Raw genomic sequence first — 489,714 nt, 5'->3', positions numbered from 1 at the left:
AAATCACCACATTCTCTGTAAATATGCCCTTTTGTGGTTGGCAGTTAACTGATACTAAACTTTGTTCATCTTTATCTTGAGTGTCCAGACATCCCACTGTGCTTGGGACTGAGGTTTTCTTTTGACTAAGGAACTTCCCATTTTAAAATTGGCAAGGTTTTGCACAAACTAGGACTGCTGGTCAGTCAGCCTACCTTCTTGCTGCTAGCTATGCATCGTTCTGTAGTCTTCCTCACTGGCTTCCATTTCTTTCAAAGTGTTTGTGGGTCGCAGACTATGTAGTCCACGTTGAAAAGGAAAAACTATGGTGTGCTGTGGTGGCTCCTAAGGTAGGGTCCCTACACCAGCAGCACCAGCCTCTTTTGAGAACTTCTTGGAAAAACAAGTGTTCAGGTCCCACCCCACACCTACTAAATCAGAAACTCTGGGATTGGGGTTCAGTGGTTTGTTTCAGCAAGCCCTGCAGAGAATTCTGATGCACATCAAAGTTTGAGAACCTCTCAAGCAAAGAGCCCGGTTGCTGAGTTCCAGGCCCAGTTCTGGCACTGACTCACTAAGTGACTTGAAGCATGTCCCTGTCCTGTTTTGAGCTTCAGTTTGCTCTTCAATGACATTAAAGCCTTGGACTACGCAACAGCTAAAGGTTCTCTGCCTCTAGTTGTGTGACTTATGTCATTTTGTTGGCTGCTTCATTGCTTGAGATTCCTCATATGAGTACAAGAGGGAAAATACCTACCACACAGGGTTTTCTAGTAATTTTGTGATTATGAAATAAGATGCTTGCAGCACATATTGATGATCAATAATAATGGTGAACTCTTATGTACTGGACATTACTCTAAGTGTTTTTATTCCCCATTTTACAAAGGAAAAAGTTGGGCAAGGGGAGATGAAGTGCTTGCACAGGATCACAAGTCTAAATAAATGTCAGCATATGGATTAGGACCCCCTAAGATCTGGTTCCCGCTACAGTACCTTTAACTAGTATGACATAGTGCTCAACAAATATTAACTCCCTCACTCTTTCCACACACTCACAGTCCATCTGAGCACCCATCCTCAACAATCATTATGCTCACATTCACATTTTGTCCAGCAACATCTTAAAATAACTATGAGAAGATATAGGTTCATTTTGGAAATAGTTTATAAACATTAAAAAAACGCTTTTTCTAAAAAGTGGTTTTTACCTTTCTATTATTTTGCCTCTTCCAAAGGTGCAAGCTAGATGATAGAAGGAAATAAACCTATTCAGCACTTTTCTTCTTTACTGAACTCTTCCAGTTGGTTCTTGGGAGGAAAACCATTTTACTGGACATATCCAACATGCCCAGGATGCTCTTGAGCATACTAGAGATCCACACAGAGCCAGCTGGTGGCTTAGCTCAATGTATAGCTGTGAGGCCAGGTTGTGTCTTTGTCCTTACTCCCCTGAGTATGCAGCTCGTCAGAGCCAAAGACCCTGGAGTTTGACAATATTTCTTTTGTTGTTGTTGTTTTTAGTGCTATATCCAGGGGTTAGTGAGTTTGTGGGTGGCTGCACCCTAAGCCTTGGCTGTAGGCAGTGGGCCTGGCTTTTTTCCTTCACCTTGCTCAGAGTACTTGTGGACTAGCATGCCTCATCCTGGGTACCCTGGTTTGCTCTCAGATCAAAAATGGAGAAAATTGTTGCTTTTTTTCTGGCTACACCATTTTGAGTCCACCTTTTAATATTTTGTCCATAATTGCCATGTGTTTGGAGTAGTGGACTTTCTGTATTGTGAATTCACTGTTCCATCCTGAATGATAATTTAGTGGGGTTTATGCTTGCCTGATTACCTAAACTGTGTTTGCAAAATTCAACTGCATACTCTCTTGATGAGTTGGGCTTGTTGTGACTGTCTGTTTTTGTGCTACAGAGCAACATAAAAACATTCGCTTGATTAATGGAATATCAGGTTCTGAAAGAAAAGAAATCAGCCATCTCTTGCAGTTGTGACAAACTGTCATAAGCCGTGTTGGTGTGTACCACATAGATTAATAGTGGTGTTCTATCTTACTTTCTATGTGGGTAGACAAGCATGATAATTTATCCCACGCACAACTGAAGATCACAAAGGTCAATATTATGCAAACCTATGAAGTATGGAAGGTTTTTCTCTGTTAGCCCCATCTTCTCCATTCTCTACCCATTGATGGTGGCCACCCCTCCAATTCTGACACTCAGTATCCTCTCACCTTCTGCCTTCTAGCTCTCTCTCTGATGTCACAGGAAGAACTTGAACTTGGACTGACCTGTGCTTTCATTCCACCTCTACCTCTTAGTAGCCTGGTGCATTTTGGGAAGCTTTTTCCTTCCTTAAGCTTCCATTTCTTCATATGTAAAGTGGGGCTGATAAGTGCCATCTACCTGAAAAAAATCTGTGGTGAAGAATGAAATGAGATCATGTGTATAAAGTATCTACCACCCTGAGCAGCACATAATAGACTCAATCCACAGTTATCAATATTGTTATTTGAGAGAAGAGTAGGGATCAGGGTTAGCCTGTGTGTTTAACAGAAACCAACAGTTACTTAGAAGCAACAAAGTTATGAGGGTCAGAACTGGAAAAGTACGTTAAAATGCTAAAGGTCGGAGAGTGAAGTACAAAGCATCTGAACTTCTGTGTCTGAGGATTTGTGTATAGGAAGTGGGCTTTGAGTTTCAGGGCACTGGGTTTGAGAGCTGGAAGAGCAGATGGTCAGAGGACAGGTCAGAGAGCCTGATGAGATAAGCTGAGTCTGGAGAGTTTTGGAGAAGGTGGCTTAGTAACAAAGATGCATAGGGCAATTCAGGTAGGCAGGCAGATACCCATGTCCATGGTGACTTATAATCAGGGTAGAACACATACTTCCACATCTAACTTCACCACCTCCCCAAAACTCCTGCTGAAACTACTATAAAATTGTTTTTGAAAGGAACGGAAGGATAGGGTTGGATAAAAAGGATTGGAAGTACAGGAAAGGAAGCAGGAACTAAATTTTGGATGCTGAAAAGCAGACAGAAGTATAACAAGAAGTCCACAAACTAGGAATCCTGAGACCTTAGTGGGAAAAGCAAAAACAACCTGATTTAGCACCACCCCAAAAAAACATTCAAAGACTGGAACAGGTAACTCTGGAAGTGGAAGTAACGGGATGAGGGTGGACACCAATATAATAAGACTTCAAAAACCACTTAGAAAATAGATTCATCTCCAGATCCCCTCTTGCTGTCAATGTCAGGAGTGGGACAGAGGAGGGTGGGGCAGCTGCGTCTTCTCTGCCCTGACATAAATCTAGAGTGTTATTCCATGGAGATAATAAAGCAGAAGGCCTTTACATTGAGAATTCCCAAACCCAGTTGAGGGCCAGGGCCCCATATTGAAAACAGAGGTGTTAAGTGGAGGTATGTTTGTGTCCTGCAAGCTGTGAACCTCCAGCCTTCTTACTTGACTCTGCTCCTAGAATTCTGGCAACTGGAAGAGTTTTCTGTACCAACCCAAGAGAAAAAGATCTAAGGATACTGACACTGAAGTTTCCCCAATAAAGGGCCTAGCTGTATTACTCTCATTACAATGAGGTTCATGGTTTGATACTGTGAGGGAGAGGATGAGGACATCCATCCAGTCAAGAGTAATTATTTTTGTGAGTGGAGAGACCTGAGCACATTAGTTCCTACAAAGGAAGGATACAGACACAGTAGAGGGAGAAATTAACGATTCTGGAGAGGAGAGGCAATTGATGGAGTAAGGCACCTGGGGAGGCAGGATGGGATGGAATCCACAGCATGAGTGGAATGATAGCCTGAGTCATGATGAAGAACCTTTATCTCCCACTAGGATAAGATGAAAATAAATGAGATTTGGTTAAAGACTCAATTCAGTCCTTTCTTATTTTTCAACTACCATATCCAAGGCACCATGCTGTTTAGTGTCCATGCATCCATTCACTCATTCATACACCATCTGGGGGGTCAACTGTTGTGTTCCAGGTCCCGTGCTGGGTTCCAGAAATATTCAGACAAATCACACAAGGTTCAAGTCCTCAAGGAGCTCACAGTCATAGAATAAAAGCAGACCCACTACATAGGGTGATAAGTGCTGTCTGAAAACTGAGCATTGGGGCTGTTGGAACACAGAGGAATGGCACACTGTGCAGTATAGGGAATTAAGCAGGTATAGGAAAGCCTACAGAACAGGACAAAGACTGCTCTGTGGGTTCTTGGGCACAGAGATCTCATCTCACAGGTTCTGTCTGCAAACGTTTCACGAAGTTAAATAGTCTTTGAGTTAAAACTAAGAGAATGCCTAAGGTTTATTTCAACCTGGAATAATGCCAGGGCAGGAGAATGCCCATTCAAAGGTAGAAAACAGTGGAGGGGCCAGCACTATGGTGTGGCGGGTTAATGCCCTTGCCTGAAGCCCTGGCATCCCATACGGGTGCCGATTAGAGACCCAGCTGCTCCACTTCCGATCCAGCTCTCTGCTGTGGCCTTGGAAAGCAGTGGAAGATGGCCCAAGTCCTTGGGCCCCCTGCACCTGCGTGGGAAACCCAGAAGAAGCTCCTGGCTCCTGGCTTCAGATCGGCACAGCTCTGGCCGTTGTGGCCAATTGGGGAGTGAACCATCGGATAGAAGACCTCTCTCTCTCTCTCTCTCTCTCTCTCTCTCTCTCTCTCTGCCTCTCCTAACTCTGTGTAACTCTTTCAAATAAATAAATAAATCTTAAAAAAAAAAAAGAAAGAAAACAGTAGAAAGATCCAGAGTTGGAAAATTGCAAGAGGACATGTTCAAGGAGGAAAAAAGAAGCCCTGGTTGAGCAGAGTCTGCCTAGGCAAGTAGTGGGAGGTGCAGCTGGGTTGCAGGAATAGGTTGAGATGTAAAAATATCATTGAAGCAACATTAAAAAAAAGCAACTGGGTTGAACTAATGGATTGTATAAAAAGCAGCTAACTGTGAAATAAGAAACTTGGTTCCATTCAAGGCCTCGCTCTGTCACAAAGTTGTCCTTGGTATGATATGTGGCAACTTAGTTAATGTCTCTGAACAGTGGTTTCTTCATCTACCAATTGGTAATAACAATCCGGGGAGATTGCAAGGAGCATGTGAGTCAGTGCACATGAGAATGTCTTTTAAAAATCTTCAAAGTGGAAGTGTACACATATTAAGGCTTATTACTGAGGAAACACATATGCTGGAAATATATCATCACCAGAATAAGCAAGGGAGTAAATTTAAGGAAATATTCTACTATGAGAATCTAACAAGTGTTCAAAGCCAGTTGTTACATTACATGCTTAGAACCAACTTCTATCAATTTGGAATGTCTATAAATCAAACTTATATACAGTAAAGTAGATGTGTACTATCCTGGTAGCCTACTGGTAGTGATTATAAGACAAAATTATTCTTTTATAAACATAACAGTTTGAGAGGACAGACAAAAAGAAATTCAAGTTTCCAGTCATTCCTCATTAACCCAACAGACTACCTGACCACTCTGATATGCACTCTGGCAGGCACAGTGGGGGTCAGAGAAACACAATTTCTGTCCTCAAGGAGACCCTCCCTTGCCATGGGAGACAGACATATCAACAATGTTAATACCAGGTAAGCAAAAGAGGTCTGAGGGAGCTCAGGACAAAGGTACTTAAACCAGTCATGCAGCTGAGGTTATGCAAGAGTACTTCAAAAACTTAGTGAAAAAAGGAATGCAACAGCAAGCTCATTTTGGTGCAAAAATTGAAATCCATGCACAGTTTTTGCATATGATGCACTTTCCATGAATTTTTTAAGACTTCCACTCTGCTCTGTGTTAATATCAAGTAGTACCATTGCCCTTATTTTATAAGTGAGGGAATTGGGGTTTAAAGAGTAATTGAAAGAGCCAGGACTCTAACCCAGGCCTTTAACTCTAGGTCCAAGGCTTTTTCTGCTTCACCACAGCTACCTCTTTTGCTTTTATAAATGTATTAGACCTAATGAACATGGCAGAAGATAACTCCTATTGTGTGTGCCTGCCTATCCCAGACTGCCTGCTCCTTTCAGAGAGCTGGGGATTATGGCACCTCCATGTGTCTAATATGCTGTATTTCAGATGTAAAATAATAATAATAATCTTCAGCTTATCAAAGTCTTCACCTTTCGGAAGTTCTGTATTTTAAGAGTGCATGCACACATGCATGTGTGCATCCATGCACACACGGATGTTGCCTGTGTGCATCATGAGTGTGTGTACATAGCATTTGGAGTAGGAAGGGCTGGGAAACATTGGTTCCTGCATTTTTAACAAGTCTACATTGAGAGGAAATGGAAAGTGATCCTCAACAAAAAAAGAAGTTGCAGAAGAAGATAGGTGACAATAACCAATGAGGAAAAATGAGTTCTCAGGAGATACCAGAAAAGTAGTATCTTCTGGCTGCATCTACTGCTTCACTAGCAGTTCCATAAAAATTATATATAGGCAAGGTAGTTTTCTTCTTCATGTTCTTCTTGTGAAATTCTGTGGTGTTGTGAGAATCATAAAAGGAAAAGGAAATAATTTCTAGTTCTGGAAATACCACAGATCACATAACCTGAAACCCCTTCTTGCTACCAAATATCTAGAAATGCTGGATAGCTACCAGTCCATGGGTGCCAAAAATGATAGCCTGTTTGAATAAACAGGAGCCTCAATCCATTCCAAGATTAAAACAACAGGAAAAACAAGGTGTGTGTAATAAGTAATTCTTAAGATCCTCTCCACCCATTTCTTTGGACCCTATTATTCTTTAGTTATTCTTTATTTTTAAAGATTATTTATTTATTTGAAAGGCAGAATGAGAACCAAAGAGACAGAGACCAAGAAAGAGATTATCCACCATGTGGTTCACTTCCCAAGTGGCCACAACAACCAGGACTGTGCCAGGCCAAAGCCAGGAGCCTGGAACTCCACCCGAGTCTTCCACGTGGGTGACAGGGGCCCAAGCACTTGAGCCATCTTCCACTGTTTTCCCAGTTGCATTAGCAGGGAGCTGGATTGGAGGCAGAGCAGCCAGCACTCCTGCATCCCAAGCAGTGGCTTAACCTGCTGTGGCACAATGCCATGCCCTTTCCTTTAGTTCTTGTATCCACTCATTCACTTAAACATTTACTGAGTGCTTCTTCTGCATCATGTATTGGCTGTGTTGTGTTCTGATAGATGCAAAGTTGAAGGGCATGGTCCCTCCACTCACACAGCTCATCATGTTTTACAATGGCTTTTAATTGGAGCTGGGAGGATCTGTAAACATTCACATGACTGCCCTAACACTGTCAAGATTCTAAGTTTACCCTGGAGGGAAACAAGGAGTCTGGAAATTGTTCTGTATTTTATTCTAAGCCTGAAGGGAATCTAAAGCATTAGGCAGTGTTCCATGGAAAAATTAAGAGAAAAGGATTTCCTCAAGTCAGGTTAGTTCCTCAAGCTCAGGGGAAGGTAGAAAAGAGGTGAGACCTCTGTCATTCCCAAGAGAAGTGGGAATCTGGGACCTGCTGCCCAGCAGCAATGCCAAGGAAAGAAGTGGACAGATTTAAGAGGTATGTTGGAGCTAGGGCCATTGGGTTGAGGGAGAGAAAGGCGTCAAGTTGATACCCAGGTTACTGATTTGTTCAATTGATTTGTTCAGTTGGGCACATGGGGAATACTAGGAGAAGAGAGAGCTTGGAGAGAAGTTGTTGTTTTCAGTCTTGGCTATATCTGAGCTTGAGGTGTATATGGAATCTCCAGGTAGAGATATCCAAGAGTCAATTGGTTACTCCTATCTGGAATTTGGTAGAGTGGCCATTCTTGTGTCATTCCTAGTGTATCATATCAGTTATGTCATTACTCCTAACTCCTTTTTTGTTTCCTGAATAAAGCATAAAACTTTACACATTTCCTTCGAAAGTGTACACAAAAATTAGTTCTCTGTGTCTCAGGGAAGAGCTACACCTGATATAGATAAAGGCATATTTTGAGTGTCACTCCTGTCACTCCATGACTCTTCTAAAACCTTCAGTACCTGCTTTTAAATGGTCCCAGGAAATAAATGCACTAAAAGCAACTAGGTATTACCATTTGTCTGGGGGTAGGACTGCCATCATCAATGGCTCCTCATAAATCTCTTCTGAACCTAAGCCAGAAAAACTCATGAAGGAAACCAATTCATAAGTTAGCTCTCTTTTCTGGAAATTTCTTGTGACATGTGACTTTGTGTAACTAAGGTTCTTTCAACCCACAGCCCTTCTCCACTTATCTTCAGCTGCCATCGGATGTCTAGCACCTGAAAGCGCCAACAGTTCTCTGAGCATGAGCGCTCATGGAAAGTGTTCTCCACCATCACGTGCCCCTTCCAGAAATTTTTTGGGAGCTTCTTAGCGCTGTATGAGCTATAAAAGGGAAAGTAATTTCCTTTTCTGGAAGTAGTGCACCCTAGACAACCTGAAACCTTCCTGCTACAAAGCATTTTGAAAAGATGGATCAAATTGAATAAATATCCCCTTGAATGCATGTATGATGAGCTTGTGGTGGAAGCTGACCTTCATGTGTCCAAACGACAACAATAAAAGCTGAACAAACAAAGGGGAAACTGAAGATCAGATCAATGAGTATTTGAATTTAGGTTAGGAAGGTAGAGGAATGGATTTCATAACCTTCAGGAAGAGGAGAAAAGCTGTCGTGCCTCAAAACAAGGCCTAAATAGTCAATGAAAAGTATGCACTAGGGGAAATAAAGTCCTGGGTGGGAGGGGGTATGTGTGGAGGACAGAGGGTGCTAGGTGGGAGGGGTGAATGGAGGGCAGGGGTGCTGAGTGGGAGGGGTATGTGGAAGGCAGGGGTATGCTGGGTAAGGAGGTGCATGTAGAGGGCCAGAGAGTCCTGGGTGGCAAGTGCTGGCCATGGGTACATATGATGCCTATGTTGGCTCTCTGCAAGTCGGGGCCTGCCTGGCGAAGTCCAAGACTGGTGGTGTCCATAGGGTTGCAGCTGGAGATCTGAAATGATGCGGTAGTGGCAGGGACAGTGGCAGTGGAAGCATGATGGGGAGTGGGAGGGACGATGCTCAATATGGTGACTATAGGAGTATAGTTCAAAAGAATTAGAAGTGGGGCTGGTGCTGTGGCGCAGCAGGTTAATGCCCTGGCCTGCAGTATCAGCATTCCATATGGGCGCCAGTTCGAGACCCAGCTGCTCCACTTCCGATCCAGCTCTCTGCTATGGCCTGGGAAAGGAGTAAAAGATGGCCCAAATCCTTGGGCTCCTGTACCAGCATGGAAGACCTGGAAGAAGCTCCTGGCTCCTGGCTTTGGATCGGCGCATTTCTGGCTATTGCGGCCAACTGGGGAGTGAACCATCGGATGGAAGACTTCTTTCTCTATCTCTCTGCCTCTTCTCTCTGTGTAACTCTTTCAAATAAATAAATAAATCTTTTAAAAAAGAATTAGAAGGATTTAGAATATTCTCAACACATCTGAGGGAACTGATATGCTTATCCCAGTTTGAGCATTACATATGTTTACATGTCAAAATATCCATAGTATCCTATAAGTATCTGCAAAATTATTGATTAAAAATAATCTTCAAAGAATCACACTGTATCCATAAAGATATATATATGATTATTACACATCTATTTTTAAAAGAAACCTATGGATTGTTTTATATTTATATTGTGCCTAGACAGTTCTGAACTTTTTTTAAAGGTTTATTTACTTATTTGAAATTCAGAGTTACACAGAGAGAGTGTGTGAGAGAGAGAGAGAGAAAGAGAGAGGGAGGGAGGGAGGGAAGGAGAGGTCTTCCATCTGCTGGTTCACTCCCCAAATGGCTGCATCCGCCACAGCTGAGCTAATCCAAAGCCAGGAGCCAGGAGTTTCTGCGTTCCCCAAACGGGTTCAGGGGCCCAAGGACTTGGGCCATCTTCCACTGCTTTCCCAGACCACAGCGGAGAGCTGGATCAGAAGTGGAGCAGCCAGGACTTGAACTGAGATGCTGGCACTGCCGGCAGCGGTTTTACCTGTTACACCATAACGCCAGCCCCAGTACTAACCTTTCTTTAACAGATTCTAGTTACTGCATCTAATTTTCGAAATGTAAAATCACAGCATATACAAATAGCTTCAATTGTATCTGCTTATTTCTACCCTATATGCTTATTTTTCTTCCTGTCCAACTGAAGGTATTAACTTTTAGGACAACATTGTTATCATGGTGGTAACAAATAAGCCCATCTTGCTCTTGATTTTCCTAACACATCCATTGTTTCAATGGAAAGCTTCATTTTTTTTCCATAAAACTGTTGCTCTAGTTTAACTTACGCAGCAACCATATATTTAATGATTATAGATAAAATGATCACAAACCATGTGCCTTATTTAGTGACAAATACTTGCCTGTCTTTTCCATTCATCTTCTAACCCTTGGTATTCTCATTTATATAACCTTAATTGCCATAATTGTGTACAGTAGAGCTACATATTTCTTCCCATGCCATATATTTATATTGATGTTCGCAAACATATCCTTCTCTTCACTTTCCCTATTTATCAGAGTTGCCAAGTGCTTGTCTGTTCTACTGGTTGTCTAGGTTCTAAAATCAAACATACTTTTGAAAGAACTGTTTTCTAACTTACAAAGTTCTGCTCAGAATATTTAGAAAACTCAAAAAAAAAAAAAACCTTTACATTCTTCAGGTTTATTTTTGGTGGTTTGTTTCCTAGAATCTTGAATTGAATGTCCAGTTCACTTATTTCCAATATTTGCTTTACAATAAGAATAGAGAGCTTAGCTATTAATCACTCTCTTTAAGTTTATCCCTTTAACTGTTAATTCAGCAACCATTATGTTTTAGGTTCTAATACAGGGTTAGGAAAGCTATGGCACATGGATGTGGCCTGGAGCCTGCTTTTGTATGAATTGTAAAATAAGTAGGGTTGTTGAGTGTTTAAATGGATGCAAAAACATACATGCATACAAAGAAGCCTATATGACAGAGACCATTTGTGACCTGTAAAGACAAACATATTTCTTTTTAAAAGATTTATTTATTTGAAAGGCAGAGGGAGAGAAGCAGAGGGGGGAGAAGGAGGGAGGGAAGAAGGGGAGAAAGAGAGATATCAAGATCTCCCATCCACTGGCGCACTTCCCAAATAGCTACAATGGACAGGGCTGGGCTAAGCCGAAGGTTGTGCAGACCTGAACTCCATTTCATGTGGGTGTCAGGGGCCCAAGCAGTTGGGCCATCTTCTGCTGCTTCCCCAGGCACATTAGCAGGGAGTTGGATTGGAAGCAGAGCAACTGGGACTTAAAACGGCACCATAACACGGGATGCTGGCAACGTAGGCAGTGGCTTAACCTGCTGTGGCACAATGCCAGCCTCAGGACTAACATATTTCAATCTGGACCTTTACATGGAAAAATGTTGTTTATTTAATATTTATTTGTTTATTTTTGGAAAGAGTTAGAGAGAGGGAGAGATCCCACATCCACTGGTTCACTTCCCAAGTGGCTGTATTGGACATGGCTGGGCTAGGCTAAGGCCAGGAGCCCAGAAATCCATCCCATGTGGGCAGCAGGGGCCCAACCACTTGGGCCATCTTCTGCTGCTTCCCCACACACATTAGCAGGGAGCTGGATTGGAAGCAGAGCAACTGGGACTTAAAATGGCACCACAACATGGGATGCTGGCAACGTAGGCAGTGGCTTAACCTACTATGGCACAATACTAGCCTCAAGACCAACATTTCAATCAGGCCCTTTACGGCAAAGAATATTTGTTTAAATATTTTTGAAAATCAGAGTTACGAGACAAGAACAGATCTTCCATCCGTTGTTTCACTCCCCAAATGGCCATAACAGCCAGGGCTGGGCCAGGCTGAAGTCAGAAGCCAGAAGTTTCACCCAGGTCTCCCATGTTGGGGCAGGCTCCCAAGGCTTGGGGCATCTTCTGCTGCTTTCCCAGGCACTTTAGTAGAGAGCTGGATCAGAAGTGGAGCAGCCGGGACTCAAATCAGCACCCAAATGGGATGCGGGCATTGCAGGCGGTGGCTTAGCCCACTATGCCCCAACACCAGCCCCCCAAAATTGTAAACTGTGTCTACTCCACCAGCAGAGCAGGTGCCTAGACAGTTGACATTAACCCTCGGGTGTCAGAACCCTTAGATCCCAGAGCTTGCCTAGTATGTTAATTTCAGCTGTGATCCTCTTCCTCCAGCATTGTGGTTCTCAAAAGTCTTCTCTTTGTCGCATTCATTCACATATAAAATATTCTTTCATAAGCAATATTTCTCAACATAGGAGTATCTCACAATGGGAGGAGGAGAACTCCAACTCCCTTTAAGGATCACTGCTTCACTGCCACCATTGTCAGTAGCTTGCAATATTTTCAATGGTAATTTCGAATTGCTGATGAACATTTAGACAGCAAGGATCTTTGTCCCTGGTTTTCACATTAAAAATCAGACCATTCGGGAGCTGAGAAGTCATTCCGGGTCTCCCACATGAGTGGCAGGAACCCAACTACTCCAGCCATCAGTACCGCTACCTCCTGGGGTTTGCATTGGCAGGAGGCTGGACCAGGAGCCGGAGCCAGGGACGGAACCCAGGTAATCCAATAGGAGATGGATGCAGGTGTCCTACCTAGTGTGCATCTTAAACACTAGGCCAAACGCCCACCCCTGGCATCCATTTTGATATTAAGTGGCATTCCAAGAGAACTCCATCAAATTTGCTGACATCTGGCCTTGGCCCGGCTATCCCTGCTCTTCAGTTTCTGAGGGAGATACACCGATGAGCCAACGGCAAACGGAGAACAAGCAACTTCAGTGTTTTCTAGAACGACGCTTATACACCCGATACCCGACTCCCTGGTACAAGTTTCGGCCGGAGGCCTAATGAGGCTCTGCCTCAAGCACAAATCCAAAACATAACACCAGTCATGCTCCATAACCAACTCCTAAGCATTTTGGTCATACGAGAAAGAGGAAGCTAGCTGCCCAGGCCTGCAGCCCAGGTGGAGAGGACGATATTGAGGGGTGGGGATGGGAAGGGGGAAAGTAACAAGGCAACAAAGGAAAGGAGCATGCACACTTGCACACACAACTTCTGCAGGAAGTTGGACACAGCCTTTAAGGCTCCATAGTAGTACCCTCCCCAGGAGCCCAGTGCCAGCACAGGAGTGGTGGTTGGATCCGTCCCATGTGCCGGGACTCTCCTGTCTTTTCCATCCCCTCAACACTGTTGAGGCAGATGTAGAGGCAGAAAAGAATGCCCTAAAACTCCCTCACTCACCTGGAGGCAGTTAATTCCCAACTTCCCTCCCTACCCCTTCAGGAATACAAAACAAAAGCAAACCATAAGACATCGAAAGCTCTATCCCCAGGCTGCAACCTTAAACCTCACCCCGGAAGATCAGAAGTGTGCATACCTTCAGCCGAGAGAACGCATTTTTGCCAAAGTCGAACGTTTGAGAGTGAGGTTCTATTCTGTAGAATTCCTATGCTCATTCTCAAACTAGGAAAGGAGCTAAGCAGATTTGCATGTAACACGTGGGCCAAAGAGCCTTGGCGATGCGGTGGTTTACAACGGAGCACCACCTCGCTCTTGGGGGACAGGGACACTGCCTTGCCTAGCCGTGATCTCATCACACCAAAGAGGCCGTGCTCCAATTTTGCACACCTGGGTCAAATAAAAGGTGCAGCAAGACCCCCGTTCCGAACAAAAGCTCTAAGGCAGATTACACACACGAGGCGTCAGACAGACCCGCCACCGTTCGCAGCTGTGAAGCCGAGGCAGATTAACAGCGGCGCTGGAACTGTTGCCCTGGACGCGTCTGCCTTCCATGGGACCCCTGTCGGTAGGTACGTCGCCCACGCGCTAGGCACGCCACATCGGCAACTTCCAAAGAAGGAATCCATCCCCGGGCTCCAAGACACCTAGCTCCCTGGCTCAGCTTTTTGACAAACAGGTGAGATAGCCAGCCACGTTTTATAGACAGGGCCCGTCTACATCACAAGTGGGCAGTATCAGCACCGCTTTCTCACGCAACAGGCAAGGTTGCAAGGGATAAAGGGGCCTTCCGCGCCGCAGCTGGGGCGCAGAAGGAACAAGAGGACTCCGGCGGTCACAGAGGCGCAGGCATAGGCTAAGAGATGCGAGTCGCGGTTAAAATCGGAAAGCGTGCACATTCAGACAGAGCCGTGCGGAAGGAAACCCTGGCTGTGAAATGAAGATGGGAGCGGGAGGCGACGTGCGGTGCAAGTGAGCAAGGGAAGCTACGAAAGGGGTTCTCCTCCCGCGGAGGAGAGCCAGACCCCCGGCAAGATCCTATCACGACCGACGCCTTTGCACGCCCCCCTCCCACGGCCATGGAAACAAGCCCCCGGGATGCGGATGCCTTCGACTCTCCCAGCGGCCGAAGAAGACGCACAACAGGAGAGGCAGGACCTGCGCAGCGTCTGGGCAGCCCCTACCCCCTCGCAAAGGCAGCTGCGCGCGAGAGGTCCGACGACATTCCGCGAAGCCACTCGGTCACGTGAGGGCTCAGATGCCCTGTCCTGAGGGGGAGATGGTCTCCTGCAGAAGGAGGTGCAGCAGGTGGTTCTGCTCCGCGGTCAGCAGCGGCCACAGCTCCACCTGCAGGGCCTTGACAGCTTCCGTGTCCTTTTCGTGGGTAGCCATGACCAAGGACTGCAACAGCAGAAAGAGCTCCTCGGGAAGGTGCCCGCCGCTGTCCTGCCCGTGGCTGTCGAAGGCCTCCCAGGAGTACTTCTCCAGGGTCTGGGCGTGCTCCGGCAGCAGCTTCGCGGGCGGCGGTTGCAGGAGCAGCAGCAGCAGCACTCGGGACACCTCGCAGCGGACCAGCACGTCGGAGAAGGCGCCCAGCGCGGCGGGAGAGGGCGCCGCAGCGCCAGCGTTCGGAGAGAGCAGCGCGGCCGGCGGCGCGAGCTGGGGCGCCGGCGGGGGCGGCGGCGGCGGCGGCGGCGGCGGGGGCAGCAGCTGGTTCGGCGGCGGCGGCGGCGGCGGCGGCTGCTGGTGCGGCGGCGGCGCCGGCTGCTGCACCGGGTGGCTGCCGTGCTCCCGCGCCAGGCACTGCATACGTGTAAAGAGCGCCAGGGCGCCGTTGTAGTCCCGCGCCAGCAGCTGGCAGGAGGCGGCGTCGCCGAGCGCCTGCAGCGCGGCCAGGGGCAGCTGGGGCAGCTGGAGCTGCGCGGCGCGCTGGAAGTGTCCGGCGGCGGCGGCCGGCTGGCCCAGGTCGCGCAGGGCGGCCGCCAGCTCGAGGCAGAGGGCGGCGGCGGCAGCTGGCTGTCCTAGCTCCAGGTGGAGGCGCACGGCGGCGCCCAGGGCGCTGGCGGCGGCCTGCAGCGGCTCCCCATAGGCGGCGGGGCAGCCGAGGCGCTGGCGCGCGTCGCACTCCTGCCGCAGGAAGAGGCGGGCGGCCTCGGTGAGGGCCAGCGCCTCCCCGGGCCCGTGGAAGAGCGCCTGCTGGCAGCGCGCCACAGCCAGCTGGCACCAGGCCGCGTACGGCAGGCACTCCTGGGCGCGCAGCTCGCGGCCCAGCTGCCCGAACTGCTCGCCGGCCTCGGCCACGTTGGGCTTCCGCAGGAACCGCTTCTTCAGCTTGTTCGACACCAGTCTGTAGCGGGCCAGGAAGTCGCCGGGCTCGGGCCCCGCGCCCGCGCCGCCGCCCATGCCTGCCGCGGCCGCCGCCATCTTGGCCGCCCCTGGCGCGTCCCGGCGCGCTGACGCGGCGGGCGGACCGGCCGGCACCGGCGCTGACGCGGCGGGCGGACCGGCCGGCGCCCGGGGCCCAGCCCCTTCCCCCCACGCCGCGCGCTGCCCCGGGACCTGACGGGCCGAGGCCGAAGGCGGGAGCGGGGGCGGGCCCGGCCGGGCGGGCAGCCCGCCGCGCGCACACATTCGTGAAGGGACTCGGGGCGGGGCCTGGCCCCGTTCCCGCTCCTCCGAGCGAATCGGCCGCGGGCGCGGACTGCTGCCTGCTGCCCGCTGGCTTCCTCCGTTCCCGCACAGCGCCTCACGGCGGTTTCCGCTGAGCGTGACCGGCTCTGGTCTGATAACCCCGCAACACCCTGCCTCCGAATTTCTGCTCCTGGGGCCTTTCCGCCCGCCCCTGCAGGCTCCGTCCAGGAGCAGCCTTGCCCCGACGGGAGCCCGTGCCCACCCAGGCTCCGTCCACCTCCCCAGCCCCGCAGGGTCGCCCGGGCCAGTCGTCTGCCCCGTCACGCCGCCGCGTTTCCGCCTCAGTCCAGGTCTTGAGCTGCAGCCCCACAGTCGCCACCACTCTGGGGACATAGCCAGGTAGGCCCCGATTTGGCACAGGGCCAACATGGGCATCCTATGTACCCATACTCTGGCCAGCACTTCCTACCCAGGGCCCTCTGGCCCTCCACACTCCCCTGTAACCTAGCACCCCCTTACTCTAACCACAGCCTCCTCCCACCCAGCACCCCCTGCCCTCCACTCACCCCTCCCACCCAGCACCCCCTGCCCTCCACTCACCCCCCCACCCAGCACCCCCTGCCCTCCACACACCCCTCCCACCCAGCACCCCCTTACTCTAACCACAGCCTCCTCTCACCCAGGACCCCCTTACTCCAACCACAGCCTCCTCCCACCCAGGACCCCCTTACTCTAACCACAGCCTCCTCCCACCCAGCACCCCCTTACTCTAACCACAGCCTCCTCCCACCCAGCACCCCCTGCCCTCCACACGCCCCTCCCACCCAGCACCCCCTTACTCTAACCACAGCCTCCTCCCACCCAGCACCCCCTTACTCTAACCACAGCCTCCTCCCACCCAGCACCCCCTGCCCTCCACTCACCCCTCCCACCCAGCACCCCCTTACTCTAACCACAGCCTCCTCCCACCCAGCACCCCCTTACTCTAACCACAACCTCCTCTCACCCAGCACCCCCTGCCCTCCACACGCCCCTCCCACCCAGCACCCCCTTACTCTAACCACAGCCTCCTCTCACCCAGCACCCCCTTACTCTAACCACAGCCTCCTCCCACCCAGAACCCCCTGCCCTCCACACACCCCTCCCACCCAGAACCCCCTGCCCTCCACTCACCCCTCCCACCCAGCACCCCCTTACTCTAACCACAGCCTCCTCCCACCCAGCACCCCCTGCCCTCCACACGCCCCTCCCACCCAGCACCCCCTTACTCTAACCACAGCCTCCTCCCACCCAGCACCCCCTTACTCTAACCACAGCCTCCTCCCACCCAGCACCCCCTGCCCTCCACTCACCCCTCCCACCCAGCACCCCCTTACTCTAACCACAGCCTCCTCCCACCCAGCACCCCCTTACTCTAACCACAACCTCCTCTCACCCAGCACCCCCTGCCCTCCACACGCCCCTCCCACCCAGCACCCCCTTACTCTAACCACAGCCTCCTCTCACCCAGCACCCCCTTACTCTAACCACAGCCTCCTCCCACCCAGAACCCCCTGCCCTCCACACACCCCTCCCACCCAGAACCCCCTGCCCTCCACTCACCCCTCCCACCCAGCACCCCCTTACTCTAACCACAGCCTCCTCCCACCCAGCACCCCCTTACTCTAACCACAGCCTCCTCTCACCCATCACCCCCTGCCCTCCACTCACCCCTCCCACCCAGCACCCCCTTACTCTAACCACAGCCTCCTCCCACCCAGCACCCCCTGCCTTCCACTCACCCCTCCCACCCAGCACCCCCTGCCCTCCACTCACCCCCCCACCCAGCACCCCCTGCCCTCCACACACCCCTCCCACCCAGCACCCCCTTACTCTAACCACAGCCTCCTCCCACCCAGCACCCCCTTACTCTAACCACAGCCTCCTCCCACCCAGCACCCCCTGCCCTCCACACGCCCCTCCCACCCAGCACCCCCTTACTCTAACCACAGCCTCCTCCCACCCAGCACCCCCTTACTCTAACCACAGCCTCCTCCCACCCAGCACCCCCTGCCCTCCACTCACCCCTCCCACCCAGCACCCCCTTACTCTAACCACAGCCTCCTCCCACCCAGCACCCCCTTACTCTAACCACAACCTCCTCTCACCCAGCACCCCCTGCCCTCCACACGCCCCTCCCACCCAGCACCCCCTTACTCTAACCACAGCCTCCTCTCACCCAGCACCCCCTTACTCTAACCACAGCCTCCTCCCACCCAGAACCCCCTGCCCTCCACACACCCCTCCCACCCAGAACCCCCTGCCCTCCACTCACCCCTCCCACCCAGCACCCCCTTACTCTAACCACAGCCTCCTCCCACCCAGCACCCCCTTACTCTAACCACAGCCTCCTCTCACCCATCACCCCCTGCCCTCCACTCACCCCTCCCACCCAGCACCCCCTTACTCTAACCACAGCCTCCTCCCACCCAGCACCCCCTGCCTTCCACTCACCCCTCCCACCCAGCACCCCCTGCCCTCCACTCACCCCCCCACCCAGCACCCCCTGCCCTCCACACACCCCTCCCACCCAGCACCCCCTTACTCTAACCACAGCCTCCTCCCACCCAGCACCCCCTGCCCTCCACACGCCCCTCCCACCCAGCACCCCCTGCCCTCCACACACTCCTCCCACCCAGCACCCCCTGCCCTCCACACACTCCTCCCACCCAGCACACCCTGCACACGCCCCTCCCACCCAGCACACCCTGCCCTCCACAAGCCCCTCCCACCCAGCACCCCTGTCCTTCACCACCCTTTTCGGGGACCCTGCAGACCCCCACATCCCAAAACCCTGTCCTGGTGCGAGTCCCTGCTCCTCCTGGACTTCCCGGACGCCTGTACCCTCTGACCAGCATCCCTCCCGCCCCCACGCTGGGTTGCAGCCCTGTCCCTCTGAGGACGCAGAGTAACTGAGGCAAGCTGGTGGTTTGCTTCAACAATTTAATCACAGAATGCTGTCGAGGCACCGGTCAGGGACGGCCCGCCCGGCCTGGAGCGAGGGGTGGCCCAGGGCTCTGTGCGTGGACGCTGGCGGGTCCGCCGTGGGCTGGACAGGCAAGGATATGGTGTCAGCGGCTACTCCGGGCCCCGGCCCGGGGCCACTTGCGAGATGGTCGCAGTGCCGAAGAAGCCGCTGAGCAGCCCGTGGTTGTGGACCGCCATGTCCACCAGGTGAGGCGTGATGCGCCGGCTGCCGATGTTGTGGGCCTCGTTGCCCGCCAGCTCCAGCACCTTGGCTGTCAGGAATTCGATGGTGGCAGCCAGGAACACAGATGCGGATGAGCTCAGGCGCTGAGCGTAGTGGCCCTGCCGCAGACGGCGCTCCACTTGGCTCACAGAGAAGGTCAGCTGGGCTCGGGCGGTGCGGGAGCGGGCCCGCCGTCTGCGGTGGGAGGATCCTCGACGGCTGTCACTGCTCGGCATGGAGGACCCTGGACGGCTGTCATCGCTCGGCATGGAGGACCCTCGACGGCTGTCACCCCTCGGCATGGAGGACCCTGGATGGCTGTCACTGCTCGGCATGGAGGACCCTGGACGGCTGTCATCGCTCGGCATGGAGGACCCTTGATGGCTGTCACCGCTCGGCATGGAGGACCCTCGACGGCTGTCACCCCTCGGCATGGAGGACCCTCGACGGCTGTCACCCCTCGGCATGCTGAGCGCTGGGGACTGCCTGGCTTGGCTCGCTCGGCTCGGCCTCCTCCGGCGCCACCAGCCGTTGCCTCCTGAGGCGGTCCGCGGTAGCCTAGAGACCACCGAGCGGGCACTTCCGGTGATAGTGAAGATGGCTGCCGTTTGGGCCGCGTGCCGCTGGGCCGCGCGACGCGCTGTGGGCGGTGCCAACTCACCCGCATCTCTTGGCGGCAACTGTCGCTTTCCACCACGTGCAAGCCTCCTCAGAAGGATTAAACGGGGTGGGGGGGGGGGAGGCATGAGAGCAACTCCGTGATGTCCAGAATAGCTGCAGTGCTGCGCAGCCGTCTGTTTCCAACACACTTCACTACACCTGTCCCCAAAAAGAAGCCCCTGCAGCCATGAACAAGTCACTCTCCATCTCCCCCTACTCTCCTCCTTCTTATCATCACTACTCCTCTGCCTTCTCCCTCCTCCTCCCCTTAGTCTGCCCTTGCCCCTCCTCCATCTCCTCATACGTATATATTTATATACACACATAGACAAATATATATAAATTACAAACTTTCAAAATTTTTTTAATCGAATCTTAATCACCTCCAATTCCACCCCAAATAATACCACTACTTTGATAATCCTTGAGATTTAAATCCTTTAAAGTCAGTGTTGCCCAATGGTTAAGTATAACTCGGTAAGTTTTACTGTTTTTATATGGTCTATTATTTAGACTCAATGTCAAAAGGAGATCAGTTGAGTTTCTTTGCTCACATTGTTGTGTTGCATCTTAACTTATTCTAGTGAGGGTTGTGAATGGTTAATGTCTCAGTCTTTGTTCAAGAATATCTACTTCACCCTCCCTCATGAATTACAGTTTAGTTGGGTTCGACGTGCTTACTAGTTTTCCCCTAAAATCATTAGTGATGATTCTATTATTTTTGTAGCTGATGAGATATCTGTTGTCAGTTCATTATCCCTTTGATTGTATTCTGTCTTCTTTCTAGATGATTTTGTGATCTTCCCCTTGTCTTCAGCCTGCACTTTTCTCACAATTTGTTTATGTTTACTGTGGTTGTGCCTTGGGTTTTTAGAATGTGAAGGATCGTGTCTGTTACCAAGCCTGGAAAATTTCCAAGCAATGTCCCCTTGAATGGGGATTTACCACTCTTCTCCTTACTCTCCAATCCTGTCATCCCTATCAGATGCTGTTTTGGACCCTTGCATTTTTCCTAGTATCTCTTAACTTTTTGCACATTCTCTGAATTTGCTGCCTTCTGAACAATATCCTTATCTCAATCTTCCTGGTCAGTGAAATAGATGAATTGTCTCTAAAAGCCTATTCCTTTAGTTTTTCTGTCACTGGAAATAATGTTTTTATTTTTAAAAGTCCTACTTTGGTTCTTTAAAAAAACTAGCCTCTTCTTTTCTCATAGGATCTTGACCTTCTCTCATATGTTTGGATTCCTTATTTTTTTTCTAAATATCTTTAACAAACTTATGTTACACACTCTGTTCTCTTATCTGAAATTCTTGGTGTACTATCCTGCTCATCACTGTGTTTTCTGATACTCAGTCACTCAGAAGACTATTTTTTCCTTATATGTCTTATAATTTCTCTCTTGAACTTGGAGATTTCTTTTTTTAAAAAAAGACTTTCTTTATTTGAAAGTCAGAGCTACAGAGGGAGAGATAGGAAGAGAGAGAGGGAGAAAGGGAGGGAAGGAGAGAGAGAGAGAATATCAGTCTTCCATCCTCTGATTCCCTCCCCTAGATGGCCACAATGGCCAGGGCTGATCCAGGCCTAAGCCAGGGGCCAGGAGCTTTATCTGCATCTCCCACATAGTACAGGGGCACAGGCACTTGGGCCATCCTGCGTTGCTTTCCCAGGCACATTAACAGGGAGCTAGATTGTAAGTGGAGCAGCTGGGACATGAATCAGTGTCCATATGGGACTCTGGCATCTCAGGCAGTGGTTTAACTGGCTGACTTAGGGATTTCTTGAGCACTACAACTGTAGGACTTCCAATAAGATCTGAATTTCAGGTGTGTCTCTCCAGAGAGGTTGTCTGTTTAATTCTGCCAGGAGACCTAAGGGTATATATAGCTGGCTGGTATTTTCTTTATGTTAACTTGGGAGCTTGGGGTTTTCTGGACTAAATGAGATATTAATGTCAACTCTAGGCTTGCACGACAATAGCCTTAGAATTAAAAATGACCAAGGGAAGCATTTTATTTTCCTCCACCAGAAACCCTGAAGAGAAAAATCTTCATCATCATCTCCCCATGATGGTGGGGAATTTTTTTCCCTAGTCCATACTTTCATTGACTGGGGCTGGCACTGTGACATAGTGGGTAAAGCCTCCACGTGCAGTGCAGGCATCCTATATGGTGCCATTTCAGGTCCCAGCTGCTCCACTTCTGATCCGGCTCTCTGATATGGCCTGGGAAAACAGTAGAAGATGGCCCAAGTTTTTGGGTCCCTGCACCCACATGGAAGACCTGAAAGAAGCTCCTGGCTTCTTCAAATCGGTCCAGCTCTGGCCATTGCAGCCATTTTGGAGTGAACCAGCAGGTGGAAGACCTTTCTGTCCCTCTCCCTCTCTCTGTCTATAACTAGCTCTCAAATAAATAATAAAAATAAACATTAAAAAAAAGAAATGAGGGGACTGACTGAGGGGAAAACTTCAGTGAGTAAATGATGAGATCTGCAAATAGCATGGAGACTCTGGAGGCCATTAGAGAGGGAGGAACAAATCATCCTACCTGTGGTCCAAAGTAGTGATTCAGGAGCCAGAGGATAGAGCAGAACAGCGGCAATAAATCTGCCATGATGGCCGGCACCGCGGCTCACTAGGCTAATCCTCCACCTTGCGGCGCCGGCACACCGGGTTCTAGTCCCGGTCGGGGCACTGGATTCTGTCCCGGTTGCCCCTCTTCCAGGCCAGCTCTCTGCTGTGGCCAGGGAGTGCAGTGGAGGATGGCCCAAGTGCTTGGGCCCTGCACCCCATGGGAGACCAGGATAAGTACCTGGCTCCTGGCTTCGGATCAGCGCGGTGCGCCGGTTGCAGCGCGCCGGCCGTGGCAGCCATTGGAGGGTGAACCAACGGCAAAAGGAAGACCTTTCTCTCTGTCTCTCTCTCTCACTGTCCACTCTGCCTGTCAAAAAAAAAAATCTGCCATGATGCCAAGATAATGCCAAAACTCAGTATATTGAAACATAAAGCAGAGCCATGGCAGCACAGCTTGGTTTGTGGTGAATCAAATTCAAGACTCAGTACCCCAAGAGTGGAGCACAGATCAGTTTAAGTGTAACCCTGTTGATGGCATGTTACAGTTGAAAGTTAACTGTGTGGGATGTATTTTGATACTGGACGGTGTGCAGCAGCAACTCATGTCCCTGAAGGCAGGGTTCAGTGCAATGGTAGCTCCATCCCCAAGGAGGGGATATAGTGGCATCTCTTTCTCTGAGGAAGCACGCAGTGTAAATTCTGGGTAGCTCTGTAAGAAGGACTCATGATTGATGAAGATTGAGGATGTCCTCAGTTACTAAAGCTACAGATAGGGGCCAGCACTGTGGCGTAGCGGGTAAAGCCACTTCCTGCAGTGTTGGCATCCCATATGGGCACTGATTCGAGTCCTGGCTACTCCACTTCTGATCCAGCTCTCTGCTATGGCCTATGAAACCAATGGAGGATGGCCCAAGTCCTTGGGCCCTGCACCCATGTGGGAGATCTGAAAGAAGCTCCAGGCTCCTGGCTTCGGATCAGCCCAGTTCCAGCTGTTGTGGCCATTTGAGGAGTGAACCAGTGGATGGAAGATATATATATATCTCCCTCTCTCTCTCTCAAACAAATAAATAAATCTTTAAATAAAAACAAAGATAGATTCAGTGGAGAATGATGGAAGATGTAGGAGAGAGATGAGTTTCAGGATGATATCAGCTTTATTTAGGGATAATTGACAAATAAAAGAACAGGCCAGGGCCGGCGCTGCGGCTCACTAGGCTAATCCTCTGCCTTGCGGCGCCAGCACACCGGGTTCTAGTCCCGATCAGAGCACCGGATTCTGTCCCGGTTGCCCCTCTTCCAGGCCAGCTCTCTGCTGTGGCCAGGGAGTGCAGTGGAGGATGGCCCAAGTGCTTGGGCCCTGCACCCCATGGGAGACCAGGATAAGTACCTGGCTCCTGGCTTCGGATCAGCGTGGTGTGCCAGCCGCAGTGCGCCGGCTGCGGCGGCCATTGGAGGATGAACCAACGGCAAAGGAAGACCTTTCTCTGTCTCTCTCTCTCTCACTGTCCACTCTGCCTGTCAAAATAAATAAATAAATAAATAAATAAATAAATACAGGCCATCAAAGAAGGAGGTACCTTTCTCTGAAGGGAGGAGAGAACTTCCACTTTGACTATGACCTTGTCTAAATAAGATCAGAGTTGGCGAACTCAAAAGGCTTCCATAGCCTTGGCAACTCATGACTAGAGCCTAGGGTGATTACTGACGCCATAAACAAGAGTGTCAATTGTTAAATCAACAACAGGAGTCACTGTGCACTTACTCCCCATGTAGGATCTCTGTCCTTAATGTGTTGTACAATGTAAATTAATGCTATAACTAGTACTCAAACAGTACTTTACACTTTGTGTTTCTTTGTGGGTGTAGTCTGTTGAAATTTTTACTTAATAAATACTAAATAGATCTTCTGTATATAAAGATAATTGAAAATGAATCTTGATGTGAATGGAATGGGAGAGGGAGCAGGAGATGGGAGGGTTGCGGATGGGAGGGAAGTTATGGTGGGGGGGAAGCCATTGTAATCCATAAACTGTACTTTGGAAATTTATATTCATTAAATAAAAGTTAAGAAAAGTAAAATGTAAACAATCCTAGTGTTGAAAGGGACCCTACTAATAAGCTGATTAAATCTTTATAAAGAGTATATATTCAAAATACATAATTGATTTTTTGATATACATATGCACTGATATGATTACCAAAATAAAAGTAATTAATATATCCATAACGTCACATATTTTCTCTTTTTAAATTCTTTTTTTATTTTTTAATTTTTTAAGATGAAAATTTCATATATATCATATATACAGATTTAGAATGATAGCGTAACTTCCCACCCTACCCTCCCTAATATACCTACACTCTCATGCTTCCTCCTCCTTCCTTTCTTATTATTTCTTTTAATTTTTACAAAGATCTACTTTCAGTTTATTTTATACTCATAAGATCAACCCTACACTAAGTGAAAAATTCAACAAAGATTAATAAGAAAGAAATACTGTTCCTCAACAGTAGAGACGGTGGCTGTAAACAAGCATCAAATCTCAAAATGTCAATTTCACTCATATATTACATTTTTGGGTACTTTTAGTTACTACAGATCAGGGAAAACATATGATGTTTGCCTTTCTCTGTCTGGCTTATTTCACTAAGTATGACGGTTTCCGGTTTGATCCATTTTGTTGCAAAAGACAGGAATTCATTTATTTTTATGCCTGAGTAGTATTCCGTATACACATACCACAAATTCTGTATCCAGTCATCAGTTGAAGGACAAATGGGTTGATTCCATATCTTAGCTATTGTGAATTGAGCTGCAATAAACATGGGGGTATAGATAAACCTTTCACATCCTGATTTCATTTCATCTGGATAAATTCCCAGTAGTGGGATGCCTAGGTTATATGGTAGGTCGATATTCAGATTTCTGACATCTCCATACTGTCTTCCACAGTGCTTTACCAGTTTACATTCCCACCAACAGTGGATTAGGGTACCTTTTCCCCACATCCTTGCCAGCATTTGTCCTTTGTTGATTTCTGTATGAGAGCCATTCTAATGGGTGAGGTGAAACCTCATTGTGGTTTTGATTTGCATTTCCCTGATGGCTAATGATCCTGAGCATTTTCTCATGTGTCTGTTGGCCATTTGGATTTCCTCTGTTGAAAAAATGCTTGTTCAAGTCCTTTGCCCATTTCTTAACTGCATTGTTTGTTTTGTTGTTTTTGAGTTTCTTGAGCTATTTAGAGATTCTGGATATTAATCCTCTATCAGTTGCATAGTTTGCAAATATTTGCCCCATTCTGTCAGTTGACTCTTCACTTTGCTGGGTGTTTCCATTGCAGTGCTGAAGCTTCTCAACTTGATGTAATCCTACTTGTATATTTTTGCTTTGATTGCCTGTGCTTCTATGGTCTTTTCCAAGAAGTCTTTGCCTATGCCAATGTCTTGCAGAGTTTCCCCAATGTTCTCAAATAATTTGATGGTATCAGGTCATAGATTTAGGCCTTTCATCTGTTTTTAGTGGATTTTGGTGTAAGATGTAAGGTAGGGATCTTGTTTCATACTTATGCTATCAGAGATCAATTTTCCCAGCACAATTTGTTGAAGAGACTTATGGGTTTTATTATAAAAGGATGTTGTATTTTATGAAATGCTTTCTCTTCATGATTTTTTTATTTCCCTTTTGATTTCTTCTATGACCCACTGTTCATTCAGGAGCATGTTGTTTAGTCTCCATAAGTTTGCATATTTTCTAGAGATTCTTAGGTTGTTTATCTCCAGCTTCATTCCATTGTGGTCAGAAAAGATACAAGGAATGATTTCATTTTTTTAATTTGCTGAGGCTTGCTTTATGGCCTAGCATACGATTTATCCTAGAGAAAGTTCCATGCATCGATGAAAAGAATTTGTATTCTACAACTGTGGGATGAAATGTTTTGTAGCTCTCAAATAGGTCCATTTGGCCCATAGTGTTGATTAGCTCTGTTGTTTCTTTGTTGATTTTCTGTCTAGTTGATCTGTCCATTGATGAAAGTGGGGTGTTGAAGTCCCCCATTACTATTGTATTGGAGTCCATCTCTCCCTTTAGATCCATTAACATCAGTTTTAAATAGGCAGGTGCACTGGCATTTGGTGTATATACTTTTATTATAGTCTCATCTTCCTGTTAAATTGATCCCTTAATCATTACATAGTTCCCTTCTTTGTCTCTTTTAACAGTTTTTGTGTTAAAGTCTATTTTGTCTGATATTAGGGTAGCCACATACCTGCTCATTTTTGCTTTCCATTAGCATGGAATATCTTTTTCCATCCTTTCACTTTCAGTCTGCATGTATCTTTGTTGCTGAGGTGTGTTTCTTGTAGGCAACAAAAGAGATGTGTCTTGTTTTTTAATCAATTCAGCCAGTCTGTGTCTTTTAATTGGAGAGTTTATATTCCATTTACATTCAAGGTTATTATTAATAAGTGATGATTTGGTCTTGCCATTTCTCCATACATATTTCAATTGCTTTCTTTTTAGATTCATTTGTTTGCAAGGCAGTTACAGACAGAGAGAGGGAAAGGTAGAGAGAGAGGTCTTCCATCTGCTGGTTCACTCCCCAAATGGCCACAACAGCCAGAGCTAGGCCAATCCGAGAGCTTCTTCTGGGTTTCCCAAGTGGGTGCAGGAGCCTAAGCACTTGGGACATCCTCTGCTGCTTTCCTAGGCCATTAGCGGAGGACTAGATCAGAATTATAGCAGCCAGGACTGGAACTGGCACCCATATGGATGCCGGCGCTGCAGGCAGAGGCTTAACCTACTATGCCACAGCACTGGGCCCTATATTTTTATCATTTTATTTGGATATCCTTTGTACTTTTTTGAGGAGATTTTCTGCCTTCACATTCTTTCATAATAATGATTATCTTTCTATTTTTCTGTGTGTAACACATCCTTAAGTATCTTTTGTAAGGCTGGATGAGTGGTGACAAATTCTTTCAATTTCTGTTATGGAAGATCTTTATTTCACCTTCATTCATAAATGAAAGCTTTGCTGGGTACAGTATTCTGGGTTGACAGGTTTTTTTATTATTTTAATATTTAAACTATGTCTCTCCATTCTCTCCTAACCTATAGATTTTCTGATGAGAAATCAGCTATGAATCTAATTGGAGATCCTCTGAAAGTAATCTGGCATTTCTCTCATGCACATTTTAGAATATTTTCTTTATGTTTTACTGTTGAAAGTTTTATTACAGTGTGTTGTGATGATTTTTCTGGTCATGTCTATGAAGAGTTCTATGTTCCTAGTATACTTGGATGTCCCTTTTCTTTCTCCAAATTAGGGAAGTTTTATGTAATTATTTAACTGAATAAGTATTCTAATCCATTCTCTCTTTCTACACCTTCAAGAACTCCTAAGACCCATATTTTGGTTGTTTTATAGTGTCTCATAAATCTCAAACACAGTTTTTAATTTTTCTAATAATTTCTTCTTCTTCTTCTTCGTCTTCGTCTTCGTCTTCGTCTTTGTCTTTGTCTTCGTCTTCTGTCTGACTGAATGATCTCCAGTGATTTGTCTATCTAGCTCAGATAGTCTTTCTTCTGCCTCATCAAGTCTGTTAAGGCTTTACACTGTACTTTTTACTTGACATATTGAATTCTTCATTTCTAGTATTTCACTTTCTCTTCAAAATCTCAATCCCATAGGAAAATTTTTCATCAATGTCATGTATCGATTTGCTTCTCATTGCTTCTGAGTACTCCTATGATCATTCTTTTAAATTGCTTTCCAGGCATTGCATCAATCTCTTTGTCTTCATATTCTAATATTGAAGTGTTGTTGTGTTTCTTTGGGGGAGTCTTGTTTTCTTCATTATTGTTGTTTCTTGAATTTCTGCATTTATTTTTAGGCATTTGTGGAAATACTTGTTGGTTTTCCCCTCTGATCAATTTTATATTTGCATTATTCCTCTGTGTCTTACTGGAGTGTCTGCTCTTACAGTGAATACCCAGAGATGTATGCTGGGTGTGGCCAGGGAACTCTCTACTGTGCTCCAGGGTGGGGCAAGAATCCAGGGTGACACCCATGTTTTGCATGGTAGATCACCTCCATTATCAGTGGGGGGCGGGGCTGGGTATCATCATGCCTGTTGGCATAATCACAACCTCACCTCCTCTCTTCTAATGTGATCAATGACCCACAGTGGGTACAAGCCCCCATCCTCACTGGCATATGAACTACACAAAGAATCTGTGTGGTTCTCAGTGTGAGCAAGGAACCCTATGAAATGACCCATCCAAGCCATCAAGGAGCTCTGAGCTCCTGACTCCAGTGATTGCCCAGAGACCCAGCTACACCCCATGTCCTATTGTGCTATCACAGAATTCACACAGTCACAGCACACAATGCTCCCACAGTTATGGGGTACAGTGGATCTGCTCAGCCCCATAAGCCTGTCCCATCCACAGAGAGCAGAGGTATTCCTAGAGGCAGCTACCTGTGCGTGCTGCACCTTGGCAGTTTGAGCCCCAGAGTCTGTGATATGTTGAGAGGATGGGAATACCTCACAGTCCTACATGCGTGCCTAGCCTCCTATCAACCTCCCCAGCCCTTTGAGAAAATCCCCCAGTCACACACACAAGAGCTAATCCAGCCTCTACTGGTGTCAAAATGGTGCCTTCTCCCTGCCACTTGCCAGGTGCCCTTGTGGGGTATGGAGAGAAAGAAATGTGCTTTTCTTTTACTGGATTAAGCAGATACCCTGCCCCCTGCTAGGGCTCCAGGCTGGACTCAAGACACTGTGGTCTGCAAGGCTATTCCTTAGGCAGTATCACGGGCTGCCACAGTCTGCTCTTTCCTCAGTTTCAGATGCTGGTGTCTCCTCCAACCCCCAGCTACAGGGTTCATGTGTGTGGTTCCCACTCTTTGCTGTGTATCTGTACCTTCCATGCTGCTCCACAGCATCCCTCTTCTTTCTGTGAAATTTCCACTGCAAACTTCTCTCCAACTTTTTGCTGGGAATGCACTTCCTCCACTTTTTTCCTAATACTTTCCTCTGGTCAAAAACAATATGCCTTTTCCCTATTCAGCCATCTTTGAATCTCAGTCTAAAAGTTTCTTAGAGCTATTTGTCATTGCCATGTGATTATTTACTGATTCCCTTTGTTGTTTTGTGAGAACATGTGAGTGTTGAGACTCCCTAGGCTGCCATCTTGCTGTTCTTGACTATCAGGTTCATTTGTTTAAAGTATTGAAAGACAATGTAGAATTTTATATCGTTTGAAAATATTCCTTAAAAGTAAAGGAGAAATAAAGACTTTTTAGGCAAACAATAATTGAAAGAATAATGGAAAGGACATTAAAAATGACTGTCTGTTTAAAGCATCAATGATAACAATTTATGGGGTATTTATATCATAAGTAAAATGAAAAATATGACAACAGTGGCACAAGAGATGGATGTGATCATACTCCAAGAAAGAAGTTGTATAAAATTACTTGAAGATAAACTGAGATTACTTAAAATTTTGTAATGTGACACTAAGGCAATCACTGAAACAATTTAAGAAAATAAGCACAGATGGTATTGGTAAAGGAAACAGTGCAAAGTGGCAGTTGAGCAAGACCATCAAGAGATCACCTCACCACAGAAACATCAATTTGAACAGCTACCTTCACAAGAGCTAAGAAAACCATGCAAGAGACCACAGTATCTTGTTTTAACATAATAATAAAAGATGCCCTGAAGGAAGAAGGAAGGAAAAAGCTTCACACGTTACCTATCCCCAACTTCAAGCAATACAGCATGTAGAGAGACACCTCCCACTTGGGAGAGGGAGAGAAAATTAAGTCCATGCCCTAGACTTGAATCTCAATTCCACACAGATCTCCATGATCCTTGTCCATGGCCAATGCCTATGGGCAGAGCCCCTGGGCTTGTCCTAGTGCCAGGTGGAGACTCACAGTCCCAGTCAGTTGGACTTCTATTTGATTCAGTGTCACTTATGACTGATTGCAGTAGTTGAAGGCCACAAGTACACCCTCAACAGCAGATAACCCATAGCATTGTGGACATTGGTCCTTCCCTTGGGTTGTGCTACTCTCAATGGCTTGGGAGATCTAGGTATTACCCCATGTTGCATGAAATTTCCACCCCATCTGTTACTTAATCCCAGGTAATTCAATATGGAAAGATTGTCTGCTTTGACAGGACAAAAGAGAGATAGGCACAATGTCTCTGCATAAGAATTTGGAGTTTGTTTCTGTAGAGGTTCAATGCTGAGCAGAATGCTGCAGTGGCTAACCATAGGCCAGTGACAGTGGACAAAGCATCTGAGCTTGTGCCGGCTCCAGTCAGAGGCTTTCAGGGACTGAATGCCCTTTTCAGGCATACCCCGGCTAATGAACTGCCAATTTAGAATTTCTGGAAGTACAGGCACAAAAAAGCTAAGTTATGTGGACTGAAGTGAAACCTAATCCTTCAAAGCACAAATGATGTTATACACCAAGTATCAAAGACTTTCAGGGAACCACAGCTTCATCTAATGGGAAAACTAAGGCACAAAAAACTGGCCATACAGCAACCGTTATGTGAAAATCCTTAGACATAGAATAGAAAATAGTTTTTTTAAGGAAACATGATGAACTTCAAGAAAACACAGATAAATGATTCACTACTCTGAGAACTTTAACAGAGTATACATCCACCAAATAATATACTCTTTTTTCCTAGCTTTATGATCTTTGTTACTATCCTACATTATATATTAATGTCCCTGTTTTCAATAAAAATAGAATGTATGTATATGCAAATAATATCTACATGTAAAATTAATATGGCAAAATGTAAAAATTGTTAAATCTTTAAAAATTATGACTACAATTATAAAAAAGAAAACTAAAACAATAAGAAGAAATGCTGGAGCGGAGAAGTAAACTAAGCACAATTAAACAAGTGCAAGGGTCCTGGCGCCCTGGGCCAGGGGCGGGGCGGGGCGTTCGCGCAGAGCCTGGAATGCCTGCGCCCTGCCTCCCGCTACTCCCCCTGAGAGGAGGTCCGGGAGGAGATGGCTCCAGGAAAGGGAGCCGCTAGCTGGAGCTCGGAGCGCGCGAGGGAGGGAGCCTAGTCGCTGCCCGCCGCCCGCTGCTGTAGCCACCGCCTCCCCTCCGGGAGTAGGAGCTCTGGCCTTGGCCTGGCGCGCCGCCCCAGCCCCTCCCTCATCGTCAGGCGAAGGGGAAGCGCTGGGATAAAGCGGCCGGACCAAGGGAGCGCCCGCATCAGTGGTGTGAGGGAAAGCCATCTGCCCGCCCCTCTCGCCTTCCCTTCTCTCCCCTTCCCCGCTCCAGTTAGTTAAAAAAGGAGCTCAACTCCAGCCATGAGACTGGGCGACGAGACCAGAGAACAAGAAGCAATTGAACATATTCATGAAGTACATGAAATAGACAGACTTAACAAGCCGGTGAGATTTTGAAAGTGGAACACACATACAGAAACACAACAAACTCTGCCAACCAGAAGAGGTCAGAACTGATTGCCAAAATCCCAAAATTTGGAGTAACAACATTTGTCAACCATCCGCAAGTATCTGCACTGCTTGGGGAGGAGGATGAAGAGGCATTGCATTATCTAACCAGAGTTGAAGTGACAGAATTTGAAGATATTAAATCAGGTTACGGAATAGATTTTTATTTTGATGAAAATCCTTACTTCAGAAATAAAGTTCTCTTCAAAGAATTTCATCTGAATGAGAGTAGTGATCCATCTTCAAAGTCCACTGAAATCAAATGGAAATCTGCAAAGGATTTGACGAAACCTTCAAGTCAAACGCAGAACAAAGCCAGCAGGAAGAGGCAGCACGAGGAGCCAGAGAGCTTCTTCACCTGGTTTACTGACCATTCTGATGCGGGTGCAGATGAGTTAGGAGAGGTCATCAAGGATGATATTTGGCCGAATCCATTACAGTACTACTTGGTTCCTGATATGGATGATGAAGAAGGGGAAGGAGAAGGAGGAGGAGGAGGAGGAGGAAGAGGAGGAAGAGGAGGAAGAGGAGGAAGAGGAGGAAGGAGGAGGAGGAAGGAGGAGGAAGAAGGAGGAGGAAGGAGGAGGAGGAGGGTTGGAAGGCATTGATGAAGAAGAGGATGAGGATTAAGGGTAAGAAGGTGAAGATGGTGATGAAGGGGAAGGAGAGGAGGATGAAGGAGATGACTAATACAAAACACTGATGGATTCCAACTTTTTAAAAATTTTCTCCATTCCCTGGGAGCAAGTTGCTGTCTTTTCATTTTTTCCCCCTCTTGTGCTCAGTCTCCCTGTTTTTGAGGTCTCTTTTCTCTACACTGTGGTTCTCACCTTATTGTGGGGAAAATATCTGAACCAGAATACAATGGGAAAAGAATTTCTACCCCTTTGTGTTACAAATTCATTTTTATCCCTTCTTGTCTTGACAAAAACTGTATGGAATCAGCCCCACTATGCTCTTTGGGAAAAAGAAACCCTCCAGGTCTCTTGGCTCTGCTGGAAGCTGGAGGGTACCAGGCCCCTGTGTACTAGTGCATAGAATTCTAGCTTTTCTCCTCCTTTCTCTGTATATTGGGCTCAGAGATTACACTGTGTCTCTATGTGAATACGGACAATTAGCATTAACCAACATGTATCTGTCTACTTTCTCTTGTTAAAGAAAAAAAAAACCCTTAAAGAATGGGGTTATAGAAGGTCAACAAAGGGTGGATTTGAGATGTTTGGGTGGGTTAAGTGGGCATTTTAACAACATGGTTTCTCCTTTGGTATGTTTAATTGTGATGTTTAACAGATATCCTTGAAGTTTAAGATGACACTTTTAAAAATAAAATTCTCTCCTAATGATGACTTGAGCCCTGCCACTTGATGGGAGAATCAGCAGAACCTGTAGGATCTTATTTGGAATTGAAATTCTCTATTGTAATTTTTTCCTGTTTATTTTTAATTTTTCTTTTTGTTTCACTGGAAAAGAAAGATGCTCAGTTTTAAGCGTTAGTCCTTAGGCCCCTGCACCTGCGTGGGAAACCCAGAAGCTCCTGGCCTGTGGCTTCAGATCAGCTCAGTTCTGATCTGTGGCCATTTGGGGAGTGAACCAGCAGATGGAAAACTTCTCTCTCTCTCTTGCTCTCTCGCTCTCTCTACCTCTACCTCTACCTCTATTTGTAACTCCTTCACATAAATAAAATAAATCTTAAAAAAAAAGCTAAAGGGGTTGAAAGCTTATTCAAGTAGGTAGCAGGTAACTTCTCAAGTTTAGAGCAGAATACAGGAAGGTCAGAGGTGATGAGTCACATTGAACTCAACCAGATATTCCCCAAGATATGTTAAAATTGGCCTCTCAGAGGTTAAAGACAAAGAGAGCATGCTAAAAGCTGCAAGAAAGAAAAACAAATAAGGGTATCCCATTTTTCCTGACAGGAGGCTTCTGAACATAAATCATACGGCCAGGAGACAGTAGAGTCATATTTTCTTGGTACTTATGGGGAAAAAATCTGCAAATCAATAATTCGACACCCAGCAAAGTTATACTTGAGATACTTGAAATAAGAATAAGAAACATAACCAAACTGAGAGAATTTGTCATCATCAGATCTGGCCTACAAGAAATGCAAAATATTGTTATTCAAACTCACTCTCTATTCCCCATTCTTATTGTTTACAAAGATCTATTTTCAGTTGATTTTATACTCATAAGATTAACCCTACACTAAGTAGAGTTCACTGAATAGTATGAAGGAAAAAAAATCAAAAACAAACAAGAAAAACATTGTTCCTCAACAGTCAGGACAAGGACTGTTCAAAATCATTGCATCTCAAGGTGTCAGTTTTGCTCCTATAGATTACCTTTTAGGTACTCTATTAGTTACCACAAATCAAAGAGACCATATGGCTATTTGTCTTCTGGGACTGGCTTATTTCACTAAGTATAATGGTTTCCAGTTGCATCCATTTTGTTGCAAATGACAGGATTTCATTTTTCAACTGCTGTGTGGTATTCCATAGTGTATATATACTATAATTTCCTTATCCAGTCTTTAATTGATGGGCATTTGGGTTGATTCCATATCTTACCCATTGTAAATTGAGCTGAAATGAACATGGGGGGTACAAATCACTCTTTCATATGCTGATTTCATTTCATTTGGATAAATTCCCTGCAGTGGGATGGCTGGGTCATATGGTAGATCTATTTTAAGCTTTCTTTTTTTATTTTTTTAAAATTTTTTTTTAATTTTTTGACAGAGTGGACAGTGAGAGAGAGAGACACAGAGAGAAAGGTCTTTTGCCATTGGTTCACCCTCCAATGACCGCCGCGGCTGGCGTGCTACAGCCAGTACACTGCGCTGATCCAAAGCCAGGAGCCAGGTGCTTCTCCTGGTCTCCCATGGGGTGCAGGGCCCAAGCACTTGGGCCGTCCTCCACTGCACTCCTGGCCACAGCAGAGAGTGGCCTGGAAGAGGGGCAACTGGGACAGAATCCGGTGCCCCGACCAGGACTAGAACCTGGTGTGCTGGCGCCGCAGGCGGAGGATTAGCCTATTGAGCTGTGGCACCGGCCATATTTTAAGCTTTCTGAAGTATCTCCATAATATCTTCCAGAGTGGCTGTACTAGTTTACATTCCCACCAACAGTGGATTAAGTACCTTTTCCCCACATCCTTGCCAGCATTTGTTGTTTGTTGATTTCTGCATGAGAGCCATTCTAATGGGGATGAGGTGAAACCTCACTGTGGTTTTGATATGCATTTCCCTGATGGCTAGTGATCCTGAGCATTTTTTCATGTGTCTTTTGACCATTTGTATTTCCACTCTTGAAAAATGTTTGTTCAGGTCTTTTGCCCATTTCTTAACTTTCTGGTTGTTTTGTAGTTGTTGAGTTTCTTGAGCTATTTAGAGATTCTGGAAATTAATCCTTTATCAGTTGCACAGTTTGCAAATAATTTCTCCCATGATATTTGCATCTATGTTCATCAGGGAAATTGGGCTATAATTCCCTTTTTCTCTTGTTTCTTTTTCTGGTTTAGAAATTAAGGATGGCTGGCGCCGTGGCTCACTAGGCTAATCCTCCGCCTTGCAGTGCCGGCACACCGGGTTCTAGTCCCGATCAGGGCACCAGATTCTGTCCCGGTTGCCCCTCTTCCAGGCCAGCTCTCTGCTGTGGCCAGGGAGTGCAGTGGAGGATGGCCCAAGTGCTTGTGCCCTGCACCCCATGGGAGACCAGGATAAGTACCTGGCTCCTGCCATTGGATCAGCGTGGTGCGCCAGCTGCAGCGCGCCGGCCGCGGCGGCCATTGGAGGGTGAACCAATGGCAAAGGAAGACCTTTCTCTGTCTCTCTCTCTCTCACTGTCCACTCTGCCTGTCAAAAAGAAAAAAAAGAAAGAAAGAAAGAAATTAAGGTAATGCTGGCTTTGTGGAAGGAACTTGGGAAGATACCCTCCCTTTCAATTGTTTTGAATAGCTTGAGAAGAATTTGAATTAATTCTCTAAATGTCGGATAGAATTCAGCAGTGAAGTCATCGGGACCTGGGCTTTTTTTGTTGGGAAGGTCTTTATTACTGATTCAATTTCCATCTTGGTTATTGGTTTGCTTAGGTGTTCTGTGTCTTCATGACTCAATTTTGGTAGGTTGTATGTGTCCAGGAATCTATTTCTTCTAGGTTTCCCAGTGTGTTGGCATACAGCTCTTTGTAGTAATTCTTGATGATTCTTTTTATTTCTGTAGTATCTGTTGTTACATTTCCTTTCTCATCTCTGATTTTATTGATTTGGGTATTCTCCCTCTTTTTTCTGTTAGGCCACTGGTGTGTCAATTTTTTTTTATTTTTTCAAAAAACAGCTCTTCATTGATCTGTTGTATTTTTTGTTTCAATTTTTTTATTTCTTCTCTAATTTTAATTTCTTTCCTCTTACTATTTTCATGTTAGTTTGTTTTTTCTTTTTTACATCCTGGAGATACATTGACAGTTCATTTATTTGTTCACTTTCCAGTTTCTTGATTGTAGACATCAATTGCTATCAATTTCCCTCTTAACACTCCTTTTGCTGTATCCCATAAGTTTGGATATATTGTATTGTTTTCATTCATTTCTAGAATTTTTTGATTTCTCTTTTGATTTCTTCTATGACCCACTGTTCATTCAGGAGCATGTTGTTCAGTCTCCATGTGTTTGTACATGTTTTAGAGATTCTTGAATTGTTGATTTCAAGCTTCAATCCATTGTGATCAGAGAAGATGCATAATATGATTTTTTATTTTTTTGAATTTGCTGAGACTTGCTTTGTGGCCTAGTATATGGTCTATTCTGGAGAAAGTTCCATGCACTGGTGAGAAGAATGTGTATTCTGTTACTGTGGGGTGAAAAGTTCTGTAGATATCAGTAAGGTCCATTTGGTCCATAGTGTCAATTAGCTCTGTTGTTTCTTTGCTGATTTTTTGTCTGGTTGATCTATCCATTGCTGAAACTAGAGTATTGAAGTCCCTTGTTACTATTGTATTGGAGTCTATGTCTCCCTTTAGATCTGTTAACATTTATTTTAAATAGCCAGGCACCCTGTAATTGGGTGCCTATACATTTATTATAGGCACATCTTCCTGTTGAATTGATCCCTTAATCATTACATAGTTCCCTTCTTTGTCTCTTTTAACAGTTTTTGTGTTAAAGTCTATTTTGTCTGATATTAGGATAGCCACATACCTGCTCATTTTTGCTTTCCATTAGCATGGAATATCTTTTTCCATCCTTTCACTTTCAGTCTACATGTATCTTTGTTGCTGAGATATGTTTCTTGAAGGCACCAAATATATGGGTCTAGTTTTTTTTAATATATTTGGCCAGTCTGTATCTTTTAACTGAAGAGTTGAGGCCATTTACATTCAAGGTGACTATTGATAAGTAACAACTTGACCCTGCCATTTTTCCATGAGTATTCCCATTATTTACTTTGGATTTCTTTTTACTTTTACTGGGGGATTTTCTGTCTTCACATTCTTTCATGATGATGGCTTTCTTTCTGTGTTTCTGTGTGTAACACTTCCTTTAGCATCTTTTTTAAGCCTGGATATGTGGTGAAAAATTCTTTCAATCTCTGTTATGGAAGGTCTTTATTTCACCTTCATTCATGAATGAGATCTTTGCAGGGTACAGTATTCTGGGTTGACAGGTTTTTTTTTTCTCCTAAGACTTGCACTATATCTTGTCATTATCTTCTAGCCTTTAGGGTTTCTGATGAGAAGTCAGCTGTGAGTCTAGTTGGAGATCCTCTAAAAGTAACCTGGTGTTTCTCTCATGCATGTTTTAGAATCTTTTCTTTATGCTTTACTATGGCAAGTTTGACTACAGTGTGTCATGAAGATCTCTTCTTTTCATGTCTGTTAGGAGTTCTATGTGCTTCCTGTACTTAGACATTCCTTTCTTTCTTTAAATTAGGGAAATTTTCTATAATTACTTTACTAAATAGGCCTTCTAGACCATTCTGTCTTTCCACACCTTCAGGAACTCCTAAGACCTGTATGTTGGGTCATTCAATAGTGTCCCATAGATCTCCAAAACTTAAGTTTTCTAATCTCTTCTTCCCCTTCCCCTTCCCCTTCCTCTTCTTCTTCTTTTGGTCTGACTAAATATTTCCAGAGATTTGTCTTCTACCCCAGATATTCTTTCTTCTGCCTTACCAAGTCTGTGGTTAAGCCTTTCCACTGCATTTTTTCTTTGATCTATTAAATTCTTCATTTCTAATATTTCATTTTTATTTCATGGGAAATTTTTTCATTCATATCATGTATGGTTTTCTTAAGTTCATGGATTTGCTTCTGATTGATTTTGAGTAATCCTATGGAGTAATCCTTTGATTAATTTTTGAATTCCATTTCTGGCATTTCCTCAACTCTTCATCTTGACATTCTAATATTGAAATTTTGTTGTGTTCCTTTGGGGGTGGAGGGTCATGGTGTCTTCCTTATTCTTGTATCTTAAATTTCTGCATTTATTTTTAGGCATTTGTAGAATTAATTATTGGGTTTTTTTCCCTCTGATGGCTTTTATCTTTGTGCTATGCCTCTGTGGTTTAGTGGAATGTCTGCACTGTCAGTGAATACCAAGAGATCTGTTGTGGGTGTGGCCAGGGAGCTCTGGTCAGTGCTCCAGTGTGGGGCAAGTATCCAGATAGTACCCAAGTTGAGTGTGGTAACTCTCCTCTGGTTAACAGGATGGAGAGGAATGGTCACCTCTGTTGGTGTGACCACTCCCTTACCTCCTCTCTTCAAAGCTGAGGAATGCTCTGGTGTTAGACCCCAGTTTGTACAGCACTCTTCTGCATTGCTCTATAAACCGCACAATGATCTGCACAGTCCTCCCTGTGAGCATGGTTCCCTCTGCTGTGAGTTGCTCTATGCAACCTAGGAGCTCTAAGAGTGTACAGCAGCACTCCGTGATTTTCCAGAATCCAGCTACATTCTGCCTCCTCTCACACAGTCTCAGTGTTTTCTCAGTCTCAACACTATGGTCAAGAAGTGCAAGAGGGACCACTCCACCCTGGTAGCCCATGCCTTCTGCAGGGAGACTGAGATGTTCCCAGAGCCACTGCCTATGTGTGTTCCACCCCACTGGATTGAGCCCAATCCTCCCAGCCAGACTCAAAGTCAGTGAGGATCACGGGTTTTTCTCTCCAGTAAATCCCTGGATCACAGGCACATTCAATATGCACAGGCCACAACCTCACTTGCTTCACAATTGTGCTAGGCACATAGAAGAATCCCCACAGGCAGCACTTCCCTTCCATAGGGTTGGCTCCTCCTCCCCCCTTCCTTCCCCTCCTCCTTCCTCCACCTGTTGCTCTTGAGTTGTGGTTGTCTCTGCTCCCTAGGTGGAGAGCATCCCGGATAGTTCTGGGTGTGTGCACAAGAGCTGGAACAGCTGTTTCCTGCTTATATCCAAAAATGGCACCAGCCCTCCCACAGCTGGCCACAGGTTGTTGTAGGGAGGAGAGACGTCTGGCTTTTCCCCTCTCTCTTGGTGAGCAGTCACCCCGCTGCCCTGAGGAGTCTGGGCTGGACTCAAAAACGTTGCAGTCCACTGTATCAATAGTGGTTCAGGTGGTGCTGTCTGTCTGACCTCACCTGGTTTGCTGGGGTGGGAGCTTTTTTCCAGATCCAAGCTGCTGGGTCTTTCGTTGTGTCTTTGCTCATTCCTGTGTGTCTGCACCTTCCACATAGGTCTGGGCTGTTTCCACTGCTTTCACAGGACCTCCCACTGCAGTTTCCCCTGCAACTTTACCCTGAGAGTTTACTTTCTTCGCTTTTTTAAATATTATTTTTGCTTAGCCTAAATCAGACCACCCTGTCACTATTTCACTATCTTGGAACCCCCCAAGTATAAAGTTTTTATATATTTTTTTCTCTTGTGTTTCTTATTCCATATTTATGATCAATGTTAAGCTAATATCATTTCAAACTAGCTTGTTATAACCAAAAAATTTCTTGAAAATCCCATGATAACCACAAGCAAAAATCTATAATAGACACACCAAAAATAATAAGAATCAAAACATACTATTAGATAAGGTCAATCAATCACAAAGGAAAACTGTTAGAGATCAGAAAAGAAGAAAAAAAAAGGAAGAGGGCTCCCCCTCAGCACCTGCGGGTGCTTCCCTGGTTCCCACAGCTCCGTGAGTAAGCGGGCATGGCCAGAGCCCAGAGCACAGGTCTCAGGACAGCGGCTTTGACCGCCCTGGCCCAACCCCGTGCATCGGCCCAAACACGGGAGCCTTGTCATCACAGATCAATCATGAGCCCATGGAATGCGAGTGGCTTAATGTTCATTCATTCATTCGCCAGAAGCTCCCGGGCTCTTACAGGGAGCCACCCCGCAGCTCTGACCCCAGCAAGTGGCTGGGCTCATGACAAAGTGGGGACAGAGCAGCCGCCCCTAGGGACAGGAGAAGGGGCTAATGGGGAAGGAGGGAAGAGTTGGCGCTCCCCGCCACACCCAGGGCAGCATCACCAGTTCGTGAAGGGTGAGTTGGGGTCGCATGCCCTGGGGAAATGGGTGCTACCCCATTGAGGGGTTTCTGGAGGTCTGGGTGAGGGTGGCCTTGACAACTCTGCCAGAAGTGGTTTCATTCTCTGAGTAATGAAATTGGCCAATGTGGAAAGGGCCCCACCTGGCCCTGCTGCCTGAGTCCTGGAGAGAACCAAGTGGAAAGAGGCAGTGATTCCCTCATTTCCTAAAGCCACACTCTCTGTGATCTCAGGGTGCCTGTGTCTAAGTGTCCCCATCTGTGAAATGGAGACTGATACTTACCAAACAGGGTTTTGAGAGCATTAAGTGAATCGGTATGTTTGCATTTCTGGAGTGGTGCCGGGTACAGAGTAGTACCTGTCAGGCTTCCCCAAGCAGAAGGTGGAGCTCAAGAAGGTCGCCATCCAGGAGATTAAGCAGCAGCTGAAGGAGCAACAGAAGCAGCTGTGAGAGGAGCGCCACCAGGAATACTTGAAGATGTTGGCAGAGAGAGAGGAGGCACGGGAGGAGGCTGATGAGCTGGACCAGCTGGTGACGGCAAAGACAGAGTCAGTGCAGTATGACCACCCCTACCACACAGTCACCGTGGCCACCATCAGTGACCTGGATATCTCCGGGATCAGGCTGCTCAGGATGTCACTGCCCAAGCAAGGGCCAGGGGATGAATCCAAGGAGGAGGCACCACCCATGGAGAAGTCAACCAGAGCCTTACCCAGGAAGTCCAAAGACTCCCTGCTGTCTCAGCAGATTTCCTCCCTCACAGTGACACTGCATACATACAGCCGCAAGAAGGTCAAGTGGAAACATCCCCAAGGTACCCAGGACTCCAAGAAGCCCCCAAGTGCCAGGCACACCAGCAATGGCCTGGGAAAAGCAGTGGAGGATGACCCAAATGCTTCTGCCCCTGTACTCACGTCAGGGATTTGGAAGAGGCTCCTGCATCCTAGCTTTGGATTGGCCCAGCTCCGGCCGTTGTGGCCATTTGGGAGTGAATCAGTGGGTGGAAGATTCTCTCTCTCTCTCTCTCTCTCTCTAACTCTGATTTTCAAATAAGTAAGTCTTTAAAAAAAGGAGTAGAACATTAAGCCTTTGACCATAATGTAAATTTAAAATGTTATCTCAAAAATTAAAAAAGAGAGAAAATGGCAGTAAGACCTCACTTATCAATAATTACCTCAGATATAATTGTATTAAATTCTTCAATTAAAAGACACATAGTATAACTGAATGTATTTTTAAAAATAAGACCTAACTATACGCTGTTTACAAGAAACTCTAAGGATACATCTAGACTTAAAGTGAACAGTAAGAATCCCCCCCCCCAAAAAAAGAGGTAGTAGTTATACTTAGATCAGATAAAATAGAGTAAAGCAGTAAAAAGAGACAAGGAATATCACTGTATAATGATACGGGGAAACAATTATTGTAAATATACATGCATTCAAATGTACCCAAATACATAATTGAACATTAATAAACCTACAGGGAGAGATAGACTCCATAAAATAATACCAAAGGAGTTTAACATTCCACTTTCAACAATGGACAGATCATCCAACAGAAACTAAAAAAGGAAAGATTTTATTTAACCTGCATTTTAGACCAAACAGACTTAAACAGACATTTACAGAACATTTTGTACAACAGTTTTAGAATACATATTCTTCTCAAATTCACATAGAACATTCTCCAGGATAGACCATATGTTAGATCACAAAAGAAACCTCAAAAAATTCAAAACAAATCAAAATTGTAACATGTATAATTATCTTCTCTTTCCACAATGGGATAAAACTAGAAATCAACAAGAGGTACTTTAGAAATTGTATAAACACATGAAAATATAAACACATGCTCTTTAATAACAAATGAGTCAATGAAGAAACCAGAAGAGAAATTTAAAAATTTTGTGAAACATGAAAATGTAAAAACAACATACTAAACCTATACTATATAGCAAAGACAGTAGTGAGAGACAAGTTTTCAGCAATAAGTATCTACATCCAAAAATGAGAAAGATTTCAAATAAATAAACTAATAATAGAACTCAAGGAATTAGAATTCAGAGAATATGGGGCTGGTGCTGTGGCATAGAGGGTAAAGCCACTGCCTACAGTGCCAGCATCCAATATGGGTGCTGGTTCGAGTCCTGGCTACTCCACTTCCAATTCAGCACTCTGCTATGGCCTGGGAAAGCAGTAGAAGATGACCCAAGTCCTTGGGCTCCTGCACCCGCATGGGAGGCACAAGAGAAGCTCCTGGCTCCTGACTTCAGATCTGCCCAGTTCCCGCTGTTGCAGTCATTTAGGGAGTGAACCAGTGGATGGAAGATTTTTCTCTTTATCTCTCTATAATTCTGCTTTTCACATATAAATAAATAAATCTTTTATAAAAAGATTATACGACAAAATCAACTGTGGTTAATTCCAGGGATGTAAGGTTAGTTCAAAACACAGAGACCAACAACAAAAATAACTCATTAATAAATGACAAAAGCCATCTGCTCTTTTCAATAGATGCAGAAAAAAAACAACATCCTTCCAATAGTTGTACTTATGAAATTTATATTTATTAAATGAAAGCTTTGTATAGAACTGCTAAGATCAATCCCATTCACAATAGCTACAAAAAAAATCAAATACCTTGGAATAAACTTAACCAAGGACGTTAAAGATCTCTACGATGAAAATTACAAAACCTTAAAGAAAGAAATAGAAGAGGATGCCAAAAAATGGAAAAATCTTCCATGCTCATGGATTGGAAGAATCAATATCATCATCAAAATGTCCATTCTCCCAAAAGCAATTTATAGATTCAATGCAATACCAATCAAGATACCGAAGACCTTCTTCTCAGATCTGGAAAAAATGGTGCTGAAATTTATATGGAGGCACAAGAGACCTCGTATAGCTAAAGCAATCTTGTACAACAAAAACAAAGCCGGAGGCATCACAATACCAGATTTCAGGACATACTACAGGGCAGTTGTAATCAAAACAGCATGGTACTGGTACAGAAACAGATGGATAGACCAATGGAACAGAATTGAAACACCAGAAATCAACCCAAACATCTACAGCCAACTTATATTTGATCAAGGATCTAAAACCAATCCCTGGAGCAAGGACAGTCTATTCAATAAATGGTGCTGGGAAAACTGGATTTCCACGTGCAGAAGCATGAAGCAAGACCCCTACCTTACACCTTACACAAAAATCCACTCAACATGGATTAAAGACCTAAATCTATGACCTGACACCATCAAGTTATTAGAGAACATTGGAGAAACCCTTCAAGATATTGGCACAGGCAAAGAATTTCTGGAAAAGACCCGGGAGGCACAGGCAGTCAAAGCCAAAATCAACTATTGGGATTGCATCAAATTGAGAAGTTTCTGTACTGCAAAAGAAACAGTCAGGAGAGTGAAGAGACAACTGACAGAATGGGAAAAAAATATTTGCAAACTATGCAACAGATAAAGGGTTAATAACCAGAATCTACAAAGAGATCAAGAAACTCCACAAAAACAAAACAAACAACCCACTTAACAGATGGGCCAAGGACCTCAATAGACATTTTGCAAAAGAGGAAATCCAAATGGCCAACAGACACATGAAAAAATGTTCAAGGTCACTAGCAATCAGGGAAATGCAAATCAAAACCACAATGAGGTTCCACCTCACCCCAGTTAGAATGGCTCACATACAGAAATCTACCAACAACAGATGCTGGCGAGGATGTGGGGAAAAAGGGACACTAACCCACTGTTGGTAGGAATGCAAACTGGTAAAGCCACTGTGGAAGTCAGTCTGGAGATTCCTCAGAAACCTGAAGATAACCCTACCATAAAACCCAGCCATCCCACTCCTTGGAATTTACCCAAAGGAATTTAAATTGGCAAACAAAAAAGCGGTCTGCACCCTAATGTTTATTGCAGCACAATTCACAATAGCCAAGACCTGGAACCAGCCTAAATGCCCATCAACGGTAGACTGCATAAAGAAATTATGGGATATGTACTCTTTAGAATACTATACCGCAGTAAGAAACAATGAAATCCAGTCATTTGCAACTAAATGGAGGAATCTGGAACACATCATGCTGAGTGAAATAAGCCAGTCCCAAAGGGACAAATACCATATGTTCTCCCTGATTGGTGACAACTGACTGAACACCAAAAAGGAAACCTGTTAAAGTGAAATGGACACTATGAGAAACAGTGACTTGATCAGCATAGCCCTGACTGTTAATGAACAACTTAATACATTATCCCTCTTAGTAGTTTTTTTTTTGTCTGTAATACTTAATTTTAATTCTGTAATTAATACACAGTTATTCTTAAGTGTTGAAATTTAACTGAAATGTGATCCCTGTTAAACATAAGAGTGGGAATACGAGAGGGAAGAGATGTACAATTTGGGACATGCTCAAGCTGACTTGCCCCAAATGGTAGAGTTAGAAACATACCAGGGGACTCCAATTTAATCCCCTCAAGGTGGCATGCACCAATGCCATCTCACTAGTCCAAGTGATCAATTTCAGTTCACAATTGATCATAATGAAAGGACTAAGAGTCAAAGGGAGCACATAAACAAGTCTAGTACCTGTTAATACTAACTGATAGAATAAATAAAGGGGAGAGTGATCCAACATGGGAAGCGAGATACTCAGCAGACTCATAGAATGGCGGATGTCCTAAACAGCACTCTGGCCTCAGAATCAGCCCTAGAGGCATTCCGATCTGGCTGAAAAGCCCATGAGAGTATTTCAGGCATGGAAAGCCAAGACACTCTGGCAAAAAAAAAAGACCTAAATGAAAGATCTCTGTGAGTGAGATTCCAGTGGAAAGAACAGGTCTTCAAAGAAGGAGGTACCTTTCTCTGAAGGGAGGAGAGAACCTCCACTTTGACTATGACCTTGTCTAAACAAGATAAGAGTCGGAGAACTCAAGGGGCTTCCACAGCCTTGGAAACTCATGACTGGTGCATAGGGAGATTACTGATGCCATAAACAGGAGTGTCAATTTGTAAAGTCAACAACAGGAGTCACTGTGCACTTACTCCTCATGTAGGATCTCTGTCCTTAATGTGCTGTGTATTGAGACTTAATGCTATAACGAGTACTCAAACAGTATATTTCACTTTGTGTTTCTATGGGGGTGCAAACTGTTGAAATCTTTACTTAATGTATACTAAACTGATCTTCTGTAAAAAAAGAAAAAAGAAAAAAGAAATTATCAATTCCCAACTTGATTCTCACTGGGATTAAACATGACAATAGGTCTGATCTGATTTCATCATCAGTTAAAAAATCATCTATTATTTTTCACTTTATGTTTCTGTGTGGGAGCAAACTGTTGAAATCTTTACTTAATGTATGCTAAACTGATCTTCTGTATATAAAGAGAATCGAAAATGAATCCTCATGTGAATGGAAGGGGAGAGGGAGTGGGAAAGGGGAGGGTTGTGGGTGGGAGGGACGGTATGGGGGGGAAGCCATTGTAATCCATAAGCCGTACTTTGGAAATTTATATTCATGAAATAAAAGTAAAAAAAAAAAAGAATTCAACATCCCTTCCTGGTAAAAATTCTCAGAAAAATAGGTATAAAAAGAACACATTTCAACACAATAAATGGTGTATAGGATAAGCACACAGCTAACATTATATAGCATGGGAAAAAGCTGAAATAATTTCCTCTGAGATCAGTAACAAGGCAAGAATATCCACTTTTAAAACCTTTATTCAACACAGTATTGGAAGTCTTAGCCAGAACAATAAAGCAAAAGAAAGAAATGAATGGCATCTAAATAAGAAAGGAGGAATTAAAATTATCCCTATATTCACATGACAAAATTTTATATGTTAAATATAAAGATGTCACCAAAAAACTGTTATAACTGATTAATAAAACCAGTATGATTGCAAGAAACAAAATAAACATGCAAAAATCAGAAGCATTTTTAAACACCAGTAACAAACTTTCTGAGAAGTGAATCAAGATAACAATTCCATTCAAAATAGCTACAGAAACTAAAATTCCTGGGAATAAATTTGATCAAGGGAGTGAATGACCTCTACAATTAAATTGCAAAATATTGATGAAGAAGATTGAAGAGGATCCAATAAATGGATATATGTCCCTTCTTCATGGATTGAAAGAACTGATGTTGCTTTTTTAAAATGGCCATAGTAAGCAAAGTGATCTACGGGTTCAATACAATTCCTGTCGAAATACCAATAACATTTTTTTACAGAAACAGAAAAAGCATTCCCAAAATTTGTATGGAACCACGAAAGACCCCAAATAGCCAAACCAATTTGGAGCAAAAAGGACAAAGCTGGAAGCAATAAAAACAAAGAAAATTCTGTCATTCACAGTAACATGGATGGAACTGAAGGACATTATGTTAAGGTAAAATAAGTCAGGCATGTAAAGACAAATACTACAAATTCTCACTTATATGTAAAGTTTAAAAATTGGTTTCATGAGGCCAGCGCTGTGACGTAGCAGGTAAAGCCACCACTTGCAATGCCAGCATCCCATATTGGGCACCGGTTTGAGACCTGGCTGCTCTACTTCTGATTCAAGTCTTTGCTATGGCCTGTAAAAGCAGTGGAAGATGGCCCAAGTGCTTGGACCCCTGTAATGTACATAGGAGACTAGAAAGGATTTTTAGTCTCCTGGTTTCAGCCTGGCCCAGTCCCTGCCATTGCAGTCATTTGGAGTGAACCAGTGGATGGAAGATCTCTCTCTCTCTCTCTCTCTAACTCTGCCTTTCAAATAACTAAATAAATCTTTTTTAAAAATACCACCCAAAAAACACAATCCATAAAAGAAAACTTAGACTTCACCAAAATTCAAGATCTTTTCCCTTCAAAAGATGCCAACAATAAAATGCAAGATACAAACTGAAAAAAAGATACTTGCCAATCATATCTGATAAGTATCTAACTTTCAGAAGAATTCTTACAATTCAATAACAAAAAAACACAGTTAAAATAAAAAAAGTGCTTAGTTATTACTGCAAGTCAGATATGCAAATGGCCAACAAACACATGAAAATGTGTTCAACATCATCTTGCAACATGTAAGTAAAACTATTCTGAGATTGTACTTCAAACCCACTAGGAAATCCATTAGAAAGCAAACAAAACAAAGAAAGTAGAAAACATATTATTTTTGAGGATGTGGGGGAAAGGAAATCTTCATACACTTCTTTGGAATGCAAAAGGCTACAGCTTCTTTGGAAATTACTTGTGGTTCCTCTACAAATTAAGCAAAGAATAGCCATATGACCCAGTAATTCCCTTGTAGGTGCATTCTCAAAAGAACTGAAAACAGGTGTTCAAACAAAAATGTGTACACAAATGTTCATAGCAGTGCCATCGGCAACAGCTGAGAGGTAGAAACAATTCAAATGTCCATCCACTAATGATTCAATAAAGAAAATGTAGTACAGCGATACAATGGAATGTTATCCAGCCACGAAAATGAAGGGAATGCTGATTCATGCTACAGAATGGATAATCCTGGGAAATGTTATGGTAAGTGTAAGAACCTAGACACATGAGGCCTCAGAGCATATGATTCCACTTACATGGAATGTCGACAATACATAAATCCAGAGAGAAAGAAAGCAGTAGTGGTTGCCTGCTGCCAGGGTTGTTAATGGGATTTTATTGCAAATGGACGATGGGGATGTCATTGAGATGATGGAAATGTGCTAAAATTGAAATACATGAAATCTGTCCCCTTTGTATTAATAATTTTTTTAAAAAAAGAATGAAACTGACATCTTATGATTTGATTATTATTTTTTAGCCTTGTCTATATTCCTGTGGAACAGTGGCTTTTCTACTTTTTACTTGTTGAACATTGTGGTCAATGATGTAGTCCTATGCTGCCAGTTGCAATGAGTAGATCAGCATCCTGGCACAGAGTAGGCATCCATTGATTGTCTTTGGAGTGACTGAATAAATATGATGAATAGAGCAAACAATAGATGAGCAAGTAGAGTCCAAATATGGCTAAACAAAGAAGTCACACTGGTCCTGCCAGACAGCCAGTCTTAAACTCACCCTAAGGTCAGTGCAGCAGGTGCCCAGACACAAATTCCCTCTCATTTTTCAGAACACTTGGGGAATCAGCAGGCTCTCCCCTCACTCAGAAAAATATCCACCTTAGCTACTCCTTGTCTAATGCCTGCAGGTGTGGCACAGGCTGGGTTTTTCCAAGAGCCTTTTATTCTGTAAAACTTTACACCAGGCAGTGAATGGTGGAGGGTAGTAGGTATACAGTCCATAGGAGCATGGAGGTGGACAGCCTTAGAGGCTGTAGAAAGAGGGTCATGGCTGTGCCCAGCTGGTGGGCCTATGTTCAGTTTGGCTCCAAACAAGAAGAGAATCTTCTCACCAAAGAGTTTTATTAATCCAGAAGTCCCCTCCCCACAGCCCTGGCAGGCAAAAAACACAGCTTCCAGAAACATCGTAGGCACCAAGTGATCATTTTGGATACTTTATTGCTGGGCCTGGAGTTGACAAGCAGGGATACAGAACTACTTGTGGTTCCTAACACAGACACCAAAACAAGGAAGTGATCCATCACAGTCCACACTCCTAAGAAATAAAGAACTGGGTGGAGCACACTAAAGAATCCCCAGACTCAATCACCCCAGTAAACATTCCCTGGCTACAGAAGAGAATTGAAATTTCTAACCCAGAACAGAAATCTGGTTGTGTGAGAAGTAGAATTGGTGGTGGAGACATTTCATGAAATATAATTTTTAACCGTCTTTGATAGTATCATTGGATAAACATCCTTTTCAAAGATAAAAATCCAAGTCATTTCTAACCCCTTTCCTGGAAAAGTTGTCAGATACAGGAATAGCAATGAGGCCCTTTTCTGGGCATGGAGCCCAGGACTCAAACACAAGCACTAGAGAACATCTGGTCTGCCTGATATATAGAAGCTAAAACTCTGTGTGTGTGTGTGTGTGTGTGTGTGTGTGTGTGTTTCTCCTATGCTGACTCATGGCATTAAAACCTATCTGGAAACAGTCCCATCCTTCTAGTCAGCCAGTTTACACCCACCCCTTTTGGCTCCTCCTTGATTCAACTGTTAGGTCAAGAGGAAGAAGGAAAACAAATTCAAGAGCTGCCCTTAAGCATCTAGAAGTTTCTGTGTCCCATCTATTGAGAGGGGAGACTGACCCCAGATCTGACTCAGCCCACTTCAGGCTTGACTCTCAAAGCACCAACATTACTTGAAACTTTGGAAGAAGAGTTCTCGAGTATCGTGGCCTCTGCAGGAAGCAAGGAGTTGACAACTGGCAATAAAGACAGAAATATGGCAGGCTTGAGTCCCAGCCCTCATGCAGATCCTGAAATTGAGCTTTTTGTAAAGGTAAGTTTTTCATCTGTAATAATACTGTGTAGAATATATTATTTCTTGTCACTGGAACTCAGCTTCTTAAAAAAAAGAAATTCTCAAAGTTTGGGCTAGAGATAGGAAAGAATTTTGTAATTTTCCTGACAAAATGCTTTCGGCACTCTCAGATGACAATAGGAAAGCAGATCTCACAGTCAAAATGTCAAGGTGATATGGTGGAAAGATAAGGCCGGCACCAGGGCTCACTAGGCTAATCCTCCGCCTGTGGTGCCGGCACTCCGGGTTCTAGTCCCAGTTGGGGCACCGGTTCTGTCCCGGTTGCCCCTCTTCCAGTCCAGCTCTCTGCTGTGGCCAGGGAAGGCAGTGGAGGATGGCCCAAGTGCTTGGGCTCTGCACCCGCATGGGAGACCAGGAGGAAGCACCTGGCTCCTGGCTTCGGATCCGCGCAGCGTGCTGGCCATAGCGGCCATTTGGGGGGTGAACCAACGGAAGGCAGACCTTTATCTCTCTGTCTCTCTCTCTCACTGTCCAACTCTGCGTGTCCAAAAAAATTTTAAAAAAAGAAACAAGGAAAGATAATAAACTGGTTGGTAGTTAGAACAACTAAACTGTAATTTCAATGGCTTGCTATGTAATCTTAGAAAAATGGCTCCCTCCCCCCAGACCTTTGTCCATCTATACAGCGAATGATAAAGTGATCCATATGGGTTTTCCAGCTCTCAAAACCTGTATTTTATGAGATTGATTTTGGAAGAACTGAAGGTGGAGGAGAGGGCCAAAGAATGGCCAGCAAATCCACTCCCACATATCCCAGACAGAATTTTCTAAAACTCTCTCACAATGGGCAAACCTCACAGCAAAGTCACATGGAACTGTGGGAGAAAACAGTAACCCAAGAGTTTGTATGCCTATTATGTGAGGAGACATTTTAGAATGCTGTGCTTCCTCTTTTTGGTCTATTTTAAAGTTTTTTTTAACATGTCTCAACTTTTCAGAAAAGCACTTTGGAAAGTCCCTAAAACAGGATAAAGAATTATGTGTTTCCAAATTAGCTGATCACATAAAAAATATGAGTTATTATAATTAGAAAGTAAATATTTTCCTAAACCCCTGCTTACATTAACTGTTTTGTTTTTTCCCATGTTCTCACTGACTATTGGAAGTATCCTTGATGATAGTAATAATAACAAGCTCTTATTGTGTGTCTGTCCTTTTACTAAATATTTTACATATATTATCTCATTTATCCTAACGTTAGCTGCATAGTACCAGTTTCATCATCAATAAAAATAGTGATGGTAGTAGTTATTACTATTTTGTTACAATTTTAAGTTATTATGATAGTATAATATCGTCCTCATCATTTCTAGATAAACAAAACAATAAAGTTTAAATAACTTGCCATATATATATATATATATATATACACCTATATACACACCCCCTTTATGGCTTACAAAGACATAAAATAAGAGAATGCTTATCAAATTATTAACTATATCTTGGTCAAATAATACTTTTGCAAGGACATCAACTTGTGTTTTCAAAATTGTTAGAGAGAGATCCTTGAATTCCTGCATAGCAAGGTGATCCAAATAAGTTTTTGCTGGACTATGGGGCATACAAGCTACATTTGTCTCTGGATTGTAGCAAAATATGTGACCTGCTCACACATTAATTTCCTAACTGGCCTTTTGCACCTACCAATTCCATACCAGAGGTAATGTCTCTTCATAGAATAAAGTATTGCTTTTGTCTAAATTGTTCATTAAATTAAATCAGGTAGCTCAAATTAGTCATTGACATTGATCCGTGTGTTGATCTTCATAGAGTTCCCACATTTTGAAGCTAATTTCAGCAGAAGAAGTTAGCAAACCACACATTAGATGAGAATATGTTGAATTAAACAGTAACTTTTAGTTGAAAGTAACTAATCAGTTACTAAGTACTTACTCTAGGTAGGCACTGTGCTAAGTGATTTATCACCGATTTTGTGGATACAAAAGCAGAGAAAAGAGCCATTAAATAACAATAACAACAAAGAGCCATTAAATAACTCATTACATAGTGAGTGAATGGCAGCTATAATTCCAATTCTTTAAAATAGCTATGTCTAATCCTTATACAATTGTTTTCAGTTGGGCAAAAAGTTTTTGACATAATTTTCCAGAATTTCATCAGATGGAATGCTTTAGATGAAAGCTTTTCTAATTACATTGATAAAAATTACAAATTTTCTGGAAGAAACCTGAGTATCATCTGTTTTGCTTTACTTTCACATGCATTTCACAGATCTCCAGAAGTTTCTTGGAAGATACTGGGAAGTGTCATAGGGGTTAAGAAGTTCAAAAAATGGTAATGAGTAAGTTTTTAAAGGATTGCTGTTTACTAGTGATATCCCATTTATAGACAATGTGGTATCTTTCTAAAGATTAAATGAGTCTCTGGTTTCCCCCCAGGCATCTTCCCCATACTGCTGATAGGATCCTTATAAGACATTAATTAATCACTTTCTTGTCACAATTAGAATCTGTATTACACTACCTATGTGTTCCTTGTAGTCTGTGAGGATATTGCCTTTAGGCTCTGAATGATTTAGATAAGGTTTATATACAGAAACCAAGAACAACAACAACAAAAAAAGAAACCAAGAACAAAATTTTATAACACAAATTTCATTTTATCTAAATGCAGGACTCAGTGGTTTATTGTTCGTTGTTAAATGGAAAGTTTGCACCTTTCTGATTGGTCTTTTGTAGATTTGCACACAAAATCCACAAAATGGAATGTAACATTTGGACCAAAATTCAGAATGTAGTGCTTTTGTGAAAGCTTTTTTTTTAAAAGATTTTATTTATTTATTTGAGAGGTAGAGTTACAAACAGTGAGAGGGAGAGACAGAGAGAGAGGTCTTCTATCCACTGATTCACTCCCCAAATAGCCGCAACAGCTGGAGCTGAGCCGATCTGAAGTCAGGAGCCAGGAGATTCCTCCAGATCTCTGACATGGGTGCAGGGGCCCAAGCACTTGGGCCATCTTCTACTGCTTTCCCAGGCCATAGCAGAGAGCTGGATCGAAAGAGGAGCAGCTGGGACTAGAACCGGCGTCCATATGGGATGCCGACACCGCAGGTGGAGGATTAATCCACTACACCACAGTGCCAGCCCCTGTGAAAAGCATTTTAAATTGTGCATGGAGGGGCCCATGTTGTGCAGCAGGTAAAGCTGCTGCCTACAGCTCTGGCATCCCATATGTGTGCCGGTTTCTGTCCCACCTGTTCCACTTCCAATTCAGCTCCCTGATAATGCACCTGGAAAAGAAGTGGAAAGTGGCCCAAGTGTTTTGGCCCCTGCCACAAACGTGGGAGACCCAGATGGAGCACCTGGCTCCCAGATCCAGCCTGGCCTAGCCCTGCCTGTTGTGGCCACCTGGAGAGTGAACCGACAGATGGAAGATCTCTCTCTCTCTCTCTCTCTCCCCCCTCTATCTCTGTCTCTGTAATTCTTTCAAATAAATAAATCCTTTTGTTAAAATGTGCACAGAAAGAGGGAAGAGTTGATATTCTTTGAATGTTCAGACCATTTTCAGGCTCTACTAGAACTATCATAAAGACTAATTTATTTTTAAAATCTAATAAAACTACCAGATAGAAGAAAGCTATGTTTAAAAGTGTGAGTTTTAGACTGTATACTTCAGGATTTTCTAAATGCAAAGAGTATGTATTTCATCAATTTCTCACCTGTAAAATGAGGATAATACCTCAATTCTTATTGTGAAGATTAAATGAAATAAATTTGTAAAGGATGGTGGCTGCTATCATGGTAAACACTCAACAAATGTTAGCTACTGCAGCTATTTTTATCATGCTATCAAAAATACAAAAAGTTTTTTTGGTGAATGATCACATCCTGTCTTTGTGAGCTAAAGATACTTAAATGATAAGTAATTTGTCAATCAGACTATGAAATTTATTTCCTAAAGTTTTTTGTGCTGGCACTTTAAATCAGAGTAGCACAAACAGAAAAAAAAATCTTAAGCTTTCCTGTAAAACTTTATTGCATTTCCCCCACACCTCATTGTTTTGACTCTCTTTTTGCCAAGTGGGATCCACCCTTCCTGTTGTATCTATTACTAGACTTTCTTCTTCTTCCTGCCTCCTACCCTAATCACGTTTCCACTGACTAAACCCAGTTCTGATTGGATCTGAAGTATGAATTCTGTTAAAAAGGAAATGCAGCTGCCAAGGTTGGTTGGCTCCTCTCATCCCTATTCATTCCCTGACATCATGAAAAAGCAACAACAAAAATAATATCCTCTGTCACACCCACTGCCAAGGAAAAGAAAATTTGTCAAAAAATTGAAATTATTGCCAGGATTTCTGGAACCTTAATGTTGCTACAAATAACACATCAGAGCAATTTTAAGTTAACATACCCTGCAGATCAGAGGCAAAAGAGAAAAAGAAAACTATTCAAGAGATGAGACATACTGATAGCTTGGACTTCAGTTGCCGGGTAGTACTTGACAGATACTGAGCATCAGATAAACATGGAGTGCATGCATGAATGAAATAATAACCATAGCAAAAGAGATACATTAACTTACTTAGGTAAAATTAAGGTAAAACTGATAGCAATTCATGTTGGGTTCATGACAGAAAGGTGATTCTCATATGCACATATGGGATGTTGGCACCACAGTTGGCACCTGCTGTGCCACAGCACTGGCCCCAGTATACTATTTTTCTAGGGCTTTCATTTCTTTTGGGTAAATATCTAAGATTTAAACTTGGCGTCATATGATAGAAACATCTATGATATTGACATACTCTTTTATAAAGCTGTTGTACAATTTTATACTCCACACATAGTATATGAGAGTACCAGTTGCTCCATGTCCACTTGGTGTTATCGGTCATTTTCATTTCTGTTATTCTATTATATTTATAATATTATCATATTGTGATTTTACCTTACATTTCTGTAACGATCATCTTTTTGTGTTTTTTTTTATCATCTGTGTATCTTCTCTTGTAAAGTGTTCAGATACCTTATCCATTTTTTTTAAGATTTTATTTATTTATTTGAAAGTCAGAGGTACACAGAGAGAGAAGGAGAGGCAGAGAGAAAGACAGAGAGGTCTTCCATCCGCTGGTTCACTCCATAATTGACCTAAACAGAAAGAGCTGCGCTGATCTGAAACCAGGAGCCAGGAGCTTCCTCCAGGTCTTCCCACGCAGGTGCAGGGGCCCAAGGACTTGGGCCATCTTCCACTGCTTTCCCAGGCCACAGCAGAGCTGGATCAGAAGTGGAGCAGCCAGCCGGCGCCGCGGCTCACTAGGCTAATCCTGCGCCTTGCGGCACCAGCACACCAGGTTCTAGTCATAGTCGGGGCACCAGATTCTGTCCCGGTTGCCCCTCTTCCAGGCCAGCTCTCTGCTGTGGCAGGATGGCCCAGGTGCTTGGGTCCTGCACCCCATGGGAGACCAGGATAAGTAGCTGGCTCCTGCCATTGAATCAGCGCGGTGTGCTGGCCGCAGCGCACCGGCTACGGCAGCCATTGGAGGGTGAACCAACGGCAAAGGAAGACCTTTCTCTCTGTCTCTCTCTCTCACTGTCCACTCTGCCTGTCAAAAAAAAAAAAAAAAAAAGTGGAGTAGCCAGGTCTCCTCCCAGCGTCCATATTGGATGCCGACAGTGCAAGCGGAAGCTTTATCCGCTATGCCACAGCACCAGCCCTGATACCTTATCCATTTTAAAAGTTGGATAGTTGGTTATTGAGTTGTAGAGTGAGAGTTCTTTATTCACAGTCTTATATATTGAGGATACATGCTGTGTTTCATTTTCTTTTTTTTTAACTTTTATTTAATGAATATAAATTTCCAAAGTACGATTTATGGATTACAATGGCTTCCCCCACATACCGTCCAACCCACCCACTACCCTCCCCCCTCCCACTCCCTCTCCCCTTCCATTCACATCAAGATTCATTTTCGATTATCTTAATATACAGAAGATCAGCTTAGTATACATTAAGTAACGATTTCAACAGTTTGCTCTCACACAGAAACATAAAGTGAAAAATAATAGATGATTTTTTTTAAGTGATGATGAAATCAGATCAGACCTATTGTCATGTTTAATCCCAGTGAGAGTCAAGTTGGGAGTTGATAATTTCTTTTTTTTTTTTTTTTACAGAGGATCAGTTTAGTATACATTAAGTAAAGATTTCAACAGTTTGCACCCCCATGAAAACACAAAGTGAAATATATTGTTTGAGTACTCGTTATAGCATTAAATCTCAATACACAGCACATTAAGGACAGAGATCCTACATGAGGAGTAAGTGCACAGTGACTCCTGTTGTTGACTTTACAAATTGACACTCCTGTCTATGGCATCAGTAGTCTCCCTATGCTCTGGTCATGAGTTTCCAGGCTATGGAAGCCCTCTGAGTTCTCCGATTCTTATCTTGTTTAGACAAGGTCATAGTCAAAGTGGAGGTTCTCTCCTCCCTTCAGAGAAAGGTACCTCCTTCTTTGAAGACCTGTTCTTTCCACTGGAATCTCACTCGCAGAGATCTTTTGCCAGAGTGTCTTGGCTTTCCATGCCTGAAATACTCTCATGGGCTTTTCAGCCAGATCTGAATGCCTTTAGGGCTGATTCTGAGGCCAGAGTGCTATTTAGGACATCTGCCATTCTATGAGTCTGCTGAGTATCTCACTTCCCATGTTGGATCACTCTCCCCTTTATTTATTCCATCGGTTAGTGTTAGCAGGTACTAGACTTGTTTATGTGCTCCCTTTGACTCTTAGTCCTTTCATTATGATCAATTGTGAACTGAAATTGATCACTTGGAATAGTGAGATGGCATTGGTGCATGCCACCTTGATGGGATTGAATTGGAATCCCCTGGTATGTTTCTAACTCTACCATTTGGGGCAAGTCAGCTTGAGCATGTCCCAAATTATACATCTCTTCCCTCTCTTATTCCCACTCCTATGTTTAACAGGGATCACATTTCAGTTAATTTTTAACACTTAAGAATAACTGTGTATTAATTACAGAATTAAACCAGTCATATTAAGTAGAACAGACAAAAAAACTACTAAGAGGGATAATGTATTAAGTTGTTCATTAACAGTCAGGGCTATGCTGATCAAGTCACCGTTTCCCATAGTGTCCGTTTCACTTCAGGAGGTTTCCTTTTTGGTGTTCAGTCAGTTGTCACCAATCAGGGAGAACATATGGTATTTGTCCCTTTGGGACTGGCTTATTTCACTCAGCATGATGTGTTCCAGATTCCTCCATTTTGTTGCAAATGACTCGCTTTCGTTGTTTCTTACTGTGGTATAGTATTCTAAAGAGTACATATCCCATAATTTCTTTATGCAGTCTACCGTTGATGGGCATTTAGGTCGGTTCCAGGTCTAAGCTATTGTGAATTGAGCTGCAATAAACATTAGGGTGCAGACCGCTTTTTTGTTTGCCAATTTAAATTTCTTTGGGTAGATTCCAAGGAGTGGGATGGCTGGGTTTTATCGTAGGGTTATATTCAGGTTTCTGAGGAATCTCCAGACAGACTTCCACAGTGGCTTGACCAGTGTGCATTCCCACCAACAGTGGGTTAGTGTCCCTTTTTCCCCACATCCTCGCCAGCATCTATTGTTGGTAGATTTCTGAATGTGAGCCATTCTAACCGGGGTGAGGTGAAACCTCATTGTGGTTTTGATTTGCATTTCCCTGATTACTAATGACCTTGAACATTTTTTCATGTGCCTGTTGGCCATTTGGATTTCCTCTTTTGAAAAATGTCTATTGAGGTCCTTGGCCCATCTCTTAATTGGGTTGTTGGTTTTGTTTTTGTGGAGTTTCTTGATCTCTTTGTAGATTCTGGTTATTAACCCTTTATCTGTTGCATAGTTTGCAAATATTTTTTCCCATTCTGTCGGTTGTCTCTTCACTCTCCTGACTGTTTCTTTTGCAGTACAGAAACTTCTCAATTTGATGGAATCCCAATAGTTGATTTTGGCTTTGACTGCCTGTGCCTCCCGGGTCTTTTCCAGAAACTCTTTGCCTGTGCCAATATCTTGAAGGGTTTCTCCAATGTTCTCTAGTAACTTGATGGTGTCAGGTCGTAGATTTAGGTCTTTAATCCATGTTGAGTGGATTTTTGTGTAAGGTGTAAGGTAGGGGTCTTGCTTCATGCTTCTGCACGTGGAAATCCAGTTTTCCCAGCACCATTTATTGAATAGACTGTCCTTGCTCCAGGAATTGGTTTTAGATCCTTGATCAAATATAAGTTGGCTGTAGATGTTTGGGTTGATTTCTGGTGTTTCAATTCTGTTCCATTGGTCTATCCATCTGTTTCTGTACCAGTACCATGCTGTTTTGATTACAACTGCCCTGTAGTATGTCCTGAAATCTGGTATTGTGATGCCTCCGGCTTTGTTTTTGTTGTACAAGATTGCTTTAGCTATTCGAGATCTCTTGTGCCTCCATATAAATTTCAGCACCAATTTTTCCAGATCTGAGAAGAAGGTCTTCGGTATCTTGATTGGTATTGCATTGAATTTATAAATTGCTTTTGGGAGAATGGACATTTTGATGATATTGATTCTTCCAATCCATGAGCATGGAAGATTTTTCCATTTCTTGATATCCTCCTTTATTTCTTTCTTTAAGGTTTTGTAATTTTCATCGTAGAGATCTTTAACGTCCTTGGTTAAGTTTATTCCAAGGTATTTGATTGTTTTTGTAGCTATTGTGAATGGGATTGATCTTAGAAGTTCTTTCTCAACCATGGCATTGTCTGTGTATACAAAGGCTGTTGATTTTGTGCATTGATTTTATACCCTGCTACTTTGCCGAAATCTTCTATGAGTTCCAATAGTCTCTTAGTAGAGTTCTTTGGGTCCCCTAAATAAGGAATCATATCATCTTCAAAGAGGGATTGTTTGAGTTCTTCCTTCCCAATTTGTATCCCTTTAATTTCTTTTTCTTGCCTAATAGCTCTGGCTAGAACCTCCAGAACTATATTGAATAGCAGTGGTGAGAGTGGACATCCCTGTCTGGTACCAGATCTCAGTGGAAATGCTTCCAACTTTTCCCCATTCAATAGGATGTTGGCTGTGGGTTTTTCATAGACTGCTTTGATTGTATTGAGGAATGTTCCTTCCAAACCCAGTTTGCTTAGAGTTTTCATCATGAACGGGTGTTGTATTTTATCAAATGCTTTCTCGGCATCTATTGAGATAATCATATGGTTTTTCTTCTGCAGTCTGTTAATGTGGTGTATCACATTGATTGTCTTGCGCACATTAAACCATCCCTGCATACCAGGGATAAATCCCACTTGGTCTGGGTGGATGATCTTTCTGATGTGTTGTTGCATTCTATTGGCGAGAATTTTATTGAGGATTTTTGCATCTATGTTCATCAGGGATATTGGTCTGTAATTCTCTTTCAGTGCTGCATCTTTTTCCGGCTTAGGAATTAAGGTGATGCTGGCTTCATAGAAAGAATTTGGGAGGATTCCCTCTTCTTCGATTGTTCTGAATAGTTTGAGAAGTATTGGAGTTAGTTCTTCTTTAAATGTCTGGTAGAATTCAGCAGTGAATCCATCTGGTCCTGGGCTTTTCTTTGTTGGGAGGGCCTTTATTACTGATTTCAATTTCTGTCTCAGTTATGGGTCTGTTTAGGTTTTCTATGTCTTCCTGGTTCAATTTAGGTAGGTTGCATGTGTCCAGGAATCTATCCATTTCTGATAGGTTTCCCTGTTTGCTGGCATACAAATCCTTGTAGTAATTTCTGATGATTCTTTTTATTTCTGTGGTGTCTGTTGTTACGTTTCCTTTTTCATCTCTGATTTTATTGATTTGGGTCTTTTCTCTTCTTTTTTTAGTTAGTTGGGCCAATGGGGTGTCAATTTTGTTTATTTTTTCAAAAAACCAGCTCCTCGTTTGGCTGATTTTTTGTAATGTTTTTCTTGATTCAATCCTGTTGATTTCTTCTCTGATTTTAATTATTTCTCTTCTCCTACTAGATTTGGGTCTGGTTTGCTGTAGGTTTTCTAGATCCTTGAGGTGAATTGAAAGCTCATCTATTTGTTGCCTTTCCAATTTCTTGATGTAGGCACCTATTGATATAAACTTTCCTCTTAACACTGCTTTTGCTGCGTCCCATAAGTTTTGGTATGTTGTGCTGTTATCCTCATTTACTTCCAGAAAGTTTTTGATTTCTCTTTTGATTTCTTCTATGACCCATTGTTCATTCAGGAGCATGTTGTTCAATCTCCATGTGTTTGCGTATGCTCTAGGGATTCCTGAGTTGCTAATTTCCAACTTCATTCCTTTATGGTCTGAGAAGCTGCATGGTATGATTCTAATTCTTTTGAATTTGCTGAGACTTGCTTTATGGCCTAGTATGTGGTCAATCCTAGAGAAGGTTCCATGTACTGCTGAGAAGAATGTAAAATCTTTAGCTGTAGGATTGAAAGTTCTGTATAAATCTGTTAGATCCATTTGGGCTATAGTGTCGTTTAAATCTACTGTATCCTTGTTGATCTTCTGTCCTATTGATCTGTCTATTTCTGAGAGTGGAGTATTGAAGTCCCCCAGTACTATTGTATTGGGGTCTAAGTCTCCCTTTAAGTCCGTTAACAAATCTTTTAGATAAACCGGTGCCCTGTAGTTAGGTGCATATACATTGATAATTGTTATATCTTCCTGTTGAATTGATCCCTTAATCATTATGTAGTGTCCCTCTTTGTCTCTCTTAACGGTTTTTGTGGTAAAGTTTATGTTGTCTGAAATTAAGATGGCTACGCCTGCTCTTTTTTCATTTCTGTTGGCATGGTATATCTTTTTCCAGCCTTTCACTTTCAATCTGTATGGATCTTTGTTGGAAAGATGAGTTTCTTGTAAGCAGCAAATAGATGGGTTTTGTTCCTTAACCCAATCAGCCAATCTGTGTCTTTTAACTGGATAGTTCAGGCCATTCACGTTCAATGTGACTAATGATAAGTGGTAACTTTGCCCTGCCATTTGCCAAAGATAAGTTCTAATATATGCTTTGAATTCCCTGTGATCTTTTGCTGTGAGCTTTCCTTCCTTGGTTTCCTTCCTTTACCTTCTTTCATATTGATGACCGTGTTTCTGTGTTTCTGTGTGGAACACATCTTTAAGCATCTTTTGCAGGGCTGGACGAGTGGCAACAAATTCTTTCCATTTCTGTTTGCTATGAAAAGTCTTTATTTCACCTTCATTCACAAATGATAGCTTTGCAGGATATAATATTCTGGGCTGGCAGTTTTTCTCTCTTAGTACCTGGGCTATATCTCGCCATTCCCTCCTGGCTTGTAGAGTTTCTGATGAGAAGTCAGCTGTGAGTCTGATTGGAGATCCTCTGAGAGTAATCTGAAGTTTCTCTCTTGCACATTTTAGGATCTTTTCTTTATGTTTCACTGTGGAGAGTTTAATTACAACGTGTCGTGGTGAGGGTCTCTTTTGGTCATGTTTATTAGGGGTTCTGTGAGCTTCCTGTACTAGGATTTCTCTGTCCTTCTCCAAACCTGGGAAATTTTCTGCTAATATCTCACTAAAAAGGCCTTCTAATCCTTTCTCCCTCTCCATGCCTTCAGGAACTCCTAGAACCCGAATGTTGTTTTTTTTAATAGTATCCTGAAGATTCCCGACAATATGTTTTAGATTCCTAATTTCCTCTTCTTTTCTTTGGTCTGACTGTATCCTTTCCTGTTCTCTGTCTTCTAAGTCCGATATTCTCTCTTCTGCTTCACCCATTCTGTTTGTAAGGCTCTCTATTGTGTTTTTCATTTGATCTATTGAATTCTTCACTTCAGTCACTATCCCAGTTTCCTGTTGTACTAGTTGTTTCGTTTCATTTTTATTCCTCCTTAATATTTCATTTTCACGAGAGAGATTTTCTATCTTGTCCATTAAGGATTTCTGTAGTTCAAGAATTTGTTTTTGAGAACTTCTTAATGTTCTTATCAATTTTTTGAGATCTGCTTCTTGCATTTCTTCTATATCATCATCCTCATAATCTTGAATTGGGGTGTCTTTTTCATTTGAGGGCTTCATGGTGACTTCCTTGTTTTTATTACCTTGGTTTTTGTGTTTGTTATTTGGCATATTGGAGATATTTGGTTTCTTCACTGTGGTGCTTTTTCTTGTTATACTATGACTCTAGATTAAGTGGACTATCTGTTTTTGATGGAGCCTTAGGGCTTGAGATGGGTGTGGCCTGAGAGCTCTGTTTGGTGTGCCAAAGGTGACACTCCCAGGTTAGGCGTGATAAACCTCTCTCTCTCTCTCTTTCTTTTTTTTTTTTTTTTTGATTCAAAAGGGAAGTTATTCTGCACAGCTGAACAAATTGGAGGTAGTTAGCAGGCAAATTATATACCCACAGGAGCCAGAGATCAGAAGCTCTTTCCCAAGGACCACACAAGGAATCTGTTCGGCCCTTAGAGTGGGCTCAAATTCTCCTTCAGTCTCCCACTGGCTTGCCAAAGTTACGGAATTGTAGCATCTCTGGAGAGTGCTCACGTGAATTCCGTGAGTTCTCTCCCCCACCGTCTCTTTTTTCACAGTCTCAGTTCAGTAGCACCACAAATTTACTAGGTCCTAATCTCCTGTTAATTCGCCCCGCCCAGAGTCAGGTTTTTCTGCTAGGCTCAGGGCCGGTGCAGACCTGAGGTCGCTCTGCTTATGACGTATGTCCAAGATGGCGCCTGCTCTTTGTCTTGCTCGCCCTTGAGAGGTGAGCAGAGAGAGAGAAACCCGTGTCCGTACCAGTCACCTCTCTCTCTTCCAGTTAGCCTGGTGATGTTCCCCCCCTCCCCGGGGGTCGTTCCCTCTAGTCTCCTCTCTCCGCTTGCCTGCCGGTGTCTCGGGCTCACCTCACGTTCCAACGGCTCAGTCCCGCAGCTCGGCTTGCGCAGCTCGGTCCCGCGGCTCGGCTTCCGCGCGGTGGGCGACCTTGTTCTCCCAGTAGGTCCTCCGATTCACGACCACTCAATCCAGAAGGGTTTCCTCTGCAATATTTTCCTGGTTCTTTTTTCTGAGGCTACCGTAACTCCCCTTTTATTAAACTAAATTTTCTCAGACTATCGGTGCGCGCCCTCACTATTCCGCCATCTTGGCTCCGCCCCCTCATTTTCTTAATAGTTCTTTTGAAAAGCAAAAGATATTAGCTTTGAAGTATCCCAACTTACTGATTTTTTTTTATTCTCTCCTTTACTCTTTGAATCCCAGTCACATTGACCTTTTGCAATACCTATCCACGTAATATTCCCTCTGGTTAAAATACCCTATTTATGCCCATTTGCCCGGTTAACTCCTATCATCTTTTGAACTCAGTTTGAATGCCATTTCATGAGGAAAGGCCTTCACTGACAGACTTCACATAGAATTCTCTGGGTTTTTCTGTTACACACTGATAAAGTGAACTTCCTTCCTTCAAAACATGTATCTCTATTTAAAACTGAAAGTTAATTTGGGATAATATTTTTATTATAGTATCTGATCTTATTATATATAATTCCTGGTGTATATTTAAAGGTAAGTATTTTGTAAGTGAATATTCATTGAGTGAATGAATCAATAGAGGATCCACAAATAAATTCAATACATATAAAATATCAAAGTAGAAAAGTGTGCCATACTCAAACAATAGGGAAAATATTTCTTTATTTTAAAAAGTTCACAGACATAAAAATGATACATGTTTATGGGGTACTATGTGATGTTTTGATTTTTGTATACATTGTGTAATGCCCAACCAGTATAAATATCTGAAGCATTTAATGTTTGTTTATGGTGAAAATATGCAAAATCCTTTCTTCTAATTTGTTTACTTTTTTAAAATAAGTATGAATTTTTAAAATTTATTTGAAACTCAGAGTTGCACAGAGAGAGACAGAGAGACAGAGAGACAGAGAGAGTGGTCTTCCATCCACTGGTTCATTCCCTGATTGGCTGCAACAGCCGCAGCTGCACTGATCCGAAGCCAGGAGCCAGGAGCTTTTTATGGGTCTCCCACGTGGGTGCAGGGGCCCAAGGACTTGGGCCACCCTCTGCTGCTTTCCCAGGCCATAGCAGAGAGCTGGATCAGAAGTAGAGCAGCCGGGACTCAAACTGGTGCCCATATGGGGTGCTGGCACTGCAGGAGCCGGCCCCAGCATTCTTGTTTTAAAGATTAATCCTAAAGACATAATCTCAGAAGTGGAAGAAATTTTTGGACACTCTAAATACCCATCAATAAGAAAATTATTATATAAATTCTAGTAACATAACATTTATAATACTTTTGTGCTCATGACACTTGTAATTTTGTGTATATTGAGATTATTGGATTCATTATATCTCTCTGATCATAAATGATAGAATTCATGGGATTAGGACTTCCAACTGTCTCCAGCAGCTAGCTCGTTTCCCAGCAGGCACTCAATACATATTTGTTAAACAAATGAATGAGCTGAGGTCTTTCTTTTTCTTATTAGGCTGGTAGTGATGGGGAAAGTATTGGAAATTGTCCCTTTTGCCAACGCCTTTTCATGATCCTCTGGCTTAAAGGAGTTAAATTCAATGTGACTACTGTTGACATGACCAGGTAAGAGAAATCATGACATGTAAAATTCTGGGGATTGAGATCAGTAGACAGCAATATATTGTTGGTCTTTGTATAACGTGTACTTTATTTAGAAGTCTAACTCTGTTTATTTTCAACAATTATAGAAAACCTGAAGAACTTAAAGACTTAGCCCCAGGTACCAATCCTCCATTTCTGGTGTATAACAAGGAATTAAAAACAGACTTCATTAAAATTGAAGAGTTTTTAGAACAGACACTAATTCCTCCAAGGTACAGCACTTTACAGGATACTATTTTACTTAAGATATTGGGATACTGGCCTATTTATTGCATATTGAGGATTCTTACTAATTCAAAAGTGGACAGTTAAGTTTTTGTATGTCATGGCCTTTGTGAATGAAGCTGCAGTGAGCATGAGGTACAGATAACTCCATGAGGTACTGCTTTTTTGTTGAATAACTTTCCGTACTTATTTGTGATTGTGTTATTTTCTTATTTATTATCACATTGTTTTTGAGTTATGATAAATGAACTTTATATTACTAAGAGAATGATATCTTGGCTATGTTTTTCCCTCTTTCTTATGCTCTTTAATCTTTCATCTGTTTTATAAGTTACAGTATTTGAAACCATATTTTTCTCTGAACATGCATTGTATTACAACCACATCTTCTTCCAAATAGGCTTTTAAGGGTGTCAGAATCTAAAAACCATTTGAAACAAGATTTCTACAAGTAAATAAACATCAAATTCTAGACAACTGATTGCCTAGTGAACTTGAGAAATTAAAGTGTTGTGAAATTCAGAAAAAGATATATATTTCTACTAACAGACTTCTGAGGACCTTCAATTTCCAGCACAATTTCCTAAGATTTTCATTCTCAGTGTAGTGCAAGTGAAGACACCTGGTCTCTGCCTTGGTATGTGTAAATGAGAGTCCACTTGTGCTTCTTTCTAAGGTATCCTCGCCTGAGTCCCAAGTACAAGGAGTCCTTTGATGTGGGCTGTAATCTCTTTGCTAAGTTTTCTGCATACATTAAGAATACACAGAAGGAGGCAAATAAGAGTAAGATACCTTTCTTTAAACTTCTATTTTTCTCACTCACTTGCCCACTCTCAACCAAAGTAAGATTTTTCTGATATGTAGCACATATTGGAGAACACCTTACTCTTCCTCTCACTTTCTATTCTCTACTCTAAAATTCCCTTCCATGAAGTTGTATTAGATTTAGAACGCACAATTCAATACAGCAATTACCAATTTAGCTCAATTAAAGTCTTGACATGCCAGGTGTCAACTAACTGCAGGATTATGTACCTTTAAGGTTTTTTAAAACATGGCATCTTCCACGTCTGAGAAATATTCTTATGTTGATATAGTATCCTCCAAGTCATGAGAGCTATATCCCCTATTACAGTTTCTGACTCTTCTGTATTGGATAAAATATATTGATTTTCTTTCTTTCTTTGACTTTCCTACCAATGCACCTCCCAAGGAAAGTTCAAAATGTTTGCACTCACTGTTTATCTGACTCTGTTTTATCAGTGGGTAGTTGAAGAGCTAGTGTAAGTAATGTGTTATAGAGAGGTCTAAAGGTGTGAAAAGCATATTGAGAAAACAATACATTTATAAGGAACCCTATGACTTAATTTCCTCAGATTTTGAAAAATCTCTGCTCAGAGAATTTAAGCGCCTTGATGACTACTTAAACACCCCACTTTTGGATGAAATTGATCCAGACAGTCATGAGGAATTCACAGTTTCCAGAAGATTGTTCTTGGATGGGGATCACATGACATTGGCTGACTGCAGCTTGTTACCCAAATTGAACATTATTAAAGTAAGTATAGGGAATACCGCACAGGAAGGGAGTTGCCAGCATGATGTACAGTGACCTTCTTGTTTCTTTTTCCTGAATTGGATAGTGTTTTCTACCATCTTGTCTATAAAACAAGGATAACAATATTACCTATTTCACATAATTGTGGAGAGAATTCAATAAATTAAAGCACATAAAATACTTAGAACAGAGCCTATCATCATAGCAAATGATAAACAAATATTTGTTAAATAGAATGCACATAGAACTTACTTTTTGTGTCCTATGTCAGACATAAAGAAAGAAACTCTTGATCTACTTGGGGAGGGAATATGTGCTCCTTCTCTGTGCTCCCTTCCTCTATAAGGCATCGATATGAACATGATTGTAAGCATATAGGTTTGTTTGAATTCACAGAGAAAACATTAAAATGCTAAATTCAATAATCTTTAAATTTATTTTGTACTTTTTGTGCAGAGGTATATTCAACGATCATGACTTTTGAGATGTGCTCCTACAGAGTAGGCATGTTACTGATTCCTTTTATCACCAATTTCTTTTTCCTCTTTTTTTTTTAAATCCTAGGTTGCTGCCAAGAAATACCGTGACTTTGACATACCAGAAGAATTCTCAGGAGTCTGGCGCTATCTCCACAATGCATATGCTCGTGAAGAATTTACCCACACATGTCCTGAAGACAAAGAAATTGAAAATACCTATGCAAGTGTAGCTAAACAGAGTAGTTAAGACAGCTCATTCAGATGAAAAATCTTTATTTTTACATTTCATTTGTCATATTAGAAAGGTTTTTTGAAATAAGAATGTGAGAAATACTGTTTTGCTTCTCCAACTCCTATGAAAAAGAACTCTTATTTCCTTTATCTAGTTAGCCATAACAATATGTCCACTGTGTATTTTAGAGGTCTTCATATTTTCACCTCATTTCCTTTTTTCCTATAGTGAATTATTGCAATATTGAAAGATGTAGAAATCATCAAGATCCTTTGCCCTTTGCTTGAATTCCTAGAATGCATGATGAGTAAGCTAAATAGATGTCTGATGTTATAAATGACTTAAGTAGAACCACAATCTCCAACTGCTGCCTAGAAATATTTCCATCTACATCTTTAAAACAATTTTACATTTTGTTATTTAAATACATACATCAGTTTACTGCTGGTATGAATAATGAAATTAGCATAGCAGAGAGGCAAATTCTAAAAATGTTCTAAAAAATCAGCTCTGTTCTTGGGTCTTTCCCACCCACATGGGAGAGCTGGTGGGCATCTGAGGTGTAAACCAGCAGATGGAAAAATCTCTCTCTCTCTCTCTCTCTGCCTTTCAAATGAATAAAAATAAAGAAATAAAATTGAAAAATAGACAAACAATATCAGAAGCAAATATATGGCAAAGTTACAAAATCAATTGGAGTTTTCATTCATAAAAATAAAAAAGAAACAAAATTTTGGCTGACCAAAAAGTCTTGTTGTTGTACATAAAATGATAAGGTACACAGTCCTTAGAAGATAATCACTAAATGTTCTATAGAACTTGAAGTGTTACATTACTATATGAATTCAGTTTCATATTAAAATATTTTTAAATCATATAAAGAATAAACAAGCAGAAATGCATATTCAAAAAAGGAAAATATATGGTTATGATTACCTTTGGTCAAAGAGTGGAGTTTGATAAAATTTGGAAGTAGTGTCTTAACAGGTTCAAAGAAAAGTACTGTCCTTGAAAACCACAGAACCAAAATGAATGTATAGTGAAATTGCACATGGAGTTGATAGTGGGGTGTGACTTCTATGAACAGCTCAGATCCTTCCAATTTCACTAATATGATTTCTGAAAGTACAGTTTTTTAAGATTTTTTTTAATTTTAAGGAGCAAAATTTGTCAATATCATGCTCTGAAACTCATTAACAGAAGCCATTTTTACAAATATGAGGATAAAATATGTCAGAGCAGGTGTTTAGTCCAGCAGTTAAGATGCCCATGTGCCATAGCTTAAGTTTGATTCCTGGCTCTGGCTCACGACTTCAGATTCCTTCTAATGCAGACCCTTGGAGGCAGTGGTAATGGTTCAAGTAATTTGGTTCCTGCCATCTGCATGGGAGACCTGGATTGAGTTATAGATGGGAGTGTTCTCATTTTCTGCCACTTCCCCCCAACAAATGTTTTTAAAAATAAAATATGTCACCAGTAAGTTCCAGAATATAGCCAAGATAAGCATTTGTGACCAGTGAATGATTATCCAATTCCACAGGTACTAATGCAGCTCAGGATTATTCTCCTGGACAAAAGAATTATTACCCATTTTAAAGGCTAGAGGGGGCTCCCAGGGCTAGAGAAAATGTACCCCAGACTAGCCTCACTTCCTATTATCTTCTTAGATGATATCAATATACTTCAATTCAGTAAGTGCTTATAGAAAATGTACTATTATTATTTATTTAATCTTCACAAAACCTCTTTAAGGTATATAAAAGTAAAGTTTTCAAATTGTTTATTCATGAAAGAACCAACAAGAAGAGGAAATATCATTTTAAAGAGTATCAGAAGATTACTGATTTATATAGTCAAGAAAGTATACTGGCAAATGATAAATTAACTGGCTAACTTTCTGAGGGGGCAATAAGACATTTTTTCTTTGTGGTTATGCTCTCTGTGATGCTATAAAATCACAATAATATATCGATTTATCTATATTTATAATTCTAACCTTGTAAGCCTCAAAAACAATTTTTATCACTTTTATATTTTTAATCAATTAATTTAACATTCATCTGTCAGTATTCCCTTCTGACTGCTTATGTAAATCTCCATTTTCATACTCTTTAAGTGGCTATTAGAAAATTGTCTAGTGTAGCATCAAAATGTCAACCAAGCATTACTTTATATTTTCTATGTTTGGGATAATTGTTTTTATTTTGCAAGTAGCTGTTCTAATTATGCCCAGTTTATAAATAAGAAAATATAGACCCAGAGTAGTTTAGTCATTATTATTTTATTTTTACCAGTGAGAAAAACCAAAGTTCAAATAGGTTACATGTCCAGTCCAATCCCACTCATCTAGTGAGTGATAGAGTTGTGATTTGAATCCAAACATTTAGCAATAAGATATTCTGCTGCACATCAAAGGGTTGTTTCCTATTCTCAGAAAACGCACAGTTTAATAATGAAGACAATTAGACATGCAGCTACATGTATATTATATATATATATATATATATGAAAAGGGCTAAGCAGATGGTTATATAACAAAATTATATCCTTCTGTGTTCATTCAGCTACTATGGAAAACAGTATGGGGTTTCCTTGGAAAACTAACACTAAAACTACCATATGATCCTGCAGCCCACTACTGGGTATATATTCAAGGGAAATGAATCATTCTGTCAAAGACATATCTGGGGTTGATATTGTGGTCTAACCGTTTAAGCTGCCACCTGTAACACCAGGCGGCATCCCATATGGCCACCAGTTTGAGTCCCAGCTGCTCCACTTCCAATCCAGCTCCCTGCTAATGTGCCTGGGAAAGCAGCAGAGGATGCCCTAAGTCCTTGGGCCCCTGCACCACCCACAAGGGAGAACTGGATGAAGCTCCTGGCTCCTGACTTTGGCCTGATCATAGAGGCCATTTGGGGAGTGAACCAGCAGATGGAGTATCTCTCTCTCTCTCTCTCTCTCTCTCTCTCTTTCTGTAACTCTGTCTTTTAAATAGATAAAATTTTAAAAAAAAACATTTTTTTAACTTTTATTTAATGAATATAAATTTCCAAAGTACGGCTTATGGATTACAATGGCTTCCCCCCCATAACGTCCCTCCCATCCGCAACCCTCCCCTTTCCCACTCCCTCTCCCCTTCCATTCACATCAAGATTCATTTTCGTTTCTCTTTATATACAGAAGATCAGTTTAGCATACATTAAGTAAAGATTTCAACAGTTTGCTCCCACACAGAAACATAAAGTGAAAAATACTGTTTGAGTACTAGTTATAGCATTAAATCTCAATGTACAGCACACTAAGGACAAAGATCCTACATGAGGAGTAAGTGCACAGTGACTCCTGTTGTTGACTTTACCAATTGACACTCTTGTTTATGGCATCAGTAATCAACCTAGGCTCTTGTCATGAGCTGCCAAGGCTATGGAAGCCCCCTGAGTTCACTAACTCTGATAATTTTTAGACAAGGTCGTAGTCAAAGTGGAAGTTCTCTCCTCCCTTCAGAGAAAGGTACCTCCTTCTTTGAAGACCTGTTCTTTCCACTGGAATCTCACTCATAGAGATCTTTCATTTAGGTCTTTTTTTTTTTTGCCAGAGTGTCTTGGCTTTCCATGCCTGAAATACTCTCATGGGCTTTTCAGCCGGATCCGCATGCCTTAAGGGCTGATTCTGAGGCCAGAGTGCTGTTTAGGACATCTGCCATTCTATGGGTCTGCTGTGTATCTCACTTCCCATGTTGGATCGTTCTCTCCCTTTTTTATTCTATCAGTTAGTATTTGCAGACACTATTCTTGTTTATGTGATCCCTTTGGTTCTTAGTCCTATCATTACGATCAATTGTGAACAGAAATTGATCACTGGGACTAGTGAGATGGCATTGGTACATGCCACCTTGATGGGATTGAATTGGAATCCCCTGGTATGTTTCTAACTCTACCGTTTGGGGTAAGTCATCTTGAGCATGTCCCGAATTGTGCATCTCTTCCCTCTGTTATTCCCACTCTTATATTTAACAGCGATCACTTTTCAGTTAAGTTTCAGCACTTAAGAGGAATTGTGTATTGATTACAGTATTCAACCAAAAGTATTAAGTAGAACAAACAAAAAATACTAAGAGGGATAACATATCACACAATTATTCTCAGGTGTTTAAATTTTAACTGAAATGTTGTCGCTCCCCCAGTCGCGGAGGAACGACACAGGACCCTGCGCTGTTCTTTTGTCTGCTCGGCCCTTCCCGGGTTTGCTGATGGTCCTTCCCGGGTTGGCTGCCAATCCTTCCACCTCCGTGGAAGGGCGGAGCCCCCTGCCACTTTCCCCACTTCCGCGGGGGAGCGGCACACCGCTGGCCGGCTCTCTCGGGGGCTGCTCAGATGTTATTTGGATGTTCCCCTTAGATGTTCCTGGTGCATGTTGTCTCTCTCCTCCTTTATAGTCCTCTTCCACCAATCCCAACTCTGCTACCCACACGCCGAGCATGCTGCTCTTCTCCAATCAGGAGCAAGATCAGCTCCTGCAGCTCAGTCAATCAAATTGGCGAGAGGCAGCTGTGTAGAAGTTGTTTACTCCCTTCTCAGCACCATATTGTGGGAGAGCAGATGCATAGAATAAGTCTTAATTCCAGTAACTTAGTCTAGTCCGAGTTGCTCCCCACAAAATGTGATCCCTGTTAGGAATTTGGAAAACATTATGCTGAGTGAAAAAAAAAACATTTTTTAAAAAAGAGATTTGTACTCCCATGTTTATTACAGCAGTATTCACAATAGCCAATAAAAGGGGAAACAAAAGTGCCCATTAACTGATGCATTGAGAAAATGTGCAACATATACATAATATACATAATGACATATTATTTAGTCTTTAAAAAGAATCACATTTTGTAATTTGCAACAACACAGATGGAACTGGAGGTCATATATTATGTGGAATTGAGAAAATGTGATCTGATAGAAGTTAAAAGTGCAACGGTGGTTACAAGAGGCTAGCAAAAGTAGGGGAGAGAAAGGAAAAGGGAAAGGTGATTAATGGATACTAAGTTGTAGTTAGATAGGAATAAAAAGTGATTACACGGGAGAGCTCCAAGATGGCGGAATAGGGAGGGAGGGAGCTGATAGTATGGGAAAAGATAATTTAATAAAAGTGGAGATACTGTAGTTTCAGGGAAGAGTTAGGGAAAAACTGCAGAGGAAACTCTTCTGGAACTAGTGGGACACGGTGGATGTATGTGGAGGGCACGGGTGCCCACGGCTTGGGACCCCAGTGCTGGAAAGGGAGGTGAGGTGAAACCACAGTAGCTGGAGACACTGGCAGAAAAGTGGCAGGAAGAGTCTAGAGGGAACGAGGCTTGAAGTCCCATAGGGGAAAGTACACCAACCTAACTAGAGGAGAGAAAAAAAAAAAAAAGGGACCGGGACGGACAAATTCTCTCTCTCCACTCACCTCACAAAGGTGGGGAAAACATTACAGCAGGCGTCATTTTGGACATACATAACAGCTGCACAAGCTCAGGGCTGTGCCCACCCTCAGCCAAGCAGAAAAACCTGACTCTCATGGGGAGAAATAACAGGAGGTTAAGACCTAGTGAATGTGTGGAACTTATGAACTGGGACTGTTAAAAAAAAAAACTGAGGGTGTGTGGGAGAACTCACAGTGTGCCTGAGAGGTACTCTTGTACTCTTGGTGGGAGACTCCACAGTCTCGGTAACCTTGGCAACCCGGTAGGAGACACAGCAGGGGAATACGAGCTTACACTGAGGACTGAACAGATCCTTTGTGTTGTCCTTGGGACAGAGCAGAGGACTATTATACCTACTGGGGCTAGTGCTCAGGCAATGATTGCCTTCAAGGGAGAATAGCTCAGCTGAATGGAATTACTTCCCTTCTGAATAAAAGAGAGAGAGAGAGAGAGAGAGAGAGAGAGAGAGAGATTTGCCACGCCAAACCTGGGTGTGTCACCTTTGGCACACCCTTAACACTGAAGAACAGAACTGAACAGAGCACCCACCACAAGCCTCTAGAGATTCACCAAAAGCAGGCACTTAATCTAGAGTCATAGTATAGAAAAGAAGACACCAAAGAGTATCTCCACAATGCCAAACAATAAACGCAGAAACCAAGGAAACAAGAACAAGGAAGATATTATGATGCCCCCAAATGAACATGACACTCCAATACAAGATTGTGAAGATGATGAGATAGAAGAAATGCAAGATACAGATTTCAAAAAATTTATGATAAGAGCATATGTTCTCAAAAACAAATTCTTGAACTACAGAAATCCTTACTGGACAGGATAGAAAATCTCTCTCAGGAAAATGAAATCTTAAGGAGGAATCAAAATGAAATGAGGATTATAGTAGAACATGAAATTGTGATATTGAAGAGAAATCAAAATGAAATGAAGAATTCAATGGAACAAATGACAAATGTATTTGAGAGCCTTAAAAACAGAATCAGTGAGATAGAAGAGAGAATATTGGACTTAGAAGACAGAGCACAGGAAAGTATACAGTCAAACCAAAGAAAAGAAGAGGAAATTAGAAATCTAAAAAATATTGTTAAGAATCTACAGGACACTATTAAAAACCCAACATTCGGGTTCTAGGAGTTCCTGAAGGCATGGAGAGGGAGAAAGGATTAGAAGGCCTTTTTAGTGAGATATTAGCAGAAAATTTCCCAGGTTTGGAGAAGGACAGAGAAATCCTAGTCCAGGAAGCACATAGAACCCCCAATAAACATGACCAAAAGAGATCCTCACCACGACACCTTGTAATCAAACTCACCACAGTGAAACATAAAGAAAAGATCCTAAAATGTGCAAGAGAGAAACGTCAGATTACTCTCAGAGGATCTCCAATCAGACTCACAGCTGACTTCTCATCAGAAACACTACAGGCTAGGAGGGAATGGTGAGACATAGCACAGGTGCTAAGAGAGGAAAACTGCCAGCCCAGAATATTATATCCTGCAAAGCTATCATTTGTGAATGAAAGTAAATTAAAGACCTTTCATAGCAAACAGAAATTGAAAGAATTTGTCACCACCCATCCAGCCCTGCAAAAGATGCTTAAAGATGTGTTACACACAGAAACACAGAAACACGGCCATCAAGGTATGAAAGAAGGTAAAGGAAGAAAACCTCCCAGTAAAAGATCACACGAAGTTCAAAGCATTTATTAGAAATATCTATGGGAAAATGGCAGGTCAAAGTTCCTACTTATCACTAGTCACACTGAATGTTAATGGCCTCAACTCTCCAGTTAAAAGACACAGACTGGCTGAATGGAATAAGGAGCAAAACCCATCTATTTGATGCTTACAAGAAGCACATCTTCCAACAAAGATGCATGCAGACTGAAAGTGAGAGCCTGGAAAAAGATATAACATGCCAACAGAAACCAGAAAAAGCTGGTGTAGCCATCTTAATATCAGACAAAATAAATTGTAACACAAAAACTGTTAAGAGAGACAAAGGGGGGCACTATATAATGATTAAGGGACCAATTCAACAGGAAGATGTAATTATTATCAATGTATATGCACCTAATCACAGGGCACCGGTTTATTTAAAAGATTTGTTAAGGGACTTAAAGGGAGACTTAGACCCCAATACAATAGTACTGGGGGACTTCAATACTCCACTCTCAGAAATAGACATCAACAGGACAGAAGATCAACAAGGAAACAGCAGATTTAATCGACACTATAGCCCAGATGGATCTAACAGATATCTACAGAACTTTCAATCCTACATCTAAAGACTTTACATTCTTCTCAGCAGTGCATGGAACCTACTCAAGGATTGACCACATACTAGGCCATAAAGCAAGTCTCAGCAAATTCAAAAGATTTGGAACCAGGCTGAGCCCACCTTAGCCCACCAACAAGCCGCGTCTCCGCCGTCTCCGCTGCCAGGCCGCCCGCGCCATGCCCGCCGCCAGCTCTGAGCTGCCGTCGCCGCCCACAGCGCAGGAGCAGGGCGCCGAGGCGCGGCCACCCCACAGGGAGCTGCAGTACCTGGGGCAGATCAAGCACATCCTGCGCTGCGGCTTCAGGAAGGAGGACCGCACGGGCACCGGCACCCTGTCGGTGTTCGGCATGCAGGTGTGCTACAGCCTGAGAGATGAATTTCCTCTGCTGACAACCAAACGTGTATTCTGGAAGGGTGTCTTGGAGGAGTTGCTGTGGTTTATCAAGGGATCCACAAATGCTAAAGAACTGTCTTCCAAGGGAGTGAAAATCTGGGATGCCAATGCATCCCGAGACTTTTTGGACAGACTGGGATTCTCCACCAGACAAGAAGGGGACCTGGGTCCAGTTTATGGCTTCCAGTGGAGGCATTTTGGTGCAGAATACAAAGATAAGGACTCAGATTATTCAGGTCAAGGAGTAGACCAACTGCAGAAAGTGATCGATACCATCAAAACCAACCCTGATGACAGAAGAATCATCATGTGTGCCTGAAATCCCAAAGACCTTCCTCTGATGGCGCTGCCCCCATGCCATGCCCTCTGCCAGTTCTACGTGGTGAATGGGGAGCTGTCCTGCCAGCTGTACCAAAGGTCGGGAGACATGAGCCTGGGCGTGCCCTTCAACATCGCCAGCTATGCCTTGCTCACCTACATGATCGTGCATGTCACCGGCCTGAAGCCAGGTGATTTTGTACATACTTTGGGAGATGCCCATATTTACCTGAACCACATTGAGCCTCTGAAAACTCAGCTTCAGCGAGAACCAAGACCTTTCCCGAAGCTCAAAATTCTTCGAAAAGTTGAGACGATTGATGATTTCAAAGCTGAAGATTTTCAGATTGAAGGGTACAACCCACATCCAACTATTAAAATGGAGATGGCTGTTTAGTGTGTTTTCGCAATGGTTGTTGGAAGGATATTATCAGTCTTCAGGGATTGGGCTAAAGGTGAAAGTTCTTTTTGCTCTAAAAGAGAAAGAAACTAGGTAAGAAATCCATCTGATCTTTCACTTATTATTCATTAATTTCTAAGAATGTTGCCACTGGCAAATATAACTTTGGTTCTTTGAGTAACAAAAAGATGAACCTGTTTAACTCTGAGAGTGTAGGAAAATGCTGAATTTATGAAGTGAGGAGTAGAAATGTATATACTCTTGAAATATGTACATATATTTTGATCTTGTCTTTATGAAAAAAGTTCAGTAAGTTTCAAGAATTGTGAATTCCTCCAAATTTGAGTGAGCTCAATGACACTGCCAATCATGATGTATAATGTGGTTATGAACATTTATAATTACATTTGTTTTATATATTACTATAATAAAGTGTTTGTATTTGTCCATGTCAAAAAAAATTAAAAAAAAGAATTGGAACCATACCATGCAGCGTCTCAGACCACCATGGAATGAAGCTGGAAATTAGCAACTCAGGAATCCCTAGAGCATATGCAAACACATGGAGACTGAACAACATGCACCTGAATGAACAATGGGTCATAGAAGAAATCAAAAGAGAAATCAAAAACTTTCTGGAAGTAAATGAGGGTAACAACACACATAACAAAACTTATGGGAGACAGCAAAAACAGTTTTGAGAGGAAAGTTTATAGCAATAGGTGCCTGCATCAAGAAATTGGAAAGGCACCACATAAATACGCTTTCAGTGCATCTCAAGGATCTAGAAAAACTGCAACAAACCAGACCCAAAACTAGTAGGAGAAAAGAAATAATTAAAATCAGAGAAGAAATCAACAGAATTGAATCGAAAAACATTACAAAAGATCAGATGGTTTTTTGAAAAAATGAAGAGCTGGTTTTTTGAGAAAATAAACAAAATTGACACCCCATTGGCCCAACTAACTAAAAAAAGAAGAGGAAAGACCCAAACCAATAAAATCAGAGATGAAAAAGGGAATGTAATAACAGACACCACAGAAATAAAAAGAATCATCAGAAATTACTACAAAGAGTTGTATGCCAGCAAACAGAGAAATCTATCAGAAATGGATAGATTCCTGGACACATGGAACCTACCTAAGTTGAACCATGAAGACATAGAAAACCTAAACAGACCCATAAATGAGACAGAAATTGAAATCAGTAATAAAGGCCCTCCCAACAAAGAAAAGCCCAGGACTGGATGGATTCACTGCTGAATTCTACCAGACATTTAAAGAAGAACTAACTCCAATTCTTCGCAAACTGTTCAGAACAATCAAAAAAGAGGGAATCCTCCCAAATTCTTTATATGAAGCCAGTATCACCTTAATTCCTAAACCTGAAAAAGATGCAGCATTGAAAGAGAATTACAGACCAATATCCCTGATGAACATAGACGCAAAAAGCCTCAATAAAATTCTCGCCAATAGAATGCAACAACACATCAGAAAGATCATCCACCCAGACCAAGTGGGATTTATCCCTGGTATGCAGGGATGGTTTAATGTGCGCAAGACAATCAATGTGATACACCACATTAACAGACTGCAGAAGAAAAACCATAGGATTATCTCAATAGATGCCGAGAAAGCATTTGATAAAATACAACACTTTTCATGTTGAAAACTCTAAGCAAACTGGGTATGGAAGGTACATTCCTCAATACAATCAAAGCAGTCTATGAAAAACCCACAGCCAACATCCTATTGAATGGGGAAAACTTGGAAGCATTTCCACTGAGATCTGGTACCAGACAGGGATGCCCACTCTCATCACTGCTATTTAATATAGTTATGGAAGTTTTAGCCAGAGCCATTAGGCAAGACAAAGAAATTAAAGGGATACAAATTGGGAAGAAGAAGTCAAACTATCCCTCTTTGCAGATGATATGATTCCTTATTTAGGGGATCCAAAGAACTCTACTAAGAGACTATTGGAACTCATAGAAGAGTTTGGCAAAGTAGCAGGATATAAAATCAATGCACAAAAATCAACAGCTTTTGTATACACAGGCAATGCCACGGCTGAGAAAGAACTTCTAAGATCAATCCCATTCACAATAGCTACAAAAACAATCAAATACCTTGGAATAAACTTAACCAAGGACGTTAAAGATCTCTACGATGAGAATTACAAAATCTTAAAGAAAGAAATAGAAGAGAATATCAAAAAATGGAAAAATCTTCCATGCTCATGGATTGGAAGAATCAATATCATCATCAAAATGTCCATTCTCCCAAAAGCAATTTATAGATTCAATGTGATACCAATCAAAATACCAAAGACCTTCTTCTCAGATCTGGAAAAAATGATGCTGAAATTAATATGCAAGCACAGGAGACCTTGAATAGCTAAAGCAATCTTGTACAACAAAAACAAAGCCGGAGGCATCACAATACCAGATTTCAGGACATACTACAGGGCAGTTGTAATCAAAACAGCATGGCACTGGTACAGAAACAGATGGATAGACCAATGGAACAGAATTTAAACACCAGAAATCAACCCAAACATCTACAGCCAACTCATATTTGATCAAGGATCTAAAACCAATTCCTGGAGCAAGGACAGTCTATTCAATAAATGGTGCTGGGAAAACTGGATCTCCACATGCAGAAGCATGAAGCAAGACCCCTACCTTACACCTTACACAAAAATCCACTCAACATGGATTAAAGATCTAAATCTACGACCTGACACCAACAAATTTTTAGAGAAAATCAGAGAAACCCGCAAGATATAGGCACAGGCAAAGACTTCTTGGAAATGACCTTGGAGGCACAGGCAATCAAAGCAAAAATTAACAATTGGGATTACATCAAATAGAGAAGTTTCTGTACTTCAAAAGATACAGTCAGGAAATTGAAGAGGCAACCGACAGAATGGGAAAAAATATTTGCAAACTATGCAACAGATAAAGGGTTAATAACCAGAATCTACAAAGAGATCAAGAAACTCCACAAAAACAAAACAAACAACCCACTTAACAGATGGGCCAAGGACCTCAATAGACATTTTGCAAAAGAGGAAATCCAAATGGCCAACAGACACATGAAAAAATGTTCAGGATCACTAGCCATCAGGGAAATGCAAATCAAAACCACAATGAGGTTTCACCTCACACCAGTTAGAATGGCTCACATTCAGAAATCTACCAACAATAGATGCTGGCGAGGATGTGGGGAAAGAGGGACACTAACCCACTGTTGGTGGGAATGCACACTGGTAAAGCCACTATGGAAGTCAGTTTAGAGATTCCTCAGAAACCTGAATATAACCCTACCATACAACCCAGCCATCCCACTCCTTGGAATTTACCCAAAGGAAATTAAATTGGCAAATAAAAGAGCTGTCTGCACCTTAATGTTTATTGCAGCTCAATTCACAATAGCTAAGACCTGGAACCAACCTAAATGCCCATCAACAGAAGACTGGATAAAGAAATTATGGAATATGTACTCTATAGAATACTATACAGCAGTAAAAAATGAAATCTCTTCATTTGTGACAAAATGGAGGCATATGGAAGAGAATGATCCTACATGGGAAGCAGGATACAGAGCAGACTCATAGAATGGCAAGAAATAATTATTATTAATTTGAAAAAAAGTTAAGTGGCACAGTAACACTAAGAATCATAAGCATAAAGAAATTTCACACTTGGGGCCGGTGCTGTGGCATAGTGGGTGAAGTCGCCACCTGCAATGCCTGAATCCCATATGGGTGCTGGTTCCAGTCCTGGCTGCTCCACTTCTGATCCAGCTCTTTGCTATGGTCTGGGAAAGCAGTAGAAGATGGCCCAAGTCCTTGGGCCCCTGCACCCGCATGGGAGACCTGGAAGAAGCTCCTGGCTCCTGGCTTCGGATCGGCACAGCTCCCGCCATTGCAGCCAACTGGGGAGTGAACCAGCATATGGAACACCTCTCTCTTGTCTCTCTCTGTCTCTCCTTCTCTCTCTGTATAACTGTGACTTTCAAGTAAAGTAAATAAATCTTTCAGAAAAAAAGAAGGCCGGCGCCACGGCTCACTAGGCTAATCCTCTGCCTTACAGCGCCGGCACACCGGGTTCTAGTCCCGGTTGGGGCACCGGATTCTGTCCCGGTTGCTCCTCTTCCAGGCCAGCTCTCTGCTGTGACCCGGGAGTGCAGTGGAGGATGGCCCAAGTGCTTGGGTCCTGCACCCACACATGGGAGACCAGGAGAAGCACCTGGCTCCTGGCTTCGGATTGGTACGGTGTGCCAGCCACAGCGCACCGGCCGCAGCGGCTATTGGAGGGTGAACCAACGGAAAAGGAAGACCTTTCTGTCTCTCTCTCTCACTGTCCACTCTGCCTGTCAAAAAAAAAAAAATCACACTTAACTGAGCAAAATTTAAGGTATTGTTAATATTTAAACCAAGATCATAATTTGAAAATCAAGATATACTTTCTACTTGGAGAAAATATTTATAACCCATGTGACAGACAAATGATTAATATTTCTTCTATACAAAGAGGTGCTACAAATGAGTAAGACAGAGCAGATTTACTCCCATTGAAATTAATGAAAATTATTTTTTAAACAATGATTTAAAGTTTCTGGAGGTGGTTGTAATGACAAGCAGCAAATAAAGAAAATCTATTAAAATTTGAGAAGAAAGACAAGAAACTGTGGTGTTTGAAATAAGAGTACAGGGCCAGCACTGTGGCGTAGTGGGTAAAGCCGCCACCTGCAGTGCCAGCATCCTATATGTGAGCTGGTTCAAATCCTGGCTGCTCCACTTCCTATCCAGCTCTCTGCTATGGCCTGGGAAGGCAGTAGAAGATGGCCCAAGCACCTTGGGTCCTGGCCCCTGCGTAGGAGATCCCAAAAAACTTCCTGGCTCCTGGCTTCGGATCAGATCAGCTCTGGCCGTTGCGACCATTTGGGGAGTGAACCAGCGGATGGAAGACCTCTTTCTCTGTCTCTCCCTTTCTCTGTCTGTAACTATGCCTCTCAAGTAAATAAAGAGGTTTATAGATTAAAATAAACATTGTTAAATAATAGGTTTTAATGTCTTCTTCTATGGCAGTATTAAATTGCTCTGATTAGTTGTCATGGCAGATTATTCTAAGATTAAATTTTAAAGAGAGCATTGAAAATATTAATAAATGAGTACATTGTGTAAAAAAAATTATTTGAAAAAAAAAGAAAAAAGAGTACACTCACCATTTCACCTCCCCCACTCAGCAAGGTAGACCCCACTCTAGATTGCTGCAGGTCTCTCTCCCCTTTTCTCAACCATTACCTAGCTATGTGTTGCTGAGACTGAATCCCAGATGATTGCAGTTGAGAAAAGGGAGTCCTCTTCTTCCACCCAAACTCTATTCATGGGACGAAGGCTCAATGTGCTGAGAAGACTCGGGCCCTGATAGCCCTTTCCCAGTCTCATACCCTGCCCTGATTGCTCAGATCCTAGAGTGGGGACTTTATTCAGAGAGATACTTGCCATTATCCTCAGCCCAAGCTCCCGAGTCCTGGCTAAATTTTTGCCTGGAGAGAGAATATAGCCATTAAGAAGATACCTCCTGGGGCCAGTACTGTGGCGTAGCTGGTATAGCCACCGCCTGCAGTGTCTGCATCTCATATGGGTACCGGTTTGAGATCTGGCTGCTACACTTCCTATTCAGCTCTCTGCTGTGGCCCGGGAAATCAACAGAAGATGGCCCAAGTCCTTGGGCCCCTGCACCTGCATGGAAGAGCAGGAAGAAACTCCTGGCTCCTGGCTTCGGATTAGCGCAGATCCAGCTATCGTGGCCAATTGGGGAGTTAACCAGCACATGGAAGACCTCTCTCTCTCTCTCTGCCTCTCCTGTTCTCTCTGTGTAACTCTGACTTTCAAATAAATAAATAAATCTTAAAAAAAAAGAAGATACCTCCTAACCTCTTCCCAATGGGACTGATTTCATTCACAATAGGGAATGGAGAAATTAAAATCTAAGGGCACACTCAAGAACAGTGGAGGCTGTGATAAAATGTACTGGGGACAGAACCAGAAACAAGACAGCTGGGTGGAGACTTCTTGGGGTCAGAACAAATAACAACCATGAATTTCAGGAACTTTCAGAGGAGTCACAGTTTGATTGCGTTAATTTTTAGAACAATTTTTTCCTCCAAGAATTTATTGAAAACAATAAAATAGCCAGCAGAGTTTAACAGATGGACGTGATCAGGAAAAAGTTCTACCAGTAGCATTGTCATTTCAGGGTGATTGTGGGTGTATCCAAAGCTTTACCTCCTTAATGAGCAACATCAGCAGCTTAACAAGCTCCAAAATAGACATTGTAAATATGTTCACATAACCAAAGGAAAGCCAAAAAACAGAGAAAAAGAATGACGAGAAATAAACAGGACATCAGAGAAATATAAGACACCAACAAGTGCACCAACATATGTAAAATGGGAGTAGCCAAAGGACAGAGAAGACTAGAAAAAAATATCTGAAGAAATAATAGTGGAAAACTTCTTAAAATTATTGAAAAACAATAATCTACATATGCAGGAAACTCAATGAGCTTCAAGTAAGATAAAAATGAAGAGATCCGGCCAGTGCCGCAGCTCAATAGGCTAATCCTCCGTCTGTGGCGCTGGCACCCCAGGTTCTAGTCTTGGTCAGGGCACTGGATTCTGTCCCGGTTGCCCCTCTTCCAGTCCAGCTCTCTGCTGTGGCCAGGGAGTGCAGTGGAGGATGGTCCAAGTGCTTGGGCCCTGCACCCGCATGGGAGACCAGGAGGAAGCACCTGGCTCCTGGCTCCTGCCATCGGATCAGCGCAGTGCGCCAGTCGCAGCACACCGGCCACAGTGGCCATTGTGGGGTGAACCAACAGAAAAGGAAGACCTTTCTCTCTGTCTCTCTCTTTCACTGTCCACTCTGCCTGCCAATAAATAAATAAATAAATAAATAAATAAAATTTTAAAAAATGAAGAGCTCCATGGACACATGGTAGAAAACATGTTAAAAGACAAAGACAAAGAGAAAAATCTTAAAAGCAGAAAGAAAAAAAAAGCAGTGAGGTTAACCATTACTTGTCACCAGAAGCAATAGAAGCCAACGACAGTTATGATAATATATTCAAAGTGATCAAAGAAAAAGCTTTCTATGAATAATTCCATTTCCAGCAAAGATACCTTTTAGGAAAGGAAACTGAATAAAGATAAACAAGTGGAACCTGGAAGCTTTGTTACTAGCACATCTACCTTACAAAACATAATGAAGAAAGAAATTCTTTAGATTGAAACCAAGTGACCCCCAGACAGTAATTCAAATCCACAGATAACACAAAGCAGAGAGCACCAGTAAAGGTAGTTATATAATTATAAATGACTGTATAAATGTATATTTTCTCCTTTTTTCTTTTTTTTTATTTGACAGGTAGAGTTAGACAGTGAGAGAGACAGAAAGGTCTTCCTTCCATTGGTTCACCCCCCAGATGGCCGGTATGGCTGGAACCACGCCGATCTGAAGCCAGGAGCCAGGCGCCTCCTCCTGGTCTCCCATGCGGGTGCAGGGGCCCAAGCATGTAGGCCATCCTCCACTGCCCTCCAGGGCCACAGCAGAGAGCTGGACTGGAAGAGGAGCAACAGGGACTAGAACTTGGTGCCCATATGGGATGCCGGCACTGCAGGTGGAGGATTAACCAAGTGAGCCATGGCGCCGCCCCCCGCCTTTTTCTCTTAACTGATTAAAAAAACAATTGTATAAAATATGTATGTAAGTGTATTTTGTGGGCTAAAACATACAAAATGCAATATGAGTATATTTGCCAGAAATGACACAAAAATGGTGGGTGAGAGCAAAATCACATTAGGCTACTGAAATATATATGATAAAGCAATCATTGTAACAATATATTGGGGGGTGTAACATTAACAAATGTAATATGAATATCAACAATACCAAACAAAGAAATAAAATTTAGTAATGTTTCTATGTATCACTGGAATTAAGCTAGTTTAACTCTGAAGATGACTCTGGCAAGTTATGATGTATACAGTAAACCTTTAAACCACACAAAAATTCTAAAACTTTGGTGAAAATATAGTAGTAGAAATTCAAGTGCTACATCAGAGAATATTCACTTACTGAAAAACAAAATGAGAAATGGGGAATAGGGCAACCAAAAAATAAAGATATATAGAAGAGAAAAAATAAAATGACAGGGGACCAGCGCTATCGCATAGTGGGTAAAGCAGCCGCCTGCAGTTCCTGAATCCCATATGGGCACCGGTTCGAGTCCCAGTTGCTTCACTTCTGATCCAGCTCTCTGCTATGGCCTGGGAAAGCAGTAGAAGATGGCCCAAGTCCTTGGGCCCCTGCACCCACATGGGAGACCCGGAAGAAGCTCCTGGCTCCTGGCTTCGGATCGGCACAGCTCTGGCCATTGAGGCCAATTGGGGAGTCAACCAGTGGATGGAAGACCTCGCTCTCAAGGAAACAAATAAATCTTTTAAAAATTTTAAAAAATTTAAAAAATTAAGTAAAATGACAGACACAAATTCAACTACATCAATAGTAACAAATGTGAACAGATTAAATAATCTGATAAAAAGACTAAATATGACCTAGATTTTTTTAAATGGTACAACTATATGCTGTATACAAGAGATACACCATAAATTCGAAGGTTCAAATCAATTGAAGATAAAAAATGGCAAATATATCATGCAAATAGCAACAAGAAAGCTAGAGTGACTATACTAACATCAAACAGAAGAGATTTCAAAATAAAAACAAGATGGGGGCTATGCGCATCTAACAACAGATCTCTAAAATATATTAAACAAAAACTGGCATCTGAAATAAAAAATCGTTCTTCAATAATATTTGAAGACTTTAGATTCCATTTCCAGTAATGGATAGAACAACCACACAAAAATCGACAAGGAAACAGAAGACTTAGATAATGCTATAAACCAACTAGACATAACAGACTTATACACAAGAGTCCTTCAGAAATTTCATAGAAAATAGAATTAAGAAATAAGTTTATTTTGGTGTAAAAATTATTTAAATTCATGCACAATGATGTATTACAAAAGATGACAGAAAATATATAGTATTCTAAAACAATGTATCAGTTTCAAAATGTTTTGCACCAACTTAAACATCTGCTAATTCCATTTAACCAAACTTTTGTTAAATACTCCCAAAACAACATTCCACCCAGGGGGCAGGTGTTGTGGCATAGTCTGTTAAGCCCTGACCTGTGACACCAGCATCCCATAGGGCACCAATTTGTGTCCTGGTTGCTTCACTTCCAATCCAGCTCCCTGTTAATGGCCTAGGAAAGCAGCAAAAGATGGCCCAAGTGCTTGGGCCTCACCACCAATGTGGGACACCCAGATGAAGCTCCTGACTCCTGGATCCTGGCTTCAGCCTGGCCCAGCCCTCATTGTGTGGCCATCTGGAGAGTGAACCAGTGTATGGAAGATTTCTCTCTCTCTGTCTTTCCCTCTCTCTCAAACTCTGACTTTCAAATAAATAAATACATCTTTAAAAAAAAAAAACACTCCACTCAACAACAGAATAATATATTCTTTTCAAGTGGACATGGAGCATTCTCCAGGATAGACCATAAAATAAACCACAATAAATTTAAAAGGAGATAAATAAAAAACAAAGTATGTTCTATGATCACATGGGATAAGATTATAAAATCAATAGTGCGGGCCCAGCTCAGTGGCATAGTAGGTTAAGCCTCTGCCTGCAGTGCCAGCATCCCATATGGGCACTGGTTCAAGTCCCGGCTGCTCCACTTCCAATCCAGCTCTCTGCTATGGCCTGGGAAAGCAGGAGAAGATGGCCCAAGTCCTTGGGCCCCTGCACCACGTGGGAGACCTGGAAGAAGCTCCTGGCTCCTGGCTTCAAATCGGCCCAGCTCCAGCCATTTCGGCCATTTGGGGAGTGAAGCAGTTGATGGAAGATCTCTCATTGTGTCTCCTTCTCTCTGTCTCCTTCTCTCTGTAACTCTGCCTTTCAAATAAAATAAATATTTTTAAAAAATCAATAGCATGAGAAACTCACAAAAGTTATCAGCACATTCTCCTTATAAAGCATACTGAAGGAAGAAGTTCTTCAGACTGAAATCATGTGACCCTAGATGGTAATTCAAATAAATACAAACACAAAACAAAGAGCACTATTAAAAGTAATTATGTAAAATAAAATAATTATGTAATTAGAAAAGATATATACTTTTCTCATTTTTTCTCTTAATTGATTAAAAACACCCCTAAATAATGTATGGGTCAAAGAAGAAGTCAAGAGGAAAATCTGAAAATACTTTTAGATAAATAAAAGTTTATGTGGTGCAGATTAAGAAGTCCCCAGATGAAAATTTATAATTGTAAATGCCTACATTAAAAAAAATGAAAATCTTAAAGATTTAACTTAATCTTACACCTTAAGAAACTGGGGAAAGATAAGCAAACTGAAAGTAAATCAAGTAAAAGGATGGACATAATAAATATTAGAGCAGAGATAAATGAAAGAAAAATAGAATTAAATAGAATGAATGAAACTAAAAGTTCTTTGAAAAGATCAACAAAATTAACAAATCTTCAGCTGGATTTACCAAGAAATAAATGAGGAGATTCAAGTTACTAGAATCAGGAATAAAAGCAGGGACATTACTACTGATCTTACAGAATTAAAAAGGATTATAGGGACCAGTGCTGTTGCGCAGTGGGTTAAAGCCCTGGCCTGTAGTGCCAGCATCCCATATGGACACCACTTGGTGTCCCGGCTGATCCTTTTCTAATCCAGCTCTTTGTTATGGCCTGGGAGAGCAGTAGAAGATGGCCCAAGTCCTTGGGCCCCTGCATTCCGCATGGGAGACCCGGAAGCTCCTGGCTCCTGCCTTCAGATCAGCCCAGCTCCAGCCGTTGCAGCCCTCTGGGGAGTGAACCAGTGGATTGAAGACCTTTCTCTCTCTCTCTCTGACTCTAACTCTTTCTGTAACTCTGTCTTTCAAATAAACAAAAAATAAATCTTTAAAAAAGAAAGGATTATAATGGAAAACTATGACCAATTATATGGCAGTAGGTTAGATGAAACTGGCAAATTCTTACCAAGATACAAAGTATTGAAATTGACCCAAGGAGAAATAGACTATCTGAACTGATATATAACAAATGAAAAGGGTATGCCATTTTGTTCTTAGCTCCTGGCTTTCAGGCCCCAGCCATTTCATGCATCTGGGGAGTGAAGCAGACGATATCTGTGCTGTCTCTATCTCTGTCTTTCTCTCCCTCAAGCTAAAAAAGAAGAAAAACCTCACAAAGAAAAGTCCAGCCACTTGCTCCAGCAAATTCTAGCAAACATTTAAAGATGAAATCAGTTTTAGTTATGTAAGGAGAATAGGTTACAGAGATTCGGCCTACAATATTGCACTGTATACAACATAATGTATTTCACACTTAAGTTTTTTCTTTATAAAAATTATAGTTATTTGGGGCCAACGCTGTGGTGCAGCTGGTTAACGCCCTGGCCTGAAGCGCTGCATCCCATATTGGCGCCGATTTGAGGCCCAGCTGCTCCACTTCTGATCCAGCTCTCTGCTGTGGCCTGGGAAAGCAGTAGAAGATGGCCCAAGTCCTTGGGCCCCTGCACCTGCATGGGAAACCTGGAAGAAGCTCCTGGCTCCTGGCCAGCTGGGGAGTGAACCATCGGATGGAAGAACTCTCTCTCTCTCTCCCTCTCTCTCTCTCTCTCTCTCTTTCTCTGGCTCTTCTCTCTCTGTGTAACTCTGACTTTCAAATAAATAAATAAATAAATATTTGAAAACAATGTAGTTATTTGGGGCTGGCATTGTAGCATAGAGGGTAAAAGCCACTATCTGTGGTACCAGCATCTCATATTGGAGCACCAGTTCAAGTCCCAGCTATTCTGCTTCTGATCCAGATCCCTGATAATGCTCTTGGGAAAGCATCAAGTACTTGGGCTCCTGCCACCCATGTGGCAGTTCTAGGCTCTTGGTTTCAGCCTGGTCTAGCCCCAGCCATTTCGGCATTGGGGAGTGAACCAGCAGATGGAAGATTTCTCTGTCTTTCCCTCTCTTATCTCTGTAACTCTGCCTTTCAAATAAATAAAATAAGTCTTTAAAAAATTATATAATAAATTCACATTTGCTACAGTAAGAGTTTTTTTTTAATTTATGTATCTTTAAGATTTAACAATTTTAACATATTTCCATATTCACTTCATATGTAGATACTATATTCATCCCTGTTTTCATCATAAAGAGAAGGAATCAGAGTATATTATTGGGGCTGGTGCTGTGGCACAACAGATTAAAGCCCCAGCCTACAGCGCTGGCATCCCATGTGGGCAACTGGTTCGAGTCCTGGCTGCTCCACTTCTATGGCCTGGGATTGCAGTGGAAGATGGCCCAAGTCCTTGGGCCCCTGCACCCGCATGGGAGACCTGGAAGAAGCTCCCGGCTCCTGGCTTCGGATCAGCTCAGCCCTGGTTGTTGTGGCCATTTTGGGGAGTGAACCAGCGGAATGGAAGACCTCTCTCTTTATGGCTCTACTTCTCTCTTTAACTCTCTTTCAAATAAATAAAATAATTATTTAAAAAAGGGTATATTATTATATAAATGGTATAATTCAATGAAGACAATATGTGTAACTATCTATATACCAAATAATACGGCACCCATACATTTCTTACACTGTCTATATCTCTGTATATAAATTAAATTCCACATATGAGAAAAAAGAAAACATGTATTTTTCTTTCTGTGTCTAGCTTATTTCACTTAGCATAATGATCTCCAGTTCTATCCATTTTCTTTAAAGAGAAAGTTAAATTTTTTTCTGAGATGCTATATATTACATTAAATGTTCTTATGACTATATGATAGATGATAGGTAGATATAGACAGATGACAGATAGATAAATAGATAATAGATAAAGATTGAGACAGTAAACAGTTCTTCACAAACCCTTACAAAAAGTAGAACCACAGAAAGTCCTAACAATAAGAAAACCCCCACCAATAAATATTTTGAATGTAGGTGTGAAAAATCCTAAACAAAATACTAGAAACTGAGAGTGGATTCAAGATAGTCATATAGTGAAGTCCAGTATTTACCTCCTCCTGCAGGGCAACTATGTCTACATGTGAGTGCCTAAGGAAGAGCCCTGGCAGCAGTAAGAGAGCAACGGGATTGCAGTGGGACACTACTAGCAGCTTGGAGAGAGGAAAAAGAAAAACCAAATCACAGCCAGCTAATGGATTTCTTGTTGTCGATGAGCAGGAGAGCCTAGGCATATCCTCCCAAATATTTTAAATCATCTGTAGATTCCTTATAATACCTAACACAATGTAAACACTATGTCAATAACTTATGCTGTATTGTTTAGGGACTATAACAAGGAAAAACTTCAGTGTGTGTTCAGTACAGATAACCTTTTTCCCAAATATTTTTGAATCCCATGGACATAGAGTGCCAATGTTACTGGCTCATGTTACAATATGGATAGACCTTGAAAATGCTAAGTGATTAAGCCAGTTACAAAAATTCACATTTTGTATGATTTCATTTATACTAAATGTCCAGAATAGGGAAATATATTGAGCCAGAAAGTAGGTTAGTGGTGGCCAGGGACTACAATGGATAAAATGTTTGCACTTTCTTTTCAAAGTGATAAAAAAAAAAATCTCCTGGAGCCAGGATTGCAATGTAGCAGGTTAGTGGCTGCCTGCGATGCCAGCATCCCACATGGGCACCAGTTCAAGTCCTGGCCACTCCACCTTCAGTCCAGCTCTCTGTTAGCAGTCTGGGAAAACTGTGGAAGATGACCGGGGCCCCTGCACCCACCCATTGTAGCCATTTGCATTCAGAGAGTTAACCACTGAAAAGATTTCTCTCTCTTTTCTCTCTCTGTCTCTCTGTCTGTCTCTCCTTCTCTTTCTGTAACTCTGCCTTTTAAATAAATATATAAATATTTTAAAAATTATCTAAAATTAACTGTGGTGACAATTACACATATTGTGACTATGCTAAAAATCATTTAATTGTTCCCTGAATAGAGAAATTGTATGATGTGTGAATTTATATAACAATAAAATTGTGTAATGTAACAATAAAAAGTATATACAAAAATACAAAGGATATGAAGAAGAAATTGTCTTTCCACACTTTACTGGCTGCAATATAAATTGGTAAATATCTTTGGAATGTATAACACCCCTGTCCTTGGCCCCACTTTAAGAGTCTGGTTCATAGAAATAAAGTTAGTGTGACTGTACATAAAATCTGTTTTAATTTTTTAATCAAAGGAATTTATTAATATATTAGATTCTCAGGGTCATAGTAAATGCATGATAATTACACCAATTCTCATTTTAATATGATATTAATACAAACAACAGATTCAATGTAGTTCCTAGGAACAATTCTCAGAATATAATGATACTTGCATGCTTTCCTGCATATTCATTCCTTTCTTCCTTAAAATTTTAAGGCAAAAAGAATATGAGTTGGAAATGGAGAGGTTTATGATGCTTAATTAACTGCAAAAAGCAAGTTTGAAAGTAATGATCCACTTTGATTCAATCTTGAATCTTAGTGAAAACAAAATAATAAATGTATATGGACACTCACGTATGTTTGTATATTTATGTAAATGTGGAAACACATGTAGATGAATATATAATTATAAACGTCCTATTTTTGCATACATTTTGCATTACTTCACTAGTTTCAATGGAAAGATATTACATTTGCAATTTAAATGATAGAGGAAATTTTAAATTACAAAGAGGCAATAAAAAGTGAAAGGCGAGACCATAAATGAGTGTTAGTTTCTGAGTCCTGACTTCTACTGATTCACACCCCTGCTAATGGCCTGGGAAGGTATCAAAAGATGTGCAAGTAGTTGGGTCACTGCCAGCCACGTGGGAAACTAGGATGAAGCTCCTGGCTCCTGGCTTCAGCCTGGACTAGTTCCTGCTGTTGCAGCCACTTGGGGAGTGAATTTATTGATAGAAGATCTCTGTCTGTCCCTCCCTCTCTGTATAATTCTGGTTTTCAAATAATTTCTTTTAAAAAGAAAAGACAAAAAAGAAAAAGAGAAAAGAGAGGGGAGGGGAGGGGAGGGGAGGGGAAGAGAGAAGAGAGAGGAGAGGAGAGGAGAGAGAAGACAGGAGGGGAGGGGAAGGGTGGGGGAAGGGGAGGGGAGTGAAGGAAGGGAAGAGAAGAGAAAAGAAAAAAGAAGAGAAGAAAGGAAAAGAAAATTAAAAAAAAAAAGAAGGAAAAGGGAATGTGCTGTTCTCAAGGTCGTTTGCGAGTGCGCTCTTCTTAGAGAAAGTGCGGCGGCAGCCCTGGGAGTCGCGTCTACACGAGGGATTACAGTAGCTCGGTTGTCAGTGATGAGTCAGAGTGCGTGGTGCTGATGCTGCTGCCATTTCATCACCTTTGCAAGCGCAGCATCTATCCCTCTGCTCTCCTCGCGCCTGGGCCTACCTCGCTTTGGGCTAGCAGGCCAGCGATGAGCTCATGGTCCAGCTAGATTGGGGCCAAGCCGAGCTCTCCGAGGCTTAGGCAGGGGGCCCCCTCCTGCCGCCCCCAGCCTGGGCCAAGGAGACCTGCCAAGCCGCTGCCATGGAGGCCATCTGGCTGTACCAGTTCCGGCTCATTGTCATCGGGGATTCCACGGTGGGCAAGTCCTGCTTGATTCGGCGTTTCACCGAGGGTCGCTTTGCCCAGGTTTCGGATCCCACCGTAGGAGTGGATTTTTTCTCCCGTTTGGTGGAGATCGAGCCAGGAAAACGCATCAAGCTCCAGATCTGGGATACGGCGGGTCAAGAGAGGTTCAGGTGGGAGCGCAGCCCGGGCCCATGACCAATGGGAGGGTCTTCAGGGCTTGCACAGACCCTGGGGAGCGAGGACTTCCTGGTCCTAGTTGCTGTTCAAAGGGCAAACTAAGGGTTGGGGTGGGGGGTGGTCTTCTGTGACTGCAATGTAGGGAAAGAAACGCGATAGCAGAGAAGGCCAGTTAATAACCAGGACCCTCTCCTATCTGGAATTGATTCCTGTAATTCAACCTCAGTCCCTATGTTACATCCTTTCAAAACTGTTCCCAGAGGCCATCCTAATGTAACTGACAAAGACACATAGATTTTGTTTCTATATCTCTCTGTGTATATACATGAGATACACACACACATACACACACATACACACACACCTAGATGTGTCTTAACAAAATCGATTGATTCCTTTTTACAAACAGCAGACATTCAGTGATCAGTGATCACCTACTATGTGGCAGGCACTGGACTTGTTTCTAGAGAAACCACATGAGGGATGCCATCTATTAAAAATAACACACAACCCCTTCCCTCCTAGAAGTTCTGTGCTGACCTATTAGGGGGAAATAATCATGAATTACACAAAAGAATGTCTTGTTTGTATTTGTGGCTCCTCTCCCTACTTTAACACCTGCCACATGATGAGTAATCAGTGAATATGTTTAATGTTCTCTTACAATCCTTTGCTTTTCCTTTATAGCATTTATTATTTGTACTTACATACATGAACACAGAGGAGGGAAAACTAACTGGAAAAGATCAATGTGTACACGGAAAACTTTATAGAGAACAATTTGAACTAAACTCAGAGCAGCAAGAATCAGATTGAGAACTCAACAGCCTATGTTTATGATCATTTATTCATGTATCTATTGAACACTCATTGAGCATGCAAGATACTGGTTAAGTAATTTAAAAAATACTGGGAGAATAGGAAATAATAAACTTAAGTTGTCTCCAACTCCCAGCTTCCACAAACCGCACTGTGGCAAATATTCTTGCACAGGTTCACTTTCAACCTGTGATTGCATTTCTCATGGGTGAAGAAAAATATCTTTTATATGTTGGAATTTCTGTATTAACATTCTAGTCATATCCAATATTTACCATTTATTTGCAACCATTATTTACAGAGTAACAATATTAACCCTTTCCTGTCATGTAAGATATTTTTTCCAGTTTGTCCTTTGTGTTTTCACTCTAAGATATTTTTATGTAGGGAAGATTTTAAGTTTTATGTAGCCTTGTGTTATGCTTGGAAAGGAAAGGGTTTTGTCACTTTGCTAAATACTCAGAAGCCATTAATGTAATAATACATTGTAGCACACTTTTGGGGACTTACAGCTTATTGATTTCTTGAGTCAAGCATTCACAAATCAAAACCTTCCTTCATGTCTAATTTTCTGGCTCACCACCATTAACCATGAATCCTCAGAAGTCAAGGCAATTAGAAATGTTTTTACTTCCCTGAGGTTGACCTGCCTGATCCTGGAGATGAACTTGTTTGGGCTTACCATCATCTAGCATGGACTGTAATTTCCTGGACAATATTTGTTCTGTTAACATTGGTTCATTTCACCTAAGCTTTAAGCTATTGAGTCCTTCATTGTTCACATTTTTCATTCAAGGAGACAGAAAACCTAAAAACAGGTATATGTAAAAGTCACAGTAGACTAAAGCAAGTTCTAACCCCTCTAATAGGCTCTAATATATTCCAAGCAAAGTACCATAATGTATATTGATAATGAAGCTCCTCCAATCAAGAAGTTAAAATCAGTGAGATTTCTTCTAAGAAGTATGGCAAATATACAACAAATTTTACAAATATTCCAAGTGCCCTGGCTTAAATCAATCATATTATTTTAGGGGGAAGCTTTGACTATTCAGGTGGATTTTCCTAGTTGGTAGATCCTGAGCTTGACTCTCATAAATGTGTCCCCTAACCCTTTCACCACTTCTTTTTTTTTTTTTTTTAACTGTTCCCACATGGCCTGGAAAAGAAAACAAATTGTCTTTCTCCTCACAGAAGAGATTGAGGATCCTTGGTAGGTAATAATAGGCACAATGGAAAGAGTAAAACATAGTAACAATCAACAGAAAAAGCACGGTGCAGTGTAAGATACTTATAATGAATTTCTATTAACTATCATAAGTACATTTTTATTTTTGACGACTCCCATTTCAATTACTAGCATTTCTGATGAACTAACCCTCTAGGTCACAGGATACTTTAACATCTGTTACTTCATTTTGCCTCATGATAACCCTCTGACTCATTTTGCAGAAGAGGAAGTCTCTACCAGTTGTTCATATTTGGTGGTGGGAGTTAGTTGTGGTTTTGTCTGAAGGCAGGAAATAAAAGTCAATCATTTCCCAGCATTTCCAGTGCTTAACTGAGGGAAAAGGCCTGAAACACTATGAGCATTCATTTGTACAAGATGCTATCTCAAATTTTTTTCCAATTGAAAAGTTGTATTTCATAATTATTATAGAAAAGCATTTGTATTCTCTTGTTTCTTTAAACATAAAATCGCTTTTATTAAATGGCTATGAGAGTAATCACCAGGAACACTAAAATCTTCTGAGTTCATTGACGTGCAGGAATTTGCACATGGCCTTATTCTTTACTTCTTTCTTGTGTTTTAGATCCATCACTCGAGCCTACTACAGGAACTCAGTAGGCGGTCTTCTCTTATTTGACATTACCAACCGCAGGTCCTTCCAGAATGTCCATGAGTGGTTAGAAGAGACCAAAGTACACGTTCAGCCCTACCAAATTGTGTTTGTTCTGGTGGGTCACAAGTGTGACCTGGATACTCAGAGGCAAGTGACTCGCCACGAGGCCGAGAAACTGGCTGCTGCATACGGCATGAAGTACATTGAAACGTCAGCCCGAGATGCCATTAATGTGGAGAAAGCCTTCACAGACCTGACGAGAGACATATATGAGCTGGTTAAAAGGGGGGAGATTACAATCCAGGAGGGCTGGGAAGGGGTGAAGAGTGGATTTGTGCCAAATGTGGTTCACTCTTCAGAAGAGGTTGTTAAATCAGAGAGGAGGTGTTTGTGCTAGTTGGCCCTTTTCTTTCCCAAACATGCTCTCGCACCTGAACTTACAAAAACCACCAAAATGAATAGAACCTTTCTGTGACTGAAGAGAACTGAACCTCCATTTGGATACCAAGTGAGACGCCTTCCCTGGGTGGATGGGGGAGCCTGGTGCTGGGACTGAGGGACTGCACTGTGCATATGGGCTGGACAGGGCCAGACACTGTTTTGTGGCCCACGCTGAGCAATGGCTGCTCTGTGTGCCCTTGGTGAGCCACATATTAAAGGCCTGGGGTTTGAAAAGCTAGATCCCAGGAAAACAATCCTACAGACAAGACACCTATTGTTCCTTGGTATTTCCACTAACTCATGGGTCATGAACATAAAGAAACATGTAAAGGGAAAAAAGTATCACATGGATAACAAGTAACATAACTAAAAGACTGTGAGATCAACTTATTCAGAGAAAATATTCTATACCAACTGTGTGTGCTGGGTTTGGTTACAAGGTACAAGTTAGTTTCTGTAAAATAAGGGATATGAACCAGCCATTTGCTAAGATACTTACATGTGGATATGAAAAGGAGGCCATTTGAGAAAATGTATACTCTAATGGTAGAATTCTCAGCTATGTAAAAGAAATTGTCCCGTGCAAATTACCATATGGGTAGCCATACTCCCCCCCCCCCATCTGTGCCTACAGTTTCATGGCACTGGCAACTGCAATATTGAAGTAAATAGCCTGCTGCTTCTTTAAACACCTGACAGGGACAACATAGGGATGGCCTCTGAAAATAGCCCAAAGGCAAATCCTTGCTCAACAGTCTTGTGCTGAGTACCTGCTCAATAGTGAGCATTATCACCCTTACAAGCACATGACAGTTCCTTATGCTACTTATTTGATCATCCTAACAGGCCTGAGAGGTTTTTGTCACCATTGCACTGAGTAGTGAACTAACAGGCAGGAGACTTACTTGGCCAAGGTCAAAGACTCCTGACTCGTAGTTCTTTTCACTGCATCATCCTCTGTCAGATGAATAAACAATTATTAATGTGTTTACTCTGGAAGAGATATGACTGTAAATAAATGTCCTGTACATGTTAGGATATGTTTCCCTTTTGATTAAAACTCAGCTATATTCCTGATGGAACATGAGAATTAGTCAAAGGTAAAGCCCATTCAGGTATTACTGATAAGATACAGTGATAAACAAGTGAGTAACCGCACAACTGAAAACACATCAGAACTGTGGGCTGTTAAGTGTTCTTATCATTGAGACACAATGAACATTTTATTGAAAATAACCACATACAGCAATGGGGAGTGGGATGGGTACAAAAATACTCACCCCACAATGACCTGGGCTACCTGTCTGCCCTATGCCTACACTGCCTTGTGTCTACCCTAGAGAGTCAGCTATTTAATTCTCAGCTGAACAGTGAGCTAACAGCATCAGCAAATTGGAATGACTGACTTGAAGCCTCCATTATCTTCTTGAAGAAAGGTGATGCTTTAAATTAGTTTTTGGATTGTAGTCAGTTCAGTCAGGCACAAGCCATACTTTTCACAGTGAGAAGACTATTCTGATTAGAGTCAGGTTTATCATATCCATTGTGACAGGAAAGCATAAGAATGGCAAACTGCTTTGAGATATAGTATTGAACTTCAGTATGGATGTGACTGAATCTGAAAGTTGGGGAATTTGCTTCAGCCAGAAAAAAGAAGCAAAATAATGAAAATTATGGAAGATCATTCTACTACCTGCCCCAAGCTGGATGAGCAAACCACCTTGGATAAATTTACAGCATCTACTACAAGTGAACCGATTGTCTGCTCTATATTCGTTTCACATGATATGGCTTGGTTGGTGTAATTAAATTTCCTGCTTCATAGTTGTAGAAGGCAAATAAAATATGTTTAGTTGGGTGAAGAAAGGAAAAGACTTGATTCTTACCTGTTCATAAAGGGATAGAAACAAAACTCTTCAGTTGTCTTGACTAAAATACATTATATGTATATTTTTCCCATTCCTGGCATTTTTTTAGGCAGGTTTAAAAATTCTCAGCATAGATCCAGAAGAGGTGGCTGAGTTTAATTGTTTCAACAAGTTCTAGAAATTAAAAAAATCATTTTAGTAGAATTCAGTGCTATTGTCACTGCAATAAGTGGGTTTTAGAATACACGTGAGAAAAAATCAGGTGTTAATATAATACTAACGATAAAGCTTTAGAAGCTATTTTACTACATAGGTAAAGAAAAGATAAACAACTTGTAACAAAGACCACAATTGCATGTTGGATTAGATTGCCACATATTCCAGAATAAAATATATTGTATACTTTTCCTTACTTTGTCGTGCACTGTAATAAAATGTGAAAAAATGCTTTATTTAGCTGTATGTGAATGAAAAAATGCTTGTATTTAGTAAAATGGTTGATCATGTGACTGTAAGATCAAAGTGTGTGTTGTAGCTATTTCCAGAATATGTAACTTCAGTGTAGCAACCACTACCAAGGATATTAGTAAGATATGATAAATGGTATGCATAGTATTCACCAGAATCTTGAAAGAGAATGGATTTTTGAAAGTTATATGATCATTATACTAAAAGTCACAGAGACCTCACTACTTCCTAGTTGGCCCATGTCAGTTTGGGAAAAGTTGATTCTGTCAAGCCTAAATCATCACCATTAGGATCTTTAATCAAGGATCTTAATTCTGTCATCAGATAATTAGTTATTATTGCATTTCCTGGAAAGGCTTCTTTTCTCTAGGCTAAATTGCCTCAGATTTTTGAAATCCCACTATGGTGTACTTTTCATGTCAGGGTCACTTGGGAGTGTGGGACCCAGATGACACACAATAGTACAGCACGTTTCCTGGGATTAATAGCACATGTTTCAGAGGGTGGGGAGTAGAAACAAGGAAAGATGGTTGACTCTGAGTCTGGGCATAAGTAGGTTAACTTTGCACCGCCATGAGTGAATGGAAGGCAGGGAGGAAAAGGGGAAGGGGGAAAGGGAGGGAGGAGAGAGTGTCCTTACAATGATCCCCAAAGCTTGATCATCTTTTCTTCATTTTTATTAATTCTTTGGTGACCTCATTCAGTCCCTGTCTGTAAATGCCAAAAACTTTGGAATCATTCTTGATTCTGTTCTTTCATAGTCTGCATCTGATCTATCTGGGAATTATTCTGTCTCTATCTAAAAAGTATAACCATTAAACGACAGCTTTTCACCACTTCACTGCTAACAGGCTGGTGCCAGCCGCTACCACTTGTTGCCCGAGTTATTGTGATAGCTAGTCTCCCTGCGGCCACTCTTGTGCTCCTCCTCCTGCAGCCTATTCTCCACAAAAGTTACAAGCAACCATCCACTCATCATTCTCCAGTGGCTATCCATTTTCCTCATCCTAAAACCCCAAATTCTTCCAGTGGCCTGCAGAAGAACACTTAAAAATGAATTCCATCTCCATTCCTTATCCTCTGTAAGCTTGTTTCTTACTGATGCCCCCTTGTTCATTTTACTACAGTAACATAGGTTCATTTGCTGTTATTCAAACACACCAAACACATTCCTTTGTACTTGTTCTCTCTGTCTGGAATTCTCTTTCCTGAGATGTTTGCATGGATTGCTCCCTTGCCTCCAACAATTTCTGGAGCAAGCAGTTTCTTGATCCTAAGGAAGATGGGGCTCCAGAAGTCACTGCTGATGACTCAACTTAGCATACACAAAAGGGAAAGAAAGCTGGTGTTCGTAGTCCTGCCGGAGGCCCAAGTCTCTGCCCACTCTCCATTCTCTCCTCTCCCTATACAATCTTACCTACTTCCATGGCTTTCTGAATTGCTGAACTCTAAATGAAGGTCTCCATATAACCACAACCAAATTTCTTAAACTCAGCGTATCCAATAGTAAAGTCTACATTTATCAAAATGTGCTCCATCCACCCTCGTCTTCCTCATCTCCATAAATGACACCATAATCCACTATCTTGCTCCAAGGTAGGAGTTCTCCTTAATTTCTCACTGTCCCTTATCTCTCATATCAAATCCATCATCAAGTACTATCAAGCCTACCTTCAAAATATACCTGTCAGTTTTTTCCATTTCCACTTTATCACGTTTGTTCAAGCCATTATCATTATTACTGGACTACTTCAATATCTTTCCAACCTGTTTCCCTACTTCTGCTTTTGTTCTCAACTCCATGACATATTCTCAATATATCAGCCAGAGTGATCTTCTCACATTATAAATCAGATCAAATCATTCTCTTACTTAAAACCAACTGATGGTTTCTCATCAGACTTAAAACAAAGCCCCCCCCAAAACTTAAATTTCTTAACATGTCAACAAAGCCCTGTATGATCTGAGCTCTCTGAGAGTTCTAAAAAACTCATATTGTTCACCAGTATTTTGTATGAATGATTTTCTTGTCCTTTCTTAATCCAATGACCTTGAATCTTATTTACTTCACTTCAGTGGCCCTGTCTTGATTGTAAGTTATGGTTGTCCACTGTCTCCTATGAGCCTCTTAAAAACTTCTTTGGGATCCTCAAGCAATGTATCCCTTGACTTTGTTTCCTCTTTCCTTCTTCGCCTGGCTGTTGTAGTCAATTTCATTCAACCCTCACTTCCTAAAAAATAATTGTTAAAAGTTTGGTCTATTTACCTCTAGTTGTTTTTATTTTTTTTTTTCAAAAGATTAACGTAATTATTAAGAGTATGAATTTTGGATTAAGCCAGATATAGATTCAAATTCTAAACTATTATTAACTATACTAGCTAATACATGTGTGATTCGATCTGAGTCCCAGTTTACACATATATAAAATTTGGGTAATGATATTATTTAACTCATAGACATTTTGCAAGGATGAAATCAGATAATGCATATAAAGTACTTTGCACAGGCCTGGTATTTGGTAAACATAAATAACCATACTCAGAAAATGATAGGTATTATGTTTGTACCTAAATGAATATTTCATAAATAATATCATATAACATAGTAACAGTACTTCATAAACTTTATGAAAAATAGAATTAAAAGATAAGTTCATTTTGAAATCCATGCATTTTTTTTTGCATAAAATGTGTTTTCCATGAAATTCTTGAAGATCCTCAAATACTGTGCTGTTAACCTTTTCAACATATTTTCTGTAAATATATGAGGAAAAGGCTGTGTATGTTTTGCTAATCATTATATGTCAGCAGTCAATCAGTGCCTTTATGTGATTAGGAGCAAAGTTAGTGGATATACTAAAGATGGCAGAGCAGAGACAGAAGAAAACTGGGCCCTTGATGATGTCATTGAGGTACAGATTGAACTATCCTGGAGCCACCATGTATTAAGACTCATTGTTTGGGGCTGGTGGTGTGGCATAGCAGGTAAAGCTGCCACCTGTACTGCTGGTAATCCATATGGGTGCCAGTTCTAGTCCCGGCTGCTCCTCTTCCAATCCAGCTCTCTGCTATGGCCTGGGAAAGCAGCAGAAGATAGCCCAAGTCCTTGGGCTCCTGCATCCACATGGGAGACCTGGAAGAAGCTCCTGGCTCCTGACCCCGGATCAGCACAGCTCCAGCTGTTGCAGCCATCTGGGGAGTGAGCCAGTGGATGGAAGACCTCTCCCTCCCTCTCTCTCTCTCTCTCTCTGCCTATGCCTTTGTAACTCTGCCTTTGAAATAAATAAATAAATCTTAAAAAAAGGATTCATTGTTACATGAGGTAACAAATTCCCTTTTAATTATGCTATTTCTTCTTCCCACTTATAGCAGAAAGTCTCCCAACTGATAGAATAGCATTTCACTGCATGGATATATAATATGTTATTTTATCAGTTCTTATTAGATTATATGAAATCTCTTGCTGTTACAGATATTATATATATATATATATATATATTTGTGTTTGACCAATTATATCAAGCCAGAATCCTAGAAGTGGAATTAATGAATCAAAAAAACATACATATTTAAATTTCGATGACTGATCAACTTGTTCTTCAGGACATTTTACTGAATGCCCAGGAACAGTGTATGAGAATGTCTATACTGGGAAGCACTGTCAATCCTTTAACTCCTTATAATTTGAGAGGTGAATAATATATCAATATTTTATTTATCTTAAAAGTAGTTTATTATTTATTTGAGACAGAGAGCTCCCATCTGCTGATTCACACCCCAAATGCCCACAACGGCTTTGTGCCAACACTGGGAGCCAGGAATACAATCCAGGACTCCTTCATGGGTGGCAGGAACACAATTACCACTGCTTCTCAGGGTCTGCATTAGCAGGAAGCTGGTGTCAGGATCCAGAGCTGGATATTGAACTTAGGCACTCTGATATGGGATGTAAGAGTCTAACCAGGGTCTTGACTGCTAGGTCAAATGCCTGCCGCTATTATCAATTGATAATCTAATACATTAGATTTTCAGAGTAATAGCAAATGCATGATAATTACTAGAACACAATTCTCATGTTAATTGGCTTATTCTTAATTAGTAAAATCCCCTTATATTTGGAAGTCAGGTCTTTATTGATTACATTACAAGTATTTCTTTGGGTTTTTCTGACATTTTTAATTTTTGGTGTTGGGTAATACAGAAATTGCTAATATTTAAGTGATCAGCTATCTTGTCCACAAGTAACTGGAAACAGTCTTTGTTCATTGGATAACATTTTTCTAACATATTCCTTATGTTATCTTTCTTGTATGGTGTGTCGTTTGAATGTTTTGTTGCAAAGGTGTTAATGTTTAGGTGGGCATCCCCTCAAATTACATGACAAAATAATCCTTATTTTCTGGAGCATTTTCAGTGCAAAACACACTGGAAAATGTTGATCTTCTGTGATGTCTGTCAGGTTTTGGAATTATCATTATGCTGGCAACACTAACAATTTGTCCATGCATGAGCTGTAGATACTACACTATTTCTTTAATGATTGGAAATTCTGTTTCAAATATTTGTTATATAAACAAGACTGTATTCCAGTTTTTAGTTATAGTAAATACTCAATGTGTTTTTATTATCTTTTTAACTTTCTAAGATTTACTCATTTATTTAAGAGGTAGAATTACAGAGAGAGGGAGAGATAGAGAAAGGGGTCTTCCATCCATTGGTTCCCTCCCCAAATGGCCACAACAGCCGGAGTTGGACCAATCTGAAGCCAGGAGCCAGGAGCTTCCTCCAGGTCTCCCACGTAGGTACAGGGGCCCAAGCACTTGGGTCATCTTCCACTGCTTTCCCAGGTCATAAACAGAGAGCTGGATCGGAAGTGGAGCAGCTGGGACTAGTACTGGAGCCACAAGTGGAGGCTTAGTCTACTGCGCCACAGTGCCAGCCCCTTTATTATCTTTTGTCTTTCAAAATTCTCATTTATATTCTTATACACAGTATATTTGAATTTGAAAAATAAATGTGTCAAGTTTCTGCTAATGTAGGATTAGGATTTTGATTGAAAGTGCATTAACTTACTGATATGTGGCAGGAATAAGCATGTTTACAATATCTACCCAGGAATTTCATTCCATTATTTGAATACTTTCAGTAAGTTTTTATAGTTTTCTTCTAGTCATTTTGTTTATTTCTATTATACATTTTGTTTTATTTATTTATTTGAAAGGCAAAGCGATAGATATATCTTCCATCTGCTGATTGATTCCCCAAAATGCCTGCAACAGCCGAGCCGGGTGCCAGGAACTTCACCTGAGTTTCCCACATGAATGGCAGGGATCCAAGTACCTGGGCTATCTTCTGCTGCTTTCCCAGGTGCTTTAACAAGGAGCTGGTTTTCAGTTGATCTTTTTTGCTTTCCAAATAGTTATAATCCACAAATGATGTTAATGGTATCTCCTTTGCAATATTCACACTTCTTTTCATTTTTACACTGACTAGAACTTGGAGCAAAATGGCGAATTAACAACACTGGTGGTGGGCCGTTTTGTGTTTTTCCTGCTGTTCTAGTATTTCAACCACAGATTATCATTATTAGGCTACTACTTTTTTTCACCATTTTACTAAGTGATTTTTTAAAAAGATTTATTTATTTATCTGAAAGTCAGAGTTACACAGAGAGGGAAGGAGAGGCGGGGATGGGGAGATTCTCCATCCGCTGGCTCACTCACCAATTGGCTGCAACAGCCTGAGCTGTGCCAATCTCAAGCCAGGAGCCAGGAGCCAGGAGCCTCTTCCGGGTCTCACACACAGGTGCAGGAGCCCAAGGACTTGGAACATTTTCTGCTTTCCCAGGCCATAGCAGAGAGCTTGATCAGAAGTGGAGCAGCCAGGACTCGAACCAGCACTCATATGGGTTGCCAGCACCGCAGGCAGTGGCTTTACCCACTATGCCCCAGCACCGGCCCCACTAAGTGATTTTAGAAAGAATGCACATTGAGTTTTTCAAATTTCTTTCTGGTACCCAGTGAAAAAATCAAATGGTTTTCTTCCATTAATTGATGTAATTAATTATATTAGTAAATCTGTTTATGTTTAACAACATTTCTGTTTGTTTTTTTTTTAAGATTTTATTTATTTTATTTGAGTGGTAGAGTTATAGACAGTGAGAGGGAGAGACAGAGAGAGAGATATCTTCCTACCGTTGGTCCACTCCCCAAATGGCTACAATAGCTGGAGCTGCGCCGATCTGAAGCCAGGAGCCAGGCACTTCTTCCTGGTCTCCCAGGCAGGTGCAGGGGCCTAAGGCCTTGGGCCATCTTCCACTGCTTTCCCAGGCCACAGCAGAGAGCCGGATCAGAAGTGGAGCAGCTGGGACTAGAACTGGTGCCCATATGGGATGCTGGCACCACAGGCAGAGGATTAACCTACTGCACCATGGCGCCGGCCCCTATCCACACTTCTTAGAATAAACTCTACTTGTTCTTGATATATTACAATTTTTAAAATTATTTTTATGTATTTCCAAGGGGAGAGAGAGAGGTCTTTTATCTACTGGTTTACTCCCCAAATGCTTACAACAGCCAGGGTTGGGCCAGGCCAAAGCTGGGAGCCATCTGGGAGTGGGTGGCATGGGCCCAAGTACTTGAGCCATCACCTGCTGGGATCCCAGGGTCTGGTATGGAATGAGGGCTTCCCCAAGGGCGTCTTAACCACTGCACCAAATGTCTGGCCCCACAGTATATTCTTAAATTTTAAAATATTTTAATTTACTAGTACTTAATTTAGTATATTTGCATTTCTATTTATGTTTGAGATTGGTTCACAATGGTATTGCCAGAAATGTATCCCATGGGGTTGAGAGGAATCGGGGTGGGGGACCGAGCATCAAGAGTCAAATAAATATGTAAAGTTATAGAGTAAACAAAGCAAAACAGTATTCTGTAGGACTACACTATTATACACTGGAGCTCTCCATTGGGAAGCATGTTATACAACATCTCAACTCACATGACAAAGTAACCTTTATTTTTTGGAGCATCTTACTGTTCAAATGCTTTGTCATATAGTTGTATTCAATATTTTAAAATCTGTATTAATGGATAAAAACTCTTCTCTAGTGTGCTTTTAGTTTTATTAATCAGATTTATTACAGGCTTATCTACTTCTATCAGTATTTCAAAGAACCAGCTTGGTTTTTATCAATTTCACTTTTTACTGCATTCTAACTTATTAATTTCTCATGTTACCTATATAAAATAATATTTTGTCTTTTTGTGTGTGTGAACGAATACTTGCCTAGTTCCTCATATGCCAAGCAATTTTTTAATTGTATCCCAAACATTTTGAATATTATGAGATGGACTCTGGGTCTTAAGTCCTATGGAGAATGTTGGCATCACCTGGGTAAGCCTGCGTCACACATTCCAACCACCCATTGTGGGCTGTGGTTCCAATTTCAGTTCAGCCTTTGCTGAGCCATTCAGATCTTCCCTGGGAACTGGGCAGTATTCTACATTTTGGTTCAGTTCTGAAAGTCTTTGGTGCAGTTCAGAAGGGGCCTGGGGAGTTCATAATCATCATCATGGGGTTACTTCCCTGAGCTCTTTTCACTCCATGGCTTCTATCCCAAAACTTTATGGTTCCCTGGAGCTTCCCTTTTGTGTGATCCAGTCAGAAACCTGGGGCTTCAGTTACCCTACTCTGATCCACCATGTCAGGGGCCACATAGCAAGTTCAGAGAAAAAAATTAGCAAGCTCAGTGTGGGTTCCACTGTTCTTCCCTGACAATCTATTGATATGTTATTTTCAGTGTTCTCAAATAACTGCTCTATGCACTCAGTAGAGAAGAAAGGGTGGAATGTGCTTCCTCCATCACACCCACAAACCAAAGTTTAGTTAATTTATTTCTCACAAAGGTAATTTCATAAGAAAAGGATATTTTTAAGAAATGATGCTGAAAGAACTGGATGTGCCTACACAGATTAACGAGCCTCAACCCTTACCTCACACCATACAGAAAAATTAACTAAATACAGATCACAGAGGCCGGCGCCGTGGCTCACTTGGCTAATCCTCCGTCTGTGGTGCCAGCACCCCGGGTTCTAGTCCCAGTTGGGGCGCCGGATTCTGTCCCAGTTGTTCCTCTTCCAGTCCAGCTCTCTGCTGTGGCCTGGGAAGGCAGTGGAGGATGGCCCAAGTCCTTGGGCCCTGCACCCCATGGGAGACCAGGAGAAGCACCTGGCTCCTGGGTTCTGATTGGTGCAGTGCACCCGCCGCAGCACACATCAGCCGTACTGGCCATTTGGGGGGTGAACCAATGGAAAAGGAAGACCTTTCTCTCTGTCTCTCTCACTGTGTAACTCTGCCTACCCAAAAACAAACAAACAAACAAACAAACAAACAAACAAAAAAAAACCAGATCACAGCCAGCGCCATGGCTCAACAGACTAATCCTCCGCCTTGCAGCACTGGCACCCCGGGTTCTAGTCCTGGTCGGGGCGCCGGATTCTGTCCCGGTTGCCCCTCTTCCAGGCCAGCTCTCTGCTGTGGCCCGGGAAGGCAGTGGAGGATGGCCCAAGTGCTTGGGCCCTGCACCCCATGGGAGACCAGGAGAAGCACCTGGCTCCTGCCATCGGATCAGCGTGGTGCGCCAGCCACAGCACGCCGGCCGCAGCGGCCATTGGAGGGTGAACCAATGGCAAAAAGGAAGACCTTTTTCTCTGTCTCTCTCTCTCACTGTCCACTCTGCCTCTCAAAAAAAAATAAAATAAAAAAAAGGTTAAAAAAAACCAGATCACAGAACTAAATGTGAAAATCAAAACCTTAGAAAAAATAGAAATTTCAATATATTCTTTAAAAATTCATGGAAAATGCATACTATGAAAAAACTGCATGGATTTCAACTTTTTTCTGCACTTAAATTTAGCTTCAAATTACATTTTCCAATAAACTGTTTAAGTACCCTGTTATTGCTTTGTAAGCCATCAAATGCTTTTCCCTTTTCAAAGTTTTAAGCAAATTTCTTTCAACCTATAACACCCAATTCAAATATCACCTTAAAGAAATTTTATCCATCTCACCTAATATTAAGAAGTCTAGGCCGGCGCTGCGGCTCACTAGGCTAATCTTCCACCTTGCGGCGCCGGCACACCGGGTTCTAGTCCCGGTCGGGGCGCTGGATTCTGTTCCGGTTGCCCCCCTTCCAGTCCAGCTCTCTGCTGTGGCCCGGGAGTGCAGTGGAGGATGGCCCAAGTACTTGGGCCCTGCACCCTATGGGAGACCAGGATAAGTACCTGGCTCCTGCCATCGGATCAACGTGGTGCGCCGGCCGCGGCGGCCATTGGAGGGTGAACCAACGGAAAGGAAGACCTTTCTCTCTGTCTCTCTCACTGTCCACTCTGCCTGTCAAAAAATAAAAAAAAAAGTCTCTGTGGAAATTGCATATCTCCAAGCCCATGTTTCTCTATTAGAGTAGATGTTACTTTTATGATAATTGTGTCTGATTTTCTTAAACACAACCTTCTCATAGGTGGAAAATTATTCTTAGAGAAGAAACAAAGACACTGACAAAGCAAAATGGAAAGAATTTTGAATTTAAGAAAAATCTTCTCCTGGGGATCCAAGATGGCTGAATAGGGCATAGCCACACTAACTTAAGCTGCTCTGGGATATGAGAAGAAAAAAGGAAGGACTACGTTTCCAGGGATCAACTGATGGAAATTTTTGGTGAAGTGAATACAACAACAAAAACTCTGTGGGGCAAGACGGGAGAAGTCAGAGACACGCCAAGATATAATAGTCTATTTTTCACAAAAATCCCTTATATATGCTTGTCACATTATTATTGTTGCTATCAAGTCATTTAGTCCAGTGGTTAAAATGCTGCTGGAGATACTTGCATCCCATACTGGAGTGCCTGATTCAAGTCTCTGCTCTGTTCTCACTTCCTGTTTCCTGCTAGTGTGCACCCTGGGAGGCAGCAGGGAATAGCTAAGATGGTTGGGTCCCTTCCACTCATGTGAGAGACCTGAACTGATTTCCCAGTACCTCCCTAGCTTTGGCCTGGCCCAGCCCTAGCTATGGTAGGCATTTGGGTGACTGAACCAGCAGATAGGAGATCTCTATCTTTGGTCCAAGAGCAATTTCAAGGACATTTGTCCTCATAGAGTCTTCTTAAAGGGGCCAGACTTACTTTTAAAATATTTGAGCATATTTTACCTTCACAGATTTTAAAACAATATTTAATTAATTCATGCAGCATTTGAATACTCACTATATGCCAGGCACTGTTGTAGGTACTAGGGGTAGGTGAAGAATAGAAAAATTTCTGCCCTCAGAACTTGTATTCTAGAGTGGAGAGACAGACAATAATTAAGAGAAATGAAATATACAGCAAGTCAGAGAGTGATGAGTTGGATAACCAGTTTGTCAACCAAGCTGATACACTATCGAAAGTAGACAGGAGTGCTAAAAGTACTTAATAGGAATAAACCAGGGCTGTTCCTTGCAAACCATGACATACAATTACTGCTAAGTAGTAAGAGGAAATAAAGCAAGGAAGAGGAATAATGGCATGTATTTGTGTGGAGGAGGAGTGGTAATTGTAGATTTATACACTGCAGCCATACAAAGCCTATAAATAAAGTTATACATGAGTGGAAACCTGTAAGAGTTGAGGAGTGAATATGATATCTGTAGGTTCCTGGGGAAACATTTTCATGGAAAAGAGTAACATGTAGAAAACTCTTGTGGTAGGAGCAAAACAAGTATGTTCCAGGAACAATAGAGAACAGTAGTTAGAGCAGAATGAGCAAGGAGAAGAATGGAGTTAAATGAAGAGGGTGTGGGGGCTAGTTCATGTAGATGAATTTGGAAATGGCATAGGCTCAAATAGAGTAGGGTTTTATAGGCCATTGTAAGGACTCTGATTTTGCTGATTGAGATGGAAAGCATGGAAAAGTTTTGAACACAAGAGACATGGGATTTCTTGTACATAACCAACTGAAAAAGGGCCAGGGTGGAAGTAGCCAAATCAGGAGGCTTGTTGCAGTGATCCAGGTGAGAGCTGTTGGTGACTTGGACCAGGATGGTAGCTGAGGAGGTGGTAAGAGGCAAATTTTGGATATGCTGGAGGATGAGTCAGAATTTGATGATGAATCAAATATGACATGTCAGAGGATGGGTGTGAAAGAGGAAGGAGAAAAACAATCAGAGGTTAATTTTTTGACACATTAAATTTGAGATACCTGTTATGTTTTCCAGGTGCAGATGTCAAAGAGGCAATGAGATACACATCTGAAACACTGAGATCTAGAGGTCCAACCTGGAGATAAAAATCCAGGCATCATCAGTGCAGAGAATATTCACTGATGAAATTGGATGAACTCAACATGAAGGAACTTCAAAAAGTTCATGGACATGTGAATTAACTTTTGATTACATTTTCCTGTGCACATTGAGAAGTACCCTTGTTCATGGAAAAGAGGACTAAGGAGTAAGCCTTAAGTAATACCAGAATTTAGAGGTTAAGGAGATAGAAGAACTTGCACATGAAGTTGAAAAGGGGCAAGTAGGAAAGTGGGTGGGAAACCAGGCAAAGATCCTAGAAGTTAAGGAGGCAGTGCTAAAAGGACAGAATGAATAACTCTGTCAAGTGCTGCTGATAGATCTAATAAGATAAAGGCTGACCATTGCACTTCACAAAGTACAAGTACAGAGATCTTGAAAAGATTGAATTCTGTGGAGTATGGCATAGAAAAAAATCTGGTTAGAAGAGAATAGGAGGAAAAAGTGGACAGTGAGTACAGAGAACACTTCTAAACAATTTTCTGTGAAAGGGAAAAGACAAATGAAGGATTGTCAGGCCAAGAGGGAATTTCTTTTTAAAGTAAGATAGATTCAGGGGTCAGCGCTGTGGCATAGAGCGTAAAGCTGCTGCCTGCAGTTCCAGCACCCCATATGGTGCTGGTTTGAGTTCCAGCTGCTCCACTTCCTATCAGCTCTCTGCTATGGCCTGGGAAAGCAGTGGAAGATGGCCCAAGTCCTTGGGCCCTTGCACCTGCATAGGAGATCCAGAAGCAGCTCTTGGCTCCTGGCTTCAGATCAGCGCAGCTCCGGCCATTGTGGCCATTTGGGGAGTGAACCAATAGATGGAAGACCTTTCTCTCTCTCTCTCTGCTTCTCCTTTGCTCTGTCTGTAGCTCTGACTGTCAAATAAATAACTAAATCTTAAAAAAATAAAGTAAGATAGATTTAGTGGAGAATGATGGAAGATGTAGGAGAGAGAGAAGTTGCAAGAGAGATACTTCTTTCTCTTTAAGATTGCAGGGACAATTCATCCATAGACACAGCATGCAAAGTAGAATACAGACTGTTCTGGTGTGTACCACAATGCAATGCATGTGCTCCTAAAACTTGTAACTTTCTACAAAATTCCACAGCAACTGTTATGGGTTTAATTCTGTGCTCCCAAAGATATGCTGAAATCCCAATCCTCAGTACCTCTATATATGACCTTATTTGAAAATAGGGTCAGTGCAGAGATTGAGATCATACTAGAGTAGGGTGGCCCCAATCTACTATAACTGGTATATTTATTTTTAAAAAAAGGGTTGGGGAATGGGATGTGGACACATTCTCACAGAGCAAGCACCACGTGAACAATGACCAAACTGAGACATTTAGCAGAACTAAAATTATAAGAAAAAAAGTCAAACAAGGAGAAATTAAAAACAAAATAAAAAATGTAATTGAGAGTATCTACAGCAGAAGTAGTCAGTAGAAAAAAAGATATATAGTTGTAACAGATAAATAGGCTTTGAATAAAAACTATAGGTCTCTTGAAGCATCCCTCCTGGCCTCTATAGCATGAGGTATCTGATTTAAATAAATCTTGCTTTTCTCTTTGCCTTGCCTACATGGAAGTTCTTCTTTAACATGAGACAAAAAACTAAGACCATCTTTCTCCACTGCTGTTTCACCTGTAACATTTTTGTGCCATGACCTGGATACAGTTCGAATTTGACTCCAACCGGCATCTGATCACTTTGCCAGACAGGTGAGCATGAGGACTGCTCTCGCTTCTATTTTCCAGAGAGCTTCACTCTCCTCCATAGTAACTCTCTTACTTTCTCAATAACACTGGGTCCCTGTCAGCCAGTTAAAAGCATTAGCGAAGCTGCTAACCTTAAGACTCAGAGGCTAGGCTTGCTGATTTGGCCTAAGCAATCCCTTGGAGCTGAGATTCTGTTCTAACCTTTCTGTGTAGATAGGCCCTCCACTAGGGACAGGAAAAGGCCTTGAGATGACCAAAGAACTCTGGCCCAGGGCATTCTCTGGTGTGTTCTGAAAACTCTTGGCCAGACCCCAGTCCCCAACAAGCCTGTGTGGGTGTTGGGCTGTGAAACACCCTCTCCATCTTTCATGGATCAGCCCTTAGTGAGGGAATGGGAGAAGGCCTTGAGATAGCTGATAGATCCTGGCTGGGGCCACACTCCAGTGCTTACAGAAGATCTTTTGGCTAGACACCAAGACCCTGATAGCCAGAATGCTGATGGACTGGAAAGCACATTTCCTACAGGGAGCAGCACTATTGAGACTAGGCATGGTCTGAAGTGAGGCCATGGGCTTCATGCCCCAATGACCTAATGACTCCTTACCTTGCCCAGATTTGAGAGCCGTGACCTGCTCTTTTGGAGTCCTCACAAGCTGTTAACACTAGAGGCTCCACCTTTCATACCTGTCTCACCTCTGGAAATGTTGGTCTGGTCCAACTCAGTTTCCTTTTGCAGGGATTGGCCCATCTCACAAGTCTGGGAGAAGGTCTTGGAGCACTTTTGAAATTCAGGCTAGGGCCAATCTCTGGTGTTTTTCTTTAAAAAAAAAATTATTTTTTATTTATTTGAAAGGCAGAGTTACAGAGAGAGGAGGAGGGAGGGGGAGAGAAGGAGGGAGGAAGAGAGAGAGTATCTCTGGTCTGCTGGTTCACTCCTCAAATGGCTGCAATGGTGGAGGCTGAGTCGAGCCAAAGCCAGGAGTCAGGAGTTTCTTCTGGGTTTCCTATGTGGGTGCAGGGGCCCAAGGACTTGGGCCATCTTCTACTGCTTTCCCAGGCCATAGCAGAGAGATGGATCAGAAGTGGAGCACCTGGGTCTTGAACCGGCACCCATATGAGATGCTGGCATTGCAGGTGGAGGCTTAACCTGCTACACCACAACACGAACCCCATCTGGTGTTCTTCAAAGACTCCTTGACTGGACACCAGACTCCGACAGTCCATTACGGTATCAGGCTGAAAAATGCATTCTGTTCTTTCCTTGGAGATCAGTTTGTCAGTGAGAGTGGGTGCAGTTTGGAGTGAAGCCATGACTTTCCATGACTCAATGCTTTCTTTATCCCAAATCCTGACAAGATCTCTGTCTCTCTCTCTGCTTAGAATGCTAAATGCTCTCCTTGTATCACCAATCTTCTCAATTCCTACAAATTTGAATTTCTGGTACCATTAGCTGATATTTCCTAGATATCTCATTAGTTCTGGGTCAGAGTTTAATTATCCCTTTTGAAGAATGGCAGCTTTTCCATCTAGTCTCCCATTAGGTATAGCTCTTTACATGACCTGAACTTGTGCAGTTTCTGCATTATTATGTTCTCCTGTATCCCTGACCTTCCTTATCAGGTCCCCCTCTTTTAGGTCCCCTCTGTGAGGTCCTTCCTATACAGTCCATACCTCAGAGGAAGCTTATTGGGGAGAATTTTCATTCCCCTACTATGCTTCTTTCACCTGCCTAGTCACCAACCTAAGTGGTAGCCAGGATTGGTACCCTCTCTCCAAACTCTAGCTCAAAACACCTTTGCTGAGGCTCTTCTTGTGAAGGCTTGTTGTCCAAATCAGGACCATTAGGTAAGACTCACGGTTAAGAGGCATAGGACAGCTAATTTTCTTTATGTGAGGGAACCAAGCCATGGTATATATTTGACCAGGCAGAGGCTCAGTCTCGCACACCGCTGGTAAAGGGAACTGATCTCTCTCTTCATGTGCTATGCTGACAAATATATATCCCAGGTTACAGGTGTGAAAGGCTGACCAAGAGAGGGTGAGTACATATCAGCTTTCTCCATTCCCAGTGGGCTTCAGTGCACATCTGGATGCCACAGGCAAGGAGAGAGTTGGAAACACATCTCAAACTCAGGACAGATAAGAACTGAGGGACCCTTCTGTTTTTCACCTCTAATTCCAGCTAGGAAGCAAACCCGCCACAGCAGACACTCCCTTGGGATGCATCCTTAGACTCTGAGATTCCTTGAACCCATGAGCTTAAAGAAAAATGCCTCATCTTTTTCTGCACCACCACCTCGCCTGTTGTAAGCTACAGGATGGATAAAGTTAGCACAAGTTTGTTGAGGTTCTGCATTTCTAGGCTATCCTTATGCTAAACTAGTCCTGATGGATCAGGGGCCACAAGAGAATCTCTCTGCCTTCTTAGAATGTTTGCTGGAGACTTTAAAGAAATATATTACATGGGGCTGGTGCTGTGGTGTAGTGGGGAAAGCCACCACCTGCCATGTCAGCATCCCATATAGGCGCTGGTTTCAGTCCTGGCTGCTCCACTTCTGATACAGCTCTCTGCTATGGCCTGGGAAAAAGCTAAAGAGACTTGCAGTGGGACCTGAGAACACCCTAGACAACCTCTTCAAGGTGACCACCATGGTGTCTTACAACAGAGATCAGGAGGGGACCCAATAGCAGAGCAAAAGGATAAGAGGAAGCGTACGCTCCTGTTGATGTCTCAGCTCCAGCCAGACCCTTAGGAACCTCACAAGCACTTTCCCTGTAAAGACAGTGGGCACTTTGCCAAGGACTCAAGGACTGTCGAAAAGGACACCAGGGCCATGTCCTACTTGCAGAAGAGATCACTGGAAACCTGACTGCCCCTGAAGGCCAAAGCTCCAGTATCAGGCATTTCCAAAAGTCTCCACATGGGACTGAAGAGACCTTGGGCTCCCCTTACAGGCTCCGGTGATACATCACATCAGTACCCAGGAGCCCTGCATGGTTCTCATAGTGGAAGTGTTAGGTAGGAAGTCAGTTATGAGCTTATGTGTGTGTGACATGAAGGCCTAAAGAGAAGACATCTATGTCCAGCATATGCATCTGCATCTCAAAGTCATCCTGACAATGTTTCAGGGGCAGCCCGGTATTCGCATCCTGCCCTGCCCCCTTCCACCTGATAACCTGCCAGGTGGGGGTCCCCGCCCCTTCTGCCTGACAAATCTTCCACAACCTCCCAGGTGCAGCCCAGTATCTGCATTTCAAACATCCTGCTCCGGATCCCCATTCTCTAGGGGGTCCTGCTCACCCTTCCTCTAAACTCAGGATGGTGCCAGCTAGCCTTCCTCCTGTCTGATACCTTCCGGGGAAAACTCAGAAGTTTTTCTATTTACATCCAAAAAGCCCTTTGTTCCAAGAGGAGTAGAGGTGGGGAAGCAAGACCCATCTCCTTAAAACCCCCGGCCTCAACCGGACTGCGCTCTCAGCCCTCTGCCTCTCTGCCCACCTGGTCTGCCCAGGTGTACTCTCTCCACTCAACCATGTAACCCCACTCCCCACCCCCCAGTCCGAGCAACTGGGCACTTTCTCCCAGGTCCTGTCCCTTCCCTAATAAACCTTGCTATTTTACCTCCCACTACTCTCTGCCTCACGCCTGAATTCTTTCTTGCGCGAAGACAAGAACTCTGCATTTCTCCGGTAACAGAAGGAAAGCCTCTAAATTTCCTTCTGGATACGGGAGAGCCACTTTCTCTGTTCTTTGCTCTAGTTCTGCCTGCCCCCCTCCTTACATAGTGACTGTAATGTGTCTCCCAAATCTCCCACCACCTACACCACCAAATTAGCTATTTCACCCAAACTCTGAGCTCTGTCTGGAATGATCTCACATTTACTCACTCTTTTTGATCACAGAAGAGAGCTGAACACCTTTACTAGGTAGACATCGCCTGGCCCAGAGGAAGACCACAGTTCTTACAGGACCAGGGGAGACTTTAGGCCTCCCTCTGACAAAGACAGACATTAATCCCATAGCTTGAGGTGCCCAGACTGCTCAGCCTGTCAAGGATATAAGAGGTCTCGGCCAACTTCTCTCAAACTCTCTATCTAGGCCCTCCCAACTTTGGTTCACCTGGTCTACCCAGGGTCTGTTCACTAACCCCTCTCCTTCATCTCAAATGTTGGGAAGTGTGTGTTGGGGGAGGGATGTTGCATCTGTTTATTAGGTAGGAAGTCAGAAATTGAGCCTATGTGTGTATGAGAAAGGCCTTAAGACCAGCACCTACTGTGGAAACTCTGCACTTCAAAGTCCTGCTCAGACCCTGATGGCCTCCCAGGTGGTCCCAGCAACCCCCCCCCCCCCCCGCCCCAAGCTCCCAGGAGAATTCTCTCTCCTCAGGGCCAAAGGGGTTACCTGATAACATGGGGCAAGAAAACCTTCACAGACCCCTAAGGGAAGCCCCTCTGCTCTGCCCCTGCACCAGCAAATTGGGGGAGGAATTTGCTAATTTTCACCCAAAGGACTCCCCATCCTTTGTCCTGGAGGAGAGGGGGAGGCGGGTAAACAGACTCCCTTAAACCTAGGGAGTCCAAACAGAGTCCTCTGCCCCCCCACCCCCACGTCCAAGCGACTGGGCGCTCTCCGTCCTTTCCTTCTTGATGGATGCCCTGTCCCTAATAAAGCCTTATCACTCTGCTGCCTCACGCCTGAATTCTTTCTGCGTGAAGACAAGAACCTCACCCCACGGCTTCCTACAGTAACATTTCCACCATCCAAGGCCCAGCACCTGGTCTTAGCCCTCTACTACAGGGTGCTGCGTCTCATTTTCCTTATCTCCTAAGTCATCATTTAAAGAAGACACTGACAAGAACTATGACAGGGTTTTAAAGTGCTGTTGTTACTACTGACCAGACTCCCCACAGGGCCATGTATTCCAACCTCTCAAAGTTTTTTTCTTTCTCCCTAGACTGGCTGCTCTGACCCAGAGTTCATTTTCTCACTTGCTAAATTACAGAAGTGTCTCTGCCTACCTATGTAAGATTGTTCTGTTCTCTAATCGACAATATATGCATTGTTAAACTACAGAGCTCCCTCATTGCTTACCACTGCCCTACAACATATAAAGGTCTGTGAAATTCTGCTATACTTCCTAAGATGCTGTAAACCACTGAGTTGTTACTGTAATCATAACTAGTCTAAATATTTTGCCATCCACAATGTGATTCTCAAAATATGTTTCAACAAAATGTTGTAGGTATTATGCTTAAATGTCTTGTCTTCTAAACATTTTCCAGAGACTCCTAGGGTCTACAACAGTTTGTTAAACTATAATTGTGTAAAAATCCTTTACCTGTTTCCTACTTGGATTCAAAAACTGCTTAAAGCAACTATGGGTTAAAATTCTGTATGTTCCTTTAAACTCTCCTAATTGATGGGCACATGCACATATCACATGCTAATCCTTTCCAATCTAGGTTTTTTCTGTGTTTTCTAACTGACCTAAGTAACACAGTTTTACTTATCTCAGGGATGTTTCATGTTTTCTGTTGCTTTTATTGAGTTTAATTGCTTAAAAATTTCAATCCTAAAGGAGTTAGCTTTATCTGATTAGATCTGACCCACAGTTTTAGTTAAAATGGTCAGGGCTAACTTACTTTGACCAGCTGGTTTAAACCTCTTACAATTTTTTAACATCTAATGCCCTAAAATTAGGTCTTTGACATTAAGACTTGCAGCTGGATCCCTGGAACTCACAAGATAAGACACTCAATTGGGAGAGATAGTAACTGCTATCCAGGAGGTACTGCATACAATGCCCTTGAGGAAATCCACATTCTACCAGGGACCTATTTAAGGATCGACCCCAGAAGAATGCCCCGCTTCTGTCCCCCATTTCAACCTGAAGCAGCCAGAGTGGTCATGGTCCCATAACCCTTACAGAAGTTAGGGTCCATTCTTCTGGGGGAGGGAATGTCGAGTCAGAGGCAATCAGGTTGGTCCCGGTGGAGCGGAGTCCCTCCAAGAAAGTGCAAAGTGCTTGCTTCCCCAAAGTTCAGTTAGGTAGGAAACTAGAAATTAGCTTATGTGTAGGAGAGGTGCCAGAGGAAAACAAAGAATCTGCAGACGCTCACCTTGGAAGCAGCTCAGGATTTTACACTTCTTGGCCTAGATGTTCCTCCACATGGCTGGTTCCTGGTACCTGGTACAAACCCAGATTTACCCTTCTCTCTCTCAGATAAAGCTCTTACTCTCGTATGCATCTTTCTCACTAAATAAAAGCCTAAAATGTACCATGCTGCCTCGTTTACTTATGCTGGTATTTAGAATTCTTCTCTAAATATTAGGCAAGAACCCTCTCAGGCTTATTAATATTGGGGACTTATTGATAAACATATGGTGATATCGTATGGCATCCCAAATTGCGATAACGTGGCACTCCAGATGGGACTTCTGGGGAACTTTAAGGGGCCACATTTTGTATATATTTTAGGAGGTCATTTCTGATATCAGTCTGATCTTTGTTACTTTCTTGCTTATAATTTTGAGATTAGTTTGCTTTGGTTTTTCTAGGTCCTAGGGCTATAACAGTAGGTTATTTATTTGGAATCTTTTTTTTTTCATGTAGACATTTGTTGGTATAAATCTTCTTAGTTTTATGCTTGCTGCGTCCCATACATTTTGGCCATGTAATTCACATCTCTAAAAAGCTTTGTTTCTTCATATTCTATTACCTAAAAATTCATACTTAAATCATTATGAACTTAAAGAAAAAACAAAGATCTTTGAAGCAAATCATTCCTGTTCTAATATTATCAGGAACATTTTTAAAAAGATTTTTTATTTTGAAAGGCAGGGTTACAGACACACACACACAGAGAGAGAGAGAGAGAGACAAAGATCTTCCATCCATTCCCCAAACAGCTGGGGCTAGGGACAGACTGAAGCCAGGAGCCTGAACTTCACTGAGTTTCCCACGTGGGTGACAGGGGTTCAAGTTCTTGGGCTACTTTCTGGCACTTTCCCAGGTATATTAGCAGGAAGCTGGACTGGAAACAGAACAGCCAGGACTTGAATTGTTGTTCCCATTTTAAGCTGTGGCTTAACCTGCTGCACCACAATGTCAGCCTCTATCAGGGACATTTTGTACTAATAAACTTAGCATTATAAAATTTGGGGAAAAATAGCATTTATAATATCTCAAGACATTTACAATCCTCAAATTTGAAAGGAAAACTGAATAAAAGAACCTTGATATGTTTCAGATTAACTTTTCAATTATTTGCTTCTCTGTATTCCTTCCAAAGAAATTGTATGTTGTTTGTACATATACAGATTCTTGGAACATGCTAGTTAAATGTACAAGTGCAAAATGTGGAGATTTCTGCTAACTTTACAAAGAGCCCCAAAAAATCGCACACTCCACTCCTAACCCTTCAGGTGATGAAGCTCAAGCAGCCCTCACCAGACACCAAATATGCTACCACCTTGATCTTGAACTCTCAGCTTCTAAATCTGTGAGAAATAATTTCTTTTGTTCAGAAGTCACCCAGTGTACAGTATTCTGTTATAGCAACCCCAACAGAGCAAGAGAAAAGAGTAATATAAAAAAATTGTTATGCCATAGTTTTAACATCAGTGTTTTAATACAATGATATGCAAGTGTGAAACATTGTATAAGTATAGCTTTTACCACATGGAGATGGAATAATACATTTATCTTTTTACCAGAATCTTCAGTAACATCCAGTATTTGCTCCTGTGCCTATGTCTTTCCACAGAGATTTTTAAATATTACTATGAGGGTTTTCTTTTATCATGAATTTAAAAAGCTCAGAATTCTTCAACTATTACAGATTTACATTTATCTTACTATTCCTGTTCAAGATGTTTTGGAGAACTGTTAAATACAAAATCACCTTAGCCAAGAATTTTGAATGGGTAGTATTATCTCATGTTGGCAAGATCTTCCTGTTGACATTACAAAGACACTGTACATTTTTCTGAGGTTATAAAAAGTGTTCCCTCAGTAGCTCTCAATGGGAAATTACCATTTCTTGAAAAGTTCAGAATGTCATGATAGTAAGTAGTTAAGCAAAAATTCCCAAAACCCCACTTACAGAAGACAATTGCAACAGAAGACCTTTACATCCCCGATATACTAAACAAAAACAAGTTCACAGATACTCAAACTGTCTGTCTTTCCTATCTGTAACATAGCTTAACCACAGTGAGAGTAACAATAGCCAATAAAGAAAAAGTTCACTGTGCTAGTATCCAGCATTCAGCTTCCATCATGCCTCACAGTTTTCGGCCATTTCAGCTAAGAGTGTTCTTTGTGACAGCCAAAAAATAAAAGGATGAAAGTAGCAACAACTTTGCTGGGAAATGTGGGGAAAAATGCTAATTTCATAAAATATTTGAAACCAATTTTGTTTTTATAAATAAAATGGTATTTATCTTTTTAAGAATCATTCAAAATTATGTCAATCTTTAGGGGTAAACGTCGAGACAGTTAAAATAGCATGTTTGGAAAATAACCAAATTTCTAACTGTCAGCATTACACTTTGTTCTTGGCAGAATCATCTTTGTTTCTTCTTTTTACATCCCAATTATAAACCCTGGCCATATCTGCAAGAATTGTCAAAGAAAATGCAAGTGACATTCTAAAGATAATATATGCAATAATTCAAGCATTCATTCATACAATGAATCAAAGACACAGAAGGAAATACACAAATGCCAGTGACAACTAATGTTCTAAGTCATCTTGCTATAATGTCAATTGCTAAGAAAATACTGGAATTAAATTCTACCAAAACCACATCAAGGCCACACATAAACAGTTGCTTAGCCTATCTAGTCAATCATGACATTATATTTAACAAATATGTGCTAACAATCTCACAAGTTTTAAAGACAGCCCCTTACACATCGAATTTAAGACTGCTCAAGCCATATTCTGCCATGTAATACTTCAATTAGTACAATGATCTATAACTGTATCACTTACTTACCTTTTTGGTTAAATAGGACATTCATTCAGCTTTATTAAGCATCTATTGTGCTTCCATTTAGGCACTGCACAAAGCTCCAACACAGGTAAAATCCTTTCCCTCACAGATCTTACTCTAGTAGAACAGTCAGTATATTATAGACTGGAGGTTCTAGCTCCCTCCCATGTCTACAACCTTCCTGAACTTTTTCCAGCACTAGCAACAACAAATGGCATTTTTCAAAGCTTGTAGGATGCATCTTAGATGATTTGTTTAACCATTTAAGTCACTGGATCCTGTTTTTCTCTCACAGTTATGTTTTCCTTTACACAAGAACCACCTCTCCTAGTCCCTTGTCACCTCACAGCTGGATGAATTTTCATATTACCAGTTAGATGATGATTCCTGTACTAGGCCTCAAACAGGCCTGCCTTCCCTCACACTGGGAAAGAGAAAGTATAGCTCCTACACTTGAAGAGATGACAGTTTGGCAAAAAAAAAAAAAGTATTATGTGCAAAGTGCTAAGAAAGCACAGAACAGCAAAACACTTGGAGATTACAAAATGTTCAGGAATGTTCTGATGCTTGAACTGAAGATATGAAGGATAAAAAAAAGAATAACACAGGTAAACGGGGAAATAATTTCAGATAGGAGAAACAAAGTGTGCAAACACAAAGAGTGTGGCCCATTTAGGGGGTGAAGAGAGTAACTGGGTTTACTGGGATCAGAGGTGCACTGGGGAAGAACTGGGGCTGAAAGTGATCAGGGCCATGAGGTGAGGCTAGCTAGCACACTTCACATACTTTATGTGCAACAAGGATTCAGGGAAATGTCATGACCAGAGGAACAAAATAAGATGTGTGACTTAGGAAATTCACGCTGGAGACATACAGTGAGGGAGAGAAAAGTGTGAAGGCTGACTCCCAGGTCCTTGTCTTGGGTAACTGTGACAGAAACCAGGAAGAAGAGACAGATCACAAAGGAAATGCAAAGAGCTTGGTTTCAATACGCCTGTTCTCCCCCTTTACCAGAATACCTCTGCCTTTCTCTCTGCTGATCTAAATCCTCCATTGGTTTTATAATCAGCCCAAGTTACCATCTCAACAAAAGCCTTCCTTGAACTAACTGCAGCTCATTTTTATATTTCCCAAAATTTAAATTGACCTGGTATTGCATATATGAGCTTACTTATATAGTTTACTGTGAAATTAGTGTTCGGCTGTTTTACATATACAGAGGAATATCTTGCCTGTCTTTCCTATTGGTTTCCATGGTCCATATGGCTTAGTAGAATAGCAAGAACATAAAAGAGTCTTAATAATAAGTGCCTGTATAATTAAACTATTTAACTAGCTATAAAGGTATCTTGGGAAATATCTGAAGGAAAAGTCTACCAATATGAATTTGCTGTTTCAAATTCATTAATCTATCTTTGAACTTTTACTTCCAAATATATGATATGCTATCTTTTAAAATCCATAACCTCACATTAGCCTAAGAATAAGGGCATTCTTCCCATTAAAGCAATGTAAGAACATTAAAAAAATTCTCCATCTTTCTTCCATCTTTTAAGAAAGGATACTGACTTCTGTGGTAGTAAATTGATCTCGAAGAAAGTCAAGGTCTTCTTCAAGAGAATCAAGATTCTTTGTGGCTGTCAATAAATTCTTTTCCAACAAAGCCTGAGCTTCATCAATGTCATATTCAAGCATTACATTAGCCTGAAGAGAGAAAATCATGACAATTACTCAACATTTACATAGTGCTTTATCAGTTAAAGCAGGATTGTGCAAATAACTGCCTTGAGGCCAAAACCAGCCCTTTGCTCTTTGTTGTAAGTTAAGTTTTATTGGAACCCAGTTATTCTCCATTCACCTCAGTGGAAGAGTTGAGTTGTAGGGACAGACTATGTGGTTTGCAAAACCAAAAATACTATTTGGATTTTTACACAAAGTTTATCAACTCCTGGGTTACAGAATATATACATTATAAATCATTTAATCCTTTATAACAACCCTGGTGAGCTGAAAGTTTTTTTCTTTGCAGTTATGAAAACAGACTCAGAGAGGTCAGGTTGCACAGCTATTACCTCCATCTTGACACTACATAATATTATGTTTGAATGCATGTAAACAGTTTTTTTTCTGAGCCTTAGATACAATATTAATTTAAGCTCTTTCAAAGATTTTTAAACATTTATTTTATTTATTTGAAAGAGTTAGAGAGAGAGAGAGAGAGAGAGAGAGAGAATCTTCCATGCAGTGGTTCACTCTCAAATGGCCATAATAGCTGGAGCTGGGCCAGTACAAATTCAGAAGCCTCTTCAGGGTCCCACCGTGCAGGTGCAGGGGCCCAAGCACTTGGGCCACTTTCCACTACTTTCCCAGGTGCATTAGCAGGGAGCTGGATTGGAAGTAGAGCAGCCAGAACTCGAACTGGTGCCCATGTGGGATGTTGGTTTTGCAGGCAGCAGCTTTACCTGCTATGCCACAATGCCAGCCCCTCAAAGGTGTTTTTATTATCTATATTTGATCAGGCAAGGAAAATAGCTGCTATGTTACAATACAGCAGGAAGGCCCTTACCAGAGGATGGCACCATGCTCCTAGATTCTCCAGTTTCCAGAACCACAAGTCAAAAAAACCTCTCTTCTAATTTATATATTACTCAGTCTCAGGCAGTAAGTTAAAGCAACAGAAAATGGACTAAGACAGTCATTTTGTACTTTTTTAATGGGAACATATGTAACTGTATTACCTACTCTAAAAAAATGTATTAACAACAGAAACATGATAAATCTCGATCCCTCAAGGGAAAAAGAAATTCATTTTAAAATGGTTTATCCCCCCACAAATGTACCATTATATAATCATTCAAAAGTGAATAGAAAATCAGCAAAAAGGAAAAAAGTTCCTGCCACTTCTATGTGAAACCCCAACTCCCTACCATGGCTAGCCTTAGATCCACCGTCTATTACTCTTACCCTCAATTGCAACACCAAAGTCACAATAGATGGCCTTCTCTCTCTCCCTTTTAGCTAGGTATTGTTTTGAGAGTCTCTGAAGTTGCTGTTACATGGCCAGGAAGAACTCTACCAAAATAGCTCCTCAGAAATAGAACAAAGGAACAGAAGAAGATCCAGAAATGGATCTAGGTAGGTAGGGGAATTCAATCTGCAGGGAGAAAAGGAACAATTCAAGAAAATCGCTCTAGAACCATGCAAAAACCAACATTAAAAATATAGGTATCAATCCAAAAGAACTGATTACAATAGCCAAAAAGTAGAAAGAAACAAAATATTCATCAAGTGATAAATGGATAAAGAAAATGTGGTACATCTATGCAATGATATATGTATGATGCAGCAATAAAGGAATAAAGTATAGATACACGCTACAGTATGGATGAGCCCTGGAAACATTCATTTCCGTTCAAGAAAACAGACAACAAAAGACCATATATGGTATGATTCCATTCAAACAACACATCTAGCATAGGTAAATCTTAGTGGCTGTTAGGGGCTGGGAGTTAGGAAGAAGGAAGGGGAGTGACTGCTAATGGGTATGGGTTTTCTTTCTGGGGTGAACAAAATGTTCTAGATCTAAATAAGAGATCATGGCTGCACAGCTCTGTAAATAAACTGTACAATAAAATGCTGAATATTATGATATGTGAATCTGATCTTAACAATGGTGTTAAAAAGATTAAAAATAACTAGGGTGGCAAACCCTGAGAACTAGACAATATCTACAAAAAGCTGACTAGGTATCTGTCTCCATGAACATGTGAGGACAGCCCATTGTCAGCTACAAGACCTGCAATGATATGACCATCTGTATAGTAGCAAGCAGAGAGAAGCAATGAGGCATTCAGCAGACATGAGAACTCCAAAATAATCAAGAGGTAGTTATATACAAATGCAACACAGCAGTTAGTTAAAACTGATGGGGGTGGGGTGAAAGGTTGATATTTGGCCTAGCAGTTAAAACACCCATGATCCATATTAGAGTGTCTGAGTTCAATACCAACATCCAATCTTGACTCTAGCTTCCCAATACCCATTTGGGAGACCAGAATTATGTTCCTGGCTAATGCCTTCAGCTGCGTCCCAGCCTTGGCCATTGCAAGCATTTGGAGAGTGAACCAGATGATGGGAGTGCACTCACTAGCTCTCTACATCTCAAGTAAATAAATTTTTAATTAAAAAAAAAAAAAAACTGAGGAGGGCTCGCAGGGTTCCAGAGCATCTATTTTTGTAGCCATGTCTTCTGTTTAGCTTATGTTGTCTATGGAGATGTTATTCTGTATCTTATTGCTCCAAAATGGAGCTCTAGGATTATTCCTGTGTTCTAAAAATTCAAGAAAATTAATTTATCATAAAAATGGAACAAAATTGGCTGGCGCCGCGGCTCAATAGGTTAATCCTCTGCCTGCGGCACCGGCACATCGGGTTCTAGTCCTGGTCGGGGCTCCGGATTCTGTCCCGGTTGCCCCTCTTCCAAGCCAGCTCTCTGCTGTGGCCAGGGAGTGCAGTGGAGGATGGCCCAAGTGCTTAGGCCCTGCACCCACATGGGAGACCAGGAGAAGCACCTGGCTCCTGGCTTCAGATCAGCGTGGTGCGCTGGCTGCAGCGCGCCAGCCGCGGCGGCCACTGGAGGGTGAACCAATGGTAAAAGGAAGACCTTTCTCTCTGTCTCTCTCTCTCACTATCCACTCTGCCTGTCAAAAAAAAAAAAAAGGATCAAAATCAAATCCAATGTAAAACCGTAATAAAAGAAAATAAGGAATAGAATAACATCTTTACTAGCAACATAAGCTAAAAAGAAAGAAATGCCCACAAAATAGATGAAAAAAATGAATATTTATCCAAACAATAACATTAAGAAAATGATACAAGATATGAAAGAACAAGAAATCAAAACTAGAAAACTCAGAAAGAATGTGACAGAATTCAGGAAAGAATTAGACGTAAGAGAAAAACATTTCAGAAATGATGATTAAATGAGAAAGAACATAGATATAAATAATCACAACAGATAATACCTTAAGAAAATTTTAAAAAATATAAAAAGAAAGAAACAGAAATCATGGATTAAAGTAAGAAATTGATAAACACTGTCAAGGCAAAAACAAATATATTGGAGCCCTAAAGAAAATCAAATCATGGGACCAGAAAAAATCCTAAAGAATTTATTTCAACAAAATGTTCCTGAAATGTCACACACACACACATGCATGAGCATGTATATACATGCACAGATATACATGCATAAATACAACACACACAAAATAAAGGAGCACACCCTATACCCGAGGAAACTGACCCAGAAGTCCTTTGAGCATTCAGGCAAAAACAATAAGTCACTTATAAAAGAAAGAAAATCAGTCTGTCTTCAGACTTTTTGATACCAATGCTCTATGACAAAAAGAAAATGGAGAAAATATAAGATGCTAAAATGTGAGTTAAGAATTTCAGATCCAGCAAAACTGACTTTCAGGTATAAAGGCTACAGACAAGTTTCAGGAACATGTGAGAACATAGGGACTACTATCTCCATAGATCCTCAAGGAACCTACTACAGACTAAGTATCACATAACCAGAACAATTGGAGGGAATCAACAAGAAGACAATAATATACATTTCATACATATTTACAGAGAATAAGAATAAATGAAGGAACACAAAAGGGACAGTGAGTGAGCAGAGTACAAAATCTCTCTGCTCTAACGATATGGGCACAATCCAATGAAGAATGGGAAAGGACTGGATGAGCATATGCAAAAATGTCAGTGGTAACAATACTGGTGGTATTCTAAAATACTTTGACTGTGACAAGGAATAAAGCAAATGAATGAGTAATCTTATCTAATCTAATTCTATCACTCCTTGTATTTTTGAAAGCCAAGATTTTTGGTAAAGAGAGAACAAAGGAATAAGTAAGTAACAATATGGATTTATGGGGTATTACATATTAACACACATGCACCAATGTGCACCTCTGTACACTAGAGCTGACTTGGAAAAAAAAGCTGATACTATGTTCAGAAAGTTCTGGATTTTGCAGTATTTAAGATACAGGATTTTCAGATTAGGGATGCTTTTAATTTGTATTTCCCTGTTTACTAATGAAATTGAACAATTTCCATATTCATTGAACATTGGAATATACTCATTTTGGCAGTCATTGACCCAATTTTTATTGAGCTCCTTGCCTTTTCATATTATCCTTCACAAGTAAGTTTTAAAAAATTTCTTAAGTGTAAGTATATTAGAAATAAGAAAACATTTACACACTTTATAAACATTCATTAAGATAAATAAAATTATAAATGCCTGCTAAGGTTGATTACATTAAAATTCAAAATTTCTATATGAGACCAAATCCTCTATAAAAAATGAAGAATTCAACAGAAAAATGGGCCAAAGACATAAATAAGCAGATAAATACAAGAGGAAATAAAGGGGTTGGCACTGTGGTGTAGCAGGTAAAGTCGCTACCTGCAATGCCAGCATCCCATATGGGCACTGGTTCAAGTCCCGGCTCTCTGCTATGGCCTGGGAAAGCAGAAGATGGCCCAAGCCCTTAAACGCCTGCAACCGCATGGGAGACCTGGAAGAAGCTCCTGGCTCCTGGCTTCCGATCAGCACAGATCCAGCTGTCGTGGCCAATTGGGGAGTGAACCAGTAGATGGAAGACCTCTCTCTCTCTCTGCCTCTCCTTCTCTCTCTGTGTAACTCTTTTGAATAAATAAATAAATCTTTTTTTAAAAAAGAGGAAATACAAATAAGCATCTTGTCAAACAAAAAAGCTATGAAAGTAGCAAAAGCCTACAAATGTGGGTGAGGTTGTCAATAAGCAGATACACTTATATACAATGGAGAAAATGTAAATTAGTATGGTCTTTTGGGAGGCAATTTGATAGTATTTATCAAAATGTTGCATTTGAGGGGCTGGTGCTATGGCCTTGTGGGTAAAGCCACTGCCTGCAGCTCTGGCATCCCATATGGGTGCTGACTGGAGTCCTGGCTGCTCCACTTCCGATCCAGCTCCCTGTTAATGTGCCTGGGAAAGCAGAAGATGGCTGAAGTGCTTGGGCCCCTGCTTCCACGTGGAGATCCCAGGTATGCTCCTGGCTCCTGACTTTGGCCTGGCCCAGTTCTGAATGTTGTGGCCATTTTAGGAGTAAATTAGCGGATGGAAGATTCTCTTTTGCTCTATAATTGTGCCTTTCAAAGAAATAAATCTTTAAAAAAAATGCTGCATGTGCAAACTCTTAGGCCCAATTCCATTTCAAAGAAGCAAAAATATGCCTTTGTGTACAAGTTTGTATGTGCAAAGACATTCACTATAGTACTGTTCACAAGAAACTTGAGAACAAACTAAGAGTACTCTTTACCTTATGGATATTATAACATAGCCCTACCATAGAATAGTAAGAAGTCAATAAAACCAAGGAGGCAAACTTTGTGTCCACTCACCAAAGATATCTGTGAGATTAAGCAAAAAGTCAGGTGTGAATAGTATATGTATAATCTAATCTCATTTTTATAGGAATTTTTATAGGGTAACAGGACCCATGGATAGCTAGATTGAGATGAGCCAAGATCTATGGAACTGTCAAAAATTTAAATATATGGTTTTTAAAAACAGACTCTAAAGATTTTGGAATTATCTTTTCCTCTTAAATTTAGGGATATTTCTAGAACTATTAAATTCTTAATGGGGGGAGGGGGCCAGCACTGTGACATAGAAGGTTAAGTCTCTGCCTGTGGCACCAGCATCCCACCATGGGTGTCAGTTTGACTCCTGGATGCTCCACTTTTGATCCAGCTCCCTGCTAATGTGCTTGGGAAAGCAGTGGAGGATCACCCAAGTGCTTGGGTCCCTGTACCCATGTGGGAGACCCAGAAAAAGCTCCCAGCTCTTGGCTTTGGCCTGGCCCAGCCACAGCCATTGTGGCCATTTGGGGAATGAACGAGTGGGTGGAAGGTGTCTCTCTCTCTCTCTCTCTCTCTCTCTCTCTCTTCCCCTTCTCTTTCTGTATCTCTGTATTTCAAACAAATAAATAAATCTTTAAAAAAATTCTTAATGAGGAAGACACATTGATCCAAAGTTCAGCAGTACCTTCCATTTTACTCATATTACTCTTTCTACGGTTATATTTATGAGACAAAAAACATTAGCTGAAAAAGTAGGGTTTAGTCAATTTTGTGTCAACTGGAAGAGACTTTAGTCTGCTTTTTGTTGCAGTCTTCATCATACCCCTAACTCTAGTCAGTTCATAATATGGACTACTTGTATTCTGCCCCTTCCACAATCAAAGGGAGATGAACACCTAACATATCTCAAGCAATACTGTTTTGCTGGAGAAAACACAATGGCTTACAAACATGTCAACTATAGCTATAACATTTACTTACCCCCAACCACAGACACACTTTATCAGTAGGAGGAACTGAAGCTTTGCAGTACAGATTATCTGCCAATAAGAACCTGGTCTCCAGTGAACTGGTGGACTCCTTCAAAAAAACAAGCAAAAAAATGACACCACCCAAAACTGATATTAAGGTTATATAAGAAAGATCCCATAGCTAAACCTAAGACATTTAAAATATTACCATCATGCAGACTAAGTATAGTGGTAAAAGAAATGCATGCTAGAGTCAGATGGCTGGGCATGGATTCAGATACTTACTACCTGTATAAATTTTGTGCATCATTTAATCTATCTGTGTCTCAGGTTCTTCATGTGTAAAATAAGGATAATAATAGGCCCTTTACCTACAAATACAGTAATAAGCATTAAATCCACTTACCACACACACACACACACACACAATGCCTAGCACACAATGCATTATATAAGAATTAGTTATTACTATGCCCAACAAATCAGTTTCTGAACTCTCTTACCAAATTCATCAAGTATAATAATATACTACAAATGCAGTTATTCTACCAGGCAAATAATAAATAATATAAGCACCAAAACAACATTTTTAATATGCTTATGAAATTTAATGTTTATAGGCCACTTTTATTTAGTAAGACTTAGAAGAACTCTGCCAGTAACCATCTTTGTGACACTGGTCAAGGGCAGCCTCTAAATGTTTCCTCATTCATGAAATGAATATATGAAATAGATAATTTCTAAAATTACTTCTAGCTCTGTAAATCTTGGACTCACAATTTATTCTAAGTGAGAACAACAACAAACTTTAGATACTGCTACTTCAAAATAAGACATTTTGTTTTTGTACCTAAAACATTTCAAATTGCATTAAGTTTTGCAAATACTATATGTAAGAAAGTAATCCATGTATAATAGGTATTAGAATTAAATCTGACCTTTGCGAGAAGGCCATATTTGTTAACAGGAAAACAAGTCTATGTCAAAGTATCCTTGTTCACTTGCATTTACAAGCAAAAAGACACTTACTTTTTTCTTCTGCATGTATTTTAAAATTTCCAAAGTCTGCTTAATTTCAGGAATCTGACCCTTTAGCCTGTGAACAAGGTAAAGGTTAATTCAGTATTCTGCAAGCAAAAATAAACACGGGGACATGGTCTTATTTCTTTGTATGTTCTACTAATATGAAGGTGCTTCAAAAAGTCTATAGGAAAATGCAATTAAAATGAAATTTATTTTGGTACAAAAAATTTCAAAATTGTATATACAAGGGGATTCTCAAAAATTTCATGGATATTATGAAAAATGCACAAATCTCAATTTTTTACACCAAAATACACTTATCTTTTGATTCTATTTTCTACGTGAACCCAGCCACTTCAACATGGGATGCAGGTGTCCCGAGTGCTGTCTTAACTACTGCACCAAACAACAACCCTTATACTGAAGAGATTTAATAAATTTTATTTGATTAAGCGGAGAATCCCAGCTCTGCTTACAATTTCGGCTCCTTGCTAATGCGTACCCTAGAAAGTAGCGGGTGATGGCTCAGGTTTAAGTCCCTGTCACCCATGTGGGAGACCTGGATGAAGCTCCTGGCTCCCAGCTTCAGCCTGGCCCAGCCCTGGCCATTGCTGCCATTTGGGGAGTGACCAGTAGATGGAAGATCTCTCTGTCTCTCCCTCTCTGTCACTCAATTAAATAAATAAATCTTAAAAAAAGTAAATATTCTGATAATTTAAAAATATTTGCTATTTTATATATATGAAATATTTAAAATAAACATGTGGTAAAATATATAGTATACATTTAATAAAGTATTTAAGGTATAAATAATTTTTTCTAATAGCTAAAATTTATGGAATACCTATTGTATAGGAAATACTACTTTATATGTTAAATACCCTTTGTAATTTGACATTATATTCCATGCAGGTGATTCAGAGGTTTTGCATTTGATTAAAATTACATTTAAATAGATTAATTTTAAAATTAATTTCTTAAAAAAGGAAGAAAGAAAGGAGAGGGTTTGAAGGGGGAGGGAGGAAAGTATGATTATCTTGGAATTTTATCTATGAAATACATAATCTGTTCTATTTGTATTTTTAAAGATATAACATCCCTTTAAATATATTGTAAATTTGAAACCACCAACCCCTCCATGCCATGCAAGGGTCAGCAACCATTATAAACAGATGAGACTGATCAGATTCAATAAATAAAGTATATTATAGCTATCAGCAAACTACTAGCAAGTGACTCCCCAAATGAAGTTAACCTCCATAACAAGAAAATATGCCAAAAACACTCAAAGTCACTTAAAGAGAGGAAACACAGATACTTTTTCTTTTGGTCACTGGAATTTAATTCTTCTTTATGGTAATTAAAAGCCCAAGATTTTAATGTTTTGTCAGGAGAAATGTGCAAAGCAGTTCCAGGATCTCGAATTACAATGTAAGAATATAAAAACAAAACTCTGGTTCTTTCAGAGTAACCTTAACTAAATATTAATAGAGATCACTATGTAAACAAACTTCAAATATGATAATGAAAATGGACTTAGTGCATCATATGAAAGAAGACATAGCTTGCATGTAGGATGCTAGCAAGGCAAACTTTATTGCACTCTATACTTAGACACTTGCAAGAAATGTGTTAGATGGGCTGCTGCTTAAAAAAATTAATTCACTATTTGATAATACAGTCCAATGAATAATCTAGAAATTCAGACTTGGCATTCATTTTTTAAAACTTAACTTAAAGGCTAATGTTTTATGAACACTATATATATCAGTATGGATATCGTAGATCACCTAATCTTGCTTATTTTTATATGCTAAATGCCAGAAAGATTTATTCATTTGTAAAATATCTGATATACATATACATAAATAGATGCTAAAGTCTGCATACAATTTGGCCCATGAACTCATACAAAACTTTAAACCTAATGTCATAAGTTAACACTGCAAAAAGGATAGAAATTTAATCCAATTATGCTATTTAGGAGATGGGACTAGTGGTAGGTCCTTAGATGATTGGGGACATGCCCTCAGAAGGTAATTCTCATGGGAGGATATGTTATAAAAGCTTGATTTGGTATCTCCAACACTGTGAGCTAAATAAACCTTTCTCTTTAAATTAGTTGCCTCAGGAATTTCATCCTAGTAATGAAAAGCTAAGACACATATAAGGAGTATGTTCAAGCATTTTTGGTCATGTAAATGATTTTTAAGATGTATTTGTGGGAGTGAGGGCAATCTGGCTGTGACATCTGTCACCCCATTGACCGCCAGGGTTAATTCGGTTGTTTACTAGGGTACACATTAGCAGGGAGCTGAAACTGCAAGAACCCCTATGCTACTGTGCATGTCCAAGCAATACACCCTTCCCCACCCTGTTCCATATCAAGAGATAGTAGCTCCCTAAACTGTGTTAGCAATTTCTTTTTGTTCTTTTTCAAATAGTTTCATCACATTTGTGAATATCCCCAAACAATACTTTTTTTTAAAGATTTATTTATTTATTTGAAAGGCTTAGTTAGTTGCAGAGTCAGAGGCAGAGGCGGAGGCAGAGGCAGAGAGAGAGAAAAGAGGGAAGGGGAGGGGAGGGCAAGGGAGGGGAGGGGAAGGGAGGTCTTCCATCTGCTGGTTCACTACCCAGATGGCTGCAACAACCAGAGCTGTGCCAATCCAAAGCCAGGAGCCAGGAGCTTCCTCCAGGTCTCTCACATGGAGTGCAGGGGCCCAAGTACTTGGGCCATCTTCCACTGCTTTCCCAAGCCATAGCAGAGAGCTGGATCAGAAGAGGGGAAGCCGGGACTCAAACCGGAGCCAATATGGGATGCCGGCACTGCAGGCGTTAACCTTACCCACTATGGCACAGCACCAGCCCCCAAAACGGTATTTTTTTTTAGCATTGTTTGATTCTGAGCTTAATTGAAATGGTCTCATATTGTATGCATTTTTACAGAGCTTGCTTGTTTTAACTGATTTAACTGATTAAAACTGTTCATTTTTGCTACTGTGTAATATTCTTACAAATATTCACAATTTCTAATTTACTCTACTATAAAAGGGCACTTCAGCCAGTTCTAGGCTTTTATTATAAGAACAATGAAAATCTCTAGGTCTTGGGAGGAGATAAGGGAGTAAAAGAGAGAAGGCAGCAGCTTAGAAGGCAAGAGAGTCAAATCCTCAAAAGGGGATTAAGGCTAAAAGAGAATATTCTTGCTATTTTATTTTTCTTAACTGCCCTAGGTGAATCATATTATCTACTCCATCACTGCTACAGGGCAGAAAAATGACACAATTGGCCAGAGGCAGGGAGAAGGTCAAACTGCAAAGCTAAGAATCACAAGTATTGGCTGACAACAGCTCTGTTCTCCTTACTCTCACTTCCTTAGGTGATAACAGTAAAGACAGTCAAGAGCAGAGAACAGAATAACCCAGAAGCAGTTATCTAGTTGGGAAGAAAGATGGCTGTGCCCCTAGACTATAACACCAGCAGCATTCCTCTTCCTCCACCCATCAGGAGAAACTTAAGTCACCCTATTTCCACATCCCTGAGAGGATGATCTAACAGTGAGAACAAACATAGTCTGATAAACTGAACCGCATGAAATTAAACTCAACAACCTCTATCATATGAAGCAAAATTAACAAACACCAAAATATATTATATAGTATTTTAAAATATCTCAAAGAGAAAAGAAAGGATATTAGTAATAAGATGAAGAAAAAAGTAGTTGTAATAAGAATACACACATATGGTTAAATTCACCAAGATGGTATAATAATCCTCAAATTACATCTAATAAACAAACTACAAAAAGATAGTAACTGCCCTGAGTAAGATGGGGTGACTGGCAATAGACAAACATTCCTGCCCATAAACCTTCCAACAGCCAGAAAAACTACACAACTCCTCTGTTCCAAGAGAGCAAAGAGCTGTGAGAGTGTGGGAAATATAAGGCCTTAGCCTTAGAAGGGAAAAAACTCAGAAAGGTGAACTATCTCCTATAGACTCATTTACCAAATACATGAGAGGTTATTTCTCTTTATAAGAGTATGGCAGCTTATTAATAAGTGAAAAAGAAACCCACAAATTACAACATTTAAATGAAGTTATTCATCAAAATAAATCACGAAGATTACAAGGGGAAGAAAAATTTCTTTATTTAAAAAAGACTTATTTATTCGAGAGGCATAACCAGACACACAGACACACACACACACACACACACACACACAGAGATCTTCCATCTGTTAGTTCACTCCGCAAATGGCCGCAAGGAACCAGAGCTGGGCCAGGCTGAAGCCAGGAGCCAGGAACTTCCTCTGGGTCTCCCAAGTGGGTGCAGGGGCCTAAGGTGCATTAGAGGGAGCTGGATCAGAAGTGGACTTGAACTGGTGCTGATATAACCAAAAGGGATTAAAGAACTCCTACAAATAAAATAGACAACCAGAATATCCAGAACATATAAGAAACTCAAAAAACTCAACAACAACAAAAAACAAATAATCCAGCTAAGAAAAAGGCAAAGACCTATGTAGACATTTCTCAAAAGAAACACAAATGGCCAAATACATGAAAAAAATGCTCAAGATCACTAGCCATCAAGGAAATGCAAACCAAAAACACAATGAAGTATCACCTTACCCCTGTCACAATGGCTATTATCCAAAACACAGAAAGCAAAAAATGTGGAGGAAACTCTTATGCACTGTTGGTGGGAATGTAAATTAGTATAGCAACCATGGAAAACAGTACAGATTTCTTTTTAAAAAATTATAAACACACTGTTCACAATAGCCAAAATATGGAATTAAACAAGGTGTCCATCATGAGATGAACAAAAATATGGTGTATATACACAACAGAATATCATTCAGCCATACAAAGGAATGAAACCTTGTCATCTGCAGCAAAATGAATAGAGGTCATCCTGTTAAGTGAAATAAGCCAGGCACAGAAAAACAAATAGCACACGTTCTACCTCATATGTGTAAGCTAAAATAAACAAACAAACTCAATCTGAACACAGAATAGTGATTACTAGAGGCTGGGAGGGGTAGTAGGGATAGAAGGAGTTTGGATAATAGGTACCAAATCAGAGTTAGAAGGAATAAATTCCTAGTGTTACACACATGGTAAATGGAAGAAAGGAGCTCCAAAGTGCCAACCATAAAGCAATGTCAAAGAAGAGGAAATGTTGACTACCTTGATTTCAGCATGGCATCCCATAAATATGTACAACTATTGTTAATAAAAAAAGTTTCTAATGACAACCAATCTGCTATTAAAAAGCAGAAAACTTCTCAAAAAAAATCTCTCCAGTTCTTCCATCTTCTGTTTTAAAATAATAGACCAATATTGTTCCCATCCAGAACACCACCGAATTCTATTTTGCTAAAGACAAGTCCATTCTCAATCCTTATTTTCCTTTAGCAATTGGCAGCATTTGACACAGGTGATTATTTCCTTCTCTGTGATACATTTATTTCCTTCTCTGTGATACATTTTTTTAGGTTGGCTATGAGAACTCCACAATCTCCCAGGTTTCCTCACTAGCAGTTTGTTTTTGAACTTTTTTTGGTGGCTACCTATTTTCTCCCTAACTTCTTCCGGTTACAGGGCCTAGACTTTAGATCATCTTCTCTTTATCTAAATGAATTCTTGGCCGGCGCCGCGGCTCACTAGGCTAATCCTCCACCTTAAAGCGCCGGCACACCGGGTTCTAGTCCCGGTTGGGGCGCCGGATTCTGTCCCGGTTGCCCCTCTTCCAGGCCAGCTCTCTGCTGTGGCCAGGGAGTGCAGTGGAGGATGGCCCAAGTGCTTGGGCCCTGCACCCCATGGGAGACCAGGAGAAGCACCTGGCTCCTGCCATCGGATCAGCGCGGTGCGCCGGCCGCATCGCACCGGCCGTGGCGGCCATTGGAGGGTGAACCAACGGCAAAGGAAGACCTTTCTCTCTGTCTCTCTCTCTCACTGTCCACTCTGTCAAAAAAAAATAAATAAAATAAAATAAAAAAATATCTAAATGAACTCTTGTGATCTAGTCCATCCAGTTCACTGGCTTTTTTTTTTTTTTTAAAGATTTATTTATTTATATATTTGAAAGTCAGTTATACATATATATAGAGAGAGAGTCTTCCATCCACTGGTTCACTCCCTAATTAGCCACAACAGCTAGAGCTGTGCCAATCCAAAGCCAGATGCCAGGAGCTTCTTCCAGGTTTCCCATATGGGTGCAGGGGCCCAATGACTTGGGCCATCTTCTACTGCTTTCTCAGGCCATAGCAGAGAGGTGCAACAGAAGTGAAGCAGCCAGGTCTCAAACTGGCGCCCCTATGGGATGCTGGCACTGTGGGCGGCGGCTTTATCTACTACACCACAGCACCGGCCCCTCAATGGCTTTTAAATATCTCTCAAATTTTTATCTCTATCTCAGACCTCTCCAAAACTTCAGACTAATTTTATTTAGGTGCCTACTTAACATCTTCACATGGATTCCCAAAGGCATCTTCAAGGTATCCCGAACTGATCTCTCGATATTCTCCTAAACCTGTTCCATTCAGTCTTCCCCAAGTCAGATGATGGCACCTCTCCCCTTCAGTCACTCAGACCTGGGAGATATCTTCCATGTCTTCATTTTACATTTTACCTCCTATCCACCTGGAAATCAGGCTAGTTCCAACTCCAAAATATTCAGAAGCTCACTCTTCCCCATTATCCCCACTGCTACCACCCTGGTACAAACCATCAACCTTACCTAGATTAGTGAAAAGGCTTCCTAAGTGATCTCCTTGCTTCTGCCCCTTCTTGAAAATATTATCAACCAGCAACAAAAGTGATTCATACAATAATAAGGAAAAGTCAGAACATATCACTCATTTTCTCAAAACACTGAGTAGCTGTTACTGCTACACCTGTTACTGCTACATCTACACCCCCTTACTCTGCTTTATTTCCTACCTTTATGACACTTATCTTTTAACCTACTGTGTAATTTACTAATCTAACTAGAATGCCAGCTTTATGAGGACACAAATTTTTATTTGTTTTATCTATTGGCATAAGATGATGCTGGGCACATATTAGGTACACCGTAATTATTGACAGTTTTGAAATAAATGTTTATCTAAATCCCAGTAGACTGTAACCTCCATAAAGCCGGGGATTTTGCCTGTTTTGATCACTGACATACCCCACGTACATCTAATTAGGAAGGCTGTAGTTATACACTGTGATTTTTACCCCTTATATTGAGGTCTGAAGTATACACAAAGCTGGAATCAGGATCCTACTATACCACAGTATTAGAATTAGCCAGGTATCTTTGATACACAAATCCACCCTCCCTCCCCCAACCAGGGCTTGGTCCCAAGGCTCATTTTCTTCTCTATCAATAACCTCCCTGTAAGTGATCTCTATTCTAATGGTTTTACTCTTTAAAAAATAAGCATTTATTATCATCAAAGCAGTACATGTACGCTGTTGAAAATCAAGAATATGGATAAAGAAAAAAATGCTAGTCTCACCATGCAGAGATTACCACTGTTAATATTATTTAGCACAGGTTTTTCCAGATACTTCTTTTTTTTGGGGGGAGGGGTTTACAAAGTCAAGGACATTTATTTCCTGAGGTCATGACACAGGAAGTCGACTCCCAGCCACAGGTGTGGTGCTGTCGGAGATGAAGGTCAGCGTGCTGACGGGCATGCTGGGTGGACCAGGATTACCTTGGTTTAGTGTTTGCGACGGCAGAGGCCTGTCCCAGAACAGATCTTGAACACACTGGGCGCCGACGGGCTGGAGAGGCAGCCGCCGGGGGCCGGGCCACGCCAGGCTTCACTGCGAGACCTTGGGGAGGGAGAGCGCCAACAACGGCGGAGGGGCCAGCTGCTGGGCCAGATCGAGGCTGACCGTCGTGTGGTTCAGCTCAGCAGGCTGGAGAGCGTTCTGCTGCTTGATCATTATCGTTTGGGGCCCCACGGGAGGGTCTTGGGGGCCACCTGAGCCCCGAAGCTGGGGAATTCCTCAGAGCTGCTCATATCGGGGGCCTCCAGATACTTCTTTACATATGTTTTTTCTTCCAAAATGACAATATAGTGCCCTCTATTCTGTTTTTGTTAACACTATCTGTCCAAGTCAATAACTTTTCATCTTATCTAATAGTCTATATTCTAATTTCTCCAACTGTCAACAAAATGAGAAAATATATTAAAAAAAAACCTTTGCACCTTTGCATAAGTGGTACCTTATGTCTAGACTATCCTTTTTCACTTTAATCTGCCTCTAAAATTTCAACCAACCTTTACATTTCTATACAACCACTTGCTCCTCTTGGATGCTTCCCTTGAATCTCCCTTGCCTCCTTCAGCTCACACCTTCCCCTGGGCTAGCTCATTATTTTGTACCAAAGTACCTTTACTGCTGTGTCTTGTTTACTTATCTTATTTACATACTTATCATCTTCTTTTTCTTTTCTTTTTTTTTTTTTTTTGACAGGCAGAATTAGACAGTGAGAGAGAGACAGAGAGAAAGGACTTCCTTCCGTTGGTTCACCCCCCAAATGGCCACTACAGCTGATGCACTGCGCCGATCCGAAGCCAGGAGCCAGGTGCATCCTCCTGGTCTCCCATACGGGTACAGGGCCCAAGCACTTGGGCCATCCTCCATTGCCTTCCCAGGCCACAGCAGAGAGCTGGACTGGAAGAGGAGCAACCGGGACAGAATCCTGCACCCCGACTGGGACTAGAACCTGGAGTGCCAGCGCCACAGCAGAGGATTAGCCTAGTGAGCCGCGGTGCCGGCCACTTATCATCTTCTTGAGATTGTCCTGTTGAAAAAAAATACTGAACCTTATTTCACCCAAAAATTATCTGGTAGCTAGCTGGCATCCCATATATATTTAATTGACAGAAGAATGCTGGCACACGTATGTGTGCACAGGCACACATACACACATACCACACACAGCAGATAGCCATAAATATCTGTTACAGTGAATTGACTTTATAAGCTCTATAAAATACTACAGGAAGACAGAGAGTTGAGAGGAAGGATACTTTTGACCTATGCCTATTAGTTATGAAATCCTGGGACAGTCATAACCTCTGTGAGTCTCTGATGTCATTGGCAAAATTAGAAGGATGAACTAGACATCCAAGATGTTATGATCCTAGATTTGTTATAACAAGGTCTTCAATATTCATTTTATTATGTTTTTAAAATTATCTTTAGACTGGCAATACTAAATGTTGGCTAATATAATACTAAATACTAAATGTGGAATAACACTAAATAATACAAAATACTAAACATGGAAATGAAGCCTTCAAACACTGCTGGTGGGAGAATATGGTACAGCCACCTTGGAGGACTGTATTCCTCAGCTTTTTTGAAACTACAACAAAATCCCAAAGACAAGCTACTTATGAAGGGAGATTTATATGGGCTCAAGGTTTTGGAGGTTCACAGCCCAAGATGAAAAAGACCTCACTGGTTCAGCTATCTGGGGAAGCCAGAGTTTGGCAATAGCAGAGACCACGTGGAGAAAGATCACATAGTGAGCCAGGAAGCAGAGACAGTGGCTAGGCCCAACTCATGTTTTATAACCAACCCTCTCACAGGAACTACCTTCTGAGGCCAGGCCTCTGGTGACTTAAGGATTAGGCCCAAGCTCCTAAACACCATAACTGGATTGAATTTCCACTCTATTAGTACCATTAACTTATAACCTTGGGGATTAAAAGTCTACGTGAGTTCAGGAGCCATATCCTATTCAAACTATATCTTATTCAGACCATAGCAGTGAAACACACATTTACCATATTACTCAACAATTCCAATCCAAATGTCCACCCATAGGCAAACAAATAAAAATAGATTAAAATTAAGGTACATCTACACACAACAGAACATGACTCAGCACTAAAAAGGAATTCATCTACTGATACAACACCATGAATGATTCTCAAAGCATTATGCTAGGTATAAGAGGCCTGACACATAACAGTAGTTACTACATGCTTCCATTTATAAAGTTCAATAGACAAAACTTTTGGTTAAAAAAAATCAGAACAGTAGCATCAGGGTAAGGTACAGGTAGGTAGTGACTAAAAAGAGTCATGAGGGAACTTCCTGGAGTGAAGGAAACATTCTATATACTGACATAGGCAATGTTTTCAAAACTGGATATATCTGTCAAAATTCATCAAATTGAGCAACTGATATCTGGACATGTTATTGCATGTAAACTGTATCTCAATATTGTAAAAGTTTAAGCCATTTAAAATTAATATATTTTATACTAAAGGTTTTCTATTTATTTATATTTATTTTAAAGTTAATTTATATTAATAAAAATTTACAAATTTTTTAAACATTAAAAAATCATGGAAAAAAACTTCAGAAAATTTTACCAAATTTTACACTTTACCTCCTTTTCTTTTGAGCAAGATTGAGTTCCATAAATTTATACTTCTGGTACTGCTCATCCAGCTTCTTTAGTACTGTATCTGCAGTCTCATTCCCAGGCTGTTTCATGAAGGAATCTACATCTTCCTTTAATATCAAAAATAATATATTACAAACCAGAATTCATTCCACTAATCTTATTTTTGAACCTGGGGAAAGTCACTCAAGGATCTGTGCCTTAGTTTTATCTTCTACAAATTGGGAATGGTAATCGGGAATTAACTGATAAGAGTTTTGTAAGATCACTGAGAAAGTGGTTGACACCCAATAAACTTTATTTCTTGTTATGATTAGTTAAGTGCAACATCTGGGGAGAAGACCTAAAGTAACTGAAGAAAATGCAAAATTTAATGAACTAATGCAAATACACAATATAAAGTGTGATATAAATCAAATAAATAGGTGTTTTGAAGGATGTAAGGCACAATTAATAAAAAGGTAGGGGTACAGCAATACAGGCACAAACCAAAAGGTCAGGAAAAGTCCACAAAGTCCATCAGTACAACTAAATAGAGGAAAGACAGATGATGTTGATCTCGAAGGCAAGCCAGAGGTTTTCTCTCAGTATTCAAATAGTTTTCCAATACTATTTCTAGAATAGCTTGATGGAAGGGTAGGGTTGATGGCTCTTCTTTGTTTGGGGTTGGGTTGGTCTCCCTAGTCTGTGAAGCCTCCAAATTGCATCCCCCGCTTCTCCTGTCAACTCCACACAAAGCATTCTCTAATAAGTTTGTTACCTAAAACCAAGTACGATTAGATCGTGGTTTAATCAAACATCTTTCAATTATCTACTGGATAAAGCCTCAATTCCTTAGCCAGTCACATAAGAACTTTACACTTTCACCCTAACATCCTACTTTCTCCTCGGTCTCTTCCTCCATTTTTCCGAGGTAGCAGACCATTGAGCTCCCTCGGTAGACTGGATTCTATTCTCCGATATCTCAGCCGAGTCTGCAGCTCCTGGCCTCTTGACTTTTCCAGGCAGCCGGGGACGAAACCTGTCAGCGGCCGACCCCGCTTCCGCTGGCAGATCCTCCCGTCCCCTCCCGTGCCCTAGTCTTCCAGGGACTTCTCAGGCTGCCTTTCTTCAGGCGAGTTCCAATACAGCTCAGTGACTCCAGGTGAGGGGACGGAGAGCGAAACAAGGGCTCCACTGCTGCACATTCAGCTCAGCTCCTTCCCCCAACAGTGCAGACCTAGATGCCTACAGGGAACAAAAAACCTCGCACCAAAGTACTGAGTAACAGCGTGTCTCTTACCACAAATACTGCCTCAGGAATCCCCAGGTGAAGCCGCCGCCCGTTCCCCGCGGTCACTTCCATGCCACAACCGTCCTTAGCGGCCGCCATGTTGGGGAAGCAAGCGCGGAAATGCCTGCTTACTGAGCGCCGGCCATCGAGGGACTGTGACTGGCTCTCTCTCACGCGCAGGCCCGCCCCTCTCCTGTGATTCTGCACGTTCATTGGCGCGCCACTCTCCTTTGGCAAAGTAGCGGAACCTCTAGATGCTGATTGGCTGCGTGCAAGTGAGTGACAAACGTGGAACGGCCACGCAGGAGAAGCTGGGAACTGCAGGATAAACGAAAAACGGAGTTCTGGGAAAAAGGGTTTTTGGAATTTTATGAGTGGGTAGTGCTAACGCCCTGCGAATCGGGACCCTGCCAGACCCCTCCCAGAATAGGCCGCGCCCTCCGCAATGGCGCCCCGCTCTTACTGGGACGCTCGCGAACCCGGCACTTAGACGCAACCACAAAGCTTACGCCTCTGTGCCTTTCTGGTTCCACCCTTCCAGGGAATTGCCTGTCCCTTGAAGGGAAACACTGTCACTACAACATCCCTTTGAAACCTACTGGGTCACAAAGACCCGCGTAATTATTCTTTGGTCGCTTTTCTGACTTCTGACACTGTTTGTCCCTGATTTTGCTTTCATTGGAGTGTTTCCCAGTGAAGCAGTTGTTTTATCCACTTGCACAAATTCTACCATGAACGTAAGTTACACAGTGGGAAGGCAGTTTCCCTTCTCAGAGGCAATCACTGTTACCAGTTTTTCTCCACAGATAATGAACGATCGAGTGTATAGACATAGATAAGTGTTGATGAGTATATGAGGAGGAGATTGAATTCTCATGTTGTAAATGAGAAACTAAACGCAGTGAACCTATGCAGCTTCTCCGGAATCCTACAGCTACATAGTAACGGAATTAATATTAATTCCAAACTAGCTCTCCAAAGGCTGCCATGCTCCTCAGCTTGGGAAATTAAAAGCTTCTTAGCCACAACTCTTGATCTCTGGACAACAGCTTTGTGAAGGTAATGTCTTTGTTTTTGCAGAAAAAAAAATACATGTTCACAACTCTTCTGCCACCCCCCAAAAAAAAAATTTCAAAAAGAAGTTTTTAAAACAAAATAAGGTAAAAGTTCTACAGGAAAACATTGAGACCTCTCTCACACACACACATTGGTTCAATTTCACTACTGTGTATCTGCATAAATCACTGTTATAACTAATCCAGGTTTTCAAACCTTAGGAAGCCATTTGAGGGTGGCACTGTGGCACAGTAGGTTAAGCCACAGTCCACAGCGCTGGCATCCTATATGGGTACAGCTTTGATTCCCAGATGCTCCCCTTCTGATTCAGCTCCCTGCAAATGTACCTGGGAAGGCAATGAAGTATGCCCCAAGTCCTTGCTCCCCTGCACCCATGTGGGAGACCTGGAAGAAACTCTTGGCTTCTGGTTTCTGATCGGCCCAGCTTCAGCCGTCACAGTCATTTGGGTAGTGAACCAGTAGATGGAAGACCCCTCTCTCTGTACCTAAACCATTTTGCAAATCATCACTAATTCTAATTTAGAGTAAATCCTTCTAACAGTTATAGTATTTCACTCTTGAGCCAGGTTTTTCTGTACACCTTGGAATCAAAAAACTTTATCAGCTTACCACTAATGCCTTACTATCTTACAGATACAAACAAGTGATCCCCACATTTACACTTGTCGCTCCCCCTCTTCGTGGAGGAACGACACTAAACCCTGCCTAGGCTTCCTATCCGAGTCACGGCACCATTATGTCACTCCCCCTCTTCGAGGAGGAACGACACAGGACCCTGCCTAGGCTTCATATCCGAGTCACGGCACCATTATGTCGCTCCCCCTCTTTGTGGAGGAACGACACAGGACCCTGCGCTGTTCATTTGTCTGCTTGGCCCTTCCCGGGTTTGCTGCTGGTTCTTCCCGGGTTGGCTACTGGCCCTTCCACCTCCGTGGAAGGGCGGTTCCCCCTGCCACTTTCCCCACTTCTGCAGGGGAGCGGCACACCGCCGGCCGGCTCTCTCGGGGGCTGCTCAGGTGTTCCTTCAGATAGATGTTCCTGGTGCATGTTGTCTCTCTCCTCCTTTATAGTCCTCTTCCACCAATCCCAACTCTGCTACCCACACGCCGAGTACGCTGCTCTCCTCCAATCAGGAGCAGGTCCTGCTGTTTATTGGTTGAACTGGAGGCAGCTGTGTAGAAGCTGTTTACTTCTCTCCCAGCGCCATATTGTGGGAGAGCAGATGCATAGAATAAGTCTTAATTCCAGTAACAGTCTAGTCTGAGTTGCTCCCCACAACACTGCTGAATATATTTACTTTCTAGGTCCCTCTTAATTAGAAAGCTACATGTCAGTTCTTTCTTATTCTTCTATTTACTGCCTCACAGGGCTGCAGCAATCAATAGGAAGGATCCTCATGTTAATAGATTTTCCAAGACTGCTCTAAGATTATTGTCTCTAAATATGATTGCTTTCTTATCTACCAACTGTCAGCTCCAGATCTAGCTATTACCTGAACTTAAATATGATTGTTATTAGTAACACTTCAGTAATTCACAACTTTTATTGCTTTAATAAAAACATGTTTAAAAACAGACTTATCAAAAATTTTGTAGCTTTAAACTATGGATGCATTAAAGCAAAACACAAAACTCTTAAAGCACATACAAATCAGTAAACAGAACATTTTATTTTATCTTTTGAAGGTTTCTATTTAATGAATACAAATTTCATACAGCTTTTAGGAATATAGTGTTACTTCCCCCCCATTCCTGTCCTCCACCCCTACTCCGATCCCACCTCCTACTCCCTTTCCCATCCCATTTTTCATGAAGATTTGTTTTTAACTGACTTCATATACAGAAGACCAACTCTATACTAAGTAGAGATTTCAACTGTTTACATCCACACAGACACACAAAGTATAAAGTACAGTTTGAAGAGAAGGAGAAGCAGAGAGAGAGAGACAGAGACAGAGAGGTCTTCCATCCACTGGTTCACTCCCCAATTGGCCACAATGGCTGGAGCTGTGCCAATCCGAAGCTAGGATCCAGGAGCTTCTTCTGGGTCTCCCACATGGGTCCAGGAGCCCAAGGACTTGGGCCATCTTCTACTGCTTTCCCAGGCCATAGCAGAGAGCTGGATTGGAAGAGGAAGAGCCAAGACTAGAACCAACACCCATATGGGATGCCGGCATTTCAGGCCCAGCCTTTAACCTGCTGCATCACAGTGCCAGCCCCCATAACCCACTTTTAAGCTCGGTATGAATTGATAACATTTTCTCCATCACTTCTTAAGTCTAGAGTCACAAACCAAAAATCAAGCCCTAGTTTGTACCATCTGTCAAATTCTGTGCTGTAAATACTCCAACTATGACTGATTTCAAGTCATGTGGAGTTGGGAAGATATAGCCAGTTATGCAACATTACAAAGTACAAACACAATAGGTGTATGCAATCTCAAAATCACAGATAACATTAAAATGTCAAAAGTAATTGAAAGTGATAAATTTTGAGTATTACCTTTGTTTTTCAAAAATAATTGCAAAATTTTATGATTTAAATTTGATGACTTTAACAACCATCATTCAGAATTTCTGATAATGCAGCAGTTAGTTCTCAAAAGCTGATACAAGCCAGCTTCAGTGCACCACTGTGTCATATTTTAGGAAGACAGATTTTAATGACATCTGTGAATAACAACTGCAATGACACACTGGTGTGCTGTGCAAAGAAGGAAGAAAATGTAATATACAGTTGGAGTCCCTTGGAAGAAGAGGGTGATGTCTATAGTATCTTCCAGATCTCAACAGATAGAGAGCTAACTTACACTTGTAACCTGGAACCCACAGTGGCTGTGTGCAAGCAATTCCCCATAGCCTCAGAAACCACTCGCCCACTAGGAAAGAGCCCAAAACCTTCACAGAGACACCAAGCATTTCAGAATTTCTAATTCTGAATTTTGAGAGAAGAAAGTGCAGTTTCCCTAGAATCTTAGGAACTCCACTGGAGAACAAACACTCAGTTGTGATAGTGCCCCTGTGCTATCCCTTCCAGCCTCTTGAGCTTGTCTTTTGGAAGTCAGGATCCATGCTTCTATTTCCAGAATTTCTGATCAGCCTTCATTACCTCAGGATGCTGAGTGTGCTTGTTGTGTTCTCACTGTTTGTTCCTGTATCTTCAGTGTTTTTGTTCTGTTTACACAGACAAGAGCATAGTAGGATTTCCCTAGATCAAATGTGGAAATGTGATTTCTTTCTTCCTAGAACTCAAGTTATTTATCCAAAGTGATTTGAGAGGTCCTTCATTATGGGGAACTAATTGTTTTACAAGCCCTACCCTATCACCTCCCAGAATGATGGTCCTGGGGACTGACAAAAATTACTTTGCTTTGTCTCCAGAATTCATTCCTAGGCTTGCCAGTGTAGTGGTACCTAGAATGTGGGTTCTAGTTTATCCCTGACATTAACAAGTTATGCCTCATTAGATAAATGTCTGCACTTAAGTGGCTCAGTGTCCTCACATGTGAAATAAAGTTTGGAATAGAGAATCTCCAGGGCACTTGCAATGCAATTGTGTTTTGTCTTGTACTTCTAGTGAGTCACTGAGGCATGTGTACTAATTTTGCATGCCATGGTTGTCACTAGATCTCAGTGGTCCCTTTGTATACTTTGTAAAAATGCCATTCTCAAATTAAGAAACCTAATATTAGTCCTGTAGGTGAGTAATTATACCTTCATAATCCTGATCCTATGTACACACCCAAGGTCTTCTCTTCCTATCAAATCTAATAATAATGCATGAATGTAGAGAGCCTCAAACTCTGTTTACATGTTCCTTAATCTTCTTCATGTCTGATTCCTTTAGCGCTTAGATGAAGAACTTTAGGATAAACCCTGGTAAATTCTCAGATACTGAGTTTCCTGGATAACAACTGGGAGAGATGGGGCACCATGGTTAAGACTGAAAGCACATGTTTTGTAGTCATGTGGGTGTCAGCTCTACCTTGATTTATTAGCTGTGGGATCTTGGCTAGTCATTTTTTAAAAAATATTTATTTATTTATTTGAAAGGCAGAGTTACAGAGAGAGAGAGGTCTTCCATCCACTGGCTCACTCCACAATTGGCTGCAATGCCTGGAGCTGGGCCGATCCAAAGTCAGGATCCAGGAGCTTCTTCTGGGCCTCCCACATGGATGCAGGGGCCCAAGGGCTTGGGTCATCTTCCACTACTTTCTCAGGCCATTCATTGGCAGAGAGCTGGATCAGAAGGGAAGCATCCAAGACTGAAACCAGTGCTTATATGGGATGCCAATGCCACAGGAGGAGGCTTAACCTATGATGCCACAGCTCCGGTCCCTAGTTATTATTTTAACACTGTAAGTCTCAGTTCTTTTGTTCATAGCATATGCCCAATAATAGGGTTCTGGTTACTTATTAAGTAGATTAAACAGAATTGCACATAAAAATACTTAGTCCCTTATCTGGCACTTAGTAAGATCTCAATAAATGTCAATTACTCTCCTGCTAACTGAAGGACCTAGGTATGGCACAGAAAGAAGGATTCAAAAGTAGAGGGCTTGGGGCTGGCACTGTGGCACAGCGGGTTAACGCCCTAGCCTGAAACACCAGCATCCCATATGGGCGCTGGTTCGAGTCTCGGCTGCTCCACTTCCGATCCAGCTCTCTGCTATGGCCTGGGATAGCAGTAGAAGATGGCCCAAGTCCTTGCACCCCTGCACCCACGTGGGAGACCTGGAAGAAGATCCTGGCTCCTGGCTTCAGATCGGCACAGCTCCAACCGTTGTGGCCATCTGGGAAGTGAACCAGCAGATGGAAGACCTCTCTCTCTGTCTCCACCTCTCTCTGTAACTCTTTTAAATAAATAAAATAAATCTTTAAAAAAAAAGAGAGTAGAGTTCTTGGGGCATAAGCTATAGCTTAAATGGACTCACAATGGGGGAAAAAAATCACACAGCCTGGTCATAGTACAGGAGATCAACTGGACCCCTCAGAGAGACATCTGTCTTCAGTCCCTCACCATTTCATGGGAGAGGAAGAAGAGTTATTTTTTTGCAGTTACAGATGAGACAAGGAGAGGGCACTTGTCTAGCTCACGACTAACCTCTAGAATGTTGGTGCCTGATGATATCACTCAACTCACTAGACTTGTTATTTGTGGATATGTTGAAGTGTCCTGGAATATCAAAGACCCAGAGTGTGACCAAGCCTTTTCAACTTCATTCTAAAATGTCAATACCAAAGAAAAAGAGAAACTGGGAATGAATGCTTCTATCATCCCATAATTTTTTTAAAGTAGACATTTGTTTTTCTTGTCTCTGCTTCTCTGGGCCACACACTGGGCTTGACACATAGAAGACTGATAATTACAGAGGTCTTCATATACTCGCCTGAGGAATCAGGACTAAAGGGGATTCAGGAACATGAAAGCAGAGTTCAAGCCTATGTATATCCATGAGTTTTATTATATTTGATGGGAAAGGGAGAACTTGTGTGTACTTGGGTGCCGAAGGATCACAAGGGTATAATAACCCACATAAAGGCCCAAGATTAGTTTTTCTAAATTGAGAGTGGCCTAAGCAACAAAAACATATGGTTCACAGTTCTGGAGGCCAGAAATCTGAAATCAAGATCTCAGCAGGGGCATGCCCTTCCAAATTCTCTAGGGGAAGATCCTAGCTTCTGGTAGTTTCTTCGCTTATGGAAGCAAAACTCTGATTTTGAGACAGGGTTCTCCCTGTGTGTGTCTATCTCCAAATTTCCCCTTTTTCTAAGAACACTAGTCATATTGGATTAGAGGCCTACCTTACTCCCATATGATCTCATCTTAACTAATTACATCTACAATACCTTATTTCCAAATAGTATCACATTCTAGGGTACTGGAGATTAGAACATCAGCATATAAATTGGGGGAGGGGGTATCACAATTTAACCTACAACATCTAACTACATATAACCTCTAACAGGCATCTTTCAAGAGAAGAAATTCAAATGACCAACAGACACTTGAGAAAATGCTCAGGATCACTAGCCATCAGGGAAATGCAAATTGAAACCACAACGAGATTTTACCTCATCCCAGTTAGAATCCATACAGAAATCAACAAATCATCAAGGGTGACGAGGATATGGGGGAAAAGGTACTGTAATGCACTGTTGGTGGGAATGTAAACTGGTAAAGCCACTGTGGAAGACAGTATGGAGATACCTCAGAATCTGAATATAGACCTACCATATGACCCAGCCATCCCACTCCTGGGAATTTACACAAATCAAAAGAAATCAGTATATGAAAGTTATCTGTAACCCCATGTTCATTACAGCTCAATTCACAATAGCTAAGATATGGAAGCAACCCAGATGTCCATCAGCTGAAGACTGGGTGAAGGAACTATGGTATATATACACTATGGAGTACTACTCATCTGTAAAAAAAATGAAATCCTGTCTTTTGCAATAAGATGGCCACAACTGGAAACCATTACACTTATTGAAATAGGCTAGTCCCAAAAAGACAGATATCTTATGTTTTTCTTGATCCAAGGTAACTAATGGAGTACCTGAAATATAGTGTATTGGAGTGAAATAGATACTTTGAGAATCAATGATTGTTTATAGCCCTTGTCTCTTTTCATTGAAGAACAGTGTTTTGTTCTATTTTCTTTTGTTTTCTCTTCATTTTATTTGTTAAACTCTTTTACCTAAGGTAGGGTTAACTATACTACCTTTATGTGTACTGAAAATAGATCATTGTAAAAATTAAGAGTGGGAATCTGAGAGGGAGGGGGAACAAGAGTTGGAGCGTGGGTGGGAGGGAGGGTGGGGGGGAAGTGCCACTATATTCCTAAAATGGTATAAAGGAAATATATGAAATCTGCATAACTTAAATAATATATATACATATATATATGGTAATGAATGATGCACTCTCTCCAAATTTACCAATTCTAGACAGCTTCATGGACAATTTCTACTGCATTCATTGAATCATATACTCTTATGTAATATTAGCTGTTACAAAGCCCAGAAAATGGTAGAAAAGTTCCCCCCAAGTCATTGAGCACTTATTATAATAACAAAATCAGATGATGATGATCCACTACAAAGAAAAATATAGATCAACTATAGGCAAACATGCCCATGTGCCAAGTTAGGATTGCCTTCTGTTTTGTATGGTCCATAGTTTTTAAATATTTTAAATTGAGGAAAAAGAAAAAAATATTTTCTGATTTGTGAAAATTACATGAAATCCAAATATCAGTACCTCTAAAAAAGTCTTATAGGTACACAGCCAACATTCACTCATTTACATATTAACTTTGATTGTGAATTCCTGATCTATACCAATCACTTATAAATATAAATATTGAAAAAAATCTTATTTATTATAATTACAACAAATTAATTGAACCAAAAATGTGTTCAAATAAACATATGCAACAAATTATTGCTTATCTTAGGATTCATGAATGATTTATCTTTAAGAAATCCACAGGGTGTCCCACACAGGTGCAGGGGCCCAAGGACTGGGGCCATCTTCTACTGCTTTCCCAGGCCATAGCAGAGAGCCGGATGGAAGTGGAGCAGCCAGGTCTTAAACTTGTGCCCATATGGGATGCTGGCACTGCAAGTGCAGGTGGCAGCTTAACCTGCTACACCACAGCGCTGGCCCCAACAAGAATGTTTTAACAGCTTGTGTGTGTGTGTGTGTGTGTGTGTGTGTGTGTATATACATATATATATATATATACATATATATATATCACCAGCAAAACTAAACTAAACGAACTACTAAAAGATGTACTTCGGGGCCAGCGCCGTGGCTCACTTAGTTAATCCTCTGTCTACTGTGCCGGCATCCCATATGGACGCCAGGTTCTAGTCCCGGTTGCTCCTCTTCCAGTCCAGCTCTCTGCTGTGGCCCAGGAGGGCAGTAGAGGATGGCCCAAGTGTTTGGGCTCCTGTACCTGCATGGGAGACCGGAAGGAAGCACCTGGCTCCTGGCTTCAGATCAGCGCAGCACTGGCCATGGCGGCCATTGGGGGCGAACCAACGGAAGGAAGACCTTTCTCTCTCTCTCTCGCACTGTCTGTATCTCTACCTGTGAAAGAAAGAAAAAAGAAAAGAAAAGAAAGAGAACGAAAGAGGGAAAGAAGTACTTCAAGGGAGAAATAATGCAAAAAAGAAGAGTGAGCAATGAATTTGTAAACCCATAATCTAGATAAAACCTGTTTATATAAATATAAATATTAACTAAAAAGTAAGACAAGGCTAAAATATTGACCAACTCTAGTATGTAAGTTAGGAGAGCACCCTTGAAGTTAAAAAGGTGTTCTAAGCTACTTGCATTAGTTGGGAGGTGGAAATAACATATTAATTTCAGTTTTTATGAGATTTGCAGGGTAAGTTTCAAAGATAGCAATTAAAACAAGAGAAATAGAGTTCGTAACCTCCACAATAGTGAATAATCTCAAGAGTACTGAATGTCTGAGTGAATGTTTATTTTGTTTGGAAGATGTGGATGATTCACCTCTGGATCTTTTTGCTTTGGTACTACATGGACTGCATCTGAGTGAAAAGAAAGATAGGTACATCATTAATCATTTCTATATATTTTTCTCTTTGGTTACAAAATAAGTTATAAATATCTTTATATAAAACTCTACTCATTTTTTTCTCATTATCTAATTTCCAAACATTAATCAAACCTCCTAAAACACATGTTCAGAAACCATGGAGTCCAACACATCAGCTGAAGACTGAAGGAAAAAACATTGCAAAGTCTTCTAGAAAAGAATACTGAGGCCATGGATACTTGGATCATGAAACTGTTCTAGCTGCTTCAGCTGCATTTATTCAGGTTACCACTGTCTGCTTCCGCTTCTTTGTTGAACCTATGCTCTCTGCCTATAGTGCCAAGCTTGTATCCTCTATACACCTACTAGTTGAAGTCCTCCTTATCATTGAGTACTCACTGTCCTGAAATCTTCCATTCCTGAATTAATTTTTCCTCCTTTTGATTTCTCGTGGTGATTGTGCTTCTGTTGCTAATTGCCTGATTATATGTTTGTCTTGAGCATCCTCTCCCCCACTCCACAAATCAGCTATTTATCTTTAAATTTTATCACGCAATTTAGGTATCAGTTTTATAGTCATTCATGAAACCTCCAAGCTGCTTTATCCACTGATCACAGTCAGGTTTGTTGAATGAACAAGTGAATGAATAAAAGGATTGTTATACAGATATAAAAATCAGTTGAAGTTTAACAAAAGTTAGTAGAGATCTGTATCATTCTTTTTTTTATGATGAAGGAAATTATATAGTTAGCTTGTCTCTATGGGATACCAACAGTGCACAAAAAAGTGTATATACAGTAAAACTACGTTCTAATACTGGTCCTGTCTTCAGTGACTGCCATCTCTACCAAGGCCCCAAACAACACCAGCTGATACATACCTGACATCCAGGCCATGGAACAGAAGGATTTCTGGTCTGTAAGCCTCCTTGGGTATAAACCACTTAGGAAGGTGATCCCACTGGAGTTGGAACCTGTGAATGTTAATGTAAAAGAAAACAAAAGGTAAAAATTTAACTAGAATTTAATTTCTGTTTTAATACAAGCTTGCCAACAGGACAAGCAGTCCTAGAGTAAATGTTACATTTAATGAACATCTGAATGCCAAATACAAATAAAAAGATAAAAACAAATCTATAAAGGAGTTTCTAGTAATAAAGTGTGATGGGGGAGGGAGGAGACCTAAAGAATAGTTCTTGACAAGAATGATCAAATTGCATCAAGGACTGCACATATCCTTTGTGTGGTATGTGGGGCAGCACCGATGAATATTGTACCCACTGGGGCTAGTGCCCAGGTATTGGTCTCCTTTGAGGAGAGGAGGTGAGTGTGAGACAACGCCGACACAGCAGAACAAGCCTCTCCTCTGATAAAATAAAAAAGAGGAGATTTACACACCCAACTTGGGTGCCACCTTGGACAGTCCCCTCACTCTGGAGCACTGAACAGAGCTCCCTGGCCATACCCAGCACACACCCTGGGTATTCACTGAAAGAACAGACACTCCAGTAAGCCACAGCGGAAGAGTCCAAAGACAAAAAATCATCACAGGGAAACAAAAACCAACAAGTATCTCCAGAAATGCCTAATAATAAATGCAGAAATTCAAGAAACAAGAATAAGGAAGACAACATGATGCCCCCAAAGAAACACAACAACACTTCCATACTGGAATGTGAAGATGAAGAGATTGAAGATATGCCGGAAATAGAATTTAAAAAAATGATCATAGGATTACTTAGAAGTAATCAGAAGCATAATCCACGAATTAAAGAAATTCACATATGACACAAATGAAAATATTTCCCATGAAATAGATTTTAAAGAGAAGTCAAAATGAAATACTGGAAATGAAGAATTAAATAGATCAAATAAAAGAATGCAGTGGAAATATCTAAGAAGAAAATCTCTGGAAATTTTACAGTCAGACTAAAAAAGAAAGGGTAGAGGAGGAGGAGAAGGAGAAGAAGAAGAAATTATAAAACTAAAAACAGGAGTTGGAGATTTATGGAATACTATCAAACAACCCAACCAATGGGTCTTTTTTTTTATTTGACAGAGTTAGACAGTGAGAGAGAGAGACAGAGAGAAAGGTCTTGCTTCCTTTGGTTCACTTCCCAAAATGGCCGCTACAGCCAACGAAGCCAGGAGCCAGGTGCTTCTTCCTGGTCTCCCACACAGGTGCAGGGGCCCAAGCACTTGGGCCATCCTCCACTGCCTTCCTGGGCCACAGCAGAGAGCTGGACTGGAAGAGGAGCAGCTGGAACTAGAACCCGGCGCTCATATGGGATGCCGGCACCACAGGCAGAGGATTAACCAAGTGAGCCACGGTGCTGGCCCACCCAACCAATGGGTCTTAGGAGTTCCTGAAGGCATGGAAAGAGGTAATGGATTAGGAGGCCTTTTTAATGAATTAATTACAGAAAACTTCTCCAATTTGGAGAAAGAAAGGGATTTCCAAGTACAGGAAACACATAGAACTCCTAATAGATGTGACCATAAAAGATCTTCACCATGACATATTATAGTCAAACTTTTCACAGTAAAACACAAAGAAAATATTCTAACATGTGCATGAGAGAAACACTGGATTACTTTGAGAGGAACTCCAATTAAACTCACAGCTTGGGGCTGGCAAGGAATAGTATCCAGGATTTTTACAAAACTCATAAAGCAGTAAGACAAACACAAATAACCTCACCAAAAATATGTGAACACTTAAACATTTCATTAAAAAGATAACTTAATGGCTGATGAATATATGAAAAGATGCTGAACCATATCAAAAAGAAAACATACCATGATATCATTAGTTACCTTCAAGAGTGAAAACATTTTGGGGCTGGCATTGTGGCTTAGCAAGGTATGTCACAACTTGGGATGCCTGCATCCCACATTAGAGGGTGGGCTGAAGTCCTAGCTCCTCTCCTGCTGATAGAGCTCCCTGTCAATGCTCCCTGTTAATGCACCAATGGATGACGGCCCAAGTACTTGGGTAATTGCCTCCCACTAGACCTTCCTTCTGAAGCTTCCAAGGGAAAATTGTTTCCTTGCCCTTTATAGGGTTTAGAGGCTACCCATATTCTTTGGCTTATGACTCCCTTCTTGTATCTTTGGAGTCAGTAAACGTAGCATTATTCTGACTTTGCTTCCCTCATCACGTTTCTCTCTCGCTCGCTCATTCTTGCTTTTCTCCTCTAGTTTTAAGGACCTTGTTATTATATTGGGTCCACTTGGATAATCTAGGATAATCTCCCTATTTTAAGGTCAGCTGATCAGTAATCTTAATTACACCTGCAACCTTAATTCCACTTTGCCATATAACCAAACATATTTACAATTTCCATGGATTATGATATTGACCTCTGACATCATTAGAATGAATACTCATTTGTCAGTAGAGGTGGTAGAAATCAGAAGGTATGGAACAATATCATCAAACTGGAAGAGTATACCCACATAAACAAACATTGAATTCACTACTTACTAAGGTAAATTTAAAGAATGTATTTCAGGTGATGCCAAACAGAAACCCTAACATGGAAGAAGTAATGATGGGAAAGAAAATGGCAAATAATGTGGTTGAATCTACAGTCTATAAAATAATAATACATCTAATTTTGATTATCAAAAACAAGATACTGACTTATGAAGAAATAGAAAATATGAACAGATCTATAATTTAATAAGGAGGTTGAATCAGTAATAAAAAATCTCCCAAAGAGGAAAATATTGGGACTGGATGGCTACATTGGTGAATTGTACCAAACATTAAAAGAACTCATACCAAATCTTCTCAAAGTCTTCCCAAAAATGGAAGAGGATGGAATATTTCCCAACTTATTTTATAAAGCTAGTGTTGCCCTAATACCAAAGCTGAATACAACATAAGAAAATGATAGAATATTATCCTTTATGAAGATTAACGCACTAACAAACTGAATTCAGCAGCTTATTAAAAGGATTATATGCTATGGCCAAGTAGGATTTATTCCTGGAATGCAAGAACAGTTCAATATATGAAAACCAATTGCTATAACACATCACATTAATAAAACAAAGGGGAAATCAAATGATAATGTTAGTTAATGCAGAAAAAATTTGATAAAACTCAAACTCCTTTCATGATAAAAGTGCTCAGTAAACTAGAAATAGGAAACTTACTCAACATAATAAAAGACACATTTGGAAAGATAACAGCTAACATCTACTCAGTGGTTAAATAATGAAATATTTCTCCCCTAGGATCAGGAATAAGGCAAGCATGCTTCATCTCACAAATTCTATTCGACACAGTATTGTAAGTTCTAGTCAGAGCAATTGTCCAGAGAAATAAATTAAAGAAGCTCAATTTGGGAAGAAGTAAAATTATTTCTGCTTGCAGATGACATGACTTTATATATAGAAAGGCTAAAAGTTCTATCAGAAAATTACAACTAATAAAGAAATTCAACAAAGTTGCAGGATACAAAATGAACACAAAAAGTCCATGATCGATTGAGAAAATAATTCCATTTACAATAGCACCAAAAAAAATAAAATACTGAGACACAAATTTAATCAAATAGGGAAAAGGCTTGAAGGCTTGTACACTGAAAATGTCAAAACATTGCTGAAGTAAATTAAAGAAAATTTATACAAATGGAAAGTCATTCAGTGTTCATGATTGGAAGATTTATTATTATTATTTTTTAAAGTGGAGCCAGGACTCACACCCAGGCACTCTGATATGGGATGTGGGCATCCCAAGTGGTGTGTGACCTGCTACTCCAAACACCTGCTCCCCAACCCCTGGCTGTTTCTTTCTCTCTTTTTTTAAAGATTTATTTTATTTATTTGAAAGAGTTACAGAGAGAAGTAGAGACAGAGAGAGGTCTTCCATCCACTGGTTCACTCCCCAGTTGGCCACAATGGCCCAAGATGTGCCGATCCAAAGCCAGGCATCAGTAGCTTCTTCTGGGTCTCCCACGTGTGTGCAGGGGCCCAAGGACTTGGGCCATCTTTTATTGCTCTTCCAGGCCACAGCAGAGAGCTGGATCAGAAGTGGAGTAGCCAGGAATTGAACTGGAGTCCATGTGGGATGCTGGCACTGCAGATGGCGGCTTTACCGGCTACACCACAGTGTAGCCCCTCCAAATTCTTACACAGAAATTCTTACCCCTAATATGGTAGGATCTATGGAAGGTAATTAGGTCATAAGGGTGAGACTTTCATGAATGGAATTAGTACCTTACAAAAGGGATCCTAGAGAGCTCTTTTGCTCCCATATGAGGCTACAGTAATAAGTCAGAGAAACAGGAAAGAAGACCTTCACCAGACACCAAATCTGCGGGTATCTTGGTCTGGAATTTCCAAGCCTCCAGAAGAAATAAATGTTTCTTGCTTAAGCTACCTAATCTATAGCAATTTATTATAGCAACCCAGACTAAGAAAGCTATCATCAAATACAAATTGGCAAAAAATGAAAGATATAGAGAAAAAAGCAAACGGAAACTTTAAATACAAAACAATAAAAACATAGAAAATAATAAATGTTGGTGAAGATGTAGAGAAATTAGAATCCTTATAAATGATGCAGCTATTAAATGGTATGGTGGGTCCTCAAAAAATTAAATTTTTAAAAATTACATTAATTACTGTGTGATCTAGAAATTCCACCTCAGGGTATAGATCAAAAAGGAATGAAAGCAAGGACTCAAACACTATACACCAACATTTATATTAGCATTATTCACAATAGACAAAAGGTTGAAACAACCTAAATTCCAGCAAAGATGAATGTATAAAAAAGGTAGTATATGTATACAACGGAATATTATGGAACCATGAAACTTCCACATATTCAAAGCAAAAGAACAAAGCCGGGTGTATCACACTGCCTGATCTCAAAATATATTATACATCTATTATAATCAAAATAGTATGGTACCAGCATAAAAATAGACACCTTGGCCAATGGAACAGAATAGAAATTCCAGAAATAAACCAACATATTAACGATTGATTTTCACACAGGTGTTAAGAACACACAACGAAGAAAGGACAGTCTCTTCAATAAATAATGTTGGAAAGACTGGATATCTGTGTGTCTCTCAAATGTCTTTCCTTCAGTCTCCACTGTTACTGTACTAAACCTGGTCATTCTAGATTTCTTGCCTGTGTGACGTGAAAAGGCTAGAAGTTCTGGCATTTGTTAACCTCTGTAGTTTCAACTTTTGTTACATCCATCATATATTATGCTACAACCATATATGAATATAAATGTGTGTGAGTGTGTGTGTGTGTGTGTGGCACAAATGTTACCATCTGGGGAACAGGAGCAGAAATAGTATTCCAGATGGTTGATGTGCAGGTGTAGGTATTCAACTGCCAGTTCATTTCACCATTAATTTTCATCTCTGCAGATTTATACCACTTCATGTCAGATCTAATGGGAAAAAGATAGTCTTTTCAATAAAAGCTGTTGGGAAAAGAGGATATACACATGAAAAAAATGACACTGGACCCTTATCTCAACCATATATAAAAATCAACTCAAAATGGATTAAATACTTAAATGTAAGACCTTACATTGTAAAACTGCTTAAAAATTGGGTGCACAGCTCCCTGGCACTGGATTAGGAAATTATTTTTTTGCATTTGATCTCAAAAGCTCAGGGAACAAATGCAAAATTAGAAAAAGGGGATTATAATACTCTATAGCACCAACTGATTATTTTATTGTTTTTGCTTAATAAAATAAAATGAGAAGTTCTCATGAAATACAGACTATATAATAAAGAATCCAAATTACAAAGAACTATGAGGAATGTCAATATTTAAGACCTGCCTTGAAGCAGATGAGCAATAAAGGGGGTAAGAAGCACGTAATAAGAGTATACTTTAAGAACTTGACCTACAAATGTTAGGGTAGCATGTAGAGCATAAATTCCTTTAATTATTTAGGTCTTAAAATCCATATACTATAGATTTTTATAAGAAGTTACTACTACATTCAACTTAAAAGTTTCCAGGCCGGCGCCGCAGCTCACTAGGCTAATCCTCTGCCTGTGGCACCGGCACCCCAGGTTCTAGTCCCAGTCGGGGTGCTGGATTCTGTCCCGGTTGCTCCTCTTCCAGTCCAGCTCTCTGCTGTGGCCCGGGAGGGCAGTGGAGGATGGCCCAAGTGCTTGTGCCCTGCACCCGCATGGGAGACCAGGAGAAGCACCTGGCTCCTGGCTTCGGATCTGCGCAGTGTGCCGGCCGCAACGTGCCAGCCGCAGTGGCCACTTGGGGGGTGAACCAATGGAAAAAGGAAGATCTTTCTCTCTCTCTCTCTCTCTCACTGTCTAACTCTGCCTCTCAAAAAAAAAATTAAAAAATAAAATAAATAAAATTGGTTTCCAAATATGAGTTCCTTCCTCTGCATGTATTTATCGACTGTCATTTTAAAATTTACTTCTTGACTGGAATTTCTCCAAAGTTAAGATCTGTTTTATAAAACAAACAAAAATTTCATATTATTTTTGTATAAACACTTTTTATTAAAATGCATTTAAAATATTAATTTAAAAATAGAGGCTTACTTCCTACAAGGCTAGTCAGTGAGTCATCCAAATTGTTTGCCATGATTGTTCCACTTTGCTGTTTGGCTCCAATGGGTCTGTGTGTGTCTGAAAGTAACGTTATGTTGGTTGTAATGTATCATGTGGGGAAAATAATCTGAAAATGAGACAAAATGAGATGCAAACAGAAACCAAGTTCCCATCAATGCACCAAGGATATATATCTACCTTCCCATTACAAACTACCTGGGACTCAAATTATTAAGTGAATGAATATAAATAATGTTTAGTTGTTCATTAAGTAAATTTTGAGTACTTGTATGTGCCATATACTAAATTAGGTGGGGAAGATCTGGCTAATAATGACAGAGGTAGTTTGAAATTGTTGCATTTCTAATTTTTTTATGTGTTTAACTTAATGCACTCAGTAATTTAAATTTGAAACAAGACAGCTCACAGAGCATGGAACTTGTAAGTAAAGATCTGAAAGATGTCAGAATGTAAACTACATTGATACAGCAGAAGGAACAGTACCAATAAAGGCCCCAAGGAAAGAATGTGCTTGAAGTTGGAGTGACCAAAGGAGTCAGGAAAGTGATCAAGGGATGGAAAGGGGCCAGATCACCAGCGCATTATAAGGAATTGTAAGGAGTTTGACTTTCATTCTGAGGCTACCATCTCAGGCCAACTGCTTTGACATGGGGAGCCATTGAAGAGCTTTGAACAGAGGAGGGATATGATCTGACTTGTATTTTAATGAGTCACTCTGTTGTATAAAGAATAGACCACAGCGGCAAACAAAGAGGCAGTTAGGAAGTTCCTTCAGTAGTCCCTGTTGATTTTCTGTCTCTCTGGATTTCATTATTCAATCTTCAGTGCCCAGACAATACCAGGCACATAGTTGAAGTCAGTGTAAATTTGCTAAATGAGGAAATGAAATACAGTATTGCACAGAAACATATGAAATATACATTCCAAAACCATTTCAGTGATATAACTGAACATAATGACCTAAACTCAAATGTTCAGTCACATTTATAAGAATTATTCAATGTAGTGAATTTTATACTGCTTTCAAATAAAATAATTTTCATTATCAATTTTTGGAAAATGTCAGAAATACCCAAGAAATTTACTTTCAATAATTATTAGTTAGAATGCAATGCTTCAAAAAGTAATTTTTATGCATAATATGTTTCTAATATATAAAATATTATACAGTATATTGTATAAGTTTCAAAATACCTTAGACTACTGTAAAATGTCATTAACTCAACTGAGTCTCCAAGTGGATATTAAATATCTCCCGGAGCTGGAAATATACTGGTAAACATCACAACTCTTGTCTTTTCCTCATGGTATTTAGACTTTATCTGGAAAATTCAACTTACTGAATATTATGAAAGAAGAGGAACAGAAATGCTATATGACGACATCAAGGAATTTTAACTGCCGGCGCCGCGGCTCAATAGGCTAATTCTCTGCTTTGCGGCGCCGGCACCCAGGGTTCTAGTCCCGGTCCGGGCACCGGATTCTGTCCCAGTTGCCCCTCTTCCAGGCCAGCTCTCTGCTGTGGCCCGGGAGTGCAGTGGAAGATGGCCCAAGTGCTTGGGCCCTGCACCAGCATGGGAGACCAGAGCTGGACTGGAAAAGGGGCAACCAGGACAGAATCTGACACCCCGATCAGGACTAGAACCCGGGGTGCTGGTGCCGCAGGTGGAGGATTAGACAAGTGAGGCGCGGCACCGGCCAGAGACATGGTTTAAATAATGTGGCATTATTGTAGCATAGCAGGTAAAGCTGCCTCCTGCGATGCCATCATCCCATATGGATACCTGTTTGAGTCCTGGTTGATCCACTTCCAATCCAGCTCCCTACTAATGTGCCTGGGAAAGCAGTGGAAGATCCCCTAAGTTTTTGGGCCCCTGCTACCCACATGGAAGACCCCAGTGAAGCTCCTGGTTCCTGGCTTCAGCCTGGCCCAGTGCTGGCCATTGCAGCCATCTGGGGAGTAAACCAATGGATGGAAGATCTCTCTCTCTCTCTCTCTCTCTCTCTCTCTCTCCCCTTCTCTCTGTAACTCTGACTTTCAAATAAAATGAATAAATCTTTTAAAAAATAATGTAGCATTTTGGGTAGACAGAAATGGAGAGAATTGGGAGATCACTGAGTGGCAGAATAAATGGGATTTGGTGATAAAGGGAAAGGAAATGTCAAAAAATAACTCCCAGGTAGCAACTGAGATGGATGGTGGTACCAGTTTTTAAGCCAAAGCCACAAGCAAAAGAGCAAGGTCTAGCAGCTAGTATGTGAGCAATTTCATTTTGGATAAATTGAGTTTGAGATGACTGCAGAACATCCAAGTGGAGAAGTCCAGTAGGGATAGAGAAAAACCATTCAATGAAACCACCAAGGAGATAGAGAGATAGAGCATTTAGTTTACCATGGTATAAGTTGAAGAGGGCAGCTTGAAAGTTTAAGAAGAATGAGAAAAGTAGAAAATGCAGAGTCTTAAGCCAGGCCCTATTTGAAGCACTCTACATATATAAACTTATTTAATCCTGAATACCTTATAAGGATAAGGGAATTCAGGCATAGAGAGGTTAAGTGAGCTATCCCAAGACACACATTCTTCAGAGAGTACAGTAAAATTTGAACCCAAGCACTCTGGTTCTAAGGCCAACATTTTAGAATCAAGAATCATAGTGACATCAACTGGGCAAAAGATTGTCAACAGAATGGTTGAAGCAACGAAGGGGGTACATGTGGCAATCAATAGTCAGTCTTGGTTTGTAATCAGGTCCATAGCCCTATACCATACTTGGAATTCACATTTACATCAGAGTGAATATACAGCTTTTTCTCTTAACTACCATGTATAACTGTCTTGTAACACCTATTAGAAGCACTAATGACTCCCAAATGATAACACTCAGAAAAGTAGCAGTATTCATTCTTTTGAAAATGAGTCAAATGCATAGTTTTTTGCTATCCTTATGGTCTTACACAAAGGACTTGTTTTCATCACAGTTTTGGTCAAACTCACCCATTAAAAATGCAGAAGTTGTATCCATTGAAAATATATGTACAAAAGAAAAAGAAAAACAACATTTAAAATAGTTTATTTTTTTAAGTTAAATTAAGAACAAAATTTAATTCAAATATATATAAACCCTTTAACAACATAGGTGTTTACTACATAGATTTGTGTCCAGAGTAGGAAATGAAGCAATATCACTGAAACACAATAACTGATTAAAAAACAAAATATGGTGGCCTATGAGCATCCATGTCCCAGTAAATATATAATAACCAACCTTTATTTCAAGGCTTGCTTGTTAATCTTTGCCAATTTCTGTGAAGTAAAAACTACCATCTTGGCCATTGAGTTCCCAATGTGACATCAACTAGCTACCAAAATTCCTAAAAATTTAAAAACTGGCTGGGGCTGGCGCTGTGGAGTAGAAGATTAAAGCCTTGGCCTGCGGCGCCCGCATCCCATATGGGCACCGGTTCTAGTCCCAGCTGCTCCTCTTCTAATCCAGCTCTCTGCTATGATCTGGGATAGCAGTAGAAGATGGCCCAAGTCCTTGGGCCCCTGCACCCACGTGGGAGACCTGGAAGAAGCTCCTGGCTCCTGGCTTCGGATCGGCACAGCTCTGGCCATTGAGGCCATCTGGGGAGTGAACCAGCAGATGGAAGACTTCTCTCTCTCTGTCTCTACCTCTCTCTGTAACTCTTTCAAATAAATAAAATAAATCTTTAAAAAATAAATAAATAAAAACTGGCTCCCGCAAACTCATGTGAGCTGCCTCCAGCACATCACTGAAGTATGAGGCAATCTAAACTTAAGGGATCACAAAGTACTTCTGTCTTAAAAATTACAAGGTATCACACTAAATGTATGCATATATGTATTTCTTTGTAAAATGTATATATTAATAGGTAATTGTTTTCATGGTGCAAGATTTTAAAGTTACAAAATAGTGCACAGTGAAGACTCCCAATCCATTTCTTTCCACAAACAGCCACATTCTTCTTAGCAGCAGCATATTTTAACTCATTTCTTATATAACCCTCCAAAAGTATTCTTTAAGAAATTATAAATATATATATATTCCGTTTTTAAAAACAAAGATGGTAGCAGACTATATTTTGCTTTATACTTTGCTCATTGTCATCTAACAATACATCTTAGAGATGGTTCCATTTAAGTACATGAAAATAGTTCCATTTAAGTACATGAAAGAAAGCTTCTTATTCAGTCATTTAACTATTACAATGTTTCATTGGATATCCTGTTCACACTTTTCACAACTGTGAGTACATATGTTGAATAAATTCCTAGAAATGAAATTTCTGTGTCAAAAACTGCTTATGAAGAGGCAGCAGATATAATAGGTGGCTGAGCAGCAGAAGAATTCAAGATTCTAATCACATCTTCAATGATTACTAATATAGCTGTAAAAAGATATATTACCTGCAAACCAAGCCCTGCTTCCTGAAGCATTCACAACTGGACTATTTGGGATGGATGGAATCAGTGCATGCTGGAGACTTAAGAGATCACAAGAAAGAATAGGCACACTGGAGAATAAATAGAATTACAAAAATCCTATCCAGATGATCCTATATTTCATTGATTCCTTCATCTGTCCATCTATGTATCCCACTCCACAGGGTACTTCAATAAGTTCATGGAAAATAGAATAAGATAAGCTTATTTCAATACAAAAGATTTGAAATCCATGTGTAGTTTTTTCATAATATTTCTTTCTCATAAAATTTTGATGGTCCTTCATGTACTAACTATATATCTATCTGTAATAAAGAGATAATTAATAAATAGTCAATCTGAATATAGACTTATCATATGACCCAGTCATCCCAATCTACCCAAGGGAAATGAGAACAGCATATGAAAGAGTTATCTGTACTCCCGTGTTTATTGCAGCTCAACTCACAATAGCTAAGATATGGAATCAACCTGAATGCACATCAACTGAAGACTGCATAAATAAATTATGGGATATATGCACCATGGAATACTACACAGCAGTAAAAAAATGAAATCCTGTTGTTTGCAACAAAATGGATGAAACTGGAAAACATCATGCTTAGTGAAGTAAGCCAGTACCAAAGGGACAAATACCATATGTTCTCCCTGACCTGTGATAACTAATAGAGCACCTAAAAGACAATCTGTAGAAGTGAAATTGACACTTGGAGAAGCAATGACTTTGAACAGCCCTTGTCTCGACTGTTGAGGAACAAATTTTTTTCATACTAATGGTTAAACTCTTTACTTAACATAGAGTTAACCATATGTCATAAGGTTAATTGAAAATAGATCTTAGTAAAAAATAAGTGTGGGAACAAGAGAGGGAGGAGGAAAAGGGATGGGAGTATGGCTGGGAGGGTAGGCATTGTGGGAAGAATCACCATGTTCCTAAAGTTGTAATTATGAAATGTATGAAGTTTGTAACTGTAAAGCTGTATAGTTCTGCACACATTCCTGTGGACTTACTTCTAATGGTACAGTTCAAAAACTTGCCATGGGACCCCAAGTCCCCTTAAGCTGGGTGGTAAAAATACCATCTTAAGTGTTAAAGTGATCACATGGTTAGGATTAAGTGTTAAAGTTATCATACAAATAGAATTAAGTGTTTGGTAATAATAATATAATAATACTAATAGAATTTAAAAGGAACAAATGCTCCAACATGGGAAGCAGTCCATACAGCAGACTCAGAATAACAATAGCTTTAAGTAGCACTCTGACCTCAGAATCAGCCCTTTAGACATTCTGGTCTGGCCAAAAAGCCCATGAGAGCATTTCAGGCATGGAAAGCCAAGACACTGTGGCAAAAAGTATCCTACATGAAGGAACTCTGTGGGTGAGACCCCAGTGGAAAGAAGTGGTCATCAAAGAAGGATGTACTTTTCTCTGCCGGCAGGAGAGAACTTCCACTTTACTTATGGCCCTGTCTAAATACAGAGGGAGTTTGTGGACTCAAAAGGCTTCTACTGCCTAGGCAGCTCATGTCAAGAGCCTCAGGTGATCACTGACGTCATACATAAGAGTGTTAATTGTTAAATTAACAACAGGAGTCACTGTGCACTTGTTCCCCATGCAGGACCTCCATCCTCAAAGAGTTGTATTATGAGAGTTAATAGTAAAACTTGTTCTCAAAGACTGACTTCATTTTAGCGTATTAAGTGGAGGACATTCTTATGTTGCATAAGTTATAGTTATGTCTAAGCACAAAAGCTGCATCATTCTTGGGTTCTTCTTTAAAGTTAACTAAAGTTTCTCCAAAAAAAAAGGATGCTTAAAAAAAAAAGAAGTGAAATCAACTTCAAGATGCAATGACTTTGAACAGCCCTTGTCTTGACTGTTGAGGAACAGTTTTTTTTCTTCATACAATTTGTTGAACTCTTAGTATAGAGCTAATCTTATGTATATAGAGTTAATTGAAAATAGATCTTAGTAAAAAATAAGAATGGAAATAGGAGAGGGAGGAGGAAGAGGGATGGGAGTGTGGGTGGGAGGGCGGGTATGGTGGGAAGAACCACTATGTTCCTTAAGTTGTGTTTATGAAATGCATGAAGTTTGTATTCCTTAAATAAAATATTTCTTTGGGAAAAAAGAAATAGTCAACAGGTTTGTTATCTAAGAGAGGGTGATAATTTATTACAATCAATATAACCTTCAAAAGTAGAATGACTATATGACTTTTGTAGAAATTTTGGATAATAAAGTGCAAAAGAGAACACTGATCACAATTGTTTCACTTGGAAATAGCTAATGTGAACATTTTCAGGTGATGTACATCAAATTTTGCCAATGTATATGCATGGGATACATGTATATGTATGTAAGTATACATATGTATATATAGATGTGTGTGTGTGTATACACATGTACCCATACATATATATCCAATGTAAATGCCCACTGTTTTATTCCTTTGGGAAGTATATCATCTTTGTGAAGAGTTTGGAATCCTACAAAAGAGTGAAAAACTCTGTTATCATTTAAAATAGCTAAATGGTATTCTATCAGTCATAGCCTAAAATTTGCTCAATCTTATACTGTTAAACATTTAGGATGAGAGAAATTATTTAGAGGGAAAAAATTAACCTATATTAAGACATTTATTAACTTACGTATAAGAAGGTAAAATGTCATTTTTGTCTTCCAAAGAAGCTAAATGCTGTTTTAGTGCTTCAAGTAAACTCTGAGGTGCCTAGAAAAAATTGCTAAGACTTAATTTTTATAGTTTTAAGAAAAATTCGTACTCTTCTGTGTTTTAAAAATATTTTCAAAAGAAGCTAACATAACTTTATAGCAAATGCATTCAAGTTAAAATTGCTATATGCAAATTCATTACTAAAATCATCATCTTGGTATCAAATCAGAGTTTAAAATTATGATTTTTAAAATGATCAAAAGACTGCTAAAATATCCCCTGGGGAGAAGATATTGACTTTGAAATCATTTATTATATATGGTTCTTTCATTAGTCACTAGATCACTAGATTAACTTAAGTAAAGCATTAAGCCTAGTGAAGAAGTGGGATGTGGAGGAGGAAACATCAGTTGAGGGGAGTGCAGACATCTCTTCAACACAGTGATTTCATTCCCCTTGGATATACACTCAGAAGTAAGAGAGCTAGGGCATATGGTAGATCTACTTCTTTAGTTTTTTGAGGAACCTCTATACTGTTTTCCATCATGGTTACACTAATTCACATTCTCCACAACAGTGCACAAGTCCACTTTTTTCCACATCTTTGCTACCTGTTATTACCATTCATCTTAATAATAGCCATTCTAACTGGGGCAAGGTAATATCTCACTATGATTTTTATTTGCATTCCTCAGATAATTAGTGATGCTAAACTCTTTTTTCATATATCTGTTGGTCATTTGTATGTCTTCTTAAAATGTGATACAACAGGGTGGGAGGGTGGGTAGGAGGGAAAGAACCACTATATTCCTAAAGTTGTATCTATGAAAAAATGCATTCATTGAATGAAAACTTATATAAAAATGTGATACAAACATACACACACACACACACTGTGGGGAGGTGGGAAATGAAATACTATTCAGCCATGAAAGAGAAGGAAATCCTGCCATGTGCAACAAGAAGAATTAATCTGGAGGATTTGTTAAATAACTCAAACACAGAAATTCAGAGTTGGCAGAATAGGGCATGGGGGTGAGGATGGATTGGCCAAAGCATATATTACATATATTACAGTCATATAAGAGGAATACATTTAGAAATCTGTTGTACACCAAGGTGACTATAATCAATGATAATATATTGTACTCTCACAGAATATAAAGAGTAGATGTTCTGTTCTCTCCCTACTATGTGAAGTGGTATATTTACTAATTAAATAGACTTAACCATTACACTATGCATATTTTTTCAAAATTTATGTTATACACAATAGAAAAATACAATATTGTCTGTGAATTAAAAAATAAAATTTATTTTAAATAAGATTGGTAAAATCCAGAAGTGATATCAAAATGGTGAGTTGTTTAAAACTAAGAGTTCAGCATCAATTCACATGAAGTGCAAAGTGTTGGAAGCACAAGTAGGAAATGGCCAACCCATAGTCACACAGGAAGATCTGGACACCCCTTTTGAGTCCTGGCAGCAGATGGACTGAAAAAACTCCTTGAAACTGTGCACTGTTTGAGCAGGCGTCTCTCAAGGAGGCCAGCTGTGTGCAGCAAAGATGGAGCTGACTTGATGCTCACCTCCCTCTTCTGTGGTGTAGCCCTGCATCCCACGCTTTTGTAGGGTTTCCAGGACACATGAGAAGCCATGGGATCAGTTCTGCTGACTGAAGGCCGTGATTTTCTGTCCTGACTTGAGGACAGGGGCCAGAGTACTGATAAGAAAGCTCTTCCAGGAAAGAGAGCTGATTTACAGGGAATGAATGGGGATCTTGAAGGTTTAACCAAAAACCCTTGCCTGTCTTTTGCAGAGTCCACCACAGCCATTTACTTTGTTTCTGAGGATCAGAAATGAGGTAAGGAGGAGAAAGTGGTCCAACAGGAAATCTGGCCATCTACTCAGGTTCTCCTCCTGGCAGATGTCCCCTTAGAGCTTAGGGCACAGGTGTTGGTCAGTTAATGGTCATCTGTACCCTGACAATATCTGAGGCTGTGGTTCTCAGCAAAGGTCCCCTTCCTACTCTCATCATTTCCCTCAGGAAGCAAAGTCAATGTAGAGAAAAATCAGAGGACTACATTCTGATAAGTATCTAGACATGCTTCTGTATTCTTGTTCTGTATTTTTCAGGAACACAGGGACTAAGATTGTGTCTCATTCATTCATTATACCTAAATAGAGGTTAAGCTTATGCTTGTGAAGGAGTGTTGACTGAAATCCACTGGCTATGGTGCCAGTGGGCAATGAAACTTCATCTTCTATCCCACACATTCTCCTTGTCTCTCTGTCTCCACACTCAGGAGTCATTTGCTTCACATTTAGGAGTCTGTGCCATTAGTGAACCATTCTGTGGGGTTTGATGTCTATGTATAAATAGCCTTTATACTTATCAGTACATGAAGGAATATTCGTATTGTGTATCCTTGAGAGAACAGGCTTCTTCCCATATACATCATGCCACCCAAACCAGGTACCGTCTCAGTGCCCCACATGTGTTATCTCAGATAGTCCCAACCAAGGCAGCTCTGCCACACCAGGCCTTGCTACATGGGATGGGGACAGCTGCAAAAGTCCCAAGTCTATATTTCCCAGAAACCTCTGATCCTCCTTTTCTGGAGATTACACAGAAGCTTCTACTCCACAAGTAAATCTGCCTCCACATTCATCAAAGCTCAGCTGGGAACCTGCCTCTTAAATAGCCCCCACTCATCCTCCAAGCAAAAATACTAAATAAAAAACAAGATAACCTCTCAGAAGGATGGCAAAAATTAATATTAATCTTAAAAATATAGAGGTTGCAGAGGTGACAGTCCCCATTCCCATAAAAACTACTTGGACCCTGAAGAGTGATAAACTACATCAAGGTACTTGGTATCTGGCTATTTATTTGGTAAATGTGCTGCTTTCCATCCCTATCAGAGGTGAGGCAGGAAGAGTTCACAAGCACATGAAAGAGACAACAGTTTTGATCCAGGGCTGTGTTTACTCTCTCACCTTCTGTTGTAATACAAGCAGAAGAAGACTAAACCATGTGATCTAAACCAACATCAAATTGATGCACTGTATCCATGATATGTCATACTAACAGGATCAGATGAGCAGGAAGTGAGCAGTATAGCAGAGATCTTAGAAAGACACATGCAGTCCACACTCCTTTCACACTGGTAAAGTTTTTAAGGTTCCAGTGGTCACAGGCACACAAGGACACTCCATCCGAAACAGAAAATCAAAGTATTATATATTGTATATCCCACTAACTAAAGGAAACATATTACCTAGTAGGCCCTGATGGTCAGGCCCCATGGGCTATCTGGGACATAACACAGACAAGTTCAGAGGGCACAGTAGACTGCACAAGCAGATTGTCAGGGGCTCATCTCATCTACACCTGTCATGGCCTTGTGGTGGATCCCTGATGATCAGTTGCTAGGAGAGAAAAACTCCCAAGCTAATTTGATTTCTACCACCCTGCTATGAGTTAAGCAATAGCATTACACACATTTTTCATTTGCAGAAATAAGGAACAGATAGTGGAAATGAGTTGCTTGAGACTATATACCTGGAAGGTAGACAAAAGAGCCCTCAAACGTAAATGCATTATTGCAAATATTGCACTGTTTCCACCAATCAGATCATATCAGTCCATGTAAAAAGATGATCTAGCTCTTATTCTATGAGACATCATGGAATGTACATCATGCATATACACACACACATAATAAACACATAAACATAAAGACAAAGCCCTTTAAATACATAGAAGAGATACACTGACCTGAGTAAGATATGGAATGTCACTCTGGTCAATTCCAACTTGCTGTATTCACAAAAGAAAGGAGGAAATGCACATTATAGCAGGGAGTGGGAATAACAAAAAATGTCTATTGAGAGACCATTGTGTATACAAAAGAGGAAACATCTGAGGAGCACAACACTTTCCTGGGCTGGTATCTATCTAGATTAAGAAAAACACTGAGTAAAAATAAGCCTTGTACACTTAAACACAAATGTCTATTTATCTTAGGGCTAGAATCTAAAAGAGAAGGCTTTCCAGGTATTAAAACAGTCTTTCAGGCTTGCTGTTTTGGAAAGCGCTAAATTGCATTTTGAATACCATACAAATGTGTTCTAATTTTTCAAGTTATCAGAAGTCAGCCACAATTCAATCTGTTCTGTGGGTAATACGCCATTGTTCTCTCTGGTTTACAAAAGTTTCACTATCACTTTCCTAGGTGTGGTTCTGTGTATTTACCTTGCTTGTGTTTCTCTGAGCATCAGTGTGAACATGGTACTAGTTATCCTTATGGCTGTAAACAGAAGCTCCTAGAAGTACTTAATTTTAGTCTTCAGTTTTACTGTTTACAAAGTAGTTAAAACTACTTCTGATTGCTTAGTGTTTGTGTGGTGATGATGGCAGGGGAAAGAGACATATTTACACCTAAGTTACTAAAGTAATTCAGAAAACAGCAGAAAAACTTTGGATCAAAGTGGATTTCTATACCTCTGCAACTTTCAGAAACTCTGCCAGTTTGCTTGTTCTTCCAAGAAACTTGATGTAAATATCCAAACTTTCCTTGCATTGATTTTTCCTCATGTCAAAATACTTGTCTTAAAAAAGATAATTACCATAAAGGAGTCAATATGTTTGCAATTTCAAGTTTCACTCTATTATTGATTCTGGATATGATTTTAACCTGTTCAAACAATTATAGTTTTAATCAGCTTATTTTCTGTTTTTACAACAAGTGTTAGCACTGCTTAATCCCTATAATCAACACATTTTTTTATGGACTAAGTACTATATACTAAACAAAGGTGCTGGGAGTATATGTGGAACAGAATAGCATATGCAGATTTTTAGATTTTAATTTCTACAGCTGTTAGTGTGTAGTTTTGATTAACATCAAGCCCTGAAGCTCTTTGAATGACAGTGCTAGGTTTCCTACTCTTTTAGAACCTTAAAAATGTACTAGGTATTTCTCCAGTATGATAAACAGTATCTCAAACTTCCATCAATAGGGTCTGGAGAACCCTTAGTTGAAAGGCAGAGCAAGAGTGACAGTGAGAGATCTTCCATCTGCTGGCTCACTCCCCCAAATGGCCTCAACAGCCAGGACTGTGGCAGGCTAAAGCCAGGACCCAGGAACTCAATCCGGGTCTCACACGTGGGTGACAGGGGCTCAACCACTTGAAGTCTCATTTAATGCTTTCCAGGTGCGTTAGAAGGGAACTGAATCAGAAAGAGAGGAGCTAGGACTTGATCCAGGCACTCCAATATGGGACGCTGGCTTCCCACCGAGTGGCTTAACCTGCTGTGCCACAACATCTTGGCCCTTGTCACTTTACCTTTCTCTTTTTTTCTAGAAAATAATATGAAAATGAATACCAGGGCTACACACTGCACCTGCATTTATTCTTTCGACCAATATTATAAGTTGTCTCTCTCCTGTTTCTTTTTTTACTATTTCTCTTTTTAAAAAGTAAAATGTATTCTATATCTTACCTAGTAGATTAAGTATCCCTTCATTATAGGCTGCAAAGAGACGAAGAGAATCTTTAAAAAGGAGCATAAAAGCAGCATATATTATACCATTAGTTAGTTCATCTGGATTTGCCTAAAAAGTAAATAAAAGAGTGATCAATTACCACCAAGTTTTTAAAAATTTATTTTCCCACCAATAAATTATGCCATTTATTAATGTTTCAGAAAATTAATAATTCTTACATTAAAATTAAGAAGTGCATCAAACTGGGTTTGAATAACTGGAAGTATGTTTAGCAGCTCTTTAGTATTCATAGTTCTCATCATACCATCTGTCCTATAAAAGACAAAAGAAATTCACGAACATAAAGAATTAAGAGTTTGAGAAGCACTGTGACATTAGCGTCTTGAAATAGAACTATGTTTTGGGAAACTACAAAGTAGATCACATATATTTCTGGATTTCTTGCTTATAAATTAATAATATTTACTGACCCTCTCTTGGTTTTTGTGATATCAGATGCGATCAGTCTATATGCAAGTGACTTTTCATTCAAATATCTGCTGTATCGTCTGATGAAAGTTGACATGGTATAGCCTAAAAATGAGATGTTTTGATTATTTCCAACTCAATAGTAAGACTTATTTTTGCATCTTCACTCCAATACCTCAACAATATATTTGAAGCCCAAAAGTTAGAATGACCTTTATTAATTACCTAGTCTTATATTTCTCAAATTAAGGATTATTTCTTATTTTTTCAAAGCCTTGATATCACCCTATGATGGGATGTTGATGATGATACTCCTGAAGAGAGGAAATAAGTGAACCTTTATCAGCTCCTTTCACATTTTCACAGAAACTATTGTAAATTCCTACCATTGGGGTCAGCACTGTGGCATAGGGGCTTAAGCCACCACCTGCAGTGCCTGCATCCCATATGGGCACCTGTTCGTGTCCTGGATGCTACACTTCTGATCTAGATCCCTGCTAGTGTGTCTGGGAAAGCAGCAGAAGATGGCCCAAATGCTTGGGTCCTTGCACCCACATGGGAGATCTGGAAGAAGATCCGAAGCCAGGAGCCAGGTGCTTCCTCCTGGTCTCCCATGCAGGTGCAGGGCCCAAGCACTCGGGCCATCCTCCACTGCCCTCCCGGGCTACAGCAGAGAGCTGGCCTGGAAGAGGAGCAACCAGGACAGAATCCGGAGCCCCAACCAGGACTAGAACCCTGGGTGCCGGTGCCGCAGGCAGAGGATTAACCAAGTGAGCCGCGGCACTGGCCAAGGCATTTTCTTAACTAGGACTTTTTCCTCCTTGCACATACTCATCTTACCTTCTATAACACTTTTATCCAGGAAGTTGTGTAAAGTGAACAAAGAGTTTCGAGATGCAAGATGTTGGATAAAACGCTGTTAAAGAAATACATTGAATTAGTTTCTGTACACAGAGAGTTTATTGATGATTTTATCATTATGAATGTATTTTTTTTCTTTTTTTCTTTTTTCTTTTTCTTTTTTTGACAGGCAGAGTGGACAGTGAGAGAGAGAGAGAGAGACAGACAGAAAGGTCTTCCTTTGCCGTTAGTTCACCCTCCAATGGCCGCCGCAGCCGGCGCGCTGCGGCCGGCGTACCACGCTGATCTGATGGCAGGAGCCAGGTTCTTCTCCTGGTCTCCCATGGGGTGCAGGGCCCAAGCACTTGGGCCATCCTCCACTGCACTCCCTGGCCACAGCAGAGAGCTGGCCTGGAAGAGGGGCAACCGGGACAGAATCCGGCGCCCCAACCAGGACTAGAACCCAGTGTGCCGGTGCTGCAAGGCGGAGGATTAGCCTAGTGAGCCATGGCGCCGGCCCTATGAATGTATATTTAATGTAACTCTATCACTGATCTTCTCTTTCAGGAGCTTTGAATTAAATTTAGCATGATCATTTCCTGAGTTAGCCAACATAAGGATCTGGAGTACAGTTAATTCTCTACTTACTTACACCCCCCCCCAAAAAAAAAAAGTGCCCACCATTAAAGCTCATGAATATATTTACCTTTTCCCCTAAGACTTTGTTTTTTCAATTTTTAATTCATTTGAGAGACAGAGAAGAAGACAGATACAGGCATAGAGATAGAGGGAGAGCTAAAGAGAGAGCTCCCATCCACTGGTTTGCTCCCCAAATTTTTGCAACAGCCCAGGGGCTAAAGCTGAGAGCTAGAAACTCAATCCATCTCCCACATTGGTGGTAGGAATTCAACTACTTGAGTCATCACCTGGTCCAGTAAGAGCTCGAGCCAGTACTCAAATTCAGGTACTCTGATATGGGACATGGGTATCTTAACCAGAATATTATCCATTACGCTAATACCTGCTCCCTCCTCCCAAGATTTTTTGCTCAGCCATTCCCTTCTTTTAACGTTGAGTCATTTTAAATTGCAAAAAATACAAAAAATTATATAACACATATGTGTACCCCTCTGCCAAGAAGTAACTGGCATCATAATTTTAATGTGATAAATTTATGGCCTATTGTCCTTATAGTTCCATAGATAAATACTATATTTTTAAATATTTATGTAAATGGTGTTGTACTCCAAATGTTATTCTACAACTTGCTTCCTCTATTAGCATTGTTTTTTGAGAACCATCCTTGTTGGTATTCATCCTAATTAATTTTATATAGTACAAAAGTAATTCAAAAAGTTCATGGAAAAAAGTTGAGGGCAGGCATTTGGCCTAGTGGTTAAGATGCCTATGTTCTGTAACAGAGTACCTGAGTTTGATTCCCAGCTGTGACTCCTGACACCAACTTCCTACTTGTGTGAACCCTGGGAGGCAGTGGTGTTGACTCAAGTAGTTGGGTTCCTACCACCCACTGACCTGGATTGGATTCCCAGCTCTTGGCTTTGGCCCAGCCCAGCACTGACCATTGCAGGCATTTGGGAAGTGAATCAGCTGATGGGAGCTTGCTCTCTCTCTTTCTCTCTCTTGCTGTCTTGCTCTCACTCTCTCTTAGACAGACAGACACACATACATTCTCTGCCTCTTAAATTAAAAAAAATATTTTTAAAAGATGCTTATTTTGGCATAAAAATTGAAATATATTTATATTTTTTTCAAAACATTCATTTTAATGAATTTTCTGAAATACCCCCATATTTCATTGTATAGCCATGCATTATTTTATGTATTCCTATTATGGAAAGTTAGGTGATTTCTGGTTTTTCATTATTACAAATATTCTGCAAGAAGTAGGTATGCAAGTTCCCATTTCCTCAATGTCATTCTAATTCTTTATACTGTCATAAATTTTAAGTATGCTAATTTAAGCATGTTCTCAGAAAGTTATCCCTTTCTGTGAACTCTGTGCTTATTTTTTTTTAAAAAAGATTTATTTTATTTGAAAGAGTTACAGAGAGGCAGAGGCAGAGAGAGAGAGAGAGAGAGAGAGAGAGAGAGAGAGAGGTCTTCCATCTGCTTGTTCATTTCCCAAATGCCTACAACAGCTGGAACTGGGCTGATCTGAAGCCAGGAGCCTGGAGCTTCTTTCAGATCTCCCACATGGGTGCAAAGGCCCAAGGAATTGGGCCATCCTCCACTGGTTTCATAGGCCACAGCAGAGAGCTGGATCGGAAGAGGAGCAGCCAGCACCCAAACCAGCGTCCATATGGGATGCCGGCACTGTAAGCAGCAGCTTTACCCTCTAAGCCACAATGCCAGCCCCATCATTTCTTTTGATGATTAGTCTATGTACTCTTTTTCTTACTAATTATATATGCTGAATTAACCTTGAACCTAGTATATATAGGTTGCAAATATATTCTTTCAGTTTTGTGGTATCTTCTCTATCCAAATGTCATAAACATATTCTCCTACATTTTCCTCCATTGAAAAATTTAGTTCCTCTCTGTTTCATTTAAATATACGAGTATGTTCTATTCTAACCAATATCATATAGTATAATTACTGTTGCTCCATAGTAAGTTTCAAAGCCAAATTTCTAAACTTTACTTATTTAGTGTGACACTTGTTTATTGACATAAAATGTAATTTTAAAATAGAAAATTGCATGTAATTTAATGATATAGAGCATTTTAGCTGTTACATAAAACATGAAGAGTGTACATATGGGAAGAGGTGGACAAAGTAAAACAGCTATGCAACAATATAGTTTTGAGGGTATTTTTGTCAATCATCTAAAGAATTGAGAGAAATATGTACTTATTTATTGTCAATGTCTACCTTATGTGGTTAAAATGATACACCTCAAATACTGATTGCAAAGATATATGCATTAGTAAAAACAGATAAAACATTCTTAAATTTTAAAAATTTATTTGAAAAGCAGAGAGAGAGAGAAAGAGAAATAGGTATCCCCCATCCACTGGTTCATTTCCCAAAGTTAGGAACCAGGAATTCAGTCTGGAATTCCATCACAGGTGTCAGGGACCCAACTACTTGAGGTATCACCTGCTGCCTTTCAGGGTGCACATTAGCAGGGAGCTGGAATGGACAGCAGAGCTGGGACTCAAACCCAGACACTCCTTTATGGGATGCCAAGTGTCCCAAGCAGCATCCTAACTGCTGTGCTAAATATCTGCTTCAGGAAAAAAAAGTTTCAGTACATATTGCTATTTACTTTTCCCCGTTGTCACTAATAAAAGTTGAAAGTAGTAAGATATTGATAAAACCAAAATATTTTGCAAACACATATTTACAATCCTCTGCACTAGAAGGAAGGAATTGATGCTCACCTCATTTCCATGTACCATGAGGTGATGCACAGTAACCAGAGCTTTGAACACCACCACCCAGTTGCTGCTTCCAGTTTTTTCAGAAAGAACATTAGCTAGATGTTCAACACTCATATTTGTTTCATTTACGTACTGTATTAGATCTGAATTAGAAATAGTAACAAATGTTAAAATACAGAAATAATTTTAAAACTACAATTGGAAAGTTTAACTAAATACAGATGCAATCATATTTCAGAGGAAAAAAACAAAGGAAGTAACTAAAAAAAAACCCTTTCCTTCATTACATATATTACAATTTGTACTGATATATGTTCCATGAGAGTTAATGCTTGTTTAGTTATTACCTTGATGAAGGCAAGGAGTGCATCCATTTTGATCACCAAGACCCAGCACAGTTGATGGTGAATACTTGTTAAATCAATGACTACTACTCAAGAAGGTAAATAACATACCCAAGGTCATACAAGTAATTAAGTGACACCAATAACTGTTATAGTGCTTCTCTCAAGAAAAGTATTATTCCAAGAAGTTCAGTTAGGAGCTTTCCTTGTTAGTGATACCCTGTGTCTGACTCTTTTGCCTGTATCCATGTCCTAATTTCTTGCCTCAAGATAGTAACCACTCATCAAATTGTTTCATACAGCCATTCAAAAGTAAGGCTTTCATCATTTCATTTTCACTCAAGGGCACACAATGATCGCTTACTTTTTATGGGTTCAGAATTCTCTTTGCTGTAAATTAAAAATGTTACCTCAAGAAGAAAAGAAATCCTCTTTGCTTTCATAATTGTCTATAAACTTCCAGTGTCAGACACTTTCTATGTGTAGAACTTATTAATTCATCAGAACTCTTAGATATATAGCACTAGAATAGGTACAAGGACAGTGCTTCACAAGTATATACATTCAGATTCATTTATTCACCAAGTGTATATACTGCTGTGTCACATTTAAGGTTATGAAGAATGAATTTTTTTTTTCTGTGTTTCATTCCAGTACATGGCCTTCCCAGAATAATGCTGTGTGGGAGACCGGGAAAAAACTCCTGGGACCTGGCTTTGGATCTATTTATTTATTTATTTATTAGACAGTGAGAGAGAGACAGAAAGAAAGGTCTTCCTTCTGCTGGTTTACCCCCCAAAAGGCCGCTACGGCCGGAGCTACACCAGGAGCCAGATGCTTCTTCCTGGCCTCCCATGCGGGTACAAGGGCCCAAGCACTTGGGCCATCCTCCACTGCCTTCCTGGGTCACAGCAGCGAGCTGGACTGGAAGAGGAGCAACCTGGACTAGAACCCAGCACCCATATGGGATGTTGGTGCTGCAGGTGGAGGATTAGCCAAGTGAGCCGCAGCACCAGGCCCCTGGCTTTGGATCTACTCAGCTCAGACCACTGCAGCCATTTGGGGAGTGAACCTGCAAACGGAAGCTCGCTCGCTCTCTCTCTCTCTCTCTCTCTCTCTCTGCCTCTCAAATAAATAAATGTTTAAAAAAAAGAAAAGGAAATAAGACTTCAGAAGACAAATACAGATTAAGTCAATGAATAGGTTTCAAGTAAAATATCAAAATAAAGACATGATCAAAAGAGTAAGTAGCAGTAGGATCTCTGTAGGTAACAGCACATACTGTTTATGAAGTCACTATTCATTATGAACTCAAACCATACGCAATGGGACTAGACTGAGAATCTACACTTTGAGCACTAGACCACTTTAAGAACTGTGCATGTATAAGGGAGGGCACTGAGTTAGACTCGGGAAATGAGGCCATTGTAAGAAACAGGTTGTTTTGCATCACCCCCTTATCTTCTAAGTTATTTGAATAACTAATAAATATTTTGAAATTTAGCATTAAAAACACCAGTGATTCCCTTCTATGCACAAAGGTTCAAATTTCCACTTCAGGGGAGGGGAGTCGGGTATTGCCATTACAGATTCTTCCGCATTTAGACTGTGCCTGCGTTCAGCCTCTTACTCACCAGCTAGGTGTTTTGGCTCGGGCTCCGTGGGTTCATCGGTGGTTGCCCCGAGGGCAGCCTTGGACGCAGACCACCCCATGAGAATGTCACAGATCGCTACCTACGAGGGTGATGGATGCAGAGTCCGGTCCCTCCTCTTCAGATCAGCAGGGACCGGCACCCCCTCGTAACTCACAAGGAGCCTGAGATGAGGAAAGAAAGGCTTACCTAGCCAATGGCACTCACCACGTAACCTTTTACTTCATACTGCTTGATGCAGTCCTCCAGCATTATGAGGTGGGATTTGAGCTAGCAAGGCACTAGAAAAGATGGCTGCCGGCCCCAATAAGGGGGTACACAGACGCTTGCTTAGATTCTGATGGCTCTAGGAAATTAAGCAGTCTTGTGACAGGACTTTGGAAATTATTGATTAGTTAGGCTAGAGTTACCAATTTTCTTAATGTCCTCAAAGAACTAGCTTTTGATTTTATAGATTTTCTTTGTTTTCTGTCTTCAATTTCCTTATTTCCTGCTCTTATTTTTCACTATTTATTCCTCCGACTTGCTTTGGTTTTATTTTGCTCTTTATTTTTCCAGTTACTTAATGTAGCAGGTTAAGTTACTGACTTGACACGTTTCTCTTATAATATGGAGAATTAGTACCAAGAAATGCTTTTGTTGTTGAACTTTTTTTATTATTTCAATGTGTAAAACTTGAGATTTATTTTATGGCACATAATATGATAAATGTAAATGCCCTTTGTACACTTGACTGTTCTGATTAAATGTGTAGTACACTTATTTATTTTCATTTTATTTCAAAGGTAGAGACAGAGAGAGAGAGAGGAAGAGGGAGAGAGAGAGAGAGACATCTTCCATCTGATGATTCATTCCCCAAATACCCACAATAGTTGAGGTTTTAGGCCAGCCCAAAGGTGTGAGGCAGCAACTCCACCTGGGTCTCCCACATGGGTGGCAGGGACCCAAATACTTGAGCCACTACCTGCTGCCTTTAAGGATGCACTTTAGTAGATCAGAAGCAGAGCAGGAACTTGAACCAGAAACTCTGATATAAAATGTAGGCATCCCAAAAAGTGAGTTAACCACTGTGCCACAGTAGTATTTTCTTAATTTTATTTATGTCATATATATTTATGTATGTGTATATTTGAAAGACAAAGAGACAGAAACAGAGGGACAGACACAGAAACAGAGATCTTCCATTTGCTGATTCTCTGCTCAAATATTCATGACAGCTAGGTATGAGTCAGGCTGAAACCAAGAGCCCAAATCTTATTCCAGGGCTCCCATGTGAGTGGTAGGGACTCAAATACTTGAGTCACCACCTGCTGCCTCCCAGAGTGTGCATTAGCAGGAAACTGGAATTGGAAGTAGAGCCAGAATTGGAATCTAGGCTCCCCAGTAAGGGATACAGTATCGAAAGCAGCATCTTAACTACTATGCCAAACATACATCCTCGGAGAATTTCTTTTGCTATATCTTCAAGAACTTTTCTTCTGCAGAAGTCTAATATGCTGTTAATCCCATTCAGAACATAATGCATTGCTAATAATGTAGTTTTCATCTCTAGCAATTCCATTGGTTCTTTTCATATCTTTCATTACTCTCCTCATTATGTTCACACTTTCCTTTAAACCCTTGAAGATATTCCTAATAGTTAGAATGTTAATTCCATAATCTTTGTCATTTCTGTGTCAATTCCTATTGACTTATTTTTGTCTTGTGCTTCTCCCTATGCCTAGTAATTTTCTATTGGATGCTAGATATTAATTTGGCTTCGGTGAGGGTTGCATTTTGGTGTTTTTCTTTAAAGAATGTTGAAGTTTGCTTAAACAGGCATTGTAAGAAAAAAAGGGGCATACTGGTGCCTCCCCACATGGGGCAACAAATATAAAGGGCACAGAACAGAGAAGAGACAGGGTACAAACTTGTAGTCAGACCAAATTTATTAAAAGAAAATAATCTGCAAAGATGGGTGACAAACTGCCAGCGTGACATAGACTGAACACATGGCAGAGGGTCCAGACCCCAATAGGCTGGGCCTTTTTATATCTTAGGTGGGCTAGGGGTGAGGGGGGGCAGTAGGTAGAGGTAAGCTTCATACTGGTTCTTCAATTTTGGCCTGTGGGCTTCCAAACCTGGGGAAGACTGTGGGGGGGGGCGGGGGGGCGGAGAACAATTGGGTGTGAGACTGAACTGGTCTCTTGAAAGAAGGCAGGGGTAACAAGAAACTAAAATGGCTGAGACTTATGTCCTTGTTCTATCAGGCATACATTACTTTCAAATCACTTCTATCATTTCAAGTTATGTTTTCTTAAGTATCTTTAATTCATATATAATACCATTTATCCATTACTGTGCAATTCAATAGTTTTTGGTACCCTCCAAGAGCTGTGCAACTATCACCAATATCAATTTATAATATCTCACTACTTTCCAAAAACCCCCATTTTCCCCTGTACCTCCTAGTCCTAGGCAACTACTAATGTACTTTATGTATCTTTGTGGTTGGCTTTTTTAACTCAGCATAATAAACCCAATGTTGATTCATGTTGTGAATGATACACCATATAAGTTGTGGCATGTATCAATTATTCACAATGTTTATTCATTTTTTTCACTGATGGACATTTGGGCTGTTCCAACCTTTGGGAAGTTGTGAATATTGCTTCATGTACAAGCATGTTTCAATGAAGGTTTTCGGTTCTTTTGGGTATTTACCTACAAATTGAATTGCATGATCATATGGTATTTCTATGTTTAACTTTGTTGTGAAGAATTGCCACTATTTTGGGGATGAACAGTGGCTGAACTATTTTACATCAATACCAGCAATGTATAAGATTTCTAATTTCTTCATATCCTTGTCAACATTTGTTTGCTTAGAGCTATCCTAGCTGTTGGGAAGCATCTCAATGTGATTTCCATTTGCATTTCTGGTAAGGATTTTGAGCATGTTTGCATGTACTAATTGGCAATTTGTATATCTACTTTGAGGAAATGTCTGTTTAGGTACTTTGCACATTATTAAATTGTTTTTTTTTTTTGTAATGATCATTGCTGCCATATAGATACACCACTGACACTTCTCTTTCTCCTTACCTCTGCCCCTTCCTCACTGTCACCCTCCTTTCAAATAGATACAGAAAGATGATAGACAGACAAAAGAATTGTTGGGGTCAGCACTGTGGCATAGTAGGCTAAGCCTCCGTCTCGTGTCCCAGCTGCTCCTCTTCTGATCCAGCTCTCTGTTTGTGGCCTGGAAAAGCAGTGGAAGACAGCCCAAATCCTTGCCCTCTGCACCCACATAGGAGACATGGAAGAAACTTCTGGCTCCTGGCTTCAGATCGGCCCAGCTCCAGCCATTGTGGCCATTTGGGGAGTGAACCAACAGATGGTAGAACTTTCTCTCTCTCTGTAACTCTACCTGCCAAATAATCAAAATCTTTAAAAAAAGAATTGTCAATTCTGTTGATCTGGCCAGAGAACAAATTTTTGTTTTATTGATTTTTCTCTACTGTTTTTCCGTTCTTTAAGTCATTTATCACCACTCTAATCTTTATTATAACCTTCCTTCTGCTAGTCTTGGGTTTAATTTGCTCTTCTTTTACATCTCCTTAAAGTGGAAAGTTGGGTTATGAACTCAAAATATTTTCTTTTTTATTTTATTTTATTTTTATTTTTTACAGGCAGAGTGGACAGTGAGAGAGAGAGACAGAGAAAGGTCTTCCTTTGCCGTTGGTTCACCCTCCAATGGCCGCCCCGGTCAGCGCACCGCGCTGATCCGCTGGCAGGAGCCAGGTACTTATCCTGGTCTCCCATGGGGTACAGGGCCCAAGCACTTGGGCCATCCTCCACTGCACTCCCTGGCCACAGCAGAGAGCTGGCCTGGAAGAGGGACAACCGGGACAGAATCCGGCGCCCCAACCGGGACTAGAACCCGGTGTGCCGGCGCCGCAAGGCAGAGGATTAGCCTAGTGAGCCGCGGCGCCGGCAAAATATTTTCTTTTTTAATGGTGACAAACTCTCAGCACCTTCATCAGCAGAATAATCATTCACTTCTATGGTCCTGGTTTTCCTGACTCCATACAACTGGGCACATGGTGCACTTATCCCATTGACTATAGTTCTAATTGTAGTATTCTTTAACTGGGAACATCCTTGACAACCTAGAGAAGGCTAATAGTACATTCAACAGTTTCAGTCATAGGCACAAAGATAAATAGAATGTTTATCACATAAAAAATAATACAGATTAGATTCAAGAACTTCACTGGTTTGACCAGGGTCAACTGACTACACTGAAGTAACAACATTGCAACTTAAAATGTCTTAGTGGTAGTGAGGCACCACCAGTAACTGCTTTCACATAGCATATTTTCCTTTTTAAAGATTTTTTTTTAATTTCTTTATTTGAGAGGTAGAGTTACAGACACAGAGAGGGAGAGGCAGAGAGAAAGGTCTTCCTTCTGTTGCTTCACTTCCCAAATGGCTGCAACGGCCAGAGCTGCGCCGATCTGAAGCCAGGAGCCAGGAGTCTCTGCAGGGTCTCCCATGCAGGTGCAGGGGCCCAAGCACTTGGGTCATCATCCACTGCCTTCCCGGGCCATAGCAGAGAGCAGGATTGGAAGAGGAGCAGCTGGAACTAGAACCGGTGCCCATATGGAATGCCGGTGCCACAGGCGAAGGATTAACCTACTGCGCCACGGCGCTGGCCCCACACATACCATATTTTCAAGTTCCATCCATGTTGCACATGATTCAGTGCTTCATTCCTGTTTAGGACTAAATGATATTCCACTCTATAGATGGACCACATTTTGTTTATGCACTCATCAACTGATGAGACATTTGAGTTGTTTGCACCTATTGGGATATCACAAATAGTTCTACTATGTAGAAGTTTTTGTTTGAATTCCTGTTTTCGGTTCTGTGGGGTATACACGTAAGAGGGCAATTGCTGGCTCTTATGGTAATCCTATGCTTAACCTTTAACCTTTGGAGGAACCATCAGAATATTTCCTAAATCCGTAACAAAGTGCTCACACTGTGGCATAGTAGGTTAAACCTCCACCTGTGGCACTGGTATCCCATATGGATGCTGGTTCAAGTTCTGGCTGCTCCACTTTTGATCCGGCTCCCTGCTATGTGTCAGGGAAAGCAATGGAATATGGCCCAGGTGCTTGGGGCCCTCCACCCATGTGGGAGACCCAGAAGCTCCTAGCTCCTGGCTTCATATTGGCCCAGCTCCAGCACTTGCAGCCATTTGGGAGTGAACCAGCAGATAGAAGATCTGCCTTTGTCTCTCCCTATCTCTGTAACTCTGCCTCTCAAATAAATAAATCTTTAAAAAATCCATTACAGCATTTTATATTCTTACCTGCATTGTACAAGAGTTCCAGTTTCTCCACATCCTTATCAGTGCTTGTTAATATCATATATTTCTATTCTCATGGGTGTGAAGTGCTATCTCTTGGTTTTCATTTGCATTTCTTTAGTGACTAATGATGTCAAGCACCCTCATGTGCTTATTGACAGTTTCTAAATGTCTATTTAGATCTTTTGCCAAATTTTGAATTGTATTGTTTGGGTTTTGCTATTCTTGCTGTCAGTGTTATGTATTCTGCATAATAGATATATAACACTCAAATAACTTCTCCTCTTTGAATTTTTGCTTTTTTCTTATCTTCTAAAAACTTACTATTTTTGTTTTATTTGAAAGGTGGAGAGACAGAGACAGAGAAGGGACCGGTGCTGCACTGCCAGTTTGAGTCCTGGCTGCTCCACTTCTGATCCAACTCTCTGCTATGGCCTAGGACATCAGTGGAAGATGGCCCAAGTCCTTGGGCCCCTACACCCACATGGGAGATTCTAAAGAAGCTCCTGGCTCCTGACTTCAGATCAGCTCAGCTCTGGCCATTGTGGCCATCTGGGAAGTGAGCCAGTGGATGGAAGAACTCTCTCTCTCTTTTCATAATTCTGCCTTTCAAATAAATAAATCTTTTTTCTTTCTGAAAAAGAGACAGAAAGATCCTGCAACTGTTGGTTCACTCCCCAAATGCCCACAACAGCCAGGGTTGGGTCAGGCAAAAGCCAGGAGTGTGGATCTCCATTTGGGCTTCTCATATGGGTGGGAGAGAACCAAGTACTGGAGTCATCATCTACTGCCCCCCATGGTGTTCATTAGCAGGAAACAGAATTGGAATTGGAGTAGCCAGGACTCGACCCAGACAATCCAACATGGAATGCAGTGTCCCAAGAGGTGACTTAACTGTTGTGCCAATGCCTACCCCATTTTGATGTTTTGATGCACAAACTTGAAATTTTCAGGAAGCCCAAGTTATCTGGCTTTTGTTTTGTTGCTTATACTTTTGGTGTCTAAGAATCCACTACCAAATTCAAGGTAAAAAACAATTATTAGTGTTTTCTTCTAAGGATTTTATAGTTTCAACTCTTACATATAAGTCTGACATATTTTGAGTTAATATGAGGGTACTTCAAAAAGCTCATGGAAGTGGAATTAAAAGATACTTTATTTTGATGCACAAGAAAACCTCTGAAATACATGTGAAGTTTTTTCACAATACACATTTTCCCCTCGTACTCATACAAGTATATGGTGTGGGGTATGAGTCCAGCTTCTTTCTTTTCCTTGTGGATATCCAACTGTCCAATCACAAGTTGTTGAACACAGTTCTTTCCCCATTCTTGACATCCTCGTCAAAATCTTGACTATAGATGTATAAGCTTATTTCTAGATTCTCAATTCTCATTAACTTTCAATAATATAGGAAAACCACTGTCTTGGTTCTGGGTCTGTACAACTACTGGGGTGTCACTTCTAGTCTCTCTTAGTGGACAGTTAAGAAATGTGTGTAGGTATATACACACACACTCACTCATGTGAGGGTCCCTCAAAAAAGTTTGTAGAAAAAATAGAACTAAAAGATAAATTTAGAGCTTTTGAGCACGTACATCAGTGGGTGGGGAAGAATCACTGCTGAAATCTCAAGGTGAGGATTATGTACCATCCCCACCTGGCCCCCAATGCCTACTGGGTATGCCCCATCCAGCCATAATCAAGGTGATCCTCATCTTCAACAAGTACAGAGGCCACAGCTCTCCAAGTTCTACCAGGCCTACAGTCAAGATGCACCACAGCAAATCATCAGGGAATCTGAGAGAGATGAAAATGTAATTTTCTAGGAGGACTATTACTTGGAAGATCTGATAGCAAACTGGTTTACAGACAATTTGCAATGTTATATTTTGTCTTCTGTGTTGATTTTTCAGGAAGTGAACTTGGCATTTTGAATCTAATTCAAGTATTCCTGGAAACATTAGACAAGTGTTTTGAAAATGTCTGTAAATTGGATTTAATTTTCTACAAAGACAAAGTTCACAATATTCTTGCAGCAATGGTGATGGGGGAATGGTGTTAGAGATCAACATGACTCAATAAAATAAATAAAAATATATTTTATTGCTATTAAAAAGTTTATTTTGGCTCAAAATGTTTGAAACTCATGCATGGCTTTTTCATAATACATATTTTCCATAAGCTTTTGGGGGACCCACCTATGCATGGATTTCAAACATAAAGACACACATCTGTGTGTTTATACACACTAAGTTATGTACCATATGACTTGGTTAATGATAGACTGTATACATGATGGTGCTATCCAAAAATCATAATGGAGCTGGAAAATTCCCATCACTTAGTGACTTTGTAGCCTTCATACTATCATAATGCAATATATTATTCTTGTTAGTGGTGATGCCTGGTGCAAACCTGCTGTGTTGCCATACATAAATACAATTATGCACAGTGCATAATACTTGATAATAAAAGCACTATGTGACTGGTTTGTTAACTCACTATATTACTTATTACTTTGGAGTGCACTGTTACTTATAAAACATGTTTACTGGAGTGGGCTTGTGCTGCAGTGGGTTAGGTGGCCACTTGACACATCCACATCCCATTATAGAGTGCCAATAAGAGTTCCAGCCATTCTACTTCCAATCCAGCTTTATGCTAATGCATCCTGGGAGGCAGCAGATAATGGCTCAAGTGCTTCAGTCCCAGCCATCCATGTGGGAGATCCAGATGGAGTTCTGGGATCCTGGCTTCAGCCTGGCCCAGCCCTGGCTACTGTGGGCATTTGGGGAGAGAACCCCCAGATAGAAGACCTCTCTGTGTGTGCCTCTCATCTTTTGAGAGTATATGCATAGGAAACAAAATCAGCATATGAAAGAGACATCTGCACTCCCATGTTTATTGAAAGCCATAAGCTCAAATTTAGATGAACTAAGTTTCATGTGCCATTAAAACAGCCAAGTAGAAATACCTAGTAGGTAAAAGGTAGAAACACAGGTCCACAGTTCACAGAGGTATGGATATATAGATTTGCCTGTCAATTGCATATATCTAAGTAAACACAGAGAAGCCTATGAATGATTCTGAGAAGAAAAATATCAGAAAATAGAATGGCAGAAGCCAGGAGAGACAGTTTCCAACAGTGACCAACTTGTTAAGACTGAGAGCTTCATTGAGGACAGGCAAAGTATCTACTATCACTATATGAAGGTAACCCATGACTTTGGCAGGAATGGCTTCAGAAGAGTGATGTGGACAGAGGTCAGAATGTAATGAGTTGAATGTAAAAGCAGATAAGGAAACAGAGAGAGGTCTATATTGTTTTCACCAGAGTCTTGACTGATTAAAAAATGAAGTATCTGGTATCCACAAGGGGATACAGGACTGTGTGTTAGAATGCATTATTATTTTTCTTTGACAGGCAGAATGGACATGAGAGAGACAGAGAGAAAGGTCTTCCTTTTCTGTTGGTTCACCCCCCAAGTGGCCGCTGCAGCTGGTGCGCTGCAGCCGCCGAAGCCAGGAGCCAGGTGCTTCTCCTGGTCTCCCATGCGGGTGCAGGGCCCAAGCACTTGGGCCATCATCCACTGCACTCCTGGGCCACAGCAGAGAGCTGGACTGGAAGAGGAGCAACCGGGATAGAATCCGGCACCCTGACTGGGACTAGAACCCGGTGTGCCGGTGCCGCAGGCGGAGGATTAGCCTATTGAGCCATGGCACCAGCCAGAATGCATTATTTTAATACAGCTGAGAAAGTATTGATGTCTTCTTCAAATCACTCTTCTTTTTGACTTTAAAGACCTTCAAAGACTGAACAATGAGCTAAAAGGAACCTTAGTGGTGACCAATTCTCACCTCATTTTATACACAAAGAAAATGAAAAGCAGGAAGGGAAAGAAGTACACACTCAAAGTTAGATTGTCAAATTATTTGATCCTCCTCAGATCTTTTCTATCACCTCTTTCTTTTTTCTTTGCCTTTTTTTTTTGACAGGAAGAGTGGACAGTGGGAGAGAGAGAGACAAAGAGAAAGGTTTTCCTTCCATTGGTTCACCCCACAAATGGCCGCTATGGCCGGCGTGCTGTGCCAATCCGAAGCCAGGAACCAGGCGCTTCCTCCTGGTCTCCCATGCGGGTGCAGGGCCCAAGGACTTGGGCCATCCTCCACTGCCTTCCCAGGCCACAGCAGAGAGCTGGACTGGAAGAGGAGCAACCGGGACAGAATCTGGTGCCCCGACCAGGACTAGAACCAGGGGTGCTGGTGCCACAGGCGAAGGATTAGCCTATTGAGCCGTGGCGCCGGCCCACCCCTTTCTTATTTCATAAAGTAGGTACCATACTTTCTAGCTCCTTATTTAAAACTTTAAACTTTATTTGGCAATAATTATAGACTCACAGGAAGTTAAAAAATAGTACAGAGTTCCATGTACCCTTCTCTCAGTTTATCCCCATGTTGCAGTCTTACAATTTTAAAATCAAGACATTGACAATGTTATATGTAATAATGCTAACTAGATTACAGATTTATTCTTTTTTCACTAGATTCCACATGCATTCATTTGTATGAGTGTAGATCTACATAATTTTAGTACAGGTATGTATTCACATACTCAATACCACAATCAAGATAAAGAACTTTTCCATCAGGACAAAGGTAATCCTTGTGTCATCTCTTTATAGTCATGCATTCCCTATTCCTGGCAAGCATTCATCTGTTCCTCATTTCCATAATTTTATTATTTCAACAATGCTATATAAGTATAAATGCAATCATACAGTATGACCTTTTCAGATTGGCTTTTTTTTTCACTCAAAACACTCCTGAGGTCCATCCAAGTTGTTCTGTGTGTATCATAGCAGAACAGCGTTCCATGGTACAGATGGTTTGTTGAACTACTTACATGTTGCAGAACATTTAGGGTGTTTCCAATTTGGGCTACGAATGTCTGTGTACATGTTTTTGTGCCAACATAGGTTTCTCTGGGATAACATCCAGGAGTACAATTGCTAGGTCACATGTTAACTGTTTAACTTTATAAGAAATTGTCAAACTCTTTTTCAAAGTGACTGCACCAATTTGCATCCCTATCAGCAATGTATGAGAGATCCAGTTTGTATCTCCAACAGCATTTGGCATTTTCACTATTTTGTCTTTAGCCATTCTGGTGTTTTAAGTCACATCTTATTGTGATTTTAATTTGTATTCTCTGATGACTGATAAATATCAATATCTTTTCATGTGCTTACTTGCCATTCACATATCCTATTTGGTGAAATGTCTATACATGTCTTTTGTCCATTTTCTTACTGGATTGTTTTTTATTGTTGAGTTTCAAGCATATTTTATATATTCAAGATTGATACATACTTGGCAACAATACCTTCTTTAAATCTGTAGTTTGTCTTTTCTTCTTAACCTTTTTATAAAACAAAAGTTTTACAAACTTTTTAAAAAGGTTTATTTTATTTACTTTGAAATGCAGAGTAACAGAGAAAGGGGGAGATGGAGAGGGGTGGGAGAGACAAGAGAGAGATCTTCCATCCACTGCTTCACTCTCCAAATGGCTGCAATTGCTGGGGCTGAGCCAGACTGAAGCCAGGAGCCAGGAACTCCAACTAAGTCTCCCACAATGGGTGGCAGAGCCCCAAGCACTTGGGCCATCTTCTGCTGCCTTCCCAGGCACATTAGCAGGAAGCAGGATTGGAAATGGGGTAGCCAGGACTCAAATCAGTGCTCTGGTATGGGATGCTGGCATTGCAAGAAGCAGCTTAACCTACTGTGTCACGATGTTGGCCCCAGAACAAAAGTTTTTAATTTTGATGACATCCAATACATCACCTTCTTCTTTTTTTTTTTTTTTTTGGATTGTGCTTTTGAGATGAAGTCCAAGAACTTGTCAAGGTCCTGCAATTTTTTCTTCTATGATATTTTCCTGAAAGTTTTATAGTTTTACATCTTACATTTAAGTTCATGATACGTTTTGAGCTAAAACTTTTATAAAGGTGAGATATTTAGGTATTTTTCTTTCCACAGGGGAGTATAATTGTTCCAGCATAATTTGTTTGAAAAGCTATCCTTCCTCCATTGATTTGCTTTTGCACTTCATCAAAATCAGTTGGGCATGGTCCACTGGTATGTGTGTTTATTCCTTTGCCAATACTATACAATCTTGATTGATATAGCTTTATAGTAAGTCTTGAAATCAGGTAATATGAGTCCTCCAACTTTTTCTTCTTCAAAATTGGTTTATCTTAATTCATTTTACACGAATAACTTCATTTTTCCTATAGGGAATGAAAAAGAATAGAGAGGAACTGTGGCTGTGGAGAACCAGAGAAAATATATTATTTACATTTCATATATCCTAGGTTAGTATTTTTGAGACATTAGTATGCCTTGGAAATTTGGGCAGTTCATGTGGATTTCTAGTTTCTACCTCCAAAGACAAAGTTTGATCACCAATTGATTCTGATGTAGGTAGTTCCAGATTATCCTTTGAAATTTGAAAAACAATAATATAGGGTGAATCATGAAGAAAAAACAAAAATGCAAATAACCTGTATCACTGTTAACAGAATCTGGGCCCTTTTTGTTTTCTTTCTTCCAATTCCTTGAATTTTCACTTCAATTTCCAGTATGCAACAGGCCTGACTCTATTATATCCTAAATCTTTAATGTTTCTGGAAAACACACTTATAATGAAAATTCCTAGGTAGATGGGATCTATTCAATAGGAATTTGCTTCAGAGTCCACTATGCTAGAACTCTCCTATTTGGCAGAAAGAGCATCTATGTAGAATTAACGTTTGAGAGGTACCTCAGTACATTTTAGTGATGAAGGAAGACAGAGATGCATGCTTCTCAATGAGGGCAGAGAGTAGAGTTGTGTCAGACCATGTTTAGCACACAGATTGAAAAGAGCTCCTTTTACCTCATTTTGTCTTCTTTATTCTAGAGAAGAAAGTTCTTTCATAAGCTCCTCCTTTTCTTGCTGCAACTCCTGCAAATGCTGTTGGTTTTGCTCCAATCTGTCTTCCAACCACTGTAGAAGAGGTCCACTGACTGCTGACATCTGACTGCACAGATTCTTGGTGAATACTTCAACAGGAAAGACAAAGATGAGATAACTGTGGAAAAGCACTATCCTCTGGCTTTTCCCCAACAGCCCTCCAATCATGAGCACAGAAAAAGGGGGCTGGAGGAGGAAGAAGTAGAAAAAGTATGAGTAGGACTGGTAAATGATTTCTATTGTCAGCCAGGTAAAAGACAGAGGCGCTTAACAAAGATACTTGATACCCTTGGATTGGTAAGCCAGAGAGAAGCCTGGCTGTGCAGGGAGCAGAAAGATGGCCAGCTCTTTACTCCCCTTAGACAAAGGCTCAAAGGCACAGAAGCATTCCTCTCCCCAGTGCTTCAGATCTCCCATATTGTCAGGGTCTGAAAAAGCCTTTTATGTTTATTTAGTCAATCTTTTGTGAGTTCAGGGCTTCAGATTACACTTAGGCCATTATCTCTCAAGAGTTTGAAAAGTATTCTCCTAGATTGTCTTCCCTTACTTCTTTAACTTTTAAAATGAGCTTTATCAGGATATTCTTTACAGACAAAAATGAACCTATTTATTTTAATGTTTTTAAAAATTGTTTAATTTATTTATTTGAAAGACACAGGGTCAGGGAGAGAGAGAAAGAGAGACAGAGAAAGAGCTCCTTTTCACTGGTTCACTCTTGAAATGCCCACAATGGCCAGAGATGTGTCAGGCCAAAGCTAGGAGCCAGGAATGCAATCCAGGTTTCCCACATGGGTAGTAGGGATGCAATCACTTAAGTCATCACTTGCTGCTTCCCAGGGTCTGAATTAGCAGAAAACTGGAGTCAGGAGCCAAGCAGAGAGAGGCTTAATCACTGTACCAAATGCCTGCTCCCAAAATGAACCAATCTAAAGTACACAGGTCCATGAGCTTTGATAAAGGTATATCCCATGTAACCACCTGAAGTCAAGATATAGATCATTTCCATCATCCCAAAGAATCCCCTTCAAAAAGATCATGGCAAATGGAATTAAAAGATAAGTTTATTTTGGTGCCCCAAATTGAAGTCCATGCATATTTTTAAATATGCATCTTACATGAATTTTTTGAATGCATGAATTTCAAAATTTTGTCTATCTATGTCTTTCAAGTCCTAGCTCATACCAATGCCCAAGAGACAACTGTTAAACCTTCAGAAAGTCTGAGAGCTGGAAACTAGCATACATAACAAATGAGGGCTCTTCTTCCTCCCTGGGAACTGGCTGTTAAACATGTGCCAGCACACCACTGAGTAGGTCTACCACAAAGCTCTTTCCTGTCTTTCTTCCTGTCTTACTTTAGGTTGCATTTACAGTACTCAGGGGTCCACTGGGTTCAATTTTAGTGTATGTGCTGCCTTCGGCAGCACAATCTACCAGGTTCATAAGAAATGCTGGGAGCAGGATCAGTAATGCTCCTGAGAAATGAAACTTAAGGATAACTTATACCAATCCTTTCAATCACTTACACCTAAATTTTCTTCTGTCAGCAGAGCATTTCTGGAATCATCATTTATCTTAAAAAAAAAATCTTACCTGAGCCATTATGGATCTTGGTTACTGAGTCCAGATGTGTAAGGCTAAATGAATGAAAATAGTTTAGGTTGCTAGCAAAGGAAACATTGAAAGGAAAATAAAATGACAATATACTATAACAAAATGATAAACTATATGAGACCTTTGTTAACTAGATTAGGTTAATATGTATTATTTAAGCTCCCATTATTGTTATTGTTTTAATTATGGGGAGATGTAATTTATTCAAAGATTCAAGAGATAATTCAAAGAGACAATTCTGAAATTACTGTGTCACTGAAACCTTGACACAGAGCTACTAAGATGTTGTGGTTTACCTTATTTTCATAAACAAAATAGAAGTATCAAAAAAGAAGTATAGCAGGAGAGAAACAAATGTTAAAAAGGGAGAATTACCATACAACATGAGAAACCTGATTAGAAACTACTATAAAGCTATCTTACAGAGAGGTGAAAGGAAAGGCTCAAGAGTTAAGATGTTAAAGATAAAAGGACAGAAGAAAATATATACTAGTCCCTGAGAAGTAGAAAAGAGGAGCAAGGAGGATTTGTACCTGTGGATCCTCCTATATGCGTCCTGTTCTTCCTGGCACAGGATCTTGGGCAGCTCTACTGCTGATTCAAGGCATACCTTCCCGATGGTGACATGAGGTACAATATGGATTGGGATTTCAATTCTTTCATACCTGCAAGGTAACCAGATCAGGTTGTTTTTTAACCCCAAGTTATCATAATCCAAAGTTCTCTACAGTTTTGAGACTTTGTGACACACCTTACTTCAAAGGTTAAACATCACTATAATTCATTAAGTGACTAAACTTCTAAGTACATAAAGTTGAAAATGTGTTCATCTGGCAGTAAACTAGAAGCCCATTTGCAGAGTCAATATTCTCTAGTCCCATAGAGAATTCAAGGTCATTTCTGCAAAGTTAATAGAAGCCAGACAAGGGAAATAGCTAATCAATACTGTTTTAAGTCAGGAATTTGTCAATGAGGTTGCATAAATTGATCATAAAGCCTGAGGAAGGGGAATTGCAGACTCTTCAATGACTCTATCAGATAGAGCATTCAATGCTCACTTGTTCTAACTCAGGGTTCATCAGTGGCCCTCATTTCCCATTATCTACCTTGGGGGAAAATAGGTTAAAAAATTTTTTTCACAAATACTTGTATTTTAATGCTAGAGTGGGGAAAAACAGATATGCTTGTTACCAAAGCCAACCAATCTACCTCTACCATGTCTCACTAAAGATACTCATACCTAAAACTCCATCAGTGGAGAATCCAGGTTGAGTTCCCATGGCATTGGGAGGCCTCACTGGCACATGATGGTAAAGCAACATGAAATCCAGCTCCCCTCTCTCTTTTTCCAACCCAGTAGTATGTCTAGGCCCCTTAACACAACCAGATGCAACACAAATTATAGCAAATTACAAGTACCCCCTTTCTCCTCATCCAAGTAGTCAGGGAAGAATTCATAAAAGAAAATTTCATGGTGGTTAGGTGGTAACTACTATTACACAGTAACTACTATTACCGATAGTTCCAGAAACTTTGAAGAAGTCAATCTGCAGCTGCTGTTAGTCTACTTAACAGTGTTTCTACTGTTTTCCAGGAGCATGAGCAGAAATAGTTCCAAATTACAATCCCAGGACCAAAGCAAGTAGAAAGCCAAAGCTTATGACAAAAATTCTGCTTCTGATAACAAACTAGATGATTAAGACCAGTTCTCCTGTTGAAAACAACTAGAATATCTGAGACAAGTAAAATAACTTCTGTGGAAAATCACTGGGCGCTACCAAGGCAATGAGTAATTGTAGGACCAACAACTGGGAAAGTAGAAAAAAAAACTAGATATGAGCCTGACATTTAGGGGCAGCTTTCCTGAAGAGGTAGCTATCAATTCTAGAGGAAGAAACTTACAAGAAGTTGAAACGAGTAGGAAGGTGTTTGGAACAGTAGTTAAGTTGTTTCTTGGGATGCCTACATCCCATAGTGGAATTCCTGGGCTTGAGTCCTGGGCTCTACTTTGGATTCAGCTTCCTGCTAATGCAAATCATTTGAGGCAGCTCAAGTGCTTGGGTCCTTGCTACTCATGTGGGAGACCTAGATTGAGTTCAGGGCTCCCACCTTCAGTCCAGCTCAGCCCTGGCTATTGGTAGCATTTTGGGAGTGAACTAGTAGATGGAAGATATTGATGTTTTGCTCTCTTTTTCCCTCTCTCTTTAAAAAGAGGTTGAATAGTCTTCAAAGGCTTATGAGTATAGACTGATAAAATTGCAGTGTCAAGGTGGAGAAACTCAAATCCCAGCAAATTAAAACAGAAAATCACTAAAAGATTCATCCTAATTAGATGGAAGTTATAAGCCTCCTATTTTAGCTGCTTGGTACCGGAATGGGTATGTAGCCTCTGGAGAATAATATTATTTAGCTTAATATCTATGATTCTTTTAACAAATATGGCATATAACCAAAAAAAGGGGGGAAGGTATGAAGAATCAAGAAAATATAATAAATGATCGAAAGAAAAAGTCAGTAGAAGATTCATAGATGACACAATTAGTAGATAAGGAAGTTTAGAATAACTATTAAAATGTTAAAGAAACTAGAGGGGAAAATGAGCAAAACGAATGCAAAAATGAACCAAATGTAGTAAAGCAGTAAAATAGAAAACTGAAAAGTTTCAGGCCCTGTTTTTCCTAGACATTATGGGTAAACACTGTAGACTACAGTACCTTTGTAAGAAACGTGAGAAAACTTATATCACCAAAACCAATGTAAAACCTAGAAATGATTCCAGCCAAAGTGGTCAGAAAATCTGTGGCATTTTGTATGTCTATCCATGTACCTCCCCCTATCTGTTCTACCATTGCACAGTGGGTAGGAAACCTCCTACACTGGGGGTCCTCCCTTAGGGTGCAAAAAAAAAAAAAGAGTGGACCAGGAGTACAGCATCTGGTCAGTCCAGGAACTGCCTGAGGCTAAAGTATCTGTCTTTCCTGACCGACAGAAGTGGAAGCCTTGTCAGGAAGCTGATGAAAACCAGCACAACTGATACAGCATGTGAGAACTTTCGTTGTGCAGGCAGCTGCCACTGGGAGTAAGAGATTATGGGCTTCTGAAAAGAAGCAGGGGCAAACAACTTAGGGAATTTTTAGGTTACTAAAAGCACATGCACAATTCTGGAAAAGACAAATCCTCAGAAAAGAAGACTCTTTAACTGGTCTAATTGGTGAAGGTCTTTCTCTGCATGCAGCCTGTCCTGTAAAGACTAGGAGACGGTGCTAGAAGAGTAGGGAGGGAGCTTGTTGCTCTAGCCCAGGAGAAGATAGTTTTAAAAAAGTAGAGAGAGCGTAGTCTCAGGGAAAAGTTAGGGGGAAAAAGACAGAGAAAATCCTACCTAATTTAGAGGGACACGGTGGACCATCGTGGAGGGCATGTGCACCCATGGCTCAAGACTCCAGCAGCTGAGAGCCTACCCAACAGTGCTGGAAAGTGAAGTGAAACCAGACTGCAGCAGCCTAAGCCACTGGTGAAAATGTGGTAGGAAGAGCCTAGAGGGAACCCAGGTTGTAGTCCCATGGGGGATAGTATATCAGCCAAACTAGAGGAGAGAAAAAAAAAAAGCATGGGACACATTTCTCTCTCCCCAATTGTGTTACAACGGTGTCCTATAATAAGCCAACAGAGCGGGTGCCATTTTGGACCTAACGTAACAGCTGTGCCAGCTCTTATCTATGCCCAGCAGAGTGGAGACTCATGACTCTGGTGGGGAGAACAAATAGGGGGCTAGGAGCTTGTGACTGTGTGTGTTTTCTGTACCAGGACTATGAAAAAAACTGAGGGTGTGTGGGAGGACTCATGGTGTGGCTGGGACTTTGGGCAGTCACAGTGGGAGATGCCACAAGCTCAGGGGTTCCTGGATACCTAGTGAGAGATATTGCTGGGGAATCTGAACTTATACTGAGAACTGCACAGATCCTTTGTGTGGTCCCTGGGACAGAGCAGACAAATATAACCATTGGGGCTAGCATTCAGGCTTTGGTCTCATTTGAGGAGAGGAGCTTAGCTGGGCAGAATAAATTTTCATTCTGATTAAAAAAAAAGAGAGAGAGAGAGATTTATCACACCAAACCTGGGTGTGTCACCCTAGGCATGCCCTTAACCCTGAGAAAAATGCCAGATTACTTTCAGAGGATTTCCAATTAGACTCACAGTGGACTTCTCATCAGAAACCTTACAGGCTAGGAGGGAATGGCAAGATATAGTCCAAGTCTTAAGAGAAAAAAAAAACTTTCATCCAAGAATATTATACCCTGCAAATCTCTCATTTGTGAATGAAGGTGAAATAAAGACCTTCCTTAACAAACAAAAATTGAAGGAATTTGTCACCACTCATCCAGCCCTGCAAAAGATGCTTAAGGATATGTTGCACATAGAAACACAGAAACACAGTCATCACTATGAAAGAAGGTAAAGGAAGAAAATCTCTCAGTAAAAGTACAAAGGAAATTTGAAGTAAAAAGATAAGAATATTTTTGGAAAAATGGCAGGGCAAAGCCATTATTTATCAATAGTCACCTTGAATGTAAGTGGTCTCAACTCTCTAGTTAAAAGACACAGACTGGCTGAATGGATTCAAAAACAAAACCCATCTATTTGCTGCCTATAAGAAACATATCACACCAACAAAGATGTTCAGGATCACTAGCCTTCAGGGAAATGCAAATCAAAACCACAATGAGGTTTCACCTCACCCCCATTAGAATGGCTCACATACAGAAATCTACCAACAACAGATGCTGGAGAGGATATGGGGAAAAAGGTACCCTAATCCACTGTTGGTGGGAATGCCAACTGGTAAAGCCACTATGGAAGACAGTTTGGAGATTCCTCAGAAATCTGAATATAGCCCTACCACATGACCCAGCCATCCCACTCCTCAGAATTTACCCAAAGGAAATTAAATTGGCAAACAAAAGAGCTGTCTGCACCTCAATGTTTATTGCAGCTCAATTCACAATAGCTAACACATGGAATCAACCTAAATGCCCATCAACAGAAGACTGGATAAAGAAATTATGGGGTATGTACTCTATAGAATACTATGCAGCAGTTAAAAAAAAAAAGAAATCTGTCCTTTGCAACAAAATGGAGGAATCTGGAAAACATCATGCTGAGTGAAATAAGCCAGTTCCAAAGGGACAAATGTCATATGTTTTCTCTGATCTGTGACAACTAACAGATCACCTAAAAAGAAACCTGTAGAAGTGAAATTGACACTATGAGAAGCTATGACTTGATCAACTCTTGTCCTATCAAAGAAGTTTATTATTTTATTTACTATTTTCTTTTTCTACTTAATACCATTGATTGAACTCTTTACTTTACATGAATTCATCATAGGTGTTTAAATCCAATTGAAAATAGATCCCAGTGAAAAATAAGAGTGGGAATAAGAGAGAGAGAGGAGACGTACACGTAGTTTGGCACACGTCCCCACAGGCTAGGGTAAAGCTAAAAACTTGCCATCACACTTCAAATCCCATTAAGCTGGGTGGTACTAATGGCATCTTACATGTTAAAGTGATCATCTTAAGTGTGTAACTGATCATATAGAATAAGTGTTCAAGGGATCACACAAATAAGACCAAGTGTCTGCTAATAACATTACATAGAATTAAAAAGGTGAGAATGATCCAACATAGGAAGCAGGACACACAGCAGACTCACTGAATGACAAACACCCTAAATAGCATTCTGACCTCAGAATCAGCCCTTTAGACATTCTGGTCTGGCCAAAAAGCCCATGAGAGCATTTCAGGCATGGAAAGCCAAGACACTCTGGCAAAAAATGATTTAAATGAAGGATCTCAGTGAGTGAGATCTCAGTGGAAAGAAGGGGCCATCAAAGAAGGAGGTACCTTTCTCTGAAGGGAGGAGAGAACTTCCACTTTGCTTATGGCCCTGTCTAAATACTGACGGAGTTTGTGGACTCAAAAGACTTCCATAGCCTTGGCAGCGCATGACAAGAGCTTCAGGCAACCACTGGTATCATAAATATCAATTGTTAAGTCAACAACAGGAGTCACTGTGTACTTACTCCCCATGTAGGACTTCTGTCCTTAATGAGTTGTACTATGAGAATTAACTGTAAAACTTGTTTTCAAACAGTACTTTATACTTTGTGTGCCTGTGTGCAAATTGTGGAAGTCTTAGTATAGAGTTGGTCTTCCATATATAAAGTCAATTAAAAACTAATCTTAATGAAGAATGGGATGGGAGATGGACTAAGAAGTGGGACAGGAGTAGAAGTGGGAGGGCAGGCATGGGGGGAAAACCACTATATTCCCAAAGCTGTACCTATGAAATTTGTATTTATTAAGTAAAAGCTTTCTAAAAAAAGACTAGGAGATGTGGTTGTCTTTTAGCCATCACAAAGATGCTCAATGGGCTAAATGAGAATAGAGGTAGACAACTAAATGAAATCAGGAATGTGGTGTATGAATAAAATGAAGATAAGGACAGAAATGTGAAAAATGTTAAAAGAACCAAACAGAATTACTGGAGGCAGAAAACAGTACCTCAACTGAAAATGTCACTGTGAAGTCAACAGAAGACTTTTTATAAGACAGAAAAAGAATCAGAAAACTTGAAGATGGGTCATGTGAAATCTCCAAATCAGAGGACCAAGGGAAAAAGATGGAAGAAAAGTTAAGAGAGCTTAAGGGACTCATAGGCACTATCAAGTGGACCATTATGCACATTATGGGAGCTCAGGAAGAAAAAAGAAGGAAATTAGAAAACAACTGATTTGGATTAATGGCAGAAATTTTTTCAAATCTATGTTAATAGGTACACAATAAATAAAGATATAGTTTGTGACATCAATAACATAAAATGGCGGGGGAACTGTAGAGCTTTTGTATGCAGTTGATAATTGAGTTGTTATTGATGTTTTATGTGGATTGGCATTGTGGTATAATGGGTTAAGCTTCTACCTGCACTGGTGGCATCCCATATGGGTGCCGGTTCCACTTCCAATCCACCTCCCTGCTAATGCGCCTGGGAAAGCAGCAGAGGATAGCCCAAATCCTTGTGACCCTGCACCCATATGGGAGATCCAGATGAAGATCCTGACTCCTGGCTTCAGCCTGACGCAGGTCCAGCCTTTGTGGCCATTTGGGGAGTAAATCAGTAGGTAAAAGGTCTCTCTATTTCTCCCACTCTGCTGTAACTCTGCCTTTCAAATAAATAAAATAAAAAAAATTAAAGATATTTTATGTAGAGGCCAGTATTGTGGCACAGCAGGTTAAGCTACCACTGTTTGTGACACTGGCATCCCATATCAGAATGCTGGTCCAAGTCATAGCTGCTCTATTTCTGATCCAGCTCCCTGCTAATGTATCTAGGAAAGCACTGGAAAATAGTACAAGTGCCACTGATGTGGGAGACCCAGATGGAACTCCAGGCTCCTGGCTTTGGCCTAGCCCACCTCCAGATGTTGTAGCCATTCGGGGAATGAACTAGGGGACAGATCTCTCTTTGTCTCTGTCACTCTTTGTTTCAAAATAAATCTTTATATATATATTTTATATATACTTTAAAATTATGTAATGTGATGTCTCAATATTTGTTCTTTCTCAAAATTGCTTTGGATATTCGGAAATATTTGTGGTTCCATGTGGATTTTAGGATTGTGTTTTCTATTTGTATAAGAAAATTATTAGAATTTTGGTAGGGATTGCATTGAATCTATAGACAGCATGAAATAGTATGGACATTTTAAGAATATTAAGTCTTGTAGTCTATTAATACAGACTTTCAATTAATTTTTTCTTCTTCAGTTTCTTTTATTAATATTTTGTCCTTTTCAGGGTATAGATTTTTCACCTCCTTGGTCAAACTTATTTCAAAAAGTTTTATTATTTCTGATGCTATATAAATGGAATTGTTTTATGAGTTTATTCCAGATAACTCATATTTAATGTATAGAAATGCCACTGATTTTTGCATGCCAATTTTGTATCCTACATCTTGACTGAATCTGTTTTATTAGTTCTAACAGTTGTTTGATAGAGTCCTTAGAAGTTTATATATAAAAGATCATTTCAGCTGCAGACTTGTAATTTTCCTTCTTTTTGATTTGGATGCTTTTTATTTCTTCTACTTGCCTAATTGCTCTGTCTAGGACTTCCAATACTATGTTGAACAGAAATAGTGAGAATGGGCATCCCTTGATCTCAGAGAGAATACATTCAGCTTTTCCCCATTGGGAACATGGTTTATTTTTCTATTTGATTAGGTGTTCTTTGATTATTTCCATCTGTGTGGTTTCTGGCATACAGATCCAACACATCTTGATACATTTAATCCTAATTATTTCATTTTATAAATGTATTATTTTAAAGATTTTTTTTATATTTCATATTTCTTTTTTTGTAAGATTTTATTTATTTATTTGAGAGGTAGAGTTACAGACAGTGAGAGGGAGGGACAGGGAGAAAAGGTCTTCCTTCCATTGGTTCACTCCCCAAATGGCTACAATGGCCAGAGCTGCACCAATCCGAAGCCAGGAGCCAGGTGCCTCTTCCCAGTCTCCCATGTGGATGCAGGAGCCCAAGAACTTGGGCCATCCTCTGCTGCTTTCCCAGGCCATAGCAGAGAGCAGGATTGGAAGAGGAGCAGCCAGGACTAGAACCAGTGCCCATATGGGATGCCGGTGCTGGAGGTGGAGGATTAACCCACTGTGCCACGGCACCAGTGCCTTAAATTTCATGTTTCTAGAAATAAAGATAGTACTGCTTTTTGTGTGTTGACATTCTATCCTGTGATCTCACTTAGTAGTTTTAGAAACTTTTTTGTAGATTTATTGAGATTTTTCTATATAGACAGCTATGTTTTATGCAAGAAGGGACAGATTTATTTATTCATTTCATATCTATCTATCTTTTATTTCTTGAATTGCTGAACACTTCTTTCTACTTTATGACTGGACTATGATGATATGAATGATGTATCTTTTAATCTACAGCTATTTTTTGGTTTTGTTCACTTTTAACTGAGATAATATTCAGAAAACAAAATTTATGGCCTTACCTAAAGTATGTAACTCAGGGACTTTAGCATATTCACAATGGTGTACAACCATTACCACTAACTTAATTCCACAATATTTTCACCCAAAAAAAGAAACCCTGTACCCAGTAAGCAGCAACTTCTTGTTATAGGCTACAGTATAACCTTTTCCAAATATGTATGTTGAAGTCCTAGCCCAGGGGTGGAAAACTCAAGTCCCATTTGGCAGGGCCAGACCAAATGATTTCATGTGCCTTATATAACCTGCAGGTTTTACACTCTCTACCTCTGTCCTAAGTCCCTGTACCTCAAAATGTGACTGTATTTGGAGACAGAGCCTTTAAAGGGATGACTGAGTTAAAATAAGTCTGAGAGAGGGTCCTAATCTTGCTCTTCTTAAAAGAAGGGGAAATGTAGATATACAAATGGACACCAAGGATGCATGTACCTGGAGGAATGAATATGTGATGACACAGCAAGAAACAGACCATCTACAAGGCAGAGAAAAACCTCAGAAGAAACTGAACCAGAGTTTATGAAAAACCCTGCGTTAAGCATTCATGTACAATTCTTGTTTGTTTTAACACCGGTCTTGGCTAAAAGTGAAGTTGCATGGTTACACAGCAATTCTGTTTCACTTTTCCACAGTGGTTGAACCACTTTAAATTTCCACCAGTACAGATGAAAATTCTATTTTCTCTACATCTTTGCCAACTTGTGTTATTTTCCTTTTCCTAAAAAAATTATAGTCAGCCTATTGTGTGGGAGGCAGCATCTTACTGTGATTTTTATACACCTTTCCCTAAAGACCAATATGGTTGGGCAGCTTTTCATGTACTTTTGGCCATTTGTATACCTTCCTTGAAGAAATATCTCTTCAAGCCCTTTGTTCATTTTTTAAAAATTGAGGTGAAATTCACATAAAATATAATTAGCCATTTTAAAGTGAATAATTCAGAGGCATTTAATATATTCACAATGTTGTGTGACAACCTCTCCTATTTGGCCAAAAACATTTTCATCACCCCAAAATAAACTCTATAGCCATTTTTCACTCCTGCCAGACCAGGTCAACTACCAATGTATTTTCTTCCTCTATGAATTTAGGTATTCTGGCTATTTCCTATAAAACACAGAATATGTGACCTTTTGCATTTGACTTCTTTCACTTTGTATACTTTCAAAATTCTTTCAGGTTGTAGCATGTTTCAGTTCTTTCCTTTTAATGAATAATATTTCTCTGAATGGATACAGATTTTTGTTAATCCATTCATAAGTTGACTGTTCTGAATAGTACTGCTATGAACCTCACAGACATGAATCTATATAAACTTGTAATACTCTTCTATACAACTTTTGATTTACAACTAACCAGAAAAATGAAATAGTTTTAGTGACTTAATTACGGTGAAGAAACTGCCTATATACCCAATATCAAAGCTGCTAAAAAGATTTTAACTGTTCATAAAGCTGCTAATGAGCATAAGTAGAAAAATAGAGTTTTTAGTGTCTTACCAGCAAGAGAAATAAAACAAAAGAATAACCAATTCCCTAGACTTGAAATTAGCCCATCAATACATATATATATTTCTAATTTGTCATACTTACTCAGAACTCTTTTGAGCCTGTATGGATTGGAAGCAAGTGTAGAGTACTCGGCCAGTCTAGAAAAGAAACAAACAAAAATCCATAAAACAACAACAAAAAAAGGAAAGAAAGAAATGTCACACAAAGAAGGATTAATATTGAAAAAAGTACAGCAATTTAGTACACTCTAATATAGAATCCAAAGTCCCCTCTGGAAGTGGAAGGTTAAGAGGTTCCAAAGATACATAAACCAATTTACATAAGAAGGATCATATTCTCAATCAACCTAAGATGGCCACAGCCAACATCTACTTATGGGAAACAAAGAATTCCTGACAAATCTTGGAACCAAGAACCTAAAAATCAGAATATTCAAACTAGAATGTTGGAAATTCAAACTTGCCAACAACTATTTATGATAACAATAAGTACATAAATACATGATGATAAAGCTGAAGGCATTTAGAATGAACTAAGTTCAAGGTATTGAACTTTAATGTTTCTGGAAAAGAGTGATATTATACAAAATAATCATTAACACAGATTCTGAGAATATAACTAATATTCTAAATGATAGAAACCCTTGGAATTCTTGAAAGAATTGATACCTATAATGTGAAACGGTAATTTGCTTTTTGTTTGGACACATATTAAAATCTCTTGATGTGAATATAAAATTCAGGTAGAATTTAATTCAAGCAGAATCCAAATAAAAAATGGCAAAAGTAACCATGAATCAAACTACTTAACTTCTCTGAGCTTCACTTTATCGGTAAAATGTGGGTAAGAAGATTCCACATAGGCTTACTGTCAGAGTCAGAGCATATTTACGTAAATCACCTAAAAAGTGCCTGTCACACAATAGATAATAAATGGTAGCATTTGTTACTATTAGATAGCAATATATATACAGAATCTGATGACTTATCACCATCTCCATCCTAGCCTTGTGCTCAAATCTCCATCATTTCTTGTCTGGATTACTGTAATATGTTCCCAGTTGGTTTCACTGAAGCCATGGATTCTAGCTTCCCTCTCCCAGTCTATTATCAAAATAGTACCTAGAGAGATCCTATTAAAAACAAAGTCACCTCCAGTGACTTCTGAACTCAGAGTCAAAGCTAAGGTCTTAAAGGAGCTGTTACCATCCCCCCACATTATCTTTTGGACCTCATTTAAGATGACAGAATGAGTTCTTGTCCAAACGAATCCATTTCTGAGAAGGAAAGGGGCTAACTAAATAGCATAAACCTGGGACTGACAGAGACAAACTGGGATGTATGGTGATGGTCTTCCTCACTCTGTTATAACCACACCAACTTCTTCAATGTACTATACTCACTTTAGGGTCTTTGCACTGGCTGTTTCCTCTGCCTGGAATGTTCCTCCTTTTTCACCTTCAGGTCCTGACTCAGTGACCTTTCTCACTGAACCTTTTCCTGGCCACCATAATAAAATTGCAGATATTTTTCTCTACTCTGTATAAATGCATGGATAACATAACATACATGACAGTACCTTTGTATTTTTATCTTCTATGAAACAGGAAAAAATAAGTCCTACAAAACCTTGATCCATCATCTGGTACATGGCTTGTGTGCGAACATCTGAAAATAAAGATAAAAGTCCTCTGTCAATAAACCACAAATATACAGGATCCCACTCATATGTGGAGCCCAAAAAATAGGTGATTTCAGGGCTGGCACTGTGGTGTAGCAGGCTAAGCTTTCACCTGTGGCACCAGAATCCCATATGGGCATCAGTTCAACTCCTGACTGCTCCTCTTCCTATTCAACTTCCTGCTTATGGCTTGAGAAAGTGGTAGAAGATGGCCCCAGGGCTTGGGCCCCTGCACCCATAGAAGACCCAGAGGAAGCTCCTGGCTCCTAGTTTCAGATGGGCCCAGCTCCAGCCATTGTGGCCATTTGGGGAGTGAATCAGTGGATGGAAGACTTCTCTCTCTCTCTCTCTCTCTGCCTCTGTCTGTCTGTAACTCTGCCTCCCAAGTAAATAAATAAAATGTTTAAAAAAGATAGGTGATTTCATAGAAGTTTAAAAAATATTGTGGTTACCAGTGGCTGGAGAGAGAAGTGGGGATGGAGGGACAGGGTACTAAAGATAATGTTAATGTTATGTACTATATATTTCTCTATTTTAAAAAACCTGGAAGATATGGAAATGTTGAATGTTGAATATTGAAAAGATAAATAAATTTACTCTGATTGGACATTACACAATGTAATGAAACATCATGTAGTACCTGATAAATGTGTACAATTTTCATGAACCTGTTATCTTGTAAAAAATAAAAGAAATTAAAGGGGTGGATGCTGTAGCACAGCAAGTTTTTCTACCATTCCAGACACTAGCATCTCACATTAGAGTGCTGGTTCAAGTCCCACCTGCTCTGCCTCTGATCCAGCTTCCTGCTAATGCATCCTGGGAGGAAGTACATGATGACTCAAATGCTTGGGTCCCTGCCACCCAAGTGGGAGACCTGGATGGAGTTCCAGGCTACTGGCTTCATCTTGGCCCAGCCTGGATGTTACAGGCATTTGGAGAATGAACCAGCAAGTGGCAAGATCAATAGCGCTCATGATTGCTCACTCACGATCTGTGTGTGTGCATGTGTTTGCCTGTGTATGTGTGTATATGTATCTGTGTGCACAAGTAAGTGACTCTAAGTAGATGACAATAAACAAACATTTTTTAAAAGTTAAAATGTCAGGGCTGGCGCTGTGGCATAGTAGTCTAAGCCTCTGCCTGTGGCGCCGGCACTCCATGTGGGCACTGGTTCATGTCCTGTCTGCTCCTCTTCCATCAATCCAGCTCTCTGCTTATGGCCTGGGAAAACAGTGGAGGATGGCCCAAACACTTGGGCCCCTGTACCCACGTGGGAGACCCGGAAGAAGCTCCTGGTTCCTGGCTTCAGATTGGCTCAGCTCCAGTTATTGGGGCTATTTGGGGGAGTGCACCAGCGGATGGAAGTCCCCCCCCCCCCCGCCCCTTCCCCTCTCTCTGTAACACTACCTCTCAAATAAATAAATAAAATCTTTTAAAAAAGTTAAAATACCACCCTAACTGTTGCAGCCATTTGGGGAGTGAACTAGCAGAAGATCTGACTTTCCTTCTGTCACTGTCTGTCCATAGCTCTGCCTTTTAAATAAATAAATAAAATCTTTTTAAGACAAGTTAAAATACCAAATGTTAAATAATTTTTTAAAGATTTATTTATTTATTTGAAAGTCAGAGGCCGGCGCTGTGGCTCAATAGGCTAATTCTCCGCTTGGGGCGCCAGCACACCGGGTTCTAGTCCCGGTCAGGGTGCCGGATTCTGTCCCGGTTGCCCCTCTTCCAGGCCAGCTCTCTGCTGTGGCCAGGGAGTGCAGTGGAGGATGGCCCAAGTGCTTGGGCCCTGCACTCGCATGGGAGACCAGGAGAAGCACCTGGCTCCTGGCTTCGGATCAGCGTGGTGTGCCAGCCGCAGCGTCCTGGCTGCGGCAGCCATTGGAGGTTGAACCAACGGTAAAGAAAGACCTTTCTCTCTGTCTCTCTCACTGTCCACTCTGCCTGTCAAAAAAAAAAAGAGTTACACAGAGAGAGAAGGAAAGGCAGAGAGAGAGAGAGAGAGAGAGAGGTCTTCCATCTACTGGTTCACTCCCCAGTTGGCCACAATGTCCAGAGCTGTGCCAATCCGAAGCCAGGAGCCAGGTACTTCTTCCAGGTCTCCCACGTGGATGCCCTTGGGTCTTGGGCCCCTCTTCTACTGCTATCCCAGGCCATAGCAGAGAGCTGGATGGGAAGTGGAGCAGCTAGACTCGAACCAGTACCCATATGGGATGCTGGCACTGCAGATGGCAGCTTCACCCACTACGCCACAGCGTCAGCCCCACTAAATAATTTTTAAAAGTAAATTGTACCGGGCCGGCGCCGCGGCTCACTAGGCTAATCCTCCGCCTAGCGGCGCCGGCACACCGGGTTCTAGTCCCGGTCGGGGCGCCGGATTCTGTCCCGGTTGCCCCTCTTCCAGGCCAGCCCTCTGCTGTGGCCAGGGAGTGCAGTGGAGGATGGCCCAGGTGCTTGGGCCCTGCACCCCATGGGAGACCAGGAAAAGCACCTGGCTCCTGGCTCCTGCCATCGGATCAGCAGCGGCGGCCATTGGAGGGTAAACCAACGGCAAAGGAAGACCTTTCTCTCTGTCTCTCTCTCACTGTCCACTCTGCCTGTCAAAAAAAAAAAAAAAAAAAAGTAAATTGTACCTTTCAGACTTAAAGACAACATGGCATCTGGGTTAGATGTTCCAGTGACCATCTCCCCAACTACTTTCACAAGAGCTATGGAAACCAGGGCAGAGACCACAGTGTCTGGTTTTAGTGTAAAGCGAAGAAGAATCACGTTGAAGAAGGCAGGAAGGAAAATGGTGCCTGTATCACTTTGACCTTAGATTTGAAACTCAGTGCTAGGTCTACCACAGTAAAACCTAGTGAAAGACAGGGCCCCACAGTCCCCTCTCAGACCAGTATTTGCACTACAACTTTTGGATCTCTCTTAGCCAAGGGATGAACTCTACCACACCTATTCAACCTCTGGCAGACAGTGGAGCAAGACTCCAATAGCAGGGAGCAGGGCAAGGAAGTGAGCACAGGACTCTGACTTGGAGCTCAGTGTTGGGCCTGCTGCAGTGAGATCCAGTGACAGAACCCAAAGGCTTCTAACCCCAGGCCAGTACTCACAGATAGACCCTCTAGATCTACCCCAGCATCAGGCAGAGCTATGCCTTGGTGAGATGGAGTCATCTCAGTTTTTAACACCAGCAGCTACATACACAGGCCTAGCACACACCCGAGACTGTGTACAATCTGGTGATAATTAGACCCTGATATGACCCATCTTAATATCAGCCAAAGCAGACAGGGGACTCCCTCCAATACCCCTTCCCCAACCTTGGGCAGAGAGGAAGTACAACTCGAACCACAGGATCGTAGGGTGGGAAAATGAGTTCGGGAAATTGTGTTGGAACTTAGTGCCAGTCTCTCTACTGTGAGGCCTAGCACCAGGCCTCTATCACAAGGGCAGAATTCACACACGGAGCCTCTATACCTGCCATGAGGCAGAGAGCTGCACCACAGTAGGATGGATTTATATGTCAGCTAGCATCACTACTAGTCTTATGTAGGCCTGGTGAGCACCTACAAGACTATGAAAGGCCCCAAGAAAGCAAGACTAACGTGGGACCCAAGGAACTGCCTCCACTATTCCCCTTCCTACCTCAGGCAGACAGCAAGGAGTACAACTTAAGCAGTGGGGAGTAGGGTCTGAAAGTGAGCACAGGACAGTATCTTGGGACTCTGTTCTGGGCAGGTAAAAGTCAACACTGGGCAGATGCCACTTCAGTGCAAATCCATGGCCCAAGTCAATTGAACTTATTTGCAAGCCAGCATTGCTTATTGCTGTTTCTGGCAGTTTTGGGCCATGATTCCACCTTAGCATCAGTAAGTCTATAGCAGCCTGAGTCTCAGTTCTGCTTCTACTACTAGGCTGCGTAGATGTAAGCTCCAGGTGTGATCCAGCTTTCTGAGTCATGGGACTTCCCACTTCATTCCTCCCCCAACCCATAAAGCAGAATACAAAAACAGTAACTGTTCACTTGGAGGAAGAAATGAGAGGTGGGTGTTGACATTCCGTATTAAACTGGAGTTGGTGCCCCTAATGGTGAGGTCCAGAGTAAAGTAGAATCCCACAGATCAGAAACTACGCACAAATCTGGATATACACAAGGCACAGGAACCAGCTTACAGGAATAGATGAAGTCTTTTATTCTGAACAGCACAGTAACTGATGATTTGGGATAAATCTGGGATGAGTCACCACTAGTGCTGAAATAGTAAAAATACATCAAAGACACAAAGAAACCTCAAATTAGAGCATCATAGAATATTAAAATAGTGGAAGGGTCCACAGACTCAAAGTAAATAAACAGGCTGCTTAAATTTTTTGCAAGGACAGGAAACAAAGATCACAAAGAACAGAAAAACATATCTAATCCTACAATACACGGGTGACATTATATACCAACAAGCATAAAGAACCTTCAGAAAACCATGACTTCACCGAATAAACAAAATAAAGTACCAGAAACAGGCAAAAAATTTCAAATGAAGAACTCAAAATTGCTGTTTTAAGGAAACCCAAGAGCTTTAGGAAAACACAATTAAATATTTTAATAGAGAAACTTAATAGGAAGATAGAAGCAATTGCAAAAACAAACAAACAAACAATGCTCACTTTGGTAACACATATACTAAAAAAAAATCAAACATAAGTCCATGAGCAAAACAATACATTAAGCAAAATTAAAAACATGATTGAAGGTATCAATAGCAGACTAAATTAAACAGAAGAAAGACTCAGTGAACTCAAAGACTGGCTATCTGAAAATATATAGCTGGAAGAGAAAAAAAGAAAAAATGAAGAGAAATGGAGGATCCTCACAGAAAATTGGAAATAGCATGAAATGAACAAATATCCAAGTAACTGGGATTCAAGAGGGACCTGAGAAGGCCAAAGGGATACAAAGCATATCAAAGAGTTAATAAGAGAAAATTTTCCAGACCTAGAAAAGGTATAGCTATCCAGGTACAGAAAGACCAGAAGTCAACAGTTAAATTCAGCTCAACCAAGTCTATCCAAGACACTATCATCAATTTCTCCAAGGTTAAAAATAATATGATTCTCAACACTACAAGAAAAAAGAAACAAACTCATCATTTTGCCCCAATTCATTTGACTACCAACCTGTTGTACAAGAAATATTAAAAGGAATTCTTCAAACAGGCAGGAAGTGATGCTAATAGATAACAAGAAAATGAAGGGGCTGGCATTGTGGCACAGAAGGTAAAGCTGCCACCTGCAATGCCAGCATCCCACATGGGTGCAGGTTTGAGTCCCAGCTGCTCCCCTTCCAAGCAAGCTCTCTGCTAATGCACCTGGGAAAGCAGCAGTAGATGGCCCAAGTGCTTGGGCCACTGGACCCATGTGGGAGACCCAGATGAAGCTCCTGGCTCCTGCTTTGGCTTGGCCTAGCCCTGGCTGTTGTGGCCATATGGGGAGTGAACCAGTGGATGGAAATTCTCTCTCTCTCTCTCTCTTTCTCCCTCTCTCTTTCTGTAACTCTGCCTTTCAAATAAATAAATCTTAAAAAAAAAGCAGAAGAAAATAAAGTAAATAAAAAGAAGTAAAAAGAGACAAGGAAGCTCATTATATAATCAAAAAGGGTCAACTCAGCAAGAGGAAATTACAGTTATAATACATGCATACCCAAATATATAAAGCAAATATTAATGGATTAAAAAGAAGTAAACTTCAATACAATATTTGTGGGTGATTTTAACACCTCATTTTCAGCAATGGACATTTCATCCAGACAGAAAATCAATAAACAACAGAGTTAAGCAGAACCCTAGATCAACTGAGCCTAATGGAGAGCTACAGAATATTCCATGTAACAGCCACAAAATACACATTCTTCTCAACGACACTTGGAACATGGAACATTCTCAGGATAGATTATAGGGTACATAAAAAAAAAAAGTCTCAATAAATTTTTTTAAAGATTTATTTGAGTATTTGAGAGGCAGAATCACAGAGAGACGGAGAGACAGAGAAAGGTCTTCCGTCTGCTGGTTCACTCCCCCAATGGCTGCAACAGCCTGAGCTGGGCTGATCCAAAGCCAGGAGCCAGGAGCTTCTTCCAGGTCTCCCACTTGGGTGCAGGGGTCCAAGCACTAGGGCCATCTTCCACTGCTCTCCCAGGCCATAGCAGAGAGCTGGATTGGAAGTGGAGCAGCCAGGTCTTGAACCAGTGCCCATACGGGATGCCAGCATTGCAGGCAGATGCTTAACCTACTATGCCACAGTAGTGGCCCCTATGTATCATTTTAAAATATAAACATAAGGGGCAGGCATTGTTGCACAACGGATTAAGCTGCCGCTTGAGACACCCACATTTTCTTTTAAAAGATTTTATTTATTTATTTGAAAGGCAGAGTTACAGAGAAGCAGAGACAGAGAGAGAGAGGTCTTCCACCCGCTGGTTCACTCCCCAGATGGTCACAATGGCCGGAGCTGTGCTGATCCAAAGCCAGGAGCCAGGAGTTTCCTCTGGGTCTCCCACGTGGTGCAGGGGCCCAAGGAATTGGACCACCTTCTAATGCTTTCCCAGGCCATGGTAGAGAGCTGGATTGGAAGTGGAGCATCTGGGACTCGAACCAGCGCCTATATGGTATGCCAGCACTTCAAATGCTGGCCACGAAACACCCATATCTTATACTTTAGTCCTGGCTACTCTGTTTGCAATGCAGCTTGCTGCTAACGTGTACTCAGAAAGGCAGTCGAAGATGGCTCAAGTATTGGGGCCCATGCCACTCACACAGGAGACCTGAATGGAGTTCCAAGCTCCTGGCTTCAGCCTGGCCCAGCCAGAGCTGTTATTGGCATTTGGGAAATGACCCACGAGATGGCAGCTCACTCTCTCCCTCTTTCTCTGCTTTTCAAATACATAAACATGTAAAAAATAAAATAACTCCAAAAATTTCTACTAAATAAAAAGATAGGCCGGCGCTGTGGCTCAATAGGCTAATCCTCCGCCAGTGGTGCCGGCACACCAGGTTCTAGTCCCTGTTGCCCCTCTTCCAGGCCAGCTCTCTGCTGTGGCCAGGAATGCAGTGGAGGATGGGCCAAGTCCTTGGGCCCTGCACCCCATGGGAGACCAGGAGAAGTACCTGGCTCCTGCCATCGGATCAGCGTGGTACGCCAGCTGCAGCGGCCACTAGAGGGTGAACCAACAGGTAAAGGAAGACCTTTCTGTCTGTCTCTCTCTCTCACTGTCCACTCTGCCTGTCAAAAAAAAAAAAAAGATAATGGTGACATATAGTCCTCAGAATTCAGATTTTACAGGGATTTAATCTACAGACAATATAACAAAGTATAAATGCTGGAGCGGGTGTTTGGTTGAGGTGCTGCTTGGCACAATCACATCCCATACTGGCTGCCAGGGTTTGAGTCCTAGCTCCTGATTCTAGCTTCCTGCTAATGTAGACTTGGGGATGCACAAGTGATAGCTCCAGTACTTGGGATCATGTGAATCATGTGGGAGACAGAGATGGAGATCCAGGCTTATGGCTTTGCCTGGCCCAACCCTAGCTGCTGCGGGCATCTGAGAACTAAACTGGAGGATGGGAGCTCTGTCTGTCTCTGAAATAAATTAAACAAATACACAGATAAATAAATAAAGATTTATTTATTTGAAAGGCAGAGTTACAGAGAGAGAAGGAGAGACAGAATCTTCCATTCACTGGTTCATCCCCCAAATGGCCAGGTGCATTAGCAGGGAACTGGAAGTGAAGTAGTTGTGATTCTGGCATCCATGAGGACTCAGAGAGAAAGACTTTGGAATGAGGTAAAAAAAAAGTCATCAGAAAAGCCTTTCTATGGACAACTTCTAGTAAAGTGAATAATCAGATTTGCTTCTAAAGAATGGAAGCGGAAAACTATTATGGAGGAAACTCTCAGGGGAAATCAGTTTACAGAAGTTATTGTGGTATAATTAAACATCTCAGAGATGAAAAATAAAATTCCACTATATCAGAGGTGGGGTCATTTGGATATTTAGAACATCATTCATGGGCCATACAAAATGATCAACTTAAAAATTAGCCTGCTATAGGTTTACTGAATTGAGTCCCACCTGCAGTTGCCTTGGCAGGGCCAGACCAAATGATTTTATAGGCCTTATATGATCCACAGGCTGGATGGTCCCTACTTTGCACTATATCATTACTCAGCTTTTGAAAAGGAGATAATAAACAAGTACCAAATAATATTTGAAATTATTAAAAGGTTACATAACAAAAAGTAAAGCTAAATTTTAAGTCTTGAAACCATTATTTATGAAGAATATAAAAGATCATATGTCAAAATCAAACACTGAAGAGCACAGATTGGTCCAGTGATTTATGTTCACTTAGTTCACAATTCATTCTTAGGGCCTCTTTGCAGATATACCTTTTTGATTTGCAATGTCTTCTCAAATAATGAATGACAGCAAACAGCACCCAACAGCAAATATAAAAGGAAGAAATTGGCTGAAACTATTGCTGCTACACAATCTTGGTAAAAATTATTTTTAAAATATTTTTAAAATCTTTATTTATTTTCACTTATTTAAAAGGCAGAAAAAATCAGAGAGAAAGGCAAGGAGAGAAAGAGAGGGAGAGAGAGCAAGCTCGATCTTCCATCCATTGGTTTACTGCCCCATCCATTGGTTTACTGCCCAAATGCCCACAACAGCCAGGGCTGGGCCATGATCAACCCAGGAACTGAGAACTCCATTCAGGTCTCCCATGTTGGTGGCAAGGACACAAACACTTGAGTCATCTTCTGCTTCCTCCCAGGGTGCATATTGCCAGAAAACTGGATCTGAAGTGGAGCTACCAAGACTTGAGCCAGGCATTCCAAATGTGATGTGAGTCCCAAGCACTCAGCCAAATACTTGCCCCTGGTAAAATTCTTAATAGCTCCAAATCTAATTCCTTATCAGTTAAATGAAGATAAACTTATTCCTTCTCTCACAGGGCTTTGTATTTTAAAAATTGCAAGAATTTTTAGCAGAACTTAATTTGATGTGATGCCCAACACATCAAAAAGTACTCCCTAAGTATTAGTTCCTGGGGCCGGCGGTATGGCACAGTGGGTAGAGCCGTTGCCTGCAGTGCCGGCATCCCATATGGGCACCAGTTCCAGTTCTAGCTGCTCCACTTCCAATCCAGCTCTCTGCCATGGCCTGGAAAAGCAGTGGAAGATGGCCCAAGTCCTTGGGTCCCTGCACCCTCGCGGGAGACCCAGAGGAAGCTCCTGGCTCCTGGCTTTGGACCGGCGCAACTCCGGCCGTTTCGGCCATCTGGGGAGTGAACCAGCGGGTGGAAGACCTCTCTCTCTCTGCCTCTGCCTCTCTGTAACTCTGACTTTCAAGTAAACAAATAAAATCTTAAAAAAAAGTATTAGTTCCCTTCGATTTCATACACAATCATTGAAAATTGCTATCACTACTATGCCACCCAAACTGCTTTTCTCAAGGTCAATGGATCTATTCTTGATCTTCAATCTATCTGCTCTCTCAGTTGATGAGTCTTTCCAAGGCCCACTCCTGAGTCCTTTCTCTGGTTTACTTACTCTTACTCCCTGGGGAATTTCATCTAATTCCATTGCTTCACTTCCCAACTCCTGCCCAACAAACTCTAGTCCCAGACATTTACCCCGATGGTCTACCTAGTAGTTTAACTTGGTTGTCTTACAACAATGGTATTCAAAGCTGCAGTTCTATGTTAGTTATTCACAAGGAGATAAGAAACTTGAGCTAGAATGCAAATTATGTACTGCTTTCTACAGTGAAAGCCTTCTTATTTTTTAAAGTGTTTAAAAATTTATTTGAAATAGTTATAGAGGGAGTGAGAGAGAGAAATGTTCCACCTGCTGGCTCACTCTCCAAATGGCTACAAAGGCCAGGGCTGGGCCAGGCAGCCAGGAGATTCTGCCAGGAGGGGCCCAAGCACTTGGCCATCCTCTGCTGCTTTCCCAGGCCACTAGCATGGAGCAGGATCGGAAGTGGAGCAGTCAGGACATGAACCAGCACCCATATGAGATGTTGGCATCATAGGAATCAGCTTAACCTGCTACACCAGAATGCCAGTCTATGTCAGTATCAGTGACCTAACAGATGTTTCAAATTCAATACATCTAAACCCCAAAATTTGATTTATCCCTCAAAACATACTACCACCACCAGCACCTGCAAGGTTTCCCCATCTTACTCAGTAGCAAAACTTCTACCACCTCCTCCCCAGCTACCACCAGGATCCAGTAAAAACACAATCACTTCTCTCTTGGGTGACTATATCTCCTATCTGGTCAGTCTCCACACTTCCACCTTTGCCATCCCAGTCTGTTCTAACTTAACACACAGTGATCCTTCGGAAATTTAAAAGAGATTGTGTCATGCTTCTGCTGAAAATCTTCCAATGGCTGATCTCACAGCAAAAATTAGAATCTACAGGAGTCTACAAGGGCCTACCAATCTTTCAGTGCCCCATTAAATCTCTGACCTCACATCCTATCACTCTCTAGCTATATTGGCCTCCAGATTTTTGTGTGGTCAACATTCTCACTTCCTTCAGGTATTTGTTTAAATGTCGATCTCTGTGTGACTTAATCATTCCATGTAAAATGTAAACACCAATTTTATAACATACAATATATTGTCACTAACTAGGGTCACTGTGATGTATAATAGATCTTCAGCACTTACTCTTCCTAACTGGGACTTTGCACTCTTTGACCAACATCGTCTGCCTTTTCTTCACACTTACCCCATAATTGTATACAAGGATACTCCAAAGAGCCCATAGAAAATGGAATTAAAGATAACCATACTCGGGCTGGCGCTGTGGCGCAGCAGGCTAATGCCCTGGCCTGAAGCACTGGCATCCTATATGGGCGCCGGTTCCAGACCTGGCTGCTCCATTTCCAATCCAGTTCTCTGCCATGGCCTGGAAAGCAGTAGAAGATGGCCCTAGTCCTTGGACCCCTGCACCTGTGCGGGAGACCTGGAGGAAACTCCTGGCTCCTGGCTTCAGATCGGTACAGCTCTGGCCGTTGCAGCCAGTTGGGGAGTGAACCATCTGATGGAGGACCTCTCTCTCTCTCTCTCTCTCTCTCTTTCTGCCTCTCCTCTCTGTGTAACTCTTTCAAATAAATAAATCTTAAAAAAAAAGAGATAACCATACTTTAGTGAAAAAAATTTTGGAATTCCATGCAGTAATTTTGTAATAAGCATTTCCAGGATATTTTGAAAACCCCTTGTTACAATGATTGTGAATTAAGAGAACAGTAAACACTACTCCCAGTCCAAAGTATTCCTATGTCTCTTTCTCTTTCCCTGCTCCTTATATTTTTCCTCATAAACCTACTTTTAACATATTCTACAGTTACTTAGTTTGCCTGGTGTCTGTCTTGCCCCACTACAAAGTAAGTTCCACAAGGGAAGGGATCTTGTATGCTTTTGTCTCTTATGTATCTCAACTACTTAAGATAGTATCAAGTGCATACTGGGCTCTCAATAAATCTTTGCTAATCAATGATGTACTTATTTCTGTCCACTCTCCCCACCCCAATTAAAATGGGAGCTCGATGAAGGCAGTGATTCAGTTCGTTAATGTTGTGCTGTCTGTGATTCTAACTCTGGCTGGAATATAGAAAATGGTCTGTGTGCATTTTTGTACTTATTTAATTTAGCCATGTTGCATCTTAAAGAAAGCTGGAAAAGATTTTAGAACAAAACTTTAAAAATGAGAAGAGGGTTAACTGTTTCTCCTGTTTCATAAGGCAGTGATTTCAACCTATTCCACTCTTTGTCTAATCACAAATGGCCCAGCCCCTTGTTTCTGACCCTCCTACTTCACCTAAGAGTACTTCATTGCTTCATATGGCCCTTCTGGACTCCCTCCAACCTGCAAAGAGGAAGGATTCCAACCCCTTTCTGGCCCTAACAGTGATCTCTCCCCCTCTTGCATGTTTAGCACCTCCCATCCTTTTCGGGACTGTAAACCCTGTTTTCACATCAAGCAATTCTCCTTCCTTCCACCAACATCATACACAAATCACACTCACTTCTCAACTTCCTATTATCTGGCTTCTTTCCATCTCCAGTATTTCACTAAAATGCTTTCTCAAATGTCTTTGACATTTTTCTACTGTTCCTTCTCAGTCTCCATTACCTGTGTGCATCCTTTCCTTTCTGGCTGTTAAATATAAAGATTCCAGATGTGCTCAAGTGTCTCTTTTTTCCATATACACCCCTCTCTATGCACACAGCTATCCCTCAGGTGTCTGGTTACAAGGGGAGAGACCATCAGCAGGGATCACAAGCCACAAATGCATATGCTCTAATTATTGAGGCCTGTGAGAAACAAGGTTATACTTTAAGGTCACAAAGAGGGCCTTCGGCTTCCAGGAAGAGCCACCAGAAAAAGAGAACATCTCTGCAAAGTATCGTAACGGTTCTCACAAATGAGCCTTTTTTAGTTTTCCAGTGCTGTGAGACTGTGGAAGTAGACACAGCATGCCAAGAAAACCCTTTTTGGACAAAAATCAGAGTTGTCATCCTTGTCTTAGTCTTGTGACACTAAGACCAGCTTACTGGGGCACTCTGGTGCAAGACAGAATGCAGAATATATTCTCTAGTCACTTTCAGTTGATTCACACATTCTTGTCATTTATGAAGGCATCAAGCAAGACAGTAGCATGGTTCTAAGCTAAGCATGGTTGCCCTATCGGCAATGAGCTTGCGAAGTAGATGGGAAAGGGCAGAGACCATTAGATCATCAGCCAAGCAAATGATTCACACAAATGTGTCGTTTCCAGCCTTCTACTCACAAGTGTTAAAGACTCAAGGCTCTTGCTTCAGCAACCTCATGTAGAAATATGCCACCCATTTCTACTGCTTTACAGGGAGCATCTATCATTTTCTAGATTCACAGTGACTGCAAGTAGTATAGCCTCAGCAAGGATTAACTTTCTATACTGTACGTTCTGGTATTTGCCCCAAGTACGATCCCTACACTTTTGCACTGAATTATTTGCATTTGGTTCTTTAATAATTTTTCCCCCACACTTTAATTTCATCTTTCTATCAGGATTTAAATTGCTTTGCCGGCGCCGCGGCTCACTAGGCTAATCCTCTGCCTGTGGCGCCGGCACCCCGGGTTCTAGTCCCGGTCGGGGCACCGCATTCTGTCCTGGTCGCTCCTCTTCCTGTCGAGCTCTCTGCTGTGGCCCGGGAGGGCAGTGGAGGATGGCCCAGGTACTTGGGCCCTGCACCCGCATGGGAGACCAGGAGAAGCACCTGGTTCCTGGCTTCGGATCAGCGTGGTGCGCCGGCCACAGTGGCCATTGGAGGGTGAACCAACGGAAAAAGGAAGACCTTTCTCTCTGCCTCTCTCTCTCACTGTCCACTCTGCCTGTCAAAAAAAAAAAAAAAAAAAAGATTTAAATTGCTGTTACTGCTGCATTGCAAACTTCTCAGATCTTCTCTCTTGAGAGGGGAATTAAATTATTCTCTGGATTCTGAAGCTTTTGGGGTGACTACTTCAGAGACGGTTAAGAGGTTTTTTTCCTAAGCTCTTAGGAAGTTTCTTTTTGCCACAAAACTTTCTAACATTTTCATTCTAACTTACTACTATATAGACTAATTATTCAGGACTGTGGTGATTCAAACTTCCTTTCATAAGCAATTTATTTAGTTCTTTGTGGCTGATGGCACTATCGTGGAAGAAATCTGAGTACTGACAGTGATGCAAAGCATACCAAGGTTTACAGGACTATGTTGAGTTATAAAAACCACCTTTATTGGGGCTGGCGCCGCAGCTCACTAGGTTAATCCTCCACCTGCAGCGCCGGCACCCCAGGTTCTAGTCCCGGTTGGGGCGCCGGATTCTGCCCAGTTGCTCCTCTTCCAGTCCAGCTCTCTGCTGTGGCCAGGGAAGGCAGTGGAGGATGGCCCAAGTGCTTGGGCCCTGCACCCGCATGGGAGACCAGGAGGAAGCACCTGGCTCCTGGCTTCAGCTTGGTGCAGTACACCAGCCGTAGCAGCCATTTGGGGGGTGAACCAATGGAAAAGGAAGACCTTTCTCTCTGTTTCTCTCTCTCTCACTGTCTAACTCTGCCTGTAAAAAAAAAAAAAAAACACCTTTATTGGGACATTAATGAGCCAACTGAAGAATCTGAGTAAGGTTAAAAATTTAAATAAGAGTATCAATTTCCCAATTTTGATAAATGTACTATGACTATGCAAGAAAATATCTGTGTCCAGGAAATTCATGCTTAAAAAGTATTTAGGAGCCAATGGTCTTCAATTCACTTTCTAATATTTGAGAGAAAACACACTCAGATAAATATATATATATATATTTATATATGTAGAAAGAATGACAGCAAATGCTGCAAAATTGTTAACATTTGGCAAATTTGGAAGAAGAAGATTGAGGTATTCCTTAACTATTTTATCAACTTTAAGTGTGTACTTTGTCAAAATAAAAGTTTAAAACTTCTGGGGCCAGCGCTGTGGTGTAATCGGCTAAGCCTCCGTCTGTGGCACCAGCATCCCATATGGGCACCAGTTCATATTTTGGTTGCTCCTCTTCTGATCCAGCTCACTGCTGTGGCCTGGGAAAGCAGTGGAAGATGGCCCAAGGCCTTGGGCCCCTGCACTCGTGTGACAGACCCAGAAGAAGCTCCAGGCTCCTGATTTCAGATGAGCCCAGCTCTAGCTGTTCCAGCCATTTGGGGAGTGCACCAGCAGATGGAAGACCTCTCTGTCTCTCCCTCTCTCTGTAACTATACCTCTCAAGTAAATAAATAAAAATCTTTTTTAAAAAAGGTTTAAAACTTCTTTATTATTATTATTATTATTGACAGGCAGAGTGGATAGTGAGAAAGAAAGAGAGAAAGGTCTTCCTTTTGCCGCTGGTTCACCCTCCAATGGCCACCACGGCCGGCGCGCTGCGGCCGGTGCATCGCGCTGATCCGATGGCAGGAGCCAGGTGCTTCTCCTGGTCTCCCATGGGGTGCAGGGCCCAAGCACTTGGGCCATCCTCCACTGCCCTCCCGAGCCACAGCAGAGAGCTGGACTGGAAGAGGAGCAACCGGGACAGAATCCGGTGCCCCGACCGGGACTAGAACCCGGTGTGCCGGAGCTGCTAGGTGGAGGATTAGCCTATTGAGCCGCGGCGCCAGCCACTTCTTTATTATTGTTACTTAAACTTATAGCTTCATGGGGTGAGTATTTGGCACAGTGGTTAAGACAGTGACTGAGATGCTCGTATTCCATATGGGAGTGCCCAGGTTCAAGTGCTGGCTCTGCTCAACTCCAGCTTCCTGCACAAAGCATCTTGGGAGGCAGTTGTGATGCCTCAAATGGTTGGGTCCCTGCCACCTATGTGGGAAACCTAGATGGGGTTCCCAGGTCCCAAGCATTTGTCTGTTTCTCAAATAAAATGTTTTTAAGTTGTAGCTTCAAACTTTATCTTTTCAATTGAAATAGCTTTTGCAATACTATAATTTTTGTTAATAAATAAAAGATATCTCTGGCTTACAACTATAACATTACAGCAGGTTGGGTAAATTTCTATCAGAAAGAAACAGAACAAATCTGTCACCTCCCCTACTTTAAGTATTTAATTGGAACAGTGTACCATTCCTTGAGGACCAATACCCAAAGGTGGTATTTTGCTATTCATATCACAGTGTAGATGAATATAGAATTTGCTATAAACTCAAGCCCATATGACCAGAAATAGAATTAACGGTGGAAAGAACACATATTTGGGAGTCAGACCTAGGTTCTAACCTCAGCTTGGCCATGTACTTAACCTATCTGAGCTATGAAAACCATTACGACATAGTTAAGTGCTCATGAATGTTAATTCACTCTCTCAAGTAAAGTTATTCTACTTCTTTCTAAAGTAGCAGGTAGAGAAAAAAATAAATAACAATTTTCAAAAAGAAGTAAAGATAGAGAAAAAGCAACTTATATGGGCAAGGAAGCAGATTGAGAACCCTAATGGCTATGATAGGCTATGTGTAAACAGAAACTATAAACATCAATTTTGTAAATTTCCTTAACACTTTTGAGTCTTCAAAATAGGAGTATACTGGATAGCACTGGTACTTAGCAGCCAGAAATTTTAGTTATAGTGTTTTTTTTTTTAATATCAGTCCACTATCAGACGTTAGTCTTCATTTTCTGAATATATATGCCAAATGGCATGCTGAAATTTTATCTCTTACTCCTTTATTGCACTTATTTATTTTTTATTTGAAAGGCAGAGTGATAGAGAGAGGGAGAGAGACAGAAACACTGAAAGGGAAGAAAGATCTTCTACCCTCTGGTTCACTTTCCAAATGCTTTTAACAGCCAGGGGTTGGCCAGGCCAAAGCCAGGAACTCCATCTGGGTCACCAAAGTAGGTGGCAGAGACCCAAGTATTTGAGTCATCATCTGCTGCCTCCCAGCTTGTGCATTAGCAGGGAGCTGGATGGGAAGCAGAGCAGCCAGGACTTGAAACAAGCACTCCAATATAGGATATGGGTCTATCAAGCAATGGCTTAACTTATTGTACCACAAGAAAGATAGTATGGCATAAGTCATTACTTCCAAATTATGGAAAAATATATCAAAATAATGACATCTATTTAAGGATAATGAAATTTTGGTTTAAAATAACCATAGCCTACATAATAGAGCAGGAAAAATGATACTCATTTCTGAAACCAATAAGCATTGCAAATTCATAATACTTACCAACATGCGAAGGCCAAACAGTTATATGAGGATGGGAATGATACCATCCCACAACTCTCATGGGGCGACCTGTTAATTCAGCCAATCTGTGTGTCTGTCAAGGCGATTTTCAAAAGGTAGAAACAAATTTCTGATGCTAATAAAGACTCACAAAGCATCCTAAAGTTTAAAATAAAACCTATTTAACAAAGGTGATACTCCGAATTTCCTATACTTCCCATTTAAAGCCAAAGATGTTTTTTAAGATTTATTTTTAACTATTTATTTGAATGGCAAGATGACACAGAGAGAGGGAGACAGGGAGAGAGAGGTCTTCCATCCAGTGGCTCACTCTCTCAACTGGCTGCAACAGTCAGGTCTGGGCCAGGCTGAAGCCAAGAGCCTCGAACTCCATCCGGCATCACTCTGATGTGGGTGGTAGAGGCACAAGTATTTGAGCCTTGTGCCACTGCTTTCCCAGGCACATTAGCAGGAAGCTGTATTGGAAGTAGAGCAGCCAGGTGAAGCCAGTGCTCCAATATGGGATGCCAGCATCATAAGTGGTGACTTGAACCACTGCACTATAATGATGGCTCCCAAGGATTTTTTATTTACTGTGGCATCTATTAATGTACATACTTAAATCCTCTTAACCCAATTTGGCTAATGGTTGATCACTCAAATCCTCATAACTGTGCTACCTGAAAAGCTCATCTGAATCTTCAAAAGTCACTTCCATTACGACATTGAGAATCTTCTATTTAAGAAGCTGTCACTTCCTAGACTGCCGCTGTTATCCTAGGAAATGTGATTAGTTTTCTTACAAATTACTTACTTTAAAACATAATAATTCTTTTATAAAACTAATTCTGAGAAATGATACTTTTTTATGGAAAGTTTTCATTTAATGAATATAAATTTTGTAAGTACAACTTTTGGATTATAGCAGTTCTTCCCCCCATACCCACCTTCCCACCCCCAAACCATCCCACCTCCTATTCCCTCTCCCATCCCATTCTTCATTAAGATTCATTCTTAATTATCTTTATATACAAAAGATCAACTCTATACTAAGTAAAGATTTCAACAGTTTGCACCCACACAGACACACAAAGTTTAGGGGCTGGCGCTGTGGCATAGCAGGTAAAGCTGCCCTCTACAGTCCAGCATCCTTTATGGGTAACGGTTTGAGTCCCAGCTGCTCCATTTCTGATCCAGCTCTCTGCTATGGCCTGGGAAGGCAATAGAAGATGGCCCAAGTCCTTGGGCCCCTGCACCCACATGGGAGACCCAGAGGAGGCTCCTGGCTCCCGGCTTTGCATTGGCACAGCTCTGGCCATTGCGGCCAGTTGGGGAGTGAACCAGCAGATGGAAGACCTCTCTGTCTCTGCCTTTCCTTCTCTCTGTGTAACTCTGACTTTCAAATAAATAAATACTTAAAAGATATATTTTTAAGAAAAATTATTTAACTTCACATGTATCTACCCATGTGACAAACTATTTAACTTCTCTTAGCCCATTTCCTCAGCTGCAGTGAAGAATAAATGAGATAATCCACACAAGGCATTTAGTATAGTGCTTGGCAACTAGTAGGTGCTTAATAAGTGGTAACTGCCATGGTAAAATTAATGACATACAATAGTACCTCCAGCCATCATCCCCATTTTGGGAATGCACTAGTTCTAGTTTGAAGGTATACTATATAACCACATAATAAATATCCTTTATATAATAATGGTCTAGAATTTTATTTTCGCAGTTGTTTTTAAAATACCAGTGACTTGGGCCGGTGCTGTGGCTCAATAGGCTAATCCTCCGCCTTGCGGTGCCAGCACACCGGGTTCTAGTCCCGGTCGGGGCGCTGGATTCTGTCCCGGTTGCCCCTCTTCCAGGCCAGCTCTCTGCTGTGGCCAGGGAGGGCAGTGGAGGATGGCCCAAGTGCTTGGGCCCTGCACCCCATGGGAGACCAGGAGAAGCACCTGGCTCCTGCCTTCGGATCAGCGCAATGCACCAGCCGCAGCGCACCAGCCATGGCGGCCATTGGAGGGTGAACCAGCGGCAAAAGGAAGACCTTTCTCTCTCTCTCTCTCACTGTCCACTCTGCCTGTCAAAAAAAAAATACCAGTGACTGGACTTTCTGCTTCTGGCCAAGACAGAGTAAGAGGGACTAGACTTATCTCCCTGCCTGAAACAAAGAAATGACAAGGCCAAGCCGATGGGAAATAAACAAGGTGACACTTGAAAGGACATCCAAGCAGGGGAAGAAACCATTCCCAAGGAACTCAACACCGTCCAGGCACACAACTCACATTAATTTGTTTAACAAAATAGCACAGAACTATATACTTTGTATCACTATGAGACAGTTCTATATAATGAGGTAGACAATTCTAAAGATATACGGTTAAGTTAAAAAAAAAAAGATGAATACCATATGTATGGCCTATCCTATGTATTAAATGCTTTTTTAAAAAAGAAAATAGTCATGGATGATTCTATATATACTGAATTCATCCATAATGATACATGAATAACTGCTAACCCTGGTCATGTCTAAGGGAGGGTCACTGGTAGAACTGGGCACTGAAGTTGAGGAGAAATACTTACTTTCCATGCCTTTTTTATACATTTTAAAGCTTATCTTACAAATGCATACTATCAATTTTAAAAAAGGACTTTCTAACTGACTAGAATGCCACTGATGCAAATTTAACTTGCTATAGCTAGGGTATATCATCCAGATCATAGGAAGCAAATATCCTCTTTGATCACTCTTCAATTATATTTTACATGAAATGTCATATTCTTTTTTTTTTTAAAGATTTTACTTATTTGAAAGTCAGAGTTACACAGAGAGAGAAGGAAAGGCAGAGGCAGAGAGAGAGAGAGAGAGAGAGAGGTCTTCCATCTGCTAGTTCACTCCCCAACTGGCCACAACGGCTGGAGCTGTGCCTATCCAAAGCCAGGAGCCAGGAGCTTCTTCTGGGTCTCCCACGTGGTGCAGGGGCCCAAGGACTTGGGCCATCTTCCACTGCTTTCCCAGGCCTCAGCAGAGAGCTGGATCAGAAGTGGAGCATCCAGGACTTGAACCAGCACCCATATGGGATGCTGGCACTGCAGGCGGTGGCTTTACCCACTACACCACAGCACCGGCCCCTATATTCAATTCTTAGCACTGCATTTTTTGAGGGGAAGTCTCCAAAAAGAATCTTTCCAAAGGATAGAGACCAAGATCATGAGAGGCCTAGAAACTAAATATGAAGAAAACTGGAAGGAGCAATAGGGAGCAATGGAGAGGCATGGAGAGGGGAATGGAGCAGGAAAGGGTGGTGAGTATACTATTTGCCTCCAGCTCTTTTGGCTTTTAGGAGCAGTAACGTCAGAAATTTCTCATTTTAAAGTAGAAATATGAATTCTGACTGACTAAACAATTAGGTCTAATGGGTAAAGGTTAAAAGTTGTTAACAGTTACCAGAAAATTTGTGAAACCACCTAAGCAGACCATTATAGCCCAAAGCCCAGAGCATGTGAAAGCTTTTTATTGACCAATAAGGATATCTCTGCCTCTGTTGACGCTGCAGACAGCTGCTCTGGAGAAATTTCTACTCGGTCTTTCCTCTTATCAGAACGTCGCAAGATGATGACAGAATGAATGTGAACAATTCTGACAGTGTCAACCTAAAGGAAAAGCCACAAAAATGGTTACACATCTCCATTCAATTACAGAATCACATATATTACAATATCAGGTTAAAGATTCCATTTTAGATGATGACAGTTTTCTCATGGATAATGGAATGTTTCAAGTAAAAGACATCCAACCTCAACACACAGGAGTACATATAAGAAACAAAACCCACAAAGCTAATGTTTAGATCAAGGAAGTTCTTTTTGAGTGACCAATTAATAATTATTTGATTTACAACCATGTGTAAGATATTATATCACAAAAAGGAACATCAACTGTTCAAAAGTACTAATGATATGATTGAACAGCAAGTAACATATGAAATTACATATATGAAGCTGCACTACAATAATGTAGGAAATGAATGCTTTGAGAACTCAGAGGAAAGGAATCACTTAGGTTACAAAAAAAAAAGATCTAACCTAGTGTATCTAGTCCTCAATTGCTGTCTGTCTCTCTGTCTATAGCTAGATTCTTTCTACAGGTGCAACATGAGTGTATGACCTATGAAAGTAGTAAGGTATGAGTGAGGTTGAGAGACAGGTTGGGCAACTGACATAAATACAGAGCTTGAGGTACAATGGAAGAAGACTGTGATGAGAATGTACAAGGTATCAGATGATCTGCAGAATGAACTGGAAGAATGGGAATTATTTTAGATACAAGTAATGATAAAGTCCTAGACTAAGGAAACAGCTAAGAAAAAGAAAACTGATTTCAGATTCATCAAGAAAGAAGAATCTTTTGATAGCTTATGAACCATGGATGATAGAAAACAGGAAATCATCAAAGATGACTCTCAAGTTTTAAGGTTAAAATGAGGTGACCCATGGAAGGCAGATCTAAATTTAGAAAGGGGAAAGAAGGAAGATGAACTCAGTGTCAGATGAGCTGATCTGGGAAGAGAGGATGTAAAATATGGCAAAGTTTAGGAGGCAGGTGAGATTATAGCTTATGCTAAAACAGATTCTGTGGGGAGTCAAGCTTTTATTGAGTAGATAAAAAGCTGTGGAGAGAGGGAACAGAGGTCTGGGCATGAATCAAGAAGGGTGCACACCTTTAGGATGGCATAGAATCAAAGGGCCCATGGAGAAAGAGGAGGCAAAATTGGAATGATAAAATGGTTCAAGGCTTTCAGGGGGAAAGGATGGGCCTGGCATTGTCAGATGTTGAATGGATAAGGCTGAAATATTTTTTGTTTTGTTTAGCTTTGCTTTGTTTTTGTGAGGCTGAAATCTGACAAGAGGTTTTTTTTAAGATTTATTTATTTATTTGCAAGGCAGAGTTACAGAGAGGCAGAGGTGGAGAGAGACAGAGAGAGAGAGAGAGAAAGTCTTCCACCCATTAGCTCATCCCCTAAATAGCCACAATGGCCAGAGTGGAGTCAATCCGAAATCAGGGTCTCCCACATGGGTACAGGGGCTCAAGGAATTGGGCCATCTTCCACTGCTTTCCTAGGCCATAGCAGAGAGCTAGATCGGAAGTAGAGCAGCCAGGACTAGAATTGGCACCCACATGGGATGACAACACTGCAGGTGGCAGCTTTACCAACTACACCACAGCACCCCAGCCAATAAGAGGTTTTTGAAGTATTCTACAGACCTACACTGTGCAACATAGCAGCCGTTAGGCACACGTGTCTACTAAGCCCTTGGAATGTGGCAATTCTGATTTCAAATGTGCCACAAGTATGAAATAGAAACAGGAATTCAAAGACTTAACACAAACGAGAAAGAAAAAAAAACAATGTAGAGTATCTCAATACTTATTAACATGGAGTATATATTAAAGTAATCCTTCATACTTTAAAAAAATACACTCTTAAAATTAATCTCAGGGGCTGACACTGTGGCATAGCAGTGCCGGCATCCAATATGGGTGCTGGTTCAAATCCCAGCTGCTCCACTTCTGATCCAGCTCTCTGCTATGGTCTGGGAAAGCAGCAGAAGATGGTCTAAGTGCTTGCACCCACATGGGAGACCCAGAAGAAGCTCCTGGCTCTTGGCCTTGGATAGGCCCAGCTCTGGCCATTGTGGCCATTTGGGGAATGAACCAGTGGATGGAAGATCTCTCTCTCTCTCACTTTTTTAATCTTTTTACTGTGGTTACTAAAAAAATTTATATACATAGTTCATATTAATACTTCAAATTATACAAGGATACATCAAAAGGTTCATGGAAAACTGAATTAAAAGATAGGTTTGGGTGCAAAACATTTGAATTCTATGCACAATGTCTTCAGAATATGCTTTCCTTGAACATTCTGAAGATACCTCATATTTCTCATTAGCAGACAAGCAAAGATTTTAACTGTTTTCTATATATAGATAAACAAAACTTTTATGTTTTCTGTAATCTGCTTACAACTTTAAGTTTTTCAAATACATAAGTAAAGAGTTGTACAAGTGATTATCTGTTAAAAAGCAGTAGTAACCCTGTATAGCATCTCAAAAGACTTTGTTTTAGCATTTTCCCCTATCCACTATGTGATCCCATTCCATGCCTCTGTGCCTCTGCAGCCACCGCCCTTTCTATCTAAAAGATAATTCCTACATCTTTTTTCCTTACCTTGTAAACTCTTTCATGTCCTTTAAATTTCTTGATAATCCTATAATTACCTTCTCTTCCATGAACAGTTATTTCTGCTAAAAGGTATATCATCTTGTGTTGTTTACTATTTATTATACATAATTTTCTCCCCTACTAGAATGTAAGTACCTTAAGGGTAAGGACTATGCTGTGTTTGTTTTTATACCCAGTAATCAGTACAGTGTCTAGCAGGCACAGAGTACACACTAAAAAAAATTAAAAGCAAAGAAGATGCATGATCTTCCAATAGAAATAATGAAAGGAAAAAGAGAAAGGGAAAACACTTTAGGGTACCAAAAGAAAGTATCTTCCAACCAAGAATGCTATACTCAAGGAATATATCCTCCAAAATTGCAAGTAAAATAAAGACATTTCAGATCCACAAAAGTGGAGAGAATTCATCACCAGCACAGAAATACTAGAGGAAGGAAGAGCAATCACTAAAAAGGGTAATTATGAACTAAAATGAAAGACAATGGTAATCCAAAAGGTAGAAGTATATAAATAAAATTAAAATGTTCCAAGGATCAAGTACAGATGGTCCCTGGCTTATGATGGTTTACCTTGTGATTTTTTGACTTTATTATAGTTGTGAAAGCAATATGCATTTGACAGAAACTATACCTTGAATTTTTAATTTTTAGCTTTTCCTGGGTGAGCAATGTACAAATATGTGACAGCAATCTGCATCTTCCAGTCAGCTATACATCATGAAGATTATCAAGTGATAGTCTACAGTATAATATGTAACTAAGCATGACATTTGGTAAGTTAATGCATTTTCAACTTACAATATTTTCAGTGTATGGTAGCTTTATCAGGGTATAGACCTATTATAAATCAAGTAACATACATATTATTGGGGAAGTAGTAAACATAATCACAGATCAAGAATGCATATTGTAATATGTAGGATAACCATTAAAGGGAGAGCAATGAATGTTATAACTAATGGAGGGTCAAGACGAAATAACATACTTAATTAAACCAAAAGAAGGCAAAAAATCAATACCAAAAAAGTGGGTCTGGGGCCTGTGCTGTGGCACAGTGGGTTAAAGCCCTGGCCTAAAGTGCTGGCATCCCATGTGGGCACCGGTTCTAGTCCTGGCTGCTCCAATTCTGATCCAGCTCTCTGCTGTGGCCTGGGAAAGCAGTAGAAAATGGCCCAAGTCCTTGGGCCCCTGCACCCTCGTGGGAGACCTGGAAGAAGCTCCTGGCTCCTGGCTTCAGATTGGCGCAGCTCCGGCTGTTGCAGCTATCTGGGGAGCGAACCAGCGGATGGAAGATCTTTCTCTCTGTCTCTACCTTTCTCTGTAACTCTGTCTTTCAAATAAAATAAATCTTTAAAAATAAATAAATAAAATAAATCTTTAAAAAAAAATAAAATCCCCAAATTAAAAAAAAAAGTGGGTCAAATAGAAAGCAAAAATATGGCATTATAACCCATATCAATAAGTACATGAAGAGTAACTGGACTAAATGCTACAAACTAAAGATTATCAGACTGGATTTTTTTTTAAAAAACTGTATGTTACTAATAACAGACATAATTTAAATATTAGTATACTGAAAGGGCAGAAGTAAAAAGATAAAACAACTATTACTCTGCCAACACTAAAAAGATAAGGTCACTGAACTCAGGAAGTTTAATATCAAATTTAAATGGTATAACTGACATAAAAGTTAAGATGAGAGTATGAATTCTTGAAAATGAATATATTTTAGCAGTTGATGTCCAGGAAACACTGCAAAACAAAAAACCAAGCAAGTTCAGAGTTGCAAGGAGAAAGGTTAAACACCAAGAAACCACCCATTGGATGTAGCAATGAAGTGGCCTGAGAGGTAGAGTTTGAAGCCAGATCTCAGTGGATTTGAGAGGACAGGGAAGAAGTAACAAAAGTGGTTTATTCTTTCAAGAAATCTGATTATAAAAGGAAGTATATAACAGTGATCATAAGAAGATAGCGGATTGAGAAGTTTTTCTGGCATACTCTAACCTTTCACAGTCTAGTATAGTGCTTCTTAGGTGACAGGGAAGAAGGCAATGTGGTTGGGGTGAAGTTCATACATAATGGTAATAAGTAGATGAAGTTCTTGTCAGATAGTTTGGTGGGAGGGGAGAAAGTAATTCATTTTTATTGTATTTTACAAAAGTATTTTATCTGTGACATATTAGAGAAAAAAATCACTGGTCCTATACCACCAGTAGGCTGAGAAGCATTATACCAGACCATAAAGGCTAGAGTATGTCAGAAAAGGCAGAATGGGAGCACAGACAGAAGAAAAGTCAAGGTATACTAAGAGAGGGGCTCAGGATAGAGACAACAGCAATGTGAGCAATGATCTCAAGGAAGATGGGAGAAGAATCAGAAAACAGGAAATGAAAGAAAGCGAGTGCTATTGATAGTTATTACACAACCTGATCAAGTAACAATAATTTGCTAATAAAAAAACCCAAATAGCTCTTATTCCTTCATCTGATTTGACTGAACCACAAAGTTAAATCATCACAGTACAGAAATCCCTCCTAAGCTGCCAAGTTCCCATCATATAAAATTTTAGCACACATACCTTTTCAGCAACTGTGCGCATTTCTGTTCCAGTACAGGCAAATTTGGAGTCACTCCTATTGGAGATAAATTAGAAAAAAACGGGACTGGGGATTTGAATATTTAAAAAGGAATTAAAGTGAAATAACAAGATTAACACTTTTTGCAATGGAACCTTAGCAGATGAGGGCATGGGAACTAGTACTAAAGCTGTACTCAGACATTTGTGGAAAGTATTGTAGGCTACATGCACAAGTTATTAAAGGCAAAGCCAAATTTTTGGAATTTTAGGTATTAAGGATGTAAGTTTGAGAAGTATACTATGGTATACGTTGAAGTTTAAATAGTCACCCAAAGGTTTAACTATGCCAAGCATTTAAGCTACTGGGGATTTGTGAGATCTGGGGAGGCAAAAAGTCAGTGACAATTTGCATGGAGGAATGGATGAACACAAAGGCAATTGCTGGTATCTCACTGACATTTTATGGGAGAAGACTTAAAATATATCAAGCAAGAAAATGAAAAATAATAAACAAATGTAAACTCTGTTACAATATACTCCCTTTATTTATGTCCAGAAAGAGGTTTCCCTAGCCATATTTCTCACCTAGGAGCATATGTACACAGATAGACACACACACAATCTGAAGTGAAAATTCTTCTATAAGAAAGGGTTGACGTGAAAGTCAAAATGTATCATTGAGGGAGCTTTGGAGTCATAATGGTTACTTAAGATACAATGCATAATATTTGTTACATTTTTCAGTTAACAATCATAAGAAATGCATAAAGAAATATAGTCTTACCTTGTGTCATCATTCAACTAGAGTGGAAAAGAGTAGAAAACATTATTGATCACATTACACTTATGTCATGTACAGGGCACAATTACATGAAAAGTAGGCATGTGTTCGCGCACAGTAGCATTGTAGACTGGAGACTGGAAACAGCTACACTGCATTTCCTCATCCTCTTTCTTCCCTCTGCACCATTTCAAGTAGTGGAAACTTTGGCTTCATTTGAAACCCCCGCGGTTTGTAAGGTTGTTGGAATCGGTTAATATGCTTTATGCATACCTGTGCTTCCCTCGAGGGAAGAGCAGAGGGGAAGCAAGGGGCTCTAGCCGCGGTTTCCTGCTTCCTAATACCCTTATGACCTTACTATACTAGCATGTCTTTTTGGTCTGACTTGCAGTTTTTGCCAGTGGGGTAAATAGCCCCAAATCTAAAGAAAAGCCGCAGGCTAAAGAGAGCTTATGCAGATTGCTGGGGGCTTGAGACAGAGCCTCTAAAGGTTGTGCAAGAATCTAAGTCAGGGGTGCCTATGGACTCCATGGTCCTGGTGCTGCCGGCCCCCACCCCGGGACCACACTGGGGCGATTCAATAGGGTCCCAGCCAGGCGGAGTGACCTACTCACCTCCCCTATGCACAGCCCCATCACCTCTTCCTTCTCTGTGCTCAGAGCATGGTTGAGACAAACTAGGAAAGCGTCAGACTCGAGGTGAACCGCCTGCACCGCCTGCACCACCTGCACCGCCATCTTGGTCAAACCCTGTTCACGTCCGCCTCGGGCCCCTCCAGCCTGACCAACCGGGTGCTCCGGTGCGGCCTCCCCCGCGCTCTCCGCTCCGCGCTCCGCCCTTGTCTAGCCTTCAGCGAGCGCGAGTTCTTCGGGGGCGGGGCTTGGGCATGCAGGGCGGGGGTGGGTGGGTTACGGGGGCGGGGCGGGGCCCAGGGCCGATGCGCGGGGGCGGGGCCCACCCAGCAGCACCTGGGAAACACCGGTTGGGGCAGGCGTGGCCGTCAGGACGGAGGGCGGTGGCCAGTTGGGGTCGAGGCGACAGACCGAGCGACGGGGGTGGTAGGGAGGGGGCGCTCTCGAGCCACGGGCGGACGTTCGGTCTTGTGAGCGGCGCCCAGGCGCCTCTTGAGCGCCGGCGCCCATTTTCTCCGTCCGCTAAGGAGAGCCATGCGCGGCCTACATGCTTCAGGGACAGCCCTTTGAGGCGACATCGCCACGGACGCCAGCCTCTTGAGCCAGGGAGACTGTTTTTTCAAAGTCGGTCCTAAACAGTTAAGGTTTTATTTTCTTTTCCTTTATTTCCAAGTCGCAGTCTTTGAATCTTGTACAACTCTCCCTGGACCACTTCCGGTTGCCGGCGATCGCCTGTAACTTCGGTTCCAGTGACCTCGGCCCGGGATGCCCCCCGGCTGGCCCCTGGCTCACGTCGCGATCCCGGCTTGAGTGGCCTGGGGTGGGGGACCTGGAAATTGTAGCCTAGCTGTTGTTGAAGCGGAGTAATTAGCCCAAGAAACATTATATTCATGTGAGTAACCTTTTGCAGAAACAGTGCTATACTGTATCTGAAAAAGTATCACTCTTAAGCTTGGCTTCTGCTACTTTCAACAAAGGCCTTTATCTACTTACTTGATACAGGAAAAGGGGAATTGGGGGACCTCAGTTGTATTCAGTTTGTATCCAGAATACAACTTTCCTCAGCATTCCTTGTCTTGATGATATGGTGAAATTATATGTTAAAAAAAAGTTTTATTTGAAGTATGGCAAACTTGTCCTGGGGCAAAACTTAAGATCTTTCACCGCACAACTTGACGAATTACATGAGGAATTTTGGCGCGATTCTAAACCAAAGAAAACTATGACTATATGTCATGCTGCTGCCACAGCCCATCCGCATTTATGTTTGTTGATTTGTTTTTCTATTCCCTATGTAGTTTTGAAGCCAGTACTGGAAAGGGAACATTCCCAAGGTGTTAGTTGAAGAAGCGTTGATGCTTTGCACTTTTCTCCCAAGTCAGTTCCAACCCATCTAGCCACAAATACTGCTCCCATCCAGGGGGACTATCTGTAATGTATCTGCCAGCCACCTCCAGATTTACCTAATGCTTAATATGGCACGTATTTCCATGATTACTTTTGATAATGATGAAAGCTGCAAAATTTTCAAGGGTGCAGTTATATTGTACCCATCAAAAATTTTATCTGAAGTATTGCTCTTAAGTCATATATCATTTCCACTTTCTATTCCTTGGCTAGTCTGCTCTGCCCTGATGGGGCAAGAATGTCTGTTCTTGTTATTGTGTTTGGTGATAGGATATCTTTCAATTTAAAAAGAGCCTTCAGACATGCTTAAGGTTAAAAACACCTTTTCTTTCTTTTTGGTTTTAGGCTCATTTCAAAATTACATTCACTATTTTAGTGCAGATGGATGCCTTTTATAGCTGAAAACATTCAATTGTAATAGAAGAAAACTATTTTAAAAGTATTTCATTTGAAAGTGAAAAAACAAAGTGAATAGACAGACAGAAATCTTCCATCCATGCTTCACATCCCAAATGACCTGGCGGGGCCAGGCTGATGCCAGGAGCAGGAAACTGAATCTGGGTCTCACACATGGGTGACAAGAACTGAAGTGTTTGAGCCAACACCTGCTTCCTCCCAGTGTGCACATTAACAAGAAGCTGCATTGGAAATAGACCTGTAACCAGGCATTCTGATATGGCATGCTGGAGTCCTAGGTGGTGGCTTAACTGCAGCACCAAATAGTCATCCCAGAAAAACTATTAACATGTAAAGGAAGCTTATAATGTGCTAGACATTCTACTAAGCACTTATATGCCTAGTGTATATAAATTGCCCAAAATAAAATCAGGGTTTTCAACTTCCCAGCTGTGTGACCTTGGACAAGTTACCTAACTTCTGTATGCCTTACTGTCTTTCCTTTATGTGGGGATAATAATTGTGCCCACATCATATTACCCTATGAAGGTTATGAAAATTAAAGGAGTCAATATATGTAATTTAATTCTCATTTTATACATTAGCACACTGAGGTGGAGAGAGATTAACTTGTCCAAGATTAAAAGATAGTAAGTGACAGAATCAGGATTTATTTATAGGCCAGGCTGATGCCAAAGCCTGTGTTCTTGGTAATTTCACCCTTTATAATGGGATGAGATTATTAATTGGCTTCAAATAAGTGCATTCAGTTAAGTAGTGTTTAAAAACTGTTCAAACACCTGGAAATCAAAGCAAATCATAGTTTGTTTTTTAAAGACAAAATAATTCCTTCTTCATAGTAAAAAGAAATGTTTTTTCTTAAATTGCTACCCAAGGAAGCACTTCTGTGTTATTTATCATCAATTTACAACCTAAATTACAAAATACCAAATAACAGTAAGTCTAGGCCAGTGTGGTCTGGCCATGGTATCAGTGTGACTCCCACAGAACAATGTCTTTTAACTGGATGATAATGCTATAGTTATCTAATCACTTTTTGGAATCCATTTGTATTTGCAGCTGTTAACATTCCATCACTTGCACAAGTTCATAGTCCATGTATTGGATTGCATTTTGCGCCTAAGTTTATACTGAGGTTTTAAGAAGTCCATCTTAGTTCAAGGAGTCCTGAACTTGTAAATAAGTGTTATGTGCCAAAAAAATGTTCTGTAGTCAAATAAATTTGGGAAACATTAAACATCATAAAGTTTCTTTATGGCATAACTTGCCAGAGTTCTTACAACCCAAATGTGCTTTAATGACTCTCTGAGATTCCCAAACTTATTTGACCAAATAAAATGTTGAGAGCAAGTTTTCTAAGAATCCCATTTAGGGAAATGGTGTTCCATTCAGAGAAAGTGTGATTTTTATAGGCTAATGATCTAAATCCTTCTCACTCAGCTTTTGCATTTTTCTACTGAGGATGTTGATAGTTCATGCTTTTATGATGGCTTCTCTGGATCTTCCTGCACTCTGAATGGGGCACACACAAGTCAGGATAATGTGCTGAGGGTTGTTCACATGCTCATCCTGATGAGAATATATTTTTTAAGATGTATTTATTTGAAAGAATTACAGAGAGCGAGGGAGAGACAGAGAGAGATCTATGTGCCCATATGGGATGCTGGAATTGCAGGCAGTGGCTTAACACAACAACGGCCTCAGTTTCTACTTTGTAAAATAGTAGTTGGTCACAGTTAATATCTTGTGTTTAAAATCTAGGCTTTAATATATTTTATTTTGTCATTACTCTTTACTGGGTTTTTGTTTATCTCTCCTTTCCAAAGCTTTGGAGAGAGAGAGAGGCAGAACTGCTAAATGGGGAAAAATGAGTGAAAAAAATACGTAATAGAGTAGCAACAAGATTATGCCTAGACAATTAATCTCTACCAATGGTTAATCATAACTGCCACTCTGGCCTTCCTTCATTTCCCTCCCTACCCACCATACATATATTCACCTTCTCACAGAAACATTGTATGAGACTAAGAACTATATCACTATTGCTGTTGAACAGCATACCATATGTATTTGGGAGGAGAAAGGACCTATGAAAAGAGCAAATTAAAATGTGCAAATTGATTTATAATTAGGATATAAATCTTTACTTTAGCTTAAACATAAATGTTACAGTAGCAACATTTTTTGGAAGGCTCTGGACTGTTCAGTAATAGTATTAAGACAGGTATAGAGGCCTGGGGAGGCATTCTAGGCATTTTAAGCAATGGAACTAGAATATTAGCCTGGTATTTAGGGGAAAATGTATTTCAAATACAATGGTAGTGGTGGTGCTTGCTGGAATTAGAGATGATGTACACAGTGAGTCTGCAGGTTCAGGAGAGGTGATATTGACTTGGTTTAGGTCAATTTGTTAACTTTTTCCTGGTCTGCATTGTGGTAGGAAAGGTAGAAAGAAAAGAAAATGGTGCTATTGAATCCAGAGAGGTTTTTTTGCCCCTCTGCCTTGGAAAATTCAAATTGAAACCTATGCCTTTATGGAGAAAAAGACTTCTGTAACATCCTGCAGGATCATTAAAATGAAACAAGAACCTGGATGGATGACTATCATTTGCTGTCACTCATCTTCAAATCACCATGGCCCCTACAGGCTCATAGCTTAGCAATTCCATGAGACTACCTTAAATATTTTTCCCTACATGGAAATTGCCTTCAGGAAATGGCCAGCCGCTGTAAGTAACCTGCCTTAGTTAACTTATAAATAGGTCCTTTGCCCTTAAAACAAACTTTTTATTTCAAGTTAGAAAGCCAGCAATATTATTTGACCTTCAAAATGTTACCTTTTAAAATGGAAAGTGCTCAGAAGGGGCTTTTACCTGGGGAATGTATGGCATGCACATTCTATGGCCACTTACTGCTTTGTGAATTCACTGCCCAGCCTCCTGTAGGGCCTGTCCCGCATTTCCACTGAACTCCTCACCTATCCAAATTCTTGAATGCTTTCAGTTAAAAGTTAGCATTACCCGAAATCTCTACCTCAGTGTCCCTTCAGTTGTCTTGCAGGAAACTTCAGATGCCTTTGATTTTGTTTAGTGTACAGACATGTATGAAGTTTGATTCTGGTTGGTGGTCAATAGTCCCAGGTCCCCTTACTCACTGCTGAGTGCATTCAAACCCAAAAAGTCACACCTGTGTCCTGTGCGCGGGTGCTGCAGGCTTAGGTGGAGAAAAGCAGGGCTAGAATTGGAACCCAAAGCCCAGAATGGCAGGAGAGGATGTGGGGGCTCCACCCGATCACCTCTGGGTTCACCAAGAGGGTATCTACCGCGACGAATACCAGCGCACGTGGGTGGCCGTCGTGGAAGAGGTAACTTTACATTTTGCCTATTTGATTTTTGTTTCATGCAACTTGGTTTCTATCCAGTCTCGATATTCTGAAGTCTTTGGCTTTATTTTTGATCATTCCTTTCCATTAGGAGACGAGTTTCCTAAGGGCGCGAGTCCAGCAAGTTCAGGTTCCCTTAGGTGACGCAGCTAGGCCAAGTCACCTTCTTACCTCCCAGCTACCTCTCATGTGGCAACTCTACCCAGAGGAGCGCTACATGGACAACAACTCTCGCTTGTGGCAGATACAGCATCATTTAATGGTAACATGTTGCTTTATCATTTTCCATTTATTTTGGGACTCCTTTATAGCACAGTACTCTATTAAACTTGTCTTTTTCTGACAGGTCAGGGGAGTACAGGAGCTGTTGCTTAAGCTTTTGCCTGATGATTAACCTGGTAAGTATTTCTACTGCTTCTCATTTCCCACATTGTTTTCACTCTATTCAGTTGTGGTGATTTTAACGATTTTTTTTTTCCAGGTGCTGGGATTCTAGGAAGATATGCTCCTTTGTTCTGTTCAGTATATGGCAATCACTTCATCCACTACTGCAGTGCACCCACCCTTGTGCCTGGCGGGAGGGAGTGGGTTGAAAAACTGCTCACAAAACAAGTTTAGGAAGGGTCATGAAGACTACTGCAAGTGAAACTGCAGAGAGGGTTACACAGGCAGAAAGTGAGTCAACAAAAGCATTTAGTCAGGATACTTAACTTGAAATTGACTCCTTTGGAGATTGCCATAGAACCTTTAATGGACATCAGCGGCTGGAACTGGGATCTGATGAGTCCCACAAAAGTCAGCACCTGCTACAGAACAGATGCCCTGATCACCAAGGACTTGGTCTGATTTAGAGAGAAGAGAGCAGCTCCTAGCAGCATCAACATCTATTTGTCGCTTATTTGCCCTGCAACAATTCACCTGCCTTTCCTTCTCCCATCCTGTAAATATCCTAGATTTTCCTCCAGTGTTTCCCATCCCAGTACTGACCTAATTTGGATCTACTGCGAATTTAGGAGGCTTGGGGGGGGGCATTATTTTTATTGGTGAAATTAGCACAAAGGCTGCTAGGCCTTTATTTGTGAAATTTTGCCTTCAAATTATTAGAGCTACTGATCAAAATAGTGGGCACTTAAATTCATTCTGTGGTTACAGATATTTTAAACAAGCTGATTTCTATAAAAGCTCAAAGCACTTTTTAGCAGCTTAACTGCCACCTTTTTCAGGAAGTAATAGCACCAAATACTGCTGATTCCTAGGGAAGCACTGGCTACTCTAGCCCGACATTGATTTATAATATTCAAGACAAGTTCTCTGAATTCAAGGTCTTTTTCCATGTAAAGCTCTTTTCCAAACCTAATGAAATGGATATTATAAAAATACAGTTGATTCACCCTATGAAGGGAAAGAGTATTAGTGTAATTGTTTTCCAGCAATTGTAAGGGCATACAGCTGGTCTAACAAGAAAATTCCATGGAGAGGGGCTTTTAAAATCTTGATGGAAAACAAAATAAAAATCATTTTTCTTGTTTTAGTTTTCTGGATATGCCGCGAAAGGATCCGTGCCAGAAACAAGCCTGTGAAATACAGAAATGTTTACAAGGTAGTATGTAGAATATTTTTAAATCTGTGAACTAATTGGAAAGACTAATTATTCTTTTATCAGCAACATTTATTAACTTTTCTCGGATTTTAACATTTCTGTAATTAACTTATCCTAAAAATTTTCTACACTGTATTACCAAAGGTGCAAAAATAAAACGTATGTGACCTAATCTCAATCCTGGTTGTACATTAGAATTACCCAGAAATTAAATCAGACTTCCTGGGACTAGGTTCCAGGTAGGAATCATTCTAGCTAGCATAGCCAGAGTGAGCTGAGCAATCTGGTAGAATGGACTTTGAAAATACAATTGGAGTTCAGGCTGCCAAAGTCAGCAACTAACTCTTAAAAGCAGAAGTAAATTTCAAATAAAGCATATTTGATGTGATTTGTCCATTTGGCTTTAAATCAAATGGTAAGTTTGGCCAAATCTTAAAGGGTTTTTTTTTAATCAGCAAATAATCATTGCCAGAGAGTAAATGGAAAAGCCTACATGCTGTCTGAATTTGAAAATTGGCTTTTTCCATTATGAAAGTAATAGATGGAAATGGATTGATCATGAGAGTTTTCCTTACATTTTAATATTGGGGAAAAAATCATCAAAGTTCCCCCAAGATCCAGCACCAAAGAAAACCCTTGCTTATTTCTTTTAACATTCATTTTTGGATTTTTATGACTCAAGCAATATTTTATAAATTCTTTTATAATCTAAATGTTAATTTATAACTTTAATGCTACTCTTCTTCCTTCAACCTTAAAAATAAGTGAAATGTATTTTTTAATATTTTCTATCCCAAATTTCTATAGCTGAGGGAAAAAAATCAAGTTAAAAAAAGCTGGTTACACCCCCCTGGTAGAGTGTAGGAGGGATGACAAGCACCACTGTAAGGGCTTGGCTGACACCCATTTTATGGATAAGGGCAGAGAAACCAAACTTCTGTAACTCGTCCAGGGTCAAAAAACTAGTAAGGGTTACAAGGTGAATTTAAACACAACTTGATCTGATCCCAAACCTGAACTCTTAGCCATGTTGCTATACTCCTTCTAGTCAGATTTGTCTTTCTATAATTCCCATGCACACTGTTTGGTCTTGGGGTACTCAGACCAATTGCATCTGACTTAGAACCTTTAGGTCAACTCCTCCTTAACTTACATTTTATGTATAGTCAGAATCTATAAATGTTTTACTTGTAAAGGGTCAAACAGGTACTATTTCAGGTATTGGAGATCATAAGATCTTTTTTGTATACTCTGTATTTACAACCTTTTAAAAATCCAAAAGCCATGCTTAGCTCCCATCTGTTAAAAGAAAAATAAAGTTGAACTTGACCCTCAGGCTGGACTTGGAGATATCCTGTTTCTTTCAGTGAAAAGCAAATGAGAAGCACTGATCTAAACTTTCCTGTACCTTCCTCCTATAAGATCATGACTAGGGTCTGCCTGTCTGTTTTTTCAGCCAACAACTACGTGGAATCAAAGTGTCAGGCTGTCATTCAAGAACTGCGTAAGTGTTGTGCTCAGTATCCCAAGGGAAGATCTGTGGTCTGTACAGGATTTGAAAAAGAAGAGGAAGAAAACCTGACACGGAAGTCTACAGCAAAGTAAATTTCTACTGAGAAGTTAAACGCTGCTTCATGTTTCCAGCAAGCGAGTTTTATTTATCCTCCTTCCTTGAGGCCAGGTAGCAGCAAACAGCAAATGAAAAAGTCAACTCTAAGAGAATATGCTGTCTATGCAGCACAGACAGAAAAATGTATTAAGACAGCTATGTAGAGTGTAATAAAACTAAGCTGCTAAGATAACCCTGTGTAAGTGAAAATTTTATTTTGGTATTAAATGTATTTTAAGATGATTTGATATAGTTATTTGTGAATTCTCTTTAGCATTTGAATTCAGACTGATATAATTCATAAAATGTGATATGAGGCTTCTTATGTGAAAGGACTCATCCCTCCAGTATCACAAATCCTGACACCATTCATTGATTTCATGCTAAATTTATTCAGATTCATTTAACCCAACTCAATACCTGATGTTCTTCCAATAATGCAAAGTGTCTTTCCAGATGCGAGTAAGAGCCTGCCTTCTGCTTTTACACCCCTACCACAATGTCTAGCCAGGGGGAGGTGCCTAATATTTGTTCAGTCAGTGGTAGGCGTAGAAATGATTTTTTTGAAGATTTATTTATTTGAAAGGCAGAGTTATAGAGGCAGAGAGAGAGTTCTTTCATCCTCTGGTTCACTCCCCAAATGGCCACAATGGCTGGAGCTTGGCTGATCTGAAGCCAGGAGCCTGGAGCTTCCTCCATGACTCCCATGTGGGTGCAGGGGCCCAAGGACTTGGGCCATCTTCCACTGCTTTCCCAGGCCACAGCAGAGAGCTGGATCAGAAGTGGAGCAGCCAGGACTCAAACCTGTGCCCATATGGGATGCTGGCACTGCAGGAAGTGGCTTGACCCACTATGCCACAGTGTCAGCCCCTAGAAATGATTCTTGCAATGTCTAATGATCCAATTTATCATGAAGGAACTGAAGATTTTCATTGTATGGCAGTGACAGAATCAAAAGTCTTACGTGGCTTATTGGTTCTTGATATCTCATAATAAAAGCCTTTTAGAGTAGATCCAGGCAGGTGTCCCCTCAAGCTTTCCTCAGATGCCCCAACAAAGAAAGAGATGACTTTGTAATAATGAGATCAAATTCTGAAAGCTCCCTGATGTTCAAATTTGATTACTATTTGAAGCCAACTGTTACCTTTTAAGCAGCATTCCCCAAAGTGTCTGTAATAGGGAAAAAAGCCTGTGGTCAGATGTTTGAGGAATGCCAGTTTCCTTTCCTGTCAGACTTCTGAGTTTTTCATACAATGTGAATTATGAGTCTTCTGAAAGAACTGTCATATGCAGTCCTTGCCAAAATGAATCCTGTTTTGCAGACAGCATCTCTTCAAGCGATTGTTTTCCAGAAAGACTTGGGGAAATGCTACCTTAGAGACAGACATTTGGTCCACAAAGCCATGAACTCTTAATAGTAAAACAATTTAATAAAACATTTTTGCAAGTACAATGTGTATACTATCAAGCTAAATTACACTTATCAATTGATACTGACACTACAAGATCAAATAGGCTGCTTTTCTGTTTTATAAAAATTATTTTAACTGTTAACAATTTAAGTTTCACACTGTTTTAATTGTCTTTCCTAATGTTTAGCACTCTATTTAATTTTGAAAGATTCAAATCAATTGTTCTTTCCTTTAAAACTGTCCTGATTTAGTTTGTGTCAACACATCTACTGGAAGAACATCAATTTAAATCTTCTTCTCTTTACCTATTTTTATGACATACCGAAAAACAGAACCATCAGAGAGGGCTTAACATTTACTGAGTACTTTTTGCATGTTTAGGGACCAAGATTAGCACTAAATCTCAGGCTTCAGGGAACCATTTAGGAAGGTGAGAGCTCTGCTCTCATCCTCTGCTTCAGAGATAAGACTCTAAACACCTGTGAGTTTAGTCAGTTAATGATTAGCAGAACTCTTACTTGGAAAACTAGTTTTCCCTTTGTGGCAGGTAATTCCATACTTCATCTTAGCCAAAAGGCCGAGAAGCAACTGTGACAGGTAATTTGTGTGTGTGTGGGGGGGGGGGGTGCTGCTTTGGTGCCAGGTGAGTATCATTATCCCACAACTTTTCACCCAATAGTTAGCGTTCACTTATGAAAAAAGCCCTTTCTCTCCCATTTGGCCACAGTACAGCAACCCCAGCAGTACTCCAGACTAATGAAGTCAGAATCTGTAGAATGAGAGTCAGGTGATTGGTATGTGCAAGCATGAGTACCACTATTCTCAGTAATCATGTCTTTCCTTACCATTTCATTTTTTAAGAGTTATTTATTGATTTGAAAGGCAGAGTTACATAGTAACATTAGCTCCCTGCTAATGTGTACCCTGGGAAGTAACAGGTGATGGCCCAAGTAGTTGGGTACCTGCCACCTGGATGAAGTTGTTATAGGCTCCCAGCTTCCGCCTGGTCCAGCCATAGCCATTGTGCCTGTCAAATAAATATATAGATCTTTGTAAAAGAAATTTATGGGGGCCAGGGTTATGTTGCAGTAGGTTAAAAGCCCTGAACTGCAGTGCCGGCATCCCATACGGGTGCTGGTTTGAGTCTTCCTGGCTGCTCCACTTCCGATCCAGCTCTCTGCTATGGCCTGGGAAAGCAGCAGAAGATGGTCCAGGTCCTTGGGTCCCTGCACCCACGTGGGAGACCACCAGGAAGAAGCTCCTGGCTCCTGGCTTGGGATCAGCTCGGCTTTGGCCATTGAGGCCATTTGGGGAGTGAAACAGCAGATGGAAGACCTCTCTGTGTATCTACCTCTCTCTGTTAACTCTTTGAAATAAATAAATCTTAAAAAAATTATGATCCTTTTAAGATTAAAAGCATCACAAATGTAAGCCATGCTGTATGATTCCTAGGAAATTGGGTCCAGAACTAAAACACATTTTCTTCCTAATTCTCCAAGAGATCACGCTAATGGTGCGTAAGTCACTGAGCTAGGGCTGCCAGCGTGGTGTTATCACACACCTGCCAGCAGGGGGAGCCAAAATCACTAACATTCAAAGACAAGTTTCCTGGGACCTTATGTATTAACAATTGCTCAATCCTTATGTCCCATTTCACCTCCTAAAGCAAAGCTGCTGATCTATTAAGGCCTAAATTTAGAAGTTCTCCTAAATGCTTGAGCCTATTTCAATGATGGCTCAGTTAAACCTACAGTACTGACTGTAACAATGCCCATCAGGGTCTTCAACAGTGACTGATAGATCTTTCAGATGACCAAGACAGATCTAAGACCAAATTATTATGTATTACAACCTGCTCAAGGAAGTTTAGAGTGCCCTACCAATCTTTGCTGCCCTTGCCAATAATCACAGGGAAAACACATGGACCAAAAGGTAACTCTCAGGGCACTTCAGTTAGCTTTTGTTGTCACCATTCCATTGGTGTGCTAAGTCACACAGTAGAGTTAAATGGCTGTAGCCATGATCACCATATATGGCATAACCAAGGGACCCAGGCATCAGAACCAGGAGGTGGGGAAGAAAAAAATTGAGACCAAATTAAGAAGATTAAAAGAGACATAAACCAAACACAATGTGGACCTGGGATGGCTTTTGATTCAAATTAAACATAAAGCACTTGAGAAAAGAAAATTTTGAACAGCAATTAGGTATTTGATGACATGAAAGAATTTTTGGTATAAGGTGTTAACATTTATAATTTTTAAAACCAGTTCTTACCTTTTAGAGATAGATACATACTGAAATATGATCAAATGATTCTTTGGAATTTGTTTCACAATTGCTGATAAAATAAACATAGCTATAACTTGATGGTTATTGTACAATGACACCCCCACACATATCTATCACCTACCTACAACAACCATCATATTATACAAAAAATTAAATTCTTTTAGAAAAATATAAAGATGCACATAGCATTATGATTTGGGGATGATTCATACATATATATATATATACTACAAAGAAAATGTTATGGTCCATTAAATATTACTATAATGTAATAAAGAAATGCAAACAGGAATTGACACGCTCACTGGCAGTGACTTAAATGTTATATTTCATAGGAGCTCGGTAAAGAAATAGTAGAATTGGCACACAGGAACTAAGGCAATCCCTAATGCTTTGACAAGATATGAAAAATACTTCCCATTTCATAGCTTAAAACATTTTCTATAAAACAAAAATAAAAATCCAAGAAACAACTTCTCTCTCCCACTGAGATCACTTGTTTTTATATATAAGTCCTTTGGAAACAGCCATAAGATGTATCAACATTCCTGGGCAGTATCTTCATGGCCCTAAATTTCTGGCCAAGTCTGACCATCCAACAAAGTATTTCTAGCAGTTGGTTTCTGTAACGATCTTCCTGCCAAATACAATACCTTCAGCACAGCATATACCTTTAGCACAAGTTGATTTCATATTCAGATTGTTCAATTATAGCACTTATGCTGCCACTTTTGTCAGGATAATTGCAGCAGGTATAATAGATCTATTTATATCATCTAAAACCAACTAATAAAAGAAAGTAGACACCAAAATCTTTCATGCTTAGACAACTGTATTCAATTCCTTTCCATGCAGCACATAATAAGGTATCTATGCGCTAACATCTCTCCATCCTGCAACATTCTTGCTGACCTCAAGACTGGCCAGGTAGGGAGTGTACTTGGAGGAGAGCTAACATCTACTGTCTCTTCCGTAGCTGTCTACCAGTAGTAGAGCTGTATCAGCTTCTACCCACAGATGCCTATGGAAGCCATTCAGATTTTCCATGGCAGAGAGGAAGAAGAGGAGGGATTTGATATCCTACGATTAAGCGTAAAGGCTGCTGGCTGGAAAAAAAACAGAAACAATAGAAGTGAAGTCATCTTCCTTAGGATGCCATGCCAAGCAGAAAGCCTCCAAAGAATCCCCCGGTCACTAGAACATTCTTCTTTACAAATGACACCACCTAGGAAGAGGAGACAGCATAATAGGTTATTTTGCTAAGCATGTTAATATTAGAAATCATGTCTATTACCTATAATTAACAGGTGAGGTCATTATTTTTCTAAACTCCCCAAGCTTCCCACCTCTCCTATACCACTTGAAAAACTTCATATTCATCTGAGCCTCAGAGCATCACTTATGCTCTATCAATCTCCTGAACATTTTGCTTAAAAAGTATTCGCATGAACAACAAATTCAGCATCCTGGTCTAATCACTTTTTGAACCCATGTACAGGAACTTCATATCCCAAGCACGTAAGCCTCTTCCAGCCTAACATTTCCCGAAACAAAGCCATCTGCCATTAAGGGAAAGGAAAAAAAATTACAACTTGTCTGCTTTCATTTACTATTTTTGACTTTCCCAGTTCCTACTCATTCCTCAACTTGCTGCAGTGTGGCTTTCAACCCCACCACGAAACTAAAACTGTTCTCACTGAAGTCAACCCACACATAGGAGAAAGAGCCCCTATATTGCTGGGGCCTGCAACACTGCCAGGCCATAAACAGGAACACAAACATTTGAGAATGAACCAATTCCAAATCTAGTTTATGACAAGTCCCTCTGTGAGTCAACACTTTTCTAACCAAACATTAACTGTATGCTTTTTATTTTTTGCACTGCCAGTATTATAATAAAAAAAGTTGTTTTCAATAATCACTACTTTTATAAATGCTTGAGAAGTAAAGTTTTAGTGAAAAAAGTCTAACCTTCAAAACCTTGAGATTGAGGAGGGCGGTGGAGAGAGGGAAGAAAGGAAGGGGACTGTTGAGCTGCTGGGCTCTTGTAGATGTCCACACTTTCCTGTCACCTCTGCCAGAGTGTGAATGCCACAAGGACAAGAGAACCTTCAGGGGATCCAACATATTTCTCCTCCTCAACACTCAATATGTCCCTAGCCCTGTGAAATGCAGCCACCTTTTTGCCACCCTGAACCTGCTTTTATTTCTACCCAATTCAGTGCACTTACTTCTTTATGGGTTACCAAACTACAACCTATCAGCCTAATCCAGGCTGCCACCTGTTTATAAATAAAGTTTTATTGCCACACAGCCACACCCACTTGCTTACATATCACCTACAGCAATTTTCACACTACACAATGCAGCTAAGTGATTGTGACAGCAACCATACGGTATACCAGACTGAAAATACTTACCATCTGGCCCTTTCCAGAAAAAAGTGTGCCAACCTCTCAGCTAGACCTTACTAGTAGTTATGTTTAGAACAAGTAGAGAATGAATGTTTTACAGACAAGTGGGCTGGGAGACAAAACATGACTCAAAAAATCACAATAGCAGTACATCTTTCCCACCCACTATCCCACCCCCATTCCTACAAGAACTAGTTAAAGTGGTAGTAGATCCCCAAATGTGCAGACAAGTACTATCTGTACCACTTTGCACTCTTACTCACTAACAAAGGTCACCGTGCACTACCCTTCAATTAAAAAAAAATGCCTCTGAGTAAAGATATTTCAACTACAGCTGACCCATCTATACAATATAGCTTTTGTCTCACTAACCCAAATTCTTTGTCATTTTTAAGCCTTTTCCATCACTGAAATACTGAAGTATCTACCCAATTTCTGCACACACAGATGTGCCTACACTTTTCATGTAGTGTATGTGAACAAGTCTCACCTCCTCTGCTTTGCTCTTGACCTCGGTTGGTATCTGGTTGCTCTTACGGATCTTCAGCTGCTCTTTGGCTTTCTTCATGTCCTTCTCTACTCGCTGCCAGTCAACTTTGATGTACCCAGTATGGTTTGCAATCTGCAGTTTGAACAATGACAACAAGAAATGAGAATCACAGGGCTGTTACTACTTTTTGTCCAGATTAATCAGGAAGTAGACTGTCAAAACTCTATGACATTCACTCAACATCCACCCTATAGGCCCTCTATTTCTCACTGGAAATAGACTGGCTTTCAATAACTGCTGGCAAATCTTTTAATCTATGTATTCTCTAACTTGTCCTTCACAAATTGTTAAATTACCTTAAAAACCAAAATGGTAAGTGAAAATCAGAATAGGGAGGTCAAGCTACATATGTCCTCCCCAGAGATTTTTCACCACTGACTTCAGGTACAGAGTAGTGGGAGAAGCACATCCAAATACAATTACAGAATGTCTAGTTTTCTTGATAAAAGCAGCAAGCACGAACACTAAAAATCAGTGAAAACAATTTTATCAAGAAATTCTGAAGAGGGTAACACTGACTCAAGTATGTAGTTTTCTGATGGATCACTGTTATCCAAAAAAGAATGATTGTAGCCCCATCAATCCACTATCATATATATTACAAAATCAAATATTATTTAGCCATGTCTGGCAAGCCAGACAAAAACTGCATGTTCTTACCCAGTGGAAGCTTTAAAAGTTGATCTCATAGAAGCAGAGAGTAAAATACTGATTATCAAAAGTTGGGAAGGGAAAGAGGAAGAGCAGGGAGAAATAGAGGGAAAAAAAAGGGCACCAAAATACACAGTTTTGGACTACAGTTACCCTATAGTGCTACAGAACCAAAGGAGAAGAATTTGAAGGTCCTAACACACAGAAATGATGTGCTCATTAAATATAGAAATGTATCAAATTATTACCATACCCCATAAATATGTACAATTATTATATCGACTAAAAATAAGTAACATACATACAATTAGAAAAAAAATCAATATCCCATCAATATCACTCTGTCTACCAAGTTTTTGAAAAGATTTCTTTATCTGAAAGGCAGAGTGACAAAGAGATAGAGAAAGAGATAGAAAGTAAAAGATGGGGCTGGCGCTGTGGCATAGTGGGTAAAGCCGCCACCTGCAGTGCCAGCATCCCATATGGGAGCCAGTTTAAGTCCCAGTTGCTCCACTTCCAATCCAGCTCTCTGCTGTGGCCTGGGAAAGCAGTAGAAGATGGCTCAAGTCCTTGGGCCCCTGCAACCATGTGGGAGACAAAAAAGAAGCTCCTGGCTCCTGGCTTGGGATCAGCAGAGCTCCAGCCATTACAGCCATTTGGGGAGTGAACTAGCAGATGGACGAACTTTCTCTCTTTCTCTGCCTCTGCCTCTCTGTAACCCTGCCTTTCAAATAAATAAATAATTTTTTTTAAAAAAAGAAAGTTAAAGAGATCTTCCATCTGCTGGTTCACTCCCCAAATACCTACACCAGCCAGGTCTGGGGCAGGCTGAAGTCAGGAGCCTGGAACTCCATCTGGGTCTCCCACATAAGTAACAGGGACCTAAGCACTTGAGTCATTACCTGCTGCCTCCCGGAGTGCACATAGCACAGGGCTGGAATCAGGAGCCAATAACTCCATGAGTCTTCCATGTGGATGGCAGGGACCCAAGTACTTGGGCCATCTTCTGCAGTGATCTGGATTGGAAGCAGAGCAGCTGGAACTTGAACCAATGTTCCAATATGGAATGCAAGTAGTGGCTTAACCCTCTGAGTCACAACACTGGCCCCTGTCTACCAATTTTTGATCAGTCCAAAAATCTGCATTGTTGCTCCTCCTCTAATCCCTTTAATTTAATGGCACTGCAGCCAATTAGTCACCTAAACAGGCTGGGGAAATATTTTCAATGTATATCATAAACAATATATTAATAGTCATGAAAACAGTGAAGTTCTCACAGAGATCAGTAAGGAAAAAACCCACTTAAAATGAGTAAAGGCATTTCACAGGACAAAGTGGCTAAAAGAAAGGAAAATGTCCAAATTTACAAGTAATCAAGGAAATGAAAATTAAAATGAGTTATTATAATTTCTTATCAGTTTGAGAAAAGCAAAAGATAGAAAATATTCTATACTGGTAAGGTATGGGGAAATAGACAGTTATATACACTTTAGTAAGAGTATTAACTAGTAATCTTTTAGGAAAATAATAATTTTATCAATACTGAAACTACATATGCTGTACTGCTACATCCAGAATGTTAGCTGTTTTCATAGTATCTTTATTTATAATAGTCAATAACTGGAAATGACCCCACAGTACACCAATACATGAATGGACAAAGAAACTGTATCATGTTTACACACAGAATATTACTTAGTATTAAAAAGAATAAACCAGTTATAGCAGCAATATAATTGAACATCAAAACTTGCATGCTAGGGCCGGTGCTGTGGCACACTTGGTTAATCCTCCGCCTGTGGCGCCGGCATCCCATATGGGTGCTGGATTCTGTCCCGGTTGCTCCTCTTCCAGTCCAGCTCTCTGCTGTGGCCCGGGAAGGCAGTGGAGGATGGCCCAAGTACTTGGGCCCTGCACCCATGAGAGACCAGGAGGAAGCACCTGGCTCCTGGCTTCGGATCGGCGCAGCGCCAGCCGTAGCGGCCATTTGGGGGATGAACCAATGGAAGGAAGACCTTTCTCTCTGTCTCTCTCTGTCTAAATCTATTTGTCAAATAAAAAAAAAAAACTTGTATGCTAAATAAGTGGTATGGTTTCATTTACTCTATCCTGTTTTTCCCACGGAATCCTGCTGTCAAACTGACACAATAGATGGAAGATCAGAATTCAAAGCACCACTGGCTGGGTGCTTCATGTTCTCAGAACACCTGGTCTTGCCTCACAGCAGGACTCAAAAATATTTGATAACATTCACTACACATTCACCATATAATTCTCAGAAAAACAAGAATAGAAGGGAAACTTCCTGAACTCGACAAAGAGCATTTACCAAAGTCCACTGTACATAAAGGAATAAGGCAAAGGTGCTCATGCTCTCCACTCCTGTGCCACTGGATATGAAGTCACAGTTGCAGAGCAGTAAGGCAAGGAAATGAAGTAAGAGGCATCAATTTCGAAGGGAAGAGGTCAAAGTGTCCTATGCATGGACATCTTTGTTACATAAAGAATTTCAAAGAACCTAACAAAAAAACAAAACTAGAGGTAAACTAGAGTTCAGCAAGGTCCCAGGATACAAGATCAAGACAGAGGGGCCAGCGCCGTGGCTCACTAGGTTAACCCTCTGCCTGCAGCGCCAGCATCCCATATGGGCGCTGGGTTCCAGTTCCAGTTGTTCCACTTCCAGTCCAGCTCTCTGCTGTGGCCTGGGATAGCAGTGGAGGATGGCCCAAGTCCTTGGGCCCCTCATCCACATGGGAGACCAGGAAGAAACTCCTGGCTCCTGGCTTCGGATCGGTGTACCTCCAGCCACTGCAGCCATTTGGAGAGTGAACCAATGGAAGGAAGACCTTTCTCTCTGTCTCTCTCTCTCTCTCTCACTGTCTGTAAAACTCTACCTGTTAAATAAATTTTTAAAATGAACTGAATTTCTACATGCTAGTAATCTGAACTGGAAGTGGAAACTAAAAAACAATTTACAACATCTACAATAATAATCAAATATTAGGCATAAATCTAACAGAACAAATGGGATCCACATGCTGGTAACTATAAAATGCCAAAGAAATAACCAAAAGACACCTCAAATAAATGAGGACTTATGGATGACTCAACATAGACACCATGTCCAATTCTGTTGATTATCTATAGATTTAATTTCAATCCTAAACCCAGCAGAATTTTTATAATAGATACATTAAAAAGCTGCTTCTAAAACTTAGATGCAAAAGCAAAAGAACTAGAATCACCAAAATTATTTTGAAAAAGAACACAGCTGGAAGGATGACACTATCAAATTTTACTGTGTACTATAATGCTACAGCGGTGAACACAGTGTGGCATTGGAAAAGTGATGGACACATAGATCAAAGCAACAGAACAAGAAATACAGACACAAAAGCTACAAAAGGAGTATTGGTAGTAGTGAAGTCCCCCGCATAGCCCAAGCCAAGACTGCGAGGTAACTTCCTGCTTTCCTCCATGGCATTCCTGGCTGACTGCACTGCAGAAGCAAAGAAAGTAAGCCACAGAACACACCAGAACTCAGAAAAGCAGCCCCTTCCTCTGCAAAGTTCTTCTAGTGACTTCTCCTCGCAATGTTTATGCCATAAAGGAGAGATGCTGGAGTCCATTCTATGAAAGTTCAACAGGCTCATACAATTGAATACGCAGTGGAGACTCAATACACAACAACTGGTGCCTGTGGCTGAAAATACTGGCTGGAAGCTACAAGAAGTACTAGAAATGATCAATGAAAGCCAATTAAATTCATAAACATTGGGAAGGAAAAAACTGTTCACTGTTGGTATGAGTTCATAGACAAAAACAAAGACTAAAGAAATTTTAGTGAGTAACAAATCAGCAGAGTTAGATGTGTCACTTAAAAAATCATATCAGACAGAAGAGCAATTACAGCTATACAGTATCTAGGAATAAACTGTGGGGGCCGGGGTTGTGATGGAGCAGGTTAAAATGCCACTAGTGATGCCAGCACCCATATGGGTGCTGGTTCAAGTCCTGGCTGCTCCACTGCTGATCCAGCTCCCTGCTAATGTTCTGGGAAGGCAGTGGAAGATGGCCCCAGTCCTTGGGCCCCTACACCTGTGTGGGACACCCTGAAGAAGCTCCTGGCTCCTGGCTTCTGTCTGACTCAGACCTTGCTGTTACAACCAGTTGGGGAGGGAACTAGTGGATGAAGATCTGTCTCTCCTTCTTTCTTTATAACTGTGCCTTTCAAACAAATGAATAATTTTTTTTAAATCATGGCTGTGCAAAATCTATATAAAAAAGAGGTCTATTCATATAAATGGAGAAAAAATCCATGCTCACAGAGAAATACTTCAATATTATAAAAGACAATAATTCTTCTCCAGCTTATCTATATGGTCCCAATGCAATTCCAATAAAAATTTGAACAAGATATTTGATAGCAACTGAACAAATCTAAACTAAAATTTAGATGGATGAACAGAAGTACAAAAGTAGCATGACACTCTTAAAAAATAAGATAGAGAAATTTGCCTTATCCAATATCAAGGTTTAGTACTGTCTTATAGGTAGAAAGTTGGCCAGTGGAACAGAACAGAAAAACCAGAATCAGAATGACACATGCATAGACTGTGATATTCATATTCACTGCAAATACTGGGGAAAGGAACAATTCACTAAACACTACTGGGGCAATTATCAGTAAGAAAAAAAGGAATCTAAATCCCTACCGTCAAACTATAACCCTTGATCTCCCAGCATCCTTCACACACTCAAATTAGGAGAACTCTAAGTGGCATTAGGATATTTATGAAGGATGTGGAAGTCAGTCACAAGGATAGAGTTGTCTTAAGCGGAGAGAGGTATGAACAGGGGGCTTTGCCCTGCAAGGAGTCTAACCTGTCCAGCCACAAGGGGCCTGGAAAGGTGATACGTTACAAAGCAAGGACAGAAAAGGGGGTACAAGTTTCACAGGGTTCTGGAGCACCGCTATTGGGAGTCCTGAGGTCACAGTGGTGTGAAGAAGCCTAAAGTGGTCTTAAAGGAGCTATAAGATTATGTATTTCTGTTCCCATGCTATCAATGAAGAAGTAAAATGTAACTTGTAGTTGATAAAATCTTCCTGAAATGGTCATTAACATTTAACATAGAACATGAAAACAAGTGAAAAAAACAGTACTTTAGCATAATATAGACAAGGCTACATTACAACTCTGAACACCACATTCCTCAAAGTCAAATGGGATTTTCAAACATCTAGGAACATTGCTCATACAGACCTGAAGGAGAAAAAATCCGCCTCCTACAGCTGTTGCAGCCAACTTTCCAACCTTCTGGAATATGAAACCTGTGCACCTATAAAAATCAAACCGACATCAGACAAGTTGACAGGCTGTTTATACCCTACTTACCTTGACATGACCCAGCTCCTTCCCGCCCCCTGAATAAACAGGTGCATGATGTTAGGAAATCATGGCTGGGCTTTACCACCTACTAATTTTGTAGTGTTGACTAAGTCCCTTACAATTCTTATGTTGTATTTTTAAAAGATGACTCTGACTACACAGTGGAGAATGGATTAAAGGGGGAAGATGAAGGCAAAGACTTCAGAAGAGAAATGCTGGTGGACTGAGATAGAGATGATAAAGACAGAGCAGATATAAGAAAAAATAAATAAGGAAATAAATAAAGCATGGCTAAGTTTGACGATGGAGTGGTTTCAAGGAATAAGGGACAGTTTCACAAAAGTCAGTTTTATTTGTCTTCTTAAACTTGTTTTCGTTTTTATTTGAAAGGCAGAGAGAAACAGAGAGACAAAGAGAGAGATCTTCCATCTGCTGGTTCACTCTCCAAATAGTCACCATACTAGGCCTGGGGCCAGGCAGAAGTCAGGACCCCAGAACTAAATCCTGGTCTCCCACATTAGTAGCAGGAACCCAAGTACATGAGCCATCATCTGCTGAATCCCAGAGTATGCACTGGAATAAGGGCATCCCATATACCATCTTCACTGCTATGTCAAGAACCTGCACTATTAATGTGTTTTCATTGGCTAAAGAAGATAGTTCCTCATGCATAAGAGATACTGGGAAGTTTTTACTATGTTTAGAAGGTGGGTCTAGTGGGAAGTCCTTGGAAAGTACTTCTCGAGAGCTTATAAAAGCCAAGTGTACTAAAGGTGAACCAATACACTTACCATCCAGTAACCCCTCCAATTAACAGCTGGGTTGCTACACTGTATTTTTCAGTGGAGGGTCCAGATTCCTGCCCAAACAGCTTGCGCCACCATGGTTGCTTCTTTGCAAACTCTGCAAGATCCAGGGAATCAAAACTTCCCTCAAAGTTTCCTATAAGAATTAAGGTAGTAAATAAGAAAAAATTTCCTTTTACAACTCATTATCTTTCTGATGATTAGCAGCCTTTTAAAGAAACAGAGAGGTAGTTTCAACAAAGAACTTCTAAATGTTATTGTATTTGAAACAGTATGTTAACTCTGAAATTCTAGGTTGCAATTTTGGAAAAATTAGACTAAAATCACTAATTACTAGTGTCTGTATTAGAGAAAAAAGCTAAAACATGTAGAGTTAGGGTCTAGTTTTTATTCTCAAATTTAAAATCACCAAAAGGACCCTGAAAAATGCCAGTGATAGTTAAAAACGCACATTTAATGGAACAGATTTTCTTCACTTGCCTCTTCAGTAGTGACTACATAGTATTCATTAGTGCACAAACAATTTGCAATACTTTATGATTCTTCAAAGATGAGAGAGATAGGAAGTAATGTTTAATTGAGTGCTTACTTGTCGTCAGGATCCTATTGCTAAACAGAGCCATGAAAAAAGGTACAACGCGTAACTTAAAAAACGTGTAGTGCTGCGAATTACACGAAGGGAATTTCCCTTTAACTAACGACCTAACAAGACTATCTCAAGTATGGTACTTTTTCAACACCATTAGCGCACTTGGGAAGGCGCCTTGCACAAAAAATGACGCCGCCAGGCGACTGCAGCGAGTGTCCAAACGGACCAGCTGTTTCCGAGAAGAGAGACAGAAAGTCTGTTGAGGGCGGCGCCGGAAGGCCGTGTGAGCTCAACCGGAGACAACACCCGGGAACAGTTCAGTCCCACCCTGGTGCGTGACCTTGGCCGGACCCTGAGAGTGCTTGGGTCAGAGGCAAACCTTGGGTACCCTCCTCGCCCCCAGTTCCCTTGGGTACCCCGAGAACTCTGCAGGGACTGGCAGGTACGAAGTCCTTCCCTTCCGGGCCCAGGAAGGTGGCTCTCCGCAGCGACGGCTGCACGCACGCCCAGCCCTTACCTTGACTGGACGCGGCCATTTCGGCGAGCTTATCTCGCGAGGATACACGCAGAGGATCAGCGCGGTGCGACGCAGGGTGGCGCGCTGCCGCTGTCGCCGCCAGCTGGCTTCCGGCACGTGGGGCAGATGTTTCCATTCCCACGGCGACAGCGGAAGAGGGCGGGCTAGGTGAGGTGCAGCCCCTTCCCTCCCCCGGGGAGCAGTTGCGTCACAAGGCACAGCGGTCGCGTCACAGGTCCCAAAGCCCTCGGGCCCCGCCCATCAGACGAGTCCAGACGCGCATGCCCAGAAACCCTCCCGGAGGCAGAGCCGACTTTTGGCCTTTCTAGTCTTCTCACTTACTGGTGACTATCTCAGAAGCAACTGTGTCTGAGTCCATCACTGCTTAGTATTGTGGCGGACCGTCGCTAAAAGTAAAAAAGACGGGCTCATTCTGTTCGTCAATGTAAATATCAAGTAAGCACATTTCAGCTCTTAGCATCTGCCTGATATTCATTTAGTGGCGAAAAGCACATTCTAAAAGCGTTGCAGGGGCTGGCGCTGCGGTGTAGCAGTGCTGGCATCCCATATGGGCGCCGATTCGAGTCCTGGCTGCTCCACTTCCGATCCAGCTCTCTGCTGTGGCCTGGGAAAGCAGTAGGAGATGCCCCAAGTCCTTGAGCCCCTGCACCCACGTGGGAGACCTGGAGGAAGCTCCTGGCTCCTGGCTTCAGATCAGCTCAGCTCCAGCTGTTACAGCTAATTGGGGAGTGAACCAGTAGATGGAAGACTCCCCTCACCTTCCCCCACCTCTCCTCTCTCTGTGTAATTCTGACTTTCAAATAAATAAATAAATCTTAAAAAAAGAGAAGCATTGCAGGGGCCAACGTTGTGGCACAGCGGGGTAAAGCCCCAGCCTGCAGTGCCGGCATCCCATATGGTCGGCGGTTCGAGTCCTGGCTGCTCCACTTCTGATCCAGCTCTCTGTTATGACCTGGGAAAGCAGTAGAGGATGGCCCAAGTCCTTGGGCCCCTGCACCCACGTGGGAGACCTGGAAGAAGCTCCTGGCTCCTGGCTTCGGATCAGCTCAGCTCTAGCCATTGTGGCCATTTGGGGAGTGAACCAGTGGATGGAGGATGTCTCTCTCTCTGGCTCTGCTTCTCTCTGTAACTCTGTCTTTCAAATAAATAAATAAATAAATAAACAAAAGTTGCAACCACAGTAAGTCAGAGAAGCAGTCAGGAAAGCACTTATGAGCCTGCAGTACCCACGGAACCCTTTAATTATGTACACACACTGAACTGCTCCACCCTTAAACTACTCTTGTCATCCAAAACCGTGGTGCTATTCAAAGCCCATAGATAAAAATTCAACAGCAGCTTCCAGAAACTTCATCCTAGTCTCCCATTTGTGTAGCAGAAGCACAACCACTTGGACCACCATCCTCTGGCCCCCAGGAGCATTGGCAGGAAGCTGGCTCACAAGTGTGGAGTAGGAACTCTGATGCTACACCACAATACTCACCCCTACGAAGCCATTGAACCTTTCTACAGGTCTGTTTTATCTGTACCAATTTCACAATGTTGTCTTGATGATTAAATAAGAAAGTGCAGTGAAGCACCTGGCAGAGAATTTGTCACCAAGTATTGTAACTATCCATCCACCTTTCTGTCTCCCCGATGGCACTGTGATACCTATGGGGCGGGAACTGGGTTTTATTCATTTCTGACCACCTTAGATTAGCAGCATGACTTCTAGAGCCACATTATATAGGCTTGAATGCTATTTATACAAGCTGTGTAAGCATGAGCAAGTTGCCTAATTTCTCCATACTTCAGGGGCAAGGTCCCAGCCACTTTGTCAAAGCCAAATAGCAATTCAACATTTATTCTCTCTCTAATACATTCTTATTTGTGCATAACTGGACTCAATGATAATTTTTCTTATAGCAACCTGGTCAAGTTTGTTCTTATTAACTCCTATAGTTTCAGGACTTTGGGAAGGCCCATTATACCCCAATATACATTAACCAGAATACAATCTCTGCCTAAGCTCAACATGGCTACATTCTGATATGCAGAAATTTGAGGATCTTTCGAAAAGCTAATGGGAAACGTATATTATGAAAAGAACTATGCATGGATTTCAAAACTTTTTGCATTTTCCCACAAACTTTTCTTCTTCATATACTCTATATCTCAGCCAAAAGCAAATAACTTTAAAAAACACCAGATAGGCCTCAGAATCAGCCCTTAGGGCATTCAGATCCAGCTGAAAAGCCCATGAGAGTATTTCAGGCATGGAAAGCCAAGACACTCTGGCAAAAAAACAAAACAAAACAAAACAAAAAACCTAAATGAAAGATCTCCGCAAGTGAGATCCCAGTGGAAAGAATGGGTCATCAAAGAAGGAGGTACCTTTCTCTGAAGGGAGGAGAGAACTTCCACTTTGACCATGGCCTTGTCTAAATATGATCAGAGTCGGTGAACTCAAAAGGCTTCCATAGCCCTGGCAACTCATGACTGGAGCCTAGGGAGATTACTGATGCCATAAACAAGAGTGTCAAATTGTTAAGTCAACAACAGGAGTCACTGTGCGCTTACTCCTCATGTAGGATCTCGGTCCTTAATGTGCTGCACATTGTGATTTAATGCTATAACTAGTACTCAAACAGTATTTTTCACTTTGTGTTTGTGTGTGGGTGCAAACTGTTGAAATCTTTTCTTAATATATGCTAAACTGATCTTCTGTATATAAAGAGAATCGAAAATGAATCTTGATGTGAATGGAAGGGGAGAAGGAGCGAGAAAGGGGAGGGTTGTGGGTGGGAGGGAAGTTATGGGGGAGGGGAAGCCATTGTAATCCATAAGCTGTACTTTGGAAATTTATATTCATTAAATAAAAGTTTAAAAAAAGCACCAGATAATGCAAAATACAAATAAATGCCACATACTTATCGAGAAAAATGGAGCCAAGAGGGATATTAGTGTCACTGGTGGTAAAGAACTTACAATGTAAATGTGGTCATATGGAAACCTATTAATCAGGCCAGACTTGAGCTGAGAATTGAATGCAATGGTATTTAACTTATTTTAAAGGTTGAGGTGTGAGGACAGTGTTCCTGTTTCCTGATTCACTTCCCAAATCCATGCAATAGCCTGACCTGAGCCTGGGCAAAGGAAGAACAGGAAACTCAACTCAGGTATTCCATGTGGTTGTGAAGGACCTAACCACTTGAGCCATCACCTGCCACCTCCTAGGGTGTGCATCAGCAAGAAGTTGGAATTGAAAGTCGAGCCAGGATACAAACCCAGACACTCTGATATGGAATGTGGGTATCTCAGGTGTCTTAACTGCTGCTCCCAAAACCTGCCCAAGAAAGCCATTTTAGGTTGAGGAATAAGTAGGTGTCACTCATGAAGCATGGGTGTTGCTAGAAGACAAAAGGTGATGCATGATATTTTAAGGAAGAGCATGGAGACCAGATGGCAGGCATGAGATAAGAGGTGAAGGGAAGGAGCATGCAGACCAGGCAGGATGGCTCTAAGTCATGCTTTAGATATAAAATTTTACCCTAAGGGAAGCCACAAGCCATCAGAAGATTCTGAGCAGAGTAGCATGAGTCAGTTCATATACATATATATATTTATTTAAATAACTCAGTGCCAGCTGGGTGAAGGGAAGGGTTGAAGTGTGGAGACTAATGGGATACTAGTTGCTCTTGTTTGGTGAAAGTGGGTTCTACAATCTTCAACAACGTCTGAAACTTCTCTTGCTGTTGCCACTAAGGAAGATGGTGGGAGTAAGCCAGAACATGAGTATGAATAAAAGTTCCTCTTCACCTTGACCTCTTCCTCCCTATCCTCTCTCCATCCCTTAAGGGTTGTGATTAAAACAGACTTCATGGACCCCTACTGCTCTCAGTGGTGAATGGGTTAAACTTTAGCTCAGCCTCCCTTTTCCTACTTCAGTTCTTCCTGTGGCTACTTCCCATTGCCAAAAAGGAAGTAATGCTATCAGTTACTGCTTAGTGTCAATGCTGCTGTCACATGCAGTGCGTAAACTCCCTAAAATTCTCTGCAAAAAAAAAATTGGGACTTTTCACTAAATCACCTTTTTTTTCCTCCTGGAAGTCAAAGATATTTTAGAGAAGAATTAATCTTTTGCTTCTTTTGTTGAAAATTTTCTATCAATAAGAGCCATGCAAATAGAGCTCTCCACCTGTTTCTTTGTGTGTATTTTACAATTGAGCTTTAGTGCCACCAGAAGATACTACCTGGGTGCAGTGGAACTGTCCTGGGACTATATGCACAGTGACCTGCTCAGTGAGCTGCATGTGGACACAAGGTAAAGGCATGTTCTTAGTGTCTGGTCGGGGTTCAGGATTGCGAGGACATGACTCTGGCTGGAGAAAGATACAAACATCAGGTTAGAGTGGTTGTGATGCTCAGGCAAGCCCTGAAAAAACTGAGGCATGCACACCTCTGTACTATCTAGTCTATTAGCTGAGATTTGTTCTGCTTTCTTCTTTGCTTCTTGTTGTCACATGATGCCACTCTAGAGTCTAGGGTAAGAAGCATAAGAAAGAGAACAAAATTTCCCTAAGCTTCTGTGGAGAAAACCAGGACAATGAAATTCATTCAATCTTACACGCAAGTTTAGTCTCTAGTTATGAAATGTATGCATGTGGTGTGTTTTTAATATCTTTGTCCATTTCTGGTGTAAGAGTAACATTAACCATGAGTTCAGAAGCTTTTCATCTTTTGGGGTTTCTGGTATATTTGGGTAGCATAGATTAATAAATAACCTTTCCAGTACTATCTATAGTTGTTGATGTATTTATTCAGATTTTCTATCTCCTTTTTAGTCAATTTTGGTGTTATATATTTTCCTGGAAAGCAATTTATTATCCCTAGATTTGATCACATATTGGTTATCAAGTTACATAGCAGTCTCATTTACGTGTCCTGTGTCTGCAGTTTTATCTCCTTTTTCATGCTTTATGTTGTGTATGTTCTCTCTTTTTTTATTTTTTGCCAAGCAGAGTTAGACAGTGAGAGAAAGAGAGAGAGTTATAGACAGTGAGAGAGAGACAAAGAGAAAGGTCTTCCTTCTGTTGGTTCACTCCCCTAATGGCTGCCATGGCCGGCGCTGTGCCGATCCGAAGCCAGGAGCCGGGTACTTCCTCCTGGTCTCCCATGTGGGTGCAGGAACCCAAGCACTTGGGCCATCCTCTGCTGCCCTCCCGGGCCACAGCAGAGAGCTGGACTGGAAGAGGAGCAACCGGGACAGAATCCGGCGCCCCAACCGGGACTAGAACCTGGGGTGCCGGCGCCACAGGCGGAAGATTAGCCAAGTGAGCCACAGCGCCGGCCTGTTCTCTCTCTTTTTTATACTCTTTTTTTTTTAAAAAAAAAACATTTTATTTATTTATTTGAGAGGTAGAGTTACAGAGAGTGAGAGGTAGAGACAGAAAGAAAGGTCTTCCTTCCGTTGGTTTACTCCCCAAATGGCTGCAACAGCTGGAGCTGCGCCAATCCAAAGCCAGGAGCCAGGTGCCTCCTCCCAGTCTCCCATGCGGGTGCAGGGGCCCAAGGACTTTGGCCATCCTCCACTGCTTTCCCAGGCCATAGCTGACAGCTGGATTGGAAGAGGGGCAGGCAGGACTAGAACCAGCGCCCAAATGGGATGCTGGCACCACAGGCGGAGGATTAACCTACTGTGCCATGGAGCCGGCCCCTTTTTCATACTCTTTAAAAAATAATATTTCCAAGAGGTTTCTTGGATTTTATTGGTCTTCTCAAAAAACATTCTGGTTCAATTTATGAATCCTTTTTTCTTTTCCTTACATCAGTTTCTGCTTTTACTTCCATGAATTCATTCCTTCTTTCTAATTTCCTGTAGTTCCTTTTGTAGTTCCCTTTTGTTTATTGAGTTGAATGCTGAAATAATGCATTTTAAATTTTGTTTTCTTTCAACATATTAATTAGTATAACTATATATTGTATATAATATTTAAATGGAAATATAAATATTACATGTCATACATAACCTTCTAGTCATTTTTGTTCCTTTAGCTCCCCATCCTCCTTTTACAACTATCTTTTCCTCATCTATCCCAGCCAGGGAAGCCCAGTATGATCACACATACTCACACACAGACACACACGCACACACACACATGCACGCACACACACACACACGAGAGGCGGGGGAATGAGATATATTCATCATGTATTCATCATTCATATGCAAATATAGGTTTTCATGGTCATTGTTTGTTTACCAAATGTGGGATATTATACATGCATTTCTCACTCACCTAATAGAATTCAGTTGGCATAACTTTAATTTATTCTTTGTAATGGCTATATAAGATTCAATGATATGGTTGTATTATAATTTAGTCAATGAACTCATCTTTTTTTCTATAAATGATAAATTTTGTTTTTAAATTTCATTTAAGTTCCATGTTTGCCCCAGACATGGCTTACAGACTGCTGACTTAATTTCTGCTAATGTTTTGTGCATGGATTCATTTGTATTACAAATAATACTGAACCTAATTATTGTATTTCCATTAACTTTCCTCCTTTTTGGAATTTTATGAAATGTTACACTTAAAGGAGCTGGAAAGTGTACTGACTACATGTCATAATAATTCTGCCACTCATTACTTTAAGTCTATGAAAAATATCATTGTGATCATTGTGAAAGATTTGCAGGTATTTTCAAGATTGTTGTTGATTGATTTTTCCCAGAAAGCTTTTATTTAAGGTATACAAGACTTCATGCATTTCATAAATACAACTTTGAGAGCATAGTGATTCTTCCCACCATTCCTACCCTCCCAACCACACACCCACCCTTCTTCCTCCTCCCTCTTCTATTTCCATTCTTCTTATTATTGTTTTTAAGATTTTATTTATTTATTTGAGAGGCAGAGTTACAGACAGTGAGGGGGAGAGACAGAGAGAAAGGTCTTCCACTCCCCAAATGACTGCAATGGCCAGAGCTGCGCCAATCCAAAGCCAGGAGCCAGGAACTTCTTCCAGGTCTTCCACACAGGTGCAGGGGCCCAAGGACTTGGGTCATCTTCCACTGCTTTCCCAGGCCATAGCAGAGAGCTGGATTGGAAGAGGAGGAGCCAGGACTAGAACCAGCACCCACATGGGATGCCGGTGCCACAAGCAGAGGACCAACCCACTGTGCCATGGCGCCGGCCCCCATTCTTGTTCTTTTAACTAAGACTTGTTTTCAATTAACTTTATACACATATGATTAATTATATACTAAGTCAAGAGTTCAACAAATAGCATGAAAAAGAAAACCTGTTCCTCAACAGTTGAGACAAGGGTTATTCAAAGTCATTGCATCTCAAAGTGTCAATTTTACTTCTATAGATTATCTTTTAGGTGCTCTATTAGTTATAACAGGTCAGGGAGAACATATAGTATTTCTCTCCTTTTGGGATTGGCTTATTTCACTAAGCATGATGTTTTCCAGTTTTATCCATTTTGTTGCAAATGACAGGATTTCATTTTTTACTACTGTATAGTATTCCATGGTGTACATATACCATAATTTCTTCATCCAGTCTTCAGTTGACAGACATTTGGGTTGATTCCATATCTTAACTATTGTGAATTGAGCTGCAGTAAACGTGGGGGTACAGATAACTCTTTCTTACGCTGTTCTCATTTCCCTTGGGTAAATTCCCAGGAGTAGGATGGCTGGGTTGTATGGTAGGTCTATATTCAGGTTTCTGAGGTATCTCCATACTGTCTTTCACAGTGGCTTTACCAGTTTACATTCCCATAAACAGTGGATTAGGGTACCTTTTCCCCCACATTCTTGCCAGCATTTGTTGTTTGTTGATTTCTGTATGAAAGCCATTCTAATGGGGTAAGGTGAAATCTCATTGTGGTTTTGATTTGCATTTCCCTCGTGGATAGTGATCCTGAACATTTTTTCATGTGTCTGTTGGCCATTTGGATTTCCTCTTTTGAAAAATGTCTGTTTAAGTCCTTTGCCCATCTCTTAACTGGGTTGTTTGTTTTGTGGTTGAAATTCTTGATCTATTTATATATTCTGGTTATTAATCCTTTATTAGTTTCATAATTTGCAAATAATTTCTCCCATTCTGTCAGTTGACTCTTCACTTTCCTGTTTCTTCTGCAGTGCAAAAACTTCTCAATTTGATGTAATCCCATTTTTCAATTTTGGCTTTGATTGCCTGTGTCTCTAGAGTCTTTTCCAAGAACTCTTTGCCTATGCCAATGTCTTGCAGAGTTTCCCCAATGTTCCCCCAAAATTTGAGGTATCATTTCATAGATTTAGGTCTTTGATCCATTTTGAGTGGATTTTTGTGTAAGATGTAAGGTAAGAGTCTTGTTTCATACTTCTGCATGAATGCACTCATCTTATTCCAGTTTTTTTGTCATTATATCTTATATCATTACAAACTGCTTTTCAACGTTTTTCTATAGAACAGATCTTCAGGAGGGATATTTCTGGAAACAAGGAATATTTTATTTTAGTTTTAATTTTCAAAATGGCCATAACTCTTCACACATTTGCACCATCACCTATGGGTAAGCCCTTCGCTCTGTAGGTTTTATTTAGTTTTTTTTTTTTTATTAAAAATTTATTTATTTATTTGAAAGGCAGAGTTACAGAGAGGCAGAGAGAGAGAGAGAGAGAGGGCTTCCATCTGCTGGTTCACTCCCCAAATGGCCGCAATGGCTGGAACTTGCCTATCTGAAGCTAGGAGCCTTGGTGCAGGGGCCCAAGCATTTGGGGCATCTTCCATTGCTTTCCCAGGCCATAGCAGAGAGCTAGATTGGAAGAGGAGCAGCTGGGATTCAAACCGGCACCCATATGGGATGCTGGCACTGCAGGTGGCTGCTTTACGTGCTATGCCACAGCGCTGGCCCCTTTATTTTGTTTTAAAATGCTTGCCAATATTATTGGTGTACAGTGATGATGCAGCATGCTTTAATTCTCTTCTTTTTCTAATGAGATTGAGAATCTTTTTAAATGTATATGGGCTATTGGATTTACCTGGGGGGATTTGACTATTGTGCTTTGCCCCTCTTTCTTTGGGTTATTTTCTTAAAAAATTATGAGAATCCTCTTATTACAAGTATTAACCGTTTGTCATGTGGAAATTTCTCTCAAAATCCATTGTTTCTCTATTGGCTTTGTTTATAACTTTTAACAGAAAAGTTTTTAATTTTTATAGTCAAATATATCTTCAGAATTGGTGAAAATATCTTTCACACCTCAAGGTTGCAAATATATTCTCCCAGATTTTCTTGCAAGATTTTTACTGTTTTGTATTTTTACATTTACAGCTTCAATTCATCTGATAATTATTTTTTATATATGATGTGAGCGAGAGAGAGATCTTGCTAGTTTTTATTTCTATCCAGATCAGTAATCTATTGCAATGTCATCACTTATTAAATAATACCTATGTGCCACTGATTTGAATCAACACATTCATTATACAAAACTCTCATCACCAAAAGGAGACAGACTTTAGCTCTTTTCTAATGTGTATAGCCAGCCATTTCATATCTCATATTGCTGAATGTATTAGAAAACATGAAGAAATGTTAAACAATAAAAATGAAAATCAGCACTCAGCTTTCCACTTCTTTGGGGATCAGTTTTAATAATTTTGTATGTTTCTAGGAAATAGTTTTCTTTACTTTTTCAATTTCATTGCCTCAGTGTTGCCAATAGCACTCTGATGATTCTTTCACTCCATATTAAATGTAGTTAAGTGCCTTTTCTCACTACTAAATTCCAAATATCTTTGCTGTTTATCTTTTTTCCATCAGTAAGCTTGTCAGGCATTAGTGTATTTCGTTGTTAGTGGTGGTATTTTCAAAGAATAAGTTTTAAGTTTTGATTGGATTTTTGTATTTTTTAAATATATATTTAGATATTTGTGTGAATCAATTGTCTGTTTTTAGTTCCTTTTGTCTTATCCTGCTGCATTTTCCCCTAATACCTAAGAATATTAATATATTCTCATCTCTTGTTTTGTCTTTGCTTTTAATAGTGAAGGCATTCAAAGTTACACTTGTTTTCTGATCTGTAGAGCATGGAAATACAAAGAAATAACCTATATTAATCAACCAGACCACAACTTTCTTAAAAATTCACTTGAAAGCTGACTTAATGTGGTTAGGAGTCGCCCAGGGAGTTTATTAAAATGCAAGCTTATAGACTTCATCTAGAGATCAATTCACTTACCAGGTGAATTTTCCCCCAGCTTTATTGAAGTAAACATATGGAAATTGTATATATTTGAGGTGTACAATGTCAAGTTTTGATATACATATGCATTGTGAAATGTATACAATACATTGCTATGAGGGAATTTCTTTTCATTGAATTTTTATTTGCTTGTCAGTTTTTTTTTTAATATTTGCATCACCTTTGACTATCCTATTAGTTTCCTATGGCTGTGTAACAGAGTATCTCAAGCTTATCAGTGTACAACAATGTTTGTGACATTTTATACTCTCACCTGCAGTGCATGAGAGTGCCAGTTGCATCACATCCTGGACAACATTTCAAGTTGCCATCATTTAACTTTAGTCATTTTAATAACTGCATGCTGATATTGCACAACACTTTTAATCTGCCTTTCCCTTAGGAGTAAAGGTGTTCGGAAACTTTGTATTATGCTTATTCTAGAATGTTTATAGTTTGGATATTTATGTTTAGCTCTATATACCTATGCTTATGCCAATGCCACATTATTTCAATTACTGTAACTTTATAGTCTGATAGTAGGCAATCTAAAACCTCCAACGGTTCTCTTTTGAGATTGCCTTTAGTATATTGAAGATTTACATTTCTGTGTTAGTTGTGTAGTCAGCTGGTAAATATCCACAGAATAGCCTGCTGGGATTTTTGACTGGGATTGAATTGAATCTGTAAATCAGTTTTGGGAATATTTAACATCTAAACAACATTCAATGTTCAATACAACATGGTGGCATAATTCTACTTTATTTAGATATTCTTTAATTTACCTGTAGGATGCATTGCAGTAAACACTGTATTTCTTGCATACATTTTGTTTGTTGTATGTCTAAGTATTTGAGAGGTTTAATGGTAATTTTAATCATGCCATTTTTATTTACTTTCATTTTCAGTAATTATTACTAACATATAAAAATTCAATTTATTTTTGCCTATCAATCTTGTTTATGCTAACTTTGAAAAATTTGCATTTTAGCTCTAGTAGCTTTTTTTCACTACCGTTAGGATTTCTACATATATAATGCTGCTGTCTGCAAATAGACAATTTGTTTCTTCCTTTACAAACTAGATTCCCTTTACTTCATTTTTGTGTCTTGCTACACTGGCAAGAACCTCTAGTACAATGTTGAATAGACTTTGTAATAACAGAAATCCTTATCTTGTTCCTGATTTTAAGGAGGAAAATCCCGTATTTCACCATTAGTACAATGTTACCTGTAATCTTTTTGTAGATGTCCTTTGTCAAATTGAAGAAGTTCCCTTTTACTATTCCTAGTTTCTTGGGAATTGTTATCAAGATTGGATGTTGAACAAATACTTTTTCTATATCTAGTGAAATGATCGTATGGTTTATCTTATTTTTGTTAATTTAGTGAGTTACTTTGAGTTTTTAAAAGATTTATTTATTTGAAAGGCAGAGTGACAGAGACAGACAGATCTTTCATTCACTGGCTCGCTCTTCAAATGGTTGTGACTGATGGGGCTGGGCCACTCTGAAAGCCATGAGCCTGACACTCCATCTCAGTCTCCCATGTGGGTGGCAGTGGCCCAAATCCTTGGGCCAGCATCTTTTGCTTTTCCAGGTGCATTAGCAGGAAGCAGGATTAGAAGTGGAGCGGCCAAAACTCCAACCGGCACTCAGATATGGGATGCCAGAATCACAAGGTGGCAGCTTAACCACATTGTACTACAATTACTTTGATTTTTATATTGTGAACAAGATATATATTTTTATATTGTGAACAAGATATATATTTATGAGGGGGAAACCGACTTGGTTATGATTTATTATTTTGCTAACATGTATGTTAGGAACTCTATTTTGTCTTCCCTCCCCAACTAATATGTCGAAGTCCTAATCCTTGATGTGACTATGTTTGAAGATAGGCTTTTAGGAGGTAATTAATATGATTAGTGGCTTTATAAGAAGAGGGGAAAAATACTATCACTCCATGTGCGTTCACTGAGGGAAATACCATGTCCATCAAGCCAGAAAAAGGCCCCCACCAGAAATCAACCATGCTGGCACTTGATCTTGGACTTCCAGCCTCCAGAACTGCAAGAAAATAAGGTGTTTTTTTATGGTCACCTGAGTCAACTAAAAAAATTTTGTTAAGATTTTTTGTACGTTTATGTTCGTGATAGATACTTGTGATTTTCTTGTAGTTCCATTGCCTGGATTGGTATAAAAGAAATGCTATCCTTCTAAAATGAGTTGGGAATTTTTCACTCCTATATTTTATGGAATAGTCTATATAGAAAATGTTTTGAGTGTAATGAACAGTGAAGTCATCTTATTCTGGAGGCTGTGTGCATGTGTGTAGGAAGGGTCTTCATTATGACTTCTGTTCCTTTAAAGGAGAATTTTAATAATTTCTTTTAAGGAATTTCATCTGAGTTATTGAATTTAATAGTATAAAGTTCAGACTATTTCCTGGTCTTTTAAAAATTCCTTCTTGTAAGTATGATTTACATATTGTAAAATTTACACTTTTTTTTCTTTCCTAAATCCCCACCATTTACTGACATATTATTCATATACCTGAAAATACATCATTTTTAAAGTGTACAATTCAGTGAGTTTTAGTATATCCATAAATTTGTGAAACCATTACAACTATCTAATTCTAGAATATTTTCATCACCCCCAAAAGAAATCCTGTATTCATTATGTGTTCTCTCCCAATTTCCCCCTTCTTCCTGCCTTGACAACCATCAGTCTAATTACTGTCTATACAGGTTTGCCTAAAATATATGGCCTTTTGTGTCTAAGCGTCTCTCACTTAGCATAATATTTTCAGGATTCTTCCATGGTATAGCATGAGTCAGTATTGCGTTCCTTTTTATGACTGAATAACATTATGTTATATGGATGGATCACATTTTATTATCCATTTGTCTCTTCATGGACACTTGGATTGTGTCCACTTTTTGGCTACTATGAATAATTCTATTAAATACATTCATGTACAGTCTTCCTGTGGACATATGTTTTCATTTCTCTTAGGTACATATCTAGCAGTAGAATTGATAAGTAGAATAGGTAATACTGTGTTTAAAAATTTTTTTAGGCCGGCGCCACAGCTCACTAGGCTAATCCTCCGCCTTGCGGCGCCGACACACCGGGTTCTAGTCCCGGTCGGGGCACCGGATTCTGTCCCGGTTGCCCCTCTTCCAGGCCAGCTCTCTGCTGTGGCCAGGGAGTGCAGTGGAGGATGGCCCAAGTGCTTGGGCCCTGCACCCCATGGGAGACCAGGATAAGTACCTGGCTCCTGCCATCGGGATCAGCGTGGTGCGCCGGCCGCAGCGCGCCAGCCGCGGCACCCATTGGAGGGTGAACCAACGGCAAAGGAAGACCTTTCTCTCTGTCTCTCTCTCTCACTGTCCACTCTGCCTGTCAAAAAAAAAAACAATTTTTTATTTGTTTATTTATTTGAAAGAGTGAGAGAGAGAGAGAGAAAGAGGTGTCTTCCATCTGTGGTTCACCCCCAATTAGCCACAATGGCTGGAGCTGTGCCAATCCAAAGCCAGGAGCCAGGAGCTTCTTCTGGGTCTCCCACACGGGTGCAGGAGCCCAAGGACTTGGGTCATCTTCCACCGCTTTCCCAGGCCACAGCAGAGAGCTGGATCAGAAGAGGAGCAGCTGGGACTAGAACCAGCACCCATATGGAATGCCGGCACTGCAGACCAGGGCGTTAACCCACTGCGCCACAGAGCCGGCCCCCTGTGTTTAATTTAATGAACTTCCAATGTTTTTCCATCATTTTACATTTCCATTAGCAGTCTATGAGAATTCCAATTTTTCTACATCCTCACCAATATTTGCTACTGTCCATCTTTTTTTATTTTAACAATCCTACTGGGGATGGAGTGATTTGGATTTGCATTTATCTGAGACTAATGATATCCAGTATCCTTCCATGTTCTTACTGTCCCTTTGCATATCTTCTTTGGAAAAAATTCAAATCAGTTATTTTTAATTGAATTATTCATCTTTGTACTAGTACATTGTAAGTGTTCTTTATATATAGTTGCTACAACGCTTATAACATCTATAATATGAAAATATTCTTCCCCATTCTGGGAAGTAGTCATTTGGATTTCCTGGTGGAATCCTTTGATGTACAAAATTTTTCATTTGGATAGAGTATAGTTTATTTTTTCCCTTCAGTTTTATATTTGTCATGTCATGTCTAGGCATTAATTGCCAAATGTAAGATCAGAAAATACTGATACTGTCTTCTAAGAGTTCCATAGTTTTAGCTGACGTTGAAGACTGATCTATTTTGAATTAATTTTTGTATAGGGAATCCAAGTACATCTTATAGTCTATATATCTTGCAGTGGAACAGTGTTAACGATCTTGAAGTAGAGGCACAGATGTTTAGTAACCCGGTATCTGAACAATTAGCTAACTTATTTATTAACAATAGTCTTGTTAACAATTAATATTGCAATAATTATGGTTAATACACTGTGCTTTATATTGTAGTGTCCATCTTGCATGCAGCCTTAGGTAAAGTGAGTAGTTGGAGTGTAAAATTGAATTGAATGAAGTAAGCCATTTGTTTGTTATCCAGTCTTCTGTTATTATACAGGGAGTCACATGTATTTACCAGGAAAAGTTTGATAGAATTTTTATTTTGATGATACCATTTTATAATCCAGATTGTTCTGATACTGATTAACAGGATAAACTGAATCTGGTCACGTCCTGAAAGCCTGTGCCAAGGTTTGAAACAAACAATTTGGGAAAATCGGTTTTGTATTATCTGTTCCTGCAGCTGCTCAGCTTCTCCTAAGCAAGGGTCAGGGAATAGAATAGGCTTTCCGATTGGTTTTAGATAAAATGTGAAAGAGCAGTTTATGTCAAGGACAGTTGTTGCCAAAAATATTTGGCAGGGTTTGTATATTGAATCACAAAGGAAATACACAAACAAAAAACTCACTAAAATTAGGAAAGAGCAAAATAAGTGAACCGTGGAACATTTTGTCACTTATTGTGAAGATTACCCTGAAACTGAGATAGGCAAATAAATAACATTCCCCTCCTGCAGCTCAGAATAGAACCACACATACTTGGATGGTGCTGATGGTCTTATGTTCCTTTGAATAAGAAATCATGAATCTTGCCTTGAAAAGTATCTTGCTTTCTACAGCCTAGGCCTTTTGTTTCTCTTTCCCACAATGTGTTTTATCTATTGTGTTTTTCGCTCTTCTCTCAGAGGAAGAAAAAGTGTTTCTATCCACTCTTGATCCTAATCTTGCTGTAGAAACCATTTTTATGTCTTATGTGTTCATTTTAGTAAGAAATATTAAAAGTGAAGACACTGTGCTAGTGTATGTCAAAATAACATGGGTGTGAGTCTTATCAGAAACCAATGGAAACTTTGGAGAAGGACATAAGTCTGAGTAGCTGGGAGATAAGACAAATGGACTGCAGAGAGAAGTGTCCTCAATGATATATGCACCACATCATGTTATGCCATGACCAGTGCTGTGGAAATTTTTAGAGATGGATGATATTAGACCATGTTTCAATAAGAATTAATGTAACAAGTTGTGTTCCCTAGAAGCAGACTCTGGGATGGAGATAAACGTGCTGGAATTTTACACCCAGAGAAGGTCGGGGTAGACAAGAAGAAGTAGGTTGCAGGGAAGGCTCTGGGACAGCCTTGGCTGACCCCACAGGGAACTCCGGGGCTGGACTGACACTTCCAAGCTAGACCAACATAGCCTGGCCTCAGAGGAGGTCTTCCCTGGGAGGGGACCCAGAATTTTCTGGGATAGGTTGTGGTCTTGTCTGGGAGGAGGGGTCAGGTCATCCCTGGGAGGGAGGTGCTGTGGCCTGCCCTGGGAAGTTGGTGTGGCCCACCCTGAGAGGAGGTGGTGCTGGTCAGCATGAGAGAGACATGGCCCCTGCTGGAGGGAGGCAGTTTTGTGGGGACAGCTGGTGCGTTCCCTGTAGGAACCCCTGTGCAGGCCCTCTCGGCAGCCTCCTCAGCTCCCCATAACAGTAGCTGGTGCCAGAGTACCTCCCTGGGCAGTTCCCCTTATTCTCATGCCACTCCACTTCATGTGCTCCCTGGCATTCAGGGAACAGTTGCACATTCCTGCCACCCAGTCAGACAGCACCACTGCACCTTTGCACGCTTCCCCCTCACCCTCACACATCTCAAGATCATATTCTGGCCTGCTGGTCCTTGCCACAGTTATGTCCCAATGTCCAGGTAGCACCTGGAGCCTCCAGCTCACTCAGAACCTTGGTTTTCTGCTGCAGGGATCTTCTAAACTGCATGGTCAGAGTTGCAGGAAATGGAAGCACAGGCTTCCAAGTTTTGTCACTGGGAATGGCAGGGGGCACAGCACCCTTTGCCTCATTCCTTGGTTCCCAAACTCATTTATTCTTCCTATTGTGGAAACAGAACGATCCTTGAATTGATGCATATGCAGTACCTTGGAGGCTGGACCTCAATCCTCAGAGAACTGCCTTCAAGCTAGAGCTTCGCTTGTGCCTTTACCAGCTTCTGATTGGGATCATGATCCCACTTCTGCATATCCTTTACTGTGCAACAGTCCCCTTGTCAGATATAATGTTGTAAGGGATCCTGCATCAGTGACTCAAATCTTCTGTAAAACCTCAGATGGTAGTGCTGCCTGAAACCTTGCAGGTAGAAAAGGCTAATGCATGCCTGGATTGTGTGTCTCTTTCTGGAAAAATGAAGTGCTGTCATTTCCAGGATGGAAAAATTCCAATGTAGTTATCTCTTTTTTTATTTTTATTTATTTATTTTGACAGGCAGAGTGGACAGTGAGAGAGAGAGACAGAGAGAAAGGTCTTCCTTTGCCGTTGGTTCACCCTCCAATGGGCGCCGCGGCTGGCGCGCTGCGGCCGGCGCACCACGCTGATCCGATGGCAGGAGCCAGGTACTTATCCTGGTCTCCCATGGGGTGCAGGGCCCAAGTACTTGGGCCATCCTCCACTGCACTCCCTGGCCACAGCAGAGAGCTGGCCTGGAAGAGGGACAACCGGGACAGAATCCGGTGCCCCGACCGGGACTAGAACCCGGTGTGCTGGTGCCGCAAGGCGGAGGATTAGCCTAATGAGCCGCGGCGCCAGCTCCAATGTAGTTATCTTGCCACTGAGAGACTGGTTGATTCCCATAATGAATAGTGCTATATGGGTAAGTCAGTATTGGTGTCTGTTGCTGGTGGATTGTACTTTAGTGGCAACAGTAGCTAAATTACTCTAGTCAATGGGAACCCATGCTTTTAGGCCCAAGTGTGAAAAGTAAACATTTGGTTAATTTTCAAAGTAAGGTGCTTAGCTGTGAGTAAACAACTAGCTAGCCTAACAGGTTGCAGACAAGTAGCCTAACAGCTAAGTTACATGCACCTAGAAAGTTCTTAGGCAAACAGGATTCTAGGAGTGGCCAAAACAGCTGAAGCAAACGCCAGAAGATTTTAACTCCATAGTATTCAGCCAGTGAGGAACTGGGTGAGGCACCTGGTGATCACTAATGAACTCTTGCTTTTGGTGCAGTTCTTGAGTCTGAGTCCACTATTTAAATGGATGGGTGAGGCTGTTTCTCACACAAGTACAAATTCTATGGCACTGTATCCACTTAGTTCACACCTTGCCAGCACTAGAATGATCTATGGCATTTTCTGGACCCTTGACCAAACACCAAGCCATATGCTATTCCCTTAGTCTATATAGATGAGGGATCTTCAAAGTGTTCATAGAAAATGCATATTATGAAAAACTATGCAAGATTTTCAAAAGTTTAGGAGGCTAAAATAAACTTAAATTGTAATTCCACTTGTCCATGATCTTTTTGTATTTGAACCTCAAGCTATTTCTCCTTTTACGTGAAGTGGAAAACCAGCAATATTGGCTAAGGTTTGGCCCACTGGGGGAATTTTCTTTTACCACTGTCTACCAAAGCCACCCCCAAGTGGGGCTTTAGTACAACAGCAGTAAATTTTTGGCTGGGACTAGCTCAATCTGTCCCAACCATAAATCAAATTCAGTGTTTTTTGTCTTCCCTCTCCCATGAGCCAGTTGTCAGAGATGCCCCACAAGGCCATGGGTTTGATGTGAGGTAGAGGTGGCAATGCAGCAGGTGTAAACTAGCTGGGGCTCTGATGACCTGCTTACACAGCTTGCTGTGCCTTCTGGCCCATGCAGATCCCCATTCATTCCCTGTAAATCAGCTCTCTTTCCTGGAAGAGCTTTCTTATCAGTACTCTGGCCCCTGTCCTCAAGTCAGGACAGAAAATCACGGCCTTCAGTCAGCAGAACTGTTCCCATGGCTTCTCATGTGTCCTGGAAACCCTACAAAAGCGTGGGATGCAGGGCTACACCACAGAAGAGGGAGGTGAGCATCAAGTCAGCTCCATCTTTGCTGCACACAGCTGGCCTCCTTGAGAGACGCCTGCTCAAACAGTGCACAGTTTCAAGGAGTTTTTTCAGTCCATCTGCTGCCAGGACTCAAAAGGGGTGTCCAGATCTTCCTGTGTGACTATGGGTTGGCCATTTCCTACTTGTGCTTCCAACACTTTGCACTTCATGTGAATTGATGCTGAACTCTTAGTTTTAAACAACTCACCATTTTGATATCACTTCTGGATTTTACTGTTCTTAAGAGACAATCCCCTTTATTTCATCAGTTATTCCTTTCTGCCTTGACTTTGACAGCATGTGGGAATCATAGAGGCTCTTTCCCATTGGAAAGGGTTTTCTCTGCTCCCTTATGCATTTTTGTTTTTCACTAAAATAGTAAAAACATAATGTTTCTAGTCCACACTCCTCATTAGAGCTCCAGCAACACAATCCTGGGGACCTGCTGAGTGTTTCCATAGTTTTGGTGGCTTACGATTGGCATCTACATTTTTCATACAAAGCACCATGATTCAGTTTAAGTTTTCAGTATTTCTAGTCACTCTTTTGCCAATTACGTCTGCTCAATTTGTGTGGCAGTGTTTCCATACATTCATAGCTGACAGTTAATTGTCTGAAAGCAAATCAGACAAAAACATTTTTTCAAGCATCGTTGTTCAAGTATTAACAACTTCTGTGCCTCTTTGGGTGATTTTATAATTTTTAAAGTACACGAGAAAAAATTATTCTTTTTCTTCTTCTTGCTCTTTCTTTCAAATAAATAAAGTAAAACTCAATCCAGTTCTCTCAAGGAGACAGCAGGGACCCAGGTACTTAAACTATCACTTATTGCTTCCCAGGGTGCCCATTAGTTGTAGCCTGGATCAAAACTGAAGCCAGATGGAAAGCCAAGACACTCTGGCAAAAAGATCTCTGTGAGTGAGATCCCAGTGGAAAGAACAGGTCTTCAAAGAGGGAGGTGCCTTTCTCTGAAGGGAGGAGAGAACCTCCACTTTGACTATGACCGTGTCTAAACAAGATAAGAGTCGGAGAACTCAAGGGGCTTCCATAGCCTTGGAAACTCATAACTGGTGCATAGGGAGATTACTGATGCCATAAACAGGAGTGTCAATTGGTAAAGTCAACAACAGGAGTCACTGTGCACTTACTCCTCATGTAGGATCTCTGTCCTTAACGTGCTGTACACTGAGGCTTAATGCTATAACGAGTACTCAAACAGTATATTTCACTTTGTGTTTCTATGGGGGTGCAAACGACTGAAATCTTTACTTAATGTACACTAAACTGATCTTCTGTAAAAAAAAAAAAAGAAAGAAAGAAAGAAATTATCAATTCCCAACTTGACTCTCACTGGGATTAAACATGACAATAGGTCTGATCTGATTTCATCATCATTTAAAAAAATCATCTATTATTTTTCACTTTATGTTTCTGTGTGGGAGCAAACTGCTGAAATACTTACTTAAGGTATACTAAGCTGATCTTCTGTATATTAAGATAATCGAAAATGAATCTTGATGTGAATGGAAGGGGAGAGGGAGTGGGAAAGAGGAGGGTTGTGGGTGGGAGGGACGGTATGGGGGGGAAGCCATTGTAACACACGAGTCGTACTTTGGAAATTTATATTCATTAAATAAAAGATAAAAAAAAAGAATAAAAAAAAAAAACTGAAGCCAGAACTCAAACCCAGGGATTCTGATATGGGAATAAGGCATTCCAAGGCATGACTTTAACTGTTGTGACAAATGCGCACCCCTCTCCTTCATTTTTAAAGGAAAATTTCATGGAGTATTGAATTCTCTCAACACTTCACTCTTTCACACTTTCACTCTACTCTCTTCGTGCTTGCCTGGTTTCTGCTCTAAAATTCTTACCTTTGCTCCTCTACAGGGAAAGCGTTCCCCTCTCTCTTCAACTGCTTACAAGACTTTTTTTTTTCCTGAAATTGGAACATATTGTGCGTAGGTATAGTTTTTTGTTTGTTTTAATTTATCTTTCTTGGTATTCTCGGAGCTTCCTGAAGCTGGTATCTGACATTAATTTGGGAATAAGAGCCCACCAAATTTAATGACTTTTTTCTTTCTTCACACAGATCTCCTCCTAGAATGCCAAGATCTTTTCCATTCAACACTTCAGTCATATACAAAAAGACTGTGTTTGTAGAGTTCACGGATCAACTTTTCAACATCGTCAAGCCCAGGCCACCCTGGATGGGTAATGGAAACAGTCTTGAATCTTAATTATGAAACTCAGTGTCTTATTTCCTAGCAAGGATCCCTAATGCTGAAGCTGCATTTAAAGAGGGCAGCTGCTAAAGAGAATGTTGTTTTGACCTCATTTCTGTTCTTCCACCTTCAGAGAAATACAGTGGCTGAAATTTTCTCAGTACTCTGCTTGGTCCTAGATTCATTTTGTTTTCTTTCTATCTTCATTACCTAGGTGATTTTATCCAGTCTGATGGCTTTAAAATATCATGTATATGCTAATAAGTCCCAACTTTATATTTTCAATTCCAACCTTTTCCCTGAATGCCAGCTGCTTACCACCACTTAGATGTTGCTCAGAATTATAACACACAAGTATTCCCACATTCAAGACTTTTTCAATTGGTTCTGCAACCCTTAGCTCATGACTCATCTGCAGCCCATATAAAAGAAGGGAAAGAACTGTATGAAAGAGTTTAGATTTGAAGATACCTATCGAGAGCATTTATGGGGGAAGTTCCCATCATGGCATAGCAGGAAGAGTGGTCTTCCTACCAGGGCTAGGTTATCCCAGCAGAAAAATTCTGTATGGCTCATACCTGCCAGAAGCAGGGACTGAGAGGAGAAATGTAAGTGAATACCTGGAGAAGACATATAAATTCTCTATAAAAGAAGAGCCAGAATTTTGGCATGTGCCACTGCACTCTCCAAGAAAGACCTTGTCATTATGTCTCTTTTTCCACTCACACCCTCTTTCCATTATACCTTAGAGGATCCCCAGGCAATGAGATGAGGAAGATTAGCAGAAGAATGTAGGAAAGCAATGAACCTGTCCAACTCAGCTGGAGGGGAGCAGGCTAATAGACTGGGCTGGACTTAGTACCTAAAAATCATACTGTTTGTTAATACATGACGGTCACTGGAAAAATCTACAATCAGCCAAAGTGGTAGAAGGGAAAATTCCACATAATTCAATTTAAAAATAAAGTTATTTCATTACACTGAATTCTTTACATGCTCAGTGTCTCTGGAATGGGATTTTCGTGATCTGTTTTACTCACTCCTGCATTTCCAAAGTCTACGACAGCTTTTAGAATATAGTAGGGACAAAAATATTATTTGAGTGAATGAATAAGTGAATACACTGAATGAACTACCATGAATCTTCTCAGAACAACTACGAAGCTGAGCTAGTGTTAATAGCAAGAATAACTATTCTTTATCAGTAACCATAGGGGCATGCTTCTCTACTGTGGCTTTGGCCCGGACTTTTGTAATAACAGGCTTCTTGGAGTGACTTTTGGGGAACATCTCATTCTTGCAGGTCTGCTGGGTCCTACCATCTGGGCTGAGGTTCATGACACAGTGGTCATTACACTTAAGAACATGGCTTCTCATCCTGTCAGTCTTCATGCTGTTGGTGTATCTTACTGGAAAGCTTCTGAGGGTGAGTCAAATACCCTCCTATTGTCATCCTAAGGATTACAAGAGGGAAATATGGGTGCTTTGTGATAATGGCTATCTTTGTTCATTTTGTGTTGCTGACAAATGTACTGGAGTTTGGGTGCTCCATAATGAAAGGAGATTTATTTAGTTGACAGTTCTGTGCCCTTCTGTTGAGGGCCTCATGTTAGGTGGCATCACATGGCAGGAGCACATGCAAGACGGAGAGGTCACATGGTGAGAGAGGAAGCAAAATAAGGCAAAAAAATTGGATTCATTTTTATAACAACCTGCTCTGTGCTAACCAGTTCAGTCCCATTACACTGAGGAACAAGCTTCCAATGTGTAAGCTTTAGGAGACAAACCACATCCAAACCATTGCAATGACAAACTTGGAATTATATCCATTATATTCAATATAAGCTTACTGAAGGATAACAATAACAACAGGGACCATCATATATTGATTTCAAGGTCATACAGCTAGTGAATGATGGGATAAGGATTAAAACTAGGCCTAAATAATTCCAGAACTTGTGCTCTGACCCATTATGCTATACTGAAGGATACACACAAATAATGTTGAATTTTGTTCATGTAACTGGAAAGTCCAATGTAATCAACAGGGTGTGGCTGAATCTAAGGATTTAAATGATTCCATATTGGAGTGCCTGGTTTCAGTCCCAGTTCCACTTCTGATCCAGTTCCCTGCTAATGAATGCCATGGGAAGCAACAGGTGATGGCTCAAGTGCTTAGGCCCCTACCACCCATGTGGAAGAACTGAATGGAGTCCCTAGTGCCTGACTTTGGCATGGTACAACTCTGACTGTGCAAATATTTGGGGAGATTCTCTCTCTCTGTTTATTTCTGGCTCTATCTCTTCCAAATAAAATAAAAATGAATAAATAAATAATTTAAAATGATGCCCTCAGCAACATAGTGTTTTCCCACCATCTCGGCTCTATTTTCCTTCTTTTTGGTTTGATTCTCAGGCAAGGTATTCTAGTGTAATGTCAAAGATAGCCACTGGAAGTTCAAGGCTTATCTCATAGTTAGTGTGTAGTAGGAAAGTTCCCAGTGCTTCCTGGTGTTGGGTACTATGGGAGAGTTAGAAAGAGAGAGGCAGCATGAGTATTACCCAATCCACCAGGAAAGGGGTCCTGTCCCACAAAAAGGGGACTTTTTATAAGAGGGAAGAGGTAAGGAAAAGCATATCAGTCATCTGCAAATATAACCTCTACAGGTCTCTGCAACCCGGTCATGGGAAGGGCACAGATTCAGGACCTCAGCATTCACTCTCTCTTCATGTTAGTTTCACCATGTGAAGAAGCTATCTTCAGATATCTACATCTATTCCCAATGACAATGGCCAGGGAGCATGAACTTTCCAGCACTCTCTTGAGAAAGGGTTCTGAGTAGAAGGGGTAAACTGGGAGACCTAGTAACTATGATGAATTACCAAGATTATATTGTTTTGAAGAGGCCAATAGAGTTGCAGTGCTCTAGAGTTGGTTGTTTGAGACATAGTAAAAATTGATTTGGGACAGACTCCCCCACCCACGAAAAGATCTCCCTAGATTTCCAAATCTCCAAAATCTCTGTTTTACTTAAGTCATACAGACTTCTTTGATACAATGAATGTGGTCTGGAGATTGATGTGGGCAACTTAGATTCCAGAATGGATTCCTACAACTAGTATAGACATTAATAGAAAGCAGAGAAGTATCAGCGATGGTACTTATGGATCTTGAGGAAGTACAATAGATGTTATTAAGCTGGGGTCAGGGAGAGGGATAAGGAGTAAAGGAGAGAAAAAAGACCATATTCATATTCATGCCTTCCAAGTTTGTAGATACTATTTCCAGAGATTCCTAAACCAAGAGAAGTCAATAAAGGGAATCAAGCATAAACTGAAGCAAGCACAGTTACCAATCCAATGTGTAAGCTTTAGGACATAGCCATGTTCTGAGTAAGTCTCCATGTTCTCATTCTTGTGAACTGATTATTCTTTAAAATCTTTTGACAGCCTAACTAAACATTATATCTGTTTCTCAAAGTTACTAGAGTGTAACTATCTCAAGACAGGATCAATGTCTTGTTTGTTGTTTAATTGGCACATAGCATGGTCCCTAGCCTATAGTGAATGCTCAATACAATATCCAGGGTATAGCAGGCAGTAGTCATGTTTCTTCCTAAGGTTACATATATTCCTCACTCCCTATCCTATGGGAATTGTTTCAAATATATGTATTTTTTTTTGACAGGCAGAGTTAGACAGTGAAGAGAGAGAGACAGAGAGAAAGGTGTTCCTTTTCTGTTGGTTCACCCCCCAAGTGGCCACTACGGCAAGTGTGCTGTGGCCAGCGCACTGCGCCAATCTGAAGCCAGGAGCCAGGTGCTTCCTCCTGGTCTCCCATGTGGGTGCAGGGCCCAAGGACCTGGGCCATCCTCCACTGCACTCCCGGGCCATGGCAGAGAGCTGGACTGGAAGAGGAGCAATCGGGATGGAATCCAGCGCCCCAACCAGGACTAGAACCCGGTGTGCCGGCAATGCAGGCAGAGGATTAGCCTAGTGAGCAGCAGCGCCAGCCTCAAATATATGTATTTTAAGTGGAACCTGCCATTTCCTTAAAACCTTACCTTCCCGGCATAGTCATTGGCCTAGGGATGAGCAGTTAATTCAGGTATCTAGCTTCCTTGGCTATAGTGGATTGTCTACAGATGGGCATCTAATCTAAACTGTGCCAATGAGAGAACTTCCACTCTCCAGGATTTTAAAATTCATGAGAAAGGACCTACAATTACCAGGTAATTCTATAATTTGGGGATGAAATCCAGATATGTAACAAATCAAGACTATTGATTCAGAGGTTCTTTGTGGGCCACACACTCTATAAGAGTCTTAAGGGGTGTTGATCCTGTCCTTTGTAGGCATGGAACAATCATAAGGAAAGCTAACTTTCTCTGCTCCTTCAACATCACTGATCCTATGTTGAACTTTTTGGCAAGTAATCAGAGATAGGAAGCCATGACAAATCTAGAGCATCTGAATTTGTATCTTACAGAGTCACATATAATTAAAGGTCAACATTGCTAAAATTTTCCAAAGATTGACAGAGAAATGGTGGCCAACATACTTTTTACCTTTTTCTTTTCTGCTAACTTAAGAGATAAAAGCCTTAAAATTATGAATATGGGGATATAAACATTCCAAAATCCAGCTCAAATTAAACCCATCAAAAAAACTAACACACTGGAAACCTTTTCAGGATCCCCAAATGGTCAAATTACAGTAGAAGTATATTATACAACAAGAAAACACCAGACATGTTTATTGTATGGTAGCCAAGATCCAGATGTGACTATCATGCACTTGAAACGTAATGAGTCCTAATTGAAATATGCTATAAAACAATAGATCCTGAACTCCAAAGACTTCATATATATCAGATCTAGCTAGCTGGGCTGTTCTATCACAGGAAAACTCATACCTAAAAAGAAGTCTCAAAGCTTTCTGAACTGGGTCACTTACACTGGAGTTCTTCAAGGAACAACCACTCAGTCAGGAAAGGTTTGAAGAAAAGGTCCGATCTTGAGACTTCATAGGAAAATCAGAGTATACTGTAATGGAACATGACTCATGGTGGCACATGACCTCCCTCTTGAGTGTGGCCTTGCCAAGGGGTTCATTTGGAGAGCTAGGTTGATTAGGTCCTTTGTTCTGTCTTGTGGAGCCAGGTCAAGATCCCAAAAAAAAAAAAAAAAAAAAAAAAAAACCAACTCACTATGTCTGCCTTGTTATAGCCAGACAGCATCCTAGAGAGGATATAATCTGACTATCCAGATATTCTTTCACCACCTAATTTCTCAATATGTATGCTACCAGGTAATGAGAGCCACCTAGCAGTGGCACAGGCTGATCTTGTTGAAACAAATAATCTTTTTGGCCACAGCTCCCACTCCAGCTAGCTTTTTATTAACCTCCACAATTCAGGAAGGGAGTAAAGGGGGTAAAATGCTACCTATAATATTATTCATTCAGCCTATAGCATATATACATCAGGAATATTCCAGCAAGTTATCAGTAAATTATTGGATCAGTACAGAATGGTTTAAAAATATGACCCAGCTATATTCTGCTTACCAGAAACTCACTGATCTATAAGGACACACATAAACTGAAAGTGAAAGGATAGTCTGAGACATTCCATGCAAATGGAACCCAAAAGAAAGCAAGAGTAGCCACACTTTTATCAGATAAAATAGACTTAAAATCAAAAGTTGTAAAAAAAGACAAGGAATGTCATCATAAAATGATCAAGGGTTCAATCCAGCAAGAGGCAATACATTCTAAAAATATATGCACCCAATATTGGAGCACCAAAATATATAAAACAAATATTAATAGACTTAAAGGGAGAGAGAGTCCAATACAATAACAGTAGGGCACTTTAACCTCTCACTTTTAAAATGGAGGCTGAGAGGAAATCAACAAGTAAAGAGCAGATTCAAATTCAATTGAATCTAACAGATATTTACAGAATATTTGATACAACAATTGCAGAATACACAATCTTCTAGCAAAATATGTAACATTCTCCAGGGCAGGTCATATGGCAGGTCATAAGAAAAGTATCAAAAATTTTTAAAGAATAGAAAATTATATCAAATACCTTTTCTGACCTCAATGCAATAAATCCATAATGAAAGCTACCCACATACATAGAAAATAAACAACTTACTCCTGAACAATCAATTGATCCAGAAAAAAATTAAGAAGGAAAATTTAAAATTTCTTGAAATGGTTGGAAATGGAAATACAACAAACCAAAACCTATGAGATGTAGGATAAGCAATACTAACAGGAAGTTTATAACAATCAATGATTATGTAAAAAAGAAGAAAGATCTCAAATAAACAACTTATCACTGCACCTTAAGGACTTAGAAAAATGAGAACAAATCAAACCCTACCGTAGTAGAAAAAGGGAAGTAATAAAACTCAGAGAAGAAACAAATAAATATGCATTTAAAAAACTATATCAAAAAATCAATAAAATGAAGAGCTGGTTCATTGAAAAGATAAGCAAAATTGGCAAGTCCTGAGCTAGACTTAAAAAAAGAGAGGCCGGTGCCGCGGCTCACTAGGCTAATCCTTCACCTGCGGCGCTGGCACCCTTGGTTCTAGTCCCGGTTGGGGCGCCGGATTCTGTCCTGGTTGCTCCTCTTCCAGTCCAGCTCTCTGCTGTGGCCAGGAAGTGCAGTGGAGGATGGCCCAAGTGCTTGGGCCCTGCACCCACATGGGAGACCAGGATAAGCACCTGGCTCCTGGCTTCAGATCGGCGCAGCGCGCCGGCTGTAGCAGCCATCTGGGGGGTGAACCAACGGAAAAGGAAGACCTTTCTCTCTGTCTCTCTCTCTCACTGTCTGACTCTGCCTGTCAAGAGAGAGAGAGAGAAGATTTAAAGAGATAAAAAAGGGAGAATTATAACGGAACCCATAGAAGTAAAAAGGATTATTACAAGTTATTATGAGCAAGTATGGGGCAACAAATCAAGTATAGGGCAACAAATTTGATAACCTAGAAAAATGGACAAATCTCTGAACACATATACTTTATCAAGACTGAATCATGAGGAAATAGAATATCTTAACAGACCAATAATGAGTTGCAAAATTGAAGCATTAATAAAAACCTCCAATCACAGAAAATTCAAGGATCAGATGATCTTACTGCTGAATTCTACCAGATATTTAAAGAAGAATAAGGGACAGGTATCTGGCACTGTGGTTAAGATGCCACTTGGGATGCCCACATCCCACGTCAGAGTACCTGGGTTTGAATCCTGGCTTTGCTTCTGAATCCAGTTTCCTGTAAATTACCACCCTGGGATGCAGAGGTGATAGCTAAGTACTTGGATCTATCTAGACACCCTAGAAGTAAACTGACACATCTACAACCAAACTGATCTATGACAAATTTGCTAAAAACATACATTGGAAAAGGATAGTTTTTTCAATAAATTGTGCTGGCAAAATTGTATATCCACAGAATGCAGAATAATTAACCTAGACCCCTATCTCAGAATGAATTAAAGATCTAAATGTAAGACATTTAGGGGCAGGCATTGTGGCCCTTGGCTCCTGGCTTCAGATTGGCTCAGCTCTGGCTGTTGCAGCCATTTGGGGAGTGAACCAGCAAATGGAAGACCTCTTACTCGGTGTCTCCCTCTCTCTGTCTGTAACTCTTCCTCTCAAATAAATAAAACAAATCTTTAAAAAAAAGTCTGCCTCACAAAGGAAACAATCAACAGAGTGAAGAGACAACATACAGAATGGGAGAAAATACTTGCAAGTTATACATCTGACAAGGAATTAATAACCAGAATATATAAGAAACTCAAGCAATTCAATAGCACAACAACCATATAATCCAATTTAAAAATGGTCAATACAGGGACTGGTGCTGTGGCATAGTGTGTAACATTGCTGCCTGAAGTGCCAGCATCTTATATGGGTGCTGATTTGAGTCCCAGCTGCTCCACTTCTGATCTAGCTCTCTGTTATGGTCTGGGAAAGCAGTAGAAGATGGCCCAGGTCCTTGGGCCCCTGCACCCACATGGGAGACCCAGAAGAAGCTCCTGGCTCCTGGATTTGGATAGGCACAGCTCCAGTTGTTGTGGCTATTTGTGCAGTGAACCAGCAGATGAAAGATATTTCACCTCTCTCTTGCTCTCTCTCTCTACCTCTGTCTTTCAGATGAATTAATAAATCTTTTAAAAAATGGTCAGTACATTTATTTATTTATTTATTTAATTTATTTAATTTATTTATTTATTTATTTTGACAGGCAGAGTGGACAGTGAGAGAGAGAGACAGAGAGAAAGGTCTTCCTTTGCCGTTGGTTCACCCTCCAATGGCCGCCGCTGCTGATCCGATGGCAGGAGCCAGGAGCCAGGTGCTTTTCCTGGTCTCCCATGGGGTGCAGGGCCCAAGCACCTGGGCCATCCTCCACTGCACTCCCTGGCCACAGCAGAGGGCTGGCCTGGAAGAGGGGCAACCGGGACAGAATCCGGTGCCCCAACCGGGACTAGAACCCGGTGTGTCGGCGCTGCAAGGCGGAGGATTAGCCTAGTGAGCCGCGGCGCCGGCCTATGGTCAGTACATTTAAGTAGATATTTCCCAAAGGAAAACCTACAAATGGCCAATAAGTGCATGAAAAAATGTTCAACATCATTAATCATCAAGGAAATACAAATCAAAACTTCAATGAGATATCATCTTGCCCCAGTTAGACTAAAGTTTGATAACCAAAGTTATCAAAAAGATGAAAGATATAAGTATTGGTAAGAATATGGAGAAAAAGAACCTTGTATATTGTCAATGGGAATGTAAATTAGTATAGCTGTTGTGGAAAGCAGTATGGAGTTTCCTCAAAAACTAAAAGTAGAACTACCATATGGCCCAGCAATTCCACTGCTGGGTATATATACAAGGGAAATTAAATCTGTCAAAGAGACATCTGCACGATTCACAATAGCCAAGAAAGGGAAACAACTCGTGTCCATCCATTGATCACTGGATCAAGAAAATGTGGTATAAACACAATGGAATATTACTCATGAAATTTTGTCATTTTTAGCAACATGGATGGAATTAGAGGTTATTATGTTAAGTGAAATAATTCAAGCACACAAACAAGAATCCCATTATTTCACTTATTTGTGGATCCTAAAGAATAAAAGGTGACCTGACAGAAGGTAAAAGTACAAGAGGCTGGGCAGGGAAAAGAGAGGGAGATATCAGATAAGGTTGATTAACAGGTCCTAAGTTATAATTACATAAGAGTAAGATGTTCTAGAGGTCTATTGCACAGTAGGGCAATGATAGATAATATATATTTCTCTATAAAAAAGAAAAAAATGGAAAGGATTTTGAATGTTTTCATCAAAAAGAAATGTTAAATGTTGGAAAAGAGAGATATTTTTACCTTGATTGGACATTATGCAGTGTGTACAAGTATCAAAACATTACATGATAGCCCATAAATAGGTAGACTTTTTATGTATTGCTTAAAAATAATTTTTTACATTTCAAAAAAAGAAAAAAAATGAGTTTTTTTCCTTACTGATTTTAGAGGCACTTTATATAGTCTGAATATAAATCTTTTGGCAGATGTAAATATTTGTGTGTCTTCTTCCAGTAATTTATGACTTGAATTTTCACTGTCAATGATATATATTTTTAATAAACAGAAATTCTTAGTTAATGAAGCACAATTTATCAATTTTAAAAATCAGTTGTCCATTTTTACTTTCTAGCACTATAATTTCTTAACATACAAAATACAAAGTATTTTTAGAAAAAGTACTACTTTTTAACATTCTTTACACAACAACAGTCTGAGTCTGTGGCATGTTAATGCAGTCGAGAGGCAAAACATACTAAATTTTGCAAATTCTACCTCCCATAAAAAGTCTTTCAGAAAAGGACCTTACGTGTTATTATAAAAATACCAACCTCTTGTGGGATTAGAGAACCATGAGAGCATATTAACTGCACTGGTGGCTTGGGAGTGTTCTGTGCTGCTAGTTCCCAAGACTGGCATCCGGATGATCGAATTAATTCTCCTCAAAGATTGGTGAGCATAGTGAAGTCTGAGGTAGACTTTGATACCTTAAATTTTGTGAATATTATTCATATATTCTTATCTACTTAGTCTCTTGATTTTTGAAAAGATTTCACCTGCAGTAAAATATTATAGATACAAAATATAAATGCATGTCTGAAAGAGAATTCTCTTAAATAAATATATAGTATGCAGGTAGATGAAGCAGAAAACTATGAGGTTTCTCAGCTGAAAGGAATATTTGAATAACCATTGAAATGGGAATCTTAAAGTAACAGGAAAGTGGCTAAAAACTCTCTTAGAGTGCCAAACAGGGAAACTAAAAACTCCTTTGTGGTGCTGGCCCTGTCACCTGAAGCTCAGCCGCCCACCCCATGTCAAAAAATAAAAGGACTGAGTGTAGAAGAAAACAGAACCTTCAAGATTGAAATATTTTTGGAGACAAAAGATATGTTTCTACTAAAAGATATGGACAAGGTTGCTCACAAACAAGAAGGCATTACTGCTATGTCAGTAAAAGAAGTCCTCCGAAGTTTAGTTGATGATGGTATGCTTGTGCGAGGGTTGGAATGTCTAATTGGGCTTTTCCCAATGAAGCTATGCATGACAAGGAAATCTAAGTTGGAGGTTATGGAATCTCAGTTGTCTGAGGGAAACCAGAAGCATGCAAACCTACAGAAAAACATTTAGAAAGCTAAAACTGGCTGACATGAGATGGAAGAACAAACCATGATAGCCAAAGAAAAGGGGGGGGGGGACAAAGCGGGTGGAAATAGAAAAATACTAAGAATGTGACCCACAAGTTGTAGAAGAAATACATCAAGCAAATAAAGAAGCTGCTAACAGGTGGATTGGTAACATGTTTGCAATAAAATCTTGAGCCAAAAGAAAATCTGTATTGAAAGAAAATAAAATTGATAAAAATTTTGGAATCCCAGAAGTCTGTATCTTATGTAGAATCTATTAGTGACAATAAGCTTGATATGTTTGAGTGTGTAATGGGACTAGAAAGGACACTTTTATCCTTTCTTGCTTTAGGAGCTGAATATGATGATCAGACCAGCCAAAGGGAGAAAGAAGATGATAAAATCTTTCCTGGTGAGAGTCATACCTATGTCTGGCAGGTCCTGAAAGAAAATGGTCCAATGGCCTCTGACCCACCATGTCTCACCTACTCATATCTTTCTCATGTGGACTTGGTGAAAGACCTGAATTCAGGTCTGATTGGAGCCTTGCTGGTATGTAGAGAAGGTAAGTGTAAAAAGCATATGATTTTGTTCAATAACCCTAAAGGTCTGTGGGGATGGGGATTGTTAGGAGCTACAAGTGATTGTTTTCATCATCCAACTGTAACGCCAACCACAGATTTTCTTTCTGACAATGGGGTGCAGGATTGAAAGTCAAAGATTAGGGTTGAAGACTCAGCTCTGTGATTTGGTCAAACTATATAAATTCCCCTAACCTTGGTTTTCAGTGTGTGGTTTATCATTTCTAGCTTTGTTTGTAAATATTAAATAAAATAATTTTTGTTAGAAAAAAAGCATATGATTGAGATGAAAAAGGCAGATAAGTATAAGCAACTGGATATATTCATAACAGTATTTGTGTTCTTTCACCAGAAAGAGGCTTCTTTCTCCTAGCATCATGTTCATGGAAAGTAGACTAATTTCTGAGAGAAAAGGTTTTCTATTCTATGTGACCACAATGACCTCTAATCTTGTGTCAAGAGCAGCCAATTCCATAATTAGGTTTCTGCTTGCAAAACATTGATATTTTCCACTTCAAATCTGTTAGATGTCTTATTAGTTATTTCTATTGCTGTCTTCCTTTTGCGAATTTTGGACTAGGTTCCTTGGGAGCTTCACGGAGGTGAGCACAGCCGTGTGTACAATCAATAGCATAAAGACTGATTCGGGTGGTTAGTTTCTCATCTGTAAACCAAAAGTATATAAAAATATGAGAAAAGTAGACATTTATTTATATTTAATACAATATTTTAATATTGTTTAATTCAAGTCTTTTTTAATTATAGATTAACAGCATAAACTAAATTAAGAAGCATGTTTTGTATAATTTGTTTTTATTCTTATTTCTTTATAAGGGTGATATCAACTTCAGTGACATTTTCTTGTTCCAGCTACAATTTAGTTGCTTATAACAATAATCACTTATTATTTTTTACAGTTTTGTGGGTCTCATGAAATTTGTAAGTGTCTTGTCTTAGTGGCCTTTTTCAAGGTGTTTCCTGAAGTTATACTCAAAAAGTGGCTAAGATCATCCCTGTATTAGTCAGGTTTTTATTACTATAGCAAAATATTGGAGGCAAGATGCTTGAAAAATGAAAAAAGGTTCAATTTCATTCAACAATCTGGAAGTACAAAATTGAGGGGCTGCATCTGATGATAACTTTTTTATGGCAGAGTCCAGAAGCATCCAGAGCATCACATGGTGAGAGACAGAGAGAGAGTGTTTGTGTTCTCCCTCTCTCTCTCTCCTTCTCTCCTTCTCTCTCTCTCTCTCTCTCTCTCTCTCTCTCTCTCTCTCATTATAAAGCCACCAGGATTCAATTGCCAAACATGCAGAGAAACAGGAAGTCTCATACACAGAGATAACTTGGCAATTGACCTCAAGCAATGGAAACTTATCTTTGCATAAAAACATGTATACAACTGTTTGTGGCAGTTTTATTCATAATCGATCAAACTGTCAACACCTAAATGTTAAACAAACTGTGGTACATCCAAAACATGGAATACTACTCAGCAACAAAACAAGATGAAGTAATTCGGCTTCTTGAACCTCTATGTTTGTTAAGTCATAAACTTACTATATGATAATTAAAGATAAAATAAAAATAATCAGACTTTTCAGGCAGTTTCCTATGTATTCTACAATTTTAAATTTGTATGGGTTAAAGCATTGAAGTTCTTTGAAAGCCAGAAAGGTTGCATGAATGTGAGAGGTTAAGTCCAGTCACCCCTTGTTAGCTCTTGCTAAGCCATTGGGACGCAAATGGTTTTACTCTGCACCTGATAAAATTGGGCTCAAGCAAACCAACCCTGAGTTTGCCAGCTTGACTCTGCCTTTTACAGCTCCTTGCCAGGTACTATGGGTCTTTCAGAATAGGCGGCCCTGTCCCAGGTACAGAGCATAGGGCAGTAGGGGCGGGGTGGGGAGAGGAAGGCTGAAGCCTTAACTTTACTATGCTGTCCTTTCTACAAAATGTGATTCCTATCTTGATCAGCTGTGTGTGCACCGTCTTTGGAAAGTGCCTGGATCTTAACCTTAATAGCCCTCATCTGAAGCTTTGTGACTGAGCTTTAAATTGAGGTTGTTTTCCTGTGTCAAAGTGCTTTAACTTAGTGAAGAATGGAATATTTCATTTGTATTGACAAGGTCTCAAACATTTCTAACAGGTTATGATTGCAGAGAACAAGAGTCTGTGCAGTTGCCAGTGTGTCCTTGAGTGTTGTTAACCTTGCAGCTTTCTCTGCATCTCCTATTGCAGCATGTATTTGTTACTTTCTTAATCAAAGGAAATTTTTATTTCTAAGCAGACAGGGTACAAGAGAGACATTCTTTCTCAAAATCTCCCAATCAAATTAATATGATACTTACAAAGACAAATTCAGCAATTAAATCATAAAGCAAGCTCAGTTATCACCAAAAACTTTAAAAATAGAAACATATACTCACTGGAAATGTGGGTGTACATGTTTAATCTGGACAGTTGTATTTCAGCTGTAACTTTTGTTTATTTATAGTTGCAGGAGTATAAAAAAGTTACAAAAGAAATAGGAGTTCTTTGAACTAATTACACATAGGCACATTTTCCATAATTTTTTTCTTTTTCTGTTATAATGTGTATGTGATTATATGGGCTTGTATTTTGCACATCTTTTCAATTTCATTCTTTAATAATTTGCGTTAATCTATTGTGCAAAAGTAGTGGTTTACAACAAATTTGAAATTTAAGTAGATAACATTTTATCCCACGTACTTTTAGAAAGACTGATATTGGAGACCTAATAGAGAAACAGTGTTATGGCAAAGTTAAGAAGAGACAAAAAACTCAATTTGCAAAACAAAAAAATTCAATTTGCGCTTATGCTCAAGCAGTTGTTGAAGGATGTCTCCTCCTAGAGGCAATTTCCTGTAATAGGATTTTAAAGTAGAACATAAAATTCTCACTTCTTTTTCAGGGAGTCTGGCCAAAGAAACAACACAGATCTTGCATGAATTTGTACTTCTTTTTGCTGTATTTGATGAAGGTTCGTGAACTTCAAAATGAATTTTGTGTCTGTTTCCTAAAATGAAAATAATAACCTGAAACTTACAAATGCATGCTGCATATAGGTACAATTACTGTGTGTCAATGAAAATATTATATGTAAGTAAAATTGAAATAATAACATTTTTGACAGCATTGTTGTGAGGATTGAGCAATAAGTGATTTTTTAAGTAATATAGAACACTATGGAGCACAGTGTAGGCCCTCAATACTGCTAGTACTTCTGCCCCTCCTCTTTCTACACAATTATTGACAACATCATGATCTTCTCCTCTCCCAATATATCCACCTACACTGCCGCCTTCTTAATGTCACCTCTCCTAACATTCTACTTTCACTACAGCAGATAGAGGAAGTTGACCAAAGCATGTACCTGGTCTTGTCCCCTAGTCCTACAACTCTTCAGTTTGACCTCTGACATTTCCAGCCTCAGTGAGCTCCTATTCCTGCCTTACCTTTCATCTAGACCTTTGCTTAGGTAGGTTCGTCTTTACAAAGAGCCAATCCTCTCCTTTCCTTATTTCATCCCTCCTGCTCCTTAATTGCCTCTCCCAGGATGATCTCCAGTCCAGTTTATCTGCCCATTTTCTACATTTCCACATCATTTTGAGCGTGTTCCTTATCATGCCATATCATTCTTGTCTATTTATTTAATGTTTATCTTCTTTGACTTCATATCTTTTTCGCTTCAACTTCCTTCTCTGCTCCTGTCACAGCCCACTGTCACATATCCTGTACCACTCTGTGTTGTAGTGGTCAGTTTATTTATCTGTCTATTCAGGCTAGAGTGGAAACCGCATGAAGGCAGCAACTGTGTCCTCTCAGTCATCAGTGCTGCTCTTAGCAATCCTCAGTAAATGTGTTTCAATGACAGAATAAATGAATCTGAAAATGGCTAATGAAACTTAGGAGAATTGCCTAGCAGCTGAGTGCTTCAGCGAGTACCTCCATGCAAAGGGGTAGCTTCAAGAAGCAACTTTCCAATAATATTTGCAGTGCTTGTTAATTTCAGAGAGGACAGTTGGGAAGCTTTCAGATTGCTGGGGTTTCATTACCACAGGGACAGGTACTGATAAACCATTGTTTCCTAGGAAGATTTACATCTGCTTCCTTTGAATAAATCTGCTAATAAATAAAAGTAAACCCTCTTGGTTCCCACTGAACTCTTCCTTCCAGTTATTACTTGTCATTATCCCTCCCCTTCTATTTTCATGGATGAAATATGAGGGAGGACACTTCAAAAAGCTCATATAAAAATGGAATTAAAAGATAAGTTCACTTTGGTACAAACAATTTTTGAAATCCATGTACAGTTTTTTAGAATACATATTTTCTGAAAACTTTTTGAAGACCCCTCCACAGGAAGAGAGAATCAGTTTGAACAAGGCATATCTGCCTTTCACTAATTGTCTTCTCCTTCACTGACAAAAATGCTTAAAGGTGTGAGCCATCTTTGCCCCAGTGCAGAGCTAAACTGTTTTTTGCTCCCTCTCTCATCAGGAAAAACTTGGCACTCAGGAACTCCAGCTATGGATTCTGCATCTGCTCAGGCATGGCCTAAAATGCACACAGTCAATGGCTATGTCAACAGGTCTCTGCCAGGTATGTAGTGCAGGTTCAGCGATCCTTAGGTTTTTCTGAGTTCAACACCAGAGATATTCTCTCCAGCTCTCAGACAGCTCTGCACTCCAGAGGAAAGCTCACTAAATCCTGGCCTCTTAGGGCTCTTAAGGTATAGTGGACAATTCTTCTTTCAGGCATCTGAAAATGAAGGTTGCTCATGTACACAGAGATCATAATCAGATTTATTTTTCTTTGTGCTGAAAATATAAATGACCAATCAAGGGTGAAATGATACTTAAGGAGACCTTGAAATATGAAAGGGATATGCCAAGGTAAATAAAATAATAATCCTAGAGGAAAAAGCAGTAATGCTTGTAACAGAGCTTCTCAAAAGCTCTGATGAGATTTTTCATAAGATTCAAGAAGGTACTATATCCATAAATTGACAATAGGATTTTATGAAAAGTTACATCAATAAAATGACAATAGGATTTTTTAAGGACTTTTTTATTTATTTGAGAGGTAAAGTTACAGTTAGTGAGAGGGAGAGACAGAAAGGTTTTCCTTCCGTTGGTTCACTCTTCAAATGGCCACCACAGCCAGAGCTGTGCCGATCCGAAGCCAGGAGCCAGGAGCTTCTTCTAGGTCTCCCACATGGGTGCAGGGGCCCAAGGACTTGGGCCATCTTCTACTGCTTTCCCAGGATACAGCAGAGAGCTGGATTGGAAGAGGAGCAGCCAGGACTAGAACCGGCTCCCATATGGGTTGCTGGCACTACAGGTGGGGAATTAATCTACTGTGCCATGGCGCTGGCCCTGACAATAGGATTTTATGAAAAACAATCAATACAATAATCTGCTGATAAAAATCAGAAATACTATTGTGTAGTGGATTAAGCTACAACCTGTGATGCCAACATCCCATATGGGCACGTATTTGAGTCTCAGCTGTTCTACTTCTGATCCAACCCACTGCTAATGGCCTGAGAAAGCAACAGAAGATATCCCATGTTCTTGGGCCCCTGTATCCACATGGGAGACATGGAGGAAGCTCCTGGATTCTGGCTCTGGCCTGGCCCATCCCTGGCATCTCTCTCTCTCTGGCACCTCTCTCTCTCTCTCTCTCTCTCCCCAACTCTGCCTTTCAAATAAATAAATAAATCTTGAAAAAGAAAGAAATGCAATTGTCAAATTAAAAACTCAATAGAAGGTAGGTAAAATACAGAAAATCTCCCATAAAGTAAAACAAAAATAAAAGAGCTTGAGAATATATCTTAAAACAGACTTAAAAATTAAACAGAGGTGGGCATTTGGCCTAGTGGATAAGATGCTGGTTAAAATGCCTGTGTCCCACACTGGGGTGCCTGGGTTTGAGTCTTGGCTCTGTGTCCTGATTCCAACTTCCTGCTAATTCACACCTTAGAAGGCAGCAGGTGATGACTCAAGGAATTTGACTCCTGACACCCACGTGGAAGACCTGGATTGAGTTCCTGGCTCCTGAAGGTGTCAGCTGGGCCCAGCCCGGCCCAGCCCAAGCTGTTGCAGGCATTTGGAGAGTGAATGAATGGCTAGGAGAGTGCTCTTCTTTCTCTCTCTACCCCTGTGTGTGTGTGTACCTCTTAAATAAAATAAAATAATTTTTTAAAAATGATAGAATTAAAATGTCCATAATTAGAAGACACGTGTGCTCATATTAAAATTTCCCATGAGAATAAATAAATAACAAAAAGATCTCCAAAATTATCATTGTGGCATTTCAAACACAGCACAAAGAGAAGATACTTAAAGTTTCTCCTCAGAGAAATAGGTGATGTGCAAAGGAACAGGAATTAAACTGACAATTTGTAGTCAAACTATGAATCAGCTTTGGGGGAAGAATAAAAATATTTTTAGAAATGAGAGGCCTTAGAAGCCACTGGATATATACTACAGAGCATATGAAGCATATGGAATAATCAGGAATGAGAGAATAATGATGGATGAGGAGAGATACTTTCTTCTCATTTTCTGCATTTTCTAGTAATTCCAGAATTAATGTGCATAATTTTAGAATTAGGAAAAACAATTGTGATTATATATATTTTTATTTAATTGACATTAAAATTATATCTATTTATGGGGCATCATGGGCTTTTTTGATACATGTGCACATTTATAATGTTCAATTCAGGGGAAGCATATCTATCTCCTTAGACATGGTGAAAACATTCAAAATCCTTTCTTGTACCTTTTTTGATAGACAAATATACATCACATTGCTATTAACTGTAGTGACCCTACTATGCAATAGAATACCAGAGCTGCTTTCTCTGATCTGTGACTTAGTACTCCTTAACCAACCTTTATTCATCCTTCCCTCTCTCCCTCCCTCCCTCAGACACACACAAACACACACACACACACACACACTCCTCAGCCTCTGGTAACCCTCATTGTACTCTTAACTTGTATGAGATCATTTTTTAAGATATGAAATCATGCAGCACTTGTCTTTCTGCACGTGGATTTAATATATTTAAACATAAAAGTCCTTCCTATCACATAGCTTGTAGTATAATGGAGAGACAGATAGTAATCAATTAACTATAATAATAAACACAAAAATTATGAAATAGCAATTACCATGAAGGAATACATAATTCTCTGAAAGTGAATAAAAGGAATCTAACCTAGATTGGGGAATCAGAGAAGGCATCTCTGAGGAAAACGCTACTTTAATGAGGTTTGAAACAGGGTTGGTAACAGGGAAGTGAGGCTATGTGAGATGAGATTGGAGAGGGATCAAGAATCAAAATAATCAGGGCCTTTTAGCCCTTAATGGAGAATTTTGACATTACATTAAATGACAGCCTCTGACAAGTTTAGAGTGGAGGATATTACAATCAGATCTGAAATGCAAAAATATTGTACCAGTTTCCTTGTGAGTAAAGACTTGAAAGGGAATAAGACCAGATGTGGAAAGACCAATGAAGTTATTTCAGTGGTTTAGACAAGGTATAATGATAGCTTGGATTAAGGTGGTGGTATTGTTGATTATGAAAATATATATATTCAAAAATTTTAAAAGCCAAAATAGGAGACAGCTGTCAGCAGTTTGCAGTGTGGGAACTAAACTTACAGCTGCATGCATTATTAATTATATTGCCTATGGTTGATATTATATAGGTTATAAGAGTTGAGAATCGGGCCAGCGCCGTGGCTCACTAGGCTAATCCTCTGCCTTGCGGCGCCGGCACCCCAGGTTCTAGTCCCGGTCGGGGCGCTGGATTCTGTCCCGGTTGCCCCTCTTCCAGGCCAGCTCTCTGCTGTGGCCAGGGAATGCAGTGGAGGATGGCCCAAGTACTTGGGCCCTGCGCCCCATAGGAGACCAGGATAAGTACCTGGCTCCTGCCATCGGATCAGCGTGGTGCGCCGGCCGAAGCACGCCGGCCGCAGCGGCCATTGGAGGGTGAACCAATGGCAAAAGGAAGACCTTTCTCTCTGTCTCTCTCTCTCACTGTCCACTCTGCCTGTCAAAAATAAATAAATAAATAAATAAAGAGTTGAGAATTGTGACAAGGATAACTCTTACTTGCAAATTTGGTTTTAGAAATGTGGATTTTTATGAGATATCCAGGTGGAGATGTTGAGAAGGTAATTGTATACATCTGAAGTTCCATGAGAAGTCAGGAAAGAAATAGAAAAAGGAGCAGTCTGAACATTACAGGAACAAGATCTAAAATAATGTTGGCTGAAAGACCAAGGGGAGAGAATTTCAAGAAGGAATGTCTCTTGGTTACCTTGGTAAGAGCTGTTGGTTTAATAGCCCCAATTTCCTTGGGTAAGTTTCTTTACAAGTCAAAGTAATAAAATTTCAAATGTTCTACCTCATAGTCATAGCTGTCCTGTTCTTACTTTGCAGGTCTGATTGGATGCCACAGAAAACAGGTGTACTGGCATGTGATTGGAATGGGCACCACCCCTGAAGTACATTCAATATTCCTTGAAGGTCACACATTTCTTGTGAGGAATCATCGTCAGGCTTCCTTGGAGATCTCACCAATAACTTTCCTCACTGCTGAGACACTCTTGATGGACCTTGGACAGTTTTTACTTTTTTGTCATATCTCTTCACATCAACATGGTAATGTCTTGGATCTCAAACATGAGTATTGTAAATATTCATCTCTACTTTTATGGAATTTACTGGATGTGTACAGGGGGTAGTGTGTTGCAGAAGATGCCATTTATAGAATTAAATTTTATGTTGAATGTCAGAAGGTATTAGTATTCATAGTGACTATGGATTTCTAGTTAAATGCTACTGATAAAGGAAGGCAGAGTGGTTTAGAGATGAATGAGGTAGGGAAAATACTATGGAGAGGGGGACTTTAGGTTGCAGTTGAAGAGGTGTGCGTCAGAAATCTAGGGAAAAAGAACACTGCCTATGTTTCAATTGTAAGAGCTTCAGGATATCAGTAGTGATGTCCAGAGCAGTAAATAGCAAATACAGGGGATAGCATAGTGTTCGGTATGAAACACAGACAGCTGAGGTGCTTCTTAGCTACCTGGTAGGCAATAAGAGGAACCTGGAAAACTAAGAGTATATCAAGAGATAGTGGATGCTGGAAGAAACATCAGAGCAGAACTTTGTCAGCATATGTGAGGCATCACATAAGGTTTTTAAGGATTACATGGGGCCAGCGCTGTGGTGTGGCAGGTGAAGCAGCCACCTGCGGTGCCAGCATCCCATATGACTGCTGGTACGAGTCCCGGCTGCTCCACTTCCAATCTCACTCTCTGCTGTGGCCTGGGAAAGCAGTGGAAGATGGCCCAAGTCCTTGGGCCCCTGCACCCATGTGGGAGACCTGGAAGAAGATCCTGGCTCCTGGCTTTGGATCAGCCCAGCTCCAGCTGTTGCTGTCAGTTGGGGAGTGAACCAGCGGATGGAAGCCCTCTCTCTCTTTCTCTGACTCTCTTTCTCTCTGTGTAACTCTTTCAACTAAATAAAATAAATCTTAAAAAAAAAAAAAAGAAAACAGCAAGTGACACATGACAACCCACATACTGATAAAAAAAAAAAAGGACTACATGATGAGGGTTTTGCAAAGGGTCAAAGGCCTTATGAAAGCTAATCTGGGTAATGGTATCTACAGTTCAAATTATTGTTAATGTGACTTCATTTGTAGCTACCAGCTGTGCAAATTCAGATCACATCATCATTTCACCCCCATCTTTCTTCATGTGCATTTACTTGACTAACTCTTAATCTCAGAGCATTCTAATATCCCTGTTTCTCCACTCCTCTTTTATGATCATTGAAGGCTGTCAGAGCCAATTTATGATATATCACAGACTGGGTAACTTGTAATGTACTTAAATTTATTGGTTCACAGTTCTGGAGGCTGTGAAGTCCAATATCAAGATGCTGGCATCTGGTAAGGGCCTTCTTGCTCTCATAACGTGGCAGAAAGGCAAAGAAAGGGAAAGAGAAAACAAAAACAGAAAGCACACTCCCAAGATCAAAAAAAAAAAAAACTTTCTCCACAGATAATAGTATTAGTCTGTTCATGAGGGTGGAGTATCTGATTTTCAATCTGTTACATATTTATGGGACTTTGTCAAGACATGAGGGCACAAAGATTGTCATACTCAATGACAATGGCCTGAGACGTGTGAATAAGAAGTTGCTGCAGTAACAAAAATCCTGAAGATTGGTCACTGTCCACTTTGAGCCTGATTCAGTTTAAAAAGAGATTATTGTTTCTTTTGTTTTATGCTTTTTGCAGCTTCTCTACCCTAATTTGAATCCTCATTTTCCAGAAAAATGCTTCATATTATTGGGCCTCAGATGAAACCTTTTATTTTTTTAAAAAAAATTTGTTGAAAAAAAATATTTGTTGAAAATTTAATTGACATATAATACTTGTATATTTTATGGGATACAGTGCTATACCTCAACACATATACACAACATAAACCAATCAAACTATGTAACTAACATTCCCACAAAATTCTTCATTTTTATATCCATATTGTATTATGTTTAAGGACCAGTTGCTTGTGGTTCACAAAATCTTCATTGTTCCCCATAATCCAGTTAACAGATCTCTCATCATAGATGTATGAGGAGTCTTCAAATGGCTCATGTAATATGTGTATTATGAAACAATTATGCATGGATTTCAAATTTTTTTAAATAAAATTAAACTTTTAAAAATATTTATTGATTTTCATTTTGTTTCAAAAAGAGAGAGAGGGGCAAGTGCTGTGGTGTAGTGGGTAAAGCCACCACCTACCGTGCCAGCATCCCATATGGGTGTTGGTTCGAGTCCCAGCTGCTCCTCTTCAAATCCAGCTCTCTACTATGGCCTGGGAAGGCAGTAGAAGATGACCCAAGTCCTTGGGCCCCTGCACTGGAGTGGGAGACCCAGAAGAAGCTCCTGGCTCCTGGCTTCATATCAGCCCAGCTCTGGCCATTGTGGCCATTTGGGGAGTGAACCAGTGCATGTAAGACCTCTCACTCTGCCTCTGCCTCTCTGTAGTTTTACCTTTCAAATAAATAAATAAATTTCTAAAAAAAAAATAGAAAGGGAGAGAGAAAGAGAAAGAGAAAGAGAGAGAGAGAGAGAGAGAGAGAGAGAACCTTCCCATCTACTGGTTCACTCTCCAAATTCCTACAACAGCCAGAGCTGGACCCAGGCTGAAGCCAGGAACTGGGAAATCCATGGGTCTCCCATGTTGGGTGGCAGGGACCCAAGTACCTGAGCCATCACCCACTGCTTTCCAGGGTGCACATTAGCAGGAAGCTACATCAGAAATGGAGGAAGCAAGACTTGAACCAAGTTTTCCAGTATGGAAAGCAGGCATCACAAGCAGCAGTTTAACTACTTGTGCCAAATGCCTGCCCAGAAACTCATTTTTAAATTCTATTCTTCCATTAAATTTTTGAAGTACCCTCATACTTGTTATTCAAAATAGCATATTACCTTAAAACATATAGCATTTTTTTAATTTTAAGTTTCATTTTTCATGTATTTATGACATTATAATGTGTCTTGAAATTTATACCTACCTGCATATTTCCTGATAAGATGTTATCAATTATTTTTAAGAGATAAAGAAGTCAGAAATGGACATTTCAAGATTTGATTTATTGTTTATAGCCCTTGTGTATACTCCTGAGGAACAGTAGTTTTTCTTTCTTTTTTAAAAAAGATTTATTTATTTTATTTGAGAGTCAGAGACAGGAGAGAGAGAGAGAGATTTTCTTCCAGTAGTTCACTCCCCAAATGGCTGCAATGGCGGGAGCTGAGCCGAGCCGAAGCCACGAGCCAGGAGTTTCTTTCAGGTCTCCCATGCGAGTGCAGGGGTCCAAGCACTTGGTCCATCTTCTACTGCTTTTCCAGGCCATATCAGAGAGCTGGATCAGAAGTGGAGCAGCCGGAACTGGAACTGGCACCCACATGGGATGCTAGCACTGCAGGAGGTAGCTTTACCCACTACGCCACAGCACTAGCCCTGAACAGTAATTTTTCTACCTACTACTTGTTGGATTCTTTATTTAGTGGAGTTAGGTTTAGCTTGTGATTATAAAGTAAATTGAATGTAAAAACAAGAAAGGAAGAAGGAATGAGGGAAGGTTGGGTGGGAAATATAATTATGTTTTTAAAACTGTATATGAAAGATGTGAAATTTTTCCCTTTATATAAATTTTAAAAATTTAAAATAAAATAAAAAATAAGTTAAAGCCAGAAATCTAACTTTGTTTGGCTTATGTGACTCCAGATGGCATGGAAGCTTATATCAAAGTTGATAAATGCCCAGAGGAACCCCAACTGCGGATGAAAAATCATGAAGAAGAAGAATATTATGATGATGATGTTAAGGATTCTGAAATGGATGTGTTCAGGTTTGATGATGACAACTCTGCTTCCTATATCCAAATTCGCTCAGTTGCCAAGAAACACCCTAAAACTTGGATACATTATATTGCTGCTGAAGAGGAGGACTGGGACTATGCACCTTCAGTTGCCACACCTGATGACAGGTAAGCACCCTTTGACTTCTGGTACTATCTCTTCTCTTTACTCAAAAGGTTCTTCCAAGATATTCAAACCAACAAATCAGTAAAAGTTAGGCACAAGTATGGAATCAAATGGCAAGGGCATTAACATATTCAGAGATTGACACAGTTAAACATCAGCAATGCATTCTTCTCACTCCTTGCCTTGATCAAATCATATAGCTATTTTACAGTTGGATTTTATCCTACCTAGAGTTTTCCATCCCAATGTCTCAACTTTTTTTTCTGCCACATAGAAGTTATCAAAGTCAGTATTTGAATAATGGTCCTCAGCGGATTGGTAGAAAGTACAAAAAGGTCCGATTTATGGCATACACAGATGAAACATTCAAGACTCGTGAAACTATGCAATATGAATCAGGAATCTTGGGACCATTACTTTATGGAGAAGTTGGAGACACACTGTTGGTAAGTTGAAGTGTTTTGAGTTTTGAAATACTACATAATTCAGCTTTGTCTGCAATAGACATAACCTTTTAAAAATTATAAATGTTAGACAAATGTTGATGGTACTTTCAAATATGAATATATTTGGGGAGTAAATTTGCATCCAATGTCTGCAATGTCCAGGACTAAGCCAGGCCAAAGCCAGAAGCCAGGAGCTTCATCCAGGTCTCCCACAAGAGTACAGGGGCCCAAGCATTTGGACCATCCTCTGCTGCTTTCTCAGGTGCAATACCAGGTAGCTGGATCAGAAGTGGAGTAACTGGGACTCAAACCGGTCCCCATAGAGGATGCTAGCATTGCAGGTGGCTGAAACATTTTTTTTATGGGAAAGAGCCTTTAGGAGAAACCTAAGTTTCTGAATGAGCAATTTCATGAAAATAGCACTTTGAATTTTAGCTAGGCTTGACTTCCTATATTGCTGATGCATACAGGCAGCTTTTGTTTTTCTGGCGATAGGTCACAATTTTCTTGCTGATTCCAGTTGTCTTAGGACTTGATATTACATCTAATTTTTACTCTCAGATTATATTTAAGAATCAAGCAAGCCGGCCATATAACATCTACCCACATGGAATCACTGATGTCAGTCCTCTGCACTCAGGAAGATTGTCAAAAGGTAAGTATTCTTGCTGACACTCAACTATCACACAGCCTATTCAACTGGCATCTCTCCACTGCAACTAATACAAGTGTCCTAAAGTCTTGAGGCTGATTGCTTTGGCATATAAAGTCATATTTTTTTTCTCTGAATATAATTGTTGGCTGCCTCCATACTTTTGAAATCTAGTAATCTCTTTTGCATTTTAAAATTTATTTTAAGATTTAGTGATTTTTTTAACATTTTGCCACATGTACTTCATATGTAGATATATATGTACACATATATCATAAAGTGAGGAAAAATGGGTATATTGTCATGTAGATGGTATAATTATGAAGACATTATTTATAGCTATCTATATACCAAATAATGGGACATCCACACAATTTTTATGCTCTATGTATATTAACTTCTACATATAAGAGAAAATGTGATATTTGTCTTTTTGAATCTTGTTTCACAGCATAAAGATCTCCAATTCTATCCATTTTGTTGCAAATGTCAAGATTTCTTTGTTTTTATTGCTGAGTAATATCCCATTATATATATATATGTATGTCATATTTTCCTTATCCAGTCATCAGTTAATGGACAACTAGGTTCATTACATATCCTTGTTATTATGAGTTGAGCTGCTATAAACATAGGAGTATTCATATGTTGATTTCACTTGCTTTGGATATATTCCCAGGAGTAAGATGGCTGGGTCATACAGTAGAACCATTTTTAGTTTTTTTGAGGAATCTCCATACTATTTTCCATAATGGTTGTGTTAATTCGTATTCCCACCAACAGTGTATTAGTGCTCCCTTTTCTCTACAACCTCGCCAACACTTGTAATTTTTTGATATTTGGTTAAAAGCCACTCTAATTGGAGTGAGGTGATACTTCATTGTGGTGTTTATTTGCGTTTCCCTAGTGGTTAGTAATCCTGAGTGGTTTTTTTTTCATGTGTTTGTTAGCCATTTGTACATCTTTCTTTGAAAAATATCTATTCATATTCTTGATCATTTCTTAACTGGATTTTTTGTTTTGTTGTTAAGTTTCTCGAGCTCTTTATATATTCTATTTTTTTTTTTTTTAGCTGTTCATATGTCACCATATTTTTTTTAACTTTTATTTAATGAATATAAATTTCCAAAGTACAGCTTATGGATTACAATGGCTTCCCCCCCATAACGTCCCTCCCACCCGCAACCCTCCCCTCTCCCACTCCCTCTCCCCTTCCATTCACATCAAGATTCATTTTCGATTCTCTTTATGTCACCATATTTTTATTTTTATTTTTTATTTTTTTTTATCTTTTATTTAATGAATATAAATTTCCAAAGTACGACTCATGGGTTACAATGGCTTTCCCCCCCATACCGTCCCTCCCACCCACAACCCTCCCCTTTCCCACTCCCTCTCCCCTTCCATTCACATCAAGATTCATTTTTGATTATCTTAATATACAGAAGATCAGCTTAGGTCGGAGAACTCAGAGGGCTTCCATAGCCTTGGAAACTCATGACTGGTGCATAGGGAGATTATTGATGCCATAAACAGGAGTGTCAGTTTGTAAAGTCAACAACAGGAGTCACTGTGCACTTACTCCTCATGTAGGATCTCTGTCCTTAGTGTGCTGTGCACTGGGGCTTAATGCTATAACGAGTACTCAAACAGTTTATTTCACTTTGTGTTTCTATGGGGGTGCAAACGATTGAAATCTTTACTTAATGTACACTAAACTGATCTTCTGTAAAAAAAAAAAAAAAAAAAAAAGAAATTATCAATTCCCAACTTGACTCTCACTGAGATTAAACATGACAATAGGTCTGATCTGATTTAATCATGATTTAAAAAAAAATCATCTATTATTTTTCACTTTATGTTTCTGTGTGGGAACAAACTGTTGAAATCCTTACTTAAGGTATACTAAGCTGATCTTCTGTATATATTCTAGATGTTAATCCTTTATTAGATGCATGCTTCACAAAATTTTCTCTCATTCTGTCAGTTGTCTCTTCACTTTGTTAGTTGTTTCCTTTGCCATGCAGAATCTTCTTAGCTTGATGTAATCCCATTTGTCTATTTTTGCTTTTACTACCTGTGATTTTGGAGTCTTATCCAAAAAAATCTTTCCTTATGCTGATGTCTTGCATTGTTTTCCCTAAATTTTCTTCTAGCAATTTGATATCTTCAGGAATTGGGTTTAGACCCTTGATACATTTTGATTTGATTTTTTTGTATAAGGTGTAAGGTAGAGGTCTTGTTTCCAAGTACTGCATCTGGAGATCCGATTTTCTCAACACCACTTGTTGAAGAGTATGTCCTTTATCCAGGGTGTGATTTTAGCTCATTTGTCAAAGATTAGTTGTTTGAAGGTGCATGGATTTATTTCGGGGGTTTCTATTCTGTTCCATTGATCAGCATGTCTATTTTTTAGATCAATTTTTTAACATTTTATTTCAGAACAGTTTTAAATTTACAAAACAAAATTGTGAGGTAGTAACATAAAGAATTCACATATGCCCCTCATTCCGTTTCCCCTACTAACATCTCATGTTACTATATTGGTCACAATTAATGAATGGATCAGCTTTGCTCAGTATTAACTTCATGAGTCAATACCTAAGACTTCTCACTTTCTTCCAGAAAAAACCTGCAGGAGACCTAGATGTGTAACTAGGAATTGGAGAATTTTATGCTGGCAGAGCCATTGATCATTGCAAGACATGAACTAATGAACAAAAGCTTCTGTTTTTAGTCATAAGGAGGAATACAATTCTGAACCACAATTTATTAGATTTCATGGAATGAAACTTGAGTTGTCTGTAGTGATGGCCAACTTATCTTCCTCATCAAGCAAGCCATTGTTTCAGGTTCTGCTTTTTTGGGAACCAGTCTAACACACTCAAATAACTATATACCTTAACAAATATTCTGATAACCAGGAAAGAGTAAGGCATTACTAGATTTAAGTGATTTGTGTGTGTGTGTGTTGAGTGCATTCTACTATATTTTATTCTTTTTAAAACTGATACCATTTGAGGCCCGCACTGCGGCTCACTAGGCTAATCCTCCGCCTGCGGCGCCGGTACTCCAGGTTCTGGTCCCGGTTGGGGTGCTGGATTCTGTCCCGGTTGCTCCTCTTCCAGTCCAGCTCTCTGCTGTGGCCCATGAAGGCAGTAAAGGATGGCCCAGGTCCTTGGGCCCTGCACCCGCATGGGAGGCCAGGAGGAAGCATCTGGCTCCTGGCTTCAGATCAGTGCAGCGCACCGGCCATGGCAGCCATCTTGGGGGTGAACCAACAGAAGGAAGACCTTTCTTTCTGTTTCTCTCTCTCTCACTGTCTAACTCCGCCTGTCCAAAAAAAAAAATAAATAAATAAATAAAAGAAAAGAAAAAAAGAAAAAAAATTGATACCATTTGTGTGATAAGTTTCAATTACTGGGAATATTCAGTTAAGCATGCCATCCCATTCTTATTTCTTCTGTGTCAAAAATAATTTAATTCTGCAATGAAACAGAAATTTAACATTGTCTGCTCATCTCTAGATAGAAAAATCATTCCAGAGGATGTTACAAAATGAACTTATTTTCCTCCATACCATTTGGGTATGGACCCTATATCCCTGAGAGATTGCAAACCTGTTCAGTTCATACAGGAAATTATGAGAAGAGTGGGCATACATGTGTCAAGATCCATATTTCATATGCAGAGAATTATAGCCCTAGTAGCTCTTTATACTCAAAAATACCTCTTCTAAAAGGAATCATCAGCTACTATATGAATTAAATACTATAAATGTCAAGGTAGGTTCATTTTCATTGTGCTCTTGGATTTCTATTAAAAATGATAGAGAATCAGTTTTACCTACATGCAAACTACAATTACACACTCTTACATTAAGTTGCACAACAAAACGGGGAAACAAAAGGCTCCTTTAAGCAGAAAGATAACCTGTCTGAACAGAAATGTAGGAGCAATTGAACCTCTGCCTTCCAGAGGTTATTAGTTTTATTTGACATGATACATCTACAGTTCAGTTTTGTGTTGAGTGCATAGTAAAATACGTTAAGTCATATTACGATTTTTGGAAATAGCTAAATTTTTCACCCACCTATTCTGTGCCCCCTACAATAAGAGCCTTTTCTGCTTTAACTGGCTGCCACCTTGCCTTCTATGAATGTTAAAAAAGGAAAAAACCTAACAGTACAGAGGGGAATTGAATGACAAATATTCTTTTGAGAGTGAGAATAAATTACTCTAAAAATGCTTGCCAAGTACTCAAGAGAAGCATCTGCTGAGACTCATCTGAGGATTGTCACAAGTAGAGCTATTAATCTTGTACATTAGGTCAATCTGTCTTGTGTATTGGGCACATTAGGGGCTTTTTTTTGTCTTAGCCATCTGGGGCAACATCTTAATCCACACTTTCCTTTTTGTATCTATTCCCAGAAATGCCCTTCTTAAAATTAACCAGTAGCCTTCTTTTAAGATTATATTTGTTTATAAACAATTATGTTCTTTTTTTAAGAAAGCTTTTATTTAATAACTATAGATTTCATAGGTACACCTTTTAGAATATAGCAGTACTTCCCCCCATACCTGCCCTCTCACCACCATTCCTGACCCACCTCCTATTCCTTCTCCCATCCCATTCTTCATTAAGATTCATTTTAATTATCTTTATATACAGAAGATCAAGGTACCTCTTTCTTTGATGATCCCTTCTTTCCACTGGGATCTCACTCACAGAGATCTTTCATGTAGGTCATTTTTTTGCCACAGTGTCTTGGCTTCCCATGCCTGAAATGCTCTCATGGGCTTTTTAGCCAGATCCAAATGCCTTAAAGGCTGATTTTGAAGCCAGAGTGTTGTTTAGGGAATTTGTCATTCAGTGAGTCTGCTGTGTGCCCTGCTTCCCATGTTGGATCATCTCTCCTTTTTAATTCTATCTATTGTTATTACCAGACACTTGGTCTTATTTATGTGATCCCTTTGACACTTCCATCTTTATGATCAGTTTGCATGTCTATTTTTATGCCAGTACCATACCACTTGGGTTATAATATCCCTGTAGTTTGTCTTGAAATCTGACATTGTGATGCTTCTGTCTTTTTCTGTTTAAGATTTCTTTGAGTTTGCTTTAAGATGGCTATTTGAGGTGTTTTTTTGTTTTCATAACAATTTTAGTTTTTTTTAGTTTTCTAATGAATGTCATTAGAATTCTGATGGGAATTGCAATGAATCTGTAAATTGCTATGGGTACAATGGACATTTTGATAATATTAATTCTTTGAATCCATGAACATGGAAAATTTTTTCCATTTTTTTGGTATCTTCTATTCCTTTCATTAATGGTTTATAATTTGCATTGTAGAGCTCTTTCACATCTTTGGTTAATCTATCCCAGGTACTTAAATGTTTTTGTAGCTATTGTGAATAGGATTGCTAAAAGTTCTTTCTCAGTCAGATTTTTGTTGTTATATAAGAATTTTTTGTGTGTGTTGATTTTATATTCTGCAACTTTTGCTGAATTCTCTTACCGGTTATAACAGTCTACTAGTGTGTTCTTTTGGTTTACCTATAAAAAGAATCATGTAATCTGCAAACAAGGATAATTTGACTTCCTTTCCAATTTGTAGCCCCTTAATTTATTTTTATTGCCTTATGGCTTTGGCTAAAACAGAATCATATTGAATAAAAGTGGTGAGAGTCGGCACACCGGGTTCTAGTCCCGGTTGGGGCGCCGGATTCGGATTCTGTCCCGGTTGCCCCTCTTCCAGGCCAGCTCTCTGCTGTGGCCAGGGAGTGCAGTGGAGGATGGCCCAAGTGCTTGGGCCCTGCACCCCATGGGAGACCAGGAGAAGCACCTGGCTCCTGCCATCGGATCAGCGTGGTGCGCCGGCTGCAGCGCGCCAGCCGCAGTGGCCATTGGAGGGTGAACCAACGGCAAAGGAAGACCTTTCTCTCTGTCTCTCTCTCTCACTGTCCACTCTGCCTGTCAAAAAAAAAAGTGGTGAGAGTAAACTTCCTTGCCTGGTTCCAGATATTAATAAAAATGCTTCCAGATTTTCCTCATTTGATATTATGTTGGCTGTGGGCTTGTAATGTATTGCCTTTATTGTATTGAAATATGTTCCTTCTATACTCAATGTGTAAAATATTTTTGTCATGAAAGGACATTGAATTTTATCAAATGCTTTCTCTACACTTCTTGAGATAATTATATGATTTTTATCCTTCATTTTGGACCCATTTCCTGTGTTGAAAAATGTGTTCATCTTAAAATGGGTACAATTTCAGTTTCCAATTACTGATAAATCATTGCAATAATATTATTACTGTTAACAAAGGAAACTTTAGATAAATTGAATCTAGCAGAGTTTACCAGAACAGAGGCAGAGATCCAGACAAAAAATGGTTCAGCATGTCCTGCCCTGCTTCATGTGTGGCTTATAGCTAGATAGTAGGAAATGGTATGCAGAAATAACATGATTAACTACAGCCAGAATTTTAGCATTTTCCTTATATGATTTATATTCAGTTGTTTGTTACAAGGATGTACTTCCAGATTAGGTTACACTCTATACCTAGGTTAGGTTACAGTTCACTATGTGAAGAAATCTATAGGCCAAACTTAAAGTATGTATGGGATCAGCTTTAAGAAAAACTTAATTCAATTTAACTTTGCCAATATGAAATTTGTTATACTCTAACAGATATTTCTGTGTTTGGGTGTGGGTAGGTATGAAACATTTGAAGGATTTGCCAATTCTGCCAGGAGAAATATTCAAGTACAAATGGAAAGTGACCGTAGAAGATGGGCCAACTAAATCAGATCCTCGATGCCTCACACGATATTACTCTAGTTTCATTAATCTGGACAGAGATCTAGCTTCAGGACTCATTGGCCCTCTCCTCATCTGCTACAAAGAATCTGTAGATCAAAGAGGAAATCAGGTAAGTTCTTCCCTTTCTAAATGCTGAATGTGAAGCTAAGAATCAAATGAGAGTCATATGAACTTCCATGTAAGTCCAACAATCTCTCAGTGTATGTTCCCCTATAGCCTCCAGAAAATAAAGTAGCCTGCAACATAGGCATATAGAGGAAATGAGCCCGGTCCCACTTAGCTGCTGCTGAATTTGAATTTGGTGTAATAAATTTGCCTGCTAGAGCCTGAGAGTGAAAGTATTTCTATAATACTCATTCTCAGTCTTGGATTTAACTCTCTAATTATCACCTATTTCTAGATGATCCACAGACACACACACACATACACACATACTGTGTGTGTGTGTATCAGATTTATACCCTGAACATATAATTATAGGTGACTCAAAAACACTTCAAAATATAAAATCCTTCAGAATGTCTAGCATTTGGACCACTTCTGCTGCTTTAAGAAATAAATCTCAGTTGCCCGTTTGAGTCCAGAAAAACTCAATGCCATATTGCCAAGGCTTAACTGAATGTCCATTTGGTTATTTATGATCCGTAAGATTATTACTAGTCTGAAAACATTTCATTTGTTTTGAGAATTAAGCACATAAACTTTAGTGCTGGTAAAACATGTGGCATATAACCTCACAGAAGCTAGAGTTGTCCCAACACATTTTTCCTAATTACAGTTTTCCCACCAACTTTTTAATTTAAGATTTATTTTTATTTATCTGAAAGGCAGAGTTACGGAGAGATGGAAGGGGGGGGAGCGATGGGCATAGAGATCTTCCATCCTCTGAATGGCAGCAATGGCTGGAGCTGGGCAAGGCTGAATCCAAAAGGCAGGAGCTTCAACTGGGTCTCCCACGTGGGTGCAGGGGCCCAAGGACTTGGACCATCTTCTGCTGCTTTCCCAGATGCTTAACAGGGAGCTGGATTGGAAGTGGAACGGTTGGGGCTCGAATCAGCACTCATATGGAATGCCGGTTCTACAGGCAGAGGCTTAACCTGCTATGCCACAATGCTGCCCTTCCCACCAGTTTTTGAAGAGGACTGAAATGTATCTATATATTCGTCAATTACTTCCCCTCGGAATTTTGGTTTCAGTAGCTATAGATTGTGCAAATGAAATTATACATATTAGTTATTTTTACACATTAAATATATATTCCATTAGAAATTAATTCATAAAATTGGTTCATCTAAAAATTGCTTTTCTGAAAAAAATTTAATTTTTTAATCCAAAAACTTAAGGCATTACTGTTGTTCAACATTTTTGAAGTTCTCCATATCTCTGTTATTTGATTTCTGCCTTTGTATTTTTATTAGTTTTATAGCTTGGTAGCCCTGTGGTTGTAAGTTTAGGAAAGGCATTAATCATATTTAACTCAAATAACTTATTTAAAAGCCAAATAATTACTTGTGCATTAAGGGTTAAAATCTTCTCATCTGAGCATGGAGAGAATGATACTACTCACTGTACCAAAATATCAGCTAGTATATGGTCTTCAATCCAGAAGAAACTTTAAGTGGATCCAGTCACCCTTTTGCCTTGGGGACACATTTGCTCTGAACTTATACTCACTGCTCATAGCATCCACTTCCATTTTCAGCCCTGGTACATGCCATAATATTAACCCTAAGAGGAAATGAAAGTGAGCGTGCATATCATCAGTTCTATCATACACCACAAGTTCCTACTTCACAATATCATTAATGCTTCTTTCCATTATTTATTTATCTATTTTTATTCAAAAGGAGAGAGAGAGAGAAACTCCCATTTTTTGGTCACTAAATGCCTTCAAGTGGAGTCAGGACTCAAACCCAGGCCCTTCAACATGGGATACAGACATCCTGACCACTGTATCAAATGCCCAACTCTATTTATTTGTTTTTAATTGACACATAAAATTATACATATTTATGGCATGCCATGTGATATTTTGTGTTTTTTCCCAGAAGCCTTTTACTTAAGGTATTTCATAAATACAACTTTATGTATGCATTGTATACTGTTAAAATTAGGGTAAACCTATCTAGTTCCTCAATAATTTATCATTTCTCTGTGGTGAAGACATTCAAAGACTTCTAGCTTTTTTGAAATACATAACACATTTTCATCATCTGTAGAAACCCTGCTGTGCAATAGAATATCAGAGTTTATTTTTCCTATATAACTAATTTTACACTCATTGATCAATCTTTACCATCTCTCCTTTCCTCCTACTTTCTCCAGTCTCTGGTAACTACTATTTTATCAACCTCTATGAGATCAAGTTAGATCCCACATGTGAGTGAAATCATGTGGTATGTATCTTTCTGTGCCTGGCTTATTTCTTTTAACATAATGACATCCAGTTCCACCCAGGTTGTCACAAATGACAGGATTGCATCCTTTTTATAGCTGAAGAGCATTCCATTATGTATATATACCACATTTTCTTTACTTATCAATTGATGAAAATTTATGTTGTTTTAATTTCTTGGCTAAAACTGCTGCAATGAACATGGACAATATATATAATTAACAGATGATGTCAGACAAGAGAAATGTCATCCTGTTTTCTGTATTTGATGAGAATCAGAGTTGGTACCTCACAGAGAATATGCAACGCTTTCTCCCAGAGGCAGCTGGAGTGCAGCCCCAGGATCCAGAGTTCCAAGCCTCCAACATTATGCACAGTGAGTTAAACAGCATTTGGGTCCCGTGGATATTGGAGAAAGGGAAATGAATGCCACCAAACTAATATCCAAATAATACATGAATTTATATGCCATGAAAGAGTCTTATTTCTTTAACAATTACATTACCTATAAACATATAAATATATAAACATATAAATACCTATAAACATATAAATACACAAATGTGATCTTACAATGCATACTTTTAAAGTTCAGTCACTATTTTTCCTTTCAATATTTACTTGGCTGCCCCTGTTTTATTTCACCATCTCCTTCTATATTATGTCTTTTCATAAACCAGTCCATGCCCAGGCAACATATTTTCTCAATGAGTGTATAATATCATATAAACACACACATAAATATGTGTGTATTAGTATATATTTATATATGTGTGCGTATTAGTATATATATAGTATATATAGTATTATTTATATATATAGTATTAGTTAAATATATAGTATTAGTTTGCTAGGGCTGCCATAACAAAGTACCACTGAGCAGGTGGTTTAAGAAACAGATGTATTGTCTTACAATTATGGAGGCTAGAAATCTGAGAAGAAAGTGTCAGAAAGGTTGGTTTCTTCTGAGACCTCTCTCCCTGGCTTGTAGATGGCTATAATTTCCCTGGGTCTTCACATGGTTTCCCCTATGTATGTCTGTGTCCTAATCTCCTCTTCTTATAAGGGCACAAGTTGTATTGGGTTAGGGCCCATCCTTATGACCCTAATTTTTCCAATTACCTTTTAAGTTGACCCCATCTTCAAATAAAGTCATATTCTGAGGCACTGAAGATTAGGACTTTAATTGATAAAATTATTATTTTTTGATGGAGGGGGACACAATTCAGCCCATCACATACATACATAAGTGTATGTGTTTATATATATATAAATATATATTAATGTTCACAAATATGATAGAAATTTGCAATTTCACTGCCCTTTAGAGTAATGCAAAAGTATGATACTAATGAGATAACACTATACTCAGCAAACCTCAAAAATTATAAGACCATTATTACTAGTGGGCTTATGGGTAAAAGCATATTCTCATACAATGCTAGTGGATAACTAATACAGTCTTTTAAAAACAAATATGGTGTGTCTATAAAATTAAAAACATATTCCTTTGAAAGTTCCATGTCCTACTGTATACAACTAAAAATCATGAACAAAATGTGTGGAGAAGCTACCTAAAAAAACTTAACTCTTGTTAAGTTAAAAAACTTAACTCTTGTTTTTTAAAAGATTATTTTATTTGAGAGGGAGGGAGTGAGGGAGGGAGAAAAACAAAGAGAGAGAGAGATCTTTCACCCACTGCTTCACTCCCCAAATGGCCGCAATGTCCAGAGCTGGGCTGGCCTGAAACCAGGAGCCAGGAGCTTCTTCGGAGTCTATTATGTGGGTTCAGGGGCCCAATCACTTGGGCCACCTGTACTGCTTTACCAGGTATGTTATCATGGAGCTGGATTGGAAATGGAGCAGCTGGGACTTAAATCCCTGCCCATGGCGGGTGCCTTGCTACAGGTGGAGGCTTAACATGCTACGCCACAGTGCTGGCCCCAACTCTTAACTCTTCATTCTTCTAAAACTTTATTTTTATTTCATTCAGTTGGAATTTCATTTTTTATACAGTGCAGGATATTGAATTAGGTTTTTAATTCCTTTCACTTTATAGTTCATTGCATTTTATTATTTCCTTATTGTATTATACACTAGATATGTTTCTTTATTTTTCTACCGATCATTTCTCTATCCCACCCCTAAAAAAGCTTGTTCCAAGTAGAGAGTGCACCTGTTACATTACCTGGACCGTTAAAGTGCCCCATATTTATGGAGACAATGATTAGAATAAAAGAGCTATGATGGCATAATTAGAGCCAAAAAACCATTTGCACTGAACATGACATATGGATACTAAGAGGGAAGTCTTTTTCCTCTCTGGAATATCTAATGTAGCTTCTGTTGGAGCTAAGAGTCTGGAGCCTGGAAAGAAGAGATAAGAATTGAGATAAAGATATTACAAAAGCAGGGAGACAAAAGTACAATACAGAGACAGAAGCAAAGAGGAGAATGCTGAAAAAGAGGAATAAGGAAAGACAAAGGGAAAGGCCAGAAGGAAAGGGAAAGAGGGATTCAAGTAATAAATCACTCAAATTTCCATTAGCAGTAAAATGGATAATATATTTCACACAATGTAATACTATTTGACAATGAATATTATAAAATAAAACTATACACAATAACAAAAGTTAATCTCACAAACACAATATTGAGTAAAAGAGTCTCAAAAGAATACACATAGTATGTTATTTACATAAAGTTCAAAATGGGCAAAATTAAATTATACAGTTTAGAAAAGTGTACTTAGGAAGAAAAATATAAAGATTAGCAAGGATTTAATTACCATAAAAGACAGGATAGTGACTACCTCTTAGGGTGAGAGATGTGGTTGAGAATAGACATTTAAGGATTTTGAAGGATATCAAAGCAAATACAAAACTGGTTGTTTTATAATTTTGTGTTTCAAAAGTGGTAGGGCCTGGGGCTTATTTTGTAGATGGATTCCACAAGAATAGAAAATTTGAAGTAGGAACAGAGAGGAAGGCACATGTATAAGATTTGTTTAGAAGATGGAATGTGTAGGATTTGGGACTGATTTGGGTAAGGTCTCAAGAATGATTATTAGATTTCTGACTTCGGTAACTAAGAGGGTAGCTGTGCTTTATTGATGAGGTGAAGACTAGAGAAGAAGCCAGTTCAGGGAGTGGAATAAGGAGTTCATGTGCTGACAGAGTGAATTTGATGAGGACACATCAGCTCTCTTTTTGTTTCTGTTGGCATGGATATCTCTTTCTATCCTTTCACTTTCAGTCTGCATGCATCTTTGTTGGTGAGATGTGTTTCTTGTGGGCAGCAAATAGATGGGTTTTATTTTTTAATCCATTCAGCCAGCCTGTCTTAACTGGGGAGGTTGAGGCCATTTACATTCAAGGTGACTATTGATAAATAATGACTTTGCCCTGCCATTTTTCCAAAGATATTCCTAGTTTTTACTTTGAACTTTCTGTGATCTTTTACTGGAAGATTTTCTTCCTTTACCTTCTTTTGTAATCATGACCATGTGTATGCAACACAGCCTTGAGCCTCTTTTGCAGGGCTGGACGAGTGGTGACAAATTCTTTCAATTTCTGTTTGTTATGGAAGGTCTTTATTTCACCTTCATTCACAAATGAGAGCTCTGCAGGATATAATATTCTGGGGTGGCAGTTTTTATCTCTTAAGACTTGGACTATATCGCACCATTCTCTCCTAGACTGTAAGGTTTCTGATGAGAAGTCCACTGTGAGTCTAATTGGAAATCCTCTGAAAGTAATCTGGCATTTTTCTCATGCACATTTTAGGATCTTCTCTTTATGTATTACTGTGGTGAGTTTGATTACAATGTGTCATGGTGAGGATCTTTTCTGGTCATGTCTATTGGGAGTTCTGTGTGCTTCCTGTACTTGGATGTCCCTTTCGTTCTCCAAACCCGGGAAGTTTTCTGCTAACATTTCACTTAAAAGGCCTTCTAATCCTTTATTTCTCTCCATGCCTTCAGGAACTCCTAGAACCCATATGTTGGGGTGTACACACACACACACACACACACACTATCCTTTAGATTCCCAACAGTGGTTTTTTTAAATTCTTTTTTTTAACTTTTATTTAATAAATATAAATTTCCAAAGTACAACTTTTGGATTATAGTGGGTTTTCCCCCCATAACCTCCCTCCCACCCACAACCATCCCATCTCCCACCCCCTCTCCCATCCCATTCATATCAAGATTCATTTTCAATTATCTTTATATACAGAAGATCAATTTAATATATACCAAGTAAAGATTTCAACAGTTTTCACCCACACAGAAACACAAAGTATAAAAGTACTGTTTAAGTACTGGTTATAGCATTAATTTACATTGTAGAACACATTAAGGACAGAGGTCCTACATGGGGAGTAAGTGCACAGTGACTCCTGTTGTTGATTTAACAATTGACACTCTTATTTATGACATCAGTAATCACCCAAGGCTCTCGTCATGAGCTGCCAAGGCCTCTTGAGTTCGCCAACTCCAATCTTATTTAGACAAGGCCGTAGTCAAAGTGGAAGTTCTCTCCTCCCTTCAGAGAAAGGTACCTCCTTCTTTGATGACCCATTCTTTCCGCTGGGATCTCACTCACAGAGATCTTTCATTTAAGTCATTTTTTTTTTTTTTTTTGCCAAAGTGTCTTGGCTTTCCATGCCTGAAATACTCTCATGGACTTTTAAGCCAGATCCGAGTGCATTAAGGGCTGAATCTGAGGTCAGAGTGCCCAACAGTGTTTTTTAGTTTTCTAATTTCTTCTTCTTGTCTTTGGTTTGACTGTATACTTTCCTGTGCTTTTCCTTCTAAGTCCAATATTCTTTCTTCTGCTTCACCAATTCTGTTCTTATGACTCTCCACTACATTTTTTATTCTGTTGAATTCTTCATTTCATTTTGATTTCTCTTTAAGATCTCAATTTCATAGGAGAAATTTTCTTTCATGTCCTGTATGGATTTCAGTAGTTTGTGCACTTGCTTTTGATTACTTCTATGGAATTTTACCATCAATTTTTTGAATTCCATTTCTTGCATTTCTTCTATTTCATCATCTTCACAATCTAGTACTGAAGGTCATGTTCTTTTGGGGGCATCATTATGTCTTCCTTATTCTTGTTTCTTGAATTGGTGCGTTTGTTGTTCAGCATTTGTGGAGATACTCGTTCCCCCCCCCCCCCCCGTGGTGGCTTTTATCTTTGTACTATGACTCTGTAAATAAGTGGAATGTTTGCTTTCAGTGAATTTCTAGAGGCTTGTAGTGGCTGTAGCCAGAGAGCTCTGTTCATTTCTCCAGGGTTAAGGGCATGTCTAGGGTGACACACCCAGGTTTGGCATGGTGAATCTTTTTAACAGAAGGGAGGTTTATTTTGCTCAGCTGAGCTCCTCTCCTCAAAGGAGACTGGAGCGCTAGCCCCAGTAGGTGTAATATTCATCCGTTCTGTCCCAGGGTCCACACAAAGGATCTGTGCAGTCCTCAGTGTAAGCTCAGATTCTTCAGCAATATCTCTCATGAGGTAACCAGGAACCCCTGAGCTTGTGGAATCTCCCAATGAGACTGCTCGAAGTCCCAACCACACCGTGAGTCCTCCCATACACCCTCAGTTTTTTTTCAGAGTCCCAGTACAGAAAACTCACACAGTCACAAGGTCCTTCTCGCTGTTAGTTCTCCCTACCAGAGTCATGAGTCTCTACTCAGCTGGTTGCCAGGCGCTGACATGAGCTGGAACAGCTGTTATGTATGTCCAAAATGGTGCCTGCTCTATTGGCTTGTTACAGTATGTCATTGTAAAGTGATCTGGGAGAGAGAAATGTGTCCATCCTGTCCTTTTACTTTTTTCTCCTCTAGTTTGGCTGGTACACTTTCCCCCACAGGGCTCCAAGCCAGGTTCCCTCTAGGCACTTCCTGCCGCTTTTTCACCAGTGGCTTGGGCTGTTGTGGTCTAGCCTTACTTTCCTGCACTGGTGTGTAGGCCCTCAGCTGCTGGAGTCCCAAGCCATGGGTGCCCACGCCCTCCACATAGGTCCACGATGTCCCTCTAATTTCTATGGTTTCCTCTATCATTTTCTCTCTAATTCTTCCCAGAGACTACACTCTCTCCACTCTTTATTTTTATTTATTTATTTAAAAAAATTTTATTTATTGGCCGGCGCCGCGGCTCAATAGGCTAATCCTCCGCCTAGCGGCGCCGGCACACCGGGTTCTAGTCCCGGTCGGGGCGCCGGATTCTGTCCCGGTTGCCCCTCTTCCAGGCCAGCCCTCTGCTGTGGCCAGGGAGTGCAGTGGAGGATGGCCCAGGTGCTTGGGCCCTGCACCCCATGGGAGACCAGGAAAAGCACCTGGCTCCTGGCTCCTGCCATCGGATCAGCGCGGTGCGCCGGCTGCAGCGCGCCGGCCGCGGCGGCCATTGGAGGGTGAACCAATGGCAAAGGAAGACCTTTCTCTCTGTCTCTCTCTCTCACTGTCCACTCTGCCTGTCAAAAAATAAAAAAAAAAATAAAAATAAAATAAAAATAAAATCATTGCTTCTTTAAAAAAAAAAATTTATTTATTTATTTGAGAGGTAGAATTACAGACAGCGAGAGAGAGAGACAGAGAGAGAGAGAGATCTTTCATCCATTAGTTCACTCCCCAGACGGCCACAACAGCCCGAGCTGTGCCGATCCGAAGCCAGGAGCCAGGTGCTTCTTCCTGGTCTCCCATGCAGGTGTAGGGGTCCAAGGACTTGGGCCATCTTCTACTGCTTTCCCAGGCCATAGCAGAGAGCTTGATTGGAAGAGGAGCAACTGGGACTAGAACCCGGTGCCCATATGGGATGCCGGTGCCACAGGCGGGGATTAACCTACTGCGCTATGGTGCCGGCCCCCTCTCCACTTTTTAAAAACTATCTTCTCTTGGGCTAGAGCAGCAAGCTCCCTCCCTACTCTGCCATCTTGGAACTCCCCTCTATACATTTCAAAATTACAACTTCAGTAACATGGTGATTCTTCCCACCATACCTGTCCTCCCACTTACTCTCCCACCTCTCTTCCTCCTCCTTCTCCTATTCCCATTCATATTTTTACTAAGATCTATTTTCAATTAACTTTACACACATAGGATTAACTCTATGTTAAGAGTTCAACAAATAGTATGGGATAAAAAAAACTATTCCTCAACAGTCAAGACAAGGGGTTGTTCAAAGTCATTGATTCTCAAGTGTCAATGTCACTTCTATAGATTGCCTTTTAGGTGTTCTATTAGCTGTCACATGTCAGGGAGAGCATATAGTATTTGTGCTTTGAGGACTATCTTATTTCACTAAGTGTGATGATTTACAGTTTCATCCATTTTGTTGCAAATGACCGGATTTTTTTTTTTACTGCTATGTAGTACTCCATGGTGTACATATCCAATAATTTCTTTATATAGTCTTCAGATGATGGGCATTTGGGTGCATTCCATACCATAGCAATTGTGAATTGAGCTGCAATAAACATGGGGTTACAGATAACTCTTTCATATGCTGATTTCATTTCCATTTGGTAAATTCCTAGGAGTGTGATGGCTGGTTCATATGGTAGGACTATATTCAGATTTCTGAGGTATCTCCATAATGTAAACATTCCCATCAACAGTGAATTAGGGTACCTTTTTCTCCACATCCTCGCCAGCATTTGTTGTTTGTTGATTTCTGTATGAAAGCCATTCTCACGGGCATGAGGTGAAACCTCATTGTGGTTTTGATTTGCATTTGCTTGATGGCTAGTGATCTTGAGCATTTATTTCATGTGTCTGAGGCCATTTGAATTTCCTCTTTTGAAAAATGCCTGTTTAAGCACTCTGACCTAAGAATCAGCTTTTAAGGCATACAGATCTGGCTGAAAAGCCCATGAGAGCATTTCAGGCATGGAAAGCCAAGACACTGTGGCAAAAAATTATCTACATGAAGGATCTCTGTGAGTGAGATCTCAGCGCACTTACTTCCCATGTTGGACATCTGTCCTTGATGAGGTGTCCTGTGAAGTAAAACTTTTCTTCAAATAGTACTTTATACTTTGTGTGTCTGTGTGGGTGCAAACCGTTGAAATCTTTACTTAGTATAGAGTTGGTCTTCTGTATATAAAGATAATTAAAAATGAATCTTAATGAATAATGGGATTGGAGAGGGGGTAGGAGGTGGGACAGGAGTAGGGGTGGGAAGGTGGATATAGGGGGAAGAACTGTTATATTCCTAAAGCTGTACCTATGAAATTTGTATTTATTAATTAAAAGCTTTCTTAAAAAAAAGAAAGAAAAATTCCTGTTTAAGTCCTTTGCTCATTTCTTAACTGGGTTCTTTGCTTTGTTGTTGTTGTTGAGTTTCTTGATCTCTCAGTTGCATAGTTTACAAATAATTTCTCCCATTCTGTTAGTTACCCCAAACTTTGCTGAGTGTTTCTTTTGCAGTGCAGGAGCTTCTCAATTTGATACAATAACATTTGTCATTTTTGGCTTGATTGCCTGTGCCTCTGCAATCTTTTTGAAGAACTCATTGCCAATGCCAATGTCTTGCAGAGTTTCCCCAAATTTCTTTAATAATTTGTGGTATCAGGTCGTAGATTTAGGTCTTTAATCCATTTTGAGTAGGTTTTTTGTAAGGTATAGGGTAGCAGTCTTGATTCATACTTCTGCATGTGGAAATCCAGATTTCCCAGCACCATTTGTTGAAAAGACTCTCCTTACTCCAGGGATTGATTTTTGCTCCTTTGTCAAAGATAAGTAGGTTGTAGATGCATGGATTAAGTTCTGGTGTTTCTATTCTCTTCCATTGGTCTATCCATCTGTTTTTGTTTCAGTACCAGGCTGTTTTGATTATAACTGCCCTGTAGTAGTTCTTGAAATCTGGTATTGTGATGCCTCCACCTTTGTTTTTGTTGTATAAGATTACTTTTCTATTTGAGGTCTCCTGTGTTTCAATATGAATTTCAGCATCATTTTTTCTGTATCTAAGAAGAATGTCCTTGGTATTCTGATTGGTACTGCACTGAATCTGTAAATTGTTTTTGGAAGAATGGACATTTTGATGACATTGATTCTTCCAATCTTGACTATGGAAGATTTTTCCATTTTTTGCTATCTTCTTCTATTTCTTTTTTTTTTAATGTTTTGTAGTGCTCATCATAGAGATCTTTGACATCTTTGTTTAAATTTATTCCAAGGTATTTGATATTTGTTATAGCTATTGTGAGTGAGATTGATCTTGGAAGTTCTGTCTCAGCCATGGCATTGTCTGCGTATACAAGGGCTGTTGATTTTTGTGTATTAATTTTATATTGTGCCACTTTACCAAACTTTTCTATGAGTTCCAATAGTCTTTATGGAGTCATTGGATCCCCTGTATATAGAATCATGTCATCTGCAAATAGGAACAGTTTGACTTCCTCATTCCCAATTTGTAACCCTTTGATTTCTTTTTCTTGCCTAATGGCTCTGGCTAAAACTTCCAGGACTAAAATGAAAAAATATGGTGACAGGGAGCATCCTTGTCTTATTCTGGATCTCAGTGGGTATATTTCCAGCTTTTCCCCCATTCAATAGGACACTGGCTGTGGGTTTGTCATAAATTGCCTTGATTGTGTTGAGGAATGTTCCTTCTATTTCCAATTTGCTTAGAGTTTTCAACATGAAAAGGTGTTGTATTTTATCAAATGCTCCTTCTGCATCTACTGAAATAATCAAATGTTTTTTTTCTGAGCTTGTTAATATGATGTATCACATTGATTGATGTGTGAATGTGCAGCCATCCCTGCACATCAGGGAGAAACCCCACTAGGTCTGGGTGAATGATCTTTCTAATGTGTTGTTGGATTCGATGGCTAGTATTTTATTGAGGAATTTTGTGTCTATCTTCATCAGGGAAATTGGTCTGTAGTTCTCTTTCTCTGGCTTCATAGAAAGATTTCAATTGTTTTGAACAGCTTGAGAAGAATTAGAGTTAGTTGTTCTTTAAATGTCTGTTAGAATTCAGTAATGAAGCCATCTGGTCCTGGGCTTTTCTTTGTTGGGAAGGTCTTTATTACTGATTCAATTTCTGTCTTGGTTATTGGTCTGTTTAGGTTTTCTGTGTCTTCATGGCTCAATTTATGTAGGTTGTATGTGTCCAGGAATTTGTTAATTTCTTCTGGGTTTCCCAATGTGTTGGCATATAGCTCTTTGTTGTAATTTCTGATGATTCTTTTTTATTTCTGTGGTGTCTGTTGTTACATTTCCTTTGTCTTTTCTAATTGTATTGATTTTGGTCCTCTCTATTCTTTTTTTTGGTCAGTTAGGTCAATGGTGTGTCAATTATGTTTAGTTTTTTTTTTTTAAAGACAGCTCTTCACTTTGCTGATCTTTTGTATCATTTTTTTTTTCATTTTGGTTTAATTGATTTTTTTCTCTAATTTTGATTATTTCTTTTGTCCTACCAGTTTTGGGTTTGGTTTGCTCTTGATTTTCTAGGTCCTTGAGATGCATTGATAGCTCATTCATTTGGTGCCTTTCCAATTTCTTCCTGTAGGCACAATAGATATAAACTTTCCTCTTAACACTGCTTTTGCTGTATCCAACAAATTTTGGTATGTTGTATTACCATCTTCATTTTTTTCTAGAAATTTTTTTTATTTCTCTTTTGATTTCTTCTATGACACATTGTTCATTCGAAACATGTTGTTCATTCTCCACATGTTTGCATATGATGTAGAGATTTTTGAGTTGTTGATTTCCAGTTTCATTCCATTGTGGTCAGAGAAGATGCATGGTATGGTTTTGATTTTTTTTTTAATTTGCTGAGACTTGCTTTATGGGCTAGTATGTGGTCAGTCATAGAGAAAGTTCCATGCACTGGTGAGAAGAATGTGTATTTTCAACTGTAGGATGGAAATTTCTGTAGATATCTCTTAGGTCCATTTGGTTTATAGTGTCGATTAAGTTCTGTTGTTTCCTTTGTGATTTTCTGTCTGGTTGATCTGCGCATTGCTGAAACTGGAGTATTGAATTCTCCCATTTCTACTGTATTGGAGTCTATGTCTCCCTTTACATCCATTAACATTCCTTTTAAATAACCAGGTGCCCTGTAATTAGATGCATATACATTTATAATAGCTACATCTTCCTGTTGAATTGATCCCTTAATCATTACATAGTGCCCTTGTAGGCTCTTTTTAACAGTTTTTGTGTTGAAATCTATTTTGTCCGATATCAGGATGGCTATACCAGCTCTTTATGGTTTCTGCTAGCATGGAATATCTTTTTCCATCTTTTCACTTTCAGTTTGTGGGTATCTTTGTTGGCGAGATGTGTTTCTTGTAGGCATTTTAAAGACAACAAGAACAGCAATAGAAGAAAATAAATCTGTTGAAACATTGATCTTGGACATTTAGTCTCCAGAACTGTAAGATAATAAATTTCTATCATTTAATCACCCATTCATTGGTACTTTGTTGTGGTATCCCTAGCAGACTGAAATAGTACCCAAAAGAAGTGTGTAGATATTTCATCCATGTGGAATTTACTTTTGTTAATGATGTGAAATAATATAGAACCTCTTTCTTTTAAAGATTTATTTATTTATTTGAAAGTCAGAGTTACACAGAGAGAGGAGAGGCAGAGAAAGATAGGTCTTCCATTTGATGGTTCACTCCCCAATTGGCCACAACGGCCAGAGCTCCACTAATCTGAAGCCAGGAGCCAGGAGCTTCTTCTGGGTCTTCCCTGTGAGTACAGGGGCCCAAGGACTTGGGCCATCTTCTACTGCTTTCCCAAAAGGCCATAGAAGAGAGCTGGTTCAGAAATGGAGCAGCCGGATCTTGAACCAGCACACATATGGGATGCCAGTGCTTCAGGCCAGAGTGTTAACCCGCTGCATCACAGTGCCTGCCCCAAGACCTCTTTATTTTTTTAAATGAATAATCATATTTTCCATTGTCACTTATCAAATATCTCATTTCTTCCTCTACTGGTCTATTTCTTTTGTCATATGTTTGATTACTACTTATATCTGTGTTGATTTCTGGACCCCATAATCTGTTTGACATATTTATCTATTTCTACATTAAAACCACACTTTCAATTATATTAGCTTTATAGCATCTCTTAGTCCCCTGTAGGGAAAGAAACTTTGATTCTTAATTAGTTACACTAAGATATTTGAGCATTGCTTACTGGATTTGCAGAACACCTTGCACAGTAGCCAGTTACAAAACAGACAAATGTTATTGAATGGATGGATGGATAGATGAGTGAAAGACACTGTCAGGAATAATTCCCTTTATATACTAGAACCAATGCTGCTTTCATTTAACTCTTTAGTTTGAGATACTTTAAAACTTACAGAAATGTTACAATAGTTCAGAAAACTTGCACATCCCTTTTACCCAGATTCATTGATTTTTAACATTTGGCTGTATTTACTTTTTTTTTTTTTTTTTTTTTTTTTGACAGGCAGGGTGGACAGTGAGAGAGAGAGAGACAGAGAGAAAGGTCTTCCTTTTGCCATTTGTTCACCCTCCAATGGCCGCCGCGGCCGGCGCTGATCCGATGGCAGGAGCCAGGTACTTATCCTGGTCTCCCATGGGGTGCAGGGCCCAAGGACTTGGGCCATCCTCCACTGCACTCCCGGGCCACAGCAGAGAGCTGGCCTAGAAGAGGGGCAACCGGGACTAGAACCCGGTGTGCCGGTGCTGCAAGGCGGAGGATTAGCCTATTGAGCCACGGCGCCAGCCTGTATTTACTTTTTAATTCTCTCTTTTTTTCTATATACATACTTCTTTTCCATTTGAAAATAAGATGTAGACACTATGCCCTCACCTCTAGAAACGGCAGTGCATGCACCCTAGGCTAAGGATGTGTTGTCACCCTCACACATGGCCATATGAAATCCCAGAGACTCCACAGCAGTGCCCTTTGTGACTGGCAGCCTGGGCTCCAATCACACCTGCCAGTGACAAAGCCCACCCTCCCTGTGGTTGGGAGGACCTGGGAGAATCACCCAATCCTGCCTCTTTCCTTCCCTTGACTCTGGGACAACATTTCCACAAGTCAGCTTTGATGAGTGTCAAGGTTTTCTCTGGTTCCTCTGTGTCAGCTCCTCCTAATAAGTGGCCCATACGGAGACCCTGCTCCTCATCTAACTGCCCTAACACCATAAAGTATCCAAATCCGACTTTTCCGTGGTGATCCATAACTCTGTCTTTGAGACTGGGGGCTAGCTGATCAAGTACTAACAATGTACTTTTGGGGAGGTATAAGGTTATCTCTTCTTGGGAATAAGGTAATGGTCATATCATATAACAACATAATTATATCATGGCAATCACAGCTTAAATATTAAATCTTGGAAACTACTAAACTTCTTTCTTTCCATTTCTTTTGCAGGTATCAATGGCTATGTCTTTGACAGCTTACAGTTGTCAGTTTGTTTGCATGAGGTGGCATACTGGTACATTCTAAGTGTTGGAGCACAGACTGACTTCCTATCTATATTCTTCTCTGGATATACATTCAAACACAAAATGGTCTATGAAGATACACTTACCCTATTCCCATTCTCAGGAGAAACTGTCTTCATGTCAATGGAAAATCCAGGTTAGTTACTTATAGTATTCTTTTACTAACAGCTGTGGTTGCTTCAGTAGCCATTCATATGTTCTCATCTATGTGTATCTGTATATAATGTATCTTTTAAAAATATGGATTCCTTCAAGATTTTCTCTTTGGTTTTCAGCAGTTGCAATATGATATGTATTTATTTTTTTTGCTGTTTTCTACTTTCAATCTATGATTTGTTATATCATTAATTTGAAGAAGTATTTGTTATCTAGCTAGCTCTTCAGATATATCTTCTGAAACTGTATCTATTATTCTTCCTTTTCTGGGATTTCAGTAATACATATGTTATACTATTTGATATTGACACACATCTCTTGGGTATGCTGTTCTGGCTTTTTTTCCTTTCTTGCTGTTTTTCCTCCTACTTTTTCAGTTTGGTTAACTTTTATTGACCTATTTCCTCTTAAATAATTCTCTCTTGAGCTGTGTTGAGTCAACTGATGAATCCATAGATGAAGTTTACAATTTACCTTATTTTCTCCTTGTGTCACTTGTGCATTTGATGGCACAGCTAGGAAACCTTTGCCTAGGTCAACATCAGAAACAATATTTTCCGTTAAGAGTTTTATAGTGTTAAATATACATTTATGTCTATAATCCAATTTGGCCATTTCATTAGTTTGACTAAAATTACAGCCATGTGTTTTGTTATAAGCTTCATATGCTCCCTGGTAACATTTTTTTTCTGAGATTGTTTCTTCTCTGTTTGTTTTGTTGCTCCTTTCCAGCTTTTATAGTGTAGTGTCTTGTTCCTTTTTGTTATTATCACCAAGGCAAATTCTTGCTAAATAAGCTTTTTGCAGAATATTCATGTGCATATATAAGCAACACATCAGAATTTAATTTCAAGTGTATATGAGTTTGTAGACTTGACTTCTCATCAGTTCATCATGATCAAGGCTGCAGGGTTGTTTATTCAATTCTTCCACTCACAAAACTGACTTATACTGTAAAAACTGCATCTGCATCTTATTATTTGTTTAGGTACCATTTTTCTACCTCTTCAGATTTGTGTTGAAAGTGGTCCAGAAAGTCACTGGTGCTAGACTATAAACCCTGAGCCTATTGTTGGCAATGAAGGCTGTCTTTTTGTATCAATATTTGATACTTAATATGAAGAAGTATGTCCTCCCAGACTTTGGTGAAATCTACAGGCTAGCTATAGGCAGTCACTCTTTGATTCTTTTGATACCTGTTTGACATTAACTGCACTTACTCATTTTGTGATATCAACAGACATCTTCTAGCTTCATTGAAGATCAAGTTTGTGTTCTGTCTTGATTATTTGAGGTGATTTATGAAAAGAGCATGAAGAGATACTAGACTTCTTCACTGTGTTAAAAAACTTCCCATCTATTGAAGCTCCATGAATGGCATAGTAGGTTACTATCTGCATGAGGAGTTGGCAAACTATGGCCATTGTTTAGCCTATTGTGATAAATAAAGTTTTACTGAAATGGGGACAAGAATGCTGGTCTTCTCCTATGTATTAAGTTTCCTTATAATCTTTTCTTTCTATTTCATCTGGTTAAATTGCCATTTCAACCTGTATACATCATTTGTGGTCTTAAATTAGGGAAACAGCATCTTTTTTTTTTTCTTTTTTGACAGGCAGAGTGGATAGTGAGAGAGAGAGACAGAGAGGGAAACAGCATCTTCTTGTGGTTATATTTGGTATTCCAAGATTTTTGCTCTTAATTTCCTCTAGAATATATAGTAAATTACTTTCAGAGATAGGTACTTCCTTTGAGTGTTGTAACTTTTGCTCCCTTCTTGTTCCTTGGTATTTTTATAGGTTGATCTTGTAGTTTTCTCTTACCCTCAAACAGGGTACAAACTTATACTGATCAAGGTTTGTTAAAGCAGAAAGGATGAGTGGCTTGCTTTTAGCCTAAATATCTATTCACTTAGTGGATGTTGAATTCCATTCTCAACAGCTGGAAGAAAAGTTAAAATTAACTAATCCCAGCTCCATTTCTAGCTTCTACTGGGTCTTTATCTCTCTTCTCCTATGATGGCTTCTTTCCTCTTTCTTTCTTTTATTGTCTTGTAGGCTTATGATCAGATGAATTCTCTCCAAGTTATTTTGATAGGGACTAGTTCCAACAGCTTACAGAATTAAATGGCTCACTGAAAGCTTAATTAGATCACAGAGGCGGGAAGTTAGTCTAAATATATGCAGTGCTGACCAAGTAAAAACTTGGCCTGATGTCTTATTTCCTGTGTCAGGAATTGGAAGAGGAGATTATCAGCTGAGGTAAATTATAATTTTTCTCATTTTCTGTGTATCTGTGATTATATTCCCTTGCTTTTTTCAAATTTAGTACATGTGAAATGTCTTAATTTTTATTTCATTATCTGTTTTATGGATTTTTTTTTTGTTGAAGAACCAATTGCTCTTTAAACACATGGATTAAGGTTTGTGAATCAATTATAATGTTTTAATTTATTTTTAATAACATGTAATGCAAGAAAATAATCTAATTACAAAAATTCAAGCAATGTTAAGATTAAGACCCTTTTGATCTCCATTCTCAATACCAGGTCCCTCTCAGAGTTGGTTGTCTGTCCTTGCAGACCTGTTTACTGAGGTTCATTTCCCCCTTTCTTGCCCAGTTACTTTCTAACTCAGAAATTTGAAGGAAATATTTTGGTCATGGTTTCAGTTATAACAGTGGAATTTTTTGAGTCAAAAACATTATGTAAATTATCATTTCTGTTTCAATCCTGGTCTACCCTCACCCAACTTGATTTTATACCAGCAAAATATGCTTCAAATATCACTAAATTAGGCTCCTAATCCCCAAATGTATGATATAGTCATGTCTCTGTTTTTAGTGAAATCACATTAGTATGACTGTAGATGTTGTTTACTGTGGAATCCAATAGTATTAAATCACAATTTTGCATAACTTAGCTAACCAGAATTTCTGTCTCCCTGTTCTTCTTGTAATGTATTCCCTTTAGTTGTCCTCACTTTTCAAGAGTTCCATCACATAATTTATTAATTTTGCTTAGAAATGGACCTCCTAGAGTCATGCATCTTCCTGCTCTAGTCTGGGCTGGCTCTTTTTAGACCTGAGGCTCATTTATCAACTTCACCTTCCCTCAGGACAGGTACCTGGTTCCTGGATACCATGTATTATTCTTTTTTTGATACACTCCTTTATTTTGGTGGTAATTACTGTGATTACTTTTTGAGAGTGGCTGGATTAGAGGTAGATTTCCTGTGTCCTTGTATATTAGGAAATGCTTTTATTCTTCTTTCCCACTTGATTGATAATTTAACTGCACATATAATGTAATGTGCAGTGATTCCAAAGTGTATTTGACCATAGAAATCTTTTCTTTGGACATCTCATTATTTCACAGGACTCTACGGAATATAATTTTGGGAAAGCCTTCCATTTGAGGGAAAGCTGGATGGGATTAAGGTCTTGCCTGCAAAGATTGTGCTAGTATGTCATGGAGCAATAACACCTAGCCTATATAAAAACTTTCCTGAATTAAGTCAATGTCATCATCAGAGTTGTGTATGAAGTCTCAAGACCTTCCACTATTGTATGTGTTAATTATATTTCTCCATCAATATCCCAATATCCCAATAACTGCTCACTTTTAATCATGGTCCTTTTTTTGTGGTCACAAATAGGCATAGCATAATGGCAAGCAATGCAAAAACCACTTTCACCACCATTGTTAAATGTTATATGTGTCAGGGATTTAAATTGATAACTTGTTAGTGTTTTTTATTTATCTTGGAATGAGGGAGAAACTCTAACACAGGACCTGCTCAGAACCTGGGCTATGAGTAATCAAAGCTTTTTTTCTTTCTCATTTTCAGGTCTGTGGGTTATAGGATGCCACAACTCAGACTTTCGGAACAGGGGCATGACAGCTTTACTAAAGGTTTCTACTTGTGACAGGAACATTGGTGATTATTATGAGGACATATATGAAGATATGCCAATACACTTGTTGAATGAAAACAATGGCATTGAACCCAGAAGTTTCTCTCAGAATTCAAGGCACGCTAGAACTCGGCAAAAGCAATTCACAGCCACCACAATTCCAGAAAATGACATGGAGAACATTGACTCTCCACTTGGAGAGAGAATGCAGATGGCTAAAGTACAAAGTGTCTCTTCTAGTGATTTGCTGATGCTCCTGGGACAGAGTCCTACTCCACATGGATTAGCATTATCAGATCTCCAAGAATCTACATATGAAGCTGTTTCTGATGATAATTCACCTGGAGCAACAGACAATAATGAAGACTTATATAAAGTGGCACACCTCACACCAGAGCTCCATTACAGTGGGGGCATAATATTTACACCTGAACCAGGACTCAAATTAAGATTAAATGAGAATTTGGAGATAACCACACCAGTAGAGTTTAATGAACTTGATCTAAAAGATTCTAGTTCATCACATAACCTAATGACTCCACCAACAATTCCATCAGACAACTTAGCAGGAACTGAAAAGTCAGGTTCCTTAGGATCCCCAAATATGCCAGTTCATGTTGATAGTCAATTAGGCACCGCTATATTGGATAAAAAACTCTCCATCGTTATTGATTCTGGTATACCTCTGAATTTGAATGAAAGAAATAATAATCCCATGTTATTAGAGGTAGATTTAATGAACAATCAAGAAAGTTCACTGGGGAAAAATATATCAATGGACAGTGATAAGTTATTTAAAGAGAAAAGAGTTCATGAATCTGCTTCATTGACCAAAGATAATGCTCCCTTCAAAGTTCCTATCTCTTTGTTAAAGACAAACAAGTTATCTCATAACTCAACAACTACTAAAGAGACCCACACTGATGGCCCAACATTATTTATTGAGAATAGTACATCAGTCTGGCAAAATATTATATTAGAAAATGATACTGAGTTTCAAGAAGTGACATCTTTGATTTATGATGAAATGCTTATGAGTAAAAATACTACAGCTTTGAGGCTAAATCATGAGTTAAATAAAAATACTTCATCAGAAGATGTGAAAATGGTCCATCAAAAAAAAGAAGGTCTTGTGACTCCAGATGCAGAAAATCCAGATATGTCATTCTTCAAGATACTGTTATTGCCAGACTCACCAAATTGGTTTAAGAGGACCTATGGAAAGAACTCTCTGAACTCTGCTCAGGGGCCTGGTCCAAAGAAATTAATATCCTTAGGATCAGGAAAATCTGTGAAAGATGAGAATTTCTTATCTGAGAAAAATAAAGTAGCAGTGGGAGAGGATGCATTTACAAAAGACACAGGACTCAAAGAGATGATTCTTCCAAGCAACGGGAGTATGTTTGTTACTAACTTGACTAATGTCTGGGAAAATGATACCCACAATCAAGAAAAGAATTTTCAGGAAGAGGTAGAAAAGAAGGAAGAATTAGTCCAAGAGAATGTAGTTATGCCTCAGGTGTATACAATGAATGGCACCAAGAATTTTCTGAAAAAACTTTTCTTGGTGAGCACTAGTCAAAACATAGGTCTAGATGACACCAGGCCATTAAATGATTCAGTAAATAGAGCAGATATTCAGATCACTCACTTTTCAAAAAGAAAGGAAGAAGAGGAAGATAACTTGAAAGGCTTGGGAAATCAAACAAAGCAAATGGTAGATAAATATTCAAGCACCACAAGAATGTCTCCTAATTTAAGTCAGCACAATGCTATCAATGAACGTGGTAAGCAAGCTTTGAAACAATTTACACACTCACTAGAAGAAATAGAAATTGAAAGGGGAATAAGTGTGGATGATACCTCAACCCAACAGTCCAAAAACACAAAATATTTGACCCAAAGTGCCCTCACACAGATGAACTGCAATGAAAAGAAAAAGGTTGTTACTCAATCTCCTACATCGGATGGCCCATTGAGGAGTCATAACATCATCCACATGAATGGTTCTGTGTTACCCACTGCAAATCTATCAGTATTTCCATCTATTAGACCTACAGATCTGACCAAGATCCCATCCCAGAATAACTCGCCTCATCTTCTAACACCAGCCTATAATTATAAATTTATGGAGAGAAGTCCTGGAGTCCAAAAAAACAATCATTTATTACAAGACGCCAAAAAAAATAACCTTTCATTAGCCATCTTACCCTTAGAGGTGGTCAGAGATCAAGAAAAGGTTGGCTCCCTGGGAACAAGTGCCACAAACTCAGTCATGTACAAGAAATTTGATAACGTGGTACTCTTGAAACCAGGCTTGCCTGAAGCATCTAGCAATGTTGAGTTGCTTCCTAAAGTTCCCATTCATCAGGAAGACCTTTTCTCTGAAGTAACTAGTAATGGGTCTCCTGATCACCTAGATCTAGTGGAAGAGAGCCTTCAGAAAACACAGGGAGCTGTTAAATGGAATAAAGTAAACAGACCTGGAAAAGTACTCTTTCTGAAAGAGGCAGCAGAAAACCCTGAAAAGACTCCCTCCAAGCTGATGATGCCTCTTGTTTGGGACAACCAATATGTTACTCAGACACCAAAAAAAGAGTGTAAATCCCAAGAGAAGTCACCTAAAAACACAGATTTTAAGACAAAGGACAGCATTTTGTCCCTGACTCCTTGCGAAAACAATTATGCAATAGAAACAATGAATGAGGGACAAGATAGGCTCCCAAGAGAAGCCAGCTGGGCAAAGCAAGGAGGAACTGGAAGTTTGTGCTCTCAAAACCCATCAGATTTGATACACCAAGAAAGGAAAATAACCCTTACTACCATTCAATCACAGCAAGAAGAAATTTACTATGATGATACCATCTCATCTGAAATAAAGAGGGAAGATTTTGACATTTATGGTGAGGATGAAATCCAGGGTCCCCGCAGCTTTCAAAAGAGAACACGACACTATTTTATTGCTGCAGTGGAGCGGCTTTGGGATTATGGAATGAGTACATCCCCCCATGCTCTAAGAAACAGGTATGAGTCCATTGGTTATTTTTCTTTTTACTTAATAGGTGCTAAAATGGTAGGAAAGGCAGTACCAATCTGCAGCAATGAAACTCCAGTGAACACTGAAACCATGTAGCAAAATCTAGATGAAGCTAAGAAGTAAATGGGAAGTTAGGTGATGACAACAACAACGAAAATTAGAGTATGGTAAATAAATATGGCATGAAAGACCTACTCTGGTGCTATGGATAGGAGAGGGGTTTTCAAGAGGTTTTCAAGAGGGTGGAAGAGTCAGGATCAAGAAGAGGCAGTGGAGAGTAGGAAGAATGTCAATAGGATTGATATATGAGTTGCAAGGGAAATCGCTGAGGCCTCAGAGAGAAAGGTAGGAAAATGTGTGATTAAAGAATTGTTTTTCAAGGTACTGGGGATCCAGAGGGCAAAGTGGGAGGATTTGATTTTTAAAGGAGCAGAGGCAGATTGGGCAGGGGAGAGATAGTGCAGCTAAATTTGGAAGATAAACACATGGACATTTAGTTGACAAATACTTATGGAACACCTACTATATGCCAGAAATTTCTGTAGACATTGGATTGCAGCCAGTAAGAACTTACATTCTATTGGGGATAGCAAGAAATAATAAATTAGTATAAAAATAAATGAGGGACTCTCAATGGTACTATTGAGAAGTAGAATAGACTTATATGGTAGAAAGAGACTTGGGTGTTACTTCACCTGTGGTGATCACAGAAATCTTCTTTGTGAAGTTAAGACTTAAAGGATGATAAAGAGGTCAGCTGATGAAGGTCTAAGAGAAGATGTTTCCAGATAGGGACAGAAAATGCAAAAGCCCTGAGAATGGGACAAGTTTAGCATGTTTGAGGAACAAAAAATGACAAGCACAAAGGGAGTACAGTGAAGGATTCAGGGAGACAAGGTAATAGAGATGAGCAGCAATCAGATAAAAATGTCCTAGAGGAAGAGTAGAGCTGCCTTAATCATTTGTCACTTTCTCACTTTGCTTTCTACCTGAAGTGAGTCCCTATTGCTACACAAAAACCATAGAATATTATAGTCCACTGAACTTCCCCCTCTTCTTGATCTCTATTTTACATTTTCTGATTTTTCCTTAAATCTCTAACACTTTTCAGCCATTCTCCAACACCCATTCACAGCTGATTCTGTGTAACAACCTCCACAGTCCTTCTGGTACCATATTTACTGACATTTGTTCCTATATACTTTGCCTTCACACTCAAGACAATAAATACACTGTGTTCCTAAATAAAGCCAATCTCTACAGTTTTGCACTTGGTGCCATCCCTTCTTCCCTCATTAAAAAAAAAGTAGATCCTAAAATTCCCCCTCTACTCTCCTACACCATTCATTTCTCATTCTCCATTATATCAATTTCATCATTATCAACTGTGCTATTATGTCTCCCATTATCTTTACAGAAAATGTCTTAAAATAATTGTCCCTATTTCCTGCCTTTGTTTATTTCCCTTTTATTCTCCCTTTAACTCACTACGAAGTAACTTTCATCTCCATTATTCCACACAAGCTACTCTATTCTTTTTTAAAATTTTATTTAAGTTATATAAGTTTTATGTAATACACACATACACACACACACACACACAGATTTAGGAACACCCCACCCACACTCCAACCCTTCTTCCTCCTTCTTCCCTCTCACATTCCCACTCTTAATTTTTACAAAGATAAATTTTCAGTTTACTTAATGATCGTATAGTTAACCCACACTAAGTAAAAGAGTTAAACAAATAGTATGAAGGGAAAAAAAAACACTGCTCCTCTATTCTTGATACATGTTTTCACATCGCTTTTCTGATGCCATTTTCCCTTCATTTTTCTACTAAATTAATTTATAATCTTCCTCTTCTTCATCTCCCTGATTCTTCTTCATCTTCCTGATCTTTAAATACCAGAGTACTCCAACTTATCCTCTATTTACATTCATCCCTGTCATGATATTGTCTAGCATTATAGTTTTAAGCACTGTATATATGCAGACAAATCCCAGTTATATGAGTATATGTCTATCTCAAATCTGTTCCATGCATTTGAAATTTACATATCAGCTCTCTATCTTAACATGTACAAAGTTAGAGCCCAATTTCTGACTTCTCCCTCAAAACTGCTGCTTGCCCAGTCTTCTCCATGGAACTTAATGACCATGCCTTCATTTCAGTTACCCAGATCCCAAACTGACATTATTTGTAACTCCCCTTTTTCTCTCACGGTTACATCCATCAGAAGAAATTGCTGGCAATAATAGAGAGAAAGAGAGAGAGAGAGAGAGAGAGAGAGAGAGAGAGAGAGAGAGAAAGGGAGAAAGGGAGAAAGGGAGAAAGGGAAGAAAGGGAGAAAAGAAGGAAAGAAGGAAAGAAGGAAAGGAGGAAAGGAGGGAGGGAGGGAAGGAGGGAAGGAGGGAAGTGAAATAACTAGAATTGGGGCAAGTGTTCAGCCTATTGCTTATGATACCCATGTCCCACATCAGACTGAGTTTTGGGTTCCTGGCTTCAGCCTGGCCCAAGACTGGCTGTTGTAGGCACTTGGGAAGTAAATCAGCAGGTGGAAGATCTTTCTCTGTCTCTTTGCCTTTCAAAAATAAATAAATAAACAAATAAATAAATAAAATGAAGGCCAATTGTTAAATTTAAAAAATGCTGCAAAAATTTTGAAATTCAAATATACTCTTTTAAAATTTTCATTAATATAGAGAGAACAGATTTCATGTATTTCATAGGTACATTTCTAAGAAAAAACCTTACTTCCCTCCTTCCCTCTCTTCCTCCCTCAATCCCCTTCCTTCCTACATTTCCTTAATTTTTACAAAAGCATAATTTCAATTTACTTTATAATCACAGTCTTAATGCATCACTAACAATAATATTCAACAAATAAAAAGTAGACCACTGGCCGGCGCCGCGGCTCACTAGGCTAATCCTCCGCCTAGCGGCGCCGGCACACCGGGTTCTAGTCCCGGTCGGGGTGCCGGATTCTGTCCCGGTTGCCCCTCTTCCAGGCCAGCTCTCTGCTGTGGCCAGGGAGTGCAGTGGAGGATGACCCAAGTGCTTGGGCCCTGCATCCCATGGGAGACCAGGAGAAGCACCTGGCTCCTGCCATCGGATCAGCGTGGTGCGCTGGCTGCAGCGCGCTGGCTGCCGTGGCCATTGGAGGGTGAACCAATGGCAAAGGAAGACCTTTCTCTCTGTCTCTCTCTCTCACTGTCCACTCTGCCTGTCAAAAAAAAAAAAAAGTAGACCACTGTTCCACAGGTGTATAGACAAGAGTTAAAACAATAAACAAATCATTAAGATGTCTATATCATTCCTATACATTTTGTGTATTCTATATTAATTACCACACATCAGAGAAAACATATGCTATTTGTCATTTGGGGACTGGCTTATCTCACTAAGCATAATGGTTTCCAGTTGCATCCATTTTGTTGCAAAAGACAAGATTTCATTCTTCTTTATGGCTAATACTTCATAGTGTATATATACTGCATTTTCTTTATCCAATTATTCGATGGTGGATATCTGGGTTGATTCCATATCTTAGCTACTGTGAATTGAGCTGCTATAAACATCATGGTACAGATCACTCTTTCATATGCTGATTTCATTTTGTTTGGGTAAATTCCCTGGAGTTGGATGGCTGGGTCATATGGTAGGTCTATTTTCAGATTGCTGAGGAATCTACATACTGTCTTCCACAATGGCTGTACTAGTTTATGTTCTGACCATAGACTTTCTAAGCATGCATTTTCCGTGAATGTTTTTAAGACCCTTCAGATGCATTGATTTAAAATTTTTTTTTACCAAAACTTGGTTTTTTACCAAAAACTTAATACTTTTAATCCAATTTCTCTGTGAGCCTATTGAAGTACCCTTGTACAGAGGCTTAATTTATGACAAAGGTATCACAGAACAATAGTTTTCAATAGAAGGTTCTAGGAACTCTTGGAATCATGTGGAAAAAATATTAAACTGAATTCCTTAGTCACATCATGCACAAAAATCCACTAACATTGGGTTGCAAGTATAAAAGTGAAAGATAAAACCATAAAGGCTTTAAGAAGAAAGAGAATATCTAACTTCAGGGTAAGGGAAGACATTAAGATATGAAAAGCACTTAATGTGAAGGACTTTTGATAAATTTCTTTTTTTAAAGATTTATTTATTAATTTGAAAGCCAGAGTTACACAGAGAGGGAGAGGGAGAAGGAGAGGAAGAGGGAGAGAGAGGGGGGAGGTCTTCCATCTGTTGGTTCACTCCCCAGATGGCTGCAATGGCCGAAGCTGCACCTATCCGAAGCCAGGAGCCAGGAGCTGCTTTTGAGTCTTCTATGTGGGTACAGTGGCCCAAGCACTTGGGCCATCTTCTACTGCTTTCCCAGGCCATAGGAGAGAGCTGGATCCCAGAGCAGCTGATACTCAAACCAGTGCCCATATGGGATGCCGCCACTGCAGGCAGTGGCTTTACCTGCTACGCCACAGCGCCGGCCCCTGATAAATTTCATTACATTAAATTGTGAACTTATGCTCCATCAAAAGATAACATAAAGAGAATGAAAAGATTAGCAACGGAGGGGAGATGTTTGCAACACACAAGGCAAAGGATCTATACTAAGATTATATAGAGCTGGACGTGTATTGAGGCACAGCAGGTTAAACTGACCCTTGCTACACAGTCATCCCTTATCAGAGTACCAGTTCAAGTCCAGGCTGCTCAGCTTCTGATGCAGCTTCCTGCTAGAGCACCTGGGAAAGCAGAGGGAGATGACTCAAGTACTTAGGCCCCTGCTACCCATGTAGGAGACTCGTCTAGACCCAGCTGTTACAGGCATTTGGGGTGTGAACCACTGGAGAGAAGATATTTCTCTCTCTCTATCTTTCTCTATCTCTCTGTCCCCATCTTTCCCTCCCCCTCCTCTCCCTGTCACTCTGCCTTTCAAACAAATAAATAAATAGATATATAAATAATTTTTGAAAGATTATGTACTCTGTTAATTCAATAACAAAAAAGCAAACTAATAAGAAATTAGTAGAAAAGATTAAGTTTATTTTGGTACGAAACAGTTTGTAAATCAATATGTCTCCATTAATCAGAGAAATGCAAAATAAAATCACAATGAGACATTACTATTCCACCACAAAAATTGCAAAAAAATGCAAAAATGTAGTCAATACTAAGTATTTGTGAAGATTTTAAGCAAATGGAACTCTTAGGCATTGCTGATTAACAAGTAAAATGGTGCAGCTGCTTTGGAAAACATATGCATTCCACTCCTAAACATGGACCTAACAGAAATGTGTGTGTGTGTGTGTGTGAGTGTGTGTGTGCACGCAGATTTTTTCTTAACCAAAAGACATGTTCCAGAAAGCTCAAATTAGGACTGTTTGTAAACACCAAAAAATTAGATACAGCTCATATGTCCGTGATTATTGGGATATATTCATATAATGGAATACTATTAAACAATAGGAATGAACAAGCTATAGCTGCAGACAACATAGACAGATCTCACAACTATAATACTGGTTGACAGAAGCAAGAAATGAAATATATACTTCCACAATATGTTTATATTTACATCAAAAACAGTAAAAACTGAACTGTGTTCTTTAAGGTTAAGTGTATAAGCTGAAAAATTATGAAGAAAAGCAAAGAAATACTTATCATCAATGTAAGATTGGTGGTTACCTTTAGTAGGGAAGTGAAGGCTGTGATTGAAAGGGACAGAAAGTGATTCTTTAGGGTTGCTGGAAATGTTCTTAATCATGGTACTCTGCATTTTTTTACCCAGAACATTTATGTTTTATGCAATTTGTTATTTTAATTCACATGTTTAAGTTATTTTTAAGTAAAGAAAAGAGGTCCCCAATGGAATGAAGCTGGAAATTAACAATATAAGAAACTCTAAAAAATATAAAAGCACATGGAAACCAAACAACATGCTCCTGAATGAACAGTGGGTCATAGAAAAAATCAAAATGGAAATAAAAAACTATTTGAAAAGAATGAAAATTATAATACAATATATCAAAATGTACAGGATACAGCAAAAAGCAGTGTTAATAGAAAAGTTAACAGCAATTAATGCCTACATCAATAAATTTGAAAGGTATCAAATAAATGATCTAACAATTCACTTAAGGACTCAGAAAAAAACATGATCAAACCCAAAATTAGTTGGAGGAAAGAAATAATAAAAATTAGAGAACAAAACAAATTTAAAAACATACAAAAGATCAGAGAAATGAAGAGCTGAGTTTTTGAGAAAATCAACAAAATTAACACACCATTGGCCCAACTAACCAAAAAAGAGGGAGAAGATCCAAATCAATATAATTAGAGATGAAAAAGGAGACGTTACACCTGGTACCACAGAAATAAGAAGAATCATCAGGAATTATTATAAACAGCTATATGCCAAAAATTGGAAAATGTAGAAGAAAATGATAAATTTCTAGACACATATAATTGGCCAAAATTGAGCCATGAAGACATAGAAAACCTGAATAGACCAATAACCAAGATGGAGATTGAATCAGTGATAAAGACACACCCAAAAAAGAAAAGCCCAGGACCAGATGGCTTCAAGGCTGAATTCTACCAATCTTTTAAAGAACTAATCCAAGGACAGGGGCCAAGATGGCAGTATAGCAGCAGGACATTCCAAGTTGTGCAGGGAAAAATGGATAGTTAGTGAGCAGAGGGGATGCAAGCTGCTGGCAGAATCACAAGAAGGAGGGAAAGGTGGTGGACATGCAGCAAAGGAGTGGAAGAGGGGCCAAATGAGGAGATTGATGCTGCTCCCCTCCCCCAGCAAACCAGGTGAGAGGTTGCAAGTCCATGGAGCTGTGGACAGCAGCAGGTGGGGAAGTTTGGCGAATGGCATTTGAAGCTCCAAGCAGGAAAAAGGAGAAATTGTAGGGGAACAGGCAGAGAGGTTGGGCATGCCATGGTTCTTCTGTGTCTCCCCCTCTCCCTGTAGCTGGACCTACACCCAGGGGTGAAATGCCATATTGATTGTTTACATTTTCAAGTGTAAGCAGGGGGCCACCACGTCTGCCTCTCATGCACACACCCATCAATTGCAGGGGCCACCTCACAACATACCCACCCAGGAACAAGGATCATGGCATTTCAGAGTGATTTCCTCCCCACCACTCAAGCTGTACAACAAGGAATTGTCCTAAACAGTAAATCCTGAGCTCATTTCATGTGCTAGTGAGAAGCGGGCCTGGCCCCAGTAGGTGGGGCTTAGTGCCCCAAAGCCCTGGTACCCGCCTTCATCATGATCCAGAAGTAAACAGAGCTCCAGGAGGTGAGGCTGTGTGCTTCCACTTGCAACACAGAGACACATAGCAGCTCATAGCAAAGGGAAATAAATTTAAAAATAAAATCAACAGGAAATGCCAAAGAACAAAGGAAAAATCCTAAATAAAAATAAGGAAGACTTTATAAATTCTCCAGTGGAGCAATACAAATCCTCAATAATGAAGGCTGAAGAAGAGATAGAGGATATGCCAGAAAAGGAATTCAGAAAATTAATAGATTACATAGAAGCAATCAGAAAGAAATTCATGATCTAAATGAAAAGTGCTCCCAAGAAATTGAAGCCAGAATGAAATACTGGAAATGAAAAATTCAGTAGACTAAATAGAAAAATGCAGTGGGAAGTCTTAGCAATTAAATAGATGAGACAGAAGAAAGAACATCAGAACTAGAAGACAAACTTACAGAAATAATACAGTCAGGCCAAATACAAGAAGAATTTAGAAAATTAAAAATCACGGTTGAAGAGTTACAAGATTCTATCAAATGACCAAACTTACGGATCCTAGGAAGTCCAAAAGGTGTGGAAAGACAGAGGGATTGGAAGACCTTCTTAATGAAATAATATAGAACTTCCACAATTTGGAGAGACACCCAAGTAGAATAAATACACAGAACTCCCACTAGACACACCAGAAAAGAACTTCATCACTACACGTAGTACAAAAATCACATCAGTGAAACACAAAGAGCAGATCTTACAATGTGCACAAGAGAAACAACAAATCACATTCAGAGGAAACCCAATTAGATTCATCTCAGACTTCTCATCTCAAACCCTACAGGCAAGGAGACAATGGTGAGACATAGTCCAAGTCCTAAGAGAAAAAAAAAACTGTCAACCCAGAATACTGTACCCTGTAAAACTTTCATTTATGAATGAAGGAGAAATAAAGATCTTCCACAACAAGCAGAAATTGAAAGAATTTGTAAGTATTTGCCCATGCCTACAAAAGAGACACAAGGATGTGCTACACAGAGAAACACAGAAACAGAAACATCACAACAAAAGAAGATGAATGCAGAAAATGACCCAGCAAAGGTACAAATGAAATCCAAAATACATAAACAGGACTATTTAAGGAAACATGGCAGGGCAAAGATGGCATTTAATAATAGTCATACTGAATTCAAATGATCTCAACTCCCCAGCTGAAATACACACTGGCTGAATGTATTAAAAAATAAAACCCATCTATTTGCTGCCTACAAGAAACACATCTTACCAACAAAGACACATGCAGACTGAAAGTGAAAGGATGGAAAAAGATTATCCATGCTAACAGAAACCAAAAAAGAGCTAGTGTGGTCATCCTAATATCAGACAAAATAGACTTTAACACAAAAACTAATAAAAGAGACAAAGAAGGACACTATATAATGATTAAAGGATCAATTCAACAGGAAGATGTGACTATTATAAATGTGTATCCACCTAATTACAGGGCACCTGGCTATTTAAAAGAATTGTTAGGGACTTAAAGGGAGATATAGACTCAAATACAATAGTAATTGGGGACTTATACCCCACTTTCAACAAGGGACAGATCAACCAGACAGAAAATCAACAAGGAAACAACAGAGCTAATTGACAGCACAGACCAAATAGACCTGGCAGATAACTACAGAGCCTACCACCTTACAGCCACAGAGTACACATTTTTTCTCCAGGGCATGGAATGTTCTCTAGGATTGACCATATGCTAGGCCATAAAGTGAGTCTCAGCAAATTAAAAAAAAATGAAAATCATACCATGCATCATCTCAGTCCACAATACAATGAAGCTGGAAATCAACAACTCAAAAATCTCTACATCATATGCAAACATGTGGAGAATGAACAACATGTTTCTGAATGAACAATGTGTCATAGAAGAAATCAAAAGAGAAATAAAAAAATTTCTAGAAAAAAATGAAGATGGTAATACAATATACCAAAATTTGTTGGATACAGCAAAAGCAGTGCTAAGAGGAATGTTTATAGCAATTGGTGCCTACATCAAGAAACTGGAAAGGCACCAAATTAAATGAACTACCTATGCACTTCAAGAATCTAGAAAAACAACAGCAAACTAAACCCCAAACTAGATGAATAAAAGAAATAATCAACATTAGAGAAGAAATAAGTACAGTTGAAACAAAATAATTATAAAAGATCAGCAAAATGAAGAGCTGGTTTTAAAAAAAAAACTAAAAATAATTTAAACACCATTGACCTAACTGACCAAAAAAAAAGAAGAGAGAGGACCAAAATCAATACAATTAGAAAAGACAAAGGAAATGTAACAACAGACACCACAGAAATAAAAAAGAATCATCAGAAATTACAACAAAGAGCTATATGCCAACACATTGGGAAACCTAGAAGAAATTAACAAATTCCTGGACACATACAACCTACATAAATTGAGCCATGAAGACACAGAAAACCTAAACAGACCAATAACCAAGACAGAAATTGAATCAGTAATAAAGACCTTCCCAACAAAGAAAAGCCCAGGACCAGATGGCTTCATTACTGAATTCTAACAGACATTTAAAGAACAACTAACTCTAATTCTTCTCAAGCTGTTCAAAACAATTGAAAGGGAGAGAATCCTCCCAAATTCTTTCTATGAGGCCAGCATCATCTTAATTCCTAAACCAGAAAAAAGATACAACAGAGAAAGAGAACTACAGGCCAATTTCCTGATAAACATAGGTGCAAAAATCCTCAATAAAGTACTAGCCAATGAAATCCAATAACACATCAGGAAGATCATTCACCCAGACCTAGTGGGGTTTCTCCCTGATGTGCAGGGATGTCTGAACATTCATACATCAATCAATGTGATACATCACACTAACAAGCGGAGAAAAAAAACATTTAATTATTTCAGTAGATGTAGAGGAAGCATTTGATAAAATACAATACCCTTTCAAGATGAAAACTCTAAGCAAACACAATCAAGGCAATTTATGACAAACCCACAGCCAGTGTCCTATTGAATGGGGAAAAGCTGGAAATATACCCACTGAGATCCAGAATAAGACAAGAATGCCCCCTGTCACCATTTATTTTCAATATAGTCCTGGAAGTTTTAGCCTGAGCCATTATGCAAGAAAAAAGAAATCAAAGGGATACAAATTGGGAAGCAGGAATTCAAATTATCCCTATTTGCAGACAACATGATTCATTATATAGGGGATCCAAAAGACTCCAATAAGAGGCTATTGAATCACATAGAAGGGGTTGGTAAAGTAGCAACATATAAAGTCAATACACAAAAATCAACAGCCTTTGTATACACAGGCAATGCCATGGCTGAGAAAGAACTTCTAATATAAATCATATTCATAATAGCTATAAAAAATCAAATATCTTGGAATAAATTTAACCAAGGATGTCAAAGATTTCTGCAATGAGAATTACAAAACATTAAAGAAAGAAATAGAAGATACAAAAAATGGAAAAACCTCCCACATTCATGGATTGAAAGAATAAATATTATCAAAATGTCCATTCTTCTGAAAGGAATTTACAGATTAAATGCGATACCAACCAAATACCAAAGACATTCTTCTTAGAATTAGAAAAAAGTGATACTGAAATTCATATGGAGGCACAGGAGACCTCAAATAAAAAAGTAATCTTACACAACAAAAACAAAGGTAGAGGCATCACAATACAAGATTTCAAGATATACTGTTAGGCAGCTTTAATCAAAACAGCCTGGTACTGGTACAAAAACAGATGTTAGACCAATGGAACAGAATAGATGCCCCAGAAATCAATCCAAACATCTACAACCAACTTATATCTGATCAAGGATCTAAAACCAATTCCTGGAGCAAGGACAGTCTCTTCAACAAATGGTGCTGGGAAAACTGGATTTCCACATGCAGAAGTATGAAGCAAGACCCCTAACTTACACCTTACACAAAAAGCCACTAAACATGGATTAAAGATCTAAATCTATGACCTGACACCATGAAATTAATTGAAAACTTTGGGGAAACCCTGCAAGACATTGGCACAGGCAAAGAACTCCTGGAAAAGACCCCAGAGGCACAGGCAGTCAAAGCCAAAATAAACAAATGGGATTACCTCAAATTGAGAAGCTTATGTACAGCAAAAGAAACAGGAAAGTGAAGAGGCAACCAACAGAATGGGAGAAATTATTTGCAAACTATGCAACTGATAAAGGATTAATAACCACAATCTACAAAGAGATCAAGAATCTCCACAACAACAAAACAAACAGCCCAGTTAAAAGATGGATAAAGGACTTAAACAGACATTTTTCAAAAAAGGGAAATCCAAATGGCCAACAGACACATGAAAAAATGTTCATGTTCGCATGAGAATCAAAACCATAGTGAGGTTTCACCTCACTCCAGTTAGAATGGCCCTCATACAGAAATCAACAAACTTTAAATACTGGAGAAGATGTGGGGGGAAAGGTACTCTAATCCATTCTGATTTGAATGTAAACTGGTAAAGCCACTATGGAAGACATTATGGAGATACCTCAAAATCTGAATATAGTTCTACCATATGACCCAGCCATCCCACTCTTCAGAATTTAGTCAAGGGAAGTGAAATCAGTAAACAAAAGAGCTATCTGCACCTTTATGTTTATTGCAGCTCAATTCACAATAGCTAAGACATGGAGTCAACCTAAATATCCATCAACCAAAGACTGGATAAAGAAATGGGATATGTACAATATGGAATACTACACAGCATTAAAAAAATGAAATTGGTCATTCGCAAAAAAAAATGGATTTGGAAAAATTTATACTTAGTGAAATAATCCAGTCCCAAAGGGACATATACTATATGTTTTTCCTGATCCATGAGAACTAATAGCACACCGAAAATGAATGCTGTAGAAGTGAAACTGACACTTTAAGGAACAATGATTTAAATGGCTCTTGTCTTCACTGTCATGGAACAGGTTTTGTTAAATTTTTAAAAATATTTTATTTTTTTATTTTCTCTTCTTCATACTATATGTTGAACTCTCTGCTTAAGATAGTTAATCATATGTATATAAAGTCAATTGAAAATAGATTTCAGTAAAAAAAAAAAACAAGAGGGGAAATAAGAGAGGGAGGAGGAACTTTGTAACTGTAAAGCTGTAAAATGCCATCTTAATTTTTTAAACATTTATTTATTTATGAATGTCAGAGTAACACAGAAAAAAAGGAGAGACAGAGAGAGAGAGAGAGAGGTCTTCCATCCACTGGTTCACTTCTCAGTTGGCCGCAACAGCCCGAGCTGTGCTGATCTGAATCCAGGAGCCAGGAGCTTCTTTCGGGTCTCCCATATGGGTTCAGGGGCCCAAGGCTTTGGGCCATCTTCTACTGCTTTCCCAGGCCATAGAAGAGCTGGATAGGAAGTGGAGCCGCTGGGTCTTGAACCGGCACCCATATGGGATGCTGTCACTGCAGGTGATGACTTTACCGCTATGCCACTACACTGGCCCCACATCTTAATTGTTAAAGTGATCATATTAAGTGTTAAAATGGACATATAGATAGGATTAAGTATTAAGGGATCACATAAATAGTATGAAGTGCCTGGTAATAATAATAGACAGAATTACAAAGGAGGGAATGTCCAACATGGGAAGCAGTCCACACACCAGACTCATAGAATGACAATCACTTTAAATAACACTCTGACCTCAGAATTAGCCCTTAAGGCATTTGGATGTGGCTGAAAAGCCCATGAGAGCAATTCAGGCATGGAAAGCCAAGACACTGTGACAAAAATTATTATACATAAAGGATCTTTGTGAGTGAAACTCCAGTGGAAAGAAGGGGCCATCAAAGAAGGATGTGCTTTTCTCTGTAGGGAGGAGAGGACTTGCACTTTAATTATGACCTTGTCGAAATACTGACAGTTTGTGGTCACAAAAGTTTTCCATAGCCTTGACAGCTCATGGCCAGAGCCTTGGGTGATCACTGACATTATAAATAAGGATGTTAATTGTTAAATTAACAACAGAAGTCACTGTGCACTTATTCCCCATGTAGGACCTCTGTCCTTAATGAGTTGTCCACTACAATTAACTGTAAAACTTGTTCTCAAACAGTACTTTTTACATTGTGTGTGTATGTGGGGGGTGCAAACTGTTGAAATCTTTACTTAGTATAGAGTTGGTCTTCTGTATATAAAGTTAATTAAAATAAATCTTAATGAAGAATGGGATGGGAGCGGGAATAGTCGGTGGGATAGGAGTGGGGGTGGGAGGGTGGGGGAACTACTATAGTCTTAAAGTTGTACCTTTGAAATTTGCATTCATTAAATAAAATCTTTTAAAAAAAAGTTCACTAGAGGGACAGCCATCATGCCTGTGACATTAGCATCCCATAACAGCACTGGTTTGAGTCCCAGGAACTCCACTTCCAATTCAGCTCTCTGCTAATGAGCCTGGGAAGGAAGCAGAGAATGGTCAATACTTAGGCACTTGCTACCCACGTGGGAGACCTGGATGAAGCTCCATGACCCTGGGTTCAGCCTGGACCAGCCCCAGCTGCAACGGGAGTGAACTCGCAGATGGAATATCCCTGTAACTCTGTATTTCAAATAAATAAAAAAGGACTAATCCAAATTCTTCTCAAACTATTCAAAACAATTGAAAGAGAGGGAATCCCCTCAAACGCCTTTCATGAGGCCAGCATCACCTTAATTCCAAAACCAGAAAGATACAAGAGAGAACTACAGATCAATATCCCTGAGGAACATACACACAAAAATCCACAATGAACTACTAGCTAATTGAACCCAACAACACATCAAAATATCATCCACCTGGACAAAGTGGGATTTATCCCAGGGACGCAGGGATGGTTCAATATATGCAGAAAAATAAATGTGATACATCACATTAACAAACTGAGCAATAAAACAATATAACTGGGGGCAGCACTGTGTTGTAGCAGGTAATGCCACCGCCTGCAGTGTCAGCATCCCATATGGGTGTTGGTTAGAGTACCAGCTGCTCCTCTTCCAATCCAGCTCTCTGCTATGGCCTGCGAAATCAGTAGCAGATGGTCCAAGTCCTTGGGCCCCTGCACCCATGTTGGAGACCTGGAGGAAGCTCCTGGCTCCTGGTTTTGGATCAGCCCAATTTCGGCCATTGTGGCCATCTGGGGAGTGAACCAGAGGATGGAAGATCTCTATCTCTCTCTGCCTTTGCCTCTCTGTAGCTCTGCCTTTCAAATAAATAAATAAATAAATAAATAAATAAAACTATATGATTAACTCAATAGATCAGATAAAGCATTTGATAAAATACAATATTCTTTCATGATAAAATCCTTAAGCAAATTGGGTTAGAAGGAACATTCTTCAACACAATCGAGTCAATATATGACAAAGCAATGGCCAGCATCATATTGAATGGGCAAAAGATGGAAGAATTTCCACTAAGATCCAGAACCAGGCAAGGATGCCCACTTTCACAATTGCTATTCAATATTGTCCTGGAAGTTTTAGCCAGAGTCATTAGGCAAGAAAAAGAAATCAAAGGGATACCAATTGGAAAGAAGGAAGTCAAATTATCCCTGTTTGCTCACGATATGATTCTATACATAGGGGAACCAAAAGACTCCACTAAGACTATTAGAACTGGTAAGCATATTTGACAAAGTTGCAGGATATAAAATCAATGCACAAAAAGCCAATAGCATTCATAGACACTAACAATGCCATGGTTGAGAGAGAACTTGTAAGATTAGTACCATTCACAATAGCTAACAAAAAGATTAAATACCTTGGGGTAAATTTATCCAAGAATGTTAAAGATCTCAACAATGAAAATTACAAACCATCAAGGATAGAAGTACAAGATGATGCAAAAATGGAAAGTTCTTCCATAGTCATGGATTGGAAGAATTAATGTCATCAAAATGTCCATACTACCCAAAGCTATTTGCAGATTCAATGCAATCCCAATAAAAATACCAGGAACATTTTTTCATATCTAGGAAAAAAGGTCCTAAAATTCATATGGAAACACAAGAGACCCCAAATAGCTAAAGCAATCTGTATAAAAACAAAGTCAGAGGATTCACAATAACAGACCTTAAGACATACTGTGGGGCTGTTTTAATTAAAACAACCTGGTACTGGCACAAAGGTAGACATGTGGACTAACGGAACAGAATAAAAATTCCAGAAATTGGAGCTGGCATTGTTGCAAAATGGGTTAAGCCATCACCTGTGATGCTGCCATCCTGTATACACACTGGTTGGACTCCCTCTCCACTTCTGATCCAGCTCCCTGCTAAAGTGCCTGGGAGAGCAGAGGAAGATGTCTCAAGTGATTTGGCTTCTGCCACCTACATGGGAGACTTGGAAGAAGCTCCTGGGTCCTGGCTCCAGCATAGCCCAGCCCTGGCTCTTGTGGCCATTTGGAGAGTGAACCAATAAATGGAAGAACTCTAACTCTCTCTCAACTCTCTCTCTCTCTCTCTCTCTCTTTCTCTTTTTCTCTTTCTCTTTTTCTCTTTCTCTTTCTCTTTCTCTTTCTCTCTCTGCCTAAACTAATAAACCTATCTACAATCTACAACGAACTAATCTTTGACAATGGAGCTAAAATCATTCCATGGAAATAGCACAGCCTCTTCAACAAATGGTGTTGGGAAAGTTGGGTCTCCACATGCAGAAATATGAAACAAGATCCCTACCTTACACCCTATACAAAAACAAACTCATAGTGGATCAAGGATCTAAACCTAAGACCTTAAACTATCAAATTACTAGAGGAAAACAGAATAAATGCTGAAAGATAACAATAGGCAAAGATTTCTTGGAAAAATATCCCAAAAGCACAAGCAATAAAAGTAAAAATAGACAAATGGAATTACATCAAGCTAAGAAACTTCTGTACAGAAAAGAAAACACTGAATCAAGTGAAAATGCAACCAACAGAATGGGAGAAAATATTTGCAAACTATGCAAAGCATTAATATCCAGAATATATAAGGAACTCAAGAATCTCAACAACAACAAAACAAACAATCCAGTCAGGAAATAGGCTGAAGTCATTAATAAGCATTTTTCCCAAAAGATGAAATACAAATGTTTGACAAACACATGAAAAGGTGCTCAGGATCACTAGCCAACCAGGAAATACAAATAAAAAATACAATGTTTCACCTCACTCCAGTTAGAATAGCTCTCACACAGAAATCAAAATACAATAAATGCTGGCAAGGATGTGGGGAAAAAGGTACACTAATACACACTGTTGGTTGGAATGCAAACTAATACAACCGTTGTGGAAGACAGTTTGGGTATTCCTTAGAAATCTGAAAATAGATCTATCATAAGACCCAGCAATCCCACTCTTGGGAATATACCCAAACAAAATGAAATCAGCATATGAAAGAGTTGTCTGTACCCCCATGTTTATTACAGCACATTTCACAATAGCTAAGACATGGAATCAATCCAAATGTCCATCAACTGATAGCTGGATAAAGAAAATGTGGTATATATACACTATAGAATACTACTCAGCCATAAAGAAGAATGAAATCCTGATATTTGCAACAAAATGGATGCAACTAGAGAGCATTATGCTCAGTGAAACAAGCCAGTCCCAAAAAGATAAATATGTTTTTTTCTGATATGTAATAACTGATATATAGAATATAAAAACAACAAAAAAACTATGCCTTAGAATATATGAGTGAAATTGACATGTTGGTATTTGATTATTGTTTCTAGTCCTTGTCGATATTCTTGTAGAATACTAGTCTTTCTACTTTTTATTTGTTGAACTCTTTCATTAGTGGAGCATTACGCCCGTGATTATAAAGTAAATTTACAAATATATTATTGCAAATATTTAAAAAGAAAAAATAAAAGAAGGAGAGGGAGGGAGGGGGGAAGACAAGTATCATTATGTTCTTACAAATTATATCTATGAAGTACTTGAAAATCTGTTCTCTTTACATTAATAAAAATAAATAAAAAAAAGAGGTCCAAAGACTAGATCCTGGGAATCGCATATTTAGAATATGTTTCTAAACTCTATATTAATCTAACATTCATCAAATATTCTCAGCTTCTGAGAATACATAAATGAACAAAACACACAAAATCAAATTCTCCTGCTTTCATGAAACTTACATAACTAGTAAACCCTGGAGTGACTATTTCAGGAAGGATGGAAAGGTTAACTCTACAAAATTCTGCTTAGATTTCTATTAAAATGAGAACATAAAAAATGACAATTAGCTTTAATAAACCCCTTGTGTTACCTGGATACCATCTAAATTTAGATGATATTCATCTGGACCTCTTTTGTGAACTCTTGACCTCTGCCTATTTCTCACTTTGATTCTCAAAGATGTCCCATATGTCCAAAAGCATTTACCTTAACCTACTCCTGTAGGGCTCTCTATCTCAGTGAACTGCATCACCATCTACTCATTTGCCCAACCCAGAAACACGAAAGTTACTTTTAATCTCTTTCTACTTTCTGCCCCATTACACTTACAATCCATCATCAATTCTATTAAATGCACCTAAAATACAAGGAAGGCAAGGATATGAGGCATTTATATGCATTTGGTCCATCAAGATTCTGCTTTTCCTCTGCTTCTTCTCCAGTGTTCAGTTCAAGAAGGTGGTTTTCCAGGAATTTACTGATGGCTCATTCACTCAGCCCTTATATCGTGGAGAACTAAATGAACACTTAGGAATCTTGGGGCCATATATAAGAGCAGAAGTTGAAGATAATATTGTGGTAAGTTAAGGATAATAGAATTAAAGGAAAATGTAGCATATTTATTTTATTTCTGGTTATAAATAATGTATTCTTACATTTGAAAAATAAAAAAATATAGAAAAATAAACTCTTAGTTTTCATTTTGGTGTATATCCTTTTTCCTAGGTATTTTCTTACTATGTATTAAAATTGATAACATTCATTGTCTTCTTGGTTTTCACAAAATACTATGTTATAAACATTGCTTATATCATTCAAAACACTTCCTATGTATTTTTTTAAAGACTTATTTATCTTACTTGAAAGAGTTACACAGAGAGAGGAGAGGCAGAGAGAGAGAGAGAGAGAGAGAGAGAGAGAGAGGTCTTCCATCCACTGGTTCACTCCCCAATCAGCTGGAACTGCACCCATCTGAAGCCAGGAGCCAGGAGCTTCTTCCGGGTCTCCATGCAGGTGCAGGGGCCCAAGGACTTGGGCCATCCTTTACTGCTTTCCCAGGCCACAGCAGAGAGCTGGGTCAAAAGTTCAGCAGCCGGGACTTGAACTGGCGCCCATATGGGATGCTGACACGGCAGTTGGCAGCCCCACCCGCTACACCACAGAGCCGGTCCCCTCCTATGTATTTCTAAATGGCTGCATAATTATATGAATTTTTGGAACCATGGTTTACTTAACCATTTACTTTGAATAATAGTTTAGACAATTTTTTTTTCATTTAAGAAATAAAGCTTTGATCACAACCCTTTTCCTAGGATAAAATACTAGGAATGCAGTGTTTCAAGTTTTTCTCTTAATCTGTCAATATCCTTTGTATATTTGTCTCTTTGGGGGGATACCTTTCTAATTAGTTATATAGCTTCATATAGTAGAAATTAACCATTGATAATTTTAGTGAAAAGTATTTTTCCAGGTTTATTATCTTTTGAGTTTATATATGATGGTTTTTGAAATACAATGGGTTTGAATTCTTAATTAGTAATCTATCAATCTTTCCTTTTTACTTTGGAAGTGTTTTTAAGTGCTTCAGAGTTTCTCTTTTACAACTTTGAGTTCATGACTTAAATTTAGAATTCAAAAGTTCCTCAGGGGCCCAGCATTGTGACACAGCTAGTTAGGCCACTGCTTGCAACACTGGCATCCTGCTCCTGATCCAGCTTCCTGAAAGTGAGCCTGGGAAGGCAGCAATAGATGGCCCAAGTACTTGGGTCCTTGCCACCCACATGGGAGACCAGGATGGAATTTCTGGCTCCTGGCTTTAGCCTAGTCTAGTCATGGTTGTTGCAGGCATTTGGGGAATGAACCAGCAGATGGAAGATATCTCCTTTTCCCTCTTCCACTCCCTCTTGTCCCTATGCTTTTCAAATCAATAAATAAGAGTTCTTTTTAATTCCTCAGAATTTCCTGCATAGGTTTTTAGGTTTGGGTTCTAATAACTGCCATCCTCTGTACTACTTTCTTTGTTATATTAAAAACTTGGAAAAGGACAAAATATGAGTGTTCTTATTAGGGATGCAAACTCTAAGTAAAGAGCTTTAGGATCCTAAAAGATCATCGTTATTGGTTTGTTTATTTTGTTTTGTTTTGCTATGCAGGTCACTTTCAAAAATATGGCTTCTCGTCCCTACTCCTTCTACTCTAGCCTCATTTCTTATAAGGATGATCAGAGACAAGGAGCCGAACCTAGGAAAAACTTTGTCAAGCCTAATGAAACCAAAACTTACTTTTGGGAAGTGCAACATCATATGGCACCCACTAAAGATGAGTTTGACTGCAAGGCCTGGGCTTATTTCTCTGATGTTGATCTGGTAAGCAGATCTCCATAGTGCTGGCCATGTTCAGGTTTAAAAGAAATGGTCTTTGCGTTGTGTACTAAGAATTTGGGTATTTATCCTAAAAGTAATGAGAGGCTTTAAATAAGAGAGATGACATCATATTTATGTTTTAGAAATTTCATTATAGAATCTACTAAAGAGAATGAATTGCAGTGTGGGAAGATGGAGAGCAGACTGGAATACCATAAAAGTTGATGAAAAATCCAGTCTGGTTCATATGTGAGAGAGCTATACTCAGGATTTATGTCTTCCCTCCCTAGGAAAAAGATATGCACTCAGGCTTGATTGGGCCCCTTCTCATCTGTCATACTAACACACTGAACCCTGCTCATGGAAGACAAGTGACTGTGCAGGAATTTGCTCTGTTTTTCACTATCTTTGATGAGACTAAGAGCTGGTACTTCACTGAAAACATGGAAAGGAACTGCAGGGCCCCCTGCAACATCCAGACAGAAGACCCTACTTTTAAAGAGAATTATCGCTTCCATGGTAATGTATCCCATACCCAAATATTATTCACTGTGAAATGCAGCATGCACTTTTACAAGTAAGCCTTGAGCCAGAGACTTGAGCACTATGAATTGAGAGTATATGTAAGGGAGTAGAATTCTCATGGATGTCAGCATTTTTGGTGGAGTAGAAGGAAAGAAATTTCTATAGTCCATTTTAACAGTCTTCTCTGTGTTTTCCAGCAATTAATGGCTATGTGATGGATACACTCCCTGGCTTAGTGATGGCTCAGGATCAAAGGATCCGATGGTATCTGCTCAGCATGGGCAGCAATGAAAACATCCATTCTATTCATTTCAGTGGGCATGTGTTCACTGTTCGGAAAAAAGAAGAATATAAAATGGCAGTGTACAACCTCTACCCAGGTATGCACCAGTTTGTGCTCTTTCTTCTGCCTACTGTGCTTTACCTTAAATGGTCTAGGCACTTGAAGATACAGTCAGTAAACAAAGAAGACAAGCTCTAAGCTCTCAGGTAACTTCCTTTTTCAAGTAACTTTAATGTTATATAGAGAACTAAATAAATTAGTAAATGAACAAAATAATTTCAGATACAGGAAAACTGCTATAAAGAAAACAGAACAGAATAAATGGATAATTAATGTCATGGCACATTCTTAAGAAAAAATGTATTCATTCCTTTTCATGTTCCATCTCAAATCCCACATGACACCAATATAGCAATTTGTATGTGTAACAAGTGTACTGACTAATCACTACTCACAGTGTTAATCAAAACACAATTTTATTTGGTTCTCTGTTGTCCCTTTAAAACAGATTTAATAGTAGAGGTACATTCTACATCAACAGTCAGGACAAGAGCTGATCAAGTCACGGTTTCTCTAGTGTCCATTTCACTTCAATAGGTTTTCCCTTTGGTGCTCAGTTAGTTGTCGCCAATCAGGGAGAACATCTTCTGTATATAAAGATAATTGAAAATGAATCTTGATGTGAATGGAATGGGAGAGGGAGTGGGGGATGGGAGGGGTGTGAGTGGGAGGGAAATTATGGGGGGGAAGCCATTGTAATCCATTAACTGTACTTTGAAAATTTATATTTACTAAATAAAAAATAAATAAATAAAATAGTAGAGGTAAACTTCCCCTGTTTATTAAAAAAAATCTGATAAGCCCTGTGACTTCTCTGCTGACTCTTCGGTAATAAATACAGTTCAAGTCAGGAATTACAAAGTCTACTCCAAAATACTAATCAAAATTCAGAACTTGGTTTAAGTTCAGTCTTCACTCCCCCAACTTAATCCTGCATCAGCTGGAAGCCTCACTGGAAAAGGAGACATAGTTGAATCATCCGTTTCACTACCTTGTGCTTGTGCTTCTCCTAACGCCTTGCTAACTGCTATTGTCAGCATTGATAAGTTAAAGGTAAGGGAATATGACAGTTCTTACCTATTTACAATTGACACCATTGCTATAAGCTATTTCATACTGTTTGCACTGGCAGATTTTTTTTTTTTAGTTTAATACACAAAGTGAAAAACTGTAGTATAAAAGCATCTCACATTTTTTGGAAAAAAAAAAAAAAAAACCTTCTAAATTCCCAAGTAGACAATAGAGATTCACAATCCTTTATCTGAAATCCTTGAAGCCAAATGTTTCAGGAACAAGAAATATTTAGATTTTAGGAAGATCATTAAGTGCAGATACCATACTGTATCGATCCTCAGCAGAATCTGGCAGCACTCCTCTTGCCCCCTCCAGTGATCACGAGTAACTAGTATTACTAGTTCTGCAGCAAAATAAATCAATATTCACACTAAATCGAATAAGTAGAGTCAGTGTCAGTTCGGATTATATTTGCAAGTGAGTTTTGTCATCAGGCTTATGAAAACCTTGTTTTCGTAGCTTTTTGGATTTTGGAATTGTAATTACAAACAAGGGATTGCAGATATTTATTAATGTATATGATAAGACCCAAAATATTATTTAAATATATAATTTTTTATAAATAAAAAAGCTTATAAGCTTTCAAACACATTACAAATTAACAGGTATATTCTTTCATACTAGTAAATGTACATTTTAAATTCATATACACATAGCATGCAACATGATTCATGAGTGTCAACAGGTATTAAAGGCAAAGATGCAGAATCCCTCTCCGTAAGAAGAGAATTTTTAAGTGTGCAGTAAAAATTAAAAATGAAATTAAGCCAAATCCTTATGATGCCACAAAATGCACTTGTTGACTACAACACAAGGAAATAGGGTCTACTCTTCATGAACTGCCATTTTGCTTGGAAGCAGTCCCTTGCACAGAAACACAGATAGACAACTTAAAACATCTTAGATGAGGTTCTTCTAAGTTTGGCCTTATGATCAAAAATGAAAACTTTAAAGGGTATTTTTAGCAGTTAAATAAATAATAATTTATCAAGTTTGAAGGCAATGGGGTCATAATGATGATCCTAAGTAGGTGTAGTAATTTTATTTTATTTTTATTTGACAGATAGAGTTAGACAGTGAGTGAGAGACACAGAGAAAGGTCTTCCTTCTGTTGGTCCACCCCCCAAATGGTTGCTACGGCCGGAGCTACGCTGATCCGAAGCCAGGAGCCAGGTGCTTCTTCCTGGTCTCCAACGTGTGTGCAGGCGCCCAAGCACTTGGGCCATCCTCCACTGCCCTCCCGGGCCACAGCAGAGAGCTGAACTGGAAGAGGAGCAACCGGGACTAGAACCCAGTGCCCATATGGGATGCTGGCACCACAGGTGGAGGATTAACCAAGTGAGCCAGGGCGCTGGCCCCATAGGTGTAGTAGTAAAACAAATATTTAAATAAGACCATTGACTTTTTATAAAATCCGAACTGTTCAGAGCTTAAAATTACTCAAAATCAAAATATTGTGCTTATAAAATCATGCATAGTTTATGATCAGAGCTATTTCTCCATTTGGAGTGTTTGAAGATGGGTTTCATGGAGGAAAAAAAAAGAAATTTCTAACTTCTTACTGGCAGACATTTAAAGCAGGGCACTTTCAGAGACTCTTCAGAGATTTCCTTCTGAAACTCTCAGCAGTGAAATCACTTGACCTGGTTGGTTCTACCTTTATTCCTTGGTCCCTCGGCATTCACTTCCATGTTCTTTCTACTGGAGCAATGTTACCCTTCTAAGCAGCCCTAATGGACTGGACCTAAGACCTTACCTTGACTTCTCTCTCTCTCAGAACCCAGATCCAATCAATGGGAAATCCAGCAGTTGCTCTGAAAAACCTAGGGAGTATAGGCCAATCCTGATGTGGTTGTATTATCCTGTCTCCTCCACCCAAGTGCTCCATCACATGTCTCATTTTCTAGGAGACAGAAGGCCAGAACTCGATCTCCAGTATCTCCAACTATAGGAATTACATAACAACCACTTTAGGCTTAAAGGATCCAAGAGTAATGGAACTGAATTTTGTGTATCTCCCTTGATATTCTGCATAAATCAGTGTATAACATGCTCATTTTTTAGTGAAAAGAAATAATTTTTATTTGTTTTGGTTTTAATGAGGTGTTTTTGAAACAGTGGAAATGCTACCATCCAAAGCTGGAATTTGGCGCGTAGAATGCCTTATTGGCGAGCACCTACATGCTGGGATGAGCACTCTTTTTCTGGTGTACAGCAAGAGTGAGTAGCACTGTCGGCAGAAGCTCCCTGCTTCCCCAGCTGACTTCTATACAACTTTCTTCCTTCCTGGATTGGTTGGTTGCCTATGTCAACAAATAAATAGAAGCTGACAGAATTATGAAATCTAAAAGGAATAGTGCTGATAAAATCATCAGAGTCCTCAAGGAAGGGTGGATAACTTTTGAAGTTTGACCCTAAAAACTCTAACATTTAATGAACCAATGCTAAAAATAAAAACAAATTTCCTTATTTTCATACCTTAGTGAAACTCCAAGATCTCCAGTAGCAGATTTTTGAAGTTAATTTTGATAGTTACTATAGATAACTTATATAAATATTACTTGATAATGTTTGGGTATTTAACCCTAAACAAGAGAATCACTAGTCTACTTATGTATGGACTCTAATTTCTTCAGCTGCAAAATGTCAATAGTTTTTGCACCCATCTGTTAGGATGAATTAAATAAAATAGCGTAATAACAGATTTAGCACTGTTATTGACATATCATAAACACTAAAAATTTCTTGGTGTTCTCTAGTTTTCATGGACTTAAATTTAATGAGCTAAATTCTGTGCACTTCTGTTTGATTTCAGATTGTCAGATTCCCCTGGGGATGGCTTCTGGACACATTCAAGATTTTCAGATTACAGCTTCAGGACAATATGGTAAATACTACTATTTTTGCTTTAAGAACTGGGATGATTTTAGCTCTTTTATTTCTACTGGAGAGTCTCAGACAATCAACCTATTTCCATGCTTCTATTAATTCTACTTCATAGATGCCTCTCAAATCTTTTCCTCCTCTTTTTCTACTGTAACCATTTTAATTCAGTCCACCTTAATTTTTAACTTGGGCAAGAATACTGCCTCTCTAAGTGCCCTCCTTATGTTCAGCAGTGTTCCCCTGGAGTCCATTCTCTTCACTATAGCGGGAAGCTATAATTTTCTATGAGCAGTGATAGTAAAGCTTGATATCATCTATAGAGAGTTCTTAAACATTATTTTAGTGCAAAGGCCAAATCTAGCCCTTCATCTCATTTTGCATGGCATGTGAAATATGAATAATTTTCTACTTTTAAGTATTTGAAAAGGAGGCTTGCGAGTTATTTAATTAAATTTCAGAAAATAGAGTGGGCAAGAAGGACTAGCAAAGTGCTTAGATAATATGTTATGAAGTCTTTTTACCTTATCTTCTCCACAGCTAGGATTAACCTTCAGCAAAATATTGATTTTATTCCTAAGAGTCTAGGACCAACAAAGCTAGCTGAATCTAATCTCTCTCTTCTTTCTTGGGCAAAGGACAGTGGGCCCCAAAGTTGGCCAGACTTCATTATTCTGGATCAATCAATGCCTGGAGCACCAAAGATCCCTTTTCCTGGATCAAGGTCAGAAAACTTAATCAATCATGGAAAAGTTATTGCATTTCATCACATAATCACATATATATTTTGTATCTATACCTGTATATATGTATCTATCTACATACCTCCTTTGTACTGCAGTCATTTCTATCAAAGAACACTTGAAGAGCTTCAGTTGAAGAGCAGAATGGCTTATGCTTTGTACAAAACAATCAAGAATTCTATACCACTATGTGGTAGGAAGCATCTACTTAGTCTAATCTGATAAAATAAGTTGGAATTGATACCTGAAACAATGTCTTTAGGTGAACTTGATTGATTTAAAGGACTGTCTTTCAGATTTTCTCACTTCCCCATTTCCTCTAGAGCAGTGCTGTCTAACAGAAATATAATGCAAATCACATATGTAATTTTACATATTCTAGCAGTCACAATAAAAATGCTAAGTTCATTTTAATAATATATTTTATTTAACCTAATATATTCAAAAATATTGTCATTTCAACATGTGATCAATCAGGCCTAGGATCCTTTCAAGAGCAGATAGGAACTTTGGGTCCCTTCCAGACCACATGAGAGCTCAGGGCAGCTTGTAAGGGCCAACTCAGCTTCTTCTGTCTAAACACAAAGTGAGGTTTCTTCTAGAGCCCCAAAGAGGAAATGGAAAAAAATTTTCTGCTTCTAGTTTTGCTTTCCACTTGTACCTGTAGCCCAGAGAACTAATGCACACATGTAGTACCACCTAGTTCCCCTGCCTCCAACTTCTCATGGTATATCAGCTTTCTCTTCTTAGTTGGCTGAGTACATTCCCCTACATATTTTCCTTCTGTGAAGGACTGCATATACTCTTCCATTTTTCCTGAGAATAAAATAGTAAATAAGAACCAGAGAAAAATGAACTTACCAGTAAGCAGACATAAAGAGCAATCCTATCAATGCCATAGCAACTTTTTGTTGTTTTCTAGGCACAGCCAATTATGACTCAAATTGAGCTGCCTCTTCATTAATCTCTATTTTTTGTGATTCTGCCAAAACACATGTTCTTCTGTTTTTATTTCTATGGTTATCATTTTCAGCCTTACATGTATCCCTACCTAGCAGACATTTTTATCTATTTGGCAGCACCACATCTCTTCTATTCAATTTTGGATAATGACATTCTATTTTTGTTTTGGGAATTATCTCTCTCACTGGATAGAGTCTGATGAAATTAGTAAACAGGTGTTGTTTATGCATCACCAAATAACTCTGAGTGATACACCCCATTAAAATGGTACATACTAAATTTGGCCCTCTGTTTCAGCCTGGCAGGTTTCTTTTCATTTTTTAACAGACACACAAAAGCTGTACATATTTATGGGATTCCATGTGATATTTTGATGCATGTATACACTGTGTAATGTCCAATCATGTTAAATATGGCTATCTCCTCAAACATATTTCTTTGTGGTAAAAACATTCAAAACCCTATCTAGTGTTTTCTAGAGAGAAACACAGTATATTATTAGCATTATCGTTATCACCCTACTGCCAAAACAACCCAAGAACTTCTTGTTCCTATCTAGCTATAACTTGGTACCCAATAATTAACCTCTCACTATCCCTCCACACCTCTTACATTTCCAGCCTTTGGTAACTATCATTATATTTTAACTTCTATGATATCTATTTTTAAGACTCCACATATCAGTGAGACCATGTGACAGCTGTCTTTCTGTTTGGTTTAGTTTACTTAATATAATGAATTCCAGTTACATTCATAGATTGTAAATGAAAAAAAAAATTTGTAACTAAATCACACTCCATTGTGCATATATACTACATTATTTCTCTTCTCCTACTAGATTTGGGTCTGGTTTGCTGCAGTTTTTCTAGATTCTTGAGATGCACCGAAAGCTCATTTATTTGGTGCCTTTCCAATCTCTTGATGTAGGCACCTACTGCTATAAACTTTCCTCTTAACACTGCTTTTGCTGTATCCCATAAATTTTGATATGTTGTGCTGTTATCCTCATTTACTTCCAGAAAATTTTTGATTTCTCTTTTGATTTCTTCTATGACCCAGTGTTCATTCAGGAGTGTATTGTTCAATACCCATGTGTTTGCATATGCTCTAGGGATTCCTGAGTTGCTAATTTCCAACTTCATTCCCCTATGGTCTGAGAAGCTGCATCATATGATTCTATACTACATTTTGTTTATCTATTCAGCAGTGGATAGACATTTAGGTTGTTTCTATTTCTCTGCTTTGCTATGGTGTATAGTGCTGCAATAATCACGGGAGTGCAGATATCTCAGTGACAGAATTATTTTTTAAAGATTTATTTATTTATTTGAAAGTAGGAGTTATACAGAGGGGGGGGGTCTCCCATCCTCTGGTTCACTCCCCAATCGACTGCAACGACCAGAGATGTGCTGATCCGAAGCCAGGAGCCAAGAGATTCTTCTGGGTCTCCCATGCGGGTGTTGGGGCCCAAGGACTTGGGACATCTTCTGCTTTCCCAGACCATAGCAGAGAGCTGGATCTGAAGTGGAGCAGCCAGGACTCGAACTGGTGCCCATATGGGATGCTGGCATTGTAGGCGGAGGCTTTACCACACTGCCAACCTCTCAGTGGCAGATTTAATTTCCTTTGGGTACACACACACACACACACACACACTTATGAGAGACAGATCCAGTAGTGGGATTCCTGGATCATATGATAGTTCTTTTTTTTTTTTTTTGAGAAATTCCCCTACTATTTTCTGCAATGGCTATCCTAATTTATATTTCCACCAATGGTGTGCAAGTGTTTCCCTTTCTCCACATCTTCATCAGCACTTCTTATCCTTTTTTTGATTTATTTATTTTTTTACTTTGAAAGTCAAAGTTACAGAGAGATCTTCCATCTGTGGTTCATTCCCTAGATGGTGACAGCACTGGGGCTAGGTCAGGAGTTCCTCCAAAGCCAGGAGCCAGGAGCTTCATACTGGTCTTCCATGTGGGTGGCAGTGGTCCAGCCACTTGGGCCATCTTCCGCTGCTTTCTCCAGGCCATTAACAGAGAGCTGAATCTGAAATGGAGCATTTGGGACTCGAACCAGCACCCTTATGGGATGTTGGGGTTATAAGAGGCAGATTTACCTGGTACACCACAATGCTGGCTCCAGCACTTGTTACCTTCTGTATGCTTGCTAATAGCCTAATTGGCGTGAGGTGATATCTCATTGGGATTTTGATTTGCATTTCCATGATGATTAGTGATGTTGAGTATTTTTTTCATGTACCTGTTCAGCTCACCAAGCTTCTATCTCCTCAAAGTATTTCTTAGTTTTTCAAGTTTCACAACATTTATTTTTAGCTACATCATATGATTTCGATTCTTTTGAATTTGCTGAGACTTGCTTTATGGCCTAGTATGTGGTCAGTCCTAGAGTAGGTTCCATCTACTGCTGAGAAGAATGTAAATTCTTTAAGTGTAGGATGAAAAGTTCTGTAGATATCTGTTAGATCCATTTCAGCTATAGTGTCGTTTAAATCTACTGTTTCCTTGTTGATCTTCTGTCCAGTTGATCTGTCTATTTCTGAGAGTGGAGTATTGAAGTCCCCCAGTACTACTGTATTGGGGTCTAAGTCTCCCTTTAAGTCCCTTAACATATCTTTTAAATAAACCGGTGCCCTATAATTAGGTGCATATACATTGATAATCGTTATATCTTCCTGTTGAATTGATCCCTTAATCATTATATAGTGCCCCTCTTTGTCTCTCTTAACAGTTTTTGTGTTAAAGTTTATTTTGTCTGATATTAAGATGGCTATGCCCACTCTTTTTTCATTTCTGTTGGCATGGTATATCTTTTTCCAGCCTTTCACTTTCAGTCTGCATGCATCTTTGTTGGAAAGATGTGTTACTTGTAAGCAGCAAATAGATGGGTTCTGTTCAATAAATGGTGCTGGGAAAATTGGATTTCCATGTGCAGAAGCATGAAGCACTTTTTACATTTGCTTTTTAACACTCCAGTGAAGTCATGATCAAAATACTGAAGTATTCAGGGCTCCCTTAGTATGTAACTTAACACAAATAAACTATTAAATCCTTATCATCATGACCTCACAAGGTAGTTATTACTATCATCATCCTCATTTCAGATAAGGAAAACAAAGAATAGAGAATTTAGATAATGTATCCCAAGTCACACAGCCAATATGTTGCTGAGCCAAAATTCAAACCCTTGGGGCCAGTGCCGTGGCGTAGCAGGTAAGGCTGCCGCCTGCAGTGCGGCATCCCATATGGGCGCCAGTTTGAGTCCCGGCTGCTCCACTTCTGATCCAGCTCTCTGCTATGGCCTGGGAAAGCAGTGGAAGATGGCCCAAGTGCTTAGGCCCCTGCACCCATGTGGGAAAACCTGGAGGAAGCTCCTGGCTCCTGGCTTCAGATCAGCACATCTCTGGCCATTGTGGTCATCTGGGGAGTGAGCCAGTGGATGGAAGACCTCTCTCTCTCTCTCTCTCTCTCTTTCTCTGCCTCTCCTCTCCTTCTCTCTCTGTGTAACTCTTTCAAGTAAATAATTCTTAAAAAAAAAAAAACCTTCAAATCCTAGTAATTTGGCTCCAGAGTCCTAACTCTTAATCATACACTATACTGTTTCTACAGTGCTCCCTTTAGGTTGATAATCATCTACTAACTATCATTACTTACTTATGGTAATTAAACCAGTTACAAATCTATCCAACTGTATTATCATCCAACCTGTATTAAATCATGTGATGCTCAGGATGGTTTTTGTAATCTGTCCTAATGAAGAAGAGATAGACATTTTCTTGATTTTGTAACTTTATGAAATAAAGAAATAGTTCCAAGGAGCCAGCAGGCATGGAATTGGAGTTGTAGTGAGAAGACCTAGACAGTGCATAGAAGCCTGATTCCCAAGAACAAGAGCACTGGGATGGCTTGAGAGGCACTGAGTGATCAAAATCAAGCACTCAACAGAGGATAGTTATCAGGACCCATAGACATATAAAGCTGCATATTTTTTTTTTACTTTTATACTGAAAAACTCATTAAAACCTTGGTTACTTTGTAGTAGAGATATATGTCCTACAGCTACACAGAAATATCTGACTGGATATATGAGTGAACCTATTGACACTATAATTGCCAAACTGCCCCATGGTACCAATTATAATGTAGAAGATATACAACAAGAAGATGAAGTAAATGAAGTAAGAAGTTTGTTAAGAATTCATCAATTACAAAATGGAGATAGGCTGGCAAGGCTTTATTAATACTACTAAAAGGTCCAATAGTCAGTGGTCCCAAAAAGAACTCTCAGACTCCACATGAAGAAACAGTATAGTCAATTCAACAAAAATCATGATTTTCACCTGGTGGTTTTAGTTGTTGATGCCATAATACCAAGAGGAAAAATCAATTGTCTTCAAATAAGAATACCATCTAATCTAATCTCCAAAACCTAAAACAGTGCTTGGCACATATCAAGCAGTAAAAAAAAAATATTCTGTGAGTGAATTGAGTGTATTAATGGAGCTTACAGTTAACTAAGGAAATCATCATTAAGCACAAGAGTCATGAGCAGTTCAATATGGGTGTGCCAGGCATCTGTGAGAATGTGTTATGTTTGACTTGCTTGGTCCAGCAGCAACTGATGCCCCTTGTAATACTTATAAGAACCATGCTCCCTTCTTTAAGAACAGACTAGTTCTTACCATTCTGCCATCATTCATTCATTCATTCATTCATCCATTCATTGCAAAGCATTTTCAATGCACCAGTATTACATGACATCATGTTATGTACTGTGGCTAGAGAGGACATATAAGTTAACCCATAAGGAGTATTTAGTATATGCCAGACACTGTACTCACCCCATTCCATGTATTAACTCTTTAATTCCTATGGTAATCCCTTGAGATAAACACTAACATTATCTATACAAATAAACAAATTGAGACAGAGAGGTTAGGAGACTCAAACAGGCGGACAAGCAAAGCAACCTTTAATATATGGTGCAATATTTTGCTTTGAGGAGGTTACATACAAAATGAAGTGAAAATGCAGAAGAAGCAGCACTAAATTTGGATGAGTCAGGAAAGGCTAACTAGGTGAAATGGTTTCTCAACTAACACTTGAAGAAGATGTAGCAATTTATCACTGGTAACTGATGTTGGGATAGGGCTGGTCTAGGGAGAGGGGAGGAAATTGGCTTAAACTGGACTTAGACTGAGGTGTAGGCAAAATTTTAGGTTATGTGGCTTTACATGTGTAGCGCAAAGGATATGTATATAGAGGAAAGGGCTCAATGATATGGACATGGTTTTGATTGCCAAGAAGCAGGGAATTTGGTATTTACCTTTTCTATTCATTCCCACCATTTATCTCACAGCCTCACTCACATCTACCTTTCCACATTGATGTCTACTTCAATGCAAGGTGATGATAAGACATCTGTAGCAATGTAGATTCTTCTAAGCCAATAAATAATTTTAGGAGGTAGTACACAGTTTTAAAAACCAGTTAACATAAAGTGCTATTTTAACTGGTAGGTGGATCTGTTGACACCAATGATTATTCATGGCATCAAGACCCAGGGTGCCCGTCAGAAGTTCTCCAGCCTCTACATCTCTCAATTTATCATCATGTATAGTCTTGATGGGAAGAAATGGCAGACTTACAGAGGAAATTCCACTGGCACATTAATGGTATGTAATTAGTCCTTTCAAGAGAATGCATGAGTCTTTTAGAGAGTGATTGAAAGATTTCATCATGGTTAGTAGTGTATTAAGCCTGTGATTATAAAGTAAATTGAAATTATGTTCTTGCAAAAATTAAATGAAAAAAGAAAGGAAATAAGGAGGGGGAGTTAAGGGAAGGAAGAAGGAAGGGAAATATTATTATCTTCTTAGAACTATATGAAATACATGAACTCTGTACTCTATATTGGTAAAAATTTTTTAAAAGATAGATTTCAGATATGGGACAAGTACTCTCAGCTTTTATAAACTTCTCTAAAAGGATTTTTCTACCTTTGGGCAATGGAAGTGATTCTGGACATGTAAACAAAAGACCACTTGTGTCAAGGCTCTCATACATAATAGAAATGAAGAGATTCTCAATTGACAAGTGATTTAGAACTGGTTCATTGATAAGATTGTGGGCTTGCATGTGGATCTCCTAGGTGTAACGTGATAGTGTAGCAATCAGTTGAAACATGGAGCAGGCAGTAGATGAAAAGACTGGAGTTCAGAGGTCAAAACCATGAATGGAGATAAAGATTTGTGTTTTTCATATAAAAGAAAGTGTGAGGATTTGAATTCTCTAGAAGTGAGCTCGAGACTTTTAAACAGGTTTAAAACTGTAGTGGCATTGCCTACTCTTTTTTTAAGATTCATATATTTTCTTGAGACGCATAGTTAGAGAGAGAGAGAGAGAGAGAGAGAGAGGGAGGGAGAGAGAGAGAGAGGTCTTCCGTCTGCTGGTGCCCTCCCCAAGTAGCCCCAATGGTCGGAACTGGGCTGAAACGAAGAAAGGAACCAGGAGCTCCTTCTGGGTGTCTCATATGGGTACAGGGACCCAAGCACTTGGGCCATCTTCCACTGCTTTCCCAGGCCATCAGCAGGGAGCTGGATTGGAAGTGGAGCAGCCAGGACTCAAACCGGCACCCATATAGGATGCTAGCACTGCATTAAACCACAACACCAGCTGACTGTCTACTCTTCCTTTATTTTTATGCTATCTGATGAGTTGATGCACAAAACCATTAATGGAGATAAAGATTGATGTTTTTGACATAAAAGGGTAGAACTTTGAGATCTGAATACTCTAAAGGTGAGCTCAAGACTCTTAATTAAACAGGTTTAAAACCTTAGCAGCATTGTTCACTCTTCCTTTATTTTTATGCTCTCTGATGAATTGATCCACAAATCTTGTCATTTTTTCCTTCATGGTGCCTCTCACATCTCTTCTTTCTGTTTCCATTTATATTACAGTTACCATAGCCCAGGAACCCATCATTAATATATTATATTACATTCTTAATTAGTCTTCTCTCATTTCTAGTCTCTTCTCCAATAAAATTTGTATATAATTTTCAGGATAGTGCTCCTCTGAGTCCCCTACCTAAAACCTTTCAATGTTTTCCTGTTATCTTAAGAATAGACCCTCAAATGACCTTGCACAAAATAATTTTCTTTGCCCTCGTAGAACCATTTTTCTCTTCTCTACCCTGATTCTTGTTCCACAAAGCAGGCCTATATAGAATGCATCAACATACTACTTTATTCTCCAGGTCTTCACCAACAGGGAGAACTAGCAGATCAGAGGAAAGGAGAAAAGACCGTGGTAGTTATCTTCCTGACTTCCTCCTTATAGAGAAGTTGGCTGTATCTCTGCACTGATGGCCACTGTTCCCATCAGAGTGGTTTTCTGTACCTGTACCAGTTACTATTGCTGTGTACCAAACCACTCCAAATTTAGGTGTGATAAAAACGACAATTTTATTTTGTCTGTGGATCAGTACTCTGGACAGAGTACAGTGGCTTGCTGGGCTCTGCTCCACAATATCTGGGTCCTCAGCATCGTCTTAGGGGCTCCAAATGTTGAGCGCTACAGCTAACAAGATAGAATATTTTCTGAACTAGTCCACTAAATTTTGAAGCATCGCATTTAACAAATCACCCATCTACCCAGATTTCAGGGGAAAAGACATAGACCTTAATTTTCTTTTTTTGCCAGGCACAGTTAGAGAGAGAGAGAGAGAGTTATAGACAGTGAGAGAGAGAGACAAAGGTCTTCCTTCTGTTGGTTCACCCCCCAAGTGGCCGCTCCGGTGCACTGCGCCGATCTGAAGCCAGGAGCCAGGTGCCTCTTCCTGGTCTCCCATGCGGGTGCAGGGACCCAAGCACTTGGGCCATCCTCCACTGCACTCCTGGGCCACAGCAGAGAGCTGGACTGGAAGAGGAGCAACTGGGACAGAATCTGGCGCCCCGACCGGGACTAGAACCAAGGGTGCCAGCACCGCAGGTGGAAGATTAGCCTAGTGAGTCGCGGCGCCAGCCAGACCTTAATTTTCAATGGAGGGAATATCAATGAATTTGTGATAATTTTTAAAAGCCAGTACAAGAATCTCTTTTAGAATTCTACTAATCTCTCCTTATCCCTTAGGGTCAAAGGTGGCTAATATCCTGCCCCACCCTCTTAACTAGTACTTTTATTAAACCTGCCTTAAATTATCTTAATTTGAGTATGCTTTGTTCTTTGTTGGAACCCTGTTTTACATAGTAATTGCTGCTAGAAGAAGCATTAGAAACCAGATTCACAAAAAACAATTCTAGTAGTATATTAATAATATATTCAAACACAAGTAACTGCCATACCTGGGAAGAAGATTGGATGTTGAGCAGTGAGATGTGGTGGTATCACAATTTCTCAGATTATCACCAATTATACTATGGGATGAGTTGTAGACATTGTAAGACATTTAGGAGATTGACAGCACCAATGCTATGGTAACAACTGTAGCATCACTTGATTAGAGTGAACTGTCTTCTTTTTCATCTCTAAAGGGCACACATATAGAAAAAGGAATTGAATATTATGAGCATATGCAGGGTCTTCAAAAAATTCACAGAAAATAAAGTATTATGAAAAAAAACTATGTATACATTTTAAGAATGTTTGCACCAAAATAAACTTACCTTTTAATTTTTCCATAAACCTTTTATACAAAAGAAAACTATACACATAAATGCATAATAGATATTCACATACCTTGTAGTGTTAGGCAAACATGACTAAGAGACTGAGCATGAGTTAGAGTTGCAGTGGCAGTTAAATTCTCAATCTCACCAGGCCTATTACTCTAAAGTAAGGTCACAGATAAGAAGGGGTGGAAATCTTAGACCTGGGATGGAGAAATTCAGGCAGATATGGACAAGACTGAGTTCTGCAAACCTCTAAATCCCCCTGAACCTCCTTTGCCTGAGGAAGCAAACTCTTCCCAGTCTCCGGTGCTTCCATGTTCTTTATCATAATATAGACAAAGGGATTCCAAAACATCTTGACACTCCACAAACACCATGCTTGCCCTCTACATTGATGACATTGTGCTGATACAACCTAGTAAACAGGAAACAGAGATAATCATAAATATTTTTGTGATTGAGATACATATACAAGGCAGGCACGTACACACACACATACACACCACCACCAACAACAAAATAAGCCTCTCTTGGTTCTGACATTAATGTGAATATAGCCCATGCTTCATTGTTAATAACTATTAATTGCACACACTTTTCCTCAAACTTAAAAAGTTTCCTTTTATTCCTGTTTAGAATGGCAACTGAATTTTCTCAAAAGCTTTTCCAGTACTTTTGACATGATTCCATTTCTTTCCTTAATTGTCAAGTTACACTTACATGAAAGAATGTGCTGGCAAGTGATCAACAAGAAACTTACAGGAAAAGTGGAGGGACATTAGACACATGCCCTTGATTTGTAGTATCTGATGATTTCCACGTTATAAAATGTTCCCATCATTCCTGATTTCAATATAGGGCCATGTTGCCATTGAATTCACAGTTGGGAAGAGGTGGGCACAATTGGCTCCAGCTACAATCCTGGGAAAACTTCCCTTGGTCATAGAGTACCAATCATTCAAAACTTTGATGGATCCAATTTGCCAACATTTTACATAGGATTTCTGTATATTCATTAATGAAATTGGTTTGTCTTTGGAAGTCCCTCTATTTACCAGGTTTTGGCATGAAGGGTATATTACATTTAAGAGTAAATTAGGAAAGCTTCCACCTTTTTCTATGAAATTGTTTCTCTAGAATAGTTTAAGTAATGTATCAATAACATTTAGTGAAAGGAAAAACTACATGAAACTTGTGGTTATGTGGTAATAGGTACTTGACTATGTTGTACATTTCTTATGTAATTATTAATATTCTCCTTTTGTTACCTTCAGTAATTACTACAAATATGTTTGTAGAGTCATATAATTCTTATCTTGCCATATAGTTATAATCTGTGTATGCACATATATAGCTTTCTCTCCATTTTCCACATTTATCAGAATAGGCAAATGTTTGGCTACTGATTGCTCAAAGCATCAACTCTTGGTTTTAAAATCAAAGATAACTTTGAAAGAGCTATTTTCTAATTCATTAATTTCTGTTTAAAACTTTAAAAAAGAAACTCCTTTACATTTTCATTTTTTGTTTCCTAGAATCTGGAGCTGAATGTCTAATTCACTTATCTCAGTGTTTCATTAACAATAAGGACAAAAAACTTAGTGATTAATAACTCTTGACATTTATTCTTTTAACAGTTATTTAATAGTCACTATTTTCTAGGTTTGAATACAGGAATGGGCAAATTATAGTACAAGGATCTGGCCTGAAATCTGCTTTCGTGGGGACTTTGAGTAAAGAATAGTTTCTTACATGGTTAAAGGATGGCAAAAACAGACATGCATGAAAATAAAGACTACATGACAAAGACCATTTGTGACCTGTAAAGACAAACACATTTCTTTTTAAATAGATTTATTTGTTTGTTTGAAAAGCAAAGAGAAAGACAGGGAGACAAAGAGTATGTGTTATCTTCCACCCACTGATGACTGTATTGGATGTGGCTGGGCTAGGCCAGAGCCAAGAGCCCAGAACTCCATCCCACCTGGGTGTCAGGGGCCCAAGCACTTGGGCCATCTTCTGCTGCTTCCCCAGGCACATTAGCAGGGAGCTGGATTGGAAGCAGAGCGACCAGGACTTGACACCACACTCCAATATGGGATGCTAGCAATGTAGGCAGTGGCTTACTGTGCTGTGCCACAATGCCAGCCTCAAGACCAACATATTTCTTTTTTTTTTAATTTTTTGACAGGCAGAGTTAGTGAGAGAGAGAGTTACAGACAGTGAGAGAGACAGAAAGGTCTTCCTTCCGCTGGTTCACTCCCCTAATGGCCACCACAGCCAGTGCTGCATGCTGATCCGAAGCCAGGAGCCAGGTGCTTCCTCCCAGTCTCCCATGCGGGTGCAGGGACCCAAGCACTTGGGCCATCCTCCACTGCCCTCCCGGGCCACAGCAGAGAGCTGGACTGGAAGAGGAGCAACTGGGACTAGTACCCGGCACCCCAACTGGGACTAGAACCCGGGGTGCCAGTGCCGCAGGCAGAGGATTAGCCAAGTGAGCCACAGCGCCGGCCAAGACCAACATATTTCAATCTGACCTTTTATGGCCAAAAATTTGCTTGTTTCAATATTTATTTATTTTTAGAAAGTCAGAGTTATAGAGAGAGAGATAAAGGAGGAGAGAGAGGTCTTCCATGCACTGGTTAACTCCCAATGGCAACAATGGCTGGGGCTGGGCCTGGCCGAAGCCGGGAGCCAAGAGCTTCACCCAGGTCTCCCATGTTGGGGCAGGCTCCCAAGGCTTGGGGCATCTTCTGCTGCTTTCCCAGGCACTTTAGTAGAGAGCTGGATCAGAAGTGGAGCAGCCGGGACTCAAATCAGCACCCAAATGGGATGCGGGCATTGCAGGCGGTGGCTTAGCCCACTATGCCCCAACACCAGCCCCCCAAAATTGTAAACTGTGTCTACTCCACCAGCAGAGCAGGTGCCTAGACAGTTGACATTAACCCTCGGGTGTCAGAACCCTTAGATCCCAGAGCTTGCCTAGTATGTTAATTTCAGCTGTGATCCTCTTCCTCCAGCATTGTGGTTCTCAGAAGTCTTCTCTTTGTCGCATTCATTCACATATAAAATATTCTTTCATAAGCAATATTTCTCAACATAGGAGTATCTCACAATGGGAGGAGGAGAACTCCAACTCCCTTTAAGGATCACTGCTTCACTGCCACCATTGTCAGTAGCTTGCAATATTTTCAATGGTAATTTCGAATTGCTGATGAACATTTAGACAGCAAGGATCTTTGTCCCTGGTTTTCACATTAAAAATCAGACCATTCGGGAGCTGAGAAGTCATTCCGGGTCTCCCACATGAGTGGCAGGAACCCAACTACTCCAGCCATCAGTACCGCTACCTCCTGGGGTTTGCATTGGCAGGAGGCTGGACCAGGAGCCGGAGCCAGGGACGGAACCCAGGTAATCCAATAGGAGATGGATGCAGGTGTCCTACCTAGTGTGCATCTTAAACACTAGGCCAAACGCCCACCCCTGGCATCCATTTTGATATTAAGTGGCATTCCAAGAGAACTCCATCAAATTTGCTGACATCTGGCCTTGGCCCGGCTATCCCTGCTCTTCAGTTTCTGAGGGAGATACACCGATGAGCCAACGGCAAACGGAGAACAAGCAACTTCAGTGTTTTCTAGAACGACGCTTATACACCCGATACCCGACTCCCTGGTACAAGTTTCGGCCGGAGGCCTAATGAGGCTCTGCCTCAAGCACAAATCCAAAACATAACACCAGTCATGCTCCATAACCAACTCCTAAGCATTTTGGTCATACGAGAAAGAGGAAGCTAGCTGCCCAGGCCTGCAGCCCAGGTGGAGAGGACGATATTGAGGGGTGGGGATGGGAAGGGGGAAAGTAACAAGGCAACAAAGGAAAGGAGCATGCACACTTGCACACACAACTTCTGCAGGAAGTTGGACACAGCCTTTAAGGCTCCATAGTAGTACCCTCCCCAGGAGCCCAGTGCCAGCACAGGAGTGGTGGTTGGATCCGTCCCATGTGCCGGGACTCTCCTGTCTTTTCCATCCCCTCAACACTGTTGAGGCAGATGTAGAGGCAGAAAAGAATGCCCTAAAACTCCCTCACTCACCTGGAGGCAGTTAATTCCCAACTTCCCTCCCTACCCCTTCAGGAATACAAAACAAAAGCAAACCATAAGACATCGAAAGCTCTATCCCCAGGCTGCAACCTTAAACCTCACCCCGGAAGATCAGAAGTGTGCATACCTTCAGCCGAGAGAACGCATTTTTGCCAAAGTCGAACGTTTGAGAGTGAGGTTCTATTCTGTAGAATTCCTATGCTCATTCTCAAACTAGGAAAGGAGCTAAGCAGATTTGCATGTAACACGTGGGCCAAAGAGCCTTGGCGATGCGGTGGTTTACAACGGAGCACCACCTCGCTCTTGGGGGACAGGGACACTGCCTTGCCTAGCCGTGATCTCATCACACCAAAGAGGCCGTGCTCCAATTTTGCACACCTGGGTCAAATAAAAGGTGCAGCAAGACCCCCGTTCCGAACAAAAGCTCTAAGGCAGATTACACACACGAGGCGTCAGACAGACCCGCCACCGTTCGCAGCTGTGAAGCCGAGGCAGATTAACAGCGGCGCTGGAACTGTTGCCCTGGACGCGTCTGCCTTCCATGGGACCCCTGTCGGTAGGTACGTCGCCCACGCGCTAGGCACGCCACATCGGCAACTTCCAAAGAAGGAATCCATCCCCGGGCTCCAAGACACCTAGCTCCCTGGCTCAGCTTTTTGACAAACAGGTGAGATAGCCAGCCACGTTTTATAGACAGGGCCCGTCTACATCACAAGTGGGCAGTATCAGCACCGCTTTCTCACGCAACAGGCAAGGTTGCAAGGGATAAAGGGGCCTTCCGCGCCGCAGCTGGGGCGCAGAAGGAACAAGAGGACTCCGGCGGTCACAGAGGCGCAGGCATAGGCTAAGAGATGCGAGTCGCGGTTAAAATCGGAAAGCGTGCACATTCAGACAGAGCCGTGCGGAAGGAAACCCTGGCTGTGAAATGAAGATGGGAGCGGGAGGCGACGTGCGGTGCAAGTGAGCAAGGGAAGCTACGAAAGGGGTTCTCCTCCCGCGGAGGAGAGCCAGACCCCCGGCAAGATCCTATCACGACCGACGCCTTTGCACGCCCCCCTCCCACGGCCATGGAAACAAGCCCCCGGGATGCGGATGGCTTCGACTCTCCCAGCGGCCGAAGAAGACGCACAACAGGAGAGGCAGGACCTGCGCAGCGTCTGGGCAGCCCCTACCCCCTCGCAAAGGCAGCTGCGCGCGAGAGGTCCGACGACATTCCGCGAAGCCACTCGGTCACGTGAGGGCTCAGATGCCCTGTCCTGAGGGGGAGATGGTCTCCTGCAGAAGGAGGTGCAGCAGGTGGTTCTGCTCCGCGGTCAGCAGCGGCCACAGCTCCACCTGCAGGGCCTTGACAGCTTCCGTGTCCTTTTCGTGGGTAGCCATGACCAAGGACTGCAACAGCAGAAAGAGCTCCTCGGGAAGGTGCCCGCCGCTGTCCTGCCCGTGGCTGTCGAAGGCCTCCCAGGAGTACTTCTCCAGGGTCTGGGCGTGCTCCGGCAGCAGCTTCGCGGGCGGCGGTTGCAGGAGCAGCAGCAGCAGCACTCGGGACACCTCGCAGCGGACCAGCACGTCGGAGAAGGCGCCCAGCGCGGCGGGAGAGGGCGCCGCAGCGCCAGCGTTCGGAGAGAGCAGCGCGGCCGGCGGCGCGAGCTGGGGCGCCGGCGGGGGCGGCGGCGGCGGCGGCGGCGGCGGGGGCAGCAGCTGGTTCGGCGGCGGCGGCGGCGGCGGCTGCTGGTGCGGCGGCGGCGCCGGCTGCTGCACCGGGTGGCTGCCGTGCTCCCGCGCCAGGCACTGCATACGTGTAAAGAGCGCCAGGGCGCCGTTGTAGTCCCGCGCCAGCAGCTGGCAGGAGGCGGCGTCGCCGAGCGCCTGCAGCGCGGCCAGGGGCAGCTGGGGCAGCTGGAGCTGCGCGGCGCGCTGGAAGTGTCCGGCGGCGGCGGCCGGCTGGCCCAGGTCGCGCAGGGCGGCCGCCAGCTCGAGGCAGAGGGCGGCGGCGGCAGCTGGCTGTCCTAGCTCCAGGTGGAGGCGCACGGCGGCGCCCAGGGCGCTGGCGGCGGCCTGCAGCGGCTCCCCATAGGCGGCGGGGCAGCCGAGGCGCTGGCGCGCGTCGCACTCCTGCCGCAGGAAGAGGCGGGCGGCCTCGGTGAGGGCCAGCGCCTCCCCGGGCCCGTGGAAGAGCGCCTGCTGGCAGCGCGCCACAGCCAGCTGGCACCAGGCCGCGTACGGCAGGCACTCCTGGGCGCGCAGCTCGCGGCCCAGCTGCCCGAACTGCTCGCCGGCCTCGGCCACGTTGGGCTTCCGCAGGAACCGCTTCTTCAGCTTGTTCGACACCAGTCTGTAGCGGGCCAGGAAGTCGCCGGGCTCGGGCCCCGCGCCCGCGCCGCCGCCCATGCCTGCCGCGGCCGCCGCCATCTTGGCCGCCCCTGGCGCGTCCCGGCGCGCTGACGCGGCGGGCGGACCGGCCGGCACCGGCGCTGACGCGGCGGGCGGACCGGCCGGCGCCCGGGGCCCAGCCCCTTCCCCCCACGCCGCGCGCTGCCCCGGGACCTGACGGGCCGAGGCCGAAGGCGGGAGCGGGGGCGGGCCCGGCCGGGCGGGCAGCCCGCCGCGCGCACACATTCGTGAAGGGACTCGGGGCGGGGCCTGGCCCCGTTCCCGCTCCTCCGAGCGAATCGGCCGCGGGCGCGGACTGCTGCCTGCTGCCCGCTGGCTTCCTCCGTTCCCGCACAGCGCCTCACGGCGGTTTCCGCTGAGCGTGACCGGCTCTGGTCTGATAACCCCGCAACACCCTGCCTCCGAATTTCTGCTCCTGGGGCCTTTCCGCCCGCCCCTGCAGGCTCCGTCCAGGAGCAGCCTTGCCCCGACGGGAGCCCGTGCCCACCCAGGCTCCGTCCACCTCCCCAGCCCCGCAGGGTCGCCCGGGCCAGTCGTCTGCCCCGTCACGCCGCCGCGTTTCCGCCTCAGTCCAGGTCTTGAGCTGCAGCCCCACAGTCGCCACCACTCTGGGGACATAGCCAGGTAGGCCCCGATTTGGCACAGGGCCAACATGGGCATCCTATGTACCCATACTCTGGCCAGCACTTCCTACCCAGGGCCCTCTGGCCCTCCACACTCCCCTGTAACCTAGCACCCCCTTACTCTAACCACAGCCTCCTCCCACCCAGCACCCCCTGCCCTCCACTCACCCCTCCCACCCAGCACCCCCTGCCCTCCACTCACCCCCCCACCCAGCACCCCCTGCCCTCCACACACCCCTCCCACCCAGCACCCCCTTACTCTAACCACAGCCTCCTCTCACCCAGGACCCCCTTACTCCAACCACAGCCTCCTCCCACCCAGGACCCCCTTACTCTAACCACAGCCTCCTCCCACCCAGCACCCCCTTACTCTAACCACAGCCTCCTCCCACCCAGCACCCCCTGCCCTCCACACGCCCCTCCCACCCAGCACCCCCTTACTCTAACCACAGCCTCCTCCCACCCAGCACCCCCTTACTCTAACCACAGCCTCCTCCCACCCAGCACCCCCTGCCCTCCACTCACCCCTCCCACCCAGCACCCCCTTACTCTAACCACAGCCTCCTCCCACCCAGCACCCCCTTACTCTAACCACAACCTCCTCTCACCCAGCACCCCCTGCCCTCCACACGCCCCTCCCACCCAGCACCCCCTTACTCTAACCACAGCCTCCTCTCACCCAGCACCCCCTTACTCTAACCACAGCCTCCTCCCACCCAGAACCCCCTGCCCTCCACACACCCCTCCCACCCAGAACCCCCTGCCCTCCACTCACCCCTCCCACCCAGCACCCCCTTACTCTAACCACAGCCTCCTCCCACCCAGCACCCCCTGCCCTCCACACGCCCCTCCCACCCAGCACCCCCTTACTCTAACCACAGCCTCCTCCCACCCAGCACCCCCTTACTCTAACCACAGCCTCCTCCCACCCAGCACCCCCTGCCCTCCACTCACCCCTCCCACCCAGCACCCCCTTACTCTAACCACAGCCTCCTCCCACCCAGCACCCCCTTACTCTAACCACAACCTCCTCTCACCCAGCACCCCCTGCCCTCCACACGCCCCTCCCACCCAGCACCCCCTTACTCTAACCACAGCCTCCTCTCACCCAGCACCCCCTTACTCTAACCACAGCCTCCTCCCACCCAGAACCCCCTGCCCTCCACACACCCCTCCCACCCAGAACCCCCTGCCCTCCACTCACCCCTCCCACCCAGCACCCCCTTACTCTAACCACAGCCTCCTCCCACCCAGCACCCCCTTACTCTAACCACAGCCTCCTCTCACCCATCACCCCCTGCCCTCCACTCACCCCTCCCACCCAGCACCCCCTTACTCTAACCACAGCCTCCTCCCACCCAGCACCCCCTGCCTTCCACTCACCCCTCCCACCCAGCACCCCCTGCCCTCCACTCACCCCCCCACCCAGCACCCCCTGCCCTCCACACACCCCTCCCACCCAGCACCCCCTTACTCTAACCACAGCCTCCTCCCACCCAGCACCCCCTTACTCTAACCACAGCCTCCTCCCACCCAGCACCCCCTGCCCTCCACACGCCCCTCCCACCCAGCACCCCCTTACTCTAACCACAGCCTCCTCCCACCCAGCACCCCCTTACTCTAACCACAGCCTCCTCCCACCCAGCACCCCCTGCCCTCCACTCACCCCTCCCACCCAGCACCCCCTTACTCTAACCACAGCCTCCTCCCACCCAGCACCCCCTTACTCTAACCACAACCTCCTCTCACCCAGCACCCCCTGCCCTCCACACGCCCCTCCCACCCAGCACCCCCTTACTCTAACCACAGCCTCCTCTCACCCAGCACCCCCTTACTCTAACCACAGCCTCCTCCCACCCAGAACCCCCTGCCCTCCACACACCCCTCCCACCCAGAACCCCCTGCCCTCCACTCACCCCTCCCACCCAGCACCCCCTTACTCTAACCACAGCCTCCTCCCACCCAGCACCCCCTTACTCTAACCACAGCCTCCTCTCACCCATCACCCCCTGCCCTCCACTCACCCCTCCCACCCAGCACCCCCTTACTCTAACCACAGCCTCCTCCCACCCAGCACCCCCTGCCTTCCACTCACCCCTCCCACCCAGCACCCCCTGCCCTCCACTCACCCCCCCACCCAGCACCCCCTGCCCTCCACACACCCCTCCCACCCAGCACCCCCTTACTCTAACCACAGCCTCCTCCCACCCAGCACCCCCTGCCCTCCACACGCCCCTCCCACCCAGCACCCCCTGCCCTCCACACACTCCTCCCACCCAGCACCCCCTGCCCTCCACACACTCCTCCCACCCAGCACACCCTGCACACGCCCCTCCCACCCAGCACACCCTGCCCTCCACAAGCCCCTCCCACCCAGCACCCCTGTCCTTCACCACCCTTTTCGGGGACCCTGCAGACCCCCACATCCCAAAACCCTGTCCTGGTGCGAGTCCCTGCTCCTCCTGGACTTCCCGGACGCCTGTACCCTCTGACCAGCATCCCTCCCGCCCCCACGCTGGGTTGCAGCCCTGTCCCTCTGAGGACGCAGAGTAACTGAGGCAAGCTGGTGGTTTGCTTCAACAATTTAATCACAGAATGCTGTCGAGGCACCGGTCAGGGACGGCCCGCCCGGCCTGGAGCGAGGGGTGGCCCAGGGCTCTGTGCGTGGACGCTGGCGGGTCCGCCGTGGGCTGGACAGGCAAGGATATGGTGTCAGCGGCTACTCCGGGCCCCGGCCCGGGGCCACTTGCGAGATGGTCGCAGTGCCGAAGAAGCCGCTGAGCAGCCCGTGGTTGTGGACCGCCATGTCCACCAGGTGAGGCGTGATGCGCCGGCTGCCGATGTTGTGGGCCTCGTTGCCCGCCAGCTCCAGCACCTTGGCTGTCAGGAATTCGATGGTGGCAGCCAGGAACACAGATGCGGATGAGCTCAGGCGCTGAGCGTAGTGGCCCTGCCGCAGACGGCGCTCCACTTGGCTCACAGAGAAGGTCAGCTGGGCTCGGGCGGTGCGGGAGCGGGCCCGCCGTCTGCGGTGGGAGGATCCTCGACGGCTGTCACTGCTCGGCATGGAGGACCCTGGACGGCTGTCATCGCTCGGCATGGAGGACCCTCGACGGCTGTCACCCCTCGGCATGGAGGACCCTGGATGGCTGTCACTGCTCGGCATGGAGGACCCTGGACGGCTGTCATCGCTCGGCATGGAGGACCCTTGATGGCTGTCACCGCTCGGCATGGAGGACCCTCGACGGCTGTCACCCCTCGGCATGGAGGACCCTCGACGGCTGTCACCCCTCGGCATGCTGAGCGCTGGGGACTGCCTGGCTTGGCTCGCTCGGCTCGGCCTCCTCCGGCGCCACCAGCCGTTGCCTCCTGAGGCGGTCCGCGGTAGCCTAGAGACCACCGAGCGGGCACTTCCGGTGATAGTGAAGATGGCTGCCGTTTGGGCCGCGTGCCGCTGGGCCGCGCGACGCGCTGTGGGCGGTGCCAACTCACCCGCATCTCTTGGCGGCAACTGTCGCTTTCCACCACGTGCAAGCCTCCTCAGAAGGATTAAACGGGGTGGGGGGGGGGAGGCATGAGAGCAACTCCGTGATGTCCAGAATAGCTGCAGTGCTGCGCAGCCGTCTGTTTCCAACACACTTCACTACACCTGTCCCCAAAAAGAAGCCCCTGCAGCCATGAACAAGTCACTCTCCATCTCCCCCTCCTTTCTCTCCACTCCCCCTTCTCCCCTTCCTCTGATCCTAGTCATCCCACTTCGCCAGTGTCTCCAGCAACCAGTAACTGGCCCTATAGTACACAGCAGTTTTCCTATTCTGCAGGTGTCCTGCGGGTGGACTCATAATAAATGTTGGGCCTCTTGTGCCCTGTTGCTTCCCCTTCACATAACGTTTTCATTGTGGTCATCCTCTTTGTGACATTAAGCTGTACTTTGTTCCTTTTCATACCATTGGATCCTATACCACATATTTAACTTCTTTGGGAATCACCAAACTGATTTCCACAGCAGCCCTACTCTTTTGTATTCCCAGCAAAAGAACTTGCTTTCTTTTCCTCTGCTGTAGTTTCTAGTATCCATCCTAGTGTGTTTGGAGTCCTAGGTCATGGTGCTTTGGACTTGGCATTTCCCCAGTGCCTAATCATATTGAACACCTTTCCAGATACTTCTTGGTCCTTGAGATATTCACTCTGAAGGGAAGTCTACACAAATCCTTTGCCTATGTTTTCATTGCATTCACTATCTTTTCGCTGTGGAGGCCTAAGGTTTCTATATATTCCTCATTCCTTGTCAGGTATGTGGCTTAAAGTGCGTTTCCCATCCTATGGGTGGTCATTTTCAAAATAGAGTGCTTTCTTGTACAAAAGATTTTAATTTGGATGAACTGTATTTTGTCAAAAGAAAAATAAGTTCTGTGGCTGTACTTTTGGTGACGGAACAGTCACCTATTCCAAGGTCATGGAGACTTACATCTGTGATCCATTCTGAGTTTTACATGTATTTTTACATGAAGTGATTTTGGGGTCCAAGTTCATTTCTTTGCATTTGTCTAGTCAATTGTCCCAACACCCTTTTGTTGAAGGGATTATGCTTTTCTCCATTGAACATTCTTGGCACCATTGTTGAGTCCTATCACACTGACCTGTCTATCATGACACTAGTGGCACTCTTTTTGAACTATGGTAAGTAGTAAGTTTTGAAACTGGCCAGTGTCAGCCCTCCAATTTGGTACCATTTTGAGATTGTTTGTGGTATCTGGGGCTCTTGCATTTCTTTCCATATGAATTTTAGGATCAGCTTGTCCATTTTAACAAAGAATGCAGGTGATATTCTAACAGGCACCACATTCTATCTGTATATTTCCTTGAAGATAAGGGCCATCTTATTCATAGTAAATGTTGCAGTCCATTAATGTGGAATACTTTTCCATTTATTTAGGTCTTTTAAATTTGTTTTTGTAATGTCTTGTGATTTTCAGAGTAAATGTCATGCACATATTTGCTACATTTATTCCTCAGTGTTTCATTCCTTTTGATGCTATTGTAAAATTATTTTCTTAATATTATTTTCAGATTGAGCATTGCTAGTGTGTAGAAATGCATCTACATGATTATTGCACATTGATCTTAGATCCTGCAACTTTTCTGAGCTGATTTGATGTATATTTGAATGCTTTTTTTTAATGTGTTTGGTTTTTTGATGGCTTCTTCAGTATTTTCTATATATAAGAACATATTGTGTATGAACAGAAAAAAAAAAAGAACAGAGATAATTTCATTTGTTCCTTTCTAAAATGGATGCCACTTGTTTCTTTTTATTAGCTAATTGACCTGACTAGGACTCTGAGTACAATGTTTAATAGGACTGACATGAGAAGACATCCTTATCTTGTTCCTGATTGTAGGGCGAAGTCACCCAGTCTTGCATCATTAAACATGATGTTATCTTTGGCTTTCTCATAGATGCCTTTTGTCAGGTTAAGTAAGCCCCCTTCTATTTGCAGTCTGCTGAGTTTATTTTTGCCAAATGTTCCTTTTTCCACATGATTGAGATGACCATGAAATTTTCTTCACTGCCACTCTGTTAATATGGCTTACTACATAAATTTATTTTCATATGCTGATCCAATCTGACACTGGAGGTGTAAATCCCACTTGATCATGGTGTATGATGGTCAATAAACATCTATGGAAACAGTAAGAGTAAATCAGGCAAGCTGCTTATGGACAATGTATGTGTGAAAGCATCGGTAGCATGATGAGAAGCCAAACATTTGGGAAGATCTGTCATTAGTTCAATAAGTCTGAAGAGTAGGAGTGGTAGTTGATGTGGCTGGAGGAGAGGTAAGCATAAGCCAAGCCATGCTCAGCTTTTAGAATACCCTGTAAGCTAACAGCTAACTCACTAAGGTCTTTTTTTTAACTTTTATTTAATGAATATAGATTTCCAAAGTACAGCTTATGGACTACATTGGCTTCCCCCCACCCCCCGATGACTTCCCTCCCACCCGCAACCCTCCCCTTTCCTGCTCTCTCTCCCCTTCCATTCATATCACTAAGGTCTTTAAGCTTGGAAGTGACATGACCAAATTTTATTCTCCCCTGAAAGAGCCCCAGGGCACCCTGCTCACTCTAGACCAGCTCCAGATTCTTTCTCATTAACACATGACTCCCTTCTACCTGAACTTAACTCTTCGGTAAATAGCTTCTCAATGGCATTTTCCTGTCATACATGTTCTGCTTTCTTTTTGTGCCTTCTCTGACCAAGCTGCAAATTTTCAAAATCTTTCTGCTCTATCCCTAATTATCCCCAATTCTTTGTATAAAACATAGTAATGTTATGGGAGATGGCTGATCAGAAGTTCTTGACTTTATGTAGGAAGAGTATTTCAGACATGAGATAGTAGCAGTAAGCATGGTAGCCAAGTTTGGTGAACAGAATACATCTGACAGGCTAGACAGGCATCTCAGTAAAGAACTGTAAAGAACTAAGAGTCCAATATATATTCAGACTGGAGTTTTCATGGACATAGTTATGGGCCCTCCACTTCTCCTTCCCCTCCTTCTTTGGGATATTGTAGGGTGGAGGGCTTTTCTGGGTGTGGAATTCCTGAAATTCCTCCCAGAACCTTATTATCACAGTGTTATTAGACCTAATAACCCCTTTGGTGCAGGGTTGGGAAGATTCCCCTAAGCTGCCTCCAGGAGAGGGCTGGGGCCCACCTAACAAATTTGTTGAACAAGGGCAAGACTTCTGATGTGCAATTACTTGTCTGTTTCCAAGCTTGCTTCTATGTTTCTTCCCTTATTCAACCACACAAAAATTCCGATTTTCTTCAGAACATTCCCATTTTCTTTGGCTCCTCTTACACACATAGGCTGTCTACCTTGATACCTAACACTAAGAGTGACCATTAACCCCATGCTGGGGCAGTGCAGTGGGTTAAGTCTCCGCCTGCGGCACTGGCATCCAATATGGGCTCTGGTTCTAGTTCTGGCTCTCCTCTTCCAATCCAACTCTCTGCTATGGCCTAGGAAAGCAGTAGGAGGTGGCCCAGGTGCTTGGGCCCCTGAACCCACGTGGGAGACCCGCAAGAAGCTCCTGGCTCCTGGCTTAGGATTGGCACAGCTCTGGCCATTGCAGCCATTTGGGGAGTAAACCAGCAGATGGAAGACTTTTCTCTCTGTCTCTCCCTCTCACTGTCTATAAATCTGCCTCTCAAATAAATAAATAAATCCTTAAACACACACACACACACAGAACCATCCATGCTGCAGCCTAAACACTTGGATGCCTTGAAATCTCCTCCACCAAACAATTTAGTTCACCATCTTTAAGTTCAGCCTCCCACAAAATCTTTGGACAGGGGCACAGTGCAGCCAGGTACCTTGCTACAGCAAGGGTGTCTTTTAGTTCAGTTCCCAGTAAGGTCCTCGTTTAAAACTATAACCTCACCAGCGCAGCTTTTACTATCCACATTTCTGCAAATATTCTGGTCTTCTGAGCCCTCATGAGAATTGCTCATAATGCTCAGATTAAAACATTCTAGGCTTTCTCCAGCCTTCTTCAAGCCTTCTTAGCAAACCAATTCCAAAGGCTCCTCTACACCTTCAGATAAAGTTTTAATAGTAATTGCCTCGCTTCTCAGTACCAATTTTCTATACTAATCTGCTTTTCATTACTTTAACTAAAATACCTGAGAGGAGCTTATAGGGAAATAAAATGCTTATTTCAGCTTACAGTTTGAAGTTAAGGTAAGGATTAGGTGGTTCCATGGTTGCCATTTGATGGACTCTGGCAACGGCAGCTGTGGACGATGCTCATACGATGAACAGGAAGTAGAGAGAACCCAGGTCAAACTCAAATAACCAACTCTCTTGTGAGAACCACCCTCCAAGAGCACCCCCAATGACCAAAACACCTCCTACCAGACTTACCTCCTAGCTACCACCACTAGATCAAGTCTCTACCCTTAATTCATCACCCATTAACATTGAGACATCAGAGTTTAAATATCTGTATGAATTTTGGAGAGACATGTCCTACTTTACCCATAAGATCTTCCTAGATTTGAGAAGTTCTCAGTCCTTATTTCTTAAATAAGTTTCCTTTGTCTCTTTCTTCTCCTTTTAAGGCTCCTTATATAAATACATATTTATATATGTTAGTATATATAAATATATATAAATATATATTGATAATATATCATAAGTTGAATATGCTTTCTTCCCTTTTCTCATTTTTTTCATTCTGTTCCTCTAACTGGATAATTTCAAATGACCTGTCTTCAAATTGACTGAATCATTTTAAAATTTTTATTTATTTCTATTCTATTTCAGAGACAGAGATAGAAAAAATAAATATATACATAGATAGATGGTTGATAGATAGAGAACTGCCATTTACTGGTTCACTCCTCAAATGTCCACAGTAGCCATCTGGGTCAGGCTGAAGTTAGGAGCCTGGAACTCAATCTGTCTCCCATGTGGGTGGCAGGGACCCAAGTACTTGAGCCAACACCTACTGCTTCCCACTGTGCACATTAGCCAGAAGCTGAATTGCAAGCAAAGATGGGACTCAAACTCAAGCACTCCAACATGGGATGTGGGCATCCCAAGTGGCAACTTAACTATGTCATACCAAACACCCATCCCTGAACTGATTCTATCTTCTGCATGATTAAATCTGCTGTTGAAGATCTCTACTGGTTTTTAATTTTAGTCATTATATTCAGCTCAAGAATTTTGGTTTGGTTCTTTTTATTTTCTTTATTTCTCTACTAACATCTCATTTTGTTCATATACTGTTTTCCTGAATTTTTTTATTGTCTATCTCTGTTGTCTTATAGGTTATTAAGCTTCTTTAAGAAATTATTTTTAATTTTAAAAATTATTTTAATTTTAATTAGTGTCGCTCCCCCTCTTCGTGGAGGAACGACACAGGACCCTGCGCTGTTCTTTCGTCTGCTCGGCCCTCCCCGGGTTTGCTGCTGGTTCTTCCCGGGTTGGCTACTGTCCCTTCCACCTCCGTGGAAGGGCGGTTCCCCCTGGCCACATTCCCCACTTCCGCAGGGGAGCAGCACACCGCCGGCCGGCTCTCTCGGGGGCTGCACAGATGTTCCCCTTAGATGTTCCCCTTAGATGTTCCTGGTGCATGCCGTCTCTCTCCTCCTTTATAGTCCTCCTCTGCCAATCCCAACTCGGCTGCCCACACGCAGAGCACACTGCTCTCCAATCAGGAGCAAGTCCTACAGTTTATTGGCTGAACTGGAGGCAGCTGTGTAAAAGCTGTTTTCTTCTCTCCCAGCGCCATGTTGTGGGAGAGCAGATGCATAGAATAAGTCTTAATTCCAGTAACTCAGTCCAGTCCGAGTTGCTCCCCACAAATTAGTTTTTAACAGATTCAATGTGATTTATAGAAACAATTCTAAGAACATAATGATATTCTCTTCCTCTCTTCCTTCTTTCCTTCCCCTCTACTCCCACCCTCCTTCCTTCTCCCTTTCTTTCTGTCTCTTTTTTAGTTTTAGAGATAACATTTTGAATTTACATTACAGTAAAAAAGGCTTAATACGTCACTGGAAAATAACAAGTAAAAAGGAAAATTAACCTAGTTTAGTGAATATCTAAAATCTTTATAAGCAATAATTGAATGAAAAAAAGATCATTTTACCCATATACATTAAATTTTAACGTAATCACAGATCATTAAAACTATAGTAGTATAACACTCTTAACCATTGGTTTGACAAAAGTATAAAACAAAATTTTACAAAAACTATATTTGTAGCAATACTGATAAACACAAACTTTTTTGTTTGTTTGTTTGTTTCTTAAATTTTAGTTCCCACCTAACAAGGGAGAACATGCAGTATTTGTCTTTCTGGATCCAACTTTTTTCACTCTACATGATGTTTCCAGTTGCATCCATTTTGCTGCAAATGGTAGAATTCCATTCTTTTTTATAGGTGAATAATATTTCATTGTGTACATATACCACATTTTCTTTATCCATTCATCTGATGATGGACACCTTGGTTGGTTCCAAATTTTAGCTATTGTGAACAGTACTGCTATAAACATAATGGTGCAGGTATCTCTTTGATATATTGTATTCAAGTCTTTTGGGTAGCATATGGCAAGTTTATTTCTAGTTTTTTTAAGAAATCTCCACACTATTTTCTACAGTGGCTTCACTAATTTACATTCCCACCAACAATGTATAAGTGTTTCCCTTTCTCCATATCTTCATCTGCGTTTGTTACTCTCTGTGTTTTGAATTTTAGCCACTCTGACAGAGTGAGGTGGTATCTCATTGTCGTTTGGATTTCCATTTCCCTGATGGCTAGTGATGTTGAGCCTTTTCCCATATATTGGCCATTTGTATTTCTTATTTTCAGAACTCACTATTGAAGTTTTTTGGTCATGTCTCAACTGAATTGGTTGTTGTTGTTTGTTTTCTTAAGTTGCTGATATATTTGGCATAGTAATTCTTTGTCAGATAGGTGGTTTGCAAATATTTTTTCCCATTCTGTTGGATGTCTCTTCGCTCTATTTTTCCTTTGCTGTTCAAAAGCTTCTGGGTTTGATATAGTCACATTTGTTTAGTTTTGCTTTTGTTCATTTTAAAGATTTATGTATTTATTTGAAATTCAGAGTTACATAGAGAGAGGAGAGTCAGAGAGAGAGAGTCTTCCATCTGATGGTTCACTCCCCAAATGGCTGCAACAGCTGGAGCTGTGCCAATACGAAGCCAGGAGACAGGATCTTCTTCCGGGTCTCCCACATGGGTGCAGGGGCCCAAGGACTTGGGCCATCTTCTACTGCTTTCCCAGGATACAGCAGAGAGCTGGATTGGAAGTAGAGCAGCCAGGTCTCGAATTGGCACCCATAAGGGATGCCAGCACTTCAGACTAGGACATTAACTCACTGTGCCACAGCACCTACCCCTAGTTTTGCTTTTGTTACCTGTGCTCTGCAGGTCTTGTCCAAGAAGTCATCCTCTATGCTAATGTCTTGGAGTGTTTCCCCTACATTTTCCTTCAGCAACTTCATAGTCTCAGGTGTTAAATTTAGGTCTTTGATTGGTCTTGAGTTGATTTCTGTATATAGTGAAAGGTATGTATCTAATTTCATTCTTCTACATATATATGTTCAGTTTTGCCAACACCATTTGTTGACAAGATTAGCATTACTCCACTGTGTGTTCTGAGCACTTTTGTCAAGAATCAGTTGGCTGTATGTTAGTGGATTAATTTCTGGGCTCTCTATTCTGTTCCAATGACCTATGTATAGGTTTTTATGCCAGTACCACGATGTTTAATTACTACAGGTTTGTAGTATGCTTTGAAGTCAGATATTATGATGCCTTCAGCTTGATTTTTCTTGTTCAGGTTCATTTTGGCTATTATGGTTCTTTTGTGATTCCTATGAATTTTAGGATTGCTTTTTCTTATTCTGTAAGGAATGTCATTGCTATTTTGAAACGGATTGCATTATGGGCCAGTGCTGTGGTGCAGTAGGTTAATCCTCCGCCTGCAGTTCTGGCATCCCATATGGGTGCCAGTTCTAGTCCCGGCTGCTGCTCTTCCCATCCAGCTCTTCGCTATGGCCTGGGAAAGCAGTAGAAGATGGCCCAAGTCCTTGGGCCCCTGCACCCACGTGGGTGATCCGTAAGAAGCTCCTGGCTTTGGATCGGTGCGGCTCCGGCCATTGCGGCCATTTGGGGAGTGAACCAGTGAACATAAGGCCTTTCTCTCTGTCTCTCCTTCTCACTGTCTGTAAGTCTGTCTCTCAAATAACTAAATGAAATCTTAAAAAAAAAAAAAAGGGGGATTCCCTGGTGAAGTGAGAGGCGGACCGGGGCGGCCAAGCAGGGCTCAGAGCAGGATCAGGATGCACGAGGACGTGCTGACCACCCTGAAGATCCTCATCATCGGCGAGAGCGGAGTCGGCAAGTCCAGCCTGCTGTTGAGGTTCACAGATGATACTTTTGATCCAGAGCTCGCAGCAACTATAGGTGTCGACTTTAAGGTGAAAACAATTTCAGTGGATGGAAATAAGGCTAAACTTGCAATATGGGATACTGCTGGTCAAGAGAGGTTTAGAACTCTAACTCCAAGTTATTACAGAGGTGCACAGGGTGTTATTTTAGTTTATGATGTCACGAGAAGGGACACCTTTGTTAAACTGGATAATTGGTTAAATGAATTGGAAACATACTGTACGAGAAATGACATAGTAAACATGCTAGTTGGAAATAAAATTGATAAGGAAAATCGTGAAGTCAACAGAAATGAAGGCCTGAAGTTTGCACGGAAGCATTCTATGTTATTTATAGAGGCAAGTGCAAAAACGTGTGATGGTGTCCAGTGTGCCTTTGAGGAGCTTGTCAAAAAGATCATTCAGACACCCGGACTGTGGGAGAGCGAGACCCAGAACAAAGGAGTGAAACTGTCACACAGGGAAGAAGGCCACGGGGCAGACGCCTGCAGTGGTTACTGCTCTGTGCTGTCAACTCTGGGAAGTTCCATCTCTTGCCTAGTTCACCAGATAGTGGCATGTCGCTCCCCCTCTTCGTGGAGGAACGACACAGGACCCTGCGCTGTTCTTTCGTCTGCTCGGCCCTCCCCGGGTTTGCTGCTGGTTCTTCCTGGGTTGGCTACTGTCCCTCCACCTCCGTGGAGGGGCGGTTCCCCCTGCCACATTCCCCACTTCCGCGGGGGAGCGGCACACCGCCGGCCGGCTCTCTCGGGGGCTGCACAGGTGTTCCTTCAGATGTTCCCCTTAGATGTTCCTGGTGCATGCCGTCTCTCTCCTCCTTTATAGTCCTTCCACCAATCCCAACTCTGCTACCCACACGCCGAGTACGCTGCTCTCCAATCAGGAGCAGGTCCCACAGTTTATTGGTTGAACTGGAGGCAGCTGAGTAGAAGCTGTTTCCCTTCTCAGCGCCATATTGTGGGAAAGCAGATGCATAGAATAAGTCTTAATTCCAGTAACTTAGTCTAGTCCGAGTTGCTCCCAGTTGCTCCCCACAGTGGCATCGTTCTGCATAAATATTCTTTAACTGCTATTTGGGGGACCTTGCAGTTTGCACATAATTGTTTTGTATCATGGCAGTAAATAATTGCAAGACATCCCACTCATCGGCTTTCCCAGGTAGAATGCTATGGTAAGCATGCACAGTTTGCAGTCTTCAGTTTTTTATGTAACATAAAACAGGTGTACCTTTATCAGTGCATTTGATTTTATGACTTACATTTATCATGTAATTTTTAAAAGTCCATCTCTAGTATGTGTTGATACAAGGTCCACTTTTGGTTTCCTTCTTTGTGCTTAAATATTTCTTTAAATTACTGGATCATTTGGTATGTAGAACCCCAGAACCCCAGGGAGGTTCACAGGCATCATCAGACCTGCCAAAGTTCCTTTCAGGAACGACAGCGAGCATGATTTCACAGCTTTTCTAGGGTGTTTGAGAGTCTCTGCGAGCACTAAGCAAAACCCACACTACAGAATGTAGCCCAGGCCAATTTAGTCTTAAATCTATTTGTCTTGATGATGCTTCTAAAATAGTCTTGATACACTAAAGAAGTTTGGCATTACTTTGTGATTTCCTTCAGTGATTAGCGCAGTTGCTTACCTGGGGTTTTAATCTTGTGGTGTGTCTGTTGGACTCACGGTCCTGTGCCCAGCATCTAGAGTTAGCGTGGTACTTTGCAGAACCGCAGTAAGGTTTCCCTCATCTTGGTTTCAGAAGGGCACATATAGTGTGTTTATTGTAACTCCTGTCATAATTGCCACTTTTAGAACCAGCTTTTTTTTTCCATCATAAATGTTGACAGTGTTTGTCCAGGTTCCTCTGTTGTAGCTCGTGTAATGTTGGTGAATATCCATGTCTTCTGGCATCTATAAATGGAGTTGATATTCAAAACCTGTTTCTCTGTTTAGAGGGGTAGGGACAAAAACACTAAATGACAATTTGAGAAAGGCGTTTTACTTCCAGATTCTGATGTGTGTGGGAAAACACTGTTGCAAGAAAACCTTGGTAATTTATTGTAACAAGCAATCAGTAGTTTATCAAAAACCAACTTGTACAGACTAATAAATCTTTTCCACAGTAAAAAAAAAAAAAAGGGATTGCATTGAATCTGTAGATTGCTTTACATAGTATAGATATTTTGATGATATTAATTCTTCCAATCCATGAGCAAGGAATATATTTCCATATTTTGTGTGTCCTTGATGATTCCTTTCATCAATGTTTGATAATTTTTTTGTAGAGATCTTTCACTTCTCTGGCTAAGTTTATTCCTATATATTTGATTTTTGTGGCTATTGTAAATGGGATTTCTTTCTTGATTTCTCTTTTCTGTGAGTTCATCATTAGCAATACAAAAGCTACTCTTTTTTGTATGTTTGTTTTGTAACCTGTAACTTTGCTGAACTGGTTTATCAATTCTAACAGCTTTTTTGGTGGAGTGACTAGGTTTTTCTATGTACTACATCATGTCGTCTGTAAACATTGATAATTTAACTTCCTCTTTTCCAATTTTTATGCCCTTTATTTCTTTCTCCTCCCTAATTGCTCTTGCTAAAACTTCCAGTACTATATTGAATAAGAGTAGTGAAAATGGATATCCTTGTCTTATTCCAGATCTGAGGGGAGATGCTTTCAAATTTTCCCCACTAAGCATGATATTAGCAGTTGGTTTGTGAGATATAGCCTTAATAATGTTGAGGAATGTTCCTTCTTTTTTTAAAAAAAGGATTTATTTGTTTATTTGAAAGGCAGAGTTAAAGAGAGAGAGAGAGAGGAAGAGACAGAGAGAGATCTTCCATCAGCTGGTTCACTCTTCCAGATGGCCGCAATAGCAGGAGTCAGGCCAATCGGAAACCAGTAGCCAGGATTTTCTTCCAGGTCTCCCACGTGGGTGCAGGAGCTCAAGCACTTGGGCCATCTTCTGCTGCTTTCCCAGATGCATTAACAGGGAGCTATATCAGAAGCAGAGTGGTCGATATTCAAACTTGTGCCCATATGGGATGTCGGCACTGCAGGAGGTAGCTTTATTCACTATGCCACAAAGCTGACCCTGGAATATTCCTTCTATACCTGATTTGTGGAGTTTTTTTTTTTTATCATGAAGTGGTGTTGAATCTTATCAAAAGCTTTCTCTGAATCTGTTGAGATGACCATATAGTTTTTGTTCTTCATTCTGTTGATGCAACTTATGATGTTCATTGATTTGTGAATGTTGAACCACTCTTGCAGTTCTGAGATAAATCCCACTTGATCATGATATATGGTCTTTTGATGTGGTTCTGGATTTGATTTGCTAGTATTTTATTGAGAATCTTTGAATCTATGTTCATTAAGGATATAGATCTGTCATTTTCTTTTCATTTCATGTCATTGTTTGGTTTTGGTATCAAAGTAATGATGACCTCATAAAAAAGCTTAGCAGAGTTCTATCATGTTCAATATTTTGGAATAGTTTGAAGAGTATTGGAGTTGCTTCCTCTTTGAATATTTAATAAAATTCGGTAAAAAAGCCATCAGGTCCCAACTTTCCCTTGACTTTTAATTACAGCTTCAATTTCATTGCTTGTTATGGGTCTGTTTAGGTTGTCTATATCTTCTTGATTTAATCTTAGTAGGTTATATGAATCCTGGAATTCATCCATGTCTTCAAGGTTTTCCAGTTTATTGGCATATAGTTCTTCATAGTAGTTCCTTATGATTCCTTGTGTTTCAGTGCTGTTGGTTGTAATGTTTCCTTTTTCATCTCTAATTTTGTTTATTTGAGATTTTTTTCTTTTTTTCTTTATAGAGGTTTATTTATTTTTTATCTTCTCAAAAAACCAACTTTTCATTTTGTTGATCTTTTGTAATTTTTTTAGTTTCAATTTCATTTATTTCTGCTCTGATCCTCATTATTTCTTTCCTCTTGCTGATTGGGGATTTGGGTTGTTCTTGTTTTTCTAAGTCTTCAAGATGGATCATTAGATCTTTAATTTGAGACATTTTTCTTTTTTTAATGTAAGCACTTAATGCTATAAACATCCCACTTTATACTCCTTTTGCTGTATTTTCAAGAAAGTTTTAAATTTCTTTTTTTAATTTCTTAAATGACCCATTGATCATTCAGTAGCATGTTGTTTAATTTCCAAGCATTTATGAGTGTTCTGTTGTTCTTGTTGTTGATATCTAGTTTTATTCCTTTATGGTCTCAGAAGATACATGGTATGATTTCAAGCTTTTTAAATTTGATAAGACTTGATTTGTGTCCTAATATGTGGTCTATTTTAGAAAATGTTCCATATGCTAATAAGAAGAGTGTGTGTAAGTAGCTGTTGACTGAAATGTCCTATAAATGTCTTTTAGGTCCATTTGCTTGGTAGTATATTTCAACTCCCGTTTATCTTGCTTGATTTTCTGTCTGGATGCCCTCTCCATTGATGAGAGTGGGGTGTTGAAGTCAGCCACTGTTATTGTATTGGAGTCTATCTCTCCCTTTATGTCTAATAGTATTTGCTGTATATATCTGGGTGGTCTTGTGTTGGGTGCATATATATTTATGATTGTTATGTTCTCTTGCTGAATTTAACCCTTTATGAAAATATAATATCTTTAATCTCTCTTTACAGTTTTTTATTTAAAGCCTGCTTTATCTGTTTTCATGATAGCTACACCTGCTTGCTTTTGGTTTTCGATTGCCTGGTATATCTTTTTCCAGCCCTTCACTTTTAGTCTGTGTGTATCATTGTGAAGTGAGTTTCTTGTAGGCAGCATATAGTGATGTCCTTTTTTTATCCATTTACCCAACCTAAGTCTTTTGGTTGCTGAATTTAATCCATTTACATTCAAGATTAGTATTGATAGATAAGAACCAAGACCTGGCATTTTTCTAACTGGATACTGATTCTATCTGCTCTATTGGTGAATTTGGCAGTGACACGTGTTTCATGTTTCCTTCTAATCCAGAACAGACTTCAGAATTTCTTGTAAGGCTGGTCTGCTGGTGGTAAATTCTCTCAGTTTTTGTTTATCTGGAAAATACTTCATTTCTCTTTCACTTTTAAAGGACAGCTTCACTGGATACAATATTCTTGGTTGGAAGTCTTTTCTTTTTAAGGCCTTGGGTATATCATCCCAGTCTTCTGTCCTGTAGGGTTTCTGCTGAGAAATTTGATGTTAACCTAATTGGTATTCCTTTGTATATAACTTGAAGCTTTTCTCTTACTGTCCATAGGATTCTCTCCTTTTCTTTAACTTTTGACAATTTGATGACAGTACGCCTTAGAGAAGACTTTTGGCTCAATATGCTTGGGGTTCTTTGAACTTCTTGTATCTGGATTCCCATGTCTCTTTTAAGACCTGGGAAATTTTCAACTATTATTTCATTTAGCAAGTTCTCAATACCTTTTTGCTTTTCTTCTCTTTCAGGAATACCCAGAATACAAATATTTGGTCATTTAATGACATCCTATATTTCACAAAGGCTTTTTTCTTTTTAATTCTTTTCTCTTTACTTTTGTCTGATTGGGGTATTTCAAAATTCTTGCCCTTGAGGTTAGAAATTCTTTTCTCCATGTAGTCTATTCTGCTGTTAAAGTTCTGTTGTATTCTTTATTTCACTGATGGAAGATTTCCTCTCCAAAATTTCTATTTGGTTCTTCATAATGAGTTCTATCTCCTTAGTAATATTTTCATTCATGTCAATCATTGATTTTCTCATTTCTTTAATCTGTCCATCTGTATTCTCTTGCATCTCATTGCGTTTCCTTACAATCATTATTTTGAATTCTATATCTGTTATTTCGTAGATTTCCTTCAGTTCAGGATCTAATTCTGGAGGGTTATTTTGTTCTTGAGGTATCACGCTACCTTGCTTCATGTCTCCTGTGTCCCTACATTGACATCTGCCCATCTGGTATACTTGTCCCTTCTTTATGGAGTAGGTTTTATTGGAAAATAGTTTATGGTTTAGCTAATATTCAGTGTATCACTTAGTTTATTGTTTTGGCTTTGGTTCTAGATGAGCCCAGGAGTATAGTTTCTGAGTGATTTCTTTTGTCTTAATCAATGTCAGCTGTGTCTGTAAGTGACACAGTGGTCTAGACTGCTGCAGTTCATAAGAATAGAAGTGTGGCTTTGAGATGAATAAGGGTTTCCTTGGGTATGAGTCTTTGGTCCAAAGAAAATTCATTGTCAGTCTCCTTGGCAAATGTGATAGCCAAGGCCTTGTTCTTGGTGCTGAGGGAGACAAGGGTGGCTACTCCCTTGTCCTACTGGCAAGCCTGAGTGATACTGGCACTTGTACCACCAATGACACCAATTGCTGTGGCTCTATGTCTGTGTGGTGTAGATGGAGCCTTCCTCAGGTCCTACTAGCAGAGTTCAACTGAGGCTATGGCTTATAATTCCAACATCCCTAGTCCTAGGACTAGGGTATATGAACTGAACCCTATTCCAGTCCTACAGTGTGACTACAAGGTATACAGGGGATTTTACTCTGGAGGGTATGAGTCCAGAGGGGTGGAATGCAGGTAGGTTCTCCCCTGTGTCCATTGGGTAGATCCAGTGGCACCAAGAAATTTAGCATGAATTGTCCTGTTGTTGCAGGGTGTAGTGGGGGTCATTATACAGATCTCCCAGGGTGGGAGCAGATTTTTATGGGCTGGTTCTGGTGTTAGTCCCCAGAAGCTAAGGTGAATCCACCTGGCTCATGTAGAGTGTGTAAGCATAGCTCTGGGGCTAATGCTCCACAACTTCCACAGTTGCAAGATTCAGGGAATTCTGTCCTTTACTCCACACATTGCCCTGACTCTGACTAGATGCTGGTAGGAGCAGAATACAGGCACACTGTGCAACTTTTCACTGATGAATATGGCAGTCTGTATGGGTGGGGGAGTGGATGAAAGCAATGTGGCTTCCTTGATCCAAACCTGGCAGTTGCTTAGACCTCAGTCAGCTCTCCAGGCTGAAGTAAAAGTCAGTGGGTGACTGTAGAATTCCCTCTTAGCTAAAACTGTGAGCACTGGGGCATGTAGATATTTCTTCCTACCTTGATGTGGTAAGATGGCAGCTCAGAGCCAGCAGCTGGCAGCACCACATGGCTGGCTATAGTGATATCTCTGTTTTCTCTTGTCCCATGGAGTCTTTTTTTTTTTCTTTTTCTTTTTTCACTTTGCTGAAAATTTCTGTCCTACCTCTGGAAATGTAGTCCTTCTTTTGTTCTTTTCATGTCCCAGAGCTGCTTAAGTTAGTGTGGCTACACCCTATTCAGCCATCTTGGATCTCCCAAGTAATTATTTTTTAATTATTTGTCAAGAAGTTCATGGATCTTCATGTCTTTTGGATTGACTATTAGGCCTTTGTTAGTTTCCTTTGAGGGGGTCATGTTTTCCTGATTGTAATCCATGCAGCCTTTCATTGGTCTCTGGACATTTAAAGAAATAGACACTTCTTCTGGGCCCACATTCAGGACTTTAGACAGTAATCCCATTACCAGAGGTATGAATGAGTGAAGCTCTCACTGTGTCTCAGGGTGGGCAGAAATACCTGCAGACCATAGTGGAGGGCCTGGAACTGCTTCAACATCCCTAGTTAGGCTTGTGATTGTTGAACCTGAATGCATATGGGCATGGAATCCCCCTGGATCCCTTTACAGGCAGGATTTCCCAAGACCATGGTAGAGCAGTACTGAAGCTAGATCATAGGGATACTTCTGAGTCTACAATTGGCTCCAGTTAGTGTGCCTGTTTTGGAGTACATAGACTGGCACGGCTCCCCCAGTTCCCTGGATAGGTAGAACTCCCCACAGACCATGGTGAAGAGATATTCCAGGGTATACAGTCAGTGGGCCTATCATGGAGGGGTATCAGTTGGAGTTGTTTCTCCCAGGTCCCTGCACAGATAAGGCTGGTGGCAGGACCATACATAAATGTGGCTAACACTGAGTCCACAAAGGTATAGGCTGATTTTGGGTCTGTAGCCAGGTCCATGGTTGGAAGCCATATCACCAAGATGTGGGCCTGCCTTTTCAAACCAGTCATTCTTGGTCTTAGGTTCTACTGGGCTTTCTCAGCCTTAAACTTGGATCCCAAGGCTCCCACAAAGGCACTTTTTTCCATAGATGGTTGCTAAATTGTTGTTTCTACAGAGGACTGGGAGCTGAGACCCTCCTATTTTACCAACTTGCTAATATCACTCTGCATTTATAATTATTCCCATATAATAAAACTGTTGTTGGGGCTGGCACTGTGGCACAATGGGTTAATGCCCTGGCCTGAAGCACCGGCATCCCATATGGGCGCCGGTTCTAGACCCGGCTGGCTCCACTTACAATCCAGCTCTCTGCTATGGCCTGGGAAAGAAGTAGAAGATGGCCCAAGTCCTTGGGTCGCCTCACCTGCGTGGGAGACCTGGAAGAAGCTCTTGCCTCTAGATCAGCACAGTTCCGGCCATTGCGGCAAATTAGGGAGTAAACCATTGGATGGAAGACCGCTCTCTCTCTCTCTCTCTCTCTCTCTCTCTCTAACTCTTTCAAATAAACAAATAAATCTTTAATAAAAAATAATACTGTTGTTACTGGCCTGTGGACCATGACAGAGGAGCAAAATTCCAAATAGTTCTGTCAGTTTTGATGAATCTTTTAAAGGAACTCAAGGTAGAGTTGTCCAACGCCTAATCTCCCTTGTTCCATTCTTCTGCCTGGTACTTTTTTTCTTCATATGAAAAACATTGACTTGTGTTTACTCGGCATGGGTTTTTTTTAACTTTTATTTAATAAATATAAATTTCCAAAGTACAGCTTTTGGATTACAATGGCTCCCCCCGCCATAACTTCCCTCCCACCCACAACCCTCCCATCTCCCACTCCCTCTCCCATCCCATTCACATCAAGATTCATTTTCAATTATCTTTATATACAGAAGATCAATTTAGTATATATTAAGGAAAGATTTCAACAGTTTTCACCCACACAGAAACACAAAGTATAAAAGTACTGTTTAAGTACTGGTTATAGTATTAATTTACATTGTAGAACACATTAAGGACAGAGATCCTACATGGGGAGTAAGTGCACAGTGACTCCTGTTGTTGACTTAACAATTGACACTCTTGTTTATGGCATCAGTAATCACCCTAGGCTCTTGTCATGGGTTGCCAAGGCTATGGAATGGAAGCCTTTTGAGTTTGCCAACTCCGATCTTATTTAGACAAAGTCATAGTCAAAGTGGAAGTTCTCTCCTCCCTTCAGAGAAAGGTACCTCCATCTTTGATGGCCTGTTCTTTACACTGGGATCTCACTCACAGAGATCTTTCATTTAGGTGTTCTTGTTTGTTTGTTTGTTTGTTGTTTTTTGGCCAGAGTGTCTTGGCTCTCCATGCCTAAAATACTCTCATGGGCTCTTCAGCCAGATCCAAATGCCTTAACGGCTGTTTCTGAGGCCAGAGTTCAGCATAGATTTATTTGTATATGACATGCTGTTGAGGAATACACAAAGCCAAATTATAAGGAAGATGTGTTTGGGAGGAATTGCTTTTCATTCTGTATTCACTTCCCATGTATTTGTGGTAATCTTCCAACAGGTCTTCTTTGGCAATGTGGATTCATCTGGGATAAAACACAACATTTTTAACCCTCCAATTATTGCTCAGTATATTCGTTTGCACCCAACTCATTATAGCATCCGTAGCACGCTTCGCATGGAGTTGATAGGCTGTGATTTAAATAGTAAGTGCCACATCCTCCTATATCCTTACTTCTCCCTACCAAGGGTAGGGTGACTAACTGTTATAGCTAACCTGAAGCTTGGTGGGGGTTTCCAGTCTTGGGAAACAGAGATATCAGTACTAAAAGCAACGTAATCCTGGAAATACTGAGGAATTTGTTTCCATAACTATGGGATTCCCCAGAGACAGCCATCTCCCTACACTACTATTAACAAGGAAAATAAAAATCAGAGCTGAGAATAAAATGAGGATCATGTTAACAATAACAAAATCTGTGCAAAAATTACTGCTTGAGAAATGATATCATGATGACAGTAGACTTAGAGTGTTGATGGGTGAGGCCAGTGGAACTTAAACTGCATTATGCCCTTGTAATAACATTCTCCTTTCATTTATTTGAGGTTGCAGCATGCCATTGGGAATGGAAAGTAAAGCAATATCAGATTCACAAATTACTGCTTCATCTTACTTCACCAATATGTTTACAACCTGGTCTCCTTCAAAAGCCAGACTTCACCTCCAGGGAAAGACTAATGCCTGGAGACCTCAGGTAAGATATAACAGATTTACCACTTAACTGACATAGAGCAGGGAGTAGTGGTTGTAAAAAAAAATAAAGGAAGCCCTTGACGTTCCATCAGAAGTATTTTTGTCACCTGTTCTTTTAAAAGTATGTCAAGGACTCACAACCCCACAGGCGAAAGAAGAATCTTTACATCCAGTAATTGGCTAACCTCTGTCAAATAATTATGATATATAAAGTCAAATTTTATGGATAAATATAAACTATTAACTTTATTTCCAGGTTTCTCAGTACCTCAAAGAAAAATGGTTGTAGTCATATAAAATTCACTGGGCATGATCTTTTCCAGAGCCACACAGTTTGTGATTTTTCGATCATTGAATGACTTTTTGAAGAAATTAAATAAATTTCTGTTCTCCTCCAGGGGTTTATTTTAAATGAAATGGGTTATTAATAGATTATTAATTAGCTGACTCTGAGAATACAGAAATCAGTTCTGAACAGTTTTGTTCCTGAAGTTTCTTAGAGTCTAATAAGGGAGACTGACAAATCATTAAAATACAGAATGATAAATGTTATGATATGGTTAAGAATGGATTTGTGGATTTCTGGGAGCAATTGGTGACCAACAGGATAGTCCAATGCTATCTTCCTCAGGTGAATAATCCAAAAGAGTGGCTGCAAGTGGACTTGCGGAAGACAATGAAAGTCACAGGAATCACCACCCAGGGAGTTAAGTCTCTCCTTACCAGCATGTATGTAACGGAGTTCCTCATCTCCAGCAGTCAAGATGGCCATCATTGGACTCTTGTTCTTCAGAAAGGCAAGTTAAAGGTATGCTGGTCTCATAAGACATACAAAAAACACTGCTCCTAGAGCTTGACGTTTAGATACACAACAAGGTTGATATATGACCAAACTTCCAACATAAAACTTACTGAGTACCTGTGGTAACAGGACATGTGAAGGGCATTTTGAGAGAACACAGTGACTTTAAGCAAGTAGTTAAAAGCCCAAAAATAGGGAAGAATAGAGCCAAGAGTTGATTCTCCTCATGGATGCTAAGATCATTCATGATGTGGGCAAAAATCATGAGAGTGAAGAAGAATGAAGGTTTTCTGCAAAAATGCATAATAATGTCCATATTCTCATCAACAACCCGTATTCCCAAACCTGTTAAACTTTAACTCTATTTGTCCAGACAGTCTTGATCTCAGTTTGCCAGTATATATTTTTTTTTGACAGGCAGAGTTAGACAGTGAGAGAGAGAGAGAGAAAGGTCTTCCTTCCGTTGGTTCAACCCCCAAATGGCCGCCAGGTGCCTCCTCCTGCTCTCCCATGTAGGTGCAGGGCCCAAGCACCTGGGCCATCCTCCACTGCCTTCCGGGCCACAGCAGAGAGCTGGACTGGAAGAGGAGCAACCTGAACAGAATTGGTGCCCCAACCGGGACTAGAACCCAGAGTGCCAGTGCCACAGGCAGAGGATTAGCCTAGTGAGCCGCAGCGCCGAGTTTGCCAGTATATTGATCAGAAGATATGACATAAAGTCTTACTATCCCATGATGATGGAGGAAGGAATAGTTCAGCTCTGTAGTGTGTTTTATCTTAATTTTCAATCTCTCTAGTACAGTATCTTGCCACTTGCTCCTTTGCTCTATAATGTCCATCTATAGCAAGAAACTCTCAGATCTCTAGATGTAGCAAATCTATACCACATAAGGCATATATATATATATATATATATATATATATTATTTCTTCTACCTATAACATTTTTCTAACTACCCCTCATTGCCCTTTTGCCTGACTAATTCTTCAAATCTTGGACAAACATCTCCAAGAAGAATTACTTGATCCCTCAAGACTTGGTTAAAGACTTATGCTTTTGGCAGTTTCGTGGACTAGAGTCTAGACAATAGTTACTGTAGAATAAATTCCCATATTTAAAAGAAAATGTCTCTGATTTATGCTACAGCATAGGTGATCCTTGAAAATTTGCTAAGTATAATAAGCCAAACATAAAAGGATGAATATTATATTATTATTATATGGGCATGTTAGGGATATCTAGAGAAATAGAACTCATAGGCGATACATAGGAAATATATATTTCAAGTAGATTATATATATATATATATATAAAATATATGAATATGGGATGTATGTGAGAGAGAGTGAGTGCATTGGCCCATGCTATTATAGAGACTGTCAAGTTCCAAGATCTACAGGGTTAATCAACAAGCTGAAGACATAGGAGAGCCAATGGTATAGCTCTGGTCAGAAGATCTGCAAGCTTGAGACCCAAGAAGAACTAAAGTATTTTAGTTCAAGTCCGAGGGCAGGAAAGAACTGATGTCCCTGTATGAAGGTAGTCAGAGAGCAAGGGTTCTCTTACTTGCAGGAGTGTAAACCCTTCTGTCCTATTCATCTCTTCAACAAATTGCATGATGCCCACATGAGGGAAGGCAATTTGCTTTACTCAGTCTTCCAATTTTGATGTCAATCTGATCCAAAAACACCCTCATAGAAACACCCAGAATAATGTTTGATTAAATATATGAATTGCTTGTGGCTCAGTAAAGTTGACGTATAGAGTTAACCATCAATTTGGCATTCATATGCATCTCCTTACATGATTCTCAATATCCAAATGAAGACAAAAACAAGGTCATAATTCAATTATAATAGGACATTTAAAAAATTGTGTTTAACCAAAAACACATTAACCTGTTTCCTAAAAGAAGAAGTGAAGTTGTTGAATTTTTATTTACTCTATGTCTTGACATCTTGCAACAAAATACTATGACATAATTTAATGATACTTAAAGAATATGATATAAAGTCAATGTATCTTATGTACATTTATAGGGCAATAAGAGAAGGAAGAAAACAGGTATATGTATAGATACATACACATATTCATAACAATGTAAGGAGAAAATACTCATGAGAATTCCTGTGTTTCTGTAACTGGTCACATGGTGGTAGCTGGTATTCATAAATACCTTCTTTCATTCCCCATTCTAGAATGTTTGTACCAGAAGAATCAAACAAAGATTACATTAAAATGGATGTCAAGACTTGCCCAATTTGGACTTTTCATACCTCTGAATCAATAGATAAAAAAGGGAGTTACTGTGTTGGCTGGGTAGATTGATCCTGAATATCCATTGGGAAACTACTACTCCACAATGGAGGTAAGGAAGAGTATTCTGGAATATTCAGATTCAATCTCCCCAGCCAACACAGTAACTCCTTTCTTTACCTTCTGATTCAGAGGCATGAGAAGTCCAAAGTGTCTGGACAGGTCTTGACATCCAGTTTAATGTAATCTTTGTTTGATTCTTCTAGTACAAATATTCCTCCCTTTGGAACTAAGACCTCTAGGCCATTAGAATATAAGGTGAATCAGCCCTAAAGGCATTCCGATCTGGCTGAAAAGCCCATGAGAGTATTTCAGGCATGGAAAGCCAAGACACTCACACTCTGGCAAAAAAAAAAAAAAAAAAAAAAAAAAAAAAAAAAAACCACCTAAATGAAAGATCTCTGTGAGTGAGATCCCAGTGGAAAGAACAGGTCTTCAAAGAAGGAGGTACCTTTCTCTGAAGGGAGGAGAGAACCTCCACTTTGACTATGACCTTGTCTAAACAAGATAAGAGTCGGAGAACTCAAGGGGCTTCCATAGCCTTGGAAACTCATGACTGGTGCATAGGGAGATTACTGATGCCATAAACAGGAGTGTCAATTTGTAAAGTCAACAACAGGAGTCACTGTGCACTTACTCCTCATGTAGGATCTCTGTCCTTAATGTGCTGTACATTGAGACTTAATGCTATAACGAGTACTCAAACAGTATATTTCACTTTGTGTTTCTATGGGGGTGCAAACTGTTGAAATCTTTACTTAATGTTACTAAACTGATCTTCTGTAAAAAAAAAAAAAAGAAGAAATTATCAATTCCCAACTTGACTCTCACTGGGATTAAACATGACAATAGGTCTGATCTGATCTCATCATCATTTAAAAAATCATCTATTATTTTTCACTTTATGTTTCTGTGTGGGAGCAAACTGTTGAAATCCTTACTTAATGTATACTAAGCTGATCTTCTGTATATTAAGATAATCGAAAATGAATCTTGATGTGAATGGAAGGGGAGAGGGAGTGGGAAAGGGGAGGGTTGCGGGTGGGAGGGACGTTATGGGGGGGAAGCCATTGTAATCCATAAGCCGTACTTTGGAAATTTATATTCATTAAATAAAAGTTAATAAAAAAAAAAGAATATAAGGCCATGGGAACAGGAAGCAAATATATTGCTAGTGGGTTCCTAGAAATAATGGTGAAGGGTACTATGCTCATTTCCACCCATCCCTTGAGTCCTGAACCTCTGACTCCTGCCTATGGAAGAAATATAATACATTCTATTTGATGCTGATTAAGAACATATATAGCCTTTTGGAGAACCTCAATTTAGACCTTCAAAATATTGCCACATAGCTTGTGCTATAAATTAAGCCTTCAAAAGCTCATTCCACTATTCTATCAAGCCAGCTGCTTCATATTATTGGGGAGCATGAGAAATCCAGTGAATTCCATAGGCATAGGACAACTATTTTGGCTATAAAGTGATTTTCTTGGTCAAAAGCATTGCTGGGTGGAATACCATGAAAGTGGATAAAAAATTGTATAATTCTACTGATGGTAATTTTGGGAGAATTCTGTGCTGGGAAGGCAAATCATATCCAGACTGTCCACTACAATAAGAATAAAATACTTCCCCACTTAGTAATGTAATCAATTTGCCACCAGGTAGATGATCATCCTGGGAAATGATGTCTTGTTAGGAGCTCAGTGTTGGTCCCTGCTGCTGGCAAACTAGGTACTTAGCTGTGGTTGTAGACAGGTTATACTTGGTGAGTGGAAATTCACATTGCTGAGCCCAAGTATAACCTCCATGCCAGCTAGAATGACTGGTTTATTCATGAGCCTATTGACCAATGACAGGGCTGCCCAGAGAAAGTGGTTGTCTGGTATCCATAAAATAGGTCGGTCATCCCATCCATTTGATTATCAAAGTTTTTCTATTTTCAGGTCCTCTTTTGGTGGACATTCACATAGCACACAAATATCTTCATGTTTTTTGCCTGTTCAGATACATCTATACCTGTTTCTCAAATTTCTTTGTCATTGATTTCTCAATCATGTTCTTTTCAAGTCCCTGGAAATCCAAACAACTGACTACAGCCTCTGAATATGTACATAATTGCAGATATGGTGATTTCTCCTTCCAAGCAAAGCACACAACTAGAAACACAGAAGTTCTGCCAATTGAGAGGATTTCCCTTCACTATTCTCCTTCAGCCATGTCTCAGAGAGTGTCTGTAGCGCTGCAGCTTTCAACTTTGGGGTGGTACCTGCATATTCTTCAGACCATCTGTAAAGCAGGCCTGAGGGCTCTCTTTCTCTGTAAACTGATCTTAGTCTATTCCCCAATAGGCCACAAGTGCAGACTGGGAGAGAAAGGGCAGTGTAGCAGTAGAAACCATGACTTACTTGTGCCTTCAGGACCTGCTCAAGTCCAATCACATTGTACCACTTCCACCTGATGACTGTTCCTGTGCACGCTCAACTTTGTGGTGTGCTAGATCAGGTAACATCCAGTTCATGAAGGACATTTCGGGTCACATGGTAACTTTGTGGCCTATTGTCAAGCATTAATTTCTGCTAAGACCTAGTAACAGGCCAGGATCTGTCTCTCAGAAGAAAAGTACTTACCAAACAGATGATGGCTCCAAAATCCTAAGGGTCTGTACTGCAGTTCACATATGGGATCCTGTCAAATGTTGCAAACAGCATCTGTATCTGCCACTGATACCTCAAGTCCCATTGTATCTACTGGGTCAAATTGACCAAGTTGAGAAGCTTACATGGCAGACTGGATATACAGCTGAGTCTTCTCTTGTTCTGGATCCCACTCAAAACTAACAGCTTTTGGATCACTTGGTAAATGAAATAGATTAACTCACCTAAATTAGGATTAGTTTGCCTCCAAAAAAAAAAAAACTAGGAAGTGTCATTCTTTTTTTTTTTTACTGTAGAAGTTTCCACATGTTGAGGCCAGGGTTGTGGTGTAGTGGGTTAAGCCACTGCCTGTGACACCAGCATCCCATGTGGGTTGCCTGTTTGAGTCTTGGTTATTCCACTTCTGATCTAGCTCCTGCTAATGCACCTGGGAAAGCAACAGAAAATAACCCAAGTACTTGGGCCACTGAACCCATGTGGGAGACCTGGAAGAAGCTTCTGGCACTTGGCTTCAGTCTGGCCCAGCCCTAGCCATTGTGGCCATTTGAAGAATGAACCAGCAGATGGAAGATCTCTTTGTTTCTCCCTCTCTCTCTCTCTATAACTCTGTCTTTCAAATAAATAAATCTGCTTTATTCAGTCTACCAATTCACATGTTAATCGCATAAAACAAAACACCCTCAGACACTCCTACAATGAAGTTTGACCAAATATATGGGTACTAATGGCCCAGTCAAGTTGATACATAAAGTTAACCATCATAATGGAATACCAAGAATAGGCAGATTCATAGAGTAAGAAAGTAGAAGAGAGATTACCAGGGCCTAGAAGGGGTGAATAGAATTACTGTCTAATAGTACAGAGTTCTAGTTTGAGAAGATGAAAAAGTTCTGGAGGTGGATAGTGCCAACTGTTGCATAACACTGTGAATTTCCTTGGTGCTACTGAGTTCTACACTTAAAAACGGTTAAAGTGGTAAATTTTATATTATGTATATTATACTACAATTTAAAAGGCTTTATTGCTGACAATATGTACTTCTTAATACGTTGTACTCAGCATAGAAAGGGAAATCATCAGCCTCCTCCATGATCTTTTATTTAAAAAAAAAAAAGTAGAAATCAGGGTAGAGAGAAGTGGAAAAATATATTTAAGAGGCCATCACTGTGGCAAAGCAGGCTAAGCTTCTGGCTGCTCTACTTCCAATCCAGCTCTCTGCTATGGCCTGGGAAAGCAGTAGAAGATGGCCCAAGTCCTTGGGCCCCTGTACCCCCAGGGGAGACCTGGAAGAAGCTCCAGGCTCCTGGCTTTGAATTGGCACAGTTCCAGCCATTGTGGGCACTTAGGTAGTGAACCAGCAGATGGAGGACCTTTCTCTCTGTCTCTCTCTGTCTGTAACTCTACCTCTCAAATAAATAAATAATCTTTAAAAAATATATAAAAAGGAAGAACTTCCCTCAAGGAAAATGATCACAGTAGTGGTGTTATTGGGAGACAAAGTCTTGGGCAAAATATAAGGAGAACTGAGTGTGAGACTTCTTCATTCACTCATGAATCCTAGAAGAGAGCTAAAGAAATAAGGTCAGTAGCATCCTCTGACACCTAGAAGAATCATTCTTAAATTTTCTCTAGAAAAAAAGTATCCTGTAACTTAGGCCTCCACATGTTAAAATGATAAGGTCATAGACATAGACCAGCAAACATGTAAGACAACTTGAGTATAAGTGAGCAGAAATAATTGATACAGATTTATAATTTGAAGAGCATTCCATATTGACAGATACACATATGAAATAATTATGCATAAAATCTTAAAGCAAGGAAATATGAAAGCATAAAACACAAATTATCCAAAATTACTTGCAGTTTCAAATAACCATTGCAAGGGCCGGCATTGTGGCATAGCATGTAAGGGCGCTACCTGTGATGCCAGCATCCCATATGAGCGCTGATTCAAATCCTGACTGCTCTACTTCTGACCTAGTTCCCTGCGAATGTGCCCAGGAAGGCAGCAGAAGATGGCCCAAGTTCTTGGGCCTGTATCACCCACATGGGAGACCCAGATGGAGTTCGTAACCCCTGGTTTCAGCCTGGTCTAGCCCTGGCTATTGCTGCCATTTGGGGAGTGAACCAGCTGGTGAAAAATCTCAATCTCTCTCTCTCTCCCCCTTTCCCTCTCCCTCTCTCTCTGTTACTCTTTCAAATAAATAAATAAATAAATCTTTTTTTTAAAAAAAATAACCACTGTAGAATACAAGGTTAGCATGCAAAAATCAGTTGTATTTCAATATGCTAACAATGAAAAATCTGAAAAAGAAATTAAAAAAACAATAGCATCAAATAATAAAATACTTAAGAACAAAATCAACCAAGGATCTGCAAGGCTTGTACACATAAAACTACAAAACATTGTTGAAATAAATGAAGGAAGACTCACATATATGGGAATACATCCTGGGTTCATGGATTGAAAGCACAGCATTGTCAAGATGACAATACCAAGGAGTCTTCAAAAAGTTCACGGAAAATGTGTGTTATGAGAAAATTATGCATGGATTTCAAAATTTTTGCACCAAAATCAATGTATCTTTTAATTCCACTTCTCCACAAATGTTCTGAAGTCCCTTAGTATTAATAAAACAATTTGCAGAGTCAAAGCATTCTGTATCAGAATAGCAATGGCATTTTTTTTTTTTGCAAAATAACTATCCTAAAATTAGTATGTGATCTGAAGGGATCTTGAAGAGCAAATCAATCTTGCAAAATAACATTAAAGGGCTCACACTTCCCTATTTCAAAACTGACTATAAAACTACATGAATCAAAATGATATACTGCTGCTATAAGGAAATCCCCAGCCTTTGGCAATCACAAAAGTCTTTTTTCTGTCTCTGTGGTTTTGCCCATTATAGGTATTTCATGTTAGTGGGATAATACAGAATGCAAATTTTGTGGTGGTTTATTTCATTTTGCTTAATGTTTTCAAGGTCCATCAATGTTGCTTCATGTATCAGTAAATCTACCCTTTTATGGCTGAATAATATTCCATGTATGTATATACCACATTCTCCTTATCCATTCATCCGTTGAAGGACATTTGGATTGTTTTCATCTGTTGATTATTGCAAATAATGCTGGTATGAGCATTTCTGTACAAGTCTTTTGTTTTAGTGTTTTAAATTTTTTCAGTACATATCCAGGAGTGGAATTGCTGAATCATATGTTCATTCTATGTTTTCCTTATTAAGGAACCACCAAAATGTTTTCCACAGTGGCTGTCCCATTTCACATTTACATCATCAATGTGGGTTCCAATTTCTTTACATCTTACTAACACTTGCTATTTTCCCACTTTGTTTTCTTTTTTAAAAATTATAACTGTCCTAGTGGATGTGAAATGGTATTTCATTGTGGTTTTGACTTGCATTTCCATAATGATTAATTAATGATGTTGATTATTTTTTTTCATGAGCTTGTTGCCATTTATACATCTTCTTTGGAAAAGTTCCTATGCCTATTTTAAAATTTGATTCTTTTTATTGTTGATTTGTAAGAGTACTTTTTATATCCTGAATACTAGACTCCAGTTCACTGAAGGCTTTTATGCTCTGAATTGTATCTATCCCACCAAAATGCATATGTTGAAGTCCTAACACCCCTGTTCCTAGAATGTGACCTTATTTGGAGATAGGATCTTTAAAGAGGTAATTAAGCTAGAATGAGTTCCTTATGGTGGCCCTTATTCCTGTAAGACTGATGTCCTTATTAGAAGAAGAGATTAGGACACAGACACAGGGACGAATAAGCACTGGTAGGACATAATGAAGACCAATAGTCATTTATATGCTAAGGAGAGAGGCCTCAGAAGAAAACAACCCTGCCAACACCTTGATCTTTGACTTTCAACCTCTAGAATTGTGAGATAATACATTTCTATCATTTAAGCCAAGTGTGTGTCTGCGTGTATGTGTGTGTATTTAGAGCATGTTAACAGCAACATCATAAAAGTTGGGATGGGGTTAAATAGAATAAGAGGATCTAAAATTCTTATATTATCCAGGACATAAAATATTAACATTAGTCATTGATAGTTTGATGCATGCTATAATTTCTAGGAAAAAAAGGTATGTAGTAGAATATAAAATAGGGTATAGGACTTCCAAAATGGTAGAAAAATAAATATCAAAGGACAAAATATAAATCTCAATGAAAACAAACAGAGATACAGAAACATAAAATAGGCAGGGGAAAAAGATAAGATGGTAGATTTTACTCCAAATGCAACAGTAATTATATGTAACGTGAAAAAATGAAATATTCCAGTTAAAAGACAAAGATTGTCAGATTGATAAAAACACAAGAGCAAATTCAATGTTTTACAAAAGAAATATTTAAAATATTAGATACAGAAAAGTAGCAAGTAAATAATGAAAAAAGATTATACAATATTATCTAAAAGATTTCTGTTGTCTTATTGATATCAGACAAATGATTTAAGGCAAGAGAATATTATTGGAGATTAAGAATATGACCTCAAGGATAGGCATTTGTGCAGTAGTTAAGACATAGTTGGGACATCTGAATCCCATATTGGAGTGCCTGGTTCAAGTCCCAGCTCTGGTTTCAATTCAGCTTCCTGCTAATGTGTGCCCTGGTAGTCAGCAGGTGATAGCTCAAATAGTTGAGTGTCTGCCACCCATGTGGGAAACCCAGATGGAGTTCCAGACTCCTAGCTTTGGCCTGGTCCAACCCTGGCTGTTGTGGGCATTTGGGGAGTGAATTAATAGGTGGAAGATCCCTCTCTGACCGTCTATCTCTGTGTCTCTTTGCTTTTCAAATAAAATGAAAATAAATAAATAAAAAAAATCACTAAGGAGAACATGTGTTTAAGATAAAAGAACACAACTTCATAATGTCAAAAATACAGCAATTTCATTTGTATAACCTAATTATATGGCCTCAAAATTATTTAAAGCAAAAACTGACAGAAATAAAAGAAATGAGGAAAGGTTATTGCAGGAACTGGTTATGATAAAACAGAGGTAAAATTACTTCTGAACAGAATGTCTCCTCCAGTGATGATGCACTAATGTGATATCTGAATTGGCTTCTGGAAAACTGAAAGGAAAGGTGTTTAAAGTCCATAGGACTAGAAATGATGAACAAAAGAAAAAAGCTAGTAGTGGAAATTAAGTATCCTATAAAAACAATATCACAAGACTAAACCTCTTATGATCCCGTCTATTAAATAAATGCGGTTCACTTTATCAACAGTAGATGGTGCTCCTGAACCAAGAAACCTAGCTAGTTGCCCAAACCCCTCACTTCTGCGGACATAAAATCACCTCTTACATGCTAGAACCAGAAAATATAACAATTTTCTAAGTGAACAGAAAATGATATATGAAGTAGGTGGTATCTTTCTTGGTTTTCCACTACCTCTTTCCTTGAAAACCACATGGACTTTGGGCAGAGAGTTATGATTTATTTTGACCAATAGAATTTAAGTGGATATGACACACTCCACTTCCAAACACATTTTAAATGTGATTGGGTGTTTGATTCAGTCTCTTATGTTTTGGCCCCGGGATTCAGTTTGAACCTCAAAACTTAGATAGAATGAATTTCTTTTATTTTTAAGCCACTGAGTAATTTGTTATGACAGCCCTTGAAAACTAATACAAGCAAGGAATATTAGAGTTGAATTATCAGTATCAGTAAGAACTCAGGAATTAAAAATATATTTCCTGGGGCCGGTTAAAGCCCTCGCCTGAAGCACAGGCATCCCATATGGGTGCCAGTTCTTGTCTGGCTGCTCCTCTTCTGATCCAGCTCTCTGCTGTGGCCTGGGAAGGCAGTGGAGGATGGCCCAAGTCCTTGGGCCCCTGCACCCGTGTAGGAGACCTGGAAGTAGCCTTTGGCTCCTGGCTTTGGATTGGTGCAGCTCCAGCCATTGTGGCCATCTGGGGAGTGAACCAGCAGATGGAAGACTTCTCTCTCTGTCTCTACCTCTCTCTGTGACCCTGTCTTTCAAATAAATAAAAAATAAATCTTTTAAAAAAAGAGTTGTTAACTCTTGAAAAAAATATATTTTCTAGTACTGTCCACTGAGAACGCCTAGAAGTAATGACAAAGTGACAATGAGCACACTAAGTGCCTAGATGTTGGTCTTTAAGTATCATTTCCAAGTAAATGGGATCTAGGTTCTTTAGAGAAACAACTGATTTCATGGATGGAGCAAGGACAGTACCTGGTGACCTTGGAATACCTTGATGTACCAGAATACAAGGAAACACTCAAAGATGAATGAAGTCTTGTGAAAAGAACATAACAGCTGGCTGGAAGGCCTTACTGTTGACCAAATTTGAGACAATATGAACATCACAGATAATAGTTATAATAATATGCTATAAGGGCCGGCACTGAAGTGTAATGGGGAAAACCACTGCCTGTAGTGCCGGCATCCCATATGGGCACCAGTTAGAGACCCGGCTGCTCCACTTCCAATCCAGCTCCTTGCTATAGACTGGGAAAGCAGAAGATGGCCTAAGTCCTTGGGCCCCTGTACACGCTAGTGGAGACCTGGAAGAAGCTCTTGGCTCCTGGCTCCTGACTTCAGATTGTCCCAACTCTGGCCATTGCAGCCAGTTATGGAGTGAACCAGCAGATGGAAGACCTCTCTCTCTCTGCCTCTGCCTCTCTGTAACTCTGCCTTTCAAATAAATAAATAAATCTTTAAAAATATGCTGTAATGCATATAATACAGAATTCAAGAGTCCATAATCATAGTGAACAAAATAAAGGAAAAGGGAGAGTTTTTCTTCACAGAAGAATCCCAGCTAATAAATCACAAAAATAGAAAATCAATTTTCAACCATCAATATATTATTGAATACTTTTAAGGAATTTCAATGGATACTAAAATCATTGAAGGAAAGCTTACTGGGGAACAGAACATTTACATGGTTTTGCCCCATGGATATTTTTTAGAAAAGGTAAACGGCTGGGCCTGCAGTGCCAGCACCCTGGGTTCTAGTCCTGGTTGGGGCGCTGGATTCTGTCCCGGTTGCTTCTCTTCCAGTCCAGCTCTCTGCTGTGGCCCGGGAGTGCAGTGGAGGATGACCCAAGTTCTTGGGCCCTGCACCCGCATGGGATACCAGGAGGAAGCACCTGGCTCCTGCCTTCGGATCAGCACAGCCCGCCGACCGTAGCAGCCATTGGAGGGTGAACCAATGGAAAGGAAGACCTTCTCTCTGTCTCTCTCTCTCACTGTCTTACTCTGCCTGTCAAAAAAAAAAAAAAAACATAGTATTTATAATTCTAGAGTCTTTCAGTGATTTCCCAGGGTTCAGCTGTGGTGGTGAGAAAAGAGCCTGTGCTTTCTGGTTGGCATTGTGATAGATGTCAAGGAAAGTGAGGGCCATGTTGAGGAAGGAGCTATGGATCACTGACAGAGCAAGATTTCAGGGACCTAGTGGGGTAGGGAGGATGGTTTGATAGTATATTTCCTATCAGACAACTGATGCTATCTTATTTCTTTCAGGTTTTTAAAGGAAATCAAGACTCCTTCACACCTGTATTGAACTCTCTAGACCCACCACTGTTGACTCGTTATCTCAGAATTCACCCCAAGAGCTGGGTCCACCAGATTGCCCTGAGGCTGGAGGTTCTGGGCTGTGAAGCACAGCAGCTCTACTGAGTCAGCTAGCCCCTTTGCTCCTCAGATCCAGGTTATTCCCTAACTCTAGGCCATTGTCTCTCTCTGACTTGCCTTCTACCTTTGTGCCTTGCCTCCAGGTTACTTATCTTCCCCCACTGTCCATGGCATCATCATTTCTCCATGTCTAAACTATACAACCCTAGCAGACACTGGTGTGAAGCCTCCCAAATAAGTTTCCTGAGAGTGTTGCCTGTAACTGAACTCTTGTGCATTTGCTGCAGATTCCTCCAATGCAACTAGGCAAAAAGAAGTAAGGAGAAACACACTCAGGGTTAAGTCTCTCACAGTGCCACCACTTCCTCTGTTGTAGAAAAGTTATGTATTGAAAGTCAGCAGAAGATAGGCATAATGTAAGTAAGCATTTTAGATTAAGCATCACATATTTTAAAACTATTGATTTATTTTTCATTTTATTTGCAAGACAGAGAGAAAGAAAGACACACAGAGATTTTCCATCTGCTGGTTCATTCCCCAAGGGCCCACCACAGCCAGGCTGGTCCAGGCTGAAGCCAGGAGCCTAGAACTCAGTCAAGATCTCCCCCAGGAGTGGCAGGTGCACAAGTACTTGAGCTATCACCTGCTGCCTCCTAGGATCTACATTGCAGGAAACTGGAGTTACAAGCCGAAGTCAGGTTTTGAACCCAGGCATTGTGCTTTGGGACACAGATGTCCCAGGTGGCATCTTAGCTGTAACACCCAACTTCATACACTTAACATAAAACTCTCACACATTTATGGTTCTGGTCAAGCATGGATAGAAACATGTTTTGGAATCATATCAGCATAGCCTTGAAATCAAATGCCAGTCATTTTGACAGTCTGCAAAATAGAGAAAATACAAGAATTCCATTAAAGTGTTATTGACTCAATCCCAGAATTCTGTGCAGATAAATCCATTTTATCCTAATTCTAACCAACAAAAAAAATGGGATGGTGGGGATACAGAATTATCAGGAAACTGGAAATAGAATAACAATATCCTCCTGAAACTTTTGATGTTCAAGAAAGGTAATGATTATAATAGGCTTATAAATGGTATATTTTTAATATGCTTCACTGAAAATGAGAGAAATTCACAGCTGTCTGTGGTAGGAGACAATAAACTTGATAACTGTCACAATGTACTCATTGTACTCTCTCCTTCACCTAACTTCCTGCTGAAAGAATACAAGAAGAATGTAACAGAGAAATTGTATACCATGACCAGAAAGTACAGTTCTACTTATTTAGCTGAACTATATAACCCCCACTTTGCCCCACTCCCATATGTGGTTGTGTAGGGTTTACTTATTCCATCTACCTGCCCCTTCACTAGAACTATGCAAAGGATCACTTCCTGCTGGTATAGAGCTCTAGAGGTGGCTAGAGGCAAGCACAAGCCATGGGACAGTTTCAGGAAGCATCTAGAATTTACAACTGAGGGCAGTTTGAAAACAGAGGTTCCTAGAATAAGAGAAAATTATATCCCAAAGCAAGAATATGGCTGCTTTTCTCCAATTCTAGAGCATTTTCTAATAATCCTTCTTTATTGTGTTCTGACCTCTTTGGGGATGATCATAGTATACTCAACTGATAAAGGAGCAAGTGGTTTGTAGACCTGTAGAGCTCTTAAGGTTAGCAGTTAACTCACAGAAACCAATAAGTAGTGTTCTTTTATAGCTTGGGAGAGGAATTAAGCCAAAAAGCGATAGGGTTTTCATTCTTATAAAAGGTTAACCACTCTTACGTCTAAGTTAATAATCTTATTTTGGCTTTCTTTCCCCTATCTATATTTCCCCAATGCTCTTGGAACCAACTATTTTGTCTTCCTGCTACTTTCCTCAGTAATGAATTAAATAAAATATTGATGCATAAAGACAAATGCCTTTAAGAATGGTGTTTTTATACTGTAAATTAAAATATGGGCATATTTTTAAATGAATAGGGAACTGAATAGCAGATTAAGTAAAAACTTATAGGATTTATGAGCCATTCAATAAAATGTTTTAAAAAAGAAGAAATGGACTCTCAATCTCAGAGAAGAGCATATAGTAAACAGGGACTGAGGGAAGAGTGGAGAATTACTCTTCAAGTATGCAAGATAAGTAACTTCTACAGATCTACTGTATAATAACATAGTGCCTAGAGGTAAAAATGCTGCATCATTCTCATCAAAATTCGTTAAGATGGTAAATTTCATGCTAAGTGTTCTTACCACAGTTTTTTTTTTTTAATGCAAAATGCAGGACAGGTGTGGTAAAATAAAACAATAAGAGAAAATAACTTGAGATAATAACAGAATTAAATGTTAGATCAAGCAGTGCATTGCCTAGGGCCCATTTAAATACCTGGAATAGTGTGGAAGAATGAGATTATACATTGTTTACTAGCATAAACTTAGTGACGTATGAAAACACATACCATTGCTAACTCCAAAAAAAAGTACACGATTATATAATACTAGTTAATTATGGATCATTGAAACCATAAGAAGTTAATTATCAGAATATTGGTAAGCAAATTCACTAAGACAAACATAGTTTGTAACTTTAAGTGATTAACTATAATTTTCTGTCACAAACATTTTTTAAAATTTTTATTTATTTATTTATTTGAGAGTCAGAGTTACAGACAGAGAGAGGTCTTCCATCCTCTGGTTCACTCTCCAGATGGCTGCAATGGCTAGAGCTGGGCCAATCTGAAGCCAGGAGCCATGAGCTTCTTCCAGGTCTCCCACATAGGTGCAGGGGCCCAAGCACTTGGGCCATCTTTTACTGCTTTCCCAGGCCATAACAGAGAGCTGGATTGGAAGAGGAGCAGCCAGGATTCAAACTGGCACCCATACAGGGTGCGGGTACAACAGGTGGAAGCTTAGCTTACTACTCCACAGCACAGGCCCCTGTCACAAACATTTTTCAAACGTAATTTACAAATGGATCTACCATATGACTCAGCTATCCCATTACCAGGAAGTGAAAACAGCATATGAAAGAGATACCTGAACTCCCATGTTTAGTGCAGCTTAATTCACAATGGCAAAGGTGTAGAATCAACCTAGATGTCCATTGACTGATAACTGGATAAAGAAGATATGGTACATGTACACACTGGAATATTACTCAGCTATAAAAAAGAATGAAATCCTCACTTTTGCAATAAAATGGATGCAACTGGAGATCATTATGCTGAATAAAATAAGCCAGACCCAGAAAGACAAATATCTCATGTCTTCTTCTCTCATGTGTAGAAGTTAATATATAGGGAGTATAAAATTATGTTGATGTCATATTATTTGGTATATAGATAGTTATAAATAATGTCTTCACTAAATTATACGACATACATGATAATACACCTTTCTTTCCTCACTCTATACTCATTATCATGAATCCCACAACACTTGATGTTAATATCCCTGTTTTCAAGAAAAACATAGGATATGTGAGTATGTATATAATGTCTACATATGAAATGAAGATGGTAAAATGTTAAAAATAGTTAAATCTAGTGGCAGGAGTTATGGTGCAGTGGTTTAAGCTAACATATGTAATGCCTACATCCCATACGAGTGTTGGTTCCATACCCAGTTGCTTCACTTCCAATCCAACTCTCTTCTAATGTTCCTGGGAAAGCACTGGAAGATGGTCCAAGTACTTGGACCCCTGCCACCCATATGGGACACCTGGAGGAGGTTCCAGGCTCCTGTCTTCAGCCTGGCCCACCCCTGGTTGTTGTTGCAGTCATTTGGAGAGTGAAGCAGACAATGGAAAATCTCTCTCTCTCTCTCTCTCTCTCTCTCCCTCCCTCCCTCCCTCTCTCCCTCCCTCCCTCACTTCCTCCCTTTCATGCTCTTTGTAACTCTGCCTTTCAAATAAATAAATAAATGTTTTTAAAAATAGTTAAATATTAAAATTTAAAAATAAATTTAAAAAACTAAAAAGCAAATCTCAAGATTACAAATCAACTGTCTTTGGAAGACATGTATTAAAACATTAAATGTATTAAAACAAGTCTATGAGTGTTAACAGAAATGCTCTGTATCAGATAGGAATAACAATTTATAGTAAATTGGCAACTATATTTGACAATAGCCTATTATAAATTTGAGAACAACAAGAAGAGAGGAGCTCAAAGAAAGGATGAGATAGAAATTCTACTTACCCTAATTTAATTTGTATGTATTCTATACATGTATTAAAATGTTACACTGTATCCCATAAATATTGTAACCACTATGTATTACTTAAAATTTTTAAAGTTTTATGTCCTTTTATATGCTATCTGGAACCTCAATTTTATGATGACAGGATAGACTAAGGACAGATTTGACTTTCACTGTAATGTTTTCTAAGCCTCTTCTTTGACTATTTAATCACAGGGTGACAATAAACATACACTTCCAGAAACAAGTGTCAACAGCTTCTTTTTCTCAAAGGTTCTCTTTAAGTGCCATTGAAACTTGTGGGTTATAATTTCATTTATATTGCTAACCAAGACTGACTCTTTCAGTCTCATTGCTACTCTAGTTCTACAAACAAGGAAAATTTTTTCAGGCATCTGTCAGACAAATACATTACCTTAAAAGAAGAAATTAGAATTAAAGTGGTTACCTATGGCAGTCACCTGCTCTATGTGTAGCCAGCATTCATTCCCTTGGGAAATTGGCCCTATCACACACCATAGCATTCCTAGCTGGTGTATGTTTTGTGAACCAAGATTTCTCTTTCTTTGTAAACTAGTTGAGTTTCTGTTACTCACAACCAAAAGACTACTTTCTAAGTTTGATGGTTCTCAATTACAATTTTCATCTCAACAAGACAATGAAAAGGATTTGTGGAAAATATTTCCTCAATGTAACCCAAGATTTTTTTTCCATCCAAAGTACATGTATTTCCTAGAATATATATACACACACATATTTTATTTCAACATTTACCCTATGCATAAGATCTATATATGCCTACTGTTCATTTGTCCTAAATGTTTCATGTATCATATTAATCATTGTCTCTCCTAGGCCTGCAGTGTTCCCACTCAGTGTTTGACGTGACTAGTTATCCCAGTCACCAAATGTTATCCGGAAATTCAAGTGTTATCCTTGCTGCCTCTCTCCCCCTCACTACATCTATTCCTATAACTCAATAGCACAATCCATTTAACTCCTAAATATCTCTGAATTCGCATCAAGCTTCATCACTGATTACTACTCCAGCTCCCACTTTGATGTAGGGGTAGCTATAATTGCCTTGGTTTATCATGCTCCCTCTTGCCGATCGTGGACATTTGGGGAGTGAACCAGTTTAATGAGTTTCTCTCCCCCCCCCCCCCCCCGCCAGCAACTGGAGTTGTACTATAGAATTCTCAAAATAGTCAGGAATTGGTGGCTTTGGATAATCCTGGAAATCAAGGTGAAGGTGATAAACTAAGGAAAACTATTGAAAAACTATTAGACAATTAGAAATAGTTTAATCTGGGCTGATGCTGTGGCATAGTGGATAAAGCCACCACCTGCAGTGCTGGCATCCCATATGGGTGCCAGTTCAAGACCTGGCTGCTCCACTTCCAATCCAGCTCTCTGCTATGGCCTGGGAAAGCAGTAGAAGATGGCCCAGGTCCTTGAGTCTCTGCACCCGTGTGGGAGACCTGGAAGAAGCTCCTGGCCATTGTGGCCATCTGGGGAGTGAACCAGCAGATGAAAGACCTCTCTCTCTCTCTCTCTCTCTCTCTCTCTCTCTCCCTCCCTCCCTCTCCTTCTCTCTGTGTGTAACTCTGACTTTCAAATAAATTAATAAATCTTTTTAAAAAAAGTAATAGTTTAATTTGCAATTCTCTACTCTGCTTCACACTAGCAGAAGCCTGAAGTTGAGAGAGACACCAGGCATGGTAATGGGCAAAGTCTATCTATCTTACCGAAAACAGCAGGATCAAGAGATTGGATTGTCTTGTGACTCATAGCACTCTTCCTCTTTCTCACCTCACATATAGCAAGAAGTTAACATGCTGGCAAGAATAATTGATGGTGATATTCATGTAGAGTTGGGAATGCTGCTCTATGGTAGAGGTGGCAAGGAATATGCTTGGCACTTAGGTGATCCACGGGGGGCCTAAGCCTACTAACTTTCCTGTTGTAACTTTCCCCAGAGGTTGTGACCAACCAGAAATCTGAAGAAACCTGGCAGAATGTAGTGAACCTAATGTGACACATAAGTGGTTTTGAGCAAGAAGTAGACTACAGTAAGTGCTTTAATTGTGCCACACAGATCTCTTAGAGTTCCTTTTACCAGTTTAGTGTTTGCACCCATCTCTCAACTGCTTTGGCCAATGGAATGGCTCCTGATTACAATATTCTTCAGAGGACAGTCCTTAGGCATATAAGCTTCCTCACTCAGAAATATCGGAGGGTTACTCACCCTGACACAGGCGTGGCAGACCATGGCCAAGAAATGACAGGCTAGGATACAAAGGCTGAATCCCCTAAGGTGCAAAATATGCTCCTGCTAGCACACCCTGTAAGTTCTTTCCTTTTCCTTATGCTGCTTCTCTCACTCCCTTAGACTTCTTCTGAGTGCATTCCTTCAATAAATTATATCCACAGGAATCTTTATCCAGAATCTGCCTCTAGGAAACCCAAACTTAAAATTCATTGGAATTTTATGAAATTCATTGGTTAGTTAGTATATGCAATGCTGCAATCTTTACAATATGGATTCATTTGATTAAAAACTGATGTGGTGGGACCGGAGCTGTGGCATAGTGGGTAAAGCCACCGCCTGCAGTTCCATGATTCCATAAAGCCTTCGGTTTGAGTCCCGGCTGCTCTACTTCTGATCCAGCTTTCTGCTATGGCCTGGGAAAGCAGTAGAAGATGGCCCAAGTCCTTGGGCCCCTTCACCCACGTAGGAGACCCAGAAGAAGCTCCTGGCTCCTGCCTTCAGATCAGCACAGCTCTGGCCATTGTGGTCAGTTGGGGAGTTAACCAGAAGATGGAAGACATCTCTCCTCTCTCTCTCTCTCTCTCTCTCTGCTCTTCTCTTTCTCTCTGTGTGTAACTCTTTCAAATAAATAATAAAATCTTTTTTTAAAAAAACTTATGTAGTAGGCAGTTTCTAAGGTGAACTCATTGATCCCTATCTTCTGGTATTCATGTTCTTGTATCGTTTCTATCTTGTTACTGTAGTATGGACCTAGGAATGTATCTCTAACCAATGGAATATGACAAAACTGATGGGTGTCCCTCTCAAATTGGGTTACAAAAAGGCCATGACTTCCTTTTTGATCACCCTCTTATTCTGTCTCATGTTAGTGTGCATCCAATTGAATAGTCAATCATTCCATCATGTTAAATAATCTTTTCTTGCTCTGTGGATATGAAATACTACATTTGTCATTATTTCAGTGTGTAAAACAATACAGTAGCAGACATCATGTAGAAAATAAAATATCTTAGAATTCTTCAAGCCTAAGAGGACACAACTACTATGAAGATGGATTTTGATATCAATTCAGATGTTTATGCATGGACAGAAGATGTCTGAGTGCTCAGTCGTCAAATAGAGATACTGGGAAGAGTCAAATGCAATAGGTGATATCATAAGGAGTGGTGTTCTATTTGGAACTCTGGAGACTGAAGGGGAAGAAATAGGTCAGCTTCTTCTGAAAACTGCTCTATTCTCAATATTCATGTCTAATTTACTGGGTTATTTGGATACCCAGTACTAAGTCAGTTTTCAGGTAAGTGGCTTTCTACCAGACAAAGACTTTTTTTCAGCCCACCAAACCATAGGTAAGTGTGTACTATAAATATATTAAATAATAGCCCAAACACAATGGCTTAAATAGGGATTTATTTTCTTCATAGCAAGCAGGCTAGAGGTAAGCAGATACAGGTGTCATTTTATTGGCTTGAAATTGTTTGTCAGAATATATGTCATTTCTTTGGACTTTTTCTCATGGCCATTGCCTCATTGTCACAAGATGACCCTAGATACTTCAAACAACACTCCTCAAACAATGTTGAGTGTAGAGCCCAAAGGGCAAATAATATCTCTTTCATCAAGGCAGAAAAAAGCCTTCCCCAAAGTATCCATCACATTCCATTATGTTTCATTGTCCAAAACTATGTCACATAAGCATGCCTAGATGCAAGGACGGCTGGGAAAGCGAGATTCTTATAAATAAATAAGAGGTGGGAAAGACTGTTGAGTCATACAATGAACAACATCTGCCAAAATTCACCATCCATTCATTCAAAAACATCTCACTGAATACTTTAGTACCCTATGAGCAGTGAATAAAACCAATAAAAAGTCCTGAACTCATGGAGCATATATTATAGTCAGGAAAAACATGTAACAAAATAAACAAGTAAAATATATATCACACTAGGTTTTGATGAGGTTTATGGAGAAAAATCAAATAGGTAAGATGATTAGCATGGTTTTTGGAGTGTGATAGAATTTTAATAAAAGTGATCACAAGAGAATCTTCATTGAGAATTTATTTCAGCATCTGAAGAAGGTGAGGGAAGAGATCCTGAGACTATATTGGAGGAAATGAAGCTGAGTTGGTGTGAGCATAAGAAAACTAGTAGGATATGAGTTAGGAGAAGTAACTAGCACAAAATATGACCTGCAAGTCAACAAGATTCTTTGTCTGCTCATTGAAGGCAAAAATAAAAGCAGGGAGACAGAGATGATGATGGGCAGCACCAGAGGTAGTATGACATGGCAAGATTCTAGATACATCTGTAAATAAAACACACCAGATTTTTTTCTAATGAATAAGGTGTAGGAGTCAAAGTCAAAGATGGTGTCACAGGTTTTGGCCTGAACAGCTGAAAGAGTTTCTAGTAATTGAGTTGGAGAAAAAGTGTAGCAGGGAATGTCAGATAATGATTTGCTTTGATTTGCCTTTTGTGTTTGTGATAAACGAGGAGTTTTTAGCAAAGAAAATTAAAGCACCATCTTCTAGTCTTTCCTACCAAGTTTCTGTGGACAGAGCTAAGGACAAAGAAATCTCTTCTGGGCAGAGCCAACCACAGCGAGGACGGGAGTCCATGGAACCTCAGAAGCTGCTGAGCGTTGGATTTCTGCTGTGCTCTCTGACTTACCTCTTGTTGGAGACGGCGGCACCCCCTAGGTCACCTTCATCTGCCTTTGGAATACAAGAAAAAACGAGATGGAAAGCAGGGTCAAAGCCACGCCCAAGGGGTATGTTTGCTTTTAGAATGAATGCTCCTCTCTTTGTAAGAAATAAGATTCCTGTCTCAGGTCAGGAAAAAGTGATTTCATGTTGAAAAATAACATTCACAGGAAAGCAAACTATGAAGGTACCTCCAAAAGTTCATGGAGAATCCATATTATGAATGGAGTTTTAAAAAATTCTTGCACCAAAATAAATTTATATTTCACTTCTCTTTTCCATGAACTTTTTGAAGTATCTTGGTATTCTGGTTTGTTTCAGTTTGGTTCAACAAGCTACTCTATGTAGCAAGCCCTTTGCTAAAGTACATGGATTAGGAGTTAAGCAGCCTCATTATCAAGTAGCTCACAGATGGACAAAGCCGTATACCACCCTTCCATGGAACGTGAGAAATTCTCCCCAAAGACAAGTGAATAAATTTTTTAAATGTTTATTTATTTGAAAGGCAGACAGAGACAGAACGACAGCGAGATCTTCCTTCTGTTGATTCACTCCCCCAAATGCCTGCAAGAGCTAGGGCTGGGCCAGGATGAATCTGGGAGTCAAGAATTCAATTCAGGTGTTCCACATGAATGGCAGGGACCCAAGTGTCAGAGCCACCACTCCTGCCTCCTATGATCTGCATTAGCAGGAAGCTAGAATCAGGAGCTGGAGCTAGGTATCAAATCTAGGCACTCCAAAGTGGAACACGACCATCTTAACCAGTGCATGGAAGCGTATAATGAAAGTTGCTTTAGGGGAGGGGTCATGGAAAACTTGACAGAGGAGATAAAAATCTAAAATTAACCTGATATTCTACTGATCCATATCTCAGGGGTTCTCATTGCACACACATGTGCACACATACACACACACTGTTCAGGTCCTTTCTGGTGCTCCAGCTGTGGAAATTGTCTTGCTGATGAAGCTCAACTCCCTCTTTTCTTGAGATCAACTCACAGTACTCTTTCCTCCTTCACTTAGTAAAGAATAGGGTCCTCTTTCACAATATATCCCATATACTCAAAATAAGCCATTAGATATGTGGGGCAGAGATTATTGTTCCTATTTAACTTGCAAGGATACAGTTGTAAACAAATGTACAACCTTTGAACATCTTAGAAGCAGCACAGCAAAGAATATTTGTCATATGCTTTGGGCAAGTGTAATAACATGATATCTGGGGCAACGATCTGAATTTGAACTTGGTTTAAATCCAAGCCCCATCCTTTACTAGACCTCTCCTCAATGAATATCTATGCTCTTATGCAGGAAAGCACAAGTCCTGGCTTAGCAACTTCAGGAATTATTTGTGGGATCTCATCAAGAACTTCATACCTCCAGCAGCCATTTTTGCTTTTCTTATCACCACAGCAATAATGGGGACCCTCTGCTGCCTCACGTAAGCTACTATGGGAAGAGGACACAGGGAACATGAAGAAGGGGGGCAGAGATACCAGTCTGCACATTCATAATTGAGAGAAAATTTAAGGAAGGTGATTCTGGGAACAAAACTCAAAAGCTGTGTGATCTCTTTTCAAATGATCCCCTCTCCCTTTATTCCCTCCAACCTGCCATATCTATTGCCAATGACTGACAGGTTATATTTAAACCAGTGTTTGCAGCTGATCATTTATTTTATTAATTGTATTAACTACTACTAATTTCCCTTCCCTTTGGCTCAGGAATTACAAATGATGTATCAACTGCATTCTCAATTGCCTGAAAATTTACCAAAATATTTATCTACAAAATCATATGAAGACAAGGAAATTTCTGTGGAAAATAAAACAAACTAAATTTTGTTAAACCAAATCTCAATCTCCCAAGAGATGATTACTTGCCTGTCTCTGTGCTGGTTACTAGAGAGAGAAATAAGACAATTACTCGCAAGTCGTTGGGTCAAGTCCAAGTGAGATGAGGTCAGGGAATTGTTGACCAGTTTGCAAAAATATATAAAAGAGAATAGAGAGGGCTGGCTCTGTGGTGTAGTGGATAAAGCCATTGACTGCAGTGCCAGCATCCCATATGGATGCCAGTTCAAGTCCTGGCTGCTCCACTTCCCATCCAGCTCTCTGCTATGGCCTGGGAAAGCAGAAAATGGCCCGAGTCCTTGGGCCCCTGCACCCACATGGGAGACCCAGAGGAAGCTCCTGGCTTCTGGCTTCTGATCATCGCAGCTCTGGCCGTTGCAGCCATCTGGGAAGCAAACCAGCAAATGCAAGACCTCTCTCTCTCTCTATCTCTCTATCTCTCTATCTCTCCTCCCCCGCCCCCGCATCTCTGTAACCCTGCCTTTCAAATAAATAAGTAAATATTTTTAAAAGGGGAATAGAGAGTAGAAATGTTAGAGGGTGGACATTTGGTTCAGCAGTTAAGATGCACTTGGGACACCTGCTTATTATATCACAGTACCTAAGTGGGAGGGTTCCAGCTCCTAACTCCAGCTTCCTGCCAATTCAGATGGTGGGAAGCAGCAGTGATAGCTCAAATAGGAGAGTCCTCACCACAAATATAGAAAATCTTGATTGAGTTCCTGACTCCTGGCTTTGACCTGGCCCAGCCCTTGCTATTGTGGGCATTTGGGGAGTGAACCAGCAGATGGAAGATCTCTCTGCCTCTCTTTCCCTTCCATTCACTCTTGCTCTGCCTTTCAAATAAAATGAAAATAAAATTTTTAATATTTTATTTATTTGAAAGAGTTACACAGAGAGAGGAGTGGCAGAGAGAGAGAGAGAGAGAAGTCCTTCATCTACTGGTTCACTCCCCAATTGTCCGCCATGGCCAGAGCGACACCCATCTGAATCCAGGAGCCAGGAGTCTCCTCTGGGTCTCCCATATGGGCGCAGGAGCCCAAGGACTTGGGCCATCTTCTAACTGCTTTCCCAGGCCACAGCAGAGAGCTGGATCGGAAGTGGAGCAGCCAGGTCTCGAACCGGCACCCATATGGGATGCCAACGCTTCAGGGCAGGGCATTAACCCGCTGCGTCACAGCGCTGGCCCCATGAAAATAAATTTTTAAAGATTTATTTTATTTATTTGAAATGCAGAGTTAGAGAGAGGGAGAGGGAGAGAGCGAGAGTGGGCAGACACACAGAAAGAGAAGTCTTCCAACCAACTGGTTCACTCCCCAAATGGCTACAAAGGCCGGAGCTAGGCCAGGCCAAATTCAGGGGTTAGGAGCTTCTTCCAGGTCTCCCACGTGGGTGCAGGGGTCCAGGGACTTGGCCTTGCTCTGCTGCTTTCCCAGGCTCATTAATAGGGAGCTGAATGGGAAGTGGAGCAGCTGGGATTCGAAACAATGCCCATATAGGATGCCAGTGCTAAAGGCAGAGACTTAACCAGCTATGCCACAACACTGGCCCCTGAAAATAAACTTTTAAAATTTTAATAGAAATGTAGGTTTTTGCAGAATTCAAAAACCCAAAGTGCTTTTAACTTCCTGGTGGCTGAGGGCAAACATCAGATTATGGTTCCTGATAACCTCAAAATTATCACAAGATCAAGAACCAGGTCTAGGAAGCAACACAGAGCAGATTGGAGGTGAATAGATCAGAAGTCAGTTAAGCTTATTTTTAATGTATTTATTGAGAGAGACAGAGATACAGGGAAAGAGAGATAGATGAGAATGAGAGCCAGAGTGAGCGAGCAAGCGAGAGAGAACGAGAGAGAGAGAGAAAGAGAGAAAGAAGAGAAAGAAACAGTCATCCCCTGCTTCATTCCCAAAATGACCACAGCAGCCTTGACTGAGCCAGGCTGAAGCCAGGACCTAAAAACTGCATCCAGGTCTCTCACATGGGTGACAGGGACCCAGTCACTAGGGCAATCACTACTGCCTTATAGAGTTTGCATTTGCAGGAAGGTTGAGTCAAGAGCTAGAGACAGAGGGCCGGCGTTGTAGCACAGCAGGTTAAGTTGCCAACTGCTATTTGTGATGCCAGCAGCAGAAAATGGCCCAAGTCCTTGTGCCTCCATATCCACATGGGAGACCAGGATGAAGCTCGTTGCTCTTGGCTTTAGCCTAGCCCAGCCCTGGCTGTAGTGGCCATTTAAGTATTTAACCAGCAGATGAAAGATTCTCTCTCTCTCTCTCTCTCTGGCTTTCAAATAAATAAATAAATAAAGAGCTAGATCCAGGAATTGAACCCAGGCATTCCAATACGGGACATGAGTGTCTTAACCAGTACCTTAACCTCTAGGCCAAACGCTCACTCCCAGCTAAGGTCTTGAGAAACACTTAATGCCCCCATGAAATTATAGGCAGGAACTAAATTGTGAAGAATGCTGTATTTAAACTTCTGATTTTCCATGAGAAGAGCACCAATTTTGAAGGCCTTTAGGAGGGCACACTCACAAACCCTTGCTTCAGATGAAGCCCTAGAAAATAATGAACCAGAAGAGTCTCCTCAAGGGTGAACAATAGGCCAGGGAGCGCCTCTCATAAAGCAAGATCTGAGCCTAATCAATGTTTGCCCAGCAGGATTCCAGGATAATTACAGAGCAAGGACTGCTTTATCTCCCAGTCTTCCTCTATCAAATGGGAATATTTATTGTGGTTATCTTCTTCCTGCTAGATCATTGTTATGGGATGTGGAGATCAGGGGAAGATAACTTGCTTTAGTTCATAGGTCATTTAATCAAACAGAGCTGTGCCCAGACTTTAGAGAACCAAATATCATGCAGATACTCTGGACTTTGAGTGGGACACAGTGGTGAATGGGATTTTAGAAACACATAACCAGTCTAACAACTAGAGACTGTCAGCAGCACCCTCAGCAACTAGAGAAACAAGGGCTTTCTCCTGGAGGAATGTGGGTGGCTGTGTTCACAGAGGAACATTGCATTTCCCAACTTCCTTGTAGTTAGGCTGGGACCTTGGGACTGAGATTTATTCAGGGGAATAAGGACAAAAGTCAAACTGAGAGCTCCAGGCCTGACTATAAAATGTCCTGCACAACTGTCTAGACCATTTCTCATTCTTACATATACATGGCTTGGAATGAAAGACTATAAGATGGTAGAGCCATAGGGCTGGCATTGTGGCACAGCAGGTTAAGTCCCTGGCTTCCATTGTGGCTTTTTGAGGAGTGAACCAGTGGGTAGAATATCTCTCTCTGTCTCTCTTTCTGTCTCTGACACTCTGCCCTTCAAACAAATAAATATTAAAAAAAAAAAAGACAGTGGAGCCACATGACAGAAGGAGCTGGGATCCCAGAATCACCTGATAGAAGAGAACTTGACCTACATACAAATGAGGCAGGCATCAGAGATAAAAATTTTGTTGTGCTAACCAACTAAGATCTCAAGAATATTTGATATAGCAGCTGAGTATTACACTGACTAAAGAAGCTGGGACTGAAATCAAGACATATCTCATCCTACATCCTGTGGATTGCTGTTACACAGACTCTGGCTAGCAGGTCAGCTGCATCAGAAGAGTTTACAGTATTTGCTTGTCTTAAATGAAGATAGTTGCTGCTCTCAATTGGTTGGGAAGAAGTAAAGGCTAAAGAAGTCACTAATGATTCACACACTTCAACATCATGGAAATATTTTGTTAGTCTCAAATATGGCATTGGTGCTTTGCCATGGGAATCTCCTATAAATAACTGGTATAGGAGGAATTGATATTGTTGTGGGAAAATGGGGAAGATCTCAGTTCTCGTCTCACATGAAAGAAGGATTTCCACACGGATGGGGACAATGAGCAAAGCGAGATTTATTGAAAATGAGAAACATCCTGCCACAGCAGCTAAGAGGGAGGACTCCAAGGGAGAAGCTGCCAAAGAAGCTTTCTGATTGGCCCCTTTCTGAAAAATGAGTACAGATATAATCAATCAGTGAGGAGTAGAACAACAACCAATCAGAAGGCAGGGAATAATAGTCAATCAGGAGCTCAGAGTTCCAGCCACCACCACGGGCAGTCAGTTGCACAAGGAATCCAGCAGCTACTACAGGTTGAGAAGTGGGATACAGAGAAGGTGTCAGAGGCCCACAAGTGAAACAACCAGAGGCTGAAGCAGGCCAAAGAAGCAGTATGGGCCAAAATTGAACAGAGGAAGGAGTTCAAGGACAAAGAAGCTGTGGCACTAGGATCCCATGGCATTTACAGCAATGAAGTGGACAAGGAGACCCAGGAGAAGATGACCAACCCCCAGACATACTACCAGCAGAACCGGGATGAAGTCTTGGATAAGCTCTTGGCCTTTGTTGTGACATGTGGCCAGAAATCCATGAAAGCTACTGTGTCAATAGATAGAAGAAATCAGTACGTGTTCCATGGATGGGTGTTTTAGATGCACTCATGGAATATGAAGATTCAGCAAAGCTCAAGCTCTGCTGTCATGACAGTTAATTATAATAATTAAGTTATTTCTGTGTTTTACATAGGAGAGCCCTTAAGTTGTTAGTTTCTTTGTACAGACTTAGAACTTACCCAAAGAGTTCATTTTTTTCTTCTTATTTCTTAGGGAAATTTAATAAGTATATATTGTGTGTTTCCTTGTGCCTTTTAGACCAAGCAGCATATATGTCAATGCTCATTTTTTTCTTTCTTAGATCTAGTAAGGAAAAAACACAATTCTTTGAAGAAATAAGGGGATTAAGCAGTTTTCCTCCCTATGGGTTCATGAAGGTGAAAGATTTTATGTATTAAAAAGTAGTAAATAGTTACTTGTAACTGGTGTGAAGCAGCAGCCAGCCTGAACATCTATCCCTGACTAAGGGTGAAAACAATGAATTACTTTTATAATTGTTTAGGCTGCTTTTAGCTTCTTAAAATCTTAAAATTACTAGACGATAGAACTTAAGGACTTATTACATTTTATTACTTGGTATAATGATAATGTCATGCTTTCTCCCTCCCCCCCCACCACACACACAAAGATAACCAATCAGGAGGCCAGGGAGCTTAAATTGTATGCTAATGAGACATGCTACGTGAACCAATTAGGGAACTGACATTGGAGTAACCGGTTTTGCATAGATGTGTGCAGTGTGCTCAATCAGATCCCTTCAGCAGACTCAACAACATCTGAAGATTTCATTGTATGCTTCCCCATCTCCCATCGCCCCCTTCCTTAGGGCTCCTAGAGAGTTTTATCATGTTTTTTCTTTCCTTTCTGGGGCCCCTGGATTCCCTATCAATATCATTCAACAGAAACCAACACCAGAGTTCCTAGATGAAAAAGAGGGCTGAATCTAAAGCTTTCAAAGCTAGCGCTCTTCTAATGGGAAGTTGGAAGTGTGACTATTAGTTATAACTTATAACTCATTGACTTCTGCCTGTGAACATTAAATAACAGGGATTCTCCAAGATAATAAATGTATTCAGAAATGGACATTGCAATGGGAATATGTGTGTGTGCTTAAATAAATTGAGTAACTATAAAAATCATACCTATAAAATAATAGCAGTAAGGAGAAATACAAGAACTCAGGCAAGGTATGATAAAGAAGAAAACGAAAAGTAGATGAAAGCCCAAGAAAATGCAAAAGACAAAAAGTAAAACTTTCACAGAAATGAAGAAGCACAAAGGAGAAGAGACAAATATTATGATGAAAAACATTAAAGATATGGGAAACAGGATAGAAAAATCAAGTAGTATGAAATAGAGTAAAGAATTTACTGAAAGTAAAATTAGAGGAAAAAATGATACAAGAGACATACAATTGATTTATTCGATGAAAAAAAAAGAACCAAAATAATCTAACATAAAAAGGATACCCAAAGTTATAGTTTTATACATGTTGCAGAAAGAAAGGTCACTTTAAAAACAAAAGAAGGAAAACTATCTGGCCATACTTCTACCACTCCTTCCAAATCCAGTTGTACTAGAAGCACATTTTTACTCTTCTTTTTTCAACTCATCAAAGCTTTTTCTGTATTATCTTGGTTCATAGTAAGAGAAAAGCTAAAATCTGATCTTGGAAAAAGTTATTACCTTTAATAGTAACTATATATAATAACAGCATGCAGATCAATAAAGTATATAGGAATTTAAACGCAATTCAAAATTCACCATTTTATCTTTCTTATCCAGTTTTCTTGTAGGTGAGCCAGTCCAATGAAGAACTGGGAGATTCCATAGGACAAGCATCGTGTTTGATTTGCTGTATTTCAAGACAGTGGAGAGTAGTCTATTTGCTTAAAATGAGGGAGCAACCATTTGTTAAAATTAAATTGTTTTCCACCTTAAATTACCTTTGCTTTTTTTTTTAAAAAAAATTATTTATTTGACAGAATTACAGAGGGAGCCAGAGAGGGATTCCATCCTCTCTTCCCAAATGCCCACAACAGCAGGCAGAACTGGGCCAGAGCTGAAGCTGGAAACTGGGAACTCCATCTAGGTCTCCCAAGTTGGTGCCAGCTACCCAACTTTTTGAGCCATCACCACTGCCTCCAAGAGTGCACAGCAGCAGGAAACTGGAATCAGGAGCCACTGTCAAATTAAAAATTCTTCCAATGTAGGATGTGTGTGTCTTAAGCTGCATGTAAATCACTAGGCCAAATGCCCACCCCTGCGTTCTTTTTCTCCCTCAAAGGATACTATTGAAAAATGTAGCTAGCTTTATTATTGCTTTGGTTATAAAAGTAATACAAACTTTATTACAAAAAGCCGTCATAAAATACAGAAAGAAGCAAAAAATACCCATAAACCCATCACCCAGAAATAAGCACTGTTAACATTTTGGTGTATTTCCTTTCAAACTTGTTTCTGTTTTAATAAATGTTATGAAATAAGAAGACTCTTTGGTCAATTGAGTTTGGGAAATGCCAGATTCAACATATTTAAATACATGTCTTTCTTCCAGAACTTCTAAGGACCTTTTAACAGGCTAAATATGAGGGAATATAATATGCAAAATTTCTCATACTGATATTTTGTAGTGGGTGTGACGTAAGTCACTTAACCACCTCCTCGTACAATCATTATTTAAAGTGTGTATATTCATTATTATCAATCTAACACAAGTAATATTTTTAAAGTATTTATTTTATTTATTTGAAAGAGTTACAGAGAGAGGTAGAGACAGAGAGAAAGAGATCTTCCATCCGCTGGTTCACTGCCCAAATGACCACAACAGAGGGAGTTGAGCTGATCTGAAGCCGGGAGCCAGGAGCTTCTTCCAGATATCCCATGTGGGTACAGGGGCCAACGACTTGAGCCATCCTCTGCTGCTTTCCCAGGAGCATAAGCAGGGAGCTGGATTAGAAGCGGAGCAGCCAGGACTCAAATTGGTGCCCCTATGGGATGCCAGCATTGCAGGCCAGAACTTTAACCTGCTGTACCACAGTGCCAGCCCTACAAGTAATAGTTTTAAAAATCATTAATTTGCTTTTCCTTTTTGCTGTTCTGAGTTTAAAATCATTCAATCCATAGACACAGTGAGCCAGATGCTACTCCCCACTCTTCCCAGGGCTGACAGGGGAGCCAGTGCAATGTCTAGATGAGAGCAGAGATGTGTTTTCTTTTGGAAGGGTCATCTTAGCTGCCAAGTTGACAATATGGGGGAGCCAGGACAGACACACGGAGTCCAAGATGAGGTGACAACAAAACCGTAGGATGTGTCTGACTCTGGAACTATTGGTAAGGGAGAGCAGATGGGATTCCATTACGGATTGGAAGTTGCCAGTTTCCTCCTTCAGTTATATGAATATTTGCTTTATATATGTAGGTGTTGCAATGTTGGATGCATTTATACAATTGTTAGGTCTTCTAGATGACTTGATCCCTTTATCATTATTCTCATGTAATAACCTTCTTGTCCCTTGTGGCAGAGTTTAACTTAATATAAATTAGGCACCCTGCTCTGTTATGGTCCAATTTGCACGGAAAATGGTGATGTATGTGTTAAGTATCTTTATTGTGGTGATCATTTCACAATACATATGTATATTAATCATCACAATGTACATCTTAAACAGATACAATTTTACTTACCAATTACACCTTAGTAAAACTGGAGTTGGGGCCGGCATTGTGGCGTAGTGGACAAAGCCTTCTGCAATGGAAGTATTCCCATATGGGTACCAGTTCATGTTCTGGCTGCTCAACTTCCTATCCAGCTCCCTACTAATGAGCCTGGGAAAGCAGCAGAAGATGGTTCAAGTCCTTGGGCCCCTGCCACCCATGTGGGAGACCTGGAAGAAGCTCCTGACCCCTGGGTTCGGTGTGGCCCAGCCCTGGCCATTGTGGCCATCTGGGGAGTGAACCAGTAGATGGAAGATTCTCTCTCTCCCTCTCTCCCTCTCTCTCTCTCTCCTCCTCCTCTCTCCCTCTCTCCCTCTCTCTCCCCCCCTCTCTCCCCCCCCCTTTCTCCCTCTCCTTCTCCCCTCTCTGTAACACTCTCAAATAAATAAATAAATCTTTAAAAAAATCAAGAAAAGAAAAAACTATGAGTGGTCTCCTAGGCTGGGAGCTACATGGAAGACCCAACAGAAGCTTAAGGTACCATTGCCAGTTGGGAGCTCCTGCAAGTGTTAAGAAAACCAAAAGGATGACAGGCTGCATCAGTGATCACCAGAGGATAAGACAGGGGAACAGTAGATATCCCCATGGACACCAGTAGATGCTATCTCATAATTTCCAACTGAGATGAGGGGGCCTATTTCCTCTCATGGCATAATACAAGTCAGGAGCAGACTTGTTCTTAACCAAGGCTACTTGCACTGACTGTTTAGCAATGAGAATGATATTTACTTACATTCTTTTCTACTGACCAGCAGATGGGATCTTTGGAGACAAGTCAGTAAGTAATAATAAAACAAAAGACGTAAAAAAATGTGCATTTTCTGCGAGCATTTGTGCTTGAGAGTTAACTGCATTTTGATGGAACCCTGCTATTCAAACTGCAACTAGTGACTATCTTAACACAAAGGTTTATAGTCTTTAACACTCTTGTGCAAGTTATTACTTAATATAAACTGCTGAATGTGGAATGGTTGGATTAAAATCTAAGATCATAATAAGGTTTTTTTTTTTTTAAGAATTATCTATTTGGAAGACAGAGGGACAGACACAGATGATCAGGGTGGGAGAGAGAGAGAGATAAAGAAATTGATTGTATTCTCTGATTTACTCTCCAGATTGCCACAATGGCCAGGGTTGGGCCAGGTCGAAGCCAAGAGCCAGGAGAGGCTCTGATTTCCCACGTCGATAGCAGGGACAGAAACACTTGGCCCATGTTTCACTGCTTTCCCAGGCCATGAGCTAGATCGGAAGTGGAACAGCTGGGACACGAACAGATGCCCATTGCAAGCAGAGACTACCTGGTGTGTCATGACTCTGGCCTCCATTTTAAGGTTTTTGATGTTTCATATAATACTTATACCATTTTGCACTCCAGAATCATAGCTCTTCTTCCTCTGCTCTTAACACTGTGCTATTTCCTCAGCTTAAAAAAATTAATTCCTTAATTTGAGAGGCAGAGAAACAGATAGGGAGCGCCTATCTGGTAGTTCACTCGTCAAATGCCTGCAACACCCAGGACTGAGATAGGCCAAAATCATGGACCGGGGTCTCTATCCAGATCTCCCACATGGGTGGCAGGGACCCAAGTACTTGAGCCATCCTTCGCTGCCTTCCCAAGGTGCATTAGCAGGGATCTGGAATCATGAGTGGATCTGGGACTTGAAGGGAAGCATTTGAAAGTGGGACACAGGTGTCCCACATGGCACCATAATCACTGAGCCAAACATCTGTCTCTTTAGTTTTTTTTTTTAAAGATTTATTTATTTTACTTGAAGGTCAGAGTTACACAGAGAGAGAAGGAGAGGCAAAGAGAGAGAGAGAGAGAGAGAGAGAGAGAAAGGTCTTCCAACCCATGGTTCACTCCCCAATTGGCCACAATGGCCGGAGCTGATCCGATCCGAATCCAGGAGCCAGGAGCTTCTTCTGGGTCTCCCACTCAGGTGCAGAGGCTCAAGGACTTGGGCCATCTTCCACTGCTTTCCTAGGCCATAAAAGAGAGCTGGATTGCAAGTGGAGCAGCCAGATCTCGAACCGGCGCCCATATGGGATGGTGGCACTGCAGGCAGCAGCTTTACCCGCTACACCACAGCGCCGGATCCCTTTTCTTTAGTTTCTAAAATAATGTTTTGGAGTAGGGGCTGGGGTTGTGAGATGAATCAGCGCTGCACAAGCCATTGGGCCTGGCTTGGAGAAAGCATGGCTACTGTTGCCTTTGCCACTGCTTGGGAACAGAAGAGATTGGGCTCTGTCCATGACACCTCCTGCATGTGTCATGGTGTTATCATGAATGAGGTGAATACATCAAGAAGCACAGTGAATACATCAAGACTTGGAGGCCTTGGTACTTCCTACTGTAAAGCAATGGCTCCTTCATTGGGTCTAAGGAGATGCCCAAGACCCAAGCAGACCTTACCCACATTACCTCGTAGCTGATGAAGACTGAGAGGCCACAGCCAAAACCTTTGTCTTCTGCTGCCTGCAATGGACCATGGTCACTGAGAAGACCTTCCACGTGGATTCCCCAGGTGAGAGGGAGGAGTGATGTGGGTTATCCAGATGGTCACCAACAGCCTCAAGCCATGAGGCCCTGTAAAAGACCTCACCCAACTACTCCACTGCCCCTGAGGAAAAGAAAATGGTGGTCTGTCAGGCTCACGCCAAGGTGACCATGAACGACTTTGACTATTTCAAACTGCTGGGCTAGGGCACCTTCAGCAAAGTCATCCTGGTGCGGGAGAAGGCCACCAGCCACTGCTTCACCATGAAGATCCTGAGGACAGAGGTCATCATCGCTAAGGATGAAGTCGCTGCCACAGTCACTGAGAGCCGGGTCCTCCAGAACACCAGGCACCTGTTCCTCACGGTGTGTCTTCACAGAGGCGCAGGCTCGGTTTTCCAGTGCACAGATTGTCTTGGCTCTCGAGTGCTTGCACTCACGGGAAGTGGTATACCACGACATCAAGCTGGAAAAACTCATGCTGTACAAAAATGACTGACTTCGGCCTGTGCACAGAGGGCATCAGCGACAGTGTCACCATGAAGGCCTTCTGTGGAACGCCTGAGTACCTGCTGCCTGAGGTGCTGGAGGACAACGACTACTGCCAGGCTTAGAAGCAAAACTCACCTCCTATAAGTACCGTGCGCTACCGATTGCGCCACTGGAGTGCCCAGAAGTCACCTCCTTAACTGGATGTCACCCTTCACTGTTCTGCTACTGCCACCTCCAGCAACCAGGACCACGACTGCTTCTTCAAGCTGATCCTCATGGAGTATATCCATTTCCCATGAATGCTCAGGCTGGAGGCCAAGTTCCAGCTCTCCAGGCTGCTCAAGAGGCTCGGTGGAGGGCCCAATGATGTCAAAGAGGTCATGAAGCACATTTGTAGCATGGAATGGATATCCTTTGACATAGCTAGTCAATCCTATGAGAAACTTGCATATGTCAAAGGATATCCATTCCATGCTACAAATGCTGCTCTTTAAACCTCAGGTCACATCTGAGGTCGACACTCTAATCATGAGTTCACTGCCCACTCCATAATAATCATACCTCTCGACTGGTATGACACCTAGAGTTGCTGGATCTGGATTCGCGAACACATTTCCTGTAGTTCTACTCAGGCAGCTTTTTAAAAAGGAATCTTTATGTTTTTGACTTTTTGGTTTGTGTTCCCATGTCGCTCCCCGTCTTCGTGGAGGAACGACACAGGACCCTGCGCTGTTCTTTCGTCTGCTCGGCCCTCCCCGGGTTTGCTGCTGGTTCTTCCCGGGTTGGCTACTATCCCTTCCACCTCCGTGGAAGGGCAGTTCCCCCTGGCCGCATTCCCCACTTCCGCAGGGGAGCGGCACACCGCCGGCCGGCTCTCTGGGGGGCTGCACAGGTGTTCCTTCAGATGTTCCCCTTAGATGTTCCCGGTGCATGCCGTTTCTCTCCTCCTTTATAGTCCTCCTCCGCCAATCCCAACTCGGCTGAGTACGCTGCTCTCCAATCAGGAGCAAGTCCTACAGTTAATTGGTTGAACTGGAGGCAGCTGTGCGGAAGCTGTTTACTTCTCTCCCAGCGCCATATTGTGGGAGAGCAGATGCATAGAACAAGTCCTAATTCGAGCAACTTAGTCTAGTCCGGATTGCTCCCCACAGATCCCCCTTTCTTTTTATTTTTTGGCGTTGATACGCGCCTGTCTTCGGTGTCCCGCAGCACACACTCTGCTGTACTTGCTAGAGTTGCCACAGGCTCTTACAAGTCCTATCAATCAGGAAAACCGAATCCGGGTCCTCTCTTCGCCATTGTGAGGAGGTTTTTAGGCGCTGATGCGTGCCTGTGTTCGGTGCCCTGCAGCGCATGCTCTGCTCTGCTAGAACTGCCTGCAGGTGTTTACAAAACCTATCAGGCAAACCGAATCCAAGCCTTCTCATTGCCTTTTTGTGGGGAGGCCTTACTGATGTTAATTCGTGCCTGTCTTCAGTGACCTGCGGCTAGCCGCCCAGGTGCTCATCGCCTCACTAATCGGGCAGACCGAATCCAAGCCTTCTAATTGGCATGTTGAGGGGAGGCCTTATTTCTCTCTATTTCTCTATCTCCGGGCATTCCTATTTCTCCCATTTTACTTCTATCTTCCAGCATTCCTATTTCTCTCATCTTACTTCTAAAACTTCTGTTTCTCTTATCCCCGCAGCTTCCCGCTCTCATTCCATTTCTAAACTTCTGTTTTCTCTTATCCCCGCGGCTTCCCGGCGCCTCGCCCTGCCGGCAGCTTCACGGCTCCGCGCAGCTTCCCGGCGCCTCGCCCCGCCAGCGGGCTCCGCCCCGAGGCTGCTTCTCCGCGCCTCGCCGGCTCTGAGCCGCTTCAGCCCGCGCCTCATCTGCGCGGCTTCCCGGCTTTGCGCGGTCCGCGGTCTCCACGCTTAACCCTTTTGCGTCTGAACCACGGCCTACGCCAGCGTTCCCTATCTATTCACGCCCCGTGCTCTCTCTGCACGCGGCGGCTTCCGCGAGTAACACAGCGTAGCTTGCGTCTCCGCCACTAGGATTCAATCTAAGTTCCCCGGGCTAGCCTGGCGAATTCAACCCAGCGTACGTCTCCGCCCCACGATCTGGCTTCCCGTCCTTTGCTCCCCGGGCTAATCAGACGGATCCCAATCTGGCTTACGTCTCAGCTTCTGGTTTCAACTTTTCGCCCCCTATTCCCGGGCTAACCTGAGAACCCCAAAGTGGCTTTCGTCTCCGCCTCGGCCTGCCCCCCGCGGCTTCAATTTCCCTAACATTTTTCTCTACCCGGTATGTTTCCCCAAGCTTTCCTCCAACGATATTCCTCCCTCATTTCTCCTGGCCTCTCCCCACAGTCCGCGTCCGAGTCTGTTTGCTCTAGCTTTCACTTTCGCTTTCGACCTTAGAGATTTCTCCCAGCTTCCCCCCGTAGTCCGTATCCGAGTCTATGCCTAGGCTTTCAATAGCTTCTTCCGGCACCCTTTTTCGTCCGGCTTTTCCCTAGGCTGTTTGCTAGTCTCTCTCTCCGATATTTTCCCAATTCTTCCCGTTTCTTCCCGTTTCTTCCCTCCTAAGTTTGCTATCCGTCCTAGGTTTCCTATCCGAGTCATTTCTTCCCTCCTAGGTTTCCTATCCGAGTCACGGCACCATTATGTCGCTCCCCGTCTTCGTGGAGGAACGACACAGGACCCTGCGCTGTTCTTTCGTCTGCTCGGCCCTCCCCGGGTTTGCTGCTGGTTCTTCCCGGGTTGGCTACTATCCCTTCCACCTCCGTGGAAGGGCAGTTCCCCCTGGCCGCATTCCCCACTTCCGCAGGGGAGCGGCACACCGCCGGCCGGCTCTCTGGGGGGCTGCACAGGTGTTCCTTCAGATGTTCCCCTTAGATGTTCCCGGTGCATGCCGTTTCTCTCCTCCTTTATAGTCCTCCTCCGCCAATCCCAACTCGGCTGAGTACGCTGCTCTCCAATCAGGAGCAAGTCCTACAGTTAATTGGTTGAACTGGAGGCAGCTGTGCGGAAGCTGTTTACTTCTCTCCCAGCGCCATATTGTGGGAGAGCAGATGCATAGAACAAGTCCTAATTCGAGCAACTTAGTCTAGTCCGGATTGCTCCCCACATTCCCAGCCCTCACTGCCTCATCCGTTTTCAGTTTCTCTTTTATCCTCTCCCAAACACCTCAGCAATTTGTACAAGTGGTATTGTCTCTGGCCTCACCTCTGCTCACATGAGCATTTGGGAGATGCCACTCTTCCTTTCCAGTCCCAGGCTGTTGGGAAGAGGAGAAGCCCTTCAGGGTTTAATTAATACAAGTCCTGAGGAGGATGACCGTCGGGCCTACCCGAGTTTCTGTGGGGGCAGAAAAGCAATGATGTCCAAGGAGAGCAGGGCTTCTGGAAGCTGTGACATCAGGGGGTAAGGGCGGTATTGGGCCCTGTGGAACTGGGGGTCTCCTGCACCACCTACCTCCTTTCTCCCGGTCCCCAAGGCCCCATGTTCTGCAGGCTTAAGATGATCATCGTAAGCACAAGTCCAACTGAGTGCTGTGATCATATGTGTGTGCCTAGGACTGTGTGATAGCAGCGTCCTGAACCACTAGATGCAGATATGTGTGTGTGTGTGTGTGTGTGTGTGTGTGTGTGTGAGGGCACCCCTCAAGTATGCACAAGAGCATGTTCAGTGCTCAGGCTCCTCCCTGGCCTGAGCATTTCACATCCTGGGGGAAAGGTGCTGACCCACCAAGTGAGCCCCACATCCCCTACTCACAGCATTTCTGGGTGTTTAAAATTCAATTTATTTAGTTTGGGTCCCCCCACCCAGTCCTTGTACAACCCACTTCACAGAAAGGCAATGGGGGAGGGCATTACTTGGGTAGGGGACTTCTTTTCCTTTGTATGTGTGTTGCTTATCAGACAATTCTACCCAGTCTCCACTGGCCTTCCCTACTCTTATTTCTACCATGCAAGCAATAACAACACTCATTTCAAACAGGCTCAGCCTGCATGTCTGCCAGCCAAAATAAAAAAAGTTACATATGATTGGCAGTACATTATTTAATGTTGCCTGTTTTTCTTTAGTTTGTTGAAATGTCCCTTTCCTTGATGCCTTAGAGTTTGTAAAATCTTTTGAAATATAGTATACATACAGAAGAGGGTACATATCTTAATAATACAACTCAAAGAATAACCATGGAGTGAACAAATTTGTCTTCCTCTCCCCTCCTCCTGCATCACCAGCCCAAAGTAATTCCTATCCTGCCTTCTAACACCATAGCCTTACCTGTTTTTTTTTTTAAAGATTTATTTTGAAATGCAGATTTACAGAGAGAGAGAGAAAAAAGTTTGTAAAGAGAGAGGTCTTCCATCCACTGGCTCACTCCCCAGATGGCCTCAATGGCCAGGGCTGGGCTAGGCTGAAGCCAGGAGCCAGGAGCTTCATCCAGGTCACCCACGTGGGTTCAGGGACTGAAACACTTGGGCAATCTTCTACTGCTTTTCCCAGGCCATTAGCAGTGAACTGCATCAGAACTGGAGCAGCTAGGACACAAACTGGCTCCTGTAAAGGATAGTGGCATCATAGGCAGACACAATGTGGGCCCCCAGTCTTGCCTCTTTTAAAACTTTATAAAACGTGAGCCATCTTCTATGATTTTCTTCTTTTACTCATGTTGTATCTAGAAATTCATCCATTTGGATGCTTATAATTCGCCCATTTTCACTCCTGCTGTATAATGTCATATCATGTAGGACATATGCATTATTTTTGAGTGTTTTTAACTCTAAATAAAGATTCATAAATATTCTTGCAATGTGTTTCATGGAGCACATATGCAAGTTTCTCATAGGATTGACTAGCTATGTCAAAGGATATCCATTCCATGCTACAATGCCAGTTTCCCAAAGCCATTGCACCAATTGCTTTGTCTAACAGCAGTATATTAATGTTCTGTTATCCCACATTTTTAATAACATGAAATATCATCTGCCTTTCAAGTTTTTGTCAATCTGGTGAATGAGAAACTTCTTTTTTGCAAATTCCAAATTCTTCCAAATTTGTGTTTGTCTAATAACTCATGAGATTGAAGACCTTTTCATGTTTATAGATCATTTGTTTTCTATGAAATTTTTGTTAATGAATTTCACCCATTTTTAATTAGTAGTTTTGCTTATTTCTTATTGATCAGTAGAAATTGTTTATATATTCTGTATTTTAATATATTTAGATGAAAAATACCTTGCCCAAAGTCCTATATTGCCTTCCAAAATTTTATAGTTTTGTCTTTCACACTTAAGTTCCTCAGCTACTTGGAACTGATTTTTTTGTATGAGGCAGAGTCTGATTTCATTTTTGTCATATTGCAAAAATGTATAATTTGCCATTCACGAACTTTGAACAGAATTTCTGTACCTAAAGGCAGTTCTAGAAACTGAGAAAAACAAATAGATGCAATAAATTCCAAGAAGCAATAAATTCCAAGGAGCAAAACTAAATTCTGAACAATGACTACCTGGGACTGCAGCTGGCTGACCATTGGGCAGCATGGGAATGTTGAAAGAAGACAAGTCTTGTGAGCATCCATCCTCTGAGTCAGGTGGCTAGCCTTTCCAGTACTTTTCCACTGTAAGCTTTGCCTCAATAAAAACTAAAACAAGATTTTGCTCTTTTTTCAGTTCTTTGGACTACAGTAGTTTGGATAAGTATTTGCCTTCTGCTCTGGCAAGTCTAGTCTCTGTTATGATGTGAATAACCAGTATACCCCACATATCACATAGAGAAAGTCTATCCTCTCCCTACTGACTTGCAGTGCCACCTCTGTCATTGCTCTGTTTCTGTGTCTAAACCTTACTCTCTCAGCAACCACTGCTTCATTACAGGTCTTGCTATCTGGACAGCAGCTTCCCCCCACTCCTTGATTTTCTAGAGCATTTTATATATTCTTGCTATTCACAACTCCATATTTTTTTTTCAGGCTTCACAAAACATATATGTTGAAATTCCTGCTGGCATTGCATTGACTCTTATAGGAAAATTTCAGGAGAAGTAATAGCCCAAAGAAATTGAGTCTTCCAAACTACAAACATTTATCTCTTCATTTCTTAGCTCTTCTTTAATCAATTCCAATAGAACGTTATAATTCTCTCCATACAGTACAAATGTATCGTTCAGTTTATTCCTAGGTATTTGATAGTTTTAGATGTTATGATAAAATTGTACCTTCTAAAATTACAAGTTCTGTCTGTTGCTGGTATATAGAAATGCAGTTGATTTCTATATGATGGTAGCCAGCAACCTTGCTAATATCATTATTAATTTCTATCTGGTCTGCAATGGTGCTAGAAATCGACATTTTTGTATCACATAAATTGTATTCTATGCTGCCAGTGTGGTTGACTATCTCTCCATAACTTTATTTTATTTTCATTCCTTTCTATTCCCCATTTTTGTTTCTTGTTTTATCCCTCTCCTGTTAAGTGTTTTCCTTATTTTAAAGTTTTTAATATATGAAATATAATAACTCTTTTTCTACCACACCTAATTTCTACCACTAATTTCCCCAGTTTGCCTTATGTTCTATAATTCCATTCATGATAAGTTCTTAAGTACAAAGAGGTTGGCTGCTATTTCAGTGAATAAGGAAATGCGTATGTTTGTTTATATGAGTAATTTTCCATGCTTCCTAACATCAATCTGTTTTGGTATCATAGGGTCTTGGCCTGTATCCCTTGGAAAATAGAGCATGCGACAAAGTTTATATGCTAGTATTCTATGACGGGGTATCATATAGATGTCTTCACGCAGAGGGTGAAGAAACCACTAGCTTTTTCAGAAGGTGTTCCAAGTCCAATCCTTCAAAAGGCAGTTATGTCCTAAAAACACTTAAAAAGAGTTGGTAACCCTAGCTACAGTTTCAACTGCTGCAGCTTCTCTGGGAATTCTAATGGATGGGTATCTTCTTCCACCCATTTTACACATCCCTCCTCCTCAGTCAGCCCTTCAATGGACTAGGTGGCTTGCCTGCTGGGGTGACTCATCTTCATCTTTGATGGGTCTAAGCTCCACAGCTTGCAGTTTGGTGGAAACTTTATTGTGTTCCTGGTGGAACTGCTTCATTTGCCCTGATTACAGGAAGTAGGATCATTAATTCAATAAAGTCAATCCAACTCCAAAGTCTATCCTAAGTGTCCATTTCCTAAGACCAATACCTCATTTCTGACAACTGTTTTCTAAGCCTGGGTTCACTGGAAGATAGAGTGTGATTTGAGACATGTATGCGAAAACCTTACTGTAGGATGCAATTCCATGAGTGCAAGAGTAATAGGGAAAGGAAAATGAGGCAGGGAAGGATGGAAAGAAAATACAAATTTGCGTGCTCCTAAGCTTGTCACTGCTACTGAAGAAAATACAGCTTGTTTCTCAGTCCCCCTGGATACCTCCAGATAGGTGGTATACAACCATAGCACATTGGATTCCCAAGGTAGGGAATTGATCTGCTACTATTTAAAAAAAAAAACACACACACAAAGATGGTACATATCTATGGGGTATTATATGATGCTTTGATACACACATACGTTATGTGATGTCCAATTAGGTAAACAAATATATTTCCTCTAACACTTAACGTCTCTTTATGGTGAAAACAATCAAAATCCTATATTCTAGCTTTTAAAATAAATTAGTCACATCCACTGTGCAATAGAATCATAGAAATTCTTACTCCTCTCTAGCTGTAACAGTACCCATTAATAAGCCTTTCCCCATCACTTGCTAGCAGGTTTTTGTCTCATTTCTCTCACTGCTCAAAGTTCATCCTCCTGGGCCATAACTTTCTCACACCCCTGAGTTGTTTTGCTGGTTCCAGAAGGGCTAAGAGTCATGACAGCCTCCATGGATGCAGTCAGACTGAGCTTGAATGCAGATTCTCTGGGAGTAGTGAGCATAATAGAGGTCGTTAAAGAAACTGACCTTCACTTTGGAAAAGGCCGAAGGAGTCAGATTTATTAAGAGATGTAGCAATTGCAGAGGCAGTCAGGGATTTTGATCGTTTATGTGCCTGAGGGTCTGGGAATTAGATGAAGGCTGAGAAAATATGGAGGGGTATAAAATTGAATGAGGCCATGTGTACTGAGGTTCCTGTATTTGGACAAACAAGGCAATTCTAATCCTAAATATTTCAGAGGTGTATAAAGGAAAATCTGGTCAGTTACAGACTAATTGTAAGAGATACTGGAACATCGGTTTCCTAAATAGCATTACTGCCAACAACATTGGACTCCCACCAGCAACACTGAAGAAATTGTATGCTTTCACATTCTCTCCAACACTTCATATTGTCAGACTTTTTGAGAATTGAATGGGAGTACAGTGGCATCTCATTGCAGTCTTGATTTGCATTTCTTTGACCACTAACACTGAGAAGTTGAACATGTCTTCATATGTTTATTGGCCCATATGTGTTTCTCTATTTGTGAATTCTGTTTGTCTATGAAATATCATGTCTTTTCCTCATTTCTCTACCAGATTGTTTGTTTTTCTTATTAATCTGTAGTCTTTTATATTTTCAAGATAGGAATTTTTTGTCACTTGTGTTTCTTGAAAATATATTCCCCTTATGCACATCTGGTCTTTTTTGTACTTTATGTATTTTTTGATGAATAAAAGTTCTTGATGTTGGGGCTGGTGTTGTGGTACAGTGGGTTAAGCCATATCCTGCAACTCCAACATCCTGTATGAGTCTGTGGGTTCAAGTCCTGGCTGTTCTACTTCTGATCCAGTTTCTTGCTAATATACCTGGGAAAGCAATGGAAGAAAGCCCAAGTGCTTGTGCTCTTGCCATTCACATAGGAGACCCAGATAGAGTTCCTGGATCCTGGCTTTTGCCTGGCCCACTCCTGGCTGTTGTGGCCATTTGGAAAGTGAAGCAGTGGATGGAAGATAGATCTCTCTCTCTCTCTGTCTGTGTCTCTGTGTCCCCTTATCTCTGTGTAACTCTATCTTTGAAATAAATAAATCTTTGTAAATAAGTTCTTAATGTTAATAAAGTTAAACATCACTATTGTATTTTATTGTGAATGGTTAGCATTAAGAGCTTTAAATGTGTGTTTTTACGTGTAAGTATTTAATGCACCTGGAATATATTATTCTTTTGTATATCACATGAAGTTGGGTTCCAATGTCATCTTTTCAAATATAAATATTTTCCAGCTTCAGTTAAAGCCCTTCCTCACTTACCTAACATGCTAAGTACATCATGTACCATACAGTTCTGTGCATGCACAGGTGTGTTTCTGGGCGCTGTGCCTGCATCCATTTATGGGTACAGACTAGAGTTCACCACCTCTTACATTCTTTAAGTTCCACTAAAGCTGGCTAATTCTGATTTTCTGTGTTTTCCTGAGTGTACAAACGGCTCTAGGCGTCATCAGGTAGAAGCTGCCTCCCTGCTACCCCCATGAATTCTGCTCAGGCCTGTTAGGGCGTGGGCTGCGCGGTGAACCAGCCAGAGGCTGGGGACGACCTCCAGGTTTTTAATCCTTCCGGGTTCAGTCGCACACCTGCTTGGGCCCTTAGCGCAGGGCCTTTTTTGGTTTCTAAAGGGTCGCTGCGGTGAGCTCGCCGCGTCAGGTGGACCTAGGAGTGGGCGGGCTCAGGGGCGGGGGCGAGGGGCGGCAGTGGGCGGGGCGTGGGTGGAGCTCCGCCCCCGGCCGCCCGGCGCGCCGCCTGCGGGGTGGTGACAGGCCCAGCAGCGCCAAGTCCCCGCCGCCTCCGCAGACTCCGCCGCCGCACAGGCCTGGGCCCTCGCACTCCCAGCGCTGCCTGGACCAGCAGCCTTGTGTCCCGACCCCTGGAAGATGACGCTCAAAGCGAGCGAGGGCGAGGGTGGGGGCAGCATGCGGACGGCACTCTCCGACCTCTACCTAGAGCACTTGCTGCAGAAGCGCAGCCGGCCAGAGGTGAGCGGGCCCGGTGGGTCCTCTGGGTGCGGGGCCGGGACTCAGCTCCGGGCCCGACCATCAGCCTGAGGACTTCCTCTGTCCCCGGGAGAATCAATCCCTGGGGAGCCTGTCCTTGAGGGTGTTGGTCCCAGGATGGAGGCCGCGGCAGCTTGCGGGGTGGGGGCCCAGCGAATGCGCGGCGGGGTTCATGCTGGGCTCGGAGTGCGGTGGATCCGAACAGTCCTGCTAGATGGCAATCTGGAGGCCGCAGCCTGGACAGAATGCTCGTTAAGGTCAAGGGAAACTTCCTCATGGATGGAAGTCACAATAACAGAAACACTTTAAGAGCACACTCATGAGAATGTCTGCTTGCTGGTTGTTGAACTGCCTGTGTTTGGGTCAACTTCTGGCTTGAAATCGCTCACTCACTGTCCCTCTGCAGTTAGGACAGCCCCCTTGTGCTCTGCTGCAAATAGGGTAGCCTGTGTGGATTGAGGGGTGGAAGAAGGAATCCAAGGACTTGGAAGGTTATCCTGCCCTCAGGATTCCAGTGATGGTCAGTAAATACCTATTACCCTTTGTCTTCAAAGATGCCCTGAGGGGAGGTTGTGGCTATCTGCTGTTTTGTAGCAAGTCTTCAGTACTGTGAGCATTTTCCTGGTATTATCTGCTGTGCATTTGGGGATCTCTTAGGCAGGGGCACAGCCACAGGACTGCTCCCTCCTTCTCTCCCTCACTCATCTGAACATCGATGCTGCCTCTCCAACCAAGCAGCATCTTCTCCCTGTGGCCTGGAGAGTGTGTCAAGAGAGATACACACACAAAGACGCTAGATGCTGCATTCATTCGTTAGTACATATAAGCTCACTGGCCAAGACCATGATACTAGCCATTTGCTTTTAAAGACACAGTTTCTCTGTCCTCTTGCAGGTCAGGGGTATTTCACACTCAAGTGTTTAAATATCTTTAAGTGGGCCCTTAGAAATACTTGCTGAATTAATTAATAAACAAAGAGGTGGACATTAGAGAATTAGAGTAACTTTCCAATTTCACAGAAAAGTAAACTGAAGATCACTAAGACACCTCTGTCTGTCATTTCAAATCATGATTACAACACCGTGGGCCTCAGTGTGGAAATGAGCAGCCATGGAAAATGCTATTGCTATAGAGATGAGAATCGATGTTCACTTGACTGAACTTTCAAAAAATCTGTTTACTGAATTTATTTGGACACTTTTATTGAAATATACTTATATAATAGAATTCACTAATTATTTTTGTGTAGTTTGATGAGATTTGACACATATATACAATCATATAACTATTATCACAATCATGACATATAACAAACATTTGCATCATTCTAGAAATTTCCCTTGTGGCCCTTTGCAATAAGTCTCCCCTTACCTGGAGCCTGGCAACCACTGATCTAACACTGCACACTTGCCTTGTTTTGGATTGTGTATAAATAGAATCATAAACTATGTAGTATTTTGTGTCTGCTTCCTTATGCTTGAAAGAATGTGTGCCTTTTTGAAAAGATGCCCTTTCACTATTGGAGTGGTTCTGTATATACACTCTCTGAGGAAACAGCAGTTTTCCTTGGGCTATGAGTTTATCATAGAATATCAAATACACTTAGATAATTTGTTTCAATATTATTTAAGGATTTAAAGAAGCTGGAAGGTGGAATAAGAAAACTTGCTAACCTTTCAAATAAAATAGTGTATAGATCTGCCAAGGTACACATCAGAGGGAGAATTTGCAAATGAGGTTCATCTTCCCATTGGGAGCTTTACCACTCTTTGCCACAACACTAGGCTCTGCATCTCACTTGCTGTGTGGCCTTGGGCAAGCTGCTGGAAGACTCTGTGCCTTAGGTTTCTCTTCTCTATGCATTGGTTCTTAAGACATCAGATGCTGCGCTATGCCACATTCTGATGCAGTATTGATTGCAGATCTATGAAGTAAATAAGGAAACATGCAGATGCACAAATTAAGACAGCAGCATGGGGTGGTGCAATTGAGGTATGACTGCTGGATCCTACATTTGGCAGTATCCAGGATATAATGGACAAATAACAGTCCAGGCAGACACCAACGGTTTTGCTGAATACCATACATCCTGTGATGTCTTGCCAGAGGCTGGAATATTCATAATCTGCCCCTAATTATGATTTTTCCAGAAAAAGAATTTTCTGCACACTTGCATTTGATTGTTTCATGACAAGAGACACTTTCCATGTAAGGCTTTTCTTTTCACAGAAGGGATACTAGAAGATGAAGTGCAATTTTTAAATTATTTCAGCTTCTCCCCAACTTTCCCAGTAAGTGATGCCGGTCCAGTGCTTCCCTATCCTTCACCAGCAGGAACGTTTTTCTTTTAAAACTAGAAAGACTAGTATACCTTGCAGATAAGAATCTGGTTTGATTGTGGCTAAGTAGGATAGAGCTCTGTTCTTTTCTAAGTCATCTGCTAGCCTTTGAAGGAGAATTTCAAGTCAGGATCAGCATTGCTCAACCTTGGTGCTGTCATCATTTTGGGTCTGATCATTCTTCATTGTGAAAAGTACCATCTTGCGTCTGTCCCCACCCTAGTTGTAGGGATCAAGAATGTCTTCAGAGATTGCCAAGGAGGGAAGATGAAAAGAATTGACATTTTATTGATGCAGAGATTTTTTTCCCTGGAAACAATGACTTGCTTTAACCTTTCAGTGTTACTTAAAAAGAAGGACACTGGGTGTGGAGTACAAAATGACAAGAATAAAAAAAATCATATTTCAAAATTGGCTGGGGATGGGGGTGGGGTATCAGTGATGCTAGATGTGGAGAAGAGGAAATAAAACCCTGAATTAGGGAACCAGAAGATAGCTTTCGTAACATGGAATTTTCTGATTTTTCACTTTTTCTTTTTTCCTTCATATAAAGAAATATTTGAGCAAAACACCTAATAAGTTTTTACTCAAAGGTCGCTTTCCCTGTGAGGTCTTTTCTGTTTTATTTTCTCCCATAGTACACATCATTGTCTTCAAAAAATTCTGTCTAACCAACGTGCAGTTTGTAGCCCTGACACAAGGTTGCCTATGCAGTCTTTCCTTGCAACAATGATAAACTCTGAAGTCCATAGTTTAACTCCTGGAGCCTAACACTGATTGTCCTGTAAGCTTGGACAAGTCTCTGAACCACTTTGTGCTTGCAAATATTGATCACAAAATGAGGATGTGAATTTAATGAGTGGCATTATTTACCAATAATTTCAGCAGGGTTTAATGGCGGGCAGTGTGAGGACTCAACACCAGGTGTCTGGATTTGCAGTCCTGTGTGTCTTCTCTATGGAACTTGGCTTTCCTGTTTTTCTACAGTGGAAGGAGAAGCCGAGTGCATTGGGCAGATAAGTTGTTGGAAGCTTGACCTTTGGATGGGTTCTTAGGCCTTGCTCTCTCCCCAGTTCTTATCATGTGGTTAAACAGTGCTAATCTCTTTCAAAAACCTTGAGGCATTCTTGGCTTTCTCACAGTTTCTCGTGTGTGTGTGTGTGTGTGTGTGTGTGTGTGTGTTTTCCCAATGTAGACCAGGATATTGCCCAGGCAGAGAGTGGGTTTTCCAGCTGTGGCAGGCTGGCAGCCCCCAGGGTCTGCTGTCTCCTTCTTGTACTTGGCTTTCTAGGTCTTGTGGCTGTCATGGGCAAAGAGGCCAACCATGGACTAAAACAGTCTCTTTTTCCTGATTCTCTCCCTTGCTCCTAAAGCCAACTGTAATTGCCCCTGTAGTGTTCAGCCCCACCACTGTCCACCCCCTGCCAAGTTTGTTTTTAAATTCCAACTTCCTTTGAGTAACTGCCTCTGTCCTTTGAACCCTGCTGCAGATGTTTCCTCCGAAGGGGGTTTCAGAGCAGCAGGCATTGCTTTCAAGGGCAGAGGCTGCAGAGCAAAGGCCAGACATGGAGTTGCAGACAAGTGTTTACCACTGTTCCTCCTGAATTTAAGATGTCATCTTAAAACACAGCCACTTCCATCCTGCCTTTACTTTGGTTGCGGGGGTGGAGGGCAGGATTTCCATAGCCCTGGGACCTCTTGTGTCTACTGGAGATGGCGCTGCAGTTTCATGGAGACATTGTGGAGGTTGTGAAGTAGGCTTTGTGAAATGGAATCTACCCTTGACCTTCATTATTTGTTCAACATTATTCATGTCACTTTGCATAGCCTAGCTCCTGTGATACCTGCAGTGAGGAGATGTGGAGGCCGATGGAAGGAGTTCCTATAAGATGGGGTTGCATGGAAGCTGGCCCTCCCTTTTGAAGAGTCTCAGGAAGACAGGGTGGCTCATGGACAAGTTCATGGTAGAGAAAATCCTGCTTTGCTTTCAGAAGCCTTGACTTGGGAGTTTGTTCTTTAGTTAGCACACTGGAGGTTTCCGTTTTTCTTAGTCATCATTTGCAACTTCTGGTGAGTGTGGTAGTGACTCTTAGTCATTGCAAAGCAGGGTGTCTGGCTGGATAAGCACATTTGCAAGACCAACCTTTGGGATAGCAACTCTTGAACTTTTCTGACTAGAATGTGCTCTACCTCTAGTAAACTTTGCTGAGTCCTTAATTTAAAGGCTGACATGTTAAAAGTAATCATTGTAATCAAGCTGAGTAAGAAAAATATGAGGCAAGGGTGCCAGTTTATCTTCCTCTTTTAGGTACACAATGAACACCTGATGATGTTGCGTGTAGATTTTCCCCTCCTTTCAAAGGTCATGTTGTATTCTGTGTACTAAGACTTTCTGCTCTTATGTTCTCTAGAACATTATGCAAGGGTGTACCAAGGCCAGAAACACAGGCGTGTAGTGATAGATCGCCATGGTTTTAATTTGCGTTTGTCCATGATGGTTAATGATGTTGAACATTTTTTCATATCCTTGTGTGCTATCCTCATGTATCCCCTTTGGTGAAATTTTTTTTCACATCTTTTGTTCATTTTCAAATTAGATTGTTTTCACTGTGTAATATTGAGCATTCTTTTTTTAAAAAAATTTATTTATTTCAAAGGCAGAGAGAGAGAGAGAGGTCGTCCATTTGCTGGTCCACTCCCCAAATGACCACAATGCTGATGTCGTAGGTGGCAGCTTACCCACTACACTATAATGCCAGCCCCTGAGCATTCTTTATATATTCCAGATAATAGTTTAATAGTTTTTTGTTGAGTATGTGCTTTGCACATACTTTCTCCCTGTTTATGGCTTGCATTTTTATCATCTTCACATGGGCTTTCATAGACCAGAAGTTTTTAATTTTGACGAGGTCTAATTTGTTAATTTTTCCTTTTATGGGTCCTGCTTTTGGTGCAAGCTTTAATAACTCTGTGTAGCCCTAGATCCCAATAATTTTCTTCTATTTTTTTCTTTAAAGTTTTATACTTTACATTGAAGTCCATAGTCCATTTCAGAAGGTTTAAGGTTTAGGTCAGTATCTGTTTATGGATGTGCTTCTGGGTTACCTGTTCAGTTGCATTGATTCTTCCACTTTCTTCTTTTTCAGCTATTCATGATTTTCATATGTATATGATTTGTCAAAGGTTAAGTTGTCTAGAGGTAGTTTTAATGTAACCTGTGTGGTTCAGGTGAGTGAAAATAGTCAAGTGTAAGAAAAATAACACTCATGTGCTCAGTGACCAGGTGGCACAGCAGTGACAGCAGGGAACATTTCTGCCAGGACCACCTGGAGAGCAGGTGCCTGATTTGAGATTTTTAAAAAGTTGGAGTCTCTTGAGTTTTACTAAATAAAACAAAAACACATGGTCAAAATAAAATTAATTTGTGGACCATCAGCTTGTAAGTGAATGTGATTAGTGGCCCTTTCGCTTCATTTCTTCTCTCCTCTTTTTACTTCTTAAATTGTATAATATTGTATGTACCTTCATATTGTCATGGTACTGTCATGTACAGTCTGTCCCTTAACTATAATTGTTTCATGATGTGTCATATGGATTCTAGAAAATAAAAATCAGATCTCATTTGGGATGGCAAGATGCCCAACTAAATTCTTTTCTTTCCAGCCCATTTTTTTTTTTTTTTTAGCTTGGGATGGCTAAGTTCCACAACTCTGGCCAATGAGACAAGAATAGCTGTCCCCCGGGGAAGTACTGGGATGAATGCAGCTGGCCTGGCCCTTCTTCCTCCTTCCTGACTTGAAAGTGGAGCTGATGGCCAGAGTGGCAGCTGTTTCATGTATGTTTGAAACCCAACCCTCATTGCTTTCAGGGATTCTGAGCCCTGACCCTGTGCTGTGCTGCAGTGTGGCACAGTTGTTCCCGCAACAGATTCCTCCTCTGGGCACCTAATCAAGCTATTGATAGCTTTTATACCTAATGACTTTTAACAATGTTTTCTTTTTTATGGGTTTCTGTTTCCTTCCCTTCTTTACTGTCATTTAAACCAAGTTTGTCGGGGAAAGGAGCTGGGCACAGTGGTGGAGGGGATGGCACAGGGAGATCTGCTCAAGAACTTAGGCTTGAACCAGAATCTCAATCACTTAGGAAAATTCTATTTTAACAGTAGAGAAAGCACTGTGGTTGGAGAACTTTTAAGAAAAACAGACTTTTATTTGCAGCATTGTTCAGCAGTTAATAAAAGAGCCAGGACACAAGCTCAGACAGTGTATATGTTTCTTTTAAAACGTTTGCACTGTATTTGCACCCTGTGCTTTTTGTGTTACTAAAATTTGTGATTAAAGTAATGCAAGCACATAGTACATAATTTTCAAGTTACGAGCGGATATATAGTGGAAACAATTTCCTTCTCAACCCACTCTGTAGGTACCCAGTTCCCTTCCCCAGAATCAACCTAATAGATTATGCATTTATAAAAATATCAGTTTTATGCTGTTACCTTTCCTCTCATTGCTCCCAGGTGTACCACGTCAGTTTTCCACGTACAATGCTATCTGTGACAGTAATGCCATCTGACTGGTTATCATGTGACTTTTAAACTTCTAGTTGCTAGACAAAGCAGTTTCTCTTTCTCAGTACTTCCCTTATATGATGTTACCCAATAACTCACACTACTTCAAACCTCACCATCATATCAGAGTTTCCATTGACTCCTTAGAAAAAATGCAGTATATTAAAATCAAAATGTTATTTGGAGGATCATTCCTGGATATGGCTAGAGTACCACTGCCATTCATTTTCAGCTTGTACCCAGAAACCAGACCTTTCCATAAAGCAAGCCCAGACTGTTCCTCCTCCTCCCACTGGCCAGATTGTTTTTGATTGAGTATTTTCTCTGAGATAGATGGGGAAATTTTTCAGATTTCCACTTGGCCTTCTCCACTGTCAGAGCTCTTACTCCAAGCTGCTTTAGTGCTAATAAATCAATAAGATGAAGAACTAGCACAGGAGGCTGAGAAGGCACATTTCAGGAGAGGAGAGTGATTATCTGTGAGATTGCATTTCCACTGGTGTGCCGTATTCTTTGGATGGCTTTGCCAGTTTACCCAGCCTACCATTCATGGACTTTTGTGATGTTTCCAGGTTTGGGCTTTTAAAAATAATGTTGCTCTTAGAAGGGCATACTACTGCTTCTGTGGGAGTCCAGCCCAAAATGTGTAACCTCAGTCTACTCATGAGAAAACATCAAACCCAAATTTGAGATACATCCACCAAAAAATAGGTCTGTCCTCTTCAAAAATATCAAGGTCCAGTGATGAGCATTTGGCTTACCTTAAGACATCTACATCCCATGGAATACCTGGGTAGATACCAGCCCTAGCTCCTGATTCTACCTGCCTGCTAATGGGCACCCTGGGAGGCAGCAAGTGATGGCTCAAGTACTTGGGTCCCTGTCACCCATGTGGGAGACTAGGATGGAATTCCTGGCTCCTGACTTCAGTCCCTGCCCTAGCTCTGGTTGTAGTGGGCAAGCATTTGAGGAGTGAACCAGTGAGTGGATGGAATCAATCTCTCCCACTCTCCCCACCACCACCCCAACTCCATCTCCCTCTGTCTCTCCCTCTTCCTCTCCCTCTTTCCCTCCCTCCTCCTCATATTTCTTAAACACATAAATTTTGCAAAATGTCGAGGTCGGGATAGACATTTAGCCTAATGGTTAAGAAGCCAGTTGATGCATACATCCTGGGTTTGATGCCTAGTTCCAACTCATGCAGATTCTGGGAGGCGGCAAGTGGGGGCTCAAGTGCTTAGGTTCCTGCCACTTACATGAAGAGACCTGGATGGAGTTCCTGGCTCCTGGTTTTAGCCTTAGCTGTGGCAGACATTTGGGGAGTGAGCCAGCCAATGGGTGTTTCTCTCTCTCTCTCTCTCTCTCTCTCTCCCCACTGCCCCAGCTCTCAAATACATTTTTAAAGTGTGTGTGGTTTTTTTTTTTTTTTTTTTTTTTAGAAAGCCAGGTCATGAACAACAAAGAAAGGTTGAGGAATTTTTCCAAATTAAGTGAGACTATAGACATATGAAAACTGTATGATCTGGACTGGATCTGGGTCTGGGGGTAAATGTATAGCTACAAAGGGCATTATTAGGACAGCTGATAAAATGTAAATATGAATGGAGTACAGGTGATAATATTATATCCATGTTGAATATTAAGTTTTGAGAATGCTTTTGTTCTCAGAAAACACAACAGAAGCATTTAAGGGTAAAAGATACCTGAAAATTTACATTTTATAACTTTTTAAGAATAGTGCTACAATGCATTGCTGTCCATAATTTTTGGTGCACATGGGAGTGGAATGAATGAGTTATGGGTATGCATGATGTGACCGCCTTTGGAAGAGGCCCTCAATGTGATCTCCCCAGTTTACACTCAGTGTAGGTATACTACTGTATGGTTTGCCTTTTTACTCTCTTAATGCCATCTTCCCCCAATATTTTGTTTGCAAATTTTCAAACTTATGGAAAAGATGAAAACATTTTATAGTAACACTCATATAGCCATGCTTCCTAGATTCTATAATTAAGATGTTGCTTGGGGCTGGCACTGTGGTATAGTAGGTAAAACCACTGTCTGCAGTGCCGGCATACCATGTGGGTGCTAGTTCGAGTCCTGGCTGCTCCACTTCCAATCCAGCTCCCTGCTAATTGACCTAGGAAAGCAGCAGAAGGTGGCCCAAGTCCTTGGGCCCCTGCATCCCCTTGGAAGACCCAAAGAAGCTCCATCCTCCTGGTTTCAGATCAGCCCAGCTCCTGCTGTTGTGCCCATTTGGGGAGTGAACCAGAGCATGGAAGACTTCTCTTTTTCTTTCTCTGTCTCCAGCTCTCTGTAACTCTACCTTTCAAATAAATAAATAAATCTTTGTTTAAAAAAAGATGTTGCTATGCTTGCTTTATCATACATCTATCCCCAAAGCATCCATCTACCCACTCTTTTTGACATTTCAAAGTAAAATGATAGAGTTCAATATTTGCCTTTGGCTCTTTTTTAAATTTTGAAATAAAATTTACATATAAGGACATGCACAAATCTTAACTGTATCATTGGATGGATTTATACTTTTTTTTTTTGACAGGCAGAGTGGACAGTGAGAGAGAGAGAGAGAGAAAGGTCTTCTTTTGCCGTTGGTTCACCCTCCAATGGCCGCCGTGGCCGGTGCGCTGCGGCCGGCGCACCGCGCTGATCCGATGGCAGAAGCCAGGAGCCAGGTGCTTATCCTGGTCTCCCGTGGGGTGCAGGGCCCAAGCACCTGGGCCATCCTCCACTGCACTCCCTGGCCACAGCAGAGAGCTGGCCTGGAAGAGGGGCAACCGGGACAGAATCCGGTGCTCTGATCGGGACTAGAACCCGGTGTGCCGGCGCCGCTAGGTGGAGGATTAGCCTAGTGAGCCGTGGCGCCGGCCATTGGATGGATTTAAACAAGTGCATGCACGTGTATAACCAATTCCATGTCATGATTTAGGACATTACCAGCATTCTAGAGAGTTCTCATACTTTCCCAGTCAATCCTTTCCCTGTTCTGTCAGAGGCAACCACAGCTTTTTTTTTTTTTTTTTTTTTTTTTTTTTTTTTTTTGACAGGCAGAGTTAGACAGTGAGAGAGAGACAGAGAAAGAGTTATGAACAGTGAGAGAGAGACAGAGAAAGTTCTTCCTTCCATTGGTTCACTCCCCTAATGGCCGCCACGGCTGGCGCTGCGCTGATCCGAAGCCAGGAGCCACGTGCTTCCTCCTGGTCTCCCATGGGGTGCAGGGCCCAAGAACTTGGGCCATCCTCCGCTGAGAGCTGGACTGGGAGAGGAGCAACCGGGACAGAACTGGTGCCCCAACTGGGACTAGAACCCTGGGATGCCGGTGCCGCAGGTGGAGGATTAGCCAAGTGAACCACGGCGCCGGCCTGGCAACCACAGTTTTAACGATAGTTTTTCTTGTTCCAAAACTTCATATAAACTCTATCATACAATATGTATTTTTTCATAAGGCTTCTTTCAGGAGCATGTTTCTGGGATCCATCCATATTGTTGCACATATTGGTTGTTTGATCCTTTTTACTGCTGAGTACTATTCTATTTTGTGGATGGACTACAATGGATTAACATTTGGGTTGCTTCCATGTTGTGGCTATTTTGAACATAAAACAACTATAAACATTCATGTACAAGTCATTTTATAGGCATGTGTTTATTTCTCCTGGACCTTTGAGTAAGTAACATTAAGAAGCTGCAAGGCACAGATGTGGTTGGCCCAGGGGGTTAAGCTGCCACTGGGATGTCCACATCCCCTATTGCATTATGGGTTCAAGTTATGCTTCCACTTCTGATCCATCTTCCTGCTAATGCACCTGGGAGGCAGCGAATGGTGGCTCAAGTATTTCCCTATCACCCATGTGGGAGACTTGGGTGGAGTTCTGGGCTCCTGGCTTTTGCTTAGGCCTGACCATGGCTGTTGCGGGTATTTGGGGAGTGGACCTGTGGATGGAAGATCTTTGTCTCTCTCTCTCTCTCTCCCTCTCTCTCTCTCTCTTTGTGTGTGTGTCTGTCTGTCTCACCTTTTCACTCTGTCACTCTGCCTTTCAAATAAATACAAAAATTTTAAAAAGGAAACACATAAGTTGCCACACTGCTTTCTACAGTGGCTGCCCCATTGACCAGTCCCACCTGCAGTGGGTGAGAGTGCCACCAGCTGAGGTCATGTGTGTTTTTCATTTTAGCTACTCTATTGGGCATGTAGTGGTTTTCATTCGTATTTCCATGAGTACAGTGGCATCGAGCACCTTTGCATGTGCTTATTGGCTTTGCTATCTTACCTGGGAGAGTCTTCTTTTCATTGTGTGTCATCTTGTTATTAAGTTCTTTATATGTTCTAGATATAAGTTTTCTGTCAAAGGTAAGTAGTGAAAGTTTTTCCTTGCAGGCTGTGCTGTATTTTTCCAGTTTCTCATGAACCTTTCAGTGAGAAGGTTTTTGGTTTTGATGAAGTCAGTTCTTTGATGATTTTTTTTCTCTGAAATCATGTTTAGTAAATGTTTGCCCACCTCATTAAGGGCTTGAGATGCCTTAGGATTCACAGTTTTAAACACTTCATTACATAGTATGCAATGCCCCCAGCAGCATCCCAAGGAGCACCCTGTACATCAGACATGTTGTTTGATGTACTATTTCTGCACTGACCTAGAAAAGCTTGCAAATGGCTTCACATCCATTGAAATGAGATCTGATGCCACATTGATGAAAAAAGCTGAATTTTCAGAGCCTTTTGGATTTGAAAACTGTAGATTACGGGCTGACCATAGGCCTTTGTTGCTTATTTCATACATTGCTGTGCTGTTTTGATTTGGCAGGCTGTGTCACATCAGTTGAATGCTGTGACTGAAGACATGTACACCAATGGGTCTGCTGCCCCAGGTAGCCCTGACCAGGCTAAGGGACAGGAGGTGCGGAAAGTGCGACTTATACAGTTCGAGAAGGTCACAGAGGAGCCCATGGTAACTGCTTGTCATATTGTCACTCACCACCTACTCTCCATCCCATGGATTACTAGGGAGTTTAGGAATCAGCCACCTCTAGCATTGTGTCTCTTGGTACCCACCTCAAGTTCCTCCTCAAAGCATGCTTCATGACTCTTCTGGTTGAGGACTCTCCTGGGTATAAAGGGAAAATCTTTTTCTTGAGAAATTGCTGTAAGTTGTTTTAAAGGCAACCTCAGAGCTTAAAATAAAACTTACTGGGGCTGGTGTTTGTGGAGCAGTGGATTAAGCCACTGCTTGCAATGCCAGCATCCCATTTAAGTGCTGGTTCAACTCCTAGCTGCTCTGCTTCTGATCCAGCTCCCTGCTAACACACCTAGGAAAGCAGCAGATGGTGGCTCTGGTGCTTGGGCCCCTTGACAAACACTCCCCATGTAGGAGATCCAGATGGAGTTCCAGGCTCCAGGCTTTGGCCTGGCCCATCCTCTGCTGTTGCAAGCATTTGAGGAGTGAACCATTGGATGAAAGATCTCTCTCTCTCTCTCTTTCTTTCCCCCACCCCCACCTGTCGCTCCCCCTCTTCATGGAGGAACGACACTAAACCTTGCCTAGGCTTCATATCCGAGTCACGGCACCATTATGTCGCTCCTCGTCTTCGTGGAGGAACGACACAGGACCCTGCGTTGTTCTTTCGTCTGCTCGGCCCTCCCCGGGTTTGCTGCTGGTTCTTCCCGGGTTGGCTACCGTCCCTTCCACCTCCGTGGAAGGGCGGTTCCCCCTGCCACCTTCCCCACTTCCGTGGGGGAGCGGCACACCGCCGGCCGGCTCTCTCGGGGGCTGCACAGGTGTTCCCCTTAGATGTTCCTGGTGCATGCCGTCTCTCTCCTCCTTTATAGTCCTCCTCCGCCAATCCTAACTCTGCTGCCCACACGCCGAGTACGCTGCTCTCCTCCAATCAGGAGCAGGATCAGCTCCTGGAGGTCATCACTCAAGTTGGCAAGAGGCAGCTGCGTAGAAGCTGTTTTCTCCTCTCCCAGCGCCATATTGTGGGAGAGCAGATGCATAGAATAAGTCTTAATTCCAGTAACTCAGTCTAGTCCGAGTTGCTCCCAGTTGCTCCCCACACCCACCCCCTATAACTTTGCCTTTCAGATTAATCAAATAAATCTTTAAAAATAGATAAATAAAGCTTACTATGTCATTACCTTTCAGGGAATCACTCTGAAGCTGAATGAAAAGCAGTCCTGTACTGTAGCCAGAATTCTTCATGGTGGCATGATTCATAGACAAGGTACTCTGTGGGGATTATGTGTTATTCAGAGGTTAATCATTTACTCCTAATGCAGTGGTATGGGACACTAAACTTAGAATTCTCCAAACTGGTAGCATTTTTGGGAGTATGACAAGCTTTCTTTTTGTAGCTTAATAACTGGGTGTATAGAATAATTACATGATAAGATCTTAGTGTGAATTTCTCAGTGCCATAATCTCTCCTTCTTATCATATTTGTATTAGTATATTTTTCCAGTTAATATTTGAGCTATTAGACTTTGAATATAGAGCAGCGAAGAAGCAAGACCACCTCTGTCTTGCTTGACTATTGTATGTCCTTAATGTTAAATGGCCATCACTTTTCAAATATGTCATTTGGTAAACCTATTTTGGAGAGTAATGAAAGAACAGAATAATATGTGAAAATGCAGCATGTTTTTAGCAGCTGACCGATAGTCTGCATTTGGCTACCTGATTCATTCCATACTTTGAGCCATACCTGGGACTTTTCCTAGTACTGGGGTAATGGCTACTCAAGAAGAGTACTTTTTCTACACCCATTAACTCCTACCCCTTTATGTTATGGTTTTTATTTTTTTAATCCAAAGGGACATGTATGTTGGTAACCACTCTTTACATAGGATATAATATTGATGACCTTTTGATAGTATTTTGGAGTTTTAGCTAAACAATAAAGAAATACTGAACTGAAACTCCCACATCGATGGCAGGGGCCTAAGGACTTGAGCTCTCCTCCACTGCTTTCCCAGGTGCATTAGCAGGGAGCTGCATGGGAAACGGAGCAGCTGTAACTTGAATCAGTGCTCCTGTCTGGGATGCAAGCATTGTAGGGAGTGGCTTAACCTGCTGCACCATAACACTGACCCCCATGGTTGAATGTTTTCAATCCTGAGGATTTTACACAGCCTACCATGTAACATGGTTTCTCTCTATTTGTTATATTGACAGCTCCTGTTTGAACTTCTCTTTTGTGGATTAATTTTCATTTTGTGGCAGGTTCCCTTCATGTGGGGGATGAGATCCTGGAAATCAATGGCACAAATGTGACTAATCACTCAGTAGATCAGCTGCAGAAGGCAATGGTAGGTATTTTCTACATACCTCATTTTTTTTTTTTGACAGGCAGAGTGGACAGTGAGAGAGAGAGACAGAGAGAAAGGTCTTCCTTTGCCGTTGGTTCACCCTGCAATGGCCGCCGCGGCCAGCACGCTGCGGCCGGCGTACTGCGCTGATCCGAAGGCAGGAGCCAGGTGCTTCTCCTGGTCTCCCATGGGGTGCAGGACCCAAGCGCTTGGGCCATCCTCCACTGCCCTCCCGGGCCACAGCAGAGAGCTGGTCTGGAAGAGGGGCAACTGGGACAGAACCCGGCACCCCGACCGGGACTAGAACCCGGTGTGCCGGCGCTGCAGGGCGGAGGATTAGCCTAGTGAGCCACGGCGCCAGCATACCTCACTTTTCTGTCAAAATATTTGTAACTTACTGAGGGGATTCTTATAACTGCTAATCTCTGTTCTTTTTTTTTTAAACTTTTATTTAATGAATATAAATTTCCAAAGTACGGCTTATGGATTACAATGGCTTCCCCCCCATAACGTCCCTCCCACCCGCAACCCTCCCCTTTCCCACTCCCTCTCCCCTTCCATTCACATCAAGATTCATTTTCGATTCTCTTTGTATACAGAAGATCAGTTTAGCATACATTAAGTAAAGATTTCAACAGTTTGCTCCCACACAGAAACATAAAGTGAAAAATACTGTTTGAGTACTAGTTATAGCATTAAATCTCAATGTACAGCACATTAAGGACAGAGATCCTACCTGAGGAGTAAGTGCACAGTGACTCCTGTTGTTCACTTAACAAACTGACACTCTTGTTTATGGCATCAGTAATCACCCTAGGCTCTTGTCATGAGCTGCCAAGGCTATGGGGACCTTTTGAGTTCACCGACTCTGATCATATTTAGACAAGGCCATGGTCAAAGTGGAAGTTCTCTCCTCCTTTCAGAGAAAGGTACCTCCTTCTTTGATGACCCGTTCTTTCCACTGGGATCTCACTTGCGGAGATCTTTCATTTAGTTTTTTTTTTTTTTTTTCCAGAGTGTCTTGGCTTTCCATGCCTGAAATACTCTCATGGGCTTTTCAGCCGGATCCGCATGCCTTAAGGGCTGATTCTGTTCTTTACAAGAAATGACAATTATCTGCTTTCATTTAGTAAAATTATAAATCAGGGTAAATGACCCGTAAAGAACATTGCACCAGGAATCAAATTAGACGTTGGTCTTTTTTTCTTAAAGTTTTTTTCTGTCCTTTCACTTTTTATTTAATTATTTATTTGAAAGAGTTAGAGACAGAGAGAGAGAGAGAGAGAGAGAGAGAAAGAGAAAATCTTCCATCTGCTAGTTCACTCCCCAGATGGCTGCAACAACCAGTGCTGGGCCAGGCCAAAGCCAAGAGCTTCATCTCAGTCACATGGGTGACAGGAGCCCAAGCACTTGGGCTATCCTTTGCTGTTTTCCTAGGTACATTAGCTGGGATATGAACCAGTGCACATATGGGATACTGGCATCACAGGCAGTGTATTAACCTGCTATGCCACAATGGCAGCCCCAGACTTTGGTCTTTAATGGCAGCTCTGAACTCCGCCACTCTATGATTTTCAGCAGGTGAATTAACTTTTCTGTCTTTGTTTCCTCATCTATAAGTTAGTTGAATATAGTAATCACAGGCCTGCATCAGTTAGGCTCCTGTTGACTCATCAACAAATTAGAAGATGAAAAGGGCTATTTATACAAGGGAATGTCAAAAAGTTTGTGGGAAAATGGAATTAAAAGATAAATTTATTTTAGTACAAGACAGTCGAAATTTATGCAGTTTTCTAGTATGCATTTCTATGAACTTTTTAAAGACACCTTATATTCCTACTGCTTCCTTGGCAGACAAGTGTGCTGAAAGCCAGAGCCTGTCCTGTGGGTTCAGTTTGCAGTGAGTTCCTTCTGCCTTTTCTGGCCTACTAGTGGTGATGGCTTCTCCAAGATGTTGATCCTGGGATGTTTCACACTATCCCTTGCTCAGTCCCTTGAGGGTGCTCACACTTTTGGGAATAGTTCTTTCATTAAGGTTTCTTTAAATACCATTATTGAAGGCATCATCAATTTCTTACCAGGGTCCTGAGTAACACTGTAATTAGTACCAGGAGTAGCATCAAGAAACCAACCCTCAAAATGGGATTCTGAGATTCAGCTGTTTGTAGATGAGCACATGAAAATAAATTCCTGGCTATTCAAGTGGAAGACAAGGTGTTGGAAGATCAGCCAGCTATAGTACTCGGTTACTATGGCAACAGTGACACATAGAAAACTTACAGTATGGCCCAGCTGTTGTTGATAGACCTGTAGAGTTCTGGGCCACATCAAGGGCACTTTCTATCTGGGTTGAGCATTTGCAAGTCCACTGGGTCTTTTAGGGTCAGGTCATGACACTGAGTAGTTGGACCCTATCTTAATAATTGACAGAACAAAACAGTGTATTTGCAGCAAAACTGATACACACAGGCATGTCTTTCTTTTTGTGTTTTTTTTTTATTTTTTAAAAGATTTTGTTTGTTTATTTGAGAGGTAGAGTTACAAACAGAGAGAGGGAGAGACAGAGAAAGGTCTTCCATCCACTGGTTCACTCTCCAAACGGTTGCAACAGCCAGAACTGGGCAATCCAAAGCCAGGAGCCAGGAGCTTCTTCCAGGTCTCCCACACAGGTGCAGGGGCCCAAGGACTTGGGCCATCTTGTACTGCTTTCCCAGGCCATAGCAAAGAGCTGGATGGGAAGAGGAGCAGCCGGGACTAGACCTGGTGCCCTTATGGGATGCCGACGTGCAGGCAGAGGCTCAGCCCACCATGCCACAGCACCAGCCCTTATTTTATTTTATTTTTTTAAAGACATTTATTTATCTGAATGACAGATTTACAGAAAGGCAGAGGCAGAGAGGTAGAGACAGAGAGAGAGGTCTTCCATCTGCTGGTTCACTCCCCAGATGGCCGCAAGGGCCAGAGCTGTGCCGATCCAAAGCCAGGAGCCAGGAGCTTCTTCCAGGTCTCCCACGTGGGTTCAGGGGCCCAAGGACTTGGGCCATCTTGTACTGCTTTCCCAGGCCACAGCAGAGAGCTATATCTGAAGTGGAGCAACTGGGACTCAAACCAGCTCCCATATGGGATGCCAGCACTGCAGGTGGTGGCTTTACCCGCCCCTCCTCTTTTTTTAAATTTTTTAAAAACAATTTTAGGCTGGCGCCGCGGCTCACTAGGCTAATCCTCCACCTTGGGCGCCAGCACACCGGGTTCTAGTCCCGGTTGGGGCGCCAGATTCTGTCCCGGTTGCCCCTCTTCCAGGCCAGCTCTCTGCTGTGGTCAGGGAGTGCAGTGGAGGATGGCCCAGGTCTTTGGGCCCTGCACCCGCATGGGATACCAGGAGGAAGCACCTGGCTCCTGCCTTCGGATCAGTGTGGTGTGCCGGCCACAGCGCGCTGGCCGCGGCGGCCATTGCAGGGTGAACCAACGGCAAAGGAAGACCTTTCTCTCTGTCTCTCTCTCTCACTGTCCACTCTGCCTGTCAAAAAATAAAAATAAAAATAAAAAAACATTTTTAGCTCCCACATATAAAGTGAGAACATATGGTATTTGTCTTTCTGCGTCCAGCTTATTTCACTCAACATGATGTCCTTCAAGCTTTGTCAGTGTTAAGAATTATGTACTGTTATAGTTTTAATGATTTTTGACTATTTTAAAATTTTTATGAGTAAAGTTGAACATCCTTTCATTTGATTATTGTTTATAGCCCTTGCCTATTTTCCTGCTGAAATTTTTTTTTTACTTTTTATTTGTTGAAATCTTTATTTAATGGAGCATTAGCCTTTGACTATAATGTAAATTAAAAATGTTATCTTTGAGAAAAGATAAAAAAACTTGACAGAACAAGTAGACAGAAAATCAGGAAGTTTGTATAAGACTCAAATCACACTAGCAATCAACTCTACCTAACAGATATCTACAGAACACTCAATCCAGCAACAGCAAAGAACACATTCTTCTCTTCATCACACAGAACATTCTCCAGGATAGACCATATGCTAGGTCACAGAACAAGTCTCAACAGATTTAGAAAGATTCAGATCACACAAAGCACCCTATTTTACCATAATGAAACTAAATTAGAAGTAAAAAATAGGGGCTGGCGCTGTGGCATAGCGGGTAAAACTGCCGCCTGCAGTGCCGGCATCCCATATGGGCGCCAGTAAGTCCCGGCTGCTCTGCTTCTGATCCAGCTCTCTGCTGTGGCCTGGGAAAGCAGCAGAAGATGGCCCAAGTCCTTGGGTCCCTGCACCTGTGTGGGAGACCTGGAGGAAGCTCCTGGCTCCTGGCTTCAGATGGGCGCAGCTCCAGCCGTTGCGGCCAATTGGGGAGTGAACCAATGGATGGAAGACCTCTCTCTCTCTCTGCTTCTCCTTCTCTGTGTAACTCAAACTTTCAAATAAATAAATAAATCTTTTAAAAAAAGAAGTAAAAAATAATATGGAAGGTCTTCAAGTAGTTGGAAATTAAATATCACACTTCTAAATTGCACAATCAGCCATAAGGGAAATTAGAAAATATGTTGAAATGAGTAAAAATGAAAACCAATAACAGCAATACCAAAGGGGAGATTCATTGCATTGAACACCTATTTTAGAGTAGTCTGCAATCAGTAGCCTCAGTTTCTACCTCAAGAGAATAGAAAAAGAACAAATAAAACTCAAAGCAAGCAGATGAAAGAAAATTAACAATCAGATATAGATTGGACAGGAACATGGCAAATGAATGTAAAAGGCAAAGGAGTATTTTATTTTAAGATTTATTTATTTATTTGAAAGGCAGAGTGACAGAGAATGGAGAAATAGGGAGGAGGAGAGACAGAGAGACAGAGGGACAGAGGGACAGAGGGACAGAGAGATCTTGCATCTACTGGTTCATTCCACAAATGGCCACAACAGCTGTACCTGAGCCAGGCTGAAGGCAGGAGCCAGGAACTCCATCCAGATCTACCACATGGGTAGCCAGTAATCAAGCACCTGGACCATCTTCTGCTACTTCCCAGGTACATTAACAGGATGCTAGATCAGAACTCAAACTGGTGCTCCATTATGGGATGTGGGTGTGGCAAGTGGCAGCTTAACTTGCTGTGCCACAATGTGCACCCTAGGGGATTATTTTTAAATATAACTCTAAAGTAGGTTACTTATAGTATTTATATGTAAATTATCTGAAGCGTGTGAAAGGACCATTTCATTACTTTCATGCATTTATCCTTTTTTTTTTTTCCTCTATCAACTGTACCAGTGGGTAACCAGATAGTAGGAGTTAATTAGGTGGAAACCTTCTCGAAGTAATTATTCTGGCTGTTAAATGAAGGATGATAGAGTTAGTTTACCACCCTTTTACAACTTCTAATAAATTAATGGGCTAAGCATTGAACAGCAGCAGCTGCTGCTGTCACCAAAAAGAGAAAACAAGCAGACTGACAGAACACACACCACCTCTGAAATTGTCTTGACAAAAAATTGGCCATGAGTCTGATCAAACCTTTTTCTAGATTAAGCTTCTAATTAATAGGTACTATAGAAGAGCAAGAGTCATGTTAGAGTACAGCAAGCAGAATCCCACTGTCAGAAAATCTAGGGGACCCATAGCCCAATTCCCTTCAGCAAATAAAAGCCTAGGAAAGAAAATGCTGTGGTGGAAACTAATAGGTGAAAGAATCACCATTAAATAAATTAATTAAATAAAGAAATTAAATAAATTAAATCAAATAAAGAAAAGATGCTGAACTTTAGTTATGATGACAAAATTAAAAAATAAACAAACTGTGGAATGTTTTCTACCCATCAGATTGACAGAAATCACAAAGGAATATTAATATGCAATTTTGCCAAGAATTTTAGAGAAAAGGACCCTCCTGTATACTCTTTTGGACAAGTAATCTGAAGATAGCTGTTAAAATTCAAAATGCTCATACCATTATATTCTGCATTTGCACCACAGAGTTCTAAATGCAAATACCTAAGAATCTATGTTTAAGGAAATGTAATGCAGCAGATTGTATGAAAGAAATAATGAATGATATTGCCACATATCAATCTATAAGTAAGCCCATGAAGTAATGTTAAAGTAAAGCAAATTACAGAGTCATGTATAACAATGTATAGCAATGTATACCATTGTTATTTTTTTAAAAACCAAACAAAAATACGTAGAGGACAAAGTGTGGCTATAAGGTATTATTCTTTGTATCTCTTCTTATTGTAAGGCTGATTTGTGGGGGCACATGGCAATTTTATGTTAAAGACAGGACTGTCTTATAGTCTCTAAATGAAAGATGGCTGTTGAGAGGGAAAAGCCTGGGGTTTTGATCGGGAAGGGGGTGACTTTATAAAATCCTCAATCATCTAAATTCGTTTTCCTTACAATTTAACTTCCCCTTTCTTTTTTAATAGAAAGAAACCAAAGGAATTATCTCATTAAAAGTAATTCCTAACCAACAAAGTCGTCTTCCTGCACTACAGGTAAGTAGTACCATTGTCTCCACAGGGTTCAATACCATGTTGTCTTGTGTTCTTGCAGATTTGATTGTAAGTGATATGACTCTAACTTTAAGTTCCAAATCTCTCAGAAGTGTGTAGCTGCTTGGCTCAGAGTCCCATTATGCCATGTCTGGTGCTCTCTGACTTAAATTTCTTTTAATTTTTTATCTATTTATTTTCATTTTGTTTGAAAGGCAGAGAGACAGATAGACAGAGACAGATCTCCCATCTGCTGGTTCACTCTCCAAATGTTCACAACAGGCAAACTGGATCAGGCCAAAGCCAGAAGCCAGGAACTCCATCTGGGTTTCCCACGTAGGTGGCAGGAACCCAAACACTTGAGCCAATACCTGCTGCCTGCCAGGATATACATTAACAAGAAGCTGGAATCAGAAACAGAGCTGGGACTTGAACCCAGACACTCCAATGTGGGATGTAGGCATCCCAAGCAGTGCCTTAACCACCAAGACGGATACCTGCCTTATGACTTTTTTTTTTTAAATATATGCACTTTATTATTTTTATTTATTTTCCTTATATTTGAAAGGTAGAGAAACATAGAAAAAACTCAGAGAGATATCCCATTTGCTGGTTCACTCCCCAAATGCCAATAACAACCAGGGCTGGACTAGACAGAAGCCAAGAGCTGGAACCCCATCCAGGTCTACCATGTGGTTGGCTGGGATCCAACTACTACCTGCTGCCTCCCAAGTGTGCATTAGCAGGAAGCTGGAATCAGAAACAGAACTGGGACTCAAACTAGGCATTCCAATATGGGAGTTCAAATGGTATCTCAACTGCTACACCAAGCACCTATCACCGTTTACTTGAGCAGAACACAGTGAGGATCAACTGAGCAGCAGCTGGATGTAGTCTGTATACTGAGCCTTTGCTGCCAGTGGGCAGACATGAAAAGAAAAGGTTATCTTTCTCTACAGATAATGAACAGTCAATACAAATCCATGAGGAAAATGGATAAAAAGAACGAAGAGGTCATTCATAGGGGGAAAACTAATGGGCATTGAACATTTGAAAACATAGCCATTCTTAGCTGTCATCAAATAAAGGCAAATTAAAATACATATGAAATACCGGTTTTAACCAAGCAAATTGGCAAATATTTTTAAAATGTTAACAATAAAGCCCAGTGATCAATAGTGCCAAAGTACTGAAGGCTTGCCATGTACAAATCACTGTGCTACCACAGGTTACTTGTTCTTCTTTTAAAAACTCCTTCTCCCACATCCATTCCCCAAGGACTTATGTTACTTACTTCTGGTATGATTGTGCAGTTTTAAGTAAATGTTTTTTTTATTGAAGTTTTGGTCTTTGTGGGTATATGTACAAAGATTTTTCCCCCTTTTGAAGTTTATGTCAATTGATATACTGTATGAATTCTTTGTGTCTCATTTTGTTCTCTCACTATTGATTGTGGGAGTCATCTCTGTTGCATGTACAATTGTACTTTAAAAAGCTCGTGGAAAGGGGCCTGTGCTGTGGTGCAGCAGGTAAAGCCTGGATAAATCCCTCTCTTTTACATTACCAGTCCAAGGCTTTTTTTCACTGGTTTGTAAACGTTCCTTATATATTCTGGAAGAAGAGTCCTTTGTTATGTAGTTCCCAAAAACACTCTCATCTTCTGTGGTTTGTCTTTTGATTTTCTTCCTGGTACAATTAATGAATAGAAACTCCTAGTGAACTCCGGTCTATCACTTTTTTTCTTATATTATTAGCAATTTTTATGTCTCATTTTGACAATGTCTACTTAGCATAAGGTCAAGATGTTCTCCCATGTTTCCTTGTTTTATTTTTCACACTCGGACCCACAACCATTCTGGAATTGATTTTAAAATATTTTAAGGTAAGATGCCAAAAATCCAGTTTTGCCATGTCAGTTGACCCAGTGTACTGCAGCGTCACCTTTGTCATAAGTCATGCATGTAGGACCATTTGTTTATGTCTATGAGAAGAAGAGAGATCTTCACAGTATCCCAATAGGAGTGATGATAGCAAACATCCTTTTCTATTTCTTCATTTTAAGGAGAAAGCTTTCAATATTTCATTGTAAATGTATGGTATAGATGTTCATTATCAAATTGAAGAAGTATGTTAGGTATTTTTTGTTTAGAGATGCTCATATCAACAGCATTTCCCAAGGGCATCAATTACTCCCCAAATTGATCTTTACAGTTTCATAGTAATATGGCCAGTAGATGGTCATACTTAATCAGTTCTCTATTCTTGGAAAATTCAGCTGCTTCTAATACTTCACTTTATAAATAACACTGTGATGAACATGCTTATCTATATGTTGTTGCTGTTTATTTCAGATTACTGTAGGGCCAAGGACTATTAACATTTCAAGACTTCTGACATGTTTTTATTGCCAGGCTGTCCTCTAGAAAAAGTCTGTTTATTTAAGATGCTCATAACAATATTTTCTTTTTTTAAGATTTATTTTATTTGAAAAGCAGAGTAACAGAGGGGGAGAGAAAAGAGAGAGATCTTCGATCTGCTGGTCCACTCCCCAGATGGCCTCAATGGCTGGAGCTGGGCCAGGCTAAAGCCAGGAGCCAGGAGCTTCTCTTAGTCTCCCACATGGGTGCAGGGGCCCAGGTACCTGGACCATCTTCCGCTGCTTTCCCAGGCGCATTAACAGGGATCTGGATTGGAAGTGGAGCAGCCAGAAGTCAAACTGGCACCCATATGTGATGCCAGCACTGCAGGCAGTGGCTTTACTTGCTATGCTACAATGTCAGCTCCTAAAATATGGTTTTAGGCATACATTTTCACATGGTAGTTGCTCTGTGCTCCTAGACAGATCCTAGATCCAGCAACTGCAACCATAATAGTAGTTCAGTTGCTTCAGTGTTCTGATTTGCCTCTTTTCGGGGCCCCTCCACCATTTCTTGCCTTCCTGTTGCTCAGTCAATCCTGACCCTATTTATTTGCAGCGTGACTTTCTGCTTACCTGCTCTGGGGCTAGTGTTTTGCTTGAAGTTGCTGCCTGCAGTTCACTTTGCCTTCTTTTTCAGATGTTCATGAGAGCACAGTTTGACTATGATCCTAAAAAAGACAATCTGATTCCCTGCAAGGAGGCAGGCCTGAAGTTTGTCACTGGGGACATTATCCAGATCATCAACAAGGATGATAGCAACTGGTGGCAGGGGCGGGTGGAAGGCTCTTCCAAGGAGTCAGCAGGATTGATCCCTTCCCCTGAGCTGCAAGAATGGTGAGCTGCTTTTGTACAGGTGGAGTTTACAGATGGAAAGGGCAAATGCCTGCCATAAATAGTTACCTAGCTTCAAAACTTTGTCCTCCTATGTGTAGTTTGCTTCTCCTAAGCAGACTTCCTAGCTTCCTAGGCATAAGGGGGTGACAGGGGGCAGGAGTAGTGCCACAGAGTTGATGAGTTTCACTGACAGGCCACAGAAAGCAGCCCGAACAGCTCTTCATCCCTATGTGGACCTCTGTCTTCTCAAATGCTTTCCCTGTGCTTACTCAGCAAGTGACAGCCCTCCCAGACTCACACCCCTCCAGCACTCTGGCCTGTTTCTGAGAAGATTTCTTCTGAGTTCAGAAAACAGTACCATTTTAACTATATGTGTCCTTATACAAATCGCTGGCATGTACAAGAAATAATTCTTGTCCCTGAGTCAGTTGCTCACTTAGTCCCAGGCTACATCTCATGTCCGTAGGAGTGGTAGAAACATCCACAGAGGACAGTTCCAAGTGACTACATAGCTAGTGCTCACCTTCCTTCTACCTCCAGAGTGCTTTATCATGTGCCAGGATTTTAGGATTTTTTTGTGTGTTTTCAAGTTTATTTATTTGAAAGGCAGAGTTACAGAGAGGGAGAGGCAAGGGCAGAGAGGTCTTCCATCCACTGGTTCACTCCCCAAATGGCCACAATGGCCAGAGCTGCACCAATCCAAAGCCAGGAGCCAGGAGCTTCTTCTGGGTCTCTCATGTGGGTGCAGCACATCCTCTGCTACCTTCCCAGGCACATTAGCAGGGAGCTGGATCAGAAGTGGAGCAGCCGGAACTCAAACCCGTGCCCATATGAAATACCAGCACTGCAGGTAGCGATTTAACCTGCTACTCCATAGCACTGGTCCCCAGGATTTTAGTTTTAATCAGATGCCTGGTCGATCTCATCTCCAGTGATGAACCAGTTGAAGTAACATGGTGCGAACCACATGAAATAAGCATTTAGCACTAAACCCACAAAGGCAACACAGTGTGGGCCCTGGCTGATATTGGTGAAAAGGTCCCGTTAGGCTATTTTCAGGGCTAATGCCTCATGAAGAACACTACCAGATCGGAGCAGCAGATGTGTTGCACAGCTTATTACATTAAAATCCCCGAGAGAAGAGCTTAGGAGGGTTCGTGGTTGAGGGTCCAGCCATAAGTCAGGAAGCAGAGAAGCTACGTCAAAATTGGCTTGCATATTAGAATATCTTAACCATAGTATGGAAGACATTGTTTTTGAAGCTGTCGTTTTAGTTGTACAGGTGTGTGTTTTATGCATAGATGTACGAATGTGCAATGTAGAGTGAGGTAGGGACATAACAGATAAAGACCACTAGAGCACACACAGGGTGTTCTCTGTGGGCTGTGTTTGCAATCTCTTGAGACACACCAGCCACAGACTCAAGGATCCGGGTTCCTTCCTGAGGGCAGTGCATTGAGTGAGTCTGTGGTGGATTTCATTTCCTCCTTGAAACATTTGCACCACCAGGTACTGACTGGGATACCCACATGAATGTCTGATGGCAGAGGGGAGAGAGGTACCTGAAGCCAGGAGGCCATCCCCACAGAAGGCTTTCTGGCTAGTGCAGAGACAGAAGGAAATCAGTTTGAAAGTGTAGTGTAGACAGTGAAGATCACCTGTTCCCATCCCACTGAGCACCGCTGATCCCTTGGTTATCTTCTCTACCAGGCGAGTGGCAAGTGTGGCACAGTGTGCCCCAAGTGAAGCCCCAAGCTGCAGTCCCTTTGGGAAGAAGAAGAAGTACAAAGACAAGTACCTGGCGAAGCACAGCTCAAGTAAGCATCCCGAGCCCCTTTGCTGTAGGCTTGGGGAAACACTAATGTGCCCCATGTCTGTGCCTAGCAGGACAGGGGAGATGATACAGTGTGCAATCTGCATTCTATAGAAAGTGTGTCATTGTTTCTGGTTTTCTTTTATTCGACTCATTTTCATAAGCTCAGTGCACTCAGAGACAGTGACTAATTGTAAGGGAGGCAAGTGATCTGCCTACACCTGCTCATCACCTCACCCCTCAGGTAACCAAGTGAGCAGCCTTCCAGTGTGTCAGTACCTTCAGCATAACTTGGACACAAGGTTTGAACACCCAGAGAGTAATATTTTCCCAAGAATTAATTCTGGCTTTGCTTGTAACCTACTGTGGTTGGAAATAAAATAGTCATCCCTCAGTATCCATGGGGGATTGGTTTTAGGCCTCCCCTGGATACCAAAATCTGTGGATATTCACATCTCTTTTATAAAGTGATGTAGTCTGTGTGTATTTCCCCCACAAATTCTCTTACAGACTTTGAATCACATTGAGATGACTTATAACGCCTAACACAATGTAAAATGCTAAGTAAATAGCTCTTATAGTGTACTATTTAGGAAATAATGGTAAGAAAAACAGTACAAATGCAATGTTTTCCCCAAATATTTTCTACCTGCAGTTGGTAGAATGCAGGGACATGGAGGGTTGACTGCATAATCTACCATTCCATTGTAGACAAGGATGAGACCCAGTTTTCCATGTGTAGTGGCTTGGTTCATAAGATAAAGAACATTTCAGGAGTTGAGTGCCTCTGAGCTGGCCACATAGTGTGTCCCAAGGAGCTGGAGATGAGAGCCACCTCTGTGTTGGAATAGAGAGCTATCAGTTTACTGAAACCATGGAGAGTGTGCAAGTGCGGGGAGACTAGGAAAGTTGACTCAGCAAAATAGAAGAAGAAGGAGGACCTGTAGGGTCCAAAAAAATCAGAAACCAGTCAAAGTCTTGTCGATGCTCAGTTCAGTTCCTCCAGAGGATAAATACTGTGCATAGAGTCAGGTGGAAGTGGGAGTGGCCAAGGATCTTACCACTCACTGCATCCCTTCCCCTGCAGTCTAGTTCCTACCCAGCATCCAGGGTTCTGCTTTCAAAATCTGAATGAGATCATGTTACTCCCTTACTCAAAAAAACACGCTCATGGCACAACAAAGCAACACTTTCCCCCCACCCCCACTGCCCCAGCCTCAGGTCCAGTCAGTCCTTCCATGCTTGTTAAATAGGACCAGGGTAGCTAGGTGTCAGCTCCTTCACCCGGGCATGTCTTTCCCACCTCAGCTCTGGAAATGAACATTGCTTGCTTTTTCTTTGTCTCTAGTTTTTGACCAGTTGGATGTTGTCTCCTACGAGGAAGTTGTTCGGCTTCCTGCATTCAAGAGGAAGACCCTGGTGCTGATTGGTATCTTCTTTTCCCCATGCTGCTTTGCTAGTTCAAGAACACATTTCTGTCCTTATTTTCCTGCCCTGCCTCATACATTCACATCCAAAAACGGCAATGAGGAAAAATAGTGTGAGGTTTCTTAGGTTCTGTCCATACAGAGCAGGTGTAGAGAGTCTTCTGGGTCCACCTAACGAGTGAAACTAAGCCTCACAACCCTTGGAAGCACTCTTCCCCTCAAGCAGTGACCCTGACCCAAAACAGGCTCCTTGCTCCCTACCCAGGTGTGTGGCAGGTGGCTTACCTTCCCATCCTCACAGGCAAAGCAGTTGCTTAGAGGATCTGTGTTCTAGTGAACTTTCCAGTAAAATCACTGGCTTAATTAATTTCCATTCATTTTGAAGGGTTCAGAAAATTGACATCCCCAGAAAATAAACAGAAAGCCCCACTTGCTGGCCCCCAGTTCCTACACAGCTAAAAGGCCCCAAGCCCAGCCAAGATGCAACACCAACTCACTTTCCTGTGTTGGCAGTTTCAAAGGCTCACAGTTGGAAGTCCACATCTCATCTCCACCTTTGTCTTTGGGGGGAAGAGATGGAAACCCTCTTCTCTCCTTCCACAGGAGCCAGCGGGGTGGGTCGCAGCCACATTAAGAATGCACTGCTCAGCCAGAATCCAGAGAAGTTTGTCTACCCTGCCCCGTGTAAGTAGCTCCGGGCCATGTTGGAGAAGGGAAAGCCTAGAGGGTGGAGCTTTGGCACCACATTTAGCACAACTGTTCCTCTGAAATATCATAGTGCTCTATTATTGTTCTTTTTTACTTATTTATTTGAAAGACAGAGTTACAGAGAAGGTAGAGACAGAGAGAGAGGTCTTTCATCTGCTGGTTCACTCCCCAGATGGCTGCAACAGCCAGAGCTGCACCGATCCGAAACCAGGAGCCTCTTCTGGGTCTCCCACATGGGTGCAGGGGCCCAAGGACTTGGGGCATCTTCTACTGCTTTCCCAGGCCACAGCAGAGAGCTGGATCAGGAGTGGAGCAGCCAGGACTAGAACTGGTGCCCATATGGGATGCCAGTGCTTCAGGCCAGGTCTTTAACCTGCTGCGCCACAGTGCTAGCCCCTACTATTTTTAAAATGTTTTATTATCAAAACCAAAGAAAATTTGGAAGGATAAAAATCTATTCCCAGAAACACTGCAACCAGCAAAATAACTGTTTTCTTAGTGTTCTCTTAACAGAAGCTGTAGTTTTTATCCTGCTTTAAAAATATTATGCAAGTACTAAAATGTATACCTATTAGGCTTTTTTCATTTTCTCATGGTCCTATACTGTCTGCCTACTTAACTTGGAGAGTCCACTCAGTGGATGTATGGTGATGTCCTCAGGTATCCCATTGTTGTGTGGTGTTGAGAATGCCTCTGAGTTTCATGAGATGTCCTCTAACCAAAGCAGTGCTTAGGAACAGCCCAGAAATCTCCGTGGCACTGCTAGGTATGGAGAACAGGGTCAGTGATTAGGTTGGAAATTAGATAAGTCTGCCATGCTTGGAAGTGAATCTGCAGTGTATATTTGAATAAAGAGACACTGCTAAGCAGAATAGAAAACCAAATTCTAAACCTGGTATATTTTGTTTATTCCTAACTTCCCTGACTTGATGTTTTATGTGTGCATAATTGGAAGTTGTCTCCCTGCCAGGAGGGCCACAATGAATGTCATTTCAGTGGCACCTTCTGTGCAGAACACAAGTACCCCTGGGCTGATGGGTAAGTAGAAGCAACCAGCTGACTTCTTCAGTGGAAGAGGGAAGGGCAGAGGTTGAGGAGATTGTGATTCAAGCTCCAGTATCTGGGCCATATTTGACTTAGCAGATTGTTTTAAAAGATTTATTTATTTATTTGAAAGTCAGAGTTACACAGAGAAGGAGAAGCAGAAAGAGGGGTCCTCCATCCACTGGTTCACTCCCCAATTGGCCACAACAGCCGGAGCTGCACTGATCTGAAGCCAGGAGCCAGGAGCTTCTTCCAGGTCTCCCACGTGGGTGCAGGGGCCCAAGGACTTGGGGCATCTTCCACTGCTTTCACAGGCCATAGCAGACAGCTGGATGGGATGCAGGCACTGCAAGTGGCAGCTTTACCCACTATGCCACAGCACCAGCCCCAGCAGACATTTTATGTAATAGAAAATATGACATTTAAGAACATTCCACTTTAAAAAAAAAAAAATTTGAGAGGCAGAGGCAGAGAGAAAGAGGTCTTCCATCTGTTGATTTACTCCCCAAATGGCCACAATGGCTGGAACTGTGCTGATCTGAAGCCAGGAGCCCAGAGCTGCTTCTGGGTCTCCCACGTGGGTGCAGGGGCCCAAGGACTTGCGCCGTCTTCTACTGCTTTCCTTGGCCATAGCACAGAGCTGAATCAGAAGTGGAGCAGCCAAGACTCTAACTGGCACTCATATGGGATGCCGGCACTGCAGATAGCAGCTTTACCCTCTACATCACAGCACCGACCCCAAGAACATTTCCACTTTTACCAATGTAAATTTGAAGCAAAGCAAAGCACTCTTTCCAACTCATGAAAAGGAAACTTTAAATTTTCAAGAAATGCTGACCTGACCGTAGCCCATAGATCTATTTTTAAAATATTTCAGCTGTCAGTTCCTCATTTCTGAGTTTTAATATTCTTTGATTTGGTGCCTTCAAAGATGTAACTTTCTGTTTTTTTGTTTTTTTGTTTTTTTTTTTTGTTTGTTTTGTTTTTTGTTTTTTTGACAGGCAGAGTGGACAGTGAGAGAGAGAGACAGAGAGAAAGGTCTTCCTTTGCCGTTGGTTCATCCTGCAATGGCCGCCGCGGCCAGCACGCTGCGGCCGGCGTACTGCGCTGATCCGATGGCAGGAGCCAGGTGCTTCTCCTGGTCTCCCATGGGGTGCAGGACCCAAGCGCTTGGGCCATCCTCCACTGCCCTCCCGGGCCACAGCAGAGAGCTGGTCTGGAAGAGGGGCAACTGGGACAGAACCCGGTGTGCCGGCGCTGCAGGGCGGAGGATTAGCCTAGTGAGCCACGGCGCCGGCCCAAAGATGTAACTTTCTGTAAGGAAAATAATCATAGAAATCAAAACATTGGGCTCTGAATGGTCTAGGCAGATGGGAGATTTCCTGGTCTCTGTCGCCATCTAGTGTCAGCCCATGTGATCGACGCTTCCACGACTGCACCAAAGGCCATTTGAACACCTAAGAGATGGCAAGGATGGGAGTTCATCGGGGGTTGGGTGTTCTTGTCCACAGATACAACACGGCCGCCAAGGAAGAGCGAGGAAGATGGGAAGGAGTACCACTTCATCTCAACGGAGGAGATGACTAGGAACATCTCTGCCAACGAGTTCTTGGAGTTCGGCAGTTACCAGGGCAACATGTTTGGCACAAAATTTGAAACAGTGCACCAGATTCATAAGCAGGACAAGATTGCCATCCTTGACATTGAGCCCCAAGTAAGTAGGCATGGAAAGGCAAGAGTGGTTGGGTTCAGCCATGTAACAGATGGGGAAGGGGCTTTATAGAGCAAAGCTCCTGGGAACTTCTTGGGGTCAGCATGGAACAAGAGCAGTAGTACTGAGAAGGATAGTTAATACTGGGATTGATAAAACCCAAAGCTGCCCATTAGGAAGAATGTGTTATGACAGTTAATTACAATTTTTCCCTTTTCTTCCTCATGCCCTTCATTTCTGTAGACCTTGAAGATTGTTCGGACAGCAGAACTTTCACCTTTCATTGTGTTCATTGCACCAACTGACCAGGGCACTCAGGTGAGAAAGAGGTTGTGCGGGGTCATGGGTGTTTACTCTGGGTCAGCTAGGCCAGCACCCATGATAGGTAGAGAATAGAGCAGACCTAGTTGTGAACTGGCAGAGCTGTACACTTGTGCAAACCCTCACACTCTAGTGGTCTCAGGTGGCTCAAGGAGGGGGAGCTGGGGCAACAGAGATTGAATGGTCAATATAACACTTATGGTATCCTTGAAATAAAGTGGAAATGAACCTGGGACCTAACAGGTTAAGAGCCCTTTGTATTGCCTTTTGTGCCATGGCCTTAGCTTTTTCCATTGAGTTATTGACCTCTCACTGATTTCTAGGTAATTAGCGCATTTGCAAAGTATTATTTTTACCTCAATCTGGCATGTCTTTTGGTGTTGTTACATTTTACTCTGATGTATTAAATGATCAGTCTTTTCATAGCTGATTGGTTTTGGCTCCAACAAACAGGCCTGGGATTGTACAGCCAGCATTCTCTTTGTCCTGGGGTTGCAGCTCTGATGGTTGCTTGAAAGGCTGGGAGACATTAGTGAAGTCCATGCTATCTTCTGGAAGGCTCTGATTAGAGAACCTCCAAGAACTGCAGTGTCCTTGAACTCTCTACAGCCTGCTGTTTCTCAGGAGTTGTCATCTTTAGAATTTGAGTTTTTAAGTAGGTGACAGGGAGCCAGGGAACTGGTAACAGCAATGAATGCTCCTGTAAAACCTGTTGCTGGCTTCTTTCGCTGGGGGTGCTGCATTCTGCTTCATCCCAGACTCTTTCTTCTTTGCAGACAGAAGCCCTGCAGCAGCTGCAGAAGGACTCCGAGGCCATCCGCAGCCAGTATGCTCACTACTTTGACCTCTCGCTGGTCAATAACAGCGTTGATGAAACCCTTAAGAAGTTGCAAGAAGCATTTGACCAAGCATGCAGGTCTCCACAGTGGGTCCCTGTCTCCTGGGTTTACTAAGCTTGCCCACAGTGGAGGCACACTATGGCCCTCTCCAGCATTTGGAACTCTACTTCCCTTGCTTTAAGACAAATGTCGCTGCTGCAACTGGTTCTGTCAGCTTCTGGCTCTCTACAACTATCTTACTTAGGCCAACAGGATTCAGGTCTTTTTGCTCAGGCTCCTGAAGGGCTGGGGTTGGATCTTACTGAGAGATGGGGCACTGATCTTAATTTCAAATTCTGGAATCAACTGCAGTAAAGGATTATCAAAATGCAACTGCCAATCAAAGCTGATGCACAGAAGAACAAAGGACCCTGTCCCTCTAAGGCCTGTACTCCTTCACCTTCCTTTACACTCAGCCTTTCACTTGCCTTTTAGTTTGCAGAAAGCATTTTTAATGGCGACTTTCTAAAATGCTATAATGAAACAGCTGAGCAATAGAATGTGCACTCTAGAAAACTCTCACGAGTAATAAAAATGTTGCTGTGTTAAAATGCCAACAAACTTGTAATTCTCTGAGTTTCCAGTGCAACCCAAACCTTTGCAAAGGCAGATGTTTCCTACTTCATTCAAGCTGCTGGACAATGTTATCAATGCAGGATGCCTCTCCTGTGTCCAGCTGAGACTAAGAAAATGAACATCTGTGGCCTTGAAAAAAGCCTCATTCTTTGTGCCAGAAAACGACCCGAATTGTCTGTACCAAAGGCCATCTCGGGCACAGATTTAAACTTACATTTAGAAGGGGAAACAGAAGCAAGGATGAGCCAAGTCGCAGGGTGCACCATGTTTCCTAGCCTCCTGCCATGGCTGCATCTCAGGACCTGTCTTCACTGCATTCAAAGGTCCCCCCACCTGCACCCCTAAGCTGTGTTTTGTATTCTTTCTGGGCTTTTTGGTACCACATTGTTAGTGAGCCTAGACCTTCTTCCTGCTAACAATGTGAGGCAGCAAGGCCTTCAGACTCCTCCCTGACCACCCTGTGGCCAGCAATGAACTGACAGCTTCATGATCCTGTCTGTTCTTCATTGGTGGTAAGCACCTGCCCCACCCCATTCTCAGGGTAGTGAATGTTTTAAGATACGGAATTAGAATGCGAAGCTAGCTAAACATAAAGGAAAATCATTGACAACGCTAGTCTGAAATCTCCAACAATTAGAAAACCCAACAGGAATACTTAAAAAACTTAGTAAGTCAACTTTAATAAGTACAAATTACAACACTCGGCTTCCAGCAATGAGTGATTCCATTCTTTAAAAGTGAATGAAGGTTAAAACAAGAGGGTACAGGAACGGTTCAGCTTCTGTCAAAGACACAAACGACCAGATGGCTTTAGGTGAACACAGCTGTACACTCAAGCTTTGGAGAAGCACACAAGATGGAAGCCTCAACCCGACACCAAAACAGAACAGTCTCCTCCCAGGACATGGGGGCCCGACTCCCCCAGGAATATGGTGCACTTACTGGGGGTTCAATACCATTTCACTGGGCAGACTTGTTATATACACTTTTAAATGGAGGTGGTAAAAAAAAAAAAAAGACAGCCCATGAGGAGAGGACTAGGATGTTTTTAGAAACAGCTGCAGACAGTCACTGGGCAGTAGTGGGTCTAAAGGTGAGTGAGGCTTCCCACTCCAAAACAGAGCAGTTGGTGGCATAAAATCTGCCTCTTTTGTCACCCACATCCTTAAAACAGGACAAGATGGAAAGCCCACACCAGGTAACATCACCCAGGTCTCAAGTAGCAGCTACAATGTGCCTTTGTTCCACTGCCTCATCAAGAGGAACAATACTTCCGCAGTAAGGCTTTACTTCCTTTCTCCTCCCAGCTGAAGCAATACTCAAAGTGGTCTTTGCTACTCAGACACCACCTCTACGACTTTAGCTTTCTTCTTCTTCTTCTTCATCTTCTTGGTGGTGTCACTGTCCTGGAGAGAAACACAAAGTGAGTCATTACATCCAGATTAGCAAAGCTCCCCACCCACCGTCGGTAGAATTGGAATCATAAGCAGTTGTGACATCCAGGAACATAGGGCAGTACCCACCATCATGCAGCCCAGCACCACCCGGGTACCCAGCCAGCCCAGACCCTAGCATACCCCATCTGCAGGCTCTGCCCCACTCTCTGCAGCAGCTTTGGACTTCTTCTTCTTCTTCTTTTCCTTCTTGACCAACTGTGGAGCTGCTGGTGGGGTTTCATCACTTTCACTCTCACTCTCGCGCTTCCGCTGAGATGAAAACAATAGTATAAAGGCAAGGTTCCGTAAGTCAGAGATAGGAGATGCCCATTAGCCCTAAATAGATGCTTTCTGATTACAAGGTTTCTCTTCTGTGCTCTAATGCCAGCCTACCCTACATGTGCCCCATGGTGTGCCAGGAGGGCAGACAGTCACCAAGATAAGGCAAACTGCACTTCTTAGATCAAGTCTCCAAGGACATGTCACTCACCTTGGGGACTTGCACTGCTTCGGCAACTATTTGTGGGGCCTGCACTGCTTCAGCAACCACCTCTTTCTTGCCAGAATCGCTGCAAGGAGAGGTAGCAGCAAGTCACATTAGGTTTTCACAGCAGGGATACTGTATCCTGTTACCCTCAGTGATAAGCTGCAAGCCTAAAGCCACCATCAGAATACCAAGGCTGGAGAGAAAAGAAACTTCACCACTTACTATTGCAGACTGGCTCCCTCTTCAGTTCCATGAGCCACGGCAGCCAAGCCTCATGGAGCCCAGTAAGGAAAATGTAGCTGCGACACTGGTTCCTACACACAACTCCTGCCACAGGCTCTGAAACCTTCCACCCTTACCTGTGGTCAGGGATGTGCTGTCCCCGCCCATCCTTGCCTCTGAAACATCCTGTCCTCACCTGTAGTCGACATACTCCTGCTTCCAGGAGGGAGGGGTGCTATCTGTGGGTTTGCCATGCTTGTCCAGAAGGCCTTGCTTGATCATCAGCCTCTTCTGACTTGCCTGGTGGGATGTCAGGGTTTCAACATTAGAATGGCATCTATGAAGGCAGTGTGACTGCACACAGGTGGCTTAAACACACTTTGGACAGAACAGCACCTGGTTCCTCCCTTGTGTGTCCTCAGCAAAACCTCACGCTGTTCTGCAGAGCATTTGCAACTCAGCTACTCCCTCCAACAGGAACAAACACAGGACTTGCCCAGACCTCCACACCAGGGTCAACACCAGGGTCATTGTGGCGTTTCGAGGTACCAGGCACCTCTGTACTCAACAGCTGCTAGCATGGCTAAAATGCACCATTCCCTAAGGTCTGATACAGGGCCTATTTATGCTCATCAACAATGCAAATCCCAAGGCAAAACCAGCTAACAGGGCACTTCACCCAGTCCCCCTTACCTTTGGGCCTAAACCCCACTTCCGAGGGTAAGTGTCTCTCTCCATGATCACTCTCTTGATCTTTGCTACTATACCATGGTCACATGTAGAGATCACTGCGGTGGTCATTAGTGCAATAGCTACATGAATTGGAGAGAGAGAAAAGAATGATTTGAAGTGAAAAGAATGGATGAGCTCCAATCCTACTATTTTATACCACTTTAAACCCCATTTAAGGGACCAGCATTGCAGCACAGCAGGTTAAGCAACTGCTTGAGATGCCAGCATCCTATATGGGCACCAGTTCGAGTGCTGACTGCTCCACTTCCAATCCAGCTCCCTGCAACATGCCTGGAAAAGCAGTGGAAGATGGCCCAAGTGTTTGGGCCTCTGCATCTGTGTGGGAGACTTGAAGACGCTCCTGGCTCCTGGTCCTGCCTTAGCTGTTGGGTGAAAGATCTCTCTTTCTCTGTAAGTCTAGCTTTCAAATAAATAAACAAACAAATAAATCTTAAAAATCCTTAAGGCTGTGAACTCTACAATCTTATGCTCATCCTGAGCATACAGAGAAAACCCTCCATCCATTATGGGAAGGAAGCCTTTGAGATGGCATAAAACTTAACAAGAAACACTTAACACCCAACCAAAGAGATACACAGGCAGGTTTGTGGCTCTGGACACATGCTGTATTTCTGATGCAAATTATACCTGTTATAGGATTTATTTAAGGGCCACAAATAAATTTTAGGATTTATTAAGAGGGCCACAAAGCATTTAAAGACTTAAGGGACAATATAATAGTAACTAAACTTTCACAAGGTAAACATTGATACAAACCACAAGTTAAGTGGAAGCAGACAAGCAGTAGACTAAAAGGCTTTTTGCCTTACCATAAACAATCTTTTCTCACTTGTCACAAATGATTCTCTGTATTCTCACTAGAGTCAAGTACCTGGCTGACCAATCCCTCCCCTCACCCCCAAAACACCATGATTAGAACAACTTTAAGGAACCAGGATGTGGGGACCTATTCTCAGTGAGTCTAGCAGCAATGGTACCAGAACTGATGAAGGCAGTATATCCCTTCTTACCCATGCAGATGGCTTCCCCTTTGGTGGTGATGACCACAATCTCCTGATTGACTTCAATGCCATCCTCATATCGGAGAACACCTGGAAGCATGATCTTGGCCCCATAGCAGATGGCATTCACCTGCAGAGACGGTGTCGCATGTGAGGACTCCACCGCTGCCTTGCAGCCTGATCCCACACCGCATCCACAGGGCACAGAAGAATTCAGCACTTTTCATGCATGACTCAAAAATATTAGACAGATTTAACAGCTACTTCTCCCATTTCCCTGATCCTTTAGCTGTGAAAGAGTAACTACTTCCTCACTGATCTCCAATTAATTATGCAATTGGGACATACAAGTTTATTTTTTTTTATAAACACACACACACACACACATCAGTCTTAGCTTTCCTTAATTGCTCCTCTCTATCACACAAAGGTTTAGACATGAAACTTATAGGCCAATGGGTAGAAGCCCACCTCTTCAGTTCAACAGCACTTTGGAATCTATCTGCCTTATGCTATACCATCTTCACTCATCTAGATCTCTTGCTACCCATATTCTACTCTCTCCTTAGAGAATTTTCATGCCTGCCTAGTCTTTAACAAAATTTATAAACTACATTCTTTGATCATACTTAACAAATTCTGGACTACTTGGAAAGTAAGAAACTTATTCTTAAAATGACCACTACAAAAGAAACCCCAACTGAAAAATATTTACTTGCATTGCTAATAGGAATACTCTCAAGTAAAAGGCAAGTTAGTGAATATGTTAAGAAAAGGACTTGTAGGGCTGGCACTGTAGTATAGTGGGTAAAGTCACTGCCTACAACATCTACATCTCTTATGGGCGCTGCTTCAAGTCCCAGCTGCTCCACTTCCCATTTAGATCCCTGCTAATGCACCTGGCAAAGCAGTGAAGGATGGCCTCAGTGCTTGGGGCCCTGCACTCATGGGAGACTTGCAGGAAGGTCCTGGCTGCTGGCCTTAATCTGCCTCAGCTCTGGCTATTACAGCCACCTGAGTGAAAATAATCTTTAAAAAAAAAAAAAAAAAAGAGGTTGATAACCTCAGTGAAGTTTCGCTTTCACAGCCTCAAACTATGTTTTATTTACACTAACAAAATATTTTATTCAAACTTCTACAGGATAAATAACTTTGTTACAGCTCTGAATCTCTCTAATCTCAACTTTTCCCCATTAAACTAACTTTGTCTTAGAACAATTTAAGTCAGTCAAGGTTTCTTAGGCACATAGAGTTTCCAAGAAAAAAAGACCATATCCTATCTTTGGAGTCAGTTTCTGTTCAAATGCGCATTCCCATCGCAGAACTTACTGCACTGTCTTTCATAACCAGCCGTTTATGAGATGTCAGCAGCTTTTCCAAAGGGTAAACAACTCGGCGCAGGTAGCTTTCGTCCTTATGGTTGTCATACAGCCACTGAGCATCAAGCACATCGTGCATTGTCACCATGTGGTCCTGAAAAGCAGGTACATAGGAAAAAACTCAGTGTCTTCAGATCTCCAACAGTTCACAGGTCCACAAACAGCAGTGGGCATTTGGCCACATAATTAAGATACCACTTGTGACACTCATATACCATGCATCTCTTCCACTAGTGCAAGCTCATGAAGAACCCTGAGCGTCTTCATACTCACCTCCCTTCTGGACACCTGTAACTGTTTATAGATTCACTTTATGAAAGCACTGCTGTAGGCTGGGAGATAAACGAATAGTGATACTTTCTATCCAGTTCTATCTCCAAACCCCTTTTAGTGTACCAAAGTTTAATTAACAGAACAGGGAAGATGCCCTGAACTGAACTCAACACTTTGGAAGTGGCCTTTCCCAGGGTGTGAAGTAGGCAGAGTTCCACCAGGGGCTGCAAGATACCCAGAACCAGCTCTAAATCTTCTAGCTCCATGAAGACACACCTTTTCACTCATGACTCCAGAACGAACTCTTCGAAGTTCTTGCATCTGACCGCCAACTCCCAATAACAAACCAAGGTGCACACACAGTGTCCGAATGTAGGTGCCAGCCTCGCAACTCACCCAAAATATGCCTAAGACATAAACACAATACAGAGTATTTTCCAGAGTTAGTCTGCTTCTAAGTCATCAAGCCTAGAGATGATATGACCTCACCACATAGTATTTTCAAAGATTACCGTAGAACCTTCCAGAATGAGTTCCTACCCAATGCGGCCTGTGATAACTCAGTTCCTCAAAGACCCAACAACCCACCTAATCTTCTTTCCGGATCATATTCGATCATTTTGCTCTCATAGATGGTCCTCACTCGGAGCTGCCTCTTCACTGCAGCAATAAGTGGGGGTCGCTGGAAGAGGGCACCCGTCAGAGTTTCTAGGGCCTGAGAATAAGCACAAATAGAAACAAGCACTCTCCCTACATGGCCTCTTAAATAAGATGAGAGGGCATATTTGGGGAGCTTAAGGATACAAAACATAAAAGGTTTTCTTCAAATAATAACTAAAAAGCCATTTCTTTCCATTTCTGCTTCGTTCTTCAACCCCTGGGACGGCTCAGGGCTGATGGGAAGCAGCTCCTCAGAAGGGATGTGGCTGGATGGGGTAGCCCATTGAAAAGGGCAGGAGCATGGTCAGCCACAAAAGGTGGCTGTTTCCAAAGGCTTCAAGGGCTGAGACCCAACTTCCCTTCCCTAAAGTGAGAGACTTACCCTAGAAAGCTGGGTACCCCCTTCAATAGCATTGTGCAGCCGAACAATTCCCACATACTCTTTGCCTGAAAAATGACAAAAGAGTAGTCAGGTGTGGCCACTCAGTTTTCTGTATTTGTTATATGCTCCATAGCTGCCATCTTGCACAGCAGGAAAAGCAGACATTTTGAAAAGAAAGGAAAGGAATGGAACGACGACATTGGGAGCTCAACATTATTCAGTGTCTTGGTGCAGATTTCACAGAAACATAACGTGAAAGGAACCTGGAACAAGACAAGAGTTGGACTCGGAAAGAATTCTGCCTCAGCGGCATGAACGGAATTTATCAACACATGCCTCTATGAACTCCAAATGTAGACCCACCAAGATCTGGCAGAGGACAGAAGGTACACAGAAACAAAAAGCATATCCATGCTTCAGGGTAGGTTTTTTCCCCTTAATGAAGAAAATTTCCAAGAGGCAAAATGTGGAGGTAAACCTGCCTTCTGTCTTGCACATACCTGCACTCTGCTGTGATTTCACCAAGCGAGTGGCTCGTTCTATGCACACGATTAAACAGCCAGTCACCTTGGGATCCAGAGTACCGCTATGTCCTGTCTTCTCCACCCGAAGGATTCGTCGGATCCAGGCTACCACCTCATGGGAAGAGGGGTTGGAGGGCTTGTCAAGATTAATGAAACCTGTCCTAGAATGGACAGAAAATTAATGTACCATTTGCTCTCATGCTGCAATAAAACAACAAACCTGAAGAGTTAAAAAAATTCACCACGCGAACAGGTTATACATTCAAGACAAAGCCACTGTAGGTTTCTATCAACAGTGCTTGCTCCCAACACACTTACCTAATATAGTCCCCAATCTCCCTCTTCAGAGGATTTGAGCCACAAGGAAGAGGTGTATAATGTGTTGTCCTGACATTTAGTTTGTCAAAATTCTAGAAAGCAGCAATACAATACAAAATAGTGTTAATGATAAACCATTTACACATGTAACAGCCAGCACCATCATCAACCATGATATGCTAACATTTCACATTCCTGAATTTGCATTTTTGCTACTGTATTTCCAGTATCTGCTGTGAAACTGTTCTGCTCCTTATACACCACCCAAATTAGTAAGAATCACACTAACTAGAATATTGGTAAGTTGAACTCATTATTCTCTATGAAGAAGACTGGCTTCACTGCAAGATTATGAATAAAACATGCAACAGTTTTGATTTTCTGAGGGACAAAAGTAGCCAAAATGATGATCAAGCCCAACTTTCATCACCAGTTTAGTTTCATAAAAAACAAACCCTCTTTTACCTATCTTCCACCCCTGGATTTTAAGTTTCATGAGAGCAAGGAGCTTGGCTACCCTGTTTAGTAGCAGATCCCTAGGGTCTACAATAGAAAAGCATATGCTGGCTAAATGACAGAAATATTTGGCTAAGCAGACACCCAAGTATATTAAAGCATACAAGCAAATATCATTCTTTACCATCCCACATACAAAGCTTTATGAAAACTACAGGATTGAGGGATGTCTAACTTTTTACCCTAGCCTAAAAGCCTAAAAACACTGCAATTCAACTCATTACTCAACTACCCTATTCAAAAGCTCAAATTATAGCCAAGACTTTCTTGAAAAAATTTTAAATGTACTTTTATAAAGAGCGAGGAAGACAGAAGGACAAACAGAAAGAGATCTTATTTATATCTGCTGGTTCACTCTCCAAATCTCACAATAGCCAGGCTGGGCCAGACTGAAGCCAGGAGCTGAGACTAGATCTGGGTCTCCTACATGGTTGGCAGGGATTCACTGTTTGAGCTGCCTCCAAGGCTGCAGATTACCAGGAAGCTGGAATCAGAAGTGGAGCCTGGTCTCAAAATCAGGCACTTTTGATATGAGATTCAAGTGTCCCAAGCGGCATCTTAACCAGGACACCAAATGCCCACTAATTAGCCAATAATTTCTAAACGACATGCTAAATGCCATGAATTGTGGCTAAACATATTGCGTACATTTTCCTAAGAACAGAAAATAGCCTGAAAAGTTAAATGACTGGGGGTGGGCATTTGGCCACATAATTAATATGCCACTTGTGACACTCACATACCATCAGAGCGCTTGGTTTGACTCCGAGCTCCTCTCTTCCAAGCCAGCTTCCTGCTAATGCACACTCTGGGAAGGCAAGATGATGGCTCAAATACTCAGGTCCCTGCAGACTCTTGGGAAAGACCCAGACTGTACTCCTGGCTCCTGGCACTGGCTTGGCCCAGCCCAAGCTATTGAAGGCATTTGGGGAGGGCTGATTCATATTCTCTCTCTTTCACTCAAAAATAAATACAAAATAAAAAGGAAAAGTTACATGAGTGGTCCAAAGTCACATACAGTTTGGCTTAAATTGATGCAGCTTCAAGGACCACGCTCTTGAGCACTACAACAGTCCTAGTCCACGTGTAGCCCACAATTAGACAGATTTGTCTTACAAGTGCAGAAACTAAAAACTAATTGTTTACAAACTTTGATAGCAATTTAAAATTGCCATGACATATCTGAAATTATATTCTACTAGCGTGCAGCACAATGGGAAAAGTCAATAACCTCATCCTTCATTTGAGATACTTTGAGGAACACTGCTTTAATCATCTGGCATTCCCTGAAGTAAAGGATGCTAGCAGGAAGCATTCTTAATAAACTGTTTAATACTTAGAAATAATGTGAAAGCCAGGCATTCACCTGATGCACATACCTTTAGCAACAAGGGCCACTGAGAAGTGTCCAACTGAGCCACTTTGGATTCAGGTTTGATAAGAAATTCTTCAGCATGTTGTATTTCCTTCAACAGTTCAGAAACACAACCTATTAGATTGGTCAGCTGATTTTCAACAAATCTATTACTAACATTGAGTGCATGTTACTTAAACAGAAACAAAGCATTCCATGCCTGTGTACTGAAACTTCCAATGGAAACAAAGAGAAGAAACCAAGTAGCTTAGAAGGGGTGAAATGCCACTCCGTGAGTTCAAATATTTAAAGAAAAAGAGGAATGGTGGGCCTGTGGGTGGGATAAAAAAGAGAAATTCACCTAGAACAGCTGATTTGGCTGAAACCATTTAGTAATCTATGCTGGACAGGACCCAAGTGTCTGCAGTTGTGCCATTTTGGCACTTTGTTGAGTGCACACAATGACCACTCAACCACAGTCCATTCCCTGCAAACCTTTAAAAACTGTTTTCTTCAATTTATTATTTAAGTAACCTTTCTTTTCATTCAAACCAAAGTAAAATACATCTCTACTCACAGCTATATCATCTGCTGGCAACGACTTCCGGTCTTTTTTCTTCTTATGCTTCTTTGACAAAATAACTACTAAAAAACCAAAAATGAGATTGGAGAATTTTTCTCAAAACTACATAAAATAAAGTTTAAGGAGCAAAATCAAGGCAGGTAGAAAATCAATTTTAGGCGTAGAATTATTGGAGAAAAAAAGTGCAAAGGCAAACACATGGGTTGCAGCTGTCGACTTCCCTAATGCTACAGGCTAACCACGTGGCTGTGGCAGGGCTTAAACAGCCTACAGAAGCGTTCATTCCTGGGTCGCAAAGTTTCAAGGCGACCACCCGACTGCCCACGCGGCCTTGTGGCCTCTAGCTAGGGCTTTCTCCCAGGTCAGAGCAACCCCTGCCCTGGAGTTCCCGTGCCTCTTCCAAGCGACCGCTCTCGCTCCCCTTGTCGTGAGGTACTACCGGCGGCGGTGTATGGGCTGATGGCGACACAGGTACTACCAAGACGGCCTGCCAGGTCTCCCGCCATCATTTGTAACAGCGACCCAGGCCCCCGGTGGCTTGGCGATCGTTGGCTAGAGGCCCAGGCCCGGCAAAGCCAAGTAACCGTGAGGGCCTCTCGATCTCGTGCACTCGCCCGCGGAGCCAGACCGAATGACACCACCGGCTCAAGTCCCAGCTGCCGACCGGTAAGCGGGAACCGGCCGTGAGCGCGGGCCCAGATGCCATCTCTCCACCCCGACTCCCTGGAGACTTTGGGGCTAGACCTGGCCTATAATCGCATGGCTCGGTCGCGCAACCCCTTACCTTCCGCGTCCGCCATGTTGCCTTACACCGCGTGCGTACTACTAAGGCAGCCGCCAAGGAACAACCGCAGACACCCACCACCCAGGTCCCGTCAGGCCGTGCCGCTAGGACCCGCCCACCAGCGCACCGCTCCGTGCGTACACCGCCGTGCCGCGGGGCGAGAAAGGGTGGAGTCAGTCCGAGAGGGCGGGTCCCGAGGCTTGCGCGGGCCGTCCTGGCAATCTCATTGGTTGGCTTGGCAACCGCTATCGCTGCAGTGCGCATGCGCCTCGGGCCTTCCACACCCCCTCGGCGGCTGGAGTCGGAAGCGCGAGCGCAGTGCGCCCCACCAGTTGGGACCTGTGGGCGTGGCCCAGGCAGTCGCTGCTCAACCTCGCGGTTTAACTCAGGTATTGGCAGCTGGATCCTCCGCTGAGCGCTCTGGAATTGTTAACTCATTGCTTTCCCATGGCTTCACTTTCAAGTTGGTGTCGGTCCAGATATTAAGGCACCGAGAGGTTGGAAGCTTTTTGATGTTTGCAACTCACAACTAGCTAAAGCGACGCTGGCCAATAAGAGTACCGTGCGAGCCACTTGTAGACTTTTAAATTTTCCAGCAGCCATATGGAAGAAAAATAAGAGAAACCTGAAATTTATTTTAATAAATTTTGATAGAGCTATTCAATATATTATCACTTCAGTATGAAACCCATGAGGTTTTTTTTTTTTTTTGCCATTGTGTCATTTGAGTTGCTGCTGACAAAAAAAAAAAAAAAAACAAAACACATAGCTGTTGTTTTTCTTCCATCCCTCTTCTGCAGTGCAAAGATTGAGCATTTGGTTTTGTTTTACTATGGCTCAAAAATAGATTTTTTCCCTTACATTTTCCTTAACATTTGTGCTTATTCTATCTAGAATGTATTTCAGTGCAAGGTAACAATAATGATGATCTAAATCAACTTTTTATAGATAACCAAATTCCCTATTATCAACAAATCCATGAGTAGTTAATTACTTCCCCATTATTTTATGATGATTCACTGGTGCATATTTGACAAGTGAATTTGAGGAATCAATTGATAGTTCTCCTATAGGCTTCATTTTTCTCACACAGTCCTGCATTCTGTTAGCCGAGCTAATCACATTTGCTTTTTTTTTTTTTAAGATTTATTTATTTGGAAGGCACAGTTACAGAGAAGCAGGGAGGGAGAGAGGTCTTCCCTCCACTGGTTCACTCCCCAGATGGCCACAACAGCTGGAGCTGCACTGATCTGAAGCCAGGAGCCAGGAGCTTCTTCCTGGTCTCCCACATGGGTGCAGGGGCCCAAGGACTTGGGCCATCTTTTACTGCTTTCCCAGGCCACAGCAGAGAGCTGGATTGGAAGAGGAGCAGCTGGGACTAGAACCAGCACCCATATGGGATGCCAGCGCTTCAGGCCAGGGCATTAACCCACTGTGCCACAGCTTTTAAAAGAAATACAGAGTCTGGTGGTTTTTCATAACCTTCACTGCTGTCCTGATAGTCCGTGCCATCATTATTGCTTTCTGAGATTTTTCCAGTGGCGTCCTGCAGGTCCACCTGCTTCTACTTTACCCAGTTATGGTCTGTTCACAACATAGCAGCTCAAAGGAGCTATTATACTACCTCCTCTGCTCAAAATTCTTCAATGGATTTCCATCCATACTGGGGAAAAAGTCTTTGTAGATGTAATGCAGGTAAGGTTCTTGAGATGAGCTCATCCTAAATTACTTGAGTGAGTGCAAGATCCAGGTGTCAGGTATCCTTAAAAGAGAAGGGAAAAGACACAAAAGAGGAAAAGGATAGGTCAAGTCTCCAAAATTGTGAAAGAAATTTCTTTAGTTTTAAGCCACCTAGTTTGGGAGTCATTTGTTAAAATAGCCCTAGAAAATGAATGTACTCTCTCATTAAGTGTAAAAGCCAGTTCCCTTTCTGAGTCCATCTCCTTCCTCTCATGCCCTTATTCACCCTCTGCTTCCACACTGCATCCCCACCCTTGCAGTCGCTTTTCCCTCTGGTGGTCGCTAATTGATCATGGTGTCCTGTAATGGGCTGGATAGGTCGGTCTGAAGCTATCCTGCTTTTAATCACCACAATGGAAAATCATGGCTCCTCATCTAATTCTCAGACTTGTGGAATTAATGCATAGGCCACAGCCCTTGAATGAAGGTGAGGCCAGGTACACAGGTACACACAACAGTACAGATGTGTACTTTAAAAACCTTCCTACTGATTTCTCCTGGTATGCTGACTTTTAACCAGGTGCCTGCTTTAGTGTGCGGCAATCTCTGCGGACTTAGAATTCTACTGTAGCCTACTGGTCAGAAGTGCAGTCTTAGCTGACATCCTTCACACTGTTGGCTTTCTCCTCAGTTCTTGAATGCATAATTGAAATAAACAAAATTGACAGCTGGAAAAATCTCCATAGAGACTTCTTGACTTGAGAACTGAGAATGATTATGGAAAGAAAAATTAAAGGAAGACTCTGGTACTATCCCTTCTGTTTTTTGACTTGATCATTTCACTGTCCCTGAAGACATCATGCTAGTCCACTATATTAATGACATCATGCTTACTGGACGTGATGCATAGGAAGTGACAACTCTTTCAGCATAGGGTAGGAAATAATTCCCTTGAGAATTCAGGGCCCTTATACTTCATTGAAGTTTCTGGACACCCAGTAGGTTGCTGCACCTCAGACCCTCTGTTGTGCTTTCTGGGCTTTGATTGAGAGTGAATGAATTCAATGAATTAAGATCACTGAATGCAAGTGACCTTAATACTTGAACTGCCCATCATGCACTGGGATGTTGTCTGTCTAACCAATGCATAAAGTTGGGTATGCAAAGCAGCACTCCATCATTAAGTACAGTGATGCAGTTCCTGTAGAAAATGGTTTGTCAGTTCCCCCAAAAGATTAAAAATGGAGTTACTTATGACTCAGCAATTCCACTGCTAGGTGTAGATCCAAGACAGTTGAGGGCAGTTGTCTAAACATATACTTGTGCATCTATGTTCATAGCAGAACTATTCACAATACCCAAAGGGTGGAAACAACCCAAATTTCTATCAACAGATGAATGGATAAATAAAATGTGATCTCTCCATACAATGAAATATTGTTTGGCCCTAAGAAAGAATGAAGTACAGTACTGATACATGTTTCAACATGGGTGAATCCAGAAGGCATTATGCTAAGTCAAAGAAGCCAGATACCAAAGGCCACAGAATAGGCAAATCTAGGGAAATACAAAGCAAATTAGTAGGGGCTGGCACTGTGGTGTGGTGGGTTTGGCCACCGCCTGCAGCACTGGCATCCCATGTGGGCTATGGTTTGGATCCTGCCTGCTCCACTTGTGATCCAGCTCCCTGCTGGTATGCCTGGGAGGGTAGCAGGGGATGGCCCCGGTGCTTGGACCCATGCACCCACATGTGAGGCCTGGAAGAGGCTTCTGGCTTCTGGCTTCAGACCTTTGCAGCCATTTGGGGGGTGGGCTGGCAGATAAAGGATCTTTCTCTCTCTCTCTTTCTCTCTCTCTCTGCCTTTGAAATAAAAAATGGATAGATCTTTAAAAAAAGAAAGCAAAGTAGTGGTTGCCTAAGGCAATGTGGGGCAATGACTGCTAACAGGTGCAAGATTTCTTTTTAAAGTAGTAAACATGTTCTAAAATTGCATTGTAATGACTGAACAAGATTTCAAGAATTGTGGGGTAGGATGGTCACTGTTTTGGGTAGTGTAAATGATAATCAAATTCCTTGAATTTTTAGTTCAGGCCATGGACAAAGACACAGGGAATTTCTATAACCATAATTAAGAAATCACTTATTTCTTACAGCCACAAGAAAAAGATAACCAAAAACCAAATATTCATATTTTGATCCATCACCTTTCCAAATTACAAAACTTAGTGAATTCAAAACCTTGTCTGATCTCTTAGTAAAAATTGTGGCTAAGGGCCCAGCATTGTGGCACAGTCAATTAAGCTGCCACCTGCAATACCAGTATTCCATATGAGTTTGAGTCCTTGCTTCTCCACTTCTGATCCAGCTCAGTAATGTTGTACCTGGGAAATCAACACATCATGGCCAAGCTCTTGGGGCCCTGCCACCCACACGGGAAACCCAGATAGGCTTCCAGGTTTTCTTTCTTTCTCTCTCTCTCTCTCTCTCTCTCTCTGTGTGTGTGTGTGTGTGTCACTCTGCCTTTCAAATAATAGAACATTAAAATTTGAAATGAGAAGAAATAGAGAATTAGAATTCTCTTATTGAGCCCTCATTGTTAGAGTTCACAACCCACATCTTCTTTTTCTGATTGTAGATGCCTTGCCCTTCCCTGAGGGAATTAACAAGAGAGAGAAAGGAAAAAGTTTATGGAAAATGAAATTAAAATGTAAAGTTTTAGTACAGATAAATTTTGAAATCCATGCCTAGTTTTTTTTTCATAATACACATTTTTCCATGAACTTTCTGATAACATCTCATATATGCTGTAGGCTATTTGATTCCTATCCTGAGGGTTTTTTTTTTTTTTTGCCACATTCTTTAATCACACCTGGTCAGATAGCCAAAACAAAATTCTCACATTCATTGGAGAATTTATTGTACATGAAAAATTTGTCTTCTGATGCCAAAATCTATACTGGTTAGAAATACAGTCAAAAATTATAAAATAGATAAATTTATAAAGAAAAAATGCAGTCATACATCATGAGCCATTTTTTTGGTTCCATTATAGTCTTTTGGGACAACTATCATATGTGTGTCTTGCTATTGACCTAAATGTCATCATAGTACATATGATTAGATTTTGTTTGCATGTAAACAGATCTGACTCTTGTTCTCTTAATCAAAAGTGAAATTTATTCGAATGAACTCATTGGACTCAATAAAGGAAAAAATTTAAACAGAAAGTATGAGGTATGAAATCAGCTCTCTGTATCTAGAGGTTCAGCATCCTGGGAACCATCCATGGGTGGAAATTACATTTTTTAAATTGTGTCTATATTAAACATATACTTTTTTGGTCTTATATCTTAAACAATACAGCATAGCAACTATTTGCATAGAATTCACATTGTGTTAGATATTGTAAGTCATCTAAAGATGGGTGGATATGCATATGCTGTATACAAATACTATGCCATTTTATATAAATGACTTGAGTACCTGTGAATGTTCTTAAATATTTATTTGCTTATTTGAAAGGCAGAGTGATGGAGAGAGAAGGGGGGAGAAAGAGAGAGAGAGAGAGAGAGAGAGAGAGAGAGAGAGAGAGAGAATCTTCCATCTGGTTCACTCATCAAATGACCACAGCAATCTGAGGTAGGCCAGGCCTAACTAAGATGTGCCATTCTCCATCCCATGTCTCTATTTCCCAGACCTCTTACATTCTGGCCATGAGAAAAATTGCCTCATGTAATGGTCTCAGTTTTAGAGTATGTTCCAAATCCTATAGGATAGCACTTCAACCTCACAAGCTACTATGTCCCCCAAACCCATACAGGAGTTTAGTTCCCTAAATGTTATTTTAATGGAACTAAGAGGGTGAACACTTGATCCAATTACAGTATTAAGAAGCAAGGCCAGGCAGGCACTGTGGCATAGTGGATAAAGCTGCCACCTGCAATGTCGGCATCGCATATGGGTGCCAGTTCAAGTCACAGCTGCTCCACTTCCCATCTAGCTCACTGCTATGGCCTGGGAAAGCAGTAGAAGATGACCCAAATCCTTGGGCCCCTGCACCTGAGTGGGAGATCTGGAAGAAGCTCCAGGCTCCTGGCTTTGGATCAGCACAGCTCAGGCCATTGTGGTAATTTGGAGAGTGAACCAGCAGATGGAAGACCGATCTCTCTCTCTCTATCTCTCTCTCTCTGCCTCTGCAAGTCTGCCTTTCAAATAAATAAATAAATATTTTTTTAAAGAAGCAAGGCCTTGGAGTGGTCCAGGATGAAAATGGTGGTGGTGGCAGCTGGGTCCAGGGTTTCTCAGCTTCTAGGGCAGTCCTGCCTACAGGTGGGGTGGCCTATGTCAAATGGCGCCCATGGCAAGGAGGGCTCAGCTGACATGTGGAAGGCCATCACCTACTTCATCATGTTCCCAGCATGGGCATGAGGATGCTGAATATCTACCTAAAGTCGCACCATGGACAGAACCAGAGATCAGAGTTCATTGCCTAGCCCCATCTCCACATCAGGTCCAAGGCCTTTCCCTAGGGAGATGGTAACCATACTTTATTCCATAACCCTCATGTGAATCCACTTCTAACTGGCTATGAAGATGAATAAAGAGAATTTAGACTTTCACAGGCACCAGGGACCATGGCATTGCTTTGGACCACCATTCTGCATGGGACTTTAAGCTTATCTTCATTACTTGTATCAAATGATGACCATTATACTGATCTTCCATCCCTTTGCTTGTTGTAGGAGATGGCTTAAATAAATAACTTAAACATAAAAAAAAATGAAGCAAGGCCTTTGGAGAGGAATTCAATTGGATTGGGTCATTAGGATGGGGTCCCCATAGTTGAATCTGGTTGGTTTTCTAAGGCAAAAAGGACTAAACAATCCTAGAGTGATGTGGTACAGCTGGGAAAGGGGGCCTCCCAAAGCCAATGTCCTGCTGTTTCAACTCTGAACCTCCAGAACTGTGAGTCAAAATAAACCTTTTTGTTTATTAAGTAGCTTGCCCCAGATATTTTGTTACACTAACAAAAAGCTGACTATAAGGTGTTGTATCCCAGTAGCAACATGGTAGAATCTTCCAGGGTCCATTTCATCACTGGCTCAATGAACAGCTGCATACAAAATATACGGGGGAGTATGGAATTATTATAGCAAATAGATCACATCTGGAACTGCAGTAGCAAAATAAGAATAACCACCTAATTAAGGTGATAGCAATCTACAGCTATTTGGTGTGTATAATTTAAGATTTGGCTATGGTGAACCATCTCAAAAACTTAATGATATTTTGGAGCCGGTAACATAAGGGGTTAAGCTGCCCCCTGCCATGTCAGGATCCCATATGGATACCTGTTCAAGTCCTGGCTGCTCCAATTCTGATCCAACTCCCTGCTAATGTGCCTGGGAAAGCAACAGAGGACTGCCCAAGTGCTTCCACCCCTGTGACCCACATGGGAGACCTGAAGGGAGTTCCAGGATCCAGACTTCAGCCTGGCCCAGTCCTGGCCATTGCAGCCATTTGGAGAGTGGACCAGTAGATGGAAGATCTCTCTGTCTCTCCTTCTCCATAACTCTGCCTTTAAATAAGTAAATAAATAAATAAATCCTTTTCACAAAACCATTTCATGGGGCTGGCGCTGTGGCTTAGTGGGTAAAGCCACTACCTGCAGTGCCGGCATGCCATATGGGCGCCGGTTCGAGTCCTGGCTGCTCCACTTCTGATCCAGCTCTCTGCTATGGCCTGGGAAAGCAGTAGAAGATGGCCCAAGTCCTTGGACCCCTGCACCCACCAGAGAGACCCGGAGGAGGCTGCTGGTTCCTGGCTTAGTA

General features: G+C 41.1%; 16 protein-coding genes, 2 long non-coding RNA genes, 1 other non-coding gene and 7 pseudogenes across 38 annotated transcripts; 14 read left to right on the top strand and 12 right to left on the bottom strand.

Moving 5' to 3' along the window:
• Window positions 1-11,020: 11,020 nt before the first annotated feature.
• LOC100341058 (40-kDa huntingtin-associated protein) lies at window positions 11,021-16,439 on the bottom strand. Its single transcript, XM_051836015.3, has one exon. The coding sequence runs from the start codon at window positions 16,346-16,348 to the stop codon at window positions 14,537-14,539; it is 1,812 nt and encodes a 603-aa protein (XP_051691975.3). The 5' UTR covers window positions 16,349-16,439; the 3' UTR covers window positions 11,021-14,536.
• Window positions 16,440-18,585: 2,146 nt separating this feature from the next.
• On the bottom strand, window positions 18,586-24,600 carry LOC100341315 (uncharacterized). Its single transcript, XM_070066916.2, has one exon. The coding sequence runs from the start codon at window positions 20,126-20,128 to the stop codon at window positions 19,031-19,033; it is 1,098 nt and encodes a 365-aa protein (XP_069923017.2). The 5' UTR covers window positions 20,129-24,600; the 3' UTR covers window positions 18,586-19,030.
• Window positions 24,601-31,522: 6,922 nt separating this feature from the next.
• On the top strand, window positions 31,523-33,225 carry LOC100341575 (protein SET-like; annotated as a pseudogene).
• A 16,132-nt stretch (window positions 33,226-49,357) lies between these two features.
• On the top strand, window positions 49,358-67,698 carry CLIC2 (CLIC family member 2). Of its 2 annotated transcripts, XM_008249472.4 has the most exons (7): window positions 49,464-49,802; window positions 52,080-52,142; window positions 64,308-64,417; window positions 64,543-64,668; window positions 65,358-65,464; window positions 66,058-66,239; window positions 66,804-67,698. In XM_008249472.4, the coding sequence occupies exons 2-7, from the start codon at window positions 52,140-52,142 to the stop codon at window positions 66,963-66,965; spliced, it is 690 nt and encodes a 229-aa protein (XP_008247694.1). In that variant the 5' UTR covers window positions 49,464-49,802; window positions 52,080-52,139; the 3' UTR covers window positions 66,966-67,698. The 2 variants fall into 2 exon arrangements, with proteins under 2 accessions (XP_008247693.1, XP_008247694.1); XM_008249471.5 differs by lacking the exon at window positions 52,080-52,142 and having other exon boundaries at window positions 49,358-49,802.
• Window positions 67,699-74,763: 7,065 nt separating this feature from the next.
• Window positions 74,764-75,949, top strand: LOC127488159 (thymidylate synthase pseudogene; annotated as a pseudogene).
• Window positions 75,950-91,489: 15,540 nt separating this feature from the next.
• On the top strand, window positions 91,490-94,771 carry RAB39B (RAB39B, member RAS oncogene family). The gene is made up of 2 exons (NM_001171387.1): window positions 91,490-91,704; window positions 94,345-94,771. Exons 1-2 carry the CDS (start codon window positions 91,490-91,492, stop codon window positions 94,769-94,771), a joined length of 642 nt encoding a protein of 213 aa, NP_001164858.1.
• Window positions 93,848-95,805, bottom strand: LOC138847503 (uncharacterized). The gene is made up of 2 exons (XR_011385340.2): window positions 95,721-95,805; window positions 93,848-94,627 (listed from the first exon to the last, which is right to left on the bottom strand). It is a non-coding gene; the product is annotated as an uncharacterized LOC138847503 (long non-coding RNA).
• A 22,941-nt stretch (window positions 95,806-118,746) lies between these two features.
• On the bottom strand, window positions 118,747-140,427 carry VBP1 (VHL binding protein 1). Its single transcript, NM_001171386.1, has 6 exons — window positions 140,338-140,427; window positions 139,041-139,165; window positions 128,624-128,690; window positions 127,605-127,703; window positions 120,766-120,904; window positions 118,747-118,817 (listed from the first exon to the last, which is right to left on the bottom strand). The coding sequence occupies exons 1-6, from the start codon at window positions 140,425-140,427 to the stop codon at window positions 118,747-118,749; spliced, it is 591 nt and encodes a 196-aa protein (NP_001164857.1).
• Window positions 140,428-140,537: 110 nt separating this feature from the next.
• On the bottom strand, window positions 140,538-177,004 carry LOC103345414 (phosphatidylinositol-binding clathrin assembly protein). Its single transcript, XM_089323954.1, has 11 exons — window positions 176,926-177,004; window positions 174,948-175,090; window positions 171,541-171,616; window positions 170,682-170,805; window positions 170,451-170,544; window positions 170,229-170,340; window positions 169,227-169,333; window positions 168,501-168,542; window positions 164,697-164,776; window positions 150,864-150,956; window positions 140,538-140,646 (listed from the first exon to the last, which is right to left on the bottom strand). The coding sequence occupies exons 1-11, from the start codon at window positions 177,002-177,004 to the stop codon at window positions 140,538-140,540; spliced, it is 1,059 nt and encodes a 352-aa protein (XP_089180080.1).
• A 9,654-nt stretch (window positions 177,005-186,658) lies between these two features.
• BRCC3 (BRCA1/BRCA2-containing complex subunit 3) lies at window positions 186,659-230,470 on the bottom strand. 5 transcript variants are annotated; one of them, XM_002722205.6, is made up of 11 exons: window positions 230,208-230,468; window positions 229,597-229,613; window positions 228,813-228,867; window positions 223,523-223,642; window positions 219,986-220,073; window positions 203,093-203,181; window positions 201,596-201,651; window positions 191,464-191,595; window positions 190,910-190,953; window positions 189,240-189,406; window positions 186,659-188,592 (listed from the first exon to the last, which is right to left on the bottom strand). In XM_002722205.6, the coding sequence occupies exons 1-10, from the start codon at window positions 230,328-230,330 to the stop codon at window positions 189,255-189,257; spliced, it is 876 nt and encodes a 291-aa protein (XP_002722251.1). In that variant the 5' UTR covers window positions 230,331-230,468; the 3' UTR covers window positions 186,659-188,592; window positions 189,240-189,254. The 5 variants fall into 5 exon arrangements, with proteins under 5 accessions (XP_002722251.1, XP_089180708.1, XP_089180707.1 ...); XM_089324582.1 differs by lacking the exon at window positions 229,597-229,613 and having other exon boundaries at window positions 230,208-230,345; XM_089324581.1 differs by lacking the exons at window positions 186,659-188,592; window positions 189,240-189,406 and adding an exon at window positions 189,924-190,157.
• A 255-nt stretch (window positions 230,471-230,725) lies between these two features.
• On the top strand, window positions 230,726-238,594 carry MTCP1 (mature T cell proliferation 1). 4 transcript variants are annotated; one of them, XR_016228191.1, is made up of 6 exons: window positions 230,980-231,117; window positions 231,978-235,413; window positions 235,523-235,693; window positions 235,778-235,829; window positions 236,964-237,031; window positions 238,488-238,594. XR_016228191.1 is itself a non-coding variant. In XM_089324586.1 (6 exons), the coding sequence occupies exons 3-5, from the start codon at window positions 235,309-235,311 to the stop codon at window positions 235,823-235,825; spliced, it is 324 nt and encodes a 107-aa protein (XP_089180712.1). In that variant the 5' UTR covers window positions 230,980-231,117; window positions 231,978-234,778; window positions 235,262-235,308; the 3' UTR covers window positions 235,826-235,829; window positions 235,913-237,000. The 4 variants fall into 4 exon arrangements, 3 of the variants coding, with proteins under 3 accessions (XP_002722252.1, XP_089180711.1, XP_089180712.1); XM_089324586.1 differs by lacking the exon at window positions 238,488-238,594 and having other exon boundaries at window positions 231,978-234,778; window positions 235,262-235,413; window positions 235,913-237,000; XM_002722206.6 differs by lacking the exons at window positions 230,980-231,117; window positions 238,488-238,594 and adding an exon at window positions 230,726-230,863 and having other exon boundaries at window positions 235,262-235,413; window positions 235,913-237,000.
• Window positions 231,045-238,883, top strand: CMC4 (C-X9-C motif containing 4). 2 transcript variants are annotated; one of them, XM_070066868.2, is made up of 3 exons: window positions 231,045-231,117; window positions 236,964-237,031; window positions 238,488-238,883. In XM_070066868.2, the coding sequence occupies exons 2-3, from the start codon at window positions 236,974-236,976 to the stop codon at window positions 238,634-238,636; spliced, it is 207 nt and encodes a 68-aa protein (XP_069922969.1). In that variant the 5' UTR covers window positions 231,045-231,117; window positions 236,964-236,973; the 3' UTR covers window positions 238,637-238,883. The 2 variants fall into 2 exon arrangements, with proteins under 2 accessions (XP_069922969.1, XP_017193632.1); XM_017338143.3 differs by lacking the exon at window positions 231,045-231,117 and adding an exon at window positions 236,305-236,371.
• A 3,766-nt stretch (window positions 238,884-242,649) lies between these two features.
• On the bottom strand, window positions 242,650-253,397 carry FUNDC2 (FUN14 domain containing 2). Of its 2 annotated transcripts, none has more exons than XM_051836013.3 (5): window positions 252,745-253,322; window positions 252,141-252,291; window positions 251,224-251,299; window positions 245,249-245,380; window positions 242,650-243,569 (listed from the first exon to the last, which is right to left on the bottom strand). In XM_051836013.3, the coding sequence occupies exons 1-5, from the start codon at window positions 252,776-252,778 to the stop codon at window positions 243,492-243,494; spliced, it is 471 nt and encodes a 156-aa protein (XP_051691973.1). In that variant the 5' UTR covers window positions 252,779-253,322; the 3' UTR covers window positions 242,650-243,491. The 2 variants fall into 2 exon arrangements, with proteins under 2 accessions (XP_051691973.1, NP_001164856.1); NM_001171385.1 differs by having other exon boundaries at window positions 243,492-243,569; window positions 253,262-253,397.
• Window positions 253,398-257,241: 3,844 nt separating this feature from the next.
• Window positions 257,242-408,835, top strand: F8 (coagulation factor VIII). Of its 7 annotated transcripts, none has more exons than XM_070066324.2 (26): window positions 257,242-257,588; window positions 274,022-274,143; window positions 275,458-275,580; window positions 285,244-285,456; window positions 288,408-288,476; window positions 289,997-290,098; window positions 293,960-294,181; window positions 297,826-298,087; window positions 298,360-298,531; window positions 299,093-299,186; window positions 305,908-306,122; window positions 308,634-308,784; window positions 321,790-321,999; window positions 325,868-328,958; window positions 346,923-347,058; window positions 348,633-348,845; window positions 349,133-349,361; window positions 349,565-349,747; window positions 352,903-353,004; window positions 353,600-353,671; window positions 354,306-354,391; window positions 360,913-361,068; window positions 392,786-392,930; window positions 393,331-393,479; window positions 394,110-394,286; window positions 406,798-408,835. In XM_070066324.2, exons 1-26 carry the CDS (start codon window positions 257,443-257,445, stop codon window positions 406,951-406,953), a joined length of 6,996 nt encoding a protein of 2,331 aa, XP_069922425.1. In that variant the 5' UTR covers window positions 257,242-257,442; the 3' UTR covers window positions 406,954-408,835.
• LOC103345412 (meiotic nuclear division protein 1 homolog pseudogene) lies at window positions 279,450-285,172 on the top strand (annotated as a pseudogene).
• Window positions 363,688-364,838, bottom strand: LOC138847623 (uncharacterized). The gene is made up of 2 exons (XR_011385502.1): window positions 364,319-364,838; window positions 363,688-363,924 (listed from the first exon to the last, which is right to left on the bottom strand). It is a non-coding gene; the product is annotated as an uncharacterized LOC138847623 (long non-coding RNA).
• F8A1 (coagulation factor VIII associated 1) lies at window positions 365,667-371,186 on the bottom strand. The gene has a single exon (XM_051836016.3). It carries the CDS (start codon window positions 371,180-371,182, stop codon window positions 369,416-369,418), a length of 1,767 nt encoding a protein of 588 aa, XP_051691976.3. The 5' UTR covers window positions 371,183-371,186; the 3' UTR covers window positions 365,667-369,415.
• Window positions 373,462-377,458, bottom strand: H2AB1 (H2A.B variant histone 1). Its single transcript, XM_070067149.2, has one exon. The coding sequence runs from the start codon at window positions 374,483-374,485 to the stop codon at window positions 373,907-373,909; it is 579 nt and encodes a 192-aa protein (XP_069923250.2). The 5' UTR covers window positions 374,486-377,458; the 3' UTR covers window positions 373,462-373,906.
• Window positions 382,986-385,322, top strand: LOC103345409 (ras-related protein Rab-18 pseudogene; annotated as a pseudogene). The gene has a single exon (XR_016228326.1). The product of XR_016228326.1 is annotated as a ras-related protein Rab-18 pseudogene (transcript).
• Window positions 408,836-415,982: 7,147 nt separating the features above from the next.
• On the top strand, window positions 415,983-424,879 carry SMIM9 (small integral membrane protein 9). The gene is made up of 3 exons (XM_051836030.3): window positions 415,983-416,162; window positions 417,406-417,535; window positions 424,176-424,879. The coding sequence occupies exons 1-3, from the start codon at window positions 416,009-416,011 to the stop codon at window positions 424,201-424,203; spliced, it is 312 nt and encodes a 103-aa protein (XP_051691990.1). The 5' UTR covers window positions 415,983-416,008; the 3' UTR covers window positions 424,204-424,879.
• LOC103345413 (V-type proton ATPase subunit G 1 pseudogene) lies at window positions 417,568-422,392 on the top strand (annotated as a pseudogene).
• Window positions 424,880-428,524: 3,645 nt separating the features above from the next.
• Window positions 428,525-429,341, top strand: LOC108175728 (RAC-beta serine/threonine-protein kinase pseudogene; annotated as a pseudogene).
• Window positions 429,342-438,943: 9,602 nt separating this feature from the next.
• MPP1 (MAGUK p55 scaffold protein 1) lies at window positions 438,944-471,029 on the top strand. Its single transcript, NM_001171384.1, has 12 exons — window positions 438,944-439,045; window positions 450,796-450,939; window positions 452,134-452,212; window positions 453,211-453,296; window positions 459,734-459,802; window positions 462,856-463,052; window positions 464,763-464,869; window positions 466,214-466,294; window positions 466,896-466,976; window positions 469,556-469,758; window positions 469,999-470,073; window positions 470,853-471,029. Exons 1-12 carry the CDS (start codon window positions 438,944-438,946, stop codon window positions 471,027-471,029), a joined length of 1,401 nt encoding a protein of 466 aa, NP_001164855.1.
• A 1,153-nt stretch (window positions 471,030-472,182) lies between these two features.
• On the bottom strand, window positions 472,183-482,406 carry DKC1 (dyskerin pseudouridine synthase 1). Of its 3 annotated transcripts, none has more exons than XM_002722208.6 (15): window positions 482,203-482,406; window positions 481,413-481,480; window positions 480,861-480,947; window positions 478,966-479,057; window positions 478,624-478,808; window positions 478,124-478,188; window positions 477,670-477,796; window positions 477,358-477,488; window positions 476,759-476,902; window positions 475,439-475,559; window positions 474,369-474,487; window positions 473,872-473,975; window positions 473,457-473,535; window positions 473,108-473,236; window positions 472,183-472,936 (listed from the first exon to the last, which is right to left on the bottom strand). In XM_002722208.6, exons 1-15 carry the CDS (start codon window positions 482,216-482,218, stop codon window positions 472,865-472,867), a joined length of 1,539 nt encoding a protein of 512 aa, XP_002722254.3. In that variant the 5' UTR covers window positions 482,219-482,406; the 3' UTR covers window positions 472,183-472,864. The 3 variants fall into 3 exon arrangements, with proteins under 3 accessions (XP_002722254.3, XP_008247698.3, XP_089180706.1); XM_008249476.5 differs by having other exon boundaries at window positions 481,413-481,477; window positions 482,203-482,377; XM_089324580.1 differs by lacking the exon at window positions 478,124-478,188 and having other exon boundaries at window positions 482,203-482,325.
• On the bottom strand, window positions 477,132-477,261 carry LOC127488164 (small nucleolar RNA SNORA36 family). The gene has a single exon (XR_007915616.1). It is a non-coding gene; the product is annotated as a small nucleolar RNA SNORA36 family (small nucleolar RNA).
• Window positions 482,407-488,146: 5,740 nt separating the features above from the next.
• Window positions 488,147-488,484, top strand: LOC100340542 (cytochrome c oxidase subunit 6A1, mitochondrial pseudogene; annotated as a pseudogene).
• Window positions 488,485-489,714: the final 1,230 nt, after the last annotated feature.

The sequence above is a fragment of the Oryctolagus cuniculus genome, chromosome X (genome assembly GCF_051225735.1).
Source record: "Oryctolagus cuniculus isolate XC-2025 breed Fujian yellow rabbit chromosome X, ASM5122573v1, whole genome shotgun sequence".
Taxonomy (NCBI): Eukaryota; Metazoa; Chordata; class Mammalia; order Lagomorpha; family Leporidae; genus Oryctolagus; species Oryctolagus cuniculus.
This window is presented reverse-complemented; position numbering and strand designations above follow the sequence as displayed.

Excerpts from the sequence above, each read along its gene's own strand:
- MPP1 (NM_001171384.1), top strand. The coding sequence starts at position 438,944 with ATGACGCTCAAAGCGAGCGAGGGCGAGGGTGGGGGCAGCATGCGGACG. Across the intron at positions 466,977-469,555 it reads GTTTGTCTACCCTGCCCCGT|ATACAACACGGCCGCCAAGG; the intron begins GTAAGTAGCTCC and ends TCTTGTCCACAG. Across the intron at positions 469,759-469,998 it reads TCCTTGACATTGAGCCCCAA|ACCTTGAAGATTGTTCGGAC; the intron begins GTAAGTAGGCAT and ends TCATTTCTGTAG.
- LOC100341058 (XM_051836015.3), bottom strand. The coding sequence starts at position 16,348 with ATGCCCATGTTGGCCCTGTGCCAAATCGGGGCCTACCTGGCTATGTCC.
- F8A1 (XM_051836016.3), bottom strand. The coding sequence starts at position 371,182 with ATGTCCCCAGAGTGGTGGCGACTGTGGGGCTGCAGCTCAAGACCTGGA.
- BRCC3 (XM_002722205.6), bottom strand. The coding sequence starts at position 230,330 with ATGGCGGTGCAGGTGGTGCAGGCGGTGCAGGCGGTTCACCTCGAGTCT. Across the intron at positions 190,954-191,463 it reads GCATATAGGAGGATCCACAG|CCTTACACATCTGGACTCAG; the intron begins GTACAAATCCTC and ends TCATTCATTTAG. Across the intron at positions 189,407-190,909 it reads CAAGATCCATAATGGCTCAG|TATTCACCAAGAATCTGTGC; the intron begins GTAAGATTTTTT and ends TTCCTGTTGAAG.
- VBP1 (NM_001171386.1), bottom strand. The coding sequence starts at position 140,427 with ATGGCGGCCGCTAAGGACGGTTGTGGCATGGAAGTGACCGCGGGGAAC. Across the intron at positions 128,691-139,040 it reads CTTGCTCAAAAGAAAAGGAG|GCTAAAGGGTCAGATTCCTG; the intron begins GTAAAGTGTAAA and ends CCTTGTTCACAG. Across the intron at positions 127,704-128,623 it reads AATACATGCAGAAGAAAAAA|GAGTCCACCAGTTCACTGGA; the intron begins GTAAGTGTCTTT and ends GTTTTTTTGAAG.
- FUNDC2 (NM_001171385.1), bottom strand. The coding sequence starts at position 253,397 with ATGGAAACATCTGCCCCACGTGCCGGAAGCCAGCTGGCGGCGACAGCG. Across the intron at positions 252,292-253,261 it reads AATGGCCGCGTCCAGTCAAG|GAAACTTTGAGGGAAGTTTT; the intron begins GTAAGGGCTGGG and ends TAATTCTTATAG. Across the intron at positions 243,570-245,248 it reads TCAAGAGCAAAGCAGAGGAG|GTGGTGTCATTTGTAAAGAA; the intron begins GTGAGACTTGTT and ends TCCTCTTCCTAG.
- DKC1 (XM_002722208.6), bottom strand. Across the intron at positions 479,058-480,860 it reads AGTGGCCCTTGTTGCTAAAG|AATTTTGACAAACTAAATGT; the intron begins GTATGTGCATCA and ends GCTGCTTTCTAG. Across the intron at positions 474,488-475,438 it reads AGGGGAAGCCATCTGCATGG|CTATTGCACTAATGACCACC; the intron begins GTAAGAAGGGAT and ends CAATTCATGTAG.
- CMC4 (XM_070066868.2), top strand. The coding sequence starts at position 236,974 with ATGCCGCGAAAGGATCCGTGCCAGAAACAAGCCTGTGAAATACAGAAA. Across the intron at positions 237,032-238,487 it reads AATACAGAAATGTTTACAAG|CCAACAACTACGTGGAATCA; the intron begins GTAGTATGTAGA and ends CTGTTTTTTCAG.
- F8 (XM_070066324.2), top strand. The coding sequence starts at position 257,443 with ATGCAAATAGAGCTCTCCACCTGTTTCTTTGTGTGTATTTTACAATTG. Across the intron at positions 294,182-297,825 it reads TATCTCTTCACATCAACATG|ATGGCATGGAAGCTTATATC; the intron begins GTAATGTCTTGG and ends ATGTGACTCCAG. Across the intron at positions 298,088-298,359 it reads GTTGCCACACCTGATGACAG|AAGTTATCAAAGTCAGTATT; the intron begins GTAAGCACCCTT and ends TCTGCCACATAG.
- RAB39B (NM_001171387.1), top strand. The coding sequence starts at position 91,490 with ATGGAGGCCATCTGGCTGTACCAGTTCCGGCTCATTGTCATCGGGGAT. Across the intron at positions 91,705-94,344 it reads GCGGGTCAAGAGAGGTTCAG|ATCCATCACTCGAGCCTACT; the intron begins GTGGGAGCGCAG and ends CTTGTGTTTTAG.
- LOC103345414 (XM_089323954.1), bottom strand. The coding sequence starts at position 177,004 with ATGGGGTGGTCTGCGTCCAAGGCTGCCCTCGGGGCAACCACCGATGAA. Across the intron at positions 175,091-176,925 it reads CGAGCCAAAACACCTAGCTG|ATCTAATACAGTACGTAAAT; the intron begins GTGAGTAAGAGG and ends TTTCTAATTCAG. Across the intron at positions 140,647-150,863 it reads TTCCATGGCCTGGATGTCAG|TTCCCAGCTTCTCCTGCGTG; the intron begins GTATGTATCAGC and ends TTTATCCTGCAG.
- MTCP1 (XM_002722206.6), top strand. The coding sequence starts at position 235,309 with ATGGCAGGAGAGGATGTGGGGGCTCCACCCGATCACCTCTGGGTTCAC. Across the intron at positions 235,414-235,522 it reads GGGTGGCCGTCGTGGAAGAG|GAGACGAGTTTCCTAAGGGC; the intron begins GTAACTTTACAT and ends CCTTTCCATTAG. Across the intron at positions 235,694-235,777 it reads AGATACAGCATCATTTAATG|GTCAGGGGAGTACAGGAGCT; the intron begins GTAACATGTTGC and ends TTTTTCTGACAG.
- CLIC2 (XM_008249471.5), top strand. The coding sequence starts at position 49,746 with ATGGCAGGCTTGAGTCCCAGCCCTCATGCAGATCCTGAAATTGAGCTT. Across the intron at positions 64,669-65,357 it reads CAGACACTAATTCCTCCAAG|GTATCCTCGCCTGAGTCCCA; the intron begins GTACAGCACTTT and ends CTTCTTTCTAAG. Across the intron at positions 65,465-66,057 it reads ACAGAAGGAGGCAAATAAGA|ATTTTGAAAAATCTCTGCTC; the intron begins GTAAGATACCTT and ends TAATTTCCTCAG.
- SMIM9 (XM_051836030.3), top strand. The coding sequence starts at position 416,009 with ATGGAACCTCAGAAGCTGCTGAGCGTTGGATTTCTGCTGTGCTCTCTG. Across the intron at positions 416,163-417,405 it reads GTCAAAGCCACGCCCAAGGG|GAAAGCACAAGTCCTGGCTT; the intron begins GTATGTTTGCTT and ends GCTCTTATGCAG. Across the intron at positions 417,536-424,175 it reads GGGACCCTCTGCTGCCTCAC|TTTTCTTGTAGGTGAGCCAG; the intron begins GTAAGCTACTAT and ends TTTCTTATCCAG.
- LOC100341315 (XM_070066916.2), bottom strand. The coding sequence starts at position 20,128 with ATGTGTGTATATAAATATATACGTATGAGGAGATGGAGGAGGGGCAAG.
- H2AB1 (XM_070067149.2), bottom strand. The coding sequence starts at position 374,485 with ATGCCGAGGGGTGACAGCCGTCGAGGGTCCTCCATGCCGAGGGGTGAC.